This window comes from Camponotus floridanus, unplaced genomic scaffold (genome assembly GCF_003227725.1).
Source record: "Camponotus floridanus strain SB8 unplaced genomic scaffold, Cflo_v7.5 scaffold25, whole genome shotgun sequence".
NCBI classification, from domain to species: Eukaryota; Metazoa; Arthropoda; class Insecta; order Hymenoptera; family Formicidae; genus Camponotus; species Camponotus floridanus.
The window spans coordinates 1,498,546-2,075,261 of record NW_020229381.1 but is presented as its reverse complement, the minus strand read 5'-3'; the positions used below and the strand labels follow the sequence as shown (position 1 = coordinate 2,075,261).

The 576,716-nt window shown below is 35.5% G+C and overlaps 40 protein-coding genes, 2 long non-coding RNA genes and 2 other non-coding genes across 98 annotated transcripts; 20 read left to right on the top strand and 24 right to left on the bottom strand.

Annotated features, from left to right (window-relative positions):
• Positions 1–25,121: 25,121 nt before the first annotated feature.
• Positions 25,122–27,465, bottom strand: LOC105257978 (odorant receptor 13a). The gene is made up of 6 exons (XM_025409219.1): positions 27,090–27,465; positions 26,590–26,999; positions 26,366–26,465; positions 25,942–26,043; positions 25,693–25,851; positions 25,122–25,225 (listed from the first exon to the last, which is right to left on the bottom strand). The coding sequence occupies exons 1-6, from the start codon at positions 27,393–27,395 to the stop codon at positions 25,163–25,165; spliced, it is 1,140 nt and encodes a 379-aa protein (XP_025265004.1). The 5' UTR covers positions 27,396–27,465; the 3' UTR covers positions 25,122–25,162.
• Positions 27,466–36,923: 9,458 nt separating this feature from the next.
• LOC112638117 lies at positions 36,924–38,177 on the bottom strand. The gene has a single exon (XM_025409176.1). It carries the CDS (start codon positions 38,175–38,177, stop codon positions 36,924–36,926), a length of 1,254 nt encoding a protein of 417 aa, XP_025264961.1.
• Positions 38,178–51,549: 13,372 nt separating this feature from the next.
• LOC112638126 lies at positions 51,550–53,380 on the top strand. Its single transcript, XM_025409212.1, has 5 exons — positions 51,550–51,692; positions 51,843–52,067; positions 52,154–52,407; positions 52,545–52,656; positions 52,731–53,380. The coding sequence occupies exons 1-5, from the start codon at positions 51,569–51,571 to the stop codon at positions 52,883–52,885; spliced, it is 870 nt and encodes a 289-aa protein (XP_025264997.1). The 5' UTR covers positions 51,550–51,568; the 3' UTR covers positions 52,886–53,380.
• Positions 53,298–54,951, bottom strand: LOC112638116 (protein ANTAGONIST OF LIKE HETEROCHROMATIN PROTEIN 1-like). Its single transcript, XM_025409175.1, has 3 exons — positions 54,518–54,951; positions 53,846–54,374; positions 53,298–53,320 (listed from the first exon to the last, which is right to left on the bottom strand). The coding sequence occupies exons 1-3, from the start codon at positions 54,926–54,928 to the stop codon at positions 53,298–53,300; spliced, it is 963 nt and encodes a 320-aa protein (XP_025264960.1). The 5' UTR covers positions 54,929–54,951.
• A 4,284-nt stretch (positions 54,952–59,235) lies between these two features.
• Positions 59,236–67,621, bottom strand: LOC112638128 (fatty acid synthase-like). The gene is made up of 7 exons (XM_025409220.1): positions 67,528–67,621; positions 67,100–67,444; positions 62,925–66,076; positions 62,228–62,696; positions 61,747–62,089; positions 60,107–61,596; positions 59,236–59,659 (listed from the first exon to the last, which is right to left on the bottom strand). Exons 1-7 carry the CDS (start codon positions 67,571–67,573, stop codon positions 59,265–59,267), a joined length of 6,240 nt encoding a protein of 2,079 aa, XP_025265005.1. The 5' UTR covers positions 67,574–67,621; the 3' UTR covers positions 59,236–59,264.
• A 7,836-nt stretch (positions 67,622–75,457) lies between these two features.
• Positions 75,458–96,833, top strand: LOC105248766 (epimerase family protein SDR39U1). 4 transcript variants are annotated; one of them, XM_025409185.1, is made up of 13 exons: positions 75,465–75,580; positions 75,652–75,784; positions 75,885–75,991; positions 76,069–76,339; positions 76,410–76,675; positions 76,756–76,869; positions 76,936–77,020; positions 77,364–77,553; positions 78,788–78,887; positions 84,158–84,501; positions 87,239–87,447; positions 91,686–91,900; positions 95,889–96,833. In XM_025409185.1, exons 2-8 carry the CDS (start codon positions 75,760–75,762, stop codon positions 77,366–77,368), a joined length of 873 nt encoding a protein of 290 aa, XP_025264970.1. In that variant the 5' UTR covers positions 75,465–75,580; positions 75,652–75,759; the 3' UTR covers positions 77,369–77,553; positions 78,788–78,887; positions 84,158–84,501; positions 87,239–87,447; positions 91,686–91,900; positions 95,889–96,833. The 4 variants fall into 4 exon arrangements, with proteins under 4 accessions (XP_011252051.1, XP_011252048.1, XP_025264970.1 ...); XM_011253749.3 differs by lacking the exons at positions 77,364–77,553; positions 78,788–78,887; positions 84,158–84,501; ... (1 more) ...; positions 91,686–91,900; positions 95,889–96,833 and having other exon boundaries at positions 75,458–75,580; positions 76,069–76,264; positions 76,936–77,208; XM_011253746.3 differs by lacking the exons at positions 77,364–77,553; positions 78,788–78,887; positions 84,158–84,501; ... (1 more) ...; positions 91,686–91,900; positions 95,889–96,833 and having other exon boundaries at positions 75,464–75,580; positions 76,936–77,207.
• Positions 77,252–79,580, bottom strand: LOC112638121. 2 transcript variants are annotated; one of them, XM_025409187.1, is made up of 2 exons: positions 79,198–79,580; positions 77,252–78,037 (listed from the first exon to the last, which is right to left on the bottom strand). In XM_025409187.1, the coding sequence occupies exons 1-2, from the start codon at positions 79,226–79,228 to the stop codon at positions 77,334–77,336; spliced, it is 735 nt and encodes a 244-aa protein (XP_025264972.1). In that variant the 5' UTR covers positions 79,229–79,580; the 3' UTR covers positions 77,252–77,333. The 2 variants fall into 2 exon arrangements, with proteins under 2 accessions (XP_025264972.1, XP_025264971.1); XM_025409186.1 differs by lacking the exon at positions 79,198–79,580 and adding an exon at positions 78,145–78,302.
• Positions 96,834–99,542: 2,709 nt separating the features above from the next.
• LOC105248764 (DNA-binding protein inhibitor ID-2) lies at positions 99,543–101,790 on the top strand. Its single transcript, XM_011253745.3, has one exon. The coding sequence runs from the start codon at positions 100,102–100,104 to the stop codon at positions 100,516–100,518; it is 417 nt and encodes a 138-aa protein (XP_011252047.1). The 5' UTR covers positions 99,543–100,101; the 3' UTR covers positions 100,519–101,790.
• A 3,938-nt stretch (positions 101,791–105,728) lies between these two features.
• Positions 105,729–109,714, bottom strand: LOC105248763 (puromycin-sensitive aminopeptidase). The gene is made up of 4 exons (XM_011253743.3): positions 109,345–109,714; positions 108,739–108,983; positions 108,256–108,406; positions 105,729–108,065 (listed from the first exon to the last, which is right to left on the bottom strand). Exons 1-4 carry the CDS (start codon positions 109,681–109,683, stop codon positions 105,984–105,986), a joined length of 2,817 nt encoding a protein of 938 aa, XP_011252045.1. The 5' UTR covers positions 109,684–109,714; the 3' UTR covers positions 105,729–105,983.
• A 310-nt stretch (positions 109,715–110,024) lies between these two features.
• On the top strand, positions 110,025–115,933 carry LOC105248762 (cyclin-dependent kinase 14). Of its 4 annotated transcripts, none has more exons than XM_011253738.2 (7): positions 110,025–110,822; positions 112,545–112,634; positions 112,943–113,071; positions 113,228–113,421; positions 113,518–113,903; positions 113,981–114,525; positions 114,620–115,933. In XM_011253738.2, the coding sequence occupies exons 1-7, from the start codon at positions 110,777–110,779 to the stop codon at positions 114,709–114,711; spliced, it is 1,482 nt and encodes a 493-aa protein (XP_011252040.1). In that variant the 5' UTR covers positions 110,025–110,776; the 3' UTR covers positions 114,712–115,933. The 4 variants fall into 4 exon arrangements, with proteins under 4 accessions (XP_011252040.1, XP_011252042.1, XP_011252043.1 ...); XM_011253740.3 differs by lacking the exon at positions 110,025–110,822 and adding an exon at positions 110,839–111,196; XM_011253741.3 differs by lacking the exon at positions 110,025–110,822 and adding an exon at positions 111,212–111,701.
• A 3,061-nt stretch (positions 115,934–118,994) lies between these two features.
• Positions 118,995–124,910, top strand: LOC105248761 (zinc transporter 1). Of its 4 annotated transcripts, none has more exons than XM_011253736.3 (9): positions 118,995–119,347; positions 120,029–120,099; positions 120,568–120,759; positions 120,869–121,091; positions 122,158–122,419; positions 122,500–122,617; positions 122,777–122,992; positions 123,404–123,514; positions 124,138–124,910. In XM_011253736.3, the coding sequence occupies exons 3-9, from the start codon at positions 120,583–120,585 to the stop codon at positions 124,345–124,347; spliced, it is 1,317 nt and encodes a 438-aa protein (XP_011252038.1). In that variant the 5' UTR covers positions 118,995–119,347; positions 120,029–120,099; positions 120,568–120,582; the 3' UTR covers positions 124,348–124,910. The 4 variants fall into 4 exon arrangements, with proteins under 4 accessions (XP_011252038.1, XP_011252037.1, XP_011252039.1 ...); XM_011253735.3 differs by having other exon boundaries at positions 119,943–120,099; XM_011253737.3 differs by lacking the exon at positions 120,029–120,099.
• Positions 124,911–125,714: 804 nt separating this feature from the next.
• LOC105248760 (phenoloxidase-activating factor 2) lies at positions 125,715–128,562 on the bottom strand. 2 transcript variants are annotated; one of them, XM_020026732.2, is made up of 6 exons: positions 128,356–128,562; positions 127,925–128,013; positions 126,784–127,010; positions 126,461–126,706; positions 126,005–126,203; positions 125,715–125,901 (listed from the first exon to the last, which is right to left on the bottom strand). In XM_020026732.2, the coding sequence occupies exons 1-6, from the start codon at positions 128,450–128,452 to the stop codon at positions 125,746–125,748; spliced, it is 1,014 nt and encodes a 337-aa protein (XP_019882291.2). In that variant the 5' UTR covers positions 128,453–128,562; the 3' UTR covers positions 125,715–125,745. The 2 variants fall into 2 exon arrangements, with proteins under 2 accessions (XP_019882291.2, XP_025265007.1); XM_025409222.1 differs by lacking the exons at positions 127,925–128,013; positions 128,356–128,562 and adding an exon at positions 127,264–127,445.
• LOC112638129 lies at positions 125,895–126,939 on the top strand. The gene is made up of 2 exons (XR_003122889.1): positions 125,895–126,123; positions 126,749–126,939. It is a non-coding gene; the product is annotated as an uncharacterized LOC112638129 (long non-coding RNA).
• A 1,011-nt stretch (positions 128,563–129,573) lies between the features above and the next one.
• LOC105248757 (peroxisomal membrane protein PEX16) lies at positions 129,574–132,056 on the bottom strand. Its single transcript, XM_011253727.3, has 6 exons — positions 131,980–132,056; positions 131,277–131,859; positions 130,938–131,184; positions 130,557–130,848; positions 130,074–130,177; positions 129,574–129,987 (listed from the first exon to the last, which is right to left on the bottom strand). Exons 2-6 carry the CDS (start codon positions 131,401–131,403, stop codon positions 129,735–129,737), a joined length of 1,023 nt encoding a protein of 340 aa, XP_011252029.1. The 5' UTR covers positions 131,404–131,859; positions 131,980–132,056; the 3' UTR covers positions 129,574–129,734.
• Positions 132,057–132,112: 56 nt separating this feature from the next.
• LOC105248758 (lysoplasmalogenase-like protein TMEM86A) lies at positions 132,113–137,082 on the top strand. The gene is made up of 6 exons (XM_011253728.3): positions 132,113–132,315; positions 134,673–134,836; positions 134,962–135,155; positions 135,267–135,382; positions 135,588–135,698; positions 135,833–137,082. The coding sequence occupies exons 1-6, from the start codon at positions 132,295–132,297 to the stop codon at positions 135,935–135,937; spliced, it is 711 nt and encodes a 236-aa protein (XP_011252030.1). The 5' UTR covers positions 132,113–132,294; the 3' UTR covers positions 135,938–137,082.
• Positions 137,083–137,229: 147 nt separating this feature from the next.
• On the bottom strand, positions 137,230–139,186 carry LOC105248759 (3-oxoacyl-[acyl-carrier-protein] reductase FabG-like). Of its 3 annotated transcripts, none has more exons than XM_011253732.2 (4): positions 138,700–139,186; positions 137,934–138,250; positions 137,581–137,782; positions 137,230–137,493 (listed from the first exon to the last, which is right to left on the bottom strand). In XM_011253732.2, exons 1-4 carry the CDS (start codon positions 138,700–138,702, stop codon positions 137,251–137,253), a joined length of 765 nt encoding a protein of 254 aa, XP_011252034.1. In that variant the 5' UTR covers positions 138,703–139,186; the 3' UTR covers positions 137,230–137,250. The 3 variants fall into 3 exon arrangements, with proteins under 3 accessions (XP_011252034.1, XP_011252032.1, XP_011252033.1); XM_011253730.3 differs by having other exon boundaries at positions 138,738–139,185; XM_011253731.3 differs by having other exon boundaries at positions 138,825–139,185.
• A 728-nt stretch (positions 139,187–139,914) lies between these two features.
• LOC105248776 (tetratricopeptide repeat protein 27) lies at positions 139,915–143,150 on the bottom strand. The gene is made up of 8 exons (XM_011253760.3): positions 142,940–143,150; positions 141,968–142,823; positions 141,832–141,898; positions 141,398–141,730; positions 141,130–141,303; positions 140,903–141,055; positions 140,636–140,797; positions 139,915–140,478 (listed from the first exon to the last, which is right to left on the bottom strand). Exons 1-8 carry the CDS (start codon positions 143,001–143,003, stop codon positions 139,915–139,917), a joined length of 2,373 nt encoding a protein of 790 aa, XP_011252062.1. The 5' UTR covers positions 143,004–143,150.
• Positions 143,151–143,675: 525 nt separating this feature from the next.
• On the bottom strand, positions 143,676–149,905 carry LOC105248755. 6 transcript variants are annotated; one of them, XM_020026729.2, is made up of 6 exons: positions 148,906–149,464; positions 146,703–146,777; positions 145,724–145,861; positions 145,220–145,656; positions 144,650–144,815; positions 143,676–144,463 (listed from the first exon to the last, which is right to left on the bottom strand). In XM_020026729.2, the coding sequence occupies exons 4-6, from the start codon at positions 145,645–145,647 to the stop codon at positions 144,359–144,361; spliced, it is 699 nt and encodes a 232-aa protein (XP_019882288.1). In that variant the 5' UTR covers positions 145,648–145,656; positions 145,724–145,861; positions 146,703–146,777; positions 148,906–149,464; the 3' UTR covers positions 143,676–144,358. The 6 variants fall into 6 exon arrangements, with proteins under 6 accessions (XP_019882288.1, XP_019882289.1, XP_019882290.1 ...); XM_020026730.2 differs by lacking the exon at positions 148,906–149,464 and adding an exon at positions 146,877–147,091; XM_020026731.2 differs by lacking the exons at positions 146,703–146,777; positions 148,906–149,464 and adding an exon at positions 149,586–149,905.
• A 3,387-nt stretch (positions 149,906–153,292) lies between these two features.
• LOC105248775 lies at positions 153,293–157,902 on the bottom strand. Its single transcript, XM_011253759.3, has 6 exons — positions 157,640–157,902; positions 156,636–157,010; positions 155,984–156,363; positions 155,565–155,679; positions 154,987–155,431; positions 153,293–154,760 (listed from the first exon to the last, which is right to left on the bottom strand). Exons 1-6 carry the CDS (start codon positions 157,803–157,805, stop codon positions 153,302–153,304), a joined length of 2,940 nt encoding a protein of 979 aa, XP_011252061.1. The 5' UTR covers positions 157,806–157,902; the 3' UTR covers positions 153,293–153,301.
• Positions 157,903–158,223: 321 nt separating this feature from the next.
• LOC105248774 (exodeoxyribonuclease) lies at positions 158,224–161,138 on the top strand. The gene is made up of 9 exons (XM_025409213.1): positions 158,224–158,362; positions 158,777–158,838; positions 159,176–159,200; positions 159,284–159,490; positions 159,575–159,701; positions 159,769–159,912; positions 160,145–160,288; positions 160,403–160,583; positions 160,922–161,138. Exons 1-9 carry the CDS (start codon positions 158,273–158,275, stop codon positions 161,037–161,039), a joined length of 1,098 nt encoding a protein of 365 aa, XP_025264998.1. The 5' UTR covers positions 158,224–158,272; the 3' UTR covers positions 161,040–161,138.
• Positions 161,139–161,607: 469 nt separating this feature from the next.
• Positions 161,608–162,805, bottom strand: LOC105248754 (40S ribosomal protein S19a). Its single transcript, XM_011253724.3, has 3 exons — positions 162,650–162,805; positions 162,420–162,490; positions 161,608–162,130 (listed from the first exon to the last, which is right to left on the bottom strand). Exons 2-3 carry the CDS (start codon positions 162,488–162,490, stop codon positions 161,737–161,739), a joined length of 465 nt encoding a protein of 154 aa, XP_011252026.1. The 5' UTR covers positions 162,650–162,805; the 3' UTR covers positions 161,608–161,736.
• Positions 162,806–162,835: 30 nt separating this feature from the next.
• On the top strand, positions 162,836–163,805 carry LOC112638120. The gene is made up of 2 exons (XM_025409183.1): positions 162,836–163,269; positions 163,552–163,805. The coding sequence occupies exons 1-2, from the start codon at positions 163,155–163,157 to the stop codon at positions 163,776–163,778; spliced, it is 342 nt and encodes a 113-aa protein (XP_025264968.1). The 5' UTR covers positions 162,836–163,154; the 3' UTR covers positions 163,779–163,805.
• Positions 163,806–165,156: 1,351 nt separating this feature from the next.
• Positions 165,157–174,841, bottom strand: LOC105248752 (transmembrane protein 268). 12 transcript variants are annotated; one of them, XR_002192437.2, is made up of 7 exons: positions 173,828–174,015; positions 172,666–173,237; positions 171,879–172,259; positions 171,460–171,633; positions 168,448–168,643; positions 165,912–166,219; positions 165,166–165,322 (listed from the first exon to the last, which is right to left on the bottom strand). XR_002192437.2 is itself a non-coding variant. In XM_011253713.2 (6 exons), the coding sequence occupies exons 2-6, from the start codon at positions 173,233–173,235 to the stop codon at positions 165,240–165,242; spliced, it is 1,404 nt and encodes a 467-aa protein (XP_011252015.1). In that variant the 5' UTR covers positions 173,236–173,237; positions 174,658–174,841. The 12 variants fall into 12 exon arrangements, 11 of the variants coding, with proteins under 11 accessions (XP_025264964.1, XP_011252015.1, XP_011252016.1 ...); XM_011253713.2 differs by lacking the exons at positions 165,912–166,219; positions 173,828–174,015 and adding an exon at positions 174,658–174,841 and having other exon boundaries at positions 165,240–165,322; XM_011253714.3 differs by lacking the exon at positions 165,912–166,219 and having other exon boundaries at positions 165,240–165,322; positions 173,988–174,076.
• Positions 173,738–176,550, top strand: LOC105248753 (tetratricopeptide repeat protein 19 homolog, mitochondrial). Of its 3 annotated transcripts, none has more exons than XM_011253721.3 (5): positions 173,738–173,919; positions 174,832–175,284; positions 175,388–175,635; positions 175,906–176,213; positions 176,277–176,550. In XM_011253721.3, the coding sequence occupies exons 2-5, from the start codon at positions 174,982–174,984 to the stop codon at positions 176,474–176,476; spliced, it is 1,059 nt and encodes a 352-aa protein (XP_011252023.2). In that variant the 5' UTR covers positions 173,738–173,919; positions 174,832–174,981; the 3' UTR covers positions 176,477–176,550. The 3 variants fall into 3 exon arrangements, with proteins under 3 accessions (XP_011252023.2, XP_025264967.1, XP_011252025.2); XM_025409182.1 differs by lacking the exon at positions 173,738–173,919 and adding an exon at positions 174,545–174,761; XM_011253723.3 differs by lacking the exon at positions 173,738–173,919 and having other exon boundaries at positions 174,546–175,000; positions 175,092–175,284.
• Positions 176,551–177,896: 1,346 nt separating this feature from the next.
• Positions 177,897–179,732, bottom strand: LOC105248751 (protein catecholamines up). The gene is made up of 3 exons (XM_011253710.3): positions 178,627–179,732; positions 178,362–178,437; positions 177,897–178,279 (listed from the first exon to the last, which is right to left on the bottom strand). Exons 1-3 carry the CDS (start codon positions 179,605–179,607, stop codon positions 178,110–178,112), a joined length of 1,227 nt encoding a protein of 408 aa, XP_011252012.1. The 5' UTR covers positions 179,608–179,732; the 3' UTR covers positions 177,897–178,109.
• Positions 179,733–179,969: 237 nt separating this feature from the next.
• Positions 179,970–197,891, top strand: LOC105248773 (kinesin-like protein KIF14). The gene is made up of 13 exons (XM_020026722.2): positions 179,970–180,182; positions 180,442–180,993; positions 181,301–181,847; positions 181,929–182,156; positions 182,231–182,359; positions 191,988–192,148; positions 192,329–192,529; positions 193,016–193,288; positions 194,546–194,618; positions 194,738–194,907; positions 195,911–196,373; positions 196,886–197,711; positions 197,854–197,891. The coding sequence occupies exons 1-13, from the start codon at positions 180,076–180,078 to the stop codon at positions 197,889–197,891; spliced, it is 3,768 nt and encodes a 1,255-aa protein (XP_019882281.2). The 5' UTR covers positions 179,970–180,075.
• Positions 183,967–190,186, bottom strand: LOC105248750. Its single transcript, XM_011253709.3, has 2 exons — positions 189,747–190,186; positions 183,967–184,412 (listed from the first exon to the last, which is right to left on the bottom strand). The coding sequence occupies exons 1-2, from the start codon at positions 189,856–189,858 to the stop codon at positions 184,180–184,182; spliced, it is 345 nt and encodes a 114-aa protein (XP_011252011.1). The 5' UTR covers positions 189,859–190,186; the 3' UTR covers positions 183,967–184,179.
• A 548-nt stretch (positions 197,892–198,439) lies between the features above and the next one.
• On the bottom strand, positions 198,440–201,276 carry LOC105248749 (pyridine nucleotide-disulfide oxidoreductase domain-containing protein 1). Of its 4 annotated transcripts, none has more exons than XM_011253706.3 (6): positions 201,179–201,276; positions 200,897–200,973; positions 200,656–200,824; positions 200,445–200,542; positions 200,235–200,365; positions 199,805–200,117 (listed from the first exon to the last, which is right to left on the bottom strand). In XM_011253706.3, the coding sequence occupies exons 2-6, from the start codon at positions 200,957–200,959 to the stop codon at positions 199,991–199,993; spliced, it is 588 nt and encodes a 195-aa protein (XP_011252008.1). In that variant the 5' UTR covers positions 200,960–200,973; positions 201,179–201,276; the 3' UTR covers positions 199,805–199,990. The 4 variants fall into 4 exon arrangements, with proteins under 4 accessions (XP_025265000.1, XP_011252008.1, XP_011252010.1 ...); XM_011253708.3 differs by having other exon boundaries at positions 201,129–201,199; XM_025409216.1 differs by lacking the exon at positions 201,179–201,276 and adding an exon at positions 201,148–201,166.
• Positions 201,277–204,382: 3,106 nt separating this feature from the next.
• On the top strand, positions 204,383–209,790 carry LOC105248747 (major facilitator superfamily domain-containing protein 8). 2 transcript variants are annotated; one of them, XM_025409226.1, is made up of 10 exons: positions 204,383–204,682; positions 206,321–206,468; positions 206,815–206,959; positions 207,070–207,300; positions 207,388–207,476; positions 207,718–207,937; positions 208,112–208,211; positions 208,454–208,588; positions 208,747–208,856; positions 208,972–209,790. In XM_025409226.1, exons 3-10 carry the CDS (start codon positions 206,866–206,868, stop codon positions 209,490–209,492), a joined length of 1,500 nt encoding a protein of 499 aa, XP_025265011.1. In that variant the 5' UTR covers positions 204,383–204,682; positions 206,321–206,468; positions 206,815–206,865; the 3' UTR covers positions 209,493–209,790. The 2 variants fall into 2 exon arrangements, with proteins under 2 accessions (XP_025265011.1, XP_025265010.1); XM_025409225.1 differs by having other exon boundaries at positions 207,057–207,300.
• Positions 209,791–211,766: 1,976 nt separating this feature from the next.
• Positions 211,767–213,451, bottom strand: LOC105248746 (zinc finger C4H2 domain-containing protein). 4 transcript variants are annotated; one of them, XM_011253700.2, is made up of 5 exons: positions 213,104–213,451; positions 212,848–213,019; positions 212,550–212,731; positions 212,200–212,424; positions 211,767–212,090 (listed from the first exon to the last, which is right to left on the bottom strand). In XM_011253700.2, exons 1-5 carry the CDS (start codon positions 213,160–213,162, stop codon positions 211,961–211,963), a joined length of 768 nt encoding a protein of 255 aa, XP_011252002.1. In that variant the 5' UTR covers positions 213,163–213,451; the 3' UTR covers positions 211,767–211,960. The 4 variants fall into 4 exon arrangements, with proteins under 4 accessions (XP_011252002.1, XP_011252004.1, XP_011252003.1 ...); XM_011253702.2 differs by having other exon boundaries at positions 212,200–212,409; positions 213,104–213,450; XM_011253701.2 differs by having other exon boundaries at positions 212,209–212,424; positions 213,104–213,448.
• Positions 213,452–214,009: 558 nt separating this feature from the next.
• Positions 214,010–220,512, top strand: LOC105248745 (ras-related protein Rab-11A). Of its 2 annotated transcripts, none has more exons than XM_011253699.3 (5): positions 214,010–214,412; positions 216,486–216,681; positions 217,377–217,651; positions 218,121–218,280; positions 220,222–220,512. In XM_011253699.3, exons 1-4 carry the CDS (start codon positions 214,373–214,375, stop codon positions 218,255–218,257), a joined length of 648 nt encoding a protein of 215 aa, XP_011252001.1. In that variant the 5' UTR covers positions 214,010–214,372; the 3' UTR covers positions 218,258–218,280; positions 220,222–220,512. The 2 variants fall into 2 exon arrangements, with proteins under 2 accessions (XP_011252001.1, XP_019882286.1); XM_020026727.2 differs by lacking the exon at positions 214,010–214,412 and adding an exon at positions 214,784–214,847.
• A 2,006-nt stretch (positions 220,513–222,518) lies between these two features.
• On the bottom strand, positions 222,519–224,596 carry LOC105248743 (vacuolar protein sorting-associated protein 72 homolog). Its single transcript, XM_011253697.3, has 6 exons — positions 224,307–224,596; positions 223,990–224,207; positions 223,734–223,916; positions 223,295–223,517; positions 222,960–223,178; positions 222,519–222,790 (listed from the first exon to the last, which is right to left on the bottom strand). Exons 1-6 carry the CDS (start codon positions 224,438–224,440, stop codon positions 222,559–222,561), a joined length of 1,209 nt encoding a protein of 402 aa, XP_011251999.1. The 5' UTR covers positions 224,441–224,596; the 3' UTR covers positions 222,519–222,558.
• Positions 224,597–224,780: 184 nt separating this feature from the next.
• On the top strand, positions 224,781–227,934 carry LOC105248772 (beta-ureidopropionase). Of its 2 annotated transcripts, none has more exons than XM_020026720.2 (6): positions 224,781–225,205; positions 225,872–226,004; positions 226,173–226,417; positions 226,497–226,885; positions 227,010–227,327; positions 227,717–227,934. In XM_020026720.2, exons 2-6 carry the CDS (start codon positions 225,916–225,918, stop codon positions 227,774–227,776), a joined length of 1,101 nt encoding a protein of 366 aa, XP_019882279.2. In that variant the 5' UTR covers positions 224,781–225,205; positions 225,872–225,915; the 3' UTR covers positions 227,777–227,934. The 2 variants fall into 2 exon arrangements, with proteins under 2 accessions (XP_019882279.2, XP_025264978.1); XM_025409193.1 differs by having other exon boundaries at positions 225,844–226,004.
• LOC105248742 (peregrin) lies at positions 227,107–233,678 on the bottom strand. Of its 2 annotated transcripts, none has more exons than XM_011253696.3 (9): positions 233,270–233,678; positions 232,568–232,844; positions 231,373–232,213; positions 230,945–231,247; positions 230,540–230,714; positions 229,965–230,389; positions 229,518–229,889; positions 228,758–228,943; positions 227,107–227,285 (listed from the first exon to the last, which is right to left on the bottom strand). In XM_011253696.3, exons 1-8 carry the CDS (start codon positions 233,387–233,389, stop codon positions 228,763–228,765), a joined length of 2,694 nt encoding a protein of 897 aa, XP_011251998.1. In that variant the 5' UTR covers positions 233,390–233,678; the 3' UTR covers positions 227,107–227,285; positions 228,758–228,762. The 2 variants fall into 2 exon arrangements, with proteins under 2 accessions (XP_011251998.1, XP_011251997.1); XM_011253695.3 differs by having other exon boundaries at positions 231,373–232,216; positions 233,270–233,677.
• A 288-nt stretch (positions 233,679–233,966) lies between these two features.
• On the top strand, positions 233,967–253,379 carry LOC105248740 (AN1-type zinc finger protein 5). Of its 7 annotated transcripts, none has more exons than XM_011253688.3 (5): positions 233,967–234,428; positions 248,706–249,176; positions 249,252–249,254; positions 249,902–250,073; positions 250,153–253,379. In XM_011253688.3, the coding sequence occupies exons 2-5, from the start codon at positions 248,892–248,894 to the stop codon at positions 250,299–250,301; spliced, it is 609 nt and encodes a 202-aa protein (XP_011251990.1). In that variant the 5' UTR covers positions 233,967–234,428; positions 248,706–248,891; the 3' UTR covers positions 250,302–253,379. The 7 variants fall into 7 exon arrangements, with proteins under 7 accessions (XP_011251990.1, XP_011251996.1, XP_011251992.1 ...); XM_011253690.3 differs by lacking the exon at positions 233,967–234,428 and adding an exon at positions 234,590–234,786; XM_011253692.3 differs by lacking the exon at positions 233,967–234,428 and adding an exon at positions 239,406–239,424.
• Positions 253,380–254,725: 1,346 nt separating this feature from the next.
• Positions 254,726–255,925, top strand: LOC105248739 (small nuclear ribonucleoprotein Sm D3). 3 transcript variants are annotated; one of them, XM_011253685.3, is made up of 3 exons: positions 254,726–254,855; positions 254,930–255,268; positions 255,726–255,925. In XM_011253685.3, exons 2-3 carry the CDS (start codon positions 254,953–254,955, stop codon positions 255,836–255,838), a joined length of 429 nt encoding a protein of 142 aa, XP_011251987.1. In that variant the 5' UTR covers positions 254,726–254,855; positions 254,930–254,952; the 3' UTR covers positions 255,839–255,925. The 3 variants fall into 3 exon arrangements, with proteins under 3 accessions (XP_011251987.1, XP_011251989.1, XP_011251988.1); XM_011253687.3 differs by having other exon boundaries at positions 254,762–254,855; positions 254,948–255,268; XM_011253686.3 differs by having other exon boundaries at positions 254,762–254,855; positions 254,935–255,268.
• A 380-nt stretch (positions 255,926–256,305) lies between these two features.
• On the top strand, positions 256,306–257,388 carry LOC105248738 (nucleolar protein 12). Of its 2 annotated transcripts, none has more exons than XM_011253682.3 (3): positions 256,306–256,629; positions 256,694–256,799; positions 256,880–257,388. In XM_011253682.3, exons 1-3 carry the CDS (start codon positions 256,526–256,528, stop codon positions 257,369–257,371), a joined length of 702 nt encoding a protein of 233 aa, XP_011251984.1. In that variant the 5' UTR covers positions 256,306–256,525; the 3' UTR covers positions 257,372–257,388. The 2 variants fall into 2 exon arrangements, with proteins under 2 accessions (XP_011251984.1, XP_011251985.1); XM_011253683.2 differs by having other exon boundaries at positions 256,468–256,629; positions 256,705–256,799; positions 256,880–257,387.
• A 55-nt stretch (positions 257,389–257,443) lies between these two features.
• Positions 257,444–259,102, bottom strand: LOC105248735 (endonuclease III-like protein 1). The gene is made up of 2 exons (XM_011253679.3): positions 257,968–259,102; positions 257,444–257,874 (listed from the first exon to the last, which is right to left on the bottom strand). The coding sequence occupies exons 1-2, from the start codon at positions 258,631–258,633 to the stop codon at positions 257,464–257,466; spliced, it is 1,077 nt and encodes a 358-aa protein (XP_011251981.2). The 5' UTR covers positions 258,634–259,102; the 3' UTR covers positions 257,444–257,463.
• On the top strand, positions 258,722–262,815 carry LOC105248737 (FK506-binding protein 15). Of its 2 annotated transcripts, none has more exons than XM_011253681.3 (13): positions 258,722–258,871; positions 259,111–259,299; positions 259,661–259,819; positions 259,957–260,479; positions 260,546–260,752; positions 260,862–260,897; positions 260,972–261,154; positions 261,220–261,399; positions 261,487–261,706; positions 261,812–261,966; positions 262,118–262,252; positions 262,351–262,542; positions 262,621–262,815. In XM_011253681.3, exons 2-13 carry the CDS (start codon positions 259,220–259,222, stop codon positions 262,690–262,692), a joined length of 2,142 nt encoding a protein of 713 aa, XP_011251983.1. In that variant the 5' UTR covers positions 258,722–258,871; positions 259,111–259,219; the 3' UTR covers positions 262,693–262,815. The 2 variants fall into 2 exon arrangements, with proteins under 2 accessions (XP_011251983.1, XP_011251982.1); XM_011253680.3 differs by having other exon boundaries at positions 261,812–262,041.
• Positions 262,816–263,142: 327 nt separating this feature from the next.
• LOC105248771 (nuclear pore complex protein Nup88) lies at positions 263,143–327,419 on the bottom strand. 2 transcript variants are annotated; one of them, XM_025409201.1, is made up of 13 exons: positions 327,110–327,419; positions 280,072–280,241; positions 267,403–267,516; positions 266,759–266,945; positions 266,220–266,320; positions 265,701–265,899; positions 265,352–265,512; positions 265,056–265,132; positions 264,548–264,792; positions 264,276–264,386; positions 263,838–264,064; positions 263,432–263,677; positions 263,143–263,250 (listed from the first exon to the last, which is right to left on the bottom strand). In XM_025409201.1, exons 1-13 carry the CDS (start codon positions 327,317–327,319, stop codon positions 263,169–263,171), a joined length of 2,130 nt encoding a protein of 709 aa, XP_025264986.1. In that variant the 5' UTR covers positions 327,320–327,419; the 3' UTR covers positions 263,143–263,168. The 2 variants fall into 2 exon arrangements, with proteins under 2 accessions (XP_025264986.1, XP_025264987.1); XM_025409202.1 differs by lacking the exon at positions 327,110–327,419 and adding an exon at positions 285,047–285,118.
• A 20-nt stretch (positions 327,420–327,439) lies between these two features.
• LOC105248734 lies at positions 327,440–504,241 on the top strand. 2 transcript variants are annotated; one of them, XR_003122885.1, is made up of 6 exons: positions 327,440–328,193; positions 328,454–328,536; positions 338,821–339,086; positions 390,354–390,432; positions 448,121–448,183; positions 460,719–460,865. It is a non-coding gene; the product is annotated as an uncharacterized LOC105248734 (long non-coding RNA). The 2 variants fall into 2 exon arrangements; XR_889005.3 differs by lacking the exon at positions 460,719–460,865 and adding an exon at positions 501,901–504,241 and having other exon boundaries at positions 327,441–328,193.
• Positions 328,452–328,525, bottom strand: Trnat-agu. The gene has a single exon. It is a non-coding gene; the product is annotated as a tRNA-Thr (tRNA).
• Positions 329,343–329,416, bottom strand: Trnan-guu. Its single transcript has one exon. It is a non-coding gene; the product is annotated as a tRNA-Asn (tRNA).
• Positions 504,242–539,787: 35,546 nt separating the features above from the next.
• On the top strand, positions 539,788–541,735 carry LOC105248770 (zinc finger protein 816). Of its 2 annotated transcripts, none has more exons than XM_025409210.1 (3): positions 539,788–539,938; positions 540,275–540,431; positions 540,751–541,735. In XM_025409210.1, exons 2-3 carry the CDS (start codon positions 540,282–540,284, stop codon positions 541,621–541,623), a joined length of 1,023 nt encoding a protein of 340 aa, XP_025264995.1. In that variant the 5' UTR covers positions 539,788–539,938; positions 540,275–540,281; the 3' UTR covers positions 541,624–541,735. The 2 variants fall into 2 exon arrangements, with proteins under 2 accessions (XP_025264995.1, XP_011252055.1); XM_011253753.2 differs by having other exon boundaries at positions 539,788–539,942.
• Positions 541,736–576,716: the final 34,981 nt, after the last annotated feature.

Genomic DNA, 576,716 nt, shown 5'->3' with positions numbered 1-576,716 from the left:
AGCGATCAACGAAAGATTCAAAGATATCTCCTTGCCCGACAATATTTCTACTAATTTAATAAACTGACAAAAAATGGAAATTGTTTGATGATTATAGGTTTCGGAATTTTAACAAAAAATAGAAATGACTTATACGAACAATTGTTGTTTATCGTAATGCCAAAGGGATTTCTCCTGACATTGGAAGAATTAGATCTTATTTACGATTACTCATGTTTAAATAAAAATGGATTAAAAGTAACCTTGGAAAAACGCACCAATGATAAGACAATTGTATTACTAAGAAAAATGCAAGATTTTAAGATGAATCAGCGGATTGTGCATGTAAATAATTACGAATTCTCATGGGTAAATAAAATTAAATCATTCATGAACGTGAAAAATGACAAAATAAACACGAGGATTATAATCGTCGCAGAAGGAGACTTCGGTCTACTCGGCCTTGTCAATTGTTTGCAAAAAGAACCGGGTGGAGAAATGATTAGAAGTATATTTATTCAAGATGAAAATGCGCCTGCTTTTTCATTGCAAGAATCGTTATACATGAGGCAGCTACAGCTGAATTTACCAATCAATGTGATGATTAGAGATAGGTTCCTCAAATCTTGAATAATATTAGTTAATTAGGAAGTAGGATTGTTAAGGCTATTAAGTAAAATTATTAGAATTCTTCTACTGATATTAGGGTTGATAGGGCTCTAAGATCATTAGAATTCTTTAATAGTAGGATTGTTAGAGCAATTAAAATTATCCTAAAAGAATCGTTTAATAGTAGGATTGTTAGGCCTGTTAAGTAAGCTTCATTCTTTTTTTTAATATTCCAATAATTCTGATTAAAATTATTTTAATTAAGTTGAATTAATTTTTAAAAACGTTGTAAAAGTAAATATAACATGTTTCAAAAATAAAAATGTTTTAAAAGTGAAATTTAAATCATCAAAATTATCTTCAGAAATATTAAAGAAATTGTATAATTATTAATGTTTAAAAAATAACATGTTATATTTTATTTTAAAAGTTAAAAATATATGTGTATTAAATTAAATATAATTAAATCTAAATGTTAATGCTATCAATAACAAATTATTATATCGATGTTATTAAATATTTGAATAAATGGAATATTATTATTTGATATTGATAGCATTAATATATTACGAAGCGATGGCTGACATGATGATTTTTATGAACATAAATAGGAAAGGATACATGCGACCATGTTTATCTCAAGAGATACGGTAGTGTCTTGAAGTCGAGTCATCACTCAGGCGCAAGACACACCGTGTATCTTTACGCGAATGGCTAAGTTGCGAGTAATGCATATTATCGGTTCTATAATAACCATTGAATCAATCAAATTCTTATTAGGTTCAATCAAATGCTTGGGTTTGATTTATATAAGGAAAGTGTCTTTATTTTTGCTCTATATGCTCTATAAGCAGAAATATAACGATGCAAAGTCTCAATGTGAAACTTTTTGATTAAGAAACGTCACCGTCGTGGCTACATTTTTCACTTATTTTTCTTGTACGATTCGCACATCTGACGAAAGAGGCGCTGTGTTCTCATGACGATGAAAGATGTATAATTTTTTTATCATGCGAGAAATTACCGACTGTAATTGGAATGAATTGATCGGTACATAGTATACTTTCCGATTCACACATGATGCGCATGAAGTGACAGAAAATGTATAGTTCATGTCACGCATATACATTTTCTGTCACTTTATGCGCATCATGTGTGAATCGGAAAGTACCTATAGATGTCAATTATTTGAATCGACCATGCATATCAAATGTAATACTTATCCAAATAATTGCTACCTATGTATCGATTAATTTATTGCAATTGCAATCACCCAGGTAGCAAGCACACGTCATTTTGACGTTTCAAATTGGTCATTCACTGACTATTCTTGACGTCACGAATTGACGTTTTTATGACGTAAAAATGACAATCTAATGTCACACATTCCTGACATCATGACATGTACCGCATTTTGACGTCTTTCTCTTAGCATAATAATATATTTAATAATGTTGTCGAATAAAGCACTCTCTAAAAGTAAATCAGTGTATTATCACTGAAAAACTGTAAATAATCACTGATTACAGTAATTATAAGTACAGTGTTGTAAATCAGTGATATTTTATAGAAAGAATCAGTTAATAATTTTCACTATTTCAGTAATATCTCAGTAATATTTCTTTCGTTATTATCAGTAATATTAAACTACAATTCATCTCTCTATTTCATAAATATAATATAATAAATATAAAAATATAATTGTTCGAAGTATCGTCTTATGAGGCGATTCCCGTGGCGACATCCGAAGGACTTGGAACAAAAGACTTTACGCATATCCCTTCGCACACATGTCTTTTCGTTACACATGTCCCTTTGGTCACACATGTTTCTCTACCACTTCAGTCTTGTCTTGTACCGTGGACACGCTCACATCGTGCCGTTTACTAATAAAGCAACGATTACGGAATCTCGGCATATTTAATCTCATTCCACTCCCTGTATATTGTCCCTGCATCGCGGCCTCATCTTCATATTAACAGGTTATGGGTCCAGGCTTTATCGCAATCAAGGGACAAATTAATTAACAGGCAGTAGACGCCAGACAAAGAGGAAACATGGTGTCATCGTCCGCAAGGATCGAGTTGCTTAACAAAGAAAATTTCGACACGTGGAAAATCCAAATGGAGGCGCTTCTCATCAAAAACGATGCGTGGAATTATGTGAACGGAAATACAGTCAAACCGGAACTTATCGCCGGGAGCCAGGAGTCTGCTATAGAAGTGAGAAAATGGGAAACGGCAGATCAGAAGGCCAAGTCCGACATAATTCTTTCAATAAGCCCGACTGAATTAAAACAGGTGAAAGGCTGCGATACATCGAGAGAAGTGTGGAATAAGCTTTCGTCAATTTATCAATCCAAAGGTCCTGCCAGAAAAGCCACACTGTTAAAGCAGTTAACGGTACAGCGAATGGGAGACGACGAAGACGTTCGCGAATATTTGTGCAAGTTTTTCGATACAGTGGACAAGCTCAGTGACATGGAAGTGAATATCAATCCCGATTTGTTAACAGTGATGTTACTGTATAGTCTTCCACAGAATTTCGAAAACTTTAGATGTGCTATCGAATCGCGCGACGAATTGCCCGCGCCGGAAACGCTTCGCATCAAGATCATAGAAGAACACGACGCCAGGAAGAACGACGCACGTGCTTCGTCCCAGGGCGCCATGATCGCCAGACGCTTCGATAAAAATAGGAGTATGAAAAGCAAAAAGGAAAATACATCGCAGAAGAAACCTTTCAAATTTAAATGTCATCGATGTGGAAAAATCGGACACAAGGCATCCGATTGTTATTCGAAAATAGAGGGAGATAAAGCGTCTAAAGGGAGCTCCGAAAAAGGAAAGATGGCTGACGACGTGTGTGTCTTCGCATGTGCACCAATGAAGATCCTGGATAAAGCGGAAGTGTTCCAAGCGAAGGAAGCTACCCAAGACAAACCATGGTGTTTAGATAGCGGATGTACTTCTCATTTATGTAGCGATTCGGATATGTTTACGCATCTTGCAAAGATCAAGGATAACAAGTTAAATCTTGCAAATAATTCGTCAACGGTGATAACCGGAAAAGGAACTGTACGTCTCGAAGCGGAAGTCGATGGTAATTCTAAACATGTTAATTTGAAAAATACCCTACACGTGTCCGATCTGCGCACAAATCTATTGTCGGTAAGCAAGATTACCAACGGAGGATTCAAAGTTATCTTTGAAAAGAAATCGGCAAGGATTATCGACCATGACGGAGTCACAAGACTCGCGGCTAATCGTATCGACGGACTGTATTATCTACAGGAAGGTAAACATGATTGCCGGGCTGCGGGTGTAAATAAATTCGACCGAACCTTCACTGAATCATCGACGGAAATATGGCACCGCAAGATGGGTCATCTTAATATAGGAGATCTTTTAACAGCCACGAAGGAATCGTACGCGGTATGAAAATCCTAGACGCCGAACGTGATTTCAAGTGTGAAATATGTATTCGCGGTAAGATGACGAAGACTACATTCCCAAGGAAATCAAACAGAAAGACTGAACTCTTGGAATTAATACATTCAGATGTATGCGGCCCCATGAAGGCTGAATCGATCGGAAAGTCAAGATATTTTGTGACTTTTATTGATGATCATTCGCGATGGTGTGTGGTTCGAATGCTCAAAAGCAAAAGCGAAGTATTTAACGCCTTCAAGGAATTCAAGGCATTAGTCGAAAATCAGACCGGACACAGGATCAAGTGCTTGCAATCGGACAATGGCAAGGAATACGTCAATCGGGAGTTCGACGATTTTCTAAAGAGAGAAGGAATCAGACGCAGACTGACGGTGACACACACTCCGGAACAGAATGGAGTTGCAGAGAGGAAGAATAGGACCCTCGTTGAAATGGCCCGATGTCTGCTGATTCAATCGAATCTTTCACCATCATTCTGGGGAGAGGCCATTAATACGGCAAATTACATACGCAACAGATGCCCGACTAGTAGTCTCGGCGAAAAAACCCCGCACGAAAAATGGACAGGCGACACGCCGAGCGTCAGATACTTTCAAGATTTTGGCTGCTCGGTGTATTTCCTGGATAGAAATCCGAACAAGGAAAAATTCCAGTCACGATCCAAAAAGGGGATCTTCGTCGGATACGCTGAGAACTCTAAGGCATATAGGATATGGATTCCGGACGAACACCGAATAGACATTACGAGAGACGTAGAATTCATGGAAGTGCCGGAATCATCGAGCCAAAAAGGCAACGAACGCTATCTTGACAAAGAACTCACCAACGATCGAACAGAAGTCGAGTTTCCAATAGTAAGTGAAAGAAATGAAGACCGGGAAGACGACGTTGATGACACGATCGAGGGCGACCATTCGGTTGAAGACCGGGAGGTTCAAGCTCCCGACTTACGGATTGAAGCAAGAAGAGGACGTGGAAGACCTCGAAGAGTGATGACCGGATTCAGGGGAAGACCCAAGAAACAGTATCAAGTTACAGGCAACTACGCTGAAGAAACAGAACTCACTATGACCGATGAAGCAGACGATGCTGACGAGACAGAATTCGCAGCGACCAACGAAACAGAGGATTTCGAGTTCTCGTATCTCGCTGAAGTATCAATCAGCGAATGCTTGAAAGGGCCTGAAGCGGCTGAGTGGATCGACGCGATGGCTGTAGAAATGAAAGCTATCATCAGAAATGATACCTGGACGCTAGTGAATCGCCCCAAAGAGCGCGAGGTTATCGGCAGCCGCATCGTATTGCGTAATAAGATGAATCAAGACGGATCTCTGGAACGAAGAAAGGCTCGTATAGTTGCTCGTGGTTTTTCACAACGCCCTGGCATAGACTTCAATGAGACTTTTGCACCGGTCGCACGTATCAGTTCAATTCGCATCATATCTGCTCTGGCGGTTCAACACAACTTGAAGATACACCAGCTGGACATCACGACATATCTATATGGGGAACTTGAAGAAAAGGTTTACATGGAAGTTCCAAAATTTTCTGTTCAGATTCTAGAGAGAATAATTGCCTCCGAGAAAGACAAAAGAATCGTCGAAAAGGCTGAAAACATGCTATGCAAGTTAAAGAATGGAGATAAAGTTTGCTTATTAAGAAAGGCTCTCTATGGACTCCGACAAGCCGGTCGTCGCTGGCACGTAAAATTGTCTCAGGAGATTAAAAATTTTGGATTAAAGCAATCTTCAGCCGACCCCTGCGTATTTTTCGTTGGAAAGGGCGAAGACATAATTATCGTCGCCGCGTATGTCGACGACATCCTGGTGGCTTCTCGAGATCCATCCAAAGTTGCCAAATTTACTAAATATCTTTCTAGCAAATTTCAGGTCAAGGATCTAGGAGAATTAAAATACTGTCTAGGCATCGAGTTTTCTCGAAGCAAAGACAACATTACGATGATCCAGAGAGGATACATTAAAGATATTCTAAATCGATTCGGAATGGAGGACTCCAAGCCCGTAGCTACCCCGCTAGACAACAGTATCAAACTGAAGAAAAGCGAGAACTGCCCTGCGACACACCTACCATTTCGAGAACTAATCGGTATATTAACGTACTTAGCTACCTGTACCAGACCCGATATTGCTTTTGCAGTGAGTCATCTCAGCCAGTTCAATAACTGTTTCGACGAAACGCATTGGAAAGCAGCGAAACGCGTATTGCGTTATTTGAGAGGAACTTCAAACGTTGGTCTATCCTTCAGAAGAACCAAGGAGCATCTCTCAGGTTACACGGACGCTGATTGGGCCAACAATTTAGACGATCGACGTTCCTACACAGGTTACGCGTTCTTATTGAACGGATGTCCCGTATCTTGGGAATCCAGGAAGCAGAGGACCACAGCTCTTTCGTCGACTGAGGCCGAGTACATGGCCATTTCAGACACCGTGAAGGAAGCAGTATATCTTCGAAGGTTCATTGACGATCTTGGTTTTGAGCTGCCGACAAAGTTAAAGATCTTCAACGACAATAATGGAGCTCGGAAATTGGCCGAAAATCCGGTATTTCACGCCAGAACAAAACATATCGATGTTCGTCATCACTATGTACGTGAGGTATTGAAAAGTGGAGCTCTGGAAATAGATTACACCCCTACGGAACTAATGGCGGCTGATGTTCTCACCAAGGGTCTCGCTAGACTGAAGCACGAGAAGTGTCTCGATCTTTTAGGTCTTAAACGCATTTGATTTTGTTTTTTATTTTTGGACAGGATGTCGCACGCTCATCGAGGGGAAGTGTTCGAAGTATCGTCTTATGAGGCGATTCCCGTGGCGACATCCGAAGGACTTGGAACAAAAGACCTTACGCATACCCCTTCGCACACATGTCTTTTCGTTACACATGTCCCTTTGGTCACACATGTTTCTCTACCACTTCAGTCTTGTCTTGTACCGTGGACACGCTCACATCGTGCCGTTTACTAATAAAGCAACGATTACGGAATCTCGGCATATTTAATCTCATTCCACTCCCTGTATATTGTCCCTGCATCGCGGCCTCATCTTCATATTAACAATAATATATAATAATTATAAATATAAATAAATAAATATATAAATATAAATATATATATATATATATATATATAAATAAATAAATATATAAATATAAATATATATATAAATATATATATATATATATATATATATATATATATATATATATATATAAAGTCTGAACGCGAAATAAGTCATGTCATATAAAAAATTTTAAAAGATTTTTTTTATGGGATCGATGTACTAACTAATGACATTCATAATAAAATAATCGTCACTTCATGACTGAAAAATGACGTCAAAATAATGTTATATCAAGACGTCAATATAAAGTCATGTAACAATAATCAGTCATTTTGACGACATATGATCAAAAATGATTAGTTTGGAACGTCAAAATGACGTGTGCTTGCTACCTGGGCAGTAATCCCTCGCATAAAAAAAATTGGTACACGAAATAAAACTCATCCTATATGCAGTCTCCTGCAGTATCACACTATCTAGTAACATTAATAACAGATTTCTAAAGTTATTTAGAGACGATTTTTCTTCATTGAAAATGTCGAAGGTTTGTAACTAAACCTAAAATTAAAATTTTATTAAAGTGAATTTCACCTGGAATTAATTGAAGAATGTAGCTTTGTTAATATTTTAACTTTACGAAGTTTGCAAAAAGTATATTAAGTAAAGAAGATCGTCATATTTTAATGAAATGACGGGACTGGTGGCAGATTCTTTGCTTATTTATTTGGATATTTTACATATTCTCAAAAATTACTTTTTTGAAAAGTTTTTATAAAAATTATTTTTATAAAAAAGTTAATCATGTGTCAGTATTAAATTGTAAAAAATTTTATGTTATTGTAAAAAACTTTTATGCACAAGACATAGTATTATTTAAACTGCAAAAATGTTACATTAACAAAGTTAATGTGCAAAATTATTTATTTCTTATTAGTTATTTCTTAATTGCCTACAAAAATTAGTGATATCCTAAAAAAATTACTTTTTCAAAAAAAGGTAAAAAAAAGAAGTCGAGTCATCTCAATAGTAAAACATTGTTGTATAAAACTATTTTACAAAAAATTATTTTAATAAAAAATTGCTGTATTAAAAAAAATTGTGTAAAATAGTTGTCATAACTATCTACAAAAATTAATGATATATTTAAATAGAAAATTACGTCGAGAATAAAAGAGTGCGATTTTATTTTATGTTTATCAACAGTGTGTGCGTGCGTGCGTGCGTGCGTGCGTGCGTGCGTGCGTGCGTGCGTGCGTGCGTGCGTGCGTGCGTGCGTGTGTTACTATGTGATTGATTGCTGATAAATAATTAGATGAAGAAAAATTATGTTTATATTTTCGTCGAAAGTTATTACATCTTTGTTGTAAAAGTCAGAATCCCGATTTCTTCAACAATGAACAGTTGATTCATGTAGCTCGTAATATAAAAAATTTTAATTATTAAAAAACTCGACGCTGCCAAATTTACTTGTATATTATTCAGCAGTTATATAAAGATAACTGATGATTCCATGCGAGAGCCTCCTAACAAGGCGTAAATCCTCCTAATAACGCGTAGATCCTAAATTCGATTTCGGTCTTTATTTTTTATTCCTTATACTTTAGAGAGATTTTTTCTATTCGATAAGAGAAAGATTAAGAACAACACAAGAAACATGAAAAAGAGAAATATTATAAGAATTATATTTATATATAAAAATAATAAATCGAATGCAATTGGTAACGAAAACTCAGTATTATCATTAATGATCAGATAAAGTATCATAGTCAACATTATTATATTGCAGTTTTATCCGACAATTATATCTTGATTATAATTTATAACTTTAAGCTCTTGAATTTAATATTATTGTTTACAAAAGAAAAATATTACGGTCATTTTTTTATATTAAAAATAGTCCTCTCTCTTTCCGTACTTTTCTTAAATGTATTTAAAAATATAAATTTCTTAATATTTTGTACGTTTGTAACGTTGCTAATTCGTGCGGATCGCAGAGCGGATAGCCGTCGGTTCCAGGAGTAAAAAAATGCTTTGAATGTATTTGTAAATGTATTTTATTTCAACGTGTGGTGTATACAAGTGTGTGTGTGTGTGTGTGTGTTTTGTGTGTGTGTGTGTGTGTATAACTTGTTCGGTATGGGTGCTTGTGTGTGCGGGCACGGACGCGTGGGTTTCGCGCGGCGTGAGAAAGATCGGGCGCGCGGTCGACAATCGATATATCGATTGTCCCGGATGTGTGATCCTCGTTTACGCACGTCGCTCGGAGTCTTTCTTTCAGCGGAGTTGCGTGTAATTGCGCTGGTTCGGCGGTTATGATGGGATTCGCGGATTCAATTCTCACACGGAGAATCACTGTTTCACGATGCACCGATTTCGAGGCGCGTTTCTTCGGCGCGCCGCGGCGAGGTTTTTGCCGCGCTTCTTTCGCCGGTTTTTGTGGCGGTTCCCGTATTCCGAGCGTTCGGCTTTAAGTCGGAACTTTAATTATTTAATTTAGCTTCCCTGGATGGATTCTGGGTTTTCGGAAGGCGTCGCGACGCTAGCGAGCGTCGGAGGCGGCTCAAGTTCCACCTCGTGACGTCCTAATTCGGATATTTTTGGAAAAGAGCGATATTGAGCGCCGATATCGATCGGCTGAGGCAGCGTTCACACTACCTTCGGCTCGTATTGTCGCTTGGAGTTTTCTCTTTGCTTGGCTTGCCTTCGGACTAGCTTTCGCTCGAGAGGATCGGAAGGATCTGTCCCTAAGTGTCACCGGGAGCCCTTTTTATATCGCTAATTATGGCCCGCGCCGGCGTATTTGTTATTCCCTCCCACCGGCCGGCGGAAAAAATAACGGTATAATTGCGCGGGGGTTCTCATTCGTCGGCTCCCGGTGACGGTGCTCGGGATGCCGTGTGCGGTTCTCAATCGGCGGATCCCGGCCGACGGTGTTTCGTCGGACTTCCTACCCGGCTTTTTGTTAGGTTTTAAAAAGTGGGCACACAGCCCTCTGCCTCTGCCCGACCGGTGGTCGTCGGGCGGCAGCTTCCGGCTGATGTGTTGCCGGGAAACGATGCATTCCGGGGTGCATCGTTACACGTTATATATTTTTCTTATAATATATAGAAGATTATAAGTATCTAAAAATTTAAATCTATTCTATATAAAGATCTATATAAAGATCAAACCTCTTTCTTTCTTTTTTCTTCTTTTTAATCAACTAAGAATTATTTAACAGTATAGTGCAGAAGAATTCTTTTTATTAGAATATATCAAAATATTGATCTGTTCATGCTCTTCATTTTTGTTCTTCAAACATCATTCGCATTGTAGTGAAGTAGGAGAATATAGTTGAGAGATACTGAAACATTTTACCATATTAAAAATATACATTTTTTTAACAAGTTACTATATGTGTTAATGTGTATATATGTATATTTGCGAATTTATTTTTGGAAAAATATGTACTTATTTCTTATTCATTATATAATCAAACTAGAAATGATGGCTATAAAACACTTTACTGCCATATATATATATATATATATATATATACAGGGTGTCCCATTTTAATGCCCCACCCCAAATAACTTTCTTATTTTTAATTTTAGAAAAAGATGTTTCAGACAAAAGTTGTATGGTTTCGAGGGGGACATAAGATGGTACCATTAATTTGATCTTGAAGAGTCACATGAAGGTTACGTGAAGATCATTTTCAATTTCTTAAATGGAACACCCTATATATTTTTGCATATTCTTGTAGCTTATCTCGAGAGCTTTCCAAAACACTATAAATAAACATTTTTTCATCAAGTACGTTTCGAGTAATGAGGCTTGAAATCATTTCTTAATTTTACATAAACCATAAAATATCTTGTAAAATATTCATTTTTTGATTATCTTACCTTAATACTTTTATGTACAAAATAATGAGAGAAATCCATTGGTGCAAAGAAAACATACAGTTGTTTTTAAGAAAAAAATATGTAATTTGCAATTAACAATTCCATATTTTTTCTTAAAAACAACTGTATGTTTTCTTTACACCAATTGATTCCTCTCATTATTTTGTACATAAAAATATTAAGGTAAGATAATCGAAAAATGAATATTTTACAAGATATTTTATGGTTTATGTAAAATTAGGAAATTACTTCAAGCCTCATAATTCGAAAAGTACTTGATGAAAAAATGTTTATTTATAGTGTTTTGGAAAGCTCTCGAGATAAGCTACAAGAATATGCAAAAATATATAGGGTGTTCCATTTAAGAAATTGAAAATGATCTTCACGTAACCTTCATGTGACTCTTCAAGATGAAATTAATGGTACTATCTTATGTCCCCCTCGAAACCATACAACTTTTGTCTGAAACATCTTTTTCTAAAATTAAAAATAAGAAAGTTATTTGGGGTGGGGCATTAAAATGGGACACCCTGTATATATATATATGGCAGTAAAGTGTTTTATAGCCATCATTTCTACTGTATATATATAGGGTGTCAAGCGTGTATGTGTCCAAAAAATATCTTGTATATAGCTCTCTTACCTCGAATACTTTTCGAGTTATAAGGCTAAATCATAAAATATCTAGTAAAATATTCATTATTCGATTATCTTACTTTAATATTTTCATGTACAAAATAATGAGAGAAATCGATTGGTGTATAGAAAAAAACATAGTTGTTTCGAAGAAGAAATACGTAATTTGCAATTAACATTACATATTTTTTCTTCGAGACAATTATGTATTTTCTTTACACCAATTGATTCCTCTCATTATTTTGTACATAAAAGTATTAAGGTAAGATAATTGCAAAATGAACCTTTTGTAAGATATTTTTTTACGGTTTATGTAAAATTAAGAAATTATTTCAAGCCTCATAACTCGGAAAGTACTTAATGGAAACAAACTTAATTATAGTATTGTGGAAAGCTGTCGAGATGAGTTACAAGAATATGTAATAAAAAATAGGAAGCTCTATTTAAAAAAATTAAGTTGACCTTCAAATGACCACTAAATTGAACCTCTAGATCAAAGTCAAAGTGACCATCAGATGTCCCCTGTAGAATCCTATAATTTTTGTTTGAAACATTTTTTCGTTTCTTTTAGACTTTACGAGATATTTCAATGGCAAAGTTAAAATGGAACACCCTTATATACAGGGTAGGGCATTTATAGTGACACGAGTAATTTTTTCGAAAACGAGATATAAAAATCGAGGCGAGATATAAAAAAATGTTTCAGACAAATTATATGACTTAAAGGAGGACAAAAGATGATGTAATCAGTTTGACCTTAAATAGTTACCTGAAGATCACGTGAAGATCAACTTCAACTTTTTAAGTGGGACACCCTATATACTTTTGCATATTCTTGTAGCTTGCCTCAAGAGCTTTCCAAAACGCTATAATAAAGTATTTTTTCATTGAGTATTTTTCGAGTTACGAGGCTTAAAATAATATTAATTTTACATATAATATTAAAACCATATAATATTAAACAATATAAAATAATATTAATATAAATATTATAAAAATTAATAATATTAATATAAATAATATAAAATAATATTAATTTTACATAAACCATAAAAACATACACTATAGTAAAACATTTATTTTTCGATTATCTTACCTTAATATTTTTATGTACAAAATAATGAGAGAAATCAATTGATGTAAAGAAAACAATTGTTTCGAAGAAAAAATATGTAATTTGCAATTAGCAATTACATATTTTTTTTTAAATAACTATTCTTTACGGTTTATGTAAAATTAAGAACTGATTTCAAGCCTCATAACTCGGAAAGTACTCAATGAAAAAATACTTTATTATAGTGTTTTGGAAAGCTCTTGAGGCAAGTTACAAGAATATGTAGAAAATTATGTAGAGTGTCCCGTTTAAAAAGTTGGAGATGACCTTTACGTGACGTTCAGGTGACTCTTCAAGGTCAAACTAATGACACTATCTTATGTGCCCCTTCAAGCCATACAACTCTTATCTAAAACATTTTTTTATATCTCGCTTCGTTTTCGAAAAAATTGCTTGTGTCACTATAAATGCCCCACCATGTATATATATATATATATATACAGGGTGTCCGTCAATTATTTATTTATATATATATATATATATATATATATAATTAACGGACTATAATTGAACTATTTAATACTTAAATATAGTACCAAAAACTAGAAACTAAAAGTTATTAATATATATATATATATATATATATATATATATATATGTATATATATATATATATATATATATTAATAACTTTTAGTTTCTAGTTTTTAGTATTATATTTAAGTATTAAATAGTTCAATTTAATTATTGTTTTATTTTACTACAACATAATTTAAAAAAATGTTTTCTTTTCTTTCTTTATATAAGAAGAATTATTTCACAAATAATAATCTCTAATAATTATATGATGATTAGGTGATAATGTACACTATTGAAAAATTTTAGCAATCAAAATTATTATCTCACCGATGCGTAATAATGTAAAGATAACGAAGGCAGGCCGCAAGGTAGTGTAACAAGTATTGGTTTCTGACTTCTTAATATAATCATTTGTAAATTTCTTCGAAAATTTTCGGATTCATCATACCAATTTGTTTCAAAAGCTATTTGGGCAATATTATTACTCTAAAAGAGACATTCAAAGAAATAACAAAATAATGTAAATTTAATATGTCATCATAAGTCAATATAAGTCATTATAATTAATTAACTCACTATGTGAATCAAATGTTCTGCTGGCCATGCATACATAAATACTTCTAATAATGCACTGACTGCTAAAAAGACACACTGGATTTATAATCCTAATGAAACTTCCTGTTAAATAAATATGATAGAGAAAAATTTATTATAAAAAATAATTAATAATTTAATAATATGATAACAAACCATTATTTACCATGTTTATTAAAAAGATTTAATATGTATTTAAGAAAACAATGTTTAAAAATATATTACATATAGATATAATATAACATATACTGAATTTTATATTTTAACGCGCACTATTATTGTTTATAAATGCATAATTAAATTATTTATTTTATTTAATAATTATAATAATTGTCAACAAAATGCTTGATAATTTTTAAATATCTTTGATGCATAGAATGTCAATAATTTTATGAAATGTACTTACTGTAATAAAAATAAGGCCGAATACTATCAATGATACAGTACTGAAAAATACGGTTCCCAATGCGAAAGGACGAACTACAAAAGTTATTTCTTTTGCGTACCTAAAATTATATTTTATAATTTTATCTCACACATGGTATCATTCTCTTTAAACAATTAAGGAAACATAAAAATTTTTTTTTAATATTTTCAGAAAATCGTCTTAGAAAAATAAAAATATTATACTCGAGTAATTGTTGATGCTTCTCGATACATTTCATGAAATCGTAGATGTTCGTAATTTTCCGTAAATCTTCAATCAACAATTTAAATCTCGCTAATGCCAACCAGAGCAAAAGGGCCATGGAAGCGTTTACACATAAATGTGCAGCTATATATAGGCCACCCACAATTTGATGTATATATGTAATGGCCCTTAACGGTTGTCGAGACGCATCGAATGGAAAATCAGCGGGTGCTGGAAGCAGTTCATCTTGCAAAATAGGTCCCACAAAAAGAGCAAAAAGACTTGTATAGAACGATGTTATACAAAAGCCATAAAAGTTGACACTTATTAATATAGTCTCGCTGAATAATCACTTCTTCATAAGCTTTGATTGACGCGCAAAAATTTTCCATTTGAAAAGTGACACACTGCAATTAATTGTGCTATTTCAGCTAAGAATGCACGAGAAAAATAAGTGTTTTATTTTTCTATTTTCAAAAAATATCCCTATTAATTACTTGTAGACGTTGATAAATAACTATGCGACATAGAATATTCCAGATAACATGACTACAAGGGAATATACCCAATGATGATTTTACGACAAGCTCGAGGTCATCCAGATTCCTTACAAGGGCATATACCATCAATGCTAATTCGGCTATTATTAATAATAAAGTGATGTATTGATACAATTTCATGCACAGCACTTTACGTTTACTTGCGTCTTGCGGTAGCGGCCAAAACCATATAACGAACAAACTCAACTTTACAATAGCGATCGTTTTTCTTAGTGTTATTTTTTTTTGCATGATCATGTACATAAGTTATATGCGTACGAGTATATCGCAAATATTGTTTAATGCAAATCTATCTCTCGTGTTATCAAACAACAATAGAACTTGCGGCGAAATGTCAGAATTATGCACAGCGAAGTCTTATTAAGAAACCATATCTCATAAATTTTTCTTTCACACACATGATACACCATCTTAATACTATTTTTATAAAATATGCGATAAATGGAAATTTACAAAGACAATGAGATCGATATACATTTGCATCAGTTATTTTTAGTATAGATAGGAAGAATATTCATGCATTGTAACGAATTGAAATAATGTGCGAATAATTTGCTATTCTGAGTTATAGAACATCGATTTAGCAAAATATGTAGTAGCCTTAGATATATGATTTTTATCTCTGTATATTGTCTATATTGAAATAAAATTGAATGATAGAGAAGGAATAATTAATAGAACTTGGAATAGAGCAATTGTGGTGTTATATAGCAATTTCTTTAAGTACTATTACAATATTGATGAAGTATTTTAACACAAACCGAGATACATTGAAATATATTGAAAATATGTGAAAATAAGAAAGAAATTTTATCGCGTGCGCGTAGTCTATAAGTTATCTCTTATAAGTTTATTCAACACAATTTCTTTTTTAGTAATTATTTACTTATACGGACCACTTTCCGATTTCAATAATTCTCACATATGTTATCAAAATCATCACTCTAAGTAATGGTCGATATATACGGTCATTGTTTATTAAAAAATTATAAACAAAAAATGTCTAATAAATAATATGTAACTTTATGACACCGTATATAATTGTGTATATATGTTGTCGTTTAACATTGTTTAGCTTTCTTATATTGAAATCAAATAATGGAACAATGATAGGCTTCTATATTTTTGATATTTCTTATGACTTTGAAAATATTTAAGAAATGGTGAGTTAGTACAAGACAGATTGTTGTACAGTTAACATGAAGTTCTACGAGTTTCTCGCTTTAACAACAAAATACATGTATGATAAATTATTAAACTATTTGTGCGTGAAAAATGTTACTTGTAAATGTTATTTGTAACTTTCTATACAAGTGGGTTAGGTTATCTTCTGAAATTGGAGCCCCAAGGGGAGTGGAACATATCTACGAATGTACTTTCTAAGATGAAGCAAAATTTACTATTAAGAGGTTAAAATTAAGTGAACTTTGCTTCATCTTGGAAAGTACATGCGTGAACAGTGTGTTCCGCCGCTCTGCGGGGGACTCCACTTTCAGATATGTAATGTTGATATAACCTAACATAACCCGTGTTTGTGATGCGGAATACATTTCACTTTGCATAGAAAGTTATAAAAAAAGTTTTGATACTAAACTCTAATTTAATAGTTTTTATATATTTTGTTATTTCTTAAACATATTGATTATCATGTATATCAACCGAATAAAATTTAATGAAAATTAAAGTGAAAATCTCATATATATAATTAAGTAGTATATAAGCTTTCTAATGTTTTAATTTTCTATTGGCAAATTTAAAAATTAAAAATGTTTACATTTAAAAAGACATTAAGAAATGAGAGATTACAAATAGAATATACAGGGTGTCCCTGAGCATGTGCTCACTCATTTGTAAAAAGATAGAGCGCAGTAAATTAAATAAAGAAATTCTGTTATATGTAACGATTTTTGTAATAACAATCGAAATATTAATTATTGAAATCGGACGAATGAGAGAAGCGCTCGAACGCTCGAGCTATAGCACGGCCCACCGTGTCAGACATTGCCTGCCAGCACGCAGCGGGAGGAGGGACAGCGCGCCGTGGTTACCGCTATCGCCATTCTCACGTTTCATTGCATCGCGTCAAGACTCGCATCTCGCGTCTCATTTCTGGCATTGTTTGGCGCGCTGTCCCTCCTCCCGCCGCGTGCCGGCAGGCAATGTCTGACACGGTGGGCCGTGCTATAGCTCGAGCGCTCGAGCGCTTCTCTCATTCGTCCGATTTCAATAATTAATATTTCGATTGTTATTACAAAAATCGTTACATATAATAGGATTTCTTTATTTAATTTACTGCGTTCTACCTTTTTACAAATGAGTGAGCACATGCTCAGGGACACCCTGTATATGCACGATAGATGTAGCAGTTTACGAATGAAATATCTGTGCACGAATTTTTACAATACTTTTAATATATAATATTTGTAACATTTAATAATTGTTATACAAAATCACTTTTTGTCTACGTTATTATGTAACATAAAAATATTATCGCGTATATATAATAAACGTTATTAAATATAATACTTTTTAAATATATTACATAAAATATTATTTTTATAATCTGATAATAGACTTGTAATAATTTTTTATTTTATAATCAAATTTCATCCGCTTCATTTTCTTCTCTCTCTCAAACATGAGTTGTAAAATAAGAAAAAGCCGTTGAAATATACTAAAACATAATAAATATATACAAACATGTATATGTATATTAAAACATATTCATATTAAATTTTCAAAAGTTCTATCTTACTGCACCAAAGTATCTTAAGGGGGACAACTCATGTAATAGGTCAAAAAAGTTGATTTTTTTAAATACTTAAATCAATAATATAAACTGAATAATATAATCTGATAAATGTAATAAAGTTTCAAAATGAAATTCAAAGTATTAACGATATTAGTAGACACGTTTGTACGTGCGCGTCCTCTTTGTATTTGAAAGCCGGAAAGCGCACATGTTCCTTGTTGCCTTTCGCACAATATTTTCAATACACAATCGACAGACTTATATTAGCTAGATTTTCATGTTTAAGATTATGTAGATATAACAATAATAGACACGAAGCTTTGCTTTTCAGCGTTAGTGTCCTTCAATTCTCGGCTTTTATGGACGTGTTTTAACATCGATATTTTGCATTTTTGAAAATATATCCAAAAAAGGAAAAAAAGGAAATATATCACATGTTTAAACCACAAAAAAGAGTTTATAAACTTTTGGAAAACTTACCTATATTAAATAATGAATAAGAATAATTCCTACGTAGTTTTTAAAATTTATATCATAACATTTTATTAGAAAAATTATATTGGATATTTATAAGATAACATATAGATGTGCTTGCGTAGCGCATAACAAAGTAGCATTACAATTTAATATAATATAAAATAACTTACGTAATTGATATATTTAGATTTGATATCTAATGTTATCAATAATTTAAATAATTCAAAAAACTCTAATTCAGATAATATATATTCTTCCAAGATACATATTATTTGCTTTGCTTCTATTGGATTCCAGAAATTGTCATCAATATTGTTATTTCTCCAGAAAGTAAATTTCTCAGAAAATATCGAGAATGCAGAATGTGTAGGATGTTTATTTTCAAGGCGACGTAATACTTTTTGCGCAATATCATCTAGCCATCAATGTCTGAGTAAGATACATATGATAGAAAATATTGTACTATAATAGTAATTTGCCTTTCTAAAATCAATTTTTCCTTTGATAAACTTAGAAATTTGTTTTGCTTATATATTAAGCGATATCGTTTTAATCAATAAAAAATTAAATCAAAATTATATTTAATTGTCAAATTATCGTGCCTAAAAAAATTTACTTTACAATAATTATATTAATTTATAATGTTAATGGTAATTTAGTTAATAGATTGAATTCTACCATAATGCAGAAATAATTCTATTTATATCATCCAAGCAAAACAATAAATCATAAAAGATCTAGATACGAAATAGAGAAAACGAATAAATTCTTTTTCAATACCACGTAAATCATTGTAAGGCATTATTGATACAGAATACTTTAGCTTTTAATACATTCCACTAATTTCAATATAATTAATAATCTTTGTTAGTTTCTTTGTATTGTTTCTTTTTATAATTTTTTTTCGAATAAGGAAACCTATTATTAAGGCAGAAAATTCTCAAATATTATATTAATAACAAACATCAACAATAAATTATAATCAATATACATTCTGAAACACATGTAATTTTCTTAATTTTAAATATACGTATATAATTTCTGAGTATACTACTATAGAAATAATTAAGTTCATTATACGATATGTAATAAATTATCTATTATTGACTTTGTAATATTATTATATTTAGTATTTTTTAATATTTATTCAATATTACTGTCTTTTATATGGAGCTATAGATACACACTAACAGAAGTTACAAATGCTTCAAACGGTTTAATTGACTAATTAAAACAAAGAGAACAAAGATTTTTCTGTTCTGACTAGTCTTTTAAATAACGAATAAAGTTCATAGATCATTTCTGATAAATTCTTAAGAAAATTTTAAAGAAAATTTTCCAGACAATTGCTTTTTAACGTTTTTGAGTTTACTTTTTAATTGGTTTTATTTTATTTTATGGCTTTCTTTTAAAATTATTTTGTATAAATTAATGACTTTTTCCGTTATAGAATACTTATTTTACATATTTAAAATATTTCTAAATATTGCATTTTACATATTTAAAAAGATTTGAATGAAATGTAACGCGATCAACAACCTTCAAAAATTTTATTAACTCTTAATACCTAAAATTTTGAAAGTAAATAATAATTTTAAATTTACATACTTTATTCGTTATCTAATTTTTTAATTGTGTAGTTTTTGTATTTGTAATTTTTCTGCATATGATGACTTTGATATTTTGCATGTATAAAATCTTATAATTTTTACGCTTACTATTAAAATATTTCTAAATATTGCATTTTAATTATAGTCCTTTTAAATATACATTGCAGTACATGAATTTCTATCTATTATAAATTTTAATTATTTGCTAATTTAATTTGATTGTATACTGTATTTCAATATATTTTCCCTCAGGCACGAGGGACGACCCCGCGTTCGCTTTCTCCCCTCGACGGAGTCACTGTGACAGAGCTCAAAAGCGTCACGTCACAATGTACAATGCTTTAAGTGACAAAATCATATGTGTGCATGTGCGTACATACGTGTGATATGTATCTGTATGTGTACGTATGAAAGATAAATTTATAGTAAATTTATAGTTAAAGTATAGTGCGGAATGGTATAACAAGGAACAGAAGTGACACGTTAAGCAGTTAGATTATTTGCTTAAAAACACAGATTTTAAGAAATATAAATATACGAGTAAGAAATAAAAGTTAAGAAATAAATATAAGAGTAAAAAATAAAAATATAGTGCAGAACAAGGAAAAGAAGTAGTGTATAATAACGTACCAAGGAACAGAAGTGACATATTAAAAGTTATTATCAAGCGACGCAGTAGCGTCGCGACGTCGAGTACATTTAGTAAAAAGATTTGTGACACTTAACGACAGCCAAGTGGACTGTGATTCATCAATCAAAAGGTAAATATTGTGAAATTTTTCTTATTTCTGTTGAAGAATGTGTTCTTTGGATTTAGGTTCAAGTTTTCCTCTTGTCAGAACCTTATTTAAAACGTAAGCTTTGCATCCAAAAGTTTTGAAATGTGAGACATTTGGTTTTCTTCCGAACCAACTTTCAAAGGGAGTCATGTTGCCCAATACCTTCGTTGGACATCGATTTCTAATATGTGCAGTCGTTGAAACAGCTTCTGTCCAGAATTCATTGGATAAATTGACTTGCGATAATAAACATCTCGTCATTTCTACGAGAGTCCTATTTAGCCCCTCGGCGATTCCATTCTGTTGTGGAGAATAAGATACCGTATATTCACGCTTGATTCCTGCCTTTTCTAGTTCTTGATCGAACAATTTTGCACTATATTCAAGGCTGTTATTAGAACGTAAAATTTTAATTTTGCAGTCCTTTTGGTTCGTATTTGATCTTGAAGAGTCATATGAAGGTCACGTGAAGGTTACCTCAATTTTCTTTAATGGCACCCCTAAATAAAAATAAAACTACTCGAGCGAGTGTTGCTAACAAAAAAGAAACATTAATTAAACTAAAAAATTAACAATGTTATACGAATATCATATGTTTTATTAGAAAAGAAAACACTTCTTAACGAGCAATTATGTATAAGACTAACATGATGCGACGCCGTTGCCCACCTCGAGAACGTCGAGGGGGTAGCGTGCAAGCTTTGGCCGTTACGGTATTTAACGGTATAAGGTTTTAAGCGGTATTTCAAAATTACGGTAGCATACGGTATCTGATAGCTCCCCGGAAAGGAGAGTGAAATTGGGCGCCAGGCACGGTATTTCCGCGCCACGATAACGATACGGTAAAGGTAATATTCGGTAACCCCGGGCTCAGTATGTGGCAGAGGGGCAGGGTTCTTTGTGAATTATGTATAGAGAGAGAACGCTAGATAATTTGTGGAAGAGAGAAATAATCTGAGTTAATCTTACTTACAATTACTTAGAATATATTAAACAGTTAGAATACAGAGTAAATAATGTAACAGAGATAAAAATAATACAATAGATAAAATTCGGTAGATAAAAAAAACAAAAGAAGGAACAGACGAATTTCGGAATATAAACAATCGATAGTATGAGTTTTAAAGACAAAGGAATAAATACCTATAACGTATGACGCGAAGGTCAAGGACCATAATAACGGAAACAATCTATTCAAAATGTGTCTATAAGATAACGATGAGGACAAGATGAAAATGAATATAATGTCTCCCGAATCGCGGAAGAAAGCTCAAATAATAACTAACAGCAAAGTACTCTTTTATGCTCGAGATACCATAATAAGTCAGATTTCAGAACACGCTCGTAGGCATGAGCCTCGCTAAGAAATTCCGATATAAATTGAACAGTATTTCCCACAATAATCAACGGTAATTAGCGGTAATCAATTACAAGATAAGACTCACGATCAGAACACAGCAGACGCGTACGATTTCGGAACGCTCAGCGGCATGAGCCTCATGCGAATCTTGATATTAATCGAACGAAACTTTATACAATATTTGGCGGTAACTTATAATACAGCTATTCGAAAGTAACTGATAACGAGCAGACTGTCATATTTGAGTATAATTTCCGTATAAATTCAACGGCACACGTCTCTCAAAAGATTTCGATATAAATCGCATCGACGTTTTCTTTACAATAATCCGTGATAGCGAGCGACAATACATTTAATATTTATTAGATGCTATTTGCAACGGTAATCTCGAGGATATTAATGCGGATATTATTGTGCTCTATTCAACGATCTTATCGCGACCTTTTATCCTCGGTAACAACAACTGACTCAAAGCAATAATTAATAATTTCAAACGAATAGTAACGGTTACATATCTCTCGGCGGAGAGTTCGCGGTAGATAATTTTCTTGCAGAGCAGCTTTTCGAATTTACGGTAACCCAGACTCGCCAAGAAAATCCCCGCGCAAATCCCGCTTTTCTTTACGCGGTACGGAACGGCCAGAATTTCACGTCCCGCCGGGACTTGCAATTCGGCACGGAACGTAGCGGTAACAATAAATGCGATATAGAAACGAAACGGTATGATGCGGTACGGTACGGGACGATACGAATTTTACGGTACGGCACGAGACTGTCAGCACGAACCCCCCCCGAGAGGGACAAATCCGCGACACCCGGGAACAGCTGACGTCCGGTAATTAACGGTAAAAGTATGCAGACTTTACGCAATAATTTATACGGGTATGACCGTCGCCAGGCGACGGTACTCCTAAGAGCGGTGACGCCAGCTAATTCCGGACGAAAATCGAGAGGCTACCTGTGCGGCGGCTTACAGTTTTCCAGCGTGGCGGCTTCCTCTGAGGGTCGTCTCCTCTGGGCTCGTAAATGATGTGAACTTGCTCAAGGCTCACCGAACAGTGCTGAGAACGGAATGGGTCCACGAGGCCCTCGATTCCCGTGCCGATTTTCCGCGCACCTTCTCCAAGATTAGCGAAAAGGGGTCGACTCTCCGCCCCTTCAAAATTTTGGCTGCTGACGGTCGGTTGCTCTTCCACAGGGGCCCAGAATCCGCTGACGACGTCTCCGTTTCCCAGTCGGCCGCCTGGGAGGTTGCTCGTGGCTTCGCTGTCCGGATTCTCCGCCGTCTTTTATCTGAAAATCGCCGGGATTAATATAGTTCCGGTATATGATTGGCGGTGGCGCGGGAATCTCGGTACTTGACCTCTTTTTCTGCGGTAACCTTTGGTTCCATTTTGAGTCCCTTCTCTGCGGTATATTCGGGATCCTCATATACCTTCCTCTTCACTCGGTATCTTACGGGATCTTCATGTACATATAGAGATAACGCATGCTCGCACAGTCGCCGCACTTTACGCACGCAACTCAAATTGATGCTGAAAAATCAATCTTAATTATCGGCCCCTCTCAGGCGCGAGGGATGACCCCGCGCTCGCGTTTTTCCCTCGATAGGGTCACCGTGACGGAGCTTAAAAAGCGTCACGTCACAACGAAAATATAAAACAATGACTAAGTTAATATAAATATCTTTCGACAAATTATTCTTTCGCATGCACCATATAATACATCAGTCAAATTATGAAATATTCAATGAAAGATAATGTGTGTTGCGTATTCAAGTTGCGTAACAAGTAAAAATGTTTTTATAGTATCTATAGTTTAAACAAAAACAAACATTTTAAATAATAAATTAAATTAAAATTTCTTTACGATATCCAAAGTATGCATATTTTAAGAAAACTTATAGATAGATAGATAGATTTATTTCTTGCTTTTCGGCATTGAAAGGGGTTTTACGTAAAATATACAATGTACATTGCTGACTTTATAATATACTTATACAATGTTGGAAAACTATTATAATCAAAACATATAAATTATATTAGTTCATTTATTATTTTACATGTATATTTTTTAATTGGTGATGTATGTGATTGGTAGGTAAAAGAAATTTTTCTGCTTATCGAACGTAAATACACATTATATCTCATCGTATATATTACATGCATGTAGAGTAATAATTTTATCGATGTATGCTTAGTGTGAATAGATATATGCAGAGAAAAATAATAATATATTACAATAAAATAGTGTATAATATTTAATAGTATATAATATTTTTATTAATATCAATTTCTGTATTTTCCTGTTTTTAATGTTTGTGAGTTATAATTTCAAGAAAGAAAAAGTTTATAGAGAAAGAGAACTTCACAGAGGAAATTTATTGTATTTATACAATTATATTTTGAAAAGTGTCAACACATGTGCATGAGAATTTGAATTAAAATCGAATTAAGATTAAAGCTAACTGATGATTCCAGCCAACTGATGATTGCGAGAGCCTCCTCAACGCGTAGATCCTAAATTCAATTTCGGTCTTTATTTTTTATTCCTTATACTTTAGAGAGATTTTTTTCTATTCGATAAGAGAAAGATTAAGAACAACACAAGAAACATGAAAAAGAGAAATATTACAAGAATTATATTTATATATAAAAATAATAAATCGAATGCAATTGGCAACGAAAACTCAGTATTATCATTAATGATCAGATAAAGTATCATAGTCAACATTATTATATTGCAATTTTATCCGACAATTATATCTTGATTATAATTTATAACTTTAAGCTCTTGAATTTAATATTATTGTTTACAAAAGAAAAATATTACGGTCATTTTTTTATATTAAAAATAGTCCTCTCTCTTTCCGTACTTTTCTTAGATGTATTTAAAGATATAAATTTTTCAATATTTTGTACGTTATATATTTTTCTTATAATATATAAAAGATTATAAATATCTAAAAATTTAAATCTATTCTATATAAAGATCTATATAAAGATCAAACCTCTTCCTTTCTTTTTTCTTCTTTTTAATCAACTAAGAATTATTTAACAGTATAGTGCAGAAAAATTCTTTTTCTTAGAATTTATCAAAATAATGATCTGTTCATGCTCTTCATTTTTGTTCTTCAAACATCATTCGCATTGTAGTGAAGTAGGAGAATATAGTTGAGAGATACTGAAACATTTTACCATATTAAAAATATACATTTTTTTAACAAGTTACTATATATGTTAATGTGTATATATGTATATTTGCGAATTTATTTTTGGAAAAATATGTACTTATTTCTTATTCATTATATAATCAAAGTAGAAATGATGGCTATAAAACACTTTACTGCCATATATATATAATATATATATATATATATATATATATATATATTATATATATATATATATATATATATATATATATATATTAATAACTTTTAGTTTCTAGTTTTTAGTATTATATTTAAGTATTAAATAGTTCAATTTAATTATTGTTTTATTTTACTACAACATAATTTTAAAAAATGTTTTTTTTTCTTTCTTTATATAAGAAGAATTATTTCACAAATAATAATCTCTCATAATTATGATGACTAGGTGATGATGTACACTATTGAAAAATTTTAGCAATCAAAATTGTTATCTCACCGATGCGTAATAATGTAAAGATAATGAAGGAAGGCCGCAAGGTAGTGTAACAAGTATTGGTTTCTGACTTCTTAATATAATCATTTGTAAATTTCTTCGAAAATTTTCGGATTCATCATACCAATTTGTTTCAAAAGCTATTTGTGCAATATTATTACTCTAAAAGAGACATTCAAAGAAATAACAAAATAATGTAAATTTAATATGTCATCATAAGTCATTATAAGTCATTATAAGTAATTAACTCACTATGTGAATCAAATGTTCTGCTGGCCATGCATACATAAATACTTCTAATAATGCACTGACTGCTAAAAAGACACACTGGATTTTTAATCCTAATGAAACTCCCTGTTAAATAAATATGATAGAGAAAAATTTATTATAAAAAATAATTAATAATTTAATAATATGATAACAAAACATTATTTACCATGTTTATTAAAAAGATTTAATATGTATTTAAGAAAACAATGTTTAAAAATATATTACATACAGATATAATATAACATATACTGAATTTTATATTTTAACGCGCACTATTATTATTTATAAATGCATAATTAAATTATTTATTTTATTTAATAATTATAATAATTGTCAACAAAATGCTTGATAATTTTTAAATATCTTTGATGCATAGAATGTCAATAATTTTATGAAATGTACTTACTGTAATAAAAATAAGGCCGAATACTATCAATGAGACAGTACTGAAAAATACGGTTCCCAATGCGAAAGGACGAACTACAAAAGTTATTTCTTTTGCGTACCTAAAATTATATTTTATAATTTTATCTCACGCATGGTATCATTCTCTTTAAACAATTAAGGAAACATAAAAATTTTTCTTTAATATTTTCAGAAAATCGTCTTAAAAAAATAAAAATATTATACTCGAGTAATTGTTGATGCTTCTCGATACATTTCATGAAATCGTAGATATTCGTAATTTTCCGTAAATCTTCAATCAACAATTTAAATCTCGCTGATGCCAACCAGAGCAAAAGGGCCATGGAAGCGTTTACACATAAATGTGCAGCTATATATAGGCCACACACAATTTGATGTATATATGTAATGGCCCTTAACGGTTGTCGAGACGCATCGAATGGAAAATCAGCGGGTGCTGGAAGCGGTTCATCTTGCAAAATAGGCCCCACAAAAAGAGCAAAAAGACTTGTATAGAACGATGTTATACAAAAGCCATAAAAGTTGACACACTTATCAATATAGTCTCGCTGAATAATCGCTTCTTCATAAGCGTTGATCGACGCGCAAAAATTTTCCATTTGGAAAGTGACACACTGCAATTAATTGTGCTATTTCAGCTACGAATGCCCGAGAAAAATAAGTGTTTTATTTTTCTATTTTCAAAAAATATCCCTATTAATTACTTGTAGACGTTGATAAATAACTATGCGACATAGAATATTCCAGATAACATGACTACAAGGGAATATACCCAATGATGATTTTACGACAAGCTCAAGGTCATCCAGATTCCTTACAAGGGCATATACCATCGATGCTAATACGGCTATCATTAATAATAAAGTGATGTATTGATACAATTTCATGCACAGCACTTTACGTTTACTTGCGTCTTGCGGTAGCGGCCAAAACCATATAACGAACAAACTCAACTTTACAATAGCGATCGTTTTTCTTAGTGTTATTTTTTTTTGCATGATCATGTGCATAAGCTATATGCGTACGAGTATATCGCAAATATTGTTTAATGCAAATCTATCTCTCGTGTTATCAAACAACAATAGAACTTGCGGCGAAATGTCAGAATTATGCACAGCGAAGTCTTATTAAGAAACCATGTCTCATAAATTTTTCTTTCACACACATGATACATCATCTTAATACTATTTTTATAAAATATGCGATAAATGGAAATTTACAAAGACAATGAAATCGATACACATTTGCATCAGTTATTTTTAGTATAGATAGGAAGAATATTCATGCATTGTAACGAATTGAAATAATGTGCGAATAATTTGCTATTCTGAGTTATAGAACATCGATTTAGCAAAATATATAGTAGCCTTAGATATATGATTTTTATCTCTGTATATTGTCTGTATTGAAATAAAATTGAGTGATAGAGAAGGAATAATTAATAGAACTTGGAATAGCAATTGTGGTGTTATATAGCAATTTCTTTAAGTACTGTTACAATATTGATGAAGTATTTTAACACAAACCGAGATATCATTGAAATATGTTCAAAATATGTGAAAATAAGAAAGAAATTTTATCGCGTGCGCTTAGTCTGTAAGTTATCTCTTATAAGTTTATTCAACACAATTTCTTTTTTAGTAATTATTTACTTATACGGACCACTTTCCGATTTCAATAATTCTCACATATGTTATCAAAATCATCACTCTGAATAATGTTGTAAAGGTCGATATATACGGACATTGTTTATTAAAAAATTATAAACAAAAAATGTCTAATAAATAATATGTAACTTTATGACACCGTATATAAACTATGTTGTCGTTTGACATTGTTTAGCTTTCTTATATTGAAATAATGGAACAATGATAGGCTTCTATATTTTTGATATTTCTTACGACTTTGAAAATATTTAAGAAAAGGTGAGTTAGTACCAGACAGATTGTTGTACAGTCAACATGAAGTTCTATGAGTTTCTCGCTTTAACAACAAAATACATGTATGATAAATTATTAAACTATTTGTGCGTGAAAAATGTTACTTGTAAATGTTATTTGTAACTTTCTATACAAAGTGAAGTGAGTTAGGTAATATCTTCTGAAATTGGAGCCCCAACGGGAGTGGAACATATCTACGAATGTACTTCCTAAGATGAAGCAAAATTTACTATTAAGAGGTTAAAATTAAGTGAACTTTCCTTCATCTTGGAAAGTACATGCGTGAACAGTGTGTTCCGCCGCTCTGCGGGGGACTCCACTTTCAGATATAAGTAATGTTGATATAACCTAACACAACCCGTGTTTGTGATGCGGAATACATTTCACTTCGCATAGAAAGTTATAAAAAAAGTTTTGATACTAAACTCTAATTTATTAGTTTTTATATTTTTTGTTATTTCTTAAACATATTGATTATCGTGTATATCAACCGAATAAAATTTAATGAAAATTAAAGTGAAAATCTCATATATAATTAAGTAGTAATATAAGCTTTGTAATGTTTTAATTTTCTATTGGCAAATTTAAAAATTAAAAATGTTTACATTTAAAAAGACATTAAGAAATGAGAGATTACAAATAGAATATATATGCACGATAGATGTAGCAGTTTACGAATGAAATATCTGTGCACAAATTTTTACAATACTTTTAATATATAATATTTGTAACATTTAATAATTGTTATACAAAATCACTTTTTGTCTACGTTATTAGATAAAAATATTATCGCGTATATATAGTAAACGTTATTAAATATAATACTTTTTAAATATATTATATAAAATATTATTTTTATAAAATATTATTTGTATAATCTGATAATAGATTTGTAATAATTTTTTATTTTATAATCAAATTTCATCCGCTTCATTTTCTTCAAACATGAGTTGTGAAATAAGAAAAAGCCGTTGAAATATACTAAAACATAATAAATATATACAAACATGTATATGTATATTAAAACATATTCATATTAAATTTTCAAAAGTTCTATTTTACCGAATCAAAGTATCCTAAGGGGGACAACTCATGTAATAGGTCGAAAAAGTTGATTTTTTTAAAATACTTAAATCAATAATATATCATCTGATAAATGTAATAAAGTTTGAAAATGAAATTCAAAGTATTAACAATATTAGTAGACACGTTTGTACGTGCGCTCTTTGTGTTTGAAAGCCGGAGAGCGCACATGTTCCTTGTTGCACAATATTTTCAACACACAGTCGACAGACTTATATTAACTAGATTTTCATGTTTAAGATTATGTAGATATAACAATAATAGACACGAAGCTTTGCTTTTCAGCGTTAGTGTTCTTCAATTCTCGGCTTTTATGGATGTGTTTTAACATCGATATTTTGCATTTTTGAAAATATATCCAAAAAAGGGAAAAAAGGAAATATATCACATGTTTAAACCACAAAAAAGAGTTTATAAACTTTCGGAAAACCTACCTATATGAAATAATGGATAAGAATAATTCCTACGTATTTTTTAAAATTTATATCATCACATTTTATTAGAAAAATTATATTGGATATTTATAAGATAACATATAGATGTGCTTGCGTAGCGCAACAAAGTAGCATTACAATTTAATATAATATAAAATAACTTACGTAATTGATATATTTAGATTTGATATCTAATGTTATCAATAATTTAAATAATTCAAAAAACTTTAATTCAGATAATATATTGTATATTCCTCCAAGATACATATTATTTGCTTTGCTTCTATTGGATTCCAGAAATTGTCATCAATATTGTTATTTCTCCAGAAAGTAAATTTCTCAGAAGATATCAAGAATACAGAATGTGTAGGATGTTTATTTTCAAGGCAGCCTAATACTTTTTGTGCAATATCATCTAACCATATATCAATGTCTGACTAAGATACATATGATAGAAAATATTGTACTATAATAGTAATTTGCCTTTCTAAAATCAATTTTTCCTTTAATAAACTTAGAAATTTGTTTTGTTTATATATTAAGCGATATCGTTTTAACCAATAAAAAATTAAAACAAAATTATATTTAATTGTCAAATTATCGTGCCTAAAAAAATTTACTTTATAATAATTATTTTAATTTATAATGTTAATGGTAATTTAGTTAATAGATTGAATTCTACCATAATGCAGAAATAACTCTATTTATATCATCCAAGGAAAACAATAAATCATAGAAGATCTAGACACGAAATAGAGAAAACGAATAAATTCTTTTTCAATACCATGTAAATCATTGTAAGGCATTATTGCTACACAATACTTTAGCCTTTTAATACATTCCATCATAATTTCAATATAATTAATAATCTTCTTTAGTTTCTTTGTATTCTTTTTATAATTTTTTTTCGAACAAGGAAACCTATTATTAAGGCAGAAAATTCTCAAATATTATATTAATAACAAATATCAACAATAAATTATAATCAATATACATTCTGAAACACATGTAATTTTCTTAATTTTATATATACGTATATAATTTCTGATTATATTACTATAGAAATAATTAAGTTCATTATACGATATGTAATAAATTATCTTTTATTGACTTTGTAATATTATTATATTTAGTATTTTTTAATATTTATTCAACATTACTGTTTTTTATATGGAGCTATAGATACACACTAACAGAAGTTACAAATGCTTCAAACGGTTTAATTGACTAATTAAAACAAAGAGAACAAAGATTTTTCTGTTCTGACTAGTCTTTTAAATAACAAATAAAGTTCATAGATCATTTCTGATAAATTCTTAAGAAAATTTTAAAGAAAATTTTCCAGACAATTGCTTTTTAATGTTTTTGAGCTTACTTTTTAATTGATTTTATTTTATTTTATAGCTTTTTTTTAAAATTATTTTGTCTAAATTAATGACTTTTTCCGTGATAGAATACTTATTTTACATATTTAAAATATTTCTAAATATTGCATTTTACATATTTAAAAAGATTTGAATGAAATGGAACGCGATCAACAACCTTCAAAAATTTTATTAACTCTTATTACCTAAAATTTTGAGAGTAAATAATAATTTTAAATTTACATACTTTATTCGTTATCTAATTTTTTAATTGTGTAGTTTTTGTATTTGTAATTATTTTGCATATGATGACTTTGATATTTTGCATGTATAAAATCTTATAATTTTTACGCTTACTATTAAAATATTTCTAAATATTCCATTTTAATTATAGTCCTTTTAAATATACATTGCAGTACATGAATTTCTAATATAAATTTCAATTATTTGCTAATTTAATTTGATTGTATACTGTATTTCAATATATTTTCTTAATTCTGAACGAAAAATCAAATTTCTATGATGTAATCATAAAATTTCTACATAGCTATGACATTTCTTACTAAAAAGAAATCTATCAAATTTTTTCTATATATGTAGTATTAACATTAAATCCAAAGTATATTTTTTTTCTCTTACGAGCAGTAGTGCCTGAAAGAGGACGATAGCTCTCTGATTATGTGTGTTTGAGTTGCATCCTCTTCTTGCATCATTGTTTATCAGTTTAATTTCTAACAAACTGAACTTAAAATAATTTATTCAATAATTTGAATTGAATTTATCCAATAATCGTATTGGAATTCAAAATATTAAACAGACTTTTGAGATTAGATGAAAAAAATTTTAGACGACTTGGTGCTGGTGAGTTTAGTATTATTAACCAGAAAATTTGGTAAATTTAACAGGAAGAAATTAATGAGATTCAGATTGGAAATCAAAAATTTGAGTCTGCGGGAAATAATTTTTTTGCATAAAGTGCTGTTCCGATTGTGCTTGCTCTCCGTTCTCGTTCTTTCTTTTTTACAGGCCGCCACCTTGCTATCAAATTCATTTTTTGACGTGCTTTGACAGTTTGAATATTAGAGAGATCTATTTTTGGATTATAACTTTCAATTTTATCACTACGACTTTTTTATGGACATCTTTAATTTTTTAATTTTTATCTTTGAGACGAATTCATCGAGGGAATTAAAAACCCTGACGCATTCTCTCTCTGATTTCATTTATAACGCATTAAGTCTTAATATTGAGGTGAGCTGTGCTCTCTTGCAGCATTTTATAGCCTTTTATTATGTTTTGCTTAACATTTTATTCAAAGGATCATTGAAAAAATTGTAGTCGACCAAACTAGCCAAAAAATTGAGTTTATTAATACGACGTTTCGACCATATGGTTGTGGTCCTTATCAAGTGTACATTAAAAAAGATTTATAAATAAATAAATTAACGGTTTTGAATACATAGCAAAGCACGACGACTTAGAGTGTGAAAAGATATTTACCGATGTAATAATAATCAGAAGGCAAGCATCACTAGCAAACAAATAAAACAACGCAATCACGTAATACAAAAAAAAACGTTATTTAACTATATTCAAATTAGAGAGAAGCTGATGCGCCCGTGTGAGACTTCGTCAAGAAACTAAACATGACCAGAGGAACAACGATATTAAGTGACCTTTATAATTTTGTCGTAAATATTATTTAAACTATCTGTGTCTTTCTGTAGGTTGATTAGATTTTTAAATCTCTTGATAAAGAACATCTCACAAGGAAAGGGTCGGAAGTGTCCCCCTCCGATTTTAATGAGCTTTGAATATGTTGTAGTCTAGATCAAAATAGGAGACACGTATTTTTTTATAAGTGCTGAGTCGGCCGTTAAGGGGGTGAAACACCTTCTTGAAAAAAATCGATTTTTTCATTTCTCAGCGGATACCGTCGAAGCGATAAGAGATATAAACAAAAGTTTCAAATAAAAGTTTTATGGTCTTTAATGTACTTCAAAATCATGTAATCAGATTTGTCGAAAATGTCATATTTTTCGAAATCCCCCCCCCTCCCTTTTAATGTTTGAAAATTTTTAAATTTGTCTCATAACAAAACTTATAGCTCATTTAACGACAAATTCAATCATATATAATAAAGTTGTATTCCGAAGTCACATTTTTCAGAAATAAATTAAAAATATCCCTATACACTACTATACGCCCGCTTTATCCGCCTTATGACGCTCGTTATTCACAGCGACAGTCATTTTTCTTCGCAAACTCACAGAGGCAACCATAAATTAGCAATAAATAATTTATGAGAATATATTTTTATAAATTATAGAAATTATATTTATAAATATAATTATAAATTATATAATAATTATAATTATAATATATGTCTATATTATGTGACAATAAATATACATATAATTTATATGGAAAAGTAATGTTTTTAATGCATGAAAAATAAAACTAGTCGGACAAGGAAAATTATTGATCAGATGCCGATGTTAATAGATTCAATTCTATGAATAAACAGATGTCGCATTCGCGAAATGAGTTGGTGCAATATATTATTTTATTAACAACTGCGTGCAGTGGAACACATATTACTATTAAAGCGTCTATCGAATATACGCGAGCGCGATAGTAAATATATTTATATATATAAGAAAATAATTAAAAGGATTATAACTTATAAAGCGAGCGAAAAAATGCGTCGCGATAAGAAAGTCAGCTGCCCGAAGTGCTGATACAGCCAGTATCACACGGCCAAGTCATCAAACAGAGGAAGAAATCACTCTCGAAATAGCGCTGAATTGCAATAAAATGCGAGGAAGTCTTCGGACTTCCTTCGCTTGCATTTTGATCACGCCACTTTAGAAATAACCAATGATTTTATTTGGTCATGCCACCGCGCGATCCTCCTCCGATAATCGTTCAGAACCGGAGGCGTTAAAAGCCACCGCCTAGAAGCGGCGGACAGTCACAAATCAGTTATCAAATAATTAACAAGTGCTCGAGTTAATTAACAAGACTAGCCGTTATCCTGAAAAAACAATTGTGCCCCACGCACACAACAATACAGTATGTATGTACTTTTTCGATTTTTAAAACTTTTATAGTTTTTTGCTTTTACTTACACTTCATTCAAAATTGCGGTTTATCTGTTTTGTTTTAATGTATTTAAATTATAATTAATATTTTATTACTTTATTTAAGTTATGTGATAAAACTGTTCTATTTTTCATGAAACTCGGAAAACGTAACAAATTATTAATACGCATTAAATAATAAAATATTTTTGTTGCTAATAAGTATTTTTTTGCTAATATTTATAAAACAAATATACATAATGTTAATAATTTTTTTAGATAATGTTTAATCCAAGAAATGTAGCAGTACTGCTATACACTGCACTGTATATGACTGGGGAATTCCCAGAAAGTCCTGTTACAACAGATGAAAATGAAACAAAAGACATGATGGAAAATATGCTTCGATCAATGTATGAAGAAGCGTTTGAAGTTTATGAAGAATCATCATTAGATTTTCAAAACGAATTTGATATACCTGAAGTAGAACCTGTAATTGATGAAGAAAGAGAAGAAGACACATATTTTGTAAAAGAAATTGAATGTGTTGCGGATTCTGTACCAATAGAATATAAAAGAAATGCAGTAGAGTTATGGAGAAGTGGAACAAAAAAGTCAAGAACTCTTGCATCTATAAGAAATAGATTTCGGAAAGTCACGTCATTACGTCAATTAAGAAGATGGGAGCAGCAAGTAAATCAAGGTGGCAACAGATTTGATAAACTGAAAGAAATTTCAACATATACGTTAAATAAATTCCATGAAGGTATTGAAAAGGGAATAATTATTCATGACATTGATATTGCTCGATGGGCTCTTCGCGCACAGAAGGAAGTAAATCTACTTGGTTTTACAGCATCATTATCATGGGTAAAAAGGTTTAAGCTTGCACATAATATCGTATCTAGAAAAATTACAAAATTTATAACAAAAAAAAATTTAGCGTCAGACAAAGATTTAGAAGCACGAAGCAAGTCATTTATCGAAAATGTTAAATCTTCTATTATACAATATGGAATTGAAAATGTATATAATTCGGACCAAAGTGGATTTCAATTAGAATTTCATTCCGGTCGTTCACTATCACCTATTGGTATTAAAAAAGTAGAGCGCATAGTACAATCCATATCAGCAACTACACATAGTTATACTATACAACCTATTGTTTCAGCTGATGGTAGATTATTATCGCCTCTGTTTATTGTTTTAAAAGAACCTACTGGAACATTTGGTCCAATAGTAAAAGAAACAATGTTTAAAGATAATAATATCTTTGTCATGGCATCAAAATCTGGAAAATTAACATCGCATCATTTTGAGATCTGGATAAAAGAAGTGTTTTTTCCAAATGTTGGACCAAAATCAGTGTTATTATTAGATTCTTGGACTGGTCATTGTCCTGATATAATTCAAAGAAACAAACCAGATTTTATAGACAATATTAATTTGTTAACTATACCAGCTGGAGCAACGGGAAAAATACAACCTTTAGATGTATTCGGTTTTCGTTTATGGAAAAATTTTGTTAGACATTTTTCAGATACCATCATGCTTTTAGATCTTGACGTCAAGCTTCATTCAAGAAACAATATTTTAAAATTACAATCATTAACACATAATCAATTTTCATCACCAAGGTTTAAAAATTTATTCAAATATGCATGGTATAAAAGTGGTTATTTAGAAAAGAAACCAGAAGAATTTGATACACCAGTAGATTTTTGTTTCAAAACTAATTTAAAACCAACATGTGATATTTGCGGTGAAATTGCTGTAATTTCTTGCGCATGGTGTAAAAAATCCCTTTGTATAAATCATTTCTTTCATGATCATCATCTTTGTAACCGATATCAACCATGAATATTTGTTATTCTTGTATGCAATAATTATGTATGGTATTTTATGTAATATTTCCATATACATATATATAATGACTTCGGAATACAACTTTATTATATATGATTGAATTTGTCGTTAAATGAGCTATAAGTTTTGTTATGAGACAAATTTAAAAATTTTCAAACATTAAAAGGGAGGGGGGGGGATTTCGAAAAATATGACATTTTCGACAAATCTGATTACATGATTTTGAAGTACATTAAAGACCATAAAACTTTTATTTGAAACTTTTGTTTATATCTCTTATCGCTTCGACGGTATCCGCTGAGAAATGAAAAAATCGATTTTTTTCAAGAAGGTGTTTCACCCCCTTAACGGCCGACTCAGCACTTATAAAAAAATACGTGTCTCCTATTTTGATCTAGACTACAACATATTCAAAGCTCATTAAAATCGGAGGGGGACACTTCCGACCCTTTCCTTGTCAGTTATCTCTCTTTTTCGAACGTACTTTTCATTGTGCAAGATATTCGGTTTCGATCAATCAAAATTGTGTCCGGATTCCAATCTGTGTTTGCTAATAACGGAGTGATTAGACTCATGTAGCTTTATATTGTTACAATGTTCTTTCACTCGGATCCGCAAATGTCTTTTTATTTGCCCAATATATGACAGATTGCAATTTAATTTGTATACAACACTTGTCTTGTCATTGTTGTGTAAGCTGTCTTTACCACATCTAATTAAGTTATTTAGTTTTTTTGTTACTTTGTAGACGACGTTGAAACCACTGTTTCAACGTAGAAGACGGTAGAGATCTTGACTAGTATTCTCTACGTATGGTATAGAGATAAAATGAGTTTTGTCTGGATGAGTAGAGTTGATGTCAACAGTATTGTTGCGGTCACAGTTGTTTAAAAAATTGATTCTTTTTCGAATGTGTCTATGAATAATGTGTTCAGGAAAACAATTATTAAGTAACGTATCGTATACTAACTTAATATTCTCATGTTTGAAGCAGTCATCAGATAGTAAAAAGGCGTGGTCAACTAAATTATAAATAGTATTAATCTTATATTTTAACGGGTGATTCGAGTAAAAATTAATATATCTACCGGACCACGTAGGTTTCCTAAACCAATTAGTGATGAGTTTTGTTCCCAACCGAATGATTTTAACATTGAGAAAACTAATAAAAGAATCAATTTCTTTCTCGTATGTGAATCTTAAACGTTTGTGATAGTTATTAAAACTGGTTAAAATGTCGTCAATTTTTGTGCGTGGTACAATAGTAAAAACATCGTCTACATATCTATAATACATGGGAACGGCGAAATTCAGTGAGTTTAAACATTGTGTCTCCAGATCGTCCATCACCATATCTGCCAAGATAGGTGAAAGTGGAGAGCCCATAGGTGTGCTGAAGATCTGTTCGTAAAAACGTCCGTTAAAGGAGAAGCAAGTAGAGTCTAAAATCAAGTCAATTGCAAATAAGAATTGAGATAAGTTGAATTTAGTATTTTTTGCAATGTCGTCCCAGCGCTTTTTAATGGCATTTTCAACCAACTCCTTTGGAACGTTTGTAAATAACGAAGTCACATCCAACGAAATCATAATGTTATCTTCATTAATGACTGTATTCTTAATATTCTGGACAAAGGACCAACCATCTTTAATAAATGAATTTGGTTTCTTTATCGATTTATACAAAATGTTGTGGATGTAACTCGAAACGTTGTATACGGGGCTTCCCAAAGCAGATACAATGATTCTCAATGAAAAACCGTCTTTGTGGATCTTCGGCAGACCGTAACATCGCGGTAAATTACCGTTCGTACAGTTTAAATTTCTATATGTCAATTCACTGATCAAATTGTTTTTTCGCCATGATTTTACTAGCTCGTTCATTTTATCCGTCAATTTTTTCAGAGGATCTTTGTTCAAAGTTTTGTATGTAGTTTGGTCATTCAGCAGCAGATCCATTTTATCAAAGTAATCTTTTTTATCCATGACAACAGTGGTCTGACCCTTGTCGGCTCTCGTGACCATAATGTCACTATTGTTTTCTCGTAGATATTTTTTGGAAATCGCGAACGAATTAAGGACATACCGGTCTGTAAAATTAATATGTTTTTTCGTAACAAGAAATCTTTGAAGTATATTGGCCACCGAAATACGAGTTGTTTCGATAGTATCGGTGGGCAGAATGTTACTACTCACTTCAAAGTTCTTGATCACGTCCAAAACATAGTTAGTGCGGTCATTATTTTGTTTATGTTCGATAGGCAAGGCAAAGTTCTCACCCAAGCTCAAAAAATCCGAGACCGTATCAGGAATGGCCTTACTGCTGATGTTGACCAACCACTTAGAATTATTGATGTTTGAAAAAAGATGTGAACAGGAATTGTGTTTTTGTTTTAAGTTGTTGAACTTCTTAATTGAGTTATTCTTTATACTAAGATCAAAGGATGAAAGTCTGTGTTTATTTAATGCAAAAAAATCAGTCAGTAGATCGTGAGGTAGACATTCATACAGTCGTTTTTCAATATATTTAATTTTATTGAGTAGATAATTTAAATTAATGTTAAATATCTTTTCACACTCTAAATCGTCGTGCTTTGCTATATATTCAAAACCGTTAATTTATTTATTTATAAATCTTTTTTAGTGTACACTTGATAAGGACCACAATCATATGGTCGAAACGTCGTATTAATAAACTCAATTTTTTGGCTAGTTTGGTCGACTACAATTTTTTCAATAATCCTTTGATTATTCGACTAGCGATATCAATTATCTACAATATTTTATTCAAATTTGCATTTCCACCAAGTATAATTCCGACTGTTATTTCATGCGTTTAAATATTTTGTAACTATCGTTAAGGTCTTCATGACCTTCTTTTGTTTTAATCTTTGCGTTTACCTTTATAATTTTGTATGACATTGAAAATGATCTATAGAAGATCGAAACGTGCGTTTGTCGATTAAATGTATTTAAATAATTTTTTGCTCTGACAGACTTTCCATTATTAAATTACTTTTTAACATCAGTGGATCTGTCTTAGCGTTATTAATTCGTAATTGTCATTTCGTACTATCACCCTACGTCACGGTCCTAAGTCTTTTCTTATAAAAATTTGTATTATTACTATACAAATCGTTAACCCTTCTCGTTTTTCAGTTATTAGAAGAGTTCGATTATGCATAGAGCACCGACCGGGTAAAAACATGATGCACGTCGACGTCCTCAGTCGAAGTCCTCTGCCATCCTGCTTCACCGTGAATGAATGTGAGGAGAGGCTAATGGCACGATTAAAAAGGATGCAGAGAGAAGATGACGAACTGAAGAAGCTCGTTGATGCTATGGAGCGGGGAGAAGAAAATGGGTATCTGATTCGAGGCGGAATTCTGTACAAAAAAGCAGGCGGCGATATCCGATTGAGTCTCCCCAAGATTAATACAGACGCAAATTATTAGAAGATCTCACGAGCTCGGACACTTTGGAATCGGTAAGACGGAGGCTTTAATGAAGAGAAATTTTTGGATCCCCAATCTCTTTCGAAGATTGGGGATCCAAAAATTTCTCTTCACCAAACCTAACCTAACCAAAGATCGAAAGAATCGTGCGGAATAGTGTGACGTGCATCCTAGCCTAGCGAAAGCGCGGAAAACAAGAGTGCCTACTAAATCCAATTGAGAAGGACACCATGCCGCTGAATACGTCTCCCGTTGATCATTTAGGTTCTTTACCATCGACCAAGAAGAGCTATGCCTATATCTTTATTGTCGTCGATGGCTTTTCGAAGCTTTTGTAGCTATATATGCGACAAAATCTACGACTGCAGCCGAAGTCACGAGCCGTTTGAAGAAACAATCATGAATGTTCGGTAATCCACGGAGAATTATCTTCGATAGAGGTAAAGCATTTACTTACAAAAAATTCGAAGAGTACACTGCAACTCAGAGAGTATCGAACATCAACTTATCACCACGGGAATCTCAAGAGCTAACGGTCAAGTCGAGCTTGAATCGCATGTTGATACCGTTGTTAACCAAGTTATCAGCTCCACAACCTCATGAATGATACACATATCTGGACGCTGCTCAGTTATGCTTAAATACGATGCTTCATAGAGGCAGACACCCTTTCGTGTTCTATTGGATTAGGTTAGGTATCCTCGTGTTCGTAACGATTCTGACGTTAAGGAGATACTTGAAAACGAACTCGTTACTTCATTCAATGACGACTGAGACGAATTGCGATGGCAGGCCAAACTTATCGAGAAAATGCAATGCAAGAATAAGGCGAATTACGATAAAAGAAGGAAGAAACCTGTTCAATATAGGATGGGAGATGTCATAGCCATTAGGCGTACACAATAAGGACCGGGACTTAAATTTTCCCATAAATATCTGGGGCTCTATGGGTTATACGCGTTTTACGCAACGATCGCTGTCCTGCGCAAAATCAGAGAGCATGAGGGACTACTGCAGACATCTTCGGCAGCCGATTTCAAGAAAATGGCTCGAAAATGATGACGAGGGCAGAGTTTCTGAGAAGAAAGATTAGTAAAACCGATGAACATTCGGATTGAATGCTCGTGCAGGATGGCCGTGGAAACGTAAGATTCGAAACGCGGCGCGACCGTTATTCTCGACTGCTTTGTTATTTGTTTATCTGAATATTATTCTCTCGAGAAGGGCATTTTGGCGAGCAAGCGAGTTAATCGTAAATCGAGCATTGAAACAATCAGTCGCCGGAACGTTTGGAGCGATAACGAAACGAGTACGCCGCCCGTTGCGATTGTTGAACCTACTCCGATATATAATATTTCTATCTGTAGGGAAATTTATATAATAAATTTATCATTTTGTATTATTATATATTAAACCATCTTTTCTCCATCAAAACCCTTACATTAATTAATAATACACAATTATTGACATTAATTTACTAGTAATATATATTTACATTATAAATTCTTCTAACTTAATTGCAAGTATAAGCAAAAATATTAATATATAATATTTTTAATATGTAATAAATAATTATAATAATTTTAAACTCCCTCTTTATAATTTGTAACATGTAACGTACAATGTAATGCAAACTTTTTTAGCAGTAATGCAAACTTTATTTAACTATAATGCTAGTTAATATTTTTACTGAAAGCTATTTTTCTATATTATTTTATTTATTTATTCAATCATATAAATTATTTCCAAATTTATTCAATTTAATCAAATCCCTAGATAATGCATTTTTTTATAATTTAAGTTCAACAAAAGTGTAAGTAAATATTAATTTTGTTATAAGAATCCTGCTATTATATACTATAATAGACATTCATACTAATAGATACTATGATAGATATAATAATTCATTTTGTTCTTTTTCCCATATCAAAATTATGTATATACCCTCCGTAAATGTACAATTAAATGTACAATTAATATGTCATAAATTTCTAAATGTGAATATTGAGAAAATTAAAAATATTAATTAAAAACAAGTTTATAATTTATTATATTATTAACTGTCATATTTCTTTAGATTTAATTTTTGCTATAAAAATGTTTAAAACATAAAATTAATAATAATTCTAAACGAAAAGGTAGTATAAAGGTAGTAGTCCGATAATAAAGTAAATTAATATAAGCACAAAAACATTGATCAGATCAGATCTGATTTTTAGCCGATGCTCCCGTTTTATAGGATTTAATTACTCACTTCAGCGTAATTCGGTTTTCCCTCCGAACAATATCGACGGATCGGTCCCATCAGTGGTTTCGGCTAAACCGAAGTTTGATAACTTTCGGCGGACTTCGAATGTTTACGACATTGTTATTGCCGTTACGGATTTTGATAAACTTTAGAAATAGGCGCAACGCTCTGCCAATTGCCCGACTGATGTTCGGGCGATAGACTTCCAGCGGATGAACGGCCGGGTAATACATTGTAAAATGCATTATTACATTACACCTTTCCTACTCAATGCCTGAATTTGAGGCATTATTCAATACACAGTAAAAAATTTTGTGTTAAATTTAACATATTTCACATGTCCCAATTTATCCACTCTAATTTTAATGTTAATTTAACAAAAGGCAAGTATGTAAATAAATGACACAAGTAATATGTTTAAAAATTAACACAAAAATGTAACACTTAAACTTTATCTGGAAATAAGGTTTATGTTAAATTAACATATTTTTAATGTTAAATTTAATTAAAAGAAAATGTTATTCTTACATTTTTATAATAAATAACAGAAGAGATATGTCGATCTAACATATGGAAACCGTTATAGAAAGAAAAATAACACAACTTATCTGTTCATATTAACATATAACATATTTCATCAAAAATTCATGCATTTACATATTAATTGTGTTGTTTTAATTCTTAGAAACGGTGAATATTAACTCAACGCAGAAATGTCAAAATAACGCAACAATAATATGTTACATTAACATAAGAGTATGTTAAAAATTTAACACAAAAATTTTTACACGAAAATTTTTACAAGAAAATTTTAATAGAAATACAAAATGTTTTTTAAGTGTTGTGTGTATATGTTAGAGTCATTTTCTCCTTTTGCTTCATAGATCGACATTTGACTCACGTCATGTGCCGTGGCAAACTCGGACCATTATTTTTCAATTTCGCATGCTCTTGCTTTGTCATCCGCCATTTTAAATAAGTTTATCTCGCAACATTGAAATAAATTGATTCTTAAAGTAGAGATTTTAAACTTCATTTTTATTTTTTACAGACCTTTCTATCTTTATTATTTACGAAATTATCGTCATTTGATTTGGTGATTTTTTCTGCAAATTTTAAGTGTACTGTTTTTTTGTATAAACTCTCAAAGTTGACAAATATAGAATATTATAATTTATATATTGTAACAATTCTTAAATTTTTATACTATGCAAAGTGGGCTATTTTAATCAATCCACTAGAATATCATACAACCTTTACGTTTAAAGCAAAAACGTTTCAGACAATAATTGAACTGAAATTATTTCAAGGGGGGGACATAAGATGATACAATAACTTGATCTCATGGATAGTCATTTGAAGATAGTCACGTGAAGGCCATCTTTAATTGCATATTGCTTTGAATCTTCTTCACAAAATTTGCTTTGTCAAATCGATTTTCTTTTGACTTTAGTTTAACTTTTAACTTTAGTTTTTTTTTACTTAAGTTTTGGAGAAAAGAAAATAGTCAGCCAGGGCCAAATTGGGAAAATATGTATATGTATATGTATATATATTCGAAAAATATAGTAAAAACGTAGTGAAACCTTCGTTGAACATATCAAGCCAATAAGATGAACTGAAATAGATTATCAAGTATTTTTGTTTTATCTTATACTACACCCTTGGCGGAGCTGTAACCGCTATAGGGCGCGTCCCCCGGGTGGCGGATGGGGGAACGCTCGGCGTGTCCTTGGACTCGCAGGGTAAGAGGGAAACAAAATACCTCTCGTGGACCAACAGCAAATCAGGCAATGAACAAAACATACGGAAGTTATACCCCAGGTGGCAGCCCAGTTAGTCTGGAAAATCCACCCTCTACGGAGGTCGGCCCTACGGATTCTGGGGAGGGCCGGACATTGTTTGTTAATTATTCATTGAATAAACCCTCAACAATAACTGAAGGTAATGAGCTGATGTCTATGACTCGCTCGCTCTCATCAGGCGGAACTCAATCGGGTATCGGATCATCAACTATGAACGACAAAGCCGATTTTGGGCAACTGATGGCAGAAATCCAGCGATTACAGCAGATAGTTACCACTTTACGCCAAGAAAATGCAGAACTAAAGGTTCGATTCAAGGACCTGTCTGAATCAAACACAGATTCTCTAGTAAATTCCTCAACTAAATCTAAAAGAAACGGGAAAGCTCCTGATAAGGTGGAAAATCCCAAACTTCATAAAGAATATGAAACTGATGAGGAAGAACTCCAAAGAGAAACCGATTGGATTCTCAAGAAAAACAGAAAACGAAAAAACGAATTTGTATCTCCACCTGATAAACAACATAAAAAGGGCATTCTACAATTCGAAAAACCTAAGGTACGAGCCCCACCTCCTTTCTATATTGATAAATTAGGCGAGAAAAGTTTGAAAACCCTAATGCAAAAAATTGAGGAAGCTACCCTCAGCAGCGATAATTTTACCTCCCAGACTCTGGCTGGTGGCGGGATCAAGGTGAATGTCTCCTCTGATACTCTCTATAGAGCCGTTACAAAAATTTTGTTGGATGAAAAGTTTAGCTTCCACACGTACGAAAATAAAAACCACAAGCCGATTCGAGTAATGTTTAGGCATTTACATCCTAGTACTGACCCTGAGGACATCATCACCGAACTAAGAGAAAAATACCATCTACCTGCTGAAAATGCAGTCAACATAATTAATAGGAAGGACAAGAAACATCTCCCACTATTTATGATAACATTCAGGAACGAAGCCAACGCAAAGGAAATTTTCCAGCTAAGACTTCTCCTCCATCAAAAAATTAAAGTTGAAGCATTGAGGAAAAATGTCACAATTCCTCAATGCAAGAAATGTCAGGGTTTCGGGCCCAAAATCATTGCTTCAAAGAGGCATTTTGCGTAAAATGTGCAGGTAAACATCATACCTCCCAATGCAACAAACCTAAGGATGCAGACCCAAAATGCGTAAATTGTGGCGGCAAGCACCCAGCTAGTTACAGAGGCTGTGAGATAGCCAAGGAACTACAATTAAGACGAGTAAGAAACACTAACTTGAAAAACCCTAAATCTGTGAACAGACAGACGCCAGCTGAGCCAACATTTGCTAAAACGTTTGCTCAAGCAGTCATAACTAAGAACATTAACGAGGACAATGACGAGAAAAAAGGGAAAGAAAAATCGACCAACGATTTTTTAATTGCAACCCTAAACCAAATCTTAGATAGATTTAATAAATTCGAGGAAAGATTTACTATTCTTGAAAAAAAGTTCGCCGAAAGCACTAGACCAATACTGGCTAGTAAACAAGCTAAACCAAAGAGAAAATAAGTAAAACTTACCGAATAGCCACCTGGAATGCTAATGGACTTGCCCAGCATGTTTATGAAGTCTCCGCTTTCGTGGAACTTCACGATATTGATGTACTATTGGTTTCAGAATCCCACTTCACCAAGGAATCCCATATTAGCATGAGGGGTTACATGCTTTACCATACAATCCATCCTGACGGCAAAGCGCGTGGAGGAACGGCAATACTTATTAAATCAAGTATTAAACATTATGAGTTACAAAAGTACGAAACTAGCCATCTCCAAGCAACCTCTGTCAACATCGATGACGAACGAGGAAATCTGGCTATTTCGTCCGTCTATTGCCCACCCAGACACTCGAATACTCAGAAACAGTTTGAAGACTTTTTTAATACTCTTGGGGAGCGTTTCATCGCTGGAGGTGACTATAATGCTAAGCACACGCACTGGGGTTTCCGGCTAATCACCACCAAAGGACGTGAACTATTAAGAACTGCAAACGAGCATAACATGAGTTTTATCTCAACCAGTAATCCGACTTACTGGCCTTCCGATCCAAATAAAACCCCGGATCTCCTTGATTTCTTCGTGGTTAAAGGGATTAACGAAAACTATATGAAGGTGGAAAACTGTTACGAACTGTCATCAGATCATTCTCCAGTGATTTTAACCATTAGTGCAACTTTTCTTAAAACAATTCGACAACCCTCCCTAACTAGTAGAAGAACTGATTGGGATCTATTCCGTGAAGAGCTGGAGGCAAAAATCAACTTAGAATCCCACTCATAACCAGCGATCAATTGGATGATGCAGCTGAACAGTTTACTATGGCAATTCAACAGGCTGCCTGGGCTGCTACACCCCTGGTAACTGAAAGAAATTCAAGTGAATCGAATTTTCCAATTGAGGTCAGGAAACTAGTAAAGGAAAAACGATCAGCCCGTAAGAGATGGCATGAAACTAGAGATCCGGATGATAAAACTGTCGTTAACCGGCTTAGTCAACAACTCAAGCGCCTCCTACAGAAAACTAAGAACGAAAGCTTTAAATCTTACCTGAAAAACCTGTCCTGTTCCAAGGAATCAGAGTATTCCTTATGGAAGGCCACCAAAAGACTGAAGAGACCCAAATTACACAATCCTCCAATCAAAAAAGCTAATAACACCTGGGCAAGAGATAATAAAGACAAAGCTGAAGCCTTTGCAGACCACTTAGAAAAAACATTCCAACCTGACGAATGTCCAGTGGATTATCATGAAACTTTACATTTCAAGGCAAATGAAGATACAAGAAAAATCCAGGCTATTTCGCCGAAAGAAACTATGCATATGATTAATAAATGCATGAATCCTAAAAAGGCGCCTGGATACGAACTAATCACAGTGCGGATCTTAAAGGAACTACCCCAAAAGGCCATCAACTTCGTTACATATCTGTTTAATGCGGCTATAAGACTGAAATATTTCCCCCAATCGTGGAAAGTAGCGCAAATTACAATGATTTCCAAGCCTGGCAAACCTGAAAATGAGATAGCATCTTATCGCCCAATATCGCTACTTCCAATAATCTCCAAGTTATTCGAGAGACTGATTCTGAAGCGGCTTATACCAATAATTGAGGGAAAACAGCACATACCTCAACATCAATTTGGTTTCCGAAATTCTCACTCCACTATTGATCAGGTACACCGTGTAACCAACGTCATTGAAAAAGCCTTTGAAGAGGGAGAATACTGCCCTGCTGTGTTCCTCGATGTAGCACAGGCATTTGACAAGGTATGGTACGAGGGACTATATTATAAGTTGAACCTAATATTGCCTAAAGATCATTATCTGCTGATAAAGTCATATCTCACAAGCAGATATTTTCGAATCAAAATAGGAGATGAATTCTCCAGCCTTAAACCTATTTCTGCTGGCGTGCCGCAGGGCAGTGTTTTGGGCCCCATGCTCTACCTGTTGTTCACTGCTGATATCCCCAAAGGGAAATCTACTACAATGGCTACGTTTGCCGATGACACAGCTATCCTTTCAGTGAATAGCTGTTTAGCTAAAGCAACGAAAAATCTGCAATTAGCGCTTGATGATATATCTGAGTGGACAAAAAAATGGAGGATTAAAATTAACGAACTCAAATCCGTCCATGTAACTTATACTTTAAGAAAAATTCAATATCTACCGGTAACCATCAATCAACGTGTCATTCCTCATAACAACTCAGCAAAGTATCTGGGTATGACTTTAGATGCGCGACTTACTTGGAAGGACCATGTACGTAACAAGTGCACTGAAATAAAGCTCAAGCAAAGAAAAATGTATTGGCTACTAGGACGTAACTCACAGCTAGCTGTTGATAACAAGTTATTACTTTATAATCAAATATTAAAACCAATCTGGACCTAGGCGCGGCTCTCTGGGGTTGCGCGAAAGAAGCGAACAGGAAGAAGATTCAAACGATCCAGAATCAAATACTTAGATCCATAGTTAACGCTCCCTGGTATATTAGAAACGATGTCATTCATGCGGACCTTGGGATATCCACCGTAAGCAAGGTTATCCAGAAATTTGCCAAGAAACATGAGGATCATCTGCACGACCACCCCAACGAGGAAGCCATTCAACTTCTTGATAATAGTGATGCACTTCGGAGGCTTAAGAGACTTAAACCTTACGATTTATTAACTTAAACGATAAACTCATTCTTAATGATATTAACCGTATGAGAAACCTCCTACTGGGGAGATTTTTCTCGCAAACGCTATCACACTTATACGTACGACTAAATGTTCTTGTTTGATGAACAGATTGTAGTAATTATTTAATTTAAAAAAAAAAAAAAAAAAAAAATCTTATACTACAAACAATTTTCATTTGTGCGCGATAAAATCAAGTTCTTCATTATAAATGATATCTGCTTCTCTGAAAATAATTCATAATGATACGATTATGTCGGAATACTTGTAATAAAAACACAGTTTAATGGCATAAATTAACTATATATTACGTATGTTAGAATTCAAAAAACATTGGATTTATATAATTTTGTTTTTAATAAGTCTAAAATACTTAAACATTAATCTTGTTAAACTATTTTCAAAATCTTAAAAAATATATATCTCTAAAATATTTTTAAAATTTATTTTTTCTTATTGAGAAACTAATAAGTAAAAAGTCAAAACCAGTACAAGTTAAACACACATAAAAGTCTATATTTTATAGAACTTAAACTACTATAAGAAAAAGCTGTACTTTAAAGTACTGTATAATAAAGATATGTATGTCTAAAAATTCATATTAGCTTTGACATTTTTTACTTTAAATGTATTTTGTTGTTTATAAAAGCCTATGTATTAAAAATATACAAATTATAATTTCTCAATATTTTACTATTTTTTTCTCGCTTAATAATATTCAAATGTAGCTATCATTTTATTTTGTATTAAAAGAACAAAAATATTTGTCGAATTTTCCTGGGTTGAAATCCTGCTACAATTAATCATCTGCAATTGACATATTTCAACAGAAGTACTGGAAAATGTATGGCAAAATTTATTTTTCATATTTCCACTTACCCTTTATCTTTTTCTTTGTTTGTATATGAACTTTCGAAAAAATCTTTTACGTTATTAATTGAAATGTGAAGTTTCATATACAAGTTGTAAAGTCTAGCTAATATGACTGTTGAATTTAAAAGAGACAATTTCTTCTCTAACATCATATAGAGACTTTGATATACAACCTAAAGTACCTAACTCTCTATTGTCAATTCGCTTCCATTATATTTATAGAATTTAATGCAGTAAGATTTATGAATATGCATTGAATGAATGATATAAATGCTAATATTGACTTTATTGATGAAAATATCTATTATGACCAAATTTATATCATAATGCAAAGATAATACGGAATCTGACAAACGATACTTAAATCCATCGAGTCGCGTAACATTCAAGTTTTTGTCAAGGAATAGCGAAAGTGTATTAAAGCACTTTATAATAGTTTAAGGAATGTCATATTAAATTGTAGATATCTGTAAAACATTTCTTTATTAAAAAGAAAACAAACGAGACAAATCTGTCGAATTCTATATAAGAACAGAGAAAATGAACAAAATTTACATTTATTTTTGATAAATAAATATGACTAATTTAAACACAAGATTAAAAATAAAATTGATAAAAAGAATGGAAAATAAATATTCTTTTATGAAAAAAGAATATTTTTTACTTAAAGAAATAAAAACAGTTTGAGTCTTTATCTATAAATACTTATAAATATATATAAATATTATATCTATAAATATCTGTAAATATTATTTACATTTGTAAGATATAAGATAAATATAATTTATTTTTTTTAATTATATATTGTAGTATTATTATATATACATATGAAGTAAGTTAGCATCCTCTGAGATAAAACTTTTTCATAAAAAAAATATGTTAAACTTAAAATGTGACAGCATTAAAATATTTAAGAAATAATGGATTTACTTAAATGTAACTGAGCTTTATCAGTGATAACTCAACGTTTATTGCATGTTATTTTCTAAATCTATTTGTGTTTTTGATCTTATGTAAGTTAAAAGCTTAATCATGATCGTCTCGCTTCGAGGAACCACCAAAAACTGACAATATCTTCAGCGTGATATACTATATCAAGTACTTAATGTATGTACTTTATTTTCTTAATTCGATATGTATCAAGCATGCTATTATAGATTTACATAGGTATTTGATATATTATATCAGATCTTCACTATACTGATGGAAAATAGTGGCGGATGGGCAATGAATGGACAGTGGTCCTCTAGTCTTTTATTTAAAAAAAAAACATTTATCTCTTTAAAATAAAGAAAAATTTAAAACTATACTAATTTTATTATTTAAAAAATTTTTTTAAGCGTTCTCAACTGGCGATAAAATTCAAGAATTCGATTTATGTAAATTTTACTTGTTATATGATATATAACATAAAAATTTACGCGTAATATCAAGGCGCATATAAGGAACAAACATAAATATGCATCAATATGATTATAAATATGTTAAGATGTATCCGTGTATGTACATGTGTTGTGTGTGTGTATATATGTATCTTCGTACATAGATACAAATAATGTCACAATAATGTTACATTTAACATCTTTCACTCCCTCTCCTATATGGTTATGTAGTAAATATGTAATAGGGGAAAAGAAAAAGAATAGGAAATAATTTGTTCAAAAGGAAATGTTTTTTAGGACAAAGAAGAACTTTAAGTAGAAGTTTATAAAAGAGAAATTAGATACTAGATTTTTTTACAATAATTTTGATTTATTTATTTTAAAATGTATCAAGAAAAATATGCGAAAGAATATACAGAATACAGGAAGTATATATTTTTAATATTAAAATTATTATTACATTAAATGTAAAAATTAATATATTAATAATAAATAGTGAAAATATATTAATAATAAATATTAATACATAAAGTGATAATATTGATATTAATAGTAATTATTACATTAATTAAATATTAATATAATAAACCATAAAAATATTAAAGTTCATATTTAATAGATCTTAAATATCTAATAGATCTCTAATATCTCTCTGATATTAGGAATATCAAGAGACACGGTAGTGTCTTGTGCTAAGTCCCGCGTTAAGCAACAAGACGTTCCGTGTATCTTTACGCGAGTCGGATAGTTTGAAATATTCGAGATTATCATATTGAAATAATCGCTGAACAGATCGAGTTCTTACTAGGCTTCATTGATAGCTTGAGTTTGATTTATATAAGAAAAATGTCTTTATTTTTGCTCTATGTGCATCGTGAACAGCAATATTATGATCCAAAGTCGAAATGAAACGTCTCCTTGGTCAACGCTCAAGTCCCCAATGCGCAAGCGTACAAAGTTGTACGGTTGACGCATTCGACATAAGATTGCGCTAGCGGCGCTCCGTGATATTAAGACTACTATACATATTGTGTGCGTTCGAAAATATGTTTGGTTGGTGTTGGGAAAAAAGATAAAGTTGGCAGTATTGAAAACTCCCAGTGCTGCGTTTCGTTTCTCCCACTGGGATCACTGGGATTTAAAAAATTTGCTATTGAGATATTAAAAGAGATAAATAACTTAAATACTTATATACTTATATACTTAAATACTTATATACTTAAATATATTTTATAATAATATATTTTATTTGTATACATATATAAATAGGTATATACGCTATAGTTATTATAATTAATGTAGTCATAATTGAATACGAATCTGTTCTAACCTTTATTTCTCTTTCTCTCTTTTACATAAATTATTGCTTTTTACATTTAAATATAACATAATCGTATAACATTACAGATCATTCCTCTTATTATTACTATTGTTAAACATATCTTTAAAAAATGAATGACTCTCTACAGTTAATTAAGAAACACAACATTTGTCAATTGAAGTTACTTGATGAAACAACTAATATAGAATATAAAATAGAAGTTAATGAAGATGATTATAATCGTGCTTATACAGGTGTGTACATTTCAATATTAAATAGTTAACTATTTTGTGACATAACTAAATAGATTTAATAACATTTTTGTACATAATTTCTTTTCTTAATTATATAGTATAATTATTATGCATTGTTTAAAATATATTATGTTATTTCTTTATATATAGATATTACATTTGCTAATGCTTTGCTACAAAAAGCAAAACATACAGTTTTAATTAACAAACATAATTTGAGCACAATTGATAAACCCAGTTGTTCGAAAACAAATGAAGAAAATATAAATACTAGCATACAACTTGACGATTCATTGTCAGATACTGATACTGATCAAAAAGAAACAAACAACAATGCTTCAGATATTGAGAATGAAACAAACATGTTAAATATAGGTATGTTAAAATTATTATACAATTGCAGAAAACTAACAAGATTTATTAAATAATTAAATTTATTAAATTTATTTTTTTCTTTTTAGAACCAACTGATAAGTGGACACATAATGCTACACTTTTGTTGATCTCATTATATAAAGAAAAGTCGCATATGTTGGGTAAAGGACCCCATAAGAAAATGTGGAATCTAATTTCTCAACGCATGAAGGAAAAACAATATAATTTTACAGTCACGCAATGTTATAATAAAATGGACACTTTAAAACGACGATATCGTCAAGTTATCGATCATAATGCTCAAAGTGGAAATGATAGAAAAGAATGGATATATTTAGAGGTACTAAATTATAACAAAAAAAATATTCAGAATTATAACAATTGTTTAGTTTTGCTACTAATAATGAAAATTTTTATAATTAAATAAACTATAAATAATAAATCATAACTTTTTCTCTTAAAATATGTATATTTTAGTCATTAGATGAAGTTTTTTCCAATAAAACATGGGTAAAACCAATATCTGTAGCGGGATCAAATATCCGAGAACCTGAAAAGTCATTATTCGATGACAATGAATCATCAAACAGTTAGTAACTAAAAAAGTAAATTTTATTGTTTGTTGTTGTTATTTAGATTTATAATTAACAATATTTTTTTTAGAACGACAGAAAATCTCATTACACGAAGAAAGAGCAAATTATTTGCGAACATCACTGGAAGAAAAACGTTTAAAACGAGAAGACACTGCTAATTATAGAGCAGAAAAAATAAAAATTTTAAAAGATTTAAAAGAAATTTTTCAAACAAGAAAGTGATATAAACATTATTTGATGCAGTCTTAGCAGAATGACTAACTAGTAATTTTTAAACAATGTTTTACGCTCTAAATCTCTTGTGACACAATAACTGTTTGATGTCTCAAGTCTTAGATCCAAATTCATAATTGTTTTCAAATCTTAAGATTTAAAAATTTCTTAAAGATCATATTCAACCAATGCAATTGTCGCATATTGAGATTTTAAAAACGACTATAAATTCGGACCTAAATGTATATACGAAGATTGTCTTTGTGTATACAAGTGTATATAAGTCACATATTCATTTAAGAGTTTTAAGAAAAAAAAAGTACAAATTAAAACTATAAGGTCTGGTTCCACAACTCGAGTTAATCTGAGTTTAATATGTTAAATTGAGTCCTAATTGGTCCATTCACTACTTAAACTCGGATTAACTGGATTGTGGAACTGGGCCTAAGTAAGTTTACAAAACTGCATAAGTCTACTCAGATTGTGATATTATTAATAATTCTATTATTATATATTTATTAATAGTGTTGTGATAGATTACTAAGGAAATTAATTGACTGTTCTTTTTATTTACTTTTTTCATTCCTTTGATTATTTATTTTTTTTGATTATTATAAAAACTATTGTATTTATTTGTTAAATAATCTAGTTTCTACATATCTATTACAAGTCAAAATGTAATAACTTGTTTTTTATTTACAAGATGTGTTGGTTTTTTCAAAATACTATTGCTTATTATTAAAATGTTCAAATTCTTTATTTGTTACTTATAATTAAATATAATAAAAATTAATAATGAATATTAAGATGTCAATTCATTTTATTTTATTTCTTTGTCATACATTTTAAAGAATGCTATATAAAAATTAATATACTTTACAAATATTTATATATATAAACACACACACACACACACACACACACACACACACACACACACTACATAAACATACAAAAATTAATTCCTATCTTGAAAATTATTATTTGCAATTATTTCCATTAATCGATTTCTTTTTACATTTCCTTCTTCTCTCAATTCATTAGTGATAGCTAACGGTTCCATTTCGTGTAGCATTTCAGGTACAACAACAGGGATTTCAATAGCATCATTTTTTAATAAACAAATGTTGTGTAATACACAACAACTAACTACGTAATATGGAATTAAATCTGTCCTTGTCATTGGCAACTTATCCAATAAATAACGCCATCGTCCTTTCAATAATCCGATTGCTCTTTCTATAATTGTTCGGGCAGATGACAAATTACGATTAAATTCTTTCTGTCTCCTAGTTAAATGACCATTATCATAGAATGGTACCATGACATTTTTTTGTATACTATACGCTGCATCGCCCAATAAATGACTGTCTTCAGGAAAAAATTCTGGAGTACAATATTGTTGTACACCAGAATAAAGAAACACTCGCATGTCATGCACACAACCTGGCATTCCAGCAAAGACATGAATGAAAGATAAATCATGTTTACAGATTACCTAGAAAGAAAATATAGTTATTCTTAACAAACAATTTGCTGTTTCTACATATTGTTCATTCAGTTTACATTAATAGAGTTTGTAATATTTACTATTTCTTAAAATTAGTATATTTAATTGAAAAAAATTTTATTTTTCCTTACTTGTAATTGCATAGAGAATCTGCCTTTTCTGTTAATGTAACTATTAGCATCTCTTTTTGGTCGAGCAATGTTTATATGTGTTCCATCAATGATACCTAGAACTTTTGGAAATCCATACAATCTCTGCATGTTTGTCCATGTTGTTTCAGCTTCTTCATAATTAGGCCATCTGATGAAACAATTTCGAAGGCTGTACAATGCTCGAACAACTCTTTTGACGGAAAACCATGCAGTTGATCTGGCAACACCAAATCTTTCACATATGGAGCGATAAGAATCTGGTGTTGCCAAAACATAAATAGCTATTAATAGCTGTTTTGTTGAATTAATTTGTTCTCTTCCTATGAATGGAAAGTTTTTTAATTGGGGTCCAATTAAATGTAACAAAAAATAAAAAGTATTACGCTCCATCCTGTAACAAATAACATCACATATATTATTATTAATATGAACGTGTGTTTTATATTAATAATGCTATAATTATAATAAAAATGACATGATTTACCTAAAATGTGATTTAAATTCAATATTTGTATATCTGGTAACAACATTTTCCAAATAATCTGTTATTTTTGGTACGATATTCCTTTCACCTCTATTGTTATTACCTCTATTTTCGAATAAAATATTTTGTAATTCTTCATTATCATCATCACTATCTGAAGAAGAACTACTCGAAGATTCAAAAATGATGTTTTCGAGTAAAATATATTGTTCCATAATAATAATTAATGTAATTGTAACACTTTCATATATTGTACATACGGTACAATACAATCCCAATGATCCCAGTGGGAGAAACGAAACGCAGCACTGGAAGTTTTCAATACTGCCAACTTTATCTTTTTTCCCAACACCAACCAAACATATTTTCGAACGCACACATAAAGAAGATCTTAAAAATAAAATTCGAAAGGCGTGTGCGGAAATCACTCCTCCGATAATTCGGAGAGTAAGGAAAAATTTTATGCGGAGGATTGCTTTATGTTTAGAAGAGAATGGCAGTTACATTGAGCATATATTGTGAACATTAAAAAATAGTTTTTTGTTTAAATTTATTATATTTTATCTGTGTTATTATATTTCAATTGTGTCATTTTATGTTATTAATGTTATTTAAGTTATTTATGTTATTAAATATAATGTTATTTATGTTATTAAATATTACAATTACACTATATCAATGTTGAAAGCTTTCAGTTTCCTCATTCCCTACGGATTTGCATTCAAGGTATCAATCAAGGAATTTTTTCACTTTTCACGAAAAAAAATTACATGATCGATCCTCTGATTTTATTATTTTTCAATTACGCGAGGTCGGTAAAAGAAGACCGATCGTCAGATAGGCAACCCGACTTACCGATCTGTATGTTGCGGAAGCATCCTGTACATTGGACAGATTTCTAAAATTATCTTATATTAATGTTATGTCCTTGATGTAAGCACAATTTTAGTTCGTTGCATAAATTATTGTTTTTCAATGTTTTATAGCTCGTATTTTTCTTATCTCATACTTCCATAAACGTTCTTTCTTAAAAAGTCTGTATTGGATTAACTCTTTGAAATTTATAGAGTTGGCATCAGATTTCTAATAATTATGAAAAATATATTTCTTTTGCATTTATATATATTTCGAAGGATTCAATTCTGACTACCATAGAATCCATCAAAGAGATTTTTCCGTGTTTGTCTAGATTCAGTTTTAGTGGATAAAAACATATTATTTTTCTCATACGAGAGAATTAACCCTTTGACCGGCAGTCGAAAGTTTTTTTTTTATTTTTACTACATAATATTTATAATTTAATGAAACTAAATGTGATTTTACATTTTCCTGATGTACTAATACTTACATTTCTTATTGTTCGTGTACTGTTCAAATGTTCATTTATAATTATTTATAAACAAATAATTGTGCGAAAATATGATTTTCTTTATCAGATTTGTTTCCTCGAAAAATATTTAATGCTAGAGGCTGAAAATTTTATTAAACATTCTTTATATATCAAAATATATAAATATATTATTTGATTATATTACGTTCTGTAAAAAATTATACTTTGTTATACATATAAAATGATAATATACAATGTGACCCATTTTAACTTAGGCAGCCAAATAACTCGAAAAATAAGCACACTACGAAAAAATGGTTAGAATCAAAATTTCGTCATTTCGAGGGGGACGTACAATGATGTTAAAATCAGCCCCCCCCATCCCACCCCCTGGGCGGTGAGGGGGGGCAAGTTTGAAATCTTAAATGGAACCCCCTATTTTTCATTGCATATTCTTGTAGCTTATCTCGAGAGGTTTCCAAAACACTATAATTAAGTACCTTTTTATTATAAGTACTTTTATTATAAGTACTTTTTATTATAAGTACTTTTTGAGTTATAAGGCTTGAAATAATTTCTTAATTTTACATAAACCATAAAATATCTAGTAAACCATTCATTTTTCGATTATCTTACCTTCATACTTTTATGTACAAAATAATAAGAGGAATCAATTGGTGTAAAGAAAACACATAGTTGTTTCTAAGAAAAAATATGTAATTTGCAATTAACAATTCCATATTTTTTCTTAAAAACAACTGTATGTTTTCTTTACACCAATTGATTCCTCTCATTATTTTGTACATAAAAGTATGAAGGTAAGATAATCGAAAAATGAATGGTTTACTAGATATTTTATGGTTTATGTAAAATTAAGAAATTATTTCAAGCCTTATAATTCAAAAAGTACTTAATAAAAAGGTACTTAATTATAGTGTTTTGGAAACCTCTCGAGATAAGCTACAAGAATATGCAATGAAAAATAGAGGGTTCCATTTAAGATTTCAAACTTGCCCCCCTTCACCGCCCAGGGGGAGCTGATTTTAACGTCATTGTACGTCCCCCTCGAAATGACGAAATTTTGATTCTAACCATTTTTTTGTAGTGTGCTTATTTTTCGAGTTATTTGGCTGCCTAAGTTAAAATGGGTCACCCTGTATAATATTATCACTCTATATGTATATGTATAACAAAGTATAATTTTCCGCAGGCTAGATTTTTTCTCATACACAAATTACTTGTTTACTGTGAACTACTTGTTTATTGTAAAACTTGCTTTTTCTATACATATGTTATCCGCGATCAATCAATCACTCGATCGCGAAAGATCTTTGACTATTGTTATAGTCCGAAAGACTATAACTTATTATTTCATTGATAATATTAATAGAATATTCGCGAACCGCGCAAAACCGCTACCTCAGCGAACCACGCGTAAAAACGTTCGCCGGAAACGCGAAAACGCTAACGAAGGAATTCAACTTTGAACCTCCTTCGCTTGCACTTAGACTTTGTACGTCACGAAAAACCTCCACGACCATACATGGTCATGTCACTAGGCGATCCCCTCCAAAACACCCCCAAAACCGAGGGAATAAAAGCCGTTCACCGCGAATCCATGGCGGACAGTCGTTAATTATAAATCAATCAACTAGTGCGAGACCAAGGGCTAACCGCTATACCGTGCGACGAATCACCCGACGAAGTTACTAAACACTCTAAATGCTAAGAACGAAGCGATTCAAGAAAGGACGACGAAGAGAGGGCTCGAAAGAAACCGACTAAAAATGAGAAAGATAATCTATTTGTATAAAGGATTTTACAATAAAAACGTTGTAGACTAAAACGGCTGAAGGTTTTGGTTACGATACCCCGCTACCCCACACTGTGCCGCGTCCGGCACAACAACTATGTAACAATGGAGTTTTCAAAAACGTAGTAGATGTTTACGGAATTTTAGAAATCTTATTTTTTTCATATTTGTATACATACATTTATTTCTTTTTCATGGTGCCTGTATTGGAACAGCTCTTTAAAATGTTTCAAATGGGTCCCAAATTTCTAACAATTAATAAAAATATATTTCTTTTCGTCTTTATACATATTTTAATGGTTTTAATTCTGACTACTATATTGGATTCGTCATTTTGAATTTTTGAAATTTTATTTTAGATTTGTAATCAGCGACCCGAAAAACATAAAAAGTGTAAAATATTACAGAAATCCATTAAGTAAAAAGAATTCAATCAAAGCATTAATCAAATAGGCAAATAATTAATTGCCATAATATATAATAATAAAATTGTTAAAATATGTAGATGTCTAAAATGACAAAATTATAATATATATATTTTTTATTGATAACACAAGCCTGCGAAGGTCAGTTAAGATAATCAGTATAAAATGCAGAGCAAGTGAATTTAATTGATTTTTTAACGCTGAAAACGAATGACTACAGAAATCTTAGCACGTTTTCAGATTTTAAGTAAGTTGTGGTTAAACAGTCCAAAAATGGCAATTTTGACCAATTTCATGAACTTATTATAAGAGAACTTAATTTTTGGAAATATTTCTGCCAATGGCATCGTATAGCATTAGTCTTTACCTTTTCTGTCTAACATCTGTTATTTTGAATATTACAGATTTAATATTTATAACTTATTTAAATAACATATTCATAATATGTATATTAAACACATGTCAAAACAAAAAAATAATTCTTTTAACAAAATCATATAATCAATTTAGAAATATTTATTATTATTACAATTATCATAAATTACTTTAGAATACAATCATTATTATAATTCACATGTTTAAAAAAATGCTAAAAAAATTTAAGAAAAGTCATATCATTAAAATTAAAGAATATATTTCTCTTCCTGTAGATTTGCGATCATCTTTGTACTTCTTTAACTTGTTGAAGAATCGTGGGACACATTGTTTTTCGCTAATACGTCTAATAATTTACTTAACGTTAAGACATACATCTCTCGGAACGATAATAAGATACCATATTCTCTTTCAAGAATCTGTTTTATCTCCGTATAGCTTAGCGAATCGATGCCGAGATTGTCGAAGCTGTCATTGATATTTGCCGAGATGTTTTCAATACCAAGGATATTAGCAACGATTTGGATGATATCAACTTTGTCGTCGTTATTTGCAAATTTGTGTTTCTCGGCTATCACTGTAGACGATAATACTGGATATGGTTGTTGAAGGAAAACATCTATGGTCTCAAGACAGCTGGTCACACGTTGCGGTAAAAGATATCTTACATCAAAAATTTCATTCTTCATTGTATCTGTAAAAATCAGAGTATCATGTAGTGATATCGAATGTAAAAAATGATTAGTGTTTGCTTCGATGATCTGGCCAAAATAATTTATATATTTAAATATATACAATAATTTACACTCTTATTTTAATAATATTACGTTATTGTTATTAGTTTGCAATTATGTCCTATTAATAATATCTCTACATTATTGTTTTATATATTTCTTGCAATAAAAAGTTGTTAATGTCTCTATTAATAAAAATAAATAATGTAATAAATTATCCTCGAAAAGTCATATCATTATATTGGTTATGTGGATACTTTTTAAAGAATAAAATGGAAATTTTTTATGTAAACAATCTTCGATCCTTTTTCGGATCACATTGTCCCTTTTCATTTTATAAATTATGCCTAAAAACAAGAATATAATTCCCATTGAATCTTATAAAAAGAAATAGAAAAATGTCTCACCAACAAACAAACCGACATCTCCTATAATACCCCATTGAATAGCGAGACCGGGCAAACCAGCAGTATGTCTCTGCTCCATCATTCTCTCCATAGCTGAATTTGCGAGACCGTAATTGGATTGACTGGCATTGCCGCGGCCACACGATATGGACGAGAACACGACAAAATAATCCAATGATGGACAAGACTTTCTCGATATCACGTCCAGATTCCTCGTACCAATGATTTTTGGCAAGGTTACAGTCTCGAAGTCGGCCACTTGTAAGTTCTCGAACAAAGCGTCATGTAGAACGACGGCCAGATTAAATATACCGCCAACTGGAGCCAACCGATTACTCTCGTCGATTAAACATTCGGCGCCCGATAACGTCGTGATATCTGCAGCAGAGATGATGACTTTGATGCCATTATTGCGCCAATGTTGAACGCGGGACGTCTGATAACCAGTGTGTATTCCAGTACGTGACACGAGAACGATGAATCTAGCGCCGCGGGTGATCATCCAATTGGCCAATTCCAAACCAAATCCACCGAGACCACCGATCAACACATACGACTTGTCTGGATACATATAAGTACGTGATATGGCCGCTACTGTTCTTAGCATTGGCAGCTCATGTTTCTGAGGTTCTTCGTCGCGAATTTTCAGCAATACCTTACCGATATGGTTGCCTGTCGTCATAAATCTAAATCCTTCCTCGAGCCTTTGCTTCGAAAATACGGTCGTCGGTAAAGGACATACTGCACCATTCTCAATTCCCTCCGAGATTAGTCTAATCGTTTTTCGCTTATCCTCGATATTTTCTAATAACAATTCTAAAAGTATACCATGATAAGAAGTATTCTTTAAAAACAGAGACATATCTACGCGATTGCCATTCAACATGTCGTGCTTCCCAATATCGAGGAAGCGACCGTTCTTCGCGAGGCACTGTACACTGACATGTAGTTTCTCTTCTGACAGTGAATTCAATACTACATCGACCCCACGTCCTCGGGTTTCGTCCAAGATCAGCTGTTCAAAACTCGTATCTCGGGAATTGCCAATGTGCTTGTCGGTCAATTGCGAAAAGGTCTTCTTGAGATACAATCGTTTTTTCTCTGTGCTGACAGTAGTGAAGACGGTGCAGCCTGCGTGCAAGGCAATGTTGATTGCCGCTAGGCCGACGGCATCCGCACCAGAATGAATCAGCACGTTTTCACCCGTTCTCAATCGACCTCGTACAAACAGAGCATAGTAACTGGTCGCATAAGCGACCGGTATTGTCGCCGCTTGCTCCAGTGTCCATTTGTCAGGTACCTTCCAAAGAAAACCGGAATCCGGCAACACGGTGGTCGCCAAACCTCTAGATTTGTCTAATAAACCCATTACTCTACAGCCATCTGCATCTGTCCCGGAGAATTCAAATCCTAATACATAGTCTTCTGTAGCAAGTCCTAACGATGAGAGAGCATCCGTTGATAGTTTACCAGTCGCCAACAGAATATCCCTATTAGTATAAAATTTATCAATAAATATTTATCAATGTGATATTCGTTATTTTTATAATTTCGCCGTATTTTATATAGTTACGTTGAATTCGTTATTTTTTATTTTTTATTTCAGTCGAGAGCAAGAAGTGACTTTCGTTGAAACTTGCCTGAAATTTAATGACGCATAGTGCACATTACAAAGTGAATTTAGATATTTGCTCTGACAATACGTTAACGGACTTTGAATCCATGCTAAACTATTTAAATTTCCTGTCGTCAATGTATCCACATAGGCGTGCTCTACTTCCATGTAGTTATCTTGATCTAATTGCAAGTGCCGATAACTACCCCATTGACCACCTTTCAATACGTTAGCCATTAATTCTTTCTCTAATTGCTCCGCATAGAACTGCGAGAATAAATCAAATTTGGGAGCATTATTGTCCTGGATAAAAACGTAGCGCACGTTTACCATCTCGCGTCGCATGCAGTTTATGAATCCGACAATACCTGAGAATAAAAAAAAACAAGATCTTTAATGATTCGCTGATAAACTCTCGGATAAAGCTCAAAAAAAAGATTTTTAAATAAATATTTCTAAACATAAATTTTTCATTTCAAAAATTATGTATAAACATGTATAATTACCAAGTAATTCTTCGTTTTGAGATACAAAAAGAACATCTTGTTTTCCACTGTCGCAATTTCTCAATGCTGCTTTCGCATTTGCTAACCATGAGAAATCGTTTCCTGTAATCTGTATTAAGATCGGTTCTTTTCTCACTTCTTTTCGTTTTTTCAATAAGAAGTAATTCTTTCCCGTGGAGTCAATTTGCTTACTAATTAACATCAGATTCGCCTCTTCTAGTGCAATCTTTAAGTCGAATATACCAGTCTCCTCTAGAAGAATAAAGCAATTAGAACTTAAGGTAGCCGCTAGATTTTTGAAATTGATGAGAGATCGGCCAGAGAGAACTTCCGCTGCTATGATGAAGTGCATATTCTGAGCTGGGAATGTATCATTCGCTTTCCATTTAATTATATTAATATTAATGCCCCTTTGATCGAAACTTGTCCTATAATCGCACGCGGAACTGACGGCTACTTGTAAATCAACCTAAAACGATAAAAATTATAGAAAAATGATAGACACGGATTTAGAATGCAGTGCATTTAAAAAAAAGTTTTTTTATATATCATAATTTGCATTTATGAAAATTGTATATATATTAAAAAAATATGTATAATATCTTATACTATAAATCGCTTGAGTCTATTTATCCAAGATTTTTGTTCACTTCTTTAAGTCGACTACAATTATTAAAATTATATAACGAGTACTTACAGTGATGAAGGGATCGCAAGAAAGAATATCGTGTACAAGCGGCACCAAAAGCTCTTCCGCGGCTCGATTATCCGCAACTTCCACGGCTTTGATTCTCGATGTCGTTACATTTTCACATACAATTTGTAATAGTACAGTAAGTATGTGAATCTTTTGTCTCTTTGGATCTTTCAAGACCAAGCTGCGCGAATTTTCATAAGATACGAAAACGTAACGTTCATATTTGGGTTTAATCTTCTGCTGTCGCTGAGGTGCGGTACATTTCATATCTCTTAATTCAATACCGCCTGATCTAACTATATTGGCATTTTTATAGTGATATATCGGCAATCCGCCGTTTTTCGGTAACTCATTGATCATTTGTTTATGAAGAACGGGATTGATCATGGCGTATCGACACTTCGAGCCATAAACTAATTTCCGGTCGTTTGACAACATTTTAAATTGAAACATGTTATCAATATACGAAGACCATTCATTAAACCAATGTAACTCGCCAACGGTGAAAGAAATGTCACAGCATTTTATTCCTTTGAAAATACCATTGTATTCGTATCCACGTAATCTCAATTCCTTATAAATATCCTCCGTATTCAATAAAAGCTCGGTAGACGGTATCGGGAGCGGTAGTAAGTTCAGTTGATTTATCTCGATAGCTTCAGCGGCGCGGATGTTTCCGCTGGCTACAATGCTATTAGCTTCGAGGATTTCAAAATCTCCCTTTCCTTCGAGAAGTTTTATGAAAAATTTGATTGTTTTATTTTCCGGTAAGAAGGTAATGCGCTGAAGCCATACGTTCTCAAAGATTACTGATAGTCGGTCGAAATCGGTATCGTGTAGTTTCGCAAAGATTTGCCAAACCATGAATATGAAGCCGGCGCCTGGGAAAACAAATCGCCCGTCGATTTGATGTCCCATTAAATATGCGTCTGTTTCTCTCGATAAATTTATCTCTACAACAAGCTCTCCTGACGATTCTTTCGTCTGATGCTTCAAATCGGGCACCGTCCATGTAGCAGAATGGTCCCATTTGATCAATGATCCAATCATCGGTGTTCCGCGACTGACAGGAAAACTAACTGACGGATACAGTTTAGAGATGTCGGGCTGCGCGCCGGCTGTGTACATCTTTCCCACATTAGATAGTAAAAAGATCAAATTATTTGAATGATTCTGCTTTTGGAGACCGATATTAGTCACCGTGGATGGTAGGGATTTACGCAGAATCGTCTGTAGCAAGCAATGTGGCGCGATTTCGATGGTTATCGCATTCTTCGGGATATGCGTAATCGCCTCCTGAAAAAGCACAGGTGACAGCATATTGTTCACGTGATACTCCGGTGAACAAAATTGTGCGAGTGGGCTATCCCATGCGACCTCGGGTACCGAACTAGAAATCCATCTGGTAGATCTTTTCTTTGGCTTCGGCACAATCATATCGAGGGAAGCGCGAAATTTGGATTTAGCTGGAGCAATGTATTTACTGTGATAAGCAACGCCACAGCATTTGATCATTTTGGCAAACACATCTTTGCTGTTCAGTTCCTCTACGAACTTTTTCACAGATAGGGGTGGACCAGAAATGGTAACCAAATCCTCGGAATTATGACAGGCTGGAACGATATCGGTTAAACACATGTTCTTGACTTCCTCCCAATTCAAATTTGCCACCGCCATAGCGCCTGGTTCCAAATTGGATTCTATAATCGACTTGCCTCTATAATAGGCTGCCAAAATTGTTTGCTCTAGGGTAAACGCACCATCGGCATACGAGCAACTTATTTCGCCAAGGGAGTGTCCAATTATACCATCTGGTTGCACACCCATAAATATTAACATATCGACGAGAGCGATTTGAATGGCCACGATTGACACGGTAGCAACCATGACGTTTTCGTATGTTTCATCCGTACCGTTAATGATGATATTCATTAGATCAACATTGTGTTCCTTTAATACATCAGCGCATCGTTGTAGACTACGCTGGCACGTTTCGATGTCAAGCAATTCGCGTCCCATACCCGGCCACTGAGTATTCATACCGGAAAATAAAAACCAAACGGGACGTTTCTCGTCATAATTCGCCTCGACAATCTCGCGCGTACTATCATAAGCGAGTATTTCATAGCCACGAATGTTATGATTCGGTATGTTATCACTATGCACGGAGTACAGTAGAGATAAAAACTCATTGTCTTGTCGATGCTCGTTTGCCTTGTTCAATAATACCTGTACAGCTTCTTTTGTACGGCCCGATACGGCGACCAGCTTCGGCAATAGGTGCTCTACGGTATCTAATGATATTTTTACCTTCGAATTGCTGCGCAGAATGACGTGCGAATTCGTACCACCGGCGCCAAATGAATTGATACCCACAAAACCGCCGTTCCATGACGTAGCTTTGTCAAGTACGCGAATACGTCCCTTGGTCAACGCGGGAATCTTTGGATTTGGAGTAACAAAGTGCAGATTCGCCGGAATCACACCGGTTTCCATCGCAATCAGCACCTTGGCGATCGCGCACAGTCCACTGGCAGCTTCGCCGTGTCCCATATTTGATTTAACCGAGCCGATTAACAGCGGTGTCTTTCTGTCTTTGCAAAACAACTTATCGATGGCACCGAGCTCCTCCGGATCACCCGCTCTGGTACCGCTACCATGCGCCTCCACGTAAACTATGTCTTTGGGATCAATATTCACCTCATTGTATATTTTCTGCAACATCAGGTACTGAATGTCACCATTCGGATACATGATGCCTTCGGGCTTGTAGCCGTCCGTGTTTATCATTGTGTTCATTACTGTAGCATATACTCTGCGCGCGTCTGTCATTTTCTGCAGGTATATTGCGACCACTGCTTCGGCTTTCACGTAACCGTCAGCTGAGATGTCGAATGATTTACATTTACCTTCTGTGGATAGCATATTCTTTTTATGATAATGAAGATAGTGAACCGGATTAAGCACAATATTCAATCCGCCAATGATCGCTGCGTCGCAATCGCCAGTGCGTATCGCCACGACTGCCTGATGCATAGCAGTCAAAGATGAAGAACAAAGTGTATCCACCGAAAAGCTGGGTCCAATTAAATCGAAGGTATAAGAGATTCTGTTTGCCATCATTGCTATGCTACTTCCGAGCCATTCATATCCTACAAAGAGATAATTTATAGACGATAATTTTTTTTAACTTACTCAAAGGATGTCTTGACTGAAGTTTAAAGTGTTCTTGTAGCAAAAATTAAAATTTTAATAATGATCGGTACGCCATTATTAAAGGCAACAATTTAACTGAGTCTCTCATCATGTTTACTTTGAATTAATTTAATTAATAAAATTAATTAATAACAAAAAAAATGTGTGCCATTGGAGGGTGTATGCTGTAAATGATGTGTAATAAAATTTTACATGTTAAAGAAATATAATAGAATTAATATTTCGATGTTCTGTGACCCTTCTCATTGGTGATAGAAGAACATTAAGTTAAAATAAAAACAAACAGAAAAAGAAACAAAAATAAACGAATTGAAAATATGCAAATCGTTGCTTGGTATAAATAAATTTCATTTTAAAGGTCATAATATATATAGCAAAGAACACAAACGTGATTTAAAATCGTTCAGACTCTTTTTTCCTTTTTATGATTATTATTAATAAGTTATTATTCATAGTTCTTATTTACATTAATAAAAAAGAAAAAAATTTTTTTCTATTGTTCTCAAATTATCACGCTTTAACTCTTATTTGCCAATTTTAACATTTATATTAATTTTATTAAATAATATGACATTAATATAAATATCATGTATTATAAATCTAATTTTTAAACTTATATATGTTTTTGTGAAAAAATAATGTTTTAATTATTATAATCGTATATTTATTTCAAAATCTTATATATGCTTTTTTTAACTGTGTAATATTTCAATATAAAGAATTTGTCATTCTTTATGCATTTTTACGTATATTTCATATATGTTTAATATTGAATATTTCAAAACTGTTTTAGCTAAAAAATATCTTTTTATAATATATTTTTAATGTAACTTTTCATTTTGGTTCTTACATTTCTAAGATTAAATAAATAAAAATTAGTTTAATTATTTAAGAACATTGTTTCATAATATGACTTTAACGGGTAAAAATTTTCACGATAAGTTTTAAAATGTACTTACCGTCCGGCTTGGTTTTCCAAAAATCATTCGCATCGGAAGTGGAAACACCAATGAACACCCCGGTACGCGATTTTTTCAAGGTGGAAGGATTGACACCAGCGTCAATCAATGCCTCATGTGTCACTTCTAACATAATGCGAAGTTGCGGATCCATTACATGCGCTTGTTTAGGAGATATCTTGAAGAAAGAAGCGTCGAAACTGTGAAGATTTTTAAGTTTGCCAAATCTAGAAGGTGAACCGTAAAGACCCGGTTTCCAACGTCGCTCGTCCTCAGTGACCATGTCTGTCCCTTTCATTAAATTTTCCTTAAATTCTTCAATATTTGATGATTCAGGCAGACGGCCTGGAAAATATCGATGTATTATAAACATTCATCTTATAATAAAATTGATGTTGTGTCATAACCACTTGAGGTAATATAATTACCTGAAATGCCCGAAATGACAATATCACCTTCAAAATAAGTAGGCATCTTGATCTTCGAATAATAAGATTTTGCTTTGACTAAATTAACTTTTCTATCTCTCTGTAAAAATAAAAATTCTTTCTTCTAATTTTAGATTACACATATAATCGTTTTAATGGAATTGAATTACGTTCATTGTATAACTTTATTTTTATTGAAGTTTCTGTCATAATATTTTAATATAAAAAGACAAATGCATAATAAATAATTATTTAAAAAAGAAAATTAATTAACTTCTTTTTTTATCTTTATACTAACTTTCCTGGAATATAAGAAGAACTTATTTTTCAAAACTGATTGATTTAAGCGGAAAAAACTTTGTGTCTGCTACATTATTCCTGTTTAATTCTTTGAGTCACTAATTTTTTACGACGATCTACTTATCCAGAGTTAGGAAGTAACGNCGCGCGTAAAAGTGCGAAAAATAGCGATATAAAAATATCGCACGTGAGTGCGGGAATGCCGCTAAAAGTATCGCGCGATTAAGACTGAGAGGAGGAGGAGGCCTCGAGAGGCATCGAGCTTCGGCAGAGCAACCGTCTGGTAAATAGTTTATTTATTTGCAATTATATATATATATATATATATATATATATATATAAATGAAATATTGAATATATTTATTATAATTTAAATTAAGCAATTAATCGTAATTTGATTTTTTTATTCATATGATTTAAATACGAATTTTAAAAAAAAAGATTTTTATATAAAATTTATAATCTTGTGAAGGTTTTATAAAGTTATTCAAGAATTATTAGTAATATTTTATTTTATTAATCTGCTATTATTATATGCGTCGGATATAAAATTCAATGCATACAATAATTTGTAAAATATTAATTATTTTGAACATTATTACAATTTAGATCTTCTATTTGTATGTTATAGATCGACGCAACAACCCAGATGATCTGAGAGGAGGAGCAGGCCTAGGAGAGGCATCCTGCACCAGCGGAACAACCTGATGGTGAATATTATTATTTATATTAATTGTATATAAATGAATTAATTAATTTATTAATTTGATTTATGTGAATGATTTAAACAAGAAAAAATTGGGAAAATTTTTGTAATATTTCTTTCTATACAATTCTTTCTAAAGGTTCTACTTGAAAAAATTAATTAATTATAAAATTATTTTATATTTATATATCTATTTATAATTGCGCACATCGGACATAAAATTCAATGAATCCAATAATAAATTTCTTAAAATATTAATTATTTTAAACATTGATGTAATTTGCATTTTATATTTGTATGTTACAGACAACGTAGCTTCAATATCAATTCCGCTGTTGCGCATCAGTGCCGGTAAGTGACAACCTTTTATTTTGAAGCAAAGGATTTATAAATGCATGAAGAAATCCATTGCTTCTAACTCTCCGTTGGCGGGACAATACGCGAGTAAAAATTAAAGTGAAAAAGTAAAGGAAAAATATTTTTAATAAAGATAGATGATATTTTTGTTGCAATTGTATGATGGACATACATGAAATATTCTAAAATTCTAATATATATCGGTCTCTATAAAAAACAATTTTATAAAAATATAGGTTTTTAATCGATAAATATTTAATCTATAAAATAGAGATATTTCTAACCAATCTGCCAACTGAGAGTTAAAATGCATGCTTTTTATCTTTTATGCATGATAATTTATAACTTGTAATTTTTGACTGAATAACGTGCGTAAAGAAACGATCATATCGCATGATCGTTTTTGAAACAAATTAGTCGTCAGAATGAATGGCCAGAAGTGGAGATAACTGGCCTGAAAAATATATGGCCATGGTCAATATTGGCCAAAAGATGTGTTGCGCAATTAAATTTTATAAGCGAATTTCCGATTAGGGCTCCCCAAATTGCACCTTATCGCGAATTTTTGCTGGTGTAAGCCAGCAAGTAAGGCGGCTAGGACTGTTAGGACTGCTAGGACTGTTAGGGCTGTTAGGTTTGTTAGGGCTATTAGGGAATATAAAAATTAAATTTATTTCCAGAGAAAAAAAACATAAATATTATTAAAAAAAGAAAAAAAAAAAATATATATATATATATATATAATATATATATATATATATTTCTTTTCGTCGTCGGTGCCGTCAACGTGTCGCGGACGGCGGCGTCTCGTTACTGCGTTTTCGCGTTTAGCTTTTTCGCGTCATCGCGTTATCGCGTTTTCGCGTTGGACTTTCTCGCAATCCCACTTTCACAAGTGAAACGGGATTTTCGCTCGTACCGGGGAGTGCCGTTTAAAGTATATATATATTAAATATATACATCGCGCGACAAAACAGAAAATTTTTAATCGTATCGAATAGTGCGGGAGTGCCGTTCAGTATCGCGCGTAAAAGTGCGAAAATAGCGATATAAAAATATCGCTCGTGAGTGCGGGAGTGCCGTTTGTAAGTATCGCGCGTCTAACTGAGAGGAGGAGGAGGCCTAGGAGAGGCATCAGGCTCCGGCAGAGCAACCTTCTGGTAAATAGTTTATTTATTTGCAATTATATATTAAATATTAAATATATTTATTATAATTTAAATCAAACAATTAATCGCAACAATTAATGTGATTTGTTTATTTATATGATTTAAATAAAAGAGAAAAAGATTTTTAAATAAAAGCTATAATCTCTTGTAAAGATATAAACTTTTATAAAATTATTAATAATGTTTTTCTTTAATTTATAGAATTATTTTATGAATCTACTTATTATTATATGGATTGAATATAAGATACACAATACATACAATAATAATTTTTTGAAATATTAATTATTTTGGACGTTATTATAATTTGGATTTTCTATGTGTATGTTATAGATGTAACCAACCCAGATGATCTGAGAGGAGGAGCAGGCCTAGGAAAGGCATCTTGCACCAGCGGAACAACCTGATGGTGTGTATTATATTAATTTTATATAAATTAATTAATTAATTAATTTGATTTATATAAATGATTTAAACATGAAAAAATTGAACAAATTTTTATAATAATTCTTTCTATAAAAGTTTCTACTTAAAAAAAATTAATTACTTATAAAATTATTTCATATTTATACATCTATTTATAATTGCGTACATCGGATATAAAATTCAATGAGTCCAATAATAATTTCTTAAAATATTAATTATTTTGAACATTGATATAATTTGCATTTTATATTTGTATGTTACAGACAACATAGCTTCAATATCAATTCCGCTGTTGCGCATCAGTGCCGGTAAGTGACAACTTTTTATTTTGAAGCAAAGGATTTGTAAATGCATGAAGAAATCCGTTGCTTCTAACTCTTGATTGGCGGGACAATACGTGTAAAAATTAAAGTAAAAGAAAAAATATTTGTAAAATAACAATAGATATAGACATACATGAAATATTTATTTCCATTATATATATATGGACACACAGACTTTTACAAAACGATTTTAAAAATAGATTTTTAATTTCTAAATATTTAATCTAAAAAATAAAAATATTTATAAGCAACCCGTCGACCGAGAGTTAAAATGCATGCTAATTATATTTTATGCATGATAATTTATTTTGCGATTTCTGACGACTAAATGACGCACGTTAAAATACGATCATAATATCGTACGATCGTAAACAAATAGTCGTCAAAATGAATATAGCCAGAAGCAGAGATAACTGGCTTGGAAAATACATCAATATTGGCAATATTGGCCAAAAGATGTGTTGCGCCGCTAAGGCTTCCTTTTATCGCGAATTTCCGGTTAGGGCTTCTTAAATTTCTCATTATCGCGGATTTCTAATTAGGGTTCTAATTAGTATTCTCATTATCGCGGATTTCTAATTAGGGTTCCCCAAATTTCTTCTCGTGAATTTCTGCTGGTGTAAACCAGCAAGTAGGCGGCTAGGACTGTTAGGTCTTTGTTAGGTCTATTAGGACTGTTAGGGCTGTTAGGTCTGTCAGAGCTATTAGGGCATATAAAAATTAAATTTATTTTCAAGAAAAGACATAATTATTAGGGCTATTAAGACTATTAGGGCTGTTAGGACTGTTAGGTCTATTAAGCTATTAGGGCTATTAGGACTATTAGGGCATATAAAAATTAAATTTATTTCCAAGCAAAAAAACATAAAAATAAGTTATTTTTAGGGATATTTTCATATAATTTATTTTGTGTAAAATTAAATAAATTGTATGGAAAGAATTGAAATTGATTATAAAAAAATTATAAATAAAAATAAAAAATTAATGTATGGAAAATGTAAAAAATGTAACTTAAATACATAATATACATTTAAGTTGCATTTAAGTTGCATTTTATTATACGTATAACATGTATTAAATTTAATATTTTATTTTTTATAAATTATATTAATATTTTATTTTATCACTTGAATTCAAATGTGTATGTTATTAGTATCTAATATGATAATATTCATTTGATAAAATATTGAGAATAAAAAGTAATTCAAACTAAATAATTTTTTTCTAATTTATTTGAATCTATATTGATTATCATTGATTAATCATTTCAAATAATAAAAATATGGCAATTTCCTTATGTTGGAAATATTGATACTAATAGCATCAATTATTAAATTGTATCTATTATAATTATATCTATAAATTGTATTATTTTTTATTTTTTATAATTTTCTGCACAATTGTATATAAATTGTAATCTAATTGTAATAATGTAGAAGAAATCTATTGTACATTACACGAAATTAGAAGAATACGTACATTAACAAAATTTGTTAACACATTTAATATATATTTTATTTGAATATTTTTATTGTAAAATTATTAAAGTATTTGGATAACTTACTTTTTATACTAAAAGATTATTAATAAATTCGAGAAATTCTCCTAATCGCGCAAATACCGTAAAAAAATTATTCTATATAATAAAAATTATTAAAAGATTATTAAAAGTATCAAGAAAGACACGATGTTAACCCAATAATTAGATATTAGCTTTTTACTCGTAAAATTTGTCGCGCTTTTAATATTACAAAAACACAAGTATATTCGAAAATAAAATACTACGAAAGATTAAATATTACCGATCACGCGGAAATTAAAATCTGTGAAACAAAATAATTTTCTTTGATTATCGTTTTCAATTAAATGTATATCGAGGATGTATTTTGTATCGGAAATGTATTTCGTATTATCGCGTGAAATATTTATTGAATGATTTTATAATAAATTATATTACATTGCAAACAATTGCGTTCTTTTCACGTTTTTGGACATGATCGCTGTCTCAGCGAAAAAGCCTTATCGTTATCCCTCATGTCAGGTGGACGCTAACAAATGCGCGGTTCTTGGCGGATAGTCGAAGCGATTTTCATTGTGGAGTGTTATTTCTCGTCGGCTTTTCTCGTGGGATCTATTCACAACGCCTAGTTCGGTGCTTCATTAAAAATTGGGAGTTTTCATTACAGAATTAGAATTAAACCCAATTTTCTTGGCGATTCCTGGAAATAATGCTTTTGGCAGTGATTTAACGACGATTATTTGAAATGTACATTTGAAATCGAATTCATTAAATATAAAATATAAAATTATACAAAATTCATTAAGTATACTTTGAGAGAAGATATATTTTCTTTTTTTTATTAAAAATGTTCTTCCATTAATATCAATATTATTTTAATAATGAAAATATTTAATAATAGTTCAAAAATTAATATAATAGATAAAATTCACTTTTTCAAATATAAATTTCATTTAATAAGTCTTTGCAGATATTTTTGTGCAAAATTTTTATTATTTGAAAAATTATGGTTACAAACAAATATATTTTATTTATTAATTTTGAATTAATTTTATTTTTGGTCTCTTTTAAGAAACCATTTGCAGGGATTACTGGATGCTCCACTATCTTATATATATTACAATTAGTTTATTTTAGATAAGAGTGTATATATAATAAAATATATGTGCGTAAATTATGACATATTTGAAAAACTACAATATTTTTTTATATTATTCTTAATAATATATTAGGAATGCATGATATAATATAAAATGTGTGAGTAATTAAAAAATTCGAGACAAATCGAATGGGTACTCTGATATCAGTAAGATATCTGCAAATTATTATTACGTGCTAAGTGTTAACTGTTAAATGTGACAGAAAGATTAATTCCTTGATAATCTTTCATTTGATGTTGCTAAATATTCAAATTGAATTTTTTTTAAATCTCGCTGTTATCAGATTTGATTTGTCTCGAATTTTGAACACATTTGGTACCCTAAAATTATTATTATTCACACATTTAACCAAGCAACGATAAAAGCGCATGTATTTTATTTTACCTAAATATATTTGATTGTAACATATATATAAAAACTATTATATCCAGTCATTTTTTTTAGTAAAAAAAAGATTTCTTAAAATGGAAGAAGATGTTTTTTCACGCGAATTTTAATATTATATATTGAAAATGATAAGAAGGTTAACATTCGTTAATCCACTGCCGAAATCACTGTTATCGGGGGCAATCAGTAAGATCGGAGATTCGTTCCTTACTGTAGAGGGGCTTCTGATGTTTAATGAATCACTGAACTATTCATTGTGAATCGATTTTACGAAATCCGAAATAGAAGAAATAAGACAAATTGAAGTCGCTTTTAGGATCGTTCTTCTCTCTGTCAGATATTAACTAGCGTGTCACTCGGCAGAGAGATTTTGATCTGGTCTAATCGTTGGATCATTGAACGTGGCGATAACGCAATTATTTTAAGGAATAAGGATATTAAAGTTTATCCTGTTTGCAATTGTTCGCGGAACAAGATATATATTTTACTTTTGATCGCGAAATTTACATGAAATTGTATATTTGAAAAGAAATCGACTATTAGATTCTGCATCCGCGTTTGATTCCTTACGTATATTATAATTATAATATTGTGCAAATTATATGAAATGCGCCTCTAATGTTGCAATATTTTTATTGTTACACAAAATGATAATAATTATATTACGTGTGCGCACGTTGTATTCCGATTATTATAAAAATCGATTATTAAAAAAATTGTGTATTGTGATTAAATATTACTATTATTATTAATTTATTTATTTATCATATACGCGATTTATCATTCGCGAAATTTAAATCGTGATTTTTTCTTTGATTTAATTGTTGAGTAACATCGAAGTTTTATTTATCTTTTCGCGTTATCGAACATTTCTTTTAGAAAATCTTACAAAATGAATTAAAATTTCGCAAAATTAAAATTACTCTTTCTTAATTGAGAGGAACATAATCGATAAATTTATTAATGATTCTTCTAATCACGATAGATTATCAGCTAATCTAAAAATTTTCTAAATATTTCTAATCAATTTTACGTTGTACGTATTGCGAATATTTTCGTGTAATAGAGTAAAATAATCTATGTATATATTCTACATAACAATTTTTTATGTATTATTTTATGTATTATATATAATATTATTGTAAGTCCAAGTGTTATAATGCTCTCAACATCAAATTATCCGTATTATTGAAAATATTTGAATAAATTCAAATATATATTTATTTGATATTGACAGCATCACCAATTTATAAACTGTACTATAATTATAATATATATTTTGTAATATATTTTTATAATATACAAACTATGTAATTATACGCTATAATATTATATTTAATTATGCAATATATATTTTATAAATTCTTTGTATTATATTTTCTGTTTGAAAAATTTGAAAAAGCTGTATTAAAAGAAAATAAAACTAAAATTAAAAAATGAGGAAATTTCAGTCCTCTATTTCATGAACCTGAGAGCTATTATACCGGCAGTAAATAATCTCGTTGCATGCTACTGTAGGTATATGTAGATCATTACATTATCGATAAAAGATAAAATAGTGATCTGATGGGATAAAATTCAATCACCTCCACCAGTCCACCAGATCTCCGGATATCCGAAATTCAAATTCGCATTGATAGTCTGCTAATACTAGTCGAAAAAAATTAAGGCATATTATAGAAAATTTATATATTCAGATATATCATGTAAGTATGTAAAGATATATAAAATTTTAGATATATTAATATAAATTTAATGTATGTCTATTCAACAATAGATTGATATTGATAATAACCTTCGCTTGTTGCATCACGACCGGTGAGAAGAGATTCAACTTATTTTCAAGATAATCTCTAACATATAAGAAAAATCTTTGTTCTCGGACATGGCTTTAAAACACGTAGTAGTAGGTAAGCATAAATTTATACTTTGTTGATTTATTAGATTTATAATATTGTGCTAAAGGTGTGATTGAATCATGTCACTAATAAGGTTATATAATACTTTTAGGTGGTGGTACTGGCTTTATAGGATCACAGTTGATAAAATCGCTGAGCCTCGATGGTGTATCTTGCACATGTATCTCTCGAATGCCAGGACCAAATAGAATGTCATGGGTAAGTCGAGATAATCGATTGTCATAATTTTTAATGCGAAAGAATCCACCGAAATATGGCTCTTGTAAAATGTATAGAATGATTTAGAGCGCTATGGTCTGCCAGAGAACACATCAGCTGTCATCAACGTTGCTGGACAGAATATACTTGATCCCATGCAAAGATGGTCGCCGGGTTTCAAACAAAATGTCAGAAATAGCAGAGTAAAGACGACAAAGGCTTTAGCAGATGCCGTAAAGAATACCAAAGCTACAGTTTTTGCGACTATATCAGGTGTTGCGTATTATAAGCCTAATGACACCGTGTATACAGAAGAAAGCAAATGCGAACCATATGATTTTCTCTCAAGTAGAATCTCAGTTTTCATTCGTAATGTAAACAGTATTTATATTTGTAAATTAATTGTTTATATTGTCAGGACTTACTCATGACTGGGAGGAAGCGGCAAAATTACCAGAAGATTGCAATATTAGACAAGTGACAATAAGATCTGGTGTTGTATTAGGAAGAAACGGTGGCATGATCAAACAAATTTACCTACCTTTCTTTCTTGGTCTGGGTGGACCAATAGCAACTGGAGATCAATATATGCCCTGGATACATATCATTGACCTAGTTAACATGTTTATATTTGCATTAAAAAACAACAATGTATATGGTATATTAAATGGAGTTGCACCTCAGGTAATATAAATATTTTATAATATATTCTCTGATTAAAACGAAAAAAAGTATTGCATAGCTAAACACATTGCTGTTAACAGCTTATAACAAATAAAGAATTTACAAAAGCGTTTGCAATAGCAATGAAAAGACCCGCGGTCATACCTCTTCCAAGTTTTGTTCTGCAGATATTATTCAGTGAAGAACGAGCAAAAGTTAGTAATGTGTATTTAAAATTTTCGATAACATAATAAATTAATAATCTCATGTTTTTTCTTCAGATTATGTTGGAAGGACAGAAAGTTACGCCAAAGCGTGTTACAGAGGTAGGATTTCAGTATCAGTATCCGAATATCGAAAGTGCATGTAAGCAACTTGTTGAATGAATTACATATATTTTATATAAAATTCTATATAAATTATGATAAGTATTTTAAAACTATTACAGTAATAGAATATATAATATATACTGTTCAGATTGTTAGTGACTCGCGATTTTAAGATATCCTTGATAGTTTACAATACGAAATATTGTTATTTAGTAATAAATTATTTATTGCAGCACAAAAAATAAATCTTGCTTTATTATACAAATTTATTTGTAACCGACAGTTGCGAATTAGATAGAAATCTCAATAATATCAACAACACATATATTTCATAAACAAAGGGTACTTAATTAATTATGTTCTTTGTTTATTTTTGTCAGATTAGGAACGGCACAAATATTTCTATATTTAACACAATCAAGACGTTTTGAATTTTCTGTATAAAAGCCTCTTTTCAAGCTCGCCGATTGATAGCTGTTAAGTCGTACTCCACACATTAGAGTTGGATAACTCAAATTCTGCTGCACCCGATAGCATGCCTTGCTATTGCCCAAGATATTATCCGAAACGGTAAGCTCGTTAGGTAGACACGTTCTTGGCAAATTTTGCAAATATTCTTCAGAATCGGAAGGAAGTAATAATCGGTCCGAAGAATCAATCAAGGAAAAGTCGAGATTTTCGAGTCGACTCATGTTCAAGAAATAGTTGATTTCTTTCCTTAGATTTTGTATCTCCTCCCTCGTTAAACCTCTCATATTAAGAGTGATTGTTTGTCCGTTTCTGTGAACGATAAAGAGACCAATCTCGGAGATACCAACGTGTCGGATATCGGTGAGTTTCATCAAGGAGATTTCACCCGAATTACCGGAACATATTCTATCGGTCCAAACGGATTTCTCGACAATAGCTTTATTCTCCTGCTTGTATAATATCAAGTCTTCCCATTCTCCGAAACTGTCTAAACCGAACATAATATCGCCCAAAAGTAAGATAATTAGGCGGTAGATGTTGCTTGTCAGGTGCTTACATATGACGATAAAAATTATCGCTGATACTGAAAAGAAAGTAACGGATATAATTGATTACATCGATTAATTCATAGATGAAGCAAATTTTACATTAAATTTAAAATATAGCAATTTACTAGGCAGTGTCTCTTACAGCCGAGCAGTAACCACGCGATGCATCCTGGCCTTCGCGATACGTGTAATTTATTTTTATCCAAAACTTTAAGCTGAGGTTTTGCAATTAGAAACATTTTCTAATCGTGCGAATTGATATTACAGGGGGAATTTTGACGGATGTACCGTAATTACGCAAAGCGAAGTAAGACGAATGAAAAAATTTTGACATGCGATGAATCACCATAAGATTAATTATGATTAATTGAAATCGCGCCGCGCATTTGTTTTTTTTTCATGATATTAATTAATGCAATAAAGTATAGTTCAGGATACTCTATCCTAGGATAGATAGGATAAAAAGCTGTCGAATAAAAAATTTCAATAGAATGATACGGTACAAAGATTATTTTCGGAAGAATAAAATAAGCGAAACGATAATAAAATAATTCAATGACACACGATACAAAATTCTACATTTTTAATAATCTAATTAATTCAGAAATACTATATTCTTGCAATTGAATTAATTTATTTCTGCATAAATAAATGTTGCGTGCATAAATTTATTAAATAATTTTTGAAATTTGAATCATATTATACGATTGTGAAAATGTTAATTGCTATGAAAGGTCTACTTTAACATTCCATCGCTACTTTAATATTCGTATAATTATTTACAGAAACGTACGCGAGATGTCGCTATTTATATAACTTGAACTTGCCGTTAGGAATGACGTATGATTTTGTACAAGAGTAGTAACATCAACGTCTCGAGATGAGGTATGCAATTATATAATTATTCTATAGAATTTTAATAAATTTCTTATCGGCAGTGCCAGACTATTTCTAATGCAAAGTATAATTATAATCAACGATATTAATATTAATATAAATACTTTAAATAATAATTTTACTTATATGTTTCGAAAATTAGATAATGGATAGTTGCAGGATAATATATTAACCGTTTCCCTACTGAACATAACAACAAATTGAATTCTTTTCATGCGAAATCTGCTATCAAAGATAAACTTGAAATGAGAGGTCGATCAAGATTAAAAGAGTAGAAATGTATACTTCGGAAACTTACATATATTACGATATATATGCATGAATTTCATGCGGGAAGACGCGAAAAAATATCGAAGGCAAGCTGCCGAAGATCGTGAGACTGTTGGGCAGAAATTATGCTTCGCAAAACCGTTATCATGGCCAGCGAGAAAAATGACCGCTGATAAGGACACACGTGTTCAAAAGACGAAACGATCGTTCCCGCGCAGCACCGTAATCGTCAACACACAAGTCCGTACATAAGTATACCGGTGCAATAGTACTTAACGAGCATTCTCTCTCCCCATCAGCTCAGTTTTCAGTCCTACCGTTTTGCGGTTCTTCCTTACGGTACCATAAACAAAAATTACTTAGTTGATTGCGATGATATATTGATGATATTAACGGACATTTCATTTCTCGTATTTTGTATAGAATTTTAACATATCTTTAATTTTAAATTTTAGAGATTCTCTCTTAAACAGAGTTTATTCCGTTTTTGCAAGATTATAAAAATTACGAATTCATTTTTTAATCATTGATTTTGACATTTATTATCTTCTACATATTTTTACAAAATTTATTGCACACAAAGCAAAGTAAATATTTCACGTATCGTGCAGTTTGTAATTACCTCAAATCGGCAATCTTCTGATTTTTTCTTAATTCTAATAACGCCTCGATATAAATACTATTATACATAATTGCGAAAAAAAATATATACGCAAGTTTGAAATAAAATTTGTAATAAAGAATTTATACAATTTTAGCAAAATGATAAAAAATAATAACGACATTGATTATTAAATTATTTTTTTAAAGTCATATTTCATACTTTCATACTTCATTTAAATATCTAGTTATCAAAAATATCTATTTTTTACAAAATTGAATATTCTTCTGCGAAGTTAAATACGCGTGAATCATGACTCGACATATAAGGCTGTACTCGGCGAAACTGTGCCATCGTCAGAAAATATTTACAATGTAAAGTGTTGTTCGAACAAGTGCTGCATCACGATGCGATATCTACGATCTCCCGTCTTTTTTTTTTAATACAGCTGTCGTGCATGCGTCAAAAAGCGATTAACACGTGCACGATTATCAAGCAAAAAGTACCTCCGATATTACGAAATCTACTTTGATACGATACATGCGTAAATACATTGTGTACTTTCCAGGTGTGTTTGTCAACTTATCGGATTTTAATTCGGGAATACGGCCTCGTTTTTTACACTTTAAATCACGCACTCACGTAATCACGCGATATATTTTTATCTTTGATTTTATATTTCGAAACATGAATTTTTATGCCAGAATATTATTCCATGATGTGTATCTTTATGTGAGACATATATTATGTATTTAATACTGTTGACGTTATATCATTACACGAAATCATTTTGTAATGATATTTGAAAAATGTGTTAACCGAGATATATACAATCTTTTTACGCAGCATGACCTTTCTCCGATTGAAATATCACGTTGGTCCGCAAATATGCATATCAGTGACGGCGCGATGTTTTAATCACTCTCACAAATTTTACGGCGAGCACGCCGTTATCTGTTAAACACGCGACAATTCCGAGGGTGGCAATAAATTAAACCGCTCGAACGAAACCGTATATATTTATCGCCTACGTTTTTCCGTTTCGCCTTGTAAGTCCTGCCATGCGTTACGAACGATTGATTTCTGTGTCACTTTTCACATTCTGTAATAATTTTCACGAGTAAAATCGTGAGAAAAATCCTACTTTCTGACGCTAATTTAAAATATCCACTCTCTAAAATTTATATTTAATCCTTTACTGCATTGGATAAAAAAAATTTAAATTATATACAATTTTAGAGAGAATTAGTAAAATTTTATCAAATGTAGCTTAATTCTAAAATTAATTGCAACATTATACTTTAATTTGGCTTTTTATTTTATTTAAATTAAAACATTCACTTTAAGTGTTTGCAAATTTAATAAAAATAAATTTAAATTCTACAATATATCCACTTTCCATTTGCAAAAAATATAGAATATAATTATAAAATTATATCAATTATGACACAATAATTTCAGATACAGTTGCAATACGGATTAATTTATTTCATATCTATGATCTTGTCCGGCGCGATAAATACAGAGGATAAAGTCGCGTGGTTAATCGATGACGGCGCTACTGCGTGAACGTGAATATAAAATTCGATATTTAAACGAACGCAATAAACTGGAAGGACCTCACGATTTGCATAATGACCTCGTGTTAAAATCACGGTCGTCAGTGACACGCGCGCAGATCTCGCAAATATTTCGCCGCGCAAAAAGGTCAAACGTGCATCGCGAGAGGACGTAAAGAACGAGCGACTTCGTCGCAATAAACGGACAATAAGCGAACAAAAGTGGGAAAGAGAGTGAAGGTATTCGTCGCACACATTCTGTGTTCCCGGGATCATTATATGCGCCCGGGATAAATCGGACTTACGTCATAATCGCGCGCGGCGACTTATTACGGCCCGTTCCATCGTTCATTTCGCGATTACTTTCGCGATCCATATTCATGAGCGACCTTCCGCGTCGAAGGTGGCCGCTTTATTGCTCCATCGAGAGTCTGGGTCTCTTCTCCGATTGACGGAGTTTAGAAAGGGAGATATCTCTCTTGAAAAGAAAAAAAATTATATTCATTTCTCACAATTTTGCTATGATTCTGCACAGAAAAAAAGGACACTATTTTAATAAGGACATATTTTCTTGTTTTGAAAATATATTTAGTATTAACATGGAACATTGAAATGAGATCATCTTGTGATAATTAAAGAAAAATATAATTGCTTGAATAATTGCTTACTTGAATGAAGTCATTTTATATAGTTTAATCAAGAAAAATATATTCTTTTGATTTAAGATTTAATTTTCTTGAATGGAAAAGAAACATTATTAGATAGAAAATAACATTTTTAAATTAAAGATTATAATTTTCTTAAAGTAGAAATAACTAATTATATATTCTTCAGGTAACAATTACAGTATTAAAATAAGACTATTGTTGAAATTTAAAATTATTAAATTCTTTTAAGAAGATTATTATAAATTGTTACGTATGTACAAAACAATGAAGTTAGTTTAAATATGTAAGTTTTGATTTGACACTTACTTTTTTTCTGTGTGCGATCAGAAATGTATTATGGATAAAAATATTCAGGTGATATAAAAATAATAGTCTAATATTAATACAATATTAATACTTTATTGCAGAATATACAAAAAAATTATTCATTATCTTAGATTTTTTTTAAATCTCTAATGATAGAAAATTAATACAAGATACATTTATGTGAACAAAATGTGTCGAAAGCTTATTCATATTTACTTCTAAGAGCGCAATAATTGGCTTGAATGTTCACGAACATTTTGTATAAACATGTATGCCATAATATGTAGCAAAAAATAATCAAGCAAGTCTACAATCGTGAGGATTAACGCACGTACTTATCTTAAGCCGATATGTAATGCCTATCTTTAAAAATTTCCATTGATATATGAATCTAGCCATAAAGTAGCATATACGCGAGTAACATTATCGCATTAGTGTATTTGAATGATTAGCGTATTTAAATTGTGTTTTTAATTACGACAAGTATTGCATTTAACATACATGCTCTTTCTTTACTTTACACTTATTTCATTTATGTATCGTATTTTTGGATGGTCTTATCTTGCTATTAAAATCTTTAAACCATAATATCGTAAGTCATAACACACGCACATACATTTACATTTGCTTTTTATAGCACAAATGGTTTTATTGTTCCTCAAACATAAAACCACACTTAAATTTAATTTCTAAATTTGATTAAATGAAATTTTATTATTTAATAGCTATTTTAAATTTTACATAGTTAACATTATTTAAGTTTTATTTAATTTTTATTTTACATCAGGAAATAAAAGTAAAAATTATAAAATAAAATAATACTTGAACTTTATAAAAAAATAAAAAATTTAAATTAAAAAGCAAAATAAACTCGAATATAATTGTGTGAAAAACTAGACGATAAAAGCTTCGTAACAGCAGTGTTAGAATTTTAATCACACCTACAAAAAATATCGAAGTCTTTTATTTATCTTTTAGCATACAGTTCTTGCCAATCCATGTTACATATATTTTGTAAGAGACAAGACTACTTTTACATCGGAATTATATTATATACTATAAAAAAGTACTGCCAACCTAATTACATGGACCTGTCATGTATGTCGGATAATTAATAAACATTACGACTAATTGCACAGTGTCTAAGCTCGGATACTTAGAGACGAACATCGAAACTTTCTACTCGCCCGAACGCGAATGTATTTCAAAATAGCAGTGTCGCTCAATGCAGAATTCATAACGACATAAATTATAAACCGTGTCGTTGAATAGCTACTCTCATTAAAATTTTGTCCAATATTTCCCAAAATTAATCACTCCTACATAATAAATAATACGTAATGAGAGATTTCGTAGACGTTTCCATTTTTATGGAAATTAATTTTTAACAGGTATAATAATAATCATTTTACATTTTTTATTATACATATCATAAAACATTCAGAGATTTTTTGAATAATCTGTAACAAAAAATACAAAAGAGAGAGAAAGATTTTAAAAATCTCAGAATCAAAATTTTTTTTAACTTGTAAAGGATTAATAATTACATTATTTGTTGCAAGATTAATTTTATTATTAATTAAAATTAAAAAAATAAATGAAAATGGGATCACACAATATTGTATCTTCGAGTATATTATTAATTTTTTTATTCCGTCACATATTTTTACTTGCAAAATTCTGCAAAAAATTTATTTTTAGTCTTGAATTCTAATATTTTAATATTATAATCGGCATAAACTTCTCTTAAAGATGACAAATATAGAAAAGATATTAGAAAATGAGACGAATCTCGAACGAGACAATCTATCATCTCTCATATCGCCTCACCTAATACCAGATCTTTTCCAACAGTTTACGCTAATGCACGAGATTATACCTTGACAAAGTGCTCCGAAAGAAAGCAGCGTTTCGCATGAAGAAAGCGACAGAAGAGGAGAAGAGCAGAGGAGGAACGCGGGATAAAAAGAAAGCGGAAAATAAGACGGGCGAGATCTCTGAAAGTGGAACGGGCCGGTGCGCCAGTGCGGGAGAGATAAGTGCGCGAACGAAGAATGCACCGGCTCCGGCGGCGGCGACGGCGGCGTGATTTGTATCTCTTCGCTCGGCCAAGAGTCGTCGTCTCGAGGAACGCGGAGTCTGCGCTCGGTAGGTGCGCCCCTGACTGTCGGCTCTCTCGTCGGTCCAAGCCGGTGCAGGTGCGCGCCCGCCAGTCTGTCGCCAGGTCCCCCCCTGGTCCCCTCCCGATGCCGTGGCTGTCTCCCTTTCTCCTCCCGCAATGCCCACCATCGCCATCGTCGTCGTCGTCGTCGTCGTTGCCGCCGCGGCCGCTGCCATGAGGACCCTGCCGAGATCGCGCACACTATGGACCCCTCCGTTACCCCCCGTCGTTTGGCCGGCCACGGCGAACAAGGTGGCAAGGGGAAGAAAGGCGCGGTATCGGCCGGCACCTACCTTTTCGTCTCTCTCTCTCTCTTTCTCTCTCTTTTTTTTCTGTCTCTTCTTGTGCGTGCTTGTGCTCACCTGAATCTCTGCATGTATGTATATACGTATGTATCTACCTGTATCTCCCAGCCGGCTTCTTGTTCTCCTTCGCTTCCTTCTTCTCGTTCTCATCTCGAGAATCTCCCTCTCCCTCTTTTTCTCTCCTTCTTTTATTATACACGGCTATCCAACTCTCCACCTCTCATTCTTTTGATTGCCTCCGTTCCCCCCTTCTCCCCCGTTGTCAGCCGCGGTACGTTTTTGTTGCTTGAATGTGCGTACATATTCCCATCGCGGTTTTTCGCCGATCTCTAACGCTTGTTGCGATATTCCAGTTTTTGTTTCATTAGTATGTGTCTGTTACGCTTTTTCAATTTTTGCGGTTTCCTTAATTTTCAGAATCCGTAAAATTAATCTTATGTAATCTCGGAAATGAGATAAATAGATCGTAGAAGAGTCATGTCTTTTTCGTTTTATCTTTTCTAATTATATACATTTATTAGTTTAATCCTCCAAGCACAAGTTCAATTTCTTTAAGAAATTTAATAAAAAATAAAACATTAGCCTTCTGAATCGATGAATATTTAAGGTTGCCATTTTATTAATAATAAAGATACTCCAAATTCTTAATCTCCGTCGAATCATTTAAAGGCAAGTAGCGGAATGATTCGCTACTAGTTGGTAGCAAGCCAGACTAGACAGCAGTAGTAGTAGTATACACAATATCTAGGCTTGGTTGGGGTCCTCGACAAGATCGTATAATCCGACTGGATAAATAGACGTGCGGTTCCATCGTGACGCACGATAAATCGGAAAGGAATTTCTAACAGGAGAGAGAGACTCGAGATCGTCTGTTGGGTGGTCGTCGTGTGGGAGGGACGACGAGGCTCACCCGGGACTCGCGCAGGACTCGTCGGCGACCTGTGCGTGAGGCGAAGAAAAGGAATGCGAAGAAGTGCCCGGGCATCGACGCTCTCGGAACACACTCGCTTCGAGCTTCGAATGCGTCGGATTAATCTCACAAATACCAGTCGGGTACACATGCATCGCGCACCGTGCTCGTGAAATACTTTTCGCGATATATTCGTATTTTTTTCCCTTCTTTTGCTCGTTTTATTCGAATTATTTCTCCCTTTCAGGAAGATCATCGTATATGCGACGATTCAGAGTCGAATTTTTGAGGAATTTAAACAATTTTCAATTTTAATCTGAAAAATTATTCTAGCTCATTTCAAAATTAAATAATCTTAATATATAGATAAATTATATTATAAAGTATATCAACTTCTATACAAAAATACTTTGATATTAATACAATATTATTTCTTATAAAATAATATTATGCTTCTTGTCAAAGAAATGTGTCTCAATGTTCGCTGAAAAATATGATTTAATGTCATTTTTATAGCTAATCGTATATTTAATCGATCTCTTACAAAATTATGCCTTAGAAAAAAAGGAAGACTCATCACAAAGCATTGTTTGCTAATATCTATCACGAAAACCGGTCGAGTCGATATAGCAATATTTAAAGACGAAAAACTCCTTTTGTCATGCTAAGCCCAACAAAAAATTCGACCATTTCACGAGAGATACAATAGGAATAACGGTTTTCAAAAATATCAATAGACAGGTAGAAAATAGAAAAATTATTCATGACCTATGACTATTGTAGGGAACACTTGACAAAACTCGCTTTTCATTCGATATACTAGGTTTCGTTTATATAAGACTCATACATTTCGTCGCCTTGATCCCCGGCCGACATGACTGGAATTTATTGCGCCAGCGTATTTGCAACGTGATTGCATCATCTACGGCTGTGTATTCTTTTTTTTCACGTGGCAGCCAAGAGTAAACACGCTCGTTAGCGTTATACGATCATGCTATACGATCCTACTTCCGTACACGATTTTGTCTTCTCTCTCTTTCTCGCAGTTTCAAATAAGTACCTATTTTGGGGATCGAGGCCAAATTAAAAAAGAAAAAAAAAAAAGAAACTTGCGGATTTGTCCAGGTGTAGTGCGCGAAATATGACGACAGCTGAAGCTACCATGGAGAATTCACGTCGGGTTGCCCATTTGTAATTAATGAAACGCTTTAAAAGACACCTGTGCGACCATCTCTTCCTGCGCACAGGTGGCTACCTAGACCGCCACGGCGATAAACCTGGTCTCGCTCGTACAGGTGTGCGCCGCAGGTACGCCAGCACTCTGAATCGGGAACTCGTCGCATTGATACGACGAAAATCCCCGGTCACGTGGACTAACTGTCTGATAATTTCGAGGCTATCATACGTATACAGCTTATTGTTATCTTTCCGTTAAAGCCTCTTGAAAAGTACGTCGTAATACCTTCTGAATATTATGTTATAAGAATATAATACATGTATGTATTTAATATGTAGAATGATATTTTTTTCTTAAAGATTGAAATGTTTTTTTTTTCTAGAATGTATCATGTGGATAAGGACGTCGAGAGAGATAGCGCATATTTATTCTTCGGCAAATTTCACATTTTTCAAGAGAATTCTTTTTTTAAAAATGGTCCAAGGACGTATCACTCAAGGCGCTCCGATCTTGGCAGAAATTCGAGCCTCTCCGAAGGCTGTCCGACAACAAAACAACGACGAGTTGGAACAACGTACTTGATGGAATGAGGTAAGAACGGAAAACAGGCTCCCACGAATCTCTCTCTGTCTCTCTTCCACAACGCTCATTGTAAAGCTGTGAAGGAAAGACTGCGGGTTCTCTTGGAAGTTCTCTTAGTTTGTGTCAGTGATGGTTATAAAGTCAGCTCAAGCGTGAACGATATGTACGTGAATTACACCTCACGAAGGAAAAAGTCAAAAGAAAATGCAAACGCGGGCTATTTTATAATTATATAATTAATAATTTTATTTAAAAAACTAACATATTTTTACGATATTGTAGAATAGATCTTTAATCAAGTAAATCGAAAAAAATCTTTTTTCTCTCCGACACAGATATATATATATATATATATATATATATATATATATATATATAAACTCTAACTAAAAAAAATATAATTAAATATATATAAACTCTAACTAAAAAAAATATAATTAAAAATTATAATTATATATATATATATATATATATATATATATATAATTATAATTTTTAATTATATTTTTTTATATCAATTCATCATTATATATTCAACTAATATTCATTAAATTTCGTTTAGTTTAAATTGATACAAGAGATATATAGATTTATACTATATTTCCTCTGGTATAAGAAATATACTTTTGACAAAGGGTGTACTAAACGAGACAGCTGTAAATAATTAATACCTCTCGATAGGAGCCTCGTGCCGCTTCGATAACGATATACAATATAAAAAGCATGGCAGGAGCTTTGTACAAGATTCGACCATGTGCGCACTTACGGGCTCACATACGGGCGTTTATGCCATTCCACACATCATATGGTCGACTTATGAATGGTATCTGCACACGTTCCCACGTCACTGAATGAGCCTCAGGTCCCTCGCGTCCATCCGGCATCGTAGCCGTCTGTATTCCTCGCGTAAATCGTCCAATTCTCATCTTACATTTCCCTCCCCCCCCTTCCTTTAGTTCTGCCTTGTTCGAATAGTATGCCATTGAGGAGTAGACTTTGTGAGATCTGCGATAGCAGATCCTTACTCTAGGGTATTCGAAAAATAATGATCAGAAAAAAACGAACGTAGACTTACCACCGTTTCCAAGTTATGAATGGTTGAAACCCGATAATTGTATTAGGAATAACTAATCCTCTCTATTCAAGTACAAATACAATTAGTCATTAATTATAATTCTTCGTAAAAACTAATTTTGAATTCAAAAATTTACTCTTGCTAACAAATTCTACTCATAATATATTTTTACAAAGATTTATTATTTTAGATGTAATCTTATATATCTATAGTAGCTTATAAAATTCTAAAAATTTTTACATTCATTTCATTTAAATTTAATAGTTTTTTAAATTTAATAATACATCAATATGCAGTTGAGATAAGGAAAAAACATCGACAAGAATCAATTCAAATAACATTCAAATTGAGTTGATGTAACATCTGTGTAATTGACTTTTTCAGCTCAATTTAATTTTAACTTTTTCGATCGCGGACTTTGGCATGTCTCGAGTTAGAAGCGAAGTGCGAGACAATAATATGCGCGTCATCAAATACATATACATCGAAATCTCGGCAGGAAACAGGTGTCAGCTCATAGCCATTGCTGCGGTGGCTGTCTTAGATTGCGGCACTGACAGAGACGCGTTGGACGGCGACGGACACCTGCACGCCTCCGATTGTACATAAGATCGGTGCTCTCCCCGGAGTCTATCACCCTCGCCCTCTTTTTCTCTCTCTCTCTCTCTCTCTCGCCGCATCGCGTCTGCTTTCCTTCCATCCTACCCGATATCTCGCGATACTACGCGAATCTCGAGCCTCCCACGAGAAGCGAAGGAGCGGAATCCAAGAATCACGTATGCGCGAGATAAAGGAGGAGGATCAGAAATCAAAAGAAAATCCGCGTATATAAAGTCGAAGGAGCAGGGAGAAGGGAGGGAGATCTCCGCTTAAAATGGAACAGGCAATAATGGCGAACGCTTGAAAGGCAGAGAGAAAGAGAGAAGAAGCAAACGACAGGGACACCGCATCGTCACGCACGGAACGGAGACGCACGCACTTCGCGCCACGCGGTCGCACTCTTATTCTCTCTAGAGAAAAAGAGAGAGGAGATCGGTGTGTTGGAAAGAGGCAGAGATCGCTTCGGTAACCAAGACGGAGACCGATGCCCTCGAGAGGGAAAGAGAGAGAGAGAGGTAGAAAGAGAACGACAGAGGCGGTCGCGCAAGTGGTCGCGGACGCGACGAGGACGGACGACGGCGACGAGCGAGCTGGCTTGAGACGCAACGAATCGGAGAAGGACGACGAGATTGGGTTATGTCGGAGGCGCCGTGATTCAACCGAACGCGCAGGTGTGCCGTAGACTGGCCGGCGCCTCTCTGGAATGCAGGCCCCCCCCCTTCCCTCCTGTCAGTCGGTCGGGCTGGGTCCCTCCGTTCCTCTCCCGTATACTCAACCCCCTAAGGGCCCCACTGCGACTTCGTCGTTCACCACTACCATCGCCAATTACGGCACGCAAGCGCAAGTGCGGACGCACGTTCGACTTTGTGCGCGTGTATGTGAGTGCGTGTGTGAGTGCGTGTGTGAGTGCGTATGTGCGTGCGTGCGCCTCGACGACGCTACGTCACGTCCTCTCACGGCAATCAGTGCAGCTGGCCACCAACGCGTTCCCACGGGGCCAAACCGACCAGGCCAGCTAGCTTCGGTCACCTTTGCACGCCTCTTACCTGTCCTCTCGCTCTTTCTCTTTTTCTTCATCTTTCTCCCGTTGCTCTTCTCCGCGATCCTCCTGTTCGTTTCTCTCGCTGCGAGACCGTCCGTTTCCTCTCCCTCCAACCCCCTCATCATCGCCTTCTTTCTTCTCTCGCGCGTTCGTCTTTATGTATTCCTGTTTTTCACTTCGTAAAGATTATTCCATGATATTTCAATATCTTTGGAAATTGATTCTTTCGAAACAACGCAAAAAAGACGAGAGTCGTTAATGTTAAAACTTAGATTAAGATAAGAATAGAAAATTTATAGAATATTTATCGCGCAAACTCTCTGATTTTAATTAGGAAGAACGTATTTCAGGATAAGACTTTTTTGAGCAGAATGATGTATAAACAATTGTGCGCGCCGCCACCAATCTTGTTTCGTGTCTGGCATGATTAGAGAGATTGATAAATGCGGACCTCACAGAGAAAAGCGGGAGAAAAAAAATCAGGGAGGACAGAGAGACTTTTATACTTGACGCTGTTACGTGTCAGACGGAGAGCGGTGTCGAATAACTTTCTTGGGTGGCTGGCGCATTTCTGGACTTTTTCACGACTCGCCTAGTTTTAGAACACGAGCCGCCGCGGCTCGTTGTCGAGAATTATGACGACAGGGGTTACCGAGGGCCACCGTAATCGATGAGGGTACCGTAATCATTATTCGTTCCTCGCGGCTATCACGCTGTTTTATGGTGAAACAATGGTCACGTTCAGTTTTTCTCAAGAGCCCTGCCATCCGCATAAATGGCACTTTTTGTATCGTATCTTTTCAAATAGCCGGAGACGTGAGGCTATACAATTGTTCTCTTTTTCAAAATTTTAAAAAAAAGGTGAAGAGTAGATGAAATTTTCCAAATTCCAGGTAGAAGTCGAATCTGTATTCCAGGTGCCAGGTGCCTCGTTCCTACGGTATTTCGAGCAACGATTCTAAGACACGGCTCTGCAGTTGTTGAAATCCCTTCCTATCCTTTCTCCGTATTTTCGGTTAATACCACACGCATTGTGCATCGCAAGGGCGCAGATGAAACGATCGACAAAGTAACCGAGTTTCACAACGTGCTGCGGTATTCGAGACATCTATCAAAGAAATACCACGTGAAATACATTTCGCACCTGCCAACGACATTGATGGTTCTGAAGAATCTAAAATGCTCGAAAGCATCGGATTATTATATAGATAGAATATATATTTATTAATAATGTTTAAAATTTAAATTAATTTAAAATAAAAATTAGTATTTAAATTTAAAACATCGTTAAATCGCCTTATCACATTGATAACGTGAACCTTTCGTTATCGTATCTACTCTTGGCATTAATATTAATACACATATTCGAAGAATTACATGATCTAAAGTGAGCGTAATTATACTTAAAGTTATTTATTTCTACGGCTTAAATCGTTGCACAATCGCTGAGAATACTTGAAAAATAATTAAATCATGCTTGTGTGTATCTTGCGACACTTGAAAATTTGTTCATCTTTACATGGCTTATAGGTACGTGGAATTCTAGACGATCGTTTCCTGTGAAAGTTGCGAAATAAGCGGCTAACACCGATCTTGGTACCGAGCGACGAGTGTTCCAGATCGCACGACGACGACAAACAACAGGGCGCACCTCGGGAAACAGGTCAAGATGTTTCTCGTCCCGTTAATGACTCGCCGCCTGTTCGCTCGTGGACTCTCGTGGTATTTTAAAAACGGATGACGAGGTAATATTTTCGCGGTACGCGAACCGTTTGAACAGCTGCGCAAATATGGTAGACCCGCGCGCTTCTCCGACCCCGTGATTTCTGTCTCTGCGGCTCGTGTTCCGCTTTGCCATTTGCAATTTTATCGCCGGACCCGTCCAGACAGAGCAAACGCTCACACGAGGCTCACACTGTATCTCGTGACAGTTCCGTCAGTTTCTAAATCGATGTGCGTTTCAGATGGATCATGTAGCTGTCAAGTAGAACGCTAATATTTGCACGCACAATGCTTATTGAACAAACTATTCACGCGGTACTTTAACAATTCTTTAACGTGTTTTCAATTTTCGTGCTCTCATAGCATATAGATGTTATGCAATCTTGTCTGCTCGCTCATATTTTTTGTATACATATTTTTTAATACATATTTTTAATAGCTCTATCTAGTAACTTTATATATGTGTATATATATATATATATATATATATATAATATATATATATATATATATATATATATATATATATATATATATATATATAAAGTTACTATTGAACTATTAAAAATATAAATTAAAAAGAGAATACAATTCAATTATATAATTTATAATTTATCTTGAATTGTATCCTCTTTCTCCAGACTCTTTTAAAAAAAGTAAATATAATACATATGAATAACAATACATAAAATATATACTTTTTCATCATTTCTTCACTATTAACAAGAGTCGAAAGTGTACAAAAAATGAGTTTCTCTCGAAAAAAAATAATAACTAATCCACTCGACCGCCTCAATTTTCATACTTTCATTATCGCTCTCTTCACGAACCCAATCCTCTAGTGGAGGGTTATTTTCTCCCCTTCGTAGAACGCGTTTTATCCGACGTGGTACTCGCAATTAGCGCCATAGTACTCCATTCCATGAACAGAGACTGTACGCGGAGGAAGGCGAATAGATAACGAGAAGGAAGGAGCAACGAGAGACGTGCGTTAAAACGAGGGAAAGAGTATGCGAGACGAGGCAAAAGAGCGCGAGGGTATAGTTATATAGCCAACCTCTCCTTCCCTTCCCTCCCCCTTCCCGTCCCGCCGCTCACCCTGCCTCTTCCTGATACGATGTTACAGTCTTGTAGGCAGCCGGGGATCGGGAGAGTCGCCCCACAGCTAACACGTGCAAGGCGCACGTGCACTCCGAGAGAGAGACCGACCGACTCTAGCCGCTGGCGCACAATCATCGGATGCCAAGATACACTCCACGGAATAATTTTCGACGGGGCACTCCCATGTCTTCCTTCCACTTGGAGTTCCTCTTCCAGTTGGGAAATTGCAAAAATCCACGGCGAAGGAGAACGGGTACATCGAACGGGTAAACCGAACCTCGTCACCGATTCGAGGCGACCGCGATAAATAATCTTACTCCCTGTCCTTGGGTTCTTGATGGAAAACGAACGATGACGATGACGATGGTAAATATGAAAGAGATTGGATTCTTGTTGAAGAGAGATTTAGAAAAATAATATTCTTTTTTCGAAAATTTTTTTGAAAATTAAACATTGACTCATCGTTAGACTTGATACGCGTTATCATTTCTGTATATGTGCAGAGTATTAAATTTTTATTACAGGAAACGTATCTCGTAACATATACTTAAAAAAAACCTTGAGACTAGCGTTTATCATATCGCCTCTTAATCCGTACACTGTTTAAGTATCTATTCCCTTTATTTCAACAAAGTCACTTGCATCATAATTTAAAAAGTTGCCTGCACTTATCTAATCTTACTTAAGCCTTACCTCGACTGATTTATCGATTAATCATGTTTTGATCACACGGTGAGTGACGTGTTTACGTACAGTTGCACTAAAATGATATTTATTGTACGTAAATCGATATACGCGAACTGTAATATAATAAATCGGTCCAAGTCCGAGAGGAAAGCTCGAAGGCTCGCGACTGAAAAGAAACGTTGTCATTTATCATTCGCAACGTGTCTCGAACCGATATCTCCTCCATTCATTCGCGCGAATTAGTATGTAAAAGCGCAGCCGGGTTAAATCGAGCCACGTTGCGCATTCTGAAGGGTTAAACTCTATCGAGGCGCCCCGGCTTCCCTTGCGACTTTCCACGCATCTCACGCACGGCGGCGCTCCGCAAATTTATTCGCGAGAGTGTACGAAGAGAGAGAGGTGAGCGAGCGTCCACCACCACCTATGCAGAGCCGCGCTCCCTATCTCACGAACGGATACGACGCAGCAGGAAGCGCACGATTACTTCGGATACATTCCCGACTTGCTTGCGTGTGCGGCAGCTGTGCGAGGCGAGGAGATGCGCGCCGCGGTTTCCAATCCGGTCGCGCGATATCTCGCCCGATTTCGAGAGAGGCGAGGCAGGGCGAGGCGCTAATTATAGGTACCCCCGTCGCTTTTTCCCTCCCCTTCCGCGTCTTCCCACGACAAATTGCGCTCGCGACAAAACTCTTGCTACCGCAGCCTGCCGAGCATTCGATTAGCGATTAGTGATATAAAGCGATCATCGCGTAAAGTGATAATTCGGATGATCTGGAAATGTTATTTTTCTCGCGAAGATAGTCGATAGATATACCGGTATTTTTCAAGTTATTTAATCGATTACAAGTCGTTCTTTCGCCGCTTTTATCTTATGGATAAGATTCTATATTCGATGTATTATTTTATTTGATTCGGTTTGATAGATCTGTATTAGGCCCGGTTCCACAACTCGAGTTAATCCGAGTTTAATATCCGAGTTTAAACTGGGTCCTAATTGGTCCATTCACTACTTAAACTCGGATTAACTGGATTGTGGAACTGGGCCTTAATCTCTCATCTGTAGAAAAGAATAGGGACAGTAAAGAAGGGACTCACATAGGGACCACTTTTATCGTATAGATAAGATTCATATTCGATGTATTATTTTATTTTTCGGTTTGACAGATCTGTATTAATCTCTCATCTATAGAAAAGAATAGGGACAGTAAAGAAGGTACCCACATAGGGACCCTAAAGAATCACTGTCTGGAGAGTTTAAGATTGAAACTTGAACCACCAGGCTCGAGGTTTAACATATAAAATACAGGTTTCACACATAGAGATCTTTGATAGGCTTTTATAAAATTATTTGATAAAGAATCAAGAGTTTTTTAGATGTATATAAAAGAGATTCTCTCCATTTCTATACATTGGAATTATATAATTAAAGTACATTTATGGGTCTATTCTGTAAAAATGCTCTATAACGCTATATCTCTATAAGCTATGTAGCACTGTAGAGTAAAAAAGAAAGAGCTAAAAAGCTGCAGAATTACAGAGCTTACAGAGCGAAAATTTTCTTACAGAATAGACCCATTATTTACTCGAATAAGTGTATTGAATTTATCATAACATAGAGAATAAATTCAGAGAGACAGAGAATAAATTCAGTGTATTGAATTAATAACACGATAGAGAATAAATTCAACGCGCATTTTAGTTTCTCACGAGATTGACTCTTGTCGGTGATAAGCTCGCTTATCAGATACGTGGAAGTGACTCAAGAAGACGATGCCGAACGTCGATAATCGAGCTCAAGCTATCGAGACTAAGTTATCTCGACAGATCCTTTCGGTACATCTGAACCAAGAATACACTGATAACATTAAAGCCGCGCCTTATCGCGCGGGCGATAAGAATTCTTGTCTTAACTGCTTAACGCTTGTGGACAAGTGTGGAATTTGTTTAAGTGCAACATGAGTACAGCCGAACGGATCGACACCTGGGCGGTCAATTTGGTCGAGTCACTTCCTCTTTGGTGATTCATTCTAGTTGGACTCTTGAGGATGAGCTTATGTGTAATTCGAGGTTTCTAGCCAATGGTTCCAAAATTGCCTTTCGTCATATTAACACTTGACAAACATTTGCGTGTGTATATCACGACAGCATCTCGCAAAATTATTTAAAAAAAAGAAACAAACGTAATTCAAAACCCGAATAATTTCCTATTTTCTCTTTTTCCAGTAACGTTAGGGCTTCTTCATTCTCGTACGAGAATGTTGAGAAATGTCTTCGCGCGAAGCCAGGTGAAAATGTTGAATTGAAGAAGCTGAATCGACTCGAAATATAACGAGGTGTAAGGAAAAATCCCGGCACACACAATGCGGATGATCGAGCTAATCGCCTCGCGATGCTACGTCAGCAACGAAGCAACAATTCCGACGCTAATTGAGCGGTCTCACGGCGGTGATACGACGTTAAAGCCAGAACATCGGATGGTTACCGAGGGTATCTCAATGAAAAGTTTCAGTAAATTTTCTCGCGTAGATTATACATATGTATGTATGCGTGTATGTATGTATAGCGATAGCATGCGCCGCGGTTTCTTCTCAATTTATTTATTCCCGGGTCAAGGGAACTCCATTTCTTAAACACGGGGGTCAAGGAGTCAATGAGATCCGGTTGCCTCAGGTATGTAACCGCACAAGTGCCTTCCCGGCCGAGTCTCACGGGCGTCTCAACTTCAGTTTTATTCCCTGTAATTTTCCATGAGATTGTTTCTCCTCTTTATCCAAGTGAGAGAGAGAAAGAAAGAAAGAAGGAAACATGTCGTCAACTACTACTAGCGAAATTGCGCGACAAACATGTCGTCGTTGCCGATCTGAATAACGATAATACAACCGTGAACAATCATCTTTTTGCGTGCCGACAGTAAGTAGAGGTATGACTCGGCTCTTTTTATCCTTATCGGCGATGCGAGGAAAGAACACGTTGCGTATGTTAACGAACCGACCGGAAAATAATTGCAAAAGCGTTATGCACGTGTATTTTTGCTATTATTATAGAGAGTCACGCGCGTATATATTGGACAAATAATAAATTGACACGTCGTCGATAGTAATAAGCGCGCTCGCCTCTTTTCCTTATCAAGTACTGTGAAATATCATATTGAAAAATATTGTGCAAATATCAGACGGTTTTTTTACCGATGTTCCTTTAATTAAAGACATACCACGCTTCATCTGATAGATTTTCTTCGAATTAGTGTGTATCAACTAGAAATCATACAGTGATAAACGATACATTTCCAATTACTGTTATCACTTAGAAAAGAGATTAGCGCAGATTGAAATCGAAATATTAAAATCTGAAGGATAAATCTCTTCATGTTGATTATAAATTTCTGCGTAAAAATCACTAGTTTAATTATCTTAACGAGTTGCATCTTATATTTAAAATAAAATAGATATATTCAAAGATTTCAAAGAGCGATAAAAAGATACATAATTGAAGAGAAAATTAATGTAAACATTTTGTTTTTGAATAGACATGTTTTTTTTAAAAGACAATTGTTGAGAAAACCATATCTATCTATCATTTTAAATCTTATTTATCTAGAGCTTCTGTTCAATCTCAGAATTCGATCATTCATGGCCATCTGTCATCTATGAAACTCGCGATTCGGGAGCTTTGGCGGAGCTCGGTTGCGACGCATAAATCTCGCGAAATCAGCTGTCAATGATTCCGCGCGTCCACCCCGCTGCCCTCAATTGCTTCGTAGGCCGCTCGCGCGTTTTTCTTCGGACGAGTGTGTGTCGGCGTCGCCTGGAAATTCTACGAAGCGTGTCGCCGCTATTCCGGCCGCTACTCTTTCTCTCTCTTCTCTCTTATCGTGCGGCGACTACCTCTCCTTTTTTATTAAGATCGTAGCGCCGGACATCGGGCGGGTTCTTGTCTTCAACGACCGGTAACGAGACTCCGCACAAAGTCACGAAGCGCGTACGTGCGAGCACGCGAACCAAGAACAAGACGGAAGATACAAAGTACGATGTAATCGCCTCGAACGGAGTACATATAATACATATTCGCCGGCAGCGATTGAGCCGTCCGAGACAATTTTTGCGGCTCGGGTAAAAGCGGACGAAATAGCTCTTCGGAAAGTTGTCACGAAACAAGTCAGTCATGCAAGAAAGAATCTTTTATAAAAGTCCATTTTTAAACAAATGGGTGATTCAAGCGCGGTATAATCATAATGCTGTCATTTTTAATAGAACATTCGAGGCAAGATCCAGGCAATTTTTGTCAAGACATACTCGTAATCCATATAAAGAAAGTGTACGGAAATATATGATTCCTTGAAGCTACCGCGACAAATGATTCAACCCTACTAATTAAAAAAGAAGTATTTTGTAAATAAAATTCTATCTGGAGTAGCGAGAGATTTAAATACCACTTCTAGAAGTATATTCGCCGGAAAAATTGAACCTGTAACAACTTTTGCATAGAGAAATCTACCTATATAATCAGTTATTTTAGAAAGTTACATTATTCTAAAAAAGGAAATGCGAGAATTTAATTTGAAATAATTACAATCAATTTTTATTATCATTCCTTATTTGATCGGATGTACCTGAAAGATATAACTTGCGCAAGGAAAAGATAATACATTCATTTAATGTTGAAGACAAAGAACTCTGACTTTCAGAAAAATTCAACAAAATACAAACGCTAAATGATTAATCTAAATTATTAACAATATCTCAAACTTTCTACTGACTGCTATAAACAAAAATATGTCTTCGTATCAATTAAATACTCCTTCATGATTCAACTTTCTGTCTCTTTCTTTAACATGAAATAAACGGATTCCGTACAACGCGGCGAACACGCGTCTCGATGTAAAGTTTATGCACTTTACACGTATACTTAAGGCTGAAATAGAGACTAGTATTTAATAATGATTTCTCGGCGTGTAATTGCAATCTTGAGACGCGTTTGTAAACAGGGGCGCGCAGATTTATTCGCGCAACGTTCGCGCCGTTGCAGAAAATTGCAGCCGGAATCATGGTGCGCAGCGTTATAAGCGAACGACCGTCGCCGTACATACATCAGATGCACATAGAGCCCTGATGGGACGATGGTGGTCGGCCGCCTGTTACGGTGTTGGTGGTGACGACGACGTGGTGCCTCTTCGATGGTAGTGGTAGCCGTGATGGCTAGTGGCTGGCGCCGCCGGACGTTCAACAATGGTCGCATTCCCCTTTCCCTCCTCCCTTTTACACTCCCTTCGTGTTCCACCGACGCCGCCAGTCGCATAGTCGTCAAACACCCCCGACTACTGATAGCTTCGAATCCGTGCGAAAAATCGGAAACGGCATCCTCCTCCTCCTGCTTCTTCGCAATTTGTGTTGAATGAGGATATCAATTTTATATTATGTTGGATTAATTAATCGACTGTTAGATTGATTTTAATTTATAATTATGTCTTATTTTCTCGATCAATCGGATGTTTATTTTCTCGACTTTGATTAACATTAAACGCTTGAATTTGTAAAATTATAATCGAAATCATATTTTTATGTATTCGTAAAAAATGATTGACTTTCATCTAGCTAGGCATTTTTTTAAATATCAGCTTAAATGCTGTCGAATGATTAATCGAAAAAAAAAGAAATTTGTAAAATTATAATCGAAATCATATTTTTATGTATTCGTAAAAAATAATTGACTTTCATCTAGCTAGGCATTTTTTAAATATCAGCTTAAATGCCGTCGAATGATTAATCGAAAAAAAAAGGATGAATGGCCCGACAAAACTCGCGTGACACTCGAAGCCGCTGCTACTCCACTCGGGCAGCGATTGCGCCGTACAAATGGTGGAAGCGTCTCGAGGGTACGCGCGGGGAGCGGGGTGGAGCAAGGCTATAAAAAGACGCAGGTGAGGGGCGGAGGCCAGTCGGCTTCGATCCGTCAAGCGATCGTGTTCGTCGTTGGAGTCGGCGGTCTTGTCCATCAGTCGGACAGTCTCTCTCTACGACGTTCGTACGCGGAGTACAAGTCTTGTCATCGCACACATCGCGACACACGTTGCTCCCACTCGAGGATGCGCCTGGTCAGTGAGACGAGCTCGTGATATACGCGTGTGCGTGAGTGCGTGCGCGAGATTTCGCGCTCAGAGATCATCAGCGAGACGAGAACGCGATATACACGTTCGATTCCCGACCAAGAGAGACGTCCATCGTTCTCTCCGTACATTTTTACGCCTCTGTCGACAGATCGATAAATACATACGCGCGTGTGTGCGTGTGCGTGTGTGCATGTGTATGTGCGCGCGCGCTATCGTCGTACGACCACGCAGCGTGTTTCGCGAGGAAAGGGCGCCGAGAGGAAAGAGCGGACGTCAAATTGATCGGCTCGAGTTGCCCGTGGCCGTAGCTTGGAATCGCCGTTGCCAGTCATGAAGGCGATGGTGGTGAGCCCGCTGGGTGGCAGAGTCCCCCCCGATCATCGCGGCGTTTTGCACAATGGCCTGGGGATCGGCGGCACCAGGCGCGACCTCGAGGCCGAGGAGGTGGCCGCTTACCTGACGAAACTGCGCTCCCTCGTGCCGGACATGCCGCGCAAACGGAAGCTGTCGAAGCTCGAGGTGATCCAGAGGGTGATCGAGTACATCTGCGACCTGCAGACCGCCCTGGAAGAGACGAACGCGCATCAAGACGCGACGATAACCACGACGACGACGACGACGCAGTCGTCGAGGCAGTCCCTGCTGAATACCACCATGACGACCGCCGCGACAACCGCCTCCACCGTTGCGACATCCGTCGTAACGACGACGACAACGTCCGCAACCGCGACGGTCGCCGAGCGGTGACCTGCCGGTCGGAGTCATTAAGATACAGGTCGCATCGAGGTCATCCTTCTCGCGGACTGACGGACGGAGTCATCCCGCTCGCGCCTCCGAAAGGATAACCATGGGGTTCGGGCACCATGGACGTCACCGTGAACTCGACCGAGAAACTCGCCCGCTGATCTACATCTTGACTTGGTGTTGATCACCACCCCCGCTGCTCGAAGAGAGAAACAGGAGACCGTTCGACGGCGCGCCTGCACCCGAAGAGAGACGTCTCCGAGTGGAAGAGAGCGAGAAAGATCCCCCGCACCCCCGATTTCTTAAGGTCTTCCCTTCCCCCGCGAAGGGAAATTGTAAATATACTTGTACATAGACTCATCGCGCATTCCTCACGAGATCTCTTTCACGGTGTAAGGACGAATTCCTCCTTTCTTTTTCCTCATTTTTCCCCCCTCCCTGGAATCTTATCATTCCAATCTTTTCGACCGCGTGTCATCTCGCAGCGAGATCGAACATCGCGCATCCATCCGCTTTCCAAGTTCCGATGAATGGACCGTGGAAGATGATGCGCGCGATCGTTTTCCCGGTCAGTTGAATTCATTTTCGGCGAGATATTTCGCGATTCGCGATCCTGACGAGGTCCTCGAAAGTACCCGGATTGGATACTCCTGGCGAAGCGATGATTTCTTCGTCGATTATCGTAATATTACCGCGAACGCGCTATCACGTGGGGAGCTCTTTCTTCCCGATAAGGTTTGCTACATTCGAGTCATTACATTTAGCCCCACCCAACTGCTCGCCGATCGATCGCCTTTTCTTGCACGGTCCTCTCTTGGAAAATGCGCTTCGTTGGAGCAATAGCGAGGCGAGGAATCGTCTCGTGGAATTGAAACAAGCCTGCGTCTAACAGTCAGCGATCTCGGATTTCGATGCTGCTACGCAAGGGTGACTTTTACGTTTATGCGTAACACTCGACTTGAGCGTGCGAGAAATTGAATTTTCCAATTCACCATGAAATTACAGGGATTTTTAACAAGCCCGAGTTTCGTTTCCTGTTAAGATTTCACGCTCTCACCGTATATCGCTCTGATACCTTTTATTATTGTATCGATTATTGTATCGTTGTTATGTATACATAGCCTTTTATGTTATAATTTAGAGAGAGCTAATTTTACTTCCTCGATTCGCGTAAATAGTGTATATTTGCGAAGACTGAAAGGCTGTAAGAGTACATTAATGCGCGGGCGAATTGCACTCGCACACAAAATAAATCCAAACTGTGTCTACAAGTTATTTTTGCGAATTTGTTTCTCTCTTTTGCGCGTGCATATATATCCCATATATGAAATATCCTATCAATCATTTATGCATGTAAATAAATCTACTAAATAGGAGGTGATCCACTTCGTAATCCTGCAAAAGCTTTATTTTTATGTAAAATGATATATATAAAGATTAAAAGCAGTCAAAAATCAATGATCATTCTCGATACCTACGTTAAAAAAAGATTTTCGAATTTCTTTTCGAAATATTTTGTATAAATATTAATGTTTAATATATAAATGAAGAGATTTTTTACCATGCATGTTATTATTTTAAAAAGGAGAAACGTTACGTCAAACTTGAACAATTAAATAAATATGCGTGATCATATCTTACGCGTCAGTCATAAATTGATCGGAATTTTTAATATAAACATAATTACAAATTTATTATTTTCTACGAGTAAAAAAATTAACATATTGTTATCTTAAAAAATAAGTTTTTTTTTTTTAATTAAGACCCTCTCTCCCTCGTAATCTCGATTGTTGCGCTTTCTGCGTCGTCCAGGGTTATAAATCCGCGAGGATCCAGCGATATCGGGAACGGAAGAAGAGGAGGAGATTGGCAGGGGGGGAGCGGGAGACGTGGAGGTAAAAGAGGCGCACGTGTGCGCAACAATCTACGCACACGTGCGAGGAGGGGTGGCAGTCGTTCGTCGTCGCCATCAGTCTCGTCTCTCTCGGAAGGCGAAGGATGTGTGCGGACTGTACTACAAGGGCGATACGTCGTTCCGGCAGGGTGTAGGAGTTCGCAAAGTTCGTATTGATCGTCTTCTGGCACGGGTCACGTGCGCGTTCCTGGGAACGCTCGATCCGGGCTATACCCACGGGAACCGACTCCAACCCCGTGTCCCTTGACGTTCTCTGTCTCTCTCTCCCTTTTCCTCTTCGCCTCTTTCCCTTTCCTTCCTGTGCCCGCTTTTCATTCCCCTATTTGAGCGAGATAGCGAATGAATGCATTTATCACCCCTTAGAGAATTTGAACAATCCTCTAAGAGCATCCATCAATAACATCTAAGTGTATAGCCCTTCATTCAGAAATGTTACATTCAAGAGATGCGTAATTTTTCTTTCTTATTTATTCTGGATAAATTAAAGAAGTACTAAAATCTCGAAAAACTGAAATCGATATTACATGCAAAATTTAAAGAATATAAAGAAATCTCAACGTGTCCACTCGCTCAAATTTTCACCCTTATTTATATTCTTATCACTCTATATAGTACTTGTAATAATAAAGATCAATTTTACATTTTAGTTGGCATTCGTAGACGAATTGCTGTTCCTCAAAAAAATGTAATCAAATTTTCTGTAATAAATAATCGCGTGCCATACTTTATACAAGAAATATTCAACAAAAATACAATATTTCTCGTTTCGATTTCGTGTAATTTCAGATGATAACTTGATTTGTAGCAAAATCTCTCGTTTGATATTAAAGTAGTGGACTATTCGGTAGTGACTGCTGACGCCTTTCGCTGATAATGGAAATGGAGGCTGACTCACTACCGGGATTGTTTCTTCCTTGTCTCGGCACGTGCGACCATCACTACAAGGGGATTGCATCCCATGACGATCGACACGAAAAATGTCGCAATATCTTGCATGGAGGAGTCCACTTTTATTTTTATTTCCCCTAATTTTACATAAGAAATATAATCATAATCACAATTTCATAATCCTATAAATTTCGCGAGAGATTAGATTTATATCTAAAAATATGTATATTATATTTTTAGATATAAATTATATATACATTATATGCATATAATGTTATATGTAAACTTGATATCTCTCTGCAAGTGGAGTACGATAGAAAAAACATAGAAATACCCTACAAATAATTTTTAAAGTTTCGAGAAAATTATATCTCGGAAAATAAAAAAAACTTAAATTAAGTTTTCAATTTTTTGATTTATGACAAAATTATGAATTTGTAAATATATTTTCTTTACGAATACAAATGAGTTAATTAAAAAATATTTAAAATAATTATGGCACACATGTATATACTACATTCAACATTAATACTTCAAATAAACAATCATATCGTCAATTGTCTATATTATAAACTGCAATTTGTACATATTATTGAAATTATATACTACATAATACATTTTATATAAGGATTTTAAAGCTGGTGCTATTTTGAAATATTGATGATTGAGCAAGGGTACTATAGTAGGATACTATAATCTTAAATATAAAAGTTTAAGAAACATCACTGTGTAAAAAAGAAACGAGAAATATATCCAATAAATATCTAAAAAATGTAAAACTTATTTGTTATACGTTTAAAAAATTTTTTAAATACTAACAATTTTTCAAACGTATTTGCAACATCAAATAAATTTTTAAAATTTGTTGTAGACAAAATTCTACATTTCTTTAAGATTATATTCTTTTTAGATTTCTATTGTTTAAGGATTTTCAATATCTTCCCTTTGATAATCAGTGATTAACACTAGCTTTTATGAATCCTTATTTTGAAATTATTTCAAAATACTTGTTTTTTATACGAATTGGGGATTATATCTGTGAAACAATATAAATCATATTCATTAAAAGTTAAAAATGTATATTTTTCATGTTGAACCATTAATTGATTCAATCATGTTCAAATTATTTCTGCAAATAGTAGTAGTACTTTTATGAAAAAAGAAAAAAAATATTTGCATTTATGAATATCAAATTAGTAGAATTCATGTTTTATAACAGTTTATTTTCGCGCGAATGGATCATAGTATTATATCAATAAGCAATAAATGGAATATCAATATTTTAAACTGATATTGCATCAATATACAAATTACATCGGTTTTAAAATATTACTGCAGAATACTCACTGAAATATAAAAGATTTAACGTACAATATTCAAATTTTTCAACTTTTCTATGATGTAGTGATCAAAATGAGGTTTCTAAATATATGATGTATGATTAAAATGAGGTTTCTAAATATTTAAATTTCTCCTTCTCAATGACAAATTCGAAATAACGGAACGTATGGTATCAGGAATATCAATAATTAAGTATTAAATATTATAAGAACGATGTCAAATGTTGAATCATATTAAAATAATCCATGAGTAAGATATAATAGATGTGTGTACACACCACACCAAAACAATATTTTCATTCATTCTGTAATGTTCACTCAGCAAAATATTTAATCAACATTAAATAAATCTGCGTTTTCCATTGAGCGTGCATGATTTGCGTTGAATTATTCATGTATTATTCATACACTAGAGACACTCTGTATCTCTGACTGATAACCGACTGATTATCAATCGACTTGAGACGCTCTAGCGCGATAATACATCATACGCAGTTTCAAATTAGGTTTGTTCTTTCCAGCTCAACTTTTTGTACTAATTCAAAAAGTGTACACTGAGGCTTTCTTTTTAGCAGAAGTGACATCAAAGATAACTGTTCTTTTCAATAATGCAGCAGAACTAAGTACAGCAGTTCACTAAACTGCTTGCCCCAGGTCTCGAATTAGTGCATCGGTACAGTTCAATATAACAGCTTAGATAAGACGAGAATAACAGTACAATTTAACTTAAAATTAAAAATTACCATATTACAGCAGTAATATAAATAATGTTAAGAGAAATATAGATATAACACAAACACATCATATTCTCTTTATATTTACTTTTTCAAGTTATGTTAATACTTAAGATTTTTCACTTTATATTCGTCTTTTATTATTATTTTTGCGCATATAAAAATATTTATCAGTATTTTTATATGCGCAAAAATAATAATAAAAAATGAATATAAAGTGAAAAATCTTAAATATTAACATAATTTTAAAAAAGTAAATATAAAGAGAATATATGATATATATCTTTTTTAGCTTTTTGAATTTATATTTTTAATTTATATTAATTATATTAGAACTTTTTAGTTGTATAAAAAAAAAAAGTTTTATCGACATGGAGAAAAGGGGTGTTGCATATCTGGAATCACATGTTGCGCCATGTTAATTTCTGCACTCTGTGGTGTTCTTTTCGTTTCTATCTATATTTCTGCACCTATGAAATTTTCACTGTACTCGTCAGTTCTAGTTCAGAACTAATGCAACTGAAAAAAACAAACCTATTATGTTGATTCTCAAATAAGGTAACAGAAAAAAATAAAAACTATTTTTATATATTAGACTTTAGTTGTAAGATATTCTTTGATTGAGTTTTTATCTCGGGCGAGCCACGCGGCGTTTAGTCTGATGGATTCCACGCACTGCTGCACAGTTCTTTCTGTGCCCGGTGTCGGGTGACTCTCGAAGAAACTCTCTACGTCTTTGGCTTGCTCTTCGGTGACAAAGTTTTCCGTAGTGAATTTGACCAATCGCGCGAGCAAAAAACCGCCTTCATAACGATCTAATAAGGTCTTCCATTTTTCTTTGAAGAAGTTCCATGCCATAAGACGTCCTCTATATGACAGACCCACTGACATGATTGCGAATACAGTATCCTGAGCACGGACGTCCTCACTCATAGCAAAATCCAAGACTTTTCTCAGCAGCACTTTATCCTTGATTGCACCGAGTGCTCGCAGAATCCGTTCCTTCTCTTCCTGAAGATCGGCATCTTTGTACAATTTTATCATAGTTTGGTAAGTATCGGCATCGCCTACGGAGAGCACAGCTCGATAAACTGGACTGCGCAAATCGGCAGCAAGTGTCTTGATACCATTCACGTGAAGTTCGAATCTTCTTTTCGCTTCTTCAATGGTATCATGATCATTTAAAGCCGCCATACGACCTAACACGAGCGATCTAAGTAAAGTGTTTAAGTGACTTTCATTCGGTTGAAGGTCCCAGCCTAATCTGTTATTCACATCGCGAAATAGATTACGTCCAAACGCTTTGAAAGAATCTTCAAAATCTAAGTGCGAGATAAGAATATTAATTTTACTCAAGATATTTACTATAGTAGACCACACAGTATAATTATCTTCGTGTAAAAACGCTTGCATGAGATCGAGCACTTCTACGGTAGACGCATGACCGGCTTGTACCATTGCGAAGAGATCATCCAATAAACCTAATCTATCCAGAGGAGGTAACGTGTGATCTTTGATTGCAGGTAACAAAAGTGATAGAGCGGATTGACTATAACGAGTCCGGTAGAAGCCAATTGTACCAGGATTGATTTTCAACCATGTACCCTCGGGAACATCTTTGATGACAAATTCTTTCGTTTTCGCGTCCAGAATGCCGTCGAATATTGCTTTGCTCGGATTTTGAGACGAACTCACGCTTATCGGTATGAGCCACGTGTTGTCCACGTCGTTGTCCACCGATCCGTCAGCCAGAAATCTCTCCTGAGACAATGACAGGATTCTGTTTCCATTCTCTTGACGATAGTCGACCTTGACGACAGGGAAACCTTGTCTTTTAGTCCACGAAGACATCACTCTGCGCACAGCCTTATTACTGGCTTCTTCCAACGCGGCCCAAAGATCCTCGGTCTCTGCGTTGGCATAACTATGTCTCTCCAGATACAACTTCATGCCCTTTCTAAAGTCAGCATCACCTATATATGCGTGCAGCATACGAATCACGGATGCACCTTTATGATACGATATGTCATCAAAGATCTCATCAATCTCTGACGGATGACCGACCGGAACCTCGATCGGATGACTATTCTTTAGTGCATCCAGCTCTAACGCTCGAATATGCGTATCTGTCACGAATTGCGTCCAGATGTCATATTCTGGAAATAGATGGGCGACACAAAGGAACTCTACGAACGATGCATAGCCTTCATTCAGCCATAAATGCGTCCACCACTCCATCGTTACAAGATTACCGAACCATTGATGTGCCAATTCGTGTGCTACTACTAATGCGATCCATTGCTTCCGCACTGCCGATGTATTTTGCGGATCCACGAGCAGACAGGTCTCACGATATGTAACCAGTCCCCAATTTTCCATAGCACCGGACGAAAAATCGGCGATCGCTATGAGATCGATTTTCGGCAAAGGATACGCAATTCCAAAATAAGTCTTGTAATAGGGCAATACCTTTGTGGCTACTTCTAATGCAAATTGGCCCTGCTCCTTCTTGGACTTGGGCACATAAACTCGAACTAACACACCATCACTAGACTTATCTTCTATGTAATCAAATTCACCCACCACTACAGCTACTAAGTATGTTGACATGATAGGTGTTCTTTCGAAAGTCAATATCTCGTACTTGCCGTTCGTGACTTTGCTTTTCACAGGCTGAAAGTAAAAACACAAACCAGATGTATATAAATATACTCATATATACATTAATGCTATTCAAAGCGTGATACATAAAATATAATGAAAATAATATTTTAATGATCAAAAAATATATAATATTAGTATAAAAAAAAGAAAAAATAATAGAAAAAAGCAAATGATATTGCAGATGCTGCACACTGCTTACCATATTAGAAAGTGCTGTGAGACCAGTTGGCACTTTTAATGTAATATCAAATGTAGCTTTGAGTGCTGGTTCATCCCAACATGGAAAGCAACGTCTAGCATCTGTTGGCTCAAATTGGGTAACTGCTGCATGTTCAATAGTGCCATCCTCTCTGAAAACAAAAAAATTTTATATTTTAAAGATTCTCACTACATTTCATAATGCACAAGATCTTTGATATAAAACTGTGAAGTTTAGACAGATTGTTTTAATATGGGAAAAACTTTTATATTGTAAGATATAAATATATTACAATTACCATCTTGCATTTAAAGATGTGAAATACTTGGTTTAAAAATTATTATTATTTATGCATCTATTACATAATTTTCAGGAGATAAAATTTACAAATAATCAAGATGCATTATTAAAAAGATTCTTTTTTTTAATTAGAGATTTGAATGCAATAATTTTCTGACGTTTCCTACATTGTTAGATTTATACCTGGTATATTTGCTTCTGTAAAAGCCCTTCATTTTGTCATTGATGTCGCCTATGAAATCTATATTCAGGTATCCACTTTTACCAAGTGGCAGACTTTCAGGAAACACCAACGTGGCTGTTTCTTCCAATGCGGACAGTTCAATTTTGTCAGCAGAAATGGCCTTACCATCATTTCCATTAAAAGTTGCGCTTTTTATATTAATTTCCAAGGAATTCAATACAATGGTATCAGTCGTCTGCTCCACCTGCGATCCAATCAAACAAATCATCAATTAAAAGAAATCGTTTTGTAAGAGAAATCAGGACAAGAAGAGAAAAGAAAAAAGAAGATAATATCGGCAAATAGACAGGGAAACAAGCTTCGAAATTAACGAGCAAGCTGCCGAGGGATTTAAGTCGCAATTGCCTGCAATTACGTAGGTATAGATAAGGCGGCCGCGCCTTATGTTTGCTTATCAAACAGAAACTTAAACGCTACTCAAATAGAACCGGATGTTTTTGGTTATGTTTCTTGGTTAGTTTTTTCTCTACTTTCTTCTTATTCAAAAGAGAGACGACGCACCAAGCTGACAGGAATCAGCTGACGATTTACAAGCGGCGACTTACATCGAGGTGCACGCTTTCCGTCCCGTCGAAGGTGAAGGTGGCAAGGTTCGGCGTCAACGAGATGTCGTAGTGATAGGGACGCACGCACAACGGCAGACGGCGAAACGGCTTCTTCTCATCGCCCGACATGATTGCCTCGCTTGCCTCACACGCAGATACACTCGTGCTAGAACGCGCTTCGCTCCTTCCGATGACACTCGCCCTCAACAGCCGCAGCAACAGACCGACACCCTTCTCTTTTTGCTGACTCACAAGGCAACAGCGTACACTTACACGTGCAACGACGCGCGAGAACATGGCCAGAGATGCAGACGGAGTCATCGATATCTCGATGTCCATCGATATCGAGACCTTTCGATTCCAATGATTCTCGGATTTGCATAATTTATGGAGAGAGGAAATGACGGGAGAAATTTAAAATGTATATGAACATAAAATATTTATAGTTAATTTTATTTAGTTTTATTTTAGTTTTATTTATTTAGTTTTATTTTAGTTTTATTTATTTTATTTTATTTAGTTATTTTAGTTTTAGTTATTTTATAGGCCTCTATTTCGAAAAGCAACAATATGGCGTAACCAATCAGCTGTTTGCCGTCCTCCCGGAGCAAACAGCTCCTGTCACATTTCCGGAGCAACTCTCTAGCGCGCAGTCGTCGCTCTAGGTTCCATCGCACGCATCTCGGCTAGAGTCGGCTAGTTCGCGACTTTTGTACGCGGCGGTGGTGCGGGCAGAATCCGCGAAGACAAGAGCGAGATAAGGCTTCCGAGTCGAATGGTCGGCCGATCGCGGATGATTTGTCAGAGATAGTGGTGGCGTGCGCGAGCACCCACCGTCAGCAGGACAGCGCAGCGGGAGGGTTGAGGATCGGCCGACGATAGTGATCTCGGTCGAGAGAGAAAGAAAAAGAAAGAGAGAGAGAGAAAAAGAAAGAAACGGAGAAAGAGAGAGAGAAAGAGATAGAGTGAGGGAGCGAATCGACGTGAACCTTGCCACGCTCGCGGACCGGGGAGCCTCGGTGGCGGCGATTTCGGCAGTGGTGGTGAATTTCCGGTACGGTGTCGTGACGGCCGCACCGTCCCGAGGACGATCGTCGACGTCCCCGTCGTCGTCGTCGTCGTCCGCGGGCAGAGTGCGGAGGCGGTCTTTTTTCTCTTGATGGCGCGAGTCGACGCGTCGGGGTCGGGGAGCGTGCGTGCCTCGTCGAAGAAGCGCGAGACGGAACGAGCGACGTGAGAGGTGGCCGACGACACGCGCCACCCGAGCCAACGAGCAGGAGCATCGGCCGAGAAAAAACACGACGACGGACGCCCGTACACGCAGGCACACCTACGTGCACACATACGTACATACACACACGCGCACGCACGCACCCGAGTGCGTCACCGCCCATATGTGATGTGTCCCGTGCGTGAGAGCGAATGAGTAATCATGTACTGTCAGGACAAGGGTTCGACCGCCTCCAAGAGCAAAGAGGGTAAGTCGGAGGGCGAGTGCTTCCTTTTTTCCCTTCCTTTTGGCGCGCTTCCTTTTCTCGCGCTTCTTCCAATGTCCGGCTTGTCGTTTCTTCATCGGCTGCTTTTGTGCGCGCATGTGAACCAGGCGAAAGAGAGAGAGAGGGTGGGAGAGAGAGGGTACATACGAGTATGAATGAGCGAGAGAGAGGTAAAGGGAGTTCCGTTCCGGGATCGTGGAAATGGAAGAAGGACAGGATGACAACGATCGGCAGCGCGACGAGGACGCACAGAGACAAGAGAGGACGGTGAGAGGGAGAGGGAGAGAGATGAGGAGCTTGTGTGCGTGTCAAGTATCTCTTATCGATGGCAGAGGAGAAAGAGAGACAAAGTTGCAGTATGTATCTCGCGCGTGTTGTTGCGCTCGCTTTTTTTTCACCCGGCGACTCGAATTCGCATTCGTTGGCAGGAATAAACGCGCGCGCTTATCGTCTCGAGATGGCATATTCCAATGGCGAGGCCGACTGGCTTTTCAAATCGCGCCGTTCCTTTTTCCCGAGATACGCGTGAGACGGTCGCGCTCGACGCTTGAAAACCTCGACTCGCCTGTCAACTCGCCCGTAATTTTATTTCACCCTCTTGTGAAACTACTAATGTCTATTAGTCCGTTGACTCGCGCTGTAACTGTGGTATATGTACATACATTATGTGTGCATAACTATGCTGTATTTATGTGTTGAGTGTGTGCTGTGCGCCGTGTATATGTGCCGTACACATATGGCAGTTGCAAAGTTTTAATTGCATTTGTCGAGTGCCTCGCGAGTTTGCTTTATGCGATTCGTCCCAAGAAGAATAATACAGTTCAGGCTAGTTCAGGAGCAAATTGCCGCGATACTTGAAAAGTACATATAGTCTTGTGTATATTTTCACTTTTATAAAAACCGCGTTTATTATCTTTCGTATTATGAATGAATGAATGAATGAATGAATGAATGAATGAATGAATGAACGATATTGATCTATAGTCTTTAGGGTAAATTAAAATGTCTCGAGATAAGATTCTGTTTAAATGACTCATTATGTTTTGACAGTTGTATAATAAGAAGTATAAATTTTTTACTTTATGATATTGTATCACAGCAAATATATTATTCACTTAGGCTCGCAAATACATCCTTTGTTTCAACTACAAGTTGTTTGATAAATTTAGCAAAATTCCTTTTCAACGTTTGCATAGAATATCAGATTTTTATTTGAAACGGAACGAATAATGGATGCATATAAATATATATATATATATATATATATATATATATATATATATATGCTCTTTTATTACATAATTTCTTACGCTATTATATTCCTCCCAGTGTCATTTGAGAAGATTGCGATATATACTTGTATGTGTCTCTATTATTGTCATTATCAAGATCCAAAAGCACATATGCACCTATATATATATATATATATATGTGCTATGCTATATACATATATGTATATATATAGTGTGTGTGTGTGTGTGTGTGTGTGTGTGTGTGTGTGTGTATACACACACACACACACACTATATACTTATATGTATATAGCATAGCACAGCATATGATGTCATCACATGTCATATAATGATCATTGTGTCTAAATTACTCTGATGTTCTTGGCCTTCTATTATGAGATGTCGTGCGCTATCTCAATTTAAGTATATTTGATATTTCAAACTGTTTAAATATTATGCTTCTTGTATGCAGGGCCTGTGACAATGCGAGAAAAAAAAGGTGGTGCTCTCAGCAGAGTACAAAAATTAAAAAAGCGTCTCAGTCATAGTTTTGGACGACTTTGTAAGTATATCTTGTATTTCAAAATAATTGCTTTTATATTAATAAAATATAAAATAGTATTTTCTTGTAAAAATTTAGTTTATAAATTTAATTTTTCTGATAATATTAATAAATGTTAATGTCAAGCAAATCACAATTTTAAATAACATAACATTTTTATAGACTTGTTTATTAACGTTACACATATTTTATTGAAATATAAACATTTTTCCTAATGCTGTATAAATTTATTAATATGATACAATTATAAATTGTTAATTGTGTCTGTTAAAAATAAATATTGTAAAATATTATTCATTTTATTATAGCTATATCAAAAGAAGAGGCTGATGATGCAGCAACCAGAGGCCAATTGCCATACAATGGCTATTCTGAGGAGTTCCTAGATCGCTTGGAGCCAAATGGCAACATACCTGTGGATAAAGATCGTCGTTATGGTAAGTTTCACTTGGAAGATTTAAACATACATATATAATATAATTTGTGATGTACTCTCAGATTTTCAAATAAGTTTTTATAAAAATCTATGTATAATCTTGTATACTTCTATTGCTATTATTTTAAGAATGTTTTCGGAAATTGGACTGTCATAGAATGGACAGGTGTGGGTGACCATGAGAGAGTGCATCGGCAGCTTTCGGTTTCTAGCGATTCCAAGCTTCTCGATGAAGATATACGGGAAGAAGCTAGGGTAATCCTGCGGCCCCGACGTCCACCACGGCCCAAATCTGAGGTTTTTCTCGGCCCGGATCCACCTAGAAGAACTAAAAGATTCTCCGCTTTTGGGGTAATATGCTCTACACATTTGCTCATTTGTGTAGGCTTATTTTCTAATAAAATGGTACACATTAATATACATCAATCCTTCATTTTGACTCGACAGGGAGATTCTCCGTTCGGTAAATCCGAGGCTTATATAAAACTGGAGCAGTTGGGAGAGGGATCATACGCCACAGTGTTCAAAGGCTACAGCCACCTCACTAATCAGGTGGTGGCTCTTAAAGAAATTAGACTGCAAGAGGAGGAAGGAGCTCCATTTACTGCCATTCGCGAGGCAAGTCTCCTCAAAGAGTTGAAACATAGCAATATCGTGACTTTGCACGATATTATTCATACTCGCGAGACGCTCACCTTCGTATTCGAATACGTTCACACCGATTTGTCGCAATACATGGAGAGGTATGGAACCGGTAACGGAGGATTAGACCCGCGTAATGTTAAATTGTTTCTTTTTCAATTATTGAGAGGACTGGCGTACTGTCATCGCAGGTAATTACAAATACATAGTGTATAATACCAATGTATGCGATATGCATTGATTAATTTATGTTATCGAATATCTTTAGGAGAGTCCTGCATAGAGATGTAAAGCCGCAGAATTTATTAATCAGCGAAATAGGAGAACTTAAATTGGCAGACTTTGGATTAGCGAGAGCAAAATCTGTGCCATCGCATACATACTCGCACGAGGTCGTGACCTTATGGTATAGGCCGCCCGATGTTCTCTTAGGTTCCACAGAGTACTCCACCTCGCTCGATATGTGGGGAGTAGGTTGCATATTTGTGGAAATGTTAACTGGTGAACCGACATTCCCAGGTGTACGTTGTACGTACGACCAACTCGATAAGATATTTAAAGTGCTGGGTACACCCACCGAGGAAACTTGGCCGGGTGTCACGCATTTGCCCGGATATAAGGCACATAGACTGTTATTTTATCCACCGCGGAAACTGGGGCTCTCGTTTCCCCGGCTCTACGACATCGCCGAAGGTGATAGTATGGCGTCGTCGCTCCTGCAACTGAATCCTGATCAACGGATAGGAGCGGAAGAAGCGTTAGCACATCCCTATTTCGCTTCTCTTCCTAGGAAATTATACGAATTACCTGACGGTAAGATGTACATATGTTTGCTAGACTGCGATCTAATGCACTATTATTGTCGAAATATTTTTCTCATGTACAATATCATTGATTCTTGTTACAGAAGTGTCGATATTCAGCGTAGAAGGTTGTCACTTGTATACAAACTCGAGGCACGGGTGCGCAGATTCGCGTCACACGACTCTTAAGACTTGAGGTTAAAGCAAACGTTAATGGAGTAAATTATAAGTAAATTCGCAATTTACACATTGAGTGAAATGTTCATTCGTATGAGAGATCCATATGTTCAGATACACATACACAATACACACACACACACACACACACACACATACACAGGCGCACATGCATTATTCCTACAAGCGTGTTATTCGCTCTCTCTCAGGGCTGCTCTATGATTTTTCACCTTGTTCTTTTCATACGTAATAACAAAAAATATTCTTTTCTCCTTCTTTTCACTTTTTTTTTTCTCGAGAATATATACGTATCGAGGAAATTAATTATTAATTAACGACGATAAGTCGTAACTGGTCACACAAGGAAACAAGAAAGTAAAGCTTACGGCTAAAAGTAAAAAAAAAAACGATTTATAAAGATTTGCGCACGCTCGACTTAGAAAGCAAAAGCACGCACGACCCATCCTCGCACTTCGTCCAAATATTAGATTTAGATCGATACCAATCAAAAAGAAAAGAAAAAAATACCATACCGCCGCCCTACGTCCCCCCGGAATCCCAGCCCAAGCCAAATAGGGCGGGCGGTCGCTGGTTAGCAAAACTATTACGAAATAATTAATTACTTATCTTAGAAAAATTGTGGAAGACCTGTAGCACTCTCTATATAAAACAAACTTTACTGCTGCTGCTTTCGAGCATACGATGTTGGTCGCTAAGACAATTGAAAATATTGATAGATAAAATAAAGAATCGTTGTTCGATTTAAAAAAATAATTATTAGATGTGATGATAGCGAATAAGAAATAGAAAGCTTAGGAAAGACAGCGAGTCAGTATTAGTCAAATGCCGTAGTTGCCAACATCGCGAGATGCAGTCAAAGAAACTAACTGAACGCTCATCGTCGATAGTACCGATGGTAGTGATTTAGATATAAGTGATTATAGCGTTAGATCGTATTTAATATCAATCGAAGTTTCTCGACAATGTCGCAACGTAGCATAAATAATGATAGCGATTCGAGAAGACGAGGGTTACGGGGTAGCGATTTTAGACTCGAAATTTCATTTGTTCAATTCACTGCTAATTATTATCAACGTTAGCCAAATGGTGCTCGAATTATAAAACTGACGTGTTTAATCGACCTCGTACTCGTGACGTAATTATTTAACGAGTATCCGATTTTTTAAAAAGTACCGGATATAAAGTAGCGTTGGCAATAGTAGAAATAGGAAAACGTAAGGGAAAAAATGGCGTTACAGTTCTTCCAAATTTTATCTAAGCTACAATTGACGATTATTGCGCGATAATATTACTCCTTTTCGTAGGTTACATTTATACCGATTTTTCAGCACACTTATTAAAAAAAAATATAAATATATATATATCAACGAGGTGAAAGTAAAAGAGAGGAGAAGAAATTTCGAAAAGATTTGAGAAACGCTATTACACACCATTATAAACGATATTATTACGTTTATTTCGATAGATTGTAAATAGAATTACTAAATTCACATATTATATATATATATATATATATATATATATATATATATATATCGATGATGCTGGAATAGCTGAATCGAGATAATAAATGTGACTTTGTAATAAATTCAAATGTATGGTACACTCTGGATCCTGTTCATCTTTAACTCGGCAATGGTACTACAGAGCTAGATATGAAATAACTCGTCAATCGTATTTTAAATAACAATAAACTACTTTCTGAATTATAAACGTCGAATATTTTTTAAAAATTATACTTTATTTATAAAATGCGCTTAAAGATTTATTTTTACATGCTATGAAAAAAGAATATTAATAAGCTTATATAATAAATGATGTACCATATATATATAAACATACACACAACGAAAAAATATTTGAACTTGGAAATGTTACAATACTTTTAATGCGTGATATAGGACACAAAAATGATTTTTTTTTTATCATAATAACACAATATTTTTATTTTCTTAATTTTTTTTCATTATTATATCGAAGACGCACTTTTCATAATTAAATAATTCGTAGTGTCAATATAATTTATTATCTTTACGATGTTATTAAATTATCATTCGAAATATCATCTCTTTTACAAAAATATACGTAATATAAAGTTAAGTTGTTTAGACATTTAAGATTCTGTGCGTTTTGTATTCTGTCATTTTGTGAAGAACGAGCATTTATAGAGTATATTAAGTAGAATGATGTAATATGAATAAGTATTATATAGTCTTTTTGTTTACGGGATTTCCGTAAATTGTTGATTGTATTTTTTTAAAAAGTGGTGCTGAAGTTTTTTACTCTAATGCGAAATTTGTAACAATCTTATTCTATCCTATGGATAGTAATTTGGGTGTTTGTTTCTAAAAAGACATATGTTTAAACATTTAATTGTATATATATATATTGACACGTGTAAATTCGCAAATCAGTTTACATTAATTTTAATAAGTGTAAAGAAGAATAGAAAAAAAAATTAAAGATACAGCAACTTTGTAAAAAAATTTTTTTACTATATCACACAAATTTTTTATATTTAAATATTTTTTTTAATTAAAAATATATTGATTCTAAATTATTCAAATAATAATATTCTTTTATATACTAAAATGCGAAAAATATACGTAATAGTTTAAAAACAATCATTCAAGTGCAGGATACGAACTTTCAGATTAGCTTTTACAGTAAGGAAACAATTAATTTCGCATAATGAATATTACGATTCGCATTTTGTATATATAATAATATTTTACCTCTCACATATACACACGTGTTTTATGTTACATCTAAATCTGATATATAATATTGAAATCCATAAGTATGATGTCACAGTTGATGCATTTATTATCTTGTGTCTTATAAGAGAAATATTTTTATCATATTTATCAATAATAAATTCTGGTATCTCCTACCACTGCCGAGTTAAAAGCATATACCATACACGAGGTTCCGTTTAATTCTTAAAAAAAAAGAACATTATAACATGAAAATTTTTGTATAATTATAACATGTACTTATGTTGCCTTTAAGTGTATCGATTTTGTACGTGTATTTTTCTTCCAGTCTAATTGTACATTTTATTTTGTAATTTTTTTTATAAGGAATCGCGAATATATATCAAAGCCGCTGCGGAATTGTGTAACGAAGAAGATACAAAAAAACCCAGCAAATATGATGATGTTTAAAAACGTCTGACGTATTATACGTCATTAAAACGTTATTAAGATGTCTTTAGACGTCACCATGTTTGCTGGGAAGGGAATTATGTTTTCACATCAACATCTTTTGCGTTTGAAAAAATGGACACTTCGCATTATTGCGAGGACACGTGATTATTACACACGTGTCTGACATTTAGACCGATTGATCAATTCCGGATTTATTCGGAAGCATCAAGTTGAAGTATTGTGCCTGTGCTACAAATATTTGAAATAATAAAGATACAACTCGCTATTACATTTTACGTATTTCACACTTACTTTCACGTCATGAAATGCATAGCATGATAAAAATCACAGTCAGAGGATTGACTAGTGTATCAAATTTAAGTTGTATAAAAACTTCACATATACACAGAAAACACTATTTTATATTTCATATGAACAAATTTTTAGAGATCTATATCGTGTATTCACGAGTGTATGCGTGTGCGTGGTGTGTACGTGAAATGAAAAAAAAAATTTGCATCAATATAAATTACAAAATACTTTAAATAAATAAAATCTCTTTAAAAATCGTGCTACATATGTCACAGTTTGCACAACAAATGCTGTTTCAGATTAAATTCTATGAAAATTTTAAATAATTAAGATTGGAAGGAGAGGACGAAATTAACGTGAGATTTAAAAAACAAAATATGGAACAGTATATTAATAATTGCACGATCGATCCTAAATTGTGGATTAAAAATTGAAATACGTTTAAGAGAAAGAGAGGATCCGCGCGATGCGAAAATTTTTATTAATAAAATAATAAAAATCTGTCAAGTTCAAATTTGTTCAAACGTGCCGCGTGGCAAACTGTGGCTGTGCGTTCCGAAATTTGCTGCCAGAAATGTTAGATCAAATATGGACGAGATATTATTAAAGATTGCTCATTCTAAATCAATTTATTATATATAGTCTATGATCTATGAATGAATATAAATATAAATATAAATAAAGGTAAAGAGATGAATCATCACAGGTCTAGTCTGATGCAAATAAAAACGTAGCAATGGAACGACATCTGTCACGTTCATACATATATGTATGACATCTCGATTTCATACGCATTGTGTGAGATGCATCCGGATCGCATCCACCGAACGTCGTTGGACGATTTCGGCCATATATCGCGATGCTATTGGTCGGGGATGGAACCCTATCGGTGCTTCGCGGATGCCAACATCTGTGATGTTTCGTTGATCGTGGTGCTACGTGAAAAGGGAAGAGGGACAAGGAGAGAGAGGAGGACCAGCGCAGTAAGCGCCGCGAATTGTCATTGTTGTGTTGTGCCTTGCCCGTACCTGCCTGCCAGCGATGCGTTTTACGCGTACGCATGATCGCGCTACGGAACATGTCCAGAAACGTTCTCTACACGCTGCATTTAATTAGTGTAACTTGATACGCGAGCGCGGAGAACGGAACGCGACGAATTCTACTCCAGTGCAGGTAAGAGAGCGCACCCTTTTTTTCCCTTCCCATCGCGATAATTTTGCGACAATATATACATCGCTCCGAAGAGCACTGATGAGGTATTATTAAAGACCGTCGACCCTGAGCAAATTCTCGCGACTATCCCTGAATTTCAAGATAATTCAAGAGCGCTGGTGTTATTGACCGTTTTCTATGCATGGGAAACAATAGCTTCCCATAAGATATATATATTTGATATATTACACCCTATAGAGATAAATATATAAGATGAGCGATAAGATAGGGATAAAATCTATATTACATCTATATCATATAATATATCGTATAATATGCTCTAAACGTGTAATTTGTATTCGGAATAATCGTCAAATCACCACATTATGTGACACACGCACGCGTTGACTTAACGTTCAAATATTTATATCGAATGACCGAAAAGCGGTCGATAATGTCGGCGTCCTACCTTACCCCCCTCTCTAATGTCTAATTGATAGTCGAGAAAATTTAGTCCCTCGTCAGGGCCGGCAGTCGTTTATCGCAATCCCGTCGGTTTGCCCGGAGCTTTTTCGATCCGTGGCGTATGATCTTTTCCGCACGATGATTCACATAGCGCTTTCTTGCTGTCCTGCCGTGATTCATATTCGTCCCTCTTTTTCTCTCCTTCTCGTTTCTGGATTTATGGGGAATGGATATAAGGAAATTGCTGTAACGTGCGATGACTTGAAGCGCACGTAGCGCGCGACCTCGTCATCCTCGAGCCTCGTTAAGTAAGTGAGAATCGCTTCTATTTCGTACACAATATACAATTGCTAATATCTTATTCGGTATGTTATTATTCCTCGCGCCACAGACCAGGAACGCGTCTAGGAAATTCGTAAACAAACAAAGAATATGGAATAATATATCAGAATTCATTAGATCTCTTTGATGGTTCTGGAAATTTTCAACAATACACTTTTAGTATATGTGTTGAAAGTGTTCTTTTTTTTTAAGAAGAAAATATGCTTTTATAATCGATATTATTCTCTCCAATTGGATTAACTGATTAGACATAATGTTTCACGATAAGAAAAATATTTCCTATAGTAGTTCATTATTATCTCAGTAATGTGACAAAGTTATTCAATCATATGTATTTTGCTTCATAACTTTAGGAAAATTTTTCTTTATAATTTTTCAATAATTATTCCAAAGCAATGTACATTATACATATATGCATATTCATATTTTTTCAGATCTGCATAAATATCATGGGTCGTTATACAGGAAAAAAATGTCGCCTTTTGACAATGTTATGGCTGACAGCTCTATTTTTTTTAGTGGAAATTGTAGTTGGTTATGTGACCAATTCAATGGCTTTAATAGCGGACAGTTTTCACATGTTATCAGATGTAGCTGCTTTGGTAGTGGCATTCCTTTCGGTAAAGGTAAGCTTTGAAATTGTCTCTAATTATGTTAAAATATCCAGTCATTAAATCTTTATTGACTGATAATGATTTTGTATATCAATAATTTACAAGCTCTTTTACATTGCAGATGTCACCGAAAAAATGGTCCAAGAACACCTTTGGTTGGGCTAGAGCTGAGGTATTAGGAGCCCTGGTAAATGCTGTGTTCTTGGTTGCTTTATGCTTTAGTATTACTGTAGAGGCATGTAAGAGATTCATCGAGGTAGAAGAAATACACGAAGCCAAACTACTTGTGGCAGTTGGAGCACTTGGTTTGCTGGTGAATGTGATAGGTTTATGTTTATTCCATGGTGAGTCACACAATGAGATTATTTCTTTTCTATAAAGCTTTAAACGTAAAGTTTTTAACTTAAAAATATATATTTAAAATATGTATAGATATAACATTAAGTTGATTGTAAGATATGTATAGATATAATATTAAGTTGATTGAGTTGATGTAAAGATATATGTTCTTGCTTTAAAAATGTTTAATAATACGATATAAAAAGATCCTTATATACAGACAAGGAAATAATATTTATTGATATGAATTTTTCTACAAAAGTTTTCATTACTTTGCTGTTAGAATAATATTATTTGAAATATGTGATCTTGTATCTTAAGTTTTCTTTAATTATTCTTCATATCTAATCATCCAATACCTTAATATCTTACTACCTTAATTGTAGTCATGGATAATGATATTTTTCAAGTTTGTACAAAGTGTTTTATTTAATATATTTTCATAATGTTATCTCTGTTATTATTGATGCTCAAGAGATTTTGTTTTGAATCAAGATAAAAGTTGATTATCTAGTATACATATCCAAAGACAAGAAAAAATATTAATGTAGCAAAATTTGTAATATGAAACTTTTGTAGATATAACAAAAGTAAAATTCTTATAAAGTTTTCTTATGAAATGTATTATGAGTTTATACTTTAAGAGATTGTGCAGATGACAGTATTATATTATTATATTATTATATTTGAATTATGTAAATGTTAAAAATTCACTGCTCAATATCTAATAGATCGATTTCATTATCTAATTAATGTACTATTAAATCATAATTGAGTATTCGAAAAACATTTAGCTATTTGAATAAACGAATATCAACAATATTAAAGGAGAAATATTATTTTATTCATTTTATTAAACAAAGATTGATTCTAGGTGTATCAATATTTTCTGTAGTAATATTTTATATCTATAACAAATAAGGATCAGCTATCGCATCATTCTCCTGCTGCTTTTAATTAATTGATTAATTAATCTTGGTTTAACCATATCATGCACATTTTATATATAATAGATAAGAGATTAATCTACTTTACTGATATAATCTTCAAATATTTATAACATAATTATAGAACACGGAAGTGCTCATGGTCATTCACATGGTATATCTCGAAGTCATAATAGACTGAGTACTTTAGTAGGTACAGACGACAATGAAAATGACGAGGCTTATAGACCTTCGACACCACAAGTAAAACGGGCGCATGGTCATACTCACGATGCGAGTCAAATGAACATGCGAGGAGTATTTCTTCATGTACTTTCAGATGCATTGGGATCTGTCATTGTAATTGTGTCTGCCCTCATAGTGTGGCTTACAAAATGGAACTATAGGTGATTATTTTATGTGCGAGTTTTTTAATATTTTAATATAAAATTTTGTATAATTTCTAAACACTCTTTTATTTCCATAGATTCTATATTGATCCTGCACTGTCGCTTTTATTAGTCATTCTTATTTTGCGTTCAGTGTGGCCGTTACTCCAAGAATCAGCTTTAATTCTACTACAGACTGTGCCAACACACATTCAGGTAATATTTTATTTATATATTGATTTTGTATAAGTTTAGTGTAAGATCTTAGATGTAATTATATATATATATATTATGTACATTATATATACTTAAATGTAATTATAATTATATATATATGTAATTATATATATAAAATTTGTGAAAATTTATTTGTAGGTCGATGCTATACAGCAGCGTTTACTAGAAAATGTAGACGGAGTATTAGCTGTACACGAGTTCCATGTGTGGCAATTAGCCGGTGATCGTATTATAGCCAGTGCGCATATAAGATGTAGAAATCTTTCGGAATATATGAAAATCGCCGAACAAGTTAAGGAATTTTTCCATAATGAGGGTATACATTCTACGACTATTCAACCAGAATTTATTGACGTAAGCAAATATGAAATAATATGTTGTATAATATGTATGTGTGTGTGTTATAAAATTTGTAAGAACATTGCAACACAAAAATTTGCAAAAGACTAAGTAATGAAAATGCATGCAATTTTTTATTACAATACAAGTTTGATTTGATGTTTCGATAATTGTGAATTTTGAATAAAAAATTGTCTGTTCATGAATCACACATATGATAGATTAGAATGTACAAAACTTCTTTCCTTTGTCTAGAGTCAATGATGCGCGAAGTACAGTCATTAAACTAACACTATTGTTCGCGCGATTCATAAACTTCTTAATCATATATACATATATATTATTACATATTTATATATATATATATATATATATATATATATATATATATTAGTAATATATATATAATCTTTTTTATTATTCTAGTATCATTCTAATAGCGAAATTAAAGAGACTCCCACGGAAGATTGCGTGTTGGACTGTCCAAAGACTGATAAGCCGTGCAATCATGCGACGTGCTGTGGTCCTTCCAAACAAGTAAGTGCCACATTTTCCTCCTGTGATTTTATCATTTTACATCATCATGCTTATATTTGTTCGATGCTCTAGTATAATGTGGAAAGTGATACAAATCCTCGATCTGCGTGTCCTAAATCAACGTACCTCGGACGATGCTTAGAAGGAATAAAATCAGAGTCAAATTCGACTATAGATCGCGACAGTTCATCTACTATATCCGACAACATAAATTCTATATTTCATTCATTTGAAAGTATAGTTATCTTCTATTATATTAAAAAAAATCGTTTTAATGAAATTTTATTTCATTCGAATTATTAAAGATCGCTTATCGCTATCTTATATCAAATTATTAAATTTATCTAATTTCGAAATTCAAGATTATATAAAAATGATATATAGTTATATAAAATTGATATATAAAATGATATATAGTTGGTAAAATTGATATATAGTTAATAATATGTGATCATATAAAAATTGAATACACACATAAATTTTTATATCTGTTCGAAATGAGACATCGTATTTATTGAAACATAAATATCATCATCTATATCATATAATTCCTTCATGTTTTATACCTTTACCGATAAGATGTGTAAATACAAAATTTATAGACGATAATTTATATAATACAGGGTCGTGAAACTCCTTCACCTGGAGAGACACCATATATGTGCAGACAACGTAATAGCCTGGCACGTTCGACAGGTTCTATAGGAGGAACAGAGCAACAAGAAGTGAATGAAATGGAACGCGGACATTTACTATCACTGCCCGTCTCGCATCCCACTTCGTTCCACTCCGTCCAAGTTCCCCATCCTCACGTCAATGCACCAACTGTTTAAGCTCCCTTTGCATTATCAAATATCTACCTCCATAGAAAAATATGCGGCGCGTCACAATTTATTGTACAAATACAATAAATGAGTATAGCTACATAGAATTCATTAGTATCAGCAATTGATGGCAAAGGTTGAATGATTTTTGCATTCGTAACAATTACATCTTGTAATTGATTTTTATGTGCTTAAAAATTTCTCTGAAATTTTTGCATATAACGAGCAATCTTTTTCAGCTTCTAATCTTTGCCATCAATTTACTTATAAATAAATAATTAAGATATTTGATAATTAAATGCCAAAGGCATATTAATACCAAATATATTATATGCGTTACATAATGATACAAATAAAATGTCGAAGTTATTCTAGATTTCTTGGCAGAATCCCAGAATTACAAGACGTTTCGAACATTGAATGCATAATTTATCATAAAAAATATAGAACTTGTAATCTATGTTAAGTATTGTTTAAATCTTATGTATACATAAGATATTATGTATACATACATATACAACACTTGTACATTGATTTACATTATGGCTTTATAAAAAATACCATTTTACAAAATTCCTTATTTATATATATATATGTAATTTTTATTATATTAATATCATAATACACAGTTTTATAATATAGTACACAAGTTTATAAGCAAGAGTACCAAATCTCTTCATTATACTGTATATTATTTTTTTCATGTAATTTTTCATATTAAGTCTGTATATTTTTTATGTATTTCTTGTCTATTTGAACAATTACAAGAAAATTAAAAATTCAATATATCAATTGTTTATGTGTGCCCCATGTAATATTATTTACAGGCAAAGAGTATATCATACATAATGTTAATTTTTTTGTACTTGGATATTTGACTTTTTTTTATATAAATTCATAATAATAGTATTATAAAAAATTAGAAAATTAAATATTAACTGAGATAAAAAAAGAACTTTTTATTAACAGTTCTTTTGTTTAGACTTTTTCTTAAGATACTAAAATAGACTATATATTCTAATTATATCAACTTCCTTTTTTTTAGTGTGTGTTAACCGTTAGTTTGTGATAACTGACCTTGTGTATATAACTCAACAGCTTTTTCTTTTTATAAAACATTTTTAATGTACAAGTTAATATGAAAATACAAATTAATAATTAACATGAATTTTGTTATTTTCAATGTTTGAGATAAAATTTATGATAAATTATCTATTTATATTTTCATTACATTGTTAGTATCTAACATTAAAACTTTAATAATATTTATACATTCACGATTCAATATTAAAACACACATTTTTCTAATGTAAAAACTTTGTTATCTACTTATATTAACGTGTTTCAATTCTCTTAAATAATATTTGTAATGTGAATAATATATAATAATATACATTTTTATGCAATCTATGTCATTTGTTGCATGATCCAAGAACGAAAGTTATATACATTAGTGTATACACCAGGTACTCCTGCAGCTGCACAGCCTATACCCCATATTACCAGCCCAATAACTTCAAAACGTCCGTTATTTAAACATACCAGCGGTGAACCTCCATCGCCCTTTAAAGAAAAAAAAAAGATTTGTAATGATATTGCTAAATTAATTAATGAATAAATACTATATTAATATAAACAAAAGGCAATATATGTATAATTCTCTTACAGTGCATGCGTCTTTGCCCGCTTCTCCTCCAGCGCACATGGAATTGCTGTCTAGAACGAAGAATTCGCTGAGTCTCGTCTTACGAAGGGCCGTTTGACAAGCATCATGACTCAACACAGGTACATCTACCTCTTTTAAAATATTTTGATACATCCCGTTAGGTCCAAAAGCGTTCTTTCCCCAGCCAGTTACCCAACATCTTTAAAATATTAATATCGTAAGATTAATCGCGTTATCATGTTATTCGTGGACAGATTATATTGCAAAATTAGAATATATTCTAACGTATTAGCAAATTATTAGATATAAAAAAGTATAATATAATTGGAATAAAAGTACACAAAAGATCATTATATATTTGTTGATAAAGAAAATGTTCTTAAAGAAAATTCAAATTAAACAAAGTTATATTTATGCAATGACGTTAAATATCGCGAAAATATTAATTGTACGTACCTTGTTCCAATCTTTTGTTCAATCGGTGTAGACGTCAAGCATGCTGTATTAATGTTAGGACTAGTTGCAATTGGAGCGGCTGAGCTCAGCTTAAGCACCGCTATATCGTTCTGATTTTGCAAATTATTTGGCAACTGAGAATTATATTGAGGATGCAGAGTAACTTTTGAAATGGAAATGTCTACAGTAGACTCGTTAGTAGCTTGAGTATTCCATACGCCCAATTTCGCTTTAATCCCACCGTTTCTGTAACATATTTTGATGACAGGAATTAATCTCCCTTTACAGATCTTCAGAAATCCACGTACATATTTATTACTTACACGTAACCCGCTACTTTATGAGCGGCGGTAAGGACATACATTGGACTAACAAGTACTCCACCTCCGAGGTAAACATTACCGTTGGTTAAAATGGCCACTTGCCAAGGATATGCGCCGTAAGCAGCTTGTCCTGGAGGATGTGGAGTAGATGGTATTTTTTGAATACCACAACCATCGTTTATAGGCACTGCGCAACAATATACTTGTCCGGAGGGGCAAGTTGTTCCCTAAAAATAAATTTTTCTATTATAAAGGATTATAATTAATAAATATCTTTATCGCTAGTCGAATAATCAAAGGATTATTGAAAAATGTAATCGACCAAACTAGCCAGAAATTTAATTTATTAATACGACGTTTCGACCATATGGTTGTGGTCCTTATCAAGTACATACTGCAAAGATTATAAATTGATAAATTAATTGACAGTTTCAATATATAACACGCTCAACAAATTAAAATGTAACAATGTTAGTATACCGAAGCCATAAATCAGGAGACCGGCATAGACGATGATCTTATAAATTGCACAAATCACATTAACAAAAACGTTATTTATGAAAAAGATTTAAATTAGAGAGAAATTGATGCGTCCGTGAGAGACTTCGTCAAGAGACTAAAAACAAACGCTATGAGACGGGACTATGTGACCTTTATTATTTTATCGTAAATATTATTTAAATTATCTGTGTCTTTCTGTAGGTTGATTAAATTATTATTAAATTTTTTGAGGAAAAACATCTCAGCAATTTCTCTCTTTCGAACATATTTTTCGTTATGCAAAATATTAGGTTTCGACCAGTCAAAATCGTGTCTAGATTCTAATCTATGTTTGCTAATGACCGTGTCATTTGAGCGTGTTATATTGAAACTGTCAATTAATTTATCAATTTATAATCTTTGCAGTATGTACTTGATAAGGACCACAACCATATGGTTGAAACGTCGTATTAATAAAATAAAGGATTATCCTCCATAAAATGATCAGTATCAAAAATATCGAATAATATATAATTATATATTACAATTGTAATATATAGAATATATTTATAGAATTTTTATATAGAATTGATAATTACCATTTTTTGTAGATGTATAAACATTTTGATATCAAATTTTTTTATTAATCAACAAATATTACCGTATTTACGATCCTAATGTCAATGCCGCCACCCGAAGGACAACTAGTTCCAGAATAGCACAAACATTGCCCATTATTCACAATAGCAACTGTAAAACGACAGTGTATATGTATATATTTACATATCAATAAATATATATCAGGCAACATTAATAGATTAATTCATAAATTAAAATTAAATTTAATTAAAGTAAAATCTTTACTTTTAATATTTAGGAATTCTTTGTATTAAATGATACAATTATTTGAGTACTTTTTCAATGTTAAATTTCAATGTTTTTTCCTAAGTATTATTAACAATACTTATCAGACTAATACTTAATAATTTTTATAATTTATCATTTATTTTTTTTTATATTTTTGATATCATTTTTCTTTGGTTATTAATATTATGTATTATCTTATAATAATAGTATATATCTAGTACATACCTGTTGGAGCTGCCTTTGGAGCAGTCTCAAAAATTATTTGTGCACACATTTGCTGCAACAATTGACACGATAATAAAAACAGTAAAATCTTATTCATTTCGAAAACTTTGAGATCTCCGAAAATTAGTTGTACAATCTCTTGTATAAATGATACAACAAATAAAACACGGAGACCGTAACTCACGGATTTATATATGCGTATACATAAATGCGTCGCGATGTCACTTCCGTTTCTCCATAACTTTGAGGGGAACATATTAGACTTCGTGCATCCTGTCAACGAGATATAATGAATGACCTTTCACGTCTCGGTAATACGGATAATTCTTGGTAACGATACCCGATAAGATATAATCCCCTTCTAAGTTATCATGTGCAAAATATCTGGCACAACATAAAAAAAGAGCAAATTGTTTCCGATTATAATTGTCAGTATGTATATAATAATAACGATGTAGCATGTGCGCAACTAGCATAATAACGCCTGGTGGTATTCCCAATAGATCGCAACAGCCGTACGTCCAGAGGTAAAGTGTGGAGAGAGACAAGGCCATCCCCGTTTCATTGGCAAATAAGCGACGAAGGTCAATAATCATCCGTGCGAGCAGATCGTGAATCATGCACCGCTGACTTCATTCAACGTTATGTGTTAAAAAAAACACATTGTTGTAGAAAACACTATTTCATAAGCGCTGACAAATTATTTCTGAGCCCTGTACTTGACATGTATAATGACAAAAGAGTTATTGCATGAATGATGAATATTACAGCAGAAATATTTCCACAAAATATTCTTTGCATATTTTATATATTTTTAATTTTCAAGAACTAAAAATTCTAACAAAGCTTTTAAAAAGTCTAAGAATGTTCTTGTCAATTGGAAAAAGAAAACTAAACATTTTTCTTAAATTTAAACATATAAGTCAATTATCGATAAAACATAATAAAATTATTTGACTCAGAAAACAAATTGTAATATCAGAGAATCTATTTAAGTATTTGTATGTGTCTTTGTGTTTTTTGCTTCACACTCATGCATTAACAATTACTAATGAATTAATCACACCACAAATAAAATTAATAAAAGTTTAAAGAAAAAAGATTTGAAACTATATAAAATCCTTTATAAAAATGCTCTTCATAATTACACAATTTATTTCTAAATTAATAAAATAAAATATATATCAAATACAAATATTACAAATCCCTCCTTTAGAATTTATTATGCAACAATAAAGAGAAATATAAAAATATCATATATACTTATGCTATTTTTCCGATTATTCATGAATTACGGAATGTTTAGATTTTGCTACAATTTTTATACTTGTAACGAGTTACATATGTATTTCTCATAACTTATTTAGCACTCTGAAAAGTTAACGCGACCACATATAAAAATACATACTCTGCATATATGGCAGATTTTTTTTAACAGCATTTGTCAATAACTTGGCGAAAGGTACAGAGGTAGACAATGCATCAAGTAATTCATTTATCTTAACACGGCTGTACTTATCGTAAAACGGCGATCTTAAAATGTACAGCAATAAACTTAACCTTCGTCGCACGAGTTCTTCTTTTTCTTCTTTATTGAATAATGCCATTGGACAGCGATTAAACATATTCAAACTGTGTACAAATAATATAATAATTCAGTCAAAAGAAAAGATCACAATTCATCAGTTATGCATAATAGCTCAATATGTTATAATTACCTGACTATATCGATAATGAATGATAACAACCATGGTGGCCATTGCTTTTTACTAGTAATGTACATACAGCCAAGATGAAGTAATGGTTTTGTCACGTAAAGACTCTAGAAAATGTATTTTACAACATTGTCTTATTGATTATATAATTGTAAAAGTACAGGTTAATCAAAAATAATCAAAAATATATTAATAATATATGAAATAAAAAAATAAAAATAAATTACAAGAAAATAAAATGAAACTAAATAAAAAACTTATATAAATTTTCACAATAATAGTACAATAATTTAATAATTCTTTTATATCTATTTAGTTTTTCTGCCAAAAAAAGCTCAATGATACTAATATTATTTTTAAATTTTACAAATTTCAATACAAATTAAAATACATTTTAATTTCTTATATTACAACATCTATATTAGAAGTAGAATATCATTAATAATCAGTTACACATACAAGATATTATATTAAATTTTAACCAACCTCAGCTAATTTACAAATTTTTTCTTGATTTTTCTCAGATTCCTGATCTTTGGGAGTTAAGTCCATAGTTATATTCATTTTAGACTCCAAGGCTGTCCATGTTCGCTTTTCTATAGGAGCTGAATATTTTATACTTCTAATAACAGTGCCTGATCTTTTCAACACAAATCCTTCCTTTGATTGTATACTATTAACCGCTTTATTAAACTTTTCTCTGTTAAGCGGTGGTGTTGCAGGACTCTTTGTCATACGTTCCTTATAGACATGAATCGATAAAAGTCGCAATATGGTCCTATATAAAATATTTATCTATATTAAATGAAACTTGATATATAAACATATAAATATATGTGTTGCAAGAAAGGAATGCTAAATATTTACTTGAACAATTGTATAACTACGATTATTAACCACTTTCCCTTTGCACCCCACAATTTTTCAGCTGATACCTCAAGCAGTATCTCAGTATATTCCACCACAGTCAACCAAATCTTAATCTTTGATTCAAATTGAGGTATTTTCAAATCCTTACATTTGCTGCTATACATAAGTAAATCATTACACAGCACAATTAGATTTGGCATAGAGTAAATTAGTTCTACAGCCAAACTTGAATTGCGCAATTGTCCTATAAACAAAAAAAAATAATGGATTTAAAATTAAATAAACCTGGCGAAAAATGGTAATATAATATATTTGAGAACTTTTCTCTTCTCTAACCAAAACTGAAGTAGGATAGACATCTGACAGTAGCTTCAATATCTGAGAGCAAGTGCGGATTAGCCACAATCCACTTCTTGTAAGACGTCAATAGATTATTCAATGTGAAATTGACACAATTCGCCATTATTAATATTTTACATCAGATTCTTATAATATGACTCGCAATTCTGCTTATTCAGTGGAAAAATATAAATTACTCAGCATCAGCTAGGCTAGCACTGCATATTCGATTTCGTCGAAACATCGATTTCTAAATCGATTTTAAAATGAAATTCGATTCCTTTCACACACAGCATAATATGCATACGCACTCATATCAGAGCTGATTAATTTCTTGTATATACATATGTATGCAAATGATGTACGCACATACATACAAGCTCATCTATGCAAGTCAGCCTGAAGTACACCTCTTTACAAGAAGTGCAACTCTTTACAAGAATCTATAATTGCGACCAAATGTTGATTCCAATTATTTCAAAAGTAGCGTTTTCGAAGCAGTAGTTTTAATCACTGTGAGAGCGATTAATTCAATCTCATGTCATGAACATATGTTCGAGCAAAAGTGGATTTTGTGAATCTGAGATTAATGTAAATAATACATTAATAATATAAATAATAAAGTACATTCAGTTTGCGCTATATTTTGACTTTAAAATATAAGATGCTTTGTTTTGATTATAATCAATCTAACGCTTACTCGAAGTATTTCATTGATTAATTTAATATTCGCTGAAAGGTTCCACACCGGCATACGTAGAGCATCCTCGGGTTGGCCATACTGGTAGTAATCGACGATGTTGCTGGTGTTTGCAGTCACCCGGTGACAGCGCTATATGTGCGCGCGATGCGCGTGTGCGTGTGATGCGGATACATATATCGGAAAGCGTCGTATAAATAAACGGCGAGTTTGTGGGCGATAGCATTCGCGGGTCCTGCTCGCATTCAGTCGATTTGTCTACGATTCGGGTGACCATCGCTTGCGTTATTTTTCCGGTGCCCTTCAACCGAGGAGATGTCATCGCCTACACAAGTGGTAAGGGGACGGAAGTTGTTGACAGGGTTTGTTTACGCTGATACACACTGACATGTCTTGATGTATCGCTCATTTTCCTTTCTCATTTTCTTGCTCTTTATTTTTTTCTTAGATTAAGTCACGTCAATTGCCGAGTCCCGTCATTGTTTTGCTATTCGGAGAAAAACTACTGTTTTCTCTTCTTTGTTCCGAGTCGCATACTTAATTCTTTGTTAAATCGATTGTATTCGAGTGAACATTGAATTTAATAATTAATCGAATTTATATTTTTTACATATAGAGATCAGAAAAAACTGATATAATTAAATATTCATTTATATATATATATATATATTTTGTAATATGTAAAATATATTATATATTGTACATCTTATATAAAAAAAAAGTATTAAGTATTTTTTTAATGAGAAATATATATATATATAAATTGTGTATGGTGGAAATAATTATATATAATATAAAAATCTTTTTCTATTTGTACAGTAGGCGCCAATAATGCCTTAACATATGAAATTGGTCGCATTCGGGATTAATAACGACTAGATATTATTAAGTTATTATTAGTCTCGAATGCGACCAATTTCACACGTTAAGGCATTATTGGCGCCTACTGTACATGCACACAACACATGAAAATTATTATCTTTTTTTTATTTTATTTTCAGGAAATAAGAGAAAATTATTTATTAAATTAAGAAAATTTATATTCTCAAAAAGTAAGGAAAAGAACCATATTTTTTGCACATACACATACATAAAGTTTTTAACGTTATACATAATTATTACTAATTTATATATACATTTTTTGTTTGGAATGTGTCAATAAAAATATACATTAATATATATATATATTATTTCATTTTTATATTAAAAATTAATATTTGTTTAAAAAAGATTATATATTATGAGATTTATTTTAATTTTTTTATAATGATAAATTATTTTTTGTTTATAAACCAATTACATGTCATTAAATTTGTTTTATAAACCAATTACATGTCATTAAATTTGTTTTATAAACCAATTACATGTTATTAAATTTGTTTTATAAACCAATTATATGTCATTAAATTTTTTTTCAGTATTTTATATAAACAAGGTAGCTAAATTATGTACTTATTAAAGATTAGAAGGCAATAATATTGATCAGACATGTATGTATGTGAATAGCAAAAAACCAGAATTTCCATATTACGTATTTCCTGTTTGACATTCCTTAAAGATCAATCTAATGCAGTTGTTATTGTAATAACATGCTATTAGAGAAACTACCAGATTGGTATAAAGTGACTGCTCTATATCAAAGACCATTGTGCATCCTGACAGTACCAGTATTAGATAATGTACTATCATGTAACTGGCTGGATAAGATTAAGTCAAGCAATGATTAGGCTTCAATGACTATGGATAAATCTGTTTACACATGCGCTATTATTAACTAAATTTCAAAGATGAAAAATAGTTTATCAAAAAATATTTTACTGAATGTCTGAATATACTTATAGCAATGCATATGAATAAGGTATAATGAAATATGAATAAAATAAATATTTCAATTCTTTCAAAACTATTATACATATATGAAAATTATATACATATATGAAAAAACATGTTGATAATATGATAAAGAATATTAAATTTATATAATATTAATTAAATATTTTAATTAATTAAATAAAAGAGAATGTAATAGTCATAATATTATATAATAATAATGTTAAAAGTTAATAATAAATAATTATATGTATATACATAAGAATATATAATATATATAAATAAAAATTAAAAATTAAATAAAAAATAGAATTATTCTTTTTTTCTATTTAATTTTTTATTTTTCATACATAGATTATTTGTTCCATTTTAGAGAAAATTTCTTTCCTGGATTTATATATTTCATGTGAAGTATTTAATCATCAACTTGTAATTAAATATGAAGCCAAAAATTAAATGATTTTTAATTAAATGATAAGCCAAAGATAATAAAAAATATTCACGACTTTATCTTCTCACAGCAAATTTTTCATCATTTGATATCATTAAATTATCTTTTGGACTTAATATAATATATAGATAATTTTTCCTAAAATAATTTGTTTATTGTTGGAAAACGAGGCATTAATTTTATATATAAAAAGATATGATACATGTATAATTAACAAAAATAAAAAATTCTCTAATATACATATATGAGTAAATTCATACAAACTTTTCTTTCACCGTTTTATATAAATAAATTTATTATATTTTAATTATCTTTTTTATCATTTCTATATGAATCGATCTATATGAATCGAATGAATATCGATATGAATTTCTGAATATATAATAATATCAAGCACATTTTTACATTTCAGATTAAAAGTATCGGGCCGAAATTGGTACCGTTTTTTAAAAGCGTGTCAGTATATTTTGTATTACTTGCGGAACAACCATCTCTGCTGACGGCATGTTTTAAATGTTTACCGATAATAAGTCTTATTGTTTTCATTCTATTGCATGGGATTAATTTGTCCAAAGAGTAAGTAGAAAAAAATATTTCTATACCTGTGATACATCAGTCATATAAATAAATAAAATAAATTTTACTTTGGAACGATTCTTTTGCTTTAACATTACTGACACAGAACTCATTTCTTTTTACAGATACGCTTTTTCCAGACGTATATTAACAGGGTTGGTGTTTAGTTGTATAGGCGACGCACTATTAGTGTGGCCTAATTGTTTCACTGCAGGCATGTGTATGTTTGCTATGGCGCAAATTATGTATATAATTGCATTTGGATTTAAACCCCTGAATTTAACGCTTGGAGCGATATTGTACATGATTTGTTCAATTGGTAAGATTAACGAATATGAAGGAGTTTCCAATTCCTTTCAATTAATCAGATGATTAATCATGATTCTTTCCATTAGTCTTTTTTCAATTCATTAATACGATTGTTTTCCAGTCATATATGCTTTAATGCCTGGATTAAAAGGAGTTTTAGCAATAGGAGTGCCAATTTATACAGTATTACTCACTACTATGGCATGGAGGGCGATATCAAGAGTACAATTCTTTGGGGTAAATTTATGCAATAATACAAATATATATACAAATATTGAAACAGTTTCTATTTCAACAATCTCTGTTTTGTTTTTTTTACATATGTGATATTGACCACTTTTCTAATAAGCTTGTGCTCTTTTCATTCTAATACTTGTGACGTCGGCATTAATTTTTATATTATAACACGCGCGCGAAGAATTAATTATGTTTTACTTATTAGGAGTTATGGACATGGACTAAATTATGCAGTTGTATCGGAAGCATTTGCTTTGTCATATCTGACACTTTGCTCGGATTTCATTACTTCCATAGTCCATTACCTTATTCTCAGGTATGTGCATTAACAATATCATTTAATGCTTCCAAAGAAAAAATACACAGACATGCTATAAAGAGAACGATAAATACATGAATATATTATAATTTTGTTGGCAAATATAATTATGTCTGATTTTTATTCTACAGGTATCTATCATGCTGACATATTACGCAGCGCAATTAGGCATAGCATTGAGTGCAGTAGATTCGAAAAACAACAGTAATAACAGAGTACCTGTCAGTAAAGGCTGAAATATTCTTAGTTGTTATCTATTGGTAAGAGAGAAAGAAGAAAAAAACTCATCTGCAGATATAAGAGAAATTTTTTCACATCTGCTTTAAATTATGTGCATAATTCCAGTAGGAAATTATTGTGATAATCGTTTTTGACTTATTGAACAAAATTAATACAACTTCAAAGTTGTATTAATGAAAGAGACTCAGAGGAGTTTTAGTGATAATTGTACCTTTGACTATAAACATAGACTAGTATTTCTCTCTTTTTTTTTTGTTATTGATGCAATGCAAAGTGTCCTAGAGATTTCATACTAACCACATTTGTGGTATCTTATTTTTTGTATGTATAATAAATTGTACATAAATTAAACAAAACATAATATTAAGACCAAATAGAATAACAAAAAAATATTAGTCGTCTTTTAAAGAAAAAAAAAAAAACAAACATGATACTTCATGTTTTTAACTAAAGTAGAAACATTATTTTATAGTATTGTTTCTGGAGACTGGATTTTCAGATGTAAGAGATTATTCCTATTAAGAAAGAGTTTCTTATTATTTTTCTCAATATATACTTGGCCAAAATGCTATTTGCGATATATCTAACTTGGAAATATATTAGATTACTATTAAAAAAAAATGTATACATACATTATATAATGTTTGTAATCTGTATGTCAATGTTATCATTCTTCAATGTAAATTATCATCTTATGAAGAATAAGTTGCAGTGTAACTATATATAAATTGTACTATAAAAAAGATGTTCTTTATATCTATATTATACATTACTATGTATATACTATGTTGCATGATGTAGTTAGTATCTTTACTATAATGTAAATTGTTAACACTGCCACTTCTTTTGGCAAAATAGAGATTGAGCAATTGATTTATAAATCCAACTAATATGTCTGACTAATTAATTTTTTTTAAATTTTCTTTTATATAGTGAAAATACTTTTATTAACATGAAAAGAGGATTCCCCTCAAAAATTAAATTTTCACATTAACATAATATTCATTTACTGTTCTACAGAACCTATATCATTAGATTGGAGATGTTTATAAAGTTGCTCGCTCTTTATATTTTTCACAATGGCGAGTATTGTATAAATTACACATACTTTGGCTGTGCCATAATAGAGAATTTAAAGATATTTTTACCCCATATTTCTATATTTTATTTCAACTACCCAAGTAGAGTACAAATATATAGATTGATCTCCATTAATATTAGTATATTGTTATAAATGCGATATATTATGTATATTGTGTATATGTTAAATATATCATATATTGTTTGCATAAAATATGATGTAAGATTTTTAACGAGGGCACATTGCATGTCTACCTCCATCCACAGGTAATGTTGCGCCTGTAATAAAAGTAGCATCATCACTTGCTAAAAATGCAATAGACTTTGCGACTTCTGTAACATCGCCTGGTCTTCCTAGAATATGCGTTTCTTTGGCATGCTCAAAAAAGGTTTTCAGCTGTTCTTCATCCATTCCACTACTGCGGTGAAGATTTGTTATTACAACACCAGGGTTCACAGCATTCACACGCACCTATGGTATTTTAAAAATAGTAATATGAAAAATATCAAATTATCCCTGTTTGTATGTATGTAAAATTCCCTTTACTTTTGTGCATACCTGTTTTGGTCCCAACTCCAAAGCAATACAACGTGTAAATTGATCCAGAGCTGCTTTACTCATACAATATGCCAAACAATTTGGAAAAGATCGTAATCCGGTTACACTAGAAACATTGACAATATTGCCTTTTGTTTTGATTAAATGTGGCACTGCCAGTGCTGTCAATTGGTACACTGAACGAACGTTTATATTGAAAACGCTAAAAATATATGTTAATATATTAACAAAAGTATTGAAAATCCCGAAAATACATGTATATATATTATTCTAATATTTATAAATATTTTTAAGGTTGAATATACATTTTTATTCAATAAAATATGTATGCATAGATTATTATTATTTTATACTTGTCATATTGTTCCAGGCTTGTAGATTCTATACTACCACTTTCCAAAATTCCAGCATTATTAATTAAAACATCTAATTTGCCATAATGCTTGATTGTTAAATCAATAATATTTTTCACATCAGTTTCATTAGTTAGTTCTCCTGTCACAATAAATGGCTTAGACTTTCCGCATTGTTCGGCTACTTTATTTAAATTATCTTTATTGCGTCCACTTATTGACAGTGACGCACCAAGCTGAGCCAGGTGAACAGCTGTCGCAGCTCCAATTCCTGAGCTGGCTCCTGTTATTAGAACAACTTTCCCTGCGAACGACATCTAAAATAAAGAATGTTTATTAACTTCTTTACAAAATTATAATCCAATATTGGCTGCATTCAGCAAAAAAAGCTGCTTTGCAACTGTTGTAAAATTTGTGAGCCTGGTGTATGCTTTTAATTTTGATTGAATCTAAGAATATACACCAATCAGATTCACAAATTTGACAATTGCAAAGTAACTTCTCTTGCTGAACGCAGTCATTAAAATTATTATTTTTAGAATAATTACAATCATAAGATGAAATTGACATTATGAAAGCAATTAAATTGACTTATTGTTTTATAAAATATCTTGTACATATGAATTATTATTTACTTAAATATTTTAAATCATTGCATTTATATAGTTAAACTGTAAATTAATTATGTAAATTTGGTCTTTCAAAAAAGAAAAAAAAAAAAAAAAAAAGAGTACAGCAGAAAATACACATAATTAAGCGAACATACCATTTTTCGTTTCAAGATATGTGAAAATGTGAACTTACTTATGATGTGCACGATATATATTATATATATATAACTTGACACTAGAATGTGAACTTGAACAATAAAAAATGCGATGTCTTGATCACCTTGTAATTCGTAATAACTGGTCGGAAGATCAGAACTTAAATATCCTTAGAATGCGAGTCATAATAACATATAACAGATTGGTGCGATGTAATATGCGATAATGAGAGAGAAAAAATAACAAAGATAACTTCGAATCTAATAGATTTATTGATTTATATGTGTCATATCTCTATACTATATTATCATGATTATCATACAGCTAGATTGGGTAAAGTTATGAAAGAGTGGAGTGACGAGCAATCACAAGCATTTTAATCTCGTGTTTTAGCTTGTTTGACTCGATATTATTCGGCAGTGACGAACAATCCCGAATACATCCGAAGCGTATCGTAAAAATAGCCGAAGTGCCTGTTATTTCCTTTCCTCCTGCCCCCTCCTTTCAGGTAAATTCAATTGTTTTTGTAAAAAAAAACTGATTGTAATTATTTTAATTTAATTCTTTCTTTATGAATTATTTAAAAAGAGGCAAAGTATCAAGAGAAATATTTTTGTTATCAGAAAATGGAGAATTAAATTCCAATATTACGAGATAACAAATAATTAACAGGTAATAATTTTATTAAATTTATTTGAATATAAACTGATCTGTAAAAAAACCTGAGCAAAAACATTGATAATCGAAAGTTATATGATATTCAGTTTGCTGAGGATGAAAAATATTAAAACACTATCTCACATACCGAATTTTAAGTTATTCTATCTCGCGTGGAAGATAAATCAATAAGATAGTATATATGATTGTATATCTAAGAAGATAGCATTAGCATTTATAATGTATGTGTTTAATTAATACTTCGCGTTTCCTAATGTCGAAAATTTTGGTGGGCCTTTAATTTTAGAGAAATCATTTTCTTCTTAATTTTTAAAATCTGCTGATTCTTTCTTTCTTTTAAAAATTAATTTAATAACATTTAAAACTTGTTATTTTTGTATCTAATTTTTTAAATATTCACGACATATTGTAATTCGAGATACATCTGTTTTTTATAGGAAAGTCATTTTATTACAATCAATTGTATTATAGAATTCATATAAAAATCTATATGAAATATTCTTCTATAAATAAGAAATATTGAATGAATATTTTTATTATGTAGATTTTATTTGTTCCAATTCATTTGTTATAACTGTTAAATGCTCTTCAACTTTTGTTAATTGTTCCATGATATTTGTATTATTCCATTCTTGTTCCTTGACCTTTTTCACAATTCCCTGAAGGGATAATTTTGCACTCCCTAACATTTTTCTTTTTTTGACAACTATAATATCTTTAGTACAATGTAAATATGCCTGTGCCAAATTATGACATAACTCCAATACATTTAGAGTTGTTTCTTCTCTATGAGACCATTTTGGATTTGAAGTGGCAATACGATGTGCTTGTTGTAAATATTGCGCTGCTCTCTCTTGATCAATATCTCTCTTTCTCAATATGACAAGTTCAGCATACATTCTCCAAATATCTGGGCTATTAATTGTATTAGAACTAGTAATTCTTCCAAATAATTCCAGACTATTTTGAAGTAAACGAGATGCCGAATTTCCATCCGCATCAATAATGTTGTTTATTATAGCATTAGTTAATATTTGAAGAACTTGAATATCCAAGTGATTATTCTGCAAATCCAAAATACGATGGTAACATCGAATAACCTGAAACAAAGCCAAATTATTTTTTTTAAATATTATCTATCATAAAGATAACTAATTTTATAATTATTGACAATATTCTTCAAATTAATTTGTGTGTAGCTTAATAGAGAATATAAATAGAAACTCAAATTATCAAATTTATATGAATTGCACCTACTTCTGAAAAATATCCCAAATCAATGCTAACAACCATCAAATTATCCCATACTTCCCAACGATCATAATTACATTTTATAGCATCTTGTAGAGATTTCCAAGCTCTTGGTTTATCACCTAATTTAATGTATGCTTTTGCTAAATTGTTCCATGCCTCAAAAGTCTGAAATTTTTATATTAATTTATTTAATTTATATATCAACTTTTAATTTTATTTTTAATTTGTATATATCAACTATACAAATAACAATATCACAATCATACATACAGATTGTTCTAAGGCACAATAACGTCTATATGCTGTAGCAGCTAATTTCCAATCCTCTACCTGCAATGCTGCATAGCCCAATCTAAACCACACATGCTCTTGAATGTTATTCAATTTGACTGATAACTTTAAGTGTGGTATAGCTTCAATATACTAAAATATATGTATTATATATTATATTAATGTCTAAAACATTTAGATTGAAAATTAATAGTCCAGATACTAACATCTTTCTTTGTAAAATAATGAAATCCCCAGTGTCTCTGAACTCTACTGCTTTTTTCCTCTGATAATCTCCATGCTGTTTCATAATGATTCACATCTCTAGTTACATCTCCTAGCAGACACCACAACATTACTGTTGGCTTTTTAGATAGTTCTTGTTGAATAATTTCAGCTGCCTGCAAATGTATGTTACTTATTATTATATTTTGCATCGCACGCGTACATTATATCTATATGTATATGTAAAAGCTCTTATGTAACTCTATGTACCTTATGTTTCAAATTTAATACATTATAACAAATAATCACGTTCTCCCATAATCCAAGTTTTATGAAAACTTCTAGAGCTCCCTTCACCAAGCCAAGACTGAACATTAAATTAGCCCAGTTCTCTTCCAATGTCCAAATAGGTTTCATACCACTTGCGAAAAATAGATCCATTCTTCTGGCCACAGGTGCTTTTGTATCATTGCAATCTTTTAATAGAGACTCTGCTTGCATCATAGATCGCTCGACAGTTCTTTTATCTTCAGATTCCAATGAGCAACGACAGCATAAAGAAGTCATCTTTAATGACCAATTTTTTGTATTCTCTATGACTTTCTATGGAAAAAATTTTTTTCTTAATAATAATGTTATTAATTGCAATATTTATTTTAAATATTTATTAATAAAATGCAAAATATAATAGTATTGCAGCTTACTATCAAATAGAGTATAATTTCTTCATCAGTGAGTTTGTGCTTAGGTTGACACATCTGCAACTGAACACTATTTACTGTTAAAATATATTGTAATATTTAAATATTATATCATATGAACAATACAAGCAATACTTACTATTTTGCTAAAATTATTGCCTCTTCCAATGCACCTAATTGGATTTCTTCTTTGTGTTCTGAAAATTCAATGCGTTCCAATCTCAATTCGTCATTTAAGTTCAAAGATTTTGGTATGTCTTTGCAATTTACTGATGGAAAAATATCTTTAGTCATTTCTACTTTCAAGTACAACTGTGCTTTTTCTTCTTGTTGGTATTTTGTACGTTTTCCCATTGCTCCTTCTAAATTTAATATTAAACCTGCTATGCTCTGTGCACATTCAAGATATTCTTCAGAATTTTGTGTTCTTCTATAATACAAATAAAATCTAGCAGATTCTAGATTGAATAATAGCTTACAAAGAGGATCTTTTAATATATCAAGATTATTAATTTGCGATATTATATGCTCGGTTTCTTCAAATATTATTCCTGAAGTTTCATCTAATATATGTTGATGCAATAAATTGGTTCTAAATAGCCACCAAACGCAACTTTCATACTTGAGCTGTAAATCAATATTAGAGAATATTTTTTTAGACAGGTAAAGAAGCTGAGGCTTTTGTACATTTATATTACATTCATTATGTAATGATAAGTTTCTAAGTGCTTCATCTCTTCTAGTTATTAACCATTCAATATCTTTATCAACACATGGACCTGTCCAATTACATTGGGCAAAGTACAACAATGAAGCTATTCCCATACATAACCATGATAAATGTGTATCAGTTTCAGATATATTGTTATGTACAATTTCTTCTATGCTATTATCACTATTGCTTATTGCTTCGATAAATGCAAAAAGTTCACTATTTATTATATCTTCGTATTGACCGTTTAATATGCTGCATATATTATACGGCAAATTAGAAACTGAAATTAAAAAAGAACAATTATTGATAAATTTTGTACAGTTTTTTAACAAATATTAGTAGAATCAGTAATTATATTATAATAATAATTTTTATATTCATACATATTTAGCATACCTTTATCAATGGAGAAATTAATTAAAAGTTTAATTTCTATATTTTTATCTATTTGGTCTGCCATTGCGTCATAATACACATAATCTATGTTATAATCTGTAAAATTATGCAAATTATGTAAAAAATTCTGCTCTTGTTTCGTTAGGATTTTTCTTATAAAGTTGGATTTTATATGACCATGCGGCTTTTAAGGTTAGATTTGAGATGTAGCTTAAGGTTTAGTTAGGTCACATATCATGCAGAATAATTTAGAAACCACTGATAATAATTTATAAATATAACTGATATAATTTATAAATAATTTAAGAATCACTGATAGAGAGAAAAAAAGATGGAAAATAAGCTCAAAACAATGCAGTTGGAAAGACTAAATTAAAAATTTACTGTGTAATTCTCTTACAAATAATTTTTCTATATTTTTACCATATTTTTCTATATTCATTTTAATTCTTTTGAAAAGATTCAATTAAATATTTTTTTTTAGTTTTAGTTTTTTTAAATGAATTTATTATATATTATATATATTAAAAATATATGTACAATAATTCTTGTTTTATATATTCGATATTTAATCGTATTGATAGAATAAATTTTTTATCAAGAATCAAGAAAATACATTTTCTTATTTTGCAATTAATAACATATTTGATTTGTGTTTATTTGCTAATAACTGAATATTTTGCATGTAATATTCTGTAATAAAAATACTTGCACATATTTAATTATTAAATATTAATATTGTAATTGTTTTCACATGTGTGTGTATGCACTGATTTAACTATATCTGTTTAAAACTAATTAAGTACTTAATATACATCTGTATATATATTAATATCATACATATTATTAATTCTAATCGAGTGGGTCTTTAATTAATCATTACAAGCACACTGGGACACTTTACACACTTTGCACTGGGAAGATTATATATTAGATGATAAAAACTTTCAGTCGTTTGCAAATGAGAATACATATCATATTCGTATTACATTCATTAATAACGATGAAAGAAAATATGTGCCTCCTACTTTCTTAAAATGGATTCTTAAAATATTATAAGAAATTTTTTTTATATAAATAATTACATTCAATACTCTAGCAACTTAATACTGAGAATATGTTGTATCCTAATTAACATTACAGCGCATAAATATTAAACATGAAAAAATCCTTCATTCATTTAAATAAACTATATAGACGAGATAAACAGGAAATCGATGTAGATTAAACATTCAACATGTATGCCGCTCGAGAACGGCAGAGAAATATCTCATTATATAATATAAAACAGTTGCCTAACATAATGAAATATTAATCTGTGTTACTGATTTACAATCAAATATTTATATTGCCAGATAACGACCGGATAAAGATGAGAATAAAATTGTCTGCAAGCATTCACTTGAAACTATAGGATCTTCAGAAATAACTATCGTTTTCGTTGTTATTCTCGAGAGATTCTCTATTGGCGGCTATCAGATTCTCCCACTGAGCGATGAGCACGTTACGACGTCGTGGATTAGGCTGTAAATATAATGAAAAGAGATTTTTATCGCTTAGTTAATTAAGTTATCACACAGCAAGACCGTTCGGAAGAATTGTCTTTGTTTATAAATTAATACTAATTTAATATATTTTGTGTTATTAATTAATGAAATTAATAATCTTGATGATCAATTGTAATTATGTTTTTTCAAAAATGTCGCTTACTTTATGTTTTCCTTTATGTTCCTTTTCAGTTTCATCTTCATTTAGAGTATTGGTAGAAGCGCCGCTTCTAAGAGAACCGGAACCGTCATAAATATCAGAATCATTATCGTTTCCTATATCAAGTAAATTCGGCTGAGATTTGGCTAACATCTGCGATCTCATTAATCTAAAAGGTAAATGAGATTTATAGGTAAATCACATTGTGATTTTGCGAATATAATAAAAAATTCGAATAAAAATATAATAAAAAATTTCTTTAGAAATTTTCATATATATAATAATTTATCTCACCAATATGATATAATCCTTAATCCTTTATTGTGTAAGCATAAAATCAAATAGATAAATTATCTCTCCGAGTTTTAAATTATTTAAATTTATATTATCGATTATTGTCAAAAGAAAAAAAATTATGATGTAATAACAGATCAAGTCATTTTTATTAAATAACATGGAAAAATAATCTTAAAAGTTTGAAAGGATTAAATTTAGATTAATTTTCATTTTCTAATCTAATTTTAAAAATTGGAAATGTAATATTTATTATGACGCTATTAACAGTTTTAATACCTTAATTCGTTCTCTCGTTCCTTCATATCGTGTAACTCCTTTTGAATCTTCTGTTCAACAGGAACATATCCTTTCCTCGTCAATGGTTTCTTTGGCTCGTTGTCCGGCTCCAATTGTATCTCCAATGTTCTATTGAAGGCTTTGATGCTTATAGGATTGAGTGTGATAGTAGGTGTTACGGGTGGACTTAAACTATCATTGCTGCCCGATTTGTTCTTATACATCTTTCCTCGTGTAGCAAGAAATCTGTGCATCAAACCTTTTTGACTTGCCACATTTGCGAAACGCAACGGTGTTGGTGTTGTACGCGTAGATATCACACCGTTCGTCATTTTTGGCGTCGAACTTGGCGACAGACTGACTGCCTCCAGAATCTGCGGCGTTGAAGTTGTTCTTTTCAACTTGCCTGAGGCTAGAGCTTGCGGCATGCGACGCACCTATGTAGAAAAGTCTAATTAGATCAAATTTCGTATATTTATTTGGCAATATATATTTTAAAGTTACCTTAGAATCCACTGTCTCGTGGGATATAGTCTTAATGCTACCCACGTTCCGCAATTCGTGTTCTCTCTCGGTGACTTCTTCGATCTCCCTTTGTATTCTATCTGTCGCCCTCCTCAACTGCTCCAGTCTGTGCTCCGCCTGTATGCATATAGAAATTCTTACATAAAGATCTAAGGAGACACGTCGTTTGATTCTTAATTTTCCTCCAATAAAATGTATGTGAAATTCGGTGATATATAAAAGATATATCAATCTAACAATATTAATTTTAATTTTAAAGTATCTAATAAATTTAGACAGTTATGACAAACGTAAAATTAAAGTAAAAATTTTTTCCAGAAAAACTGATTTTGAATTGAAGAAAAATACATATTTAAGCTTTTATATTTAATTTATCGTTGAATACATCAAAATTCCAAATATATCTTTTTCATCGCATATATATCTTTCGAAATGATTAATGTATCGACTACAATCTATTTAAATTGTTTCAGATTTCACAATAACACTCGAACACTTTCCATGGAATTACGCACGCAACAGCAAGAGGATAAAACAAACTTTTCAGAAATGCAAAAAAAATCGTTTACTGCAACAATAATATGCTATGTATATTATACTCATATCGATCATTTATACTCATATCGGATGCGTTATCACAGTTTATCTTTGAAAGAAATTATATCGCGTTTCTCTGCAATTGCCCGACACGTCATTGTAAAATGACAAAAAGGTAGATAAAATGATACATTTCCCTAAAAGGACACAGACCGAAATTGCAATCTTGTCAGCAAAAATCATCGCTAAAATATTTTTTTTTCTTTTATTATTATATTGCTAAATACATAATCTATCCATATTTCCTATTTCGTGATTTCCGATCCTTATCCTTGATTTTTTTTCTTTTTTTCGCTTCAGAGAGTAAAAATTAATTTTTGTATCTTTCATAGGTTTATTATAATTTTAAAGAAATACATACTCAGACTTTGCCTTCATCAATCAATTGGACTCGTAATCAGATGCCGGCAATTTTTAATGTCTCGTCCGTATCGTTCTAGCAAGGAAACAGCTATTAAACGTTGACGAAAAGACGTGTGAAAAAAGGCATATGAGAGCTCAATAAAAAAAAAGGAATATGTAACACAACCGGTACCGAGCTTCTCGAAAGAATTTCCAGGTAAGCAGCTGTGGCGCAATGCCGAACAGGAATGCTGTCCACAGAAAACTGAGCGAACGCTAATGGAGGCAACGGCTTAACTGTAATCACCATTTCCTTTCTAAAAGAAATGGGCCACGAGTCTCCTTACTACTCTTTCGTCGCTCTTCTCTCAATGTGCATCTTCATTCTCATTTCCTTCAAAAAACGCATGAAGTAAAAAAAAAATTGGCCGATACGATTCCCTTAACTAACACTTCGACTATCATATTAATTTTTTTTTGACGTTATAAAATATAATTGCAATACAGTGTAATTAAATTATGTGTGAGAGAGAAAGAGAGAAATTGAGATCGAGAAATATGAACATTGAAACTTATTTATGAGTTTGTATATAAGATGTGACTCATCCATATAAAACCAATGATCGAAGTAGTATTAAGACTCATCGGGTTACGTATAGCTCTGATTAAATCAATTTTCCTTATTCATTTGTATCAAAGATAAAATCGATATTGAAAAAAGCAAGTTGCTAAACTAGATTGTTTCTGTAATCAGCACTAACATTTTGTAATATATTTTTTTCCAGAGAGAGATTTACGTTTGTATACGCTGTATTTAATGCCGAACGTTAAGTCATTTCGTTATAACAATAAGTTTTATTCCTGAATTGAGTCACGATTAAATCATTTGATTTCGGAAGAATTAAACTCCAAGGATACTTATCGATGCCATACATTTTCAATATTAAAACATGTATTCATCAAGGAATACTAATTAGCATAAGATCAAAAATATGCATATAAATAGACGTGAATACTTTATGAATAAAAATAACATCCGTTTCTTTCAATTCTTAAATGATACTTTTAATTCTTACAAAACGTTTTATAATATATTGGAAATTTAGAAAAATAGACTAGAAAGAAAGAATCAGAAAGAATAGAATTTTAAATAAAAATATTTTTAAAAAAACTTTTTTTAAAAGGTACTTTTCTCTTTCAAAAGATATATTAATCATATTTTTAATATTAATAAGGAAATAAGCAGTTATAAAATTATTAATAGAAGCATTAACTAATATTTTAGATGACAATTTTTAATCTGATATTGTTATAATTATATTGTAAATTACAATGTAATTACTTATATTACTTATTGATATTATAGATGCAATCAACAATTAGTGTCGTTTGCACAATTAAAATATCAAATTAGTATCTACTTAAAAGATGTGTAAAGAGAGATACGAGATGTCAATGTCACACAGGTGTCTCAATGAATATCGACGTAAACACAGCATTACAATGTTACACGCGAAACAATGTGATCTGAAAACTCTTGTTTAACCGAATCCCAGTTTTTTTGAAGAATTAATTTTTTATGATATTAATATTTTTATATATTATAAAAAAATAGAACAAATATTACGCATTTACAACTGTAGTTGTATCTCTAAAAATATGAAAATATTTTCCAGTTTTATTTTTTATTTTTTCTCTATTCAATAATAATACATATTATGTTTATATTTTTATTTATTTATTTTCTTCTATTTTCTTGTTTTCTTTTTCGTTTAGTTAATTTAAAAAAACTTAAGAATAATAACATTAGAAGATAATGAAAGAAATTGTGAAATAAGTTTGGAAGAAACTTTATTTTCTTTTATAAATTCATATTTTATGTAACTGTCAGAGTTATTAAAAATTAAAATTATAGAGAGAGAGTGTGTGTGTTCACATATATACACACATACACACACATATGACACATGACTGACTCCATTCTATGAAACTCACACGTTTGTATTTTCCTACAACTCTTTTTTTTTATTACGATTCTCCAATCAAAATACTCACATATTTCATTTTACATTGCAGGAAACATCAGAAACAATTCAAACAGGCAGCTCTCTCAAACAATCTTTCAATAATGTACAAAAAGTTTGGATTTGATTGTTCCGAAGATATCGAAACATGTAATATTTTGAAAATAAGAGAAAGAGAAAGAGAGAGAGAGACTTTACCTCCATTTCGATCGTTTTCGCGGGAATTTGGATGACGATGAGAGGCCGGCAACGACGACAGATCTGAACTGAATCTTTTATCAGGTTCTTCCTCAGCAGATACGAATGGTGCGTCGACCTCGAAAAGAGGAACAATTTCGTATGCGTTATCTGATCGCGAGGCGCGCCGACGAGTAACGACGTCCCCGCTTATTATCATGCCTCGCGCAACTAATTACGTCACTTGTTCAATATTTACACCGATGGCGCGTATTCCGCGCGCACATATGTACCGGCGATGGGAAACGCGTCGTGTCATCAGACTTCCCGAAGAAACAACACTATGTAACTACGAGTTACGTATGCCGGACAAGCATCGCTACTTCTCCAGATTTTACCAACATCCGTTGTACTCTCGATGAAAGGATCGATGTGTTGCGTTAATAATCCTTAACGCAATTCGAGCATTTATAGAGCACTAATGTTCTATTCAGATATTCTATATTTTCACGAATATATAATGCAGATGTTAATATACTCGATTGTATTAATGATCGATGACTTGCAAATATATTAATAAGAAAGTATATATGATTTATAATTGATATAGAACACACAGAGGGAATTTCTGTTAAGGATTCTATCAAAATATCGGGAACGTTGACACAATATTTCTTTCTTTCTCTTTCAGGTTTCCACACCTTTCTAGTTTCCACAAAACTGATGACAATTCGTTCACCAAAGTCACGTTCTCCGCTTGTAAAGGGGACATCGATAGATCGGATCTTTCGACGATTACACGAGGTCGAGCCATGTAACAGCGTTGGAATTGTACCGGCGAAGCACCTGTGTTGTAATTAAGTTTTCACTCGGTTCGCATCGCGAATTGAACGATAAAAGAAAACCGCGACAAAGGTATTTACATAAGACACGGCGAGTAACGTTTACGTTCTAAAGTAAGCAGGAAATACGTCGCCGAGCGGAATCGCATCGAATGCTGACGATCAGGCTATTATATATATATATATATATATGTGTATATATATATATATTGCATGTACGTTCTATTATCCTGATGCGGACCGCTCGACGGCTGCCATTTTAGCTATCTCGCGACCTTGTTCTCTGACCGTTCTCCGAATAAAAGCAACAGGACGGCATGCATCGCACGGCTGGTATGTAACTTTGCCGGCCACGCATGCTGTCGTTGGCGAGCACGAATCGGTCACGAATGTTTAACGTTGTATAGTAAATATGTATATAAATGTTTCTCTTTTTCCGGGAGAGGGAGAATTTAACTCATGTTGCGAAAGATTTATCGAGAAGATAAAATATAGAAAATATTTTTGTAATATAATTGCGAAGTAATTTTTAGTTTTTCTTTTTCTTATCAAATATTTATTTAAAAAAAGAAGAATCGAGAAGAGTCCAATGATTTCTACTCGGTCTAATCTAATAGCGAATCAAGAACAGGATTTTCTCGCAGAGGATAATTACTTACATTGTAGTCAGCTTGTCTATAGCTATTCTTGCCGTAGACAAATTAGTTCATGCAATGAAAATTCTTTTATATGGGATTATAAAAACAAAACAATTCTATTCAACAGAATTTGATCACAAACACATCGAAAAATAGGTTGATTGATTAAATTTGATTGAAAAACCTATATTTCGATATTTTATTTAGAAAAATCTGAATTAGAAGCTTTAATATTAATAAACAAAGGCTGCAAAAGTGTAAAAAATCAAAATACATAATGTTTCAATTCAAAATAACAAATTTTTGTATATTGAAGAGAACGGTCTAAAAGAAAAGATTGAAACATTTTACCTCACTTTCATCTTTATATAATATTAAGAGACGGTTAATCTGGAGCGAAACAATACAACTTTTTCACTGAAAAGGATATAATACTTTGCTCAAAAATTTTTATTCACTTTGTTTAACTAAATTAAAAATTAGTGTGTATTTAATCTTTTCTTCTTTTATTTAAAATAGAAAGTTAAGGTAAAATCCTATGCAGACAGAATATTTTTAGAAATTTATTTATAAGTACAAAAAATACGTAGAAAAATACATTATGTGAGTAGTAAGTTATTTTTCCTTACATATAATCGATATATAACATAGTGGCGCGAATTAGGCTCGCGCCTTTGGAGCGCTATTATTGTAGACAAAAGCAATCAAGATCGAAATTGGAATAGTGCAACACAAAAAAAAACACTATTCAATATTGACGAACGTTCTTAAATAATTTTTATTATTTATTCCTTTTTTTCCTTTGTCTACACATGCGCCCAAGTATTTAAAATATTATATTTTTGTATATAATTAAAATTAATTATAAGCATATAATACAAATAACTTTTAGATTATTTGTTTTAATTGTATTGTAATTCATAAACATATTTAATGTTTTTTTTTAATTATTTTTATCGTCTAATCTTATGTACTTAATCTCAAAGGCACGGTTTATCCTATGATAAAATGTATCTCTAAATATAATATAATCTATTTTGTTAATTAATATTCTGTAGCAGTTTATATATGTTAATTCAATATTTTATAGTCGATGTTGAAAATGGTCTAATTATTATCATATATAAAATTCTGTTTTTTTGTTAGTCTCTTGATATGTGTAATCGAGCAATGGTATATTGAAGTTATATGAGAAATTACCAGAATGATACCCACAATGCAGTGATATACAATTTAATTAAATAATAGACTACGACAGAAACTCTTTAAAACTTTTTTAAAAGTGGATTTTTTTTCGAAAATATATGAAAAAATTTATTCAATTTATTTTTATATGAAAGATCACTATGTTCGCAATTGTGTCATCATTATCCTTATCCACATTTTGTGTAAATGTGTAATATCAGAATTATATTTCATTGTAATAGATTTATATATTTAGATTATTTTTTTAACATATTACATACAAAGAACATTCAGAAATTTATAACATTTTTAAAGAAAAAAATGAGTTGTATGTGTATTTGTGTCTTGTTTGCACCATTGAAACTTAATTGGCAGAAACCTATGGATTTTCAAATTTTGAATAATTGTATAATATAACACATAATTCATGTAGAAAAATTCAATGTCAACAATTATAGCTTATTCTTAATTAAACTTATTTATAACTTAGCAATATATAAGTAACTATAATTTACTCACTCAGATGATATAAAATATAATTATCTAGAAGAAAAAATATATACATATATAATGTCATTTTTTGCACAATCTGTATATAAAATACTAATCCAATATTAAGCCAACATATTGGCTACATGTTAAACAGAAAAATAAATTTTCTTGGAAGACGACTTAAAGAGACAAAAAAAATGTATTAAAAATCATTATCCGTATCTAGATTTTTATAGATTTTGCACTATTTTCACATAATTTTAATTCATTTTTCATAATTTCATTTTATTATCGTTTATGTGCATGAATTTTTTTAATTATCGAATTTATAATTTTTCCTTGTTTGAATTTATTATTCATAAGAAGTTATTGTACAAGCGTAAAATGTAAAATTTTTCTCATGTCATTTAATTGCATATTTTATTATAATGTGATAATCTCTTATAGCAGAAATAAGAAATATAAACATTATAAAGTTTCCAATTAATTATTATAAAAATAAATTTTATGATAGCAACTCAAAAGAAAATTGAATAATTTTATATGAATTAAATAATAAAAATATTGTAAAAATATTTTTCTTTTCGAAATCATATCATTAAGAGAATAGATTATTGATATGTACCTAATATACTTATATAATTGGCACATTACCATATTATAATTAATTTTATAAACATATATATAAGTTAGTTATATTCCTAATAAGTAGTATACATAAATAAAACTACAAATAAATTCAGATAATTTACTTTTATATGTCGAGAATAAAATTAAAGATTGTAAAAAATTTAGTTCTGAACAATACTTTTGTATTAAATAAAATCTGAAGATTTGATAAATGCAAATGTATATAAGCTTATATTTTATATCATGTTTTGAGAATTGTGTAAAATAAATTCTTATATTGTAAAACAAATAAATGCCTGTATTATTGATTATTCAATAATAGCATATGCATATTTTATCAAAATCATAAGGATGTTTTGATTTAGCCCGTTATATCATTTTTCTTAAATTTAATAAAACTGAGAAATATTTATATATTTCTATCGAGAACCTTTGTTTTTTCAGAATATTTACACAAGTCAAAAAATGTAGCATTATTTCATTAATCTTGTTCTGTTTAGAATTCTTATATATTACAATGATTTTATTGCATATCTCTATCAATCATATCTATTAATATTGCTACATTAATACAAAATTTAATGTGATTAACATCAAACTTTATATATTTTATTGTACAGATATTATCACTTAATTTTGAAAATCTATCTTTTTAGAACTTTGACAGTATCTGATACTATTTTTGTCAATTTGAAAAATGCCATTCTTCAGATGATCATTAGATACAAACAAAATCGTATTTTGCTTGTCAGATTGCTTTATATCAATTGCTTGTAAGTTACTGTCTAAAATTCGAATTTTCCTACAATTGTCTGTTTTCGTTTGCAATTGATTTTGTTTATCGCGATACAATTCGATTTGATGTAGAGGTATGTTTATACACCTACTTTGTGTAATTATTCTATTTAACTGATTAGCATTGACATATAAACACTGATTATTTTGTTGATCAATTTCCTGATTTTCTTTAACAGAATTTTTTGAAGAGACATTTATGGTTTTCATCGAATCAGTCGCAATAAATTCATTTAAACACTTGTTTCCTTGAAGTATATTGTTATCTTGATTTTGTGGCATATCCTCTTCTTTAACTGCATCAAACGTTTGCAAAATATTAATATCTGAAGTATTTGTTATCTGTGTACATAAAGTATTGTTACTTTCTGTACATTCCTTATTTTCAATATTGTAAGTATTGGCATATTTATTAGATTCTTCATTCATGTCATTGTTTTGTGTGATAATAATGTGTCCATTATATTTTTCATCATATGTTTGGTTATTTTCATTGGAACTTGTTTCTACTTGTTCAGTTTGTAAATGCATATACATTGCAGTTTTTTCTTGTGTATCACTGTCGCATATTATTTTGTGATAATTGTGTATAGATTCTTGTAACAGTTTATTTTGGTGTAACTCTTCTGAAAGATCTATATTTATTTTATTATCTATTTCTTCTTCCTTTGAAATCTCATTGTTACATTTTATTTCAGAATATTCAAGCCATTGTATCCTATTGCTACAATTATAAACTTCATCTTGATCTTCAATGTTATGCTGATACACAATATGATTTTCTTCATTATTGGTTGTTTTTAAATTATTGTAAAAATGATTTTTTAATTGTAGCAGGTCATTTTCTACATTATTGATACGTTCCACTTTAACACTTCTGTCATTCTTATCAGAATATCTACAGTCTATAGCTATTTCAGTCTCTATACCATCAGTCTTATTCGATTGAGATTCTGAACAAATCTCAAAACTCTCAAGACATTTATCAACATTTTGTATAATAGCTTTTGTTTCCAAATTTCTATTAATATCCTCAATATTCTCTTTCAGAACATACTCTTCTACTGGATTTGTGACAATTTGTGTTTTTTCATGATTTGCAAAATCCATGATCATATTGGACTCAATATTATCGACATTTATTGCAGTTTCTGGGATACAGTCTTTCTTTCTTCGATTGGTTCGAACCTTTTGAAAGTCTTCTTCGGAAAGATGTAAAACTTCACCGATTGTTGTGAGAATTTTACCGTGACGTGTTTTTAAATGACGTTTATAAGTATTTCTTGTTTTAAACCTAGTATAAAAAACAATATGAATATTATACACAAGAACTATCAATTATCAATTGATCCTTTTATCTTTCTTTGAAGGCAAAATAAAGAAAGTCCCGGAGGAGTTAAGTGATTCAAAAATTAATTAAAAATAAATCGATTTATATATCTTAATCGTAATTTTTATAGTTTATAAAAATAAATCATAAATATATTATAAATATTAAAGAGCCAATTATTCCTACTCACCGTTGTCCACAATCGTCACATCCGAATGGAGCTTCTCCAGTATGTCTACGTTGATGTTCCCTAAAGTGTGATGGATGTCTAAACTTTTTTCCACAATCTGCACATGTAAAGCGCGTCTGATTTTGGTGGATCAACATATGATATTTCAAACTGTGTCTTCTTGTAAAAACTGCTCTACATATTCGACATTCATATGGTTTTATTCCAGCGTGACTGCGATAATGAGATACTAAAGTTGTAGGCGCAGTGAAACTACGAGGTGGATCACAGATGCGACATTGTAAATTACTTCCTGTAGGATTGCCTTTCTTCTTAATACGCTCTATATATGCTAATGCCATTTCCCTCTCTTCCTTACTCGTTCCAATAAACTTTGCTTTTCCTTTAGGTTTGGTAGCTGTAGATATTTCTGTATTTTTTATCCGAGTTTCATCTGACCATGAATCTGTATATACATATAAAAATATATCTTTAGAAATAGTTATACAATTTATATTTATATTTAAACATGGTAATATTTGTAATATTAATTATAAGCTATTGTTATATTTTAATAAAATAAATTATTAGAAATATACCTGATGAATAGAGAGTATCAGAATCTTGACAATTTGTGTTTTCAGCTAATTTCTCGTTAACAGAAGAATATTCTTTCATATGTACACTATCACTACCAACAACCATCAATACAATCTAGAAAGAAACATATTTACAAAATTTGGAAAAACATATTTACAAAATATAGAGAAAATCAACAAAATAAATCAATATGTACAAAATATAGTATATAGATACTAAATTATGTAAAAATATAAATATCAAGTGCACATTTTTTAATCTTTACTGTTTTAAATTATGCAATGTACTATAAATCACTGTATGGCTTTTCCTATTATATTTTTCTTATATTTTTTATATATCAATTAAATATCTTAATATACATAACATATTTAATATATAATTCATAGATAGATTATAATAGATAATTATTACTAACATTTTCTTTTCTTGTATTATCCAGAACATTATTAAAAGATGACATTCCCTTTCTATTAGACATTTTATCATCTAATCGTTCGAAATAACTATGATCTCCAAGGACTTTAGTATCCACTTGATCAGAATTCTTTAATTTGGAATTGTGCGCTTCCTTATTTTCTGAATTTTGGAAACATTTCTGCTTCTCATTCTCTTTAATATTAATATCATTTAAAAGTATTTTACGTAAATAATTTGTAGATTTTTCCAATATCACATCTTTATTCTTCTTATTTGTTGTTTCTTGAGGTTTTTTTGTCTGCTGCATCCGACTTTTCTTGCTTTGTAAATTAGTTTTTAAATTTTTATAGTTTATACTTTTTGCTGTAAATGTATCATCTATAATATAAAGACAAAATCTTGTTTAACATGAAATACTAATATAATTTATATTACAAAATAATATAATAATCTGTAAATATTTTCATAATTTTCAAATTTAATATACAAATTTATAGAAATAATATAATATATAAGAAAATTTCATTATGTATATAAGTTATACAAATATTCTGTTACAAGAATTCCAAATTGAAAAATAATGTATACATGTAGAAAAGCAATACAACATTTAGAAATGAATAATACAATAAGTTTGTTAAAATACATACAGGTTTCTTTGTCTGCTTTCAGATATTCTAAATGCTCTTCTAAATGACTTTTAATAGATGCTCTTGCCTTTTCTTCACTAGCAAAACTGGTATATTTCTGTTGACAACCAGGCACTAATGCACAAGTATAAGAATATTGTCTTTTGAGTTCGTCACTTGTAAAAATAGCAAATTGTTTAACAAGATGAGAAACAGGCATGGACAAAAGCTGAGATACAGTAAAGCACGATTCTTTCCGTTTTATACTCGCTGTTCTGGGCTTGCATTGTGCTGCCAGCAGCGAGTCAATATGCTTTGTTTCCGAATGCAATGTTTGAGATGCAACTTCCGCAAGCACAACTAGCAATGCTGATGGACTGTCCCTTCCAATAGTATCTAAAACAATATTTATAACAATTAGTATTCTTAAATGTATATTAATTTTGCATATACCAAATAAGAATAGTTTTATATAATAGTAAAATTTTATGAAAAACGAGTATAAAAACTTTCTCAATATATTTTAATATATTTTATTTATTGTAAAATCTTGATACAAATATGAAATTAGAATTACAGATCCTTCACAAGTTTTTTTTCATAAATATGTACTTCATGTCATTAAAAGGAAAGTATAAAACATAAAATATATGAATTTATCGGCGATAAAAAATATACAAAGTATACATAAAACGTGTGTATGTATATCAGGTATATATCATGCTATTGGATTACATTTTTAAAGAAGATACATATTTATATTTTATCAAAGAGATTATAATCCGTACGTATTTGCATTAGACAGCATTAATTTATTTAACATACGCTTCTCTCTTCTTTTCTTTATATACCGAATAAAAATCATCTCGATAGCGTTTTAGCAGACGCCATAAGGACGCCCAGCAGACGGCTTTTCAATTTATTACTACGGATGCTGCGATGCGCGCGTTTTTCTCGATCAAACGACAACGATTCGGAGAAAATATCAAAGAAAAAAAAAGCATAAAATGAAAAAGTAGGATTACCTCCGCTGTACGAATTCGACACATTTTGCGGATTTGTTTTGGTGTTCATGATGGCAATCGCGTTCGTAGAGTGTCTACATTCCCAATCCTCCTCTCCTGTCCTCTCCAGCGAACAACAGGTTCCCCGTTTGTTGCCCAATTCTTCCTTCTTGTCAATTGTCGACATTGCTGCCAATATTGCGAAACCGAATATGGACAATGTTGTTCCCAGAGACACTTTTTCTCATGCATGTGGCCTCATTCAAGTGTCAATTTGTAAGAAAAAAAGGGCTCTTGGACTCTTTATTCCTAGAAATAATTTAAAAATGTTAGATAACATTAAATATTAGATAATAAAGACACTGGCCGTATTCAGATTTGACAGTTGGGCCAGGTTGGACTTTGATGGTTACTTTCGTATGTTACATAAAGATATCCAATAGAAACGCTTGTTTTCTAGGAACGAAAATGTCGTCATTAGCATACGAATTTTCTATTGGATAAGAATATATTTCGAAAAGAGTTGGCAAAATATCATTTCTGCATATTGCGTTGCTATTGGACGATACGTGATATTAATATGTGTCGTCTCTCTCCTACATCATGGGTTAATATCGACATCGAATGTACCGCAATAATGCTAAACGGTGCTAAATGGCACTAAATTTAAAGTTGTATAACAAACGGAGCTGCATCAGACGTTTGGTCGCATTTTTTCCAGTCGCGTATACGGGAATTATTAAGGTCCGTAAAAAAAGAAGTATCTTAAATTAGCGAGCTAATATTGTTTCTTTGATTAAGAACTAAATTGTGCGTTGAAAAGACAAAATTTGATAACGTGGTTAAAGACGTAGTTAGGCTATGTATTTACCGGTTGCAAAAGTAGATGACCAACCATGACCAACTAAGCCTCTTTAATAATTACAAGATTTTGAGATATTATTTATGTAAAATTTATCTTCATAAAGTTAAAAAATCGTTGAATTTGTAAAATTATATATAAAGACAGATCATCTCTTTATTAGTATAATTATAAATAATTTATACATATATATTTTCTATGTATAATGTTATTATAATATTATTTTTATTAATCTAACAGATTATTTAGAAGAGTTGTTCTGTTTGATTTATTAAAATTATTTATATTTTTCTCAGTACCTGTTCTTTACAAAGAATAAGATTTCAATATGCCACCAAAACGAACTCCAAAAGCAAAGGTACATAAAGATACATACTAATATTAATTTACGATTCAATATGTATAAGCAGATATTGCTATATTTAATTTTATATATATAAAATATAATACAAAATTTGCAATATAAAATTTTAGTTTCTAATAATATATAAAATATATAAAATATATTGTATTTATACATAATAATAAATTTATATATAATATATAAAATATATTGCTAAATATCCTCTCTTATATCATAAAATATGATATAATTGTAATATTATTTGCTATAAAAATTTTATAAAATATAACAAACATGTATGGTATTTTATGTTAATAAGAAAGACTATATGTTAATTTTTCCTTAAAACTAGATTGATTCTTCCAAAGTTAAATCTGGTAAGAAAATAGATACATTGAATGAAACTAAAACTTCTAAAAAAAAGCGTACAAATGATACAAATGATGAACCTGAACCAAAGAGAACAAAAGTCGAATCAAAGAAAGTTAGTGAAAATGATTCATCTACCACGAAAAAGGCAAAGAATGAACCCAAACAAATGCAGAATAAGATAGATACAAATCTGGATGAAATAGATTTTATGTGCACAAAGTCAAATGAGGAAGGCAAGAATTACAATCTGAAAATATGTACTTGGAATGTTTCTGGAATCAGAGCTGTCATTAAAGTATGCTTGTTTAATTTGTGTTATATTTTATTATAAATATTATAATATTAATAGTAGTTTTTTTTAATACTAATATTTAATTAGAAAAATGGAATGGATTATATTATAAAAGAAGATGCAGATATAGTTGCTTTACAAGAAACAAAATGTGACAAAGATAAATTGCCGAATGAAGTCAAATTGCCAGGATACCATCATTATTTTGTAGACAGTAAGAGAGATACTTGAAGAAAAATTTATAAGCATATATCACATAATTAATAAATATGTTTTAATAGGTAAAAAACCAGGTTATTGTGGAGTTGCTTTGTTCTCTAAAGAAAAGCCAATTTCTGTGAAATATGGTTTAAACAATTCTGACTTTGATAGTGAAGGCAGAATGATCACAGCAGAGTTCCCAGAATTTTTTATAGTTAATGTTTGTAAGTTATGTCTTAATAGTTATATGTACAGAAATAAATTCCAATTATATCATTTAATATCTTGTCAATCATAAGAATTGGAGATATATCTATAATTCTTAATATTATATATATATATTATATATATATATATATATATATATATATATATATATATATATAATTCTTCAAAGATACTCCTAATTTTAACAAAAATGTTCGGAATTTAATAATAGATTATAATATATAATAGATGTGCCAAATGCTGGGCAAAAGTTGGTGACATTACCCAAAAAATTGGAATGGAATAAGATATTTAAAAAATATATGGAAGAATTAGATGAAAAAAAGCCTGTTATTATATGTGGTGATATGAATGTGGCCCATCAAGAAATAGGTATAATCATTATATTAATTTCAGCTTTAATATAGAAAATCTTAAATCTTAAATATAGAAAATATTGATAATTATTATTTTTTAAGATTATAATTTACTATCATTGATTCTTAGATTTAAAAAATCCCAAAACAAATACTAAAAATGCTGGATTTACCAAGGAGGAACGCGGTGATATGACTGACTTTTTAGCTACTGGCTTTATAGATACTTTCAGATTGTTGTATCCTGACAAAGAAGGTGCATATACATTCTGGTCATATTTTGCCAATGCACGCAATAAGGATATTGGATGGTAAGCAAATGAATTACCTTTACTAAAATTATATTATATAAAATTGTAAATAGTAGATAAAAAAATTTTATAGGAAAATTCGATTTACTAAAAAAGCAAAAATTCTCTTTGTATATATTATTTATGAGATGTTAAGGAAATTTTATATATATATATATATGTGCAATATATAATCATAGATCATATAATATCTCTCTTGTATGTAATATTCTTGAAAATATTTGCAACTATTATTCTTACCTTTATTTCTACAAAATATTCAATTATCCCATTGATTAGATACTTTATATATATAAGGAAAACATCTACTACATTTATACAAATTTTTTTATATATAGGCGATTGGATTATTTCCTGGTATCAGAACGGATGAAGAATAAAGTATGTGACAATGTTATAAGAAAACAAGTTTATGGCAGTGATCATTGTCCTGTAATACTTTATATTAATTTATAATAAACATTGTGTATCTTTGTGTAAAAATGTCAAGTAATATCGGCAATGGCATTTTCTCTGAATAATTGTAAACAATCAATATATAACTGATCAATTGTATTGTTTTTTTATATATCTTATTTAAGTTCTCTGATGTATATTATATCAAACATTTTTAACCCATTTGATCTGTAATGTAATTCATATCCAGATAAATATAATAAATTTATTTTATATTTTGAAACAAATTTTATCAGAGTTCTAAATGATGTATGCATATTTTAGTTTTTTTATTATCCTTGGGATTTTTACTGCATGTCTAAAAATATAAATATGCCAATAAAATTTATAATGGGTAATCTTATTTCTTATTTGTATTTTAACACCACTTTTAAGAAGAGAAATAAGAAACATTGTTTTCAATTATCTAATATAAATATATAAATGTAATACATATTAATTTCATTGTTTACAATTGTGTAGACATATGTAAATAATAGAAATGACTTAAATATTTAGTCTTCAAACTTCAAATTTCTAAGAATTCTTTGAATCAAATTTTGGAATTTTAGTTACTCTTGCCTAAATGTTATATTCTCTGGGTACTTTATTGATGTGGATTTCATGGAGTCATGTATTTTAAAAATATTCCAAAAGACAATTTTAGAAATTTACATGTCCTTTTTTAATTTTTTATTACAGAAACATAATGAAATATCTAAATTGCAATTGTCTCTTGAAGTTTAAGTTGCTTTTTGCTTTTAGCTTTAACTTGTGCGGCGATACGATCCAAATCCCTGCGTCCCTGACTGGTCAATTTACGTCCACCAAGAGGTGCTTTTTCAATCAACTTCAACTGTTCCAAGCTTTGGAGTGCTTTGCGCGCAACACCACCAGCTGATCGGCAGAAGTGGCTGGGATGAGTGCCATTGCGTTTACGTCCACCAAAGATTTTAGTAACAGCGCCAACACCAATCGGACTGCGGATATAAATATGACGTACCAAAGCTGCACATCTGATGTAGTACCAATCGGGATCGTAAGGAGCCAACTCTTTAAATTTGGCTGTTTTCACAATGTCCACCCATTCTGGTACACGCATTTTGCCAGTTCTAAAATTTTACATAGTACAATATAATATTATAAAACATCTTTGAGCAATAAATTATACATAGATAACAGTGCAGAAGTATTAAATAGGATTTTTGTAAGTTGAATAGATAATTGAATTTTTTAAATATTAATATAATTTAATTTTTTTTTAATATTAAAGATAATTATGGATGAGAGAATATATACATATATATATGTAGATGTATATAAATTGTATATTGTATTTTACGTATTAGACGTATGGGAGATTATTTAGGTTAGGTCCAAATTCTTATATTTTTTACTCACTTTTTGAGGAAGGCTGCAAAAGCCTTCACGAATTTCTGCTGATCCACATCTTTTAACGTTACAGACGGCATCTAAAAGAAGAATATAATTTAGTAAAATAGCCAATACGCGAAATAACATATACACATGCCACATGGGCACGTAAATCACGGATGAACTTTATGTTCTAAATCTCTATATTTCCGACATAATTGATAAAAATTTTAAAGCTGCTAAAATCGATTACATACATTTTATATAAATTTATATAAATTTTCGAGTTTTCTGCACTAAATACGATTTTCTAATTCGTATTATTCCGTAACATTAACGAGCATCACTTCTCCACGGAAAAGAAAGAAACGCGAAGAGGGAATGTGGTAGGAGGAGGAGGGGATGACGCACACAAGCACGCATGAAAAGGCGCCTTTAATTGTAAATCTTCTAACCTTACCGTTGCTGACTAAGCTTGTCAAGTTTTTTTGGTGCCCATAATATCACATGTCTGTTTATTCATCACTATTATCGTGTAAATGCAAAAAATCGGCTTGTCCATCATCGCCATCATCACTGTCTAAACCTTTGGTTTCTAAAAAAATAATAGGGAGAAGAAGCCTTTTTTCTGACCAAAGTGACACGGATGAAAATTACAACTTTGTTCTATTAATGGACAAAATTTAAAAAAAAGAACAACAATAATCGAATAATTGAAGAGTAAAGTTAATACTTTGATCTTTATTGACTGCATTGACTATAATGTTTAGTAATAAAAAGAGTAGTTTACCACCCAGACCCCATTTGCTAAACCATGAACATATGATGGAAGATCTCGAAAACGCTGTTGTGGACGATGTAGCATTTAAAATTATAAGTAAATATCTATATCAATATTTGTTGAATTTGAATTATATAAATATGCTTAATTTTTTAATATACAAAGATCAGTTTAATTAAATATTATATTAAAATTTTTATTTTTTTTCTTGTAAGAGTTACATATTAGAATATATTGGAATGTGTGTCCAAAAGTTTAATTTTTCTTATGTAATTATTTAATTGTCACTTGTAATTTATAATAATTAGTTTATTCTATAAGCAAATCATTTTTTAGTCTAAGAATCATAAAATTATATTCCTATAAATACAATTTCAGATGATTTATGTATAAAAGAATCTTATAGTTTAACAAGTATTAACAACTCTGATGATATATATAAAAAAGTGAAAACCTATTTGAATACCAAACAGCAGTTAAGACAATTGGAATGTACTTTGAGAAGAGAAGGACAGCAAATGCAAGCAGATAATGAGGAAATAAAAAGGCTTGCAGATAATATTAGAAAGCAGGCACAAGCTGCTCTGATAACATTAGAGATATAGAAAAACTAATTAATATTAAATTTTTTTAACACAATTCAATATATATATATATATATATATATATATATATATATTATATTAATATATGTATTATAATATATATGTATATATAATATATGTATATATAAATTATATTATTAATATGTGTACAGTTTAATTTAATATTATTTTAGCCATTTTTAATTTCTTGCTGATATCAATATTTAACTATTAACTTTATGTCTTTCATAAAAGTCAGAGTCTTTTTTGTTAAGTTTTTATTTATTTTAAATAAATTTAATTTTCAATATTTTTAATATTTATAATTAAAGGAATATTCTATACAAAACATTAAATAATTGTGATAATAATATAACAAACATTTAATGATAATTCTTTGTTAATAATTCTTTCTGTTCTTGACACATTGATGTTACAGTGTACTGAACAATACAATATACATGAATTTATATATTATTTAATAGTACATAATATTCCATGTGAAGCTAGTTCAATAAAACTTATGACAAGGCACAATAACAATTTAACATCTATATATCAATATAGATAATATCAATTTAGCATTAATAATAGTACAATATTGTAATATCTATGATCACATTTACTGTAGTGGATAATATATGATATATAAAAGGATAATTATTATAATTTCCTGTTACCCTTCTTTTATGTGTAAAAATTTATAAATTATTTATTAAATTTTTATATTTAAACTATTTAGAGTAATTTAATTAAAAGGAACTCTTTGATAGCCTCATTCAAAGAATTATTGAAAATTATGTATATATATATATATATATGTGTGTGTGTGTGTGTGTACATATTAATTGTCTCGTATAATAATTTTGATTTGATAAAAATTATCTTTTTTTTAAATTTTTGTCTATAATTTCTGTGTAAAATTATTTTTATTTGAAATTTTCTATAACTCTTTGAATGATAGAGATCAAGTGCTACCTGTATTAAGCATGCAACTATATATATAAAGTTATACCTTATATAGTAAAAATATATTTGTACGATTAACAATATTTTCTTATATTCTAATATTGCTATACACAATTATTGCAAAAAATTATTCTGTAAATTTTCATAAGATTAAGTAATACAATATTTTAATTTACAATTTAAATTAATAACTCATATGTCTCTGTGCGATATATTAATAATAATAAAAAAATGAAATAAAGCTACAAGTAGATAAAAAAAATCATAATTTCAATATATGAATTATAAAAAATATATATCTTATCTGATAACAATATAATTCCCTCTTTATTGTAAGCAAATTTTCTAAAAAAATGTACGAAAACAAAAAAAAATTAAAGATAAAATTAACAAACAACTTTTTCTCTTTATGTAACAATACATTCTTTTTGATATATAGCTCTTTTTTTCTATGTAAATTTAAATCTAAATATTAAATCAATACTGTATTACAGTCTGTAAAGACAAAACTATTCAATGTGATATACTTGGTACCATATCAAATCGACTTATAGGTTCACTAAAATAGGCACACCATGTAAATCCTGGTGGATACCCTGAAAAAGTTATGTTTACTCATTAATACACATTAGTAAAAATAGACGCAAGAATGTAAAACTCTAATGCATGTTTCAATATGTAATTCATATATTATTTTTAATTTCTAATAAAGAAATTTATTAATTTATATGTATATATGTATATGTATATAAATTAATATAAAAGAAACAGATAAGAATAATAAAAATGAAAATGTCAATTATGATCAAATATATGGCATACATTTAAATCTTACTTTCTTAAAATTTTTCCTAAAAGGCATACGTAAATTAAAAAGAAAAAAAAAATTCTTAATAAGATAGACATGTTTGAAAATGTATAATCACGTAACATTTAATAAAAAGTAAATATATATTTGCTTGAAATAAAGAAGGAAAACATTTATTATTATATAATATTATATAATGTTACAATTATGTCTTTTACATATATTTTGAAAGACAAAGGGAAAACAGGCGGAAAAGACAAATATAAAATATGTAATATATATATATATATATATATATATATATATATATATAATTTAATAAATTATGTCAAAAGTCGTGCATGAAGTTGTAAATTAAGAGTTAGAAGTAAATTCACCTTTGCTCCTATATGTTAAATGCAACCAGATTTAGTAACCATTTGTTAGAATCTGAAGAAATGTATCACACATCTATATAATAATTTATCAAATTGTGTTTTCTATATTATGAGACAATATTATTACAAAAAGATACCTGTATTTGTCCTCTTTATTCAACATGTTAAAATTTTATTTGTTTTGATCATAGTGCATCATAAAAAAAAATTTGTTCCATACAATACTTACATAATGTTAGAGATTATTTTTTATGTGCTGATGATATGGGGATGTGATAATATACCGAGATTCATCATCTTCCGTCCTGCTGCATGCAAGTATAATCCCTCAAGATTAGTAGTGAACAAATGTTAGTTACATATTAATACATAAAAGTTAATGAGTGTTTAATCTACAAAAATATAAAATTAATGTTTAATATTCGATACACAAACGCATTATATGTAAAGAAATAGACATATGCATATATTTTTATTCCATAACATCTTTAACAATCATATAAAAGTGCATATATATGCTTTTCGTATATAAAAATCGATGGTTTTATACACACACACAATTATACAATTTTATAAAATAATTTCTAATAAGTATATATGTGTTCTCTGTAAATATTATATAAAAATATATTACATCTAAATTACACACAGCTTATATCTATGCAAATTTTAGGACGGACATAACACATATAAATTTGAAATATCTTGTATATAACTATTACATTTTTAAAATTGATAATATAATGCTTATAATGTATCATTTCTGTAATAATATCTATATTTAAACTTATATTTAGCTTATAATATGAAAATTATCCTGTAATGTACTTGTTTACTATTATTTCTTAACAATTTTATCATAATTAGCAGCCTTTACATGTGTACAATTGGATCAAAAATATTAAAGCGATATGTATATATAATGCTCAGTCTAAAGAAATTTCAATTTTTAAAATATTAATATTTCAATTTCAATTTCAATTAAATTCATTTCTTGTAAAACTTTTTCATTTTTAATTATATTTGAATAATATATTTGACCAAAATGCAATTATATTCTATCTAAATATATGATCTATAATATATATGCATATATATTTTTCTAGAGAATTTGATTATATTTTTGAAGGAGAATTATATCTTATTTTATATATTTATGGCAAAAGTAATAATAAAGGCTAAAAAAAATGCCCGCCTTTTTTAATCCGAAAGAAGCAAGAAGAAATAGATGTAACGAACATATATTGAACAGTGTCTAATTCTTTATCATACTATTACTGCTGCTTCTTAAGAGAAAGGGAAATTCCTAATTCTTAGTAATAACGATATCCTTAATTGTTATATTAGTCACAAATAAACAATCGAAAGTTGTGTCATAAGATAAAAAATGATGATTAAAATAATACATAAGCTGTTAATATTTTAAATCGAAAAGAACAAATTTTACCTTTTAAAATGGTGAACAATTTTATCTTAGTTGACATAATGTAGCGAGAGTGTTTTGCCCAAAAGTTTCAACATTGTATATCCTTACCAGTTAATAATTGAAAAGTATGGAAAGAAAGATAGAAAGAAATAAAAGTCTTTTTTGTCTTTTAAAGTATGTCTAGAAGCTAGAGGTGAGAGACATATAATATATGTGATATAATGCATATGAGATATATGTATGTATATGTAATTTTAATAAATTATTTGATGTGAAATTAATAAGCATAACTGCTAATTTAAAAAATCTACAAAAAAGAAATGTAGATACCTATTTATAAAATAAAATAAAAAAATACAATAGAGATGAACAAAACTGTATATAAATAAAATTATATATAAAAGAAATGTAAGAGAGAAGAGTGTCTTTTATGCTACATTATAGTCTTTTTATTAAATGCGCTTGCATGAAGATATTAATTTTTGAATTGTCAATTAAGGAATGTGTAATAAAATAAGATAAATATGGTCTCCATTTATAATGGATTATTATAAATTATCAAAAAATTTTACTCTGATAAAAGAACACGTATTTTATTAACAAAAATATTTGATAACAAGATTATTATATATTTTTATATTTATAAAAATTTATTAAAATGATAAAAATTTTGCTACTTGTATGAATTTTCCATATCATTAATTGCTTTTTTTATTTTCAATACAATTATTCTGTCCTATTATTATATAAAAACAAAAAAAATAATTTTAAGCAAAATATTAAAAATATAAATAAATGATTTTTCTTGACTATTACAATAAAATATATTGATAACGTAATCACTCATTACGTTACATTTACAATATTGCTATTATATTTACAATATTGTGTTTTCAGAAACATGACTATTAAGTGAGCCATTGCATAACACATAATGTGAACAAAATATCAAATTATTTGCAGTATCAGGAACATGTCCATGTCATTTTTCCAGAAATTTTATCATAACATTTTAAAATGACCTTAAAACTGATATATCAGTCTCTCTTGGCAGTATTCAATTGACAGTGAAGTCTGGCATTAGAAAGAATTTGCGTAACGTCAACTTGCCTCTCGGCTTGTGTTTTAGATGGTCCTCAATGAATTGACAAGGGCAACGGGCGGAGACACAATGGCGCGGTGGAACAGACAGACCCATGACGCCTCTATTGCGTTCCTGCGAGTCTATAACCAGATCAAGTCTGCGGCGCACAAAGTGACGTGCCCATCGAGACGCATACCTCAGCAACAGCAACTCCGCCCGTTCCTGTCAACACACACACACACACTATCATCATTCAGTGATAGCCAGATCTGACACAGAATAGTAATCTACTTTTTTCCTTTTTTAAATGATTTTTTACAAATAACGTCTACGATTAAATCTAATCAAATAGATAATATACAATAGCAATATACAAATGATATATATCCTTGATATCGCACATTTCTTGATGATTATAAATATGCAAAGAAATGCAAGATTGCAAGAGTTTAACATGTTACATTTTTATTATATTATGTAGAACTGTATATGTGTGGCAAACTCTTTCTTTTTCTCTGATATTTATTATAATTTGTAAACTCTTTAAACAGAGAATAGTGTATTTGTAAATCACTGTCTTTGTAATAATGACTGCCATTGTTTTATAATAATATTATTAAGTATTTTCTTGTTGTATACAATGCATGAAACTCGTTATTTCGTAATTAAAAAATGTTCACCATTTTACAGGTACAATTTATCTTTTATATATATATATATATATATATATATATATATATATATTCCATAAAAATATATCTGATCGAGGATCACGCGTCAAATATAACTATATAGAACATCAAAGATTTATTGATAGAAAAGAAGGCTAATAAAGTATTTATCAGCATAAATGAAAAAGCTATGTAAACATAAGCCTCAAAAATTTCAAAGATAAGATAAATACCACCAGCCTTCTAAAGAAAACAATTTACTGGAATGCTGAAATAGAGATTATCATATTATTCATTTATGCTATCTATATCTATCTTTGTGGATTTTGTAAAAATAGATCTGTATTCAAATTTAATGCTAAATGTCGACATATGTAAATAATGTAAATAATGTAAATGTCAATATATTCCTAAAATATTACACTTGAATATGTAATTTTTATATTGCATGAATAAAATGTTCAAATTACATTTAGCATTAAATATGGAATGTGGATGAATTTTGATCTGGAAACGAAAAAATGATCTATGAGCTCTAATGATAATCAAGCATGATCAAAAAGAAAAATTATAATTTTTTATGATTTCATATTTCAATGCTGCAGACATGTATAAAAAAGTTATATATCAATAATATATATATTCGTGCGATCATAAAAAAGTAATATTTGATGTAAAGTACACATTTACAGTATCTACAGCATAGATAATTGAAGTCATCAAAATTATACTAATTTCACAACTTTTGAGTAAGATTATCACTCGTCATGCATTGATTATTCATACATTCTTTAGTATTTCTAAATAAAATAATTAAGTACATTTAAAATAACTCAAAATTGAACGCATATTGACATAAAATCTATAAATATAATTCTTAAAATAATATAACAAACACAGCAATAAGAACACTAATCAAAATAAAATAATTGCATCAATATGCTCACAAGCATATTAAAAATTAGCTTTATATAAAAATACTTCAAAGGCATAGAGTTTTCCTCTTTGCAATTTTTGATATGTAATAAATGTTTATCTTAAGCTAAAATTTGTATTGTCATCTATATTGTGCGATTTATAGCTATTGCTATATGAATAAAAATGACCACATTCTATCAATATTAAATATAAAACTGGTTTTATAAACCAAAAATTATATTAATAATTCAAATTAATTGCAAATCTATAAAAGTAAATAGCAGGTGTCTTTGGAAGCTGTTCATAATCATTCATTTCTCATATTTTAAATTGTATTGCTAAAAACAAAGTTTTTTCAGTTTGATTCTTTATCTTTATATTGCGATAATAAAGTTGGAAACGAGATTCTTCGTTTTCATAACAAGAATAAAATAAGTACTTAACATATATAGTAATGGTATATATATAAAAAGATTATATAATTGATCAAAATATTAAAATGTTATATGTTTATATAGTAATGCGTATCCAAGAGTTAAATAATTCAAAAAATTTCTGTAATTTTTGTGTATATGCATGCAAAATTGCACATATATGTGTTTAATAATATATAAACACTATAAAATAACTGCATTTCTCAAATGCCTCTATCTCTCAGAAAGCTACTCCATCTAGGACAAAAATCTCTGCCCTGAATGCGTGGTTTATTACGTAACCATTCTTCTATATATTGACATGGACACAGAGCAGACGCTAAATGACGTGGCGAAGAAGGATTTCCACCCTCCTCGTCAACTGTCCAATCCAAACGTCGTCGTAAGTAATCCTTCGCCCAACGTTGCACATAACGGCAGAATACTTGTTCGTTTTTACCCTGGTGGTAGTTTAATATAATACATACACAATAAACATTTAATACAAATTATTGTAGTTAGTTAATGTTAAATTTTATACACACAGAGTGTGTTTATATATGATAATTAAAACCCATATGTAATGAAGAATTAAAGGTGCGCCAATATATTACTTATGAAAATTTTTATTTATCTATTTATTCTCTTTCCACATTGTACCACCTATACTTAATAAAATGAGACATATTTATGTTTTGAGAGCAAATATAATTAATATTATTAAAAGGCGTTACTCAAAAAAAAAATCTAAAAATTGTATATTTAGTTTATATATTGATTGATATTTAGAGAAATAGCGCTCCTCATTCAGCACTTAATAAATATATATATATATATATATATATATATATATTTATTTATTTATTTATTTATTTATTTAATTTGATTGTGTGTAAAATGTTCTATACAATAACAAATAATTCATAAAAAAATTTATAAAATTAAAAAACAAAATATAAAGAAAAAAAAGGAAAAAAACTCTAAATGTACAAAATAATAATTGAAGAAAAAAAATTGTAGAGATCACATGGCTTACTTGTTTACGAGAAATTCTTGTAGTAGTGCTGCCTTGTATAACAATGTCACTGTCATCAATGTCCATACGCTGCTGTAATTCTCGTTGTCGGTTTAATTCGCTTCCATCATCACCAACACCGCCAATTACTCTACCTTCACGTTCTTCTCGCTCTATCACTTCTTGTAGCTTTTTCTGTTAGACAAATCATTATATTAACCCTAGATATAAACAATAAAATAAGAAAAAGATATAAATAAAAAAAGATTTATGTATTTATATAGACTATTCTCTTGGAATGATTTATAGAAATATGTACAAAGCATTACTCTTTTCTTGACTAATATCTAACTTATATTATTATAAAAAATTTATTTTAATTGTATCAATTGAAATTCAATGAAAAATTTTATATGAATTTAAATATATGTAACACTTACAACACAATCGGTAGTATCAAAATAGATGAAGCACAAGTTAACTTTATGGCAGGAGATCTTTCCTCTGTCATCTAATCCCAATAATATTTTGTGTTTTAATAAATGTTTGTTGACTTGTGCCATACATTTCTCGAGATTGTGATTGAGTTTTATCTTGATAAACATGCAAATGAATATTGCAGCTGCATTCAGGATCAACCACATGATACCGAGCCCGAATAAAGTAAGACCAGTTACACCAGAAAATAGCAGACCAAGTAATACAACAAAGGCGGTGAATATCCAAAGGACAAGAATCCTCTTGTAGCATATGTTATACATATTGAACCGCACATCATTCACAAGTAACTCCATTATGTGAACATAATCTTCCACTGTAAGCTACAATATATATCTACTTTATTAAAATATTACAATCCTTTTATATTTTTATAATATTTACTTATTATTATTATGTTTATATATTTTTTCAGAAAAAGAGCTGACATTCCTATTTTAATTAATTCAATTTAATATTTCAGAGCATTGTTATATAAATTGATATATATAAAGCTTTTTTTTTAATTTTAATGTTGAAGATTATCTTGATAAAATGTTCAACTATTGATTATACATATGTAGGAAAAAGTTACTATATTTTTATCATATCATTAAAAATTATTAAGTCATTAATAGAACCATTAAGAAAATATTACATTAATAACAATATATATATATATATATATATATATATATATATATATATTAAAAGTATAGAAAATTAATATATAATAAATCTTTCACATACCGTTAATCCTTGTGCCATCAGCTCCTCTGGTACTAATTCTGGCCTAAACTTAGCTGGAGTAATCCATGGCCATTTAGTGTTTACTGGTAAAAGAGTAACAATAGTATCACCATTGGCAAAACCCTGTCTAATATTTCCGATAGATGTACTGACAACATTGCTTGTGTTTCTACCATTAGATACATCTCTTAAATCAATAGTTTTTAAAGAAGCGCTCTTGAGCTCTGACGTTCTAACATCAGACGGTAATTTAAGATCCGGAATATCAGATGTAATGGAACGACTTAAACCTGATCTATCTAAATTAATCTGGACGGATTCGGTTGCTATCACAGCACCTTTATACTCATTAGGTTTCTTATCATTAATATCAGGATCGATACTTTTATTAATCTTATCGATTTGCACCGTAACTGACTCAGGCTTTATTACAGCAGCTGTGCTACTGTTAGCTTTCTTTTCTATATCTGTAGTTTCTTTTGGACCCGTTTCATCTTCAAATTGGACCCAATTCATAGTTACACTAGGATTAGCTGCCGTCGCATTATCAATTGTGTCTTCGGAACTCATGGCTGTAAAAAGAAATAAATATGTAAATTAGACACATAAATTATATTCATTATAAATTATACTATTTTCACACTTATACAAATAAACTAAGAACAATAATAATGAATTGTTAAGCAAGTTATTCTGTTCAACAATAAGCACTGCTGTAAAATAGCTTATTAAACACACCATTATTTATCTTTAAAAATCATCATCTCATTAACAGCATTAATTTACTAATGACATTCATTGCGACATCAATTGCGTGACAATTGCTGATTTTATTCGATTCAAGAAGGGAGTATCCGGATATGGGAACCGAGGCGGTAAACTCATCAAGATGTTCTCGCGAAAAACAATCATCATGTGTTAGGAGGGAAAATCTAGTACAGACTTCTCTCGTCATAAAGATTGAAGGCTCAAGATAGAACCGACCAAAGTCGCGATATCGTCTTCAAGGTGCACAGACGAAGCGTGAAAATCTGGGATCGAGATGTACATCAGATTCGTATCTTAATCAGGCGCGCCGGGCAAAATAATCGCGTGATCGCGATTGATATGCCTCCGATGAAAAAATCGTGTCGCATACACCCCGAGAACTCTGGACACCTACCTGCTGCGATACGATATGTCTCATACCCACGAGCCGAAAAGGTGCGCGACGAATCACGAAATCAAGGTATACGACATGGTTGCACGGCGAAGGTAGGCGGGACGTCAGTGTTGTAATGGTGAGGTGGGGTCGCGACGAGACGTGCACGACACGTACTTACATTAATATACATACGTACGCACACCTGTGCGTGCGCGTGTACCTGTCGCGATCTCCATCCGCGATTTTCACACTCGTGTTATTCAGTTTCGTTCGTCAAATTAAATTATTAATTATGTACCACCGCAAGTAATTTATTTCAATCGACCGGACTTAGTGATTTTAGAATAAATTTTAGAGGGGGAGGGGAAGACTCGAGTCCACACCTGTTTATCTCGTTTCTATTCTATCGTTTGTTTTGTGAGCGTGTGTGTGTGTGTGTGTGTGTGTGTATCTGTAACAGCAATAGGTAGCTCATGCTAATTATATTACGACGTATCAGCTGGTCGCAAAGTTACATATGTCATATATATATATATATAGAAATTGTTTACAATTGTTTATACCGTTTATATTATTGATTCGAAAGCAAATATATGTCGGCATCTTTCCAAAAATTGTACATTAAACTTTACGTCTCTCATTTTTAATAAAATGTGATATATGAAAATACAAGAAATTGAGTAAAAGATTATTTTTCTCTATTGTGTATCTAATCTAATTCTTTAATTTTGCTATTGATGTAAAAAATTGAAAATCTAGAATCTAGATAACAAATGAATATATGTATAAAATGGCGCAAGAATGCACTTATCAGTAGAACATAATTTATACGAATCTATGTTGAATACCTGACTCTAGTCAGTCCATTCTAGTTACACTTTCTACTTTGCTCATCCAGAACGCATGGCACTTAATATCTATTGCGATTAACTCATTAACACGCACGATAATTGTAATTATTACATGACATGTCGTAATCTTGTTGCATGTCGAACATATTTAGATATTTTTTTGTTTTATAGCTGAAAATATATATTTAACCAGCCTTTGAATGGAGAGAGTAGAAGAGAAACTAAAAGCGACAAAAGTACAGATCAGTACAGATCTCTAGTTAATCAGCTGATCACAGCTGATTGAATGCACACAGTACAAATCTTTTTATTTGTCAAGAAATGTACCGCTTAATACCTCGTATGTCGAAGTACATTCTGTCAAATATTGATTTTATTCGTTTGACAAATGCTCGACATAATTATCATATTCATAAAAATATCTTCACAAGGTCTTGGCGATTTAATGTAATGAAAAGACATTGTTTCTACGATTATCATAAGTCGCAGGGAAGAAGATTCGAGGTGTTTTTCGCTGTATCTCTGCCAACGTTGATATTAAATTTTCTTCTTGGTATCGATGATTCTGACGAAGAAGTTCCAGAAGTTATTATGATGATCAAGCGATCAATATTGCTGATACAGGTTGGATATTGAGAAATATATATGTCATCTTATATATATATTTCTCATCATATCTTTATTTAAATTTCATATAATTTCAACAAACTTTGCTTTCCCTTTGCAGAAGGGAGAATTTACTAAGGCAGAACAAATATACACACAACATAAAAAAAAACATTATGATGCTATTACATATATCTATGATGTAATGGCTAATCTTGCCTTTGATACCGGAGACTATCGCAAAGCAGAAAATTTATTTGTGTCAGTTTTGCAAAGACTAGTATCGAATGGAGCTTCAGAAGATGACATGAGAATCATTCATATAAGTTTAAAAATGGCTAAAGTATTTGAACATTTAAAAGAGATAAAGTAAGCAACTTATTCTATTGCAGAAAAATTTTTCTAAAATTTTATTCCCATTTTCTAAAGTATAATAAGGAATATTACAGAATTATATTCTCAAAAATGAAAAATGGGATATTCAAGTATTTTCTAATTAATTTAATAGTTAAGCTCTCTGCTTATACTCTCTTTTGTCTTATACCATATTATACTGTTATACATAAGATCATATATAATACATAAAATTATATATAAAATATATTACTTGATCTATATATATTTTTCATTCAAATTTAGAAAAGCAGAGCACGGCTATAAATTTTGTATAGAGAACTTAAAGTCGCATATTGAAAAAGACCCTGAAAATAAAGATGCTGTGTTACTACAGGGTATGACATTTGATTGGTATGCGCGAATGTTGTTATCACAATCTCGACATGCCGAAGCTTTTAACTATTTTCTTCAAGCATATAATATATGCAAAAAGATAAATGGTGAAGAACATGAACAGACTATAGTTTTGCTTAATGATTTGGGAACTGTTAGTTATATGCAAGGAAAATTTGATGAAGCAGTTAAATACTTATCTGCTGCAACAAAAATAGGTACTAATATAATGACTTTGTTAATATATTAATTGTAACTATATAATATGTGTGTGTTTTTAGGAAGAAATTTACCTGACATGGTTGATTTGGGTTTGATTTATGTAAATTTAGGAAATATATTTCTAAAAAAGGGTTTATACGATGAAGCTAAAAAGTCTTGTCAACAAGGGAAAATGATAGCTAAGAATAGGGATGACAATGATTCCTTGCTAAAAGCTGATGAATGCCTCAAGGAAGTAAAACGATTACTATCATTATGATTCTTAGATTATCTAGATACACAATTTTGTTAGAACTATAGATGCTTGTATGTGTAAAATCTGTAAATATATTTTTAAAAAATATTTAAGATCTTATTAAAGTTTCAATGACTTTACTATACATTTAATATAAATCATTGAAACTTGAACTGAATATGTATATAAAAAAATTTAATTTCTCATAAAATGAGTTATTAATTAGTATACATTGAATAATCAATTAATTAGTATTTATTGATACAAGAAATAGATATATTTTATTTCTAGAATGTTTTATATTGCACAATGTTGTCATCTCTTATATAATTTAGATATTTATTTCAAATTTATTATATTCTGTATTTTTATGAACATATTAATCCAAATATTTTATTTTAAAGATTATCAATCTGTGATAGCACTAATAATATATATTTATAAAATTTACTATTTGTAAAACATTGTTTCTTTCTATAATATGACCTATTTGTGCTTATTTTATAATATTTATATCTTATTATATGAAAAAGAACATACATACTATGTACATTACATTAATACAATTTATTTATCATGTAACATTCATCTTTGTCAATATATCACATTTATTATAAACAAATGATATTTCGCATTAATAGAAGAAGTATTTAATACATTAAGTTACACATTTATTTTGAAATAAAACTATATGATAAATTTTAGCATTTTTTCGGTAAGAAGACGTTATATATGTAAAAGATGTGTTATAAAAATAAAGAGATAATTCTTTTGTTTCAGGCACTCTAGATACGAAAATGAGCAAAAATAAAATACTTTTATATATATAATATTACATATATTAACATAAATATTGTATGTTATTAATGTTAATATGTTTGATATATAATTATATATATATCTAAATTAATATTTCTAAATTAATATATATCTAAATTAATAATTCTAACAAATTTAATGTTTATGAATTATCTTTATAACAATCCTATAAATTAAAATCAAAATGTAAGTTGTATTAAAAATATACTTCCCCACAAAAGATAAATGAATTAAAAAATATTTAATGTAATTTACAAGTCTGAAAAAAAAAAATATATATATATATATATATATATATATATATATACATATGTGTGTAATTATTACTTTATATGAAAAAAATACACATTGTTGAACATACAAATAATATATAGCTCTAATTTTTATAGTATGTAAATTATAAAATAATTAATGGATTTTTGATTTACAATATATTAATGACAATATTTTGTCTGGCAAAAAAATGTATAATATATTTATACTTAAAAAAATGGCAAGACTCAAATGTAAAAATAATATTATTTGCTATAACTAGCACATATGTTATTTTTTAAATAATATATTTGTTTTATTATTTCTACTTATTTTTTTATCGAACATAAATGCAATTATAATCACAAAAGTATTAAATAATGACATTTGTGTCACTGATATTTGTTTCTGTAAAAGGTTAATGCACATCTTTTCTGCAGAGATTATAATTGTATTAAACACACGTTACTCTTTTTCATTGTTATTTATTTAAATGATTTAAGGATATTCTTTCAGATCTTAATAAGTAATCTTAAAGAATAAATTGAATATAAATTTTGTATTCTGTAAGAAACTTGTTTCTTACTCAGTCTGTTATAAAAACCATCATGCATACTCCAAAAAGAAGTGCACAGATCTCCATAATTGATTGCCAAGCTTTAGTGGAAACCAAAAGTTCAGGTATTACAGAAACAGCTGCAATATAAATAAAACCTCCTGCTGTAAATGGAAGAATCCATTGTGTTGCGAGATCACCTGAAATAAATAATAAAATTACATAAAATTAAATGTAATATTAACAAATATCTCTCTAATCATGCAATTATATATTTCTTACCCATTCCTTCTGTCAGTAAAGAAACAAAGGTTCCTAACAAAGCTCCTATAGCGGTAATTAATTGCATCATCATAGCCTGCAAACAAGATGACATTGATTTTTAAATTTGCAAAATTTATGTAAAAGTTGAATTTTAAAAGAAAACAAAAAATTACAATCTACAAAATACTGTATGCATTTAAGTTGTACCTTTAAGCTTGTGGTTATATGGTATGATTACTTTTTATAATTCAGTCTTTGATTTTTATATAGATTTATATCTTACCTTTCTTTTGCTAACTCCACTTTGTACTAATATGGCAAAATCACCAATTTCATGTGGAATTTCATGTAATAAAATTGTAACTGTTGTTAGGTAACCAGTATTATTTCCAGCCATATAACTAGCCCCTATAGCTAGACCATCTGTAAAGTTATGCAGAAAATCTGCAGCTAGATTCAAATAACCAGCTATCTTTATGTCACTTTCAGGTGGTTTGCACACCTTAGAAACTGCTTTATTGCTGTTTTCCTTCTCTTCTTTCTTCTTTGATGAAACATTCTCTTTTTTCTCTTGAGAAATATGATGAACATGTGAGTGAGAATGAGCACCTTTAATAATGCGAATTATCTTCTCTACTATTAAGAATGTTATTAAACCTAACAATACACATAAACCAATAGTCATGTCATGTTCGTGATGTTCAGAGTCATGATTGTGGCTATGGAAATGCTTCTCTGAAGATCCATGCGAATGAGGAAGCATTGCATGAGGAATTAGATGAAGAAACGCATCGCCTAATAAGCCACCAGCAGCAAAGCTCAGTAAAATTTTGAGCAGCGATTCATGTTGGTTAGTATTGTCTAGCGGTACAAAGAATAATATAAGAAAAGGTGCAATAGATATAATCACAGTCGAGCCAACAGCTCTCAAAATAATATCGCTGTGATTTTTATCCGAGACATTTGTTTCCGAAAAAGAGAAAACCCGGATCTCATCGGACTCGTGCGTGTGAGCATGTAGATGTTCACTTAAATAGTTTGCTTTCTTGGAATATTTGTAACTCGGCGATTCCTCCAAGTCTTCCTCTGAATAATGATCTCCGTGAGCACTGCAGATAGCCGGTAGATTTAAAATAATGAGCACGAGAAAGGTAGCAATTACTATCCTCGAGATCCACTTATGTTTGGAAGCTCCATTTGTCATTGTTGAGTGAACTTTGTCGTTTTTACGATCGTAACAAGTTTCCACGCTAATTGTGGACATTATGGGACATCGACGTGTACGTATTTATGGAAGTAGCGCGAAGCATATGGGAATTTTACCAACAGAACATCACATAACCACGTACATCGAATCAGGATAACGACATAAAGATGTAATGTCTGTTTACGTCATGTGGCGGCACCTAACTGACACCTATGGAAGATTCACATTGCATTCGATTTCGTCCAATTACGACATCCGATATCCAATAGGAGAGTGTGTTTTATTTAAAACGGATGTATTGATTGGCTGAAAGTTTGACAACCAATCAGTACGTCTCGTGACAGTTATTTTTTTCCCGAAGGTAGTCCTATTCAACGGCGAATGTAAATTTTCGTGCCATATCTACGTATAATCTTTGTATTCCGTGATCAAGATCCTGCAAAAGTTAGGTCGCACAAAAATCAAATTTGATCAAATTGATCAAATTCTCTTTTGCATGTGTCAGTTTTTTCGATTTTAACTCAAATGTCTCATCGCAGCTTGAAATCTACGAGTCATGGATATTGCGAAGCTATCTTCTCAACTTCGCCCAGAAACTCTAACAAAGAGAACACTATTCCCGCGATAAAAACGTAAGTAAATCGGTTGATATTGTTCAACTGCATAGCCGTTGCATGTTTCTGCATGACGGTTAAAAGTTCTTATCACCAAAATAAAAATTTTAAATCATATAATGTTATCAGATATATTAAATATCATTATATTAAATAAATATTACATTTTTTACTTTGTAATTTTCACTATAAAAACTTTATTCAATATTTTTATCTTTTTTTACATCTTACTGTTTTATTATTAGATTTAACTTATCAAATTAAAATTATGTTGCAGGAAGAAAGATTTGTGTCCTATCTTATCTAAAGAACCATCTACTTCAATAAAAAATCAAAGTATAGAAAAGACATACTGTCCTATGCAAAAGATGTCATCAAAACACGAAATAACAGAGACCTTAAGACCTTCAAACAAATCTAGTGTGCAACTACCATGTGTCAAACCTACAAATTTAGTGAAGCAGGAAAATGCACTTTATAATGTTACATCCAATGAAAAATTGAAGACTCCTGCCAAAACAAGAGTTGTAAATAATTCATCTAACGATAAGACATCAGTGGTACAGTTTTGTACACCTAAGCATTCAAGAACAACAAATACACCTAGTGCTAGTACAAAATTCAATATTTTACCTGCTACAAGAACACCTGTGAAATGTTACTTTAGCGATCATGCTTTATCACAAAGTACTCCAGACTGTTTTAATATGGTTCATTTGGAAACTCCATCTCACAAAATTGATGATATAATAGTTGGAGAGCAAACAATGTACGATGGTGAAAGTACTAATCTCACTGTTGGAATACGTATCAGACCTTTGAATTCCAAGTGAGTATAATTTAATAATATAAACTATAATTCATGTCAAAACACAATAAGATACTCTATGTAACATTTTTTATTATCTTAATTATTTATAGTATAAGATACAAAATTCTTATATATATATATATATATATATATATATATATATAATAAAATATAATATTATATTATATATATTATATTAATAGTTATATTAAATTGCCTTAAAAAATTATTTTATATTTGAATGAACTTTATTTTTAATTAACTTTAATGATTGAATCTAATATATTATTAACAAATATCTTATTTCTTACAATATCTATTTTAGAGAACTAAATGATCCAAAAGTTACAAGAATTGTACAAGGGAATGGTCAGAATGTTACTGTGGAATGTGAATCTGCACATCATACTTTTACATATGATCATTGCTTTGTCTCATATAATGATTCACTTACACCTGGTCATGCCAGCCAAGAAGTCGTTTTTCGTAATATGGTATTGCCATTAGTGCAAAATGCCTTCGAGGGTTACAATGTCTGCTTATTTGCTTATGGACAAACGGGATCTGGAAAAAGTTACAGTTTAATGGGCGTTGAATCTGCGCACTTAAGTGTGACGCCATTTGACAAAGAAGTCGGTATTATACCAAGATTCTGTCAAGAAATATTTACACAAGCGTGTGATAATCCACATATTATGACTACTGTGGAAATTAGCTATTTTGAAATATATAATGAAAAGATACACGATCTCCTGGCTAGTACAAGTAATGGGTCAAAAAAAGCTCCTCTTAAAGTAAGAGAGCATCCTGTTTTTGGCCCTTATGTTGTAGATTTGAGCCAGCATTGCGTGCAAAATTACAAAGACTTACAAGTAATTTTATAATCTTGCAATAACAAATATGATTATTTTTTTTATATATGAATTTAATCTATTATTAATGAAATTTTTTAGGCTTGGCTTAAAGTTGGAAATTCGCAAAGGGCCACAGCTGCAACTGGTATGAACGAAAAAAGCTCACGATCTCATAGTATTTTCAGTATTATATTAACTCAGACATATTCGGACAATCAGTTGGACTGTCAATTACTTGATGCTAATCGTCGTAGTAAAATTAATCTAGTCGATTTAGCTGGTAGTGAGAGATTGAGTCAAACTTCTGCTACTGGTGATAGATTAAGAGTACGTTTTTATAATATAGCAAGATTTTCTAACTATACAATCAATAATTAATATATAATATTTATTCACAATAGGAAGGTGTATCTATCAATAAATCTTTGCTTACCTTGGGAAAGGTAATTGCATCACTCACAGAGAACACGAACAATCGTAAGCAGGGTTTTGTACCATATCGTGAATCAGTGTTGACATGGCTGCTAAAAGTGAGTACTATTTTATTTATGTATTTTAGATTATTTACATATAAACGAAAATGCTATAAGAAGATTATATTATCTAATAAATACATTTCTTTCAATATTGAGAATAAAAGAATGTCAAATTAAAATATATTTTTGAACAAATGTGAATTTTTAAGATGTATCTCATGTGAGACAAGCCTTATGATTTATTATGATCTAGTCTGTTGTAAAGTTATTTTAACATTTTTCTATTTCATATTTTTTCTTGTGATTGATTACAAAATCTAAATAAGTTTTAACAGTTTTAAAATGCGACATTTTTTTGGAAATAAAATTTATTAGGAATACATTAGGAAGAGAATATAATATTTAACAAAATACCCATATCTCTATAATTCTTATATTTGTATGCGTTATTTTTATTCTTAATATAAAATATTTGATTTATTATATCTTTCATATTTCTAAACTGTTATTTAAATCACGCAAGTGTGTATTATCAAAATATTTATGACAATAAAATATTTTGTTACATCTGATAATATATGTAATTTCAAAAGATAAAAAATCTTAATAGATAATTATTACATCATAAATATAATTAAAGAATATTAATTAGTTCTAATCTTAATTCTAATCTGTATTCATTGCCTTGTCAGTTTCTAATTATAATTTTACTTCTCAGCTAAATACGAGTTACATACCTTTATTATTACAGTTCAGTGACAATATTATATTCTAAACTAATTCACTTTCAATTATTTACTAATTTACTACATCTTATATGCAAAATTGTATATTCAGTCTTATGCATGAAGCAATTAGTGAGTTCTTTCATTATAAAAAACTTTATCAAGTTTTTAAATTGACTGCATTAATTTTTACAATATGCACTAATTTAATGGTGCTCACTATTAAGCAAAATATTTATCAAATAAATCTAAAATCTGCAATTACAATATATTCATTTTCTTGCTTTTTTGTTTAAATATAATTCTAATTCGTATGCAAGTATCAATGCGGTTTCCTAAATTTACCGAAGTCATAGTAAACAGTCTTCTTATTAAAAAAATTTCGTTATTACCTTTTTTTATATTAATTTTAGGCACTCAATTTTTTTTAACAATATAGAAATTTGAATGTCTGTAAATATTTATTTGCGTATTTGTATATTCGTAGAAATGTGTTTATAATTCACAAGTGTGTCTATATTTTACAAGAAACATTTATTGAAAAACTAGTATGCAACCAAATTTAATTGCAAAGCAATATTCTTTTTCTCTCTCAGGTACATCTTGAAAATCACAATTTTTTAAAAACACTATCTAATTCAATAGATTAGTTAGTTTTTAAAAGCATTATTTATAAGTCAAATAATCGAATAATTTATCTCTGCTTTTTTATATATTTAATAATTTTTATTAATAACAATCCCGTTGATAGATAAAGTCTACGATGATATACTTCGGCATAAATCTTAATTTTATAAATCTAAATTCTATCTTATTCTTGGAAAATTGATTTCATACCTGTTTTCGAAAATATAACGTTAATGTTTCTAATTAATTAATTAACACAATAATATATTACGCTTACATATTTTCATGCTTGTAAAATATATAAAAAAGTCCCAAAAAATTATTCTTTTTTCCGTGTTATATATAAACATGTCTTCAAAAACAAGTTGCTGTTTAGTCATCATAAAGGCACTTAAAATTAATATTATTAAACCTAATTAAAGTAACTTCGTTATGTACGTATATTTACAATTACATCTACTTATTATGCTTAGAATAATATTATTTCTTCTTATAATACTTCAAAAGGTATGATTTCTGTCTTTATGTTTTGCATAATGGTTTAGCAGATTTATTTTGATTGGTATTTGTCACATTTTTCTCATTATTCATTGTATCGTTTTCTTCCTCTTCTTCATGAATACCTTCGTGACAGGAATCATTTCGTGATTTACTTCTTATGTAAACCGCTAGATTTCTCCTTTTCATCTCTTTGCATAAGTGGCAACTTTCTTTGGATTGTTGCTGCATGGTTCGTTGATTTTTCACTGATTTTCCTAAGTAATAATACAAAACGAATTGTAGCATGTCAATCCAACTTTATTTCATGATTATATATGTGTAGTATATATATATATATATATATATATATATATATGTGTGTGTGTGTGTGTGCGTGTGTGTGTGTGCGTGTGTGTGTGTGCGCGTGTGCGTGCGCGTGCGTGTATGTATGTATTTATATTCAAAATTATTATATATATATATGTAATAATTTTGAATAGAAATACTACTTTTACAATTTTGACTGCATTATTTTATTAACTGATCATTAAGTATAATAACTTTCTATGTTTCACACGACTATATATGACTATATATGACACGACTATATATAACAATGTTTCAAATGTTTTTTTTAGTATTTTTCCACAATGGTATATATGTAATCATTGTAGGTATAAAAATTACACATAAAACATGAATTACTCATAGACAATATTTATCTTAATTAGCAGACTTATGTAAAGATTTTAATGAGAGAAGGTTCAATGAAAATTATAATTTTATCTTTACGAAAAAACACAAAATACATTCTCAGATTTGAGCAGATAGATATTTTGTGAAGCTTTTCACACTTTTTTCTGATTATTATTTTATTATAGTTTTCTATTATTCTATGAAATGGTTGCGAATATCAATATTTTACAGAAAATATTCTCTTCCGTTGATAGAAATTGCACATGTTTAAATGTACAATTTATTTGTGCATTTTACAAGTTATATGAAACTTGCCGGTTAAACCGGTTTATTTCTTCTTTAGTGCGCTTATTCCGAGTCTGCTAACGTGAATATATATAGCATGATATTTTTCTTGATAAACATGTTGAAGCATATATGATGCAGTTTATAAAACGTAAAAAAGATAAAATATTTTTTTAGAGAAACGACTTATACTTGTGAAATGAAACAGAATAATGGAACTATTGACATTTTATTTATCACAATGAATGTAATTGATGCAAGTATTTATATTCAAACATATATTTATATTCAAACTATCTTTCCAAAAAAAAAAGAAACCGAACTTTTCTTGAAACATTTAATATAAGATATATGTTAATAAAAATGAATTTCAATGAACTATAATATATATTTATGAGCAATAATATATATTTTATCTACTTACACGCAATTTTACACAACATAATTTAAGTGATTTAATATTTTTATTTAATCAAACTCCAAATAGTTGAAAAATTTTTCTGTATTTTGTGTGTGTGTGTGTGTGTATGTGACAATAAATATAATTTTCTGGATTTTTTAAAATCGTTAAATAAATATTTTGTTTTTATTTTTTATAACTATATATATTATATGTAAATAATAATCCAATCATAAAATTTTATAACCGTACTTTACTTTAAAAAACGTTAAAAAACTTTAAAAAACGAACTTTAAAAAATTCTAATTAAATGCATAGCATTATAAATGAGAATACAATTTTTAGTAAATATAAATATACTAATATAAATAAATAAATATAAATATATAATAAGTAAATATAAATATAAATATACTAATTATTTTTTAATTTTTTCTTTATTAGCGATACAAATGATCTATTAAATATAATTAATTTTATATTGTATCAACAAGATATGTCGGTGTAATTAGCATCGAATGACCGTCACGGTATGCGACGTAATTTAAAAAATGCCAACGTAAGATCTCTTAGACTCGTTCACCTGTAGCGCCAGATAATTATATCCTTGCTTTGAGTCATGGAAAATCTATTATTCCACCTCATGACTATTACTTATATAAATACTTGAATGTATTACGTGTAATAATCTTAAAGTCGGAAATGTATTGATAGATTACATTTATATTTAAATCGATGATTAATTCAATAAGAATGATACAGTCATTTTTAAGAATTAGAAGATATATTTCGAATATGTCTTTTCGAAAAAATTTTTTAAATATGATTAGCATTTTTGTCAAATATTTAATTTATATTTGACAAGTATTTTATATGATTGATATGATCGAGAGTTATCGCGTTTTGAATTTCAAAACTAATCCACGGATTGATAACGAGAAGAGATGTTTTGAGGTCCGAAACGCGATTCGGGTCATGTCGCCTGAAGAAACCAGCTAAAAATAGACGCGTGTATATTATAGAAACTTAACGTGCGTATATATGATACTTAGAACAACTCACGAATAAATATAACGCAAAAATTATTTATCTTATTATCTTAACATCTTGTATATCTTGTTTAAAATAATAGGTTTCCTTTTTTTATATTTCCATAAAAGAGAAAATTTTGAAATTTTATTAAAGAATTCATCGTGTTTTCTATTTCGAAGTTAATGCGGCTATTGAGTATATCTAATCTCAGTTTAATTGCAATTAATCGTTATCTTCAATAATGTCTTTATTGTTTTCCCAATGTAATCATTGCTTAATCAATGTTTTTTCTGAGATAGAAACGAACATTCAACAATAAGACTGTATCATCATCGATAATATTTCATCTTATCTGATTTACGTAGCAGAATATTATCTCTTAAATACGCCAATAAGGAATTTCCTTTTTTATGCGCATTAAGATACGTGTAGATACGAGATATAAGATACGATAAACGCATCAAAGTATTATTGCTAATATATCTGTTTAACAATGTAGAATAAAAAAATCGTCATAATCGTAATACGCATTTCATAAATAAACATCTCGTGCTAAGATTGATTTTCATAATTATGTAACGCTTATCTATGACGTAAAGACTGATTTGAATGGCATGTTTTCTTATCATCAGTATATTGAACAAGATTTAATAATATCGTGTAGATTATCGAATCTCGAAACTGTTCAGTCGAAGAATTATAAACATATGGCTGTAAGCGCGATTAATTTTTAATAAACGTGATTGATAAAATGTGACATTTAAAAACATGAATTCGCGACAATATAATGTTTGTTAATTCTCTTTCGGTACATCTAAATTATAGCGATAAAATATAATATAGGAATGATATGATAAGGCGAAGAATTATTATTCTTGTTATCATATATCCTACATTAGAAATATTATTGATGATTTGAAGTGAAACTATTTCACGTTTCACATTTTATAATACGACCATAATATATTAACAAAACATTAACGCAGTTAATATTGTGAACCTGTTATATGCAGGAATCCGTATCATATGCACATTCATCAGCATTTTTAATCTGTCTGACGGATGTGGCAACATAAAATAGTATATTGCATTTAAAATCGCAGCAAAAATATAATATCAGTTCACAAAAATTCTTTACAATTTATTATTATTATAACATATATTTATATTGTTTCAGATTCTTTTATTTGAAATTTGTCTTTATTTAGAATTTTTTTAATTTATTGTATCAATATTACTCAATTTATTCTGTACACTGTTAAACTTTGAAAACTTTTCAGGAAAAAAGCTATTATATACAAAAGATTGTGTCAATCATAGATTGCAATATTTCCGTATGCAATAGTTCTCTATAAATGATTCTCTACTGAAGATTATACTTTCGCAATACTTTTGATGACTATTAGTATATATTTACAGTCTTTTCTTAATCTTCATCCCGATTCAGAGTATCTCTTTATATAAATATCTATATAAATATCAAATAACTGATAATGATTAATTTCAAAAGAGAAAGTTACATCGATATTATTTGTTTCACTTAAAACATTGGAGTACCATTTTGGAAGAATTCGGGTAAATAATTTGAAGTAGTTGTGTTGTAAATGTATTCTGAATTCGATTAATGAGTGTCTAAAAATATGTCGGCTTGATCCATACAGACAATATTAAAAATCAATGATAAGATATATCTTTCTGCAGATAGAGCCAAGGACATATCTTCAGATAATTTATTATTTTCATCATATTTTCTTCTGGCAAAAAATATATACGATACTTACTTTGTTTCATATACGCGATTTTATGTTTAAAAATACATTAAGAAATTAAAAAAAAAACAATTAAAAATAAAAATAATTTTTTTGTCTTATTAAATTAATTTAATTATATTAATTAAATCAATGTTTATAGTAGTGAATTCGGTTAGATGCATTAAAAATGAAGTAGTGCACATTAAAATTTGTCGTATATAAATTTATGATAGCATGAGTAACTAAAATAATAAGAGAGAGAAAGAGAATTCTACAAGTTATTATTATCATCATTCGTATTGAATAACTCATTAATTATCTTACTATTTTAATTATTTATTGTAAATTTTTATACGACGATTTTATTGCGCACTAGTGCATTCAATCGAAAATTCTCGCTGTTATAAATATTAATTTAATGACAATAGTGTAGCCAATTGAATTCACTCTAAAACAACACTTGGATGCATCTCTTATTTACGTTGGAAGATTATTTTGTATGGCGCTTGCAGAAACCACATTTCATAAACATCATTAATCATCTGCACATTATACCATTTTATATTTTTACAAAGTTAAATATCATTGCGCCAATCATTATTTTATCTAATATATCAATGTAAGAGTTTTATTTGTGGATTTTTTCTTAAAATAAAATAAATTTTTTATCGGAAATATCCTCAATTCTTGAAATATCACTTTAAATATCACGATAATAATTTGATTTTAAATCAAGATTTTCTGTTGACTCTCTTAAGACAATTTTCTCTTTTTATATCTTTTTTCTACAAAAATTCATTGAAAAATAAGATTTTGAAATTTATTATATACTATATCCAGATAAGCAAGCGTGATTAACCATATTGATTATTATATTAATTTATATTAATCATATTTCTATCATGTTCAATAATATGATTAATCATATTGCTGTCATGATGCCAACAATTATATACAACAATAATCGTTGACAATATAACAGCAATTTCATAAAATATCTAAATATTATTCAATTCGTAATTATTCATTTTTAATCATTTATATCTTAAAAATTATCAACATTTTTATTTAAATAAAAAAAGATTAATTTCGGATTTTGATAAAAGAAATGATAGTTAAAGACTTTCTGTATGTTCTTCGAAGAAAACGCGTTCACTGTAAATAAATATCACTATCATTATAACTACGTCATTACTATATAATTATAATAATTAACTACGTCAATACTATATAACTATAATAATTAAAAATTATAACAATTAACAAGGAAAAATATTCGTTAATAAGTTACAAAGTTACGGTCAAGGACAGTGAACAGAAGAAAATGCGCTAATTTTTAATGTTAAACTGACAATGTGCTGTCACAAGTGTGATTATGTTTTGTTTCCATAGACAGCACATTGTCAGTTTAACATTAAATACAATAAGAAAAACTTTATACTCACTCGTGCTGTTATATTTGAAATAGTCTTTGTTCCATGGTTGCTCGTAGTCGTGATATTGCGGATTCCTTGAATATCCGTAAGTAAACACCTCTGGTATGTAAACAAGATCCATGACGATTTTTCTATTAGCTATCGACGTTCAAATGAGAATGTCAATGCGAAAATTCTCGGCGATTCTCCCGCGTCGTCAACGGCTCTTAAGCATGTTTCTTTTACTCAAGATGCTGCGATTGCTTCAAGTGTAGATAAAGCAAGCGTGCGTCTCGCGTCTCCGTAACTTAATCGTAGGAACGCAATTTCTTTCTTCTAAAAGGCGTCAGCTCGATCCGTCGTCGATCGCTTCTGCTTTGAACTAATGAAACGTTGATGCCCAAAGCGTAATGTTTATCTGTCGATCCCCTTCCACTTCACCTTCTATACGCGGTTCCACGTCCGCTCCCCTCTACCGCGTCTTCGCGATACATACAATTCCGTCCTTGGGAATGCGTATACGCTTGTTTACGCTCTCGATGTGCCCCACCTTCCGCTCCGCCAATCACCTTCGTCGCTTCTCGCAGCTTTGCGAGACGCATAAAAGGTAGCAATGTGCGTGACAACGAAACCCGCATGCGTACGTGCTTATGGGCTTTTACGTGCATGCGTGCACGCGTGCGTATATACGATTAGCGCCTCCGCTTTATTTTATTATTGGTATTTATTAAAAAATTGTTTTTGAACAAATTAAATAATATATATTAATCATATTTGTGAAATAAAATGATATAGCTTTCGATTATGGACATTAATATTGAATTTAATTAATTTACTGTTGTAATTATTGCAAAAGATATTTTTCATTGATAACTCTTAAACATGAATGGCGCGTACAGTAGACATGGAATCAATTTCGATCTGTTTATATAATAAATCTTTTAATATGTATAAAGTATATTTTATAGAATAAATTATTTTTATTTTATTATATTTTATTTCAAATACATTACTAATCAATAATAATTGAATGATCTTTTTTTTTAAATGTTTTTCTGAAAAATATTTGATATTATATTTTTCTTGAAAGGTTTTATGCTCTTACAATTTCAAGTTCAATTTATTCTATCGCGTATTTAAATATTTGAAGAATTTATTTTCAACATTATTTTATCAAGATATTGAGTTTTGTCCATATTTTTTTGGACGAATAAAATGTTATTCAATTGCTTACTCAATATTTATTTCATTATTTTAACATTTCTTCATATTTTATTTTAACTTAATTTTTTACTATGTATAAAAAGTCTTTCGATATTTATAAATATGTAGATAAAACTGTGATGTATATATACATGTGTATATATATTAACAATAGTTTAACTTTTATGATTATCTTAGAAATTAGCTAATCGATATAAATCTTATTATTATATGATATATTTTCATCACCACCATCACGTACAATTATATTAAAAATAACAGACAGTCTGAAAATTGTTTTTTGAAGCTATTCCAGGAAAATGTAGCATAAGATAAAATTGCTTATTTATTCAAAATAAATAGAAGAAAATATAATAAATATATTATTTATTTTCGACTACTGTGACTCTCGAAAAATAAACTTGATTAAAAATTTTCATTTTATTTAAATTTATCTTAGAGATATGATAAAAAATCGAAATTTATTTTTTTTTTATATTGTTTCTGTATCTATTTATGGCTTGTAAAAGACATATTTGTCATTGATGAATGATAATTTAAATTGATATTCACTGATACAATTTATCAGATTGTAATCAATTGCTTTTAATATTTGATACAGATATACGATAAATGCTGTAAAAACGATAAATCTTTTTGTGTAAATATTAGCTATTTAAATGTTAAAAATATACATGTTTCGTGACTTAAAGCACCACGTGCTGCATGCATAAATATTTTTGAATATGTATAGAAATTCACATATTTTTTATCTAGTTCATATTTCAATGATGTAACATTGTGTGGCAATTTCGGAAAGACATAATGAAATGTTTAAACATAATGCAAAATAAAATTTTCAAGCATATAAAAAATACATTTTGTCTCAGAAAGTATTTTTAATTTAAACTAGAAAAGTAAGAAGAAAATGCAAACATTATTTTAGTATGTTTTTTTTTTCATCATGATATGATTTGATTATCATATATAATTCTATATAAAAATACGGATCTTACAGGAAAAGATTACCTAGAGTTTATGTAAAAATATATATAAATATTTTTATAGGAGAGTTTAGGAGGAAATTCACGGACAGCGATGTTAGGAACAGTATCACCGGCTAATATTCATGTAGAAGAAACTCTAGCAACTCTTCGATATGCATGTCAGGCCAGAGCTATAGTCAATCGAATTCGTATCAACGAGGATCCACATGATCGTGTAATTCGGTAAAGTATTTCCCACTTCAAGTTCAATTTAATAAATATTTGCGCGCGAATATGAATAAAAAATACAAAAAAGAATTAAAATTTTATTATTGTTTATACATTTGAAAAAAGTATATATATATATATATATATATATATATATATATATATATATTAATAGAGCTTAATTTATTCGAATAGTGAATTGCAAGCTGAAGTTCAACGTTTACGCGGGATGCGAGAGGGATATGAGAAGCAAATTGGAGTAATTCCTCGTCGATTACTTAATTGCATGGAGCCAATGCAGCAGTCCGATGGGGAAATTAAGCGAAAGCAAAAGGAGATTGATAAATTGAAGGATCAATTAAAGAAAACGGAAGAGCAATTGGTCGCGACACAAATGTAAGTAAAATAATTGTATCTCCTTATATAAAAGGATAAAATTAGTGAAATTTTTATATTTATTCGCCTCTAGTATGTGTAATTTACATGTAAATATATATATATATTCTTTAATTTAAAATTATCTTCAATTGATCGTTAGAAAAAAAGTAAAGTAATATTATATGCTTTCTTATAAGATATACCTTTAAATGAGAACTTTATAATATATATGTGTGTATGTGTGTATAGATACACATGTGTTTCACACATAATGTTAAATTATTATTATTATTTTGTCGAAAAATAGGGAATTGTAATCAATTTTATCCTTTATTGTAAAATTTATCAAAATTTCAGGATTTATATGTTAAATGAAGCGAATTATCGTGGGAGCATATGTGATGTCATTAAGTCTGTACAGAAATTTCGCAAATTTATTTAGTGACTTTTCATGATTTATGTTGAATCAGTAAGATCTAATCGTTAAGACACGTATAATTACAGGAGCTGGCGTGAAAAATTCCAGAGAACCGAGGAGAAAAAAAGTTCGGAGCTTAAATATTTGCGTCGTTGTGGTATCGCCATCGAAATTGATTTCCACGAAAAAGATAAACAGCCTTGTCTCGTAAATCTCGCGGCCGATCCTATGTTATCCGGTACGCTTTTATATCTCATACCTCCAGGTTTGGTTCGTGTTGGAAAAAGTAGCGGACCCGAATCTACCCTCAAAAGGCTGGATATTATATTGGATGGACCTCTTGTTAGGGAATTGCACTGGTTAGTCAAAGATTGTGTGTGCCTGTTTTTTTTCATCCCTGGGTTCAAATGGAAAAGAGAAAAAAAGTGGTGAATTAGCGGAGATATGAAATAGAGGAGATATTTTCCTAGTGTGAATGCTTTTTTCTTTTGTCAAATATGTTTTCTTGAATATGCTGTGAATATATTTCTTTCATCACATTAACAATTTCAAAAAGTTCTTGGAAACACATTTTCTTTCTAAAAAATATAAAATATCTTATGAATTATTTATGAACTATTATAACTTCTTTTCAAAATAATTCATTTTTAGAATTAAACACTATTAATTGTATTCCTAAAAACCATTTGAAAAGCTTTCAATTCTATTTTTAATAATGTTAGGAGTATTACAAAAATATTATCCTTTATAAAAAAAAAAACTTATCATGTCAGTGTTAAATCTGAAATTTTTTCATAGCTTTTTATATTTTATTCTACATTTGTTGCAAATTAATGCTTTTACTAGTGATGTTTGTAACATAATATTAAATGTTTAAATTGGGAATGTACATTTTCAACTATAATGTTATTTTATACATAAAACAACTGTTATTTTAGATATCGATAACGATAGTTTTAGAAATATTTAAAATAAGCATTTTTCTCATATTCAGTTGCAAATTATGTCAACCAATTCCAAGAACTTTTTAGAAGCTATGTATGTCTATGTATTAGCAAACATTGTTTATTGTTTCTAATTTTAATGCATGTTTATAACACAATTATAATGCTACTAATGATTTAAGCAACAAATGATATGATGTATATTAACAATTGTTAAATTATATAAATTATTTTATCAATTAGATAAACTAGCAGATGTGAAACGAATTCTGTATTTCTTATAACTTTATAAATATTGTTGATTTTTTTATATAATTACATATTCTATTCATAATTATATTGTGCTATATTACATTTGGCAATCGTATTATATAGAATATTACGAATTCACAAAGTTAGAATAAATTAGAATTTGAATAAGTCGGAGACTTACAATATAATATTTAAATAGTATTTACTTAATGTCTCAACAAATGTATAATGAGTTGCAGCCTGTTTTAAAGTGGACTTAGACATTTCGTGAAAATTGAATATTCCAAAAAGATATTTATTTTAGCTGCCTGCTGAATATTCCTATTCCTGTTAACACACACAATTAACATTTAAAATTTTTTTTCCTTGTCTTATATAATATTAGTGATTATACATTTGTTACATTTTCTTTTTTTTTAGTTCCATCGAAAATAACGGGGGAAAATTAATCTTAACACCTGAAATGGATGGAGACACGTATGTCAATGGACAGGTAATGATAATAAATAACATATTGTTAATAATTGCTAATTTGTAAACGAGATAAAAAAATAAAGAAGTGAAAATATTTCTATTTAGATAATAATTGAAAATATGTCTATTACTTTTTAGATAATAACTGGAAAAATTGTACTTAAACACGGCGATCGTTTAGTCATTGGCGGTAATCATTTTTTCAAAGTCCTAAATCCATATGACGAATCTTGCAATGTCAAACTTTCTACGCAAGCGATAGACTTCGAATTTGCGTATCAAGAAATCCTTCGAGTACAAGAAGAAAGGTATTGCTCAGAATAAGTTTAGAAAAAATGAAAAAAATTCTCTATATTAAATCTTGATCGAAGAAAAAGAATTAATTAGAACGCAATTGTTTGTAAATATTTATATTCCTAATGATTGTTTCAGTGAAAATTGTGAGGATATTTTATTTGTCATTACTGATTGTACTGATTGTATTGATTGTACTGATTATACTGCTTGTAGAGATAAAAACGATAGCAAATTTTCATTTATTGAGGATCCATTCAAAACATTTGACAATTTTATGCTTTTACTATGTGCACTATTATTAATGATATATGTTCACTTTATTATCGAGAATATATCATTAATAATGAATACTTATACATAAATACTTATTAACAATTGCGTTCTGATTTTAACTTTGCACTCGATAGTTTTTTCGCTATAAGGAACTAGCAATTTGAAGCTATTTTGATAAAAAGTTGATGAAATTTTTTACAGTTAATATAAAAATAAATCGTACATAAATTATTGGATAAAACTATTGTATTTCAATATTTTATGTATTAAAAACTATTGGAAGAATTATCTTTTTGATTATCGTTCTCGAACTGCTATCACAAGCGTAATCCAAGTAACAAAAAAGGTTTAATTCTTAGACAAAAATTGTATCGCCTTCCGAAGGCAAAGCGAGCTGCGCTTCTTAAAAAGAAACACAATTCATCCCGATGCCACATGTATTGATATCGCAAATGAGGCTATTGAGATGGACATATTTTCATACTTTTCCAAAATAGACTAAATTTACAATAATAATTTAAATAAAATATAATAATTAAAATAATAAACACAATTTACTATGAAGTGCATCCAAATCAAACATAAACAGTTATTATCACTCTCCATTCACTCTCCTCTCACTCGCCATTCGAGTTGTATCAAACAAGTAGTGACTGAAGGCAAAGGGTTAATTCTTTCATAGCGATAAATATTATCGCGATGGCTATCATTTTTTTACGTAATAAATTTTCCTTTATATAGATTAAGAGCAGAACTGGAGGAATCAAAACAGATAGCAATAAAAGAACTGGAAAATGCTAAACGTGAAGTAGAAATGCAACTCGGGTCACAAAAATCAGCATATGAGCATAAAATTGAAATTCTCGGTTCCACTTTGGAAGAACAAAAACATACACTTGAACAAATTAATCGTAGAAAAAAGGAATTGGAATTGGAGAAGGAATTACTCGTTACAGAAGTGGAAACTAATAATAAGATTAAAAAGCAAGAACTGGAGCAAAGTCACGCGAGATTATCGCCATATAAATCAAATTTTATGCAAGAACTGGAAAATATTTTGAACGAGAGAACTGCCGATATCGAAAATGCATTAAAAACGAAACTTAATCAAAAAGCAATAACCGCCGGCGGCATCAGATTGCACGAAATGCAAATACTAGTTAAGGAAGCGACTCAACGATGTAAAGAAGCCGGATTTAATTATGTGAGTTATTTTATAATAACTATATATATACATTATTGAACAGAATATCCAGTAAATAATATAAGTTAACAATATAATTTATCATCTACATCTAGTAAAAAATATAGAATAATTTTTTTCGATTTTAGAATTTATTAGAATTTAATTTATATATAATACAATTTATATATAATACAATTTTGATAAGAGATATTGATATTATTATTATTACTAATCTCGATAATAATAATAAGACACAGCAGTGACGAATTTGATATATTTTAGCATTATAACATTAAAGCGTTATAATGATTTAATTGCTTGTTATAAAAAAAAAAACTGCACTTCCATACAAAAATTCACTATTTTATGAGAAAATATAGGATATTTAAATTTTGATATTTGATGTATTATTACTTTTTATTATGATTTACTGGATATAATATGTAATTGGTTGTATGTATTCTATGTAATACATATACAATTGTTTCAACTTTTTCTCCAGAAATCTTTATGCTACTTTCTGTTTCTAGGAATTTGATCAACAACAAATAATAGTAAAAAAGAATTTACAATCAGTGATTCGCGTTCGTGATAAGATCCGTATGATGGAGGCATTGTGGCAACCGATAGACTTTTTAGATTGGATCCATCACTTGAGAAACTGTGATATAGAAGACTCGATAAAGGAATTGCAGAATTTTCCTAACAATTGGGAACCTTATGACACAACAGAAGTATTCGAAGACTCTTTAAACAATAGTCGAATTTCGATAAACATGACACCTGTAAAAAAACAATTGAATGAGAGCATTCATCAACTTTCTATGGATACATCTATGTTGGAACCGACTTTAAACGATCAAACTTTTGTAACGTATAATCAACAGGAAGATGTAAATGCCTGTCTTACTCAAATTGAAGTTGCCGCGAAGACCTTGAGCAAGTTGTGCCAATATCAGAATCATAATATTAAGCCAATCGTCGAATCGTTAACCAAAATGCAAGATATTATTGAAACCTTAAAAAGTATCTTTCAGAATAAAGATTTAAGTGGATGTGAAAATATGAGTACAAATTCTATGAATAGCGCCAACAACACTGTCATTGATGTAACAAATGATGTAAAAACTATTTTCCAGAATAAGAACGTAAACAAATGCAACGAAAAAAATACAGCCTCATCAGATAATGTCACTAATAGCAACGTAGGTGAAACATTAACTACAAAAAGCGATGTCAAAAATTCCTTAAGTCACAGTATGTCACCAAAAAAGTCTAGTGTGCAAAATAACATTACATCAAATGTAAAAACTGAAAATTCTCAAAAATACGTGAGGTTTATTGATAAAATTAAACGTCAATGAATTTGAAAATAAACAATAATCATATTTAAAATAATGATTATTTTTAAACAAAACTTTTCAGCTATCATCGTCTCAAAAATATTTCATTATAATTATAATAATACTACAATAATGATACACATATTGTTTTACAGATTTAGGGCTTGTGATTCATTTAATTTATATCTTTTAATAAGCTTTAAATAATTCAATGGAATATGCTTTTTATTTTTCCATATTTTATTATTTTTTCAGTTTTAATTTTCAAATTTTCTTTGCATCATAAAATGTTTTTGACAATGTAACCTAATTAAGAGGCTTAGTAACAAGAAAATTGTATTAAAACATTAAGTAAAAAAAAGATGTTTTTTATAACTTATGAATATTATATGAATTGTATATTACGTATGTAAGCCTAGTTAACGATACATTAATTATATAGTAATTTTACAATAATTAAAATTCGAGTTTTTAATTCTTATATTTAATTTTAAGACTGATCTTTAATATAAGAAATATTTTTCGCGAAATTATATTAAAATTTATAAGTTCTTATAATACTATATCTGTAAAAAGACTGTGAAAATTTTGTAAAATTATCTATATTTATGTGCCATAAGAATGACAATAAATCTTTATAAGATAAAAATGATGCTTGTATATATATGTGTGTATATATATATATATATATATATATATATATATATATATATATATATATATATATAATCAAGTAACTGGATCAAGTTTTATTACAATAAGTTCGGTAAAACTGAAGTAAAAGAGATACACATATTAATTTAATGCACTTTAATCAAAATAATCTTCAATATCGATATTAGGATTTAACAAATCTTCTCCATACATGCTTAAGTCCAACTGATTAAGAATCAAGTTTTCACACATTTCCTCCAAATCTGTTTCTCCAATGAGAACCGCGCCCTGCATTTTGCCATCTTGTAGAATAATTTTAACATATTCTTGATCTTTAGTAGTTCGCAAAAGTATCTCATAATTCTTTCCCAAAGTTTGTCCATTATACAAACCAAGTAAGATAACTTTGTAAGTAAAAAATTTAGTCACATGAGTGAAGAGTTCAAAGCAGAAATCTTGTAAGAATTCTTCGTTTCTTAAATTCGAAACCATTGACTTTGCGGCGTAACGACCCATTTGATGAGCCTGTGTCCATAATCTCATCTGAAACCAATGTTTCGCTTTTGACCAATCTGCGGTACACACGTCTCCAGCAGCATAGATGTTCTTTTCTGAAGTTTCTAACTTCCAATCTACTAATAATCCAGTGTCCTCTCCTTTTTTGAGATTTTCTAATCCACATATGTCGGAATTTGGAATAACACCTGTTGCCGAGATAATAAGATCACACCCGATAATTTTACCATTTGTTAATTGTGCATAAATTGGCCATTTTTCTGTAGAATTAAGATGCTTTTGTTCATCGGAAGTAAGTAATTTCGATATTTCACATTCATACTCGACATGTACATTTTTAGATGTAAAACATGTACCACTAATGTCAAAACTGTTGTGCCAATCTGGACCAAGAGCAGCTCCGTTTTTAACTGATGTAGTATCTGACACTACATACCTCATTCTTTTGCTTGGCATGTTTTTGTTATCTGATGTATCGGATTTGGAATAAATTTTGTTTAAGAAGAATTCGGCGGCTCCAGGATCCACAAATGTTGCAGAAATGTGTTTATCTTTAATTACCCAGATTATTTCTACGCCTTTAATCTCGTATACAATTTCAGTAGCAATTCCTCCATTACCAACAATTATGATTCTTTTGGCATTTTTAAGCTTTTGAGAAAACTGTAGTACAGATTCTGTATCACGAATACCTACAATAAGATCATTATTTTCTGCTATCAATTTCGGTTTTGCGCCAGTACAAAGGCACAAAATTTTGAAACTTATAATCTCTCCGTTGCTAATTTCTACTAATTTTCCAATAGTATCGATCTTGATTACAGTATCATGAATAACTTGTAACATTTTATATTTCTTGTCTAATGTTGTTGCGCTTTTCTCTTCTACATCAAAATGCATTAATGTTTTGCCTAGTGGAATTATATTTGTCACGGCCTTTATGAGAGGACTAGCAGTAATTAGAATTATATTTTCTTCTGGAGCAAGAAAGCTTAATCCTTCAGCACAAGATACTCCAGCTATACCACCTCCCACTATGACAAAGGTGGATTCTATTTTCTTTTCCATATATTTCTTGGACTTATTCATATTTGATAGAGAAGTATATATAAAAATAATTAATTATTTGTTCCACTCAGAATAATTATAATGTCTTATAGGGACATCAAACGTAATAGTTCCATAATCCTTGGCTCTGCTTATTGCAACTAAGAGTTGTTTGTGTCTCTTTTGACAGATACCTGTTTGTCTATAAATATATAAAAATATCCATATTTAAATACATATATCAGAAAATATTTCAGTATAAATTCAATATAAATTTAATGTAAATAAAGTAAAAATATATAATAAAACTGAGACTTACGAGTAACTTAGGACATCTCCATTGTATTTGTTAATAAATTGTTCAAGTAGCTTGACGTTTCTATGACCCAATACAAGATATTCGTCTCTACATATGGGACAAGGATTTCCAGTAGATATTACACCATGTCTCTAAATTATATATCACCATTATTAGAAAGATTATATCAATTTTATCATACATATATGACAGAAAAGTTTATATACATACTATACAAGTTTTTCGAGTTTTTTTAGGTGGTATTTGTCCCTTGTGATTTCTTTTATATAGTTTCCAAACTAAGTTATTTCCGTAAGTCTGTTTATAAGCTATACGTTTCGTGTCATATAAATTTATTAATCACATGTCACTTTATAATAATCATATTTAATATCAATCCATCAATTTATTAATATTTAACAATTAATTAATGACTTCTTACCATCACTACTCATATACTTGATGCTTGTCTCTACTGGAATAATTGGGACCTGTGCAACTTCAGAAGTATCTACAGTTGAGTTCTCTTCTTCAGTCGTAATTTCCTCTCTCGTATTATCAGCATCTGAGTAACGGGGATATGAGGAAATAATGGATCTTGTTGAATCGAGCTAGAAATAATTTATATCTATAAAAGATATTGATTATGTGTACTTTCTAAGGTAATTATTTTACAAACTTACTTTATGTGTTAAATTTGCTCGCGCCAATGCTCCTATTCGATGTATCGTATTTAAAATCAACATGTTCGATAAGATTACTGCAAAGATAAAAAGTATATTTAAAATATTACGTAATTAAACAATTTCGTATAGGTTAGTCGCACATGGATTTAGATAATTTCGAATGTACGGTAAATGATACAAAACATAGCCATAATATAAATAAAATATAAATAAATTATTGCGAAATTACGTTATAAAGTAAATAGTACTATTATTGAAGCAAAGAAAGCCATTACATACATGACTTATCGCACAATTACGTCATTAAAAGAATAATAATCACATATATTCATATATGTCACATATATATCTTCTTCTCCTTCTTTTAAGTGGCAAGGAGCGGGATATACACATATATACATATATCGTATATGTATGATAATGCATATACATACGTATTTGACTTCACAGTCAAATCATAAGAAAATGATAGAATGAAAACTGAATCTATATCCATAAATATAACAATATAGATTATATATTTTATAAAATAAGAAAACATATTATTACACGTGTATATATATATTTTTTAAATATTTAATATTACTTCAATTCTAAAATAGTTTTTCATTTGATGCATATGACGTTTCTTGCCATAAGGTGCAATTTCATTGACGCTAGAAACCAGCGGCAAATTAAAATCACTAGACTTTCTCTAGATTTGACGTTAATAAAATAAAGTTCAAACAGTTTCAACTTTTTCAGTGTGTAAAGCGGCCTTTTCATTGACGCTAAAAAGTAGCGTCAATGAAATTGCACCTTAAGTTCATATTTTTATGTTTATAGAGGACGCATCATCTTTTCAGGGATAACCTAAAGCCGGATACTTTGTTAATCTAGTGACTTTAAGATCGCCTAAAAGCAGACTATGACAAAAAAGAGTGAAAACTATGAACAACTTTGTTGTTTGTTTTATAGATTTTAAAAATGGCTTGTCGTATGCTACATATTTAGAGTTGTAAATAATTTGATAAAAAATGTTCAATATATAAACAATGGTAACGCAAATGAAATATATCATTGTCTCTAAATCATTATATGTAATTAACATATAATGTGTATTTAAAATTAATTTATCAATTTAACTCCAATAAAATTATGAAATTTTTTTCAGGTATATTATTGTTTAATATTGTTTAATTTATTGCTTGTCAGTTGGCAGCCCTACGAGATAGGCTGTGCAGCACTGCGCGTATATAAAATAAATTTGAAATCGCTTCTAGCCTAACCATCTTCACGCGATCGACTTTATTTGAATTGCACGGCATCGCATCGAATTATGATGCGGCGCCGATTTGTTCGAACGTAATTCGGGACATCGCGATGCTGTATAAGCGTCGAATGAGCACGAATTGTCACGCAAATATGATAAATCAAATCTACTCACCGGCTGTTCCACAGGCCGCTCCTCCTCGGGACAGTTCGCTCGCCTCGGGACGTCCCATTCCGATCTTGATGCACACAAATTCACACGATATCATCAACGCGAACGCGCGACACTTTATTCGGCACTCCCGATATTCGCTCGCATCCGATAATCATCATCAAGGGCGCAAATAACGCGACGCGACTTCGCTCCATCTTCGCGATCGCGCTATCACTGAATTGTGAAAAATAGCTGTCGTGCACTTTCACCGACATATTATGAAAGTCGCGCGATCATCCTTGGACACTTTCGACGCTCTTTCACTCGCGATATTCGTTTAAAAACGGTTAAAAGACGCGAAAAATGCGGACGTTCGACGATCCGTGTAACTGCGTATGACTCCGAGTCACGTATGACGCGTATGACGTAGCAGTGACGTAGCAGTCACGCGCCAACATGGCGGCCGAACCAGTGCGCATTCGTTTCTGCGCACTGGTTCGGCCGCCATGTTAGCGCCTGATTGCTACGTCATACGCGTCATTGCTACGTCATACGCGTCATACGTGAATCGGAGTTATACGCAGTTACACGGATCGTCGTACGTCCGCATTTTTCGCGTCTTTTAACCGTTTTTAAACAAATATCGCGAGTGAAAGAGCGTCGAAAGTGTCCAAGGATGATCGCGCGACTTTCATAATATGTCGGTGAAAGTGCGCGACAGCTATTTTTCACAGTTCAGTGATAGCGCGATCGCAAAGATGGAGCGAAGTCGCGTCGCGTTATTTGCGCCCTTGATGATGATTATCGGATGCGAGCGAATATCGGGAGTGCCGAATAAAGTGTCGCGCGTTCGCGTTGATGATATCGTGTGAATTTGTGTGCATCAAGATCGGAATGGGACGTCCCGAGGCGAGCGAACTGTCCCGAGGAGGAGCGGCTTGTGGAACAGCCGGTGAGTAGATTTGATTTATTATATTTGCGTGACAATTGGTGCTCATTCGACGCTTATACAACATCGCGATGTCCCGAATTACGTTCGAACAAATCGGCGCGCATCATAATTCGATGCGATGCCGTGCAATTCAAATAAAGTCGATCGCGTGAAGATGGTTAGGCTAGAAGCGATTTCAAATTTATTTTATATACGCGCAGTGCTGCACAGCCTATCTCGTAGGGCTGCCAACTGACAAGCAATAAATTAAACAATATTAAACAATAATATACCTGAAAAAAATTTCATAATTTTATTGGAGTTAAATTGATAAATTAATTTTAAATACACATTATATGTTAATTACATATAATGATTTAGAGACAATGATATATTTCATTTGCGTCACCATTGTTTATAGATTGAACATTTTTTATCAAATTATTTACAACTCTAAATATGTAGCATACGACAAGCCATTTTTAAAATCTATAAAACAAACAACAAAGTTGTTCATAGTTTTCATTCTTTTTTGTCATAGTCTGCTTTTAGGCGATCTTAAAGTCACTAGATTAACAAAGTATCCGGCTTTAGGTTATCCCTGAAAGGACGATGCGTCCTCTATAAACATAAAAATATGAACTTAAGGTGCAATTGACGCTAAAAAGTAGCGTCAATGAAATTGCACCTATACACAAGTCGCCATGTCCCATGACAGGAGCCAATCGAATTCTTGCTTTTCTAGAAAGGTGGAAAAATCAATTGGTTATCGTGTTAGTTATTTTTTTCTTTCAAATTCAGATAGTGGCAATCCTGATATACTAGATTTGTATGTTTCTATATTTTTTATATTTCGAGTAAAAGTGCTCTTGTTTCAGAGAAAAAAAAAATAAAATTGATGTGAAAAATTTAATTAGAAGAATAAATTATATTGTCAGATTGTTTTTCCGCGACTGATGAATAAAGAGAAACAATTATAATCAATTTATAATTAAAATAATAAACTTTCTATTTAGAAATATGGAGAAGTAATTGTGATGTGCCCTTTTCTGATATTGATGCTCTTTAGCGTATTTTTTTCATGGACAAACCGCGAAATAATTATTTTCTAGATGAGAATGCGCAAGATGCAGGAAAAAGATATGCGTGCATCTCGGATCGATTCAGTCATATCTGGTCATATGGAACGAGATCTACGTCTTTCAGAATCAGCTGTTGAATGTTTTTTTTTTCTTATTTTGCCAAGTCACCAAACCAGTTCTCATCAATTCTTATATTGAACTAGATTGAATAGTGAAGTCGTCCAATGACCTATTGGCTGAGGATAAACGCGTTTCATGAAAAAAAGGAAGAAGAAGGAGAAAGACGTTAACTTTGCAGTTTTGACAAGAGATTGTTTCGATACTATTGTGCTACTACATTTTTAATGAGATGACATTACTGGAAGGTGATATATTTCTGATTTATAAATATATATTTAAGTGTTTATATCAAGTTAATAAATGAGTTACATAAATATGTTAGATCAAACTATATAAAATAAATATTGTGTGTAAATATATAGAGAATCGGAAATGGAATAAATTAGAAAGTAAAAATCCAATAATGATGTGTGTATGTATATGCGTGTGTATGTATATATATGCAGTATTTATAAAATTACATCTTATTTCAAAAATAGGTAATGTAAAAATACATATTAAAATACATAGATTATTATATTATTGTATTATGTCATTATTTTTCATTGAATCACCTTTTTGGTATGAATATCTTTAAATTTGTTTTCTCTTTCTTTCTCTTTAAATTATATATTATTTTTTCAATTTTATTTTATCAATAAAACTTCATAATTTAAAAGATTTTTTTTTCTATTGCATGAATTTTTTAAATTTGTATATTTTGGTGCAGTGATTGTGTTACAGTATTTTTATCTTATAATCTCTCATATTGATTTTATATATATAAAATGTGTGTGATATGTGTATGTATATTGTACATATTATATATATAATTATTTTAGGTTTCATTGCTTTAAATTTTTTAAATGGTATATAATTTATTGTACAAACACAACATATATATACATGTGAAATTAAAAATATAAATATATAAGAATAAAATATTGTAAATAAATATTATTTGTTGCAAGTTTTTTTCTAAATAATTTTTTAATTTATCTTATCATAAAAAAGACATACTTATTTTTTCTGGATATTATAGATTTTTCCAAGCTTAATTTTGAAATTTAAACCTTTGGTACAGAAAGTAATGCTTAAAATTAATTGCAAAATTTATTTACCAATTTTTATCTATATTCCTCAAATGATTCACATTAAAAAAATTAATTTTAATTTTTTTTGTTAGATTAAATTATTAAGAATATTCTATTGGACTGAAAACAATAATATATAATAATTATATTTTTCTCTTTCAATATATATATATATATATATATATATATATATATATATATATATATACACCACACGCAGGATGTTCCATTTTAAAAGATAGAAATAATATAACTAAATGTAATTACATTATATTAAGAATATAATTATTGATTATGATTATACATATACATAAAGTATAAAATATGTTTGTTTTCTGTATCTTAATTCTGTTCTATTTTCTGTATCTTAATTCTGTTCTATTTTCTGTAAGCTTAATCTTTTAACAAGCTTTAATTGCCTGTATCAAGAGACACATACATTGTAAAAATGTTTTGCCAATTATACATACATACATATATCTATAAATCAGCAATTTTTCATGATAAATGCTATGATATCTTAATAACTGTTGATATCTTAATATATACTTACAATATATTAAGATTTATTATTCATAATATTTTTTTCTCAGTTTAATTTTTAATAATTCAAGAAATAAAGTTTTTATTTAAAACATATAGTATATATAAGTTTTCTATATCTCAAAATATGTAAATTTAAAATTTTGTTATCTCTTGCACTTCGGTAAAAAATGTTTTGCAATTCTTATGTGCACATACATAATTATCACTATATTAACTAAAGAGAATATGAATATAAATTTAAATATAGTTTTTTGCTTACAACAGGTTGATGAGTTTGTCGTATGCTGATGTTTTGTAAAAATATCGAGATTTATACTTTCAAGAAATTTGTATTATAAGTTTTTGGTTCTTTAAACGGAAAAGAATATAAAACAGTTTTAATGGATCTATGTAAGAAATTTTTTATTAAAAGGTAAAATATATTAAAATTTTTATTAAGATTATATATTTAAGTGTTTTATATACATATATAAATTTTTATTGAATTTTATTATTAGAGATATACATAAAATGTGTCATGTATTATTATTATTGCATTAATATTTAACAATATATTTTTTGACCAATTTAGAGTCAATTTTTTTTCTATATATGAAAAAACTCGAAACATTATTTTACGCGATGTCTATCTTTTGGTATTATAAATCTTCATAATTAAGAATCTTAAATTAAATTTTTGTAAAGGTAAAATCTATTTGAGATTAATTGAAGATTTTATAAATACTTATGCAAGTAGTTATATGATAAAACTGTTTTAGCACTGAATCTCCTCTTGATGGTTTAGAGACTGAACTTGAAAGAAAAGAACGATGGAAGAGTATTTACATAATTTATTTTACTATGTTTCTAATGTCACTTGGCTTCAGTATTATACTTACTGGTGTTTGGCCATATTTAGACAAGGTTCGTACATAGTATGCATGTACAAGACCAATATATTGGTAAAAGAGTCATAAGAAATTATATGCAATATATATTTGAATATATATTTATATCTTAGTTGGACCCTACAGCAGGAAAAGAATTTATGGGTTATGTGGTGGCAGCTAATCCATTAGGGCAAATGCTGTTTTCGCCTTTGGTAGGCTGGTGGGGCAATAAAAGAGGATCAGTGAGATTACCACTTCTAATTACCTTGGCACTGTTTACTATTGCGTCAGCAGCTTACAGTATTCTTGAAGTGATACCTGGTGACAAGAAAAGCTATATGGTTGTTGCCAGATTCTTCGTTGGAGTTAGTTCTGGTTAATAAAATTTTCTAAATTTTTAAATTATATCAACATATTTTGTATATAATGTTTATCAATTAATTACAAACATATTTCTTGCAGCTAATATTGCTGTGGCAAGATCTTACCTATCTGCAGCTACAAAGCTTTCAGAACGTACACATGCAGTTTCTATGGTATCTCTTGCACAGGTGATTTCTTGTCTTATTATATTTTTACATTACAGAATATACAATATGTAAATAAAAAGTCTGTAGAGTTTTTTTAGTTATTTATTCCTATTATAGATATGATAATTTAATATATGATCTTGATTAAAATTAGCTTACCTATACAAAACAATAGATAATAGATAAATAGACATAAACAATAGACAAATTGAATAATTTAAATTAATTGTGTATATAAATATGACAAAAAAATATTTTATAGGTGCTTGGTTTTGTGGTGGGTCCTGCATTACAAGCTGCTGTAACACCCCTTGGAGATCATGGTATAATATTAATGATGCTGCCTATAAATATGTACACTGCATCTGGTTGGATTAATGCAATAATGGGAATTTTCAATTTTATTTTATTTCTTCCATGGAATTTCAAGGAATATAAAATTGCTATAAAAGAAGCTATGCGTAATGAGGGCAAAGCTACAGGTATATTAAATACATATTCTGTTATAATATTAATCCTCAAATTTAATTATAATTTTGTGTATTTCATTTCATTTTGTATTAAATCTAAACATTTTCTTAAATGATTTTTATTGTTAATTCTCTTTGGTAGTGATTGGTATGTATATTTGTATAATAGAACTTTTTTATTTGCAGAAAAAGAGACTTGGAAAGCTATAAAACCCGACTATTTAGCATCATGGACTTTAATTTGTGCATTTTTTGTTTTGGTTTTTAATTTTGTTCTTCTTGAGACGTAAGTAAATTTTTTGTTGGTATTTATTAAGAACAATTGGAAATAAAGATAAAAAAATATATCTTTATATATACTTTTTCTCTGACAAACTTTTTAATATAATTAAATAAATTTTTATTTATAGAAACAATCGATATTTTTTAAAAGCTAATTCAACACATTTACTACATAATATTAAAATTTAAACAATAAATTGATATTTCGTTAAATACAATTTTAATTAATGCATTTCTTATGTACAGACTTGGTACTTCTCTCACTATGGATCAATTTGCTTGGTCTAAAAAGGAAGCATTATATTATATGGGAATATTGATGAGCATTGGAGCTATAATAGCTTGTGTTACATTTACCATGATTGGACCACTTTGTAAAAAGTATAAAATAAAATTTGAAATTATAAGATAGATACTTGTGTATAATAAGAATATATATAGTACAAATATTGAGCTGAGCATTGGAACTATAATAGCATATTATACAAATAGACGATATCATTTATATTATACATCATCAAATAATATTTTTTTTATAGATTTGAAGAGCGTAAAGTAATGTTATGGGGTGGATTCTTTTTTATGTTAATTGGGCGAGTATTGTGTATTCCATTGGGTTCCAATCCTCCCCAAATTGCAGATTTTGGACGTAAGTGTATACTTCAAACTATATTCATATATACATTTTCATTTATGCATATTATGTTATCCAATAATGTATATAATTTTGTAATAAATAATGTTTGTATTGAAATATTTTATAGCGAATAATAACATCACGGTAGATGTCAATGGTACAGAGATCTTAGGATGTCCAATTACTCAAGAATGGTGTTTGTACACTCCACAACTGACAATTACTCAATTTTTTATCGGTTATGGCTTTACATCCATAGGTTATCCCCTAGGGGTTACTCTGATACAAACTATATTTAGCAAGATTCTTGGTCCGCGACCGCAAGGAGTATGGATGGGCTTGATGACAGGTGCGGGTTGTGCTTCTCGTGTTTTAGGCCCGGTATTTGTAGGCCTCATTTATACTCGCTGGGGCACGTATCATACTTTTGGTATTACTGGCGCAATGTTGCTTATCTCTATGTTGTGGTTACAATTTGTAAGTGGTCGGTTGATTTCACCGGAGGTGGAAAAAAAAGATGAAGCGCTAAATAGGCAAGGGAAAGATGTCGAAATTCCATTAGTTCATTTAAGAGCCGATAATACTCAAACATCGCGTGAAACTGTAAAGTTTAATGGAATGTCAGATTGTGATTGTGACAAAGTATAATGATAATAACGAAGTAAATATCAAGGCAAATATTCTAACGATATAATCATAAGCTTAAAATGTTAAAAGATAATTTTATTATTAATTTGCAACAATAAAATTTGCACACTCCATTTACTATGCTAAGTTTTATTATTTTAACATTTGAAGTTTATGATTATATTCATTAGAATAAGTAATAATGAGGTTGAGGTAAGAAAATTATCTCTGTGAATACAATATATACAACTGCCATAACATATGATATATAAACACCAACAAATGTTATTCTGCTAACATGCACATAAATTCATTCATATTTTTTATGAATATATATATATATATATATATATATATATATATATTTATATATATATATACACACACACACATATCATATAATGTGCAATTTTTAAATGCATAAATATTTTATATACAATGTTACATATTTTGCTACATATAGTTAAGATTAAGTGCCTCTATTCTGAATTGTTAGAGATCAATAATAATTGACAATAAGAGAAAATTTATAATACTCAAAATCTTCTAATGGTACGATTTATTTATATATTTGTGAGTCAGTCACATCTTTCAAGTAATAAATTTTGCTTGATTAATTTTAATATTATATTAGATGTTATTGTCAGATTTGAAATACTATTTTGATAGAGGCTTGCCATAAACAAAATGCCAATTGATATTTGTAAACTATTCTTCCCTTAATAAAAAGTTATAACTTGTAAACAACATAGTAGTTCATAGTAGTACTTGTACTAATATTAGCATTATTAACGTTCTGGAAATGTCTTCATTGAGGGAATAGTAAGAGAATAATAAGTATAATAGAAATAAATTTTAATATAAATTGCGATTTTCATAAATAAGAATTTTAATTTTGTTAACAAATTTTAACTATGAACAAAAGAAGAAAAGTAAATTTCTATAATAATATATATATATATATATATATATTCTGAGAGCACTTTAATTTTTTTATACTTTTTCATTTCAATTTTAAAACATCACCTATAAAGAACTTTAATGATATTCACACACAAATTCATATAATAGCACATGAAAGCGCCGTTGTGTGTATTGTATATGAACTGCTAGTAATATGTGTACAAATCTTCTAGACTGTAACAATTATTATGTGATACGAAATTTCTATTTGATTACTTGTATTGTGATTGCTACCAAATTGATCAAATTTTTTAAATTTTTTAGTTATTATTAATACATAATAATTCATAGTAATTAATACGTAATAGTAATAACTTTCGCTCAAAATGTAGTATATTAAATGTTGGAATGTTTAATAGATTATTATAAGATTTGCCATATTTGCATACTTGTATAAATGCAACATAAATCAATGCAAGAATAAAAAGCTGTAGTTTTTTTATGTAATGCAAGAATAAGAAGCTGTAGTTTTTTATGTATCTTGAAAAAACAAAGATATCGACCTAACTAAATATAAATTTTATCAAATTCTTACATTAATTTAGAAACAGATTATTGATACAGATGATAGATATTATTGTTAATGTATTAATTTTTAAATAAATATCAAAAGACAATAAAAGGAATAAAATAAGGAATTGCAATAAGGAATTGCAAAAAATAATTTACATTCAATATTAGAAAGTTATTATAAGATGTTATTGTTGGACAACAAATACGATAGAAAAATTGCAATGGAAATATTTGTAAACAGAAGTACGATTTATATAATTTAAAGTGCAATTAAAAATTGTAAATAATGATGTAAGTAATGGTTTATATTTATAAATTTATGTATCGAAATTATACATATTTTTTAATATTTATAATAATGAATTTTAATATTTGTATTTAATGAATGGAAATGATTTGAATATACTTAATAACTGACAAATCCACAAATGTATATTGTACTTATATATTCTATGTATCATATTCAAAATTAATAAAATTTGCATTTTGTTCTAATGTAGCTATATTATATTATTTCTTAGTAAAAGAAAAATGGATAAAAATTCTTTAAACTTTTACAAAGTCTTAATAAAACAAAAATATAATATACTGATATAAACTTTTCTTAACATTATATTAATATTAATATTATAAAATAAATATAAATACAGTTATAATAAAATAGAAACGAATTTCAATGTTGTCAAATGTTAAATTTTTATTCTTATTTCTCTATTGTAGTAGTAGAAATTATATATTTGGCTATCATTTCTTCTCTTACATTTCTTTTTTTTATAATCTTAACATAAATATAATAAAATCTTGAAACCTTGAAAAAAAGTCTGTTATTAAAAAATTGACATATATAAAGACATTCTTATGAAAGTGGTCATCACTTATAAATGCTATCGATATGATAAGAGTGCATAGTTTCTATGGATTACAAAAAATGATTAATATGTATATCTTCTTGAGACAGATTGTAAGGAAATATATATGTGGATTATTAATATAAATAATATATCTAATTATAATTAATCTTTCTTCTTTGGTTTTTTGGGATTACGTGAACGCGATTTTGCTTTGCATAGTGGACAAATTGGTGCATTTCTGTGAATTTGTTGATGGCATGAAAGGCAAGACTTCATAGGTGGTGGTTGTTGCCTGTAAGACAGTGAAGGTAATATTTTTAATAATAAGAACACAATAATAATAGATATTTAAGATTTCTAGCTTTATACAGAAAAAATATAATAAGGGGGTCGAGATATACCAGTGGTACCTGAATGTTGGAGCTGGGGGCCCTGGAGCTGGTGGTAACGGCCTAGGTTCAGGTTTGCTTGGACCCTGAAGGGGTTGTGGAGCTAGAAAAGGTGTTGAACCACCTGGATGTCCAGGATGGTGTAATCCGAGCGGCGGTAATAAATCGTCACTTCGTACTTCTACTCTCCATTCCGCCTTTTGCATCGGCCGTTCAAAGTAGCTATGAACAAACCGTCTACACAATAAAAGTTTGACTTAGCTCAGTCTGTAATTTCACTCTTCATTTATTAGCTGGATAGCTGAAGTAGATGTATTCTTCAAGACAAGCTTAACAGCATTGAGCCTAATTAATATACTTACTCTGGAGAGATAAGATCTGATTCAGTCTCATATAATTCTGGTAATCTCTCCAAACCTAAAAATTCTCTACGCATACGATCAATATCATGTTTCAATGGCTGGTAATCATTATTATGAATCAGTTTTGCAGTTTCTCTTGCTCTATTACGTGCTTCTTCTGCTTGCTTGATTACCGACTCCATCTAATAAAATATAAACTCTGTTAGCAACAAAAAAGAAATTCTATATAATTTTATATTTCGTATAATGCTATTCTGTCCTGTTTATTCCTAGCAAAAAAAAAGCAATATAAATTTACTGCATTAATGTCTGCATGTATTTGACGCAGCTCTTCTACATGTGCCATTTTCTCCTGCATCAGCAAATCCATTTCTTGTTTATATTCTAATAAACATTTCTCCTCTTGCTCAGTCTGTTCCACCTCTTGCAATATTCTCTGTTTCAATTTCTCCAATTGAAGAGTTTTCGATCTGGAAAAACGCAAAGAGAATTATAACAAGCAAATCAATTTTTTATGCATAATATATATCAGGAAGATATTACATATCACATACCTAATGTCCTTCAAAGCTTCCAGCTTGGCGAAAATTACTGCTGTCTCGGGCGCTGACATTTCGGAGAAACTAATCTCTCTTATTTATCGTTATGAATTCTGTGAACTTTTGTGTAATTTCTTAATTCATTGAATTCTTTCTCTACTGTATCGGAGTAATTTGTACGATCGGAAGAAGCGTACGCATATGAAAGGAATTTTATGTAAAATTACTACAACTGTGTAAATCGATCGTAGCGTTTCGGATGATTTTACAAGACGATTTGATAGAATCGATTTGACTTGACAGGCTATCATAAAAACACGGTGTCCGCGACAGTGTTTCATTAGTTATTTTTTCATCTACCCGCGTAAGAGATAGCGAACTTCGAATCTCTCCGAGATAAACGCGAATGCGCCATCTGGGATGCTGAGATTTGTAATCTTGACAGGCGCTTCGATTCAAAATTTTTCTCACGAAAATGTTCAATCACAAAAAAATATATATATTTTTTTTCTATAACATAATTATTATACAATAATGAACAAATTACAAAATATATAATATAATTATCAATTATAAAAAAATGTAAAGAACTGAATAAGTTCTATATCAGGCAAGTAATATTTATTCTTTGTCTCTCTCTCAAGACGCATTTCAAATTTCAATTTTCATTAAGTGATGCATTTAATGCAACGAAAGTTTCGAAGCGTTCAATGTCCAATCAGAGTGAAGAAATCTTCGCTCCTTTCCTTCTAGTGAAACGAATCGAAACTTTCACGAGTCCAATGGAACGCTTCGAGCGCAAGATTCTCCGTTCCGATTGGTCCATCGAATACTTTGAAGTGCGCCTCAAGTAATTACACACAATTGATGACAAGCGAGAGAGGTCGCGTTGGGCGGCGCGTGCGTGACAGTCCGCGGATTGCGCATGCATGCTTCGTATCGGCTTTGGAGGGGCGTAGAAAGGAGGCCATATTGTACAGTTGAATTGAAAGAACGAAAATAATTGTATCGCCGTTGCGTTCGTTTGCTCACGTCCGCGCACCGCCCTTGGGTCGCCTCTATTTTTGTCTCGTATCGTTTTGCGCGACGGCGACATTCGCCCGTGGTCGCGTGCCGCGACAGCTGACACAAGAACGACGTACGGGAGCCAATCGGCGGCTCCTGTGTGGCCTCCTGTCTCTTTGTATATAAGCCATACACATCGCGCAGTAGTACGGTTCCGACAACCCTAGGGGTATCCGACGTCGGCTTGTTGAAAGGTGCTTGTTGCTTGCTACGATCGAGATGGGCACTCGGGACGACGAGTACGATTATTTATTTAAAGGTAAATCTTCTCGGCGCCTTCCTTCCTCGCTGTCTCGATGTATACATTCGAGAGAATGCTTTCCCGACCCATCGGTCCCCCATTTCCGTCGCGGTAGTGCTCGTATGTCGTACGTCATTTCGCACGGACGTAAACGATGGCCCGTCGTTACGATGACATCAGAGCCGATGACCCATCGTCGCGCGGAGAGGCTACTCCTCCCGCGATATCTCGCATCGCGGCGTCAACGAGGCGACTTCCCCGTCGACGATTCACCGCGTTCGCCAACATCTCTTCTCGAGATGCCCTCCCCTGACTCGATTTTTTTATTCTTCTGTAAAACGCCCGCGGATCTCCCGATTTATGCATTACGTATGTAATTGGGCGAGTGCGCGCGTTATACATGTGTGTATCGAATATAGACGATGCATGATTGCGTGTCCGCGATATTTGCTAGTACGTGTGTACGTATATATGTATATTTGAGAGTGAGTGCGTGCATGTGTCCCCCCCCCCCCGTACGATACATATGAATTTTTTTCAACCTTGTCATTTCGCAAAGTCCTGCATTTTCGGAAGTCACGGAAGAGAGAGAAAAAGATAATGAAAATTATTCTAAATGCTATTATATTATCAGTTTTTATCAGTTGGATTTATTTTTTTAATCTTTTGCTGTTAATTTTTCGTAGTTGACGTAAATTAGCAACGTAAATTATTCTTTTTCTTTTTGTTTTGAAGATATACATTCTGATTCGATTATTCAGCATTATTATTCCATAGGATACTTTTATTACATTCCTTTCTTTCTCTCTCACTCACTCACTCACTCACTCACTCACTCTGTCAATCTTGACCCTTGACTTGATAAAGATATAATGTGATCATGTACATTTAGATCTGTCATTGTCGTGATCTGAAAATACACAGTTATATCATGTATATAAATTATGTTACTCCTTTTGGTTATTTATTAGTATTATTATTTATTAGTATTATTATTTATTAGTATTTTTATACATATATATATTTGATATAAAATTTGATTTATAAATTATATATATTTTTGATATATATAATATTGTATATAATTGATTTTTATATAGCTGAAATTTAAAAATAAAAGTGACATAAAACTCTATTCTGAATTTCTTTCTAAGCAAGAATTAAAATATTACCATTATTACTATTAAAATATTACTACTATTATTATTATTATAATTTCACATACAAATACATAATCTATATTGTTTATGTTACTCAGAAATTACACAATAGGATATATTGACTTTACACATGTACATGCATGCGCATACACATACGCACACACACACAATACATTATATTTATTGGGTGTATTATATAAAATATTTAAGTTTTGACATTCTTTGGAACATGTGTGAAATAACAAGACTTAATGATGTCTCTGTTTGTTTGCTTTATTTTTTTACAGATGTCCAAATGGTAATATAAAAAGAATATATACACACACATATGCACTAATATAATCATGATAAAACACTGATTCATTGATTCATGACTTCAGAAACTTTTTCAGCTTTATAAAGATAAGAAGTATCGTCCTGCATATTTATCAAATTATTACTTGTAAAGTTATTTAATTTTTGCACCTATCATATAAAAAATTGAATGCTAATTTTCATTATAATCTTAATAATCTTAAACTTAATAATCTTACAGAATTTTTTAATAATAATATTTAAGTGTTTTATATATAACTTTCATATAATGAAATTAAATGACAATTTCTTATTTTGTTTAAATAATAAAATAAAACTTTTTCTGTTTTGTAGTATAATATATTTAATTTTGATTATATATTTCTTCCCCTGATAATATATAATACTCTAAAATTTCGAATTATTATTATCTTTATCCAGATAATTATCATAATGATAGCAACTATATATGATGCTTTTTTATAAGAATAAGGAATAATTTTTTCTCTTGATGTATAAATTGATATACAAAGTGAAAAAATAATTTACTATCTAGTGATTATAATAAAACAATTATCACAATAAAAATTAACATATTAAATTTGAATTGTTTAATCAATTCTCTCTGTACTTTCAGTTGTTCTTATTGGAGATTCTGGAGTAGGGAAAAGTAACCTTTTATCCCGATTTACGAGAAATGAGTTCAACTTGGAATCAAAGTCTACTATCGGAGTCGAATTTGCAACGCGTAGTATACAAGTAGACGGTAAAACTATTAAAGCTCAAATTTGGGATACAGCTGGACAAGAGCGTTATCGTGCGATCACTTCTGCGTAAGTTTAAATTTCCATTCTCTGTGTCACATTCAAAAAAATATAAAGACAACAATATGTCATACAATCAAATATTTTAATATCATAATATATTATAATATAATGACTTGTGATATTGTGCAAGTCATCATTCTTTTATATATTAATAAAAATATAAAGACAGCAATATGTAAAATAATCACATATTTTAATATTTAATAATATTATAATTTAATGACTTATAATATTGTACAAGCCATCATTCTTTTACATATTAATAAAGATATCGATAGACTGCAAAAGGAAACATTTTTTAAATCAAATAATAAAATATTATTAGAATTGACTTTCTTATAACAATGAATTTAAGTTATTGTTATATTTGAGCATTTTTAAATATATTTTTTTAATTAAAGTTTTAACAGTAAAATTTGTACTTATTAAACTCATAATTATAAGTTGAAATTAAATACATGTTTATATTATTAAGAGAAACTTAATTTGCCAAAATTGTTTGCATTCACAATAATATATATTAAAGAACTCTGAAATTAGGCAATTTTTCATCCATTGGTCTAAAATATCGCCTATTTAGAAAAGTATGAAAAAGTAAGAAAATAATACAGCTGAAAATAGATATTTTATTTCATATACAATTAGCTCGATATTCGTTATCATTTTGATATGAATATTAATAATCTCTTTCGAATTATTAGATATTATCGCGGAGCAGTCGGTGCACTACTTGTGTACGATATTGCGAAACACCTGACGTATGAAAATGTAGAAAGATGGTTACGAGAATTACGGGACCACGCTGATCAGAATATTGTGATCATGTTAGTGGGAAATAAGTCAGATTTAAGGCATTTGCGTGCTGTTCCAACTGACGAGGCTAAGGCGTTTGCCGAAAGAAATGGCTTGTCTTTCATTGAAACATCTGCTTTAGATTCTACTAACGTTGAAACAGCATTTCAAAATATATTAACAGGTAATTTTTAGAATAACACGATAATGAAAGATTTTAGGATTTTATTCGTGATAAGCAAATATGAATATAAAAGTAGCATACATTGAATTGATTATTGAATAGAATTTAAATAATGATATTATATATCATGAAGTGTATGTATGTACACACATGTACTAATTATATTTACATGGATATATATATATATATATATATATATATATACAATTGATTAATATATAATTATAAAATTATTACAAGTATATATAGATATATTTGTTTTTTAAAATATCTAGTACAGATATACCTTATGTTATACCTATATACCTATATACCTTATGTTAAAATTATTAAAAATTCTGTTTCTACCTGAAATATTATAAAATATTTATTTTGAACACATATGAAATATTTATAATATATATTAGGTTTTAAATTACACGCGAATGTATTTTGTAACTTTATTTAATACAATTCTTTGTTTTTGCAGAAATATACAGAATCGTATCGCAAAAACAGATACGAGATCCACCTGAAGGTGATACAATCCGGCCACACAATGTAGAACAAATTGAAGTCAAACCAACGATGAATGCTGAGGGAATGCGTAAGCAGTGCTGCCAGTGACTCATCTTGTTGCTTATTAAAATGTGTGTACACGCAAATACGGTATAAATATCACGGAAGTACAGTTGAATAATATCTAATTTTTAACGAAAAAAAATTTCGTTTATGATGCAAACAGTTTTTGGAATGATTATTTTGTATGATAGGATAGATTTACTATAAGGAAACACTGTGGTTAGCTTATTGTACGTGTTAACTTGATTGTAAATTGAATTAATTTTAACATATATCAAAATTAAACATTGCTAAAGATATTTCTATCATGTTCTTTTTATTTCATTATATAATTTGTATTCTATATACTTGCTAAGTCAATATTTTAATAACAAAATATTGAAATTTTTATCTATTTCTATCATATATGTATATTATAAAATCTTACACGTTTAATTTTTTAATAAGAAGATAATTAAAATATTAAAAATTATTTATTGCAGAGAATATATTATGTAATTTATACAAGGTATTTCAAAACCGTTGGACGACTTGTTTTATTCATATTCCTTAACTATTTGAAATTGATATTTTTACAACAAAAATATATTGAGGTAATAATTTTTGACTAATTAGAAATTTACAGTAGAAGACTTGTCATAAATTAAAGTTCAAGAAACCAAATGAGTGATAAAAAAATCATATTTTATAATTAATATTAAGTACCTTTTAAAAGACTCAGTATGAATATTGTAAAAAGTATACATAATATTGAAAATTAAAATACTGTGATAAATAATTTTTTTTCATCAAGAAAAAATCGACTTCGAATTGATTAAATCTTTGATGAAAAGGAAACATCCAATGGTTTTTGAATATCATGTATGATTAGATCAAGTGCTATGTAACAAAATTTTTTAGCAAAGCAGTAAAAATAGAAATAATATTTATGTCCAATAATAAATATGTATTACACTGAGGTGCGTTGCAAATCATCTAGAATAAAAAATACAGTCCACCAATATAAATTTTAAATATAAATTGTTCTCATACACACACACACACACACACACACACATATATGTATGTATTTATGCATATATATAAATTTTAAAATATCTGAAATTAGAAAATATCGAAATATAGTATATTAGTTAAATTAATTTAATTTTTTTATTTTTAATTTTTTATATTTCTTTATTATAATCATAATATTTTAATATATCGATGTGTGTATACACACATGCACACACACACACATACACAATACGATGTATATTTGATGTATAGATGAATATATAACATTTCCTTTCGCTCTTACACTTATTAACATTTTCCTCCTGTTTTACTAATTTTAGAAATCATTGTACTTGATGGTTGACACAAAATAATTTTAATTCTCTTTTGTAATTTGTTTAGAAATTGTGAAGTGAAAAAGAAAATTTATAATAAGATTTAATATTGAACACATATATATATTAAATGTTTAATTATTATTATAATCTATAAAGTTTTTTTATTTAAAATTTCTTCAATAATTGGATTTTAAAGCTATGCTATGCTCATGTAAGACTGGTTATATTGTAAGCTTATTTATTTTTGTTAAACTATTTTCTAAATCTTTTGAGTTTATAATTTTTTATTGATGTAATACATACATTTTTTCGTATGAATTATTTGTATTTGAATAAAGTACATTAACACACTTATATATCTAAAGTATATTCAAAGAAAGCAACACGAAAAAGATATGTTAAGCATTAAAGCCAATAGTAACACATAAAGTACTATTTATATGTATTAGATAATTATATATTTCTGATAAATTTACCTTGTAATTTTATTTATAATGTCATCTTTATTATAAATCTTTATTATAGATCTTTATTATAAACAAATATAGAATAAGTGAACACCATGTGAAACAATTAATAATTGTCATTTATTAAACATTCCACTGATCTTAAATACATTTACTATTTAGGGTTTAAGTGCTATTCTATAAAGGAGTATTTGATTTTATTTTACAGAAGCAGTCATATGGAGGAGAGAAAAGTGGAGGTACTAGCTGATGGTAGATATAACAGGTGCATAACAGAACAAGAGTTGAGATTACGTGCGCAAGCATGTAATCTTACATGCTAGAGGAGGTTTCATTCTACCATCCTTGCGAGAGAGAGGACATCCAATCAATTCATATGAGAGTATGCATTACATATTTGTGAAAATAATCAAGTAAGGATAAACGTGAAAAAAATTGTATAATGCTATAAGCGCGAATACAAATGTACCAGTCTTTGTTCGCAAAAAAATCATCTTTACTCTCTCTCTCTCTCTCTTTGTCTGTCTCTCTATCTGTCACGACATAAATTATGTTATAATAAATAAATGTTGTATTACTGCTTCTTTGTAATACATATATATATATAGATATATATATATGTATATATATATATATATATATATATATATATATATGTGTATATATATATATATATATATATATATATAAAGATTCTTCTTAACGCGTAGTATGATTGTGAGTATGTGAACAGTTTATGATCGTATATGCAAAGAAGCATCATGAATAAGTACTTTATCACACATGCACTGCATAGAAGAAACAAATATTATATATAAACAACAGTCTTACACGGCGTGATGATAAAAAAGCAAGAAATGAAAACAAATTATCCTTTCTCGTTGCTCACTCTCGGCTCTTCGTAAATAATGGTATACTAGCTGTATAAGCTTTTTGGGCACTATATGCTTCGGGATTATTTTATTTTTACACGAAGCTTTTCATTCCAGACTTGTTATCGGATAAAACTAAGAGAATGCGATTAAACGAAATTGTATAGTAGGCATTTTTCAAAATCTTAAAATATTGCTTTCTGTGTGGCTATATTGTAATATGTTATTGTCTCACACACGAGCTTTTATTGTATCCGAAATAAAATAAAGAGAGTGAGTAAAAGTGTTAATAAATCAAGATATCTACTTCTCGATGGATTATGTAAAAGATATCGATAATTTTCAAAAAAATTTATCACTTATATAATGATAATCTTTAGAAAGATTATTAAGAAAAAACAAGATTAATAAAAAATAATTATAGTATTGTGCGTGCGTTAATTTGATTTATAGTACGTATAATTTATATTATTACCATGAATTATATATATATGTGTATGTGTATATATATATATATATATATATATATATATATATATATATATCCATTGTAAGAAATGAGAAATAATATTTCTCAAAGCAATCTTAAAAATAATAAGATAATCACAAGTATAATTACTATTTAATATATAGCGGGCTTATTACTTTATTATGGACTATAACTCAGAACTGTAATGTGTATAAGCAATGTCAAAGTGACCATAGTTTTCTACAGATATCTTTTGATTTATTCTGTATCCTTAGGCTATACAAACTACAGAATACTTAGGGAGAGCAAATTTCTCCTTTATACACTAAGTAGAATAAATTTATACAGTTGAAAAATGATTTAAGATTTATAAGATTGTTTCATTCTCAGTTAAATACACACAGAAGGGATATTATATCTACAATAATATATAGATTATTATTAATAATGCCTTGTGTATTTCGTTATTTTATTAATAAAATATCAAATTTGCTTTTAAGACAAATGTTTGTAATGTGTGTATCCACAAATGCTTATAAATTGTGTAATTATTATTTTTATTATCGTGATAATATATATTTACATGAATTAATTACTGCTTCTTACAAAAAAATAAAATATATGTATATAGTATACAATGATTCAATAATCTATATTTTACAAAGCTGAATTCTTATAAAAGCAAATTGCAGTAGGTAAAAAAAACTTCTAAAATATAACTTATTATTGGATAATGTAATATTTTACACACTTTATGATACTATTAATTATATAAAATTATTTAATCATAATGTATAAGAAGTTATCAAAATCATTATATATATATATATATATATATATATTATATATATATATATATATATATATATATGTATACAAACTACTTTTATTTGTATTTCTCAAAAGATGGAAGAGAAAGAAAAAAGAAAAAAAGCTGCTATTGCTAATTGTATATTTTTAAATAGATATTATAAAAATATACAAAAAAGCATGTAAAATAAATATTTTAATGATTTATATTATTTTGTAAGGTATATATTAACAAAAGATACAAAACTTACTAATGTGGATTACCCACAAATATTAAAAATAATTTTTTTATTATAAATATATAATAAAAATATTTAAATTTACATTATATTAAGAATACAATAAAAAAGCAGGCTCTATTATTTTAAACTATTACTTACTTAAACAAGAAAGACTATAAAGGTGCAGATAAAGATGCTGGTTCTAAGCGAATAGTATTTTTCTGTGAATTAGCATGATTCTTCTGTCGCCATTCTATCCATCGTAATAATTCTGGACTTTGAGAAGCATCATTAAGATCATTTCGAGCTTCTAACTGTTGATAATATGCTTCTCGAAGTAGTCGAAAGGTCTGTACATTTTTGTATGGTAATTGTGTCATAGGATCCAAATATTTAGCAGGTAATCTACATATCAGACAAAAAATTTTTAATTATTCAAAATACGAAATTAATCTTGATATAATTTTTATTTGAAATTATTTTAAATAAGATTTTTATTTGAGTTTATTTATAAATAAGAAAATGTAAGAATATATAACCTTAAATATGAAGATAATTTTAAATATTTTTTTACCGTGTGATTGCACAAAGAGGTTTCAATGGAGGTCTCTGTTGTATAGATTTCTTAAACAAGTCTAAATATGACTGTTCATTTTCAAAAGTAATAAACGTACGTTCATAAAACGTTCCAGTTTCTTTAGCATCAATATCTTTTTCTCTAGTGGAAGTTGGTGGAGTTATATCTATAAATTCCTCCTTATTATCTTTTCCATCTGTTTTTGATTCTGTCTTACTGAAAAATATAAGATTTAATTAGAAATTTTAATTAAGAAAAAGAATAGTTGAATTTTTATCTCTTTTTTATGCATATTCTTATATTTTATTATTATAAAATATATATGTATATACCTTTCTTCTTTTAGGCAATTATCAGAACCTACATTGTTAGAGGCTGTATCTATATTCTTCTCATCATCACATTCAACATTAATTTTTTCCTCCTCATTTACATATGACTCAGATAACACCATGACTGGCATAGATAGCGATTGATACCTAATCATTGTTCCAACATGTGTCTTTCTCACAGATCTAGTAGTCTTTTTCTCACTTTCTAATTTTTGATACTTTTCTACAATATATAGAATACAATATTTAAAATAACATTATATATAATTTTTTCTCAAAAACATTCTTAATGTGATATTTTCTTTCCCTTCATTAACTTTTCAGAAAGCAATATATTTTGTAATCTATTTTTGTTAATTATTTGCAATCTTTCATTTAATTTGGTTCTAATTTTATTCAGACAAGATGTTTAAGGACATTTGTACTTTATTACATATACCTAACGATTTCATGTTAATTTCTTCTGTTTGTAAAGCTTCTTCTAATAATTCTTCCTGAGTTGGTTTCCATGTATTATGTCTTGTAACTTTTATCTTTCTTCTTTGATCTTGATTTCTTTCACGCAAGCGTTTTTGCGTAGCTGCTGATTTCGCCGCGGTAGAACGGCGTATTGATTTTCTTTCTATATGAAATAATATGTTGAAAGTTCTGTAGAGTTCTGAGAAGAAATATTTATGCTAAAATATTTTTATTACCTATGCTGTCTATTAAAGTTTTATCTTGCTTTGGTTGTTTAATCCTCTTTTCTTTGGGTGCTGATTGAGTATTTAATATAGGTTTAGGCTCTTTATAAGCTTTTGTTACTAATCTACGTTTCTTTTTTGGCCCTTCTTGCTCAGTATCGGAAACTGGTTCATCATTCTCATCGATACTAAAATCTGAATCTACCTCATCTTCTGCCTCATCTTCTTCCCTAAAATTTAAATGTTCATATATATATATATATATATATATATATATATATATATTATAAATTTTATATATCATACATGTTATAAAAATAATCACATACATGTAATCGTTATCTTGTTCCACTTCATCAAAACCACCATATGTAGTTTTATAGAAATCATCTTCTTCTTCCTCATTTAATAATCTTGCCATTTTATTGCCAGCATTTGCACGTTTTTGTCTTGTTGCAGCCATGATTATAAAACTTTTTAACTTATAACTTTTGATATAATATGTATTCTGTATTCGACTTGAGTTTAGAATTTGAGTAACATGCACAAAATATATTATAAATATTATATCACACACATATAACGCTATTGTTGGTAAAAAATTTCACTTAAACACTTGTCAAGCATGAAAATATTTTTTATACGCTTCTTTTCTACTTGAAGAAATTATTTATATTCATATAAAAATATACAAATTAGGTTAGAATATTGTGTAGGATCATTCTTGTTTTTAGTCTTTCAGTGAATTATACATTTACATATAAAGTAAAGCAAATTATATATTGTATTCAAACAAATTGTATTATACGTCGAAAAAGTATCACTAATAATATTTCGTATATTGATAGCTTATATTCTTCGGTTAAAATGCATCATACATTTTTCTTATTTTGCGTCATCTTTTATCTAAGAATTGTCATGTGTTCGAAAATCTACTCATCGGAATAGGATGACAGTTTGGTTGGCCAACCAAAAGGAGCGACAAAAGATTTCTTTATTCTGATTAGTCAGTCTCTTCACTCGGCGAATAGATTTTCGAACGCAATCATGACCTGATAACAATCCAAACTGAATTTTTTTTTAGTACACAATACGTAGATAAGATTTGATTCTGAATTAATTAAAGCGCTAGACTTGATAGGGTTATAAGTTGTTTGAAATAAGTGCAAAAAGAGTGTGGCACTGGTTGTGGCACTGTACAATTTACATATATATTATATATATATATGTAAGTAAATTATATATTATACGTAATTTACATGTAATCTATTATTTTTTTCTATATTTTTGCAATAAAAATTTTCAATGTTCTCACATTAATATCTAATTTTAATTGTTGAAATTATAATTAATAAATGTGCTATTATATATATATGAAACATCAAGTTTGCATATACATATATCTATATATCAAATATATATTTATAATATATATTCACATCATTTTAAATATATGTATTTACTATTTATGGATAATAAAAACAGAAATTTGTACATATATAAATATTAGATTTAAATATTCTGTAATATAACATAATATCTGATAGCTATGTATGGACATATTAATTATATATGTGCAGTATATAACTTATTTTGATTTATATTTCAACATATATCTGATGTAATTAATAAGTTTATTTTTTTTACTACAATGATATAATTAAAATTAACAATGATTTAAACAATTTGCACATTCAATCAGTATGTAACAATAATACAATTTTAATAAAATTTTAAAATTAATTTTAGAGTTAATACAATTTCAGAATTTTTAAATTACCTTTATAATGCTCCTCAGAGATATTTATCTCTTGTACTGTTCATTCTTTCTTATCAATATTATATATCTTACTTTTACAAATACAGCAGATTGTTATCTTATAAAACTTTGAAGGTGACTAAGTCAAATAAGTTGATAACAAAGTGACTGCTCCAAACATGGCAACTGTAGAAGAAACTTTAGAGAAATATATACCAGAGAAGGAATTAAATGAAGTAAAACGGATTTTGTATGGGCGTACATTATTGTAAGAATTTTTATATTTTATAAAAGTATAAAAATATAATTAAAAATTATATATATAATCTTAATTTAAAAAAAAGAAAAATTTATATTATGCACAGCATAGTTTTTTCATTATCATTAAGTATTGCATAAATTAAAGCAATAAATTTATGGCAAATATTGTTATTAGGCCATTATGTGATAAATGGGAAGATGAGGAATTTGAAATACAAGGATGGAGAATGAATAGTGAGATTATAGAAGAGCTTCGTCCCCCACGTCTAGTTCGTGTCGGATTGATACAACATAAAATTGTATTACCAACAACACAGCCCATTTTAAACCAACGAGATGCGATATATAAGAAAATTGGATCATATATTGCAAGAGCAGCTCAATACAACGTTCAAATTTTATGTTTTCAAGAAGCATGGAGTATGTGAGAGCTATAATTTTATATTAGTATCATAAATTTTATAATTTACATAATAATCAATCTATGACATTATTGCAGATATGCCATTTGCTTTTTGTACAAGAGAAAAGTATCCGTGGTGCGAATTTGCGGAGGCAGCCGAGACTGGTCCTACGACCATATTTCTATCTAAATTCGCTAAAGAATACAACATGGTAATAATATCGCCGATTTTGGAAAGAGATTCTGCCGATGGCGATACTATTTGGAATACCTGCGTCGTGATTAACAAGGACGGTAAAGTCCTTGGAAAACATAGAAAGAATCATATTCCTCGTATCGGGGATTTTAACGAGTCTACTTATTATATGGAAGGCAATACAGGACATCCTGTTTTTGATACACCTTATGGACGTATTGCGATTAATATATGTTACGGACGTCATCATCCATTAAATTGGTTGATGTTTGGTTTGAATGGGGCAGAAGTAAGAATCACAATTTATAGGTTTTATTAATGAAAATCACAACTATTCATACCTATTTACAATTTATCAAATTTTACAATATTCAAATATCTAGAATAAATAATCATTCTATATTTATTTTTAGATCGTTTTTAATCCATCGGCAACCACTCAAGGTTTATCTGAACATTTGTGGCCAATTGAAGCAAGATGCGCCGCTATAGCGAATAGTTACTATACTTGCGCTATCAATCGCGTGGGTATCGAGACTTTCGAACATGAATTTACATCTGGTGATGGGAAACCAGCACATAAAGATTTTGGAAATTTCTATGGCTCCAGTTATATTACTGCTCCTGATGGCACACGAACTCCAGGTTTAAGTCGGCACAAAGACGGACTTTTGATTGGAGAACTAGACCTAAATTTATGTCGACAAACGAAAGATATATGGGGATTTAGAGTGAGTATTTTATAAAATTATTAATGTGTGATTGTATATGCAGGATAAAGTACAAAAGTTTATTGAATTGATAAACTTTAAATGTATCAGGCATTAATATAACTTCTATAATTTATTTTCTATATAATTTAGTATTATAGTGTTTATTATTTCTATTACATACATATACGTAACGAATCAATTAATTTAGTATAATAAAAAATATCAATTTTTAATTTGGTTGAATATAAATATTATGTGAAATAAGAAATTGTTCAAAATATTTTATGAAATTTATATATATTCTTTATTTATATATTCTTTATTATATATTCTTTATATATTTCTTTTTTTCATAAAATTATGATATATAAATAAAAAAATATACATACATTTTAAATTAATTTCAGATGACTCAACGACTGGATATGTATGCAAAAAAACTTGCTGAATTCACGATGCAGGAATAAGACTTGGGGTATTTACAGAATATTTACATTATCTCTAATTTCATGAAATTTGTTATGATAATTTCATGATTTAATTGAATTTTACATTATAAAGATCCAACACTTTTATCAAAGGCTATAAACTTATCTACTAACATATTGAATACTTTCAATTTATAAAGTTATATATTTTTCTACAATATCAATGATATTTACACTATATAAATTAATTATGACATATAATAATTATGACATAAAATAGTTTTGACAGATTGTATATGTATATATATATATATATATATATATATATATATATATATATATATATAAATCGTATACATTATAAATTATAAATTTTGAAAAAAGTTATACATAATAAAAACTCAATTGCCAGAAACAATAGAAATATATTTCATAAAAATATTTTACTTTGATATCCAGTTAAATAAATTTCGTAAATTATCCAATATATTACTTTATATAAAAATGTTTAATATATGAAAATTTATATATAAAAAATAATGTTTTATATAGTTTTAATATTTAGCGTTTGTCCTTAAAAAGAATATGTTTCTATTTCATAAAGTCAATATATATAATAATCAATATAACATATATAACATATATAGTGTCTTTTATATAAATTCTGTAAATTTTTTATATTGTATATATTATTTTTTAGAAATCTTGTATATGTTTCTTTATAAAAATGTAAAAATGTAAATGTCAAGTGTAAGTATCATATATATATATATATATATATATATATATATATATATATATATATATATATATATACACACATATACATATACATTGTTTTTTAAAAATCTTGCATATTTCTCTACGAAAATTGATGTATAAAATGATGATTATGAAGATATATTAAATATATTTAATATGTATATATTTAAATTACGATATTTTTTAAAATATATATAACAATATATTCTAATTGTATTGTATTCTATTGTATTTTACTATATTGTATATTGTACTTACAAGATTTATACATTTGAAATATTATCCAACACAGCAGTATGTGTTTGTTTGCGATAATGTAAAGCTTCTTGATAAGCTTTCTTTACAGCTTTTCTATCTGCAGGTTTACGTGATTCAATTAACTTTGCTTCATCTACTTCCTGTGATACTCCGAGTTTTTCTAATTTTTCGCCTGGCAGCCATTGCCTGAAAAATTTGGTATTATTAAATCGAATATTTAATATTAAATTTGGCATTGTTAAATCGAATATTTTTACTATTTTTACTAAAATATATGTTTTTATGAAATGCGGAAAATTTTGCATAATCATATGAATTAAATTTATATTTTTGAAGATTATTTCTTCATGTAATTAATAATTTTATTGTACCAAATTTAGAATCTTTGATAATAAATACATTTAATAAAAATAAATAAATTGATAAATATTTTTTGATTGAAATAATTGCTTTTAAAATTTAATTGGATATCTCTTTCTATTCTTTCTTAATTTTTACGTTTTTATAATTTGATTTCTTGATATTTAATTAGTTAATATATTGTATCAATTCAAGATTTTTATTAAAGTTTCTCTAAAATTGTAAAGTTTTTTGTCTATTTATATTTTTGATGCATAATTCGACAAAATTATTTTCTATTTAATTATTTAATTGCAAGAAACTACTTATATCTCGATATTTTTATTAAGAATGTATGCTAAATGCAATCTATTATCAAACATTCATAGCATGTTCTTGTATTAAAAATTAAGAATTTTACCATGTGCGTTTTGTGTCAAAAAATAGTACAAGAAAGACTGGTTCTTTGTAATTGTCAGCAAGCGCCAAAACATCATCAGGCGGTGCAGGAATTGGAACTCCTTTATGTATAGTACCCCGGGGTGTATTAGGATCAATAATCAGAGCTGGATACCAAGGATATCCGCGACATTTAGCCCATACGAGTTGCAAAGCTTCTAAGCCAGTACTAGTATTTATTTGCTTGCTCTCGTTTTCTTTCTTTGTATCAGCAATTTCTTGTCGTTGCTTCTCCTCTTCCGGATCAGGAGTAGTAGACCTACTTGTGGGACAACTACTGCAACTTGATGATTGGCTTTCCCCTTCACCTATATCACTATCCATTGTTCCACTCCTAGAAATATTAATTAATCGAGTTACAAAAAAAAATTTTTACATATCTATTATTATATACTTATTACTTACATACCTATATACTTTAAAACTATCACTTTGTTTCTTTTTGTCATCTTCTGAAAGAAACATTTGCCCGCTTTTAGCATTACGTGCTCTAGCTTTACGCGTAAACAATACTGCTGTTCTCCTATTTACACCACCTCCACCAATCTCTTTCTCATTAGATTGCGATTCTGTTTCCAAGCGAGTACTACTACGATTAGATCGTTCTCTTTTTCTAGATTTAGAACCAACTTGTTCAGGTTCAATAACAGGATCAAGTTCAGGATAGTCTTTGCGAGCTTGATCTATCAAGGCTCCGCCTTGCTCTTTCATTTTCACTCCTGCCCGATAAAACATAGTATCTTTACGATTATATGCCAAACAATTGTTGACCATCAAATTAAAGTCAGTTTCAAAAGCGGTAATAGAATCATATTCTTGTTTTTCTAATTTTGCCTGTAACAAAAGAATATGATTGATATAATTATGGCTTATATTTTTAATAGATTTTGATAGATTTGTATTTTAGAATATCTATGTATATCTATGTAAGTATAACTATATAAATGTAACTATAAATGTACATAAAATAATTCTAATAATTGCCTGCATAGTAGAGAGATCCATAGGATGCGATACTATTTCGAGATAATCTGGAACTTCTTTGGTATTGACTGGTTGTCCAAATACATCGTTTACATCTTTCGCTTTTATGGCTTCTAATAATGTACGTAAAACACTTTCCAATGGTCGCAATTCAAACCATAAACATTTTTCTTTTCTGCAATCATTTTTTTGAATATGATATATATATAATTTTTTTATAATGTAAATGCCAATGAAAAGTATAATTTAAAATTTTTACTTTTATTCTATAGTTTAAAATTTATTGAAATTCAAAGATTAAATTTTCAAATCAATAAACTTGCATAATTTATTTCTTTATATAATTAAAAAATATTGATTGTCATTTAATAAGCGCAATTTCAACTTTGTGTCGCGAATACTCACACTTTGAATAATTCTTTCTTTAATTTCTCACGCTTTCGTACTAACTCGCACAACAATCGTGCACGCTCCAAATCTTGACGTAAGCATTGCCAATATTTAAGTTGACGATATAATTCTTCTCGTAATTCACTATCGTGCGTCGGCGAAGAGGAGTGTTCACCGAGCGGTGGCGGTCTGGATTGTGGATGGGAACTTTGCAACCTTCTAAGAAGTGGGACACCATTTCTATATTGTCGCTTCAGTGTCCAATAAGCAATAAGACGTTGTATCAATTGACTTCTCTTTGGTACTCCTTCAGCTAAACTGATTGACAAAAAATAATACATGTGAGGATAATACATTAAAGTATTGCTTTGTACTATATAGAATCTATTTAACTAATGTCCATCCCTCTACATAAATAAAAATGCGATTATTATTATTATTACCTAGCTATTTCTCTGATTCTCTCAGGTGGTATGGTAGGTATAGAAATAACAGGTGCTGACGAGCTTTTCTTGTTCGCTATCGCTCTTCTCCTCGCGTCCACGGGATTTGTAGAAGGTTGATAATCGACAGGTGTATGTGCTTCACAGTAAGCTGTTTTTTGTACTAGCATTGGTTCACCATTGGCAGGTTGCACTGTTCTCATACGCATACACAGACCAGCCTGCTGGGCACAAGTTACATGGAATGCTGCATAGCAGTTGCTCTTATGACATTGAATACACGCGCCTGCCCCTCTGCGTTTGCATACACAGCATGTAAGCTTCCAACGGGCCTGTGGAATACTCTCTATACTATCGATGGGCTCCAGAAAGACAGTGTTAGCGAATCTAACTTCCGGTATCCATAGAGCACACACTACATGTGCCCATGCTGCAGGACGATCGGTCTGTTTGAAAGCACCGCCTCTATTTGGACATAAAACACAGTCTACAGCCCTGGATGGACTCTGCAGACATCTTCTACATAACCATTGTCCTTCAGGTATATACGGTACACCGTAACAATCTTGATGGACGGCAAGATTACACATATCACAAAATAAAATGGCATTACTATTTTGACATTCTCCATCCATACAGATACAACAGACGGCATCTTCGTCCGCAGCAATGCCACCTCCGCCATTACTTTGTTGCTGAAAATATGACTCCTTTTCTAATCTGTCCATCAGTAGTTCAAATATATCAGGTTCCAATGCAGGTGTTAATCCAGAGGCTAGTCGTCTTTCATTTACAATAGAAAGCCATGCAGTGTCTTCCTCATCTAAATCATATTCCACTTCTCCTATATCAAAATGTTAATGTTATTTTTGGAATAAAAATATTTTGGAATAAAAACAGACTATAATAAACATAAAAAATAAAAATTTAAAACTAATATACTATAAGATTTCAATATGAGGTAATATTATAATATTACTGATATTTTATAATAATTTATTAATTGGAAGTTATAAATTTGATATTAATAATGTACATACAAAAAATTTGATAATAATTAGATTAAAAGATTTAATTAGAGATTAAAGATATTAAGATATGATAAATAATATATTATACATAATAATTATAAGTAATACTTTAATATTATAGAACTATTATTGTAATATCACAAAATTTGGAGAATATTATTTACCATCGAGTTCTTCACCACTACGTTCCATAAATCTAATGTAAGAATTTGGAAGTGGTTCTGCCTTTCCTAACTGATCTTCATAACCTTCTATCTCTTTGACTGTAGCAACAGGCAAAGTGCTAAGAATATTCTTATCTTCTTTTTCCTTTTCCAATAATGCAGCATTACTTTTTAAACCTTTTTCATCAAGCATACTCGAATCCATGGAAATTATAGGGATTGCATCTGAGATTGCCAGCTTAATTGATTTGTTTCCATCCTCCCCTATAGGATTTACCTTTAAATATATGTTAAAATATTACATATCAATATAACTGATTCTATTTAAAATATATATATTAAAAATTTTATTAAAAAAAAAAAAAAAAAAAAAAAATTATATATATATATATATATATATATATATATATATATATATATATAGAATTATAAGTATAAAAATAATCTAAGAATTTGTTATACAATTTTTATTACTATAAAATAATGATTAATTTATTCTGTCATAAATTTGATTCATTAAAGTCTCCCAAATTATTATTTGCATACATAATTTAAAAATCAATTTGACATTGAAACTAATATCATCTTGTAATTCAACCTTTACTATTTGTAGCGAGAAGAAAATTTGAAAGAAAAAAAGTAGCATATTCTAATAGAAAACAGAAACATGTTTTATTAATAACTGAGCAATACTGTTCGTACCAAAACAAATTTTGTTGCTTCTTGAGTGCTGAGCGTCTCGGTGTTCGTAGGACTCGCGCTTTCATTAGGTACACCTATTCTATTCCTGCCTTTTTTCTTATTAGACTGCGGTGTATTCATCTTCGTTCTAGCGTATATCTAACACATGTATCACCTGCCAAACAATTGTTTGCCAAACGTGGTTTACTGTGTTGCTTTTTGTGCGTTATGTTACATACAAATATCAGCAGCAATCATGAGTCTAGTAGATCGCAGCAGATCACAAGGATAGTCCTATTTCTCTCGCGAGGAATAACGAGAAAGCTAAGTAATAATACTATTATTACAATCTTCTTTTTCTTTACCGGATCGCTCGTCCGTTACGCGGTACACATTGTTGACGAACGGCACGATGTTTGAACGAGCGATCGTAAAACGACCGCTAAAAAACGATAGCTTTATTTCTTAGCCAACAACCAATCAGCAACTTGGACAAATCAATGGCCGCATTCCGCGGACTCAACAGTTGGGCAGTATTACTAGATTTTTCCAATGTAGTTCGACGCTGATTGGTCGGATCTGAAAGCAAAAACCAATCAGATTCGATTGCTACTTAGCGGTCCGCTGCGGCCATTTGCACCTTCCTAGACATCTTTTGCATCTCTCTATATTTATGTGCTCCGTGATCGTCGCTCGGGCGGATTCGTGGTCATTCGCCCGCGCACGACACCGAGTGCTGTGCTCAGTCAGAGTTATGGAGGGGGGTTAAGTGTAAAGGAGATCTAACTTTACGTCAGTCATCGGCAGTATTCGTTTTCGTACCTGCAGCTGTGGCAGGTTGGCAGATCTACTTGCTCGTAATCGGAAGAGTTGGGTGTGAAGAGAGTTCTCGCCGTAGACGAGAACCGTCATCGTCGTCACCGTCGTCATCGTGATCGCGATCGTCGTATCACGTAATCCCCTATCTCCCCTTCGTCCACCTCCCTTCATCTCGCGTATCGCGCCTATTGTGAAACAGTGTGAAAGCGCGAAGCGCGAGTTCTCGTGAAGCGGGTTTATTTGCGAGCGAGGTGACCGAATGTTTCGCTGAGAATTATGTGGAATAGTGGCGCAGAATTGGGATCGGTCGCGCGTCAAGTCAGCTGACATATTGCGCCCTGCTACACCGCAACAGCCTTCGGTAAGTGTCGCAATCCCATTACCGTGCTCTATCTCTATCTCTCTCTCTCTCGCTCTCTTTACTCTCTACCCCGCGGTTCTACCTGCCTGCGGATCGTCGCGGACTATTTTCGGTCCTCGGGGATAGCCGTGAGACGCACGGATCCGCTTCTCCTCTCCCTCGGGGTACGCACGGTGCTACCCGAAATTACCGACGTAATTTCCCGATCGGTGAGCGAGCTCGATTTCACTCGCGCGTCCAGCGTCCGCGAGTTACGTGCGCGTTCGAGGCCCGATCGGGGAGCGAGCGCGTAGGAACGTCGACGTGTTGAGTGTCCGGACGGAGAGACGGACAAAGGAACGACGCAATTTACGTCCAAGTGCGTATTCAAGGATGGAAGCCATGGTCCCGTCGTCTTGTGTCCGTCCCACGGTGCTCTTTGCATGCGCGTGTGGCCGAGCCTCTCTTCCTCGCGGCCTCCTCTTCCTACCCTAGCCCCCCCCCCCCGTTCTCTTTTTATATCACTCTTTCCTTCTATCTCTTTTTTTTTTACGACAGCAGCGCTCCGATACGATTCGAATCTTCGCATACTAGACGTCATAAATGCCTGCCTATTCTTTATTAAACGGGCATCTCTCGAAAAGGAATAGAATTTTGTCGTATTTCAAGTATTTATACCGCGCGTGTAAATACATTCAAGAGATAAGGATATATCCAATATATTCTTGCATCTATTAATTTATCTGAGATGCGAGATAATTTTTTATTTATCTCTTTCAAGATAATTTAAGTGACGTCTATTAACCGACCATATTTATCATGTAACTTAGACACGCGTTTTGAAAAATGTCTCTCTTTCTCAGTCCACCCATCTGATAACGGGTTTACGGCGCGTACCGTGCATATATATATATATATACGCATTCTACGCACTCTTACGCTATCCTTCCCCCTTTCCTCTCTCCGAAACACCCGTCGCCGACGTACTTCCCTTCAGGTGTCCCTTCGGACACTCTCCCCGCCACCCCCTCTCCGCTCCCTCCCCCGCTCGTCCTCCGTTGGTTGTTTACAATCTTTCCTCTGGCCCTCGGCGAGAAATCGCGAATCGCGCCCGTCCCAGCTGCTCCCGAGACAGCGCACGACTCGCTCGAGACGAAGACCCACGATCGGTGTCGAACGGAACTCTCTCCGCCGCCGCGTACACTTCCCGAGAGACCAAGAACGTAACGCGCATTCGTATGTCACGCGCCTCCGCCACCGCCTTATCAAGAATAATTTCTTCTCGTGTCTATCGCGCGACACTTCCTCCGTTCGCTCTCTACGCGCTCTTACCTGACCCGACCTGACCCGACCGTTTGCTCTGACCGCCAGCCGTTCGTGTCCACGTCATTGCACCCTTTTGAAGCCTGAATCTTGTGAAGTAAAATTTGCAGAAAGAATCATTCATATACGAGCGATGCGATATGTGGTGCGAGCTTTTAATCTCGAAATCTCATTCGCGAGCTTTGAAACTTAATCCCTTTCATCCGCTTGATATTAAATGTGAAAGTAATTTATGTAAAAGAACGTGCGACATTTTTTCACTAATGTATTGTCTCTTTATTCTTGCACAAGTATTTGCAAATTGACAAACTTTAAGAATGATTGTTAACATTTACAATCGACGTGGGATTGCAGAGTATTTTAAACTTATTGCGTATGTAACTATGGACAGATAGTGAAGGATTAATAAAACTAATCTATTTTATTAGTGACAATGCGTAGGTTGTTGCTTATCTAGCACTACAAATTATAGCGACAGATAGCGCGAGCTACTTCTTTATTTTTAATCGAATATATTTGTTCTTGTTGGAAATATTTGAAGTTGAAAATTCAAACTAAAATGAAATCACATTTTTTTATAAGATGCAAAATTGGCCAGGGCATTCCCCGGTATCGAAACATCCTACGCGAGTTGCCTATTTTTTTTTATACATCTGATTAGAAGGCTCGCCGGACGAGTTTAATAAATGTTCTTCCTTTTCTTACTGCATGCTTGCCTTCGGACAAGCATTCGCATCTTCGTTAACATTGCCGTTAACGTCAATCGTCTACTATTTCGCTATGTCTTACAAGTTTTTTTATAGTCATTGTAACGGATCATCGCGAGCGATAATGAATTCCGCTCCCTCTCCGCGCTTTCTATCTATATCTATAGATATAGATCAATATATATTCTATGAGCCATCTACGATTTATTTACTATATATTTTATTTTCTTATATGAGTCTCTATCTTTTATAATGATTGCTGGATATCAAAGTCTTATTTTATTCTTTTCCATACACAATTCGTACATTTTTATCTCGTATACAATGTATTAAAAAAAGTTTTTATTTTTTCCTAAATTTATGTAGATTAGTTTATTTTTAAGATCTTATTTTTTTAAATTTGAGCACTCTGTATAATGTCTCTCTATCATTGATAATCTATTTTTTGTCAATGCCAAGTCATTGATCGATGAGTCGACTCTTTTTTTTTTTAACAAAGAATGAGTCGAAAGGTTATAATCTTTTCGCGTTAACTGTATCAATAATTTTCGAGCTTTTCATGTTTTTCGTATCTTAACTCTTTCATAATCAAATATCTGCTAAAATACAATCTACTTGGAATTATAAAAAAGATTATTTCTTTATGCTTTTGTATTTAATATCATTAATTATTAATCTTTATTGAAATTTTTTAATTGTTGAGACTGAATAATTTTGTAATTAAGACATGTTTCATCATGTTGCATCAATATTTAATAAGAGATTCCCCGGTTAATCTATAATCAGTCTTTCCCAACGAATTATCGAATCTGTTTGAACAATCATTGCAGCAAACGTTGCTTAGTTTCTAGTATTTATAGCTTGAGGTGTGTGACGTCTGATACATCTTGTATACAACTTCGAGTGACAATTAATGTTGCATCTCACGTTGCAGTTAGCACTTCTAAATTTACCACTCCTTACCTTGTCTCATTATGTTCTTTTAAGAGATTTGTTTGGTATGATAATAAATGTATCTTTAATCACATCTTCTTTCCTCTATTTTTGTCTTCTTCTTTCTCATCTCGTATGTTCTCTTTCCTTTACATTCTTATTCTCTTATTCGCGATAAAAATTGTAATAAAAGTACAAGTGAGAGATCATATATAAGATAATTATACCACTTTACTATTATTCGTAGTTATAAAATATAGTCTCTTGAAATTAATGGTTTTTATAATGACATCAGCTTATTAAAAATTATATTATATGTTAATATATAACCTACGTATCTACATTAGATGAGATTACATATATTCTAAAAACGGAGCAAGTTAACTTAATTAAGTAACTATTAATGTTGTAAAACATTTGTCATTAAAGAAGGAAATTCATAAATTTGACATTGTGCAAAGCACTTTTAACCTTTCAAAATATAAAATTAATAATTAATTTGCGTGTGAATTAAAGTAAAGATTTCCCCGTGGAATATAATTCAACCTCTCGAAATTGTAACTTTCTTATATCGAACTAATTTTTTTATCACGAAAATCATACAGCGATTGTACATAAAAATTCATGAAAATAAAAATTTTAATTTTACAGAAAATCTTTAATATAAATTCATTATTAATTTTATATTTTAAAATGCTAAAAGTACTTTGTGCAATGTTAAATTCATGAATCGCGATCATGAAATGTATTAGACTTATTAATTTTTGACGTAGCTGGTCGTTCAGTTCCTTCTTAACTCAAGCTAATGTTCTTTCTCTTTTAGATCATAACTATGATTATATACAGAGAGAAGTGACGTCGGGAGAATCGGCGCAAATTTGTGCACGCGAGGTTCTCCAATTGATCTCCTTGATTGATATAAGCATGCTATACAGGACATTACGAAATTATCGTTACAATCGTGCAAAGCTGATAGTACTTATCAAAATACATAAAATAATCAATAGTCTGTTTCGTCACTTATTAAATTTAACCGTAATTTAACGATTCTGATTCATCTTTAAGACTGAAAAGAGAAAGAACAAAGAGTAAGTTAAAGTATAGGATGTAATTTAAATGACATTATAAAGGCGTTTATTAATAACGTAATTGCAAAAATCAATTGTTCTAAAATACGCATTATAGTGGGCACAATAAACGATTTATCAATACATTAGGGATAAATAGTCTCATGACCTATTTCTATTTTAAAATTGTGCTATATATATTAAGATGATAGTATAAAATTTGCAACGATATACATATCCAATAGCTGTTATTTGAAGTGTGTGTTCAGCGTATCAGTGATTTCTAAATTTGTTCTTATATCTGTTTGAGGAAAAAATTTTGAGGAAAAAAAATGAGATAAAAATTTTATATAACTCATTAAATTTTTCTCTTTTTACCAGTTATTTTAGCCAGTTTATTTAGCCAGTTTTTCGACGTTTCAAATAGTTTTAGAACAGGTACAGATCTTTCAAGGTAAAGGTCTTTAAAATCTCCGTATTCTTAAACAATGATGATTGCTTCAAACAACTTGCAGTGTCCAAGGAAGCATAAATCTTCCCTGGGGGCTAACTAATAAATGTTTACTACTTATACGTTTCATTCATTGAGAAAAGTGAGAAAGAAGGATCTGTGGTTTCTCCGGATTATTTGCAGATTTTGAAATAGAGAACCTCGAAATAAAATTTGTTTGCCCTTTCATCTTGTGGATTGTGGCTCTTATTGTCTCTCTTTTGTATTACAGTCATCTTTTGTATTATATTCATTTTCGTATCTCGTTTCTTTATCTCTCTTTCTCTCGGCTCTTTTACTCTCACAATCAGCGACAGCGTTCACGCACGCACGCGCGTGCCGCGCGTGCGCACACGACCCGTTCTGTCTGCACGCGCGGCGGACGAAGGGACTTTTGCCTCTCTGGGACAATGTACTCTCCGCGCGCGCGTGTACGTGAAAGTTGCGGCAAGGCCTTCACGAGGTTCGGCCACGTTCGACGTAGGCGTCCGAGACAGGTAGAGACCGCGGGGTAGGAATGGCCACCTTAAAAAAAGAATTGCACCGCCTCTTTTATTAATTTAACAATCGCCAATTGGAGTCTCTTATCGACGAATATTATTCAAAGGTATCGATATCGATAGAGAAGATTAATTTTCAATTATACGTAATTTTGTAACTCAGGAAATTTCATCATCAATTTTTTTTTTAATTTTTTAATTTTTTAAATTTAATTTTAATTATTTAATTTTTTTTTAATTTTTTAAATTTAATTTTAATTATTTAATTTTTTCAAATTATGACATTAAGGTCTAACAATAAGTTAAAATGTGAATGAAGTATGAAGGATTAGGAATGAAAGAAAGATATCTTTTTAATATCGATATTTTCTAATAATATTCTTTCAAAGTATCGATATTTTTTCCAGTTTTTATCGTCGATACGCGTTCTCTCTTGACACTACATCCGTTTATCGGGACCTTTTGCTATCAATATTAATATTCTCTTCGACATCCACGCACATTCTCCGCACAATAATATTTCGCAGCATCGATATTAGTAAAAATATCGATGATTCGTGGTACGTACTAATTGGAAACTGCCGGACGCATCGACAATAGCGCGCCCGTCCTTGCTTATCACGCATGCGGACGCGGCGCTATGGCGCCGTTCGCGTCCGGAGCCACGAAATGAATATGAATCATCATCTCCCGATCGGCGTGAGTGCGCGAAAAATGTGGGACGGCCGCGGCATCGCGGATGCGCGCGCACACGTGCACGCGATATTTCGTTCCGCCGCGCGTTTCCGCGTGCGCGTGATCTACGAGTGACTTTGCGCGGCCTCGACAAATCGCGAATCTTTCCGCGCGCGCGATCCACGCGGAGAACGTCGAGCTTATACGTATATACAGAGTGTCAGGCCAATCTCTTCCCCGAAAAAAGCTCTCGTAGCTTACCTCGAGAGCTTTTCGAAACACTATAATAAAATGTCTAGTAAAATAGTCATTTTTCGATTCTCTTACCTTAATACTTTTTGAATGTAAAATAATGAGAGGAATCAATTGGTTTAAAGAAAACACATAATTGTTTCGGAAAAAAATGTAATTATTAATTGCATAAAGGTAAGATGATTGAAAAATAAATATTTTACTAGATATTTTATGGTTTATGTAAAATTAAAAGATTATTTAAATCCTCATAAAGTACTCGAAAAGTACTCGGTGAAAAAACACTATAATAAAATGTCTAGTAAAATATTCATTTTTCAATTATCTTATCTTAATACTTTTTGTATATAAAATAATGAGAGGAATCAATTGGTTTAAAGAAAACACATAATTGTTTCGGAAAAAAATGTAATTATTAATTGCATAAAAGTATTAAGGTAAGATAATCGAAAAATGAATATTTTACTAGATATTTTATGGTTTATGTAAAATTAAAAGATTATTTAAATCCTCATAAAGTACTGGAAAAGTATTCGGTGAAAAAATACTTTATTATAGTGTTTTGAAAAGCTCTCAAGGTAAACTACAAGAGCTTTTTTGAGAAGAGATTGCCCTGACACCCTGTATGTATAGCGTCGAGTGTATTATTTCGAGTTGCGCGGATTTTCGTTCTCGGCACAACAGCTGTTCGGTTCTGTCATCAGCGTGGGAGCTGTGACGGGAAAAAGAAACTTTGAATTTTAATACAATTTGTCGAGACTAGCTAGCAACAAGCTCGTGATTTTTGCCCGAGATCGAAAAATATGTATTTTGCCTGTCTATTACGTATTATTCGAGATGCGATCGTATTATCTTTTCTGTTAATGAAAATGTATTTCGGACGCGCTCCGCTTTCGTTTCGATGCCAAGAAGTTGTAAGTGAAGTAGAGAAATAAAGAGATAAAATTATCCGGCTTTTAAGCGGAGAAAGTCTCAACGATCCGAACAAAATATTGATGCTTTTTCTGTATCCGTGATCTCGTCGCGCTCGAATTGTATCGTGTTCGTTCGTTACACTTGTAACGTTGCCTTTGACTTTGAGACTCGATGAATCCTAGATTTGTTTCGCAAGAGAGATTAGTTCGGGAAACTCATTCTGCGTGTCTCGGGAAAAGTAAACGCTTTCCAAGGCAAATTTATCGCAAATTGATCTGCATTTTTCGAACGACTAGAGTTTCTGATCTCGTGCGAAATAATAATACGAGTTTCTGTGTCGTCTCGATATAAATATAGCAAGTTTTCACTGATCGTCTCCATTGTGTAACTGCATAGATTTGAAGAGCAGTCGATCCTTTCTCCTCTTTTCACGCTCTATTATCGAACAAGCGCAACCACATACAAGGTGCAGAGTTAAAAACGATACCAATATTAGCGTCTAAACACGGACTCAAGCAACACTTTTAGTTTCGTGGCCGTTACCTGCTCCTGCTCTAAATTTAGCCCTTGCAAACAGGGCAAGGAATACACCGGCTCTCGAGGAGAATCCACGAATTCTCAGAAATGCGCAAATTCCCCGTAAAGTATAATCTTTTCGATCAAATTTTTTTTCTCTACATAATAATATAATTAGTTTTACATATATCTCATTTTCAGAGAGCTTATATTGTCACGCGTTAATCTTCTTATTCTCTTTGATAAGATATCTTTGTGCTCTTTATTATTTCTCGTTCGAAATGAAATTGCAAATTTCATTAAATTAATGTTACAATTGGATTAACAATATCCGGGAAAAATTTATACAATTTCTTGATAAATTCGCATTTTTATCTACGTTTGCGAAAATGCGTTTTTTGTGTAATGTAGAAATAAAATTTTTAAAACGCACATTTTGTTCAAAATGTTATTATATATTTTGGAAAATATCTTATCATAGTTGGACGTCATATCATAAAAGTGGATGAAGTTTTGCTGAATTCCGCACATTTTCATTGTTCGTGGTCGTCCGAAAAGGGATCCGCAAGGTTGTGACTTATGATCGGGCTCTTCCGAAATTTGAGATATTCCTGTATGATAAAGGCGGTGGCGACGACGCTGACGAGAGTCCGACCGTACGACTTTACGAAGGTCGAACAACCGTCCGATGCGTTAGCAGCCATTGTGGGAAAGGTCGTTTACTCCGCCGAGTAAACAAAAGCTTATGAATCTGACGTATTTCGTGGCGCGCCTTTATTCACGCTATTTGCCTTCTGTTTTGTGTTATGTACGCAATTGTCAATTGACATCGAATGAAAAAATCTTTTGTCGAACTGCAATTATTGACCTTTAATTAATTAATTAATTTTTTAATTTAAGAAAAAAAGGAAATGCAGGCGACTTTTGTATCTTTAAAGGTATAGAAAGGTACATTTGATTCTGAATCGAGCTTGGCAAGCTGATGTATTGATTTCTGTTCTCGCAAGAATTGGACACGTCTTCCAATTTGCATGGCCTTCTAATTTTCATCATTACCACCTACTTTATTCCTACATCCGAGCGAAAGATCTCACTTTATCTTTCACGTTACGTATTTCAATCGATACACGTTCTCGCTCTTCGCTTGACGTCACACACACACACACACACACACACGCGCCTCTTTTTATTTCAATTTATTAAAATCAACGCGTTAAGGTCGTGCACGCGTTACACCTTTCATTAACACATTAATGAACATTTCGAATAGAGTGAAAGTTTGAAAAAGAAAACACCATCGAATTGAAAGGTAAAAAGTTAGAGAGAATAAAACGTTCTAGAGCATGAATGAAGAAGCTATCGAGTCATCGTGTCATAACGCGAACTTTACCATGACTCTCACTGTTACTTGACGCACGTATGTAGCTTCCTCCCCTCATTTCCGTTTTCTACGCAAAGCGAATATTTTTCTAAACTGCTGTTTATAATTCATTGCAAAGTCACGATTCGAAGAATAATACAGTAGAAATATATCTTTACATATTATTCCAATAATTTGGTCTTTCGATTTTTTGAAAAATTCTTCCTGATAAATTTTTCATTAATTAAATTAAATTAAATTAAAAATACTCTCTTGTGCGCGTCGCAAAGAAGTTATAGGAATTTACCGTAGATTGCACATATTTGCGAATTTAATGTATTGGTTGTTACGCACAAAATCGACCAAGATAAGCGATGTGGGAAACGCGTGTGCGTCATCGTTATCCGCGTAGCGTGAGTCAAATATGTAGATGCTCCGGGGGTTGGCAATTTATCTTACGGTGAAGTCAACTGAATATGAGCAATTATGCGTTGACTATACCATGTCGAGTTTCCTCGGAGCTGCTTGCGTTTGCCTCGGCCTTGCTACGGCATTGCCTCTTTCCTCATTATGACGGAGGAGTTTACCAGCTTGGTACTTATAACTGATGACGACGTAGCTGTGACGTGGCTTGGAATATTGTTAAGCTATTGTCTCTCGCTCAAGAATTACTTGTAAGAGACGGTTACGAAGGAACTCGATCCTTTAACTTCGTTGAAAGAAAAAGAAACATAGAGATATTTTTTTTATGTAATATATAATATCTAATAAAAAAATAGTATAAATAAGATCGAAAAATGAAAGACATCGCGTAAGACGTTCTCTGCAAACTCTTAAAAATCATTCTACTTATACCGTTATTCTAAAACATTTGATAACATCGGTGCGGTATCGCAGCTGTCAAAATTTCACGCGCTGCGTCTGTGCTGTTGGTCGAGCATAAGTGAGGTAAAAGTCCGATTGAACCGAATCGCGAGTCGAAAGTGGGGAAGGAATTGCTTTTCTGCGAATTGCAAACCGTCGGTGTTTATTCGCGATTATCCTCATGCTGCGTAATATATATTTAATTCATATAAAATACAAATAATAAATAAATATTTTCCTGTATATCTAAAATATTTATAGTCTTTCGCACAATAGTGTTTCAATATTTTTCAGTATGACACTTATTAATTCTTTACAACATTTATCATTTTTAAAAGTATCGTTTAAATACTATCCGTTTGCGGCGAAAACGAGAGAGCGGAACGCGTTTTGTCAAAGCTAACAATTCTCGCGGGCGGGCGACTCATTCGAGGGGATCGCGTGTCCGCGTGACGCGCTTTTATTTCACGTTGTTTGTCTCTCATGGTAGGATATACTGTTTTCGTGGCAGCGGTGCAAATTACACGAGCGTGGCTCGACTAATGCGAGGTGGAGTTAAACATCAAGTAATCGGCGTTTAAAGTCGGCACGTCGCCGTGCCACCTGTCCCTTCCTTCATCGCGTGTGACGTAGCAGTGCGCATCGGAGTTCTACCTTACGTAGAGTTTAATCAACGGACCTCGTGATACTAGAAAATGTGCAGGGGCATCGCCGAGCGCGTGTATGGAGGGCTTTCCCCGCTTCCCTTCTCGATCCCCCTCTCCTTCGTTATCCTCGCATTATCATCTCACTTTAGTACTGCCCGCCGTTGACCACTGTAACGTTTTATGCATGCAGCTGTTTCGACGTTCGATCCCGCAGTCCCTCCTAAACGAACGATTCTAATAAGTCTGTCTTGCATATATGCATGCTGTGTAAATTTTTATTGTTACAATAACGAAAATAGAACGGTTGTGTGTGCGGAGAATAAATAATTTCACTTGAAGACGAGAATAACGCAAAAAAATATATTTTTAAGTTTGAAACTTACCAAAATTAGATTTTTAAATACAAAACATGTTTATTAAAAGTGTGATTCTCATTTATTGAATATTTATATTTTCCTACAATGTTTCATATCATATATATATATATATATATATATATATATATATATATATATATATTAAAAAATAAAAATTGTAAATGAACAGATGCGATTGCACAAGCATGATAGAGTTAAACTTTATGTAAATGATCAATGGCTTATCAGAATCTAGTAAAAATTGTTTTTAATATCTAATGCTGATTTACTCGAGTACTCGGACGTAAGAAATTGTTTATACACATTTTATATTTTTCTAATTGTTTCAGATAATTTTGCGTTTCTGATTACACTCCAGAGCATTCTGCGTTGTATAACGTTGTAAATAAATTTTGTTCCGTAACGCAATATACATTTATCTTGGCATGTGTGCCTTTTTATTCTAAAAAAATTTATATTTTTTTTAAAAGACTTATTTCAGAATTTTTTGTGCAAGTTTTCAGATTTGATTAATGAAAATTATTTTGTTTATGAATATTTTTATATGTTTATCGTTGCACATATTATTTGCTTAATTAACTGCCTGTATAATTGGCTTATTTTTTAATAACTATATATATAATGTATGAGTGAGATATATTTCAATATAATTTCGTTGAATTGCACTCGATGTAGATAAAAATTCACTAGGAATTTCCAACGAAATATATCCTTTCGACACTATTTTGGGATATGATCCTATATATGCGCGTATTCTAATAACTTTTTTTCCGATCGAGACGGTTGACCCAATTCTTAACCTCCTCTGACCTCTTATAACCGATAGAAGAGAAAGAGGTACCATTTGATTCAAATAAAGATACTCTGAATCTAACAGAACTGTTTTAGTCGAACTGTAATAAAATCAAATCTTGAAAAGTCAATCAATAGTTTTGTTAATCTCTTTCCCTAATTTTCTTTTTAAAAGTTCTGTTTACAAATCTAATTAATCATTGTGTACATAATAAGAAAATAAAATTTAATTTCGAAAAAAAAATAGAATTTATAAAATATAGGACTATTGCACAATAAAATAAAATAGACCTAATTGTGAAATTATAAAAAAATAACATTTTAGTAATTGTTCTAATAATATTTAATATATATTTAACATTAAATATCTCGATAAAATTAAATCCTAAATTGCAATTCATAGGCAATTTTAAATCTTATGACTTTAACATTATTGATGATTCGACATATATCTCGAGTTAGATAAGATTCCCAATTGATTATAAAATCAATCGTTAAAATTAAGGTCAGGGTTTCTGGAAAATTTTATATGTATATGGAAAATCATACATAGATACGAGAGTGTAATTGTTATACATGTTCATTGTACAATGTCAATCATAAGGATCTTGTGAAATTAATTCGCAAGAAAAGCGTCATGCTTCCGCTTCTTGGTTGATAAACTCGGCATTTTAACTTTCTATTGAGCATGTTCAAAAGTAACTAAATTAAAATTTAAATATATACTCTCAATCTCTCTTCATCTAATGAATCTGATTATAATAAATTTGCCACATTTTCAGATATACTCTCACATTCCCTCGTCTTAATTAGAATAATGCTAATAATAAAGATCGATCGATGACCCCCCCATCTAGCAATTTAAATATCCTACTTAGTCTTACCTAAAAACAGTTTTTTAAAAAGATTAGATGAAATCAACTATTCGTTTGTATATATAAAAAAAGAAAATTATCCGATATTTTTTCAACTTGTAATTAATCGTTGAACGATATTTTATTAATTTTAAATCAAATAGATTCTGCTTTTGTGCAAACTATATTAATAATATTTCTCGCAATAATATGCACGATATATTACTATATAAAAGTAAGAAAAGCCAAAATAATAAATTTATCTCTATACAAACTTTTTTTGGAAATATCTATATAAATGTGATGAAATGAAATGTAATTGGGAGCGGTCGAAATCGTGAGAAAGGATACGATAAAATTTTTCACGCAAAAATTCCCAGCGAAGGAGCCGGTAATCGAGAGAAAGCGCGTTCGAGAGAGACACCCCTTATATCTCGAGAGCTTAGGTTCCGTGCTCACGACCGCGTCGCGCCGTCGCGTTCGCCGCATTCGTGCCTCGTGCCGCCGCGGTCGCCGCCGCTTACGCGTCCGCCCAAAAGCCAGCGCGCCTCTCCGATCCGCGATCGCCATCATGAAAACATTCGCCCGTCGTTATCGTTGTTTCTCCTCCGTCCTTGCGGGCACCGCGGATTGAAGCAATATCGAGCGTTGCGAGAACCGGGAAGTCCGTGCGAGTGCACGCAGCGCGTAGCTCCGAAAGCTCCTCTTTATCCTTAGCGGGCCGCGGGACCGCTCGGTGAGAAAACGCGAGGTGAAGGCTGCTCTATTCCGTCGGTGATTTCGCGTGCCGCGCAAAGTGCGCGGCGATAGAGATTATAAAACGAGAGCGAGCCAGCGCGACGCGGGAGAAAGAGACGGGCGATTCTCTCTTTCTCTTGACGGTTCTATTGTGCGCGGGGTGTATTCGCGAGTCCGCGATAAGGATACGGCTGCCGTTACTTAAATGCCTCGCACAAATTCCTACTCCATGTTGTGCATCGGTTGCGACACGGCTGCGTGTTGGAAAGTGAGTAGTAATATCACGCTGCGCGATCACGCCTCTCTCGTCGGGCTATCGCGCGGCGGAAAAAAAATCAGATCGCCAAGATGACGTAGTAAAAATTCCTAGGAATTATTTCCTCTCCTCCTCTTGCCTCTCGCTCTCTTTCTCTCTCTCTCTCTGTCTCTCTTTTTCTCTTCTTTGCCGAATTCTTTTTTCTCTCGGTCTTTCTTTCTCTCATTTGGATTCGAAAGAGCATCGTTTTCCTCGTCTCCTATTGTTAGTGTCATTTAGTTCAAGTTTCGGTCATTATCGAGTGCGTCTTTGGCCTGTTCACTTACAAGAGGACATGTCCCATTGAGAAGATATTTGTGGTCTGACCTTGCGTGGCGCAGGAAGTACGATAAATTTATGATACCTTCATTTTTCATGCTGTTTTACAGCGTATTTACTGGTATTTTCGAAAAATCATCCTCTATTCTCACTCGAAATGCTCGTCAGGGTTACATTATCACTCAAAGATTGTGTATTATCTAAATTTTTTTTTATATTTTCTCGTTCGTAATTTTTGTGTGATTTCTACATACAGTGAGATAACTGTGTACTTGCTTGTACTTCTTTGTCATCAATTGGATAATGCAAAATATTCCATATAAATTAATATCTAGCCCTATAAACCTTACTTATATAATTTGCAATACTGTTCTTTGTGATCTCGCATTGAATTGCACTTTGTTGCTTTTATCTTACAAATATCCTTTTATATTCCTTTTTCTCAAAATGATGCATATTATCATTTGTATATTTATAAATATATATATATAAAGAATAACGATATTTCAAATACAAGATACAAGTGTATGATAATCTGATGTCACATTTACATATGTTTTATAAATTTTGATAATAAAGACTTATATATCGAAACTTTGTAATTGTATAAAATAATTTTCATAACAATTATAATATATTATACTTTATTTTCATAATATATTATACTTTATTATACTTTATTTTCCAATATTAATTATATATGACTTGTAACAGGTGAGTACATGGTGACACGCGGTTGTAGAGGAGCAATCGGGAAGAGAGTTGCAGCGAAGGACATCTAGTTATCCTGCACCAAGCTGACTGTGACTTTCCACTGTTTCTCGAGGCAGCGCAATCGCAACTAGGATATAAACGGGATCTTCTTGATTGAACAAAGAGTGATACTGAAAGACAAGAGTTATGGAACGAGAGTCTAATCCTATGCAAGCCCTGTGTCGCAGTGGATGTGGATTTTATGGCTCGCCGGCTACCGATGGCCTTTGTTCTCTTTGCTATAAGGAAAATTTGAAAAAGAAGCAACAACCTCCAGTGTCAGCTGCCACTGTACCAACCTCACAGACTGTCTCTAGCAACGCTGGTACGTTGCAAGGCAATTTTGGTAGTCCTGCAGCCACAGGAACTACGGCCCAACCTACCATTCCTACTATACCTCAGTCAACGTCAGATCTGCCCAGTCCCAAAGAAGTAAGTATTCCCATGTTTCTTCTTATAGTTGTTCCACACAAGCGTAACATCTTTGTTCTTTCGATTAATTTGCAGAAGGTAGCGCTTATAAGCTGTCCTGAATCCACAAGGTCGTATACATCAAATTGTTTCTAGTCTATAAAACACGAATTTCGAGAACAGCAGAAAAGGAATATTAAATTGTTAGAATAAATTTGACAAAATATTGATGTGTGTTACATAGTACAAATGTTTCTAAATCTTTTGTCTTGTTGATTTATCTTTTGCATTGTTGTATTATTGTTTGTATCATGAAGGTGTTTTTCCTTTGGCAGATACATGGACTGTTACAAGAAATTACAATTACTTATGTGCTCTTTATTTTTAAAATAACTCATTTGCATTTCAGCAAGAAAATTATGCGATATATATCTAATTATATTGAAATATTTATTTCTGACATTATGATAAAAATTCATTGAACATTGATCTGTTTTATATATATTATTTATAATAATTATAAATATTGTGATATATAAAAAACAAATGTATACATATAGAAAAAATTTGATCTTTAATAACAAAATAGTTAATTTATAAGCATTTACATTTTTCATAATTTCAATATATTATAATTTTTTTTATGAAATTTAAAAGTAGAGTAACAAAAAATTTAAGAAATATAGTAATAAATAATTATTTTTATCGTGCTCTTTTATCATATGTATTATATTTTTGTCAATCAGGTAAACAGGGAAGATCAGGAAAATGAAGTAGGTGTAAGCAGTGCAGTAGCTGAAGGCTCATCGGCGAGTAGTGGCGATGTAGACGACTCTTTTGACAGCAAAGAGACTGATAAAGAATCTAAGAAGAAGAAAAATCGTTGTGCTATATGTCGCAAAAAAGTTGGTTTGACCGGTAAGTGCAAAATGTAACGTACAACAAATAATTAGTATTGTAAAAAGCTCTGAGTTTTTTTGACCATGATAATTTTCAGGATTTGAGTGCCGTTGTGGAGGACTATTCTGTGCCGTGCATCGGTACAGTGACAAGCATGATTGCAAATTCGATTACAAAGAAATGGGCGCTCAAGAAATTCGGCGCAACAATCCAGTTGTTGTTGGTGAAAAAGTGCAAAAAATTTGAACTATTTAGTGTGTAGTCGTTGGGAAAATGGTTATTATAACTATATAAACAAACAGAATATTAAAAAAAAACACGAAGAAAACGAGATAAATTATCTGGCAGCTGATTCGCACGTCGAGGGGTGAAACGAGCGAGTGTAAGATCGAGAGAAAGTGAGAGTATGAATGTGAGTGAGCGCGCAAGAACGACAGCAAAATTGTTTTGTAGTTGAACCGTCAAGAAAAAGTAGAGAGAAAAATGAAAAAAGAAACGAATATATCAGAACAAATAAACGAAAGATCGCAAATTAGAATGTGCGTGTGTGTATGAGAGTGAATGGTTCATAACTGGATGCCAGTGCCATGTAAGTCAGATTTGTCATCTAGTGAGAGAATTTTAATTGAGAATATACCTGGTTACTAACTGCTGCCAGCTTACTACTATTATTATTACCTATTATTATCTCTTCATTATTACGGTTTATAATTATCCTATATATTATGTTTATTAATTTACTTAAATGGAAAATTTGCAAATATATAAAAGCTCGTTTTACATAAAGGCAGAACTCTTGGTGCGGTCAGCCAGTCCAGGGTGTCTCCTTATAAGTTTTGGTTTGTTCTAGAAAAATTTTATACTGTTTCGTTTATATATCAAAAAATAAATAAATAGGGAATGTTGCTTAGGTAATGGCTGACGGTGGGTGATCACAATCTTAGGTTAATAATTATAGTCTAATAATTATTAAGTATATTAGACTATTGATTCATAAATAATAATGCAATGAAATATAAGTAGTACTGTGTGTTTATGTCCAACTTCACATGAATATAACCAGCAATTATTACTCATTAAATATGTTTCAACCTATATTGCAAATAATTATTTACACTGCGGCCGCAAATCTGGGATTTGTAAATTAAACCCCTCTAACGCAATCTTCGATTTTTCTTAGAATGTAAATGAATTGTTAATAGTTGAAATTGTCGATTAGTTTACTCGTTTTCTTCTTTATTTTTGCTTGTTTTGCGAGTTTTGTAGAATAGCTGCGCGAGGTATTCCGGTGCTGCATAGCAGCGCATAATGTAAGAGTAAATGATTAATAAAATGTCTAATGTGAGGCCGGGCATTATATGAACGACAAAGAAGAAAACTATTAAAAACATTTATAAAGTGTGAACGTATATGAACTAAAACCATGCGCGAAAGATATTACATCGAGATAAAAAAATTTTATAATCCACATACATATTCTCTATTTTTCTTCTCCGCGCTTAAAATTCGTGCCGAACTTCATTTCTTTTTCTCGTTCGTAAAAATAGCTATACATGTTTGTAAAGTTATAGCATGCGTGTGAAAAGAAGTGCTATAGCTGTCCGGTTTTGTTGTATTCTTGTAAAAAGCAAGATGAGTAAGAAGATGATAAAGCAGCGCAAATTATCCATGTGTAAGTCAATTCCTTAAAAGCTTTATAAGCGAGTTTTTGAATTTTTTTTTGAAGAAAAAGGAAAAAATATAAAAAATATATACATATATATTGTGTTTTCCGATTCCGCGTAAAACAAAGTAATGTATATTTTTTTCTTTCTCTTATCCTCGGACAAAGCGCTTATATCAATTGTGCTGCCGTACTTTTATTTCTTATTTTGTAATTAGGACCTGTTCTGTATAAAGTAGTATAATTCTTGTTATTCGCCCAAGATTTATTTTTGCGTCGCTTCGAAAAGTATCTGTATAGCAAAGATTTTTCTTATTTTCGATAAATATAAAGCGTTCTGTTAAACATAATCGTAAGGTCTGTCAAGCGCAGATTTTCTTTCTTCAGAATTGAACGAACAAGTATTTTTCTCGTTACCAAATATTTCACGTGTCACCGTCAAGAGTCCTTCACCCGAAAATGATTTTATTTCTTCGAATATGTTGCATCGTAACTAAATTCGCAAAAAATTGCGGTTAACAACATCTAGGAATTAAGATTGTCTGATGTGGATTTCTCAGTACAATCACAACAATTCGATATAACACGATTCATTGGCGATTCTTACGGAACGACTCTATGACTTCACATAGACAATATGTACATCTTATCATGTATCTTTCAAGATCCATCGTCGATGAATCTGTTTTCTATCTTTTTTGGCGCATTTTTAGGAACGCTGATGAGAAAGATCAGAATCATGTACAGAAAAAATCGCGCGCACACACATGACACATACGCAATACACTGACATATACACACCGATTATCAGTAATATCGGAATGGTTGCCTTCAGGCCTTCATCCTATTTTAGGCATAGCATATTTTTCTAACGTGTATCGCAATATCGGAATAATCTTGCCTAGCGAGAGCGATCGAATGACAGAAAGAAAAAGAAATAGGGAGAGAGTGATTGAAAGAATGTGTATACATGATGGATAGAAATGTTTGTGCGAGAGTGAGGCAGAAGAATGGGTGCACAGGAATATAAATGATTTATAGGAAATGAAAGAGGACAAAAGAAAGAAAAACAGAGAAAAATAAGAAGAATATCAGCGACGATCGTACTTGGCTGACTATATAAAGACGTAACACGATGCTTGTAATTATTACGATTGATATTAGTACGTTTAAGCTATTAAAAAAAAAGTAACATCAACTTTTTAATATATTATATGATTACAATTACCATCCTTTGAAGTGCTTTAGACATTTAGGTTTCACGTACGTAAAACGAAGTTAGTGTACTCCCATATGTTCCTCTCTTTTTTCCTTTCCTCTCACCTTTCCTTCCTTCATCCATCTTCTTCTTCCTCCTCTTGTCTTCTTCTTCCCAGCCCTTTAACGGACCTTTTAACAGTTCTAAAACGTTTATAATTATAGTGGACTATATTTATGTATATTTAAAAACAAAATATATATAAATGCATCACCCTTAACGAAGGCCGGCAATCGTTTTTGTGTGTTCTCGACTACTTTATATAGAACTTTAATCGACACCTCTCTCCGAGTTATATTGTAGCTACTGTACAAAAAAAACATCTCCCAAACGTTTAAACGAGGTGCGACCTTATTTTCTCTGTAATGAAAAATTTTTGCTGCAATAAACGGTTTATCTTTTATCATGCTGGTTACCTCTAATGACATCTCGATTCAAATTTATACTTTTAATTTATCTTCAAGAATTTACATAGTAAATAATACATTACATAAATGTATCTATCTGTACGCGATATATAGTTGCTGATATAACAATCCTCATTTTAACAATTTTTAGTAATACGTGATCAAAAAGTTGCCTTGATTTATTTATAATTATGACAAATATATATATAAAACAAATATCGGGTTAATACAAAAGCCGGCGCAAAAAATTATTTTCAAAACCTTAATTTTAAAAAATCCAAGTATATGGATTTACCTCTCCTCTTTAAAATCATATCTTCAGCAATTGAATAAATAAAATAATATGTTTTATTTAAAAGTAGATGGAATATTATAATCGCTTATTGTAATTATAATCAGTAATAAGATTATAAAAAGTAAAATTAAATAATATGTATTACAATAATAATTATATAATCCATAAAATGATGTCCAAGGTAGCAAAGATGGCATCTAAAAACATTTTAATGACATATTATGATATCATTAAAACGTTATTATGACTTCCTTTGACGTCATTCTGCTATCTGGATATTGAGATAGATGTAAAAATATTCTCTTTCTATTAGAAATCGAAATATTTTATATAGGAAACTTATTGTGTTAGTTAAAAACATGTTTTATAAACATTTTAACATTATATAATTGCTATTTTATTTTGTAGAGTTTGCATTGTGATTGACAACGATATTATGTTTCTATTATGCAAATCTGTATTTCATGACCTTAAAGCTTTATTTGAATGTATTTGTACAGCCGCATAATACATATGCATAGAAAAATATGCAAAAACCGACGTCTAATATACAAGACGCAAAAATATAATATTCATCAACATATGATTGATCATTTTTTATGCATATATTCATTACGCGGTTGTGCAAATATAATCTAGATAAATCTCTGGAACGATTTTGTAAAAAAGCAGATGCTTATATAAATAATCCTCGCGAACGTAAAAGGTAATGATTTACATTTAAAATTAGTGTGATTTTCAGATTTAGAGATCCTAGTATCGTCGTATAAAAAAGATTTAAATATTTTGAGTAATAATCGATTTTTTAATGAGATTCGATTCTTCTCGATGTATTGATTAAACCATGAATGCGTTCCGAATTGTTCCGAATTAGCTTTCGCTATTTTTCTAGTTATAAACTTGGTGAAAACTGGCCGCTTTCAGCGGACTCAACAGTTGGGCAACATTACTAGATTTTCCGATGTAACTCGACGCTGATTGGTCAGACCTAAAAGTAGAGACCAATCATATTCGATTGCTATTTAGCAGTTGAGTCCGCTGAATGCGGCCAATGTAACTAACTTCAACTAACTCATTCCCTCCATTCCCTTCTTCCGGTCAGTACCCAAAAATTGACGAAAACATCCGGTTCGCATCATAACCATAATACTGATCTCTTTCAGCAAGTATTTGTAAGGTAAGAGAAGCGTTCAAGTGCGTCCTAGAAATAAAAGACGAAAATCTAACAAAAATATCTGCTTTTTTCTAAAGAAAAGTATTCTTGGCTAGTCACAATGTCGATCGGAGTTCCCATTAAAGTACTTCACGAAGCGGAAGGCCATATCATAACCTGTGAGACGAATACCGGCGAAGTATACCGCGGGAAATTGATAGAGGCGGAGGATAACATGAATTGTCAGATGCAGAATATCACGGTAACGTATCGGGACGGCCAGGTGGGACAGCTGGAAAATGTATACATTCGTGGCTCGAAAATCAGATTTCTTATATTACCGGACATGCTGAAAAATGCACCCATGTTCAAACGTCCTGGTGGCAAGGGATCAGGCACCGCTGGTAGAGGAAAATCCGCTATATTGCGCGCTCAAGGTTTGTTGTAGTATTGTTCCTGTAAATATATATATTAGTTAGAAAAGAGAAATATATATATATTAGTGAGAAAAGAGTAGTTCTGAAAGGATACAGATATTTATAAAAATGAGAAAGAATTTAGCAAGGTTCAATCCTTTTCTCGGATAGATTCTGAAAAAAGAAATAAAAATAGGATTATATACCTTTAATACATATATTTTTTAAAGCAACGCATAGACTAATGAATAAACTTATAATTATTTTATTGATTAAAGAATATTTCTTCTAAATAAAAAAAAATCAGCTAGTATATTATATATGTGACATTAAATATAAAAATATAGAAGAGATAATATAAAACAATACAAGTGATATTTAAATGCGTTTTAAAAATTCTTTTTTAAAGTAAAATTTACATACATATATATACATGCATGTATATTTTATGTATATTTTAATAAATAAAATGTTTTAGCTCGTGGCAGAGGAAGGGGACAGAATCAAAGAGGCAAAGGTACTGGTTCGGCACCTTGGCTTAATCAACAAAATCAACCAGGAGGATCTCAAACTGGCAGAGGCAGGGGATAAGCTTTATAATTTTAGAATCTAAAATAAAATTGCAATTTCATTTCCATATTTTTATATCATTTCTAAACAATATCTCTGAATATGTTCAAAATTTTACATATGTATATTTCTAATACATATGCAATAACATTAATAAATTGATATTGTATTGAAAGTTTTATTCATTAGAAAGCTTCATATATGATATGTTATGTTATATTCAAAATTATCATAATACTGGTATTATCAATTTTTATATGATTAATACATAGATAAGATTTTACATTTTCTTGAGATTATAATACAAAAAAATTAATTATATTCTGAAAACGCATATAAGCTCTATTACAACAAATTTAGATTGCATTCTATATATATCTTTAATAAGTGAATTTGTCCCGATCTACAATAGATAATTTAAGCCCTAAGCCTTAAGAAATTGACTAATCACAGCGGAGTATTTTCTTCTTATTTGATTGTGAATGGTCAATCTCTTAAGGCTTAAATTATCTATTGTAGACCTGGCTTTTATCTTTGAATAAGAATGAAGTTGCAAGCCTAAAATCCCTAGAAAAGAAACTTTGCTATTGGATATCCGAATGTCGCCATCTTCTATCTAGTAATATGATGTCTCGTGTTTTTCTTCGCACATGTTTTCCAATATAACCTATCTTTCGTAATATAATTTATCGTAAGTTGTGTGTAATAATGTTTCAAAAATTTCAACCACAATTATTCGATGTAAATAAAAAACCCGGCCAGCCAAAGAGACGAAAAAAAATTACGCTGGTTTTTGATGAGGAAAAACGACGGTAATTATCTCTATTAAATATTCATACTTGTCACATAAATAAATTATATATCATATAATTTTAGAGAATTTTTAGGAGGCTTTCGTAAGAGAAAATTAGAACGGAAAAGGAAAGCTCAAGAACAATTACAAAAACAACTGAAAGAAGAACGTAAGAAAATTAAACAAGAGGTAAGTGTAAAATGGTATAAAGCATTGTTTTCTAAAAAAAATTATAGAACAAAAAGCAAAGTATATATGTATTTTCATAGGCACGAGAACGTTACAAAAAATTTGTAGCACATCGGAATGTGCCAGAATTAGAAGAATTATTATCTAAACAAGAATATGATCTGGAAGGTCATACAGTCAGTATTTTGGAGTTAAATGTTACAGACCTTGCAGGAGATAGATGGATAGGTGAAAACAAGATTGCAGAGAAAAAGGAAGAGGAACAAGATGATCAAAGTGAGCATTCTAACAATGACAATAATGAAATTGTGGGAATGTCATTGAAGGAGAAACAGAAAAATCTAACACAACAGAAACCTAAATCTGATGATCAACAAATTAAATCCTCAAAAGAAATAAAACGAGAAATAAAGAAAGCAACACTCAAGCAAATTAAAAAAAGTAAAGCATTTCAACAAAAGCAGAGACTAGAGCAACAAAAAAACAAAAAACAGAGTAGACAAAAATTACATAATGCTCAAAAGGTAATGCATAAACATGGTAAACATATTAAAAAAAAAACAAAACATTAGAATATTTAAAAACTTTGCAGAATGTATAATTCTAAATAAATATATTTTGTAATAAACACTTGAAGACTTTTTTAATATATAAATATGTGAATTTATGATTTTTTCTTCTTTCCACTATTTTTTGAGGCATATGGACAAATATTCTTGTTGAGGCATTCATCACATTTTGGAAATCGAGGTAGACAAATTTCTTGTCCAAATCCTACAAGAAGATAATTTATCTTGCTCCACAGAGATTTAGGAAGCCAATCTTCTAGCTCATTTCTCGTTTCCTCTGGTGTTTTAGTTGGCTTTTTCATCCATTCTAATCTATTACAAATCCTGTGGACGTGTGTGTCTACACCAATACCAGACACTTCTCCCCATGCAATTTGCATACATATATGACCCATTTTAGGCCCTACTCCTGGTAACTCGCACAATTCTTTTATTGTTTTTGGGATGTCACCATCATATTTATCTAGAAGAATAACTGATGTTTTTTTTATGTATTCCACCTTTCTCTGTAAAAAAATATACATTTTTAGCATGAAAGAAGATTTAAGAAAAGTTAAATTCTACAATTAACATTCAATAAACAGATATAGCATGAATACCTTCCAAAATCCAACTGGATATATAAGCTTGCCTAGAACATCATCAGGAGTAGCTGCAATTATATCTGGTTTACAACCATAAGTGTTAAGACGTTGCATAGCAGCATGTGTGACCTGATCCTTTGTTTGACTACTCAACATTAGAGCTATTAATGATTGATATCTGGATACTGATGGACTGGCATTAGGATCTGCACATTTGTGACAGCCCATGTCGTCAACTGGGGCTGTCTTATGCTTCCTCATTTCTTTGACATTTTCCAAAATAGTCTCCCAATTCGGTGGCATCCATCGTTTCTCATCTTTGATATTTTTCGAATCCGTTGATTCCTCAATACTCTCAACTTTCATCTCGCATTCTTCGGTTTTGACAGTTTTTAACGCCGATGATTCTTTGACATTTTGGCTCTGTGTCTCGATAGCTGATGTCGCATCAGTATTTTCAACATTTATTCCATCTTCTGTTGCATCGTACTCGATCTTTATCGGCAAACGTTTCTTCGCACCAGTCTTTATAGTCTTTGATGTTTTCTCATCGGCAAAGTAAGGCGACGTTTTCTCTGATAAGGTTGCGAGGGATTTTCCCGAACGTAAAGATCTCGATGTCGAGATGACATCCAATTTCAATTTCTTACTCATCTTATCGAGACATGTCAATATTATCATTAAACAGAATCAATCTTCTTTCGCGCGGTAAAAGAGACCACAAGAGATGCACGTGACGACGAAGATCAGTTTTTACGCACGTTAAAGATTGCACGCGCACGCGCTAACCACATATGGTCCATCCCCTTCATAACCTGATCTAAAACCTGTCAAGAGCTTAGTAGTAAATGTGCCAAGTAACTTATTCGAATTGGAAGCACTTTCAAAAAAGAAAAAAATAGACAAAACTACGAAATACGTATGTATAAATAATATATGTAACAAATAAGCTCTATTCATTATATCGAATGTGCTCAAAACGCCAGTCGAAAGATATAATTCAAGAGTGAAGCGCGTCTACCTGCTTATTATGCGTGCTTTTAACGCGTACTGTGCGAATATTTAAGGAAAAATTAATCTTCTTCATAGCGTCTCTTGCAAGAATCAAAGTGTTGAATTCAACGTGATTTTTTTGAATTCGTGCGTGATTTTTTTCAGGATTTTTGACATAGCAAGTGGCGATTTTTGCAGCAAGTAACGAGATGTCATATCGGAGTATATTGTTTTATTACACGTGTGATTAAAGCGCATTGAAGTTTCTTTAATCATGAGCGCGCAGAATCAGTTACCAAATCTTGACAAGATCTTCCGAGATGACGACGAGGCTGACTTTGTGCCTTCAGGAGGGTACGTATTATATTATATATGTTCGTATACATGCTATATACACTTTATATAAATTATTGGATATGTTTAAGTTTTTTACAATTTAATTAAATAATTATTTCTGATTCCTGTAGCATTTTGTCTTTTTCTTCTCGTCTCTTTTAAAATCTGAACATAGATTTACTTTAAGTGTAAAAAAATGTGTGCAACTAAAGGAATCAAAATATATTTATTGCTACTAATTATTGTTCTATTTAGTTTAATTCTCAGATTTGTAAATATTTAATAAATGTTTTTTACTATCGTTAATAAAATAATATTAAGTTTCTCTTAATTCATTTTTTATCCATAATAACAATAAATCTCTTTATTGTACTTTCAGATCTAATTTGGCTGCCATTTTTGGACTACAATCAAAACCTGCAGATTCCACTAAACAAACGGCTTTTAAAAAGAATAATACTCGATATAACATACAACAAACTGTGCCATCTTCTAAGACAGAAATCCTAATAGCTAAAGCTGTACATGCTTTTAAATTGTAATTATATCAAATTGCTAAGAATATTGCATTTTCTTTTAATTGATACAGTAATATGTATACACATGATTATAATATTATCTATAATATCCATTTTATGTATTACAATTAATAATAACAATATAATTACATTTCAGACAAAATGGTCAATACACTTCTGTTGGAAAACTTGGTATAGCATTGACAGGCAATGTAACAACAAGGCTATATCAAATAATTTTATACAAAACTAAACAAGAATATGTATCTATTGCTACAGTGACACGTGATTTTTTGTATACTGTACAAGCAAATAATTATGCCAGTTATTACGATAACAACAATGAAAATTGGTCTATTTTATTTGAGAGTAATGAGAGCTATTTAGAGTTTGCAATAGAAATGGGATTAACACGTTATTTTGCAATACAAGAGAAAGGAGAAAATGTAATTTATCAAGATCTGATACCAGCAAATAATAAAGATATAACTGCAAAAGAAGGAGATAATATATGTATTAAATATTTTGTGGGAACTGAGATAGTACAACCTTTTAAGATAAATTTTGTAATGTCACAAATGATGACTGTAGAAATATCAACAGATGACAATTGGGAGAGAGTTCTTCTGGGCAGTGGCAAAGGCCTGAAAAGAGTTTTGTTTTTACCTCCTAGCAAACAGGTAATTCAATAAATTTCTGTGGAATACTATGTGTAACATTATTGTTCATTAAATAGTTTTACATAGATTAGTTTAGGTCCTGGATTCCCCAAAGAGAAAGATATTATGCTGATAATAGAAATAACTGACATAAGAATACCAGAAGAAAATCTGCCTACACTTAAAACTTCAACAAGTGGAAAAGCTTCCATAATATCAAGAATGGCTAAAATGGGTCAACCTATCTTACCAAAAATGACTCTACCTTCCACTACTGATTCTGAAGATACTGAAGTATTTATATTCACATTCCTATTACTCAATTTTTCATTATATTCATATCTATTTTTTAAATAGAACTTATATTATTATTTCTTAATGTGAAAAAGACTATACTTTGCAGGATGATATACCTCAAAGATCTCCTCGTCACAAAAAGGTTTGTCACAATTTACAAATTATTTTTATAAAAACAAAATCTACATTTGGTTGAAATATTGCATATTTTATTAGATTGAGCAATTGGAAGGAACTTTGCAAAAGAAGAATTTGTTGCACGAATCACCGGAAGAAAAGAAAGCCACTCACAAAGTTGTGGAGTCAAGAACTGAAGTGCCTTCTGTACACTCTAGTACTTACAAGCCAATAGTTGCTGCATCTCCAGTAACACCGCAATGGACTCCTCCATATTTCGCTGTATGAGTAATTCTATATTCAATAGATTTAATAATGCATATTAAAAGATAATTAAAATTATCTAGGGACATTATGTAACAATGGACAATCAGATGTATCCTGTACAACAAACTGTAAATCGTACAGTACCAGCCGCTCTAGATCCTGGAATCAACATGTTGTTATCGGAAACAAGGATAACAAATGCGGAAATACGAATGGGGATGTCCAAAATATCTGACAATGTCCAAAAATTACTGGATAAGGTATATAAGATATTGATAATGAGATTATATATAACATATATAGTTATTATATATAACATATTGATTATAACATTGTTACATATACAGTTCCATGCACTTGAGCTTCAAAATGCAATAACTCCTACAACAAGTGATAAAGCAACTCTGGACGCCTCTTGGAAAATGTTTCTAGCTCTTAATGCTTCTCAAGCAGGAGTAAAAGAAAATGAATTATCAAAAAGTACTGATAAAAATATATCAAATGAGAAAATGTTGGAAGCGCAGAACAGAATAAGTGCTTTGGAAAATAATTTAAAAAAATCAGAAGGTATAACAATTATTTGAAATAATAATATTTAAATAATAATAATATTATCATATGTAATTTATATAAATTTAATAATTATTAAATTAAAAAAAACTGCTATTACAGAGGAGAAAGAATCATTGTTGCAAATTAATAAGGATATGAACAAAAAACTTCAAGAATTAGAAACAAAACTAAATAATACAAATGATGAGTTGAAAAAAACCAAAGAAGCCTTAGAAGAAGCTAAAGATACAATTAAACAATGTAAAGAAAAAAATGTTAGTTTAGAAAATAGACTTTCTAATAAAGAACACATTTTCCAAGTTGATTCAACATCTTTCAGACAAAAAGATGTAATACTAATCACACATACTGTAAATTGCATATAATTTTTTATCTATTCATTGATATTATTCTTTTAATTTACAGACTAAGAAAAAAAACAGAGAAATTAAGCAAATAATGAATAAAACATATCATACATTATCAGAAAGATTTGCAGATGATTCATGTTCTGAATTATCCTTTGATTATGTGAAGTCAACTATTGCAAGCACAATAAAGGTATAACAGAAATGTGTAATATTAATATTTTTAAAATATTAACATAATATTTATCATAGTATTCTGTTAATGTATTCTAATTGAAATTTAATGTTTAGCATATCACTTTACAAGTATTGTATGAAGACTCTGATGAAGAAGATATAGAATCTAAGCTAAATAAGAATGTAGATTCCACAATTAAAGCTGTTAGCGAACAACAAACTGATAAACAAATAGAGAGGATATCAAATGTATCTAGTGATAACAATCTCTCGATAAAAAGAACAGAGACTTCAAAACCTACCACAGTAATCAATACTAAAACATTTATATGTACATTTCTATGAAAATGTGAAAGAAGTAATTATTTTTTCTTTTATTTTCAGATCATTCCTGCATTTGAAAATGAACCACCACCTGTTCCACTTGATAGTATTGATGAAGTTGATAGCGATTAACTAACTGGTTGACCTCAAAAAGGTTGACCTTTTAATTTGCAAATATATATATACGTTTAAAATATACGTAGTTTCTAATACATACTTTTATTTTCACAAGTTTCTTTATATTATTAAATTCAAATAAATTGAGTAAAATTTTTATATAAGTTAGGTATATATATTCTGAAACTTAATAAAAGATATTTTTACCATCAATATATCTGCAGTGACATAATTTTCTTTCTGCAATTCTAGTAATAGCGTTAGTGATAATATAAAATAAATATTTAATATTAAATATTAAATATATTAAATACAGGAAGAATAAATAATTTGTATTTTAAATTATGTAGAAATTTTTTAAAAATGAAATAGGTAAAATTACAATAAATTACTTATAAAAATAATTTTTTATATATATCATATACACAAATTTTATGTAAATTTAATGTTAAGTTTATTACTTACAGTTAAGAAATTGATAATGTTTACTATTACTGTTTACTAATGTATGAAAGATCAATTTCTGCTTTAATATGTTTTGCCTCATCCATCAAATTTTTTATATTTTTTGTCCTGTACGAGAAAAAAACAAAATTATTAATATTTATACATATTTCCTTATTAATACTACATACAATATTATTATATATTGAGAGGCAATCGATACATGATAATAATTATTTAAAGTTTCTTGAATCAGTCTGTTTTTGAGTTTATAAAATTAAAAATTTAAAATTATTGCTATATTACTTACATTTGAGAAAGAGTCTCATGTATTGCTTTCTCTTGATTATATGTAAAAACAATTTCTTTCTTTTTTTCATTTGATTCGGAAGCATCTGTATGTTTAATCTGTTGAGATTTTTTTTTAAGTTGATCAAGTCGTATCTGCATGTCGTGTATCTTATCATTCATTTTCTTTAATACTTCCGCCTCTGCTCGCTCGACGGCAGTCATTGATGGTTCCTTGTAATTTACTAATCTTAATGCTTCCTCTGCTCTGAAAATATATAATAATTCGTATGTATTGTACGTAGTGTTAGTATGTATTTTTTACAATAGTTTGATAAGAGATTATGTTTCATTTATTTTAAACATAAAATTAACCATAGTTCTGTAAAACTTTTTTGTTTGACTATATAATTAAACAGTACACTCACCTACGCGCTAATTCTTTTTGGTTATCATTGATATCTTCGTATCGCTCAGCTAAATGTTCAGCAGTGTGACGCAATTCTTTCTTTGTCTCCATTAAAGAATCGAGTTCTTTTAACAAGTGAGTTTTCAAAGCTTTCAATGAGCGAACCTTTTTACTGATTTCTTCCCGAACTTTGTCGTGTTGGACAAAATGTTGAGTGCGAAAGATATTTGTGGCGTGATACAAAAACTGTGTAATTGATAAAAAAAATATATAAGTTAAAACATTTTCGATTATTATTTAATTATAATTTTTTATTTTATAATCCTTTTTTTATTTGTGAGATGTACGAGATAAAAATTTTTCAATATTTTTAATGATTTTTATGGATTAAATTTTTAGCAAATATATTACAATAGATTCGTATAATATTCCGCATGTGTATTTAGAGATTGCTTACCTCTAGGGATTCGCTCAAGGACATTGAGCGAGATCCTATTTTTGTTATAGGTTGTGATACTTCGCGTCTTAGTAATCTTCTGATGTACATGTCGAACGGTTCCTTGTTCACCTTAAAAATCGATAATATATTATCTATTTTGAAAATAGTGTTACCCATCAATTAAATTAAAAAAATTAGTTTAAAAATGAAATTAAAATGATAAAAACAAAGTTAAAAAACTCAAAATAAAAGCACTATTTAGTGTAGTAATAAAATATATTGATAATTACCTTTTTTGTAGTATTGGTGATAGGTTCTAATTGCTCGATCCTTGGAAGATAATAAAGATCTATAACCGAAAGATCGATCACAATGCCTGTATGCAGCAATGCGATTAAAACACAGGGTTCTTGAAGTAGACCAAAACCGAGTATCGGTGTAGCTTCGTCTATGTTTGTATGTTTTGTTCTCGTAGAGAATAGATATTGTAAAGTTGATTGGTTTGATAAAGATAAAAAATAATTCTCGCTGTTATCTAAAAAAAAATTTTTTTATTAGACGAAAGAAATATTAAAACAATATACTAGAAAAGAAAATCCAATTTTTTGATTTTAATTCATTCTTTAATTTTTTTCTCTTAACAAAATTCAAGCTAATTAATTATTATCCAATAAATTTTAAAGAATACATACACACAAGTTATCTTATTAAAAAATTTGTTCAACTTTATGAGATTTTTTCTTTTTTTGTCTTTTTCTTTATTATTTTCCTTTCAGTGTAATATATAAGTGTACTTACCATGTATAAATTCCTCCAGTTGAGAAACCATCGGTAAACTCACCATGTGAATCCCGGCATTATGAGTGCAAAAATATCTAAAATGAGCAGTAATAAGTAATTTATTTAATCATACACATAATAAAATCAACAATTTTTTAATAGAAATGTAATGGAAAATGTTTTGAAAAAGTATTGTTATTTTCGTCACAAATAAATTGACTTCTGATTAATAAAAAAAAGATATATAAATGATAAAAGTTGAATAAAAATTTCAAGTTTAATAAAACATATTGACATATTTTTTAGATAAATACCTCGATTTGTTACTCTTATCACAATGAAGATGAATAGGACAATTATACTTTTTGTCATCATCCGTGAAAAGGAGACCGAGTTCCAGTTCGACACATTCGAAGACGTAAAGTGCATCGTCCGGAGTGTGAAGACTATAGTTTGAACCATATTGCGACCAAGTCTGACAAAAAGATGTACGATGATAAATAAACTTTGTTATAAAATTTATATTTAGAAAAAATATACATACATACATATATGTATGTATGTATGTATATACATACATATGTACATATGTACATATATATATATATATATATATATATATATATATATATATTATGTGTCAATATTTATTAGACGCCATACCTTTCTGTCATCTTTGTCGTTTTCGTCGTCCAATATTTCACGCAATAGTATGGCATGATAAATCTTTCCAGTGCACATGGCGATGACCACTATCGGTGGGGTAGTTTGCAGGCACATGATGGAGCATGAATCTATTCCGTAATTATCGTCGGTCGACGGATACATAGATAGCGAACCTAATACCACTGGATTTTCATAGCTGACACAACAATTAAAGCCACAGTTAAATGAGAAAAAAGTATCAAGTTATTTACTTATGCTTAAATAAGAAAAAAATGCATCACGTTATTTACTTATATTAATTTTACTATTTTAACCCTTTGCAGGGGACATCGTAAGTCTAAGAGATAGCTCCAAGTGCAAAGAGTTAAAATCGTTAATAATCATTTTTTGTTATATAAAATTTGAATAATATATATTATATACATATATATATATATATATATATATATATTTATATATATATATATATATATATTTATATATATATATATATTATATTTAGAATTTTATGTATACTTTTCCAATAAGACATTTCCACGGACGATTAGCACTTCACCGTTTCCACGGAGGACCAGAATCGGCCATTCGATCTGATTCCAATCGACTATATCTTTTATCTAAAAATTATTAAGAATACTTTCTTACACCAACAGCAACGATAATTTAAATCTATCTATATTTCGATAAAATATGTCTATAAAATTTTATATCTATAAAATAATCGAATACAAGTTTTCTTTTTTATCTTTACAAAATTTTAATATTTAACATTCAATTAATCCATATACAAGAACAAAATTACCAATTTCAATAAAAGTAAGCTTGTATCGCTATAATGTACATTTAATTGAAGTAAAATTTGAAGATATTTAAATCCGTCATAGTCTTTAAGTGCATTCTCTGGATATTTTAAGTGCATATTCTGGATATCTATTAATTTGAATCAAATCTAATGATATCAAATTTTTGCTGACAAGTCTTGTATATATCATGAACAAAAGCAGTTATTTTAGAAAGAAGATACACATATTCTTTCGTTAATTTATGGCTCATACCTCGTTGATACTTTTGTCGGCAAACATCTCCGGTTTTCTCAGGGTAGGAGTGGCAAAATCGAAATCTATCGCAGCCTCTCCGAGGGATGCAAAACCCGGAATCTTCGAGGGCGAGCTCGATGGTGCACGACCGACCTTCCAGCATTTTACGAGTCTGGGTGCATTGCCCAGGTCGCACTCGTACAAACTGCGGTAAAGTTAAGTGCAGCTTAAGGTCAATCCGACGACAGTTTTTTTACAGACGCTTCGGCGCGTAAAGCCTTCTAAAGTATAGTTTGTAAATGTTTTTCTTATTCTAAGAAAGCCCCCCTGCCCCCTCGTTCCATCATCTAACGCGAAAAGTTAAGAACGCGAGTTTAAGTTATGTCACGTTGTACTTTCGGAGAGAGTTTCGCAGTTTTCTGTAATTATAACGGCAGCTTTCGCGAGAAAGATATTGCTTTCACGACTAAAAGATGAAATACTTTTGTTTTTAACATTATCGTACAAAAGTGCGCGTATGCTCAATTGACAAGATTGATAATAAGATTAACTTACTCCGTGAGTTTAATATGTAGATTGAAATAAAAATATTTTGAATAATCATAATAAAATCAAAATAATTCTGTTCGAAAGAACAATCGTATATGATTTTTTTTTATTACCGAAAAGAGTTTTCTGATGTCAAAACCAACAGATGTGAGTCATTCGGAGAACCCGGATGCCATCGCGTTCGTTGAATTTCTGCACTTGCTCCAAAGTCTCCAAAATTATGATTTCTGTAATCAAGAAATGACAATGAAATAGCATATCGATTACAACATTTTTTTAATTACGTTATTTTCTTATTTATTATAAAAATTAGCTACTTACTTTTAATTAATATATAATCCATATAAAATATAAATAGGAGTAAAAACTTTACTCTTTTAAACTAAATCAGTGGAAATGTCACTGATCGAAGCGGTGACAATTTCACTGGCAATCAATGAGTATTTCATTGATTTTCAATAAAAATATTTATACTTTGCTTCTTCTTATATTTATATTTCATTATAACAAGATTTTATATAATTGATAATCAGATTTTATTTATTATATGCATGTTACATTTGTTTATCCTTAAAATAGGATAAATTCACAAAAAATGAATAAGATCCTTGGTCGAACAGAACTTCTTAGTAAAACATATTGTTAAGTAAAATATATTGCTAAATTTATATACATGCATAATATTATAAGATGCATTTTTAAAAATATCACTTATTGAAACAATTAAACTACCAAACTAATCCTTTCAATAATTCTGCAATTCACTGCAGTGTTATGCAGCAATAATTGAAATTACTGCTTATCAGCGATAACATATTAGTTCTAATATATCAGTATTTAAGAGAGTATTTAGGAGAGTATATTTTTATGTGTATAACACATAATTATAGGCATATAATGTGCAATATTTATCAGTTATTCTCCTGTAATTAATTTCAAAGATGCTTAAAGAGTAGATGTCGATTTTTTAAAGTTTGTTTTATACGTGATTATAAGGCGAGGGAAAAATATGCATAGAAATGCACGGACGTGAGACATCGATCCAAGCTGGATTCAGGCCTAAGCAAAGAGAGGCGCATTCGACCGTGCGGATGAGCATTAATGGCTTTATAATCTAATGAATTTTTAGGTTAAGCGTCGGGAAGGACGAGCGGAAAATCCAGATAGGTTTTTCCCCGGGATTTATTGCCGAGAAAGAAAAGATGGGGGATACGGTGAGAGAGCGTACATCGCTTATCTCTCGCGTTTGTCGGTGCCTTCCGACCGATGGGTAACAAGCAAATTTATCCGCATCAAGGTAATAATAATTATTTCTTTGAGGAATATTCAGATCTCGAATAGATTCTGTTTCTCTTTTAATTTTCACTCTTAAAGAATCCTTGCAAAAAATATTTTTTCATCCTTGTTGTGCGATTTTTGCGATTTTTATCTTAATATATTATTTTTAAAAATTATTGTTCTATGCTTGTTTTTTATCTTATTTTTTAAAGATGTAATACGTTTGTGTTTTTAAATCTATTGTTCTCAAAATGCTATCATTAGTTTTACGCATTGTTGAGATGAATTAAGTGACTGTATGATCTCTTTCTTCAAAGAATATTATGCTTCGCTTAGTTAGTCCGAATGTGTAGACTTCATAATCGTTTACGCTTTACGTAGACGCTATTACTTAATTCACTCATTTATGAAAAAAAATTACGTAATTCGTCTCGGAATCTTAAGTAAGGGCGGATGGAGAAAGCGGCCGCTGCGGGAGGAACAGCAGTGACTTAAACGCAATAACGAGTAATACGAGAGGGAAGTTCCTAGAGAATAAAATGATACGACATACCGTGTAAGATCTCTACTTTGAAGTCAGGTCCGTGCCGTTCTTTGTACAAATTGCGAGAAAAGCGCAGCGCAAAAAGCGCGTCTACCGCCACCGGGGTTAATACGTTTACGTAGGGAAATTATTTTTAATTTTTCTAGACGTGCCTCGGAGAAGGAAAGAGGGGAGGAAAGGTGAGGTCGGGACACGAGGGTGTGGCAGAATGCGCGGCACTGCCGTGTAAGAATTTCTTAATTAGATTCAAGCAGCTGCACAGCTTCTCGTTCTTTTGTTTCGGCGAAAAATTTCCGGTAAGTCGCGATGACGATACCAGGTCAAGAATTCGTGCTTTATTAGATGTTTCGGCCTTGATTTAAGAACCTTCTGCAAGATTGCTTCAATCTCCTCTTCATTCGCCTCGATCGCGAATATTCTATATTAATATCTCTCGTTTCAAGATAAATTGATTTTCCGATCTATTTTTAGACAATAATCTTTCCTTTTAATTCAAAGTGCAATGTATGACATACATGAATGACACATCTTGAGTTGTATAAGAGTCTAAAAATTGAAATCTCGTTTTTGCTTCAATGCAAATTTGTCGAAAATAAAATTAAAGTGTTAAATATGATTTAATTGATTTCATATATTTTTATATATATTATTTTCATTGCCTACATAAAATGTAAACGATTATGAAATTTATATATTTATATCTAACTAAGCGAAGTATAATATCCTTTGCAGAAAGAGATTACCTCAACAATACGTAAAACTAGTGACAGCACTTTGAAAGCAATAGATTTAAAAATAGAAATATTTCATCTTTTAAAAATAACGTTGTAAAATAATATAGATGAAACGTGCGAAATATTAGAATCTTAGACAGTAACATATTTACTTGATTTAATAATATAAATGACCAGAAATGGATATTTATGCGATACACTCTTTTCAAATCTTTTTTCGGTGGCAGTGTCAACGAATATCGAATACACGCAATGGGGTTTGCGAGCACCCTTAAATGCGTTGGTCCTGTTGCCATTCATTTTATTTAGGAATATTCAACGCCATCGAACGCAGCATCTCCGCGGGCACCGCATCGCGGTAATCAAGACAGCTTAATACCTATCAGAAATACGCGCGCGAAGGGGTAGGCATAAATTCTGATAATTTCAAAATTGTGACAGAACGAAGAAAAATTCTCGGGAGAGGTAGCGGTGAAAAGTGCGAATAAATCGTTGCGTATGCCTTTGTCAACGGAACGGCGGCGAGTCAGGCGGACACAGGAGGGTTGGAGCTCGTTGGGGTGAGAGTCACAACCACCGCCACCGTCACCACCACCACCACCGTCACCATCACCATCACCATCACCGTGTCTGGCCCTTTTTTTTACCCTATCTCTCTCTATCTCCTCTATGTGTCCTGTCCTCCTCCCCTCGTCTCTCTCCCAGCCCTTCCGCGCGCTTCTCTCCTTCTCTCTCTTCGCCGGTGCGTGCGTACATTTTTATCAATTATTAAGAACTCCTGGCGCGCGCTTGTGCTGGTAGCCGTGTCGCCGTTCTGCGAGGGACGTATGTACTAACGGGGTGTATAACCCGGAGAACGTTGTGTGCCGGTGATACCCGATGCCCACTGTCTTTTTCTCTCCGGAACGCCGGACCTTTTGCTCACTTTTTCTGGCATGCCGCGGACATTAATAACGGCCACGGGCTAACCACCGCCGTCAACCCCCTTGCCAACGTTACCGTGTCCACAGCCGCGGAAAGTGCGAGAGTAATAATAAAATATACGAAATGTAGGCGAGAGAGTATCTCGTTGTGCGAGCGAGCGGGCGGGCGGCCGCGCCGAGGCCGAGGCCGACAAAACAAACGTCGCGACGTTACGGTGTACCTTTCATTGTCCGCGAAAAGGTACGCGGATCTCCTCGCGTTATAATAATTTAGAGCGACGCTGTGCGAGCCGCGCTGCGGGCCCTGATTTTAGCTTAATAGAACGCCGCCCGGCAGATTCGGCCGGGGTTTGCTGCGTTGGCGTGTTTCTCGCGAGATTGTCATTATTCTCGCGGAGACCGGACAATTTCAACCTACCGTGGACGCGCCAAATTATCACGATTTGTGTCGGAGACTCGCAATATAAACATGTAATTCTTAGAGGATTCGTGTATTATGTACGCAAATAATGTTCGATAACTGCTTGTTTAATTTTACGAAGTTATATATATTTTACAATTAAATATTTCCTTCGTGACGAATAAAATCTTCTATTCACTTGAAGATAAAAAACGAGGTAGCTATGTGAATGGTTCTGCCAGGAAATGAATGTTGAGAATTAAACAAATGTATATCTATCTTTTTACCCTACTTATATCCTGCAGGCAGAGTTTGTTGGCTGTCACATCGGTGACTTTTACATCGACGTGCATTCTTTATACGGTGATTATGTATTTCGAACCCTCGCAGGGACAACGTTCAGCTTAATTCTGCCCGGCATGCCCGTAACGGGCGTAATATCGTTCAGTTACTTGGAATATTTTTATTACATCCTCGCGGAAGCGCGGCTGGGGCATGAGGAAAGGGGCGGCTAAGACTAAGGAGGTTGGTCGGTAGAGTTGGCGGGCTTCCGGGATCTACCGGGCTATGCTCACGATATAACGAGAGCCATTATGATAAGCGGATGCATAGATTAGACATTACTCGTTAACCCGCCTGTGCGCGACGCTCGAAGCTCGAAAGACATCGCTTCCAGCTATCAAAAGAGCCCGACGATCGCGATGGTCCTCATCATAGTCTACGTTACAAATTTGATTACTTAATGTATAAATATGTAATCAAACAGTAGTGTAATAATTTAATATGTCAGGTTTTAATTTAATTCTGGGAAATTAGATATAAAATTTATAATATTTTTCAGCCTGTCATATATAACGTATTATTTTAATTTTAATTTTGATAATAGTATACGATAGATGTAGGTCCTTTATCAGGGTGTTTTATCGTCAGCGCGAACGGAATTAATCGATCGACCCGCTATCTCGGTTTCTGTTGATCACACCTTATTTCGCTCATCAGTACTTGTTACAACAACAAACTGCCACATTACACAACGGAAGTTCTCCCATCCTGAAAGGGGAGGGAAGACGCTCCCTCTCGCTCGTCCGAGGGCGCGGGGGCGGCCCATAAAATCGGGATGTTGCGCAAAATATAACGACCGACGTTCTCCTGGCGCTGGCTGACGCTCCCATCGTAATTCATTCCCGACTCTCGCTTGCCTTCGCCTTCCCGACGACACCTGCGTCGGCAACTAAGCCCGTTAATTCTCGACGCCGCGGCGCGACGCGGCCCGTCTCTCCATCGCCCTGCCATCGACTCTCGCCGGGAAACCCGGCTTCCCGGTTGCGCCATCCTGACACGTTCCGGTTCTCGATCTTTGCCGGTGCTTACCCTCCGGTGTAGATAGCGCGCTGTATTCGCCCCCGATGACGTGGGTGTCGAGTCTCGTTGAATATTTCGTAGCACCCAGCGTGCTTGTCATACGTGGCGTAGGATAATTAGATAAAGTAATGATATATGTAATAATGCACGTAAATTATGAATATTATTTGAAAGCGATTAATCTCTTTTCAATTCTCTCCCTTTCTCTTTCTTTTAAAAGACATTGATTATGCGTTGATTTTATATGCTCAAGAAAATATTGTCGGAATAATAGAAGGGAAAATTGTTGGAAACTGTTTAGTTGATTATATTTAGAAAGAAAAAAGAAAGTAAGAGAGAGAGAGAAAAAAATAACCCGGAAAATAATAGTAAAAAGTAATAGATAATATAATCTTTTTTTGAAAAATTAGACAATATATTAATTTTTTATGCCACTCGACAAAACTAGTTACCCTCGCTAATTATTTTTTTCTTAATAATCACACATTTTCATCTTCCTTTTTTTAAACTTTTAACAGAACTTTCATGCAATATTAATTTAAAGTAGAAATTCAGGTCACATGTAAAGGATTAAAATAAGCTCAGTGTTACTTTATTTTTCTAAAGCTGAGAAAAATGACGAACGTGAATCCGACCGTGATATCGACTTTATGTCACGCGACACGCGTCTTTGGACATGAAATGCGTTGGTCGAAACGGATGTAGATAGGTAAGCGACGTGGCTACGACGGAAAACGGCAAACAAAGGATACCGAGTCCGTAGTGCGAGAACAGGAGTGTCCGGGCACCCCCCCCCCAGACTGTCGCGCGGGTGCCCGTGGCTAGCACACGTACCGCTGTAATTAAAAGAACCGACAGATGTGTCTTTCTTTCTCTCTCTCTTTCTTTCTTTCATCGTCGGCTTTTATTTCGTTACGTGAAACGACGACGACGACGACGACGACGACGATGACGTCGACGGTGGCTGAAACGCGTCTCGCGTATTTAAATTTTCTACTACGGTGCGACGTTCGGAATTCTTTGATTAGACGAAGGTACCTGCAAAGGTATGCGGGTAGATGAATGTCCGAGTCTGAATATCATTGGTATCACGATAATTGAATAAATCGGGATTCCAACTGCGTGCACGAGAGATCTATCATCTTGTCAAAAGGATTTGTGCATGGATTATAAAGAAACTCTCACACATTAAATTTTACTTCTTGACACTTTGTTGAAAATATGATTTGCATATCATTAGTGCAGAGTTTTCTTTAAAATCATAGTTTCACGAAAATTTCCAACCGGATTCTGTAGACTATATTCACACTTGAGAATATCTACACTTGAGAATAATTGAATTTTCATTCGATTCGAAAATCGATAATCATGATTAAATGTTGATGAATCTAATGCCTAGCTCTATTGACTATATACAGGGTGTCAGGGCAATCTTTTCCTTAAAAAAAAGCTCTCGAGGTAAGCTACAAGAGCTTTTTTTTTGAAAAAAGATTGCTCTGTATATATAAATAAAATGCATAAAGGTGAGAAATATCTTTACGATCGAAAAGATACGGCAGATAAACGAGTACTCTCGTTCGTATCGCGAATAAATGTTTGATTATATGGCGTAAGGGCGAGCTTTTTAATTCCGCGTGATCTCTCGTAATTTAACTCTTTCGTTAACGCTGATTCGACGAGAAATATCGTTCGGCCGGCAATAAAATTTCAGGCCGGACCGGCCTGATAAAGCGCGACACACGTAAACCGTAAAACGGCTTATACGCTTTTTCCTCGGCGTGCCGACATTTTTCAAAAGGCGCGGATATCATCGGGGACCATCTAAATCATCCCGCGCGCGAGTACAACACGACCCTATGCTCGACCTCCGCAAACAACCCCTCTCGTGCCCGTTCCTCCCCCGCCCCTCCCCCGTCGATCCCACACTCGCCACGAAAACACCGGCAAAAGCCGGTGATTTTCGTTAGTGCTTGCTCATCGAAAAAAGTAGAAAAACGGGGGTAGATTCGAAGTGTGGGGTGCACGGGGAGGCGTAGGTGTCGTATGTTTGGAGACGAGTCTCTCTCTGTCTCTCTCTCTTTGGATGATTTCACGTGTATATGTGTGTGCAGCACCACGTGTGGTCGACCGAGATTAGCTTCGGGTTTATATCGGGATTACATATGTAAAACCATTAGGTTAAATCATTTTTTAAATAAACGCATGTGCGCCCCCTCTCCCCTTTTCGCCGAGAGCAGCGGCCCGGGTCAGATAGGAGAACGATTTCCCGCGTGTTCGCGTAGGTGGGCAGAAGGGGGGGAGGCAGGGAGAGGAGTAATTCACCCTCGTGGGTGAAATATTCCGTAGCACGTTCAACATATGCTCGAGAAACTCTCTCCAGCGCGCAATTGACCGTTTCTGCAACCGGTGTCCGCGAAAAATTTTCACGTTCGGAAATAAATGAGCTTACACGCGTGACAGATTAGCCAGTGAACTTCATGGCGCATCGTAAATCTGTCTTCTTTATTGTTTGTCTTTCGGTCGGGAGCGAAGGTTTCAAGTGAATATCAGAAGGGTATAAGTTCAGCAAATATTATTTTTTTTACCTTTTACACTTGCCTAATATTGTTCGCTCTATGTGCGACAGTTTTCAAATGAGCTTGCATTTCTGTTTGCTAATTTAGACACAACTCCTTTGTATTGATATTTAAATATTTTTGTATTCTATTTTTTTGGACATCTTGTATTGTATATAAATGATAATTTTTAATTTTTTTATATCCGACATGCTGTTTGATTATTCTATATTAGTTGGATTAGCATGATAAGTAGTAAGTATGACCATTTCGATTTATGTCTGATATCACTTACAGATTTCTACTGATATATAAAACATATTATATAAGTCTGATCAATATACATTTTCATCTACTAATCAATAATGATCAGTTTCAAATCTTATATCTACGTGCGATTTTTTGATAAATTATCACATATAAATAATATTTAATATTTGTAGAAAAAAATCAATATATATTTAATTTTAGAGTAAGTTGAGAATTTTGTGTGACTGCGTCAGTGTAGTTTGAAAGTGCGGTGTAAAGCTGAATATTTTTCGACTGTGATAAAACCGCAATCTGGCAGTTACATCGTGCAAACAGTAACTCGCGATACGATGGTTTTTAATATAAATTTTGAGGAATGTGTGGTCGTGCGAAAGATATAAAATAGTCGCCGCCATGTCCACACATCCACTCTTGCGCTGCCATAAACATTACGTGCCCAGACAAATATTTCTTTCACACCAAACGTTATGTGATCCTGCATTTTTTGTTCGATCTAGAAGATATAAATTCAATTCACCATGTACGTACACGTACCGCGGGCAGAGTTTGCAGTTTTATCGTTCGTTGCCAACGTGTCGTAAAGATAATCGGAACAATAAATTTCGAAATAATACAATAATAAATGAATTTTGATTCATCATATCGCGTACGAATTTTTTTCTTAAAATTGTGTGTGAAAGTCTTGACGAATTAGAAATGATAAATAATAGAAATAATAAAAAAAATATCATTTACATTTTTATATATGCTTTTATAAATATTTTATCTTATACATTTTATTAGCTAATTTGTAATGAGATATATCTATTGTAATTTTATGAAATATTTAATTACATGTGTATATCAATTATCTATTTTCTGTTTCTTGCTGGCCGTTTACGATGACTCACTTGTTTCGCGGAGCTCGCAGATGAAGAGCAAGCATTAGGGGTTTACGAGGCGAATATTCCGTAGGACGATTCGGAGGGACGCTCGCAGTCCTGGCGAGTGGATTGGGTAAAGGTTGGCGGGCGAAATGAGGGGGTTGGTTATAAGAGGTGAGAATTATTCATAAACGTAAGGCTGACTTTTAGTAGAGGAGGAGGAGGGAGTGAGAGAAGAAACGGCGTAGATTTCTCTCTGCCGTTTCGAGAAGCTGAAATCTACCGAATATTAAGGCAGGTGGTAAGGGATGGTCGAGGGAGGCAGGGCGAGGTTCTCCACAGGCCGCATAATAAACACATAACGGTAATCCTTAAAACAATAATTAGCCGTGCGGGCCAACCAACAGGCGACGATTTTCCGGCCGCCGCGTGAAATGGCGCCGCTTTCGCAATTCGTTGTCGAATTAATACCGGGACTCGCGACGGTGTAGCACGATCCACCCACACCATGGTCGCATTACGCGGTAGGAATTGTACTTACTTCCTATAGCGATTATCCGCGGAAGGATATTGCCGCTCGGAGGAGAGTATAAACTGTTTGTTATTTGCTACGTGTTTTAACATTTTACGAGTGCGTCTATCGCACTGTATAATTCTCAAGAGAATGTCTCTTCATTTTCTCTATTTTTTATATATTCATATTCATTGTGTGCAATTTGAAAAAATGAGAAGTTAAAAGATTTTATTTTTATATGTTAATAATTTAAATTATAAAAGAATACAATTTGTTGTCTATACATTTCGTGTCACTAAATAAAGACGGAACTGATTACAAACTTGAATCTAAATAATTAACGCTCAACTTGTTGGATCGAATCGGGTTTAATGTGTGCTATCGATCAAATTGAAAAAAGTTTAGTGATTAGATAAATATGTTACTAATATTACAAAATGTAAAGAATATTTAGGATATGTCTCAAAACATAATATAAAAAAATATTTTTAATAAATGAAATTAAAATTTTTTTTTACGTTACATTTTAATCAATTTTTTTTCAAAACAGAATAGTGTATGAATATATCGAAAAATAAGCGAAAAAATAATTATTATATTTATATTAGATCAAACAAATATTTATGTAAATAATTACATATTCTTATTAATTCGCGAATATGCTGTACGAATTAAGGAAATTCGTCACATTAATTTCGTAAAATAAAAATTACATTAACGTCAACATTCCATACATCTTCCTCCTACGTGATTTTATGCAAACGGAACTGCCAGAGAGATTCTTGATCCTCAGGGACATTTAAAACATCCGAGAAGGGCGAACGAGCCTTTTGCAAAGGTGAGAGAATCGTGCGGGTCCGTGGGGGATGCACAAACGGGAGAGGTGGGCTTGAAATGAAGCGGAATAAGACCGAAGGGGTGCCGCGAAGTGGTAATAGTTTTAATCCGGTGTCTTGAAGTCAGGATTTGGCGGTGCGGCAGTTAGTGGTTCCCGGTAAGTCCAAGCGAACCCACTTCGCGCTCTGATATCATAATCCGAATAATCACTATTATTGCCGCCATTTGCTTAATCCGAAGTCCACCCTCCCCGCATCCGACGCGGTCGTAAGCTGCGGCACCTGTTATTCGGTTTCAGGACGAGAAGCGTCGCGAGCGTCCAATCGAAAGTTTCCTTTTGCATTTTTAATTTCTTCAATTATTCCATCGCTCTTGAATGACAACGACTCTGGCTGCGACTCGTAGACGGATGGACAAATATCTCTGTCCACTTGATTTCGGTTGTCGCAGTTTACGGGCGTCGATTTATTTCAAATCTAATTAATATAATTATCTTTCATCCTTATAACAATTAAAATCGACTGGTAAATACATTGCATTAGTATAAAATGCAATTCCAAATAATTATACAAGAAATGATCATTTTTGTATAATAATACTATGTTTTTAATTAAACGCGCGAGTAGTAATTTGCCAAATTTCCTTTCTTATGCCAAACAATATGTTTGATTTTGTCTAATATATATGAAAGATATAAAATCATCGTCTGGATCAGTCTGATCGTGTTTACGTGACTATTTGGAATCAAGAAATGATAACGCGCTCGGGACCTCGACGAGGGGTTACGCCAACGCATCCACCGGAAGTTCTGCCGGCAATAACGCATAAACTTCATTTAGCCTTATTTAAGCCGACTGGGAGGCGGCAGAGACATTAAATCCCCGAGATTCGTTCTAATGGTCGCGACTCACTTAGAAACTGCGATCTTTCGCGAGGTGTGCGCGCATAATGCGCGCTCTGCGTGCGTTCTTAATAAATTCGCTCGAACCCGGAGACCGGTTGAAATCGCCTAAGTGAAACGACGAAAAAACTTTAGCGCAAACTGCCGCTCTTAATTTGGCCAGTTTGTTTAGCAGCGGTCGCTTGTTCCTCTCTACCTTGCTTTCCTCTTTTTCCCGTTCCCCTTCTCTTTGTCCTCGCCCTCTCTTTTTCTCTCGCTCCCTCTCGAGGAACAAGCGGTTCGTTCGCTTCCAGAAAAAGTTCGGAATTACGAATTAGCAGGAAGTCGGCAGGAAAGTACCTGCATTTATTCTGAATTCAGCTTATTATGAAATTATAATGCGGAGGACGACTTAAAACGAGCGGTTACCCCTTTCGCGTTTATATACCGCCGCTGGATTAAGGGTCATCGTATTTTGCTATTAATTACCGTTTAATTCAGTGATAAGTTTTCCGTAGCTCCGTGTGATATTCTCTTTTTAGACTCGGATTTTTTTATAATTGTTCTATATATCATACAATATTCTTTTAAAAGATTTCAAAAGCTTATTTTGCTTAAAAAGCTTAATTTGTTGACTTAGTCTATTTTCTTTCAAAAGATCGAATTCTAAAGTGTGAAATTGCGATCATGCTAATGGAGGAATTGCTGATGTGACAATACAGAATGCGCAATAGATGAAGATGCGAGGAAGCTATATCCTTGGAAGGGAAGCGGAGGGGTTGATCGACGACGATCGACTGCACCGTGATGCGCGGATGAGAGTAATCTCCAACGGTGCTCGTAATTGCGCGACATTCTAATCGCCCGAAAGATTACGGCCGGGGGTCGGGGGCGCAAAACGGGGGCCGGAGGTGGCACACACCGCTGGGTAATGTTACGCGAGACAGTAGTCTCGGGTGGCATGTGTCGTTGATGAGGCGGTTAGTATTCAGCGGTGCTTCCTGGTCCCCCGGAACTTTTGAAAACTAACCGAGTAAAGCCACCTTAATTCCATAAGAGGGAGACCGAAGGGGTTTCCCGGGCGTCACCATAACACCCTCTTAATTACAGGATATTAGGACGCCTACGGAAGACAGGGCGCGGGAAAAAGCAGATAGCGCGATTTATTATCCGCCGCTAATCTTATCTCAGTTTTTTATGATTTTCTCGCTACATGCGTTCCTCTAAGGATTGCAAATCGACAAAAACGCCAATGATATCGGTTGACATTGATATCCTGATATTGTTAATTTAATTATTTCATTACATCCATATAGATTTAGGGAAATCATTAATAAATAATTAATATGTTACTATATGTTTTATAAGATTAATTTTAGAAGACTCGAATAGATGATTGAGACCATATATAAATTAGAATTCTAACATAATTTGAATTATCATGTTATTATTGCGATGCGAATCGTCTATATTAAGATTTTATTATTTCGCGAATTTAATATAAATGATCAAACTTTTGAATAAATGAACTTTTACTGCTCCTATAATATTTAAAATGTTATCGCGGATAAGCGAAATTTTCATAGAAGTAACAAAGATTTTGAATATAAATGTGTACTTACGTGCAGAGAATCACTTCCTTGCCGCCCTCGTAAACGGCGTCCTTGCCCCATCGTTTCGGTAGTTCCATGAGAGAAATGCCCAAGTTGCCCCATAATGCCAACTGCGTTGCTGTCTCGTTTATCAGTACATTTGTGACGTCAAAAATTGGCGGATCCGTCGGTTGTAGTGTCTATAATAACAAAATTATTTTATTGTTAGAACAATATTGTGAGTTTATAAATAAGATAAATACATAAATTTGCTAATAAGAAAACTGAATCATCAAATCCGCAAAATAGACTCCCTTATAATAAAGATTTCATCGGCTAGGACCATTCCATTAATTAAAATTTTAAGGAGGCAAGCGAGGCGAGAAAGAAAAGTGGCACGTCGCCGATCCCGAAAACGTTTCCACGCGAGATATAAATTCATTATTACACGAGCCAGTAAGCACGCCGCAGGATTCCTCGCCCGATCGCGCCATTTTCTCCTTTGGACCCTCTCTCTTTTTTTTTCAGTCTATCCATCTATCTCTACCCGCGAGATATCTCCCCGTCTTCCTGCCTCTTTCGCCTCTCCCGTCTCCCCAACCTACGAGACGCGCATCGTCTATCGATTAAAAAACTTTATAATACGATCCCGCTTCTCGTTTGTTTTCCAGTTTGATTTTTATCGTGCCGCCCCGGGAAAAAGGCAGGTGCACAACGTCGTCCACCCTTCCCTTCGCAATCTCCCGATTTCTCTCTTCGATGTTCTCCTCCGCCACCCCTGTCGTTCTCCTTGCCCCGATATTTAATTTCGAACTAAGTTCGCCAACGCGAACATCATTACGAGGCGGCATCCCCGCAGGTGGGGTATCGGCGTGTATCAAGGGGCAATTACTTTTTTTTCCTACCCAGAGGCTGGTTATTCCCTGGGTTTCTCTGATGGGGAAGACTTCTTTTCGTCTCGATATATCGAGTATCGTTGCGTCTCTCGTTCAACGTGGTATTGCGAAAATGTGCAGACGGAACGAGAAATGAAACAAGTTCCGTGAAAGGCTTTTCGAAATAAAAGAATATATTTTAATAATATTCTTTGTAGAATATTTTTTAATACAAAAATAAAACTCTTCATAATTTATGAAAAAATATTATTTACTCCATTAAATTCCTCAGTTCTTTATCCTAGATTGAGAATATATATATATATAAATTCAATGCGTTTTTAAAAAAATAAGCAAAGAACTCGATTTGTACTCCTATGATCAATACAAAAATCGAGTGCCACTGTGATAATGTGTAACATATTCGCACGTTGATTCATTCGGGATATTTTGGTAGCGGAGAGAGCGAGGGTAGGTTGAAAGCCAGGACGATAAAGGGTGTCGGACGATGGTACGCGTGGCACGGAAGCGGTATGAGCAGGAAAATGGAAGGGTATAAAAGGGGGTGGTAAAGAGTGGGAGGGAAAGGGAGAGAGAGAGAGAGAGACAGCGCGGGATTCCCGGGTACCGATGCCGACACACTGGCGCGCGAGGCTGTAATGCGTTATTAATGAACACCAAGAATTTCATTAAAGATTGTTTGTATATCAAACTGTCCACTAAATTATGCCCTATAACCCCCGTGGCGCCTTTACGCGCCTGGAAACTATTGGCTGCCGCAGTAGCACTGCCTTTTCCGACCTCCACGTGCCATCAATGACCTGCCAGGCGGACAAAAGTCGCAATCGTTTCGATAAAAAACGAACCAGTTACTATCAATCGCATTTATTTCACAATTCTTTAGATAATTAATTTACGATTTAGCGACTCGATCGGTCGATGATCGTTCGCGATATTCATCGACCGACGAAGTCAGTTATTTCGCGACCTTTAGGACATACATTATTAGGAGGGACGATATAGGTAGCTAGGACGTGGCACGTGCGACGAGAGGAGCAAGAAGGACATGTGTGGAGGATGAGAGAGAAAGAGGACGAGAGGGCGAGCGAGTGGCGGATGAACGGAGAACAGAGAGAGAGTAAAGAGGGTATAGGGAAGGGGTGGTAGGTGGATGGAGGGATACAGTTAATCGTTGGGAAGCTATTAACTTCGGACTGGAATGCCCCATAGCGCCTCATTTCGTTCAATGCAAATTTACACCCGACGCTAACCACTTATAGCGCGTGCTCTTCGTTCTCTTTCGACGCGAAAACTCGAAACGGGAAACGAATGTGGTGCTCTATCTGCGATAATTTTCCTTTTTCATTTTCAATATTTCGTAGGCGAATAATGAAAGACTGAAAGTGAAAAAGTAAATAGAATAAATGTATGGACATCGAAGAATAAATATTATAAAATTTAAAAATTGATGTGATTTATACGGATGATTATTATGTTCGAAATCGAGATAAATATATGAGAAATGTAAAAAATTTTTTAAAAGTTTAAAATATACTCACAGAAGCAAAAAGATATTCGATGTTAGCGTTCGATAGGGCAATACTGCTTTAAAGTGTAAAAAGTGGAAGTTAAAGAAGAATAACATGAGAATTAAAAAATCTGAATTAAATCTTTGAAAGTTTAATAGGAGTCACATAGGCAACGCGAAGAAGATTTCGCTCCTTCAACTTATCCAATTTGGTTGTCTCTCGTAGACGATCAACGTCGTAATCGGTGACCCGGTTCGCAGCTCCATGAAACTTGGACCCTTCTGCTTCCACATCGCCATTTCTACGCGTTTCGTCCTCCCTTCTCCCCCGATCGTGCCATCCGCATGTTGCCTTATTAGTTTAGAACTTAGGTTTACCGTAAAGTCGCGCGTGTCACTTATGATCAAAGTCTACTTGCCAAACGACAAGTCTGAACTTCGCTTCTCGTCGAATTGAATGTCCAAAGACAATTCCAGTATGACGATCATTCATTTAATCATTGACGTAAAATTTCTTTATTATTTTCCCGAATATTATTCCTCAACGAAATTTATTCTATCGTTAAAGATACAAAATATTAAACATTTGCTTAAAATTGGCGCTTGTAAACATGGCTTGTAAACGAATTATGTTTTGATTGATATGAGGAGATGCGCAACTTTCGCGATCTTTAGTAATGTATTCCTTTCGCATTGCAGCGTTTATTTGTTGTTTGCTTGACAAACATCGGTCCAAGACAAATCCCGGACGCGAGTTGTCGTAGCCGGCCGAAATATCGCGTTGGCTGCGCGATTTAACGCGCGAAATTGCGCACGTACGACGAAGCGGCCTGACAAATGGCAATGTAACGGGTGCTCAAGATACACATAGTTAACAGCGAGAGATGCGGCACGAGTTGACTAACGACGTCGGGCGTTCTCGCGCTATATAATTTCAAAACATACGCAGGCACGCGGCCGAAATGTCGCGGATAGAAAGGGGAGTGGGAGGGAAGGAGAACGAGGGGTGACCCGCGAACATTGCGAGCCATGACAGCGCCTTAATATGAACAAATGCCGGACTATATCTCAGCTAGGGTTTGCTTTGCATTATTCGGCTAACATCCTCGTTTGCCATCCTTACGTAGATGCCTTACATTATGACGACCGCTCTTCACGCGGAATGGCCGTACTTCTCTTTTCGGGTTCGCAGAAACGCGCGAATATTACCGAATGTGAATTGATACAAATGTACGCGAGGGGTGCACGCCATTCAAACGGCAACATCCGAAAGAGATATATCTCTAAAGTTGGAAACTGAGTGCGTACATTTTACATGTTCTGTTAAAATATGATAGCATATAATGGCAATAACGGCGATAAGCTACGTTTTTATTAATTTATGTGACAATGTATAATATATACACAAGATTATTACACACGTGAATTTATAAAGAGAAACCAATAAATTATTATTACTAGAAATTATTATTAACAACAAGATTAGTATTTCATCAGTAGCTTTAATCTGAAAATGATTTGTCGTGTTACTTTACGGCCTTCCGGCCGTATTAAAAATTTAAAAAAAAAAGAAAGAGATTCGAGAGGGTGAGAGAAAACATTTAAAGAGAACGGGTCAAGATAGCTCGGAATATAAGTCGGATTTTAAGAAACCGTGACAAGACTTGAGATGTCTATCTGACTGGTGCTTAGCGAGAGTTCGCGCAATGTTAATGGATCCTGCTCTCGTAGAAGGGGGGATGAAGAAGGAGAGAAAGAAACAGTACAGAATGAAAAAGAGAGAAGCGGAGGGCGAGGAAAACGGCGAAGAGACGCACGACAGTAGTGGAAATGGATGTGTTCACATTATACCCTCTGTTCTTTTAATTTCTTCAAAGGACTTCTCACCCTGCGACACACTTCGCTGATGCTTGCAGCCTCCGCCTCTCCACCCTCGCCTCCGAATTAATAAGGCGTCGACAATGTGACATCTTTTTTTTTTCTCCGCTCCGAACAGGACGACAGACAGCCGACCCAAAGTGAATGAAGGCTCTCGGTAAGAGGGGGAGCAACAGGGAGAGTACTTTCTTACCGGTACTTAGTGGCGGGATGAGCCGAGCTGCCGTTAATAAATGTGTTTCTTGCAGCGAAAGAAAGAGAAAGAGAGAAGGGAAAAGGGCGAAACAACAGTGCGGAACATGGCACTCTCTCGTTAGATTCTGCCGACTCCAGGGAATACGTCTTAACGAGGAGAAAACTTTTAAATACGCGAGGACGTTATTCGTCGACGTCGAAATACGCCTGATCTCGTTGTGTCGGTCTCAACAAACGCGAGATCAATCAAATGATTATTAATCGAAAGAGGCCGCCTTACAACGGTTTATTATTTATGACATAATTTAAGATAAAATTCTGTTTAAAATTTGATGTGTCGCATAATTATATGCATATCCTATTGGTGATATTTCGTATAAGCTTATAAGTTGCTTTTTTATAAATGTTTTCTAATAATATAATGATATATAAAATTATAGGTAAAATTCCTTTTCAAATATTATCGCGTTATAGATAATTTGTAGTGAATTTTAAACGTAAGAATCTATGAAATATTTAAAATATATACCTTTTAAATTATGCTGCTCTTTGTATCAGTTAGCCCTCGCACACATCTTTCCTAGCTAAAGGTTGACGGTCGACTGAATAACATTTTAAGTTTCTTCACGTGTATGTCAATAATACAATCCCTAATGAGGCGTTGTAAATAAAAAAAGTTTATGTTTGAATATCTTAACATATTTAGTATTCATTATCATTGTTGGTTGCCGAATATAAACAAGGATGAAATGATTCACTGTGTCCTCTATGCTTGCTGAAAAACACCCAATGTTTGGCTTCGAAATAAAATCTAACTTGTCATTGAATATATTCAATTTGTTATTGATAACAATATATACAATTAATACTTTAAAAAATTAAATTATACACATATATAAGATAATTTATATAAGATAATTTCTTTATCTATTTATTAATTTGTTAAAATAATTTAATAAACCCCATTCATTTACTTTAAAGCATTAATATATATAAACAAATAAAATTATATTAATTAAATTAAATTATATTAATTAAATAAAATTATATTAATTAAATTAAATTTAAGATTGTATTAAATTAAATATTTAATTAAATTATTTAAATAGATCGTATCTTTTCCTGCTTGTTAGTCGATTTATCGATCGCGATCATTTACCATCGCGTGCGGACAATTTTGGTTCCCTCTCGACGGGACGTTGATAAAGGTCAGTTGATTTTCGAGGCCGGAATAACGCTCCGCTGCGCGGCCGGCAGGGTAACCGCCACGGTTAATGAATCGACGTAATCAGGGGATGCGGGATCGCAGGCGACGAATGACAATCGAGTTTTGTATTAATGCCCGACCGCGCCCACGGCGGGCAGACATCAGGCTGATCGCTCGTTTAATCAAGCGAGCCGCTAACGCGGTTAACTTATTGCGTACGCTTTCACCATTGCGTACACATACACGTGAGACACGCGTGAATCAGCGATACGTGCGAACGTAATTGCCATTACAGTCACTCTTTTCCGTTTCCCTTCACCCTCGCCCGCTTCCGGTACTCCTCTATCGCGAAAGAATTCGCCGATATCATTGGGCACGTCCTTTTCTCCTACGATTACGACGCTTACTTGTATGGTTTCGTGATCACCGAAATGTTATCTTTTGCGTTCGTCGGTCGACTCGATGTCGCTTCCGTCCTGTCATTCCCTTGTAATTATTTTCGACTCGGTGTTATTACAATTGAAGTTACGTACATTGTATCTCACGCGAGCGAAATCGTGCGATTTAGAAAGCGGGGCAACATTCGCGGAGAGATTGCTTTTCAAGATATTAACAGAAAGAGAGAGAGAGAGAAAGGGAAGAGAAAGAGAAACGAGAGTACTAAAATTTCCCTTCTGTATTTATAGAATGTTTTGTTCGCGTGAATTGTTCTTGTACATCCGTCGAATGTAATTTCTATGCGGAGAAAGAGCCGCGAACTCCCATCATCGTGCACCTCCGGTGAAGTAAAATTCCTTTCGACGTCGCTACGCGCTGTCCGGTCATCTACCGGCGCCTCTGCGGTTGATATACCCGTATTTTCTGAAGTGGAGATATGCATACTTTATGCGTACGTCCTCCAGTCGGACACCCAAGAACCGAGGCGCCAATGTTCGCATGCATGACTACGATATTCATATAAAACGCGAATGCCCGATGAACGGTCACGAAGACAACAAAGTCAGTCTTATGATGCGCGTTTATTAAAAATTTATAATATTTTTGTTATTAATGTATATTTGAAAATAAATTATGTCACGCATTGTCGCTTTAATATAAATTAAACAATTATCAGTATTATTTTTTCGAGAAACTTTCGAATGTATATTTCCTTGATTATGTGTATAACATCTCTCATATGTAAATATATTTTATTACAACTTACTTTACTGTTTATTTGATCGAATGTATAAGATAATCGATTCGCAAATAACTGTAATAATGATAATTCTATGTAATACAGTATATAAATATATTATTCTATATAAGATATATGCATCAGTAGAGATAATTAAACTGTTTCATTAATCTAATAAATTCATTATATTTTTTCCAACGCGATGGACGCGTTTAAGTTCGCTTAATCATCTCGAATAACTAAAAGAACCGCAGCAGTCCACACTGCAATTTTTTTATGTCTTACCACGCGACGCGATATCCGTTGCTTTTCCGGCTCATTTCCGGAAGTAGACGTGCCCGCTTATTTTATACTTCGACCGCGAGGCGCCAATGTCCGCATGCATGACCGCATCACGTACATAAACGCGAACATTCCACGTCCGGTGAATAGTCCGCAAACTCCGTACAATGTAAGGATCAGTGGGCGCGGAAGATTACAGCCTGGACCCTCGTGCAAGGGTGGGAAAAGCGAACGCGTGGCAAACGGGGTAGACAAGGCGATGTGCGGGAGAGGGAAAGAGGGGGCGGAAAGTGACGGGACAATATAGAATTTTAATATAGTGGTTTACGAGCGCGATTGTGTCCGTCATTTTATGCGGACGATATAGGACGGCCATTTAAATTCTTAGATCTGCATACTTTGCAGAATTGCGTGGCCTGGCTGGCACGACGATGGGTGAGCATCGCACTCGGAAAACGCAATCAACGAGTGCAAAAGGAATAAGTCCAAGTATATATGTATATGAAATATTGCAGATTTTATCAAACACAATCACTTTCTTTTCATTAATATCATATCTTCATATTTAATTAAAATCTAATTTCCGCTAAAGATTCTGTAAAATCTCACTCGAAATAAATGGAGCGATAAATTTTAAATCGTAAAAGATTTCAATTTTTGATCTCAGCTACTCATATCTCGAAAATTACGAGATTTAAACAATCGTTCTTTTTTTAATTTTTCATATTCATTTACAATGTGCAAAAAAAGTGAGTAAATTTTGCAGCATTATATCTTCGTATCATGTGATTATTTAAACATCTCAATCAAACATCTCTATTATTCTCTATATATTTGATAAAATAATAATCTGATTCTTGAGTTACAAAGAAAGAGAGAGAGTGGAATGTTTTGTTCGTACGAATTGACAGCGGCAATTGCGAGCATGGAATCGTCGGCGAAATGAAGGGGAAAAATTCATATCGCGATGACCGGTTGCGCCATTTGATTATCATAGAATTCGAGTTTCTTCGATCCAATGCTGGATTATTAATTTTTCCACTCGTTATTAGACTAATCGGAATGATGGACGTGAATATTTTATTATTATTATTTTTTCATGTACAAGAGGCAACTCAAGGCAGCTGTTATGTTTATAAATTTCTGAATTTTTACAAATGCATTTCTATTAAACGCTACACGCATTGTCTTATCAAATTAAAATAGACTTTATCGCATCTAAAAAAAATCGCCTTGTAATTATTCTTTGCGAAATAATCATTTCTTCGCTCGAGAGTTAACTTTCGATCTTTTTCCGCTCTCGCGATTTGAAATTAATGGTTCGGGACTCGAGAGGCCTCATTTGGTGCACCTTAATCAGGCGAGGAGTCCTTTAGATAACCGTAATCATTCGAATGCGCATTTCTGTGCGACGAAATGACGGTGACGGAAGAGACGATAGAAGGTAGAAAAGAGGGAAAGAGGAAAGAAGAGGGAAAGAGATAGGGTAGAAAAGAGAGGAGGCCAGAGCTCTCGCTCTCGCGATATATATAAGCCGTATCAGTTATAATTTATAATGTTATGGCGATTTTATGTATATCTTGCCTCGGCCTCGACTTCCCCCCCGCGCCGAGAAGTATTATTTAAATTAAACGGGGCTAAACTAAGCGAACCGGGGCCCATCGAAGTGGCGGAGAGGTGCCGCGCGGCGGTATGCAAATTATTATCGCGGGGCGATAATTTAAATGCATATTTCGCCTCCTATATCATTTTATTATTGCCAGCCAAGTTAAGTCGGTCCGTGGGCTAACGTTTACGAGGACGGCATATTCCTCCCAACATTGGTGGCAGTGAACCACCACTACCATCACCGCCCACGTGGATTCTGTATTAGAAACGCTATCGAAGCGTTTTCCCCGTATAATCCGCATTGTTCGCCGCCTCCAGCGGCATAATATCCTGTCGGATAACGGCCAGCGGGCAGGATTAATACCCAAGGACTAATTGTGTATCGCAGGAAGCGCTGCCTCATCCAGTCAGCCAGCCCCATCGTCTTCGAGACGTTGCTGTGTCACTTTGCGCTCAATGAGTCACCTTGGTTAATGATATCCGATGAGCAAACTCGGAGAATAACATTTGGTCTTTTTAACGCGTCTATCGAGCTGGAATAATACGCGATACACTACTTTATTTCTAAAATGATTGAAATAAAATTGCTGATATATCTTTGCATCTCTCGCATTTTAATAGAAAATAATTTTGGACATCATTTTCATATTAATTATACAAAGATTTTACGTATTTGAAATGTCAATTAATATTTTATTAATATTTATTGAATAAATATTCTTTTGTAAGAAGCCAACATATTGTCTCAAATATACTATTATCCATAATCTTGGACATTAATTTTCCAGAACACATTATAATATTTTGTATAGAGTTTGAATCTAATATTAAAATTACCATTCAGATAGGGCGGATTAGTTGCCGCTCGTGATGCATTTTGAGCACGTATGCGCGTCCGAAGAAAATGCATTCGTGCTCATCCGCGCGTTACGAATTCTCCGGCCGAATATGCGAGATCCACGGTCGGATCTGTCTCTTCCTCCTCCTCCTACCCCTAACACACGGCGCTCTTTAATCCAGATTTACATTTCATGGGACAATAGCAAGTAGATTCCGCAAAAGATTGCCGCGGACGTTACATCCGAAGTTTTAAGGATTTCCACGAGTGCAAACGCTACGCGCATCTCCGCTACCGTCAAGGGTCGGAGGGACACGTCCGCGCGCGCGAGCACCCCCGAACGACGAAGAAGGGTTAAAACCTGCGGGCAGTATTTTAATTCCCGACCGTTATCGCGCCGGTGGCTCGGGTCAGTAGCGAAAGATACATGTAAGTTGACCCCGCCCTCGAGACCTCTCTCTGGACGCTTATGAATATTAATTCCGCTCCACCCTCTTCACCCCCCCTCCCCTCCCCTGCCCCGGAACCTCATCTCACTCCCCCCGAAACCTTTGCCTCCCCCAGCCCCTCAGGAACCACCACCTACGCATCCAAAAGTGGACCCGACAGGAACAAATTAGATCTTTCCTTCCATACATTTCCCTTTTATTCGCGCGACTCCTCCCGAGCCATCGTCGGACTGGACCCGCAATTCCTGCTGCTTTCCGGCTTTGTCGAAAACACCGTGTTTTTTACGCGCCAGTCCGCGCACATTGTTGTGATATGTAATATCCTGGCCGCGACTGTGTTTCTATCAACTGAGAGAGAAATACATTTTTCGTGCGAAGAAACTCGATGCGAGGCCGACATTTCGTACAAGTTTCGCGACTATTATATTTTAATTCATATATTTTTAATTATGCAACGCACCATTATATGTTGGCATGTCTTAAAAATTTGCTTATTTCGATAAAAATGTTTTAGGAATAATGTATATATACTTTTTGACAAATTCGAAATTAATTACTATATCTTACGAATATCTCAGATGACTAAATTTGATCTCTTCTCTTCTAATTTTTGAATCGCGACTATACGTGATTCCGAAGGGTGGGATTTCAACCCTGTTTCCTTGTAATGCTCGATATATATGTGCGCAAGCAGATATAACTCGCTTGAATCTAGCAATCTTCTAGCTGAGAATATAACCAGGAGTTAAAACCACAGCGCGAATGTCGTATTTTAGGTCCTTTCCTAAGCACCTTGCGAGACGTTTCTTGTATTGTGGCTGGATCTTATTATCAGGCTAGCTTTCATTTTGGTGTACAATATGAGGATCTCTTGACTCTTGCTAGCAGATAAATCGAGAAACTAAGAAAACTTCCACGGAAGAGAAAATATCAAAAGTATACCTTTGACGCGAAGGCAAATATATATATTTTGCCAAAAATAAAATAGTCTTCATATTTTTTGCAATATCAACAAGTATATTATTGCTAATTAAATATCACATCGAGATACATTTAATATCTTTCATAATTTTATTACAGTAGCTTTTTTTTCAAGGCTGACTCTATATTGATCTATTATAAAGAGCTTTTTCGGTCTTCGTGTTCATGTCGTCTTAACAATTTATGTTATTAGAGAAATACTAAAAGCAATGACTCGTTATCGTTAATGAGGCCTTGTCAGATTAGCATTCAAAATGATGTTCGAACAAATAGCAAGTAAACGAACGAGTGAATATAAATATCGCAAGTTCCGCGTGGGGCGTGTTCTCCTAACTAGTCCACGACGTGACTTAGCTCACCGCGAGGACGACGAGAAGACCGTATAACTCCGCAAGAACTTCTCGTCGTTTCGTGAATTTCCGTCTGCGCGTATATGTACACGTGGCTCCTGTGCTTCGCCGCTATTTCGGTTCGCCTTAATGGATTTCGCAGTAATTGTAAAATATCTCGTGAGTTCCGTATGCGTGCATTTACGAGCGGACACGTGCGCATCCTGAACACGAGCATCCTAGTTTAATTTCCAGCTCGCGTGTAACAGGTAACTTTCCGAAGTACTTTGCGAGCGTGTCCGGTCAAGATTTATTTTAAAAGCGTGATATATGTAAATCTAAAGTTTGATATTTCTTATGACGTGATATATGTAAATCAAAAGTTTGATATTCTTCTTTAATCTTAATTTACAAATTTGATTCATCGCGATGCGATGATGAATCAAATTCATCGCGATGCGATGAATCAAATTTTTGAGATCAAAATTAAAAAGAAAATAAATATCAAAAGAAGAAGTATATAAAAAATAATGAGTTTCTCGAAAAGGGAGTTAAATTAAATCGAAAAAGAGTTAAAACACATCGAAACTATTAACAATCTCTAAATCTATGAATAAATATATTGTGTATATAATTTCGAGTAATCTGACGAATTTTTACAAGATTTAATAGAATTTCTCATGGTGGTCTTGTTTCTTTCGCAGATGTTGGGATGACTATACAAGTTGTCGCGCTCTTTGCATCCCTTCAATTTTAAAAGAGGCTCGGCTACGACAATGGAAGACAAAGGGAGGAGAGACCGTCGTCGGTGGCTTAAAGAGACCGACGTCAAACGTTAAACATAATGCCCGCAAGCAAGAATGTCCCCGTGATAGTCGCCACGTAAAGTGGCCATTTGTCACGTTATTACGCGCGTTTGATACGACGTGTGGAAGCTCACGTAGCACGTGCATTCTCTCCGTTGGACGAGGGAATGCGGCCTTACCGCGGCTAAACGCGCGCTCCTAATGCGAGTCGATTTAAAATATAAATTCTCGGCGATATGCCCTTATGTGTGCAGGCATAAGGGTTCTCCCCTGGCCTTCCAGCCTCTGTGAAATTCCGGACCCTACGCGACTAAGCGCATCTCTCTCAGGAAGAGCGCCTTTTCCGGAAAAATCGCGATGTACAGAATGTACCAGATTCCTTGTACCTCTCTTGCTTTAACTAATAACATTATCATTCTCTACATTTTATTGATCCGATTTGATTAATTTTTCTTTAATAAAATACTATATTTTTTTTCAAAGTGATAAGACAATTTTTAAGTGATTAAATTCAACAAATTTTGTATATATTAAGTCCAAAAAATGGATACAAGAATCTTTTTTTTCAACATATAATTTTAATAAAATTGTGAAGGAAAGTGTCGGGCAAAATTTCGTAAATAAAACTCTACTCTCCACAACAGTAGATTGCCTCAGTATTTTGCTTTGGCGTGAAAATCGCTCATTTCAAGCAATCATAGGAGATAGGGGATATTCCCATTCGTCAGGTTGTCGTGAAATGGAGTAGAGCCTCGGGAAACAAATGACCGAGCAGTCGGAGAAACCTCGTTGAAATACAGCGTCGGATTGCGAAGGCGCATTATCATATTCACAATTTGCTTATGCGATTTCTTAGCGCACTCATCTATCTATTCAACCGTTTGATGAATTTTCACTTTAATAAATAGACCTTAAACGAACGATGTCTATAGTTGTACAATTTCTTTAATAAGAAGCAATAAATTCACAAAGAAGAAAAAGAGTGAAAGCATGCAAATCATCGACTTAAAATTCCTCAGCAGAGAAAACTCAGCTCGTATTGTTCCCCTTCAATATCTTCCAATTTCTCATCATGAAGAAAAAAATTGTAGCTACGCCGCAAAAATCGTAATCGGGACGACGACGGTCGATTATGAAAATCGCGGCGATTGCTCATCGGCGACGCCGTCTTTCTCTAGTCCCGAGACGCGAGATTAGCAACGGAAGTGAGCCGGCGACGGGTGCAAGATCGTCATATACGTAATAAATAGAAGCCATTCGTAACGTGCTGCGGCCGGTCGAACTGTTCATTCGTTTGGCGGCTGCGGTGGCGGCGGACACCCCGCGTCCTCCCCGTCGGATGCGCCGACTGACGCTTTTTGCCATCGATAATAAATTACCCATCGCGATATTTCTTATTGTTAGCGGGGTGCTGCCGAGTGCGTCTGAGGGCTTGATCGGTACGTAGTCTCTATGGTATTTATATATAGCCGGTGTCGCGGTCGTTAATCAAAGATATATACCTTCGACCGCGCCACGGCGAACCATTCCCTTCCCGGTGGCGGACTTTTCCCACCCCATCGGTTCTATCGTCTGCCCGATATCGTTTTTATTAGTTCTTCGTACAAGCCGACGATCGTATATTATGTAACGAAAGATGCTCCGCGTTTTCGTCGACTGGTTCGATCTTTTCTCGCGAGAGAGATTGAATTATTTTAAATGATAAATTGTTGAAAAACAGAAATAGTATTTTTATTTGATTTTATTCACCTCGTAATGGCGTTTTTCGCGAGATGCGCGAATGAAATATGCGTATTCGTCAGATTAATGTATGATAATAAGATTAAAGCTATTCGCGGGAAAAGCGGCAAGGCGATAGATCGAAAGCACAGAGCTATTAAATTCGAACGTCGTTTGTAAAATTTCGCCAAATGGTAGATTGGAGGAACATTAAGGAGGCCATTATCCGGCGGCGGAAATCGTTATATAGGCTACGGAAAGACGGTCGCATTTTCCGAGCCATAAAGATCGGATATTGCGAAAATTATTCAGGATAATTTAAATTGCGTCCCCTCTCTTTCCCCCCTTGCGGCCGTCGATTTTCCGCGAAACGCGTTCTTATCCAAAGTAGACATGGTATAGCGCGTTGCCAAGAAAACAAGGGCATAAATTATATACAGATAGGTACTATAATTTAAATTACGTTCCACGCTTCGGCATCCTCGATTTCAGAGCCGCCGTAAAATTCAAATCAGTTGCCGTTACTTCATCGCCAGACACTCTTACTTGTATAATCGGAAGATTGCCATTAAGTGCATTTCTACGTATATATCAATATCAGCTATTTTGAAACTAAAATCGAAGATTCAAAGCATTTAATTAATAAAAATTAATACTTGCATAATGTATTTATGTAATATTATTATCTAAAAGTTAATTCATTATAAATATCAAAATATTAATTAATTAATGACTTCTTAACTTCATTTTAATCATATCGCATTCTTGAATAAAACAGTTTCTAAAAATCTCTATTGTGAAAATGTTATAAAACATTTTTGATATTTATAACTGAATATTTGTCGTTATTTAAAATTCGAATACATCCACTCTTCGTTATATTTGGAAGAAATTCAATAAGAACATCTTGTCAAATCGATTAATAAGATACGCTCGAGTGAAACGAAAGTATAGAGAATATGCTCTGGCAATTTTTGTCTCGTCTCTGCCTCGCGGAATAAGCGTCTGCCCAAGTCCGTCCTTCGCGCTCGTCACATGCGACATAAATCTATCTATCCACGTATAAGGGTATAATATGAGAATCGGATCCGGACATTACGTATGATGTATGGTGCTTGGCGGATATACCCTCGGCAATTCCTCGCCTCCCTTCTCTTTCTCTGCGTCGTCGCTGAAATTTCGTGCTCCGTATATTGATGCTTCGGTTGTCCTAAACCTTGCTACCCCCAAAAACCTATGAAACCGTGTATAAACACAGACATATACAAGCACACGCGGAAAGATACCCTCCACCCGTATCAGCTTAAGCGATCTCCCTCGGCTTCGCGTCTACTTTGGAGTTACTCTTGGATTCGCGACTGTCGTCTGACGAATCGGAGGAATCGAGAGAGGCTAGCATTTAATTCTCAGATCAATAAGAACCTCAGAAATGTATGTTGCAACGAGGGTTGTAGCGGTACATGAAAAATTGTTTTGCAATGAAATATTAATATCGTTGTCTCTATGATATTGAATCATCGAGAGATTATTCGGATCAGCGAGAAAATCGATTTAATCATAAATCATGAAGATAAAATATTATTTTTGTACGTCATGGATTCAAAGACGATGTATAACATACATGAGAGAAAAAATATACATATTTTGATGTAACAGACAATTTCTATGTATCAAGATATTCGCTATTTGATTATTGAAATGTTCGTCCAAGAGACAATATTTCCCTTCTTCAATATTTCCCAGACGTTTACCGATGTGGTTCGATCTTCCATTGTATTAAATTTCACGACCCTCTCCTTCCAAGGGCAGAGAAAGCCTGATGCTAATAGTTTAATTGAATTCCGATTATCCAAAGAGATCACCCCACCGGTTTCGCAGTTCTGTTGTGCTATGAATCAAAAGCAGGGCGCGTCTGCGAGTGACGTAATTATTGAAACCTCGATTACGCTAGAAGCGACCCTGCGTTTTCCTCCTCCTTCGTCGTTGAACGAATGACAGACGTATTAAAATATTAATGACCTCCGGTATATCGGAAACAGACTACGAAAAACGACTACGTCACCCCGAGGTTCGCCGGCATAAATCACTGCCAAAGCATTGATCCTTTACTTCCAGATGCCAACTTAGAGATGGTTCCAACAAGATGTCACTCGAATCCATCATATCCGAATTTCATATTATAATATCGAGTTTTATAAGATTCGCGTCAAACTTTATACGAATTATCGTTAATGATTATTAAATAATGATGTCACAATGTCTGTTATAATAATCATTGAATAAAATATATTTTATTTTATCACATGTAATGATTGCTATAATTAAAAAAATATTTTCTTTTTTCTAGATATTTCACGTATGCATTAGATTGTTCTCTTTAATTATTTAATAATCCATAAAATATAATTGTCTGTTTTATTACATAATAATCAATATAAGCAAAATAGCTCTTACGCTGAATAAATTCATTTCTTTCAATTGATCAAAAAGAATATTAAATAATATAAAATGTGCAAATTAATCTTTTTAGAGAGAGCTATCGGAGAGACATTGCAGCACGGCATATGGGTCTGATATCGAGAAAGGATATCACCTGTTGCATCCGGAACGATGGGGTTGGGGTCATGAGGGTTACGGTTCGAAGGCTATTCAGGAGTTCGGGGTAGAAACGACCCTCGATTGGTCGTGTAGTGGCCAGCGAATGGCAATATCTCTTCAAACGTTCTGTAATCAGAGATACCTCTGTGCTTTCTCTGCCAGAACAAAGATCATTTTAAAATGATATGTTTTAGGAAATAATTAATAAACCGATTTTTTATAGAAGATATACACGTGCATGAATAAAAATGTAAATCATTGATATCTGGTAAACAAACTATGACTTATTCTAAATAACACAAGTAATATTTTGATCATTTCAGTTATTATTTAATTACTTATTTTATTATATGTCTTATTATTTTTTATATGCTATTTTTTATGCTTAAATATATTGCATTTTTGCTAAATCAATGAACAATAAAATATAAACGGCGTATAAATATATATTAAAATTATATTGCATATTTATCTGATACATTTATCTTAAAAACTAGCGTTAAAATATGTGATTATTAATTCAGCCATTGATATCTAGAAATTGATATTTTTTTATTCCATGGATTATTTTTAATGCTAGCGATAATTCTAAGAGTACAGTGGCACTTTCGCCTCGTGTTACCAGATGATTTCACTCGCGCAAACGTGCCGAGCATAAATTTATACACAAGGGGTTTTGATCGTATTATCTTCGGGTAGTAAACATATATAGGAAGGTAGCAAAGCGAGAGAGGATAGCGCGCAGAAGAGACATTCGAGGCCGTCGATCTCGACCTAGGTCGAGAGAGGGTCCGTCCACTACGATGGAGGGCAGTTGGGATTCCTGTGGGATTCTTGGAACAAGGTTGGAATGCTTTATAAAAGGGACCGGCCGGCGTCTTATGGTCGAGGCAATAATCCATTACTTGGCAAAGTATAAGATCACATTGCATTAAATAATTGTCTCTAAGAATTATGACACATACTCCGAATATCAATTTGAAATATTTTGCAATGCATATTTTATTTGTCAATTAATTAATATTAGATTATGCGTGTATTATTGCTCCATTAATATCGATGTTAATTAATTTTACTGTAAGTATATCGGAATATGCTTTATTATGTGTTTTCAATAATTTTCTATTAATTTATTTTTCACAAATATTTTGTGCGAGTAAAATAAAGTTATAAATTTATAATTTTATCGAGTAAAAAAGTCATTATCATCTGTCATTTATAAAGTCACGATTCGCATGAAGATATCTAATTTATCAGTGATTCGTGGCATTAGGGGTTACGGAATGAACGAACCAACGAACGAACGGGAGTAATGTAACGGGAACGAAAGAAATTCCAATAAGAGGATGAAGACAAGTCCGGGTAAGAAACGAGCCCATTTTGATAATGGGTTCGTATACGGGAACTCAAGGCTACCTACGTGGCTCTGTAGGGATTTGGTGAGCCATCGCCGCCGGATCACCGTGAAAAGCGACGACACTTACATGTACGAACTAACACACACGAAATGCGAATAACGTGCACGTCTATATATTCGTTCCAATCGGAGCACTTTTCTCTATCTCTTTGAATTATGACACTTGAAGTTATCATATTTAAGCCTTTAATCATTATATATATTCTAATCTTTATTTTCTTATTCTTTTTTTCCTAAACTAAATAACATTAGAAAAATTACAGAATCTTTGTTCTTGTGAGATAAAAACAAAAAGTTAAAATGATTCAACTTATTTTTTATTTTTGTTTCGTCAATGCATTTTTGCAAAATTTTTGCTAGCAGTTTTTAGTTTTAGTGATAATCTTAATGAAATCATACAAAGACAATGCTCAACGATTTAATTTTTCGAATAGCAAACTCTTTTTCTGAAATCGTCCTCTTTATTTCAGTGTATTTAATCGGTCTTACCGTCATTAGCACTCTTTCCCGACGAGATCTAAAGCCGAGGCTAAAACGGGACGCCGTTGCGGTTTACGTCGAACCAGGTGCCTGCCAGAAAGGTTAATTTTAACGAATTCAACGAAGCAAGAGAGGTCGGAGTTTAACAGGATAAGCTAATTGTGGGGTATTGGCTAAGAAGTCGGGAGAAATGAGGACGTGGTGACGAGAAACGAGTGCGACACCGAAAGAGAGACGGAAAAAGAAGGGGGTCTCTTCTCTCGGCGCTAGTCGAGGATCGTTAGCAGCCGGTAGGCGACTGGAATTATAATGTAGTTTCTTACCGGAGATCCGGGTCGAGGATTCTGTTTTCCACGAACTAGCCTTCGATCGAGACGAGAAAATAGCGGCAAACGGAGCAAAAGATTTTTGACATGATTTGAGACATTGTTGATTTTTAACTACTATTTTAACGTTGTTCAATCGAATAATAAATTAGAAATCGTTACTCTCTTGATGAAAGATACGCACAGAAAAATTGCGCGCGAATAACTATAATATTTCGTATACAATGAAATGATATACAATGTTTTAAATACATAAATTTATGCGTAAATATATGCATATATAAATTTGCAAATTATACATAATATATGAAATATGAAAGCAAATAAAAAAGTGCAATTATCGAGAAATATTCATTACTGATGGCGATAATATTCTTATTTCCAAAATAAATTAAATTGAGAAAATAGGAAAATATAGAGATTGATTTTACATGTACGAATGCTTCAACCAAAATTCTGCAGATGAAGAGAGGAATAAAAGCGAAAGATGTCATTAATCATTTGCAGAATCGTTACTGAATAGTCTGTTCGGAGAATGATGAACGTATAATAGATATTGCGATTGAAGACTGTATATTCTAAGATATATAATTCTAATTCTGAAAAGCTGCACATAATAATTTTTTTCTTATGTATTTTAAATTCACGTTTTCTCATTAATTATATATTTCTCATTAATTCACGTTTTCTCCTTTCTTATATAAATTATATTAAATACGTTCATCAATATAATAAAATTTGAAATATTGGAATGTGTAACTTATAAAATATTTATAAGATACAATTCATCGGATAATGCACTCCATATTAACAGAGTTTAAATCAACATCAATTAATGTTACTTTTGATAAATTGAATTTATCTCTTCTCTCTATAATTTGAGAAGAGTCAATGAATTGTGTGCGTTAATTTAAAGTTAATCCAAATTAATGTCGATACAACTGTAATAAATTACAGAGATTCGACTTAATTTATATTTAAGTTAAACAACTCGTTGCACATCGAGCCGCCGAAGTTATCTGTCATTCGGAAGCTTTCGTTTCGACCGGAAGACAGAATGGGAGGACGAAGCGAACCTCCTCAATCGTCGCTTTATACCAGAGGATTAGATTAAGTCCGCCAAGAAAAATCTATCCAACCACCCCCTAGGACGTCTCACTCTGCTTCGAGGGAGCGAACGGACTGGAAAAAAGAAAGCCAGCAATATGGCCGTTGTCCTGACTCGGATCTCTCGCGAAAGATATCTAGCTTTCGCGAGAGGGATAGTCGTTGGAATGAAGAAACGACGAGAAGAGTTCCGTAAAAGGGAAAGGAGGGAGGAGATGGGGCATCGCTATCCGTAGGTAACCCAATTTAGATCGAGTGCCGGGCATTTGTTACGGAGGCACGGATCTACGCCTCATCCCTCGAGGTACGGCTCGTTTTTATTTCCTATTATTTATCTAGATAAATAAGTCAGTCCGACTCCCTCTCAGCGCACCCAGCTCGGATTGCCGACATCCTTTATTATCGGACAGGTCTCATCGTGAAGATACGAAGGAACAATGATTGAAGTAAGTCTAATATCATCGAAACGCATGGGCGAAGAAATTGTCAGATGAATTAAAATGATTTATAAGATATTATATCAATTTTCTATTACATTTTTTACAGACTTGTAAAATAGTTTTTTTAAGTGACAATTTTCTTTTTACGTACATTTTTTTGAAAATTAATATATGATATATCCTTAATATATTCAATATATTTCCGATTTTCTGTCTAAGATTATAAATGTAATTTAATTATAGAATAATAGTTACGGAAAATGGTTACAATTGTACATTTATATCTTCAATCAAGCGTCGATATTTGTATAAGATCAAGTTTTTAAGTGAGATCAATATCTATCTGCATAATTTCTGAAAAGAAAAATAGCATAGATATATTTTTAAAAACGAAACATATATTACGCGGTGTTTGATACGGCATATTTTAGATCTCTCGTCATACACGAGTGCGGTTGAATATGGAAGTAGTAAGCAGAGCATAATTACAATGAGCCAAAATTACTAAATGCGCCCAAAGCGTTTAACGAGGGAACCGGTGTTTCAGCATCGGCGAATCCGCGTCGTGTGTTTTTGTCACGTGAAATTAACGCGCGCGCCCGTCCAAATGGTAATACCCGACAACGACAACGACAACGACAACGACAACGACAACGACAACGACGACGACGACGACGTCGGCGACGATGTCGACGACGGGGTTAAAGGTGGCGGACGCGAGTTACATGCGTATAATAATCATTACGAGCCCCAAATGCTCGGGCCTCCAGATCTGGTGTGCATATAGAGCGATGCATGGAGAGGAGGTTACGACAACTATGAGAGAAAGAGAGAGAGAGAGGGTAAAAGAGGATGAAGATGAGATAACATATTTGGCAATAGATTAATATAACCGCAGAATGCCGGATGCTGTTTATGGTCAGCTTGATACATTTTGTCGCGATAACGTTTATCGCGGATAATTAATTTCGCTAGATAAAAGATGACTTTTTAAAATTAGTAATTATTTTATTGATAAATATTTAGCGCCGAAAACACCATAAGTAGTATCGGAAGAGAAATGATATATATATATATATATTTATAGCACAATTTGACTGTCATTTTTAGATAATGCAATTTGAAAAGAGATCTTTTTGAATATCGTCGATAATTTAATTGTTTTAATATATAATAATCCTTCTTAGAAAAAGAAATGTTTTAAAAATTTTTGGCAGCCTTCGTTTCGACAAGTAAGATCAATCCTGCTATGTCGAGCTTCACAGAAAATTATTCTCTTGTACATATTATTTTGACGACATTTAGAAAATTATTCTTTACTGTGTAAAAGAAAAATAATTTGCTATGTCATTGCGTAAAATTTGATTATTACACAACTGCCAATTATATCGATTTATATGTTAGATATAAATCATTAGATATAATTCATATGTTCGATATAAACCTATCTATTTAACCTATCTATTTAATAAACGATATAAACCTATCTATTTAACCTATCTATTTAATAAACGATATAAACCTATCTATTAAACCTATCTATTTAATAAAAATATATTTAATATATATCTTCTAAGGAAAAGTAAAAAAAAATTTTTCTACAGTAAGAATATTAAAATTAGAGCAGATATTAAGACTCAAATGAGTCCGGCAAGGATGGTGCAGAATCTAAATGGTCGCCGAAAGAGAACTTGCGTGGGGAATTCGATTCTGAAAAAGCCGCCTGCCGAAAACCGGAAGGTCTTTTCGACGACGAACGATAAGAGGGTGGGTCAGAGAAAGAATAGTTCGCCTCATTGTTTCCGCGGTGTAAAAGGTAGGCTAACAGCGATGTTGGTGCGAGGGAAGCTGTATCAAGGGTTAAGCAACAAGAATGAAAAAGTGTTCGTATATATATGTGTGTATGTGAGAAAGAGAGAGAGAGAAAGAAGACAGGTTGCGAGGGTTAAAACGGGGCAGGGGCCTCGAGCGATGCGGGGTGTTCCGCAAGTGTAAATGCCAAGTGAACAGTTCGAGTGAACAGCCCTTCAGTACTCGCGGTGGCTCTCGACCTTTATAATCCGGGCATAATTACTGGGCGGGCGGTAACGACGGCGCCCGGCCGCTGCCATATACGAGAGATTAATTGTTATTAATTATTTTCCCGCGGTGGGTAATTGCGTCATCGCAGCGCCGCCGCAAGCGAATATGTGGGCTTCGCCCGTTCAACAATGAGACGACGACTGGCGTTCTCCGGCAGACTCAGGCCGGAAGCGGACGCTCGAAAACTGCAATCTCGTCAGAAGGCAAGCGGGTAGATTCTTTCAAACGCTGCACTTCTTAACCCCGAATGATCCGACTCGAGTGCCACGTCGAGTTCCCCTTTCTAACACCTGCTCTCGGATTTTACGAATTATTTATACGAGGATTCTTTGTTGCTTCGCACACCCGATTAGTTCGATATTTCTTTTTCAGATTTTTAATATATATAATTTTAAAAAATGAATTTTTTTCTTTTATAATACTATGTATTAATGATCGCAAATCGGTAAAATAACGTTACATTTTAATATCGCACGATTGCGTTGAATAATTAAAAAAATAGTAATTTAATAAAAAATAATAAATAAAAATTTAATTAAAAAAGATTTAAAACTTTTTACAAAGAAAAATATTTTAAAAAATTAATCATTATAAAATATTGATTAACAATAGATTAAATTTTAGACAAAAATAGATTGTGGCGATATAAAAAAAGAGTATTCCATTATATTAAGATAATTTTTAGATATTTGATATGTTCACGATCTATAAAAATATTTTTGAAAAATTAATATCTATATTATAAAAAATCAAAGAGAAATTAAAAAATTTTTCATAAAATATATAATGCCATAATCATCCTGCGAGTTAAAAATCAAACTTTTATCATACTTTCACGGTGTAAACCTCGATCGAAGGACACTTTATCTGTCAACTCGAAATATATCGCTTAAAGCACCGCGGAGGCCGTGTCTCTTTTTCTCTCGCATGACACTAATCGCTCGTGGCATCGTTTCGCTAACGGTGGTCAGCACAGTGGCACTTTCGTTAGTATGGCCATTGCTTCCAAGGGAACGGCAAGACGGACCGCGACACTCGAGACAGGGGATCGAGTCAGGAAAGACGTTTGTTGTTTGCGACCGAAGTGGGTGCAATATTCCAAGGGCATCCTTTTTCAGTGAGCGATCATGTCGGGTCGGTCTGAGATTCTGTATGTAACAACTAGGCTTGCCCTAAAGGGAATGCGTAAGATTTAAATGTACTTGGGGCATCACAAGGCGTGAGCTATACCAGACAACGAGATTCGCGTGTTATTTTCTCGACTAATTTATGAATACTAATATAAGTCTTACTAGTCGATGGATTTATTTATTCTGTTCAAAGACAACTTGAAAGTTGTTTGCAAAAAATTATTATTGTATAATATTGTGTTGTTAATTAATTTATAATTATATTGTATTAGTAATATTACTATTGAAATAATATCGGTTTAAAATTTAATATCACAGTTGCTTTTTAAATATAATTATTTTTAGTAAACCTGAAGATATCTTAAAACATCGCAATATATGAAAAGAAAATTTCTAAAGCAAGCATTTTATCATTTCTGCCTCTGTCGTAATCATGTTTAAATAATTACAGTAAGTATGAAATATATTTGGCTACATTATACCGATCTCGACCTGCGTAAAGCACCGAGTCTCGCGATATGAAAGCGGATCTTGACGATCCGGACCCGCGGGAGTTTTAGCTAGGCAGGTGGGTAAACGCGTGCAAGTCGAGAAACCCCAGCAATAGCAGGGGATGGAATGTGCTCTCCGACGAAACGTAAAAGAGAAAAGGGACGGGAGAAAGATAACGCACGCGGAGACGCGGCGGAAGAAAGAGACGGAATCAGCGTGAGGAAAGTCTCACACGTGGACGAGGAAAGAGAGCAAGAGGGTAGATAGACGGAGGGAGGGAGAAACACGGGGTGGAGTTGGTCGACCGAGGCTGTCCGCAATTAAAATAATTCCCTTTCTGCCTGCAGCCAAGCGGAAAGAACTTACCAGCACCCTCCCGCGGGTACCCCCGGGGGTGCTACCCTCCTCCTCCTTCTCCTACTGCTGCTGCTCGTTTCTGGACCGTTGTCCTCTTCCCCGTTCTTCCTGATGCATCCCTTAGGGGCGCGCTGGTAAGCATAGCTATTTTAATTGTGTCGTCCTATGGCGGGATGACCGGTCCATGCGGGACGGCACGGAATGAACGCGCACCCTCTTGCAGAATCCTGGAGCTTGTGCAAAAGGCCGAGTATGTGGCCACATTATTATGCCCCGCTCGCGAGAATTGCGAAGGGGGCGGAGTGATTGCATCAGCGGGATAAGAGACACTGTGTGTAATCTTCTGCAGTCGCGGGAGTGGCGAGAATCCCGCCTGGGAAGATTTCGCTCTCTATTCTTCCGGTTGCTCCGGATTTCGGTAGGTTAGTCATGTAGAATGCAAATGGCAGAGGTAATAATTATCTTTCCCCATCTTTCTGTTGTATATTCGCGAATAATATAAATGGATATTATTTAATGGGTGCTATATTTCTGTTAATTCAATGCTGGTATGAGAAAATATATAATGAACAAATGTAGAATTTTGTTGTGAAAAAAAATTTAACGGTAGAATAATTTATATCTTGCCTTCCTACAATTTTTATTTTACTTTCTCAAAAAAAATTTGATACGTAAAAAATGTTCAATCATATTGCGACTTCCTCTATAGAGCAACTTTTATGAATAAAATATGTTATTTAAATTAATATTGATTGATTCCAACTGTATTCTAATGTCACGACAAACTTCATAAAATATCATATTTATGAAACTTTATTAAAAGTCGGATATGTTTTACATCTTTTACCAAGCGTGTACATTTTACGCGCCCGAGGATATACTTGCGCAAATCGCGTACGTAGATTTTAGAGTTGAGATGCCGCAAAGAGCAAACCCCCCAGACAGAGAGAAAGAGATAGACATCCAGATCCAGACATGTAGAAGATAATTTCTCGTGGAAGATAATCTCGAAGGAAGGAGCCGGGTCTCGTGTTTCAAACGGCGTTTTCTTTCCGCTCGTAACGGCCACTGAAATTTTATACCGCGACTAGACGTATCTCTTCGCGCAATTACGATTCTCCGTCGCGAGAATGGACGCATCTTGTAAACGTTCAGCGACCTTACTCTTTCACTTTGGTAATAGAAACAAACGTCCGTCGAGTGGTTGTGACGACGGGTATAAAGAGCAAAAAAAAAAAACATAGCAAGACGATGTCGCGCGATGGCGGGTGATGTCATAGATCGTGACGAGCGAAGCATGAAAGGGTTATCCGCGCTTAGGTGGTTGTCGCGAATGTACAGTTGAGATTAATCCAAGCAGAGTTAACCGCGGTTAAAACCCCCTTAAATGCGACCGCTAGATGTGCCGTTGATTCGCGATTTCGCACAACGGGCCATTCTGCTCGTACCTGCTTTTCACTGTCAGTTGGCTGCTTCTTTTGCTTTTTCCGGGATCAACAAGCTGTTTTCTTTTTTTATATCTTCGCGAAAATGAATGGTATTAGATTTACAGCGACTTCAAAAGAAGCTGATTTTCGACTTCCGAGAAATGACAAGGGAGAAACACCATTGAGAAATCCGCTGCCGCTCAAGGAGCAGCAAAAATATAATGGAGCAATTTTTCAGATGATAAATATCAATGCAACGTTTGCATTCGTAGGTGAAATGCTTTTTTTAGTATTTTGAGATATCAATTCTTTTAATCTTTCGTGATATTTAACGATTAAATTTATTGGTATTTTCTTAGTTTTAATTATGTGAATCATTCGACATATATATTGAATATTTAAGAGTTTTGAACGTTTAAAGATTTTGAGAAAAATTAAGCTTAAAAATAAAATTTTTTGTGCACTGCAACTCACACAAGTTTAATTTAACAGATGATTATTTGAAATTTATTTGTACGATAATTAATCCGTATATTAAGTATTAAAAATTTGCAACAAATAATAGCTCAAGTTTTGTAAGAAAAAAATCATCTTGAAATAGAATCTTGAAATAAAAAAAAATATAGAGTTTTGACACAGTCTGTACATTAGTCACAAGAACAGCATGCTTTGATTCGCCTCGACATGCGTATCCGCATCAAAGTCTCGAAGACGCATCTGACAGTCCCGCAGCATCCGTTTGAAACGAGAGGGAGGGGGGGATTAAGGGGCATGTCATCAGCTCGTTACGTGCCAATTAAATGCGTACAGCTGGCCTGCCAAAGATATTAGAGGCATCCGGGTGAGCTCGACCGGGGCCGAGCAAAAATAAGTAATTAGAAATACCACATGGGTAATATACGGTGCAATTAAGACCGAAAGAGGGCCACCTAGCTGCCGGCAACAGCCTCTTCCTTCTCCGCCGCGCTCTCTTCGCCCTCGCCGTGCCGCGTACCCTACCTACCTCTCCCGCGTGAGCTTCCGCGGGGGTTGCCGCTGCTGGTGGTGGTGCGCGCAAAGGGGGGTGGAGCCTCACCCGGATGCGGATTCATAATTAAACACGCCCTTAAAACAAAATCATTACGGCTGTGTCGACCGGGGCGGCTTCCACTCGTCCCGTCGCTTCCACCCTCCCCCTTTCATCTTTCTCCGCATATCCTCTTACTCTCTAACCACCTCCTTCTCGCTCTTTTCGCGGTAGGTGAGCCCGGCTGAAGTGGGTGGAAAAGAGACGCAGGACGAAAGAGACAGAGAGACGCGAGAGAGATGTGCCAAAGGGACGCCTGGGACGTCCTGAAATAGCGTGCGCGGCCGGGACGATGCGGGAAGGAGGACGGGAGGTAGGGATGATTTCGTCGATGTCCTCTACCGCGCGTTCCTCCACCACGCGTCTTCGCGGATACCTGGACACGCGCGTTGAGAGCGCATACAAGCGGGTGTAGATGGTACATTCGTAAGCTCGCGCGCGCCGGTAACAAGTAGGAGAATCGGAGAACGGCCAACGTGCACCTACATCACCACTATCGTTCCCCTTCTCTCCTTTTTATGCATCACTTCCCTCGTGTAACTTCTAGATCGGCGAGGGTGGATCGTAGCGGGCCGTATCCGCCTTCGCGTGAGAATCCTAATTCGCGAAGCGCAACCTGACCAGAATCCGCGGCTCGGCTCCCACGATTTTCTTTGCGTCAATCCGCTCTTCCGAGACGTAATTAAGACTTGGCAAATCTAACGAATGGTATTTCCATTTGTCTTTTCTGCCTCTTACTTGCGAAACATAATAATTTTTTAAATAATAATTTTAAAATACTTCAGAGTTTTAATAATACACGTCTCCGAGTTGGAAAATTATTTAAAAGATTATTTATAAAATTGACTTATCATTAATAAATTCTAAGTTTTTATTACACATTCCTTCTCAAAATTATATGATTATTGTACAGAAGCTCTACAGATGTTCTAGTTTATTATGTTTTATTTTATATTATGCAAAAATACTATAAATAATTAGTTAATTTCAAATTTTATTATGCAGAGAATTTTTAGATAAAAATGAAAATTAACAAAATGAAAAAATGATCTTATAATTATAATATATGTTTGTATAAATATTATAAATCTTTTCAAAAATATAACAGTATCAAAAGCATCCTAGAAATGAATATTATAAATGAATATAAGAAACATAGATCCTATCTAAACAAAATTCCGCTCCGAAAAGCACGCAAATCCACGCAACGTAGCTGCGTTAGCAGGGAGAATTTCATAAACAAAATTTTTCATACAAAAACTCCGATCCCCAGGGGCACGTATCCGGGTGATGTATTTACGAAATGCACAAAGGACCCAGGGTTTCTATTTCCTCGGAAGCGCGCGGCGCACGTCGTTGGTACCGACGCCGCTGCCGCAGCCGCGGTCGAGATAGTAGCGGAACCAGGATTCGTTCCAATCGTAAATTTCATCCCCACTCTGTTGCAAAGGTAACGCGCTGCGCTACGTACTCGACTGGCTGTCGAGCAAGTGGATTCACCGAGTCGTACAAAACGCCGGACTAGCGCCTCGAAACGAGAGAGAAAGAGATAGAGAGACAGAGAGAGAGAAAATGCTCGTCTTTCTCTATCTCCGTAGGTGCGAGAGGGACAACGCGGGGATGGGTGAGACGAAATACCGGGGATAGTGGAGGCGCAACCACTTCGGTCTCCTACGGTGGGGGTGGAAGCGGCCACCGCCGCCGTCGGTTCCGCACACCTCACCCCGTGATGCTTAGGACGGGGGTTGGGCATGCGAACCTCGACGAGGCATTCCGGGATTCGAACTGGTACCACCCACAAGGTCCATCGCGCCGGTCCGGCCACCCCCGCGCGAGGAGCCACGCTTTTCTCTCTCACGATGCTTCGTAACGAACGGAAGTTCTCCCCCCTTTCCTCCCTCTTTCTTCCTTAGTTCGCCGTCATCGTACCCCTACCAGTGCCATCGGCCAGTCATCGAGTGGCTCTCCAGGATTCGTTAAGAAAACTCGGCTGCATGCGCAATGCATCGTGCGAAAATACGAAGGATGAGATCTTTCGAATTAAACGGGATGTTTTCCCTTGCAAAGCTTCATAAAAAAATTCAAATTGTATGCCTAATGATTTTTGATGATATAGAAAAGAGATCACCTATAATGTCAATAATTAATTGAATGATTTCTTCAAGATTTTTATGGGGAGAAAATTAAAAACACTTGTCTCGATATAGTTATCAGATTTTCACGTATCTAATCGCGATTTTTACTCCGATTTTGCAAAATATAACATGTATCGCGCGAGATCTGGTAGGAAAAATTGCGCTTTCTTAAAGTTTATAGCATCACGTCGTCTGTTTGCCGCTTCGCTTATTGTCAGAAAAACGGCAGAGAAGGATTAAGAAGAAGAAGAAGTAGGGGCAACAGAACATAGCGGTAGACGCAAGTTGGAAGAAGGCGAAAAGTAACGAAATTCGCAAACGAGTCACGATCCCCTAATTAGGAGACTAAATACCGCTGACGTTTTTTGCCGTTGCAATATTATCATATTTAGTATGCGCACTTAGGAAGCCGGCTTAAATAAGCCCCGGGACCGAGCGAGCTTGGAAGCTCCGCGCCAAGCGAAAGCACGAAGTGCAATAAGTTCCGCTGGTCGAGCTGAACGTCGTATATCTGCGGGAGCTTTAAACTGGTTCATGTGCTGGTGTTTCTCAACGTGGTCGAAAAATCGACGCAAAAGCTATCATCGAAGAAAGAGAATTATTTCGAGTTTGCCTCGATCGGACACGCAGCCGATGCTGCTTCGGACTTCGATTCGTGGCTTCGACCGGCGTTGAAATCTCCTCTCTATCACGGCCGCGAATTGCATTCGCATTTCCGGCTGTTTCGGAATTTTCTGCTTCAACACGAAAATAATCTATCGGCATTGTAGATATACGCTAGAATCAAAGTACGATTTGATGGAAAACTATATATCTATTTATAATAAGAATGCTATTATTAAAATAATCGTCCGAGAATTTTGTCGACTTGTACCGAGAATCAATTTATGAGAGGGAGGAAGAACGAAGATAAGGAGAGAAATTATCAAGTTGTGTCAAGCTAGTCTTCCTGGCGAAGGTGTCACGGGGTGGCATTCGCGAAGACGATTCAGAAAAGTTTTGATAAAGAGAGAGAGAGAAAGTCGAACGATGGACGAAACGTAAAAGAGAGAAAAGTGAAGGAAAGAGAGAGAGATAGAGAGAGAGAGAGAAAAGAGCGAAAGGAAGAGAGAAGCACCAGCACAAGCTACGAGAGGCTCTAATTTACCGGGACGCAGGGACTTTGCGTCTAAGGCTAACTGCTAATTTAAGGGTTAATTCCTTGGGAGACAAGTTGGCAGAGTTACGGCGAAAATATTCATGGCATTATGCATATGCTTAGACGGACGAGAGGACGTCGCTAATAAAAATTAAAAAGTCTAATTGCGAAAGAGTCGTCTTAACGGCATTAAGATTCGTATCAATTTCTTTGCCGTCTCAGAATCGCAAAGCAAGCATCGAGCTTTTTGTTATGTTTACCTTGTCAAAACTCATAATTTTAATTTTATTTGATTGAGTTCTTACTTCATATTCTCATCAATATCCGTTATACTTTTCACATACACATTTTAATTTATATTATTAAGATTATAAGAAATCATAAATAACAGAAATTTTAGCGATGGCAAAATAATAAATAAATTACACGCATAAATATATATATCGCTTGACGTTTCAACTGTCATTTAAAGACTTAAATTATAGAAATATACTCTACACAATATTTAATAAATTATTGTTTCGAATCAGTTATGTAGGGATATGGTTCAAAGTGGGGTCGAATAAAACTTCCTGCGTTCCCGTTTAAATTTCAATCGAAACTAATAAAATATTCCTTCCTTAAATATCTCTTTCCGTCGAAGGAAAGACGCACCCTCGACGCTCAAATCACTTTTCGTCTGCATCGTCGCTTTCGTAATTTGATTTTCGCCTCGGGCGACAAAGGGCCATTGCAATTTCGTACTTCGATTTGTCAATCCCGCGATGTTCTTGCTTCCTCGACATATTGAATTGGCAATTGTATACGCAGAATAGAGAAACGCAACAGAAATGACGGAAAGAAGTCTTTTACGTGGGTGGAAATGGCACTCTGGGGTGATCTTACGATAAAATACATTCACCCCTTCCGTTACTCTTGCGATTTGTTCTCCCTCCTCTTCTTCTACTTTCGAAATCAGAATTGGAAACTAGAGAGATTTCGGTGATATTTAGATATTTGGAAGCCAAGTATGATGTTTACTTTTCAAGACATAATATTCAGAAATGTAACCAAGACCTTTACCGGTTTAAAAATAATTTTGATATAATTTAAACGTTATATTTATATTTATTGCAATGTATCTTGCAATAAAGAATAATTGTACTATAATTATAATTTTATTATAAAGTTATATTGATAAATAAATATTATTTAGAGCAAATTTTGAATATAATTTATAATTTAATAATAAAGTCATTGTCGATAAAAATAAAAATTAGTTTAACATTCCACTAACAGTTTGTGTAAAAATATTCCGTCTAAGTAATGTAGATTGCATAGACTGTTGTACTCGTAACGAAAATGTCATACGTAGAGAAGTGTACGTATATGTAACAAAAATAATTAATTTAACAAATAATTCCTCGCTCTTGCGATTATTTCTTGCACCATTAAATGCTTGATGAATCTTTCATACACACGATGTTAATTTAAAAGCTGCGTGATGTCGTTTGCACTTCGTAACTTTCGTCGCTACGTCGGTGTGGCTGCGCTTGTGGTGAGTAAAAAAGTCGCACGAGGGTTGAAAAGCCCGACAGGAGGCTGACAGTCGGATTTGTACATTTTAAGTAGTAAGCCGGCTCTGTTCCGCTTTTCTTCGGTCCCTTATTTCGCGCGATAAATAAGGCCGTAACTCTGCAGCGAAGGCGATAATTAAATCAAGACACTTCGGGCGTTTACCAGATTTTTTTTTTCACTTTGGAGCGAAATTGAACCATCGCGATGCCGAGAATAAATTCTTTAAAGAACGACAAGAGAGGTAAACTCGCATATTCGCTGAGCTATCTAACAAAAATAAGGAAGGTTCTAAAAACACGGAAAATTTCTGCTTCATAAGTTATTATTATTTTATAATAATTTAGCAATACTTTCTCTCGTTTTTCTTCAAAAATATTAGTACAAGATTATAAAAAATATGATTAAAAAATTTGAATTAATGTATTAATTTTGGATATTATATAATATATATATTTTTTCGTTAAAATATATTTTTGTAAGTGCAAATAAAAATATTTCAAGTTCATGTTTTCCTTATTCTTCTTTTTGTCAGACCCAATTATTAAATTAGCTAAGTCGGCGATCAAAGAAACTTAATATGATAGCGGAATTATGAACTATCATTTCTTGATGATTTCTTAATAATAAGTAGAGTATGATCGCGCTGTCATTAAGGTACAGTCGCGAGTTACGATATTTTACTCCCCTTTCCTGACCGTCGAAGGGCCGCGTTTGTCGAGACGAGAGAAGGGAGCTTGTAAAAATAAAGGAAATTTATTTGCGTAATTTGAGCGGAAGCCGAGAGAGCTCGCATTCTGCGATCGCGTCTCCTCTTCTCGCGCCTTCGCCGTCGTCGTCGCCCTCGCCGCCGACATCACCAACCTGGCCGACACCGGTGGTACAGTGCCGCGGAGAATGGCAATATAGTTTCCCTAATGGCGCTTAAAAATCTTGAGAGGACGATATTAAGAATGTGACTACCGACGCTCGGATCCATAGTAGAAACGCGAGACAAAGACAGAGAATAAAATGAGTCTTACGAGCGAGAAATTGCTTTTGCTTTATCGATTCTTGTAAATTCATAATAAATTATCAGAAGAAAGATTGTCAAAAATGTCCTTTTATATTTCTCAGTTTTATTATGCAGTATTATTATTCTGCATTTATTCCAAATAATTCGGGAGGCAAATAAACGAAAAAGTGTTATATTGCATTCTTAAAAGAGTTTAGGCATTAGATAATTTATTATTTTGGCGTATATTGTATATATTTTCAATTTTTGATAATGCGATTTAATCGCATTAATAATTTTATAACATTACAATATTTCATTTTAGTTATGTAAATCGCTCGCTAATAAGGCAGCTTAACATGAGCTTTCTATATCATTTTCAAAAACAATTCAACAATTTTTCAATATTTTACGATTTACTCGTGGAGTATGTATATACTATATGTATATTATTAAATATCTGTAAAAAAGTAAATTGTTAATTGTTAAAAGAGAAATGGATTGGACTTCTAACTACTTGGAGAAACGAGTTAAATGCGCAGTGAAACGGTCGCCGGTATCCCGTCAGCACCCTTTCTGGCGAGTGGCAATATAGTTTCCCTAATGGCACTTAAAAAAATCTTAAAAAGACGATATTAAGAATGTGACTACGACGGAAGAGAGCCAAGGGTGGGGTTCGTAGAGCCGACCGGAGGAACACGGGAAAACGTCCAGGACAGGTCGGAGGTGGTTACGAGAGTGGGAGTTAGCAGCCGTGGTTAATCGCCGTAAGACAACCGGAGAAATGAGCGAACAGTAACGCGGGGGTGGCTTGTCTCCCTTCCCCGAGGAGTTAACGTAAAGGTGGGATCGAGGTGGAATTTAAAGGAGTGTCGAGTGGCGCGACGCGAAGCGAGGGGGAAAAAAACGCGAAGAAATTAAAGATGAACCTTCAGTGAAATGGGGCGTGAGTTTATAAAACCTCTTCGTTCCTCGAGACACTCGTGCTACTACACGTTTTACATCTGAGCCGAGTTTATCATTGTCGGCTCGATAGAACTATATTCTGGATACAGAATATCTTTATACGCCTATAAAACATACGCGACCGAAGAATGAATCAGTCGTTGTGCATCTTAAAAAATACTATAAATAATGATGCTATTTTATTGAGAATTATAACTAATATAAATATATATAATTATAGATAATATTTTTATTAATATTATCAATAATTTTAATATATATGACGAAAGTTTGCAAACACTTTATGCGAATAAAAATTGTTTAGTATAATTTTATTTTTATTGATAGATGAGAGAAGAATAATTATTAATTATTTTATTATGTACTCTTGTATTATTTATCTAATTATTAATTAATAGTAAAATAAATAATACAAGTCAAAATAGTAATTTGAACGGTAAATGGACTATTATAATGAATTCTTACAAAATAATATAACACAATGGTATCTGCTGAATACAAAATATCAATCAGTTACAGGGGTGGCTTGCGCGAGAAAAATACTCGGTAATTACGGTAGGTTCCCTGCACCACGGGGCGACCCCAATCAGCAAGTAAATACAGTCATCGCCGTGATTACTTTACGAGGAGAATTCGATTTCTTTTAAAGGGCTGTGTCACTTAAAGAAAGGCATCCAGTTTTTTACAAAGTCAATGCAAAATCTCACTTATTTCTCACATCTTCCTTAAATCTATCGTCGAGTGACATATTTAAAGCATTTCATTTATTTGCATTCTGTTCGTTCATAAAGCACCAATCGCGACGTAGACATGTGGCGGCGACAGAGTTAATTTCACAGAGTTTATGTTCCCATCCTGACGAAACGGTAAGGTATTCCGGTCATAACGTTCGGCGTCCATTTTTCTTTCGCCCGCGTCCCCTTCGAGGTCAGAAAATCCACGTCCGACTCAACCCGGGCAAGGGGACGCGGTATTATAACGAATCCTCGCGGAAATTAAAGGAAGGACCTTTATGTATTCTCTCGAGAATTCATACGTAGCCGGTTAATTACGAAATTTAAATTAACGCGAAAAATAGCGGCAGATCCGACGTGGGATCCGACGGTTTTTAAGGATCTCACCCTTTTTAAGGCTACAGACTCGCCTACTTATTACGTTTTCTCGGTGGCTCGCGCACTTGCCTAGCAGAGTCCGTTATTTACCTACTCGAGGTTTTAATTACCTAACCCCCCCTCCCCCCTCCTCCTCATCCCTTTCTCCGACTCTCTAGGGCGGACAAAAAAGTAATCTTGGAAGTATGTGAAAGCCAGCGGTGAATTCACGTAGCAGACGTTAGAAACAAAGTAGGTATATCGGTATGAATCCCTATTCTTTAATGAATACGAAACGTGTATGGTTAAGAAATATATTTTAAAGGTCCACGAGAGAGAGAAAGAGGGAGAACTTAACGTTTGCTTGGAAACTGAAATGTATCGCATAATAGATTTCTAAGGTAAAAGCGGTCATAAATGCTTTCAGCATACTAATATCGCATAAGCTATTTTAGCTTCTGGCTGCATTTCATATTAATCGTGTTTCGTTTTAATTAAAAAAAATATATTTCTGAATTATCAGAAAAATATAATAATTAATATCGAAGGTGCTTATGATAAAATGCTATTATGAATACGAAAATCAAGAGCTGGTCTTCGACGAATTACGAAAGATTGATAAGTTTATTTTAAAAAATTTATTAAAAATTATTAAGTTATTTATTAAAAATAAATAAGTTCTGAATGCAACAAAATATCCACATTTTATTCATTTCCATTGTTATCTTATTGTTAGTAGCAATCGTAAAATTTTTCGTCCGACATTATCTAACCAAATTTCCATTCTTATCTTGGCATCGCCCATTCTCGCCATTTTTACAAAATATGAAAATAACCTGGATACGACTGTACCATCCGCACGAAGCGTCTACTAGTGATTCGCATAAATCGTGCGTACGTCATAACAGTTTCCAATCGTAAGGCACAAACGGCACTGGCGTTTCGAGCGAGCGAAGTCGCATAAACTAGCCAGCTAGATGCGAGGGGGGGAGAGGGATAAAGGAAGGCAATAATACTTGTTTGTCCAAATGTACAGCAGCAACCGTGGTGGAAACCGATGCTGATGCCCCGCAGCCGCGATGCCGCGCTGTATCGGAGTTACGAGCGACATAAAAAGTTACAGTTACATTATAATAAGCTGCCGGCACGGCATACGCGAGCCGCGCGAAAAGGGGAGAACGATTCCCGGCGAGTTTTATACGTCACCGCGGATGTAAATTCGCGCGAGGCCGCGCAGAAGGGCACCAGAAGTCCGCGATTTATCGCCGCGTAAAAGCGAAAGTCCCGATTATTGGCGCATTTAAAGGCTCGTAACGCCGCTGTTTTCATCGTTCGACACGAGTGTGAAAAGCGACGAAAGATTTTCACCGTTAACGGATACAATGCCAATACGATGTGTTTCTTTACGCTTTTATTCGCGATCTTTCGTTCACATTTAACGTCGTCATTTGTAAGCGAACATAAACGCAATATGTTACTTTTGTAAGCAACAATTATGACATAGGACGTATGAAATTGTTTCGAGTGAAAAATTATAAAATATTTGATAGTATAAATTATAGAAAAATATTAAAATTCCACTCGTGTTTTCGGTCACAGATATCAGGGCAATAAAATTTAATTTGATTACCCATCGGCAGAGATATTGATAATATATATCATCCGAACCGCGGTTATATGGCAATCAACGCGATATCGTGTACGGCCACGAGTAATATAAAGCGGCCGTTCGGCGAGACGAAGTCGGAATAAACGGAAATTACCGGGGCCATCTTGTAATTATACGGCTAATAGGAAGGTAATTTAGTGTCTCGAACTCGAGTTACCAGCGCGGCGGCGTCGGCGGCCGCCGGTAGCCCGTGTCGAGGGCGGCGGCCTTCGCGGAAAATTAAAATAATAAACGGCATCGTTAGGATTCATCATCTGATTTTAATTTCCATTCCAAAATGATTGCGCATTATCTCCGGGCCGCCCTGTAACACCGTTTCTGGATTTACTGCTCGAGGGCCGAGCCAGACGTTCGCCCGGTTCGCGTTCGTTCCTTCTCCGTTTGCTTCAATTTCGTCCTCTTCTTATTCTTTTAGTATTTCTTGCCACCTTCACCCCTCCCCCTTTGGCGATTTAATATCAGAACGATGAGACTTGGATATTTAATACAGAGTTCGATCAAATCTGCGACGTTTCGATCGGAATATTAAACGAGGCAAAATTCTATTAGAGTGATTTGAACGATAGGATTATGAGATTTTACTTATTGTGTCTGCCTTAAACTGAAAATACTAATAATAAAAGTTTCGGGTTTTTATTGCGAGTTATCATCTATATTGGATGTAAACGGGATATAAGCGTAAAATGAGTAGGGTTGCTACTTGTATCTTTGTGCGTATCTCATAAAACACATCAATAAATTAAAAGCTCGTTTACTGTAGATCGTTGTCATGGTCGTCGTTAGAGTCGTTGTGGCAGATTAAAAATTATACATTCATAAGTCGCTACTCTCTGTTTTGCGAATTATATACTATCACATTTTTTCGCCAGTCGCGTTAATTGCCTTACTAATCTTACTTATCGGAAAGATTACAAACAATGAAGATATATGGTCAACATAAAAAAACAAAAGTTATTTTTTTCTTTTTGTAAATATATAATTATCCAAATATATTTTTAATCCAAATATATAAGTTTAATGTATGCGGATTTCTAATAAAACATTTTTCCAAATGACGTGACAGTTTTCTCATTAAAATTGTACCGATAACGCAGTCAACTTTGTCAATTATTTTGATATTATTATGACAGTTACATTTGTTTTGGACGTCAACATTATAATTTTTACGTATTTTAAAGTAACACGCTTTAAACCAAAAGGTTTTTTTCAAATCAGAAAATAAAAAATAGATCGTTTTGATTAATTATTTATCAATTTTTCGATATATTATACAGCTATATGAATATTTTAATGATATAGTTTTGTCTAGATAAAGATTTGAAATTTTCAAATAAAATATATGCCATTTGGAAATTATTTGGAAATAAATATATATAAATCGGCTGTTAATATTACTGTCATATATCAAAAATATATTTATCCATTTTCTTAATCGAGAAAATATTCTTTATTCGATTATTTTAGAAGCTTATTTCGGGATATTAATTAATGATAATAGATGATAATAGAAGAAATGTCTAGAATTTAAAGCAATGTAACTGATGGTTGTAAGACAATTAAATGTTTTTTACGATATCGTTTTTTGTGATATCTTTCTATTTTTACAACGTTTATATAATAATTGATATCATGTCTTACATGACAATTATAATAGTATTGAGTAGATAAATATTTATGAATAAAATAATTTGTACCAATCGGACATCGATTCTAATATTCTTAACGATTGAAAAATGCAAACTTATGCGTTCGCCTCTTTACATACGGTGATGCCGTTTTGAGCATCAAAGCTAATTATATTTCTGGCGGCGTTACGTTGTCATGTGGAAAAAATATTTTAACGCCCGTTTTTTTATCCACCGAGGGCGATCAAAAAACTCGTCGCAGCGACAACGTCGCGTGAAAAAAAATTGCGGTCGACAATTTGTTTTTGTTTTTTTTTTTTTTTCGGAATCCCCTATCATCCCTCGTTCGTTTCTACGAGCTGCGCGTTATCACGATCGTTACCGCGGCCGGGATACGCGCATCAGACGATTTTGGAAAATAAAGTTTATCGCCTTCGCAGCCTGCGTCGCTTCGCTGCATAATAGGGTGTCCGCCGACGAAACGTAGAAAGTATATTACCAGCACTAGCTCACCTCGGTCGTAGGAGTTGACATAATTTTTATGCGCGCGCGCCGACGAATACGATGATGCTGGCGGACATGTTCCGGACTGACAGGACAAAATTTCCTCCCGTTGACTCCTGATTTAACGCGTGTTCCTACGCATGGGATGTAATAACGCTTTGTCGCATCAGACGTGGAACTTAAATCAGTGCGCTCTCAAATGTGCTCACGGCGAACAAGACAGAAAATGCATCGCAACTCGAAAAGAGAACAATGCATCATTCCTTGTACCTTTTTAAATTCAATTGAGCTACAAAATCTCAGCATCTTTTTTACGGAAAAATATTAAACTTTTAAAAAGTCTTTAAGGACATAAATTTAATTAGCGGATACGATAAAATTTTTATACCGTATGTTACAATGAATATCAGTTTATACTTGTACTTTTTAGTTTATTGATAGCATGCGAATTTGACGGAGAAAGACGTGGGAAAAATGACATTGGAAGAATAAATTTTCCTATCGATGCGCGATTATCACGACGTAGTCCGATGTAACTGTTCGTGTCAGTCTTTAAATCTTATCCTTTCTCGACATCGCGACTAAGGATACAAAACTTCGAAATACCTTCTCGAGAAAGCAGTCCGATTGTCTACGGGTGTACGGTTAGGTAAGTGGCTAATTAACATTACAACTACCTGCTACCAACGACGGTACCGCTGCGGTTCTTCGCCAACGACGACGACGACGACGACTCCTCCTCGTATTCGCGCATAGTCGTGTAATTTAAGTGTGCCACCGAAGACACGGTTTCGCCGCTATGCGACGCCAGGCATTATCATGGTAATTTGTTAGAAACAAACATTATAATTCGAGAAGACTACCACGGCGGGACGCGAGAGACGGTGGTCGCTTTCGGGGGTGAGAATCCGTCGTGGATCGCGCGGGGGTGGCCGGGTCGTCCGGAGACGAGGCGACGAGAGCCGCGAAGAAAGGGGATGGGAGCGGGACACACGCCGAGAGGAGGGAAGGGGGGCTGGTGCGAGAATCGCGGGCAAGGGTTGAGACTTGGTACCCAAGTTAAAGGCGTAAGATCCGCCGTGTTTTGGACAGTGTCCATTGTCTCGGGGTTATTTATTAGAGACGGCGCCGCTGGCTTCGCCTTCTCTTCCCCATCCTCGCGCGAAGAGCGGGCGAAGACCGAGCTAAGATGGCACGTTACGCCATATAACGGCGCCGGGATTTATATCTCGGTCCTACTACCAAGACGCCATTATGCCACCGTCGTGGCCGGAACCCAGCGTCCCCCTCGCCCATCTCCTTCCGTGGCTATAGGTGGATCTTCTGTCCGCGAGTTCTCATCGTCGGTGATTCAATGGAGATTAAGGCGTTTCAAATGGGCTTTCGGCTGCCGAGCGATATGTATCGGACATAAAATGGAAATAGGTGGTAATTCCGCGAACACTCCGAGAATTATACAATTTCACTGTTTCCATCGGACTCGACAATCGAATGGTGGGAAAAGATGGCAATTGTAAGACTTTCTTTTTTTGCGACTTTATTTTATTTACTATATATTTCAAAATTAAATGTCTCCGTTAGAATTTGTATAAACGGAAGAATATATAAATATATTATGTGTTTTATTATAAGATTAATAAGTTAATTTTAAATCGAATTCCTAATACGAAGAAAAAGTGATAATTTGTTATTACTCCGTATTTAAAATGCGATTATATTTTTATATAAAATAAATAATATTCAATGTTTTTTTCTTATATTTCATTAAATAAAAAATCGTGTTTAAAATAGTATTCGTAGTTACTTTTGTAACAGTTGAGACTTGAGAACGGTGTTTCAAACTGCGCCGAGAATCGCGAGAACGAAGGAAAGAGAGTGCGAGAAAGGGAATAAGGTCGGATGGATATCTTCAGAAGCCGAGGATAGTGTGGGGGCGAAAGCTCGAGCAACCACCACTAAAATCCGTGCCGCGCGCCACTTCCTGCGCGAGGTGGAGCCATGGAATTATTAGATATGCAACCGCGACGGCTCGCCTCCTACAGGCATTATTAAACTTAGTTATGAATGCCCATTAAAACTGTAAAGGAAATGCATTAGCCCGCCAAGGCGTCCCGCGGATGACAAAGCCACCCCCCGCGGAATGAGAGCCATCCACTTTGCTCGACCCCCTCTCTTCCTCATCCGTCAGAATAGACGATTCGATACGCTTCATGTATCGAGATGATCATTTTAGTGATAAAGTGTCGTTGAAAAATGTTTTATTATTACTTTATATATCCTTGAGAAACACTATGATTTTTTTAATTATTATATATTTTTTTAGTTATTATTTGTTGAAAATTTAGATATCTAATTCTTTATAAAAATATTTGTTATTTCGAAAAAAATTATTTTTAATTAATATGCAAGATTCTTGAAAGATTGATTAAATCTACTTGTTATAAAAAAAGATGATTATACATGTATGATAAAATCACTAGATAAATGGAGTTGTAACTATAATATTAGAAGATTAATATATTTGAGAGAGAGAGAATCTCTCTCTTTCTCTCATCTAACAAAGTTTACGTATCTTGACTGATCCAGGAATATGTCGCGATGAAGTTACGGAAGAGTAAAATCTGAAGGTGTGCTTTTAGATTATGGGTTCCAAGGGCTCAATGACATTACTCGGTCCTCGTCGATGCTCAGTCCTTGGACGACCGGTTGGTCGGGTTACAAAGACGCGGCGCTATCGCTGTCGCAAGGGCCGCTCCGAGAAGTCTCTGCGAGGGGTTATTAGCGCGGAATTATTGTCATTGCCGGGGCCTCGCAGCCCTTTCACCGCTCATAGGCTATACACGCGACGATAATGGAGGCCGGTGGGTGCGCGCCCGGTTCCTTCCAAGACTAAGGGCGTATACCGTATTTTAACGGGCAGCTTTGACAATGGACCGTCGTCGTTCTTGTATACGACTTCGCGGCTGCGAGAGATAAAGGTGCCGGTTCACGAGAGTACAAGAGCCACACATTCGCAATGTTGCGCGTGTATTGGAGCGACTTACATGCCAGCTCGCTTCCGTCCAATAACATCGTCGATGCTGGTTTAAGCATTCCCTTGACGATTCATTAAATTTCGCTCCTAATGTCAAATAATTTTTATGACTTGCCTATCCCGCATCGCGTCTAATTAATTCAATGTGCGTATTGCTATAGTTGTTAATGTTATAAACTTCCTCTCGATAAATTTTTCGACGAAAACTGGGGATTAAGTTAATTCTATTTTAGGAAAAATTTTAATTTTTATTATATTAAATGGTTGATAAAATTTTAATTAAAACTTTCTTAAAAAGCAAGACCCATGTGAAATTAAATGACAATAAGAAATAAGAATAAGAAGAAAAATAATTGCGCATTTTAATTATAATGAATAAATTATAAAAAAATCAATATATAATGTCGCAATTTTTTACAATAAAATATGGATACACGTTCTATCACATAATATTCATTGCTATAGCCGATGTATTCTCGATCGGGACATAGAAGCGACCGAATTTCGCGACGACCCTGAGCGATTATCTTTCCGATGTGACGTTTTCGAGGGCGCGCGTACATCCCTAATAATAAATGAGTCGAGACAAAGAGAGAAAGATTTCGCCCGTTCACGTAGGGTTACCGTTTTTTTTCGCATCTCCGAGAGTATGACGCTTCGAGTGCTCGCGGAAAAGAGAGAGGGAGAGGGAGACAAAAATACAGAGAACGTGGAGGAGAAAATGTATCCGCGCCGTGGAACGAAATACGAATGTCGAAAAGGGGGATGCGCGCGGCGAGGGATGTGCACGGCCGATGTCTACCACAAAAGCCATTGTCCGCCACTTACTGAATTCGTCGAGCCTCCCTCGCTTCTCTACTTCTCTCTCTCCTCCCTCGCGCTTTCCATATCCACGCGTTGAGAGGGAGAGAAAGAGAGATCGAGAGGGAGAGAGAAGGAGAGAACGAGCTATGCGCGCCACCCGATGTAAAACACTTCCCGTGAATTTTATTGCTCTAGGTATGCCTTCTCGTATACCTCCACGTGCACGGCACAGCAGCTAACCTGGCCCAGGAACTACGGCCATCCCCCGCATTTGCTTATACGCTCGGGCGTGAATCTGACCGCGGCAACATTCAGACGTACACGTACACATGTACACGCGCGTGCAGACGGGAGGATAGAGTATACCCGCGTACGTCGTAGTTATTGCTTGTGTACACACATAGAACGCGCGACTGCACGTGTATTTACCGGCGACGGCAAGTAGGCGGGTCCGCAGTTACAAATGTCACCGTAAAATTACTTTTTAATTATCGTCGAGAGGATTTCGCTTATTACGCGATATTCCGCTCCGTTCCTGAGACGGAGCGAGCCGGCAGCGGTGGAGGCAGGAATCCGCCCCGAAATTTTCTATTTTGTTCGCGCCGCTGACCCCTCGACTCGTCGCAACACACAACGGTTTTAATTTAGATAAGATTGCCCCCTTTATACGTCGCGAGGCATATAGAAAGCGTCACGTAGGCCGTTGGCATCGCCCTGTTGTGCGCTCCCGAATCGAAGTAATTCTTACCTTGGCGCGATTGCGATCGTCTGCGTTTCACGAATTTAATCGCGCTGGATGTATGAAAAAAAAAATTGCGTAAAGAATCGTAGATGGTAGCATGAGTTTTGCGTGATTTTGAGCCGCATTAAGTTATTTTTATTTTAATTAATTAGGCGTCGTTCAATGTTTCTATATCTTTTCTTGACATTTATATATTTATAATTGTTTTATAATAAACTCTCTAATTGGAATTAAGATATAAGATTGCAAAATACGAGAGAATAAAAATAATCATATGTATCAAACATTTATTTAAAAATGTGAGTTTTTCCGCAAAGATTTCATTTATTAATTATTATTTGTCGACAAATATTAGTCTTCGCGTACGCGGCATCTTAAACACGTTTCAGTAGTTTAAATCAACTTGGAGTAATTTATCGCGATTCACAAAATCATCGTTTGTTTTCGGTAAGTACCTCGAAGAAGACACGGCGCGAATGAAAAGTTCGGCCAAGAAGTGGCCCTCTTTCGTCCGCCGAATATTATCTCGGCGACAGCGCGGACGATTCGTTTGCCCGGCGGTAAATCCGCGAATTAAAGAACTTATTCCATTTGGGCAGCCAAAGGGGTGTGAAAGCTTTCGCGTTCGTATTATCTCTCGGCCCGGTCGTCGGAGACGGGGAGACAGGTGGGGGAGGGAAAGGGGTGCGCAAAAAGGGAAAGAGAACGTAACCGGCAGGAAGGCGAGGACGAAGAACGAGGGCCGGGAGTGACCTGGCGAAAGGCGCGAGGGGAAGAGCGAGAGAGAGATACCCCGGCAAGGGGTGAAAGGGGGAGAAAGAGGGGGCGAGAAGGAGGGAGAGGGCGCGTTTAGACGTTCGTTCCGCTGGTAACAAAGATAACTCTATGCAATAAAAATGATTCAAAGTTTCCCGCAGCGGCGGATGGCGGTTCCGATGGCGGAGCGGTTGACAATGGTGCGTCTTTGTCTCCGTCCCGCGCCACGCCGCCGTCCCTCGACTCGCCGCCACTTCTGTCCCACCGCCACCCCCGTCCGTATCCTGCGACACCTATCTTCCGGTTTAAAGTCCCGGCGTGCGCGCCAGAGAGGAACCTCGCTAACTTTTATTATTTACGACCGATATTTCAGCCAGGCCCGAGCGCATACATTTGGTAGCGAGTGAGGCGGGCGCAAAGTGGCCGCGCCGAGTCGACGTCGTTTAACGCGATCGACGCCTTCGAGAAATCGTCGAGATGAGATTAGAAAATCCCCACGTCTATCGTACGTACGCTGATTCGTCAACGATAGGAATCTCGAGTTGTCAAAGCTTTACACTAACGTGTTTTGTCACCTTTTTCGATTTGTTAAACATTGTTTAACTCGTATTTAATAACGCGACAAGAAAGATGTCGAGTCAAATTGACTAAGCTTCGATCAATTTCTGATTTAAGTCATTGATAATTAATCGCACCTACCAAACGCAACAAATGAAATATTATGCCATCGCGTTATTAAAACGACAGCTGAGTGAAATTAATCGAATCCCACGGCTTATCGAATCAGTGAACGGGTGAACGAGCGACGATCGGTACCGAGAGACCATCGGACCCTCCGTCCGCACTTATTTCCCTCCTCCCCCTCCTCCTCTCGCTACCCTCGCGGGTACCTTTATCTACCTACGTAGCTATACGCATACGCGCGACCCTTTCCCCGATGAAGGGTCTGAATTTGCATTTTATTCGCAGTCGTGGAACCGCGGGTCCGTCCGTGCGGCCAGCGCTCCTCCGCGGCCCGGACATTTATTTTAATTAAATTACTCCGGAGCGTCGAACAACCCATTTCCTATAAATTATCCCCTCGCCGCTCTTTTGCGTTCGCGCGCGCCGAGGCATTAACGTAACCCGCTGATCCCGCGGTGCCATTGAAATGAAATAAAAGCACCGGAGACCGCAGCGTGAGGACGGAACGTACCGCTCCCGCCGCGATTCCGTCGCTTCCCTTTCATTTACCGCGCAATCATTTTCCGCGAGTGCACCGGTAACGCGAACTGGCCTCAAGTTGCCTCGAGGAAACAATTTTCTCATGATGCTTTCCTTTCAATTTTTTTTTTCTACTATTTCTATTCTATTTTTATCGATTTTACGATATTGTTTATATTATATTATATTATTTTTTTTTATATATATTATATATATTGAATCATAATGGTTTAACACTTTTATCATTAGAGATCTTATCAATTTCTAACGTGATTTCTTATTATTATGAAACGTATCTGCCACATAAAAAGAGATATCTTTTGCATTCGTGTATTTTTTAATACGATTTTTTTTTAAATAATGATTTTTTAATACATAGAATTTGACGGCGATTTTTTTCATTCTTACACAAATCATTTTAACGCGTAAAAAGAGTTGGATTGGTAAAGATACAAAAGTATTCTTTTTTTATTAAAAAAATGCGTAATTCTGCTTTCTACAAGAATTATTCTACTTATTATTAATTTTCTAAGTTATAACTTTTACATTCTTAATATCTACAGCAGAATATTTCTTGTAGAAAGTAGAATTACGCATTTTTTTTTATAAAAAAGGAATACTTTTGTATCGTTTACCAATCCAACTCTTTTTACACGTTAAAATGATTTGTGTAAGAATGGAAAAAATCGCCGTCAAATTCTATGTATTAAAATACCATTATTTAAAAAAAATCGTATTAAAAAATACACGAATGCAAAAGATATCTCTTTTTATGTGGCAGATACGTTTCACAATAATAAGAAATCGCGTTATTAGAAAAAAACCGTGTAGAAAGAAAAATATGTACATAAAAGAGTTAAATATATTAGAAAAGTATGCATAGAATATGTATATTATTTGATTCACAGTATTTAACTCGCTTGTACGTTACTGCAGACACGGTCGATCCAAGCAGCTGTCATCTATGAATTATTCGATTGATTACAGTTGCAGTCGATAATTGATTTCTAATGGTAAAAGGTTGTTACAACCATTATGATTCACCCTGTATATATATATACTAAACTTCTCTTTAGAATTTTATATTTTGAATCTAATCTTATTTCAAAACACAGACAAGAAATGTAAACATATATCAATATTCCATGTTAAATTTATTTTTTAAATTTATTTATTATAAAATTAAATATTTTTTTATATTAATATATTTATATTTTTTTTCGCATTATTTTTTTATTTTTTTAATGTATGTATATATATATATATATATATATATAAAATATATATATAAAAAAAATATAAAATTCTAAAGAGAAGTTTTGATATTGTGTAATATACGAATTTGATATTAAATACTTATAAATATTTTGTATTATTTGGCAGTTTGTATGTTATTATAAAACATAAATAACTTTAAATAATAAAACATAAATAACTTTAAATAATATAACAAAAATTCGTACCTATTTTATTATTCCATGACTTTATCAAACAAGTATTTTCATTCAAACTGATCGAGATTAAAAGTATAAAAATAATATCGCATTTAAATTAGCAAATACTTTCTTTAATTATTATTAACAAATTTCACTTTAATTATCGTTATTATCTCGTGTTATGTTTTATACAACTGCCAAATTTATGGGCATTTTCCAGCAAGTGACACAGAGAACATAGTGTATCAAATATAAACAAGGATGAAATGATTCACTGTTTCCTTTTTGTCGCTTGTTGAAAAACGTCCTACGTAAGAAAAATATGCCACATAATAATATCAATACGTATCAAAGTAATAAGTCGTCATTCATGCTTGGAATATCTACGTAAAATTATCAAATATCGAAAGAATAAATCTCGTTCTTGAAGGTAAGTTTATCGTTCAACGCAACATGCGGAAAAGCAGCGCACGCGTTGGCGACCGATACGTCGTTAAGGTTAGGCTAGGTTAGACTGCGCGACACACAATGCGCTGCGTATTTACGTAGAGACTATGTCTCGAGACGTATTTACTCGTGAACGAGAAAACATCCTTCGTCAAACGACAATTAGGAGTACTCACCTGATAAGGGACGTCATCGCCGAGCTTGCCACGAGTCGCCGCGACGTTGAACGTGAGCACGCAACACTTGTCGGCATTCCACGCGTACAGCACGTTGTCGCGCACTTCGAGGATATTCCGCGTCTCTTTAGCACCGCACGACAGGCTCGCTCTGATGTCTTTGAACAGTCGTTTCTCGTTCAGCCGCAACAAATCCGTGCACGATGACATTTTATCGAACTGCGAGACACACGGTGCAAGGTTATGACGCGCGACCCGGTACAACAACAAACTCCGTCTGCCGCGCAACAGTTGTCGCTCCTGCGGCCAACATGGCGGCCGTTAGGTAGTTCGCGAGACGACAGGTGGCAGCCCTGTTCGAGCCATTTTGTCGCGAGCTTGTGTACGTGTGTGTGATTTCGCGCGCGATTAATTTCGATCCTTCGAACATCAGATATTATAACAAGTATCGTGCACTATAATCATAATCGTTTGATGAAACTACCATCAATTGCGCTGTTTAATCCGATCGAGAGTAATTTGTTACTTTATATTGGAATGATGGAGCAAATGTAATCTCTCGCGAGCGAACTTTTCCGAACGCGTCGAGCTGGTAAATTTGCTTTGCAAAACAACCGTTGGGCGGCGCTGATATTCGTGGCAGCCATCTTCCCGCGATTTTATATTCAAGTGACGCTGCAAGTGTGATTTCGTAGACGATTAATCCGTATTTTTTACGAATATCCAAGTTCGTGTGCACGATCGCGAATTGTTATTATTATTAATCGTTTCGCGAAATGCTCGTTGATCGCGTAATGTTGCAGTGTTCGGTCAGTGATTCGGTTTTCCGCGTGTTTTTTACGTTCGAAGTGTGATTTCGCGAGTGATCTTTTGCGTCGCGAGCATACATGTCGGGAAGCCATCTTAATTTCTCGAGATAATTGGTCATTATTATACAATATCGTGTTCGATTCGGTCAATTTTTTGCGTGATTTTTAACTCGAGTGATAGTAAATGTTGTCGCGCGAGTGTTGAGTTCCTGTATTCATCGTGAAATATCGAAACGATGCAGTATTTGTTCAACTTCGAGATCGACGTAGCATAGGTAAGCATACGCATCATTACGATTGCAATCATACGCAATTGATATTTTTAAATTATCACTTTTGACGCTTCACGATTGTTCAATAGTATTATCTCGTTAATAATTTGTCAAACTTAAAATGTACATGTCATGTATGGCGTAATGTAGAGTCGGTATATGTAACTTTTGTCAAAAACATTAGATTTAACATATGATAAAATGAATAAAATTCATTTTTTGCAGTAAAAAAATTTTGTAAAGCAACTATTATTTGCTTCCAGGCCCCGGAGGGATTCGAACCCTCGATCTCCTGTTTACTAGACAGGCGCTTTAACCAACTAAGCCACGGCGCCGTTGGAGGAATGTGAGTACCTGTAATTTATCAGTGTGTGTGCATCTTCCTAAAATTTTATCAAGTTGCATTTTTGAAAGCAGATCGTAATTTTTAATTACAATTGTTTTTATTACATACATATATATCTCAGATATTTTTTTCATACAATATTAATCATATTAATATTAATATTATATATGCAGTATAATGTTATAGATGGAATAGGGATGATATAAAAATATTTTGATACATAATTTGAATTTCAAAGTATATTCAAAATAATTTTTTTATTTTTGTTTATAACGAAATACTTCCTCTTTCTCTTAAATTCTACATTATTCTATAAATATAGATTCTCTTTATTTTATAAAAATTTAGATTTTTATTAAAGTTTACTTCATTTTTTCGATTAAATTGGACGTAATTCTTATAGGATGGTAATTTTTAATTACAGTTGTTTTTATTACATACATATGTACCTCAGATTTTTTCTCAATGCAAGATTATCATATTAATATTATATATGCAGTATAATGTTATAGATGGAATAGAGATGACATAAAAATATGTTGATACACAATTTGAATTTCAAGGTACATTCAAAATGATTTTTTTATTTTTGTTCATAACGAAATACTTCCTCTTTCTCTTAAATTTTGCATTATTCTATAAATATAGATTCTCTTTAATATTTTATAAAAATTTACATTTTTATTAAAGTTTACTTCACTTTTTCGACTAAATTGGCTATAATTCTTATAGGATGTACTTTTAATCATTCTTCTTTGTATATAGCAAAATATTAATTATATTTAGACTTTATTTGCAAAAAGAAACGCCCCCGGGTGGGCTCGAACCACCAACCTTTCGGTTAACAGCCGAACGCGCTAGCCGATTGCGCCACGGAGGCTGTTTGGTGGTCACTCTTTAGTAGATCATAACAGCCTCCATCTTCTCTTTCTCTCTCTTTCTCACTCTACATACATAGCCTTATTTTTTACATATTTTATCTCTTGTCACATGTATACGGGAGAAATGATAGTAGTATCAAATAATATGGCATAAAATAATGATATTTGCTAAATCAGAGTTATGCGATTTAAATAATTTTAACTTGTAAAAATATGAAAATACTATAAAATATTTTTGCTAATGAATTGAATAACAATTACAAAAGGAAATTATTTAATAGATATATGATCGTTAAGAGAGAAACACTTAAAATTGTCCCGACTGTTTCCATTTATTACGTCTCTTTGTGCGCAAAAAAAAAAAATGAGAGTATGTCAGTGAGACCTGCAAATTATTAGGTACATGCAAAGCGATTTGCAATTCATTTCCCGATAAGAGTCGGCGATGGATTATGCTTTAGACTCCGCTGTGTTCTCGAGCTATACTACTACTAACAAATGTTCGTACCTATAGATTCGTAGCATACTGCGATACAAATCGAACAGATGTGTCGACGCAAGAAAACTGCCGCGATGAAATATCGCCACGCATTGTAATAAATTTGTTAGTCAAAGTTGCGTCGCGTGTCGCGCCGATAATATGCGCGTATACACAAATAGTCCGGCAGTTGCATCGAAACCATATACGGTTAATTAAATGGGGTCGGCTCATTAGTAACTGTCTATATGCAAGGCGATGGGCGAGACGCGATTGGAGGGTGGTCCCAAGGTGATTTATCCGTCACGATGGATCGCAGATGTTCGACTGGTACGCGACGCGGGTCATCACAATACCGTAATTAGGATGATAGCGTATCTATATGTATGCAAAGTGAAAATGCACGATTGCATAATATGTAGATTATAGAAAGTAATTGTGGTAGTTACAATATTGTTTTCCGAAATGGACGAAGGATATATTATATTTCAAGATATTAAAAGCGAAATTAAAAACAAATTGTTTGTTTTTAGTGAATAATTATTTAATTACATCAAATTTATTTTTTATTTATATATCTATTATTTTTTATGCCACGAGGAATGAGAAATATAAAGTAGTTCTTATTTTGTATTAATCTAATGACTTTCATAGAGAGTATAAATGATTGATGTATTAATTTCTTTTTGAAGTAGTAGATGTACCATTACACATAAGATTTGCTCTTAAAGATCTCTACCAGAAGGAAATCTTCTGCTTCAGCAATGGTGACACTAACGGTCTGTTTAAATTGTGCGTTTAATTACAAGTAAGAGACAGTCGCCGCGAAATTTATCGGTCACTGTTATCGTCCCCTTCGTTCCTAATCTACAGAGCAGATATCTACGCTAAACACAAGATAACATATCCTTCGTCTGCAATAAGACGCTTCTCATTGCTTTTTAGTGCCCCTTCCTGGAGAAGCAATTAGATTTATCAAGCATATATACATGTAATTTACTGATGTTGTAACAATATAGAAGCCAATTTAATAATAAATACATATAATAATTCATAATACATCGAGCCTGAAGAACTATGATTTAAAAATTGTTACATATCTTTTCAAAATATTAACTAGAAATAGATATATATGCACGTGTATTTCAATAATTAATAGTAAATAATTTTTATATTTCAATAATTAATAGTAAATAGAAAATATTTAGAAAATATCTAGAAAAATTAACAATAAATTAATATCTTAGCTGGTATAATGCAATAATATTACATAAATAATATTAAAAATAATATTAAAAAAAAAACTTGTTCTTGTTTTTTATATTTATATAAGAAAAAATATTTATTTTTTATATAATTGCATATTTTTGAAATTTACTTTAATTATTGAAGAATTCTTGTTGTGTACATAAGTTTAGATACTACTTATATATATTGTTACCGTTAGAGAATACATGGATCTCGCTTCTTATTGGATAGGAATTTATGGCCATAAATTTAACCGGTTGAGACGGTCGAGAGGTTGTGCTTCCTCTTGGAAGTTTACAATTCCTCATTCTCTCTATCCTGTAACCAACATCCGCTCCTTCTCTCGTACTCGCGTTTTCCTCCCCTTCTCGGTACGGAAAGCACGGTACTTTACAGGCCATGGTGGATGTCTATGATGAAGGTGTGCACATTCTAGGATACACGAGGCTTGTAACGTAACGATGTAACGGGTGAGCATTGCACTGAAATCATGATGAATTCATTCAGAGTGCGAATTAACATCCGGTGGAGAGTAAGTTTCGCTAAATGCCCCGGAAGAGAGAATGCACGCGAAACCGGCAATCATCAATATTACATCACGGTAAACCAAAGTTGAGATTTAACAAATTTTGTTTGCTCAAGAAATCATTAGAATTTATTAACCGCTTCGGCTCTCCCGTGTGGTCTAGTTTGTTATAAATATATAATAATTCTATATTCATTTCATGAGTACACATCTCTTTATTCTATATTATGATTATGTTTATTAATTAATATATTCTCGTGTTGTATTCTCGCCATTTGTTTGATATAATTTAATTATTCAATGCTTAGAAGAGTAGGAAAGAGAGAAAGAGAGAGAATAATGATTTAAAAAAATTTTAGAGTGCCTCAAATACTGTTGTTAGGTAATGAGGATTTTTACTAAAAAATTACTACAGTAATAAAGATATTTTGTGTAGAGATATTGTAAAATATATGCGCACATTAAGAAAAATATTTTACATTTGAAAAATCGTATAATAATGAAGAAAGATTGTCAAAAGTATCACAATAATCTATGTCATGCTATAACGACGTTATCGTTTCGGTGTCATACGTATGAAAATGATGTTTTCTCCTTCGCGCTGTTCTTGACTCGTTTTTCTCATTCAATCAACTAATAGCCTGTAGGATGAAGAGCACGATAGAACGGATCACGAACACCCGGTAGACAATACGTCTTGGCACTCGTAGGTCATTGTGGCGTTGAAAGGGAGTAACTTATAGGGGCATTGGGAATTACCAGTTTATTATTAGGGAGATAGCATAGAGGGCCAAGATCAGGGGTTGCTGTTAATTCTCCTAACACTTGGCTCCCTGGAGAGAACACGCTGCCTTAAGACTTCCTCCTTCTCGACTCACCCCATTGCGTGGCCGACATCTTGAATCGCTGCCGTGTTAATTAGTACGACTTTAAACGCGCCCGCATGCGGTAGCAATCGGGATTCTCTGAAATGATTTCGCCACTCTCTGGAAGATGTAAAGTTTCATACGTAGTCTTGGGGTCAAAAATTCTAAGTGAAGAATTCAATTTCAAGCATGATCGCACACAGTATATTTTATAGTACGATTTATGCTTGTATTTATATTATATAACAAATAAAATTCGCTTCAAATTTTAATTTAAATTATTTCTCAAGTAGAGTACATTTAAAATTTTACGAAAATTAATTACATTTTGATTTAAATGTTGAAATAATAATTTGTATTTCTTTACTTTTGTTAATATTTTCGAGTCTATTAAAAGTATTGCGAAAAATGCAATGTATAAATAGTACAAATATATTTAGAGATATATAAAATCATATATGTATAACTTAATTATTTAGTGTTTCGGATACTCTTTCGTTTTCCTGTACAAGAGAGGAGAAGATAAAATATCTTTCGCCACCCTCTTTAATCCAGATACGAAGGTGAAACATTTTCGGAGGCTCGGAAAGACGAGTCGACGGGGCTTTGACGTATGGAAGATGTCAGTTGTGGGCTGGCACGGTGGTGTCGTCGATTCGTCTTCCCTTTAGCCGCCACCTTTCGCGAATCCTTTCCGTTCCGCTATCCTTTACGTTATATAAATGGTGCTCGCGTCTGGTAGCCACTGGCAAAATTTCGTCGGCCTCGCCACAGATTGCTTTATTTTCGGGGCTGTTCGATTTATCAATTGGTTTCTTCAAGTTTCTCTTGGCGAAACTGGATTTCCTAAATTTAATTGACACATATTAGTGATTAACCGAATAAAGATAAAATGTTAGTGTACTGTTACGTTTTCTTCAAGAACCGCTACTAATGTTAATATCCTTCTTTGCTCTGCTATTAATTCTTTTCTTATGTAAATAAGATTTAGAAATATAAAAGGTAAATTTACAAATAATACAGTTTACAGAATGTTTACATCAATTAAATACATTAATTAATTCATCTTTATTAATAGCAGTCCCTGATTCATGTTAATTTGATCTATTTTCTTAATTTGAAGAGAGAAACGATATCAAACAATATAATAAACGGCATTTACCGTTGCATTTTTTTAATAACATGACTATAAGATCAAAACTACAGCAACATGTATAGATATTTATAGATTTTCACGTGTGAAAAAATAGTTGAGAAGTAGATCTTAGCTCTTCTTTTCAAAGAGAACGAGGCTGTAGCGAGGTCGACTGGGCTAACTATGCCAATAAATCAACAGCCTTAATGAAAATGTGGCGCTATCCGTTGCAAGAGCGCTGAACGAGCGGTCTTCTCTCTCTCTCTTTCTCTCTGTTCATCGTTTAAATGAAATGAAAAGAACGTGCAGCACTGGAAAATACCCTCCTAAAAATATCAAGATAAGAGCGAGTCGACGATGAGAAGCCCTGTCCAAAATGAGAGATGGAGGCAGCTCATTTCGTAGGAGAGAAAAACGCGCACGAAAACGCGATATTTTTATAGACATCGGACATATCCGTTACACATTCGTTAATAATTTATGTTATAATGTCATTAAAATTTTTAGCCTAATAATAAGGGTATTATAAATGACTTCAAATATTTACATACATCTGTCATAGCATATATAACATATATATCATAGTATTAATATTTATATAATTAAAAAAATTTTTTTAATTATGAATTTAAAATTAAATTTTTTAATCTAAATATTGTTGACGCGATATGTAGTAACTCGGTTTTAAGAAAATAATAGAATAACTAAAATATTTCTTTGTTTTCTGAAATTATTTAAATCATTTAAGAGAAAGAAAAAGAGAGAGAATAAAGATTATTATTATTACAACAATTACAAAATTGCTCATTATTATGGATATTCGTACATTAAATTAATCGAAAGCATTCGTACATGACATGATTTCCATAGAAGAACGAAAGGGAAGGAAAATAAATATTATATAAGAAATGAAAAGCATTCTTTTTCCGTTGTAAAGATATAAAATATGACATAGCATATGCCGCTCTATGCGCGGTGGTTATATACGTGTCCAACATGTATAATGTCACGTACGTGTGCTTGTTATAATTACGACAGCCGCGAGTGTACCTAAAACAAGTTTGTAATCGTGAAGAATGAGCGAAGACGACCCTCGCGGCTGTGCGGCAAATAGGTGAGCCCGATAATATATGTACAATATTTTTAATTGTTGACGTTAAAATGTGCTCCCTTGGTTTTTTCTCGTTAACGTGACGTTGGAGGGTCCGAAAACTGGCTCGCGTCACGTTTTCGGCCGAGCCCTCCGAGTTATTTATTTCACGCTTAAAGAATCACCCACATTGTCCATACATACTGCCGTTGAGCACCGTCACATGTAGACGACTTTGGACAGACTGTCTTCTGCATACATGGAAAAAATCTGACACGAAAGATTCGAAAATATCACGGTAATTAAACAATGACATGAGTTTCAAAAAATGAATAATATTTATATTATTGACTATATATATGTTATATAATCATAGTTATATATAATATTAGTATTATTAATTATATATATATGTTATATAGCTTTTTATACGAGCATAATATGAAGGATTGCACAAATTAACTTTCTTTTTTAATATTGTTACAATTTAATATTATTATTTATATTTGTTTTAATACCGTTTAACATACATATACTATATGCATATTTTTATTTGCACTAACTTAGTTGTAAATAAGTAGCATTCAATCGTTTTGGAAAAAAGATTGTCTTTCGCGAGGAAATAATATTGTATCGTGGTTCGATTGACGCGAGGACGTTCAAGTTTGCTATTCAAAAATTATGTACCCTTCGAACATCGTTCTGTACGATTACGAGATACGATCGAAAGAAACAAAATCGGAGGAGGCCATTGTCGAGACGTATTCATATTTGGCTCCTACATTTTGCATGTGATTCGTACACAATGCGGTCCATCGGAAGCTGTCGTCTACTACTTCCGCTATCTGACTGCGGCACGTCTGCCTGTTTCCCCCTTCATTCTCTGTCCCGACAAAATTCCGACGTATTCGCATATATTTATTTGGTCCTATGGAAAAATATGAGAGCGTTTTTCAGCGAGTTCTCCTTTGCGTTTTACATTCTCTCCATATCGGAAAAGTGACTTGGAGAATAAGATTGGCAGGGAATAAATATTAATTTATCATACATGTTTTTTATTTTTCATTTTTCAAAAATTTTTATGATAATATTTATGTATGAAAACTTAGGATAAACATGATATTTCTTTATACACATTAATAGTAAGATTAAAAATTATTAGTGATTATAGCGATTATTAATTCAACTATAATATCATGTATGAACCGAATATTAATTTTAACAAAATATCCTAATCATAATAAATTCAATAAATCAATTTAAAAGTATTACACGAGGAAATAATGAACAGATTGAAAATAAAATTCTGACGTTTGCGTGAAATACGTCGATCGTGCGATCTAAACGACGTATCTACATCTTTATTAGGAAGACACGTGTGGTTCAAAAAATGTTTTACCCTAATTACGAAACAATCTTGATTAAATATATTCAAGTAGATTTTCACTTGCTTTTCTTCCTTTCCACCGTGCTCTTCTCTAACGCTATCTCGAACGCACACATGCGCGCACAGTTGTCACGTAATGGAATATATTTGTTACCGCGATATGATAACGGACCGTCGTAAGTCAGGGAATCATATTAGCTCGGAGAGATTCTAGTCGCGAAGCATAGCGTGATTTTTCAATTTATTAAAGCCGACGCATGACTTGTAGGACTACCGCGACGAGCAATGTATGCAGATAAGGCCGAAATTTATGGTCCACCTATTGGAAATGCGATGAGTGTCCTTGCTAATGAATCGAATTCAGACCTGAAGAAGTCGTATTACGCGCGCATAAATCAAGAAGGAAGCACAGCAATAATCGGCTAATGTAACCGGAAGTGCGTACGTTTCGCACTTTATCTCGGTCCGATCTCATTAAATGCGAGTGCTCCCGCAATTTTGATGCGATCGAATCGCTCTGTATCAATTGTCGTCGACACCTAGGCGAATTTGAACCTAATTACTTTATTGAACGTATCAGGGAACAACCCGAATTAGGGTGCGCGTGAACTATCCGGATTCGTAACGTGATCGCGATAATCATCCCTCTTACAATTAGATTGGCGTGAGCAGTTTTTTGCAGACTGATGTTAGATGCATTCGTGTAAAGCTGCGAATTAATAAAATTTGTAATATCTGTCATTTAAAGACAGTTAAGAATGTTTCATTGTAAAAGATTGAAGAATTAATGGAATTATTTAATATTGTCTGAATTTACTGTTGCTTAATTAATATTGAGATATTGTTATATGTCAGTAATTTTATCCATTTTATTTTTCTATGCTACGTGTATGTTAATTATTAAATTTTTACATGTATGCACAATTGTTGCATATTATACACGGTAATTCCGCTGATTCACAGAATGCAACAACGCCTTTCATTACCGTGTATTTGTGGGCGTATGAGAATGACAAACGATCATGAAAGGGTCGATCGGGTATTGGCATGCCATGTACGCGCAGGGTTATATAAATGAATCGCGTCCCCGGGGCCGTATCTTACGGGAATACGAAACATTAATGGACAGATGCGTTTTTGCCGACGGGAATGAATGGTCCGTAGCCGCGTGTCGATTTATTCTCGATGAACGATTCTGTCACGTCGAAGGTACGTCGCGAAACCATTACGATGAAAACATTTTGATTATTTTTTCTGTGAAAAATGTCTCCGTAATCGCGCGTCCATTGTCCAGACATTGCTCCATTCCAAAAAAAATTAATGTGATTAATATGAAACAAAAATAATTCATCAAGTCATGAACATTTTGTATGGAAACAAATGGTATATATATATATATATATATATATATATATATACATATATATATATATATATATATATATATATAAAACTACAATATGATTGATGAATATGATTTTTCAAGAATCGTGAATTGGAAAAATTCTTTTGAGTTATTTTCTCGAGACATTGATAGAAAAGTAAGCATATTTCGCTGTCTGTCAAATATATGAAGCTAAGTATTTAAAAAAATTTTTTGCATTTGACGTGCTGAAAATGGAAAAAAAATGCGCAGCACTTTTCGCCAGGGGGAGCATTCTTTGTAGCTCAAAGGTTTCGCTCAAATAGTTTGCAACAATGCGTTGCGCACACTTCAAATTGCCAGCATACTCGAGAAAAAGAATATCTACGTCACGTAGACCAAAGGAACGTGTAGCAGTCTTATGATTCAGCAAGGTAAAGTACCGCGTGTAACGAGGGTTAGTCGGGTATTTGCATAATGATTGCAATTATTATTGCCTTACCGCGCGTAATCTATAATTCAGTTCAAACAATAACCGCCAATGCATCGGGGACACGAGAAAGGCCCGTTAACATTCCCAGAGCGAGGTTGGTTGCTGGTGCAACACGGTGGCCCTTCACTCATTAGCGAGTGTCGACGAGAAGACCAACACATTGCCAGATATCGGCATCGTTGTGTACTTGCGGTTATAGTAGATTAGCCGCCCTTAATGTCGTTCTTGTCGCGATTCGCCCGACAGTTGTGATTTAAACCGAGAAAGTCACGGCAAAGCGACGAACATGTCATTTTATTTTTATGACCGTGTAATCATTCTGTCTTTCTAATCTTAATCGAGCGAAATTAAACTTTTAAAGCCATTTGCCATTTTCTATTATTATTGACTTTATGAAAATACTATTATATACATAATATATTGACATTATGAAAATGTTACATAGAAAACTTTTCTTCTGTTTTTCTTTGTCTCGAAATAGTTCTTTAATAGCGATAATTGCATATTATGAAATATTAATGCGATTCATAATATTAAAATTTATTATATATTTATTAAAATATAAAAATCTATATATATAAATCTATATTATCTAGGTTTATATATTTATATAGATGTATATATTATTATTTATTATATTACGACATTATTATATTTGCATTATTAATTAGCATAAAAATATAAGAATATAAATTTTAACGAAAATTGCAGACGTATTTAAAATCAAATTATAAAAAGACTTTAATATTATTGTCTGGTATTAGAATAGCTTTGTGTGTATTATAAAATTCAGCAGTATTCTTTAATATTTTTACAGGAGATTACTCCAGTGCATTCGTAAGATGCAAGCATCATCCCCGAGTCGGTAGGGTAGATACCCCCGGAGCTAAGGGGTCGCTACTCGACCGTTTTCTTATCGACTGGAAGCTTCATGCAAAACGGCTCGCTAACTCCCCGATAGAAAGGGGTAGCTGCGAATTGCCGCCGTCGATTTGAACGGCTACCTAAGATCCATCCCTTCGGGCGAACATTTGGCCGCGTGATCTCAACCGATTCCGGATAAATGGCTGACTCTCTAATTGGGTAAGTTATGATTGCATCGAATATATACTGAGTTGCTTCGAAGAATCAGTTCTTGCATCTTGTATCCTCGTTTATGCATGATTGCTTGTCGATGCATTGCATGATATCAAAATGATGCAATTGCGCTGTATTTCGCATTCCTTTAATGTGAGAAGAAGAATAATAAAAGAGATAGTAATCTATATTAATCTATATTAAATATTGCTAGCCTAGTTTGAAGTTTGATGCGATTACTTTATTCTTGATTTATTTAATATTCGTTAAATATCTCACGAATAACTGCATGAAGGAATTTAAAATTTTTAAGATATAGGTTTTTTTAATACGTTTTTCCTCTATTTTAAATTTTTAAGGTATACGTTTTTTAATACGTTTTTCCCCTATTTTCTTTACATTGAAAATGCGATACATTAATATATTGATTATATATATATTTAATTATATAAATTTTATTTTAAAACTAGAGTTTTTGTTAGTGTGAGATGAGTATAAGTTTTTTGATTTTATTAAATTTTTTCTATGATGTATAAAAATAGTTATTTTCTTCTATATTTAAATTAATTACATTTTTTTAAATATATATATGTTATTGTTTATTCATGTAATTACAATGGGAATCGATAGAAACAAATTCTTTTCACAAATTTTTGGTGATATAAACCTGTATTTCGATACATGTATATATGTTCCTTTTGTTATGGAATCCCAGTGTGAATTATGACTACCCAATAGAAGGAACTCCCGTGAACAGTATATTGGATTCGCGATACGCATTTCGCGTGTTTCGTGATACTCAAATTTCAGCCGATAAATCACGGTTGCCTAGATCAGTGCAATCTCGAGAGGGTCGAAAGCAACTTATGATTTCTCGGGTTAAACGCGAATGCGGAATCATCGTTCCTCTTTAAATTCTCGGCTACATAGCTTGTCTAAATTCTAAGTTTAAGTCTTTAGATTCGGTATTATTTATATTGAATTAAATAAAAATTACTTTTAAAAGAAAATCATATATACGATTATTTAAAAAAAAACTCATTTTGTAATAATATTGTATATAATATTTTTTATACAAATTAATTTTATTATAAAATAAATTATTATTAATAGCAAAAATAATAAAATAATAAATATCCTAATTATAAATAAACAACTTTAACGTGTGTGCATATATATATATATAAAATTTTTCAATTTACTTTTTAAGATTTTATTATCTCCGACTTATATAAGATACGATAAGATATATATTGGTGCTTTTTTGAAGTGAAGTTCTTAATGTATTTTGTCGTATTATAAAATATTGATACACGCATTACATTTACTGTAGATATTTTAGATGATGCTTTTCACTGAGACAGAAAGAAATCGAGTTTTATATTTTATCAGGTGATTCAAGTTTTCCCTAATGTAGCTTTCGCCGTCAACATGTTTTATTCCGTGACTTTTATATTTTTACATGTCAATTGAAAACGAAATATTCATGATCCATATTAATTTTTGCAAAAACTTTTTATTTTTAATATAATAGAAAGGATTTATATATTATATAATAGACATGCATAATTATCAGAACATGGAAATTTATTAAGTTTTGAGTTTTTTCAGACAGACAGACAATGTCAAATCATATTGAAATGATTCAAATTCAATTAAAGTGCACTTTAACAATTATTATATTATATTAAAGGATATAAAATAAAGGAAAGTTTTATTTAAATCATAAATTATTCACGGATTTTTTTTGTATCATTTTCGTAACGAGGGTACACCGATGTCGGCCATCATTATGCCTACTGTATTGGTCGAGCGCCCCTCAATAACCTCGATACAAAATTCTTTTCACGTTGCTCTCAATGGTTAGATATAGGAAATATATGAAAGGCTCGACGTCTGATTCAACCGGCTCAATGTTGGTCGAGGCTTTCTCTCCAAAACACACGAGCGCCGTTTGTGAGGCGCCTATAAGCTCGGACCTCCCCTCCCCACGTAATGAAACATAAATTATTCAATCGAAATCAGCTGCAAACCGCCAAGCGCGTCGGCGTCTACCACGACGCCGAGTCCTTTCTGGTCAAAAGCGGCCTTTTAAACCGAAACCCTCGATCCTTTTCGCGAGAAAGGCGATGAAAGCGAAACAGCCGACCTTTGCTGTTTTTTTACGTTCATGTTTCGAACGATTTCACTTTTTTCTCGACGCTGAATATCATCTAGCATATACGCGCCTTTGGTTTTTACTCGAGCAGGTAATTGGAAAATTTCGACTGTCCGTATTTCCCATGTCGAATTCTCGTTATTGAAACGTGCACAGAATTTCGAACCTAAACGAACGGTTTATTTGAAACGTTTAAATTTTTTAAAAGCTTTAAATGGTAAGTTGAACATGCTATGCAAACAACGTAGAGAGAATACGCGATTAAAAATACACGAATAAATTATTTTATACAATTCTATTGAAGAGTAACAATTCCAGGAAAAAATACAACAATAAAAAATAATATTAATGATTTTTTCAAAGATTTTTAATGTATGGAATTTTAATGCATTTGAGATAAACGATTTATATCTTTAAATAAATATCTTTTTATTTTGGGGGAAAAAGATTTTAATAATTTCTTTCCATTCTTTCCATGTAAAATATCTTTTTTTTTTCGTTCGCATAAGACATCGGAAACAGCAATACACACCCCGCGTATCCCCGAGGACCTCTCCCAATTCCACTTCCGGAACGGGCACGCTTTAAAATTGAATGCACGACTCAATTCCGGGCGTGTCGACACGCGTTTCAACGTCAACCGGGAATAGACGTTTAGGTGAGGCCGTCAAATAAAATACACTCGTCCCATGTGAAGGGAGTGACATGAAACCGTCGCGATTCTTCCGCGGAGGCTTCATGTTGTGCGTACGTGCATGTCCTGCAGACGCACACGCATCTCGCATCAGGAATCGAGGCTAATATAGTCACGCAATTAGTAAAATATGACAACGAATATTTTCTGGGAAGTATCTGTAATGAAAATGTACGTATCACGCTAATCCCGGTATATGTAGAAAATAATGATTATTTCATGATTTCAAACGAATAAATATTTTTATGCAATATCTTATAGTAGTATAATAAATAAAAAAATATTCGTGCTTGAATGTTTGCATAATTATTAAATATATGCAATATTAATATCAAAAGTTCATATATAAAAATAATTGAGAATGCTTGGAGGATTTCTTGGAATAATCTAAGATTGTGATTTGCCACGTTGACTCAAGTTGCAAACTCCCACGCGCTTCTGACAGCCTAATTAAGCGCCTATATACGACGAAAGATGAATTAGAATAACGTTTATCAATGTTTAGATAACTTGGTAAAGTGCATTGTGTTGTTATTTGATAAAGAAAACATCTGGGGACGCGTGACACTTTTTGTCGCACAGAAAATTCCGTGTATTTCAACGTAAATCGGGGACAATATTTTCATATCAATTTATGTGAGATGCAATTAATTTCATTATACAAAGTTTCACGCGTTTCATTTACCATTACCATGTGTAATATTACTGTTCTCATTGAAAACTACAGTCGGTTATTGTGTATTAACAAGAGAGTGTGCAAAAATTGCTTGTTTATTGCTGTGTGTCACATGCTCGAGTTATATAAAAATTCTTTCCGATTATTCATGATATTTTACCCAACGTGACAATAAAAATTTAGAAATTTCTATATAAATTCATTATACAATTTTTTATTTTTTCTAATATTTTATTTCTTGTCAGTTGCATTTTTTCTACATATAACAGTTATCGCATACAATAATTATTATTTCGCTGATAAATCGCTGCGACAAATAACTAAAATTTATCTATATGCATATATAAATTGATCTTCTGAATAATATAATTATATTTTACTTATATCCGTTTTGTAATCAGGCTGAAGTGAACATGATGATCATAGTAAGGCTCGACGCTCATCACTGATGAACGAAAGAGGGAGTAATGTTACCCTAGTCGGCCGGAAAGGCACGTATAGATTTTTATGCAAATTCTATTGATATCCGATTGTGGCCGATGATAGTGCATGAAACATGCACGTTCTGCGATGCCAGTTAAAAATAACCTTGGTCTCTGTTCTATTGTATTTTCCACGATTGGTCATTGCTGTTCGAAAAAAGGATGCGATTCGTCGACCTAGCTTTAATGAGGGCGAGGTATGGCAAATCGCGATTAATGTTGTTCTCAAATCCTGAAAGAGACAAAGCAACGCAACGTTGTACACGTTAACTCTGCTCTTTTAAATATGCGTTTTAAAAATTACACATGCTGCCGTATTTATCGAATAATACGATTCTGGAATAAATGGAAGTTGAATTGTCGCTTGAAAGAAAATTCTAACGGATGATTATTGCGAAGGATTAACTTGATATCCCATCACGAGAAATCAAATTCGGATGTATGGCATAATAAAATATTAAGTTGTTATTTTAATTCCAAATTTACTGCTCGCGAAATAAGTTTAAAAAATAATCGAAGTTTTAACAGTTTCTTTGTGTGTGCGAGGTTTTGGTAATAAAATAAATAAATTTTGAATTAATTTGCCCTCGAGATTAATATTGATTTTATTGCTTATTTTAAACTTATGAAAATAAACCAAACGTATGATAATATTAGTTTGCTATACAATGAAGTGTGTTAAAAAAATTAATTGCTCTTTTAATATTGAAATGTTTTCTGAATTCATTGAAAAATATACTTCTCGCAAGATTTATCAGATAAATTTAAAATATACCTATATTATTCATATAAAGTAATATCTCCCCACAGTATAACTAATATTTTAAAAAATAATAATTGATTACATTTTTATTTTCTTAAATAAATATTTAATAGAAAAAATTGTAACATGTTTAAAAAATTGATAAATGAATAAGAACTTTTATTTTACATAAGTAATTTAAAGAATTATAAATATGCTGAAAAATTATTTTAAGTATAAACTAAAATCTAAAGTACATATTTTATATAAATTATTTTACACAATAATATAAAGTTATTATGGAAATAATTAATTTTGCAATTAATTATTTTATAATATATTCTTATAATAAAAATTTATATAATATATTTTTAATAAGTAAATGTAATAAATAAGCTAAAATTATAAATTACTAACCTTATGGTTCCTTCGCAGTCCAATCTTTCCAAATCTCTTTCTCTTTTCTTTCATTTTTGTTCTTCTTTATTTTGTTTCTTTTTTAATTGCTATCTTTTTGTACTTATACGACATTTATTCGTGAAAATGATTAATTACAATCGCGCGCAGACTAATCAAATTAGAATACGATGATAGCGCGATATTTTATATGGCTTGTTATAATTTTCGACATTGATCGTATATGCCATATGGATTTTATTTTATATTATTTTATACATAACGCGAAAATATCAAGGTTACACGAAGTTATGACGTAACATCTGATCACATTCATACAATGTTAACTCTGCTATCCCCGTCGAGTTTCTTGTGAATGTTACAGTTTTTGTTGTCATTGTGCGCGGTAAGACTCACAATCGGCGCGAGGTCATTGTTAGTATCTCATTGTCAGTATCTCTCGACGTACGATCGTGACAAGTACTAAGAAATATCAATGCGTAAAATTCGTTGCTTATATTATATTCAATTAGAATTATCAATCTACGTGAATTGCATTAATTAATTCTCGCGATTAACACATTTCAATTCCCGTAATATTAACTATATATATATTTTCCTATAACAATATAAAATATACATCGTATTTGATTAAGATTAATAGTGTTATAATACCAAATGCGCGTAATTGTCATATTTTTTATTAGTGTACGCGCGATTGTAATTAATTATATTATCGCGAATGAGTGTTGTGTCAGTGCCATAAAGAAGCAATGAAGGATGACGAAAAGAAAGAGGAAAGAAATCCGGAGAGCCATTGGACGACGGCGGAACATCGGGTGAGTAATTTATTTATTAGTCTATTTATATTATTTGTAAAATTAATCGCTCACTTATCTTTGCTATAATATTATAATATAATGTATTTTTGAACTACTTTATATCATTGTATAATATAATGTATACAATTTTCTTATCGGTCTTATTTTGAAATTATCTTATCGGTCTTATTTAATAAAATATTTATAATAAATAATTCTTTATATACACATAAATATAAAATATGTGACAGTGTTAAATTATTTTTTATCTTAATCTTGAAACAAGTTTAAAAAATATTCGAAAACTTATTTCACATGTAATAAATTAACATTTTATTACGCTAAATATCTGAATTTGATTTCTTATTTGATTTCTTTATTTTAAATAAAGTAATACAATCACACAAGTGGAAGTCGCGAGATAAGAGGGCGAGTAATTTTGCAAATGTATTTCGAAAACCTATGATCTTTCTTGCATGTTTACACTATTATACATAAATTGGACTGGATTCTCGTTAGTAAACGCGTGCGTGCAATAAGAGGTGCGTGATCCGAGGTACACGATTACCGGTTGGCGCGAAACTCGGACCGATTTGAAATATAACCTACTCGTTATTAATAAAATTTGCATTTACAAGGGCGAAAAGGTGTCACGGCACGCCACGCGGGACGACAGAACACCATTCCTATCTTTAATAGGGTTTCGCTTGATTCGAAATTAATGATCTGCCATTTCTTTTAACAAGACCTAAGACTTATATTTTCAAACAATTTTAACTTATCGTCTAATTACCAGGATAGATCTGAAACGTGATTGATTGATTACAGTCGTTATTTTACGTAAAATTCCCACTAATACTTTTTCGATTTTGCAATTATATTTCATATTATATTAAAATGCGTTATTTATTTATTTATTTATTTTTTTCGCGATCATGATAGGATGTTATCTTTCACCGACATTAATATTAAGTTTTCTAATTCAAGGCTTTCGCCGCGTAATCGAATTTCGTGTACATATACTTTTTTAAATAAATCCAACAAACGCGTTCGTTTAGCGCTAAGCTTCGGCGAGCTTATGGAGTTCGTGGGGTTTGATTACTTGTTATCGAGGTAACTCAACCGTCGTCTGGCATCTGATAAAGGCCCGCGAGTAATTATTAATCATAGACCGGGCAGTATAACGATCCATCCGAGTCTTATCTCGGTGTCGAGTGATGTATGTACGTGGCCGAGGTCTACGCGCCGCAGCGTGACGGGAGGGCAAACGGGGTTGTGCAACGTCTAGAAGGGTGGCGGTGGTGCTTGGTGTTGTTGCTTGGTAGGTTACTTGCTCGCTCACTCGCTTAGCTCCCTACTAAGCGGGGTTGCAATACTTCACCAAGATAACAACTAATAATCGATAGTAGCATTGCCAGGTACACGTACGTAAGTACGATCGCGAATAGACTTTACCCCCTTCCACTCTTCTTTAACTCAAATCCATTTTACCTCCCTTTCCACTTTCTCTCCCATCAGTCGAATCTGTAGGTAGTTTCGTCTTTTAATCACCATAACCACCCGATGATGACTACATGCAAGATGCTCGTAGGTCAAAGGTTGCGCACACTCCGACTTCGTAAATTATCGTGAGCTTAACTATTACCTTGCCGAATGAACAGTTCGAATACGACATATCTTTTACGGGAATGCAATTTCTGAGGAGCGAGAATGCAATTTTCTCGTGTAACGTGTGTATCGTACGTAGAGTGAAATATTTGCAAAGACTCGACACGCCATATATATATATATATATGTATATATTAGACTTCTTCTTCAAAGATATATTACATTGTACTTTAAGTACCAGGTCGACTGCAATGCATATTTAGGAGTAATACGCGCAAATATCAACCAAAAATACATATTTATTACGCGGGATATCAACAGCAAAATTAATTAAATATAAGAAGATATTATTCAAAAACATATTTTAACTCGTCATTATAATAAAAATATCATTAGTGATCAAGATTTAGTCTATGTTGACTGCTTATGATACGCGCATATACCTGTATTACTTATATGCAAAAGAGAGGATCGAACGAAAGAGTAAAGCACGCAGCTAGGACGGTGTGGGAGGGAAAGGGATGGAATAAGGCTGTTGGTCTGCGCAGCGGTGTGCAAGGTAGGGTTGTTAGATCGCCACGCAAGATAAAGTATTACAATCGAACGCACGCAATAAGCCCTATCTGGGGGTCGATCAGTAATAAAATGTAAAATTTAAAATGGCAATTATCTCGTGCCGTGTATCTGGCTAACTCGTCGACGCGTCGCTCCATTTAACTTCCTCTCTCGCACTCTCCGCTTCCGTAGCGTATCACCTATGTCGCGACCAACCACCATCGGCCCTTCCACAACTCGCGCGACCGGTTCAATAATTAATACATCGACGACACTATATCGTTGCTAGGCGATTATTTCGCCAAACATGCTCACCGAAACGATTATGCTGCGAACCCGTTTGATCGTCGATATGCAATCAACCGCATTATCAGGGGCTTGAGAGGAACGAGATTGTATTAATTTTGAAGAAACTAATTTTAGTAATCTTATATAAATTGTCTAATTTAACGTGAATTAGATGAAACGGAAAGATTAAGAGATTGATATTGTATTTGGCGAGATATAAATTGTCACGTCAAATGGTGGAATTAGTTTTTAAAATAATATTTTCTCACAAGTTAGAATTTTACAAGATTTATTGCATCTCTGACATATTTCATATAAACAATATACGCACGTATGATAAGTATATTGCGACGTTTCTCTTCCGCATCGAGTGTCACCAGCCTATTTGCATTCCAGTTCAACCGCAATGAAAGGCAGCTCGAATAAGGATTCCAATAAAATGTTTGGGGAGGTTTGCTTTGGGTCGGATGGTTCGGGACATGGAACGTGGAATTCGATATTACAGCGTTATTCTGTAGTTCCGTACATGCTCGCTCGTATCTGCACGTCAACGTAAATTGTCCTTTCCTGTCTCTGTATGTCGTTCGAGAAGGAATTTTTCTCTTCGTATCGCATACTTCCGAACGGCGCAAGATGAATAAAATACTGAATACATTTCTATATATCTCGCATAGAGAAGGCATTATTTATTCTATCATTGAATGTATTGTAATATACTTCTCGTTCTACGTGCATTAAAAGAATTTTTAAATTGACAAATGAAATTAATTAAATTCCATCAAAAAATTTACCGTTTACCGTATTTACAATTCTATCAACTAAAATTTAATTAAAGTGAATAGATATAACGCTGTTTCCATTTCTATGTGTACATTTTGTTTTTTGTCACGATTGTCTATAATCTAAAATTTGTCACTAACTTTAAGTGAGATCGTTATACTTATCCGTTATTATTATCGTATCTAACGAAGAGCGGCGCAAGAACCCCTCGCATCTATATGACTCGCGCAAACGATAGTAATGAACCGCGCTTAGGAGAGTAATCGTAATATTCGCACGCTTTCCAAATGCGTCCTTTCGAGTTTCGTGCGCTAAGAACGTAGAACCCTTAGGTCCCATGGGGTGGCTCTACTTTACGATCTGCTCGTCCGCGTGCTTTGCAGCTCGCACAAAGGACTGTGCCACCTCGTTATGGAGGGACCAGTTAGAATAAAGTGTGATTAGAACGATAGTTATGGCATTTTGTATTATAATTCCGCGAGGGTAAAGCTTCGCCCCTCCCCCCTCCCCTCGCCCGCCAGACCCGCTACGTTTGCTCTCGAAGGAGCTGTTAAGGCCTCGCCAAGTTTTCGATCTGAGGTAACGCGAATTCCGGGATTGCTCGAGATTCTGCTTTACTTGCATGCGCAGTCGAGATAACACCAACTTCGACCGCGCAAAATCAATTTATAACTTCATTCTCGAGTGAATACCGCGATATGAGAATTTTTTTTCAATGTGTTTGATTTTTACATACGAAACATACATTCTAACATTCGTAACTTTTAAAACCAAAATTAAAATGTTAAAATTTTCAAAATGTTACATTCTCTCTCTCTCTCTCTGTTTCTCTCTTCAATAATTCTATATCAGACATTTATTAATTTTGTATATATTTCAAAATAGACGTAAAATTTTTCTCTTTACTATTATAATATTTTTATAGGTTTCTATAATATTAACCAATTCATTGGTTGAACTTTCTATTAATTTTCTGGACATGGAAATTTTTACGATATCTTGCATCAATTTTTGTATTTTATATTGTTACTCTAATTCTAAAGCTTTGAGACAAAAATACATGCTCAGGGAAAATATGGACAATGATTCATTGGAACGTTTGGCTATACAGCGGCAAATCGTTCGTTTTCGTAGGGGACAATCGAAGTTCTGACAAAGTTAATCAATCGATCTGGAAGACCCATGAGAATCGGGCAGGGAATGGGCAGCTGGTGGCTGCCCGTATTTGATTGTTTAATTAGCAAGATGACCCGGTCGTATTCCGGCGGGGATTCTCGAAGGAGCTCGAGCTAGACAGGAAGGAACATCGAGAAGGAAAAGACGGTGTGACACGAAGATGGTAGATAAGAAAGGAAAGAGGAGGGAGAGAGAGAGAAAATACAGAATAAGCACGTTGAGGGATGAGAGAGGAAATCGAAGACACTAGAAGGAGATACAGCTAAAGCGAGTCAGCCAAAAGCTGACGTAGAGATAGTAGAGAAAGAGAGGAGAGAGAAGAGAGGAGAGAGGAGAGAGGAGGATGTGTGTGTGTTTCCAAGGAGAAATACAGTCGCTAGAACTCTGGCGAGCGGGTGGAGAGGGGGCAAACGGAGAGCTGGATTTCTGGTGTATAGGGGTATTAATCCCTACCCTCAATTACCCTTTGTCTTGGGCGCAGCTTGGTCCACTTGTTAAGACACCGCCACTGTTTGTCTTGAGGAGCAGGTAAGGGCGCCCCCGGAGCGGTCGCGGAGGTCTGCCGGCTGTTTCGGTCGCTGCTTTACATACGTCCGTGAGACCGGAGACGAACTGCTACCGGGAAGGACTACTGATCGTTGCGGTCTCGCCTCTGCCCTTGATAGAAGTTCGCCGGCAAAGTTCCTGCCTCGCGGCCGCCTTAAGGGATACCGCTGATATCCTTACTCTCGTGTGAATCGCAGCCTTTTCGTAGACTCGAGTGATCTTAGTGCTAACTTTCCTTGAAATATATTGGTTCAAATCTTATTCCAAAAAGTAAGACTTCTCTTTTTCTCTCTGGTAACTAGTATCTAAAATAATTTTAATGAAATAAATATATACATCAAGTAGAAGAAATAAGTTTAAATGATATAAATATATTAAGTGAATGTTTAGAAAAAATGTAACAATTATTAATTAATTTGACGTTTTTTTTACATCTTTATTAAGAAAAATCACTCTTAATATGTTTTAAAAAATTCAAACTTTCTAATTTGAAACATTCATTTTTTGAAATTGTTACATTATAGTATATAATGTTTGCGGTTTTAACCGGTTCTTTGGAATTAAAAAAAAACGCGAATTGCTTCATTGAATTCGACAAGTAGTAGCACAAATCGAGAGTCTTAACGGAAGTCCGCTACTTCCAATTTATCCCGAGGGCAGAGAGCAAAGAGAATGGCGTGAAAACCGAAAGAGTTGACAGGACGGCAGATTTATCCGCGTCGTGGTAATTTCCTCAGATTTTCCGCCCGTATTATTTGTTCGACATCGGGCCAGCGCGAGGAGTATGACGGCAGCACGAGGGGTGCGCCGTCCGTTTCTTTACACTACGAAGAATATCAATTGTTAGAAATACAAAGGGTGAGAGAACGACGGGGTTGAAGGGGAGGAGAAATCGTCTTCGTCGTTTGGGGTAAGGAGGAATCGTTGGCGGTATATAGACGAGGGTGGCGTGAGGCGGGGGTGCAGCCTGTGGCGCACCACCCCTGTACAAACCAAATTCTTAAGAGAATTTAACCGTTTGAATAGCTCGCAAATCCATTGCAAATGTTTACACGGGATTGGCGCGCAGACGGACTTTCTTCTCTTTCTGCTCGATTCCGTTGGCAATCGCGATATCTGACTCCCTGCCTTTGGGGTTCGAAGGCATTCGGTCGGGCTTCCTAAAATTTCTGACACGCAGCCATTTCATATACGAAACACTCGATTGGATTATATGGATATTTTTGAATACTATGTTTCTTTTTATTTTTGTAAAAGGACAAGATAGAACAATACATATATTTTAGCTGTAAATTTTGAATTATTTGTTATTTTATGTCATACATTTTTTTTCATCAAGAAAAATTTCATTAATTTTATATTATTAAAAGAAAGATCATATATTAAGAATATTTAAAACCGCTTATTTGCGTCTTAAAATACTTAAAGCATGTGAAACAATTTTGTTTCTACATCAAAACACGTTGTCAATAAGAGACTAAATTCGAACGATGGTTGAATAGCCGGCAATCGAAGTTGGGATATATGCATATAGAGCGAAAGGAATACGGCTTATTCGCGTGTCAGCGAAAAGTTTCTGGCAGCAACGCGGCGTTGCATGCTCTGGCATTAATAATTACTTTACAACTGATTCTTTTCCTTTTTTTATTTTATTTTTCAACGGTACGGTCGCGGCTACCTCCGCGTAGTTAAGGCACTGTGCATACGGGAACGCCTTTCGTTGTGTATTAATAGCTCATATATCATGCCATGTTATTATTTCAGTTCGCTAATTCGTAGCCGATGTCGCATGCTTGGACGGAATTATACCAGTTTGTTTCTACCTACAATGTTTGCACCTTAATCATTCGATGCTTTTATATCGAATCACCTCGCGAAAGTAATTTAAATGTTGACGTTGAGATCTGTCGTCAGTGCATGTATTAACATAACGAAATTAAAATTATATTAAAATCAGCTGATCTTCAGGATGTAGTATTAATACTGTTTAGCAGAAAACAAATTTAATACTGAAACCGATGCAGAATTTAATATTGATTCGTATAATTTGAAAATTTTCTAGAATTTTTATATCAGCTGTAAATAATATATATATACGATATATATTTTTGATAATATTATCTTATCTTTTTGATAATATTTTGATAATATTATCATATCTTTTTGATAATATTTTGATAATATTATATTGATAATAATATATATATACGATATATATTTTTGATAATATTATCAAAAATATATATCGTATATATATATTATTTACAGCTGATATAAAAATTCTAGAAAATTTTCAAATATTATCTGTCTTTTAGTTTATTTGGTAGGGTTGTAAAGTACATTGTGGTGGGAGATAATGTGGCCTCTCTCCAGCTTTTGATGTCGCTGAATTTCGAGTTTTCGTTTGCGAAAACCAGAGTAGGTGAACGATGCCTTCGGTAGCAGCAGCACATATCGGTTGACCTCAAACTTGTATATATATAAATCGCAACGTACTGCCTCCTCAATCTTGTCAAGCTACATCGCCCCGCAAACGTAACTCGCAAGTCTTGCCGCCAAAACCGCGACATTCTATATTCATAAGCTCGCTTTCTATAATCCATATTTCAAATTATAAGAGATTCTTTTATAGTATGGACAATATCTCTTAACATTTTTCGAAAGCAATTTGAAACTAAACCGAAATCCATTTATTAATACATAACATAATTCTTTGATTTTGAATCATTGATTATAAAAGTTTATAGTATACATACAATTTTTATTTCTTTTACATATCTTCCTCTCTTTTTTTCTCTTTCTTTCTCTGATACAAAAAATTACATAAATAAAATAAAGAAATTATATTTTTGATTCAACATTTTTATGTATAAGAATTTATCGCGAGTATAAATCATTGAATCGATTTGATATTATTTTTCTGTTAATTACTTAGTTATACTGTGAGAAAAACAGAGGAGATCTAATTAAATATTAAATTGCGAACACATGATCGCAAAATATATGTTTGTCAATGACAGAAGTATGTGTATAGGTAAAATTTAGAAATATAGTTTAAGGGTTGATTTATCTTGCGCCCGATCGCCGCTTGGTTCAATTCGAACAAACTCCGATTTCATCGAGCACGCATAGAACCGCGCTAAATCGATATTATTACGAAATCTACAGGCCACCGTGTGCAAATGCTCGTCGCGTCATTGCAGCCGGTTGCACGACAAGGGGTGCGGGCGCTCGATTATATCGTGGGATTAAAGTATGATCGGCCGGTCACGATATTCGACGATCAACTGATCGATGAAAGGCGGAACGTGACGTACTCACAGGAACGGGAACATTCGCTTTATGTGAACTTAAATATGTTTATTGGACATTTCTTTACGATGCGCTAGATTTCTCTTAGCTATTGTACGCTTTACGATGATCGGTGGTCAGGTTGATGATGGTCAGTGAATTTTTATTTTGTTTCATGAAAATATATACAATTTTTTTTAGGCATTACATATTGTGATGTATTTTTTACGTGAATTTAGATAAAATCAATAAGTTGGGGGAGAGAATGCAGAAATTGTTTAACAAAGATGTACGATATATAAAGATGTAGATATTGATAAAAATTATTATAATTTATTTTAAATATAATGCGTATATAAAAAACATTTTAGAAATATATTAATGTTATATATATATATATATATATATATATATATATATATATAGAATATATAGAATATAATAAGTAATTTTTTTTACAATTGCTTTAATAATCTTCCGTGATGTAAAATAAAATATCTGTGACATGTATCGTCCCGACTACTTCGAAACTTGAACAGCTTATCGCGACTGGAAATGGTAACACGGCTAACACTAACACATCTCTGTGAAACATGATATAAATGATTTTCAAAGATTTCGCGTGCCAAAGTTCTGCAATTTCGTTCCATGTTCCAGAAATGGCTTCACGTGCCATTTATATCCATTCAATAATTACGTTGCCTCGAAAAATTCACAACTGCGAATGGATCGTGATAGCGTGACATGATACAGTCGTTATCGACATGAACTTTGCACTTTGTACGTTAATACCGGTCTCGAAATAATTTACGATGGCGTTACAAAGCGGCATTGTATTGTTCCCCATGCAGATGCGATTCGTATTTTAAGTTTGCTTACATACTCTTTACTATGTCTTTTTTCCTTGTCTAGGAATTAAAACATTGGTTTTATAGGTCTCTAGTAATAGGTTTTGTCGACATATCAGGTATCTTTACAGGATAATAACTGTAATTTTCAAAGCTTGGCAAACTTAAAAATTCTATCTATTTGTATACATGTTTGTATACATGTTTATTCAAAATTTTTATATTTTAAGATATTGCATTTGTACAGTCATATCATGCTGGTAATCTTTAATGCATTCTAATTTTGATATACATATTTATTTCTTATTATTAATCTACACGTATACAAATAAATATTCTCGTAATTCCGAGGCTGCGTATACTATTCTAAATTACTTTAAATATTTCAACAACGTCACATTTAAATGCTTAATTAAAATTCCAGTTGCACAGTCTGTAAGCTACCGACGCTCCTCGGCGAAACTGGGAAGCTTCGGCACGGTTAAAGGCACTAGTCGGTGGTTGTATCCGTGATTCCGTCAACGTGTGGTTGAGAGTGACGGGGGTTGGGGGTTGGTTTTGTCGACCGATGGGGGATGAGGGATCGCGAGTACATCTCGCCAGCACATTTTACGATACGTCGAATGACTAATACGTTGAAACAATAGGCTGTCGTCGGCGGCCTCCGATGGGACTGATGGTTGTTGGGAAGAAGGGGGTGGTAGACCAGGGGTTGCAGATTGGGAGACGGCGTAGATGGGGTGGGCTGCGGGGAGATTCCAATGCACCACTTAAGCGTTTCTATATCCGTGCCTTCGACCACCCCGTACGTACTTCCGTGCTTTTATCGCGCCGTACTCGCACAACGCTACTCAACGCAACCGGCGAGATGGCTCGTTGCCGGTACGATCGTTATTAATGACGATAATTATTACAAGGAAGTCAACTTTCCCATCATGGGTGTCATTACGTCATTATAGGCGCTCTCGCAGCCCTTATTGTTGCGCATAATAGGGTATTCTGACTTCTCTTATCCGCGCATCTTTTTGCGAGCGAAGAACGATGTGAGTATTGGTCGAAATGTTTCTCGTTCATTAGTATATTTTTTCAGAATTGTACTTTGTGAAAATTGCCTGTAATCCTTTTTATACGAAATGTCGGAAATTATTTATTATACATTGTACACACACAGTCTGTTTATAATTATGGTATACGATATTAATATGTAGCTTGAAAATATCTTTTGATGAGAATGGACGCATAAGCATCAAGTCTATACGCGATATAAAATTATTCACGCTGATCTTGCGTTAGATAGAAGCTCATCTTCCACGGTGGATTAAAATTGGCGTATACGCGAAGTACCTCGTCAAAAGGGACACCAGTTAGTACCACATAAAACATATACGAAACATGGCCGCTCGTCTGCCTACCTGGCTTACGTTGCTTGCCTTTATTTCGACAAAGTCAAAGTTCAAAGTCCGCGTGTGTAGCGCGAGAATCGCGGGGACGGGAACGGGAACGGAGACGGGGGCGGGGGTGTTGGGGACGGGGATGGTCGAACCCCGCCAACGGTGATTGCTTCTCCCCTAGTCTGCCTTAAAATTGACGTCATATTCGTTATCCTTTCGACCCTTCTTCCGTACCGTCCTCGTGTCTCCCGCGCCTCCGCTCCTGGGCATCTCTTTCTGCATGCGTATAAGCTTACATCAACCCTTCTCCATACGGCCACACCCAGTTCAGTCGACGAGTACCCCGAATCCGAGACGCGCGAGGTAGCGGATGAAAACGGTAGATATTTTTTTCGGCGATTTTTCCATCGTCGTATTCTTCGAGCACTATTTTTTTCGACGAGAAATTTGTCCGAAGGCCGTTATTGCTCGCTGCAAACGAGGAATGGTAAGTGGAGAGGAATCGAGAGAGAATTCGAATATTATTGTATTTTTAAATTTGTAGCTTGTGCTTCGGAAGATTTGCATCAAGCTCTTTAGCTTTTAATAAATACGCAATTAATTATTTTCACCGAAATTTGAAATAAAATCATAATTAATAAAATCATAATTAAACACAGAATTATCTAGAATTTAAAATTAAAATACATTCAAACAGAAAAATATGTTAATTATAAAGTAAAAAGTGAAAATCTTACAAAATGTATTTTAAAATATCATGCAGAGATAAGGATAAATATTTTGTTTAAAATAATATATATTGTTTGAAATAATATAAAATAACGGAGATATTGCGATAAAAATTAATCCTTTCTACTACCGATAACAATGGAGAATTTTGATCTTTGCTTCTTGATTGCGAACGTCGTCAATAAACGTCATAGCTTTCGAGATACAAACGGGAGGGAGAAAGAAGGCTTTACGAGCGGAATAGTGGGCATCCCTTACCGCGGCGTCGAACCACCCCCTCCCAGAAAGAGCTTCCATCCCGGGAGAGAGCTTCCATTACTAATCCATGCAAAAACCGGAATATCTTTATCCCTCTCCGCGTGCTGAGGACGTATTTCCGGAATAAATTCCGACAGAGATAGCCGTGTGAAGACTTTCCTATGCGTTTCATGCACAACGTTCTTTATTATCTTTGTCGGATTGATCTAACCCTTTCGTGTATTCTCTTGCGCGAGAAATTATTTCGATTTAAATCGTACCGTATAAAACTATAATATATACTTTCAGTCGAGAGAAATAGCGTTATATATATAGTTTCTTCAAGTTTATCAATTATGCAATATAACTTTATTCTTCGTATAATTTTACTAATAAAAAATACTTAAATCTTTATTATATTTATTATATTAACATAGTATGTAGCATTTTAAAAATTCATATTTTGAATTAATTTTATTAACTTTTATATATGAGACACAAATGCAAAGTGTCTCTCATCGGATTTCTCATAAAATTTAAATTAAAATTAATTTTCCAAATGTTAATTTTATTAGATTTTCATAATCTAATAAAATTATGATTAATAAAAGATCAATATATATAAATATATTTATATACGTATTCTCTTATGTATAACGAGTGAGTTTTCTCTTGAAAAAATCACGTTTGAGAAATGGATTTTATCAGATTAATGTCATTTGATTACATTGAATTTAGTTTCTCTTTCATGCTCTCCCTATATTATATAAACGACAAAATGTTCTAAAATTAAGTTTACGTATACACTGCAATGCAGATGTTTGGTTGTAATTAATGTGTGTGTTTGGTGTAAAAAATCTATATACACACACATATATATATATATATATATATATATATATATATATATACACACACACACATAGACATATTTTTCCACCAAACATTAATTACAACCGAACATCTGCATTGCAGTGTATGCGTAAACTTAATCCCGAGACTCGTTTCCCTTGATCTACCGGTCCGTGCGATAAAATGCCGATGGCGACTTTATGACATTTTCCGCGAGAGATAGGAAAAGAGCGACCGCGGCCACCGCGAACATGAACGTCGAAACGACTTGAAGGTTCGCAACGCGGGGAAATACGTGTGTCATCCGGGCAAGCGGTACCCGTCCGAGTCGAAAGGATTGCAGCCCGAGGAGAAGAGGCGATTGAAGGGGTTAGAAAGGGTTGAAGAGAATCGTCGGCAGCGTCGGCGTTCGTGGGGAGCAAGCGGGGGTAGATCTGGGCGGAGGTGGAATACGAATATGAGAATTAAAGCCGTCGAAGGAATTAAAGCGTATAACCATGGCGCGGATCTCTTCGGGCTGCGTCTATGTCTGCGTGTCTACACACGTCCGTCTATTCCACTATATTTCGGGTTATTCGTGCGTTCGTCAACGGATCTCGGTCGCTCTGTGGACGGTTGCGAATGTGGTTTTATTTGGTTACAGATGTCCGCGAAATTTCTTAAATGAAATTTTTTTGAGGAATCTCTCTCTATGACAGTTTATATATTTCGAGTTCAAATGAAATATATTGCGATCCGAAAGAGAGACGCTTTTCGAGAGGATTTTCGATATTTTTTCTTCCCATAATAATTTTTCAAAGTCAGATTTATGCATGTGCGTATGTGTGTGAAAAATTTTTATTTCATAAATTATTTTTGGAGAATGACGCGTATGGAAAGACTTCCATCATCAAAGTCTTACGCGGTTAACTGTGAAATTTTCGAATTACTCGAACGATATCCTCGGATCTTGGTTACGATTCGCAAGAGGGGGACGCGAAACATACCATCGAACTCTCTCGAAATCGCGATTAGGCGCACGGTCAAATACCGGCGCGCGCGAGACCGCACGGTCATAATTAACGGGCATAAATTATCAATCCGAACGTCGGTTAGCAGCACCCGGGGCTGGCACCGTCGGACGCACGTATGCGAAGCACAGAGGAGGGTGATAGTGGGTGGCAGTACGTGTGGTGGCGCAGAAGTGAACGGCGCGGTCGGGCGCGGACGAGGGGCAGGTAGTCGAAGGGCGGCAGGATGGCCGAAGTGATTGATATAGAGACGTGGTCGTCTCTGCTGGGTCCAACTGGTAGTTGCTGACTCCGTGACGTACGAATCTGCGAGCATTGCGAGCCGTCACTGTGATGCGTGCGTCTACTGACATTCGGTATAGGTGCCACGAAAGAAACAAATGTCGGCGTTCGCAGCCGTACGTGTCTCTGACAGGTGTTGCCGGTATACTTACCATTGCGGTTGCAACACTCGCGATTCGGAATAATATTTGCTTTCTTAAAGAAATATTCGCAAAGTTATTATAATATCGAGTCGAAATTAATACGTTTTTAAAATCTATTTATCTTTTACCTATTTTTAGAGAATGATGTTATCCGTTGCAACTAATTGATCGTGATTTTATTATCCATTTTGATTTGTTTGATTTATTTTTAAAATTGAGCATGGCGCTTTTCGTTGTCGACGAAGATGTATAGAGAACCCAGCTCGTAACATCATTTTGAAATCACGCGCGTAGGCAAGCGTTGCACCCGTTGCAGGCTCGTTGTCGCATTTTTCAGTAAAATAACGATGCTTTCGCTCACTAATCGTCCTCGCATGCATGGCCGATTCGACGCGGTTCTCGCGCACGATATGTCACTTCTGAAAAAAGGAAGATATACCCGGGAAGATAAAGGCGCGTCACCCATCCATCCGACCTTTCCTGCTCTTCCCCCATTTTTCTCTCTCTTTCTTGCTGTCGCTTCCTCCACGGGCGATGAGCTGAACATCGAGGGAGAAATAGGCAGAGAACTCGGTGCCTCATATCATTAAAATAGAGATATTGACAAAAGGCATCCATATATATATGTATATATATATTATATATCTGTATTCGCATATACATGGTTCTCTCTTTCTCTCTCTTTGTCTTTCCGCCACTTTTCTCACCATCGGTAGACAAGACAGCCCTCGGGGGCGTCTCACAGATCAATGGGAATATTGAACAATTGTCTCTCTGGCTACGCCTGAAATGAGAGGCCAAGACAATCAGCCCTCCGCGAACAATGCGTAGCTTAATGACGCAGTGCCGCTGACATTTTCGACGTACATCGATGCGCGTCTCTAGCCCGCCTCTTCCTTTTCTTAATCGCCTTCTCGTCTCTGAAAATATTATTTTATTATTAATTTACGAACTTGTAAAAATTATGAAAAAAGTATATCCGGATTTCCGCGGATATACGTGCGTCTGGTCGCAAGAAACGGGCGCGAGATCTGGGATCAGGAAGTCCTCGGACTTCCGAGTAAGATGATGTGCAAATTCGGCTATCGCCAGGATACATCGCCGTGGCGATAGCGTGCCTTCCTTAAGCCTCGTTCTCCGCAGTGGCAATGGCATTGGCGGCGGTGTGTTTTAGGGATCAATAATTTATGTAAATGTGTACGCGGCAAGGGCGCTACCGTGTGGCGGTGAGTTACAGCTACGACGGTAAGGGAGTAGTAGGTGGGTTAGCGCTGGATGGTCGGATGGCAGAGCGTCGCCGGGATGCGGAGCGGGCGGGTGAGGGTGGGTGATGGGGTGGATGAGGAAGGGCGGGCGGACTTTAGGGGTGAGCCGTGGCGGTGGTAGCGGCGGCGGCGGCGGCGGTGGTCCGACCGAGGGTGGAGAAGATCGCGACACGAAGGGGTTTGACGTCCAACCCTTTCATCGATTGTACTTCTCCGCTCCCTTTTATCCCTTCGCCGCGCGCGCGCTCGCTCGCCACCCTACGCATCACCCTCTTATATACTCCTGATCCTCCAGCGCGCGCCAAAAGCAGCCATCGACTAATGCTCGATAATTTCTGCCGCCGCGATCGCTCGCGCGAATATTTCCTCGGGTTTTCCACATCGCGACCCACGCCAACCTCGAGTCGTTTTATTCGCGAATCTTTGAACCGCGCGGGTTGTTAGGTAGCTCTCGAATGGAAGCTTCCTCTCTCGCGTTTTTATTGATGATATATTAATTATGTTTTGAAACAGTCAGTATTTTTTCGACAACGGGCTAAACTTTATCGTATAATTTATTAGAATTTATTTTTATAATTCTTATAATTTAAAACAAATTTGATTATTTTTTATTAATTTTCAGATCCGTTTGACATAAATTTAATACAATGTAGTAGTTTTATATAATTACGTTTTATAAATTATCATATATTTTTACTGTTTAGGATGATAAAAATTTTATTATATATTTTCTTTTATTTTGTTTGCCTCTGTTAAAAATAATTTATTTGCATCGTCTTGTTTTAACTTATAATAATATTCACATCGATCACAACATGATATTGTTGTTATACATTTTTCTATATTCGTTTCACATTATATTGTTTATTGAACTTTGCGATTCCATGACGAGTTGCGCGACATAATAGGACAGGTGAAACTGTGAAAACCGACAGAAGAGATTGACAGATATTCGAGGCAACTCTCGAAGGCGAAGGGGGAGAAGCGGGAATGAGAAGGAGGTCGAAAGTGAGGAGACCGGGTAGCAGAGTATAGGACCAGTTGTTTCGACCCTTCGTCTTCCTTCCTGCTGTTCAGCAGTAGCGTCATCCCGTCGTCCCCGACCCTTTGATCCCCCCAATAATCAATATATTCTAACATAACTCTAATAGCCACCCCATTTGAATACAGCCGATTCCGCCCCATGGCGCTCCGCATCTCGCGCATCTCCGACAATACCAATCATTCGAAATATTCCCTTTCTCTAGTCTACTCTCTCTCTCTTTTCCCTTTTGTTCCACCTCTCTCGCTTTCTCGCGATGCCCCTTGCCTGCGCGCTCTGTCTCTTGCTTTTGCTTCGTGTTGTCTCTCTGCCCACCATCACTCCCCGAGTGGTATTAAAACTTTCGAGGACGAGACACCCGCAGGCGTCCTTCATCGAGCGACCCTTAGTTACGGGCGTAAAATTTGCGTAAAGTCGATGTCCAGCCTTGTGCGTACGTCTTTACATTTTCTGCTCGGGGATGCAGGGTCTTTTGAAGTATCGGCGTGCATCGTGATAAATCTTAATGGATATATCGTGTAATAGTTTATATATATATCGATACTCGATTTTTTTTAAACAATACATATCACACATTTATTGCAATATACTCTATTATATGTGCAAAACAGATAGACAGTAATTTAAAGTGGAGAATAATTGGACAGAATTGTGAATCGGTATTAGACAGAAATATAATACACTTTTGTGAAAAATTTGGTAAAATAAAATAATAATATTCCATGTCAATTTTTTCTATAAGTTGTCAATGAATTACAATTATGATATAATAAAAATTAAATAAAATCTATTGATTGTTTCTTCACAATGGGATTGCAATATAGTCAAATTTAATGGTATACTGAAAACCACGAAACAGCGCGGAACTGCATTAACCGTAATACGGTTTTTAACAATACAGATTTGATCTATAGCCGATTACCCGTCCAGCAACCCTTTCAGCTAAACGATAATACCCTACCCTAGAGCGCTCGCAGCCGGAGGGCTCCATGTGATGCATTATCGGTGATATTGGCGATTGAATAAAAGCTACGTTACGCGAGCTTACACACGTTGTATAATTCAATTTCTTTTGTCGTCAGGAACGCACTGTATCACGATACTAAAAATACTTTGTCATCCGTATAACGTGTCACCGTACAAATAATGTGAAACTTGTATAGGCTAACTTTTCATTTTATAATACATATTATTAAAATTTTTTATTACGATTTACTAAGACAGTAATTTTAAGGCGAGTCAATCATGCGTTTTTAATCCTCGAAACGCACGAAACGACCAACCGTGTAATTCAGTCGCCGCATCTTTAACGGATGTCTTTTTTCGCGGCATCAGAAGCGCGCGAGTCACCCCTCGGATAAGTCGAGTGGGCTAATAAATCAATTCCGCCACGTGAAGCGGAGTGCCGATGCGCCACTCGGTTCTCCAGGTTGGTTTTTGGTTTCGAGCGCACTCGATCCGAAAATAAGGATTTACATATTCATGCAAAGATCCTTCTCGCGCTGAAGGATTCAGCGGAAGGAGGTGACGTCGACCTATGTGGTGTGCGAGACGAGACGAGGATAGTTTGTAATGGGATTTTCACCCCTTTTCGACCTAACCTCCCTCACCTCTCGTTGCTGTTTCGCACTTTACTCTGGGAAAAGTCCTGACGTATCGACAAGTTTCTCGTATCTCGGCTTTGAAGCGATGGCGTAGGAATGTGAAGGGAAGAACTGCGATAACTCGATTATAATAAAGTTTTCATTTCGTGGAATAAAATGAAAGACGATTCTGCATTCACTTCTATAATATTTATCTAAAAAATTTATTTAAAAAAATAATAAATGACTAATTTTTTTTCTGATAGATATTAAAAATTTTTTTACTTTCTCTATGCGATTATTTTTTATAAATAAATGCACATAAATATTTTAATATACATATATATATATATATATATATATATAATATTATAAATGATTTTGAACATAATATTATTATAATATAAATTTATAAATTTGCTTTCATTTTCATTTTTATATTTGTGTGATATAAATCAAATTATTTTTATTGCTGAGAAAATACATGGTTAACTGACTGAGATATTTTACTTTTGCAATACACGCAATTTGCGGCGCGAATTTTCGACGCGAAGCTATCGATATAATCTGGAAGTGTTCCAACTTCGTACGTGGATTGTTGCGAGGCTAACTGTGCAGCTCTCCGCTTGCTCTCCCCGTCATCGACATTCGCCTCAGAACCGCGAGGTAACCTCGGTCGTTACGTGGTGTAATTTAAAAAGTTTGTATCATCGCGATACTTCGAACGAGCCCACCAACCGGGGTGGCAAAAGAATAAATTGCATTTTCGCGAGAGGAGGCTAACGTGTCGTGTCGTTTTCCTTCCCTCCGGCCACAAAGTTCGCTTCTAATTCGAGAAACGACGCGTTCCTCGCGAGAAACGTAGCTTCGATTCGGGCGAAAACCGAGAAACCGTGATCTTCAGCCCGCTCACGTACGATTTATTTAAACTTTGCTTTTATCGTTGCCCTCTTCCATGATTACCTATACTGTACACCTACATTCGTGCTCCTTTAACGGCCCTTTCTTGTCTTTCGATCCCAACCCTCTGTGCTTTCGCGGGACTGTAAAGAGAATGATGATTTCAGAAGTATCGATTGAGACACGCGTGAGTCAGGAAAAGAGAAGATGAAAGAAAATCTGATGAAAAAAGAAACGAAGAGAGAGAGACAAGAATTGTATGATGGTATGGTTTATAATGACAGAGAAATTGTTTTAAAATTGCACGAGTGAAAAGTTATTACATTTGCTTCGTTGCGATAAAGAACAATGGTTTTTAGTGAAAATGCTGCATGTTTCAAGCGATAATACTTGTATAATATAAAAATGCATTTCTCAAGAGCCTTTGAATATTCTTGTTTTCTCTATATATACATATTTATGGTAAGCAATATTTTCATTATCTATTAAGGAAAGCTATTTAATAATATAGAGAGCAGAAATTCCGGGATAAATGTTTAAAATGTAATAAATTTTATAAAGAAATCGCAGAAGAGGAGATAGCGATGTAATCGCGTATACCTTACGTTCGAATTATTTCCATGCCATTTGCATCAGGAATGTTTTCGCGGTGAATCCTTGTATTGCGATCCACGTTCATCCTTCGTGCACGATTGGAATTCAGGGGCGTAACAGTCGCGGTCTCTTAGAAAATAGGAACAAGCCCGCATACACCCCCCGCAACCCCCGTATCCCGTACACCCCGCCGCTCGCGACTTTATACTTTAAATCCGCCCTATAAATATCACGCTCCTTTGGATTTGGGGCTGGTTTCCGAAAGATTGGCTCGCGGTATCCTCCGTGGGAATCGCTCGCCGCTTTGCGTCGATATATCAAGGGATGAAGCGCGGCCCGATCCCCACGAAGAGCGCACGGAACGATTCGTCATTCCCGTTCCTTGTAAAACAGACCACTGGTTTTACGTATATCCGCGCGGCCGCTTCTAACGCGCCGGCAACCTCATCTCGTCGATTCGCGCGCGAAGATATATGGAGTGTTACCTGACGAAGTATATCGAATAAGGAATACCTCGCACTCACGTGAGCTCTACGGTTGGACGCGAACGGATTTATCGATGTGCCTCGAAATAATAAAATGTGGACGATATTATTTCGACGACGTAATTTTTCTGCACATAAAAATCTTTGAAATTAATTTAAATCAGACACTAAAAATATCGAGAAAAATTGGCTATTTAACATATCAATAATAATCATTTAATATATTTTTTCTTTCTTCCTTAGATTTCACATATCTATCATATAAACCAATTATTATATTATTGTAAAAAGTATATTTTACACTTATTGCTCTCCCGTTTTTCAATTAAAAGACTTCCTGTAGTGTAAATTCAATACCGCCGCTAATTCACCAAAATTGCCACGCGCGCGATTCCGTTTTCGCGCGTCGCTCGTAAAAACTGCGGGTCGTGAAATTCCCACAGCGTCTCCCCATGGGAACCGCAGCAGCGAGTTGTCGGCAATCGAAGATGGAATGCTAAACAGCCGAAGGGTTGAACACTCTGTCGTCGTCGGTTCGTTGAGGCACACCGACGGCAGCCGAGCCATCCGACCGCCGCCATCCAGTCATCCGACCTCCCTTTAGCCCGCGCCAGGCGCTGCGCGCATTTAGATAAGTTAAACTATAAATTAGACGGATCACTGGTAGCTACTCGAGGAAATGTTGTCGGCGCCTGAATATGTATGATTTATACAAGGAACCCGACTCACCGATATAATTCCCGCCAGCCGGTAACACGGATAGGCGAACCGTGAGAGACTGACGGAGAAACCGTGTCGGCTCTCTTAATTCGACCTCGATCTCGAACACGAAGCGTTTGACGTGGCGTAAGAATGAGGTATATGAGGATTTTGTAACGAAATTCTTATGATCTCACTTATGATCAGCATTTTGTGAATCTTTATAAGTAATAGAATCTTAATGAATAATAAAAAATAATTACATATTTTCGCGCGTGCGAAACAAAGTGGAAAGGATATAAATAAAAATAATACAATTTTAGTTTTTATATTTAATTCCGAATATATTGTGTATTTAAAAAAAAATTAATTCGGGATTTAATTATCACAATATTTATTAATTATTTTGGAAGTAAAAAAGTTAAAGTATTAAGTCATGCAATAGCAGTTTCGACTAAATATTGTATTTTATGGAGATCTTTACGTTCATAAATAATGAATTTTATTTGCCATTATAATCGTGATACTTAATTAGCTGCATAAAGTGACTCCTCGGTTGAGGAACGCAAAATCCGTCGTCTGACCAATGTCCGTCGTCTCTCCTAGATCCTCGGCGCGGATGTTTCTTCTCGGGATATAGCGCGGATTGAAATCCCGGCCTCGCGCGATTCTGATCCCCGGTTGTGTTTCGGCCGCGGCAGGAGCCGAAGACATCCAGCACAGCGCAGTTGATTTAGGATTCGCATGTAACCGCGATCGGGCGAGGCCGAGCGCTGTCCCGAACGGAATACTAATCAAAGATACACAAATTCCGTCGGCTAATACTTCAAATCCCCTTTAGCCGGGATCCTGAAATTAAATTATTGGATTAGACGTCGGCGACAGCGTGCTCGCGACAAAGAGAAAGAGAAAGAGAGGGGAAGAGAGAGTATGGCGTTCCGTTCCCCCATGATGTACAAATTTTGAAAGTCTTCGCAAGATTGCTTCTCTTGAGTACCGCTTGAATATTTCTTTAAAAATAGAAATATTGATGAAAATATTGTAGCTTTTGAGAAGCCTAATTATATTACTTTTATTCATACTTTAAGCCCTTTGAAAATTAGTCAATTATTTTTTGGCGATATGATAAATTTTGCTTTAATTTATTATAGCGCCAGAAATATCGGTGAATCTTAAATAGATTCTTTCGCTTAGACTCGGAATATTTTAAAAATATTTTATAGTATATAAGTTTATTCAAGAGAGAGAGCTGCGGTTTAGAAACGTCAGAAAGGTGGTAGGGAATAGAAAGGAGAGGCATTTGGCGGTTGGTCGGGGATGGGGGTCGGGGATGGCGATTTAGGATTGGGACTGTCCACCGAAACAAAAGGTATTCCGTTCCCTTCTCCCTTTTTAACTCACGGTTCGACCTTCCAACCTCTCTTTCGCCCTTCGTCGCACCCTCCAGGCGACGATGCTCCGATTCGCTCGGCTGGACGGTTCCGTCGTCGTGGAGGAAGAAGGCACGCGAGGGGATGAGGGGGTGCGAGGATGAAAGAGCTATATTTTCATATCAATGATTTTATGACCGCATCCTTCCACCCTCGGGGGTGGCCGCCAGCGTCGCCGTCGCCGCTGCTGCCGCCGGGGGCCCGTAGGAAATCTATATTTTATTGCGCGTGAAATTCTTGCTATTTATTCGCGTATAAGAATTTAAATGTTTCCAAAATGCGAGTTGGCCGCGCGTAGATCGTCCAACCGGCTGCTCTTCCTCCTCTTTATCTGAGTCGTCGTTGTAATCCTTACATGATTTAGATACGAGGGATCGCTCCGGAAAGGATCATGCGGACGGGAAAAAGCGACGGGACAGACAAGATTCTCGGGAGAAGAGGGCAAAACGCTCTCCGTGTAGATTAAGTTCGATTCGCTGCGACATATTCTTGTTGGGTTACCGCGGGGAAATACGATCGTGGTATTTTAAAATAACGACGCCATTAGCGGAACTATGGCAAGACGCGCGAGTTTGGCCGCTTCACGAGAAGAAAACTCGTTTTCGTGCCGTAAAATACGTATGAATGCGTGTCGTTATTTTTGAAGATTATTGATCGAAAACTGCATTATTTCATTGATTATTTGTTTAGATGGTAAACAAAAATATCATTACAGACATTATAATTAGAGACATTTTTATAACTGCATTTTTTCATAATTGTTCTCATACGAATATGTAGAATAATAAAAAAATGTAGAAATATATTAAATTAATGGAACAGAATTCGTGAATTTTTTTAACGAAATAAACATATTAGATGCTTTATGACACCATGTAAAAAGAAATTTTTCAATAGTGGTTGCAATTTATGAAACATTACAGATTTGATATCGTAATCAACAGGTGATTATTATCGGACAAATTAAGTAGAGTTGTTAAGATCCCGCGGGATAAAATTTATTTGAATCGATCTGTTTGACACCAATAATCACCCTCCGATTCCCTTGGCGCTTCCATGCAGCTTCTGGCAACGCGCGATGCGGCCGCGTATATGAACTCCCGGCGCATCCACCTCTCGCAGCCATAAAGTTCGAGTTTACAACGCGAAATGGACTGGAAAGCAAAACGCGCAAAAAAGGAGAGTAACGAGAGAGCACGGGGGATGGCGATGGCGGTGGTAGAACGAGAGCGCTTTTGCTAAAAGGAGATGACGAGAGGAAGCGAACTGGTACGCGAGGAACGGCGGCAAAATGTAGAGAGGAAGAGAGATAATTGCGGAGTGAAGAGGAGCGACTGAGAAATTAAGAGCAACGGAGAAAGAGGGAAAAATCGAGAAACAGGGACAGAGAAAGTCACGAAAGACGAAGAGAGAGAAAGAGAGAGTACGATAGTAGGGAGAAGGGATGGTGAAAGAGGTGGTGCAGGGGTGAATGGTGGTGGCGGTGGCAGTCGGAGAAGTAATATCCAGCGCAACGTTCCGGGAGGATGAGCTTTAATTGGAATATGGATCCGCTCTCTGTCGTTTCCCGATACCCCGATAAATTATCCTACGTACCATTTGCCCCGGAAAGCGGCACTTCAATTCTGCCGACGTTCGCCACGTAACACCTCTAGCCGTGAAAGAGAAAGAGAGAGAAAGGGAGAAAAAGAGTGATACCGCGTGCTATTCGGCGCGAACGGATATGACGAAGTGCGAATATAGGCTTTAAAGAGACGCGATTAAGGTCAATTTGCCGTGATTCGATTTATTCTCGATTAAATTCCGAGAGCTTGCGTCCAATCGCACGTTGGGTGTTGTACTTTTAGCATGAATCGTCGAAGAATAGCCTAGTTTATTTTCACGAAAATATCTTAATGAATCAATTTCAATAAATCTTATGTAAATGTCGGTATATAACATTGATAAAATGACAAAGCTTAAAATGATATCGTTTATTAGATACACAATATCATTATAAATATCATAATTATAAGTATCGTTTTAAATAAAAAAAATTATATCGCGTAGATTTTACTTTTCCAATGAGACGCAATTGGAATGAATTTTTTAAGAGCTAAGTATATATGAATTTCACATGGGATATTTTTTATTTATTTTTAATATATTTTTATTTGACAGCATAAAAGCAATCACAGTTCCGAGTAACATAAATATATGTCCACGTTTTGTTCACATTTGCGATATGTATGTATAGTCGACTACGGGAGTTCGGGAGGTCGAAGAGAAATGCCGGGCATTAGGTTCGGGATGGCGAGCAATGACGGAAGTTGATTCGCCGCGTTTCGTCGTGGGACTTTGCCCGGCGTTTCGCGAGTTGTGATCTATACTCGGTATATTCCTCGTACCCGTCTAGGCCTCCTCTAGGGATTTCGCGTGACGTATGTGGCTACCTGACGAGAGAAAACAATCTTCGAGGATATATCGTCCACGCCCATAGCGAGATGGAGTCGGACGCGAGGACGATGTCTCTTTCGCCGCGAACGGCGACAGATATTGCCGACAGAACGAATATTGAAATCGCGCTTGAACGACTTTCATGGGACGCGTGACGCGAAAAAAAAGCGATTCGCAGTCGGGGAAAAATGGAGAGATGGTTGTTTTTCGTGCGCCATATCGATTCTCATTTTATGATTCTATCGTCTCTTATCTTGCAGATAAAGCTATTCGCTCATCAGTTATGGGCACAATTTTGCGAGAAAATGAGATTATAAGAATGGTCGGATCAATTGGATACATGAATATTGGTAGTTTGCGAGAATTTTAAGAGCACGTTTCTTTTTTATTACTTTTCTTTTTGTTTCTTTAAGTTAAGGACTTAAGTCGAGACTTTTATATCTATATCCGTAGAGAGGAAACTTTTGGAAAAATATAATTGTATGCAATATATTTCGATATTTTCAAATCTCTATACTAGAAGAAAATTATTTATATCGGTCCAGTTACGATCAGCGGCTGTAAAAAGAACGGACTGGATACAAGGCGGAGGATTGGGGCAGTAGGGAGCGTTGTTGTTTTCTACTATCTGTCTTCGGGTAAACGCGTGCGGTTTAGCCAATTCACCCCTTGACCGAGAAAAATGGCTATCGGCCCTGGGAATACGTTTACGACCGTTCCGGGCCGAGTAATTCTATTACGGAAGGATTTTTTTCGCTTTATACTATATCGGGGATGGAACTTTTTTCCGCATCCTGACCGGGCCATTCGTTCCCTTAATAAGGTCCAAACGTCTCGGGAGACTATCGATATTCCGCGCCCGTACCGATTTGCTATCGTTCATTTTTGCAACCACGGAAATTCTCTTTCTCGTTCTACTGATTAATTATGTCGATAAATATCGCATTTTTTTACATCAATTATACATTATTATTTTATCTGTAGTATATAAAATATTATGAATTTGTTTTTTTACTTAATGATACGACGTAAAATTATAATTAATGCTTCAATCTCTCAGACATCTTTGACGTTTCAAGCATGTCTGATTCTTTATTTTTTCACGTTGCATCATTTGTATTTATATTGTCTTGTGTATAAAATTAACATTTAGCATGTTTTTCTCGAAAAGATTTGAAACCGCGACTGTGCGTTCACTCATTTTTTATGCTCCGCGAATCAAGCCGGGCGATGTTTTGTTCGTTCGCAATGCGAAATATCAATCTCTTTCGCGGACGAACGACCCCAACTGAAGCCTGGAAGGCACTCGATATCAGAAGATTTGCATGTTCTTTATGAAAATTCTATAGTTTATGGGGGCATTTGTATGTATTATCGTATTAGCATATTCCAAAAGACAGCAATCTCAATATTGGATAGCGACGTTGCCTATATCGCTTGTTTACTACCCCTTCGCTCTCGAATCGCCCCACAACAGCGGGCACACGTGCCTCCCTTTCTCGCGTAAACGTAGCTATGCGAACGCCTTCTTTTTTTCTTTCGAATTTCGAATACACATTGCGACATCAAGAATGACAGTCGAAGGGAAAGATTCCTATATCTCGGAATATGGAACGTAACATAGCAATTGCGAAATAGCTTTGAAGATTTATTTGTTGATTATATATTATCTAAGAGCGTTTTAATTATGTATGCATGATTACGTGAATTAAATAACTGCATATTTATTACATTTTTGATATTTAAAATAATGTTGATTTAAAATAATGTTGTTAAATTATATTGGAAGCTATTTTTCGCAAAAAATATATACATGCATTATACTAGATATGTCTTAATTAAACACTAATTTATGATTATATTTGTGATTATATATGCAGTGTAATAAAATATGCTTATTCTTCTTTATTTTTTAAAATTTGATTTTATTTTCTAAATTACATAAAATTTTACAAATAATGACATGCGATAAACATCAAAGATATTTTACAGCAATGCTGCGTCCAGAGAAGCTTAAGATTAAAAACACGTATACAAGTACGCGTAAACGTGTAAAAAGTACGTTTGATATGTCGCTATTGTTCAACATCGAGTCGTTCGCAGTTTCATTCGTACGAGGAGCTTTTCTCGTCCTACTGATATCATGTACGAAGGCTCGTATACGTTGCTAAGCAACCGTCCGGAGGGTGCCTTCTTGCGCGCGTTACATTATATCGACGTGGTTTTAGCTGCTTTACTCATTTAGGCAATAATAGCCTGGCTATGCATATCCATCGTGCGTAAAGAATCGCGCGGCGAGAAAAAGCGTGGCGAAGAGCTTCTGTGCTTTGCAACCGTGTGCAGCATCCCTTTGCCATCTTGAGTCTAATTTTGTCGTACATATATTCATTCTTCGCATGCGCACACACACATACGCTTTGATTATAATATTTAACACGCTGATAATTTTTTCGTCATACTTTCGAGTAATAAAACTGAATCTTTATTATTAATTAATAAAACGAAGCAATTTTACAAATTATTTTTAATTTTAAAAAATTCAAATAACATTATTTTCACTTGAAGGTACCATTGATATTTATAAACATTTAACAGCAATTTATGACGAATCGTTTAAAAATGTTTATAAAGCTTTACGAAGAAACAATTGTTTATTAGCAACGACTGTTTTTAAGTCGCGGAGAGCGACGTTTCAGTAAACGAATAAAACGTCTGGTTGTGCTCTTTGATAGAAATAAAGTTCTTCGAAAGTTTTGCGCTATAAAGAAGAGTGGTCCGCGGTTTACCTCGTGAAAAGGATCACTTGAAGAAGCAACAACTTTGCTTTATTTGGGGCGAAACGCGAGGAATACACGCAGAAAGAAACGCGGGACTTAAAGTTGATATATATTCTGCCAATGTTATAGACATCCGAAAATCGTTCTCGTATTTTCCAACGTTTCTTAGATCTCGCGCCGCTTAGGAACTATCTCGCTTAGTTTCAGATAAGCAGAACTGAACGATAGGGGCGGACAGCGAAATTCACTTTTGCGTGCGCGCACGCGCGAAGACTGCCGTCGCTTTTCCGTGCAATTGCCTTCTAATTATCGCCGTCAACTAATAACTCGCGTTAATTTCGGGCGATTTAGTGGCGGCGGCGCGTGCGCGCGCGTTAGCTCACCCCCCCCCCCGTGTTCCCCGCATTCTCTCGCCCTCCGCCTTCCACCCTCTCTCGCTCGTCGAAGTTTAAATTGAATTGGGTTGGCGCGGCACGGCACTAGTTCGCAAAACTATACCCGCACCCGGGTATAGATATAGCCCGGCGTTATACGGGCGCCATCGCGTATCCGAAGACCATCGACTGGAGAATAGTGCTCCCTGTTTATGGGACAAGTAACGCCATGGAGATACAGTTCAACTGGCAACGAGAGTACCGAACGTGCAACGATGCCTTCCTCCTTGGTCTCGCTTCCTCCCTTCGACGATCGTCCTCTTCGATCCCCTCCGAAATGCTTCTTCGATATTCACTTGGATACCCGTTAACACGAAACGAGTTTCTTCCACGTGTCTGCTGGCACAATCGACCGCGATCACCAGACTTGGCGATGGTGAACCAAGCGAACTGCCCCCCCTTGAACGATTCCATGATTGAACAGTGTGAGAGTTCGAGCAAGGAAGTCGTGGCGCAGGATGGACAGAAGGAGGGAACAGTATCGAGCCGTCTGCGTGGTATCGGGGAATGTTTCTTGCCTTGCTGGGGATTGTCGCTTATCGGGAATGTATAGTGTGTTGGTCAGGTCGTTAGCAAGTTGTCGAGATTAAATGCCTTCCAGCGTATTAGAAGCTGCACTAGCTTGATTAGCTCCTCCCTTCCCTCCTTTACCGGCGCGCTGCCGTCGTGATCCTTCTCGGCACAGGAGTCGCATCGATCCCGGGGACGGCTATCCCACGTAGTCGTTGTCGTCGAAGACCCCTGGGCTGCGGCACACTCGATATCTATACGGAAGCACATTATCTGCTTACTGTTTAAGCGCCGTTCGTACGACGCTCTTGTAGTTTCGCTTCGCGCCCCCTTCTCCCTCTTTCCTCAATCCTTGATTATACCGATTGTGAATGTTTTCCGATTATCGCGAAATAGACTTTACGTAAATCGCAAATAAATTATTCAATTTAATATTTGACAATCATTTGTAGACCACCATTGATGGTAGTAGCTGAACGAAAAAGTAAAAATTGATAAAATATTTTGGAGATTTTTAATAAACTTCAAGACACATATTAAATATTACGCTTGTTTTTAATCAAATTTGCACGATGCTATAATAATTTAAAAAATCATTATCATATATTTACTCTATTTGGACGAGAACTTTCAATTAAATGTTTCAAATAAAATTCGCAGAATATTAATGTTTGCTAATGAAAAGTCTACTAGAAATTTGAAGGGTACATTACTACCGATTCTCATCTTTTCTGGAATATTCTCTGTAATCTCATGCAACGATAACATCACGTCGGTATTCATATTGGCAATACACTCGGAGAACAACGAGCCAGTCGTGCACCGGCAGACAGAGACTACAAAAGCATATTAGATACTTCGAATATTGGCTGTGCCTCCGTACGAGGTTGCGGTCTGTACGCGGATCCACTGCAAGAGAGAGAGAGAAAGAGAAAGAGAGAGAGAGCAGAGGGAGAGGAAGAAAGAGAGAGAGGGAGAGAGAGCAGAGGGAGAGGAAGAGAGAAGATTCACGGGCGCTGGATTTCCGCGAGTTGCAATACACTTAGCTCAATATATATTTGCATACACGCACGCACGTACCTACTCCGTGCAAGAAGGACGCGGGGGGCACCGCTCTCGGCAATGGGGGATGCGCGCGATGGCATACACGCTCGTTAATATTCATACGAGCCATGAAGCACGGCGCGGCACACTCTCTCTCTCGCGAACCCGTATAAAGTATCGGTAAATAAATCATAATGCGTTATTGCGTATTTGAATATGTTTGATGCGAGGCATCGGGGGCGAGGAGAGGATGGCGCAGGTTAGGGAAGAGAACGTGGGTATGGAACGCCTGTGGTCTCGCGACTCCGAGGTAGCGAATGAAATTTCAAGAGGGGGACACGTTTTGGGGATGATAGTCGTTGGTGCCCGGTGAATGCCGGCAGATAGATGTTCATTGCGAGACTAGGAGACTGGAAATATATTAGCTAGGAAGTTAGGAATGTGTTATAGTCGTTCATACATTGAAGCGTTTAAAATTATTTTAGTACAAAAAATGTGATTGTTTTAAACTAATACATATTTAATTAGCGGACACTTGCTGCTTCAGATTTTATCTCATTTAAGAATCCTTTCATTTTCATCTCTAATGAAATATTAATTGATTTCTCTTTAAATGTATTTTGTAGATAAAAGTTTTAACAATCAAGAAATTAATAAGGCTCTTAAGATAAAAAAAAATAAAAATTTTAAAAGATTATAATTTATTTCTTGTAACGAAATTATTTCTCTTGAGAATTGTAAGATTCAGAGACCCTCGTATATTGTAAAAATGGCGGGTTATCGATTATTCGCAATGATTCATTGCGACTCCCGCTCGCGGTAATATCGACGGGGGGTTGGCATCTTCCATTGTGAATCGAAAGTAACGCAATACACGCTCCCGCGGTCGGAGCGCGGTTGATATCGATGTTTTAAAATACATATCTGCATATACGTGAAAATCCACGCTCTCCCTCTTCGACCGTCGCCTTCTCGCTGCAAGGATAAGGGCATCGAACTTAATGAGTTGGGGAGAGTCGGTCCACAACGGGGATAGGTTCCACACCCTCCGCGAAGGGCTCTACCGTACTCGGGGGACACTTGTAACCTCGCCTCGCTGTCACCATCTCTCTCGCACCTTCCTCAACTTGGTTGATCATAACACTGTCTGATTTATCGGTATTCCTTGAGCGGTAACGAACCCTGCTCGAAAGGGTCGCGCACACGTGTGACTTCGTCGGAGTTCATCGAGTTTACGTAATGGAAATATTGCGCGTTATTGTTTCTGTATTTATGCAAAATAAGCATAAATCGCGCGGTATTATCCAAAATTGTGCTCTATTCATCACATTCGAATACGATATTAACAAATACGATGATAATTTTTTTTTTCACGTTTTGAATTTAATTCTTATTATGTTAACGTTTCTAGTTATATTTAATTTTCCCTCGTGAACGATACCAACTTAAATAATTTGCAAGTATCAGAGATAAATCGCAAATCAGGTTGATCTTCTCGTACTAGAAACAAAGTACGATTATCGTTCACCTTCAATGAGGTAGAAGTGGAGGAGGAAGTAAGACGAGCCCTCCAGGTACACCTCAGTTCCAGACTTCGAAGTTTTGTGGCCGCGCGATATACTGACGTTAGTTTGCGTATAATAAGGTGTCGTCTTATCTAATGGGGTCTGCAGCGTAGGTCTGGAAGAGTGTATCGCCGTGTATAACGGTAATTACGCGTTATTAACAAGCCTCGGGGATGCTGAGGGGTGGTGATGGTTGCCTCTTGTCTAATTAACTGAGTTTACCGCGACACCTGCCCCCGTATCACGGCATCTTCTACACTTCAACTAGTAACTCAAGATTTACGCCAAAGAACCGCGAGCGGTTGGTGAGGATTCTCATCCTCGTCGCTATTTTAAATTCCTGTCATACTAGTAAAAAATAAGCGCTTCTTATTGATTATATGAATATAATTAATTTAATCATCCCATATGTGAAAAAATTCAGAGTCTTACACCCTTACTTGATATTTTTTATATAGCAGTATTATTTTATTATGAAAAAAATTTAGAGAATATTTTTAATTTAATATCAGGGGTAAATATATTTGTTATAACGCTCTGATGGCATACTAATTTACTATACGCAATGTGCAACATTTGCAAATCCTCGCTGTCGGCCCCGTGCATAATAACGTCATTTAGTCGTCAGTGCTCTTAATTACTAGAATCCACGAGGATTCCGTCCTCTCGCGCGCAGAGCGCGCGGCTCGAAGCGTTAACTTTCAAGGATCTTCTTTCATAATTTACGTCATAATCACCTGGAAACATAAAAAAGGGTGGCGGAGACACGAGCCGCGCGCCCGCATTCGCCATTCCTGTCAGTGCGCTATTCTTTTGCGGAACGTTGCAACAAAGTGTGTTTTCCCCGCGCGCGAGGACGTATCGCGGGGTCACGTTCATAAAGGTGAAGTGCATTTGGCGGTAATGTGTCGTGTATCGTACTGTACCGCGGCGCTTTCAATCCCGTTAGAGAACGCCGGCTTATGTAACCGCGAGGAACGCGGATCCTCTTGACGGCCGTCTGACGTTGAAACGCTAAACATCGCGGCGTTCACCGTTATTCTCCCTTTGCTGTCGCGCCCGTTGTAAGGCTCTCCCCTTTTTTCGAGCGACCTTACGCGTGGCTCGCCGCATATCGCTTTGCGTTTTTGCGCGACGTCTTTGGATCGGCCTTATAAACGTTGGCAACCAAGTGGATGTTATAACGAAAACAAAATAATATGATAATAACGGCAGAGGAATATGCAGGTTCTAAAGACTCGCGTCTGCTTTTATTTTTCGTGATTTATAAAAACGAGATTTGTATTAAAAAATCATGCATTTTTTTAATTAAAAGAATAACAATTTATATTATTTCAATATTTATATTATATCGTAAAAAGAGCATCTCTACGATTCGTACTTGTGTTGTACTTTACAATGGTGCATTCGGCAGTATAATCAATTCTACTTTTCTTCGCGAGAAGTAGAAATATACAACGAGCGTTAGAGACGTAATAGGAACGACTGCGTCGATACGTTCTCGTTGCCGCTCTCGACGTCACGACGTCGTATTAGAATTCAAATGGATCCCATTACGAAAACAACGATAAAACTAACAAAGACGGTGCCACGATGCCGCTCAGCATTGCGAAGGTTCGTTTCAAAAGTTAGAATTGAGGGGTATCTCGCGAGCTTGTATACGTATCAAAGAATATCTAGAGTTGAGTCTTCCGCAATTTCCATTATTTTCGAGGATTTTCCCCTTTTTTCATATCGTACGTTCAGATCTCCGATCGAAACAAAATTAATACTGAAATTGCAAGAATTTCACTGTTGCATGATTATATTAAAGGCGTCATGTAGTTGAAAAAATTGTACATAATCATTAATCACAAATATTATAATAACAAATTATAAAGTTTTTCGATTTTTTCTTTGCAAAGGATATCTTGTATTTGGCATATTTTTAAAATTGTGCGTAAAATTGGTTGAAATACGTCCAAATTAGAGAACATGTAAAAATGTTTAAACTTTCGATTTTTTTCGCTTCGAAATAATTCCACGGTTATTCCACAAAAATATTTATGTTAGATCTTCGAAAAAAGTAGTAATGCACCGCGCATTCAGTAATTCATGGCTATTCCTCATATTTAAGGCAAACAAGTCGTTCCGACAGTCGACTCTTTCATTTTCGAAACTAACGATAATATTCCGCTCGCTCGCACCGAAACGAGACGTTTCATCTCTAGATAGTCCGATATGTATGTGTGCGCGAGCACTGTTACATAAACGCACGCGAAACGAGTACGGATGCGAGTTACTGGTACCCCGGGTACCCGGACGTACACACGTCGCGCATTCCCTCCCCTCGTTGCTCTTATCCTCCGGTAGGAGTGTACGAAGGCATTTAGACCTTTCCCTGACTCATCAGCTTTGTGCTTTTGCTGCCGGCGACCGCCGCGGTACGCGGCCACGGGGTAATAACGCAGCTTTTGCGTTACCTCAAAAACACGAATTTTCACTTCAACTTTCCGTTAACTGCCCTCTCGCGCACCTAAGTACAAAGTTAATTTTTTAATTATCCCCGCGGTGTCTCGCATCGCGCGCCCCGCGTCGACCTCTCGAGGACTAGTATCGCCCTGGCCCCGCTCCCTTTGGTACCGTTTCGTCGCTTCGGCGGTCGCATCTCCGTGAGCAATTGGGAAGTTGCATCCCTCGGAAGAATCTCCGACCGAGTGGCTGCGGACTCGGTAGCGCCGCAAGGCGAGGAGGGTTGGTTACAGTGGTTATCGTTCCGGTAACTCCACGCTAACGTCGCATCGTAAATGCCACTGTATTTATCTTTCTGAGTGAGCGAGTTGCGTAGGCTTCACTTAAAAGGGAAGTTTCTTGAAACGTTTCATTAAGCTTACCGCGAAAGTTTTTACACGAACGGATAAATTCTGTACGGCAGTGATAGAAATAAAAATCTGACAAATTCTTTAGGGAGATTCGAAAAGAAACTTTCGATTATCAATCGCGATAAATGCATACAAATAAATGACAATACGTGAGAAGATTTTTAATTTTGTTATCAATATTTAAGATTTTTATTAATTATATTAATCACTTTTGACAGCTGTATTTATTTTTTCAATAGAGTTTCTAACAGAGTCTTAATAGTATTAATTTTAATATTTTAATATTTTAAATCATAATAATATAATATTATTACGATTGATAATAAAAGTGATTGATTTGGAACGTTGCATATTTTATTTATAAAATAAATAATTAAAGTGTATCTTAAATTTCTTGAATTAACAATATATGACAGCAATGCTTAAAATATAGTGAAAAAAAAGAAATTTGATCACCGAGCTCGTAAAGAAACTGCAATGTATCAAGAGTAGCATTCTACAAAACCTTGGTACAACTTCACCTAGCACGCAGGTGACGCATAACGTTTTGTTAGTACAGCGTTGGTTCGTGTAGGCTGTCGGAATTACGTCGGCAATACTGTAACAAGAGACGATTTTGTAACAGAGAGAGATAGAGAGAGAGAGGGAAAGAGAAGGAGAGTGTAAGAGAGATGGTGAGGAGGGAGAGCTCGGAAACGTTGACGCAGGGTATAAGGCCGTTTCGTCAGTCTCATTGTCACGGTTGTCGCGGAATGAGAACGTACGGCTGGGTCGTATTTTAATTCCGCGGACAAACCACCCCCGCGGTCGCCTGGCCCACCCCTTTCTTCTTCGCGTTTCCTCCGAGCCCCTGCCGGTGTGTTTCTACGTCGCCACCGCGACGAGAGCTGCTCACGCCGGGGTCGCGTTGACATTACGGCGCATAATATTTAATAATTATTTTCATTAAAGTCATAATAAAGTTTAGGATACTATATTAATTTATAGGCCAGGGAACACGTTTAAAGGGTTCGCGGCGGTTCCCACCGTCTCGCGGCCATTCGTATCAATTATTGTCCTTCACGCGGCGAGATTAAGGAACCGCCCCTCACGAACGCGCACTCGGTGAAAACTTCTTCGGCAATCTTTATCGGTCGTCTCGTGGCGAGCTGGATCTTAATGAGGAAAGTAAACTTGTCACAAACAAGAACCGCATAATATTACATTGCTGTGAATTGTAACAATGATCTGTGGGAGCTCAAAACACGTGTGATAGATCGATGTATTTCATTAATAGGATGATTGTAGAATCTACATTATTGTTTGTTTTAAGCAATATAAAACAATTTTTTTTCAAACAATTTTTTGAGAAAGGAAAATATTAATTTCTTTTATTTTAAATAAATTTTAAATTAATATCTTAAATATCCCCGCAAATCCCAAATATCTCTGCGCGGATTATCGCAATATTGACGTTTGTCGTTTCGAGATTCCGATGCTTGATACGATTCGGACGAGAGGATCGTCTCGAAGATGAGCGCACCCTCAATATCAGCGAAGGGTTGTTCGTTATCCGATTCTACGAGGCTTGTTTATGGCGCGGTGACGTTAGAAGAGGGAAGGAAGCTCGCGTAGGGTCAGACGTTTGCCCGTATCACGTGGATTGGCTTTCATTAATCCGCTAACCCCATCCACGTCTGACTCCTCGCACCCGCGTATCTACATCCGCGCGTATGTATTATAAATTGTAACGCATTCGGGGCCATCGCCGAATATCTACGGAGCCGCAGATTCTCCGCGGGGCGAACCAACTCCAAGCTTGAATATTTTAGAACGGACACGCATTAACGCTACCCTTCTTACGCTACGTATTAACCTCAACAACCGTTTCCATCACCGTCTCGCATCACATCACCAATGCTTGCGCGACTCATCATCGCGCATATGAATCGATTATTTTGCGATTGTCTACTGTTCCTTTATATCGTTTACATCGAATAACATATTCTTTCGTAATCTTAAATTAATTAGATCTTATAATGTGGCCTGGAATGTGAAATCTTTTTGTATGAGTATATTAGATTATTGCATTTTATGTTAAATTAATATATTGCATTTTCATATTAAAAAAAAGTACATATTATTTAATGTAATTTATACAAAGATGAAATTATATATTTATTTTGAATGACTGTGCAACCGTAATACAGCTAGAAAACTAGAAACATAACGAGACTTTATTGTTTCATCCGCATCGAATGTAAGGTCTGTCGATCGTTGTTACAAATTAACGATCCTCCGCAAACGGGGAAGTCTCCTTGCGCATAGGAGTATGAGGAGTGCTCGAGAAATATCATCGAATAATGAATATTCATGCCGATGAGTCGCGGGACCAAAGCGAGAGATAGAGGGGCATGGAAGAGGTGGTCGGGTTGTAAAGTTGCTCCGTAGAGAATCGTGCATCGGCCGCCATATTTTGTACGTTATATTCCGACTGCCAGCACCCTCCGCGGATAGATCTAAACGTCGTATCCCTCCCTTTACATCCGCCTCGCTTTTAAACTCGCGCGAGAGCTCGCGATCGACAAAACGACCCGCGCCAACTTTCGAAGTATCAACTGAATTCGCTTCGCCTGCAGCGCGACGTTGTCGGAATTAATTATAATGAAGCTTTTACTTTAATTCCATAATTAATCCTAATTCCTGTCTGTATGATACTCATTGCGAAGCCATGTAACGCGATCTCGCTTGTTCCTTTGGAATCATTTAATCGAAGAGAATGAGTTTCAAGAAGATAACGATGTATTGATGCAAATAACATATATTTAGTCAAGTACGACAACTACAATTATTATTACAAAATATAAATATTAAAAATTAATGTTTCTTTCTATATTTTTTTAAATTAAATAATATCGGCAAGCGCGGATTCAAAATCAAATATCTCGTTTGCGGCGAGGATATCCTGTCCGATGATCTCACAAGTACCCTCCCGAACGAGCATCCTTCTCCGAGAGAAAAAAAGAATCCTCGTTTGTGCACATTTCTCTTTTGCTTTTACGTTCACGATCGCGATAAAACTCGAACAAAACTCAAGATTTTATAGGCTAATACCGTGAGCAGCGGGTGAGTAGGTGGACTAGCTTCCACCCCCGTTGTGTGTCCGTGATTTTATATAGAAATATGTTTTATGTATGTGCGCGCCAAGTATATACGCCGCCGATCTCTCTCCTTCTTTTTTCTTCTCTTCTTCTTCCCTCTCTTTCTCTCAATTCTTTCGCATAAAAGGATTTTGGATTTTATTCCCGTAGCTTCGATACCGAGCGGGAGAACCGGGGAGGGGGCGTCTACGAATGTCCTCGTCGCTTCCGGAATTTAAATTTCATACGTATGTGATATCAGCATGCAAGTGCGATTTTGGTCCGTCCCCATTTTCCGACTCTGACTGATCCGTCTTGCGGGCTGGAATTTGCCGAAAGGAGTACATTTCAAGTGACGCACAAGAATTGTATCACGTAGCTTAGTTACATTAATGTCATATTCGAAATAATAATATCTAAAAGTTATATAATATTAAAAGTTCTCGCACAGCTTCTGAATGATATTTCTCGAAATAATTCAATTTTTATTTCAATCATCCCACTTCTTTATTACGAGATTACTCACCTGGTGAGGATCAGTAAGACCAAATGAAATGTTTCTTCGACGAACGAATTCTCGATTCTCAATTGACGCGGCTCAACGTCGGGGAAAATTTCCGCGGTTCGCGAAGATGTAAGGGGGAGACGGAGGGTTGGCCGGGGATGCCGCGGAGCCGGACACGCGGATGGCGCCGTTATCCGGCGAGAATTTCAGAAAATATTCCAAGGCAAAAAGTATAGAGCGAGGCGTTTTAATTATCATTAACAAGGCCGGCGTATAACTCAGAATTACGCGTTTATACGTAATAATACGTAGGTAGGTAGTGCCGTACGTGCCGGTACCGGCCGCTCGCATTTATACATATCCACGTATGTAGACGCATATACATATACGCGTTTATATTCCGCACGGAAATGGCGCACGGGCACGTACGTACGTATACGTATACGTACGTACGTAGATACGGACAGTCGAGCGGCACGGACGGACGAACGGACAGAGAGACAGACGGACGGACAGCAGATCTGCAACGCGCTGACTCCGGTGCTAAATGAGATGCGTTGCAGAGGGAGGGAGACGGTCAGCAGGGTAGAGCGGAGGAGGAAGGGAGGAAAGGGGGGGAGAGGTGAACCACGGGGTGGTACCGGCCGGTGGTGGGCTGGGTCGAGAGGGTGGTGGTCGGCCGTCGGGGCGAATTCCCACCTTACCAATCCTATTATTAACAATTAGCTCTAAACTACTCTTTGCATATAAAATCATCCCGCACATCCCTCGTAACGGCGGAATGGAAATATACATACTGCATGGTCGTCCGTCGGCTCGGCCGTGGAAAATATGCCGCGACGCGACGCGACGCCGCGTATCGGCGCCCTCATATGACTGCGTACCGTACACATATATCGTGGATATCGTAAACGCGAAGCCGAGCCTGTCAAATTGAGCGTGATTGAGCGAATGGGCGATCGACATGCAGAGTTGACGGGTGATGCGACGATGGATATATAAGGCGTCTATATTCTAGTACATATATGTACGAATCTGTTATGATTCTTGTCGATGAATATTTTTTCCGATGCAAATGAATTTATGATAAAACGCGATTTATATCAATTATGTCAAATGCCATTTTTTTTACACATACAAGGATAAGAATGTCTCTGCATCTCGTTTCGCTTTCTGACGAAATAGGAACGAATGAGAAAAAATTCTACGATAATTCACGTGCATTTGTTGAATATTATTAATAGCTCGTTTTTAACATTTATTTTGCTCGCGTATTGATACGTTTTTATAAATTACTACGAGATTTTATTTGCTCGACGCACGCGACGTAATTATAAATCTCCAAATATATACACAGCCGGCGCTACCAAGTAGGAGACATAAAAGGGCAATTCAAGGGGGCCATGGAATCCGGGTGCGAAGCCGCGAGGGGTTGAAGACGGGACAAAAGTAATGCAATGCCGGAATATGTCACGAATTAAGCGGGGAGAAACCGGGAGTGCTCTCCGTCGTCGTCGTCGTCGTTGTCTTCCTAGTCGTCGCAGTCGTCGTCGCTTTTATTAGAATTATCTTTGTCACTTTCCCAAGTTTATATTTACTCCTCCTGCGAACCTCTTAAAGTCGTGCCGCCCCCGCGGCATCCACCTTTCCGTCGCTTCCTTCGAAGCTGCCCCCCCCTCCTACCCACCTTCCTATATTTCTCCTGTATCGTTTCCCTTCCTTGCCTTCCGGTAACCCTCCTCTCGTCGACGTAGCGAGCAACCCCCGCGTGCTAGCGAGGATACAGCGCGAAGCAGCAGCCACTCGCTTATTATCTTTACGACTGGGAAGATGGAATTAAACTGAGTGTGCAGCCGAAATGTAATAATATTCATTACTATGCTAATATCCGCGCGGGCTAGCGAGGTTATGGGCTCCGAAAACTTGCCTCGTATTTTTGTTATCTGCCGCCGACCGACCGGGGAGGCCTAATTCCCGTAGAGTCGACGATCAACACGAAGCATCGTGATCACGCTGAAGACTGCGAATCTGCCATTGTATCTTGATAACGCGACACGGGGGAAATTATTCTTTGCTCGATTGTTTCTTCTTTCTAAAGATTACACTTTTTTCGGCTATTAGTATATAATATATATACGTAAAATTTTAACAGAAATATTTTAGAATTGCATATCCAGAAACACTAACCGATAAATATGATGTTTGTATATTTAAAAACATATTGTGTTATTTGATACATTATTTAGAATTATTTAAAATTATTTTAGTGAATTGGTTCAATAGTTCCAATGATTAAAAGTTACAAAATATTTAGAAAGCAGCGTATATACAATTTTATTGCGATACAAAGCGTCCTTCTTCATTATCTAACGCTAACGCATATGTCTCTTGTGGATTTTAAAACATATGTACGCATCGTGTGTAGCGAAAGTTCGAACGAAGACGCTCGTCCATATTTTCCATACAGCAGTTTCTATGAATCGCGATATTTCCGTGCCCAAGGACTTTCCGAGTTTGTAACTAGGATGGCAAGCGGCACCGAAACGCGCAACAGAAATCATAGAGACTTTCCGACCGTACCCCGTCGCACCACTCGTAACAGCTTATCTGGGTCGTCAAAATTATAAGCTTTCGGGTAGAAACTCGTCCGTACAAACGGTGAACAGTAAATTCGCTGTCCCTATCGGGCGTGAGCTTCCTTGGCGTCGACTATAGCGCGGAGACCAAAACTTGTAACCTTAAATATCAACTCTAACGTCCGAAGTGCGGATAAGATAAAAGAAAAGCTACTGGTCAATAATTTTCAATAAGATAGCATCGTGTTGTTCAACTATTTCATTCTTGAATTTTATACGAATAAATTGCACGTGTTGTCACTTTTGTTCCGCGATCAACGTGCTTAAAAAATGTGTCGAGGAAATTACACGCGTGTGTACTTTTTCTTAATCTAAATATTAAATTATTCCGAGTGTGCAATGCTTTCAACTAAAATTATGAATATCATATTTGAAGGAGTTTGATGCGTTTTTTGTTTCGAATTTTTCTATGGTTCGTGATGTACGACATAGGTAGAATCGCTAGAGAAAGGAGAAGTATTTAATCAAGCGATCACCTCGGACCGGGTCTATCTAAATAAATCAACGTTGAACGATGGGGTCGCAGATTACAGCGTGAAGAGGGAGGTGATAAGATGACACGATGGGTCGGCGACGTAGGGTATAGCGAAGACAAGACGACTCTAAGAAGGGTTAAATTACTCACTTCTTCGTTATAACTACAATGTCCTCCTTCCCTCTATGAAATATATATATTTCTACTACCTAAAGGATCTCAAATGCTTTTGATGTGATCGTGGAGTGACCGAAATCTTAAATAGGTGTCGTAAATGATATCCATTAATAAACTGGATCATAGCTTCTCTTAGTGGGCGAAAATAACTTCTTCAATCTTACGACAGATATAAATGTATACTTATATATATAGACTGATAGAACATTATATTGTGTAATTTTAGTCCACGAGATATTAAAGCGAAATCTTTTTTGTATTTAAAAATTATTATTTTAGATATAATTCGAAAAATTTAAAAACAAATCTTTTCTTAATTTTATGCGACATACATATACAGTCGTATATATGTCTATGCTAATATACATTTCGTGCGTTTTATTACTCTAAATGTTTTCTATACAGTATGATGTATAAAATTAGATAGGATTTTATCCGAGAAATTTTGTTGGGATTTATAAATTGTTTATAAAATAAGTTTAATAAGGAAAATGAGATTAATCTTATTTATATTAATTGTCATCAGAGAATTTTATACATTATTATATTATGTGTGCTACGTTTTTTTAGCTATTATTATAAGTTATTAATTTTGACCATAATATTCACAAAAGCCAATAAGCGTATGCAAAGAGATTAAATGCTAATTTATTAAATTCTTTATAAGAAATATTGAAAACATAATGAAATAACGATATGAAGATACTGATATGCCTTTCGGGTAGTATCATATTCTGAAAGCGTTTTACTTCGTTTTCCAGTTTTTCCGTCACGAACCGAATTTCATGCAATACTCACAGACCGTGCCGTCATTCAAATTAATTGCGCTTACTTTGAGCGCGATTCGTCGGGATCTCTTCAGCGGCAGTTTCGGTTTCAAAGCGTCGCGGATGAGTACGAATGTCAGGGAAAGTACGCATGTACCGGGGTTGTGCGTGTGCCGGTGAGTGAAAGAGAGGGAGGGGAAGGGGTGGATGGGCGAGATGAGGAGGCTGAGGGCTCTCTCGTGTACACCCGACTCCACCTTATTACAATTAGCTTCCTTATATATCTAATTAGCAAGATTCTTGGCGCACGGGGTTTCAGTGCGAAGTGAAAGACGGCAGTTGCCACCAGAGCTCTTCGCTCCTGTCTAATATAACTCCGCCGTGCTCCAGTCTGCGAGATGTAATATCTTGTATAGGTGTGCGCGATCGTCTGCACGTGTACGATTTTCTCTTATGCCAAGTTTTGGGACTCGCCTGACGCGTTGTAGCTCACGAAGAATCGTGTATTGAGAGCAAAGTCTTATCATATGATGACTTTTATGGACTTAAAGAATAAGAAAGACCTTAAAACAACAAAAAGACAGAGGGAATTGGTATTTTATTTCGATTATATTTTGTTTTAAAACTCATTTCTGTCAATTGCAAAAAATATTTAGCGCGGACATTAACTGATAAAAAAAATGTGGAGATAAGAATTACATTTTACAATTTCTCAAAGTTGCAATCCAAGTATAACAAGATATTCATTTTAATCGACTTTATCTTAAGAACCATCCACCAGTCGCAAAATAATTCACAAGTGAGGATAAACTGACGGAAGATAATTTTTAAACCCTTTCTTGGCCAGCAACCTACCTCGGGGCGAACATGAATGGACGACCGGCCAGCGGTTGGCTTCAGCTTACTTAATTATCGCACAAAGAAAGAATGGTCCGTGGAAATGTAAAATAAAGACTGCGCCTTGTTTCCTCGGCGCTTTTTCAGCCCCTTCGAGACTGCTGTACCTTTGCTGTTCGTTCATTCCTTTGCCACCACGTTCTCGTCAGTCTCAAAGGACAAGCGCGATCTCCCGGAGGAATACGAGGAGGGACAGATGGGGGAGAGGGGAGAAAGAAGGACGAGAGAGGGAGAGGGTAAGAAAACGTACTGAAAAAGGAAGGGGTTAACTTTCCACAATTAATAGTGACTAACGTCCATTAAAAACTAATTCCTTTATTTATGGTTCACTTCCCGATCCTCTTTCGGTCTTCCTTCCTTCGTCTTTCGATCCTCGCTCCTTCTTTTCCTCATCCGCAACCTCAGCGAGGGGTACCGCGTCCCTTTATTTGCTCTTCCCTTAAACAACAACTTGTTACAGGACGAAAGTTGCGGCTTTTTTTCTCGGCGTAGCCAGTCTCGAATGACGGATTAAAATTGGGAAAGTTCTTGCTATCGGGTCATATTTTTCTGTAGGGTCCTCGTTAAGAGTAATTGCGTACCGGTAGCCTTGTCCGCGTTCTTTTCTCGATTCGTGAAGTTCGATCGCGTTAAATCTTTACAATATTCTAAGTTAACTATGTTTATTATTTTCGTAATCTGCATTAATTTTATATCATAGTCCAAATCAATCACAATACAATACAAATATAGATACAAAGATATAGCTTTGAAACATATCAGTTTTTATTTAATTAATTTTTAGGCATTATTTAATTAATATTTACGTGATATTACTTGTTTTTGTTTACATAAGTATCACGATGAATATTATTGTAAAGAATGAAAATAGAGATAAAAATACTTGAACAATATGAATAATATAATACGCGTTGCACTCTGAGATAATGCCCGATAAATATATAAAAAAATATTGTAACATCCAATTTGAACAGAATGTTACATTTTATTTCGATTATATTGATAATTTGATTGTTGTACTATTTTTTTGCGAACTCTTAGTCTTAATTCGGCGGCTTTCTTTTGACATTAACACAAAAGCTCGCGCACGTCGACAATACGAAGAAAGATTGATGGCGCAGAGAGGCGGTCAAGTCCGAAGCGCTTTCACGGCGCGAAGCGAGAGCGCGTCGCCGGCGGGTCTGCACATTTTTAATTGTAACTAAAATAATTATACTTTGAGGAGAACCGGCCGCTTTGACACCGCCGCGCGCGGCCAGCAAAGGCAACGGCGAAATAAAAAGTCCGTCCCCGTTCGTCTCGTACTGCTCGCACGTCTCGACGCGGTCGTTGCGAGGAATATGTAATTTCGCCTCTGCGAAACTGACAGCTCGGAAGGGCCACACTGGCGTTGCACCCCTAAATAATAATAAGTACGTCTAGTTACGTCCATCCGCGTCCATCTCCCTCCACTCTCGCGTCCTCAACCCGTTCCTCTCCCCCATCCCCTCCTTTTCCCTCGCCTTCTCTTTCGCAGTTTTGGATCGCTGTACGTTAATTTCTGCACGTCAAACGAAGTTGCACCAGTCGCGTGTTTACATGTCGAAAACGAGCGTAATGGGCTACCGTTGCAACTTAGTCGCGTGATTTCGCGCGGCCGGTGACCTTAAGCACCGTTCACAAATGTAGCACGGGGTGTACCGCGCGCAGAAGGAAGAAGAGGGGTGGACGATAGCGGATAGGAAGCGCGGGGGCGAAAGGGCGAGGCAGCCGGCGGCGCGCCCTTTGAAAAAAATTGTTCCGGGCTCGTCACGAAACCGGCTAGAGAGTTTCGGAAAGTATGTTAAACGGATTTCGCGTTCGACGAAAATTAATTATACGACCAGGCGGTAACCGGCTCGCTCGCCTCGCTCTCTTTCCCGCGCTTGTCCCTCTGTCTTTTTTCACCGCGTTGTCGGACCTTCCTTTCGACGATGAGGTGGGCCATGGCCCTCCCCCTTTCCGACGTTTTATCATTCATAAAGTCTCGGATTTCTGAATTCGCGTAACCCAATACGCCCGCGGCTCTTTTTCCGTTTTGCGCGAAATTTCACCGAATTTCTTATGCCACTCGGCGCCGCCCACTTAAAAAGCTTCGCGTGCACACCGCGAGCTGCCGGCTCGTCCTTTTTTCTTTCCCCATCTTCCTCGTCGAATATATTTTTCCGAGTGGACGCGGCGACGCGGCGAGGAAGGAAAAATATAGGAAACATGCGCAGAGGGACGAACTGAAACTCTTAACGCTGCCTGCCGACGCTCCGACTGAGAGAATCAAGTTTGAGATGCAGCCTGCGGATATTCGAATGTGCATATAAAGGGGAATAAAGCAACGAGTGCGATGGCTCCATATGTATAATACGAATATACCGGGTGATCGGACATGATTTTCCGACATTTCTTCGCGATAAGAAAGATTAAAAAGTTATATCTCTGAAGATATACAATATATTATTATAGATTCGCATGAATTTTTACCAATATATTTTTCCGCTTTATTTTATAGCAATGTTTGCTTCTGTTTACCTATCTGTTTCTATTCAATTACTATTAAATAGTAATATTGATTGATAATGCTCTTGTTGTCATTGTTTTGGTTTGGTTGGTTTCAAATGAAGCTTCGATACACTTTAATGTGAGCATTCTGTCTTTGTAGCATTTTCGGTCACCCAGTAGATGGCACACCGGAGCTTAATTAAGATATGTATTTATTTTAATTCCTCTCGGGCTGCGTAGAGATGGCCGACTGGCTGGGCATAGGATAACACGATTTGCTTAGAGCCGCCGGTGCGCATACATCTCGCACGTGCAGAGAGATTTTCAATTCAGGTATAAGGAAAGCTGGCGTACGAGAGGAGCGCGCTGGTATAATATAATAAATAGGGAGGGTGAGAAAGGGATGGATTTTGCCTTCCGTTTTTTTTTTGACCTCCTCTTTTCGGAGCCTCTCGCGCGAGCACTCTTTTAAAGGATGCACCCCTCGGTCCAATTCGGCCGGCGGTTGAAGAGCGTCCACTTCGCGGAATAAAATTAGGAAACTGTATCCTTCTACTCTTTGAGAAGACATGTTAATTCTTCTTCGCTCTGTTTTTCTTTCCGTCTCGTTAACCCTTTTACTCTCTCAGAATAAGCAGTCTAAAGAATTTTGCACTTCGTAGCTTCTTCCCAAAATGTATTATGCGGATTTCTAATGTTTCTAATAGCGCATTCTAGTACTTAATATTTCATTTAATTAAAAATATTTATTTATAAATAATATTTGAAAAAGAAACATTTTCTTTGGAACATTTTTTTCTAATAAAAATCAATAATTCTTTTTAAGAGAATTAATTAACCAGTTTGTTTGTTTCAGGCTTCCGCATCTATAATTTTGGCAGTGTGAAGACTCACAAAGGCTCACATTTTGGCTTCTAGTGAAGGCTCACAAAGTGGTAAGTCAGTAATCAAAGTGATTATCATGTGTGTCTGTGTATTTGTGATTCTTTTACATTTTCTCAATTTTGTCGTATATTCAGAAAAAACGGTTTCGGTTAACTGCATACGAGCAAAACTATGAAGGGGACAAACATTACGAAATAAAAGTTAATATCGTTTGATTCGTATGATATGGAAAAGACTACGCTTTTCCGAGATAGAAGATCCCGTAATTCTCGTAGTCCCAATTCAAAATGCGTTTTTCCAGCTCGTAAAAGTTGTGACATAAAATTCTTGCGTATGGTGGAGTCTATTCGCCGAATAATAGGCCAAATAAAACGTCGCAATAAATGCAAGTTATGAACATATTCGATTCGTATACGATATTATAACGAGCGAGAATTGTGCTAAAAAATCCGTTCAAGAGAAGAATTTCTTTCCCGAATTACGTAATTCGTTCGTCTTTTTCTTCGGAAAATTAGCATAATTTAGAATACGATATGAGCATAAAAAATTTCTTTCCGTGAAATTACATCTTTTGCGAAAATGTTCAGAGTGGAACTTTGCGGTAACAGTCTGTTAATTAACGATATTTTTTTCCTTTTGAAACTTTAGGTACCGTATAATTTTATTTCAGTAATTTACAGATATTTTTTTCAACTTTATAATTTAATCGAATGATGATAAGGTGTAACGTTGAAAAAATGGAGCTTTATAAATATTTATGAAATAGTATATTCATTTATACGTAAAAAAGTATCAGAACTTTTTTGAATTTTAATTTTTAATTTTTTTTATATTATTAAGATTGAATTCGTAGGGGAGTTTAACATAAATCTTTCTTTAGCTGATTCTTGTGTAAATTTTATTATTAATTCTAGCACGCTTAAGCCGATACCGACAATACAAGCGTACCCGCTTATAGCCTCTGATCCTTTTTTTCGTCCCGGGGCGCGTCATCAGCGGCGGCTTTTAAAATCGTCTCGATTTTTCATTGCCGCTACGTTTCCTTCGTGCGATTTCTGTGGCTTCGCAGGCTTCCGCCTTCGAGACGCTAATGGGTGCGTACGAATATTTCATTCCCTGTAAGATGCCATTACGAAAGTATATAGGATATACCATGGTTGCACGGTGGAGTCGCGGGTTAGAGGAGCAAGGGGATATTTAATGACGCGTGGCGATATTAAAATGGCATAAAAATGAGGTGTAATTTGTATCTGGCTTCAAAAGTTGCCCTCATCCCTCGCTCGTAGCCAGATTACAGCCTGCTCTCCTTCCTCTTTTTCCCCGCCCCTCCTCTCTTTCTTTCTCTCTTTCTCGCTTGACGTCGTGTACTATTATTGTTATTAATATGAAAGGTCGCGGGCTCACTTAATACCTTGAGAAATCGCCGCATTTCCGTATCAACTGCTCCGCCCTCGGTTGCGTCGACCAAAAATAGGAACTGTAGGTACCGAAAGGTGAGGAACAAGCTATGGGGATTGAGCCCAACTCTGAAAAAAATTTACATTGTGATAAATATTATAATTGCAAAAAATTATGATTAAAATAAGAATTATAAGATGAGGAAGTGAAAATCGCGATATATGTAGCGTTTTTCAAGATATTTGTAGTACGTACATTGGTTTTGCTCACAAAAAATTGGCGCAACTTAACGTACGTAGCCTAATGTCTTTTTCAATAAAGAAACATCGTTCCCTCGAGTCTATTCGGATTCTCCTTCTGTGTACGATCCGCCAAAATCCTTCCGCCCGAAAGGAGCCGCGGATAAAAGTGTCATTTGAATATTTGGCGTACGTCCGCGACATCATTTATAACGCGTGACAATAAAGTCCCGAGCTGGTAGTAATCTTTATGGTGCGATACATGACGCGCGCGTATCCCGCGTGTCTCCCCCATCTACCGACTTCCACTCGCTTTTTCGTGGCGCAGTTACGCTTTTACGATATGCTAAGCGGCCGGCACCGTCGCCCTTTTCAAAAGACATCCAAGACTCTCATCGTCACGGACGGAATATTTTCTGGCTGCTTAAACATCGGATTAACGATCTACAATAACAAATAAGCTACTTATACAGTTGTCCCTTTTCGCGGGGACTTCCCTCCCAACTTCCACTTCACTCGTGATTAAATCAACGTTAACGATGTGCCGTCGACTTCGCGATCAGCTATTTAGATCGTGATGCCTGTGAGTCTATCGTCATCATTGCGTTTATCCTGAATTCGAGTTACTTTGTTAGAGTCGGGCATTGTTGAGATCGTATACTTTATTCGTAAATAAAAATATTATGTTCACGGGTTTTATGTTTATTATAATATATTTAATATTTTACAAAATGTATCGATTTTTAACTTTGACTAATAATTTATCCAATATTGCACATTATATGGCGGTTTATTCACAAAAGATTTGTTTGCTATCAAGATGTTTTTTTTTTGGTACTAATAAAGTATCGTTTTGCAATCTTGGCAAGATCCTAGTTCGCAGATTAGTGTGGTGAGCGTTCGCTTCCGGCGAACATCGGACGTCGTGGCGATTCATGGTCGACGACGGGGAAATAGTTCGGTAGACGTAAGTCGCACGAGACTAAGGGAAGGGGGTCCGGACGGTCACTTGAATTTGTGTGGTGTGAACGCGGGACGGACCAGTAAATCCACCCTTTCGTGGTCTCTTAGCGAACTCGGGTCATAGATCGTCCAAACTATCGTGAAACAACCCCCACCTCTATTTCGACCTCCAAACTACCCTTCGGGTGCTTTGGCACCCTCGTAAGGAACACGGTATTGCCCCCTCGTCCCCGGAAGAAGCTCCGATTATGCGAATGGCTTTGGAAATTTACACTAAACTAAAGTGTTTCGCGTCGCACGGGTTCTCGTATCGGAAATCGAGAGCTAACAGCTAATAACACCGAATTCCATGTTGGAAATCATAAGAACAACCATAATAAGATTAAATAGAATATTTGAAAAAATTTTTATTTTTATATGAGATTTCCGCAAGCTGGTGATCATCGATCAATTCTCATATAAATTTAAAGGATTTAAATAAGATGAAATTTTGATATTGTTGCGCGATTATCTTTGCACCATCTTTTTTACGCTGTATTTCCGTTTCTCTTCTTCTTCTTCTTGAATCGGTTATGATATAGAATACACCGTCGGCTTGAAAAGAAAAGCGGCGCTCGTTAGTTCCGTGAGAAATTAATTATTTGCCCGCCATCGCTACGACCGCTCGAGTAATGGTGAAAAATGTCTGGATTGTGCGGGATTACATCACGTCGGGGAGCGGAAAGGGGGGGAGGGGTGGCAGGAAATGGGTTGGGTAAGTAGGGGAGGAGAACGGAGACCCGGAAAAAGAATAAGAAGGAATGTATCGGTGTGGCTCGTTACACTTAAATTGGAGGGAATGACTGAGTGGTCTCGTTATTCATCGCGAATAATATAGAAAAGGGCTTCCGACTTCGCGCTTCACCTGAGCAACGATTCCTGGCAGGATATCTGACACGGTTGGATCGCGGGGGAGCCTTTTCTCTTCGGGAGATGAATTGACGCGGCCATGTCCGACGCCATAATCAGGCATTGAAAACGTCCCGTCTCTTACTTGACGAGCGTCTCGTCGGAGGCGATATTCAAAACTTGACGGGATATTCTTGATCATTAGCGCAATATCTACGAACTCGCTATGCAATCTCTAGAAGTAATATCGCGAGATAAAATATATATGTAAAATGATAAAATATACAATATATTGTATGTAATATTTGAGTTTCAATTAAGTTGAAATTTATATACGAGGCTTTTATCGCATTGATGGTATTGCAATTTGTTATAAACTAAAATATAAATTAAAATTGTTTCTTTTTCTTTCTACTTGCTTATATTAATTATAAATTAATTAACAATGATATCGAGCTAATGTTAATAATATCGAATTATTTTTCATATTAATTTATCTCGCTTATATAGCAATAAATTTAAAGTTTATGTAGCAATGCATTTAAATTTTACACATCAATATTATGTACATAAGTGTTTTGTAGTTTTATTCATTAGTAAAAAATTGCACTATAAATTGCATATAAATTGCATATAAAAATTGCATATAATTGAATCTGTTGAATCTGTGTAGATCGATGAAAATATTAAGTCGAAATAAAATATTGACGTCTTTTTATGCATACATTGTTACATGTAACTAATGTACCCCGAGAAATGTTTTGCTAATTATTTTGCTTTGTGCAAAACTCACGCGCTACGCTAAACAAAAAGACATCGAACCAAATTGTTCACAAATTGGACGGATGACATTACCGTCCTCTATTAAATGGCGTTTACCCAACTCGTTGGCGTGTCGGCCTTTAACCCTCTCGGCACGAGCAAAACCACCACCGGGATAGAAGAGGAGGGAAAGGGGGAGCTTGGGTTGGCGTAGTTTGAGCTGCCCATAGAGGTGGTTGCTCCTAAGATCAAGTGCTTTCCAGTACCGCACTAAGCCAAGCTCCCCGCTCTAACGTCCGTTTGTTCGGTCAGGATCTGCCATCCTCCAGGAAGGGGGTGGATTGATAAACCAACCGCTTCCGTCCCTCTTGACCGGACAAATTCTTGCGGACAGCCACTGGACTTCAGTGGATCTCAATATGCGACCTTGTTTTCAGCGTCCATCAATGATTTCCTGATTTCGCGCGTCAAAAATGAAACGGATGCAAACAAATACATTCATACATATATATTTCAAAATTTGTATAAAAATGTTTACTAATATTGCAAAAAAATATTAAAAAGAATTCGGTGTAAGAAATTTTATGATAAATCACTTTAATCGTATAACATTATTGCAAAATTTACATTGCATTATTTGTAACTCAGTAATTTATATTTGAGGGTTTTAGATTTTCTCAATTCCATAATATTATCTCACCGTAAATTTTGCCTTTTACATGTGTTGCATCTGTTTCCTCAAATAATTTATCGATGAAAGAGAGCTAAAGCTCTTGGGATACGCGAGCATATTCTCAACATGTGATGCACGCATGACGTCGCATGATCATGCGACGAAAACGTCGACAAATTCCCAGCTTGTCTCTCTCTCCTCTCACCCCCGTAAGCGTTCCCCTGGACCCGATTTACCGGATGTCTTGTCGTTGTTGCCGCACGAAAGCCGCCTGCACCTTCCGTGAGAACGACATCGTGACGACGGACGACCCTTCGGCCGGCCACGTATCATTCTTCGGGGCGGTAGGTTCGCGTGTCTTGGTTGTTGCGCCTCGTCACGAAGGGGGCCACCGCGACGTCTTGACGACATTGAGCACCCCCAGGGCGAAATACTCAAAGTCGAGGGATAGTGGGTCAAACGCGGCACCGGGGAAGTCGGGAGATCCGGGAGTATTGTCGCCGGAAGTCCCCGTTGGTGAGCACCGATGGTCGGGGTAATTGGATAGAGAAGATCGAGCACAACCCAAGCTACGCGCAGCACTTTATTTCATCCCCTTATGCCACTCTACACGAGAATCTATGAACCATCCCCATCGGTTAATGCTGATTTTTCGACATCTAAAAATTATAAACCTATCGAGAGAAGGATGGTTGTCTTTGGAGATGATATGACAAGACATCACGCGATCGGGACGAGCCGTTATTCTCCCTCGGGATAAGATTCGATTACTACAGCATATTGCCGGACGTAACCTCCGTGCATGTATAAAATAGTGGCGTTATTCAAGGGAAAGCTATTCTGATATGTACCGCGGGGAATGTTAATGGATGTAATTGAATGTAAAATCAAATGAATTGTTCGTCGAGTACGATTGAATTAATAGTTATTTTTTGGGATTTAAAAGGATTCTTTTATTTTGATGCGAATAAACTTGCTAGGTTTTTTCGACAATATTAATTAAAGTTAATAATTTTTAAATTTTACTATTTATATCTGATTCAGTGGCGATAAATTGTAACGAGACTATTTTTCGTTTTTTTGCATGTATATTTTCGATTCCTCAACATTTGATTAAAAAAAAAATTTATCAAATATGTTCTAACACATTCTATATTTTGACGGAATTCAAATTAGCAGAGGACCGAACTTTTCCGTTGAATTATAAGGCCAGTCGGAAATATTAGGAGAGAAGATTGTAACGTATCCCGTAATTTTCTAGGAATCGGTGCACCGATTGCACGAGTTGGCGTACTTTTGATTTATTCTAATTGCTATTTCGATAATGGGGCCGGGTTAGCGCTTTCGCAGCTCTTGCATTCCCATTATCGAACTCGAACGCCCGAGAAATACAATCGCATTCGAGTTAAGGCAACGTCCGGCACGGAGGTTGCTAGTAATTATTAGCTAATTTGCCGTTAAATCTTTGCTGACCGCTAAATTATCACCGAAGGACGAGTATGGGGAAAGGGTATATTTTATCATCCATGTCTCTGACTACGATCCGTTTGATCGTGGGATTATATATTATAATAAAGTATACATTCTCTTCGTATTGAACTACAAGGAATATATTTTTGTCTAAAATTTTACTTATAGTGTTTTCAGGAATAATATTCGATATAGATTTTTCATATATGTGAGAAAGAAATAAAATGCATAACCGAGTTTTCGCATATGAACTTAATCTAATGAATAACCGCGACGGGATTGAGTAGCCTTCTAATGGGAGAGAACGGTTCTTTGCGACAAATGAACCGCAAACCGAGTAGTAACCAAAACCACTCGAGATCGTTGGTCCACGTTTGAACATCATGTATTGTTTTGCGCGTCTCAGAAAACCACGGATCTGGTATTAACTTGCCCCAAAAACCGTCGCGGACGCTGCGAAGGTTCTCTCGTTAATAAGATTGAAACGTATATCTTTGGTGTATTAAAAATGTTTGTTTAAATACATCGTATTTGGACCATTATATTTGCTTAACGAGCTTCTCTACGAATATTTATAGACATCATTGCATCACTTAACTTTACACTATTCTGACAATATTCATTTAAACACTTGTCAGATTTAATGTAAAAAATTACTAAAAAATGTTTTCAATAATTATTAAATTTTTCGGAATCAAATCATATATATAATTGAAAAATTTTACATCATACTAGTAATAATGAAAATTATTAATTATTAAAATAACCAGATTATTAATTGATTGGTCCACTCTATACCTTAGATATTTCGTTGGAAATTTATAAATTTTTTCTATAGTTTATAAAAATATGTTTGATCAATCAACATTTATAAATAACAATGAATTCTAACGAACTTTTATCGAATCTATCATGACAATCTGCCATTCTTCGGGTGACATATAGGGTAATATATAGATGCGGTGAAAGAAGAAGAAGCAAGCGGATCTGAATGGCTCCCAAGAGTGCCAAGTTCGAATCCCATTACCGGACTCGCGCCCGTTAAATAGGTCTCGCATCGTCAACCGGAAAATATACACATCGTCCCCGAGTTGTGTGTCCTCGGTGAAGGTGGAGGAACGCATCTTATGCCCCACGCGACGGAAATCGATGTGGGTCCATTGGGAGGACCGAGCTGAAAATTTCGTGTCTTCATTGTTTATTTCATACGAGATACATTCGAAGGCCGTCACATAAATTTTAAAGGGAGAAACATGCTCGAGTATAGCATAAGATAGGGAATTGATATAGTGGATACATAATTCTGCCAAATCAAGGAACTAAGATTAAATCGAGTCGCTTTATTTTATATCGCGTGCGTTTCTCTTCATCTTTTTATAACAAATATCGACTTTAATATTTTAATATTTTTTATGTGTATGATAATTTATATCTACGCGTTATTACAAGAGATATAGTTTCTCTTACGCACAAAGAAGTCGTCATCCGTCGTCAAGAACATTCCTCGATGTTTCCCTCCGGCATTTCAGTCACCTTACGTCTTCCTCTCTCTTTTTAGAGTTTCTTTTCCTCCGCTCCCATCGTTCGTACATCGCTTCGTTCTCGAGCGTTACGAATGAAACGAAAATAAAATGTAAGTGGAAATTTATTGCCGCAGGCGATAGGAGACGTTTCCGTACTTTTAAATATTTTATAAACTTTCTTCTTCTTCTTGCCTCTCCCTCTTTTCTCTCCCCTTCCCCCGTTTTCGTGGTTCCCACGAGCGCCTGGAGAGCGTCGGTGACGATAGAAAGAGTATTATGGAAAGGAACGAGATGTTCTCAAGAACGAAGCGAGAACTTTATCCTGATGTCAATTTTTTTCTATTTGGCGCTGCAAAAAAATGAAAATCTTTGCAATGTAAAATATATAATAAGCATCTTTTTAATATGACTGATTATATTGCAGATTTCGCACACGAGATTGTAAAATGGAAAGTCGACAAATAGAAAGTCTAGATAATTATAATTTTTTATGCATGATATCTTACTGCTTCTTATTGCTGTTGAATCAGAATGCAATGCAATAATAATCGTTGAGGCCGGCGCTAGTATTTTATTTTATTTTTTTTTAAGTTTATTGTGTTGTTTAATAAAATTACAATATCAAAATAATGTAACGTAATAATAATATCGATATTGACGATAATCAAACGAGTCTATAACAATGTTTGATCATTTCTTTAGAGAGAATTGACAGGACGAGGAGGGCAAAATCGACTGTCAAAATCAATAATCGATAGGTATAAAGAATTTGTTAGGCATTCCCTCTTATTCCGCGTGTACTGACATCCGCTATTATTCGATAACACGCGAACGACCGGCGAAATAACGTTATAAGGGCCTGTCGAAGTTGTGAATATTTGATGAAAACCTAACAGCGCCTCTCAATACGGTTAGACGAAAATTGACAGCTCCCTCTCTTTTTAGTCTCTTTGACAAGGGCATAAGCGTCTCTGAGTGAATATTCCTCGAGAGGCGGATAACGATGAAACGGTGTGGATAAGTAATAAGTTCTTTCTTTATCGTTTTCTCTCGAACTAATAAGTCCCCTTGTCTGCTCGAGTTCCATCAAACGTTCTGAATTATTTAGATTAACGGGGATACTCTACACTATTGATGCCACGCGATCTGCTCTTGAGACATCTACTTTAAGTTTTCTCATTTTATAAGTTTATATTTGTCTAATTTATAGCTATAATTTTGGTAAACAATTTTTATAATTTATTCGATAATTCTTTCTTGCGTAACATTAGAGATCATTATTATCTTATTAATGATTTTTGAAGTTCTAAAATTTCAAAATCATGTTTTTAAAATTTCATATTTTATATACTGTGCTTGTGTGAATTTTGTACATGTGTGTGTGCACTACTAATTTATTTACGTTCATCGATTCGTTTCTATTTACATTATATTCAGTAAAAATAATTGAAAGATTGCAGAAACGAAGGAGAAGCGTACGCCGCGAAATCATGCGCTACACGAAACCGTTGGAAGCGGAGACGGTGAATTACGAGACTTCGCGTTAACCTCCCGGCATCCTCCCGCATGAAAACGCGTCGTTATGGGGCGAGCGGGGGTGCGGGCAGATTACTTTTCGATAAGGAATAATTAAAAATTTTCTCGTTTAAAGTAGCTAATTCCATTTCTGGCGACGCCGCTGGCGAAGGTAATGGGCAGCCGGAAGTGGCCCGGCTTGCCGGAAAAAATAACCGCTAAAATACTTGGTAGATAAAGAAGATAAAGTCGCTAGCTGGCAGTAATTTATATCGGCGTGTGATTCCGTAGTGAGACGCGAGGAGAAATATTTCAGGGCGGTACACCCTCCAGATAGCGGTAATTAAAAATTACGGGACGCGGGGAGGGGGAGGAAAAGGAAACGCGAGTATCGTTGAGGGAAGCGAGAAAATAAGAATATATTGATTGCGCTGGATGAATCATCGTCTATATGCAGAAAAATTAATTTTTTTTCTTTTGAACTTTAAGAAAATAAAATGACAGTGTGTTTTGTGTTTCTATAATTTTTTGGAAATTTAAAATAATAATATATCTTAAAACGTATAGGAATATGTTAAAAAATTAGAGAGTAAAATATTCATTTTTACATTTCAAATATATTTTAATTTTTTCTATCACATAAAGAAAAATTATAAAGATATTGTGGCAAAATATATCATTGATAAGCTTCATTTATATTTAGGTCTTAGGTATTTAAATTAGAACAGAATTCAAATCGGGACAAAACGCGGTAACCGCATTGACATCTTCTCTATTAGTGTCACGTGCTTCCAGTCGATCGGTCGAAAGTTTCGGTCAACCTGGAACTCGAACAAGGATCATAAATTTCCACAGTGGAGACTAATGTAGTGGTAATAGAGTATAAATGGGGGTCACGACCCGAGGTCAGCCCGTCTTACACCCCTAAACTGTCGTCCGCCACCTTCGCCCTCGTGCGAGGACCGGCCGAGACCTTAAACTCGCATAATACCCACCTACTATTATTTTGAAATGACTTATCGAGACTTCATGCTCCGAGAGTATGCCGATTTCAGAATTAGTTTCCTCCGAACGGTGTAACTAAGGGAATGCCATTCCCACATGCACAAATATATATAATATTTTATACACTATTAAATTAAATTACATGCAATGTTATTAAGGCTTAATAATATATCTTAAGATATATTATTATTAGATATATATATTATGAGATTGATTTTTATTGCTCAAATAAAAAAATATACAAATGTCACTCTATGAATATATTCTTAATTATCTAGTACTTTTCAAAGAAAAAAGATTGATATAATAAAATAATGGATATATTTTGATTTTTTTAAATTATTTTATATTTTTATTAAAAAATTCCGCATGTGGTTGTACAGAAAATATATCGTGTACCGTATAGTGCTGCCTTCTTGTGAGACTGTAAGGTACTGAAGGGCTGCCTGACAAAACTTTTTCTTCTCATTTACACAGCATACTACTAACTCGCCGCGTTTCTTCGATATTTATCAGTGAAAATATAATGTAGTTGGTTTTTTTATTCAATTAATATATAAATTATATTGATAATTAATTTATATCTCATAATATATTATCTATATTCACCATCTATGCGTACTTTTGTAAATTCTTTTCCATGTGTATCAAAAAACATGCTTTCGTAACTTGTGCGAATTTTCAAGTTAAACATCAGCAAAGCAATTAGAAAGAAACTATTTTATTTTATATGTGTATTTCTTTAATATCCGAGTCTTAAAGTAACATCATATATGGTGAATTTTTACGGTCGAACGATCGCGGTCACATTCAAGTTACGGTCCTCTGATTCCCGTAGGTACCGCGCTTGAAACTCTTTTCCCAAAAGTTGTTTCAAAGTTCACAGTACAATGGACACGGCGCGTATATCCCCCTTTGCTATTTCTCTCCGTCTGATGGTAGATACACACCGATGGTACAAGGGAAAGGCGCCCGCGTGTTGCGGGGTGTATACCTAGCGTAGTGCTGACCAATGTTCGCCCGAAGATACGGTTGACGGGTCTGGGTCCGGCCTTCACGTCACCTCCACTTCAACGGTCTCTCGCGCCCTTTCTCCGTGAGCCGCTCTTCTCGTCCGCATTCAATTTCAACACCTACATCCGCAACCTGACCCAGCGCGCTGAACAATCGCCGAACCCATTCGCAACTTGAGACAAATGAAAACTTTGCGCGGCGCCGAAACACTTCTGTCACTGTTGAAGGTGTCGTGAGAATCATTCGAGAATCGACGCGTGTGGCTCGCGAGCGATGAAGAACTTGTAGCTCGTTTTATTTCATGAAATTCGACAAATAGGCAAAATTATCGAAAAAATGCGGAAAAGAAGAAAAACAACTTTTTATTGTTTTAAAATTAAAATATTTAATTTATTGTTAATTAATTAAAATTTATTAATTTGTAAATCAAAGAGCAATTTATATAACATTCATTCGCATTTAATTATAGTCATGAATTAATATGAATGTCTATAAATTATATAAGAAATATATAGAGATAAAGTTTGCGAGAAAGAGCTTCAAGCTTTGTTTTTGGTAAATGATTGCAGATCGATATCGAAATTTATTTGACGGCCTTATTTGCATTGTATTTTCGCTCGATAACCTTTAACACCCCGAGAGGGTCGAAGGAAGACGGTCGTGAAAATAATTGCACGGTGTTCGGTGATGGCAACCCTTTTTCCTTTTCTTTATCTTAATGAAACTCCATAAATAAAGAGCCTAATGTTACGGAAACAAACGTCTGAGGGGGAAACAAAAAATCACGCCGCGGTCAGGAAGTGAATCGTCGGGAATCGAGAAAAGCAACGTTAAATTATTAATTCTCTTGTCGAATCATTGTTGATGTGAACATTTAAAAAATCTTTTCCGTATATACAATATTTCGATAGTCCATTTATAATTATTGAGAATTTCATCATGTATTGAATCAAATACTCCGGGGTACATAACTTTGAATAAAATTCTAATTTTCACTCTATTTTAAAAGTTGGTCTAAAAATTACAGTTTTTTAAAACATAACAATAGTAAAAGAGTGAAGTATCGACTGTGTCAAAGTGACAGTTTAAAAAAAGGCTGAATGCTCCTGCTGGAACAATAACGATAAGGATATAGTGTCGTAAAATATTTTTTCAAACGGATTCGGGACACTTGATATCGAGGTTTACGGGAAGGTTTATCCCCCGAGGCGAGTACGTTTTGACGAGGCGGGGGCTTTAGAAAAAGGGTTGATGTGCAATAAAGGGGAGACGCTTACATCTGTAAAAAAAAATACGCCAATAATTCATTGACAACAATCTCATTGGGGGATATAATGGGCGTCGTTTTCTCGGAGAAGGCAACTCTCGCGCGCGCTTTCGCTTGATTAAGAATTAGGCTTAAAAAATAATTATTTTTAATTTGTGATCACATGATAAGAATTTTCGTGTTCTATCTTGTGTATAGTCTGCTGCAAGAATGATAAGAGCTAGACGAACTGATCTTCGCGTATTTCGCATTAATTCTATTATAATACATACAATTTGATTAATATTCTCATCTTTTTAATATCTTATAATTATATTCAGTTATACTTATTATCGTTCATAATATGGTCCATAATAATGGTATACTAATATTTTAACATCTTATTATGAAATTAATAGTTTATATAAATATATTTAATTAATAGTTTTTATAAATATATTTAATTATATGAATCTATTCAAAATTCTTATTTTTCGGCTAGTGTGTTGGTATTAATACATATATATTATTAATATGATTAAATTATAAGATATAGATTAGATATAAATAATATCTCATATATATACAGCATAATCAGTAAATTGAATAATAATAATTTTAATATTTATCGATTTATTAAAGCATTGATTAGTCGTTTCATATATAAAATAAGTTGTATATTTCGCGAGAGTTGTGCTCTTTAATATGAGCCTCGTGCATGAAAATATTGCGTACACGAAGACTATGATGGTATAAAAACAACGTCGCGAATCGAGAAGTGAAAGGGATAAGCAAATTAATGAGAGAAAAAGATGCGCGATGATAAAGGCTGAATGAAAACTGGACGTCGAACCCTTCTCGGTGGTATGGCTAATATTACGGAAGAGCCCTTTGGCAGCCTAGACAGCGAGACCCCTTGACAATATACTCGTGGCGGGACATGGGTTCCCATTAATTTTTTTTTACCATTATAAATATTTAAGCGAGCCATTTTTCATAGGTAAAGCGAAATGGCCTTCTTCAACGATCTTTTTTTTTCATTCGGACTGACGATGAAATTCACGATACCTTCCTTCGTATCCCCGACACGATTCTGAATTGTTAAAGATAATGTGAAGATTTACGATTTCATATTATGCGTAACCTTACAAGAAAAGTTACTCGTACTATATTGAAATAAGGTGATCCTATATCTGGGATAATATTGTGCAAAAATAAAAAGATATAGTTAAAAAGAACATTATTCAATAAGATATCAATCGTTTATTATTAATAATTTTATTGATTATTATTTCACTTAATAATTTTATTATTAATTGAAATTATTTAATTTATTATTAACTAATAATTTTATTGATTATTATTCCTCCTTTGCAAAATATTGATAAATCAGTGAAAAAAATAGAGTAAAAATATTTTATATTTTCTTGAGATACAATAATAAATAAACAATGGCATAGAATTAAAGGAAATAACAGCATATTAATAATTAAAATACGTTGAGTGACAATCTATATTCGCAATTACACGCGACAGGTCACCGGCAAGTTGGAGTTGGCGAGGCGACGGTTACCTTTCGGTGACACAGTTCACGATGAACAAACTGTCGACGCGTTGAAGCGCGCGCGGAAACTTGCTCCTTATTGTTAGATAAACGGTCGAGAGGAGAAGAGGAGGACAGGATGGAGCGCGACCGCGCGCGACCGAAGAAAGGCGGCGTTCACGCCGCTACGTGCGCGCTATCGCGCTATTGAAACGACAAGTGAAATATACGAAATAAATCTTGCAAGACCCTATTCAGCGGAGACAATACGGCGTCCAGTCTATGGACGCTGTCGAGGGTAGGCGCACCGTATTGTGCAACGTCGGGGAGGTAGACGAACGTGAACTCACGGACTCGACTCTCGCTCTCGCCCCCTTTCGCCTTGCACTTCGTCTTTCCTTCTCTCTGCCTCCTCTTTCCGAGCAAGCCCAGCCTTTTGCCCTGACCACCCCGGCCACGTCCTCTCGGTTCTCTTACCCCGCTTTCTTCCCTCTCACTCCTCTCGATGACTCTCTTGGTCCTACCGAAACTATTTGCATCTTTCTCTTTCGTCCTTCTCTTTCTTTCTCTCTCGTTCTCTTTCTGTTCGTTCGTTTCGTGACGTTCATCTATCGTTCTCTTCCGCTCTCCCTCGCAGTTGCCGTCTGTTTCGTTTCGATCCACGAAACGGCAAGTCGCGAGTCGGTGTCGCTGAGTAAATACCGGTGCTGTGTGGGCGATCTTTGGACGGGGTGGTCGTAAAGAATGGTCGTATTCACAGTCCGGCAGCACTTCTGCTCCACCCTTCTCAATCCACCCTCTCACGTCCAGTGCCGTTCGCCCTATCTCCCCAACCTCCTTCCCTGTTCGTCGGTGCGGCCGAAGCGACACCACAGTGCAAAGTTTCTGAAGCGAGACAAGCCGCAATATAATGCCACCCTTGGTACACGGGCGCACCTCACCCTCCCCCCCTCCCCCTTCCGCCCAATAGCGATCCTAGATACATCCCTTTCTTTGGCCGAGTGCGCGCCTGATACTCTCTCTCTCTCGTATCGTTAATCAGGATCGTCTACGTTTCTTCAATGGTATTACATTAAATGATACAGAATTTAGTAGCAAAATTGATATGTAACGTTTGTCTAATTATTCTGTCGAAATATATTTAAGAATCGTTTTAGAAATTTATAAAATTCATATTTCAAGATTATTATACATATATAAATTTGCATTTTCATTTTAATATTATTATTTTAATACTATTTAATTTATTAATTTATTTATTTTATTATTATTTTATTTTATTAATTTACTTTTATTATTAATTTCATTAATATTACTTTTACAATATTATTAATTTAATTTTAATATTATTTAATTTTTCAATATTTATTACGACTTATATTTACAAAATAATTTTTATTCTTTTTAGCATCAAATTATTATTTAATATTTTTAAGTCTAAATATGAACATTTTTTTTCAAGTATAATATAGATGCTAAAAGGACTGAAACTTTCGATCTCTTCTAGCCGACGAATTCTGCGTTTTGTATTACAAACGACGCACGATACTGATTGCTGTCGAGGATCTGCGTTTGCGACATCGATACTCCGACTTTACCCTCATTTCGTAGACGATCCTGCGCGTTCGATAACGACGTTACACGATGGACCCGGGCACGATGGTTAATATTGATTTACGCGTAAGGCTCGCCGGCCTAATCCGGCCGGGCCATAAACAGATCAAGTCCAGACTAAATCCGGCGCAAATTGTTACTAATTCGCATCTTAATAATGACCACGTCAGAGGCGTCACCGTATCTCAGAACGTGGCAAATTAGCCGCGATGACAAATGACAGTTGGCCGTACACGTGCGCCCGCGGTGTAACCCTCTCCTGCCCATCGTCGTCGTCGTCGTCGCCGTCGCCATCCTCGTCGTCGTTCTCATCGTCGTCGTCGTGGTGGTCATACGTGCCGGTCACGGCTTAGTCGTTGGCTCGAGAGCGCGTGTAGAGTATTGCACGTGTATGTGGGTGGACGGATGGTCGGGTTACATACAAATACTCTGGACTTACCGCAGCCGAGAGGCAGCGATACGGTTGCCTATTCAACATGTGCAACCGTCAACGTGCGCAGATACAATCAATCAAATCAATTAATGATTCGATTGTCCGATCGCACCGGGACACGTGTGCTTTATCCTGAGTTATGGTCGATGTCGTGATCCTCTGTTCTCCCTTGTGGCAGAGGAAATTGAAGTTGTTACGTTTGTCGGTTTTTTGAAAATTTCTTACAAAAATGATTAATTAAATATTCATAAAAAAGGGTAATTTGCCTTGAAATGATTAATATTAGTATTTGCTCGAGTTTTATTGTTTGGAAAAGAGAAAAGTATTAATTAATTATTATGGTTTTATAGGTGGGCATTTATAGAAATCCATTATTATGTAAATTTATCCATCAAAATAAAAAGGCACAAGGAAAAAAATAAAAATGAAAATATATTTAGGAAAAGCCCGGAATCAATAATCAAACGAATAAACGAATCTTCCCATTCGGAAGATGTCCACGTATATTAAAAATGGATCTGATGTCGTTGTTCGATATCCGGGATGAATCGAAGCACAAATCGGATTTGGCTCGGGGTCGGGAGAGCTTTTAATAAAAACCTCGTGCCGCAAGCGGAAAATCCGATAGAACCCAAGTACGCGCAAATATTTTCTCTTCCTCTTCTCTCGCGGCGGGACGCGCCGAGAGCACCGTCGACACATCAAATCGAGTGTGTATCGGTGCTGCAGCGTGCGGTAATATCCTTTGATAACCAATTTGTGTGTGCATCCTGCGAGCTTTGCACGATCACCGGGTTTCGCTCGATCTACCGGGTGGGATCTTTTCACTCTGCCATCAACAAAATTACTATTTTTCGATAACTTCATTAATGCCAGAGTATGTCGCGAGATGCATTATAATATCACTTGCACTTTGCGTTTTGCGTCTCCAACCAAGAGACCTGATTATATTTTATCACGCAAGCTTATGTGGTAATAATTGTGTTATCACGTTTACAATGTTTTATCATGTTGCATTTCTATATGTGACTGACAATTGCGCGCATATAGTGCGTTTGCTTTTTCGACACGTATAGTTAGCGTGATAAAAAAATCGACACTCTAATAAAATTGTACTATATTTAAATAATTCCATGATAACATCAATATTATCGTGTTTAAGAAAATATTATTTCTGTTCTCAAGGCATTTCCAGCACTTTTGCCTCTGTAATAATCAAAATATCGCATGACCATATAATTAAATTCGCATGTTTTGACTGCGAATATACATATTACTTATGTGCCTCATGTTACATACATATATTATAATATATGTATGTATGCTTACAAAGAGAATGCTTTCACGAATTACGATAAAATGGTAGGAGTTAGCGCGAGCACCCGTTACTTGATACGGCGGTGCGGCCGGCAATATGTGTATCAATTTGCGGCGTAAAAGGTTGCACTTGATGTATTTTTATTTATCGCCTCTCCGCGGACGGATATGTCGACCGTATGCGATCTCCCGGTCGTGTGCATCCCGTATATACACCGCATCTACGTTCCGTCCGTTCACCACCCCATTCGTTTGCCACCCGGCGAGCACGTTAAATCGTATTACTCAGATAAATTGCGACGCACGGATTTCCGCGGACCTTTTTCGCGACGATGGAATTGTCTCATACGTATACGGTAATTTCGTAAATGTACGGCTGCGAGAGAGTCAGCCGCGTCCCTTTGGCCAGGAAGGACTTTTCGCCGGCTGGTAATAATATAAGGCTGGCAAAGCCGATTTCGCAGCCGTCCACCGCCGATCGTGCATTGTTCCGTCCGTCATTATTCTTCCATTTCGGTTATGAAAACGTTCGCTCGAAAATAAGTCGAGACCACGCGGAAATTTTTGTCTAATTTCTGAATAAGTGCGTACAATGCGGAGTGATGATAATTATATCAATGGCTTTTTTATGCAGGTTTATTATATGATATCTCTAATTACGGATTAATATATTTGAAGTTTATAGTCGAGTTGATTTCGAGACATATATATGCACTACATACGGAAAAATACTGAAAAATTCCAGAAATCTTTTCCTGCGAAAGGGACGTTATATACATAACATTTTTAATAATTGACGATATTTTCAAAATTATATAAATATGAAGGATTATTTTTTATATTTCAAGAGATTTCTAGCGAGCTATTTTTGTGAGCTTGAAATGAATATAGGTATTAATTATATAATGATCGCTACCCCGCTGATTTTGCGGTCTAAAATTGCAGTTTAAAATTACCATCTTTATTTCCATCTCGATCATCGTATAGTACGTTAAACTTGCGCAACGCAATCAAGCGAGGGTAAAAGAGTCATACAAAAAAATCCGTACCGCACTAAATCAAAGAGCCTTCCTCATTAACGATTTTTCCCGGCTCCTCTCAGAGACCAGGCATAAAATCGTGGCGCACTGATAGCGGTCGATTAAACCAACGCGCGCGCGTAAATCGAAAAGGGGTTGGGGAGGGGGGATATTTTTTTGCTCTCCTTGAAGTTATGAAACCGGCTCGCGTCCTCGTAGAGATCGCAGAGGGACCCGGGAATCGAATTTTGCCCCGTTATATTTCCACGGTGGAATGCGTCGTGCACTCACCGCGTTGCGCCGCGTGCGTTCATAGCTCGCGGCTGAGTTGCAAACTCTCCCGCTAACTATGCGCCGGGAGAGCCGTCAATCGGATCCGCCAACACGCGTATCACTTACATGCAAATCCCGAGCTAAAATCCTGCGTGCGTTTCGATGATCGTGCAAACGGTCAGGGTGAAGCGTAGAGGAGGAGGAGGAGGAGGAGGAGGAGATGGCGGGAGGGCGACGTGGGCAGCAACGCCGCGAACGGACGCAGGGGACGAGAGGGAGCCGAGCGAGAGGCGCGATGTATTAATTACCAGTATTGATGTCCATTTGCAGTGAATTGATGTGTGGTCAGTGTTGCATCACGCGCAGGGGTCGAGCGGCCGAAACACACCGTGTGTGGCAACCCCACGTTCTCTCTATCTCTATCTCTCTCCCTCCGTCTCTTTCGCGCGCACGCGGAGAGAGGGATGAGCCCGCATTGAAATCGAGGAGGTCGAGGGAGTCGAACGGCTAGACAGGATTGGCTGTATGTAAGCTGACCGTACACGTCGATCGCACGTATCGATATATGCAGTTTCTCGATCCTCGTCGACCCTCGGCGTCGTCACGCCGTTCCCGAATTCGCGTATGTCCCATTCAGGACAGAGCGTTGCTTGAAATCAAAGCGTCTCGACTATTGTGCTGTATCTTGACATCGCGCATACAAGCGTGTTGTTCGGGCAAGATATCGCGCATAGATTGCATTGCAGGAAACGTTACAACTGCTGATGCACTAATGATTTCAATCTCTGCTCTTTCTTATGACGCTCATGTAAAATTACCATAAAGAGAGAGATTCAAGATATAAATAATCATATTAAATTATAATGAAAAACATCCCGATTTTTTCGTTTAACATTATTTATTTCAATTTTCTTAATAAATGACAAATAATAAAAGGTGACAGATTGTAACGCTGACGTCACTTAGGCTCGCTCTCGGTTTCAAACAGCGATATTGCGTGTCTTGTCGATTGCATATATCGCATCCTTCTGTACAGTAGATTAAGAAAAGAATTAGCGTATGCTAAACAAACAAGGATGTTCACAATGCCGGCGAGAATCCTGCGAGGCTCTCCCAAGACGATCGTCGACGCGACGTTTCACGGTGGCGCAGAATCGGTCGTTAAGATTTATAGCCGGTCTGGCATGGGCCCCGGTCTTTAGCCGCTTATTAGCATGCGGTATATCACAGCGACCGGACCGGTCCGAGGTCCGCGACAATAATTAGATAGATATGGGACATAGACGACGGCGGCGCATATACGGGTATGAGACGTAGGCGATGTTGCTGGGGTTAGGTGGGCATCCAGGGAGTGAAACGGAGAAAGGGTCTACGGAAGGAGAGAGAATCTGTTGGGCGGTAGAGAGAAGGATGTAGACGGAGACAATGAGAGGAATGGAGAAGGAAGGAGAGAGAGAGAGAGAGGCGGGTGGTAGCCTGGAAACAGCCGCAACGGTGCGTCGTATGCAAATGATGACGTCACACAATACCACCCTCCGCGACGAGGACTATAGACAATGCGTCCGCACAGATAGATCTCGTTCTACTGCTGTACCGAGCAGAGCTACACGTCGCGACTGCCCCGGGTTCTGGCCGATTCGTAACTCCCCCGATGTTGGAGAGAAACGGCTGCGTGTCGCAAGGAGATCATTATGATGAATTCTGACGCTGTCATAGTGGCGTTCTCTTTAATGATTCCGCTAGTCTCTTTTTGGACACTGCGTTATTATTGCTGCAGCGCGTCGCGAACGGATGAAATAGAGGGATTTATAACGGAAACGACGTTCCGTCAAATTTTTGCTAAAGAATAATCTTACCTTAATCGAGCGACAGATGAAAAAAAAGGAATAATGGAATGCACGAATAAAAAAATGAAAAGTTGATACTTTTTCAAGAATTATAATTCAATATAATTAAATATAATGAAATATAAATATTTTTATAATATGCTACTCAAAGTATGATTTATTACTCTTATATATATGTATATGTCATAAAAACTTATCTGATATTTATTTTTACAATATCAAGAAAGTTTCTATATTCGATTTGTTTATTTTATCGTGCTACGAAATGGATTTTATATAAATGTACGAATCTTCACGTTGCAAATAATTCAAAACGCGTGTTAATGCTAGTCGATGCACGACTTTAGGTGTATCTCCGGTATGTTCCCTCCCGATTCCCTCTGATTCTGGTATAGTGTCGGACGAATTCAACGGAATTTCGATGAAACGCCTGGGCGGAAAATCAGGGCTCGGGGATACACGGAGATCTTACCGCAATGACGTGCGGTCGAATCGGCCCGGACGAAATGACGGATCCTGCGAGTGACATTCGATATCACGGCGGTAGCGCGGCCGGTGAAACGGCGAATACGAGGTACCGGACGTTTCAAGCGTTCCGTCTATCGGACTGACGCTGAAATCCGGATTAATCGCGGCTTCCTGTATATCACCCTCGGTTTGCGGTCGGCGCCGTGAGCCATCTCGTTTCGACCATCGCCTCGTTATTTTTCTTCGACTTACATTTCTTTCCCTACATATCTATCCGTGCTAAACCTGTTTGTCTTCCCTCTTCTGATCGCTACATTTTCATAAAAAAAGGAGGATCCCTCAGATGACACGGCAAGAATTATAAAAACTATAAGAGTTACAAGAACTATAAAAAAGTTAGTTTAATAATTTTTCAGAATATGTTAAATGTAATTTATGAAAAATGAAATGAATTTATGAATATAAAAAATGTAATTGACTCTGAAAAATAAATATTAATATATGAAAATAATACATTTAAATTATATTAATATATATCAAACTTTTTTTACAAAAAATATTATTTCATTTTCAATTCACATTAATGATAAATAATTTAATATTTCATGAAATGAAAATTAACATTAGAGCACAATATATCGATTGCATATCTAGATATTATTAGCGGATAACAACAGAGACCGACAGTGTGCGAGCTTATATTTGTATATCGATTAGTCTAATAATGTCAATTAATTGACTTTGAACAGATTCATTGCGCTCAAGTATCATATGTCTTGACCAGAAACCATAGTTTACAAGTCTCTCCGCTTTCTCCGCCTCCCCCGCTATATTAATTGCGGATAGATTCTCCCTAGTGTGTGGGTGCACGAAGCGAATCGCGACATTACACGGGGCAATAATCAATGATCAGGCTAATTGAGTGGGATTGATCGCATCGATGATAACGATACGAGCGCGGTAGGTTGCATCGTACGCCAGATATACGCGCATTAGTATCGGATCATGATGCATGCCCCCTTTAGTCCGCACGTCATTTGGCAAAGTTATTACTGCCTCCTCGATGACACGACCTGTTTCGCAGAAATGTTGCTATCTGATGCGCGGCTATTGTTTCTCAAACAGATTTTATTAATTTTTATTAATTTTTATTAATTTTTTAAAAGGATTATTAGAGGATTTATAGAGTTAAAAATGCAGATCTTGAAAAAGCTGGTTATATTATATAAAGTACATAATATAGTTACACATTATTTTAATTTTTCTTCAGAAAGCAATTGAATCGAGTAAAGTTTCAAAACATATTAAAAATATTTTTCAATATGTTTTACTATGTAGCGTTAAATTTTAATATTAAAAAATAAAAATTAATATAAAAATTTAATCACCTACACCTAAATACAGAAAAATTAAATCTTGGAATTTTTCTCCAAAAGTTGCATGTTCAATCGCGTCAGTTTTAAATAATAATAATATATAAAAAAATTTAATCTAATATTTAATTTAATTTATAATTTCGAATAAAATATAATTCATATATTAAAAAATAAATTTATTAAAAAAGCAAATAGTGCAACGTGAGTGCAAAATTGCGCAAGAATTGATGAAAGGTGAATCTACAGAAATTTACATAAGGCCGGAAAGAGTAGATATAATGCTGAAACGTCATTCGAGCAGTTTATTCCGTGTTAGAGCGTCGAGGAAAGACGAGCCCTCAAGTAGGCACAAAGGAGATCGGTAGCGAAGGTATTTGGATCTCTTCAGGTTGCCGCGACTAACGCGTAACGACCGCGCAGAATCAAAGGGGAAAACAATACCGCATGACAGTGGTAGGAAACCTCGGGATATACGTGCGTAAAGATCGCTGGTAACCGATATCCACCCGCCGCGCCGGTACCACACACAAGTGATCCAGCAACCGCGGAATTACGGACTGACAGGTTTCGTATTTTCCTCCTCCGCGCAAATTCTTCCTTACCCTACCGGATTTATCGTCACGCCACTTCCTGAGGACTCGTATTGCACGAGGTCGATCTTGAGGCGACGGGGAATCGCGCTTGGTTACTCCTTATATCCCTGCGTGTCGCTTATCGATTCATCTTGTATGTGATAAAGTATTGTGGTAATACTGCGCACAATTATATTTTATATTATATTGTATACCATCGAAGAAATTGTCAAAGCATTTTTTTATATAATTTTCGAGCTTATAATTTGAAGTAAATAAATTCTAATTGTAATTATAGTTGATGAAATTAATACATTAGTAGAGATTTTAATCATTATGTCGCATATCGTTGATTTTTAATTAAAATAATATTAACATTCTGTGTTATCTTATTTTGTGTTAGCACATTTTGCGTTGACAATTTAGCGATCACACATGATCGATCCACCTCGTTACGTGAACGAATGACAGATCATTATTAGTACCATGGATGGGTCGTTTCGATGTCTAGCCGATCGATCGCTACTGTCACCGGTTACCGCGACGAATTAATGTCCGGTCAGTCGTACACGAACGAGTAATTATCCTGAAAACGATTCTTCGCTTGATTAATAGTCAAGGAAGTCGAAACTATTATTCTCTCTTTTCAAGCAATGTGTTAATTTTTTATTTTATCGGCAGAATAAAATTATAAAATTTATTATGCTATAGATAAGAACTGCATAATATAATATGCATAATATAATATCGATTAAGAATTAAATATGATATCGATTTATATTTGATATATTTTAAACAAAAAATGCCTGAAAAAATTGCTCGTTGCTGCAGGAAAAACAGGTCTTCAAATTTATCGTAAATTTTCCTTAAAGTATTATCAGCACATGGGATAAAAATTGTTGTATATATGTGCGATAATTGTATTATGAAAAAATCTCAGAGTTATATAAGACAATAAGCAGCTACATTAGAACATTTCTTCGCTATTGTTTGAGCAACGTCGGCGCAATCGGTGATGCATCTATTAGGAAATTAATCGCGACCCACACGAGCGTCGTCGACGCTCGACGTATCCTCGAAGGATCTCGAATCCCAGCGGGATGCAATTGGACGCACTGTCCGCACGACAGTAAATGCAGCTCGGCAGGAGTCGCGCACCAAAGTCGGAGTCGGAGGTCCACGCGTGCACTAGAGCGCGCGGTGGCCGGCAGATAATGACGCGATATTATGCATAGGATATTCGGCGCACATCCGCGGGCGTATTCTCCGCGTTGATTTATCGTTGTCTTCATTATTAGGAATGCACGTACGCCGCTCGGCCATTATGCAAGCGGGGGCCCCCGGTCCGAGAGAGACCTGACGGACGGTCCAGCCTCGGACTCGGCTACAATACAATGTAGCCGCATATACGGGCGGCATATATGAGAGGGAGCATTGAGACACACACCTCTCTACGTCGGCCACCAGATATAGATAGACAATTAGCTACCGTCACCGTCTATAATTCTGGTAGATTAGTAGCCCCGGCGTCCTGCAGGAATACACAGTCCTCCGCGCCGCGATCCTCTCCCGTCGTCCACGTCTCGTTGTCCCCGTGAAGCCCGGGTCATACGCCGTAGATTGGAATCTTGATGCATGTTGATCCCGTGGCCGGTAGATCCGGCTGCTGTTCGTGTAATGGCGGCCGAAAAAGGTCCGCGCCGATTTAAGCGAGCGTCCGGGTGAAATCTAACTCGCCATTGCCTCGGCATCGCCATCGGCACGGATGATTAATTTATGATGACTGATAACGTGCCACGGTCAGTAATCATCCTTCTTGTGACGTTATCTCGAGTAGCCGGCGAATGCACCCGGTTGCAAGGAACATCTATCCTGTGGTGGAAGTTTAAATAAATTTATGGTACGTTTGACGAGATGCGACTTCTCCCTCTCTTTCTTTAGATATTCGATTTGAAATCATTAGGTGTAATCGTAGATTTATTAGATTATAGTTTTAGTATCGTGCATTAGAAGTTTTGAGTAATCGAAAGTCATTAGAGACAGAAATTTGAACTTACTTTGCTTGAATTTTTAAAATTTTGAGAAACAACGAAGCAAAAAAGCACGTATAAAAACGTCTCTGCTTCTTCAATTTCCCGTTGCGTTCTATCCCTTTCCTCCCCTTTTTCCTTTCTGTTCCGGCGGGAGAAGAAAAGAAGGGACGCGGCATCCGTTGGGGGGTCGCGGGAACGTGGACAGTGATAAAATATTCAGGAACGCGCGGCGGTAATATTTCACGTAGGAAATCGGTCGGTTGATTTTTATAATACTGGTCAAATATAGCCAGGGGAGAGAGAACGCCGGTCGAGTACGTCGGGAGATCACCCTTACGACCCCGCGCGTCCACTGTCGCACAAAGGACCGCGGCATATAACAAATAGATGTATAAAGGGTCAATAAAGGTCGACGTAGGAGCAGGACGGAGAGCGAAGGAGGTGGTGGACGAGGTGGAGAGTCTCCCGAGGCACCGGCGGGGAATAAATCTGAGGCCGTTTTCGCCCTTGGCTGCGCAGCGGGATGCTAAAAATCAAGGGTTGACGCGACGTCGAGAGAAGGCTCTCTCGAGTCACCCCCTCGGCGAAGAGTCGTTTGTCGATAAGTTTGCAACTGGATCTACGTAAATCATTTTGTCCTTGCGGCCATCATGAATCTTAATATGCACAATTAATTGAATTTAGTCTCTTTCTTTCTCATATAATTTCATTTAGAAATATAAATTTTTAGATAAATTTAGCAAATTTATTTTATTCTTATTTTATTTTTTTAGCCGCACAAACACGTTTTATCTTAACATTATCATAACATATTATTCAATAAAATTTAATCTTCTCGATAAGATTTAATGAAAGTTGGTGATTTTTAGAATTTTCTATGATTCTTTCTGATTTGAAAAATAATTAAATTTGAAAGATAATTAAAAAATGTCAATGTACTCGTATTTAACTTTTTTAGTACACAAATTGTTTTAACAGTATAACGAAAATAATAACAATTTGTTATTCTCTACAAAATATTATTTTCTAAAGGCGATTATACAGATGTTTCATCTGTGTATCGTACTTTTCAATCGCATTGATTTTTCAGCTCCCTGAATCGTAATAAAGAAATATCCATGCGGCTATCTATTCAGCCAGTATCTATCTATCCATCCATCTTTGTTTGCTACTATGCGGACCGTGTAAAGTCTGGAATGCCACCCTGCCTGCCCCTCGCGAGTCGGGTCCTTTGGGACTCGGTCTCCCCTCGCGTTTCTCTCCGCCATCCAATCTCGATGCCGGGACAAAATCTGCGGGCGTACATCACGTTTATGGACCGCCAGAGGTGCCGCGTCCCGACGTGTCTATAAAGGCCGCCACCTCCGGGTCATTTTACGTCCTTTAAAGCGGAGTTTCCATATTTTTCGTAGTCGTATCCGTATCGCGAAATTGGTCTTCCGGGGTCTCGTACCGGGGTGGCAAGTCTTCGCCACTCTCCCCTTCCTCTCTCTCGCTCTTTCTCTCTTTTTCTTATAGCTTGAGCCCGGGTTCTTGACACCCCGCGTGTGACCGGAGGGAAGGAGGCTTTGCCCCTGCGAAAAAGCGAAAAGTCGACGCGGAAACGCGTCCTCTCCCCCTCGTTCCGTTCGACCCTTCTCCAATAAAACCGTCCGGCGATGGCGCATTGACTCGATAAAAAGGCACTTGGTGGCTATCGCTGCCAGCGACCGGCTAACCCGGCCGTGAATGAAGAGATGTACGTCTTGTTAGGCCTTATACATCCAGGCGCATAAAGCGCTTTGATTTCGTTATTACGACAGATAGAGGATTTATTCGGAGTGAGAGGATTTTAGTAGAGCGCGTTTTATTTTAGGACGTATCGTCTGGTGATTCGCAAGATGTTGATGCGCGATGAGATTCTGGGATGAAACATATAAACCGTTTTCCTTCTTATTATGATAGAAACTATACGAGCGTTTGACAACTATATGTCGCGTATAAAAAGCAAACTGTAATTGCGATATCCAATGCTTCAATTTACATAGTAACTTTGTATGATTATGAAAAAAACAACGAATAATTGAGAAATTTAACAGAGTCCTTGCAAAATTTCAAGATATCGCCAAATTATTACACGCCAGGGAGATCGATTAAATAAAATTTAACGTTAACGAGATTAATCATAATTGCCTATTATTTTTTTAAATATATCTCGCGGAGACCTACATCCTTTTCAAGGACCGATAATCCTTGAGCTGCTTGCGATCCGGCGGATCGCATCGATGCTCGCGAGACTTCTGGCGGTGCGCGAGATTTAATATTTATAAACGGCCGTTAGGCGGGTCCTACAGGATATTCGCGTATCCTCGAGGTAGTCGACGAGACCGCGACCATTGGTGCCGAAGGGCGCGATGCGAACGAGCGAGAGCCAACAGGGGGAGGATGGAAGGGTAAAGAAGAAGGGATGGAGGAGGAGGAGAACCCGGGTCCACTTCAGCCTCGAACTCTACCCCGAAATCTCATCGGCCCAAATGGCGCATCAACATCTATTATTAACCGGGTTCAGAATATTAACGATACAGTTACCGTATTCCAGAAGCTAAATTAGCGGAGATTATTACGAGTGGGCTCTCGCGCGGTACCATCCTCCCTCTCCCCTTCCCCCCCCCCGGCTGCCCCTTTTCCTCCTCCATCCCGTCCCGCTCCGTCTCTCTCTCTTTCTCTTTGCTAATCTGTTGTCTTCCTCTGCGCAACGGAGCGTGGTTCGCGTGCGTACCCGACGGGACACATCCGCGCCCTCCACCCCCTCCCACCCCTCTCTAGTGTTTTTACGAAGGCCGCGCTATTAATTTTAATATTATTGCATATTGCTCTTCAAATTGCCGGGAAGCGCGCGTGACGGCCGCTGATCGTGTGACACATCACCCGCGGCGGCGCCCACTCTCCGCGCCCAATTCATCTTGATTTTTCGTCACGCCGGTATCCGGCCACAAACGCATCATTGATTCTCTCTATATGAAGCGTTGATGATGAAATTGAGTTAAAATGCGATAGTTTTGTAAGGGAATATCTTTTAGTTACTGCAACCTCTACTACGACCGTTCCTATCTACGTTTTCTTTATTTAAAATCTATTGAACTTTTCTCTAAAATTCCCTTTTCTGTACTTGTCGTCTTAGAATTTATTTATAAAAGAACTATAGTTGTTTATTCTTATATTAAATAATTTAAATAAAGAAGCTTAGTAGATACATGTGTAAATTTGTTACTAAAAAATTGAGCGTAAATGTATACAAATCTGATATGTAAAGAAAATTGCGAGAAGTGATATGATTCTTTCTTTTTCAAATATTCTTTCCATGTCATACTTTGACATTATTACGTCACACATCCCAGAGGAGAATCGTGGCGCAAGGGATGGAGAAGGATTAGAGCGCGTACGTATGTAAAATCGGGATGCGGGGAAGGAAAGGGTACCATGTGAAGTCAGGGATAAAAAAACGTAGGATGGAAGTGAAGCCTTTTGATTGACTGTTTGAACGATTTGTGCTCGACCGGCTACGCCGTTGGGTTGGCATTGATTATTGCTTATTGAATTTGTATGTCGGAGAGGGATGCTCCGTTAGGGGGTTGTCAAAGTCATCGCGAGGGGTTAGTGCGCATGAAATGTTTCCGTTTTCATACGCGTTATCTATGTAGAAAGATTTAGTTTCCTCTATTAACCTCAAAGAGCCTAATTATTTACTAATTTTATGCGAAACAAAATAAAGAAAGAAAACGAAAAAATCAAATTAGAATATTTTTTATTTACAATTATATCTATAAATTTTGCTTTTTATAATTTAAAAGGAATTTCAGATTTATATGATATTTTATTTTATACATCTGTATCTAAAGTGTCAAAAATTCATTTCTAATTAATTTGAAAAGTCACGTACACATCTATTATGAAAATTTCAATTTCGTCGAAATCTCTTACGGATAAATTTCTGTATCCATAATCATAATTACGACTGTCATGTCGACTTATATTTCGGTCATATAGACACTACCGTTCGCTCTGGTTGGATTTCGCATAGGTATAATTCGGCTGGTATTCTCGAGAGAGATTCGGCGTAGCGTGCGCAGCGAGAAATATTTTGTCAGACTAAAGAGGTAACGGTTAGCTCCATCTCCTCTCCCTTTCTTCCGCTTCTCATCGTTTGCGTTCCCATCTCTCTTCCTCTTCGCCATCGCACTTCCCGGCTCGTTTATGCTTACGCGCATCGTCCGGCGAGCACACACGTCGACTCGCGACGTAGTCCTGAATTATTGAACGACGTGGGGATCAGCCGCGGATCTCCGAACGGGTCTTCGTATCGTCGGCCCGCGGTCTCTCCAGCTTTAACCGACCGGAATACCGAAATCAAAGAGGTTTTGCGGTTGCCGTTTTACGAATAACGTCATTCTCGCGAACGAACGATAATCCGAGACACGCGCGCTTTTTTGACCTCCCCGGAGGCAGCGAGCATCATTAAACTGTAATTAGCAACCGCGGAATCGGATACTCGAATCGATCGTGGTTAACGCACGTCACGAACGGTGTGTGTATACTTGATGAATAAAAATGAGTTTGACGATAAAATATCGATACATTCGTCGAGTTGAAACGAGATAGAATTTAGATAAATCGAATTATTTGTCTATCTTATTAATCATAAAGTTAAGTTTTGGGCCCATTTATATAATTTATACACGTGACGAAGCTCATCTTCAACTCGTTCCATTCTCGCTTTACGTTCAGTGTCATTTTCTTTCCCCTCGAAATTTCTTGTCGATGGAAAGAACCGTGACGCAGTCGTCGTTGAAATCCAAGTGTGCACACGTCTGAGGACCTCCTCCGCGGGATCTGTTAATAGAGAGAGAGACACACGGAGGGAGAGGAGGGGGTCGTGTGCAAATTAACCCGGGTAATGAAAACACAATGAAATTATAATAAACCAATTGCCAGGTTGATTCGCAGTCCGGGAAGGAGGCCATTCAATAATAAAACACGTACCTACCCACCGCGTCCGCGCGAGCGCGCCAGAGTGGGTTCTTCTTGTATGGAAAAGCGGGCAGGGGAGAGGGTGGAAAGAGGGTTGGGAGGACGGACGCCGCCGTTCGTTCGTGTCGGCATCGCCGTCCGGCCGCGCGTGTACGTACCTGCAAGAGAATTAATTTCTCGAGAGCCTTTATGCTCGCTGACTGACCAAACTACTACGGGGCACTACGCTCCCTCCACGCACGTAGAAGGTACGTGTGTGCGTCTCGGCCGTTCGCGCCAACGTATTAAGCCGCGTCTACGCGATGCACTTTTTGATGACCACGTTGCGCGATACTCGGCCCTCACCAAACGGAAAAAGAAATCGAAGGGATCAATGAGATAATAGTAAGACTAAGAATTTATATGTAAGTCCATGTATTTCCACAAGGAATATTATCGTGCGTTAGACGAAATTGAAGTCTCTTTTTATTTCGCTACTTTTGATTATAATTGAAATTTTGTAAGTCACCTTTAGAAGAGAGCAATCGAATTCTTGACAGTATGACGAAAAATTGATACACAAATTTCCCTCGTGATACATAATTTTTGTTAATTATTTAAAATAAGATATTGACGATACGACGTAATTGGTTATCCAGCACTGAATTGTCCGGTGTAAATTCGCCTTTACATGCACTCACACCTCACGAGGAAACGTTCACGACGGTGCGGCGTTGCGAAAATACTGGCGTCGACCAGATATATAGAACGTACGTACCACCACCGGCGGCAGATTATTACAACGAGCGAAATTTCAAAATACACTTATGGCAAGTGTGCGCCAGGGGAACCGTATAACACAATGATCAAACACGACCGGCCGTAGAGGGCTGCCCGGTACGCTCAACATTGGACAGGCACTCGCGCTTCGTCGGCATTGCATCGAAATACATTAATATCACGACGTTCGTTAATATTAATTTCTTTGTTAGTGCCGCGGCTTGGTCGGACGCAGCCCGGCGATTTTCGAGAGGAGTTCCGCAACGCGCAGAGAGGAATACGCAATTCGCTTACAATGAGATGCAACGATCGGGATGTTGATTATTTAAATGGAGTAAATGTTGTAATCTTTATTTTTATTTCGAGGAAGACAAAACGCCGAGGCATACCTCCGTGCATCTTTGCGTTTTAATTTTGCAGACTATGCACCGAGCTCGTCGTGTAATCGTAAAAAGAAGAGTTAGACTTATAGTTTATACTTTCCCCCGGCATAGAAACATTTTGACCAGTAATTCCGTTTACATACTTTGTTTACTTCGGGAACGATACTCTCGGCGCGGCCAATAAAGTTATGCACCTTCCCATTCAGGGTAGGCCACATACGTTCTTTACGCTTACGATTATTTTTATTCCCGACAATCCTTTGCCCATCTCGAAGATCGTTAGCCGACGATTCCTGGCGTAGGGGTACCATAACCGAAGCGGCACACATACATACATAAGGTCGGGTCTTTTCAGATACAAGGGGTCGGTAGATAGGTCATGGGGATGGGTCTCGTATCGCGAGTGCCGGAATTTCTCTACGACGGATATATATTCATTAGTATGTGTACGAGTGGGAAAGAAGACGGGGTGAAGGAAGGAGATCTTTGTTGCGGTCGGACGTGGTCAGAAACGTGGACGCGCAGGCGGGGGTGTGTTTTCGCAAATGTAGGTGCGGTTCTCAAGCCGCCCCTTATGAAATTATTTCGATCCTCTGGCGTGTGTGGAATAGCGAGGGGATGGCGGCGGAAGGCGAGCCACGGTGAACGCGTTGGGAAAATAGCAGCGCGGCTGCAAGAATTATTAGAAAAATTAATTATTTTCCCGGTCTCTTAATTAATTTTACAATTGCTCTCCCCTCTTTCCCTTCGTCTCTCACAGCTCTGTCCCTTTTCTGTCGGTGGAAAAGGGACAAGAGAGAAAAAGAGAGAGAGAGAGAGAGAGAAAGAGCTTATACGGTTACCTTGGTTTGCTTGTCTCTCGTATCTACGTTTGTAGGTGTTCACGGTTTGAATAATTAAGTAGATCTCGAGTTTGCGCTACGTTTTCAAAATTTCCAATAACTATGTAATTTTGCGAAGGGATATTTTAACACGTTTATTATCATATAATCGTGAAATTCTTTCGTCTTTCCTTCGATCCTTGGACCTCTTTGAAATACTCGCATATAATTTCACGCGAATAAAATCAAAATATACCTACACATACGTATGTGACCATACATACGCGATATATCATTCTCTTGGAAAATTTCGACTTCCGCTCGAACAAGAGGAAAAGAATGCCCCGCGAGACAGCGTATCCACTTCCTTCCCTCCTTCGCCCGGCTTTCCTCTCGCTTTCTGGATTTTTTGCCGGTCTGGCTACGTCTCAATTATAGAAAGCCTTGCTTCGGCTGCCACGGACGAATTCCAATTAGTCGCCGGATGGCCCGTGTCGCGGGGACCCCGTATGGGGTTTCCCGGATTCTGTACGAGTTCCTTTCATGGAACGACTCGTTCATTTGCCTTTCGTCCATACCTTCTCCACCTCCTGCTCCTCTTCCATCTCTCGCTCGTTCATCTCGCTTCTCTCCCCTCTCCCCCTTGTCCCTCCTCCGCGTCGCTCGCCACCGACACCGCCGAAAGTCTCTCTATCCCTATTTGCCTCTCTTTTCATCTGACCGAACCCCAAACCTGAGAGCCTTCTGTCGGGGACTGGATGGCTGGATTAGCAGGGCGTCAAAGCCAGCTACGGAGTTGGCTCAAAGTGGGTGCGAGAACTAAATACGCTCCTGTGTCGTCCGGTTCGAAATATAAACCGCGTTCCTTTTTTCACTGCTCCGAAGACACGGCGCGATGTGAATAGGAATAGTTTTCCGTGTATCTGCGAATTCCTTCGAAATTGCTTCGAGGGCTGCGTAGTTTTATATCCCGTACGTTCCATTGCAGTTTTAAAAAGAGAAGGGAGACTGAGAATTGTCTGATATGACGTTATTAAATTTTTCTTTAAGCGAAAAACGGTCTCACTTAAATGGAATGGACTAATGCATTTGGCTCTCTTGGCATTCAATGAAGGAACTAAACATGGATTTTAACCATGAACCTACTCTATCTTTTATTTTTAAAATTCAAAATAAAGGCAAAATCATTTGTATCGTGCAATCAAATACCAGAAAATGATCTTTGTTTATTCAAAAATCATTAATCGATTACATTATTTTTAAAATTGGTTATTGTTTTTATATAACTCATATGTGAAAATTGACGCTAAATTTCAAAAATATTTTCTACAAGTTTATTTATTTATATGATCACGTATAATGATACTACATGTAATGATATTATTCGTGGACAATCGATAGGAGAAGGATTGTCATACCGGAATCTCGCGCCAAGCATCGATTTCGTTTGTTTGACTTAGACTCGGACCTTATCTATCGTTTATAGAGGTGATTCAGTCCGGATCCTGCTTCCGCGCGTTCGTTCGCCGTAGGGGACGATAGTTCGCGGAGTGCTTCACGGGTGGATGAGTCGACCTTTAATATGCCGTTTGAATCGGAGCTTTATACAACGTTACGACGGGAGATAGCTCCCGGCCTGACGTGTTTGCATTTGAGCGAGCCGGGGAGTATTGGATGCATATGTTAATCAGCAATATGGCGCGGGGTAGATATTACCCGGTGCCAACGTGGAAGGCCATCCCGGTTAAAGCATCCCCCGACCACCCTCGACAACTCTCGTGACCGTATTCTAGAATCCGCGTAAATCCATCGGTGTGCTACCATCACTTCTCCGCGTTTCTAGGATTTCTAATTTCGAAGCCGTGATACAGTTCGCGAAACTTTATCGCCGAGCTCCAGATATTCGCTACGTTATATCGTCATGATCAAATTCGATCCGACATTTTGTCGAGATAGCTGGCGCGAATGAGACAATTTCCTCTTGATGTACAATAGTAATATAAAGCTTAGCTGCTTTTTTCATGTTTATAAATTTATCATGCTTCATTATACTTACAATAACATTTTGTATTTATAATAATCTTTATTATACAAAATTTAAACAATTTTTATTGTGAGTTTTAAAATATTAGATCGGAGGAATTATTATACTATCATGCTTACGATAAAACTTACCGCTAATTTAGAAACGTTACCTCGGATATTTTTTGCTATTTCGTGGTATTTAGTTGTATTTTCGATAAATCCAAGCTCGAGATTTGTCGTAAGTTCACATTAGAATTTTAAGCAGAGTGGTTGTTTCGAAACCGACAGCGCGAAGCGGATTCGCGAATCCGCGGTCAAAGATTATCTCCGGAATCTGTCGTCTGACGGCACTTATCCCGACCTAAAAGGCCAGGTAATCCTTCGCTGTCTGACGAATTTATCGGAATCCTTCGGAGAGGAACGAGGGATGCGACCAAAGATTTGCTTTTCCGATTGAACGTTACCGCGCACGAGGGAATGAGGGAAGAAGTGAAATTGTGGGGGAAGGGTAGAGCGACTTTCAACGCCTGAATGATCAAAGTCGAAGAGATTCGTAATCAGCAAAGGATGTTCCCTTATGGATTTCTTGTTCGGATTAAATTTGAAGTCATCAGTCGTCTGCATAACTCGTGACGGGGAGAGAAAATTGGCATTATCATTTTACGCGATTGTGTGGATTTAATCTTATATTCTATAACGCAATTAACGACGATATCTCTTTAATAAAGATAAGTATAATACTAAATAAATATATTAAATGCTTAGGCAAATCTTGTAATTGCATTTTTGTATAGTGAGAGGTTTTTATCATTTTTCAACATTTTCATTACTTTAAGAATTTTGTATATATTTTACAAGTTTTGTTTCCAACATTATTTATTGCTATATTTATATAGAATTTATATAAAATTTTCCTTCTATTTTCTGATTAACATTATTTTTTATTTGGCTAATATTGTCTATTTTATTGAGGGTAATACATTATCCTTCCACTTTGACATAGACATGTGACATTTTCTTTGACCTTTTTCTGTATTATATCCGCTTCATTTGTTCACTCGACATTTTCTGAGAATGTTTGAAAAAACTTGGCTGTATTATTAAAAATCTTACATCTTTATAAAGGAAAAGGAGAGTAATTAAAATATATTTTTTAATCAAATATATTGCAGGTTTTTATATTTTAAAAATATATTTTTCTTTTTCAAAAGAAAAAAAAAAATATATATATATATATATATATATATATATATATAATATTATACATACTTAACATATTAGCAGTAAAACATGACATATTAATATATGATATCTTTTACCTATTTTTCATAAAAAATCCGAGATCATAGGCACAGATTTGCTACGTATTATAAATTCAAGGTATATATATTTTAGACTATCGATCATGTTAAGACGTTGCAGATCATTAAGTCAAACAAGGGCTCGCTTGTTTGGTCGACAAACTCCTACATGGTCTTGCGCGGGGCGGATAGTCCTGACCACGAAATCGTACGGCACGTCGAGAAAGGTCGATCCCTGGAAAAGAGATATCGGTTCGAGGGATCCTGCAGGACGCATCCCTTTTATCCCGCCCAATCGTTCGCGATACATCGAGGCTCGGTATACAAGCGCACAAATCTCCGAGTCGGTTACCCTTGGCACGGGTGATTTAGCGGGTTTTCCGAGGGCTTCGAGGGCCACGATGCGGCTGGCAAACTCTTTTATATCAATCGCGGATTGACCGGGGGAGTCCATTGAACGCAGCCGCTCTTCCGGAGAAAGAGAAAAGAAAAGAAGAAAAAAAAACTATCCGCGCGACCCTCCGCGAAAGTGTGAACCGCAATTTGCTCCCCCTGCATGGCAGATTTGCAGATACGTACAATTGCGTTGGCTCAAATTACGCGTGTTATTTCGATGAGTGGCAAAAGTAGATGGGTGCATCCCTTTATAGTTTACAACAATTCAAGCAATGCGCGAGCAAAATGTGAATATATTTTAGATTATATAGCATATTCAATTATTATTACGCTTTAAGTAAAATAATTTATGTAATAAGAGTGCTTTGTTTTATTTTGAAATTGGCTTATTAAAAAATTAAGACTTAAATACTATTATTAGTTACTGCGATATATCGCGTAATTATTTAATATTGTTATTTGCAAATCTTTCACAATTTGTGCTAAAATTTTATTCGGAATATTCTTATATCAAATAGTTTTATGAGATTGATAATTATTCTAACTTGATTTTTATGTGAAATTTTATACGATAATTTATAAATTATTTCTTACAGCAATAAAAATCTATTCCTCTGTTTGTAAAAAATTAAGTTATTTGAAAACCGTACTGAAAATGTACTGATTATATCAAGATTATATAAAGAAGATTAAAAATTTTAATATAAATATATTTATGTAAATGAATATAAGCAATAATATTGAGAAGGTATATTATTTTTTTTAATTTCTCTAATATAACATATACATATTTCAATTATTCAGTTATAGTGAAGGGAAGAAGATAAAGGAAAGGAAAGAAAGCAGATGTTTTCGGTTTATGCCGTTATTGTTTGCTGTATTAATATCGAACGTGGAGAGGTATCTTCAAAAAATCTCGAGGATGTATAACAATAAGGTGTTAATAGACGAGGCTCCGTCGTTTCTACCTACATGGTTATATTTGCTTTATAGAAAACAAGCAAAACCCATGTTATTCTTCGATGGGCATATGCGAGATATTCAGCAAGTTTGTTCCTCTGATTAAACTCACCGAAATCCTAATAGAATTTTCCTTTCTGGAATAAGCCATTTCACAGAAATGCAATATTTTTTCTTTAAATAAGGGAAGATGGAAAAATAAACACGGAAAATTTTTTAGTGTACGATATATATATATATATATATATATATATATATATATATCTTATTTAAAGGTATACACATTATACACAACCCCATATTTGAAGGAATATCAAAACAATTTTATGATAACTTGATTTTTTATGCAAACAAATTTTGTCTATAAAATAATCTAGAAAATTAAAGCAGGATAATAGGGAGGAAATAATAGATAATGTAGATAATTTAAATCGATAAAAATGTAACATGCAATAAGACAATTATAGTGACGAAGCTTCATTTGTATTATCCTTGCACGACATCCATTGCTCGTGAATGAAATGCTAACGAATCTTTACGTCATCGCGACCTTTCCTGCCTAGGAGACTGCACGTCGCATCTGACAGTAGTCTCGTACCTTACGAAGATGAGCTTTCGCATCGCGAAAATGAGAGGCGTTTTCGTGTCTGCGGAGAGAGAATGCCGCCATCCCCCTTGCCTTGGGAATTATTGCGTTAAATCGCGTAACTAGCGGGCGAACGTGCGCTCGTAACTCGCGGCGTATCGCGCCTAGTTTCTTGCGAGAGAACTTTGGAATCAATCAGCGCCCGTGTGCTGATGCATTCGAGAGAATTAATATCACCGTCACCGACGACATCCGACCTGCGCCGTAATTCGGTTAGTACTTCTGTCAGTCCGCTCGATTCGAGTCTGTACCGCGAAAGACGTGGGATTAAACCGCGATGCGAGAAACATGATGTTACACATTTTAGCCTCGTCTGCGAGAGGCAAATTACGTCAGTTAAAAAACAATTTTTGGAAACGCGCAGTTGTGCAACTTTCTACTCATTATTGCATTACAAAGTACGAATAAATTTTTAAAAAATTTTACATTTCAAAATTTTTTTAAAATGACAGATGAACTTTTCAAAGGATCTTAATATTCCAGGAGAATTTCAAACAGACAAATTTTATTTTAATAATTATTTAATAATTATCCTATCGTCTATCGTGTGTATTGTATTGCACGTCACTTCTTCATACCCAGCATCATATAATAATCTGTTTATAATTCCAATTGCGTAGAAAATATGTTACGCGCTGTATCCCTAATAGATAGATATTCCTCGAGATAAATATTCTTATATCGGTTTATTTATTCGAAAACTCATTCTTTTTTTATTTGATTCGTATTCGTAGTGCAAAGCGCCGCAAGAAGGTTAATGTAAGAGTCCCTCCTTTCTGATTGTTCTGCCGAGACAACCGACTAGCCCGTTTCCGCTTTGTCCTTTATAAGGATTTGATGCCTCGGACAGTGGCATTATATATCGTGGGTGATCGACCAGCCGAAGTTTTGTCCGTCCCAGGCGTCGCGACGCTACCGTCGAAGCGACGCACACTTCTTCGGCCGGCTTATCTTTCGACGAGCGCGACATATAAACATCAATTCAATGTATGAAATCTGTCAAAATGAATTTCGCCTGGGAGCTGCTGCCCCGGACTACCATTTTTCTTCCCGCGGCGAATGCGATCTTGATGTGAAATATCGCTGTATTATTGCGCGGGCACGTGTGAGGAGTATCAGGTAGGTAGGTCGATTCCCGCTTCTGCTTTTTCAGGATAATCCGTTCGAACATCAGGATGTATCACTATGTGACGAGAAATACGATTACATCAATCTGCCGCTTTATTTGTTATTTTTTTTATTCTTTGCAGTTATGTGGTTTTTTTTTATATTCAACCATTAATATTCGAAATTTATTGGATATTCGATAATTGCAAATTTCCCTGAATTACGTTTGGCTATTGTTCCATATATTTTATTGGTAGACTCACACTTGTGTGTGTGTAACTTTGGAACATTTACGATCGTTCGAGAGCAGTGAGCACTTAACGCATCAGTAAAACCAATTAGAGATGCCTTTCTAATACGTCGTGAGAATTTGATGACCACAAGACAGGCCCTGTTTTACGAGTATATTGCATCGCCGTTATTTCGTACCGATCGGTTTTCACAGACGTTTTTATGGCCAAAATATTCCGCTATATATACTTACATCAGCCTTAAGTGTGTCATACACATGTATAGAAATTGTCAAAGTATTCAAGTTCGAAAATTAAAATTTAAATTTAATTATCAAATTTCGCCTAAGCTGATTTCAATTTCGTTAAAATGCTTATAATTGAAATATAATAGAAACGTTAATAATATGTACTATATCATGTATTACATTTATAAAGTCGAGCCGAGCTAATAGCAACTTTCGTAACTCGCTTGTGATAAATGCGACGATGCCTTTTAGTAAAGCTATTACGGAAAAAATGGAATAAAAAAAAAAGACTTATTTATCCGGTTTGATACGGGTAATCAAGTCTCCTTAACCGCATTAACGCGTACCCGCTAAAAAACGCGGAAATGGACGAACGTGACGATAATGCCGCGGACGCGCGCGACGCAAGCGCGAAAGCGCTTTGATGTAGCGGGAGGAATTTTATCGTAAATGCATACAGCACGGCGCGATACCGGTTCGATTTATCCAACACCTTGTCGCGGATGTGCGCGCGCGAGCGAGAGAGAGAGAGAGAGGGGAAGAAGGAGAGAGAGAATTATTCTTTTTTTTTCTCTTTTTTTCTCTTCGGGTTTCCCTCGATAGGATCATGAACGGATCCGAAGGGTGAGTGGCATCGAAACGTTTCGAAACTCGGACGGTGGACCATTAGTCAGTCACGCAACTCACCAATTAAATGTAAATGTTTGTTTACGTGTTCGGCGGCAGCCGTGGACGTTTATCGATGTGCGTGCATTAAGCTCACGCCATTGACGACATATATTGCCACTGGTAATAAAATTGCGCGGAAAGAAATTTCGCGCGTTGCTTCCATTGCTGCTCTGATTCGATTCTTCAAACACACCGAAACTCAGCCCCGACAGAAACGCGTTTACGAAAGTACTGACTCTCTGATGCGCTTATATATCATAGGTTTAAAATTTATTATAATAAAAAAGAATTTAATGCATTTGCCGTATTAAAAATTTAGTTCATTTTTATTAGATTTTAGAATAAATTAAAGCTTTATTAAGTCCGAAAGAACAATATATTCTGGAGCAGAGGTATAGTTTTTTCACTGGATGCTAAAATTTACTTAAAAATAGCGGGATTTGAATTCTGTGAGACGACAATACTGTAGAAATTTTACTGCAAGCTTTAAAATACAGTTATGACGCTAGAAGATTATGATTGCGCTGGAAACGTTTGATAGAATCTAGAGGGATATCAGAGCTCGCACGGTCGAAGCTATCTCGGAGTAGGTCGAGATACATCCGGAAACGTGGTCAAGCATCGGAAGGTAATTAGATCGAAGACCAATAAGGATGGGTCGCGATTTATGTAGTGTTAAATACGCGGTCAAATGCGTAGGCTGACCCTAGGACCTAGGATCTTTGGTTAATTGGAAAGCTGGGGAGTTTCCGAACAGTTTAACTGCCCTTTCGGTACTATCGTCCGGCCATCGTAATGTCAGGAGGGCACCCTCGAATATTGCTTCACTGGACGCTACCGCGCTAATGCGATCTCCGCTTGTCCGTCGTGCTTCTCTTGAGAGGAGAATTATCCGGGATCCGGATTACTATGGCAAACAATGCAGAAGATATCTCGGAAGATGCGTCAATAACAGTTGTATTAAATGCTAAACGATGTTGACGGTTAATGTAAACAGATAGTGCTTAGGATCGTAATGGATCTCTGCCGGTCGTAAATGGAAAAGCATTCGATTTCATTATAATATTGTTATGATACTGTATTTATGGAAAATAAGGGGGAAAAATAAATATAAGTTTGACAGAAAATGAATATATAAAGTATCTGAGAGAAAAAAATGAAGATTGATATTATATACATTTTAAGTTACGTTATATGTCTTGAAACATCTGAGAATATTTTTTATTTTATGTAAAATAAGTAATATGAGAAACCCTGCAACTTTATTGGTTCGAAGCAGAGGTGTCCCAAAGGTTGTATTAGGTTGTTGTACGTTTAATCGAACGATCCTTTCGAGGGTAGAGTGTCGAATCGTTTGGTCAGTTGTTACCCAGAGGCTCGTTCGATCTTACGACGTACAAATCTTTCGTCCAGTAATTGTCTCGAAAGCCATGAGTTAACATGATGTTTTTGCGTTGCTTGTAATTGCAATTTTATTGGCTGGAAATTATTTTTATTATCGACAAGAAAAATAAAATATATACACATTATTAAAAAATAAATCACATTATTAAATAATAAATTAAAAACACATTATTAAATAATAAATTAAAAAAGCGCGTTTATAAATTAATACAATTCATATACATATACACAAACATGCAATATTTATTATCACTTAATTATTTATTAATTAAATAATGAATTAGTGAATTATAAAAATATATTTTCTTTACAACATAAATAATTCATGATTTATATCAGCGTTACATTTATTTTTCAGTAGTTTGGGGTTACATATAAGAAGATATATAACGAGTCGACGTAAAATCGGTTATCAGTACAATTCGCAGGCTCGACTGCGACGTTACGTTATAGTAGGATACATATCATTCTCACATATCATTGTCTCGGGGATATAGACGTCGCATCGCACACGCCTCGCGCCTCCATATAATTCTCCTCGACCTAACGTACGGGATCGCGAGAACATCGTCCTACCGTGGAGGGATGTGGCGGATGAGGGGGGCGTATATACAGGGTCGAAGGGGCGCGGATGCCGGGGGTGCCGACGGCGCTGATATATTCTTGTAATATTTTTCGATCATCGCGTGCTGCGGAGATTTATAAGGGAGGAAAGGCGCGCAGGCAGCCCGCCACCTGATCGCGAGTTACTATCTTCCGAGTAGCTCCGACCACCTTCTCCCTTTCCCCTCCCCTGCCACCCATTCGACGAGGGTGGTAATATCTGTAGAATGCCGGGGCTTTTCTACGGGTGTCTCGCGATACCGTCGATCGTTCCTAAATTTGTTTGGCTTGGGACGGACGTGCACGCGCACGTGGATGATTTATTTCGGATAATTCGCGCGAACGATCGCCGAGTTTTCGCACGTAAATTATGTGAACCTCGTAAAATTGCGAGAAACTCGGAAATTTATGAAGCGTTCTATTATCTTTATGTTGCATTATTTCTCCCCTTATGTTGCATTATTTGTCCCCCTTTTATTTATACATGTAAGATTAAAATTACATATATAACATATGGATATATGTAATCGAAATTATATTTGAAAAGCTCGATAATCGTGCACGCTCCTTCTTTGTACGAACTATATTATTATTTACAAAATATGTATGTCATGAATATATGGGGCATAAATATTTGTTTTATTTGATTCACGAGATAATAAAGTACTCACGGTTTGCGATAAACCTTTTCCATCCACGCGCACTCTGTGCGGTGGTGGTAACACTGGTAGAAGATCGTTGAGCTCGAATTACCGGCGTCGTTAATGAAGGAGAATAATAGTTCGATACCAATTAGCGAGAAACTGCGTCCCCACCTCCCTTGCGGCGGATGGTGGATCGGTCATAAAAAGAAACTGCCGTAGGTAAGTAGGTATGCCTCCAGCATTAACTACCCCCGTGGCCAGTTGTACGATACGGACCGAACTGGCCACCGTTAATTGAACGCACCGCTCGTAACAATCCTCCTCTCTTGCGCAACAACCCCTCTTTCGTTGTACACACGCTTCCCTCGTGCTCTCTCTCTCTTCCTCTCTCTCTGCTCCTCCCCCCGACGTCAACCTCTCGCCGTTTCAAATCTATACCACTTACTTTTATGGTTTCTAAGCCTAGTCGAGTGTGCATCTTCCCTCTTTTTCCATGGAGAATAAAATTCCACGATCCCCGTAAAGGGCGCGACTGCCCAATTTAGCTTGACCACGCATCGCCCTACCCTTAACGGCGTTTCTTGCTCTTCCTCCGTTTTCTCCCATATCGTTTCTGCCGCTTTACGAGTGCTACTGTCTTCGAATCGTCGATTCTCATGACAACAATCTTCGCAGGCGTTGCTTCTAATCTTTTATTATTATGTTATATAAATTTGCATCAAACAGAATCACACACTTTTTCTTTGCACGAATAAATACCTTATTTAAAAATAAAAATAGTTTTATCAAGTTTTATCAATATTTAACATAAGTGTGCGTTGAGAACCTTTAGCAATGAAACAAGCCAAGTGTAAATCCTGAGACTATTATCATGGTCGACGTACTCCAATAGTTAATTCCAGATTTTTGGTGGAAAATTTAGATCTAGGCGATTCTTCTTTTTCCTTTTCTGGTCTATTGTATCGATCAATCTTTTTATTATCAGTCAATATTATGTATTGAGGCTTGAATAAAATGATGAACGCATGATTCAGAAACTTAATGACTGCATTAAAATGTATCAGGTAGTTATAATAAGTGCCAAATTATTTTAAGTATTCAGTGTTCCTTATGTAACGCGGCTAATTATTTTATCTCAATGTTCTTTTATTCGCATGCAGTTGCGTGTAAGTACCAAAAAAAATAAATTAATATCATACGCTTCGCGATTGTGGGGAAGAGGGTTAATTGAATTAGACTGCAGCTGGGGCTCCAGAGTGTCCCTTTGCATAATCGTGCAGAAGCGAACAGGGTACTTTTGTCCTGTTATAGAATCAAGTAAAATCTCGCACGGACTAAAAGGCGCTCGCAATATAATCGCTTAGAAGCATTTGATTTTACAGAATTTTATCAATATATATATTATTTATTATTATTTTGATTCAATATGCGTACTTATGTAATTATATTTATACAATAATGTTATTATATTAAATTAAATAACAATATTAAAATATTAAATATTAAAAAAACAAAAGCATATTACATAAGACATTTTGCATTATTGAATATTATTCCAATTAATTTTCTAAGTATTTCACGTAACAACATGTTACTTTATTTTTTTCTCCGGATAACTTTATGTCAGATTGTTTTATTATAAGTGATAATTGATATTTTTTATTCATATTTCCGTAAGAAGAGCTTTCTGATTCTTCGCTTTGTAGCATTCTTGATGACACGTTGGATGTAGATTGCGATGTTTCTCGCAATAGAAAGCCTTATTTCGCGTTATACGTCGCCCACGCGGTACTCGGCCTCCGTGTAATCGCCTAAGGTCAGCCGCGGAGTACATTAGCGAGGTTTAAGGCATGAATGAAAAGGGCTGGTGGTGACTCCGTGCTGGGTGGCTCGTTCGCGGTTGTAAGGACCGCGGCTGCCACAGACAGAAAACTTTACGAGCGCCTCTCTCCTCGTATCTGCCGGGCGCCCTTTCTTTTCTTTTTCACCTTCTCGCTCGCTCGTATATCAGTCGGTGCGGTTTCGAAATTATTTTTATGTCTCGCCGTCAAAGACCACACCGCGTGTGTACACATATATGCGCGTGTATATCGAGAATCGGCGGTGTCGCGCGAAGGTACAGTCGCCTGTCTAGTCCTCTAAATTATGCAATCTTGCGAATCTCGGAGATATGAGAGTCTTTCTGATGGATCTTTATCAGCCGGGGATTCTCCTCGCGTTTGCTTGACGATATGACTTTTTTTTCACCACTTATACTACTATCCACACCATACTTGGTTTTTTTATTCAAACGTGCATTTATCATTAATTAGATTCATGATAGTAAAATTGTTTGAAAAATTTATATTGATTAGTTGGCTTGAATTATTAAGAGTTATTAAAGATAATGAAAAAGTCACTTTATCGCATATCTTATAAAAAGATTAAGAGAATCTTATTATTGGCGAAAAGGGTAGAAAGGGACTTTCTTATATTGTCATCAGTAATCGTCTGATGAGCCTCTAAGCTGTCGCTTCCTTTCATTCGATAAATCAGCAGTCATAAATAACATCGAGTGCCGGAATCTACTCTCACTTGCGACTGAGCAAACGAACGAAGAAATAAAGTGGTCAATAGACTGCGGGAGAGCCCTTTGTCTTCCACTATTTTAGCCCTGTGCGAAACAACTTTGACTTCTAGAGGAGACATTTATCAATTCGATCGAATCATACTTATTTTATTTTAATATTTTTCCTCGAGGGTTTAATTTCTTAATCATCACGTATAAATGAAATTATATTTTTCCGCAAAATTTATTTCTCATTATTTAACTTCTGATGATTATGACTGTGTTGTTTAGAATTAATTCTATATGTTAAAAATAATTTTGAATGCTTGAATATCAATTATTTTATTTCAAAGTGTTTTATATTGAAGACATAATGAAAAAAATGTGATACATTTAATTATAATATATAAGTTCCTTAGAAAATAATGATGTTCAATTTTTCTAGAGACTGCGCTCTTGAAGTTTCTTATAAAACGCTCGGTGACGCATTACTAGGGTCTTGCGAGGCGGAGAGCACGCACATACATACGCACATTCACCCACATACGTACATGCATACACACAAAAAGCCATAAGTGGGACCCTATGTGTCTTCCTCGGATCGAAGGGTCCTTCAGCGCGTATATATCGAGGCTTTCTTTGGGTATCACGCTGCTGGAGTCACATTGATTTATGCCGGCCGTAAGATTTATGCGGAAGAACCGCGCGATTGAGTCGCAACACGGCGCCGACTTATCGCTAGTGGGTAGAAACGACAACGTAAAAGGGAGGGATGAGATATTATTGAATGACATGGATTGAAAAAAGAAAAGAAGAAAAGCGAAACAAGACGGCTATCGATCGACAGCAGAAACGCAATTGCAGGATTTACGGAACATCAAAAAGAGATTTGTGAGTACACAGAATCCCTGAAATGTTAAGGGACTGAGATGGATCATTAATAGATAAACACATCTTGGAACATAGATTATGTAATATCATGAGCTAACATTGAATTTCAATATTTTAATGTTACTCTATCTACGTCCAGCGTGTAGCTATGATAAAGATCTGGGGAAAATAGTTTGTTACGTCGCATGGAGGTAGTGTTATACGTATATATTTATACTTGCGTGCGAAAGTTTCTAGTGTGTGGTTTTTGGCTGACGGGCGCGCGTTTTCGGGGAAACACCCGCGATGGAAACGATGAAAAATGATTTCATTCACTATTTGTCGCACACGGTAACGATGATACGGCGCAGTCGTCGGTGCTGATGCGGCCGCAATCCTATTGCCGCGACGAAATGCGAGTAATGAGCGTCGGCCGTCAGGACCACAAAGCCCTCTTTATTGGTACTTTTGCGTAACCGCAATGCACGACGCCGCGAACGCCGACAAAGTCTTCTATTAATTGCAATTAGACCGCCGCCCGATAATAAATATCAATTAATGCGACGCGAACGAGTGATTTACACCGCGTTGATCGCTTTTTTTCCGCACGCACTATCCGGCCGCATGGCACCACCGTGGGAATGGAGGGTGGCAATTCCGCAAAAAGAAATTAAGGCCATCTGAACTCGGAATTGCCGTCCCCATCGCGTTTTATTTATTTTTTTTTTCAAATTTACTCTTCTTTCTTTACGCAATAAAAAAGATTTTTAACCGAGCTTATTATTTTGTTGGTAATAATAATAATAATCTTGAATTTTTAAAAATTCATTTCACGCTTAATATTGTGACATTCGTAATTATTAATATACAATATAATACATTCTTTGTATATTTTTTCTTTTCTCTGAAGTATGCATTTAATTCTGATGAGAAAGAGAATATTTTATTTTAGAATATTGTTTTTTTTGAGTCAGTCTAATGACATCTTTAATGTTACATACTTATTCCTTCTGATTAATCATATTGCACAATATACAATATACTTTTAATATTGACACGCTAATTTGTCGATATCTACAACTTTTATCGGGAGGTTGTCCAAATATATCTTAAGTTCTCACGAGAGAGAGATACGCGAGATAAGCGTGCGAACAAAGCGCGATGAACCAGTGCCTCGTTCAAGAATTACAGAAACCAAGGAAACCAGTTATACGAAGGCTGAGCGCACGCACAATCGTTATTACGTTCCTCGTCACGTACCGCGAGATGAGGTACGATAACCCCGAAGAACAAATACGATACAAGGAGCTTCGTGGATTCTTACCTGATGTATGTAACAGTCTCGTATACGAGACGAAACCTGACCAAGTCGTTACTTCCCTTAATAGTAGATGCCTCTTATTTCGTTTACCGAGCAAAAAAGTCTATATTGTGCCAGAATGTAGACGGTATATTACTTGTTGCGGTAGTTGGCAACCTCGTTTGCTTATAATATCTTGTAAAATGCGAAAATAGGTATTGTGTTCTCAAGAGAAATAAATAATGGTAAAAGCAGGCTTAAGTTACGTTACAATTATTATAGAATAATTATATTGCAAAATATTAATCGAATATATATATCAATCAAGATCGATATGTAGCCAATCGCTTATTTTCTTGTTTTTTCGTTTCTTGACTTTAATCGCACCAATCGAATTAAGGCGAATTAAAATATAGTTCCAATTATTATTATAAATTCAAGCACTGCCACATAAAGGGAAAGTCACGTTTCTTCGCATCTGGTTTCATTAAGGTGTCTCAAATCGATGAAAAATTCACACATGACGAACGATCGAAGATACCTACTCGTCTTGGCGATACTTCAAAATCACAACAACGGTTGTACTCTTTAATGGATCTGATAAGATCCTCTGGGGCCCTTCGCCTATTGGTAGCTATTACTTAGTCACCGATAAAAGCCAGCCTCGTGTTATTACCGGTGAATCTGTGACAAACGATTTCTCAGCTCCTACAGATCCCGAGAATAGCTTCGACCTATCGTCTTCTTCTTCGTTCTCGCCAGCTATCTGCGTCACTTCGTGGCACGTTAATCGTTCTCAGAGTCCGGACGACAAATTGGCCGATAAGTTAGACGCTAATAGCATTTCCCGGATGTTTCGTAAGATAGAGAGAGGCCTAAGAATGAAAATCATTCGACATTTCTTGGCTCGTTTCTACATCTCGGATGTAAGCTACCCTTGTAATCTGTGCGAGTTAATAGGTGCGATGGATTCCAGCATTCAATTAGTTGGCTCTTATTAGGGTTTAATCGAGAGCGATAACGGAATTCACGTGTGATTGGAATGCCTCTCAGAAGGAATGGATGAATTCTCTTATTGGTATTAAAAAATTATACTTATAATAATATTATAATATAACTTATTTAATTGGTATTAATTTTATTCATATGAATTATTATTTAATTGGTATTAATTTATTGGTATTAATTTATTTATTAATTATACTTATAATAATATTATAATATAACTTATTGTGGTATTAATCTTGTAGTTAACAGGGAAGGATTAATTACGTTATTTCGTTTGACTTGAATTAGAATTAATTGATTTCATATTAATGATATATTATATAGATATACAAGATACTGGCTGTTAATTTTTTAAAGAACTTTAATTTACATAATTAAATTTATATTTATGACAGTATTACAATTTGTGAAAGAAGTTTCCATTGCATTTTTTATAACTATTCGAACAGAAATCGGATATTGGCCATATGCGAGTGGCAATCAAGATAACAAGATTCGAGCTAAAATTATTTGGTCACGATGACACCTAACTGGCAAGGTAGAAAAAGATATCATTTTAAAGTATGAGGCTGCGAGTCGCGCTTAAGCACTAGCAGGTAGATTCCCGCGTAGAAACAAACGATCCGCGGGACGGGCAATAATTTTCCACGATGCGATTGGTCACCAGAAATGGTATTAAAAAATTAGCTGCGAGATCGGGGCGTTTGTCATCGGCAGCAGCGAGCTGCGGGGCTCTCGAATTATGCTTCGTTCGCACCTTCGAAAGCGCATTGAAACCGAAGGTGAGAATGTCGCGCAGGTTTATTGTCGAGAGATGAAGGGAAGACAAAAAAAATACAAAACAGAAACGAAATATGCTCGTTGCATATTGTGTTTCATCCTCGTATAAATTATTTTTTTGATGAGAATAATGACTTATATAAATAATAAATTATTTAAACATTTTGTAACTATTTATGAAATATTATCAAATATTATAAACAAAATTCTCAATATTTTGGACAAAATATCGAAAATGTTATGCAAAGTAGCATAGATTTTATATCGCCATAAATTTTCTTTGTGAAATCCATTTCTTATCCCATTGATTGATGCCGAAGTAATACGATATCAGGATCTAATTGGCTCGCAGCCGCGATTCAAAATTGATGACGGTATCGAGACGAAAACAGGATAACGCGGAGAGCCAGCGTCGTCGGCGTCCGCGGCGCCGTTTGCGAAATTGCGGCGCGAGAGGGATGGAACGCAACGTCGGGGAGGAGGGAAGGAACAGACGGGATCTTTATCGCCTGCGGCTCGTTCAATTCGCATAATAAACAATCCTCGACGGGTGGAACGGGACGAGAAACCGGAACATATCTCCTTCCCCGGTCCGAGCCCGACGACAAATAAACTATTATCGCCAGCGACAAGTTCTCTCACGCCTGGTCTCGTGGTGATGGTACGGTATACGTGCACGTATACGAGGACCTGTGCAAGGATCTCGGCGCAAGGGTACCTTTAGGAGCTCGCCCCACACATGGACACGCGTGAATCAAACGCGAACCCGCCCGGGAATGCTTTACGGACATCGAAACATAGCAATGCTTTATGGTGGTCCGCGGCTGAACCTGATTTATATAAGTGCATTACTGCATCGTGAAAAGTGCGAGGACTGCGCAGAAAGGTGAGAGAAGAGAAAAGGAGAGAGAGAGAAAGAAGGGGAGAGATTAGTACATGTATAAGCAACCGCTAGTCGGGATCTATCCGCTTACCTTTCCTCGACATTCTTGATTAAAAAATAAATGTTTGCGCGCGACAATTAATTGATGCTATTGCATTGTTTCCTGCGTATTATTTTTATATTAGATAATATAAACTATACTGTTTCTATCGATCATCGTTATTTGTATTAAAAATAATTTCTTATTAAACTTTAATATTTTTTGGAAAATTACATTTATATAGAATGTATCTTAATTACGTATCGATTTTCGAGCTTGAGTATTCTCTTAAAATAAATTATTTACACATTCTCCTAATTTTAACTTGTATGGAATATATCGCCAAGCAGATTGAGCGAGTTAAAAAATGTATAAACACAGAAAGATTTGTGCGCCAAAGCGACAATCGATCACACGAGTCGAAAGGGGAGGAGACATATTATCTGGATTCCCGATGCATGTGGCCGGGACCATCGATCGGTATTATCATCAAGGATCTCGATGCGAGGGAAAGGCGTAAGGGTGGGAGGAGGGAGGCTGCAGATGCACTTCTGATGTTGGTCTGGTTCCAGATCCCGCTCCCGGTCGGTGCATCGGGTGGGATATGGCGCGAGGAGAAACTCCGCGAGCGGGGCTTAGCCATAATCTGAAATATATTGGTGCCCGATGTTTGTCCACATCTCGTTGACCGGCATTATAAATCGCCGAAGCGTAGGCATTCGTTCGAAGACATTAGTCAAAGCCGGGGTAATGTCGTACGCGATAATGCGTCTGATATCGCGCCTTGTCCCGCGTGTGCGAGTTTGCGCCTACGTGTGTGTGTGTGAGTGCGACACATGCAGAAAGGTAAGAGAGGCAGGTAACTCTAAGAGTCAGAGACTCGTCGATGGAATCGCCAATGACCTCCGTCCTGGCGATGTTATTGAGCGAAAAAACGATGAGGCATCGTAAAATATCGTTTAATAAATCAGATATTATGAGCTAATGACCGCCACATTGCGTGTATTGCAAGCATCAAGTTTTCGACTCACTGGCAAACGTCGCACATTCGCACTGCTAGTCCAATCAAATTGATTGTTATAGATTACGCTGCGAATTGGCAAAGACAATTGAGCTGCCATTTATTGCTGGAAATTGATGAATTACTAGTTAGTTAAATTAATAATAATTATGTACAAATTTTACAATGAATTTATTGTAAATTGAGTTTATGCGCGATATAGATTTAGCAAATTTTATACATTTTATTTAATCATATTTTTATAAAGAGAGGGAGAAATATTATTTTTTAAATTATTCATTACGAGATATGGAAAAAAGATATCATGTGTGCTTAATTGATAGATTCTGTATAAAATTGAGATATATTTTAAAGATAATATTGCACACCAATAAGAGAGAGATAGATAGATAGATAGACAGATATTTCAGAAATGGAAACCTTCATTTTGGAAGTAGGTCGTGTGACAAGAGAGTGATCCGAGCAAGATGTCAAGTGTCATTCAGGAACTATCTCGTCCTCATGAATTGATAAAGTTAGGGTACAATATTCGAGAGGGAAATATTTAGCCAAAAGACAAAGAGAAATGGGAATAGTGAAAGAAGACCAAAAAATATGTTGAACAAAAAACAAACATGGTAATATATAATGCATCGTAGTTCGTACATAAATTAAATCTTAAATCGCCCTTATTTCGTCTCATAATACATTTATACATTACATTTCTAATTTTTTCGTTAAAAGTTTTTTTTTTGCTATCCATGACTGAGTAAAAAATTTATTCTTCAAAGAGAGATTCATAAATTATATGACAATGACACACATCATTGTATTTATGTAGAATCTCAAACATCTTTCATTGAAATGACAAGAGTTCTCTACAGCTGAATTCGAGCATCGCAGATAGCATAGATTGTCAACAGTGACTAAAATTCCGGACAGCCGGACATGTCAAAATTTCCATTCGGGAACTAGGTCAGGCGCCGGAGATATGAGCAGCCATCAAGCGCGATTCCCGAACTAACGTGTCCCGCCGTCCTCTGAATTCGTAAAGTAAGGATTCGCGAGGAATCTTCGAGGAGGCGAAGGGTAGACGTTCGGTGGGTTAGTGGCAGCGAGAAAAACGGAGGAAGGAGACGAAAAGAGAAAGAAAAAGAAGGAGAGGGAGAAGGCGACAGTAAGAAGAAGAAGAACGGCGATCAGGACGAGAGGTAAAAGGAGGAAAAAAGATGGTAGCGCGGTGGAAGAGGCATGTGTCCCAAACGACGTATGCACGCCGAGACACGTAAACGATATATCAGGGGGTTAGCCGCTGGGGACGGACGACCCGGGCCATCTTTCTTCCACTTATACGTGCGATATTCACATGCGCAAACGTGATACACTCTATAGAGAGATCCACTGGCAGATATCCGGCGCTGCCGCTCACGACAGGAGCAGCCAGCGAGAGCTCTCGTGAGCTGTAAATGTATTAAGGTTTGACGACCGTGGTGGGACCCCCTTTCGGTTCGAGGTGGAGGACCCGAGGGTGGCAGCCGGATCTCTTGCCTACCTGTACGCTATGTGCTATGTGCACGCTGTCTTACGCCATGTGAATGAGAAGAGCGCTCTGTCTCATTTTCGTAAATGATCTTTTTATGATTTTTTTTCGCAATGAAATAAGCAATTTTATTAGTATATCGGTAACTTTTCGTTCTTGATCGGATTCTGAAATTCTTTATAAAGAAGTAGATTATATGAATAGTGGATATGACATCCTGTACATATATGTTTTGTATCGAATTCTCAATTTTTATATTTTATTAATCCAGTCTAGGCGAAATCATTTCTCGCATAATCGTCGTTTGATTTCGCCATGCGACGCAAAAATTACTGGCAGGTCGTTGCAGATAAAAAGAAACCTTGCTACGTGAGCGAACGTCCGCGCGATGAGGGTGGCAGCTCGTGTGGGGCGGCTCGTTCGTATGCGTGCGCATTATTACGTCCTTATATTATATCGCGAAGGTACAAATGTCCGTACGTATGTAAAATTCCTAGCTCCGGCCGCGTAGAGCCATAATAATATCTGTGCTGATAAATGAGACACATAACCGGGTCTCCGTACCCCCTCCTGTCCTACCCTCCACCCACCCCCGCCGCACCATCCTCTGTCCACCCCACTATTTCTGTTGCTGCCGCCGGTGCTGCGCCGCCGATGGTACCACCCCGTATGTCTCGGCTTATTCCACTTTTGCGGCGATGTATTACGAATTTTACATTTTACAAACGGCCCCGCTATCTTCCACGACACGCGATCCTTCGAGGTACAGCGAGGCTCGTGATAAAGGGACGCGGCGTGGGTGTTTGTACTCGGGTGAAATGGAAAGGAAAGCGACGCGGCTTCGAAACCGAGAGCGAGAGAGATCTCTTTAGGATATTTGAAAGTAGAAAATGATGCTGTCACATTGATATGAATGCCGCTGGATTTTTAGATTAATCTTGAATATTGGGTATTTTTTGTAATTAATCTTGATATAGGTTCAAATAGACATAATTTTAGTTGATTAAATGATATATATTTTAATCAATCGATGAACATCTTTATCAAAATTCGTATTACCTATCAATTATGTGACAGCCATGTTAAGTATGTAATATATCTAAGGAGATGAAAAATTTTGTACATTTATTTCTTTTATTCGTATTCATTATTTATGACTTGTAATATGTGCAATGCAAATGCATTAGATCCCTGGTCAAATTGCAAGTTGTAAAAATTCGCTGCATTATGGAAAAAGATACATTAAAATGACGTTTTAGATTTTGCGCGATCGCACAGTGCGAACGACAGTTTCTCAGAATTATGGAAATCTCTGGCAATGTCGCTTTCAGAAAATAGCACGGCACGAAAATATGAAAACGGTTGACGAACGAAGGGGAAAGCATTACGCGCACAAGGGTTTCACGAATGCCGCTGGTGATAAATAGCGAAAGATTTGCAAAATATATCGTGGCAGTAAGACCCGGCTCATATATGGCGGAAGAGGTTTTAGAAGAACGTATATCGTGCGTTCTGGAAGAAAATGGCGAACCGTTTGTGTCCTCGAATATTGCCAAGATATTCCCCAAGTTGCTCCGAATGCTTGTCAGGGGATGACTCGCAAAAAGAATGTTACTCTGTCTTCTAGCTGAATTCGAGTTTTCGTTGAATTCTGTATTATATTTTGAAGAATCGAATATCCATCTTGCTTGAGAAAAAGAAATTACGAATCAACGAACATATAGACTCGCGTTTTTTAATTTCGAAAATTTCTAATTCTTTAGAATTATACAAAGAAGAAGTATAAATCCTCGAGATTGACAATTTAATCGAAGAATATTCATAAGAAATTTAAATGTTACGAAAGTGAACACCCTGTATATGAGAAGGTACGAGGAAAGGTGTTATCATCGTACGACTCATCCTACTCTCTTATACCGGCGCTTCTCGATACTTATATACGCGGACATCAAAAGAAGGCGAATCTTCTCGCGCGCGATTATCTCGATCTTTTATTCGGCGTTCGCTGACACGGACTTTACCACTGAAAATAACCGATGCCGGTCGCGTCGGTGCCGAGAAGCGCGAAATTAAAAAGGAATACGAGAAACACCTTTAATCTCCCGGTCTATAAAGAGTCTGGGAGACGATCGCCGAGGATCGCGAAGCAGCACCGGCAGGGGGGGAGGGGTAAGAAAGGATTTCGCGCGGTTTGGCAGCAGTCGCTACGTTTCGAAGCCATCGGCAGAAAGAAAATCGGCTTACCGGGCAAAAATATACTGATATTTATGAGGGTCGCGACATCACGGCTAATCTTCGAGAGATAATAATTTATCGGCTACCGACGGCACCAAGGAGTTGTATTTTGACTGAAATCCCTTAGCCGTCTGCTCCAACGGCGATCATATGGGTGACTATGTGCGCCGGTCCACTTCTAATCTTGCATGATGCCGATCTATGATTTTTTTTGGACGTCCAATCGTCTTCTCAATTTAGCATTCGAAATGTAAAAAGTATAATGAACCTCAAGCTGGAGCTTTTTTTTCGTACGAAAAAAAATTGAATATGTCAATTATTTTCTAAATGACTTTGTTAAGTTTCTTCTACAGACTTGTTTATTCGTAATACTTATTATCATACTAATTGCATGGAGCAAGTTTATATGATTACAGTTAATTTTATTCAGCAGAAATGAGAATGAAAATTTTTAATATCGTAACAAACATGGAAAGGAACACAAATATAAATATTTAATTAATATTTGCATTCTAATCTAACATTTATTAGATATATCAAGATAATTAAAAAGCTTGTCGCGAATTATATATATATACATATATCGCGCAGGTTGAACACCACTGCTTTGCAAGAATCGTGTTTCAGTCGACTTCAAAGATCTAGTTGACAGCATATCGCTCTTCGATAGGTGAGGTAGACGAAACGAAGAAAAAATCCTGACGTCAGCGGATGATACACGTTGATAATCTTCTTGGATTGTTTTGCGAGTCAGAATTCGCTTTAACGTATATCATCCGGTTAGAAACGTGTGCGAAAACATTCTCGCACCTTACCTTGAGAGAAATGTTTGGCGTGGATCGCGGATGAGTCTTTCGATCGGAAGTCGCATCGCGAAGCCACGTGTACAGAAGCAAATCGCGCGTCGTGGAAACGCGGGCGGAATAATAATGCGATCCGAAGTCCTCCCGGTAATACATCGACTGACGTTTCGTTATTTACGGCGATCCCCTTAATCCACCCTAGGAGTGACGAATTGTATCAATGCCGATTCCAAAAATTTGTGGATGCATCGGGATCCTACGGTCATCCTGCATATCAATCATGGTCACGAATCAAGACTGTGTGTCTTTTATGTAAATTGAAAACAGAAGGATGCTGTACGAGACGCATTCTCTCTCTCTTTCATTTATACGAATTATTTTATTACTTATATATAATTAGAAGAATATTATGTTATATTATAAAAACAAGAATTTTATTTTTTACAAATCTGAATATTTTTATTCAATATTTAGCTTTGCGATTGACAATTAACTAGAAATCTATAATCAGCAGTTACATGCACTGTCGACGGTGCTCTTTTTTCGAGATATCTTGTATCATCTCGAATTGGTATGCTACACGATCTTCCAACAATACGACAATTTATATGGATTTAGGAGAGTCTTCAACATTCTTTCGGATTCGCTGCCTTGAGTTTTACTTTCCGCGGCATTCAGTAGCATTTCTCCCTCTCTCTTCCTCTTTCTCTGTCTCTCCCGGCCTCTCTTTTCCGCTACTTTCTCTCTCTTCCTTGTCCGCATTATTTTTCTTTTTCTTTTCCTTTTTCTCCCCTCGGCTCCCACCCTCTCGCTTCCATGCCGCGGATCGCTCTGCTGGGCATCAGCGAGGTTTTATCCCGCATTCAGGGACTGGCGTCATCTCTCATGGATGGATCGGCAATCCTCTTTCACTCTACTCCCCCGCCTCCGCGCACTTACCACCCATCGCCCGAGTGTTGTAGCACCCCTTCGCCACAGTGCCTGTATTCGCCCACTCGATGGGAGATTATACCGTGTCTGAATTCACGCATTCGCGCAAAGTGCGTGCATCGCGCGACATTCTTCGCGTAATCGCGCCGTGTTAACCCTTTACGGCTTAACGTGGTATCTGTTGTATCTCGATGTGTGTTAATGACGTATGCAAAAAGTACGGGATTAACAGATATTATTTTAGAAATGGCTATGCGTACACAAGATTTACTCATATATTTTAAAAACCGCTAATCAACAAATACAAAATATAAACTGAAAGGGATTTATAATTATAATTATCTGTATCTATGCATGATTACTTGTAATTATTTATGATTCGCATAAAATTCTCTCAATCTCCTCTACGTTGTTTTTTAATATTATTTCTAAATATTAGACATATAAATTTATGATTGCTAGATATTATTCTCACATCGTCAACAATTATTTCATACAACGTTGTAGCTTAACCGACGACAATATATTATTATCCAGACTGCTCGATTGAAATCATTAAAGTTATTTCTCTGTCGAGCTTGTCCGGCGAACGTATCGGCGTAATATGTTATTTAAAGATCGTTTTATTCGACGAGATAGCCTTTAGTAGGCCCAGACGTACACTTTCGCGACGCGTAACGATTTTGCAAACTGCTCTTCTATGCTAATATCGATAAGGTGGAAAGACTGCGACCGTATTGCCGCCCGGGGATTTCCTTGCTACATCGAAAATCGTTCTTTTTAATGTTGGTTCTCAATCGTGTCTAGTTTTATCTTTGTACATATTGTTGCGAAATTTCAAAAATTATTTCACACTTTTTTAAATTACGACGTGCAATAGGTCGGGTTGACCAAGATCGATCGTCTCCTTTATTTAACAAAAAGAGCCAAGAGTGTCGCAGGCGCATTCGTATGTTGTATTCGTATTCTGCGATCTCTTCAGAGGTACAGCATCCTTAAATTGAGGATCACTGGTAGACGAACGCAGTTTCCAGCGACCGCTAAGAGATGGCAGAGCCTGTGTCATAACATCTCTTTGATGCAACGCTTTAAATTCTGAATTTTATTTGAAGATTATGCAAATTGCTTTTCTGCTTTGTAGAAATGTCTAGATGCGGTATTATTGTAGAATTTAACAGAATTATTCGCGGGAGCAGAATATAACGGCTTTAAACACACGATTGCTAAACAATCTGAAATATTTAACGTATTTATAAAGCATTTATTGTTTATAGATTGACATATAAAACTATAATAAATTGCAATTTGCAAGAAACAATAATGCATTTATATATGGTTGTTTGCTTTTGCGCTTTTACGAAAAACATCGAGTCTAATAAAAGTAACACAGTTGTATTTTTCTTCTAGATTCAATCGTTTCGTCGTGATGTCAGATCCATAACGGGGGGACGTACAAAGGGATGCTGAAACGTGAGTAGAAATACATGTCTCAGTTCGGTACACGACGACAAATGTGATATAATGTTACCTCTCTGTGACAGTGCACAATACGCGCATTTTTATATACGGTTGAGGAAGTTTCTTTTATCGTGCAAAGGCAGTATCTGTCTAAATCCGAAACTCTTGCTTGAGTTTCAAATAAATTGGATACGTACACACGAGTACAATAAAGAGAGATCGACGTCTTTGTTATTATAAATTTATGCTGAATAATACACAACAATCCAATTAACAGCGACATGAAAGAAAGAAGCTTTGACATATAATACATAATTTATAGACAAAAATAATAATATAATTATTTTAAATTTTTTTAAAGAATTTTAAGAGTAGCAAGAGTCAAAAGATAGTCTTTATGTGAATTGAATAAAAATAGGATAAAAATTGGAGTTGCATAAGATACGAGTTAGAGTTGCTCCAGAATAAAATAATATTCGTAAAAATACAGTATTATATTAGTATGGGAAATTTTCGAAAATTTCAATCTTGTCTTGAATGGATTTTTCTAACAAAAATTTCCTCTTGTATTGTCTTGTTTCAATTTTATTAATAATTATTATTCAATTTTATTAATAATTATTAACTAAGACTGAATAGTTATTTAAAATAGTATTTAACATAATCTTTAATTTGACATAATATAATTTGAAATAATTATTACTATTTATCATATTTGTCATCATTCATTTATTTTGCAAAATACAATATATATATATATATATATATATATATATATATATATATGTATTTATTGTATTTCTTCATAAAAAGGCAGTAATGTTAGAATGTCAGAACCGTGCACTGTACATAAAACTAAATAATTATATACAATTTCATATTGTTTATTATATTGTATATTAATTGCTTCTAAATTCGTTAATAGAAAAATGTTTGCATTTATTAGATAACATTCTTTAAATTCATATAATGATTTTTTTCTCACCTAATTTATAACATTTTAAATTTACTCATGTTAAAAATAGAAAATTTTGATAAGATCAATAATTTTATTTTCTTGACAATCTTAATCTTGGTATTGTTTTGACAACTAATTAAAAATCTTGTTTCGATCTTATCTCAAATTTCGAGACAAGACAATATCAAAATTAATATCTTGTGCAGCTCTAATAAATGAAAAAAATAGTATATTATCAGGTTGTAGAATTATTGCTGGAATTTCCCTTACGGCATTATGCAATATGCACTTCTTTGTTCATGTGCACAAAGGATCCAACGAGGTGCAAATCTTATTCTACGTACCGTAGTTGTACATACTCAAGTGCGTCAGTGCACAGAAAAGAGCCTAATCCGACTACGGAATCGACTCGTACGATGTTGCAGCGTGCAAGATCGGCCCGATAATTCAGCCGGCCGATATTTATGATATTTATTGGCCGGTCGGAACAATGGATCGATATTGTTTTCCGATTCGAGACCTCCGCGACCGTACTCGTGTCGCTTTGTACGGCACGCGGTTACGCGATTCGAACGTGCGTTCTTTATGCACGCACACACGCACAAACTCAGATTCAACCGGTCTCTCTCCCTCTCTCTCTTTCTTTGTGCGCGAGGGGACATAAATAATATTTAATATGACAGTGCGAGGCGGCGTCGCTTTGTGCGATATATTTGGTATAGAAATGTCACAGATTGCGTATCTCGCTGCCAAATGCAGCTCGCGCGCGGAATGCATCTCATCTTCGGTCAGATTATGGGTCGACAGATATATCGCGAATATATATACTTCTTGATTCTTGATGAAAAATTTGTAGAAAATTTTCGGCAAAAATAACGCCGTATATATGCAAATATTTTAAAATATTCATACCGTTTCTAATTTTGAGAATCACAAAGTTGACATTTTTCAAGGAAACACGTTATCGTAAGATTAATTGTTTAAAGTGCTTTACATTTCTTCAATATTTCGCGCTACAATATTAGAATCATGAAAGAAGAATAGAATTTGATTTCACAATATGAAAGATAATTGATTTACAAGTGTTTCTTTCTGAATGTACGGCTAGTAAATAATAGGTTGTGTTGTTGACTTCTCTCGAAGAGACACGTGATCGGTAAAACCGCGCCTTGTACTCTAACTGTTAGCCTGTCTTCTGATGAAATTTCGTACTAATTTGTCTTGCAGTTTGCCGAGACGGTAGACAGCGCATATAATTGCATTATGTGGGCTCGCCATTCAGCGTATGATCGTGCTCAAAACATTAGCGTTTGCCCGGATCGACTCGGGAGACCGTTTGCGACGGCGGGATATTCGCCAATGCTAAATTTAGTCCTTTACTTCTTCCACGAGTCGACGCTGCGACGTATCCGCGTTTGTAATGCAAGTTTCCGTATATAGGATACGCGTGTAGATTCACCACGTCTTCGCGATGTTTCTGTCAAATAAATAACCACTAAATAAACAAAGTTTCCGCGACGCATAACGGTTTAATACGACTGCGTTTATGTACACTGCAACGAAATACCATGCGAATCATCGTTTACCGCGAGGAAACAAATCTCGTTGATGAAAGTTACTCGTAAAAGATGCGAAAAGTAATAGCTCGCGCTGAATCGCTTCTCGCGTGACTTTTACGAGATGTATTTCTCGAAGACGAATAGGAATATAATTTGTGTTTTCGTTGAATATTTAAGGTGGAAGGGAGATAATTAATGTTATATAGCAAGAAACTCTTGCCTGTAATCGCGAATATTTCTAATCTCTTCGATCGATCTCGATTGGAAAGAATCGAGTCTGAACCATAGACAGATTGTCCATTTGAATATCAAATTTGATACCGCGACGCGGTTCTCGTATCGCGTTATCCATAATCGTATTCAAATGAAGATCGCGTAAGGTATGTCAGTTTTACTCGTATCTTTCTTTCTTCCTTCTTTGCCTCTCTCTCTGTCTTTCTTTTCCTTTGCGCTATTCTTCGTCGTGTTCCGAGGAGAACCTTAGGTGCCCCTGTTGTTGACGAACAATAACGATAAACCATATAATGGTTAAGCGCGACAAATATACGTAGGTATGTCGTATCTATAAAAGGGGGGAGAGAGGAGAGCGAAGAGGAAAGTCGGAAGAGGAGTCGGCGAAGGTGGAAGGCCCCGCATATGCATACAATTGATACAGATATACCATCGTCTTTACGTACATACGTGCGCCGCGAGTAGGTATTCTTCTCTCGGGGGTTGCTCGCAAACGATACAGGCACAGTATCGGTGCGATGCGCTAAGAAGAGCCTAAAGCTGCCACGGTGCTATACGACGTCGGTGCTGTCGCAGATTCGAAGCGGGTACGGAGCTGAACGAGGGGATGAGGGAGGCTACTGGAGCAGTCGAGTCAGATACACCGCGGCTTGTACAGCGCCTTATTGCGAGTATTCGCGGGACGGGCTAGTGTACATCTGTTCCCGTCATAAGGCATGATTTAGGAATGGCCGTGGCCATTGATTCTCCTGTTTTAAAAGCCATCGACCGAGAGAGTTAATATGAGCTCATATATATTGGAAAATCGATGCCGAATGAGATTGCGAGAAACAGCTGACTTTAAATTGATAAATCTATGCTTATGAAGAGCATCGCTAGTACTTTTTATTTTGATTAATTTAGTTTAATTTAGTTTACTTTTCACGCAAAATACTTATCCGCAAAATAATTATTGAGATTGTAGATAATAATGTTTAAATATGCCCGAGTATATAGACTTTGATGACTGATACACAAATGTTGTGTAGAATAATTCATTAGTGATTTAATGCTTTTGAAACCGTAATTTATATATGCATTTTTTATAATTTTTAAAATATAGAAATTTTTGATAATACATTTTTAACACTTTAACGTATAAATAAGAATAATTCATAAAATTCATTTTTATTGTGATAAATGATATCTCTATTTTTGTATTTATATAAGTAAGTATTTAAAATTCATTTATATCTTAATACGAATTCGTTATTTAGGATTTCGCTAGGTAATAGGATGCTAAAATTTCTCAAGCCTTTCCACGATTAGTTCAGACAAGCTCCGAAATTTTCGTAACGTTTTCTAAACTGGAGCGACAACTGTCTCTCGGTGACACGCTCTAATTATGCAATCAAAGCGGCCGTGAATAGTAATCGCGGCTCGTGGGTAAATTTCGGGAAGAGAGATCTATCTGCTGTTTAAGCTTGTCACGTGAACACTTCACATCGTATTTCATGTAAGTGAACCAGTCTAAGTACATCAGGGTAATGCCATGGAGATATACGAACGTAGAAACGCGTATGACGCACCGGATAACCAGTTCCACGTGATTTGTGGCTATTCCTGGGCGATCCGGCCGCGATAATAAAGTGGCAATGGGGCTTGTTAGCGAGCGAGTTCAACCAGGTCGGTCGTGCGCGCGTCGCATGACAGTCAGCGTCATCGGCGGTTCATTTAGTGGAGATCATCATTTTGTGGCTCGTATGTCGCGCTTGTCCCGTGAGAAAATGTCACACCGTCTTGTATAATTACGCAAGATTGTTCGCTACGAGATTCGAAAAACGAACGATACGAATGCCGCTGTTTCTGTGATTATTTCTTTCAAATCACCATAATATAACTCTTCTTTTGGAAATGAAGCCACAATAAAAAATTATCGACTCTATGTCGCGAAATAAAAGGCTGAAAGAATAAATTTTCATATCATTTTATGAAACAAATAAAATAGAATTTCTTTATTCTTATATTACAATTAAATTTTAATAAAAAAATAATATGTATATTTTAGTTCAAATATGATAGATGGTGGATATAAGAGAATATTTTAATTCCAATTGCATTTTAATGATAAAAATATATTACTAATACAAAATATTATAAGAAAATATATCTATAAAGAATTAATCGTTTTTTGAATTGTACAATACTTTTGTGTAAAATGCAGAATTTTTACTTAAATATTTGTGTATATAACATGAGTATTAGTGATTGATAGAACATGGAGAAAATATAATTTAATTTTTTAGAATGTATCGTCATACATTATTATATATCTTACATATGGAAACGACGATATGAGTTATAGCATCCATAATTTGGCGAAAGGAAATATTTCAATATTTAGAACAATTATGGAATGTCCGCCCTGGCTCTTCAAATCTCGGAATGTTTCGACTTTTGCGTAAAATATAAGAGAACCGTGCCACTGTCCAGGGATTACAATTTTAATGGACATTACAATCGCAAATGCTTCTCCGGCTCCGCTAGGTATACTCTTTTTTTAGCGGCTTTTCGACCTTTTAATCTTCTTAATTTTTGCTCCTCTTGCGATGGCGAAGCATGTTAAGGTTTAGTTCCGCCACCGGCTTATTAACTATTTCACTTTACTTTACAACGCAAAATGCATTCTTGTCATGGATGTTCGTATTTAATCCTGCGTTCCTCGTTTTTTCTATTTCCCTGCTTTTCGCCGATATGTTTTAACGCAATGGAAGAGATGTATCTGCATATGCTTAGTTATTTCTTGTTTTATAAATATCACATTAGGCGAATATTATCATGATTAGCGAAAAAGCATTACAGAGGAATGCTATCGTATCTACGATGTCATTAACAATTGTTTCTAGCGAAAATATGTTATCAAGATGCAATAAGAAAATTAAAGAATCGTCAACAATTTTTATTCATGATCGTCAAATTTTCGATCGCGAGATTATATAGGTTTTTCGAAATTACGAGGAGTTTAAATCGTTGAATGAAGTCAAGGTAAGAAGGCCACGATCGTCACGGCTGACTCACGTTAGAGAACTTGCTTCATTCGCATGTGCGACACGCAACGTGTGTAACAAAGACCCGAAAAGCGAAAGACTGTACTGTCTTTAATGCACGTTCCAAAATTATTCTCTTTGATCGTTTATGCTCGGAAAGACATTCTGCGAATAAATACTGACGTACGAGACGCATATCAAGCGTATCGCAGAAAGAAACGATACTTAGTTATTCTATTTACAAGAAAGACGGTTAATTATTATTTTATGATACCGAACGATGTAAAAGCTATAGAATACCATGAGAATATCACGAGGACTGCATAATTTGGTCTTCGTTATTTGAAAAGTTAGCAAGAGGCAGAGGATCATCGAAGAGGTTCGTCGCTGGCCGGATTCTTCCACGTCGGGGTCAGTCTGTTGGTAGGCGGTACCAATGTGGCCAGGCCTACTTCTCTTCTGACTCAGGCCTAACAATGGATCTGCAACAATGCAGGCACCTCGCTCTTGTCCGGACCTAGCCTCACCTACGTCCTCTTCCTCTGATGTCTGCACACACGTCGCACGGTGGACACTGATACATGTTGAGCAGCTTTGCGGTCGAGAACCGAAACCGAATATAGAGACACTACCCGACTGACACCAGTCGTAAACATACTGGCTACAGTCTCGCGGACTGAACATATGTTACACAATGAAACCGTAAACGCGTGCCGCGGAATGAAGAGGCTGTGAAAGTCTTAAAAGAGCATTTGGTCAATATATCAGAGAATCAAGATAAGGATGAAAAATTGGCGACATCATTGAATATTTTTATTTTTAACATTTTTCGAAACACGAAACAAAATAAGTCTTAATGATAAAAAAAATCTGTTTAAAAAATATTATTTTACATAAAAAATATATTATTTGAATACTATTTGAAAGATTTACATCTGGAAATTTTTACAATTTTACTTAAAAATTTCATCAAAATGCCTAAAGAAACAACGACTCAATTTTTTTTCTCTCGTCCGTAAAAAGCATTAGCATATACTTAATGAGAAAAATCGTACGCGCCATCGTTGTATAATAATTAAAACCATGGCGAATCTCTTACAATGGAAAGACAGTATTATTTAGACGAAAAACATAGATCTTCCCAGCTGTACGTCAGTAATGAATAGCGGGCATTAGTTAACAGGATATCAAAAGGATATTCTGTGCCGGCCCACCAAAGAACCAAGACCCACCCAGGCAGTCGATGCCTGCTGCAACATCAGGAACGAATCCGTACTGAACACAATGCCTCGAACCTGAGCCTTTATCGCGATATCATCCAGTTATAAATTGGAACACAGCTACGCTCTGGCATTATGATGTTTCTAATATGTCTTTTTCCCCGCTGGCCATTGACCGACCGATCTTCGAGCCGATCGCTGTTCATATTTTCTTTAGATTCTTAAAACATTCGTGTGTCTACGGGAGCTCGGACTTCTCAGCACCCTGTGGATTAGTCTGGCAAATTTAAAAATTTCTTTTCCGATGTTTTGTTAGTCACATCCTTGCCCGAATATTTTCAAGAAATTACAATAAAATCGGCAGAATAATTAATATATGTATCTGCCGCGTTATTAAATAATAATTAACAAAAATTTATATTTATAAAATAAAATATTTAAATCTAATTATTTCAGAAGAAATTTTATTAAATGTTAAATCGTATAATTTTATGAGCGCGCATTTTCAAAAAAATGTTAGCAGAGTTTAATGAGTATTTATAGATGACTTGACGTGCCCTACGGGATAACATCCTCAACTCCTGCACCGCTTAGAATTATTCAAAATCCTTGCTCATACGACTGCTCGAGATAAATAACTTTTGCCTCCACCTCTTCCTCTTTTATCCAACCGCTTCTCTTCCACTTCCATCGGGTGTCTCGTGGGTGAGCTCTCAGAGCAGTTCTCCATGCCTGGATGTTTAACATAACACGAGCAATCATTTATGCGTGGCGCAAGTTGGCTGGCGACCCCATAATTTAGACCGGTGGGCAGAACTAGCTTGCAGCACCCCGCGATTGGTTCCGTACGGGGTGTACGTTACGTTTTTACGCTCTTGAACATCTCGATATATTTTCATTCATTAGAGTGTACTATATTTTTCGCGAAAAAAAATATATCACACTATTTATCTCTCTTTAAAGCACTCTTTCCAATATTGCGAAAAAACTAATGGCTATTTATACATTATATTTTAATATCATATGACTAATTCTTCTAGCTTATGTCATATTATGTAATTACTATAATGAATTGTACAAATAGTCATGGCAATTGTCATATTCGTAGATGCAATTGCAAGAAAATATAATACATCAACATCAAGATATATAGAAAGTTTTTGCGTTCTTTTTTAAAATCATTTTTATGACGTTTAATATATTTAAACGATAAAATAGATTGAAAACTTAATAAAAAAACTTTCGATCACTATCGGGGATCTGCCTACAATTGTACAGAAAATTTCTCTCACGGACTACAGGTTTAAAGCTGCAAAATACATTTATAACGCCTCGTCGAAGAATGATTGTCGCGACTCGGTAATAAAATCACCATAATGATAAGTAAATACCTCCTATCCGATCTCGTCGCGGGGTTCCTGAAAAAAGTTACCGGGTATATCGAGGAGGCCCTATATACATACATACACGGGGCACCGCTGGGCCCCCCACGGTGGGATAAAGCCGGGCCCCATGACAGTAGCCGTGTACATCGTGGGTTAGACAATGCCGCGCGCATTAATACACTTCATATTAGTCCGCTTTAATGCGTGTTTGTCGGCCATTGTGAATGAGCGACACTGTTTATCACCGGCCCCCGTACAAACCCTTAGTCTGTCCGTGAATGATACGGGGTTGCGTATTTATCTGGGGCCCTTTGACGATCGAGGGATAACAAATACGTACATGTTTTATTTGGAAGGGGGGCTTTCACAATATTTTTTAATCATTTTATTTTCTTCAAATTGACCGGCGGACTGTCTTCGTTTGAGTTTGCTCCGAGATGTAACGCTCATTTAATCTCATGGATATTCTTATTATGTGATAATCTAAAAGCGCTCGTATCCCGAAGCATATTTGATTTCTCTTTGTTCCTATTATCCGTAAGACGTAAATCAACCGTCGGGTTGGTAATTGTAACGATTAAAATATGTACGTATATGGTCTAATACCTTGTCGAGTTTCACTTTCTCATAGTTCTGTCTTCTATCTGTCATATATCCGGCTCGACTTTATTGCACGAGAAGTATCGAGATATTCTCAAATGTGCGAGCGCCTTGGAGAATGTAATATGCCTTGGGCGTTTCAATTTTTCATGCGAAAACCGCGAACTTTCACGATCAAACTGCAAAATACGCGAAAGTAACACGTCGCACTTTCCACTTTATACAATCGGTGCATCGAATTCTATATTTTATTTTACTAGGCTTAACTCGCTTTGCGATTTAATGCGCGAAGAATGTGTGCTGTGCATCTGACGGCGACAATTATCAACGCGTAATGCGACTACATTGCGAATCTCGAGACACATTATCCGCGAACATTCGCACACGCTTTCTTTAACGTCACACTCCAGCGTTTCAAAATAATCGCTCGCCGCTCCAAGCCGGCTTTTCAGTGGACTCGGAATTAATTCTGGCGCACAAGGTTGCACACGCGAATTTTAGCGTGTGCATGTCTCGCGCACCGCGAATATTTCAACAAATACGCGCGACATCTTAATACCATCACGACTCGTCGCGGGTTGGCTTTTCAGCGGGCTCATGAATAATTCCGGGGGCCCAAAAGGTTGAATGCGCCAATTTGGAAAGTGCGGATTTCGTGTATCTCTCGAATTCTTGTCTGTCACAAAGAAGAAAGGATCGTAAGGAGTGAGAGATGCCGCGGAACAAGAACAAGTTGCGATGAGAAGAGGGGAGTAGAGAGGAACAAGAGAAGCGACGGAAGGGAGGAGAAAGAAGCCGCGAATAAACCCAACGGATAAATATAGTTCGTTAACCGATGATGTTAGGACACCACCCCCGCCTCCACCGACGTACGAGTATACCGATATTATTTCTGGCATTGACTCTCCCGAGTGTATGACCCGACAACGACGACCCACCGTCATCACTCATGACTCATGGACTCGAAATACATATTCTCGATCGTAATCGAGAGCGCTTTTGCCCATCATTATTCGAATAACAATCTTTTTCTGTTAAAGTTATCGAGTGTCTGCGAGTTTTCAATGCATTTTGCATTTCTTATCGATACTATCAATTATTTTACTTGAGATATCTAAATCACAATTTAATTTCTGTTAACTTTATTAGAATCTTGTCATTTATAAGATACAGGAATTTTACAAACGCGACTGTTGGGGTGTAAAATGTGCAGAACGCCGTGTTTACGGTCGCTTCGCTCTCGTTTTCTCTGATTTTTGGTAGCCGACGTGTCGTCTGGCACACTCCACGAGAGAATAGTACACCCCACACACATCCTACGCAGATATCTCGATAGTGGATCAGCCAGTGTAATATGTACAAAGGCAGCCTTAGGCGAATCAGCTATATTTATGCTTTGTTGTGAAACATAAAGACCCACTATAACGACCCACCGTGAATGCACTGTCGTTGAGTATTTCATCGCGATGCATTTGTGTCTCTTCGGCTCGAAATCTTTGCAGTCGTCGCGAGGTCATTGATTCTTCTTCTTTCTTCATTTTCATACTCCTTTTTTCTCCTAATTTCTCGCTTTCATCGTCTCCTTTGCTTCTTCTTGTTTCTCGTTGATGCTAATATCTCTTTGTAGATTCTATATTTTTGATCACAAAATGTGATTTCACAATTACATTTCATATTAAATACGTTTAAATAAAATGTAGGCTAAGTTAGTTGTCCCATAAAAGTCTATATTTCAGTTGAACCTAATAGAAAGATTTTACGCGTAGATTCGGTGTAGAAATATATAATATTTTCGAAAGCGTTCGCATGCAACGATCGAGAAGCAGCTTTCTCTGGATTGTGGATTTTGCGACGAAAACTGCAAAGCAGAGAGTAGGCCGGCCATTACAAAGACCGTGGAGAAATTAAAATCACGTAAAGTAACCGTACGGAGGACGACGCTGCCAGAATATTAATGTAACGATGTTCGACTCGACTCGGAACGAATTATGCTGCGCCGAGAACTGTCAGCGCGCCAATCCGCTCGGGTTTTCGGATATTTAGTAACGTCCTGCGGACAACGAGAATTCACAGAAGGATGCGACTGATCCCCTTCTGATGGCTAATAGATGATTATATATTGCCCGCCGATGCCAAAACACGATTTCTTGTGACTTGATCGAGCAGATACATCGTGTCGCATACAAGTGTGTTAAAACAAAGAATGATCATCATGCATTTATGCTTGTTGAGTAACATGAAAGTGCGAACGGATGCCAAAATATGTTCCGAAATCGTGTACCGTCGCGAATAAATATTTTGTCGAGGCATCACAGCGCGTATTCATCCGTCATCGCGTTTCGCCTTCGCATTCTATTCTGAATCAATATTGTTCGAGTTAACTAGAAATATCCGTCGCTGCGAATATATTACGAAAGCTCTCTATTCTCGCGAACGCAAATATCTTAATACAAATTTCTCCTTAGTCGCACGATGGATTAGTCTAGAACATTTTGATCCACCCATTTGTTGTGCGATGACAATTGCATTCAGCTGTGCGCATATGAGATTATTCACTCCTTTCGAATATACCGAGATTAAAGGCGATTTGGAGATATATCACTTAGTCCCTCGACAAAGATAAAATAAAAAATAGAAAAACCGAGTCGAGATGAATATAAAATGTATAGATATAAATTATTGAATTATCGAAAGCCTTTAAGTGCAGAAATTCAAGAGGAACCAGCTGGATAAAATTGACTCGCCTCACGGCCATCATAATCCGGGATATCCGGGAAAATATAAGACAACGTCGTGAAGATCGCGTATCTTCGGTATCGCGTGTCTTTGGCATCGTTCCTCGTGGCGGTTTCGCGTTCGTCGCTACTTAACAAACTTACCCCTTTAGCCCCGTCGTCTGCCCGGGGCTGCAGCGGTGGAGCGGGGTACGCGGAAATTCTTAACGCTGTTAAGATATGTTAATTTTGTTTACCTATAAGCTATTAAAGGGGTACCTAACGTGCTTAAAGCTAAACCAGTTTGGTTTTCGCTGGATGTGTTCAAGGCGGATCCTGGGGGATATAACGCCGCGCATGCTGGTGCTGCTCGCGCTCTGGAAAGGGCTTTTACAGGAAGAGCTGTGTTATCGGAGAATATACCGAGCTGCGCCCTATAAGCTATACGGGAGTAAGATCGTATCGCGGCTGAGGCGATACTTCGACAAACACGCGACTTATCGAAGTTGTTTGGTCGTCGTCGTGTACTCGAATAAGTCAGAATAAGAAAAGATTCTCGAGATAGAACAAACATTTCTAATGAAATAAACTAAAGAAAATGAGGGGGTAAATTATTTAAATATTTACGATGCGAGAATTTATCCTTCTTTGCAGAGAATAATTGAAAAATTTGTAATAAAGTACAAAGCAACGTTTATATAAATTAAATGATAATTAAATGATAAATTAAATGATGCGTAATCGCTACAATCAAACGGAAGTAATTATAAAGCAAATTTTCGCGATTGTCTTAAAACACCATACATTTACATGAACTCTTGTAGGAAGCTTGATACATGAATGTCTGCTTATAGGAAGTCTGAAGTATTTTGGCGAAACAAGTCGACGTGCCATCGAGAAAAGCTCACGCGCAGCCGACCGGAGTTTTGCAGCTGCGCCTATTACTAATCCACGGTAGAACAATTTAAGTGTTTGCTATCACTAATAACCCGGCGAGCAAACGCGGCATTATTAACAGGTTCGCAAACATCTCCTGTATTAGTGATCCCGTTCCCCTATAACCTACATAGACTTTCCGCGCCGACCTCCCCCGCCCTCCCCCATCAGCACCACCGACACGCCAACCCTTATTCCGATCTCTTGTACAGATATTTGCCGTGTCTACACCGACTAAATTATCTCCGGCGATTTGAGGATAAAGGATTTTCGAGTCGAGTGCCGCGCGCGATGCATTCGACAAGATTCCGAAAATCAGGCTTTAATAAGCATACAGTAAACAGCACAACAAAGTCTTCGTGTCATTATTTTGGAAAATAATGTTATTGAAAATATTGCAACGAAAATTTCACAAGAGTTACTTTATGACGGTATATTTATTGAGAATTTAAATGAAATAATTTTATGGTTCGAGAAGATTATTAGATATTGTATCTCTTTATCCGTATCTTTTTAAATTCAAGGAACAATATGCTGAATTCGTGATTCGTGTTGTTGCTGATCGGGAGAGATTTCTTCGATCACGAAGAGAGATGCAAAGGGGCGGCGGCGATTTTTGCCAGCCGTCGCACTCGTCTATCCCGCCGGATGGAGCGTCACGACGTTTTCCATCTATCCGGTGTGAGATCTTCCTCGTGGAATAAATATGTAAATCGGGACCTTCTCCATCCAGTCGCGCAGTGCACGCGTTTTCGTGAGAGGCCGCGACGGACGGCGAACTGGACTTGACCTTTCGCATCCCCACTTCCTTTTCTCTATCCGATTTCATTTTTTTAGCCTCTTCTCCGTTCCTTGATATCTCGGGGAAACGTCGAATGTTGCGGGTGATATCAGACTCGGATTGGGGGCCGAGTTCCTTTGAATAATTCAGCTCGTGCATTCCCGGCGATTTGCGGACGATTGTAAAAGGACATATCGATATCTACAAATATATTTTAAAATTCCGAGAGCAATACTTTGGGAAATTGCTATTGTAAATCGTCGAGCATCATTGCTTTGCTTCGTGTTTTGAAAATTATTAATTGTGTATTATATCTGCTTTCTCTAAACAGATATTTAAAATTATTAGTAAGAACAGTTTATTATTACATTGTGTTTGCATAATCATTTTATAATGTACTAGTCTAAAAAAATAATTGTATATTTAGTTTTTAATGATCCTTGTCTCCCACATTCTTTGAATAATTTATACATTTTTATTTTAATTCTCGATACATGTTTCTTAGCTAATTAATAGAATCAAGTTGAAGAAATTATATGGGATGTCAAATTATAGCCCAGTCCGTAATCAAGATCCAACCATTCATTTACATTCTGGATTCGCGAAGCCGTGTTCGATTTTCGAAGTGAATCAATCGATTCCGACTTCGTTCGGTCAGTGATTATAAGCTCTGCATGAAATTAGATTGAAAGCTAATTAGTATTGGACAGCTAATTTCGCTTCGACCTCGCCCTTCGAGTCTGCGGCTAACGTATTTTCGTAAACGTTAATAATACCGTGAACAGATATCGGGCCGTTCAGCTGTCAGGTATGCCCACCCGCTGATGTTTCGAATCGAAAATGAAGTGGACAACGATCTCGGTCTAATAAACCATGGAAGAGGCTGTATGTCTGACATAAAATCAACGTTGGAATGTACGTAGTATAATAACTTGCAACTGCATCTTTTATTTTTAATGTATTAATGTAGACGATAATAATTTATATTGCGCGTTTTATTTAAGACGATAATCGTAATAAATCTTCATCACGTTTTTCTTAATATATAATATATGATTTATCAATTTTAAATTTATTATTTCTTCAAATAGAAAATAATTGTATAACAATTTTAATATGATAAAATATTTGTATCAATGATTTTTACGTTTTATTCAAGGACGTTACGATGTCAAATTCAATTCTGACAAACTGACGAGCGCAGCTCGAACGAGTGTGTCGACGAAGCGAGGGGAGAAATGTTTTTATTTATTTAGACTTCGATTATCTCGCTCGCGAAAGAAGATCCAGTCCGTCTGGGACCACCTATCGCGTTCCTCCTATAATTCAACTCTCGGGAATCGTCTCTGTTAGAAAACAGTGAAATGTCTGAGTCCATGCCACACCCCTTTTCCGCATCCGTGCATTTCTCCCTGTTGCTGTTACGTGGCATTTTTTGCCCTCCTGGATCACTATCTGTTAAATTATAGCGACATGCAGACATAGAAGATGTTAAGTATCTTTCTAATTGGTCGCATTGCATTTATTGCAAAAACACATAACATTAGATTCTCAACAGTAGGTATATTGAATATAGATTTAGAGATCTTTCTCTTTTTTGTAATTTAAATAATTTCCCGCGAAAAGAGCATCAAAAATTTGTGATCGAAATGAATTTTTATTTGTGATAATGAAAAGCGTGTGAAAGTTAAAGGAATAATGAAGAGGCCGCGGAAGAAAAAAGAATTGAAGAAACAGAGGGTGCGAGAAGAAAGGGAGAGATAAAGGGACGACCCCCTACGCATCATCGTTCGGCTATTTTTTCGGTTCGATCGTAAAATCTAATGGGCGCATAAACCGTGGTAAAAGAACTTTGGCATAAAAAGGAGGACCGTCAACGATAGAAGCATTATTAATACTTTATGTTAATTACCGTATCGTTTGGTTCGTCGAACGGTCTTAAATCGAGTTGCTAAACAGCCGTGCCTGATCGTAAATTCCTGTCTCGGCTTGATGTTCGATTAAAATCTGCTTCCAGGGGGAATCCCCTTTTCTTTTTCTCATCCTTTTCACCTTTTCATCGGCCACGTCAATACGACTTTTCTTGTTGACGTTAATCTATCGTAATAATCAATTATTTAATCTTTAAATATGCGAATATTTTGCTTAATTAAAGTGGATGGAAAATATTTTCGACAAATAATGTTGTGCCTTTCATTCATTGTTTTCTGTAATACCGATGATTGTAATACTGAAGGCTAAGATGTCTTGTAATACTTGAAGGCTGAGATATTTCGGTTACATATCGTTTTCTCACAATCAGTGTTCTTCAATGAAAAGATAATTGATACGTAATGAATTGGCAATTGCTTTATTAACTTCCTTTGTTCTTTGATCGAGGAGCATCGCGTGATTGCGTTTTTCATTATGTAACAGCCACATGGTGTATCGTACGTGCTTTGTAATTCAACCTGATTGTAGTCTAACCATAAGAACCAAACTGCCGATTCATCCTGCTGTGTACATGTAACAAAGGTGCACGCACGGTAGCAATCGCTATAATCTGGTCACTTATGCCGACATAACGGCTTAGGTCCCAATCGCCTCGCCATTGCAACTGTTATAAAGGATACAGCGTCGACTTCTTTGATTAATTCTTTCATTGAGAACTACTCCCTTTCACGTTTTACCGGCAAGATAATTTGTGTCGATCGGCAGCGATAGTTTTTTTTCTTTAGTACATCGCGAGGATACAACAACTAACATTGCGATGTATTGCGGGAAATTTAAAAGTCGCAATTAATAAATGTCCCTTTACGATTCATAAAACTTGCGCAAAGAATACGGCGGATGTAGCGGTCGGAAAAATATTCGCCTGAAATTGAAAACTCGACGGCATACATATTCATGATAGCAGCTTTAATACAATGTTTTACGATCATCGCGAACCAATTTCCACTAGTCTCTTTTGAGCGCAAAACGTGCGTCAAAAAGCGTGGCTTAGACATTATACATTTTTTGAATTTTCACAATTGTTTTATATATATTGGAGTCGAGTAGCGCACATGTGAAACAAAATAGATGTTAAAATCGATGAAATAATTAATGCGGATAGTTTTAGCAAATTAAAGAAAGATGTAAAAAGTTGATAAGGTTAATCTTTATAATTATTAATTTTATAATTATTTCATATACGCGTACTTTTATACTATTGTATATAATTATCACAAATAATTATTACGATAGTTTTTTATTTGGTTTTACTTTGTGTAAAATTATAATATTATTTACATTGTATTCTAGAAAAATAGATATAACAACAGTCGCGATTCTTAATTAATATAAAAAATCTCCTATATTATAAAATTTAATTGTAGCGTTATAACAATTAATTTACTATACACATATAAAAGACAGCTCGGAGAGAATGCGCAATCCTCTTCTAACTTAAAGTTGGAGCGAGAGAGGAACGACGAGAGATAGAGGGCGAATTGTGATAATTTAGCAGTCAATTAGCTTGCGTTTTGGGAGCTGCCGAACTCTCGGCTGCGCGATAATATCGACTAGCTAGCGAGCGATTATTTCGCTGAAGTCGCCTCGAATTCGGATTCGCATTCTCCTTCGCTCGTTTCGTCCGTTTCGCCGTCTCATGATTGCTGAAGGTTTTGGTGGCCGGTAACACCCCGCGCATTTTCCCCTCGCGCCCCTGTAATTGTTTGATTACTCAGCACGGCGCTGAACCACGGTTAAACTCAAACTAAGGCCTCCAAGACCTGCCTCGATTCTCTCTCTCTCTCTCTCCCTTTCTCTTTCTTCCTCTCCCTCTTTCTCTTTCTCTCTCTGGCCTCCGACGGGTTAACGTAAGATAATACCACTGTACGTCGGCCTGCCACGTATTATCGGGTATTACTGTCCCTGGGGAGCGTTAATTAGCGATCATTAGTTAATTGATCGGTAGCCGTCGACGAGGTGCAGCTCCGAACGATTTCGTCGGTGAAACTCTTGTGCGTGTTTAGCCATTAATCCAGATAATGGAAGGACTTTCCCGCTCGTCGATCGGCAAGTAATGCGTTGTGAGCGTGTTGCAGTATGCGATCATTAGCAAGATGAGACATTAGATGAAGTTCTCTAGCGTGCAAAACGCTTATCGGCGTATCAGGCCTCTTCAGATTATATCGTTCATCTATTGTTACGTCGATATAAAATTAATTTTTTCACGAGAACGAATGTAATCGTTGTATTTTCCGATAAACTTTATCTGGATAAAGATAACATAAATTTTTATTTTATTGAAATGTGTTACTTTTTTAAGGGATGCATCGAAATATGCGAAATGTATCGTTTTACATCATATTTATTATGAAATGTTTCATTTTTTTTGTAAAGCATACGATTTTTTATCAATGTGATGATTAAACTCGTCAAGTGAAGAATACAGAGCAAAACTAAAGCGTCTTTCGTTGAGATTACGCGATGAAAAGAGTGGGTGTCCAATATACGATTTCTTCGTATCTCCGGGTAAGCCATTCGTGAAAGGACAGATCAGGAAGGAGAGTCGTCTATAAAAATAATCTTCCAAAGGCTCGATCTCCTCGATTGATACTCTCTAGAGAGAGCCGAGGGTGTTTTCTTTGTGTAAGTGATTTTTCTCTTCGTCGCTCTTCTCAAAGCTTTGTCGTATTGACGTGAGAAGTTTTCGTTGAGATTTTCGATTTTTACGTTTTGACTCCATCGTCATACCTCACATACAATATGTACACAATATGTACGCGCAAAACACACGCGATAGTTGCAATTTAAGTGTTATTTTTACAATTTAAAATAAAAAGAAAGAGCAAATCTTTCTTTCTGTCAATATTAACATATATTATGTATAGATATTTAGGTAAATTCTGATAAAAATCAATCTAATAAATAAATAATTTTGCAATCGATTTTATCTTTTCAATCGCATCTCGAGAAAAAGACAAGAGACAATTATTAATAACAATTTTTACGCAGCGTGAAATAATAACGATCGTCGTTAACGTGCATCTCTGATCGGAACAAAATTCAGTCCGCCTCGATAATTATTAATGAATAAATATAAGCCTCGCACAATAGGGCGCCCATATGCGACCGGACGTGAACGACAATAGGCCGTCTCGATGCTTATGAAGGTGACAGGTGACGCTTTCGTTCTCAAGAGAGAACTCATTTAAAATCGACCATTTCGTGAGATTGACTCGTTTGCACTTACGATCCCCGGCCCACCTTCCTGTAGAGATCTCCAATTGCATCGAGCGTTACGGTTGTGAATTACAATGCAGCAGAGGAAATGAAGAAGGGCGTGCCGGAGCAAAGTCAATGCGGTGCTCTCTTTACTTTAATCGCGTCCCGTGTAATTTATTCGTTATATCTTAACGGAGATTATATACCGTATATATTATGTCGTCTTTTTTATTGATTTATTATTATTACAGAAATTCTGATTTCTCTTTCATGCTTTTCTTTCATCTTACATTTTTTATTCAAGTTGTTCACATTGATATCACTGAAGTGATGCATCGCTTTAAAATTCTTATTCCACTTTTCAGAGATGGAATTCTTAATTTCGAATTTCTCTCTTTGTCTTTCTTCTTCTTCGATCACTTTTATTTTGTTATAAGATACAATATATATTGTGCGACTCATATATTGTGATATTTAGCGTCTTAGGCGACAGTAAACACGTGATTCAAGTCAGACGCGCAGCACTCGGTCTTTTTCGCGTCAAGAAAATCGACGTTACGGCAGTGTGAAAAGTCGTTCGAGTGAATCCGGAGCGTGAAGTATTCGACAGAAAGACGCTTTCCACATGGCGGATTTGAAATAAATTTCGATCTTCCACCAGGTCTTGGACGTAACCGGTGAACTCGCTCGCTCGAGATACTTATCTGGATGAAGAAGGAAGGATGAAAGAAGCGGATTCGATGGCTGTTCTGCGTGGGAGAATGGCTCCTACCGAAACGCATACGCGCGATGAATGGCGTGACGAAATCGTAACAAAAAAACTCGAGCATGTGACACGTCTTTGTGCGCGACGGGATCTCAGGTTATTCCCCTCGCATAGGTATTTATCAAATGTTTGTTTGGCACGATGCGATTTTCTACACACGTAACACTTTATCATGAGCCGAATAAAGTCGAGAAAGTGTTCTTAATGAACAATAGTACAATAGCACAATAACAGAGGAAAAAAATATGTAATGTTTATGAATAAGAGGCAAAATTGCAAGCGAGCAAAGCGTGTCATGAATACAGTAGTCATAGACTGACATTTTTGAAATAGCGAAGAAAAATTTGCGTATATAATTAGCTGCGTTATGTAATAATAAGCATTATTCTATCAGAAGCATTATTGTAAAAACGTCGTATTAATTGGTGAATTAATACTGACAGTTTCCCGCGCGATCGCCGGCCATCCCAGATGGATGGTGCGTAGAAGCGAGGCTTGCGCTCTGGATTTAGCAGCCACCTGGTATAAATGGCCGAATGCGGTAATTATACGCAAGTCAGTTCGCCGTCCATGCGGCATTAACGTCTAAGGGCCTTGGGCTGTGGGAGGTTTCAGTAACGTGTATCGGAGAGGGCAGGAACGAGTTGCAGCCCTAATATTTTGACGTGGTCTAATGAAACAATGCGAGGCACCGCACCGTCCCGAAGGGGCGAGAGCGGGAGGATGAACGCGCGGTTCGCGATACCGACGAGAGCTTCTTTCGGCCCGAATAAGACAGCCACTGAGGAATGGAAGAAACCACGAAATTATGGACGGGTCCTCCGTCTCTCGCCGGAATTATTGCTTGCTCGCGCCGGCGGAAGCAGCTGCACCGTAAATCTGCATTTTCGACAGGTGTTGCGTTGATTGCATTGCATCGGCGATTCGAAGGAACGTCTTTCAGGCGTCATTCTCATCCGTGGGAATTGCAAGAGTCGAGGACAATGCTATTTGTTGCCAAGATTCATGCTATATTAATTCCGGAGTGACGTACGTACATATGACGTCTCGCGCAATTCACGTATATCGAGATGGGAAATGCGCTTCTGTTACTTTTGACATCCTGCTATAATTCTGCTACATTTATTTCGCGTCGTATTGTTGCATTTAGATAGAATCGCCGATTGTTTTTTCTAACAAATCTTTTCGAATCAATCCATACGTTATTATAAACGATTAAATATCATAACTTCCCACATAAAGGATACATCAAAATTAGCATAATACTTGTAAAATTATAAGAAGGACTAGTGCACAAATATTTTTGGTTTTAAGTATATTTTATACGAGAAATTTACATGCAGGATATATACGAAATGGCTGAGTACATCGACCAATGATCGAAGTTCGATCGGCGGCCATCGAAACGACCGACACTCTCGAACTGGTCGATGCATCGTCCTGTAGCAGGCCTAATCATATTTCTTTTTCTCGTGCGTTTTCTCGGCGTTAAGGCAGACCAAGGGTCAGTGATTGGTCGAGACGGGAGAAGGGGCCTATGCGGCCCTAAGGCCCCCGTCCGAGATCGGCCATCCTACCACCACGGGGATACCTTTGACGGGTCGGCAATAAGAACAAGTATGAAATCAACCTCCCGACAGACAACAGACTCTATCAGATGGTAATTATGTGTATGGCTGATACAAGGAGATATACGGCCCGATATAAACCTATATCCGAAATCTATACTGGGTGTCAAACTCTGAATAGAATTATGTATTAATGAAATAACGGTTCGTGCGTAAATGCTCAAGTATTTCTACAGTATAATCGCAATAATTAATTGAGGTGAAACGTAGGAAACACTGTTTAAGCCCGTTAAATGTTACGAGTCGCGTATCAACATCTCTTGACATCATCGTGTTATGTAATCCTCGAGTATAGTGTCTCGGTGGGATAATTACATCAGCAGGTGCTGTAACTTCGAACCGTTAAATTACGTGTACACTGAAATAATCTGGCATGAGTGTATCAACTTGATTGAAAAACACCCTACATCAGTTTCTTTAATATTGCTGTCCGGCCTTTTTAAAATTCCGAACACGCGTTAATAGGACTACTGAAAACACAATAATTATAGAAATAATTGTTACTCTGATATAATTTAGATTACTTAAATAGTAGCATTTATCAATATTAAGATCGTTCTTTAACAAATTAGTTTATAAGTCTTAAGAATAAGGATTTCTATCTACTCTGAGCTAATAGAGCGCTTTCGGAGCACCCGGTACGTAAAATACGTTCGAGACGGTACGTTAGCGACTGACATTATGAGTGACGTACGATATGGAGGAAGGTATCGGGCAGTCTATAATATATAATAAAAATGCATCCACACGCCTCGATGAGTTGATTGTCTGCTTGTCCGGATGCCAAAACGTCCGAACTCGTGCATTTCATATCGCGTTTTATGCATTTACGAAGCGCCCCGTTCCTTCGTACTCGGGTGGTCAAGGAATCGGCCCACGGCGTTCTTTCGTCGTCCTGCGTTGTCGTCGAATAATAATCATAATAATGAGAAATTCGTGATCTTATCTTCAACTCTATTTTTCGATTTAACGACATTTCAGAAATAGCTCTTTTAACCTTTTCAGAGTTAATTATCCTTGTATTATTGGTAAATGTATCTTACCTAATTATTATTTATATGTGTATTAGTATTCAAGTGCTTTATTTATTATATTCGTATTTTGCTAAATATTCTAAAGAAGATTATATCGTAGATAATTTTTTCTATAATTATATATTATAAGATGTAACGATAAATTTGAAGTGATTTATAATTGTTGTTTAGGAATTATAAATTATTTTAAATTTATTTTAATTTTTAAAAATGTATAAAAGATGTTATAAAAATGTTATAAAATATAAGAGGACAGTATACATAAATAACTTATAAATTTTGTTCGCAATAATGCATTGCGACTAATGAAAGTGTTCTGTAAGCATAAATTTTGTAATAGCATTGAGCACTTTGATGGTCATAATACTGATCTCAAATTAGATTAAATTGGGAATGAATCTATCTTAGCTTTGAATTGATGAATATAATATATTTATAAAGTGATGTCCACTTTTACATGCTTCACTTTTCTCTTACTCTTTCTTTCTCCATCTATTATATATATATACACTATTCTACGATGAAATGTTCGCAAAGTACGTCATTTTCTGTCGGAGATCGGGAGGTTAGAATGAACGAGAGAGAGAGAGAGAGAGAGAGAGAGAGAGAGAGAGAGAGAGAGGAGGGAGGTAAGAAGAAGGAAGGTGGTTTGGTAGTTACGTAAGACGAGGGGGTTGAAGACGAGTATTTGTGTAATATTCCGTTTGTCTTGCCTTCAGAGCATCCACTAATGTACACAACACCGGCGAACGGGGGAGGAGGGGGTGGGATGGGAATGGGAGATGGGGGTGGAAAAGGGTCTGAAGACACTCGGCGTAGAGCGAGGGTGTACCTAGGATGACGGGAAGGAGCACCGGCAGAGCTACTACTAGGATTGTTATTGTACAATTTGCTAAGACTAAGGCGCATCCAGTGTCGAGTGTGAGGGAAGCACCTTTGGACATCAGCAGAGGTATCACACAGAGCGCCTAGTTGGTCCTCCTTTTGCCTGCGAAACCGACTTGTACTCGTGCGCTCGTGCTTGGGAGATCTATTGTCTTGATCCGCGACAAATTCGACGAGACGCTCGAGGATCAATTTCGATGAGATCGTGTCGACACGAATGGTTATTGGACGAACGATCAAAGAATTCATAATATGCGAAATTGATTCGTGCTAATCGGATAAATTGCTTTCGATTGACTGATATACGCGTACGACCGGAAGGTCTAAAGTTTCGCTGTTGACCAAGATCAAAGCGGAGGACTCCGCAGATGAGAGAGTGTCTGGCTAATGCCAGCACACAGAGCTTCTCTTTACCGTTTGAAGCAATAACGAAGACGTTTGTTAACCGGCGATAACTTCGCTTTGATTCTTGATGATAAGATAACAGCGAAGTTCTCCATATTGCATTAGCGCGTTTGCGAGTAGAATTTGGAATTGGTGTGTTTCGACGAATTTTACTTTTGATGAGATATTCCATGGTATCATATTTTTTCCTATATTATAATTCGCAAATTCACCATATTTTAAAGTGCTTAAATTTCTACTCTATCACAAATAAAAAATATAAAGATTATTTTTTGACCTCTGCAACATAAGATCCTTAAAGATGTTAAAGTTATATATCGGTTAAAATTTTTAATCTGCGAAAAAAATATCAGAGATCCGTGAATCAAAGATGTGCGCACGGATTAATTGCGATATTTTCACGATTTCGGAAATGATGGAGCGCACTTTGGAGCGAGTACTCCGACATCTTAACGGAATTATGCGACCGAAAGTGGCTTCCTTTAGTCACACTCACTGATCTTGCCACATTCGCGCCCACGTAAGCCTGCGGAATCGCGAGCGAATCGCGACTACGAATCCAGATGTTTGCGCGCGCGCGAGTAGTCTGTCTTCGTAGGCCGAACGAGAGGACGGATGGAGGTAGCAAAGTGGTTGTTCTTACACAAATAAAACAGCACTTAGTACGAGTACTTACCTCTCACCCTCTCACCGCTTTCTCTCTCTCTCTCTCTCCCTTTCTCTCTCTTTCTTATATACATTTTCTCTCTCTCCCTCTCTCTCTCTTTCTCTTTGTCTCTCTACGACAACACCGACAATGGGAATGTGACATGTGCCCGGTCTCCTACAGGTAACATCGCGATGCGAACTCCACGTATGCAAATCCACTCGGTTATGCACTTGAATGCGAACTACAGCGACACGAGTTTCAGCAAGACTCTTTGGTTAAATCAAAGACGCGCTGTCACGTTGTTACCGATTGCTTGTTTCGGGCGTAATTATGCATCAGTTATATCGCAATGATAAATTTAGTCATCAATTGCCTCACATCGGATTATAATTGCTATCGATTTACTTAAACTCTTTGAAAACACATATCGATCTGTATATATTATCGTATATATATTTATATATATTTGGTTATCGTATTACATATATCATCTTAAGATTACTTTCACATCATTGACAATGCATTGATATTGCAGATGCTCAGGTATGTTTCTTATTAGAATGATCGTAAGAGATTTAAGAAATAATCAGTAATATATATAGAGAAATATTTGAAACATACAAACTAAAAAATATTACAGCTTTATTATATACATATAGATTGTAGGTACTGTTGTCTTAAAAGAAATATAATCCAAAATCATATTTAACTCCAAAAAAAAGGAAATCTGTAACAAGCTTTACGGATTTCATAACAAATATTTCGGTTTTTCCAAATGAGGAAGATTAGATTATAATTTTAATTTGTAATTTTAATTTTATCAGTTAAAACATCAGTTTAAAAAAGACTACGAAATTGTCAGTAGACGTGTTCGAAAAAGCAGATAAGCTTGAATAATTAATTGGTCTAAAATACTGTCGCTTAAAAATAAACATCGAATAAGATCGTGCAGCAATATGACGATATTTATATTTGACATTTATCTCTGGATTTCGAGTATGTCTGAACAATGAAAAAAATTGTTCAGAAACGTTTATAGCGATATTAAACTAAAATCCTGAGTATTTCTAGAACATGTATAAAGCTTAATAATATTCTGAAGGATCTTTCTCTGATTCTGATACGTGAAATTTAAAATATTTTATTCTTCCGGATAATTAAAATCTTACACTAACACGCGACTCGAGATGTTTCAAGCGCAACGTAGGATCCTTTCCGCCTTTAAGCGGCACAAAGCTGTAAGCGCGGAGAACTTATACCGACACCTTCCGTTTGAAGAAAGTAATAGAGAAAGGGTTGACGTCGCAAGAGCCTGCGGAATCAGTGGCCGTACCGGATCCAACAGAAAGAGAGGAGAACCAAAAGAAGGGGCGGAGGGTGGGGGAGGATGGGTTAATATTTCAGAAAGATTTCCTGTAGCTCTCTCCGCGCGCGCGCATTGAATTCGTGAAGCTGAAGGCTGCCTCGCTCCGGTAGAGGTGGAGGGTTTAATAAGAGCCAGTGCCGGGGTCCGTTGTAATATCCGTTTTGTATAATCGCGCTGCCGGTTCTCCTTTTATTTCTGGTAATTTTTCTCATCAGAACACCCGGACGCCCGGTGTCCCGCGGGACGCCCTGGGCAGTAGGACGCCCTTCCTATCCCTTCCTCTCTCCCCTCATTCATTCCCTCTTCCCAACCGTTCATGTCCATCCGCTCCGTGTCCGTCTGACACGGCGCCGGATTCACAGAAACGTATTAATACGTAATCAGTCGCGGGAGCTACCTTTGCCGTTGCCGTTGCCGTTGCGTCGAATCGCCGCTTCGTTCTTTCGCTGCTTGTTTAGCATATCGTTGCTGCCGATGATGGTGCTTGCTGCTGTTGACCTCGCGGCTAATGAGAGTATAAGTGGGGATCAGAGCGGCTACCACTAAGCCATTCCGTCTTTGACATCACTGAGTAAAGTCGAAAACAGCTAAAAATGTTTGGAGACGGAAATATTATTGTAGAAATTTATTTAGAAATTTTATAGGAATTATTTATTGATGTTATGAAAAATTTGATTAATAATCGATTAGAGTCGCAGCACGATTGAAATTTCACGAGCGAAAATGCGAGGGAGAAGAGCGGTTGATATCGATTTACCAGAGTCTTGTGAGCAACTCTGGAGCATCGAATTGACCTTGAAAACAGAAAGCGGCGTATGGTATTCACAATCCATGGCGATCCGGTCGGAAAGTACGTTGGGTTACCCGATCGTTCGTATCATCCGACTATCGGCCTATTTGAATACCGGGGTCAGATCGGGGGCCCGATCGGCCGCGGGCGTCTTTCTTCGTCTCGCCGCGCATTTAAATATTAGCCTCCTACGAAAGAAGGCCCATTGAAGCTCCTCGCAGGTGCATTTCTACGGTTTTGCTTTCTTCGCGTGCGGGAAACGCACATCTGAAGGCGCGCCCTTGGAGGGATCTTGATTCCCTATTCTCAGTTGGGTGCCTCCCTTCTCGGCTCTTGTGTGTCCTCTCCACTTCGATAAAACCTTTGGACAATGCAACGCGCGCGATCGACCCGTCAAAGGGTGCATGGGAATATTGTAGGCTTGCGTAAGGAAACCTTGAGCCCTGCACGCGCGCGCACATCTTGGAAGGATCGAGGACGAAGAGAATCGTTGGCGAGAATCGATCGTCATCCAGCTGCGTTGGTTTAGCTCTTTCAAGCGAGTAATATTCGTTTGTACCAGGATGAGCACGTACGAAAAGGGAGAAAGTTTTTGTCCTTGATTCGTATTAATTTTTTTGTTATAAATACAAACGATTATGAACTTTTTAAGTCGATATTCGGTAAGAATTCAGTGTAGAAATCTCGCTTTCATTTCATACATTGACATTTTTTAGTTTGTAATACTTTTTATTAATTTAATTTTTCCTTGTTAGATGGCAAAGTCAAAAAAACAATCAATAATTTCAGATGAGTGTAATTTATTTTTATTATGTAGATCGCACGTATACATGTATAAAGTTGTGCTTTGAGATTTCCTGATATTAACCACACTACGAAAACATTAATCTTCGTCGAATCAATCTGCTAGAACTTAACAGCGATATCTGCGGAATCTCTATTCACGAAAGTGATGTACAGGCGACTTGAAGCCTTCTAGATTGACGTAGCATGACGACGGTGCCGGCGGGCCTCGTTACGATTGCTTCCTTTTTCTTTTCGCCGCGTGCACGTATTAATATTAATAGCTTGCTGTTTTTAGTTGGAGCCAAGCGCGCGAATGAGCTTTTGATTCGATTCGGCCCCGGGGGTCGTGCGAAGACGGGTCTTTCCTTGTCGTAATAACGTTGTAATAGTTGCCGCTTGGGTATGTGCGCTCGTATATATCGTTCTTCTTTTCGTTCCTTCTCTTTTCTACGCTTTGCATATCGCTCATTGGCAGGTTTGTAATTATCCTCGGGCGTACAAATTGTGCGAGCGGACGATTGTGCACATCGGTAAACGTAGTCAAAGAGCATAATAGCGTAAACGCGGAGAATAAACACGAATGTTTCGTAATATAATGTGTAATTATCAATCTCGGGCAAAGTAATTTGCATTAAGCAAGAAACATAATTATGTTTAGCTAATGATGGCATAATAATGTAGCTCTGGTGAAATTACGAAGCAATGAGTTTCGTGCTTCGATAAACCTTTGTCGCATTATTGGTTATATGAGTTTTTAATTAATCCGTGTAATCGTGAAATGTCATCAGTGCAGTAATTAATGAGCGTAGGTAGCTTTGCAATTCCCAGTGGGCACCATACTATATTTATACCCAATAGTCACGTTAGTCATCTATGTTGCGTTTCTGCTGCATCTCGGTAATTAATTGGTTTTAATTAAACGAGAAGATACCCTTGTTTCATGAGCTATTAAGAATTTTCAATGAGCTATTTTTTTAAATAAACGTTGCATGAAAAATTTCTTTAATTTCAATATATTAAAAATTTATATAAGCGAAGAGGGAAAAAAAGAAGATGCTAATAATTTATACTAATAATTTACTAATAATTTAGTTGCAGTATTAAATAACCATTCACTTTTGATATTTTTAAACCTCTCTCAATTTTAATAAAAGTAAACAATTCAAAACATATAAAAAATTGAAAACAAATTTACCTATTAATATTTCTTTCTAAATTTTTAGTTTTTAGTTTTCTTAGCTTTTTTAATAATTTATATATATATATATTTTATTTAGCTGCAATTTGTCTTAATTTCTGCTTGGATATTAAAATCAAAATTTTATGTGAATAATAATATGGGATATTTGTAATATGTAAACTCTTTGATCATGTCTCACGATATTGATGAAACATCCGCGAGAAAGCTTCTTTGCTGCAAATTATCGTAGTTTGCGCGTCAATCTTTTGTATTACCTTGTAACAAGTTTCTTTCATAAAACACAATAATCTATTTTAATGTCAATCTGATTGCACTCTACATGACGAAGGAAGAGGAATTTTACGTGTCCTCGCATCCTCCCCCGCTCGCGCGTCTGATATCTCGTGATATTGAAACGACCGTTCGCAAACTTTGATCAGCTTTTAATCCACTTGGGTGCCGTTAAGCGAAGATTCCGTGAAGATTCTGTCGTGTTCCTTCGAAACCTGCCGTCGTTCATCATTCGTAGAAGTTTCCCGAAATTGACGCGCCCGGCAAGGGACGAGATAAAAAGGCAGGGGAAAGAAGAACGCAAAAGGAAAAAGAAGAATCGTGGAAAAGTATATGTAGTCTTGATACGGGCTTGAAATCGTTACGCGTAACGATATTTGTCGAGTTTTTAGAGAGGCCGTAACTTTGGTAAGCGAACTTAAATAATATATCATGCAAGCGAACTTAAATAATATATATCCGTATATAGGTAAAGCAAACAACTATCGAAAATAACTTTGGAAATAAATGCGCGCGATATAAAACATCATTATATTTCGCTAACGTTGAGAATCGCGGCTGAAGCCAAGTTTTGTCGTTAACAAACGTATAATTAAATTATTCAATAATTTTTTTCAATTCTCTATTTCCTCTTATCCTCTTATTCGATTTCCCTTTATACGCAATTAACGATCTTTACAGGTGAATTCCGTGGTATCGCTAATTAGCTTCCTCTGTTGCTCGGGGGAACTCAGCCTAACGCGATGAGTCTGCATATATAGGAGCAATCCGCAAGTACGACGAGAATCGCGCGTATTTTTCTTATAATTCCCGCGCTTGCCGATAACATGACTTAAGAGTAATTTGTCTCGGATTATTTATGTACTCGACACTGCGGCATGCGTTCGTCTCGCTCTCTTTATGAGACGCGGTGTCACCACCTGGATTTCAAAGTCGTCGAGCGGATGGCGCGCGGATGTGGATGTTGTCAGCGTACTCTCGAGAATGGGGAAAAGGGTGGTGAATAAGCGCGAGCGAGAAAGGGAGATACGGAGAGCGGCAAGGGAGGGGGGGGGGGGGAGAAGAGTCCGACAAGTTCTTATCGGTGATTATGGATACGTCAAAAGCGAGTCGAGTGTTTAACGAGGACCATCCACCGATGGCGAGTCACCGTCGCTAATGATCGTCAGCCATTTTCTTTCATCCCAGGTGACACGTCGAAACTCGGTGTGGTCCGGCGTCGCCTACCCTCGAGAGAAGCCGCGATCTGCTGCTGCAAAAAGGCGGTATCTCGATTTTATTTTGGAATGCTCGCGCACAGGCCCACCCACGGTTTCTCAAACGTTGCAATTACTGCCTCTTGTAAAACAGCGACAAGAGCGCAATTATATGGACTCATAACGCGAAATTGAAACTAAACTTTTTCTCTCCCCGTCTTTCTCTTTCTCTCTCATTATGAAAAGATATAGTGTATCTTTTAGCAACAATTATTTCGATATAATTACATGCGCCTCTCCACGTTTGATTTTTAAATGAGACACACATTTAACGTACGCGTAGATTCTGCAGAAGACACGGAACAAAGATTCGCATCCTCGTTATACGTTCCGCTCGATTTCGCGTTTTTCCAAACGAGAGAGGAGGCGCGGCAGCATCGCGCTAACGATCTTGTTTCGAGACGCGCTATTTTACAGCGCGCGGCGGATTCTTTTCGCCGGAGGGTCACAGCTCATTGTCGCAGAAGCGCAACGCGCCAAGTGCCGCGCCAGGAGCCGACATTTCACGTTTTTCCCGTCGAACAAATCCTACCTTAGGTCTTCGACGATGCGACGCGACGTGACTTACCGGCGCGAACGCCGCGTCGGCGGGGGGGGATCGTAATCGCTCACGCAAAATCGTTAACTCTTACATAAAAGATTGTCGGCGGCATCGGGAGAAGCCTCGGTGTTGCACGCACAACTGCATTCCAGTCAACGGTAGCCGCGCGAGCCGACGAGCGCTCATTGTGCGACATTTTTAATTTCCAAGCGGATGCACCTTGAGCCCTGCCACCCCCTCCCCCTCCCCCCCTCCCGCGATCCCCCGTCGTCTTGTACGACGGCTTCGGAGTTATGTCACGCGTGATGATTCTCGTCGCGTCTTGCGCGTATACGTGTGGCTTTTTAGTTTTAACCATGATTCTTGAAACATAGGTACCGCGGTAGAAGAGGGTGAAAAACTGCTCCGGATAAAGTTGAGCCAAAATTTCCCGAGCAAGATGCGTACGATTATTTGCAATTATAATATTATGAGACATGTGATTGCGTATGAGTTCACTGTGCGATTAATCGGAGAGGATCAATGATTATAACACTCTCATCTTGAAGCATTCAATTCTAATCATATCTAGCAAATGACTTGTGACTTTAAATCCCTTGTTTGGACTAAACACTATAATTTTCAATGGCGCCGATGGGATTCCCGCATAAATAAATGATTGAAATGCTTGTTTCATACAGAGAGATGGCAATTTCAAGTAGTTGAGCAAACAGAAAGGTTCGAATTAAAGAATGCCGGAATAATTTTGTATAATTTTTTTTTACTTTTTGTTTAACGATATTTACGGAAATATAACGTTTCTTCATGAATTGCATATCTTTTTATTTTATAAAATGTGGAAATAAAAACTTGATACAAATTTTCATCTCTTCATCTTTACATCGAGCCGAAGAGGGATGAAAATTAATACTCGGATTGTTCTCTACACATCATTTTTGGCTTCGCTAATCTCTGACTAAAAAAAAAAGGCTCGAAAGAAGTTCTTTCCGCCTTCTTTTTAAACGAGTTCCGTTCGATTTTCACAGTTCGCAGAGCAGCACGTAGACGACAAACAATGCTCGATCGAAGGTTAGATGACGAAGAGAGGGAGGGGGGGGAGGGAGAAGGTAGCGAAGGCCGTATTTCACGGGGATTTGAGCCGAAGACATTTTCACTCGATAAATAGATGATAGGCCCGGCAGCGTGTTATACAGGTCGGCCGATCCTTATTATAAACTCTAACTAGCTCGAGCCTCCCGCCGCTCGTGCACTCCGCCATGGGGGTAACGACGATACTTGATGGGATTCCTAGCCGATGGTGCAGACAATCCTATCTCGAATCCCTCCGCTCTTGGAATCACTCGCGTCGTCTTCGAGCATCGGCGTTCGTTGCGCGCCGTTCTGACGTTAAGACGTGCGATCTCGTTCCATAATGGCAGCATCTCCCGAGGGGGAGAGAGAGAGAGAGAGAGAAAGGGGGGGACAGAAAATCGTCGTTTTATATTAATATTCTTTTAACATTCGACCGTTGCGCGAGCGGAAACCCGCCGAGGCGATTAACGCAAACGAGTTTGTGTGAAGAGCATGGCTGTTACATGTTTGATACTTATCGATAAACGCTAGAAGTGACTACGAATTATCGCTGAAACGTGACGTATAATTTATTTGGAGAAAGTCGTAATCGTTTGCGCTCGTCCATCCGTATGACACGTGAATAATTTTATTCTTTTATAAGACAATTATAATAAACAATCGATATAAATGGTGCAGCTGCTACGGATTACAATTGCATTCTTGAAATAATCTCGAGTTGTAAAGTCGATCGATTCAGAATGCAAGCCGAAGAAACCGACTCTGCTTTTGATCGGTCCATCATGCTCCTCGTCGTAGTCGAATAACTATTTATTCGAGTGACACGTCGTTTCCTCCGTCGTTGTCCCGTGACAACGTGTTGTTCGTTGGCTCTGCTTTCCTTTCGGCAGAGACAGGACCAAGTAATATATGTACGGAGCACCGTATATACACATATGTGCGTACGGTACGAAAAGACGATGGTCCCACCGGCGAATATCTGCAGGAAGTTAAACAAAAAGGAATCCCCGCGGGGACCCCTGAATATTCTGAATCGATTAAATAATCGAAGCCTGCCATCTAGTTCCCCGCCGCCTTATGTGTATATAAGGGGTGTCACAAATATATTAGACGATAGATTTGTTAACTAAAATTAAGATTTTCTTGTGGGATATAAGAAAAATAGAAATTTATTTACGTTCAACATTTTTGTGCATTTTTGCATATATAAGGATATATTTAAAAAATCATTATCTGTTAAGCAAATTATAAAAATGTTTAAACTATCGCTTTAATATTGACACATGTTATTTTGTTTCTACATGCAATCATTTATTTTATTGCTTTTTGAAAAAGTTGCCATTTGCGTAAATTATTTGCGTCTCTAGCAATCAAATATGAATGAGATAATGAAGCTGACGCGTTTCTAAGGAACACCCCATATAGGTACCTATATTCCTACCGGGTGACGCGCCTCGGTAGAACCATTCACTAGGCTCCTTCTTTTCATATTCAAATGGTACCATTGACGCTTCAATGAATAATACTCAATGATAAATTTGTGGGCGTATTCAGGATGGACCGCGGCGAGACCTTGAAATCCAACCGCGCCAAATGCGCACGCATTTGAATACGCAACCGAAAGAACAGAGGAGGAAAAAAGAGATTTTAAGAAGAGAAAGAGAGAGATAAACGCGAGCAAAGAGAATAAGAGACTAAGGGAAAGGTGTGCATGCGTATAATCATCGTTTCTCTTCCTTTATGACTGAGGATGCCATCGAACCTTGATATAATATTCCTATTCCAGTTTTTCTATTTCTATATCTCATCTACGATGATTCATTTAATAGCCTGCGATCTCCTTTCATGATTCATATCATATGCATTTCTTGAAAGTTCTTGAAAGATTTGATCTCAACTTCGAAGAAATGGAATTGAGTTCTATAACAAGTTTCGCATGATTATTTTTATTATTTGTTGTTATAATTGTAATTTATAATATTAATTTTAAAAATTATGCCACATTTTAGAACTTTAATTATAGAAAACTATAAATTAAATAATATTTATATTATATTTAATACAAAATTTTTCTGACAATTAAATGAACGAATTTATAGGAATGCTGTTTTAATATAATTGACCGTTAATACTTTCGCGTACTTATAATTACGATTGAAAGCGTCTCGAGAAAAGTTACACGTCATTGAGACAATAAACGAAGTATAAAGGAGGAAGCGCTAATTCCAGTTGATTAGCATTGAGAGAATTACCGATTTTTTACAACTCTTTACAAAGTACGATGTCTAAACGCTTCGCTGATTTTATGGCGACCATTATGCAAAAATGCTAGCTTAGGTTCATTACTTTCATCACGGGCTATTTCCACCTAATGAACTAATAATTCGTTCCTGCGGAAATCATTATCGACTGGCAATATTGAGATCAATAGCTTTATTCGCTTTGTACTTTGAAATATAAGAGCAAAAACATATTATTATTTTCACAAATTCACAATTCTTAATCGAGATAAAAAATTCTTTCTTGTTTAATTTGTATTTTTTGTTTTATAATTACAGTTTTAATTATATATAATATACGTAAAGTATCTTCTTGCATAATTTTTAGATGATATCTAATTTTTTTTATTTGAGTCACGGAAAGGGCTCGAGAAGTAGTACTCAGAATATTATTGAGCCAAACACGGATACCAAAAGATAATTGGCCTTCCAGGGCTTTACCGAGAAGAATAACAAGTTTAACGAGCTGAGACATTTGTACCTCATCGGCGCAATTATCTCGTCCTTGCTGGAAGAAAAATCGAGTTAATTATCCGAAAGTATAATAGCCGCGTAGTAGAAGGAGCGCGAAACGATAAATTAACGAAGGCAATATTTCTGCCTAGATTTCTTTTCCGTAAAATTTTTCTTTTCTTTTAGGAATATATGACGATTACACGCTCACGTTTAGCATAACTTCTCCGCGAACCCTTAGAGCGTAAGATAAATTTGTAATTTTACGCCGACGCTTGTTTTCGCCAACCGAAGCGAGTGACGAAGTGCAATTTCGAAACTCTAAACCTCAATAAGGCGCGCCGTGATTCAGCGCGGAAAGTGAGAATTACCACGTCGCAACGGCGGTCGATAGTAACTAATTGTTATTATAAACTTACAGTATAGGTTTAATCATAATAGCTTCGGGCTAATTGGATAGATAATTAAGGGTAAAGGTAATTACGGGCGTATACACCGCGTATACCGAGCTATATCCGTGCTATACGCTGCTTAATAGTCGATATGGCTTTAGGCTACGACACCGTTTATGAGCTGCGCGATCTGCCAAAGGCTGTCCGTCGAAAATTCATCCCGCAGCGCCTGTCATCGTAACAGTTACTCATATCTTGGTCACGGCGAATCAATCATTTACACGATTTCTTCAAAGTCAAATTTTACGCCTTCTCGCATTTTCCTCTAATATGTATCTATTCAAATATTTTTTTAAATAGAATTTTATCTTCTGCATGTGTGTATTCGTCTAAAAAAATCCATTAGTTTGACAATCGAGATGATATTCTGTCATAAAAGTATCCGAAGATTATCGTGATTCATCAGAAAATCGCATTATATTTGCTCCTAACTAAATAATGCTTCTATGGCGCCATACATATGCTCTTAGTTTAGCATCGAAACGTGTACTAGAGGTTTCGTCAAATTACCAATTAACGTAAACGCCAACAACAATAGCTCTGAGCTGTATTTCCGACGGAATGATGCAATGTGATGACCCGCGAGCTTTAGTGGATGCAACCTGTGCACGGACAGTGCATAAACAAGACATCAAACAGAGCGGATCTTTCTTATCGCGCTATGTATGTTCTGCACATATTCTCTCGTCTAGTTTAGAGTACTGAATATTTTAAGGATGAACTGTGCGCTGTTCCAATTGGAAAATTAAAGATTATCTTTGATTCCTTTTGAAAGTTATACATTTATAAAATATAATTTTACTTAAATTTACTCTGTAGATGATGAAAAAGAGTATAGGTACTTTAATTAAAATTAAAATTTTTTCTTTAGATAATTTCTCTATAGATCTTTCTTTAGAAATGGTAACGTTGCATTCAATCGCAACGAGAAATGATGTATAAATCAGTGACGCGAATCATCGTGGCACCTGAAAATGAATAAAGAACATCTCTCAGCGTCGATAGAAGCTGGTTGTTTCGCTGATCGTCGACGAGGAACAAGAGAGAGGCCAAGTCGGTTTAAAAAGAGAAAGTGTCGGAATACGCGAATCCACTAGACAGAGCCGGGGGATAGATGGATCCTCCTGATTATTTGTATTTTGCAGGGTTGGAGTGCTCGAGTGCGGCCGACGCGCCGCTACAATACACCGCATGGCAGATAATGACGGGAGCACGGGAAATACAAACGAATATGCTACGAAGTGACACCTCTCAATGACACTCATTCACTGCCGCACTCGTGGCGCGCTTAGTAGACGGGGGTGGGTCGGTAGGCCTGGTCCTGTCAGGGAAAGTACGAGAGCACCGCGCTGCCACTTCTGCAATAATAGCGAGCGATGAATCCCTTGTTTTTAATGAGAAATAATGGTCGGTCCTCTATCATTATCTGTCCTTCTATTTATTCTCCTGCTCTTTCAGCTTTTCCCGATCATCATTAATGACGATAATGATCGTCAATGCTACCGAAAAATTGCAAAATTTTAATTCAACATTTTTCCTGATTGCTTTATTTTCAGATCGTGCCTTTCGTAATCGCGATATTAATATACTTATTAAATATGATATTTTTATTGCACGATGCACGAGCAAACAGTTCGCAAATACAGCAGTCGTATGCGAATTAGAAAACTTTCGTCAACTATGAGCGGACTCGCGAGCAAAATGCCGATAAGCAGTCGTCGAATAAAAATGTCCCGGGGGTGCATATACCTGGTTGCGTATTACTCTCCGCTAAATGACTAGTCGCGAAATGCCGGCCGCGCGCGAAACGCCTATAGCAATTACATTACGCAGCCAGTTTGCATTTCGCATCAACGGTACTCCGGTCGTTCCCCGGCGAAATTCTCGTGACCGGCAAAATTCTGCTCTTTCGACGGCCGCGCGTATAAAACGGATGCTTAACGAATTCATCGCTCAAAATCGAGTCAGTGTGGTACGAAACGGTGTGCAAAGCTCCACACATATTGCGGCACGACGTACGTTCTCTCGTTTCTACCTATTTCCTCTCTATTCCTCTTCCTAGACACTCTTGCGCGGCTCTCATCCGGCTCTTTCTCTCTTCGTGCTCTTTCTACGCGCGTCCACCGAATTCGCCTGTCTACTCTCACATTAATATGTACACGTTGAAGGAATACACGCGTTTTCGGTGTGTGCAAGTCTCTGAATATATGAATAACATTGTGGATGCTAACAGCCACGGCATATTGAATATCTACACACGCCGCAGGTATTTCTCCCTCTCCTCTCCTTGATTACGGGAATCTGTAACTTCGTTAACAAGTCCAAACTTCACTTAGCGTCCGTCATCGGGGTCATGGGTTTGAATCGATCGAGCCTGATGCTTTTGAATGTCGCTGTCATTGTTTCCGCTTGATTGACATCTAAGATCGCACGCACAATTTGGCTGAAATTTCAAATGAAAAGATTCTATTTAGTACGAATATAAAGAACTTGGAACGTTTATCGATACAGTGCCACGAGTGAGTGGAAAATTTAATTATTTTTGCTGCCTTGAGAAAAATTATTTTAAAGGAGGGTTCGCGGCTCTCTAGACATTAAACTCATTCGTGGTTTCATTCCCCAAGACGGCGTTTATTACTTCGAGCAATGGGAACTCGGTGGAACCGCGATTTTTTCCAATTAATGACCCGTGGTAGCCGCGGCATATGCGAAACAAGAGCCGGATAAGAAAAAGAAAAATACAACGACAGGAAAACAAGAGGGGTCGAGGAAAGGGTGAGAGGCAAAAGTCTCGAGGTAAATGGGTATTGGAAGAAATTCTGTGGGCAACCCCTGCAGGCAGACACACTAAACACCGAACGGCGGGGGCGCAGTTTGTCTTGGCCCATTAGGAGAAACGCTAGTTGGCTTGCTCTACGGGGGTGGATAGAGCGGCGATAGGGAATGGAAAGGAGGAAGCGGTTGTTTTATGGCCCGGCATCTGTTCGACGATCGTCTCGTTCCGATACCACTTTATCCTCGGCGTTAGCCGTTTCCTAACTGTTTGCGAAACAAGCAGCTCTCTACCTCCTTCCACCCCGTTCGTCCCTTCCTCTCTTTCCATCAGCCTCGGTTTCGGAAGTTGCCGCGCAGTAGCGCATTCTATTTTTTTTTCTTCCCTTTCGTTTCTCAACGTTCGCTTCCTCCTTCCGCGACGAGCTTCTTTCAGCAAGTCTACTTTGTTGTTTTCGTAGATCAATTTTCGATGCGAAGTTCACTTTCATTTTATGCGATATATTAATAAAAACGTTTCACAACAATTATTCATATCTCCATTTAGGATATAAATCCACATACTTTATTAATTTCTATTATTAACTAAGATGTTATATTGTACGTAATTTGAAAGAGAATCGTTACGTCGAAAATGAATTGTAGTTTTAAATCGAATAACAAATTGATACAATAGAAATATATAGAAATATAAATATAAATATGTGGAATATGATGTATAGAAATTGTAAATTTAAATACTTGTATTCAAATCTTATAGATCGCGTATATCGTGGTATTATAAAGGCGGTAAAAGAGGTGAGCCGTGCGCCGGAAGGAAACGTTATTAAAGCGAACGATAATCTTCCGGATGTAAAGCACCGATCAACGACGGGCAAGGGGTGAAAGCCACGGAGAGATCGTCGCTGGAAGGTGGGGCGGGGGTTGGCGGGCACATTCTCTTTTTGCCGCACGAGATACGTACCGGGTAGCAATAAATAAGCGTACGTCGAGCGGGGAGTCGGCGATAATACGTGATCCCCTTGCGTTGAATACTTAATGCTAAGTACTCGGTGTATCTGCATACATACTCTCACCCCCTACGAGCGACGCGTATATTTGTGTGGGTATGTATATTGTTCGGGTATCTCTCTCGTACGAGCTTTATACGCGCGCGGATGTGTGTTTTCTTGCATGTGGAAGAAACGCGAGCATACGTAACACGGAAACGATATAGGCGGTGGGAGCCACTATTGAGTCGCAGTACAATAAAATAACACGAAATACTCGGTCGGGGAGGGACGCAGAGGGAAACGACGAGGCCGTAGGGCCGCGGATGAGGGCGAGAAAGAGGAGCAGCGGCAGCTCTCTCTTCCCTCCTCCCCCGGACAGGGCGCGGAGAATCCAGCTCATGGTAAGTGGGGGTTGCTTCTACCGCCGGTGTGTATGCATTATGCAGGAAGATAATGCTCTCGGATACTTTGTCCGTATGGGAATAACGCGAAAAGCCGTGAGCGCCGGGAGCTTAGATCGCGGGCGTAACTCTTTCTACGAGCCGCCATTGAGAATCGAGATCGCGCCGTTCGTTCTGGATATAAAGAATATGTTGATAAATTATTGTTAGACCAGCTTACGAGAGATCGTGTATTATTTTTAATTAACTTTATTGTATTGTACTTAATTTTATAACATATTAATTTTTAATATATATGAATAAATTATGTGAGTGTGTTATAAAATTAAAAAAGCAGAAATGATTATAGCTATTAATTATTATGAGTTTCAAAAAACACTTCTCATAAATAAAGAATTTTAGAAAATATAATTATATTTATATCGTAGAATTTATTAACAGAGTTTATTGATTAAAGAAATCGTTCTTCTTTCTTGTCTCCTCTCTTGAACTTGAAGCCAGCTTATCGTCTTGAGACTCGCGAGACAAAAGTAATTTGCCGGCGGAACGGCTGCGCCATGTCCATGTGTGCGTGTCTCTTCACGCTCGTGAACGTGTCAGAAGAGTGCCCCAAGGGTAAATCGGTCCAGCAGGTATACGTACGACGGCATGCAATGGATACACGTGTACCGGTGACTTTCGATGCATCCCCGGGCAGCAGTATCATAGGAGAGAGCGAGATAGGATCAGATAGTAGACTCGGTGAAGGAAGAAGGATAGAATAGCAGCCGAGAGAGAAAGGGAGGGAAAAAAGAAGTTGAAGCAAGACGTCGAAGATCCGAGAATGCGCTACGAATTCGCGACGGAGAGAAACGAGTCGATACAGACGGATATATGGGATGTGTATCGCGATTACACACACATACGTATGTGTGTATATCGTGGCAACCTAAATTCTGAATAAAACGGGAGTTGCATAAGAGATCAGGAGCGTGATGAAAAACAAACAGCGGTTTAGGTTTGCTGTTTGATCTTCGGGTCGAGGCATTCACAGAACTCTCGACTCTGGTATTATCTATTGACTGCATAGTATGTCGCGACTGTGTGCGAAGAGAGCGGGACGAAAAGAGTACGCGGGGATGTATCGCGCGATTCGGGGTGCGACGACGAAGAGGAGTAACGGACGGCGGATACGACCAGCTGGACCAGTGGATGATGCACACCTACATACGTTAACGACGGAGCCTTTCAGTCTTCGCGACCGCGGTTGCCATTGCGCTCGCTTGGCATTTGGGAATAGCTTTTATACGCCAGCCATCTTTCATCTTCAGCGCTTGATGATGCATTCGAAAAGTGGGAGAATATGAGAAGCGCGAGCGTCCTTTGATTCCTTATGAGACGGGCAAGTACCGATATACCGATATATCGATGTCAGTGAAAATATTGAAATAAGAAAATATGAACGATAATATTTAAAATAAAAAGTACATTTAAATAATTGGCAGGAAAAACTTGGGCCAATAAAAATGACACCGACGTTACATGCATGATGGTATATGTATGTGTAGCTCGAATATGAAACTGATAATCTAATTTGACAATCGCGTTGCAATATCGTGATAGAAGGATTTGTGGTAATAAAAGGTGTCGGCTTATATTCGACGCTATTTGCAAAACGAAAAGGGCACGTAAGCCATTTCCATATCACATGGCTCGAGAGAAAAAAGTGCACGCATGTCGAAGTGATGGGCGTTTACAGGCGGACGAGCAGTAATCCGTAGGTAACCCTCGTTAGTGACGAATCGCTACCTTGATATCGTCTGGTACTCAATTAAACTCTGGCCTCCCTCTCTTCCCTTCTCGCCAATTCGTGGAGTAGTAATCTTCTTTTTAGGAGCGCGTGTATAAATATCCGCAGAGAAGATCGATCCTCTCGAAGCATCGTTCCGTCGTAATTTGACGAATAACTATTGACAGTTCTATGCTTCTCATCAAGCTTAAAATTCAGTTAGAATTTTGATCGATACAATCAGAAATGAGACAATGAAATTTCGCATTTTACATTAAATTACACTGCTTTTACAAGTATCGAGTGCGATTTCGTCTGATTAATGAGGCTTCTGTTTGCGATCGGATTGATTTAACCAACATTAGAGTTGCTTTGGACAAGACTATCACAGTGTTGAGTCGAAGCGGCGTCGCGGGACCCTCTCGGAAGGCTTTGAGATATCGGGATACATACACGCGGTTAGTGGTGGTAGTCAATAGGGAACGGATGGATGGTCGAAAGGATAGAGGTGGTTAGATACACAGCTCCTACCCCTGCCGATTTCTGACTCGCAGATATACGCACGCTCTTTTTGTACGCACCCATCAGTTCTTACCCCGCTGGCTCCCTCGATCTTGAAGCCTCCTTCAGGTTTTTCCTTTCAGTGTTGCCTTATTGAATATCCCACGAGTGGAAAATCAGTTCAACCTCCTTGAAAGGAGACGACCGAGCTGGCTACGTTCTCCTCCCTTCCTCCCTCGCGTATTTCCCTCCGTTTTCTTCCCCGCAAACCTCACGGTCGAAGTTATCGCATTCAATGCGATTTCCCGCCGATCAAAATCGGATAGCGGAAGAAGCGCCTTGGGGGAAAGAGAGTAGAAGTCTTCAGACGAGCAACAAATTGTCGTATCAGATTTCCGACTAAAGTGACTGTGCAATATCAGCGTGCAATAGTGACGTGCTTTTTTGTGACGGATTTCAGCATGAATGCAGGGAAATTTACATTGACGGTTTATGTAAATAACCGTATTGATTCCTGGATTATGTTAAGCTCCTGATATCATATATGTGTATCGATAAGTAAACTGAAAAATTTAATATATATGTATTAAACAACTGATAAAATTTATTGGTATTGAGAGTGACTGAATTTGCAAGAGAAAAAGACTCGATTATAAGCAATATGATATAATGCAAAAAAAGGTATGGACAAATTTGAATTTAAATTACATTATTCATAATTGTTAAGTAACTATATTGACAATTATTTTTATTACAATCCGCTATTAATCTTCATTACAAGAAGAGAATGAAGCGATGGCAGAGAGTCTCGACGGAAGCTATCTCAATGTCGATGCGTTTAATAGATTGCCGTTTTAATATTTTTATCAGGAAACGCGCGCCGCTCTTCCTGCCATGGCATCGGCTGTTCGCGAATTGGAAGGGACTGCGTTTCCAAACGGCACCGCGAGCCGTCACGTTTGACGTCTCCATGTATCATCCGTCGGTTTCCATTACACGCACGCTCATAATATCGCTGGGGATACGAGATGACGCGTGCGAGGGAAAGAGAGAGAAAGAGAAAGAGGCGCGCGCCACGTTATAAGTATATCCGAAGTGAGCGCGCGCCGCCGGAATGAACAAAATAAGGGTAGAAAGAACGAGCGGGGAGACGAGCGAGAGGAACCTTCGCGGTAGCGTGGATTTCTTTGCATAGGGAATTCGATCGTTTGTCATGTATACGCCATCTTGCCGTAAATTGCTGGGAAGAGCCGCGCTCTCGAAATTGCCCGTATGCATATTGGATGTTCGTATACTTTCTAGCGTAAATTCAATGCGCGATATAGATATTCCCAGTATACGCAGACTATGAAAAATTGCAATCGGTTATTCGCCGTAATCCTGTCTCTATTTTATATATAAATGATACGATCTATCGAATGATTATTATTAAAATTCTTTGATTTTTTTTCCGACTATAGATCGTGATGAAATCATAAAAAATTTGGATCGACAAGTTAAATTATCGTGAAATCATCAATTGGGAAGTTAATTAAAGTACTCTTTACAGCGCGACATTTTCCACCCCCCGATTTCCGGATCATCACGATTGTCGAGCCCCTCGAGAGCAAGAGGTGGAAGGAGCTGTGAGTGTTGACAAGAGCGAGTAACACGAGCATTTTTAGCCTGTGTAACTCCTTGTTGGATATTTATTCGTTCGTTCGTTTTTATTTATATTCGGGTTCTGCGAGGGCCCACCTTATTTGCACCCGTTCATCCGCCACTCGAACCCCTTCCACTTTGAACAGATTCTTTAAACGACACGAGACTCGGAACCCTTTGCCACCATCGCCGCGTTGGAAAAGAAAAAAATTAATGGACGCATTCGAATGAATTTTATTAATTGAATCGCGCGTAGGGCGCCGCGGTTCGACGCGGCTCGTACAACCCTTTGTAAATGCGGGCTGACTTGTTGCAATTGCCTTTTAAGAGCTTCTCCTCCCCCTTCCCCTTCTCACAATGTCAGAAGGAAAAAGAGACCGACGTACCGACGTACCGATTGCCTTTTTTTTTGCTCGTGATCATCCTTTCGATGGTTATGGCTAGAGATGAATTTTTACATTGGGCTTTTCATATAATGCATGCAATACGCATTGCAGTATCATGCACGCATATGTGATCGTTTTAATGCATCGACTTTTTAATAAAATATTCAACTTTTATTTAGCGCGCGTGGAGTTTCTTTGAAAATCAAATCGCGATTCAGACTTTAAAATAAAATATTTCACGAATAATGTAAAATTCTCTCTCTCTCTCTTTCTCTCTCTTTCGCGATATTTCTTTTTTGGAATACATCAGTTATTCTATAAATGTAAAGCAATGTTTTTCTTTTGAAATACATCAGTTATTCTATAAATGTTCATACGTTTGATTCTTTTAAGATTAAAGGAAATGAATGTGAAGAGAGACAACAATGCAAACACTTTGCTTTGCAATAACCAATTTGCAACGCCGTTATTTTCCGCGCGCGCTATTTTCGCCGATATGCCCGAATGGGTTTTGCGGAAATGTTATTTGAATTCAACATCCACTTGACTTTGAAGTATCCCTTAGAAAGCGCTCGGTAGCCGCTGCTTTCCGCATTATGACGTGGCTGTGACGGATACACGGTCCTCCCGGGTATTGCTCCACGATTCCATGCACGCTCATTAGATTAATCTCCGAGCTTTCGTTGAAAGCCTGCGCCGCGACGGGCACGTTCAAAAAACAAGCGTGCACAGCGAACTCATCCCGGTCCGGACCGTCCAATGAATGTCCTCGAGCGGACATCGGCTGCGCGAAGACACGAGTTACAGTCGAAAGAGACGAGGGGATGGGCGATACGAGAGGCAAAGTTGGGTCCAAGAAGAAGACCGGGGGGTAGAGAGGAGAAAGACAGATAGAACTCGGTGTACGCATGCTAAGTCATACCGCGAACGTGAGAGTATAGGGCGGAGATGGCGGAAAAGAGAAGAGGGGGAGGAGAGAGAGGAACGATACGGGGGATGAGGTAGGGAGCATAAAAGGAACACTAGTAGGTATTAATATTTAGCGTCTCTGAAGCCGCCCGCATTCAGGCAACTCCGCTGGATTTCCACCCCTTCGTTCTCCCGTTGCCACCCTTCCTCCATCCCTTCGCCACCATCACCACCACCGCCGTCATCGACGTCGACGTCGCGTCCCTTTCGCAGGCACCGATCTTCCCTTACCTCGCCCCTCTGGCTGCGCGTCTCTCTTTACGGTAAAATATGTAAATCTAACCAATATTTCTAAAGATACAGGCGGCGTACACACGGCGGGGGCTCTTTTATGACGGGGCAAAGCGCGAAACCCGCGGATATCGCGTTAGCGCATATCAGTGTGTTTGCCTGTGTGTGTCCTTCTTCGTGTATATATGTGTAAGGACCAACCTAAATACTCGGCTCTGGGCAAGGATGGAGAGAGACACGCGTGTGTCGGTGTCTGCGCGAGCTCGCGCGTGTGTAAGTGCGAGTATTTGAATGGGGCTTGAATATCATCCATGAATATTTTACAAGTTCCTATTTAAAAGAACGCGAGGCGCGCGCGGTAAGATATGATATCGGGCGGCGAACCACCTCGAACGCCCACGTGAGAGGTAGAGACGATGGATATATAGTGGGTACGGGAGGTACCTACTCGAGAAATCGATAGTAAAACCCGGAGGACGTCTCGGCGAAATGGCGCGGCTGACTTGCAGTCATATATATTTTTATATAGATATCGTTAGCGCGCTATCGCTAACTCTAATGTATTATACTTGTCGCACTATATGTATAGATTGATATCTAATTTTAATTGTTAGGAACTGAACCTCTCTAATTGGATCTCTTATAGTTTATATACATATATATAAGGTTCAACTAAAAATTTATTTGTCAACAATTATAACTAGGTATCGATGTATATAGCTGTAATTGCAGTCGCCTACAAATTAAAAAGTTCTCAGATAATGTTTATTTTACATTCTTACATCACATGATATATTATATTACTTATAGATAAATCACTTTTTTACCTCCGTATGCATGATATTATTTCCGTAATATTGCTAGCAATTTTTTGTAGATAAATTAAATCGATAATCTAGACTGTGTTATAGTATTTACTTGCTTTTTCAAAATTATGTAAAAGCTGTGAAATGTATAATTATATAAGAACTATAAAGTATTTAATTATATTACTTGCCTTACAACAAATAGCATGAGGTGGAACAAAATGCATAATTACAGTCGACAATTCCTTAAGTCGTTCGTCGACATCGATATGGCGCGCACGTAGTGAACGCGTCGAAAGATCCCCCAGCGAGACTTTCTTATTCGAAGGGGTAGCTAGGACGGCGCACCTCTCTCCCGACGAGGTCGGAGGCGGGGAGGACCAATTTTCACGGCGGCGAGATATATCCGGGAGGTCTCAGAGTACCGAAGGGTTGGCGGCAAAGATCACAAGTAATTGAATGGGGGAGAGAGGAAGCGGTCTCGCTTCAACCCCCGTGAGTGTTCAACCAATTAATCCACTTCAATCCTGAAGGCAGCCCCCGCGAGCATCGAGCCACGTTTTTTTCTCTATTACGCTGTAGACGCAGTAAGACGTATTGAGATCGAAGGAGATACCTCTGGGACTTACGGAAACATTGGCGCGTTTCTCCTTCCGTTCTTGCATTATCGATCTTTCGATATCGTTGTCTTTCCTACTGATTTTCTTTATACTCTGTCAAGAGTTCTCTCTGCAATTTTTTAATATGTAAAAATTATTACGTAAAAATTTATATAGATTTACCTTTAAAAATTTAATTGTAAGATCGTATGTATAATTTTAGAATTATTTATGCTTTTCCAGAAAAGTTTATCATTTCAAATCTCGAAAGAATCGATTTGCACACGTACGATGGACACGTATCGTTTCAGATTGGAAATCTGAAACGGCGCTTCGATGGATAACATCGTCTGGGGAGGCTCGTACTATCAAAGCGATTTCGCAACACCAATTAAGTCCCTTTCAGACGAAATCGGGGATGGTCTGGCCAATAAAACAAAGTAAATCCTCGTCTGGTCTAATCTTCGAGATAGAGAGGTACGACGGGGAAAGGGGGAGGGAGATGGTGTCGGTCTCACTCTCGTCGGTACGAAAAGTAACGATTGCCAGGTACTCCTGAGATACAACCGAAAGAGATTTTAACCAGACCCCGTTGCAAATCCTGGATACGTCCCCTAATAATACTCAATTCCAATGTGGATTAATAGCGGTTTATTCCCTTCCTTCCTGTCCGCCTTCCTTTCGCCTGTCGCGGCCGCAATGCCTCCCATACGAGCCGCGACTCGGGTCCTGAATTCCCATTAACGCCCTAGCAATTAAGTCGAGAGAAACTACTTAATCTCCCTGCACCGCGATTGATCCAGAGTTTGAACCAACAAATCTACATCGGTATTTTGTATTTTGAATTGTAAGACTCGGTGTTCAAATGAATATCTTGACAATCGATTTTCTCGACAATCTTTTTCTCCTTGCTGGAAATTTTTTAAATCAACTAGCCAAACTCTCATTATATCGACATATAACATGTTGATGCGGTAAAGACGTTTATAGTGAACGATAAACGGACCGCTGTACAGATTGTCGAATCGGGAAAGGACAGGAGAGAGTAGCATGCTAATTTATGACACCCTGGCGCTCCATTACGAATATTTATCCGCGGCGAGTTTAATCTAAACTTCGAGAGTCCTCTCCTCTTCGAGGCGCTTTCGTCCCCTCTTCTCGCAGGTCACCGTGCAGATTCCTTCCTTCCTTCCTTCCTGTCTGCCCTCAACGTCGTTCACCTCGTCGTTCTCACTCCCGTAACGGAGAAACCCAGCGCCTTAACGACGTATTGTCTCCACGACTTATCAAAACAATTCGTTGAACTACTACCCGTGCCCTTCGCCGCGAACATTGTTTCATCCGTCGCTGATTAAATGCGCTGACGCCATTTTCAAAATTCGCCACGCGGTATCTCGATAAGATCGTAACGCTATGGTTTCCTCGATACGCTATAATGGAAAAATGACAGTGCTATTGGCAAAAAATTTTTTACTATTAATTAACTATATATACAATTTATCAATCAACTAACGATTTATATTGGATAATATATTTCATAATTCGCGCATTTTTGATCGAGTATTCGATTACATTTTTGCGTTTTGCGTTTATGATTCGCGAGACAAATTTTATCGCGCATGTGAATCCTTAAGTTGCCGATCAAAGTGTCATAAGCAGGCTCGTAATATTCGCTCGACAAGATAATCTTTCGAAGCAAGGAGAACAGTACGATAATTTCGTTCCAGCTATCGTTCCTCATTCTCCGTTTTTTACGGTTATATCCTTATTTCTCGCCACCCCATTTTTCCGAAGCTCCTTTGCATATTAACAATATTGCTCTTCGAAGAGATGGAGCGGTTTTAGGATAAAAAATTATGGAGACAACCCAACCCCTCCCTCCCTTCGAGTCTCTCTTCCACTTTCGTCTCTCCTCGTCTCCATCCCTCCTTGCCATCTTGAGACTTCCTTTCTTTTTCTCTTTTTTTTTACGATACTGTCAATTACACGCTCGTTTGAATTCACTTCCCGACCGACGCGAAAATATTCCGATATAAATTTTTATCGTTTGCTAGGAGTTTGCTTGGAGATCTGCTCTCTGTACTTCCTCTTCCTCTTTCTATTTTATGACACGCTTCATCTTTGCATCAGTTCATCGTTCACAATTTCTTACCCATATTTGATGCAGAATACTTGAACATGATAAATCTTTGCTTTCTATACGATTCCCATATAACTTTATTCGTGTCAAAAATATCTTCTCGGAATTAATTATGTAGAAAATAAAAAGACAGAGGAATTATATCGAACGGAATTAGGACAGAAAGTGATTAACAACGTATCGCTGGCTTTCATAAGTCGATTTGACTGCGTCAACTGAAGCACGCTTGCATGCGTGTTTGTGGCGTTTCTTTAATACAGTGTCAATCCCCTCTACCCATCCCTTCTGAATATTACCAGGGAATGTAACAAAGTACTCGAAGAGGAAGGTTTTCGAGGGTGATATTACTCTGTAATAGATATTACGTTCTACCTGCTCGCATATTAGATTTTAATATAGAAGATACGAGAGAGCGGCGCTGAATACTTTTTCCTTTGTGAAAAATTCACGTTGGCTGCAACTTTTAATACGTAATACCGTCGGTGGGCGCGCCGCATCGTTTGCGAGCGCATGCTAGACGAGCGCGTACGTATGCTATCGAACGCAGGAGAGACGTATGCAGAGATATACTTATGGAACACTCGTGCGCTGTCACTTTGCCGAGAGACTGCACGTTTTTGTACATACGACGAATTTACGTCTGTCACGCCATTTTTCGTCGCGACCAATTTAGATCACGAATCGTTACTATATTTTTGTCGGTGTTCTATTATTTCTGCTAATTGTATTCATTATTCTTTGTTTGACATTTTATGAAAACATGACTGAAAAAGTATAAATGGACTACACGTGTAGATTTCCTTCAAAATAGATACATATTTCACGAGAACTTAATTTTTTGTATTTTTTATCAGTTAAATAATAATTTTTAGAGAATCTACATATGCACTAAAACAAGTCTTAACGAACCGATAATAAATTGAAATAGTACTTTTGATAAGCTCTATTCAATTTTTATTTTATAAAGATAGAACAGGACGAGACAATCGAATTTTGATATTTATAAATGATAAACGAAATAAAAATCTGACAATAAAATAAAAATTGATTTTGAAAAGTACATGTATGATTTGCACGGGCATTTCGAGTTTCAAAATCATAGCATTGAAGGGTTAACAAGGGGGATGTTAACGTTTCTCTTTTGCAACGTGTGCACCCGATGGAAGCAGTCATGGTGCGACGTGTCTCTGACGCGGCGTTGAGGTTAAGTGGATGCGCCTTGACGAAGTCGATCTAATTAACTTCGAGGCCTCTCACCCTTCGGCCTAAATATCGCCTCCTGTCCTAAATGCGGATCAGTGAATTGCTAGAGACGCGGTTGCGCCGGGAGAAAGGGCTGACGTCGCCGTGGAAGCTGGAGGCCAAAGTGCGGGGGCGCGCGACATAGGGGGTTGTTTTAACGAAACCGGCTTCCCCATCCGCCCTCATCGCAGCCTGCTTAAACGGTGCAGACAGACATGCGTGTGGATTTTACTGGCGCGTGTAAAGCGGTTGTCTGTTGGGTTTATTTGTAATCAACGCGATGCTTGGCAAAAGTGAGATGTATAATGCAACTGTATGCACGCATTTTTGAATTTATTCTATCATTCTATCATTCTTAGAAAAAAATTTCAAAATTGTCAGTTACAAGTATGTTATCAATCAATCGATTACTGAATCTTGAGCTGAATGAAAGAGAAATGCGTGATGAAAATATAATAAATTAGAGAAGATATTAATGAAAGAAAGAAAGAAAATGCTGAAGGTTGCATTAAAAATATAAAATATAATATCTATATAATTTTTTTATAAAAAAATATTCAAGAAACAAATAGATATATATCAATTTCTTGAGATATCGCTAAATCTCTCTCTCTCTCGATTTGAGGGGGATGACATTAAGCTCTGATATTTATGAAAATACAAACGCTTCGCATTCTTCGATTCCGATAGGGTCGAAGGGAATAATTTCGCTTGTTTTGTTTTCAATCGAATTCTGTTTGTTTCCTCGACTACGGAATGACTTGAATTCCTAAGACTTTCGATGTGCTCACTTCTAGCCTTACGACATGATATACCCTCCTCTGGGAGAGAAATTCAAATTCTTCTAAACATTCTTCACGTTAGAAATGCCATCGGTAATCTCGAATTTTACGAAATAATATGGATTCTGCATCATTGTAAACAAGAGAAATAATTATTTTATCTGACAAAATAATATAAAATTTATAATAAAATTTAAAGATAATATAACTTTATTATTTTATTAACATTTTGACACAATTTAAATGATACAATTCAAAGTGATAAATGCATACCATTAATATATAGAACATAACGAATCATTATATCTAGATACTTTGATACTTATATACAATTGTAATAAAGAGGAATGTAAGTTTGATAGGGGTTCTGCCGCGTGTAATCTCATTATCCGTAAATACCAACAGATTCCTAAGACGCTATTCGTACCCGTATCTGAGCTGACTCGTTTCCGATGACCAACTGCGATTCGCGGAGAAATACAAATTCTTCTGACTAACGGGCAAATTCCAGTGCACGGGCTATTGAAAATACCACTTTGACATGACCGTAAACTCGAAGGCAATACCGGCATGGTACGCGGTCGAGTTTCGTTCGCCTGGCATTTAATGTAAAATAATGCAAATGCCGTATCGTCTTTCGACGAGATGTAAACTAAGAGTAATATTTTATCTTGCAAAGTGCAAATAGAAGCTCACGAATGTCACCCTTCTTCTCGTATTCATTTGACAATGCACGAATAACAGAGTAAAATGCCAGAAGAGTATTCTTTTTATTTATTTGTTGCGTTGCAAGTGCACATATGTACATGTATATCTTTAAATTTCTTTAATGTAATATATTATTAATTTTTGTTTCGAGAATGAAATTTATTTTTGTAGACGTTTCTCTGCAATATTTGATACGACAATATTCCTTATATCTATCGTCGAGATTTATCGCGCGTTCATTATCGAGAGTAATCAGCTGCAAGATTTGATGAAATCAAGTCTTGTTTGGAATTGTACTTGGCTGAAAATTGGGAAACGTTTCGCGAAGCTCGTGAATGCAGATGCTGACACACCCACGCTACTGAGTGACGCGATATCGCGAATTCGAATTCGACGGTAGTAAACCAGCACTAAATCTTGAACAATCAAACGTCCATTGTTTGCCTAGGTCTGTCAGTCGACGGAATACCGATTCAGCGATTACGTTGAATATATCCGTAGACGCATCGAGTGTACACACGCAACACAAACTCCTTCTTCGTATATGTATATGTATATATTTATGTAGATATCTATAAACACGTATACGGGGTGTGCCAGTTGCATCCTCAAATTTGACACAATATTGCGTAAATTACATTTTGAGCAATGACATAAATTAATGATTCGATAAGGGCATAACAATAAATAACAAATACCTCATTAGCGTAGATCAATCGTCATGATATCATAAAATACTTGCCAGATGAAAAATAATATTTGCTGTTTAATATTTTTCATTCGCGCGTTTTCAAACAAGTTTCCAGCTTACGCGAGTAAAAAATTGACTCTTAAAAGTACTGAACGTAACAGATACACCCTGTATATTTTCACGACGTGTATATCTAGCGTCGTTATATCGCGTCTCTCCATCGTTTCTCTGTCATCGTGTAAGTGGAGCGCGTGGTGCGATCACAATGGAGAATTTGACTGCTTTTGATTTGAAGGGAAACAATGGAGGCAGACACACTACTTACTTGTGCAGTTATTTCGTCGGTGCTGCCGGCTATAATATTTGTAGATGATTGCATACATTCGCGAGAACGAGGATGGGTCTCGTTGCACTTTTATCGTTGGCACGATATGTCGGAATGGAAGTGCGAACATTCTGATTAGCAGATACACACAGACTTTATATGCTCGTGATAATTTACCATCAACTTCAAAATAATCGTAACACGAAGACATATATTATTGTGATCACCTGACGTATATTATGTAATCAAAACAGAAGGCTGAATTAATACACCCGATTTTTCGTCGCAATCTAAATTATTTTTTTAAATAGAATTTATTATACTTGGGGTTGATTTGTAATATTTTATATGTATTATAATCTTTTCTATCATGAATTATAATTCATGGCTTCTTTAGCATGCTGTCAAAGTATCATAAATCATATATTATCGATTGCTTGTTGCATGAAAGATAATTTGCATCGTATTCGCCTCACATTGATGTTTTTAAGCAACCCGTACAAATCGGCTTTGCCGATCGCGATGGCGGAATCTCTCGTCGTTCTTTGTGCCGGCTCGGCGCCGACGCGTGACACAGGAACGAGAAAGGAAGAAAGAGACAGAAGAGCGAGAGAGATGGGATGGGAGTGGGAGGCCATTACGTAGACGTAATTCAAAAGCGGGAACGTATGCTTCATTTATTAAAGAGATTGCCTCGAAAGATTGCTGTTTCGCGCATGGCTACGTCTCCTGGCGCTGCCTCGCTCCCTTCAGCTACGGTCGCTGGCTCCTACGCAGCCGTCATCATTATTGTGCCGGTGCCGCTGCAGCAGGCATTCGAATTACGGCGCGTTTATATTCAATTTGTTTCTAGAAATTACAATTTGTTGAGAATTGGCGCGGCAGACGACGCCGAGGAGCTGCAAGCTGCCCTCCTTTTCGCGCACCTTCGAGCCCTCAGCGATCGTTGCTCGCTCAGTCGAATCTTGTGCTATTCGATTCGACATCGAAGATGTGTCAAGCTTACGGATTGTAATAATGTGTGACATTCGGAAAATTCAATATTTGTAACGTCACTTTCAGATTATGACAAGTTAACTTTATGGAGAATAATTATTTAATAAGCATAATAACTACAAACTTACAAATAACTACAAACTTAGCATTTATAGAAAGTTATAATTTAAATTTATTTATATAAAAAATTATTACAAACATCTGACATAAAGTATAATTATATTTATTTATTTATTAGGAATAATTAGATATATATTATATAGTTAGATTATTTAGGAAGTTGATTGTCTGTCGAAAAATACTTGAATAATATATAGAGATAATAGTCTCATATTTCTGTCACTTTCGCAAGAGGATTAAGCTTATACTCTTTCGCGACCAAATATCTTCGGCAGTTGTCACGTAAGGTTAACACCCTACTAGAAATTTATCCTTGCGTCCGTCCTCTCTGCTTGCACCCTCTCATATTCTTGGCAAAAGAAGTGGCAAATGATAAATAATGGTGCCGATTTGAACATTATTTATCTATTATAGATTATCTCTATAAATTTTTCAAACGAATTTCAAGTTGTATTAACATGCATAATTTTATAAATTAAGAAAGATACAACAGAAGAGTAGGAAAATATATTTTTAAAATTTTTTCGAATAAATGATTGATTGTGAGATATCTAAGTTTTTACTATCTTTAAGAAGAGAATTTTCCTTATTTATTTGCTTACGCACTTTGGGGCTCGTATATAGCCACATAGATAAAGCAACATAGTACGAAAAAGACTTACGGCATCGTTTTTTCCTTTATTATGCTCTCTTTTCAAGACAGAGGATATAAAGGAAAAACGCGAGAGAAGGCGAACGAAAAGAGATGGCTCTTTATATCGGTATAGTACGTCTTTTCTATCCTCGTTTCTCTCTCGTCTCTTTCTCCTTCAACGTTGTATCTCGTAGCCACCATCCTCGTCTACTCTTATTCGTCAGTTGGTAGACGACCATTAGTGGTAGGGTAAAAGCTATTGGAAGCTCGCGGGATCTTTGAAAGGGTGTAGATGACGATTTCGGCAGCACTGTGTCCGCACTTCGCTCACCTCGTTCACGAATTCCTTCTCCCGCCTTTAATATCGCGATTATACACTCGCACATTTTTTTTCACAATTCTACATTCGCATATTTTTAATCATATCTTTAATTTTTATTGCATGAAACATCGCATATTAAAATTTTATCTACAAAGTGTGTATTATATAATTCAATTATAAATGTAATTTATCATAATCTCTTTTATGCTGTTTTAATTATAATATTTGGAGGATAAAAAAAAAGAATAATTTATTTGTATTTTTCTTACAGATGATCAGCAATTGCTGTTCCGCGGATTCACGATCGTCTCTACGCCATTGGGAATGCAACGATATAAATCACGCAGCGTACTTGTTTTATTACGTAGCGTCAATCGCACCGATTACGAAACGAACTCATAGCCGATGATGTATATGCCCGATAATTGTCGATTTCAATCTGCTGAAACAGTTCGCTAATAAATAATTTAATGCGCCGGGTTTTCGTGCATCGGTGATTGCGAGTGATGCACGGTCGGTCGGTTGCATGCCGTGCATTGATAGGTACAATGCGACGTGATTGTACCAATCATGCGATATTATAATCAATAATACACGCTATTAAACCCTAACTATGCACGACTGCTACCGCTGCTACTAATACAGGCTATGCACCGCAGCGCTATTAAGGCTCCAGCGGTTCTCATCTCGTCACGTTCGCTTTCCCACGGGTAAATTTGCCATCTTATTCGAATTAATATCAAATCAATATCAAACACGTGTAAAAGATATTCTGGATATTTAATTTTCGCTAAATGGTACAACGTGAGAGTTATCGAGAAGACTTAAAAGTCTCGTAAATCGTGCAATTATGCGTTTGATTGAAATAAGACGCGACGAGGTGAGAACCTCTGGGTAAGATCAAGTAAATAGAAACAGGCAGTGCCAGTCAGTGCTCGGGGAAACGCAGCATGAGACCTTTGAACGTCCGCACTGTCTTTGCGTTTCTATGGATCGTAGAATATGGAGGATTAACGAAAGGCTGCGATAGGACATGCGTCACGTGCAACTAGATACTCAGTCAATCGATCATGGTGATATGCGTTTGATTAATGCATTGAAGATCGGTCGCGATGCATAGCTACGTTTAGCATGATACTCCTGCTGCGAAACAATGGGACGAATTTAATCGGGGTTGGATTTTAATGACAGATATACTAATTATATCGTAATATAATTTATACGAGAGGGAACATGACGTTACAGATAAATTCGCGGGACAGATTTGTTGCAGTAACGAAACGCGATTTTAATACCGGAGGAGCGTCATGGTCTGTGTTTCGAACCGAGAAACGAAAACTCTCTTCAATTATTTGTCTTCCTCGCTTCCGCGCAACGGGAAGTTTTCCCAATGGCTCTCCAGGTTAATACTTCCGAGGGACTTAATACTCTTTGTACCTATTTATAACTGCGAGACGGAATCGCGGGCACGTAATCTTCCATTATAATTGACCTCTCCGCCGTTACTCGTTGTTCCGCGGGTAGATGCGGGTAGAAAGGGGATCTCGTCATGAGGGTGGCGGCGGGGGGGGGGAGGGGCAAGGGTGCCGTCGCGAGGCAGGGCGCGTAAGGGTTAGAGGGGTAAATCATTTCCCCGCCACCCCCACGAATGCGCCGCCGGTACACGTCGGTCGGTATTTATTTTACAAAACGTTTCTTCCTCGCTCTTTCCGCCGCGCCCGACTTAATTTACCACCCGAGGTATTAATTATAAAAAAGTCGTAACTAAATGCCCAGCAGGACGGAGTTACGCGCGAGCGCGGGTCCGCGCGGACGCGGCTTTAATTTTCCTATTTGTCGGGGAAGTTAGCGTCTGAAGCGAGCGCGGAAATCATTAGCGAAGTAAAAACCCGGCTCCCACGCGACTTCACCAATACCAAAGCGACGGCGGGCGCTCGCTTATAAGGCGCGATGTCGTTACGCTTTACCCCGCGAAATTGAATTTGGGATTCCTCGCTCAATGCGGAGATAAAACCGCGTTACGTGCACCGCTGGAAAGTCGCGCGCGAAGTGGAGCCGTCAATTAATATGCGCGACGTCCAGTTTCTTTCTGATACACGGTCCTTTCGTATTGCGCAAAGAAACACTTCCCGAGATAGGGAAATAAAATGTAAAGTCGTATGTACAGTAATTGCGTTAAGTCAATTAAAAATCTATGATTGTACAAAGATAGTTTGTAATGCATTTGAAAATAAATGCCCTAAAATAATATTTTCACTAAGTGTTAACTCAATTATTGTTTGGCGATATTACACCTGATGATAATTGTAACTAGAAATACGTCGCTTCTTTTTGACGATTTTTTCCTATAATTGAATAACAGAGGAGCTGAGAAGAGCGAAAGAAGAGAGAGACGAGGAGCCAGATACGACGAGGTCGCTTCTCGCTCTTCTCGTAAATAAATAATTAGAATCTCCCTTCAACGTCTCTACAGTACTTTTCTTTTTTTTACCCTGCCTATTCGACTTCGTCTTCTCGGCCGGTGAATGGCAGTGATTGGCAGTTAATGACGACGCTTCACGGACTATCCTCTACACCTCCCGATATCTACCGCTTTCCGTCAGGACGAGTGTCCCTCGTAATTTCTATCGAGACGACCGTGATTTTATTCTGGAGGACATCGCTTCCCGAGACACGGGCAATCTCTTCCGGAACCCTAACGAAAAATCCGTTGACGTTGTAGAATCGCGTCAGTCCTGTAAAAATTACATTTTGTCACGATTACATTTAGCTTGTTAATGAACTATTTATATTTTTATTTTTTTACGTTGTAATCTGCACGTTTTATTATGAATGTTTAACGAATACATTCTCTCTCGAGAAATAGCTCAATGCATGTACTCCACAAAATGAGTTTAATTAATATAATCAATGGCATATATATGTATGTAGTGTCTATTACATAAATATCTTAATTTTACTTTGTTTCATATATATAGATGTCTTAGACAATATTAATTACATTCTAATCAGATTAATTTTCAATTAAATAATATCGTAAAGGAATCATAAAAATCATGAATCTTAGATTCAACAAAGTTACCGCGCAATTGTAAGATAAACTCGGGCCTCATTCCGAGTTTAGAATGCAATATCCTCGCAATTCTAAATATATCATTCTCATCCTCTCGGAGCACTCTCAAGTTTCCCATTTTCCATCGTCAACGATGCCGAAATCAGACCTAGTTTCTCGTGGGATGGATGATCGTAGACACTCGCAGCAGACAATCGCAGCAGCGGCACTCGTCTCGACCACTTTTATTCCACAGGGAATAAAATACAACAATACAAATATTATGGATTGTATTCGGGGGGAGCAGTGCGGCAGTCTATTTACTTGGATAACGATGCTCCGATTCACGTCGAATTGGTCCTCTCTGGCCCTCTCCTCCACCTTCACTCGTGCGCGTTTCGCATTTCCTCCTCCTCCTTCGCTCGATCCGTCTCTCTTCGCGACCCCATTGTTCCACCATAAAAATGTCAGTTTTGCGAATCTATAGTATAGTTGTGGACAAAGAGGACAATGAAGGGTGTATATGGAAATAGCCAGATAGAGGCAGCCCGTGCCTTCGCTGGGCGCAGCTACTCGAATGCACTTGTCGTGCACATTTAAACGACAGTAATGAACCATTGTTGGGAATTATCAGTCCTACGTCGCGAGGAGCTCGCTCGCTAATTATCAGCGGAGTACTGTATGCGCCACGGCGCCGTTGTCGGACCAGTCGTCGCGCTCGACTACTTTCTTGCCTCCCTCTCGCTCGCTCGCTTCCCTTTTTTCCCCTCTCCCGCTAACCCCTTTCGCCACCCACTGGTGCAATAAGACTTTTATTCGTGTCACGCGAGAGCCGCTCTCTCGTGTAAAGTGCATCTGCCTCGCTTTTAGAGGCAAGGCTTTATTGCGGGCTGTACGCGGCAGGAATTGAAGTGGGCACGTGAGAGATATAGGCAAAGGACGGTCGGAGAGGAGAGCAAGGGGGAGGAGGGAGGGACTCATCTCTACCGACGTTGATAATTAGGCGGAAGATACGGTGAGAGGCGGTAGATCGCGTAAATGCCTTGTTGATAGTCGTTCGTTAATCATGCGAATAATGTATTATTGTTGAGAAGGGTTCGCGGATAAAAATTTGTTTGGTCGTTACATTTACGAATCGATTTCGAACAGTGGGAATTTATCGCGACGAGTCAACTTAGCAGCGATAGAAGCGAAGATGAAGGAAAAACCTCAATATGCCTGTGGGAGTCGAGAGCGTCTTTGATTTTACTTTAATTTAACTTTATCGAGAGTCGGTCAATAGTAATGTCCCTAATTGTTTGTCGGCAAATCCTTTGCCGGCGTCTTTTATTGAAATTCCTTGTCAGACTTTCTTGATTCAATAGTCGGACTTATGCTTTCGTCTTCATGCATTAATATATTAATAATACGTAATGTTTTAATTGTGTTTTTAATTTAGTTTTAAAGTTGATTACAAGTCAATTTTATACAATCTCTTTCCTCGAGCATTATATTTGAATTTGAGAAGAATCGCGGATATATATTAGAATATATATTGTGATACATGCAAATTAATTCTATATATTTTCATGTTAGATATTTTACATACTTATCATTATGATTTTCATTTCGAGGTAAATTTGTTATTTTTCCATAATTAATGCTTTTCCAGAAGGAGCACGCGCTAATCTGATAATAAAATTGGTTACTGCGCTGCTTCTCTTCACGGCGTGTAATTTTACGGGAGTTCTTACGCACGTTTAAGATTCGCGCACCACTCCCTTCTCATGCAAACGATTTAATCGACCGATCGCCATTTCCAGAGGGACCCTCGGCCTGATTCGACTCAACTCCTCTACCGTGAAGAGCAAAGAGGAAGCGCGGCGCGCGGCTTAACGTAGGGTCGGCCGATCGGCCAGATCTCCAACGGCCTTATCTTAATTATTCCGAAAAGTTAATTAGTTTTTTCCTCCCGTTTCCCTCCCCTCCCCCCGCGGAAACCCTTTGAACGTTTCCGCGTCTGACGTGGACCTCGCGTTCAAGGAGAATCTCGGAATGAGAACGACCGTCCAATCGCGCCGCCGCTCGAGCGCACCGGCCGAGTAATTCGTTGGACGCTCCCTTTTGTGCCTTTAATTATTCTCTCGCCCGAAAGGCGAAAAAGAACACACACGTACACGCACGCACACCGGTAGTGCGTTTCAAATTTCTCATATCATTTTTCGACGTATTATTATCCTCTCACGTATTGTCATTAATTGATGCGTTTGTCAGATGGAGTATATTTGTATAATTTATGGGGCTTATAATTGTTTTAACTCCTTGTTTTACTTTATTAAATATATAATATTAAATCCGATATCTTTTTAATTTATATTAATTATTTATTCCATACAATAAATATTGGCAATCGCAATAGTCATGGTAATCTGAAAATCTGAATTTTAGATATAGTAGGAATATAAGTTTCTTTCGTGTAAAAGGTTGAATTATCTCATATATAAAGTAAAAGTGTGATTCTTTATAGATTATATTAATAAAAGAATATTTAAATGATAAACTTGTCATTCGACTGATTCTTCACTTACTACAAAAGAAGCTACTATCTTTGCGCGACTATCGCGTTACTTTAACGATCGTCATTAACCGGCATAATAAAACACTTTAATCAACGCAACCAGCTCAAACAAGACGATTTCGTCGCCTCGGTAAACCAGCCGTTTTGCAGTGCGTGCACACGACTGTCCGTAGGGAGTAAACAGGTGTCGGTGGACGGCCGTACACGCGGTTTACACGAGCGTCACCCCTTGCTCGCGTGGATGCAACACCGAGGGGTAGAAGCGAGAATCGGAGCGAATGGGGTGCGAGGTGAGCGCGGGAGAGAGCAGCGCAGTTTGACAGTGGCGAAATTTTTTTTTCGTCCCGCCGAAAGAAAGTGTAATTAAGCCGGAACAATGACGAATGTCAACGCGTGTCACACCATCCACACCGGCCTATTTGTGTATAATACGCGCGTTGTATGTGCGCGGTGCGTTTAGCATATTTAAGGTCTCTATGTCGCTATGCAAATGACTATATCCGGTTGTACGCGGGATTACGCGCAAGATAATGATAAAAGGCGTCATCTTTTTTATCACCATCTGAATAGCGTTGTAGCATACAGTATTAAATGCGACGAGGAGCATACGATATGTTGTGTCAATCATTTTAAGACATAATTTAAAAAAGAATATGTTAGAGAGATTTGATATCGTAATGTCCATTAAGATATTAAAAATTATTTGTAAATAATAAATGATATCTGACTTTTTCATTTAGAAAGCTATCACTTTAAAATACTTAAACATTTTGTCAAGATTTATCGATTAAAGATAATTCATGAATAAATAATTGTAAATTCAATTTAAAAAATAGATTGATTAATATTATTGTTGAAACCTTGTATTACAATATCCGCTTAAAAACGTTATTTCCTATGAAGGGAGCATTCCGCTGACAACGGTCATATAATGAGAGTGCTGCGAAGATTTTCCCGATATTCATGTGACGTATATGTGAATGATAAGTACAGCAGTGGTTAGTTGCAGCATATGGCGAGCAAGGGAGCTGCCAAGTATGATTACAGCCACCGCGTAGCTGAAGTCAAAAAGCATCTCGTGTTATTTGCGATGCGGATTCTTTCCCGAATACAACAAAGGGCATTTTTAGAATATTGATATCGAATTCGTGAGAGTGCCTGTGGAAATCATAAAAATGTAACTATATTGAACTCGTAAACTATTATCTTCTACAAAGTGGAAACAATTTTTAACATACGCATAGTTATAATGGAATATCTGTATTACTAAAGTATTGTTACGTAATTAGAAAAATAGGAAATCCAAAGTTTCCTAACCGATAATAAATGAAAAATTAAGAAAATTTAAAAAATAAAAAAGAAAATTAAAAGAATAGAAAATTCAAAGTGTCCTTTAACGGAAAATAAATGAAAAAATAAGAATGGAAAAGAAAGATTAATATTGTTACACAGAAGTTGTACGTTTTACACTACAAAACGTCGCAGTCAATAATCTTCTATGAGCGATAAATTTTCATCGACACGATGTAGCAATACGCAGAAGTAAAATGTCTGTGTATAACGACGTATGTTGTGCACATGTGAGCTACCTTTTTGCCTCGATGCGACAAAGGATGTTTTTAGAATATTGATATTGAAGCCGACGAGAGAGAAAGAAAGAGCTCGCGCGCGAACAGCGCAAGCTTCTGCGTGTTCCTTTTTCATACGTCTCGTTTTTTCCCTTTCCTCCCTTTCGGCTACGTGCTCGCTCTTTTCATGATATGATGCATTTTCAAGGGATCGACTCGCTGATCGTGAGAATCATCGGTATTTCCGATCTCTTTCAAAACGCGCACAGCTCAGCGCACTGGCGTTAACCCTCTAGAGAGCGTTTTCATAGATTGGTTACGTCGAATAGCACTGCCAGAGAGATACGCAAATGAGTCACGCGAGAAAGAACGTGCTGAACAGATCGCTCGGAAACATTTGTAATATCAATTAATCTTCTCAAACACGGCGCTCTATTCCGGACTTTACAAGTTTTATGAGCAAAGAAGTCGTGCTTTAATATATGATTTCACTTGTGAAATTCAAAAGATTAAAATTTTTATATTTTATACGCTCAATAAAAATTGTCGATTTTCCTGCCTCTCAACTTTTATTCTCTTTATACGTATAATCTTATTATGCGATCGAAATGAGAGAAGCGCTTTATTCATATCAATGCTACGCACAATGATTTAATTAATTTACATCTCGGAGGGTTCAATTCGTAGAACAATCGCGGACGTTGTCAGCGAGCAACAATGGTCATAACGCGCGTGGTTTGTACCTCCATTACTTAAAATAAATCAATATTTTCAATATCCCTAAATGGAGGTTTCCTTTATGCGCGTCTTTTCACTCTGTCGTCGCATCGCCTGCGGCATAGCACTCTATCCGTCTATCCGTCTCCGTTTTACGCCGGCTTGCCCCTTGCCTCTCTCTCCTTTCGTCCGTAATAGCGAGCATGCATATCATTGTCGATAGGGAGAACGCGAACCGTGAAAACGCCGAATATGCGGCCTGACAATAAAAGATGTTAGCGGTGGAACTTGGGCGCCTCCCTCTCCCAAGATCGCTCGACAGTAACCCCAAAAATTCGAATGCGGCCGGGCAATTTCGCAAATGGGGATTGCCGATACACTCGAGGCGAGAGTGTTATAAATAATATCGTGGAGTGATCCGTTCTCAAAGTCAGACGTATTGTCAGCTCTCGATTACAACTCAAAGGGTATGAGTGCAATACAATCTGCGTGTTGTTCGAGCTAGTACAATATTTTAAGCTTAAATATTAATTATAAAATTAATATTAGAAATAAACGACGAAATTATAAATGAAGTAAATTTATCTAAAAGAATATACTTGATGTAAAATTTTGAATTTAAATAACATTTAAATATAGAAGAAAATAATATTCCATATAGATGTAAAGGAAAAATTTTATAAACGTAAAAGAACTACCGCGATACATATTTAATGTATTTGATTTCGCTTTATAAACGATACGAATTTCGCGTTTCTACTCGAGAATATGAATTCACAACAATGAACGTGGACGCGTAATTATATCGTTCGGCCGGGTGTACGAAAAATCGAGCACGGCAAATTAATAACGCGAGATTTAATAAAAACGCGGCCCTAATATCAAAGCATTGCGGTATAATTGAGTCGAGAGTTTTTGCCCCGGGAGCACAAATTACCCGCTAAACTCGCGTCAAACGTCTTGGAGCGCCCCGGTAGCGCCGGGCTACCTCTCGCTTTTAGCAGTCGCGGCGGCGCGCGAGAAGCTCGTCGACGAGCAGCGGAGTGGCCGTGGAAAGAGCGCGAGAGGGTAGGGAAATTAAAGGCAATGACAAATTCACGTCGTGCAGATAATTGGAATAAATAAAGGAATAATAGAGGCACGTCGAGCGAGGGGAAAAAGTGGGTGGCCAGCCCCGAGGTGGACGGGGGCCGCGGGGGAAGAAGGAGGGACGACGGAGGGGGGAGGGGAGCGCAACCCCTTGACATCTGTAATTAAATGAAAACAAAAAGAAAGTAATCGTACGCTCTCTCGAGGGTCGAGTCAAGGCAGCGAAATGAGAGAATCTGATAGGGAAGCGAGACAATGCCCTCTCCTGCTCGCCTGAGAATGAAATGTCACCGACCGGATACGGACCAGCGATTCGTTTGGATCGCCGTTCTTCCGGGACCATCTTTATATCACCACGGTGTCTTCGTCTCTCATTCGCGGCGTAAAACGATCGCGTTTTTTTAGATTGAAAATCATCTCGACATCTCTGAAAAATATTCAAGCATCTATTGTCTCGGAGTATTATCGAAGAATAATGATCTCTGAATCCGATTTTCATTCGTTTCAAAAAACGCGATATTAAACTCGATGTCACTCTCAAATATCACGCGATACGTTCCATTTTTTAACATCGGTACATCAGGGAAAAAATTGCAGTCTCCATTCTATTCGATCCGTCGCTTTAGAGCGCAGGGACACACAGCAGCCGACGTGTTACTGACAGTGACGTATCGCTTCGAAATCGTCTTGGGCACCCTCGGTCTTAATACGCGGGGTTGCGTCCCTGCTCGCTAGCATCGGGAAGCGTTACCGAAGACATCACAAAGCGATCTGCTCGATGGTATCGGCGGTATCCGACGCCGAGCACAATATGCCATCAAATCCCCGTAACCATCAATATCCTTTCGTTCCCGCCGCAGAAAACAGCGCGATTTCCACTCTCCTCCTCCGCCCGATTCCCGCCAACCCGTTAGGAGCACTGAAATGTTTTACATTGCAAAATCAATGCCGACACATCAGGGCCACCCTCTGTTTGTTCCCCTCTCTGCTTGTAGAACGTTCTACTACGAGTTTCTTCCGGTAAATCGCACGATTATTGAAAACGCATTTTGATATTCCTATCGCGGGGAGCGAAAACGAGACATGCCTGAACGGTTTAATTGCGCGATTTCCCGAGCGATTTTATATTTTGTTTTTACGGCAAGAATCCAAACTGAAGGAGAAAATAAAAATACAGACTCTTTTATTTTAAAAATTTAAAATAGACGATAATAACTGAAAACTCGATTGATTGTCAGTGGAATAAAAACGATTTTACTGCTTCAAATTGTTATGAAAGTTTTATTACAATTTATAATAGATTATGTATATAACTGACAATTGTAACTACTAGTAATTTATTTATGAGATGTACTTATGAGGTGTCCAAGCGATCTAATGAAGATGTGTCGCTATCACATGATTAATTCAAGAAAATCAGAGAATAAAAACGAGAGAATTTTTTTCGATAGAATCTTCGATAAAGAAACGGAAATAATTCGAACGGCGGGTCGAGATAGATACATTATGCATCATCCAATCTCGCGGGTGATTTCCCTCCAATCGGAAGAGGGCAATCAGCCCTGTTTAAATACTCAGCGGCAAGCTTGAAAGGGCCAATAAAAACTCACTTCGCGGATTGGGTAATAAAGCTCCAATCAACGGCTTAATTATTCGATTACGGCCGAGAGCGGGCAGGTGGGTAGGATCGGGGGCGGCAAGGTCGATGGGGACGAGATCCGAGTGCGTCGGAATTTCCAGGCTTATGGAATCGAAGATAATTAGAAATAAATAGTAACGAATCAGTTTCGGCCTCTCTCCGGTGGGTAACTGGGTCTTATTGCTTTAATTAAAACGGGGGACGGAGGGAGCGGAGTGACTTCTGCGCGTAAGACTCGACTGTGAAAGTCTTACCTCGACGCCCGTCCATTTCCGTTTCTTCCGCTTCTACTTCTTCTGATAGGATTGAGAGGTACTTCGAGCGTAAATTGGAAACAACGGCGGCAACGGACCGAGGCGAGTACCGCGCCTCGATTGAGACAAAGCAGCGTTAGTTCGTATTTATTAGTTCGCTGTTTTGTTTCGTGAGCCGTATCGGTATTTCGCCAGCTGTCCCCATTAAATTCTCAAGAAATAGTCTCAGCAAATCAAGGACATTGAAGTCGAGAATTGGTAGAAACTATCGCAATTATATTTTTAATATAATTTTTATAATAAATATGGAATAAATAATTATTTGTCGTGCTTGAGAAAATTGAATATTGATATATTGTGAAAGTCATTGAAAACTGATTTTTAATTAATAAAAATGGTATAAAAATTATTCCATCAATAATCGAACAAAATTGTATAATAATCGTGAATTTTTACTAGATTACGCGGATTAATAAAATTGTGCTTTATAAATTTAGAAATAAAGTCGAGCGACTGAATTTATTCTTCGATTTTTCCTCCGCGATGAAATATTCATTACGTAGAGATAAATGTTCGCCGATGAAAGCGAGAAATCACTTGGTTCTCAATATTAATACGAAATTTAATGACCAGAGATATCCGACGTAGTAGAGGGCATGGAATATTATCGCGCGACGCGGCCGGAAAAGACGAATCGCTTCTCGCTAGAACTTTATTAAATTCACGTTCGGTGAACGTTGGAAGCGGGGCGTTAATACGTTCGACGATTTTTATGCTCGTGTAGGGAGAGACATATTGGCGGCTTTAATGCGACATAAAATTTCACAGCCATGTCGGGTCCGGGCAATATGTATCGGCACCGCTTGTATTGAAATACATATTTAATGCACGATGATCACCAGCTTAAGATTCTTTTCAACAAATATCATTTCAATATATCATTTAATATTTTATATGAAACTATAGTAACAGTAAAAAAGCTACAAGTTATCAAATGAAAGAAATCGAAAACTTGAATTTCATATCTGAAATAACGAGGAAAAATGCCATATAATTTAGATTTAATCGAATGAAATTAATTTATGCATATAATTTATGCATAAGCATTATAAAGCCACATTTTTATTGCGATCCGTTCGATTTCTGCGAAATACATGGTTATGCGTTTTCTCTCGGTCGATTTGTTAATGGCAACGTTTTGAATTTTGTCGCAAATATACTTGGACTGAAAGCAACGTCGCAAGTCGACGCCAAAAGCTACCTTCTGCGGCGTATATGATGAAAAGGATAAAAGCACTAGCCGTCCACCTCGAGGGATCGAATCGTAGCGGACGTGGAGGAGAGTCCAGCCGCACTCTCTTCGTTTTATACTTCGTTCCGTGTTTTTATTTACACCGCATTATTTACTTTCCGTATATCCCGCGAACGAACGCCCGGTATAAAGCGGTTAGAGGAGCCGCAGATATAAGCACACAAGCCGGTTCATTAGAGACATTTGAGCTTCTCGCGAGGAGAGCGAGGTGGGTCTGGGGGTGATGGGGTCGGCTCTCTCTCTCTCTCTCTCTCTCTCTCTTTCTCTTGGAGCGGTTCTGGACTGCGAGAGAGAAACGCGGGGTGGTTTTGGAGCTTGGCGGGGGTGCCGCCTCGCGAGGGTAGTCGGGCGGAGACAGACAAAATCAACAACGAGTAACGGGAACTCCGCGATATTAATCCACTCGTCGAGTTTTCAAACTTCCTACAAAGGCACCGCACCCTCTCGCCCGCTCTGCCCACCTACGCCGCCCATGTCGTAGCTATTTCCGCGCAACTGCATATTTGTAATGAAACCATAATCAATATTTTATTAGCGCCGAGGAGCGAGACAGGATACGAATCTAATCTGCGCGAAATCTTCCGGCGGAAGTATATCATGGACTTTTTGAAGAAAGATCGTCCTCCTGTATTTAAGTATTACTTAAACACGATATAATAGTACTCGAAGTTTTAGTCGGTACGAATAATTTTTGCAGTGCACATACAAGTTGTCACAATAATTCAAACTATGTGACATGTGCAGTTTGTCATGTTTGTATTTGACTGTAGCCCAAAATCGCGTAAAGAGTAATACTACAATTTTAATTCCTGTTATTATCAAATCAGCTTGAATTATTATTTCAATAATATTTAACATCTCGTAGCATTATTGTTAATTTATAAATTAATTGAAAAAAACATGATGTTTGCTAAACAATTTTTTTTAAATTAATTAAAAAAAATTATTCATTGATTTATTGAAAATATTATTTTTATAAATATATCAGGAAGATATATTTTACTTAACATCAACAATTGCAATTATAATAATGATATTATTATTCGTGACAGTAATCAGAGAAAAAATTTAATCAAAAAATTTTGATTAAAGAAATTGTTATTAAACTTGTTATTAGAGTAAAATACATTTACTCTACATTTACTTCAACAGAGATAATTAATCAAGTTTGCGTTGATTGATTCTTTGAAATAACAGGAATTATTTGAACTATATCATTAAAAAAGAATGTTATTTATAACGCGAAATTCTGCAGCGAGCAGAAACAATCGATGTTGGCATTGTGTCAATGGCGTAGGTGAATCGTTAAGCTGTTAAAAATGTCACTGACTTACGACGATTAGTCACACCAGAACCAATTGACCCGATATGATCGTCCAGAGTATTCTTATACACGGTGGGCCGGTGTCAATTGTGGCACGCGCCAACAATCCATACGCGGTCTTCGTGATCCATTTATAAGAAGATGCCATAGATTACGTCACCGAATGGGGTCTAATTATCGAGGACGCCCGATCATAAAGCGTGTATTTTTAGCCACGATATTATTGGCACGAATATTCTCATTATTATGAGAGCAACGGGCGACAAGGAATGCAAAGTGGCGAACTCTTTTGTGTAGAACAAGATGGTAAAAAAAGATAGATGCTTCAGTAATAGTATAAATAATGGCATAAATAATTTTTTATAAGAGCGATTTTTAATTAAGCGATTTTGCCAAACTATTCGATGATTATTATTAAAATTCTCGTTACGTATTTTTCGTTCTTTTTTAATAATGGCTGCTGTGATCATACGCGTACAATATATCATAAATAACAAAGAAAATTATTTTAATATTTTTTAGATTTTTGGCGGATTGACAAAGAAATTAACTAATTATGCTGACATTATTCGTGCTATTTTTCCTCGATGTAAAGCACTGCACATACTAATCATATGAGCGCAAGTCGCCTTAAAAAAGTCACATTGCATATTCGCTCTTCGTATAATTAATTGTATGCTTACGCGAGATGAAAATTATCATTAACGTAATGTTACTCTTACCAACGGAGAAAAAGCGAGAAAACATTCTGTCGCGTTTGGCGAGGTTTAACCGCGGAAAAACCGTGGGGAAGGGCGCGAGGCATAATTCTCGAATCGAATGCATTAAGATAATTAATTATGAAATCCGCGAGAAATGCAGAGCGGCCGAAATGGCAGCGACGTGACGCAAAAATACAGATTTACATCAAATAGAGGTTGCGTTCATGTAATTATCCTGGCTTCCTTCCTATCATCGCGTCTTTGCTACTTTCGTTTACTCAGTTATTTTTGTTTCAAGAGACGTAAAAATAAGAATGTAAAAATGCAGATTGTATAAAATACTTAGCCGAATAACCCATCCGTAAATCGAGCCGGAATAATTCGAGAAAGATGTCTTGCGGTCGCATTGTGTAGGGTCCGGATGGGCAGGCCCTATCATACAGAAATTAACGTTAATTAGTTGCGGCGTGATGACAGAGCCTTCGTGGCGTGCGTTGCCATCTGAAAGATTAATGAACGTAGGACGGTCAAGTTATTGTGGAAAAATTACTTTCGGTTATATTCCTCGCATGACTCAACATGATTGAATCAGAGACAGAAATAGCGATGATCATTGGATTGCCAATTGTATCGGCGGATGTTCATTTAGTCCCGTCTGTCATATAACGAAGTAGTTTGTGTTAATAACTTTACACTTCGTAACTCTACCGTCTCGTAGTTAGCCAATCAATCAATTTAAACATTTTAAATCTGTAATGCACGCTTGTCGTTTGTCTCTGTTTCGACGATATCGTCAAAACAAAATAATAGATATCTGTAATATATATGTTTTTAATAGATATCTACACAAAAAAATTATTACAAATCTTTATTTTTCAAGATTCAGTTTTTACATTTCTACATATATTTATTTCGTAAGAATTGTTATTATTTGTAAGATTTTCGAAAAAAGTATAGAATAAATAATTGCATTTTTGTAGCTATATAGATTTTTGCATGGTTCACGTTCGAAAGAAAGTTTTATATATATTAATATATCTACTGTCGTTGTGTATGATGTTTGTCTGCGAAACGCAGCGGCCATCGATTACTTCGGAATGGAACATTAATGTTAATCTGAAGGAAATGAACGCGAATGACCTGCAGTTCGTTGCCGGATCGAAAGTCGTCGTCGTAGCTCTCGCAGACTCCTTAAGACCCGTTCGCTCGTAAATTTCTCCTCGTTTGCCAAAGGGTTAATGCGTCTGACTGTATCCCAGGAGGAAATCTTGAAATGCAATATTCTACAATATTCACTGACGAGGGAACGAAGGTCGGAGGAGCGGTGGGGGCGGCGGAAAAGACGACGGATGGCGAAAAGGGGGCGGGTGGCAAGGGAGAAGGAGAGCGGGAAAGGGAGAGACTTGGACTTTTACCACGGCTCAATATTGGTACTCCGACAGCGTCTTCCTTCGCTCACTTCCTCTCAATCTTCTTCCCCATGCTCGTTCTCCGTCTCGCGCCCTCGCACTATTTCTCCCACTCCCTCGGAGGAAGTTACTTGACAACTGTTATTTGCATTTCTATCCTATTGAAGAAAATATCTAATAAAGTTTCGCAAGCGGCGCCATCTTGAGGGAGACCAGCTTCTTCTCATCCCCTCTGCTGTTCCCCGCCGTTCCATCAGAATCTGTACTTCAAGTCATATTTCGCGAAGCGATGTCTCGAAAGCATTCTTGTAAATTCGAATAGTTCGATGGACGTGATTCCGAATAATATCGAATAAAATTTTACTACATATATTTCTATACAAAAGCGAACGTCTTGTTGACGCTACTTTGTTTTAAGTGTAGATGTATTCGCATTTTTATGTAATATTATTTACTTTGTATTTCATCGACTTGATATCAAATAAATCATATTTAATTATATGCAAAGAGACGTTACGAAATAATTATAAATAAATATATATGCCCCTATTATATTAGGGGATTAGTGACAAGAGCTTGCCAATGATTTCGGGAATGCCGACTCGACTGGAACTGGAATCTTTTATAATATCGTAGGCAGTATTGTATCAAAGAATTTCGATTCTTAAAGGCCCGTCATTTCAAATGATTGCGGGCATTTCGCGCCACGCGATACGTCGTAAATCCGCGGTAGCTCGTAAAAGGTACCCAAAGTACGGTTCTTATCTCATATCCCTGGCATAATCACAAACCCTTTACCGCGGGTAAACTCCATCGATCCGCTTTGTCGTTTCAGCGACGAATATTCGTGCCGTTTGTCGTAAAAATAAGCCTTGAACATGCTTTCGAAGATGATACGAGATTACTTTTAAGAGATACCGACTAAATTTCCACATCGTGATGTGTGTTATTCTTGAATACATTTAGATTCTAGCTTTAACTTATGGTATAATATCGTCGAAATAAAAAATATGACAATCATACCAAGATATATATTTTATTCTTTTAGAGTTTATTCATTACTTTTATTTATTACTATTTATTACTTTTTAAATATCAAAAGAAGTGATAAAAGATGATGAGATTTCTTGTGACAGCTTTACATTTTTTTAATTCTCTGTCGGCTAGAGTTATACTGCAAGTTAGGCGTCGAATGTACAATAACAACAAGATAACGCGGCGATGAGCAACATCAGTGAGAGAAGTCAAATGTCAGCAGCACAATACAATGACAGGAGCGTCTGATTCAGGCGATGTTATGAAATCAGTAAACAATCGTCTTACATGCACTTATGTCGAAACTCGTCAGTTACACGCACATACGTACGTGCGTGTGTATCGGTAGATGCGTTAGGTGCAGATTTCGTAGCCACCGGCGGGGGATGGTAAGACACGTTTCTCAGTACGGTGGCACTGCAGAAGGAGGATCGCTCATTCAATACGGGCGTATTGTTCGGGTCTTATCGTAATATCTCATAATTAATATCTCCGCATTGTGGTATGGATGGATAGGCAAGATTCGCTGCCAGACCCAACTGATAGCGAAAGCATTTGTACCCGGCAGCTCTCCATCTCTCTGTCTTTCTCTCTCTTTCTCTCTCCTTCAACCAACCCTTACACCGTTCATCCACTCTCTATCCTCGTCTTTGATGCGACGGTCAAAGCGTCGACGTTCACCGACTTCCACCGAGTCCCATGAAAATCTTGTTCTTAGACCGCCAGACGATCCCGAATATCGATAAGCCGTGAATCTTGAGCGAGATAAGGAGATCTTATAACGAATCAACGAGCGAACAATTGTAATGGAACGCTTTGATGTATCGCATTGGAATAAATTGACGAGTATTAATTGTGATAGTTTTTCACACACTAATCGGATTTAATTCTTCGATAATTGCTTAAAAATTATTGAAATTAACGGTTTAAATAAAATTACGACAGTTCCGACTCGGCATCAATGTTGACATAATTGTGTTAGCACAGTAATACCTAAATATTAACACTGATTACACGTCGTGTTACGTGAATAATATGTCAAAGCCGTTTGCTATTGAGCTAATCAAAATACATACGCCGGATAGATGTTCCGGTGTGATTTGTCCGGTCCATTGAGACGTCGACCTTTCTTCCCTTGATCCTCAAGAAGTATTTCACCGGTCGTAGGAGGACATCGGTCGAGGAACGGCACTAAGGGGCTTTGAGGATCGCCAGGCGACGACTCTTGGTCCCCTATTCGCGGTTGGAAGAAGGGCGTCCTTGCTTGTCCAAATGTCGGAATAGACGATAAACAGACGGATAGGAGGACCGTTACAGACGACCGTATCCGCTTGTAAGCTCAATGCTTGGCAGAATTCCTAAGACGCCGCGCGTCCTTCAACGGATATATCCGTATGTGCTCGGTGTAATTGAATGCATACACACCGCTGTTCTATTCATACATTGATATAGTATAGTAGACGTGATTATGTGTTAGCATGTTTCCGTTCGAAATTCAATTTTGATAGTAGAAATCATATACGGTGGACAACGGTTGTAAAATCAACGAATAAATAATAGAGGTTGAAACCGATTTCAATTTTGCGATGTTGCAAACATGTTAAAAAATGTAATCATTATTTTCGTGCATTTTTTAACATCTCGTACTCTATATTCGACAAAATTGTATCGATGCGTTCTTCGAGATTAAATTGTTAAAATTTCAATCCAGACCTATAGTTTTAACACGATCGTAACAAAAATAGTTGTTGCGTAACGTGGTTGTAAAAAAAGTTTAAGATAAGCATTTAGATGCAGAATTTATTGCATAAAATGCAAAAGTTCTCCAGTGTGAAATACTGCAATAAACTGCAATAAGAAATTGCATTTCAGATGAGACGTTAACTAAGTTATTTAATTCCAGTGCACATCTTACTGCGTCCTTATTTCTGACTTGAATATTTAATTTCTTACTAAAGAATTAATGCGATGAGAAGTTGAGTAACTCTCGATATTCCCATTTTCTCGGTAGCCATGAGGAGAATAATGCAGGATGGATAAGTCGAAGGACCAAACCAAAACAAGCTGCGCAACAGTTAAGGCAGATTCTGTTTGAATATTGTTACCTTAACGAGGCGCAAGTATTTGCTTTGGAGATGTAATCCAGTGTACAGCTTGGAATATGAACGGCTTGGCGAATTACAGCGGTGTTTCGATTCTAAATCGACGAAAAGCCTTCGTTAATTGGCTTGGAATTTGCATTCGTTGTTTGAGCGTCAACGAGCTGTAAAATTGTACGTTAAAGTTACAAATGGTTAGCGCCAGAACTATTTCCTCATATCTCTAATATAATATATTCAAGCCGAAAGATTTTTCATAATTAATGACATTAATTTTATCATTTAACAACCTGATTTTTGGTAGTAATAATGTTATATTCAATTTTCGAGAGAAGAAAGAGAGAGAAAAAAATTTTAAATGTATTAATAAAATACTTATAAAATTATAAGGAGAACAAAACACTTAAGCCTATATAATCAATACTTATTCGAGTTGTTCATAAGTTTATAATGTCGCACGAAAAGGAAGAAAGATTTCGGTAAATTTCGCCGGATTGGTAAAATATCGAGCCCACCGTCGCCGGAAACGGCCGCCGCTAACAACAAGTGTGATGCGGGGGTCCGCGGCCGCTCGGTTCGACTATCTTTTACGGTGCGGGGGAGGGGGTAGTTTTCGGGGTACGGGCCGAGGCGAGGAACACGAGAGAAAGAACGGTAGAGTTGGGGGTGGCTGGGAAGATAAGGCGAATCAAACCGTAAATAACCGCGGAACGGCGGAAAGGAAAGGGGGCGAGAGAGGCGCGGGTTGGTGCCGCGGGAACGGGGGGCGGGAGTGGGGGAAGGGTGAGGGGTACGACGCCTCGCCAGCTGCAAAACTCGCCGAGTTTTATAGTTGAATCGCATGACTCCGAATCTCCATACATTCCGCGCCTTCTCCCTTTTGCCGTTCATCCCTTCTCGTCGCGCCACCCCCGTCTTTCTGTCTTTTTCCATTCTGCGTTCCTGCACTTTCCGCCTTTTTGCTCGGGCCACTTCTATTCCCCCGCCCCCTCTTCTTTTTCTCGCTCCCCCACCCTATGGTTCATATCTATTTTTATATCCCCGTTCCTTTCTCCGAGCCGGCGGCTACCACTCCACCTGCGGATATCTCCATGATGGTAACACCGTGTGCGTATTATGCATATACGAGCGCGCAGAATGGAACAGAAAGAGGCGATTAATTCCGTATTCCTAGATACTTTCTAACGTCCGCACGCCAAGCTCATACTTCATGCCACTGTCGCGGCCTTCGTAGTGTTTACGAGCGTCGTTTTTCGAAAGGAAGTGAAAAAGAATTGGACGTACGTCCAATATATCTGGCCTGTGCAGCCTGGAATTATGGTGGTATGAATCTAGGTAGAATTTCTGGGAAAAGCGTAATGGTTATGCGGCAATCGAACGATACGATAAACTGACGAATTCGTGAGTGCGTCATTAGCCATCGGAGAAAATGAAAAAAGTTACCGATAATTTCGATAAAGAGTATCATTTTCAATTAAGTATCAATTTATAATTTCTCTAACGAGTCTGTCGAGAAAACATATTTTGATAGTTTATTCGAATTTTCCTGGCAACGTCGTTATCTTTTAATTATCTTCCCGACTGTCGTGCAATATTATTAAGATTAATCGTTATACATCAAGACGAACTTGCACGTATTTTTACGTGCAAAACCAGGCGGCGATTTATATAGCCGCACTGCCAATTTTATCGGAGCGCGGAAGAAGTTCTCATCGAAGTGACGGTGTGCGTGTGGCAGCACATCCGTATATATGTGTGTGTGGTGCGACGAGGGTGCTACCGACGAGGTAAAAGGCAGCCGTGGGCGGAAAGTGCACGAAGGAGGGTGGAATGCAGGCCGAAGTCGGTACTAATGCCGAAAGTTTTAACGAGTTTGAGTGATCGCGGTCGATGTAACCGCAACAATAATAGCAATAGTAATAATCATGCCACTGCTCCGAGGCGGTACGAACTTATCGCGTTGCTCGCTATAAAAGCCTCGTGCGCGCCTCTGCGTATTTCTCCCCGACATTCCAGAAGGAAGAAGAGGAATCGTTAATCACATTTATATTTTTATGCTCAACGATGAATAATATTTTTAAATACAAATTAATATTAAAATTAATATTATTGGTTATTATTGGTATTATTATTTTTTTGAGATAATGAAAAATATATATGATATAAAATATATCAAGCGCGTTTACTATATTTTATACGTAAAGAATCAATTTATTTGCGTAGAAAATATGCAATTGTCCGATCACATGAAAAATTTTAAACTTTTATTAATAAAAATGTAAAAGGCACTTAATAAATACGCACTAAGCAATTAATCTCACCGACAATGTTGCGTTTAAGCTTTGTCCACAAGCTTCTTCTCGAGGAAGAAATCGAGGAAGGAATTCTTTTCCCCGCGTCAGCCAATGACCGATTGCGCAAGTCGCGTCAAATGGAATCCTCTTCGTCTTTGTCGACACTTTCCCGAGCTCCGGGATCTGTAACACCCGCGTACACGCACCACATATATATATATATATACAGGTATAGACAGGTATCCTGAAAGAACGACCGACCGGCGGGGAGGGACGAAGACGGAAGGTGTTCGCGGGGGCCGACTAAAGGGTGTATGATTGATCGCGCCATGGCATGCCAGATAATGCAATTTTATTTCATTTGATTCCGCGAGGGTAATTGCTATTTTGGCGGGTCTGCCGCGCCGAACGGCCGACGGAGTGATGTATTGGCGTGGCTCTTTCTTCCTCTCTGCCGACTGCCTCCTCCTCCAACTCCCTTGCTGATTTCCCCTCCCCTCGCCCTCCTTCCATCTTGCGATATATATTAACTCCAGCCAGGATTATTGCTCCGAGGGTGGAAAAGAGCGGATCGATCACGTGCGAAAGAAGGTGGAGAATCGTCGGCTCGCCGCTCTTTCGCCGTCAAAGACCACGAGGAACGATAAATCCCGCGTCTTCCTGCCATCTCGCTCTGGAAATGCGCCTAATCGCTCGTACGATTGATTTAGATCGCCCGATTTACCTCGCCTTGCACTCATCTTATGTAACGCTTTCTGTGGCACTCGCGATAATTGCTTAAATTCTCGTCTGATTGAATTTTTTTTCATATACTTTTTATTATCGTCTTAATAAATCTTATCGAGATCATTTAAGTAGCTATGAGTGAATTATTTTGTATGAATAATTTTTGTAGAGTTTTTAAAAAAAATTGCACAATAGTTTATATAATTGATATGAGTTAAAAAAATGAAATATTGTACACTAGTTTAATTATTATGGAGTTTAGTACGGAAGATTAAAGAGTTCTGATTGAATGTAAGAGCACATTAAATACATGCGTTTGCGGAAATCGCGAAATTCGTTGGTAATCGCATAAACAAAGCGTCATCTTCAAAATCCTGGGCATTCTACGGGCGATGTAACCGAAGCTTTCATCGCGATAAATACGAAATAATATCCAAAGGCAACATGCCGCTCGGCGTGCAGCAGTACCGTGGCAACCAAGCATCGTGTTTCTATTTGACGTCGCGGTGCCGCGGGTGCATGGCGTCGCCGCGCAGTTGGTTAGCGTTAATTGTAATGCTTTTTGGTCCATACGCGATTACACGATGAAATAATCCCTCATTTATGAGTTAAGTGGTCTGTGGAACTCGACGGCGCTTCTGATGAAATGCTCACGGCGAGCGCGCCGCCAGTTCTGAGGAGGGTCGTTGAGAAAAGAGAGAGAGAGAGAGAGAGAGAGAGAGAGAGAGAGAGAGAGAGAGAGAGAGAAAGAGAGAGAGCGCAAAAGGAAGGAGAAAGAAGGAACGAGAGAGAAAAGCGAAAACGCACGCCAGAGAGAGGATGTGAGAGCGAGAGGAGAGAAGGGTGGCCGGCGGATGGAGGTCAGGGGGTAGGAAACTGCGCCAACAACCACGCGACCCTACAGCGATATGGTCCTTTGCTCGCATTATAATTACGTTCCGCCGTCCGTAAAATTGCAAATAATTAAGATTTGGTCGATGCAAGAGCGCGAAACGTAATAACGTCGCGTGAGTTGTTTCGCAGCCGCACTTCGCGAGAGAACGATCGTCGGGCGCCGATGTTTTTCTTGTTCATTGAGACCGAATCAAAATTGTAAGACGCTAGTTTGACTCTTATCAAATCGACGCATTTTTTTCCATGATATTCTTATAATCGTGTCATCAAATCGCGCACTCGTCTTCGTCGATCATTCCCTCGGCAGCACGTCGACAATACAATGGTATATCGGTAATTAGGACGTAAAGTTAATAAGTGAAATTACTCGCTCAAGTCAAAGCCAGCGTGGTGACCTCGCGTCACCGAGCACAAATTACAAACCCTCGCGTTGTCGGTCTCCTCCTAGTTGTCTACTCCTGATAACCACTCTGGCATAGGAACGCCCAGGCTGCCATTACCCGGCAATTTGGGATCATCCGCGAGACATCAGAAGAACCAAAAATATATTTAGTCATCGCACACGAATAAACATAATCAGCCCTCGTACTCGGGACCATTTCGGAAGCACCGCGATCAAATCCGCGCACCCTTGCGTGAAAAGGGGTGGAACGAGAGACGGGCTTGGCGCATCGTAAAAGGAAAAGTATATTTTCAGTAGTTAACGCTCTGACGAACAAAGCACACTTGTTGTAATTGTTAAATAGCGGATGTAATTCTTAGATTGTATACAGAGGAGTATTTGATATTATGCGCTCTTGTGACAATTCAATCGTTATCAAAGTCTTTTTCAAAAGTATTTCTAATTGTATTTATAATTAATAAATTTATAACAAGTATTTATGATTGTGTTTTTTACTAATAAAAACTAGAAAGAGAGAGAAACGTATTGATAAAGAAAGAATGTATTTGAATCTATTTTGTGCTGACGAATAACTATTTTGTATGAAAGATCATTTTTTTTACAGGTTTGCGTTAAGATGATAAGAAACAAATTAAACAACTAATATACATAAATTAGATTGATAATATGCACATAAAGCAACGCGTTTTAGCAACATTTGTCGATTCTGAAGCGCGTATTGAAAGCATGAAGCCCATCATCTACGCTTCGCTACGGTAACTTAGTTTCCAACCTTCCACCCTTTGACCTCTCCCACTTTCTTCTCCTCTCCTTTTTCTCACAACACGAGATTGTCCCGTACAAATTGGCCGTGGCTTTTTTTTAATTTACACTTGGCCTGTGCTGTAACCGTCTCAGTCGTTCTTTCATGCTGCGACAAGTCGATGGGTGGTGGGTTATAACTCCGTTTGCCCCGCCATCTCGACTATATATATATATATATATATATATATATATACATATATATACGAGAGAGTTTCGTGATATTTCTTAATTAAATATAGCCTCAAGTTAAAAATGAAATTAAACAGAAGGCAGTGTTTTTTTTGCCAGCTCGACCGGCACCGTGTCTCATTTCTACCCCCGGCGAACAGAATCCTTGTTCCTCGGCCCGACAATGGTGAATAAGGTTACCCAGTCGCTTCGCAGTTTCGACCAACCCCTTCTCGCTTTCTGCGGACCACCCGCTATACATATTTCACATCGAAATAATTAAACGCCGCCGGACCGCGAGTCGAGTCGCCTCGAGGTCGAGTGGAGCCAAGTTGCAATTATTAATTAGGTCGCAGTACCTTGCTGATCTTGATTCTCGATTTTCTGATAAGGTCAACCATTGGCCTCGGATAAATTATAACAAGCTTTTCATAAAGATACAAATTATATCTCACATATCTAAATTTTTACAGTCGTTGTTTGCTTTGTTTTTTTATATTAATCATAACTGTTATTTAAAAATTTATTTTTGTAATATATATTTCATTAATTAATGGTAATTTGTTTTAAAGAAAGAGAAAGAACACGTTAAATGTTTTTGTGCGATAATACACAATCAGTTATTTTCAATTATTGAGATTACTTAAAATATATCGTAGATTTATCTAGATGTAAATAATTTACTTTGCAACATGGGTCATGCGATCACTAGCGAAATCCTGCATCCTCGGCCGTCTTGGTAATTTGTGCGGCAATTTTGGGGGAGAGCCCTGACGCTCGCGTATAACGCTAATTCTCGGAGATACTGTCAACCCGACGGCGATTATCAATTGCCTTGTCAATTACATCCCGTCCAGGGACGACGCGCACATGCTGGTAGAGAGCCCGCCGCCGCCGTCGCCGCCGCCCTCTTCTTCCTACCAGCGGGCCGAATCTCGAGCTCGGCCTGATCGCAACGAGTTATTTAATTACCACGATCTATCACCAGGTGTCAGCTTCCAGTCTATAATGCATGATCGATCGTAGAGCCCGACCTTCCTCCTTCAACCCTTTGCTCTCGCACTTCGGAAAATGTGCGTACATTTGTGAGGGTCGTGATATGTACGTGTACGTGAATGTAACAGACGATGTGTAGGAAATATTTGCTACGTTTGCAACTCTATAATATCGTGATTTGAAAATTGTAAACATTTTTCATGGTGAGTTGTAAACAACCTTCATAGTAAAATGTTTAGAAATTTAAAAGTCTTGTGAGGAATGAATATGACAGTATAAGGGTTGTAAAAATATTTGTCAAAAAGCACACGAAATAAGCTCACACTTGCATACGTCGCATTCGTCTCCAGGTTGTGTTTCACCTATTTATCAAATCAAAAGGCTTTATTCCACGCACGCATCGTCTGACGTATCCTCGGAAATGCTCGAACGCGCGATGGGGGTTCTGCTTAATCCTTAATTATCTCGTGTAAATCTTAATTTCTTCGTCCCGGCAAGTCGTTACTCGCAAAGCGTCGTTAACTACGCCCATGGTAAACACCGTTCGCGCAGTATTTCGGACGTGAAACTTTTAAAGGAAGGAAGCAAGGAAGGGATCGATTAAGGCATAACTTCCATTAAGGTAACTCTCGATTGGGAGAACGGGGAGCGGGGAGGGATGCGGCGGGTACGACAGAACGATCCGGGCCCGTCTTTTTCATCGTCATTTTTATCGGCACGGATAAGACGGCCGGAGCTAATTCGCATTCCCCTTGATGTCTGGCGGAGTTAACGGTTTTAAGGGATGAAACGCGTATAGATCGGAGGTTGGTGGCTGCGAGCGTAGGGACGCTAGGGCGAGGAGAACGAGGAGATGGCCGAGGCGAGGAGGCGAAGCAAGAAATTGATATAGCATACGAAAATGAATTGCCCCTTTGCCGAAGAATGTTCCACGGCAATCTGCCCTGCGTCTCGCTTTTTATGCTTTTTATGCTCATTTTCAATTTTCCTCTCCGCTCGCCCCCTGTCCCTCGCGGGGCTCGACGACGCCCCCAGGTTTCCCATAAAACCTTGCGGTATTACAATACCTTGTCGAGCCTCTATCCCCGCCGGCACCCTTCGCGTCGATAACTGGATGAATACAAACGGACGCATTATCGGTGTCAAGGCTCGTGTCTCCTTCGTGAAAAAGACGTTTCGCGTATACTAGATCCCGTCACGTTTTCCAATGTTTAACGAGACATTGATATTTATTAAACCGAATTTCATTGTGATATTTATTATCGCTTTATAAATTTAAAATTATAAGTTGTAAATTATAAATCATTTAATATGTGAGATTTTTCCTAACATTACAATTATTCATAATTTATAACGAACGAATTTCCTTAGTTTTCATTCAAAAATCTTGATATATTTTCTCTTTTTAAATTTTTTTATTTATAATTTAAATAGCATAATGCAATAATGCTTTTTCTAAATATTTTCAAAAATATTATGTGTATTACTGCAGTAATTAATATGACATATTATCGTTAATTTTCTTTGATATTTTTATTCTTTAATTGATAAAAATAGATCTCGCCCTGTGAAAGTTATTAATACATATTGGTATTCAAATGTGGATGTTGCACGTTCTACAATTCCGATTAAAATGTATCCGACGAGCGGAGATAAAGATCCGATCCGAATTTGAAACGACATTCTAGCAGGATGTCTGGCGCAAGGTAGGGGCCGAAGAAGATAAATTTCAGAGTCGAGAGGCGGCACGGAATCAGAAATCTGGTGCGTTTCTCAAGCAATCGTTGCCGGCGCGAGATAGGGCCGCGTTCGTTCTGTTGCTTATTTGTCGCCGGAGAAACGAAACGAGCCGGGGAAATGGCGAGTCTGGTTTAAGGACGGGGGAGGCTTGTGCTCGATACCGTGCAAATAACACTCGCAGACGACGAGCTTCTCTTGCATCCCCGTCCCGCGCGACCCTCGGGATCTTTCGTTCGCATCGAACCTCCCTTTCGATGCTCTCGTAGATGCTATCGACTCGTACGACCAAACGAAGGGATTCGTGACGCTTTCGCGATAAGATCGTACAAATATCAGCGTTGCGAGAGGAAAATTAAACATGAGGGTGAACTATCGCTGGATTAGCACGAACATCGAAATTTAGAAGCGTATTCCGTTTTGAATTATATAATGGCATTTCGTTGATTGAATCTAACACTTAAACGCGATTCTCCCGAACTGTCTCGTTAATCCGGCAAGAACGTAGCCGCTATTCCGAAAAGACATCACTTAACGTCACGTATGCGGTGGATCGGGGGGACGTTGAACGGAAAAAAAAGAAACGAGAAAATTCTCTCTCTCATTCATATAAATCGTTCGTTGCGCAACCCGCTACATACGCGTATCTCTTACGTCTGGGCGAACGGCGGAAGAACACAAAGCTAATGCAATTTTGCAATTACACCAGGCTCGCCCGTTCTTCTCTTCCCCGTCCTGGAGCCGTCGAGGGATGCGGAGGAATGCCCGCGGATACCGTTGCCCTTTTCTACCCCTCGGTCTCCTCCTCGCGAACAACGCGAGAATATTTAAATTTCGTTTCGTTTCCGCGTCATTATTCTTTCATCCGTGCCGCCGCGACTCGGCCGATGATTAATTGGCGAATCCAATCGCCGAGTGTGCGCAACGTATGCTGTCGTATATTGTCGTTAACCTGGCAAACGCAAGGCAGATTCTACTTATTTGACCTAGGATAAAATACGATTCCTTTTCGAAAGTGTATACCAGCGTGATCTCTTTTAATTACCAAGCGGTCGCATTTTTACTATCAATCGCAGAAATTCATTATAAGATTCTTCCTGCGATTCATTTTTTTTTTAGTGCTTTTCTTCTTGCTCCATGAGTTTATTTTTTCTACGTTCTTGTCACGTTCACCCTAGCGCGTTATCGAGATAATAAATCTCGGTAACGAGTAATAAATTCTACGATTATCATGATATACTCCGCAGCGAGATACACCCAGTTCTTTCATCCCCTACTCGATCCCGATATTCTCCGCCGGTCCGGCGAAAACTTTCCAAAGGATATGTAATAATCCATCCAGCACAATTTCTCGCGTCCTCGTATCCGGGAGAGCTTCTCACTGCGTGACGGAAAGAGCGAGAAGGAATAGAAGGAAAAGCAGGAGGGAGAGGAAAGAGAGATTCGGCGTACTCTCGCCGCTGCTGTATTAGATTTGCTTTCTAGGACACTTTAATCAGAATGTACCTATGTAAATTTTTGAATACACATCCCCTCGTCTCCCGCGATGTTTGTATAGGTCAGGCGAAGGTATTTTCCTGCCGAGCGGAGGACCTCCGTTGCAACCGTCGCCGCCGTCGTCGCCATCGCCATCGCCATCGCGTCCCGTGAATTAAAGAATTTGCAATTCTGAATTTCAGGTGATCGCATACATACGCCGTCCGGCTTTATTCGGCCGACGACTCGCCTTTCGTCCGCCGCGCGAACATCGACCGCGGTCGCGACACATTCTTTTAAAGCGGCGTGAATCCGTTCGAGATATTTATATTACATTTTACCGAACTCGTTTTTTTATTTATATTTCTGTCTCTCTCTTTCTCCTTTCCTCTCTTTCTTTCCGCTTTTTAACGTCTTCGTTTATGTTTCTTTTCAGATTTTTTTTTCAATAAAATCTTTGCTAAAGAAGACTCAATACTTTTCTGAAGTTAAACGAACAACCTATCTTTTAAATAATATTGTACAATAATAATCGTAGTTAAATTATTGTATATTGTATGTCTCTCAAATTAATGGATAATTATTATCACGAATCAAGTTTAATATAAATAAAAATACCATCATTTTTGTTATGATTTTACCGTGAAGAGATTATGCCACTGTTTAAACATTTTTAATTGGTTTAGTATTTCCCGTAAGTTTATCGAATCAAAGAGTCTTTAAGCTTCATTTGCAATCTTTAAAGTCGTTTCTTCGCTTAAAAATCAATTAACAAATTGACAATAGTGCATAAATATTGTCTGATCTTATGTAATATTTTTTTAAATTTTTCTCTTGATTTGAGACGTTTCGAAAAGGGAGAAAAAGTCTTCTATTCGAGAGTAAATTCTTGTGGAGATCTAAATTAGAATACAAAACATTAATGCTACATTAAAAATGGCAAACATATGGCCTTACAATATTATTTCTCATATTTACAAAAGATTACTTTAATTTGCTTTATTTCTGAATAATAAACTCCTTCAAGCTCCGTATAAAACGAAATATCGAACTGTGTAAATATTCAGCCTCGAATCCCTCTGCTCATGTCGATATCTCGCGTGCATTACTCGAGTGCAACGTACACACTCAAGGAAGGTGGACATCAACGTGGCGCGTCGACTGGTTAGGCACGAATTTCAAGATGAATTCCGACGGACAATTACGACATTTTAATTGCACAATACCCAGGCAGTGGGAACGCAGGCGAGACGAGAAGCGAGCGCAAAGAGAGGCGCTCGCGAGAGGGTGGCGAGGCGGAGACGGCGAGAAAGAGGAGAAAGACGGACACAGAGGATGCGCCGTGTGCGTGGGGGGGCGGTCAGGGGATAGTCGGGGGATGGACGGGCACAAGAAATGACCGACCAAGCGCACACGCGTATAATTATAATAACATTACTTGACAGAGATGGCGGCGAGAGGCGAGCGCCCGGTCGGCCAGGCTCCGCCGAGCATTGAAATATTATACCTACCAAAGAGAAAATAATTAAAATTCAACCCTTGCGCTCGCTCGCATGCGAGCCGTGTCCGTGTGAGCAGCGGCGCACACACGCCAATTCATGCGCGCCTTCTACGTGGGGTAAACCGACCTCTCCCTCTTCCCCCCTCCCCTTCTTCGCTACCCCCTCCATTGCTCGTTCTCCAAGGATGGGGTTTCCCATATTTTTTCCAGCGCCCTAGGTAACAGGTATTCCGGAAACGTTTGTTCGTTACGTACGTGCTTCTGAGCGCCGTTGTAGTAAGTAGAAAAAGCCCCGGACGTGTACCTTTCAAGTTGGATTATCGAGCCGGATGAATGCGCGCATTCACGATCGCACGGCTTGACTCTGACAGCATTATTGTTACGAAACGGTATCCGGTATCCGCGTGTCAATGCTCTTCCGCGGTAATTGCCCCGTTTCAGCGATCTCCATAATTAATCGGTTTTAATTCGAATCGCTATTCGCTGTTTGAAAGTAAAAATCTGTAACGAAAGTACAATCTGAATAAAAAAGAATATATTAATATAAATTATTTGACACAAAAAATTATTAAAGGAATTAAGGATTATCGTGTCATTTATTTAGAATATATTGGAAATAATGAAAAGCTATAAAGCTTTTATCGTCATCTGGGTTTCTCTTTTGCGTTTCCTCGCGAAACAATGAAACTGCTTGACTTAACAATGAACTCATTGATCGTATACGATTAGACGCATCGATTCGATGTAACCGCCAGGAAATAAAGATTGGGTCCCGCGAAAAGGTGAGATGGACATGGTCGTCTTAATTGATATTTTAATGGACTCTGCGGAAAAAAGTCCTTGAAAATCGGCCCCGGAGGCCGTGACAGAATCACGAGACAAAGGAATTAATGGAAGCCGCAGAGATCCTTCTATTTTAGCACGTTCGCGGGCAGGAGGACTCCCTCTTCCGTTTTCATGGCTATCAATAGCGTCGCCGAGAATTTGGGAGCCCCGTCAAACGCCGTCGGTTATAATTTATTCAAATTAGCTCGGGGATTATTCATGAAAAAGTTACGACGCGGAGGCGAGTCGACGTTCGACGGCGAACTCGCTCGATAATATCGCTTTATCTCTTTCCTACGAGATTAATATAGGTTTATTATACGACGCGGTTTCGTTGTTTTGTGCCATCCCGCGTGATTACTCGTAGATCAACATAAAGGCAAAAAGCTACCTGCCTCGCCGAGCGAAACTTGCATAACTATTCGCATTATCTCCCCGCGAGTGTGATAATACAAATCGTTCGGTAACACTGTCGGAAAACCTTAACTTTTATTAACTTAATTATTGGATTACTACAGAGTTCATATATATTTTAAACTAATTTTTTAAAAAATTAATTTGAATTTCTTTAAGGCGTTATTTCTTCAAATCTGTACGCATGAGAGCAATAAAAGTGACGTGTCACCACCAATCAACGAAGTAGTACGATCGTCCGTTTTTTTTTTTCACGCGCGAGAACATCAACGAGCATTCCGACTCCGAAAATAATTATTCGCGCTCTTTAGAAGTGCAAAAACAAGGAGCACGCGAACGCGAGCGAAGAGCTCTCGTTGACACGGGAGCGCGCGCAAGGCCGAATCACAGCGGCTCGTAACGGGTCGTACATTATGATTTAATGCTAACACTGTGGTAATGTCGTCAGAGAGACTCCTGCGTATAAATAATTCGCGTGTCCGGACACCCAACCCCGAGGACCGCGAAGTCCGGGGTGGACGAGGGTGCAGAAAGAGCAAGCGGAGACGGAGGGAAGGAGCCGCGGGGGTTGGGAGGGCGGAGAAACGGCGAGTTTTTAATGCGGCATCTCTAGGGGCGACGAGGATTACCAAGGTTAAAAAGGAAGTTTTTAATAATTTTTCATTTTCTCTATATTTATTATCGCACGTTTCCTAACCGGGGGTGGGAAATAGGAGGATGGAGGGATGGGGAGTTGTTTTGTCGGAGACAATGGAGGGTCGGTAACGCCGGACCGTCTACTGTCGCAGGGGAGAGGGAGGGTAATGGGGAGAGGTAAGGGACGGGATTTCACGATTGTCAGTTGTCGTTGTGAAATTTTAATTCGCCCTCTCCTGCTTCTCTTTTTTTATAATCGTCCCCTCTTTCTCTCTCTCTCTCTCTCTCTCTCTCTCTCTCTCTCTCTCTCTCTCTCTCTCTCCTCCGATCTTAGCGCGTAAAAGCCATCGCAATCCCTCCATTCTAATCCGCAACACGAAGTCATTTTTATAACGACGCGTCGGATGCTCGCAGAGATGTAGTGCCTTTCACGCGCAACGCTTCTCATTCATTTACATGGTGTTGTTCGAAATTTCACGTTACGAAATCTAGCACGCTCTTTCTCTCCACTTTTGTTTACATCGTTTTCTCCTCTGTCGCTTTCCTCCGCATATGGATGCTTAAACATTTTACAATATATATCGGAGACATCTTTTTGTAAAAAGATATACCGATTATTTGTGTTCCAAGCTAACGAAATTGTGCTTACTAAATCAGACGGCAAACACAAACGACTAATTTCCAAGAGACAAACTCCCTGGGGAATAATCGTGTTTGCCAATCAGCTTGATCGAAGAGGACGGAAAAACGCTGATGCGAGAAATTCCGCGAGAGAACGCGGTGCAAGGAAGGGGATGCAGGAAATTCGTCCGTGCTAATTTGTCGCGAAGATCGTGAAATTGAAGCTGGCGCGGAGTCTCTTCTATTGGCTCGAAGCATTCCACCGTGCGCCCTTCTCCTCTCCTCTCCTCCCCTTTACCCTCTTCCGGCCATTCTTGCCCCCGCTCTCCCTTCGCGATACGAAGCGTCCTATCGTATTTTCTACGAGCATCGTTCCGAATTACGAACGTCGGAAACCTTAGCGAGACAAAGTCGGATAGCGGTTGAAAACCGCGGACGAGAAATATTTTTAGTCAAATTAGTCAGATTAAATTAGCAATTAGGCATCGTTAATTTATCACATTTTGTTTTTATTAATGTTTTAAAGCGATAATTCTTTTGAACTTTTCGCATATTAATATGCATTTGTAAACTAATAGGGGTTCTCAAAATAAAAGGGTGTAAAGAATGAAAAATAATCGTAAAATACATTAAAAGCGATAAGGATCTATTAAGCGCGAGGATCAATAATATCTTTAAATATGAAGAGTTTTTAATTAATTATTAATTGCACGAAAACCATGAGGTTAACTACTCATTTACGCTGCCTATATTGAATGTAAAGAGCAGAAAAATTATGTTTACACAAGACCAACCCACGGATATCATTTTCCATCTAGCGAGCTATACCCGCTTCGTTTCGTTCTCGTTTCAGACCTTTCGTCTCTTTATCCTGAAATCCAGTGAGATATACTACCGGTGTATTAATCAGGGACGCAGGCCAACCTGCTTTATGAGTCCTGAAGTATCGCAAGTAACAGGAGGGGGTGGAGCAGGGCGAAGACATCAATGTCAATAATAATTCATTGATTACTTAATTCATAGTTACCATGACGACCGTCTCTCGCTTTTGCCTCGCCTCCAAGCTACTCTGTTTTTCTCGCTTCGACGAAGGAGAGTACATACCCTTAAACTTATCTCACACGAAACACGACGGTTATTTCCTCGAACAATCCATATGAATTAAAAGTCATACATCTTTAAATTTGTACCATCACGATATACTTTACGTGTAATAAACGAATTGATTAAAATCATGAAATTTCGATTCTTCTTGTCCAATGTATTTCCACAAACATCAAGCATTCTGTTGTGAAGGTCGCATTAGCCTTGCTTACGGGTTCGCAAGCAGGCAAGGAGAAACACGAAATGAATATTCAGAAGTTATTAGTCTGTAGTGAAATGTGACGGGGCTCACCCTTCTCGAAAACCACCCTGGCCTCCGCCAACGTCGCCCACTCCTGCTACTCTCGCCCCCCCCCCTTTCTCCCGTCGCACCCCTTAGGCCGGTATAGATTTTGCGATACATCCTGGCGGAAATACTCGCGAGCGAGCGAGACGCCCCGATCTGCTACTAGTGGTCGAAGAAGGGGTTGAAACGGCGGGGATGAAATCGTGAAAGATGAGGAGATTGCGAGAGGTGGATAGACGGAACTGGCGGGGCGTGAGGGTGATGGGCGAAAGGGGCTTTATGCATAAGCTAAGAAGCGCCATTGACGGGCACCGAGAAGAGTGTATACGTATATCTCGACTGTGTGTTAGCGACGCACTTGATAAACAAGACTTCGGTAACACCCACGTGACGTAACCCCGGCACGTATCTGGAAGTCGCCAAGTATAATCACACATCAGGGGTAAGGTGCGCCCTGATTAAAGTCATCCGGAAGTATTTCGGCGAATGATACGACGTGATAGTACATCCAATGAAACTTGGAATAATTTTATCATTCATTGTGCACGAGATAGGGATTCGTAAGAGATTCACATTTTGCTTGCTACGGATATTCGTTCTTAATATATAGAAATTCCGCCAAGTATGCATGTAATTGGTATATGTAAAATCAGTGTATATAAAACAGACTTTTGAAGGTATTATTTTGAAAAATTATTATATAAAATATAAGATTATATAAATATAAATATAAGATTATATAATTAGAATAATTGATAAAGTTAGTATAAATAGTAGAATAATGTTGATTGTAAAGAACATCTACTATTTCTTCGCGCGAGTTAACTTGCGACCGGAGGAGAAACAAATATCGAGTAACAGACACCGGTTTACGTTAGTCGCTCCATCTCCTCATGAAGTACCGCACGCCTAACCCGCAATGGAAATACGATTCACGAAATATATACATAATACCAATGTGTCTCGGCAGTATTTGTCGACGAAGCGCGCATGGACCGGATAGAGATCTCCGACAATCGTGTAAACGTCTTTACGAACGGCACCATCTTGGAAGAGCGTGTCGTGGCGCAGACGATATTCAAATGGCATCAATTTCTGCGAAATTGCTCCCTATATCTACCCGCAACCTGGATGCAGGCACTCCCTTCCCGCGAGAAGGGTGAGCAGACCGTATTGGCAGATAGCTACAGCATCGTTTTACAACCCCTTATCTGGATAAGTTACGGGCATTCTATTCGACGATTCTCTCTCGTCCGAAGTTACGTCGTCGAGGGTGTCATCGATTTCCATGGAAATCCCTGATGCGTATAACTCCTGTGCTGTGCCAGATTGCTGCGTTGTCTTATCGCATTCAAACGGTCTAGCAAAAAATACTACTCGACTACTGTCGCCTACGAACACGATGCTATCTTTCATCGATTACAAGTTGAAGATATTGATTCGTCAAATTCTTCTAGATATTTGCTCTTTGTATCGTAGATCTGCATAAGAGTCGATTACTACGAGACTTGATAAGGTGTTAACATTTTAAAATCAATTAATGATTTACGTTACTTCGCAAATAATTCTTTCGATGAAAGGAGCTTGTAAATCCACGCAAATTTCACGCAACATAATATCCGATGAGTCGAAGAGTCAGTCAGTCATGCAGCAATCTCGGAGGAGCCTTCGTTCTTTCTTTCACCTTGCTACCAGAAGAAACACCCGCGGGGCTCGGCAACTTTTTTTCATCAGCATTTTACGGTTATACCACCGCATTAATAATGCACATGCTTAATATAAAGAGAAGCCCGCGAGTCTCCGTCTAATAAACTGGAAGAATGCTTTATAACCGTCCGCGGTTTTTTGGGTCGTGAGGGGCGACCGGCGGAGGTGGCGAAGGGTGCGCTGGAAGGCAAACTGAAGGGGGTGGCTTTCTTCTTTATGCCCGCCAAACGGCCAATCTCTCCTCCGCGCGTCGAAGGAAAGTGGCCTAACTTTCCAGCGCTACGAAGAGACAACGAACTCGTCGCGCGATGTATACCATGGAAACGCGAGTCGTTAAAGTACCTCCGCCTTCCTCTCGTCAATTCTCATGTATATAATATTCCTTCTATCCCATCGTGAAAAATTTAATTTGTCCAAAATTTGTCAACTTTACTTGACAGGCGAACAATGTGTCTTCTGCAAATTTTGCAATTTAGGCTTTTATCAATTTGCACATCAATTATATTAAGTGCTTATCAACAGCTTTTGTAAAAATTTTCATTAAATAAAGAGACATTATATTTTCTTATTATCATTATTTATGATAACAAACTAGTTGACTCATATCGATGACGTAAATCATCTTTAATTTAAGAATTTTCAAATCCATCTTGTGCTTGAATGCCAAATGAATTTTTTGTTCTCCCCGGGTTGATTTCCGAGTTGCGAGCGAGAGGAGGCGCTCCAGATAGCGAAGGTGAGACTTTTTGAAAAATATGAGTTTAATAAAGAAGGTGGTATGATGTATGGCCTCGCGTCGAGGAAGGGGACCTACCGGGATCAACTAGCTTCGATACACAGATATTGTATACGTAATATAACTAGATGAAGGGAATGGGCGTGATGTACTGGGTGTCAAAATGTCTCGTGAAAGACGTTCGACGGTTTCCACGTTGCTAACAAAATTGCGGGAAACCTTCCGTTAAATATAACTGAAGAAGATTGGAAAATATTCGTTGACTCACCGTTTGTAGATCACTCTTTTTCTTATCACGATCTATCAAAAGAATAAAGTGAGAATATCTTTGTTGAGAAAAAAATGTGATATTTATTAAATTTAATATTGCATCTCTGATATATATTTCTTTTTAAATGGATTTTTATTCTGACAATTTTCTATACGTTTTATTATTAATTTGAAAATTGTTTTAATTAAATAAAATATTTTCTATAAGAAAATTATTTTTCTTTATTATTAAATATTGAAATTTATTGAAATACATATATATATATATAAAATCTACTTTTAAAATTTATTAAAGTAATATATTAGTTCAATATAATTTTTATCTTCAAAACACGGATTCAAACTATCGTTATTATTGCTATAACTTATCGCATGTTATTTGAAAACATTTTCTCATCCTGCGTTCTCCTCGACACATAATATTGTGCAAGATATTGAATATTTCATCGCAGAGATCCGAATATTTCATCGCAGAGATATTTTTCTCCGGATGATTGTCATTCGAAGAGTTTCAAGAACGACAGGCGCGTCCAGACAGGCAGCACAGGGAGCAGCAAAATCAATTATTCATCCGAATTGGCCGGGAAAAAGTCCTAATTATCCGGAGCAAATACAACCTTAATACGCAGAAGTGTACCACTACCTCCCCTTTCACCCCGGTTGCTCTTTCTTTCTTTCTCTCGCTCTCTCTCTTTCTCTCTCTAGATATATCTACAAACTCCTGCCGCTATCCCGCAGTCACTCTTCGGCACAACCTTCTCCTTCTTACCGTGAATAACCATTTGTATTTCCAATTAGCTTTGCTAATAAGAAGACGGAGGCATTGCCGTAGTTTAAAAAAATGTATAACCTCATCCAGCCACTGGGGAAATAAAGAAAAGCGCCGCCCGGGTATGACAATACCGACGGGTCGAGCGGGGTTACATCCGACGAACTACAATTAAAAATCCTCGTTTCACCCTCGCGTTTTAACCCTGGCTCCTCCTTATGTCGTATTAACGACCGGGGCTATACAAGAATGACTATAGATACATCGTACCAAGCGGCGAAAATTTTTTTTGCCAATTTTATGTTTGACCCCTGCGCATTTCTTTTTTTAGCTCGCTCTTTTAATTCATTGCTCGGTTCCTTTTTTTTAGCATCGTGTCGATATAATACGGCACTATTCTTTCCCTTTTTCTTCAAATAAAATGAATTATAAAAATATATCCGAAAGAAGAAAATATTCACTTTGGTCTTTTTCTGGCTATCTATATTTAACTTATGTACATGGTTGAAAAAATAAGTTATTAATAATTGATATTTGAAATCCGATATCCGTTAAAAATTTGGGGATGTCAATTATATTAGATAATTAACATTACATATTTCATCATTACATTTTGTACAAGATATGTAATTTGTTATTTAATTATAATTATATATAATGTTATTAAATAAATTTGTAAATTTACTTTTTTGTAAATTTACTTTTTCATTACAATATGGTTTATATATTAAATTTTTATGTAATATTTATATGCATTATTATTATTAGGATTTTAAATTTCAAAAAATGTGGCCAACATTGTGTAAAATATCATTAAATATATTTTCATAAATATACTCGCATTTGTACGAAATAAAGCACAACACTATGAAGAAAGTGGCCTCCGTGATAACCTATTTCCATGAATATGAGGCTATACCTATGTTTGCAAACTCACATTCCCGCGACTCCGCTAAGGCTTTTGTTGTCGTGTCGATCGTCAAAGTCGCACCGAGGTCGGTTGAGCGACGGCCAATTCGAAGTTAGTTCTGATAATCTTGTCAGTCGTGATCGGTATTTCGTATAGTATATATCACGCTGCAAAGATTATATGAAACAGTGAAAAGATACCAAAAGTATTACGCGCTTGGATTTTCAATTGAAATAACGAGAAGCTGATCATCTTTGAATTGGTCATCTTTTTAATGTAAGTACGTATAAGTTACTGTTAATCTTACTAATAAATTATTGCATCTATTTCCGAGTTGAAATAATGTCAAATTTGCAAACTTTTTAACTTTATTTAGTACGTTTATTTAAATTCATTTCATATTTATTGTTATTATAAATAGTTATTTAATTATACCAGTGTATTACTATAAGCTAATCTAAATTACACGTTTCCATTAGCTTGCAATGTAAAAATTTTACAATTTCATAAAACATACACACACTTAAGATTTAATATTTATGTAGTAGTTTATTGCATAACTATCAATTTAGATCGATATCAAATTATTCTCATCATTTGCGATTGTTACAGTATAAATATGAGAATTAAGACAGTTCCAAGACATAGAATATTCCAAAGTAGAATTAAGATTGCATCTGCAACAGAGAATCTTTCTGATGAGGAAAGTGTGGATGCCGAAAAAGATTATGAGTCAACGGATGCAATAGATAGCCAAGAATCAAATCAGGTAAGTATGAATAGTTATTATTTAATATTTGTGTTATAATTTTCACGAGTCTTCACCATATTTTGTATAATTATGAATTTATCCGAAATATACAATAAGAAATATATAATTAACGTATAAATAATTAAATACAGATTAATAAAGTATGTCTTTGATTATAAAGTATCTCTTTCAGTAATTATTAGAAAAATATATCTGCCAAAATTTTCACGTGCATTTTGTGTGCACATAATTATAGAAATATAGAGTATAATTTTGTTTAATACTGCATGTTTATTTAATTTTTTAAATATTAAAATAAATATATTGTATTTAACAGACGTGCGCATCATCTTCAAACATTCTGATTCCAATTATGACATCCACTAGCTTGAACAATAAAGTGACTTTGTCTTCATCCACCGATATATCGCTCACTAATGATGATAGCAATAACATAGAGGTCATGAATCTATCAACAAAGGATACTTCCAATCGTGATGATGTTGCATCAGGTACCTCCACCGAGCCAGAAGATAAATTAAAAGATTCTTTTCTCTACAAGATCATGACCGATCCAGACTTTTTTAAAAATATGCAGAGGAATAAGCAGTCGAAGAAGTTTATCTGTCTTTTCTGCAAGGAAGAATTTATGACGTGCGAGGAATTGACAAGTCATATGGACGTGAAAAAGAACGATAACAACCAGATCGTCTGCTGCGCCTGTAAAAAGACTTTCGCCGAGAAGAGATATCTGAAGTATCATCAGAGATGTCACTCTGAGAGGACCAAGTTCACCTGTGACATTTGTACCAAGAAGTACACGAGGTTGGACAACTTGACGAGGCATAACGTGTTGCATGTGAATCCTGACAAGTTCTCCTGTTCGATCTGCAACAAGACCTTTACTCGCAAGGATCTGCTCAACAAGCACCGAAAGAGTCACGAGAAGTGTAATCTTTACTGCGTGAAATGCGGTAAATATTTCAGAAGCATTCTCACACTAGAAAATCACCAATGGACGCATCGCGAAACATCGAACACTTCAACAAATACAGCTGTTTGTAAGACTGAGAATTTAATTCCCACTGGAAATATAATTTGCAAAATTGAGAATTCAGTTTCCGCTGAGAAGAAAGTTGATAAAACTCAGGATTTAACTTCGGGTGAAAGTTTAGTTTGCAAAACTAATGATGTAATTCGCAAAACTTAGAGAATTTACCTTTTGAAATTTGTTAGATAAAACATATACATAGATGTGTATCTATTATCTGTTCATGCTATCTCATTTCTTATTATATCTTTTGATAATCAAAATAAAAATTCCCAAGATGAATGTTATTAAGTAAAGTACAATGTATTTTACAAAAAGACATAATTTAGTTATACTTTCGAATAATTTATAGTACTAATTTTCGTATAATTATTGGGAACATATTATGTGCTATAATTCTTTAACATATAATCTATATATATATATATATATATAGTACATATGTATACCGATAATACATGTATACCATTTTCTTGATCTAAATGATTATAAATTAAGTGAATGCGCTATACTTTTGTACTTAAAATATACGGTATTCATTACGAGATATATATACCGATTTAATTTGTTATATATATTATGTTAGTATTATTGTTATATTTAATATTTTGTGAAATACTTGTTACTATTTCATATAACAATTATGTTAATTACATTATACAACACACAATTATTATTATCATCAATTTCGAATAATTTTGTAAACATGTAATTACATGTAATTAACTTTTCTTTACATTATATAAAATTATGACACAAAAATATCTTACGGCATTTATAGCATGCTTTTTTCACATATGTAAGTAGTTTTAAATACTTCTAAAATATATACTCTGCGTTACTTAAAACCGATGATGAAATAAAAGGCCACTCCTCGAAAGTCATGGTCACTTCTTTCGTTCGATTTAATTTAATTCATACATTATATCAAATCATATATATTTCATATATATTTTTCTTTGTTGTTCATTTTATTTTTCATTCTCCTTAATTTAATACAATTAGGTCGAGTATTAAAATATCATTCTTAATTTGCCAGTGGCAATCTTTGTTTTAAACATGATTTTAGTAGAATAACATTAAGTGATTTAGAAGCCTCTCGCTTTTTTCTTTGTTTTTCTCTCCTTCTTTCTCACTTTCTGTCTTTCTTATTTTCTACTTTCTTCAGTCTCTAGACGTAGCGCACAATTTGCTTTTCCCATAAGGAATATATGTCATCGTCGCGTTTATCACACACAATTCTCATAACTTAGATGCTGAATATTTCGCTTTACCGATTCTACTTCTTTCCGATCTACTTTTTCACCATATCTTTTTCATCTACTAGCCACACTTCGCTCTATATTTTCTTTGTTCATCATATCCCGAAGAACTTTTGAAAAGGTTTTTCCATCGTAGCATCGAAAGAAAGCTCAACGATAGCACTCAAAGATAGAGCAATAGGAAAGTCTGCCAATTTCTGGTATGATCTTTTCTTTCTCTCTTTTCTGTCATCTCGGAATTCTCCTGTATCCCTTTGATCCACTTACTCGTGTATCGCGTATGTGGACTTGACCAAAAATGTAACAAAGTTTCCCGGAACGTCCTCGTAGAGAGGCCAGCACAGATTCTGCGGTCTCTTTGGCGAGCGTCGAACTCAGTTCTTGCTAGACGAACGATATTCTCTCTCTCTCTCTTTCTCTCTGTCTCTCTCTCTCTCTCCCTCTCTCTCTCTCTTTCTCTTTTCTCTTACTAGTAATCTTTCCTATATTCTAATACATTTAAAGTATTATTTGAATTATTATCTCCAGATAATTAATAGAAAGGATTATATGCTTGATGATTGACTGTACATAATTTTAGAAAACACTTTTCGAGAATCATGTAACCAATTCGATTTTTGGAAGATATTACGAAATTTGTGAAAATAATTAGATGACATAATTATATTGTAGATATTATAATTAAATTTGAATTTATTTTTAATATAGCAAGCATATATTTCTATGATTGTGTCTTTCATTTTAATTTATTTTTACAATTAATACAGGATACTTTACTGCAAACGTATATTAAGTTCTCATAATATACATTTTCTTTTTTCTTATTATATTTTTCTTATTAGAATATCAATAAGTACATGCTTTTAGTCGCAGAGATAGGATTCTTTTAATAGAAAATTAATCCTTCGCACAAATTTTTATGATAGGCATTTTAAGATTGTTTATCTCTCTTCTTACGTTGTTGCTTAATCTCTCCTTGTGCCGAAATTTAAGGTATTATACCGTAGAAGAATCTCTTTGATGTCGCTTTTACATACAATATTTACATGCTATCGAGGGAAGACTTTAAACTTCTTAAAGATATTTTGAAGGCCCGGGAGTACTTTCAGCGAGCTTGCTGCATTAAGAATTCAGGGGAGGGGCACGGTGGCATTTATTCAGTCAGGCATTAATGAAAAGTCTATATATGACGTACTTTGTACAATAGTCGATGCGAAGAACGAGATAGATAACGGTGTATATGATTTTTAAACTTATTGATCTTCTTAAATTTAAGAAAACTTACTTAGCAATTTTTAGAAAAGTAAAATAAATTTTTAAAAATTTTTCTCAAATTTTTTTTAGAGAGATATGTATATTACAGTCTAAAGTATAAATTTTATACATATATTAATAACATTAAATGTACTATAATTTATAACTATCATTATCCATAATTATATAAACTATTATTCGCATACGTAACCGGGAAATAGCAAGAGGAAGAAAAATGGAGAGGACCGAGTAAGCTAAGGCAAAGACTTCCCCACAATTTTAGAAACTACTAAGCATTCCGTGTTTGTTTGAACACGCACAATGCCATTAGAAGTGCTTTTTAGCCCCTCTATCGTCCTTGTCGCCGTCTACATCGTCTACGTTGTCGTCTCTCACGGTCGACCCCGCTCGCTATCCTTCCCCGCGGACCACCTCTTCAATTCTCCCGCCGGAAAATCCGCTCGCGGCAAAACGCAGGGCATTCTATATACTATAGAGCCGAGTTTTTCCACAGTTTTCATCTGGCACTTTGCAGCTTGTTTTCCTAGACCGCACGCGTATAGGTATATATATTGTACACGCGCACCGCTGTTCCTTCTCTCTTCCTCAGTTAGGGTCATAACGTTTGTTTTCGTGCTCACTTTGCATCGCTGTGAACGAAAAACCTTTAAAAGATCTGCCTGGAAGATCAAGTCGGCATAAAACAAAGGCGAAAGAAAGCGCGGAATTCTTATGATGAATTATTATGACGGCGAATTAATTCCGATCGAGTATGTTTGAAGTATGAAAGAATGTGCTCTCAAATTTTAATTGATCTATATAATAAGCATTTCTATGAATAAATGTATGTATAAATATATATTCTGTATATAAATAATTAAATTGTTATAATAATATATAAAATGTAAAATTATAATACTAATTAAAAGAAAGATAAATTTAATGTTGTAGTCTTTAATATTAATTTAATAAGAAGTAATAATATAGAAATTATTTAAGAGAGTGTCTATTTTATACTGAAATTTCTTTGTTGTTTATTTTATTATTGCGCATCTGTATATTGTAATGTATGCGTTTATATACGAACAAGAATTCGTTACGCAAGATGTATCTCCTTTGAGTTTTACTCGCTTATATTAACAATACATCAATGCTATGTCAAAGAGCTTTCTCGTTGCTATCCTTTACGTAATATGTATCCCTTCGCACTTCCCTTCGATGAGACTTTCTCGAGCGACTGTGTTTCGTGAATAATTAGACGAGACATATGGGTTTGAAAAATCTCTAAGAGACTTGAGAGAAATCAATATACACATTCTACTTCCACATTAATTCGCCATGTATAATAATTAAAAAATAAACTAGTCTGTTAAATTAATTTCTTTAGTAAAATTAATTCGTTTCAGCGAACTTAAATTACTTAATCAGGATATGTAAAAGATATATTTATCTCAATTGTCGGAAATTTCTTTTAATTAATTTTTGTATAAAAAACTGCAGGATTCTATCATTTTCTTCATATTTTAAGACATTAATAGAAAGTTTCTAAAACACACTCCAACGCGTATTTATCGTTGTCAGACAGTTAAATCGATTTCGATTGACTTAACCAAGGAAGAGAATACGAAATCTGTTGTAAAAAAAGAAGAAAGAAAAGAAGGAATCGCCTTGCTTAAGCAAATGCGGCCAATAATCGCTGATAATTTATTAAGGCAAAAAATGCTGGCAATCCGCCCCTTACCGAGTTTTTGCGTTATTTAAGAAAATAAATATTTGATATCTCAAACAAAGACTGAGCTATCCCTCTCCTCTTCGAGGAGCCAACGGAGGAGCAGGAAGAAGATAAGGGTGAGGCCGCGAGAAGGAAGGACCAAGGATCGCAGCTAAAAAGTGTCGAGGGAGAGGGTCGGTAAGTCTCGCTTAAAGGCGCCGGCGGGAGTGGCGACTCATTGGCCGTGAAATATGGGGTAAAAGGTTCGATAATTGATTACACAGATTTTTTATGCCGCAAGAAGCCTTAATTCGCGCCGCTACCCCTCGGAATAATTCCGCGTCGGGAAACCTGAGCGACGAGGTTGGAATATCGAGTCCCTTCCACACCGTTCTTACAAGGGAAGACAATCTCGCGTCGGCCCTTACAACCGGTTCGGAGATTAATCGGAATCGCGATTGCGCTTTTCACGAACAATGAGAAGAAACAGCCTATCGGTGAGGAAACGTCGGCTTTATCGAATAGATGTTTCCTCTGTAGTAGTCTTTCGTTCTTTCAGAAAAATTATTTCGAGCTTGGCTGAATGCAAATGTTATAATGCTCACATGAATAAAGAGCTATCCTTTTTTACTTGTTCGTTCTTTCTTTTTTCGATCAACCTTTTTGCTCTTTATATATTTACAGAGAAGCAACGTTTTTACGCAACACATTTATATGCAGATATATTCCAAGACTTACATACGAACTATGAAATATAGCGTGTAATATTGCGTTAACTCTTTGTACACGTGAAAAATCGACTAAGTCGACATCAAAGAACTGATTCGAATAATTTTTCAACGGCTATCAATAAGCGACGATATTGCAGACCGGTCGATCCGGTACTGATATGTGAAAGCCAATATAGGAACAATCCCTTCTATTACAAGAGAAGGGTGCGCGGCATATTTTCTGTGCGAAGAAACACGGGTCCTAATATTAATTTTTATCGAGACCCAAAGCCGAGGGGGCACAATAGGGGAAGCTCTCGCGGTACGCGCTCTAGAAACGCGTATATTGATTAAAATGTGGACCGCCGGCCGAGGAACGCTTTGTCTCACCGTGAAAAATCATTGCCACGTTAATTCGAAAATATCGAAGCCGAAAGAGAAATGTTGTTAAAGAGGAAGAGAAAATTGATGAAGGATAAAAGAAGAGAGGCGATTTGTGTACTCGCCTTTATATGACCGTTCGATAAAAAAATATTACCCGATATCGATAGCCTCTCTCTCGACTCCTTTGTTATTATACTAATTAAATTGCTTGCTCTCCCTGCGACACCCTTTCCTCCTCTTCACGCCCAACCACATCGCTTTCCCATCGTTTGAAATTTTTTCCTCGCTGACGATTCCAAAGGGCTTCGTCGTCGATCTCTCGCTAAATGTACTAATTAATTGGCGCGGAAAGGATTGTTCGATCTCAAAGCTTGACTTTAGGATATTTTATTTCGAAGAATTCGCGATTCATCAATATTTTGCATGTGTATCAGTTCATTGTAAAAAAGTATTTTATATTTTTATTGTTGTAACAAATAAGTATATATTTTATATATTACGTATATTAATTATATATATATATATATATATATATATATATATATATATTATATGTATGCTTATAATAATAATATTTATAATTATAATCTTATACATAGAGATAATTAATTAATGCTACTATAATTCATATTTTAATAATAATTAATTTTTTTTTATCGCGTATTTTTATATATTTCATGTAAAAAGATGCCAACTATTTCTAAACATATAAAAATGTTCTTTCGCTCATATGGAATATATGATTGTTCCATCGTGCGTATTATTAACAAGCACGCTTTTCACGGATGTTTCCCGAATCTGGTTTTCAGAGAAGAATTAAATTAGCATAAGAGCCCTTGTGGAAACGGCAGAGGATGGATAATTCAATGATACCACAGTGTTACATTTCAAACATTCGTTTTAATTATGATACGAAGCGTACGGTAAGAATTTATGTTTTTCGTAATTACATGCGTAGCGGTCTTTTACACTGCGTTTCTCGCGCAACAAATCACATCATCTGCCGCTGGTCTCTTCTTCGTATGAATTTTACGTAACTCGGAAATCGCGAACACAGAATACGCGTCATTCGCGTAATAGCTCCCGTTTTTGTGAATTCTGACGTTTCGCGATACATAGTCTCCTTTTATAAAGAGGAATGAGGCGGACGGAGGCGAGATGGATCTTTATCCATAGAACCACTCCACATACATTTTTATAAATTTTATACACACCATGTATTTTTAGTTCAGATTTATTTTAAAAATATATCTAACGCTTCCTTTTTACATGCTTGTATGGCAATACTGCTCTCCAAACGATAAAACAAGAGGGGAAAAAGAAATGTAATTTGTGGCGTTTTTCACATAGAACTGTTATTTTTGTCGACGTGCTTATTATAGCCGTACTGCACAAATATCAGTCGCGTTCTTGTACCATAGACGGGTGACCAGACAGTTTTTGACCTCTCTCTCTCATTATATTCCGTCTAAAATTAATGCCACTCAAAAGATGCGAGCGTGCATGCGATGTTGCGCTACTAAACGACATGTTTGTGCCGACCGTCCGTGTCGATTAACGACGGGGACTCAAGCGTATGAATAGCGTAGGCGATATTGAAAAGGACGGTGGTCTCTCTCTCTCGCGAGAAGACGAAGACTTCCGTGCAATCTTCCAATCGGTGTTACACGAGATGTGGTACACGCGCGTGTGCGCGTGTGCGCGAAATCTCGCGAAAGGAACGCGGACGAAAATTGATTCGATCATCGTCGCCGGGGCGGACGAGCGCGCGATAGCGCGCTCTATAAATAGTGGCACCGATGATGGAAGGCCTTAAATGAGATGATATGGCCTCTGATCGACCCAATCAATGCCTCTACTAAATCATCGTCTAAACTGACGGCCGCAACACCGCCGGCTAATGTACACACAGCGTGGAACGCTGGTGGGCGACCGGAAGAGGCCACTCATCCAGCGATTGCCGATGTATAGCGTCTTTATGAGGCCACATTTAACCACGAGTGTGCTCGTCTATGCAATTTCATCGTGGCACATTGTCACGGTGGACGCTTCGATTTCGCGGCAACGATTTAAGCCGACTACTGTACGTTTATATTTGTTATTAGTTATTTATTTAACAGAAATTTTACTTTTTGCTAACGCATCGTGATTAGAAATACTGTGTGTGAATATAAGGTAGAATAAAAATTATTTTACTCTTTTATTTTTTTCCTAGCAATTTATATGCTAAAGAATATAATTACTCAAGAAGAGGAAGATATTATAATTAATACTGTAATTAACAAACAAACAAAATTTAATTAATAAAATATATTTTATATAGTAAAACTAAAACATACACGCGGAAACTCTTTTATCTTCTTGTTCTTTCTGTTTATGTAAATGTAACTGATTAAACTAAAGAAGGTAGTATTCGTAATTAAAATTGCATAATTTCTCATAGTCACTCTTATAAATTAATAATTAATAAAGTTTTCGGTGAAACTCTCTTTCTCTCTTTCTGTGTCTGCTCGTGTAATGCAGCTTGTTAAATCCAGGAAGTACGTCATTTTGAAAGGTTCCGGTTATAATTCGGTGCGCGATGCAGTCTGTTGATATTAAACGCAAAGTGCGTTGCACGCGTGACTGCATAGCGTCCGCTGTGACAGATTTCGATTGAAAAAGAAAAAAATAATAATAATTAGTACCGTGGTTCCTGTCGACATTGATGTGTGGCTATGAGAGAGGAACACACGTTCGACTGTTCGAATTCACATATGAGAGAAATTAGAGAGCAGAGAAGTACGGAAATTTCTATTTATCGCATATGCTGGCAACATGACGACACACGAAGTTAATTAAATTTGATCTCGATAATTAACTGGTATGAAATCTTTAACCGTATCCGATAATTCCATTGCATATGTAAATATACATCGAATTATGAACATGATTTTAGTTGCAGGCATTTCGTAACTTGTAAAATATTTCGTGACGGTGTCAGTTTCATTCAATTATTTATTGCATATAATATCGATATACAATTACTTGTTAAGAATAAATTTTGCTATATTATTGTATTATATGTTCGACGTATGTTATATTCATTTATTTCATTTATTTAAGGAATTAATTGTTTAAGAAATTAATTGTTTAATTAATTGTTGTCCATAAAATGTATGAAAAGTAAAATATATATTAAGTTATATATTGTATATTTAATATTGAAGAAGCATTAAATATAGCATTAAATTAAGCATTAAACATATGAAAAGATATTTTTTTGTAAAATGAAGGTACGTGAAGGTCAGTGAAACATGTAAGAAATCAAGACTATTACAAATCAATAATTTACAAGCATATATTAGCATCTACCAAATGAGTTGTATAAAAGTCACACCAAGTGCAATAATCTTATGATTGATCAGCACTCGGATGAATCTTAACCGACGATTGGCTGTTCGCGTCTTAATAGCCGCTGCGGAGGGGCAATCGGGTATCGACTTTTCCATTAGCTGCAAAAGTTGTGGTCACCCTAACGACGAAATTGGCTAATACCGAAAGGACATCGCACCAGCGATGTCGTCGGTGTCGGAGGAGATGCTCGGATGGCAAGGGCAAAGAAGAGGGTGGCATGTGGAAGGTAGGTGGCAAAGGGGGTTGACATTAATTCTCATAACATTTTACGAGACGGTATCTGACCTGTGTCAAGTCCTTCCGACGCCCAAGAGTACGGTTTAGGAGTCATAACTCCCAATCACCCTAAGACATGCAGTCGCGAGCAATTCAGCTGACACCGAGGTGGTGCGGACGTTCCTTTCTTGAATATCAGGAGCTTACCGGAGGCATGTTTCTTTGACTTTTTCTTTTCTCACTTCGCGCACACGGCGACTATTTTACCATATCACTGTCTTATAAATCTTATAGACTTTGCTAATGAATTATCCGTTTAAATTTCGAGTTGTGAAATGCTGTCTACAATTCTCATCATCCATCTATAAATTTTGATTTATTTTCACGAGAATATTGAATAACGAACATGAATAATATGTTTTTAATATGAAAAATAAATTCATCATCAAACTTTAATTGAAAAACTTTAAATCTTTTTATATTATTTAAATTTTCTTAAATCTTCTATCTTGCTATTAACTAAGACTTTTTTTTATAACCTAAGTACATTATAACAGCCAGTACAATTTTGGACATCGATTATAGCGTGAGTTTTTCAACTCAATGGAATAAAATATAACGCATCAACGCCTCACATCATGTGGACATGTCAGGGAAAAGCAGGGTAAGACGCAGAATTTGATAAAACGTGCCTCGTTAAGAGAAATGGAGAATATAGGGGATGCAGTAAGGGAGGCCGGGAGGTGTACGTCATCGTTAAACCGTACCGGGAATATCGCCGTTCAATTTCGTTCCCCGCGCTTTAAAAAAAGAAAGGAAAAGAAAGGAGAGAGAAACCGCTCCCACCGTATCGGCCGACCGGAGTTCTTTTTGATCTCGCTAAAGAATTCATTAAGTTTTGCGGGCGCGGTTAGGTATTAATGCGCGGGGGTGGGAAATGCGCGTGGCGCGTTTTATGCTCACCCGAGCGCGAGTCAGGCCGGAGAGAAGAGGCAGGTGGAGGAGGTATATCTCCCTCTTCTCTGCCTCCCTTTGTCTGCCTCCCATTGCTGCTGGCGTCGTTTCTCATACCTTTGCGCGATGCTCGACTATCGATGGCTCTTTAATATTCGCGCGCAGAAAGCCTTGCCATTTCTCTCGGTCGTTTCTCGTTCGTGAGAAACTAAAAAGAGAAAGATCCAGCTCAGTTATTTGCTAAATCTAGCGATTAATATTTTTTATAGTATAAGACTTGTATACATATTTGCGCGTAAATATTGCAACTTTTACCTGGAGAGGTAATATTTCTATAGGTATGAATAAAGATACTGGAACATTAATTCTGAGGTGCGTGGAACATCCAATATCCCATGTTCCTACACGATCTACTGAGTTTTTCTTCATCTTACGCGTTGATAGCGGGGGTGAGATTAGGATAGAGGTGGCCTGGAAAATACTAGCTGGACGATAGAGATCGGCTAGAATAGGGGGTAGGCAACGTTAGGTCACTCCGTGCCAGTGAAGTGCATTTGGCCATCAAATAACATCGGCAGTGCCTATAACCGGCTTACGTCCCGACATAAAGTCGGCTTGGCCTTCTCTTTCTCTTCCACGGTCTATCCTAGCCGTACTGCCATCTCGAACCACTAACTCGTGATCAAGCCGCCTAACCATCGTCGAACTACCGCCGTATCAGGAGTTGCGGCTCTTGGGAAGCTTAAGCTCGCGATATCAGTTGATTGGGTCTAGCAAGTATCGCCGGAAAGAAAATTCCTTCGGCTTTTGATATGCCTTCCAAAGAGCTTTGCGATGTTAGAAAATCTTCTTTACAAAGAAGAAGGTGGTAAATACTTATTCTAAATAATATTCTCAAAGTCCTTGATTACATATATTTTTAGATAGTATATAATGATTAAATGCTTCAAAAAGATAATAATTTAATAAAAGAATAATACCTTTATTATACACTATAATTCGTTTATTGAAATGTAACGTTTCTAATTTTCCTAAAATATCTGAATTGAAGAAATTATATCAAAAAAATATATATATCATATACATTCATTATTTTTTAATGTTCGTAATTAATATTATGTGAAAAGTGTTAGAGAAAAAGTGTTTCGATAATACGGATATGATTGCCTACGAAGTAGCCTCGCTTAATGCGCCAGTTCAGGACACCGGCACTATTCTCCGACACTTTCGGTTTCCCCGATATTTCCAATTAAACTTTCCGCGCTCTATACCGGACGATACTTCCCCTGGATTAACGGAAGATACGCTACGGTTTGCGGCAGCCTTGCTGATACCGAGAGGTGGTTCCACATCCGAGGAGGGAACCAATAACTTGCCAATATCGGCATTACTGGCGCACTGAGCGCAATATAAACGTTTATGACCCAATGTGCGTCCGTTCAATCCCCAGTCCAACTACTCCCTTTCGATCCGTTGCTTTTATACCAGCGGTTCTCAAATCTATGTCATTTGTATCTTTCCTGTTTTTATTTCGTAGATATCTTTTCAAATTAATATTTAAGTAAAACAGATATCGTAATATAAAATAAGATCATATAAATATAGCTACAAACGATGCTTTCAAAGTTGTGAGAAATTGTTCATGTTATAAAAGCTTGATTTATTTTGAGAGATACTCGAACAAAATTATTTTAAATATGCAAATAAATGCAAACTTAAATTTATTTAATCGCAATTTCTTTCTGCGAGATTACTTAATCAGGAAGAAATGAGAACGACTGGTGGAGGTATCTGTAAGACATGAAATGAAAGAAGGGCATCGGTAGCCAATGTGATAGCAACACAAACTTCCTTCTCTCTCGAAAACGTAGTCGTCGTGGTCGGTCGTTGTCGACGTCACAGGACGTACCTACGTCGATTACTTGTCGTTCCTGCACGAAGGAATGCCTGTGTGGGTGCGTGTCCTGGACACTTAATGTTTCTCTATCTATAGCAGTCAGGTCAGGACAGCCGGGGATATTGTTATATACGACATTGTGGAGGACTCCCCGAGTAAGAAAAGGCGAGGAGTGGAGCTACGAGAGATATCGCCCACCACCAATTACCGCCGACCAAGAGTTATTGAAAAGATCTCCCCACGGGAGAAGCCCCGTAGAATCGCGGCTTGGCCAGGCTAATGAACACTGATTACAGTTTGGCGAATGTCCGTCGATGATTTGTGGACAGATCGTCGGTCGTTGGTCGGGCCAAGGTCATTTTGCGCTACTGCGACGATTTTTCACGTAATACATGTTAAGGGAAGATGCGAGAGATCTCTAATTTTGATTAAAGCGTTACGTACATTTTCTGAAGATACAATCACATATTTTAAAATTGGAAAATTTATATCGATAGAATTTAAAATATAATAAGCAAAATTAAGAAAAATTTCGAACAGTTTACACACATATATAACATTGTTCAATTATCTATTCCCTTCGCATTGAAGAGACGAGAAATAATGGGACAAGAATTTGCTTTCCCATTCTCTGGTGTACAGCATTCTCTTCCTCCTTCGACTACATCCGGTAAACGATATAATTCGCTAACACCTCTAACTCCTGATATAACAGAGTATTAGTTCTGATGCTGTCACCTCTCCTTCCCGTCTTTCCACGTCTCGCGTAAAATCGTTCGACGGATACGCTTGTAGCGCGTACATAGTCCCTCTTTACCAATTTTCCTCCCCGAAGCTTCATCGTCTTTGATCCAGCTCCAGCGACGCCCCTATAAGCCGCCTTCGTACAGTTGCCTGTATACTCGATGTTGCATCGAAATTTGTTGTTATATAAACATTGTCAGAAGTTAGAACTTAACTAATCGTTATGTGGAAATTAATTAAATAATTATTTATTGAAAGCACGATATTGAAATGTATCTCTTGATGAGTTACGTTTTCTTATAAATATTATATCTTAAGTGTATTTTATATATAAAGTATATATTATAGATTTATCATATATACACATTACATTACATAATATATACACATTAAATATACTTAAAATATAACAGACAACACAAAATATATAAAGAAAATTAAAAAAAAATAAAATTAAAAAGATTCAGATTTCCAAATAATGAATCTAAAGAGAAAATCTGTGCTAAAATCTTTTAATTATAAAATCGCATATATTAAAAGATATTTATTTATCATAATTTAGGATATATAATAAACGTGAAAAGTACTCTTAATTAACATAAGGATCAGCTGGGAAATTTCGCGAATTCTAGCGATCGGCGAAAGCTTACGCCAATGAGGCGGGCATTAATTATTCCCTTTAGATTACGCCCGACACGATCCGTAAGATCTTCCATCCCCATCCCGTTGCGTTGCCATCAATTTCGTCCCTTTCTCCGTGCAATAACTGCGCTTTTCTGTCTGTCCCTCTCTCTCTCTCTCTCTTTCTCTTTCTCTCGCTTCTCTAGGAAGCACCAGAAAATCTGCCTCATCTCATCGATGGTAATGCCTCCTTTTACGATCATCATATTTATAAATGTAACCTCCTCCGTTCTATCTCCGTGGCCGATGAAAGGATCTCGTTAATTGGGAATACTGATGCCGGTACGAAGGCGAACTATATCGAATCGATCTTACCCCCTCTGTCCTACATCGTCGCATCCCGCGCGCTCATCTAACCGCCCACCCACGAGATCATGACGGCGGATAAGACCCGTGGGATGCCGTCAAAGGGAGCTTATATTTATGAGACTTTCGGCAAACAAATGGATAAATCTAATATCTTCGAGGTGAAACGGTCGAAGCCGCTTGAGAAACTGATGTCTGGAGACGTGAATTCAACCATCTTCTCTTGTATGAAGCCTATGATGGATTTTTCGGCTCCTAAGAGATAAAGTATTATATATATCTTGACAAGATTTATTAAAAAATGAGGTGATATATAGAGACAATAGAATAATTTTTATTTTTTATTTTTTATTCTATTATTCTCTTTAATGAATTAATCAAAAGCGGAATATATATAGAGAAGATATAAACAATATTTTTAAATTTTTATATACATATAGAACCATTATTTTTAGATATTTTTAAATTAATTAAAAAAATCATATATATAATGTGTTTCAAAATAGAAAACAATCTATTACAATAATATCGTAATTAAAATTCACTAATAATTATTAAAATTTTTCTTTTATCGAGAGTATTAAGTATAATATTGCATGTATTGCAAGTATAAGTACTTCTTTAAAACAAGATAAAAAAGAGTACAAAGTTCATGCGTCCATTTAAAAAACTGATATAAAGAACAGAAAAGTGTTTTTACAAAAAAGTGATTTTTAATGTACATTTTACTTCAATGTATATTTTGTTGATCAAATCTACCTTTCTTCTGCAAACAATATTTCTTGATAATTTTACACGTATCATTTGAAGCGAACATTCGTATGTTTTTTATGCAATTATTTTCAGACATTAAATCCTCGATCGAAATCGATCGAGGCGTGATCGCATTAGCTCATACGGACAGATGTTTGACGACTGCAATAATCCAGCCGTAGGTTCGAGCGGAAATGACGCGCGCTTATAAAGATGGTCACCGATGATCTCACAGAGATGATACGCGGCGATAGCCATCGCTTCTCATGTTATGAAATTGTTTAAAAACGAATACGGGGCCCTCGCACATGGCTGAACATCATCACCCTAATGATGCCAACTGTCACTAAAAGCCCCTTCGATCGTTTGCTCGGCGATGTGTCTTAATTGGCCGCAAGTCGGCCGTTATTAACGCAAAAGGCGACAGTAATGCGAATATTATTCATTCGCGCGGCATCTTTTGACGTAGGTAGCTGCGTTCAACATAGTTTTACATTTACGATGTAATTAGTTCGCCGCGAGAGTCGCACTCGAGGATGCGCGCGCGCCTGACCCAATGGTAAGTACTTTTGTGCCAGGCGATATTTATGGGAATTTTACCTGTGTGTGCTTCTTTGATCACGATCATCGAGGAAGATACATAGACAATCGTTAACGTTTGCGGTAACGCATGCGTCTCTGCCCTACAATTACCGAACCATAACTCACTCACTCGCCGCTGCATCTAATTACCAGGCCGATTACAACCGGCAATTCGCTTTAGTAACAATACCGTGGCTATTTTGAATTTTTTTTCCTCGATCAATGATATTGCGAATTTATGTGCGATTTATACCGCGCATCCTGTATTTATTATTTTTCCACGACTGTCCATTAACTCTCTCGATGATTGCATCGCACGTGGCTAATGAAAATTGCATGTTTGGAAAAAACCAAAAAATATTTGTATATTACGTATGTACATACATACATACACATATCTCTAATTTGCATTATCGCATATTTATTTCGCTATCGATGATCCATTATCGATAAGCGAATAATTTTCGTGATTACGTGACCTTGATACAAAGCGCAGATTATACGCGAGATATTATTGCATTATCGCGAATACATGACTTGTATCAAAAGAGATGCGAATGCACCGACGTATCTTAACCCGGGATCAGTCTGGGCCGGTTAGCCGTCTAGTGGCATTTATAACCTAACTCATCATTATTATTTGAGTTGATTTGAAACACGCGCGATAGCCTCCCTCTTCCCCTCGCTCCTCTGTCGTTCGACTTGCATGCGACCGATGTCGTCGTCGCCGTCATCATCATCTTTCTTACGCGTCGCCGCGCGACTTCGGCAGCTGCCACGAGACACGCACACGCACGCAGTCCATCAAGCGTGCGTGCATGTGTGCGCGATGTGTATAATAAAACTTATCGATATAGAGTGATTATATCGCATCTGGATTATCGATTGCATTTCGGAGCCTCGAGCAACCAAATTACGAAATATGTGATGGTGGTTATTAATTAATCATTCAAGATAATTAAATCGTAATAATATGGTTAGTAATAGGGAGGAACATGTGAACAACTCTGGTTACTATGCAGCAACGCTTAATTACCGATTGTGTATTAAAGCGATAATATTTCACGCGCTAGAGCTCGTTTCACGGTTACATTGTCTTTTATGCAAAGCGGAAATTTCTGAAATACTTTTCGTTTTCTTATTTTTTTTTTTTTTTTTGCAAAATTAAGTCTGAGTGAAAGCGGAAGCACGTAAAAGTTATAAGAGGGCTTATAAAAACTAACTAATAATTTAAATACATGGATTATCTTATATACTTTAATTTTATAATAGCTATCGAAATACATGCTTACGGTTCAACGACTCGGCGCAGAGAGAGAGAGAGAGAGAGAGAGAGAGAGAGAGAGAGAGAGAGAGAGAGAGCCTTCCGGAAACTTCTCCGATACATTACCTTGTAAAAGCGGCCCTATCGTTCCACTATCATACAATTTATCTTTTATTCAAATTTTAATCTATGCTGTACATGATGTTCTTCCTTATCGATTTGCTTATAAATGTATGCGCAATTTCCTTTTACACCGAAAAAATTACGCGTGTGTACTCCACAAAAAATATTAAAAATTCATACTTGAAAATATCGCATTCTTGCATCAGTGCATGTCTTCTTCATCGCATATCTTTTCTTACAGTGTGTTGGACGTTGAAAAGCGTTGCAATATTTCGTCGATTTTGGAAAAAAGAAGACAATGGATCGATTCGCGGTTTGAAGGAGAGAGCCTCCGTCAAATCGCTGGTACCCGCGAGTCTTGGTTCTCCAACGCCATCAAAGGCGCCATAAAAGAAGCGGTCGGCGAGGCCACCACCGGTGGCAGGGGCACCGGGTGAAATTTGTCAGTATTAAATAAATAACCCATAAAGGCGGAACATCAATCCACCGTGGAGGCATTAACGCCCGATATAGGGGGTAGGCGAGAGGCAACGGCTGTTATTTTTTCATACACCAGCAACATTTTATATACGAGCGCCTATATATTGACGCTCACGTGTTCTCCTTCTCGCCGTAAAGAAAAGGACCTCCCCTTCTTCTTATTTTTTTTCCCGTTCTCCCATCTTCTCCTTCTTCTTTCTGCTTCTTCTTCTTCTTCGAGGTTTTTACGACCCCGGCATGTTGGACCATATCGCCGAGTTACGCCGTAGATCAAAAGTGATGTGTCTATTATGACGTAAATACTTAAAATCCCTCGAGTCTCCGTTATGGTCTCGACCTGGCCGATATGCTTCGTCTCGATATGCGATGCTACGCGATTCGGACCTCGCTACATAAGTTTGCTACAGATCTTCTATATTATACATAACATGAAATGAAAAATAAGATGGAAGGAATATTTAACGTACAACAAAGCAAATAGCGGAAATATTTATTGTGCCACATGTTTTTAATAATTCTCGATGAAGTAGTATCGATTGCAAGCTAAATTAAAGGAGCAATAAGAGACCACCGAGGACGCGGATGGTGCGGCGGCGAGCTTTAATCCGGTACGAGAAGACGCGCGCGTGCGATGAGGCGATATATACTCGCGAGGGAGCGGCTAAGACGAAAAGCGAAATCTTGGAGCAGAAGGACCGCTCCGGCAGCGGAAGGGCCGGAGATGGGGGAGGCGGGGGTGGCGGCGGCCGGCGCACACTGTCGATACAAGGGGTCGATTGTAGCTTGAAAGGCACCGCCGATCCAAATGGCGCTCGAACCGCATTTGGCGGTATACACGAGGACGCACAGTGGGCGACTTGTGTGCGTCGCGAGATACCGATTCCGATGCCGAGATTACGGCGGATTTCGCGCATCGCGCGGCCCATCTCGGGGAGGGCACGATGCGGGGGAGAGGGAGGTCAGCCGCGAACCGCGGCACCGCTATTAGCTTCGGTTTTGATTGGCGGCGTTTAATGAGCCGGACGACGCGCGTATAAATTACCGCGTGCTGCTCCTCTTTGAAGATATTTCGAGGCGATCGCGGGAGGATTCCTCCTCCTCCTCCTCCTCGACGTCGCGATCTCCCCCGCGTTCGCCGTATTTTGCCGTATGTATCGCCAAATGCCATCGCCGATTTCTCCTTCGAGTTCGCCTTCGTGCGTTTCGGGTCTCTCATGCGTTAGAATATACGTTGGCATGCCTTGGCGACAGATGAATGGACGCAAAAGAGAAAACGTGCCCCCTCGTGAATTATGACATACGTATTAACGACAAAGTTAGACATGCCTTCGAATAATATAGCTGGCGAAAATTTTGGATGATCTTCAATAAGATATATAATTATACTTGCGCGCGATATCACATGCACTGTATAAATAGCTTGTGTTGAATATCTGTTCTGTTTTAATCGCGTCCTTTTCTAATTAATAGATCCTATTCTAAAATCAATACGTACACACACATTTTTGTATATACTCTGAAATATTTATTTCAGTTGACATGTATCTGAGAATAAAACCGACATCAGCAGTAATTGAAGAAGAGAAAAACATTTACTAAATTAAAATAAAAACTTGATCCGTCGAATCTTTTAATGAAATTCCCATCATTTGAAAGTAATATTCGAAATTCGTCCAGAAAATCGAGCGAGACCGCCGTCAAGCGACACGTTTTTATGAAAATCTTCGGATCAGAAACTTCATAGGCGGAAATGTTCGAGCGATCCATAAAACATCGGGTTGCAGAGTTTCTCGACGTAAAAGTTCGACCATTATGACTTACGGCATAAAAGATTCTAGGAAGACTTATACGCTGTTCGGTACATCCACATCGCTCGGTATAATAATGTGTAGCACTTAGCTTGTCTTTTCGAAGAAAAAATATTGTCGTCCTTTAACGATGCAATTCCGAAACATCGAGACAATTATACGGACGAAATGATATATCTAGAGATGCACAAACATGGCATATATTAAAATTAGGAGATACTATCCAGCAGATATTCACGAAGAAGCTACGCGATTTCCGGAGAATTCAGAGACGGAGAATCTTGATGGAAGCAAAAAGTACGACAATAGATACTTGCAAGATGTAGTTGTCCTCCGTGGAGATTTACAACGGATTAATTATGATTTGAGAAAAAATCTCAGAAAAAATGAACGAAAAATGAATAAAGTTAGTAAAACTGACTTATTAAAGTATAAATACACGATTAATTTATGATTTTTGAAAATAAATTCCATTAAATTAATAATAAAAAAAATTGAATAAAAGTTAGTAAAATTTCTGTACTTATTAAAGTATAAAACCACACTTCACGACTGTCCAATAAATGCACATTTACCGATAGTAATTTTTAAAAAATAGAAAAATACCAATAATCACAATGTTTAATAGTGCATAATTATTGTATATAATATATTATTAATGTTAAGAATAGTATATTGAATTGAATTTGAGTGAATTTTTTTAAATAATTTGTCATTTATATTCACGCTTTATGTCGTTCCGTTAAATATTTCGTTCATGTAACTTTAAATATACGTGTCGTACTTTATTAAATCTAAAGAGTAAAAAATCACATACGCTTTAAATGTTATACGTTTTAATTTATTGTATTGTATTATTTTCTCGTTATATATTTAGCTTATAAATTTGCAATCTCGATATAGTCAACTCAAGATGATATAAAATTATTGCGAAGAGGATCAAACAGTATGTTAAAAAATAGTATTTTAAAATTTATGATAGTATATATCATTGTTTTTATTATTATTTTCATTTATAATGAATTACGAAATTAATAATGCATTGTGAGATTAATAATGTATCGATATTTCATGAAAGTATTAACGATCGTAAGAGGCTATGGTGTGATTATCGATTGAAAATATCATCGGTATATCAGACGTTTTCTCCCTCGAGACAAGATCGTGTGTAATGGCAAAACGTGGTTCCGACATTCGTTACAATAAGCGAACCACCTCCCTAATAGAAGCGGCAACCGTGTTGAGCTCGCTCATACAAGGGTGGACCCCGCTCCGGATTTTATTGCCAATATGCTATAATTTCTGACATTAGATGCCGCTGACGCTTTCCTCCGCTCATTACAACCCACCCCAAATCCAAACGTGATCTTCCCGCGAAAGCGGCCGTTCTGTCCTTTCGCGGATACTGATAGATGAAATTATGAGGAGGGATATCGAAATTGGACCGCGGACCTTCACTTTGTGCAATCTTTCGGCTTCTGATGATATTGCCGAAATGTGCGATGTGATAAGGGGATACTAATAAATGAAAAGAAATCGTTTAGAGATTCGGCTATTAATAGTCGGCTATTAATAGGCTATTAATTTATATTAGAAGCATCGCCAATTATTTTCGCTAATTTAAAAAAAATATTTACTAGAATTCTAAAAATAGAACAAGGTAATTGATTTATTTTGTGCAAAAATATTGAGAGAATTTTGAAAACTTTTTAGATAAAAGATATATATAGGATATAATATTCAATTTTAAATTACATTAGCGAAAATGAATGTATTCCATTAATGGTTTGCGAGATTATCAATCTGCCTGTAATTATTCTCGTATATTACTTTCTTGTAGATGAGCTTGTTATCGCGATGAAAGCCGCCACGAGTGGCTCGCGAAATGGCAAATCGCAGCTGCTATTTTCGCTAGCTCACCTCTTCGTCGCCGGTGATTTCTCGGGGCAAATGTACCGCGAACTTTCCTCTTTCAATTGGCAATAAGATTTGATCGTTGCGGGAAATATCATCCAATTTCCTTTCTCTCCTGGCTGGAACATTCCGGCCGCCCATCCACCTACTCACGTTCGCCCTCTAACTTTACCATCAACCACCCTCTTTCCGTTATCCTTTACACGCCCGGTCGCAAGATATAAAGATGGTGAAATCATCTCTTCGGTCCACCAGTTGAGATTGCACCGGTGCAATATCCGCGCCGATTCTCGTTCACGATACGCCTAAAACTTTGTACATTATGCGATATTACACGTTATCGATTTTTATTTGTTAATAAGAAAAATTTCTCTCTTTTGACAAATTTTATTTGCTTACTACCTTTTGGCAAAAAAATATACACATAAAAATAAATAAAATTACGTAATAAAACAAGGAATAAAATAATACCTGTGAAATATTTAATTTTTATAACCGAATTAAATGAAAAAGTGCATAGAATTTGTATCATTTGTATCATTTAACGTAAAAGTTGAAATAAAGCTCGGAACAGCCGACTTAAGGTATACATGCTGTCTAAAGGTTGAGCGAACACTCGGGAGTCGTAATCGGGTGGAAGGGAAGAAAGTTACTCCGGGTGAAGTTTCCTCGAGACATTAGTTTATAATTCGGCAATCCCGGATCAGTATTTGTCACGATTAGCCGATCTCTCCTCTCTTCCCTCTTCCTATGGACGGAATATCTGTTTCTGGGGAGATCTCATCCCTTTCTTCACCCCTTCTTCGTAGATCCCGCGCGAGTTTTCATTAATTTCGCCCAATCCTGCCGAACTATTGTCGTAGTTACGCACAATTTCGACACGACAATGCCCAGCTTTCTCTGGGATTGACGTAGACGAAAGGGGGGAGGAAAGGAGGAAGCAGACGAGGGAAGGAGAGGCCAAGCCTGTAAGGAGTTATAACGATGTCGAGTGGGAAGGGTAAGAAGTTCTCCGGGTTCAAAGCCCGGGGTGGCATGGATTATATTTCTCGTGTCATTTGCCTTCTGAGTTAGACCGATGACGTTTCGCCTCGAGTTTCTCCTGGAAATCTTGCTACGCGAAGCGAGAAGAGACTCGACAAGAATGGGGTTTGATAGAAAGGGTTTCGATACAAATTGGAGAATTTTCATTTATATAGTTACCGAATAATATATATATAATCGTAAATTATATATATATGTGGCATATTTTATGCAACGAGATTATCCTTTTCATTATTTCGCATTTTTTGATCGTGATTGTTATTTATGATAATCACAGGACAATTTTGCGAAAGAAAATAATTATAAATGTAAAGAGAGAAAGAATAAAAAACGCATTGGTCGAACGTTTGCAAAATAATACACGTTCACGATACTGTAGTGAAAAAGAATACGCGTCATTGCGCCTGGACAAATATGACACTCTTGCGAAAACTTTGACTCCGATATGGCCACTTTTGTCAACGTCGAACAGTATCTTAAGAATTAGCCCCACGGGATTTCGAGGCGAGAAGCTGCTACTGGTTGCCAGCGCAGCATAGACGTTGAAAGCACATACGTGTGTGTGTGTGTGTGTGTGTGTGTGTGTGTGTGTGTGTGTGTGTGTGTGTGTGTGTGTTTGTGTGATCTCGGCAAGGATACAAGAAGACTCGGGCAGAATCGTCTGGACCATTTGCAACGTCACCCGGACAATTTCCAACGGACGAACTTCCATCTTCGAGCTTCGGGGGTCGGACCCGCGATATTAGAACAAACGATTTCATCTACTACGTCCTTATGTCTCTTTCTCTCCCCGAGATCCTCTCTCACTATATTCTGCCGACGAAACCTACGCACAAGTCTAGATACAGTGACGATTTCATAAGAAATATTGTGCAGTCCGTAGGCATAAATATCTGCTCTAATATAATTAAATTAATATCCTGCTAAACAGCACAAAACTCTCACATCAAAAATTTAATTTAAACCGATTATGATGATTAAATGATATGTATTGAAAATGATTAAAATATTTATATATTAAATCTATATATGATATAAATTATTTCGTTTATACCTTTATTCGTAAATATTAATTTGTATAATTAATTAATTTTACTTAGAATCCATTTTTAAGATTCTTTTCATCTAGTAATATGATGGAAAGGTAGATATAGACATATTCGCGCTTAGATACCCTAGGAGCTTATCCGGGATTAAATACAGCGATGCGTCCGGACGATGACTGTCGCGTTGCGTCGCGCTGGATAAATCGCGATTGCGTAATATCGCGAGCGAAGCGAGTGGAGAATTGCGTAAAGGCAAATACGCAATAGACTACCTGAACACCCCGCACGTATTGTATGATTGTCTCCGTTCTCTTCACCCCCCCTTCTCCAAACCGCCCTTGTCCGCCTACCACCGCGTTTCGCAGGAAATGCCTGTCTTGCATTTCCCGGCATTGTAACCATCCCGTCGGCTTCGGAGTATTGCCAGCCTCCGTTTGAATTGCATTACCTATTATTGCTTATTGTTCGGCGTCCGTTTCGCACGTTACGTCTTCCTCCCTCTTCTCTCCCACGCATTCGCAGACTTTCCCTCCTTTTTCATTTCTTATCAATGAGTTATCATTCCTTTTTGTTAACTCGTCTTCATCCCTCTTCTTCTTATGTACTCTATTGCTAGTAATAAAATATTTAGTGATAATGTATCTTTATCAAAATAAAGTTTTTTAAATGAAAAAGAAATGCGTGTAATGGACAATAATAATGTATATGTGATGTATTCTATACATCGTTCGCATGTGTAGATATCAGAAAAAAATATGATCCAATGGATTCGTACGCACGGCGATTTATCCCTGTTCATCGACTTTTGTATGCTAAAAACGTACCGAAATCAGATTTGACCGACTGGCCCGGAGCGACTACCGTGCGATCCCCTGGCACAACTTACCGAGATTTTATTCGGTTTTACATATGACCGAGCGGACGATAAGGAAACACCCGTGATATTTCACGTTTTTATACGCGGCCGCATTTATGCCTTGAGGTGTTGGCCGGTTTGCGCGCGCCCTCCATATAGAAATGTTACACGCCCTGGGGCCTGTGTCTGATATGCGAAATAAGTAGCCCTAAGCGTCGAAAAGACCGCACTCTCGTTAACTCGACATCGTAATCCTGGACCACATCCGCGAAGATGGCCGTTTTCTTTCCCTACGATCTCTTCGAACTCGAATCTTCAATATTACATCTAAAATCGTCTCTAGCTCTATCGCTTAACATCGAGATTATTATCGCCAGAAGTGTCATCTTTGCGCTTTACTGCTCAAGATGTAATCATTTGACTGTAAAGTTATAAAATAAAAATACATATATCTACTCATATATGGCAAGCTTAAATATTAAAAAGGAAAAAAAATATTTGCCCCACACACACACACTTACACGAGAAATCATAAAGTAGCTCATAACTTCTGAACATTCTTCTATATTAAGATTATACTGTAACTCTTCGACTGGTAGTCGTAAAAATTTTTGATGGTCGCGCGACGCTGAAAGAGATCGTATACATGTTACAGATCCGCAAGTGTAGAAGAGGGAGGGGGGCACGTGTGCGATCCGGTTTATGTGCGCCTATGTGATAATATGGCGTTGCGGGTGGTTTGAGTGGCTATTGAGATGCTCGGTTCTCGAGCGCGGTACCCTCACAAAAGAGCAGTACTTACCAGATATTGGAGGCAATGAGGCGGGCTACTTTTAACAAGACGACTACCCCGGCGCTACTACTCTCCACTTCACCGATCCCCATGCTCGATATCAAACCGCCATGAACCCGATGCGTCCCGTTGTTGTGGAATCCCATAAAATTACGAGCGCCACGACGAACCCATTGATCCCGATTCGCTAACGAGCCACAAGTTGGGGATTACATAAGAGGATCCGCGGATCGTCTTTTCTGCGGATGGATCTTATCCGAATGCTTCACGATGCACCGTTCGTTTCTCAAAGAGAGCGGTGTAGGAGGGTAGCTTTATTTGAGAATGTGACTCTCGTAAATGCGACAATTCTCTCGATGTTGATCCATTGAATCGTCATAATTAACGAATGTTTCAAGTAATTTCAAAAATAAATAAACTACATGTTACATTTAATAAGACTTAAATTGTATCATTTAATAAAACTTAAATTAAGATATATAAAATAGTATTGAGAAGAAAATAAAATTGTATTACGTATATTAAATATCTCGTGTAATGTTCTATTCTACGATACACTCTGCTCAATCCTCTCCTTCGTAAAGGATGATTTTAAATTCGGCGAATCAGAGATCAGCCTTTGTTTTGATTGTCTCGGACAAATTCGGAAATGGCAAAAGTTGGATGCGCGTATGAGAATGCAAAATTTGCAAAACAAAGCGTCGATTTGTAGAAATTTATCGGGCGCGTCACGCAATTAGGCAAATAAGCAGTCTAACTGAGAAGAGCGGCGGATGGAAGGGTGTAACGACAAACAATCTCTCTTTCTCTATTATCGCTCTCGTCCTCGCGCAGAAAGCAACAACATTTCATTTCATTTGTTCAACCCCTGAATCCCGCCGCTTCTCGACCCGACGCCATCCAACGTCAAACGCGCCGCACCACTTCAATTCGAACCACCCTCTAATTTGCTCCTATGAACGCATCCCTCTTTTGATCCCGCTCTCTATCACTAGCAGCACCGTGATTTCTGTTAATCGTCGATGCAAAAGCGGAAATATTTCCTGGTGGTTTATTAAACGTTTCGCAAAATTATGCCCGCTTTTTTTGCATTACCTTCCATTATATTGGTTAATAAACGACATATCTTATAGATTTCAATCGTAGATCAATTATAAATAAAATTGAATTCGTTATTTATGAAAGAAAGAAATTAATAACATCAACAATTGCGAAATTGTAATACACTTTAGAGGTATTAATTGTTACTAATTAAATTAATGAATACATCATATTGTGTTGAGTAGAAAGTAGCACTGTATTCAGTTGAGATAGATAACTGCTACATTATTGACGATTGTATCGCAGAAATCGGACATTCGAGCTCAAAGACGCACGCAACGATCGCCTTCTTGCCTTGGAACTCGTGTGATCGACAGGCGGCTGCAATAAAAGGGCAGACATCGATAATTATCCGTTTTTACGAGCTTGTACGGGTCTTGCGCCGTCTGCGCTCTCTTTCTTTTCTTCGTTTACCACTTCCTTCCTCCCCTTCCCTCCCCATCATTCCCTGCCATCATTATATCTTTCCCTCTCGTTCGAATTGTCTATGTGCGCGAATGTCGACCGAGGCAATATGTCGTATGGCGGAGATAAAGATTTCAATTCCTGGAATGAAAATTGTCGATCAATTTAACAATTGACCTGAAATTCCGCGATAATAAAGCGCAATCATACGGCCCACATGGAAACCGCTGGACGGATCGGTACGTTTTTAGTTTACCGTGGTACATTACGTCGTCCACAGACTTACAGAATTACTCATGCTCCGAGATCGGGTCTTCTAACGGGTGAATCAAATCGAAGACTTTCGATCAGAAATAATAAAAGTTTGCAGAGGTACTGATATGTCATTCACAAACGTCATATTGCAATATATAGTTTCGCAATTGCGTATTTTACATTTATATAACATCTTCTTTCTATCATGTACATTGATAATTCATCAACTATGTATTTTTTCCTTATCAATTTTTCTTATTCTTATCTACACATGTATATCAATGTTTCTTGATACAGCTCTATTTCACTGTTATATTCTAGATTGACATAAATTGATGTAGCAAAAAGAAGACATGTTAAAAGAGAAAAAGTCTGATCTACTAGATCTTGTTACATGTAATTTACATTATGTATAAAAATATTTACTGCTTCTCACTCTGTTTCACGGCCACCCAGTACCTGAGGTTTCCGGACTGATGAGTAAGATCGCGTGTGTGGAAAGGGCCGAGTAATTAAGTCTTCCCGATGTTGGTTCTCGACGGCTGCAGGAAAGACGGGCAAAGACGGCCTTTATTCCTTCGTCGTGTCATTATTTGCGCATTGGTGCACTGTTACGACCAGACGTAGCGTCCGCGTCTCATTTCCAGCGCACTCCTTGAATATTCACGAGACCATCTCGCCTTGTTTTTGGATTATCTTGGACTAGTTCGCAATTTTATAAAAGTATGTTTGTTGATAAAAAGATCTCAGATTCTTCGTTTGGTTATTATTGAACGCAGTAGGAATCGTATTTGATCGCAATTAATTTTGTATATCTTTACATCGATAGTTTAATATTTTTAATAAAAGTTAATTATTCGCAGTTTTTATCGTACTTTCTCTAACGTCGTGTCTGTCACTTGTGTTTGCTACTTTCTTCCTTTTTATTTTTTCTCTTTCTTTTTTTTACCTTTTATTTAAAATTTCAGTCTAAACATTATTGTGCGTTAAGCAAGTAATGCATACATTATACATTGATCGATTTAGTAAAATAACATATTAAATAATAAATATGACTTTGCTATTAAGATAAAGTATTTTAAGCCGACGTTCAATCTATCTAAAGTCACGTTCAATGGCGTAACGAGTGAAAAATTAAAGACTCGCGTCACGATATTACTCGCGGGTACGATTAACGAAAGAAGGGAACGTAATCCTCCACATTTTGATTCCCAAAGGGCCCAAGAGCAGCGGGCCGATGACGAATTCAGCATCTGGCTCCAACATTTACGGTCTATAATGCGCTTCTTGCGCCGAATGACCGGCACAAACGCGAAACATCAAACGTCATGGAGAAGGAAGGAACGGATGAAGTTAAAGGGAGCGAAAGGGAACGATATAGAGGATGGTGGGGTGAAATCAAGTAGCAGAGAAGGAGTTATAAGGGAATCAAGAAGAACGGAGAGATACACACAAGAGAAGCGGAGAGAGAGAAAATGAGAGATAGAAGGAGAAATAACGCGCGGCAAAAGAAAGTCGACGGAACGTTTTCAGCGGCACGTCGGCGCTTTGTGAGCGCACACAATCGTAAGATCATGCACCCTTTTTTCGTGCTCGTGGAAGAAAAACTTAAATTGATGCGAGTGGCTCGCGAGAGCGAGACGTACATGCCGCCTCTTCGCCGACAATCGGAGATGGGCACGATCTGAAGGGACGCGCAGGAGAAGAGACACGCTAATTAGTCACACGGATTCTGAGACTGACAATTTTTCTCATATCGAAATGTATCGATAATGCATATCGCATATTACTCAATAATCGCTCGGCCGTTCATCAGTTTGCGAAATTTGCTAGAAAGATTTAATCAATCTTTTCCATCGCTATATTTGTTGTTTTAGAAAAAATTTCCATATATTTTGTTACTTTGAGCACATATATAGTTTAATTATTATATTACAATAATCCAAGAGTAATACACATGTGCATTCGTTGTCTGTGACAGATTCCTGAATAAAAATATTATAAACACACATCAAAGTGCAAAGTCTGCAACAAATCGACGAAAAGCGGGGATACCGCGACTTCGCGTAAAGTATCGCATCTACGTTGCACTTTTTCGCAGAGCGCAATGCACTCCTCTCTTCGAATGCCGCACATGGCGGATACACCAGCTCTTCTTCATTCGTTCCCGTCTAATTCAATAAGCCACCGAGCCGCGCCGCCGACGGTCCAGATGCAGCTGTGCCGATGACTCCGGGAGTGCTTTTTGCCTCATTAAGATTATCGTACGAGGAATAATAGATTTTCACAGAACTCCGCGGAGAGAGAAGACAGACTCTCGTGATTTATTGTCGTTGCAATTTGGCGTTCTGTCTCGTATGATTATTTTCGTGGGTTCCGAGGAAACAATTGATCGCTAGTATGTCAGAGGATAAAATCTAGAGCGTAATCTAAACAATTCTCATCATTTATAATCCGTTATTGCAACACTATTGATAACAGTTATTGTAATATTGCTTATTAATATGGATATAGATTTCTTTTCGTTCGTGAGGGAAGATACACGACGTGTTCATGAAATCGCGGGTATGACCAACCGACCGACTGGTTAACGATTCTCCCATCCATTCTGCTCTCGAAATACAACGCGAGTCTGACAGGGCCGCCTGCCACGTTGTTTACACGTTGTCATGTATCCCAGACGTGGCTGCTATCGACAGCCTCACTGGCTGGCACGCATTCTCGAAATGAGTTATTTCACCCGTCGCGTCGCGTCGACGAGAGAGAAAGGGAGAAAGAGCGAGGGCGAGGGAAGGAGGGAGGGAGAGAGCCGAGAGAAAAAGTATCGGTGTATGACGTGTACCCTCGTGTCGAAGGAAAATATTGTCGCTGACACCGCGAAACCACCTCCGCTTCGGTCACCCTGGCCACCCCCTTATAGGAGAGGGCGAAGCGAGGGTTGAAATGTCGGCGTTATTACGGCGGCTGAAACGACGAATCGTATAGCCAACGCTGACTGGATAATGTATCGCGCGAATTGCCACTCCGAAATGGATTCCCGCTTGCATTGTAGGTGCAGCGAATGCACATAATAATTGTACGGCGCCGTGTGCGTCATGTTTCGTATACGCGAGCGTACACGTATACGAAAAGCAGACACGTGTGGTGTGTCGCGGGTATCATTTGTACGAGGTCCAGATAAGGTAATTATATTTTAAAACGTCGATTTACACTCGGATATATGCTTCCTGGCGTCGTCTCGAGCGCGTTGGCTCGGACAAATTGAAGAATATAATAATTGTTCGTTAATTTAAAAATCTTAATTTAAATAATAATGTAGATAAACTTTTAGGATAATTCTTTCTGACGATATAAAACTGTTTACGAATGAGGGACGTATCATTTTTTTTCTGGGGAAAACTTGAATCTTTAGGAAAAACCCAATGGCATCTAATAAATTCCAGGCACGATTCGCGATGAAGGGAGTTAATTAAAAATTAACTTACGGGGAACGTTCGCCCAAAATAATATCGAATGCCGGAGACTATTATACATGTCCCCGATTTTTCTTCTCTTCGTCTCATTCCCGTATTTTTCTCAAATTGCGTTCTCTGTTCACGATTCTTTTTCCACGATTCGGGGAAACAAATTTTGTGAAACGCGCTAACAATAGGGAAGGAGGCTCGCTCGTGTTCACGTTCATTACCTATATTTTTTCATCTTACGCACCTCGTTACAAACACGACGTGCCGATACAAAAGGGTCCGAGTGTCCGGTTTCGCTTCGCCCATATTTTCATATTTCACTTCAATCTACACTTCAGCCGCTCGACACACGTCCACGAGAAAGCTCGAACACTCGGACACTCGCGCGGATTTCACACAGCAGGTACACACAATCGGACGAAGGGAATTTACATCTGCCGGGAGACGGCTGGATGGTTCTTGTGCGGCGAAATTATTTAGTAGTAATTACTACCGGCCACATCTAATGACGCCCCAGCGTCGAGCGACGCGATTTTGAAAATATTTTCAAAGATATAACTCGCGCGCGCGACGTTATTACGAGCGGAGAAAGAGGCCGGATTTTTCTGAAGAGAGAGTGACGCTTAATTAATTTTTCCTCGTGTTCCGCGGACACGTCGACTGAAATATAAGCATTGTGCGAGCATTGCGATTAAAACTGATTAATATTCTTTTCTAAGCACAGCTCGGGAAAGAAGGATTATTAAAGATGTGATTAATTGGCGTAATTAGAAGGAACGTTTAATTTATGTAAAATTGGATCGTACGGTTTTCCATAGTATATTTTCCGTCCTATAACAGATGAATAAATATACATATGTATATATAACGCGCACTAAACATCAACCGACATAATGCTAATTCGAGAAATGTTGGGTCATAGAGCTGATGAAGAGTTTCATTTCCTGCTAACGCGCCACCATTAATCGTCATACCATTTGGATTTCGCGTCTAAACACGAGAGAGTTGTCTATTAATATACGACCCTAATTAATTGCTTAAGCCTGACCACATTGGTCGATGCAATTCTCGCGCGTCCTCACAATTAAAATGCAATAATTATTTTCACGCCGACCCGCAATGAGGAACATTGGATGGACGGTCGTCAACAGCTCGATAGGCGCGAATCGGACGCGATTATCGCCAGCTCGCTCCCGTTATGATCATCGGGCCGGGCGGACGGAGGGAGGGGGGAGGGGGAGGAGGATGCACCGCGGGATGCAGTTGCGCGTAGCAGCAACTACAGCGGCATCATACGCGCTAACATATACATGAACGATCGCGCGGCCGCGCCGTTGACGATCCGTCAGCGGCGCCATAACGTATAAGCGAAGCGATGATAACATCAGCGGCACTTATAATGCAAATTAGCTGGTGACACTCGACTCGGTAACAGAGTAATGTAATGCGCGAATAAATGGCAACAACTGGCTCGGCGCATCGCGCTGTCAAATGCGCCCTGAACTCACATAAAGCACCGCTGGCTGCACGGTTTGTCAGCGTAGGCGTGAGTTGTAGGTGTGCTTCTGATGGAAATATTGACTATTACGCGCGACCGGGAATGTGTATCATTGAATTGCCCCCCGCCATAAATATACCGAAATTCTGCCGGACGCATTTCATACTTTTGATTTATCCCCGCGCGTGTGAGCGGGCCACGCGTTTGCACGCGATCATGCCGCGACAACATCCCCGATGCATCCAACGTGAGTCTCGTTGTCGTTCGAGGTCCTTAAGCCGCGTCCCTGTCGATGACAGCAGGGTGATTCGTGTATTCCGATAGACACACGATGTCAAAAACAAGTATCGGACGTGCGAAATTTTCGCAGCTACGCAAAAAAGAAAGATAAGAGCTAAGAATCCTGAGACATCCTGCTGTGATACTCGAACCTCTTATTCAGTACTTTGAAATTCTAGATGTGCAATTAGCGATTACCTTGCATTAATAATGTTCTTCTTCTTTTTTCCACGCTCACTCCAGTCGGATGCGTTTTTACGATTCTATGTAATCATACGTTGTATCGAGCTCATAAATTTGAATGTAATTAGAAGCGAACTAAAGTTTACTGGCGCGTAGGTGCACTAATTTCGCTTAAAGAAGAAGCGAGGTATCACTTGTCATAATTACATCTTCCACATTTCCACATTATTGCAGACAAATTTTACTTTAAAGGTCATTCATTTTCATACGAGATATCGTGTAAGATTTCTCTCGTCTAACTCACTGTAGATAATTCCATGTAATACTATGTAATATCGTTCTTAACGCATCTTACCAGAGGAATTATCTTCTTCGGGCGATGTACGTTGCTTCGCATCAAATGTAGATCTTTGATATTATAGTACCATTGTAATGACTTTCTCCCTATCGAGATCGACAAGGTACACGCAAAAGGTGGAGTTTATCGTAATCATTTGTCCGCATGAAAGAGAGGAGAATCACGTGAGTGGATACTGCCAAGCCAATATACGTACACGCTTTTCGATGAATTAGCGAGGCATTGATAGCACCGGCTGTTGTGTTATTAATACAGCGGACATGTGTTGCAGGCTGCTTGCGTCGTATCGATACTCACGTCCAATTGTGCATAAATTATTGGTACGCTGTGCCTGACAATCGTGCGGATATTGATGCGATTATCAATAATTTCCTGCAAGGGTCGGGCACGACGTTACCATGCGTTTGTGCGTGGCTTTTACTGCCGCTATATGCTAGCGATTATTTCGATCAAATAAGATACTATTTTATCTAACATCGGATTTAATTATCAGATTAATTATCGGATTTTTGCAGATTGTCTGAAATTGAAATGTTACATATATAATCAAAGTATATATTATAATTATTTTACTGCATTTTTTTTCTTTCAACTCTCTGGAGAGAAAACGATTATTGTAATATTGCGAATCATTATCGTAGTTTCATTTTCTTTTATGGATACCCGTTTCATTCAGGCTTGGAGTACTGTAAAGCGGATTGATACATTACTGCCGTTTGTTAACTTGCTAACTACAACAATGAACGCGTTGTGATGCATGCACTAACGGCACAAAATAATTCGTGTTGTAACGTTTCGCAGAAAACGTATGCCGCAATTTGCCAAATCGCTGTTTGCCGCGTATGCGACATCTAATAAGAGAATACCTGATTTCAAGTGTGCGATAATCGTGCTCATAAATAAAAAAATAAAAAAAAGATAAAAAGCATCAGCAGCGGAACGAGTGTTCGAAATACGCGATATGCGCTTCCGGAAAAATACGAGCTCCTTCCCGCGCGGAATTCACGCTGCGTAATTGAATTAATCGGATAATTGAGTTAAGTACTCAAAAATTCGCCGACGCGCTTCGCGCATAACGCTCGTGAAATGCGCATGAAATAATTTCGATGTGCATTTCAAAACGCGGCGCACCTGCTTTATAATTAATACGGCTAACGGGTTATGTAGTCTCCAATGACAAATTTTTGAAATCATAAAAACACGCTTTAACATATTGCAATTGCAATCGGGGAATACGAGTTGCACCGATGCGCACGGTGGAAGAGCGAAATGAGGACGGATGCATTGGTGTCGCGAACGTTAATAATGACATTTCGGGCGATATTTATACCAGACTGCCAATGGTGTTATCGGGTTTGCGTTGGCCCGACGAAAAATATTCAAGCGCTCCGCCGCAGGACATTAACGCTGCAAATTATTATTTTTACATCGTTCATCCCCGATATTACGTAACAAAGAAAGTTTACATTTTATATATTCGGAAATCAGTTTAATGTAAAAAAAAAATCCGTAAACATCATCACGCTCAAAGCGACACCGTTCAAAATGCAATAGTATATTATAAACACACCCGGTTTACGTGATTCTCTCGCCTGGATTATCGTCGCGCGTCGTATCGTTATAGTTTAGTTTTATTCAACGCTAAATGCACACTCTCACACGCGCATAACGGCGCCGAAAACATCGAGCGTGCGCACAGCTGGTCCGTAATTAATACAGTCGACGGTTCATGTAATCATCGACGACAAAGTTTCGAGCCCATAAGGACGTCATGCTTTAACGGTGTGCGACAGGAGAGTGCACGAGATACATCGCGTCGCATCGGCGGCTGCGGCGGTGGCGGGAAAAGCGCAACAACAATGAAGAGGAGAAGAGTGGCGAAGAGCGTCGACGATGGCTCGCGAATAGGGAAGGGACAGAGGGACCGCATGTGTAGCGCGTTCGTGCCTACGGTGGTGGTCAGCACGGTCTGTGACGGTGGTGGTGATGGCGATGGGTGATGGTGAAATTTATACCGGATGCCAGCCACCTAATAACGTTATTGCGTTGTATAAACTGCGAGAGAGAGCACGTTGGAGCGCATTAAAACCGCCATCGGCACCATGGAAAAGCCCGCGAGTATAAATAATACAACACCCCGCAGTCATTTCCGATGCCGTATTTAGTTTATTAGCGCGACCTGGAATTTTTCCCGCCGCGTCGCGAGCACTAACCCGCCGAATTACAGGATACAGTTTAGTGCGAATTGAGTTACGCACTTCCATCCGTTTCCCCCCTCCCCTCCCCGACGTGCATACGGAAGTCGGCAGCTTTACGACGGTGTCAAAAATTGCCGCGACCCTACTCGCTCTCTCGACGAGGTCGGAACGCGTGGGACGCGCACGATCCGATGTTTTCGCGAATTATTGATTTCAGCAACGTGGCTTTAATTATAACCACCCACGCAGAAATGTCTTGGAAATTGTTCTAAAAGTGATTCTACTTATCATTTCTAGAATATAATTTCTTTGAAAAGAGATAGGACGATAATTTCAAATACGACATTATTGATGCTGCGTTTTAAAGAAACATGTCGAGATTGCGAGTTGGGATAAATCAATGTCGAGTAGTACCCTAACCTGAGCTCAAACGAGCGCGGGAGCCTTCATTGGTTGACTTAAGAAAACTAGCAACCCTTCGCGAACGTTTCGAGTGGCTCGTCTCGATCTGGTCTGTTTACACAAGATCGCGTACACCAGATGCAACGTCGTTAGGAAACGTTCCTGAAATTACGCGGTGTTTGTTTAACCCGTTACTGCCTAGTATTGCGCTTCATCATGATGGAACAGATTCTTGTTGAGATTATACAGAAGTCACAAAAATAAGAAAAACTAAATAAAAGATATCATTATATTTAAATGACAATAAGACACCTTGCTCTCCTAACATATAATAATATAATTCAGTATTGTTATTCTCTCAAGTAAAATATAAGTGAAAATTCTCACTTTTGAGAAAGCAATGTTAAAAATTTCTGCTTTTATCATTTTCTGTATATCATTCAAAGTTTTGTGCTTACGTAAAAGTATGTTTAATTTATGAAAGATGGGATCGTTTTTCCTCCGTATGCGTGTAGCGTAAAAAGGTACATATACGGCGCAATATAAACCTTTTTTTATAAAAAGCTTGTCAACGAGTCTAAACAGATGTAAGGTAGCCCGACATTACGAGAAAACTTCCGTTGCGGTTACGGAAAAATTTCCTTGACATACGGGAACATCTGTATCATAGGAGACGAGTAGTGTATACACGCGCGTGTAGGGTGGTCACCCTACGGGTAGAGATTCTCGTCCCTGTGGCCTCACAGAAGTCGTTTCAGGGCCTTCGATATCCCAGGATTGGCGCCAGCATGCCTCGCGTCTGTTTGTGACCACGTGAAGTGTCTCAGCCGCGTCTTTTCCTACCTAAATCCGTTTGGGAGTGCCCGACCTGCGGCTCCCGTTCGACCCCTCGAAGATATCCCGGAGCCGGGACGAGAGCACTCGAAAGGGC

Coding starts and splice junctions, on each gene's coding strand:
- LOC105257978 (XM_025409219.1), bottom strand. CDS start 27,395: ATGCACATGATCATGCAAAAAAAAATAACACTAAGAAAAACGATCGCT. Junction 25,852..25,941: donor CAGAACATTTGATTCACATA/GTGAGTTAATTA, acceptor TGTCTCTTTTAG/AGTAATAATATTGCACAAAT. Junction 25,226..25,692: donor CTTTACATTATTACGCATCG/GTGAGATAACAA, acceptor AAAATGTTTCAG/TATCTCTCAACTATATTCTC.
- LOC112638117 (XM_025409176.1), bottom strand. CDS start 38,177: ATGGTCACGAGAGCCGACAAGGGTCAGACCACTGTTGTCATGGATAAA.
- LOC112638126 (XM_025409212.1), top strand. CDS start 51,569: ATGAATGACTCTCTACAGTTAATTAAGAAACACAACATTTGTCAATTG. Junction 52,068..52,153: donor AACAAACATGTTAAATATAG/GTATGTTAAAAT, acceptor TTTTCTTTTTAG/AACCAACTGATAAGTGGACA. Junction 52,657..52,730: donor TGACAATGAATCATCAAACA/GTTAGTAACTAA, acceptor TATTTTTTTTAG/AACGACAGAAAATCTCATTA.
- LOC112638116 (XM_025409175.1), bottom strand. CDS start 54,928: ATGGAGCGTAATACTTTTTATTTTTTGTTACATTTAATTGGACCCCAA. Junction 54,375..54,517: donor GATTCTCTATGCAATTACAA/GTAAGGAAAAAT, acceptor TTTTCTTTCTAG/GTAATCTGTAAACATGATTT. Junction 53,321..53,845: donor TGCAAATAATAATTTTCAAG/ATAGGAATTAAT, acceptor AAACTTACTTAG/GCCCAGTTCCACAATCCAGT.
- LOC112638128 (XM_025409220.1), bottom strand. CDS start 67,573: ATGCCTACTTATTTTGAAGGTGATATTGTCATTTCGGGCATTTCAG. Junction 62,697..62,924: donor CTTGCGATCCCTTCATCACT/GTAAGTACTCGT, acceptor TTATCGTTTTAG/GTTGATTTACAAGTAGCCGT. Junction 61,597..61,746: donor TATGCGTCATTAAATTTCAG/GCAAGTTTCAAC, acceptor TTATACTAATAG/GGATATTCTGTTGGCGACTG.
- LOC105248766 (XM_011253746.3), top strand. CDS start 75,760: ATGGCTTTAAAACACGTAGTAGTAG. Junction 76,340..76,409: donor ACCATATGATTTTCTCTCAA/GTAGAATCTCAG, acceptor TTATATTGTCAG/GACTTACTCATGACTGGGAG. Junction 76,676..76,755: donor TAAATGGAGTTGCACCTCAG/GTAATATAAATA, acceptor TGCTGTTAACAG/CTTATAACAAATAAAGAATT.
- LOC112638121 (XM_025409186.1), bottom strand. CDS start 78,241: ATGTTTCTAATTGCAAAACCTCAGCTTAAAGTTTTGGATAAAAATAAA. Junction 78,038..78,144: donor CGCGTGGTTACTGCTCGGCT/GTAAGAGACACT, acceptor CTTTCTTTTCAG/TATCAGCGATAATTTTTATC.
- LOC105248764 (XM_011253745.3), top strand. CDS start 100,102: ATGAAGGCGATGGTGGTGAGCCCGCTGGGTGGCAGAGTCCCCCCCGAT.
- LOC105248763 (XM_011253743.3), bottom strand. CDS start 109,683: ATGGACATCGAGATATCGATGACTCCGTCTGCATCTCTGGCCATGTTC. Junction 108,984..109,344: donor CGGAAAGCGTGCACCTCGAT/GTAAGTCGCCGC, acceptor ATTGGATCGCAG/GTGGAGCAGACGACTGATAC. Junction 108,066..108,255: donor TCACAGCACTTTCTAATATG/GTAAGCAGTGTG, acceptor TTTTACTTTCAG/CCTGTGAAAAGCAAAGTCAC.
- LOC105248762 (XM_011253738.2), top strand. CDS start 110,777: ATGTACTGTCAGGACAAGGGTTCGACCGCCTCCAAGAGCAAAGAGG. Junction 110,823..112,544: donor CGCCTCCAAGAGCAAAGAGG/GTAAGTCGGAGG, acceptor TCTTGTATGCAG/GGCCTGTGACAATGCGAGAA. Junction 113,422..113,517: donor AAAGATTCTCCGCTTTTGGG/GTAATATGCTCT, acceptor TTGACTCGACAG/GGAGATTCTCCGTTCGGTAA.
- LOC105248761 (XM_011253737.3), top strand. CDS start 120,583: ATGGGTCGTTATACAGGAAAAAAATGTCGCCTTTTGACAATGTTATGG. Junction 122,420..122,499: donor CTTACAAAATGGAACTATAG/GTGATTATTTTA, acceptor TTATTTCCATAG/ATTCTATATTGATCCTGCAC. Junction 123,515..124,137: donor GCTGTGGTCCTTCCAAACAA/GTAAGTGCCACA, acceptor TATATAATACAG/GGTCGTGAAACTCCTTCACC.
- LOC105248760 (XM_020026732.2), bottom strand. CDS start 128,452: ATGAATAAGATTTTACTGTTTTTATTATCGTGTCAATTGTTGCAGCAA. Junction 126,707..126,783: donor CATAAAGTAGCGGGTTACGT/GTAAGTAATAAA, acceptor AATATGTTACAG/AAACGGTGGGATTAAAGCGA. Junction 126,204..126,460: donor GAACAAAAGATTGGAACAAG/GTACGTACAATT, acceptor AATATTTTAAAG/ATGTTGGGTAACTGGCTGGG.
- LOC105248757 (XM_011253727.3), bottom strand. CDS start 131,403: ATGGCGAATTGTGTCAATTTCACATTGAATAATCTATTGACGTCTTAC. Junction 130,849..130,937: donor GTAGTTATACAATTGTTCAA/GTAAATATTTAG, acceptor TATTTTATATAG/GACCATATTGCGACTTTTAT. Junction 130,178..130,556: donor AAATTTGTAAATTAGCTGAG/GTTGGTTAAAAT, acceptor TACATTTTCTAG/AGTCTTTACGTGACAAAACC.
- LOC105248758 (XM_011253728.3), top strand. CDS start 132,295: ATGTCATCGCCTACACAAGTG. Junction 134,837..134,961: donor GGGATTAATTTGTCCAAAGA/GTAAGTAGAAAA, acceptor TTCTTTTTACAG/ATACGCTTTTTCCAGACGTA. Junction 135,699..135,832: donor GTCCATTACCTTATTCTCAG/GTATGTGCATTA, acceptor TTTATTCTACAG/GTATCTATCATGCTGACATA.
- LOC105248759 (XM_011253732.2), bottom strand. Junction 137,783..137,933: donor AGCCTGGAACAATATGACAA/GTATAAAATAAT, acceptor ATATATTTTTAG/CGTTTTCAATATAAACGTTC. Junction 137,494..137,580: donor TGGAGTTGGGACCAAAACAG/GTATGCACAAAA, acceptor AAAATACCATAG/GTGCGTGTGAATGCTGTGAA.
- LOC105248776 (XM_011253760.3), bottom strand. CDS start 143,003: ATGGCAGACCAAATAGATAAAAATATAGAAATTAAACTTTTAATTAAT. Junction 141,731..141,831: donor AAATTATACTCTATTTGATA/GTAAGCTGCAAT, acceptor TTTTTTCCATAG/AAAGTCATAGAGAATACAAA. Junction 140,798..140,902: donor ATTGTGCCTTAGAACAATCT/GTATGTATGATT, acceptor TAAAAATTTCAG/ACTTTTGAGGCATGGAACAA.
- LOC105248755 (XM_011253725.3), bottom strand. Junction 145,657..145,723: donor ACGAGACAGTGGATTCTAAG/GTAACTTTAAAA, acceptor TTTTCTACATAG/GTGCGTCGCATGCCGCAAGC. Junction 144,816..145,219: donor GAACGAGAGAACGAATTAAG/GTATTAAAACTG, acceptor TTTACCTTTTAG/ATTAATGAGATCGCAGATGT.
- LOC105248775 (XM_011253759.3), bottom strand. CDS start 157,805: ATGTCGACAATTGACAAGAAGGAAGAATTGGGCAACAAACGGGGAACC. Junction 155,432..155,564: donor TGATACTCTCTATTCATCAG/GTATATTTCTAA, acceptor ATGTATATACAG/ATTCATGGTCAGATGAAACT. Junction 154,761..154,986: donor TGTGACGATTGTGGACAACG/GTGAGTAGGAAT, acceptor TTTTTATACTAG/GTTTAAAACAAGAAATACTT.
- LOC105248774 (XM_025409213.1), top strand. CDS start 158,273: ATGGCACTAAATTTAAAGTTGTATAACAAACGGAGCTGCATCAGACGT. Junction 159,491..159,574: donor GAATCAGAGCTGTCATTAAA/GTATGCTTGTTT, acceptor ATATTTAATTAG/AAAAATGGAATGGATTATAT. Junction 160,289..160,402: donor TGTGGCCCATCAAGAAATAG/GTATAATCATTA, acceptor ATTGATTCTTAG/ATTTAAAAAATCCCAAAACA.
- LOC105248754 (XM_011253724.3), bottom strand. CDS start 162,490: ATGCCGTCTGTAACGTTAAAAGATGTGGATCAGCAGAAATTCGTGAAG. Junction 162,131..162,419: donor TTTGCAGCCTTCCTCAAAAA/GTGAGTAAAAAA, acceptor GTAAAATTTTAG/AACTGGCAAAATGCGTGTAC.
- LOC112638120 (XM_025409183.1), top strand. CDS start 163,155: ATGTTTAGTAATAAAAAGAGTAGTTTACCACCCAGACCCCATTTGCTA. Junction 163,270..163,551: donor TGTAGCATTTAAAATTATAA/GTAAATATCTAT, acceptor ATACAATTTCAG/ATGATTTATGTATAAAAGAA.
- LOC105248752 (XM_011253713.2), bottom strand. CDS start 173,235: ATGAGTTCCGAAGACACAATTGATAATGCGACGGCAGCTAATCCTAGT. Junction 171,634..171,878: donor TTGATACTACCGATTGTGTT/GTAAGTGTTACA, acceptor TTTGTCTAACAG/AAAAAGCTACAAGAAGTGAT. Junction 168,644..171,459: donor CAAGAATTTCTCGTAAACAA/GTAAGCCATGTG, acceptor GTGTGTTGACAG/GAACGGGCGGAGTTGCTGTT.
- LOC105248753 (XM_011253721.3), top strand. CDS start 174,982: ATGTACCGCTTAATACCTCGTATGTCGAAGTACATTCTGTCAAATATT. Junction 175,636..175,905: donor GAACATTTAAAAGAGATAAA/GTAAGCAACTTA, acceptor ATTCAAATTTAG/AAAAGCAGAGCACGGCTATA. Junction 176,214..176,276: donor ATCTGCTGCAACAAAAATAG/GTACTAATATAA, acceptor GTGTGTTTTTAG/GAAGAAATTTACCTGACATG.
- LOC105248751 (XM_011253710.3), bottom strand. CDS start 179,607: ATGTCCACAATTAGCGTGGAAACTTGTTACGATCGTAAAAACGACAAA. Junction 178,438..178,626: donor GTGGAGTTAGCAAAAGAAAG/GTAAGATATAAA, acceptor TCTTGTTTGCAG/GCTATGATGATGCAATTAAT. Junction 178,280..178,361: donor TTTACTGACAGAAGGAATGG/GTAAGAAATATA, acceptor TATTTATTTCAG/GTGATCTCGCAACACAATGG.
- LOC105248773 (XM_020026722.2), top strand. CDS start 180,076: ATGTCTCATCGCAGCTTGAAATCTACGAGTCATGGATATTGCGAAGCT. Junction 192,149..192,328: donor CCACATGATCGTGTAATTCG/GTAAAGTATTTC, acceptor TTATTCGAATAG/TGAATTGCAAGCTGAAGTTC. Junction 197,712..197,853: donor GTTTATTGATAAAATTAAAC/GTCAATGAATTT, acceptor ATTGTTTTACAG/ATTTAGGGCTTGTGATTCAT.
- LOC105248750 (XM_011253709.3), bottom strand. CDS start 189,858: ATGGATCTTGTTTACATACCAGAGGTGTTTACTTACGGATATTCAAGG. Junction 184,413..189,746: donor TTTCAAATATAACAGCACGA/GTGAGTATAAAG, acceptor ATTATTACTTAG/GAAAATCAGTGAAAAATCAA.
- LOC105248749 (XM_025409215.1), bottom strand. CDS start 199,957: ATGAATAAGTCCAAGAAATATATGGAAAAGAAAATAGAATCCACCTTT.
- LOC105248747 (XM_025409225.1), top strand. CDS start 206,437: ATGGATCTATGTAAGAAATTTTTTATTAAAAG. Junction 206,960..207,056: donor TTTGGCCATATTTAGACAAG/GTTCGTACATAG, acceptor TTTATATCTTAG/TTGGACCCTACAGCAGGAAA. Junction 208,857..208,971: donor CCAAATTGCAGATTTTGGAC/GTAAGTGTATAC, acceptor AATATTTTATAG/CGAATAATAACATCACGGTA.
- LOC105248746 (XM_011253700.2), bottom strand. CDS start 213,162: ATGTCAGCGCCCGAGACAGCAGTAATTTTCGCCAAGCTGGAAGCTTTG. Junction 213,020..213,103: donor GAAGCTTTGAAGGACATTAG/GTATGTGATATG, acceptor GCGTTTTTCCAG/ATCGAAAACTCTTCAATTGG. Junction 212,425..212,549: donor TCAGATCTTATCTCTCCAGA/GTAAGTATATTA, acceptor TTTATTGTGTAG/ACGGTTTGTTCATAGCTACT.
- LOC105248745 (XM_011253699.3), top strand. CDS start 214,373: ATGGGCACTCGGGACGACGAGTACGATTATTTATTTAAAG. Junction 216,682..217,376: donor TATCGTGCGATCACTTCTGC/GTAAGTTTAAAT, acceptor TCGAATTATTAG/ATATTATCGCGGAGCAGTCG. Junction 217,652..218,120: donor ATTTCAAAATATATTAACAG/GTAATTTTTAGA, acceptor TTGTTTTTGCAG/AAATATACAGAATCGTATCG.
- LOC105248743 (XM_011253697.3), bottom strand. CDS start 224,440: ATGGCTGCAACAAGACAAAAACGTGCAAATGCTGGCAATAAAATGGCA. Junction 223,518..223,733: donor AATTAACATGAAATCGTTAG/GTATATGTAATA, acceptor TATATATTGTAG/AAAAGTATCAAAAATTAGAA. Junction 222,791..222,959: donor CCTCTTTGTGCAATCACACG/GTAAAAAAATAT, acceptor TCTGATATGTAG/ATTACCTGCTAAATATTTGG.
- LOC105248772 (XM_020026720.2), top strand. CDS start 225,916: ATGGCAACTGTAGAAGAAACTTTAGAGAAATATATACCAGAGAAGGAA. Junction 226,005..226,172: donor TTGTATGGGCGTACATTATT/GTAAGAATTTTT, acceptor TATTGTTATTAG/GCCATTATGTGATAAATGGG. Junction 226,418..226,496: donor ATGTTTTCAAGAAGCATGGA/GTATGTGAGAGC, acceptor ACATTATTGCAG/ATATGCCATTTGCTTTTTGT.
- LOC105248742 (XM_011253695.3), bottom strand. CDS start 233,389: ATGAATACACCGCAGTCTAATAAGAAAAAAGGCAGGAATAGAATAGGT. Junction 230,715..230,944: donor AAGAAAGAATTATTCAAAGT/GTGAGTATTCGC, acceptor AAATGATTGCAG/AAAAGAAAAATGTTTATGGT. Junction 229,890..229,964: donor GATAGTTTTAAAGTATATAG/GTATGTAAGTAA, acceptor TAATATTTCTAG/GAGTGGAACAATGGATAGTG.
- LOC105248740 (XM_011253688.3), top strand. CDS start 248,892: ATGGAACGAGAGTCTAATCCTATGCAAGCCCTGTGTCGCAGTGGATGT. Junction 250,074..250,152: donor CAAAAAAGTTGGTTTGACCG/GTAAGTGCAAAA, acceptor GATAATTTTCAG/GATTTGAGTGCCGTTGTGGA.
- LOC105248739 (XM_011253685.3), top strand. CDS start 254,953: ATGTCGATCGGAGTTCCCATTAAAGTACTTCACGAAGCGGAAGGCCAT. Junction 255,269..255,725: donor CGCTATATTGCGCGCTCAAG/GTTTGTTGTAGT, acceptor AAAATGTTTTAG/CTCGTGGCAGAGGAAGGGGA.
- LOC105248738 (XM_011253682.3), top strand. CDS start 256,526: ATGTTTCAAAAATTTCAACCACAATTATTCGATGTAAATAAAAAACCC. Junction 256,630..256,693: donor TTTGATGAGGAAAAACGACG/GTAATTATCTCT, acceptor ATATAATTTTAG/AGAATTTTTAGGAGGCTTTC. Junction 256,800..256,879: donor GTAAGAAAATTAAACAAGAG/GTAAGTGTAAAA, acceptor GTATTTTCATAG/GCACGAGAACGTTACAAAAA.
- LOC105248735 (XM_011253679.3), bottom strand. CDS start 258,633: ATGATAATATTGACATGTCTCGATAAGATGAGTAAGAAATTGAAATTG. Junction 257,875..257,967: donor ATCCAGTTGGATTTTGGAAG/GTATTCATGCTA, acceptor ATTTTTTTACAG/AGAAAGGTGGAATACATAAA.
- LOC105248737 (XM_011253680.3), top strand. CDS start 259,220: ATGAGCGCGCAGAATCAGTTACCAAATCTTGACAAGATCTTCCGAGAT. Junction 260,898..260,971: donor GATCTCCTCGTCACAAAAAG/GTTTGTCACAAT, acceptor ATATTTTATTAG/ATTGAGCAATTGGAAGGAAC. Junction 262,042..262,117: donor CATCTTTCAGACAAAAAGAT/GTAATACTAATC, acceptor TTTAATTTACAG/ACTAAGAAAAAAAACAGAGA.
- LOC105248771 (XM_025409201.1), bottom strand. CDS start 327,319: ATGTCATCGTGCACGGATTTGTTGCGGCTGAACGAGAAACGACTGTTC. Junction 265,513..265,700: donor ACGACAAAGATGACAGAAAG/GTATGGCGTCTA, acceptor TCTTTTTGTCAG/ACTTGGTCGCAATATGGTTC. Junction 264,387..264,547: donor TCACCAATACTACAAAAAAG/GTAATTATCAAT, acceptor TCGATTTTTAAG/GTGAACAAGGAACCGTTCGA.
- LOC105248770 (XM_025409210.1), top strand. CDS start 540,282: ATGAGAATTAAGACAGTTCCAAGACATAGAATATTCCAAAGTAGAATT. Junction 540,432..540,750: donor ATAGCCAAGAATCAAATCAG/GTAAGTATGAAT, acceptor TGTATTTAACAG/ACGTGCGCATCATCTTCAAA.